Source organism: Microcaecilia unicolor, chromosome 6, assembly GCF_901765095.1.
Source record: "Microcaecilia unicolor chromosome 6, aMicUni1.1, whole genome shotgun sequence".
NCBI classification, from domain to species: Eukaryota; Metazoa; Chordata; class Amphibia; order Gymnophiona; family Siphonopidae; genus Microcaecilia; species Microcaecilia unicolor.
The window spans coordinates 343,427,732-344,004,447 of NC_044036.1; the positions used below are offsets into that span (position 1 = coordinate 343,427,732).

The 576,716-nt window shown below is 44.2% G+C and overlaps 5 protein-coding genes across 14 annotated transcripts; 2 read left to right on the plus strand and 3 right to left on the minus strand.

The window, feature by feature from the left end:
- Nucleotides 1–12,078: 12,078 nt before the first annotated feature.
- Nucleotides 12,079–87,220, minus strand: CYTH1 (cytohesin 1). Of its 3 annotated transcripts, none has more exons than XM_030208631.1 (13): nt 87,151–87,220; nt 42,923–43,005; nt 41,562–41,626; nt 40,514–40,580; nt 38,195–38,313; nt 37,266–37,346; nt 36,814–36,926; nt 30,454–30,602; nt 29,918–30,030; nt 21,644–21,722; nt 19,120–19,191; nt 12,976–13,130; nt 12,079–12,545 (listed from the first exon to the last, which is right to left on the minus strand). In XM_030208631.1, the coding sequence occupies exons 1-13, from the start codon at nt 87,176–87,178 to the stop codon at nt 12,467–12,469; spliced, it is 1,203 nt and encodes a 400-aa protein (XP_030064491.1). In that variant the 5' UTR covers nt 87,179–87,220; the 3' UTR covers nt 12,079–12,466. The 3 variants fall into 3 exon arrangements, with proteins under 3 accessions (XP_030064491.1, XP_030064492.1, XP_030064493.1); XM_030208632.1 differs by lacking the exon at nt 87,151–87,220 and adding an exon at nt 62,429–62,553 and having other exon boundaries at nt 21,644–21,720; nt 29,919–30,030; XM_030208633.1 differs by lacking the exon at nt 87,151–87,220 and adding an exon at nt 47,431–47,549.
- A 6,909-nt stretch (nt 87,221–94,129) lies between these two features.
- On the minus strand, nt 94,130–142,812 carry USP36 (ubiquitin specific peptidase 36). Of its 6 annotated transcripts, none has more exons than XM_030208639.1 (21): nt 142,735–142,812; nt 141,352–141,584; nt 131,829–132,112; nt 131,500–131,721; nt 131,287–131,397; nt 129,593–129,695; nt 129,442–129,509; nt 129,037–129,107; nt 127,714–127,796; nt 124,677–124,788; nt 123,001–123,141; nt 117,483–117,583; nt 110,677–110,800; nt 109,534–110,067; nt 108,943–109,082; nt 107,335–107,877; nt 98,669–98,841; nt 98,123–98,281; nt 96,647–96,762; nt 94,994–95,129; nt 94,130–94,724 (listed from the first exon to the last, which is right to left on the minus strand). In XM_030208639.1, exons 3-20 carry the CDS (start codon nt 132,079–132,081, stop codon nt 94,998–95,000), a joined length of 3,186 nt encoding a protein of 1,061 aa, XP_030064499.1. In that variant the 5' UTR covers nt 132,082–132,112; nt 141,352–141,584; nt 142,735–142,812; the 3' UTR covers nt 94,130–94,724; nt 94,994–94,997. The 6 variants fall into 6 exon arrangements, with proteins under 6 accessions (XP_030064499.1, XP_030064497.1, XP_030064498.1 ...); XM_030208637.1 differs by having other exon boundaries at nt 109,534–110,085; XM_030208638.1 differs by having other exon boundaries at nt 110,671–110,800.
- Nucleotides 142,813–167,419: 24,607 nt separating this feature from the next.
- Nucleotides 167,420–407,163, plus strand: DNAH17 (dynein axonemal heavy chain 17). 2 transcript variants are annotated; one of them, XM_030208642.1, is made up of 81 exons: nt 167,420–167,782; nt 175,419–175,615; nt 179,827–180,019; nt 181,162–181,261; nt 182,355–182,440; nt 183,838–183,963; nt 189,136–189,288; nt 193,295–193,297; nt 197,373–197,459; nt 198,007–198,174; nt 201,408–201,521; nt 209,357–209,616; nt 210,634–210,829; nt 215,515–215,661; nt 226,427–226,535; nt 226,775–226,878; nt 228,332–228,472; nt 231,106–231,249; nt 234,054–234,236; nt 235,375–235,629; nt 238,855–239,024; nt 243,100–243,322; nt 243,482–243,603; nt 254,633–254,714; nt 257,906–258,058; nt 262,292–262,540; nt 264,170–264,292; nt 266,387–266,734; nt 266,834–266,925; nt 267,026–267,152; nt 271,347–271,499; nt 272,236–272,361; nt 277,644–277,751; nt 277,839–277,970; nt 281,530–281,690; nt 283,458–283,614; nt 293,990–294,094; nt 294,950–295,107; nt 297,195–297,333; nt 297,420–297,647; nt 297,824–297,961; nt 298,956–299,088; nt 300,474–300,601; nt 304,120–304,268; nt 304,752–305,034; nt 315,031–315,204; nt 316,626–316,833; nt 316,924–317,089; nt 320,098–320,200; nt 326,559–326,706; nt 328,117–328,208; nt 333,595–333,756; nt 334,155–334,319; nt 337,174–337,365; nt 342,746–343,012; nt 343,838–343,999; nt 344,310–344,543; nt 349,089–349,253; nt 351,209–351,304; nt 351,532–351,749; nt 358,923–359,130; nt 362,006–362,121; nt 363,185–363,377; nt 364,522–364,757; nt 366,055–366,177; nt 366,359–366,563; nt 366,787–366,951; nt 367,324–367,464; nt 367,658–367,828; nt 367,923–368,045; nt 372,645–372,838; nt 374,349–374,497; nt 376,707–376,834; nt 377,033–377,260; nt 378,506–378,697; nt 378,772–378,951; nt 381,373–381,555; nt 387,023–387,205; nt 388,340–388,483; nt 400,917–401,142; nt 406,786–407,163. In XM_030208642.1, the coding sequence occupies exons 1-81, from the start codon at nt 167,420–167,422 to the stop codon at nt 407,031–407,033; spliced, it is 13,404 nt and encodes a 4,467-aa protein (XP_030064502.1). In that variant the 3' UTR covers nt 407,034–407,163. The 2 variants fall into 2 exon arrangements, with proteins under 2 accessions (XP_030064502.1, XP_030064501.1); XM_030208641.1 differs by lacking the exon at nt 193,295–193,297 and having other exon boundaries at nt 243,482–243,598; nt 254,628–254,714.
- On the minus strand, nt 406,275–456,963 carry PGS1 (phosphatidylglycerophosphate synthase 1). 2 transcript variants are annotated; one of them, XM_030208643.1, is made up of 10 exons: nt 456,833–456,963; nt 446,524–446,722; nt 441,378–441,455; nt 439,642–439,729; nt 435,502–435,691; nt 434,458–434,636; nt 433,456–433,977; nt 426,929–427,077; nt 407,616–407,741; nt 406,275–406,878 (listed from the first exon to the last, which is right to left on the minus strand). In XM_030208643.1, exons 1-9 carry the CDS (start codon nt 456,949–456,951, stop codon nt 407,622–407,624), a joined length of 1,644 nt encoding a protein of 547 aa, XP_030064503.1. In that variant the 5' UTR covers nt 456,952–456,963; the 3' UTR covers nt 406,275–406,878; nt 407,616–407,621. The 2 variants fall into 2 exon arrangements, with proteins under 2 accessions (XP_030064503.1, XP_030064504.1); XM_030208644.1 differs by lacking the exons at nt 406,275–406,878; nt 426,929–427,077 and having other exon boundaries at nt 407,633–407,741.
- Nucleotides 456,964–496,191: 39,228 nt separating this feature from the next.
- Nucleotides 496,192–500,024, plus strand: SOCS3 (suppressor of cytokine signaling 3). The gene is made up of 3 exons (XM_030208645.1): nt 496,192–496,590; nt 497,882–497,934; nt 497,977–500,024. Exon 3 carries the CDS (start codon nt 497,983–497,985, stop codon nt 498,592–498,594), a length of 612 nt encoding a protein of 203 aa, XP_030064505.1. The 5' UTR covers nt 496,192–496,590; nt 497,882–497,934; nt 497,977–497,982; the 3' UTR covers nt 498,595–500,024.
- The last annotated feature ends 76,692 nt before the right edge of the window (nt 500,025–576,716 follow it).

Sequence of the window (576,716 nt, forward strand, 5' to 3'; positions counted from 1 at the left end):
ACAGAAACAAGCGACCCTGAATTCTAGGACAAAGCTCCAGGCACTGGAATGAGGAGCAGTGAAAGTAAAGGGTTTGTTGTAGAAAACGGTTTCAAACCTAGGTGATGATGTAAACAGTTAACTTAGGATGGAACCGCGGTAAGTTGGGAATCAGTCCAGGGAAAGAGGTCAATATTAACTGGCTAATGCCCATATTCACTACTACTACTTAACATTTCTAGACCTAGGGTTACGCAGCGCTGAACAAATTAACAAAGAAGGACGGTCCCTGCTCAAAAGAGCTTACAATCTAAAGGACGAAATGTCAAGTTGGGGCAGTCTAGATTTCCTGAGTAGAGGTATAGTGGTTAGGTGCCGAAGGCGACATTGAAGAGGTGGGCTTTGAGTAAGGATTTGAAGATGGGCAGGGAGGGGCTCAGGGAGTTTATTCCAAGCTTAAATATTGCTCCGCAGTGTCAGCACTGGAAAGAGAGGCCCCTCCCTTTGTCCTCTCTGCCCAGAAGGACCTGTTGATCATTAAGACAACATGGAATGAATCCTCTCTTGTTTCTAGCTAAATCATGTGTGTGTGGTGGGGGTCTAATGTCTGAAATGCTTTATAGACCTCAGGTAATAATGTTTATCCTTCAGTTGCTCAGTTGGTAAGAAATCTGGTTCTGCTCTTCAGTACCCCCCCCCCCCCCTTTTTCTCTCTATGCAGAGTTACAAACTTCTGCAAACTGATGAGGACTCGCAGTGCCCTCTACTGGTCCACATGTAGCATTACTCCACAAATCAGTAGAAGGGAGGAAGAAAAGCCAAATGATTGATGGACAAGAGTGAAGATGGAGCTAAAATTACTGAGCAAAAAAACAGCAGGATTATGGAAGTAAAGATTAACAAATAAAACAAAACAGTTAAAGGTGAAACCTTTTCATTCAACTAATTTAATACATTTCTTGATTAGTGTTTGAGAGTTAAGTAGAGAGGTGTGCTTATTTCCGATCTGAGGAAGAAGGGCGACCTTCGAAAGCTAATCAAGAAATGTATTATGTGCAATAAAAAAGGTATCATCTTATTTTCTTTTCCATGTTTTATTTTGTTTGATTTCTATTGATAACCATGTTTGAGAGTTAAAACTTCATTCCTCAGATCAGAACAGAATGAAGAAAAAAATAGCAACAGCAGAACAGCAAAGTGAATGATCAAAATAGCCTGAAGGGGGGGGGGGGGGGGGAGTTCCAGCACAACAAACCAAGGGTGGAAGAGTTCCAGCACTGCATTACAACTACACAACTCAAAACAAACAATAGTGGACATCAAGAAGTCAGCAGCAATCCAGCATTTATCACACTGCACAGCAGCCCCCACTACCAGACTGGGAAAGGGATCCTAGTCCTGCTTCTTCCTCAATATAATATACGTTATTCAGTGCAACGTTGAATAAATAGGGCTGGCTGGCTTCATTTATTCATGGCATTTGTACCCTGAATTATCCCAAACAAGTTTGGGTTCGGTTACAGAGACAGGCCAAGTATTTCAGACTGGAATCAACTCACACGGGCATGAGGCCAAGGTGGCAGTCTCTGGGGGAAGCACTTCACTGATGACCCTGACTAACACACTGAAAGGCAATTTCAGGAACATAAGACTCTTGAAATGAAAATGATCTGACAGAAAGAACGGGACAAAAGTCTAGGCTTTCTAAGGTATTATGAACTAGTGCTGGTCACCTCCTGATCACCCACCAGTCTTCTCCCACCTCCTTCAAAACATTGCTCCATGATAAGTCTGCATTTTGAGTATTGTGTGCAATTCTGGTCACTGCATCTCAGAAGAAAACGATGTACTGGAAAAGGTAGAAAGAAAGGTGGCCAAAATGATAAAGGGGCTGGAACTCCTCTCATATGAGAAAAGGCTAAAGAGGTTGGGATTCTTCAGCTTGGACAAGATATGGCTGAGGGGAGATATGATAGAGGTGTGTAAAATCCTGAATGGAGTGGAATGGGTAGATGTGAATCACTCGTTTACTCTTTCAATAAATACAAAGACTTGGGCGTACTCCATGAAGTTATTAAGTCATATTGCCAGAGGATGAGATCAAAGCAGATAGCGTCGCTGGTTTGAAACACATTTGGACAAATTTTTAGAGGCAGAGTCCACAAACTGCTACGAATAAGGTAGACCTGAGGAAAGCCACTGCTTATGCATGGAATCTTGCTGCTTTCTGGGTTCCTGCCAGGTACTTGTGACCTGAAGAGGCCACAGTTAGAAACAGGATACTGGGCTATACCAGACTTGATGGACCTTTGGGCTGACCCTGTAGGACAGTTCATGGGTTCCTCAGGGGTGGGTTCAGGAGAAGAGGGTAGGTTTTATGGTAACATAGTAGATGGCGGCAGAAAAAGACCTGCACGGTCCATCCAGTCTGCCCAACAAGCTAACTCACATGTGCCATTTTTTGTGTCTACCTTACCTTGATTTGTACCTGTCTTTTTCAGGGCACAGACCGTACAAGTCTGCCCAGCACTATCCCCGCTCCCCCAACCACCAGTATATCTGCCCAAGTGTGATTCCACATTTATCACTGGCTTCTGACTGAACGTCAAGACCAGTGAAGGACTCTTCTTACATCCTAGGTTTGCCAGGGCAGAAAACACTTTTCAGGACCACAGCCTTGCATCAATGACCTTATGACCAGGACTCCTCAATGAATCTTTAAAACAATCCAGAAAGGTAACGAGAAGTCTGTTTTAAATTATATTTATCCTTCAGTGGGTTACGTTGGAGAGGTCTAGGTACCTGCAGGAGCTTCTGAAAATATATTAACCAAGATCATTGTGCTTCTCCTAAGAGAGTTATCGCATTGTGTCAAAAGAATTACTAGCTACATGTAAGCAATCCTTTGGAGTTGAAGGACCCAGGCTGTGGTAAGTCTTCCTTTGGATCTGAGGCATGTACAGTGCTATGCATCATTTAAAAGCATGGTTTTATGACTGTAGTAAAATCAAGGCGGAGCTGTTGTAATTGGTGAGGGTGAGGCAGATTATCAAATATAGTAAAGTTAAGTAAGACTTTTGAAGTTGAAACAGAAGTCTTTTCCTGTCAGTTCCAAAGTTTGTGACCCAGGAACAGCCATCAACCTCGCCCTTCCCCTTCAGACTACCCTTGGAAAGTGTTTTTTCTAAGGATTCACTTTGTCTTACGCTAAAGGAGAGTGCTGGCTCCTGAATGTAAGTGTATTAAAATTAGTCCAAAATGTATGAGTCTTTATTTTGACCCATGCAAATGGACTAGCATAGCAACCATACAGTATCCATGAATGTAGGACACACAGTTGCTACACATATTTTGTTTTTGTTTTTTTTGTTTATAATCCTCTTTCTGCAGAACACACTAAAAGCGTGGAATGATGAATCCTTAATGAAGGACAGTACAGGCCACAGGCTGTGACGGGGATGTGGGACAGACATTGGGGAGCAGAGCAATGCCCAGGAAGGACTGTATGTTACCTGGGATGATATATGGAAGTGCTTCCCATCCCTGCTCCTGGCCGTCTCTCTGTAGAAGGGAGTGAGGTTTGGAGCAGGTGCCCTGACACTTTGGCCTCTTCAGACACGTGCTCACCATTCTTTTAAAGGGGAAGGGATGCCATGGCACTTTGGTGGCAACAACAAAAAAAGAAAGACCACAAAACCCACTCCTGTCTTAGTATTGCTGCACTGCTGAAACCTTAAAAATACTGTAATATTGACAGGTGTGTCTCAGAGCTATTCTCCTCCCCCAGAACTCAAAGTCTTCAGCTGCAATCACTAGTGGCACCTGAATTATAAAAGATGGTTAAAAAAAAAAACCCAAACAAACCGCCATTAAGAAATAATGGCGAGAAAAAAAAAGATGGCAAAAAATTCAGAGATCTTATGCAGGAAAGAGATTCCAAAAAGAAAAAGATTGGGTCCCAGGAAGACCTGAGATATATTTCATACCTTCAGACTCCTGAGCAGCTGTGGCAAAACAAGGGGGCCCTTGTTGAGTCTTAACGTGAACTCCATTACTGCTGCAATCCGTTGCAGGAAGACCTTAGGAAACCACTGGGCATTCAAAGGGCAGAAGAAAAGTGATGCGATGCTAGAGTCCACCTTAGCACTCAAGAAAAAGATCTAGGTGTCGTCGTAGACAATACACTGAAAATCTACCCCGTGTGCGGCAGCAGCCAAAAAAGCAAACATGATGCTAGGAATTATTAGGAAAGGGATGCAAAATAAGACCAAAAATATCTTTTTTAAGGCTTCTGTATCGCTCTATGGTGCGACCTCAATTGCATTCAATTCTGGTCCTTCATGTGTCCATTGGCAGTCTGAACGGAGTAGCATTAGACCGGAGGTTCTGAAGCAGCTCTGGCGAAACGGAGGCTCACGTTAACGACGGTTCTAATCACGGAGGAGCCCGAGAGAAGCTAAGTACCCTCTCAAGTTTTCAATATATGTCAAAACATCTGTAATTCTTAAAAGAAGATGGAAATATTTAACTAAAATTGATGTTTGTTTGAAATAAAGGAGGTTTTTTTCTGATGATGAAGAAGCCCTAGCCCTTTCATTCACTTAATTAGTGAAGAGAGGTGCTCCTTGAGGTTTTTCCTCCTATTCATAAATATGTAACAGTTTGCAGGTAAGCTAGTTTCCTAACGCTCATAATTAATTCAATTCTGGTCGCCATATCTCAAAAAAGATATAGCAGAATTAGAAAAGGTTCAAAGAAGAGCGACCAAAATGGTAAAGAGGATGGAACTCCTCATATGAGGAAAGGCTAAAGAGGTTAGGGCTCTTCAGCACAGAAAAGAGACGGATGAGGGGAGATATGATTTGAGGTCTATAAAATCCTGTGCAGAATGGGTAAAAGTTAATTGATTTTTAATTCTCTCAAAAGAGAGAAAGGGACACTCAATATAGTTACATGAAAACACTTTTAAAACAAATAGGAGGAAATATTTTTTCACTCAATGAATAGTTAAGCTCTGGAACTCGTTGCCAGAGGATGTGGTAACAGCGGTTAGTGTATCTGGGTTTAAAAAAAGGTTTGGACAAGTTCCTGGAGGAAAAGTCCATAGTCTGCTATTGAGAGAGACACGGAGGAAAGTACTGCTTGCCCTGGGATTGGTATCATGGAATGTTGCTTCTCTTTGGGATTCTACCAGGTACTCGTGACCTGAATTGGCCACTGTTGGAAGCAGGATACTGGGCTAAATGGACCATTGGTCTGACCCAGTATGGCTATTCTTATGTTTTTATCAAGATAAGTGCGATTGGATTTTTGTTTCCAGAGTGGAAGTGCTGATTTGTATTTTTTTTTTTTTTTTTTACAGTGGTTGGTGCCTTTTTCATTCAGAGACATCCTGTTAGTATTATCTTCACTGCTGAAACCTTAAAAATAATTTAATAATAAGACAGGACTGGGCTTAGAGTTCTTTTGCTAGGCAGATACTGTGTACCTGTGTGTGTGGGATCCACATGGGCAAGGGCAAAACCAGACCAGGATATACAGGAGGTGACATAACCTAAGCACAAGTCAGTCTGAGGGAATGAGACAGGTGAAATAGCCTCCTTGAGCAAAATATGGAAGACAGACTCACCCCCTCCCCCAGGGATAGAGACAGAGAAACACCCTACTGTGAGATGTGGGAGACCGACTTGCCCATTGATTCAAGAGACAGAGACACACTCTTCTGTGAATATAGGAGACAGACCCTACCCAGAGATTCAAGAGACAGACACACCCTACTGCAAGATATGAGACAGATGCGCCCAGGGATTCAAGAGACACAAAGATAACCCGATGCTAGATTATGAGAAGCAAAGAACCTCACCTTTGATGCTTGGGGGGGGGGGGGGGGGGGGGGCACAGAAAGAGCCTCCTGCACCGAGATATGGGAGACGGAGGGCTCCCCTCCCCCATTCCTATCCATCACTGTGAGACAGTGGATCAGGGTGAGTGAACGTAACACATAAGTTTATAAAAGATGAATTGAGGGGTAACCACAATACCACTAATAATATTCATGCATGGAATAGCATTCCAGACACATGCAATGAACTGCTGCAAGTGTTGAAACAATTGTGCACAAAATAGTGATTCTGCCATTACCACGTACTCGTATGCCTATGCTTCCATGGTGATTGGTGTGCACTTTGTACACAATTCATTTGCATATAAGTTGGTGACATCGTTAGATGCAAAAAAACCAAAACAAAAGTACATTAGGAAAGCATGTGCTGAGCTTCTGTGCACAGTTCCCCCAAGTTTATATTCAAGTATAACTTTTATGTGGCCCTGGCTGAATATCAGGGGGAAATGGTTTAAGAATCCCCTCTAGATGTCCAGTTAATTCTTCTGTAAGTGTGCCAACACCAGATATGATCAGTATGCCAGGGTTTCCCAGTTTATGGATTTTAGGTAGCATGGAGAGGAGTGTGGTAGCCGTGTTAGTCCACTCTTAAGGTTATCAATAGAAATCAAACAAAATAAAACATGGAAAAGAAAATAAGATGATACCTTTTTGATTGGACATAACTTAATACATTTCTTGATTAGCTTTCGAAGGTAGCCCTTCTTCATCAGATCGGGTTCTACATGGAACGTTGCTACTCTTTGAGATTCTGCTGTGGAATCTTGTCACTCTTTAGCATTCCGGAATCTTGCTATTCTTTGGGGTTCTACATGTAGAGAGGTGTGGTAGCCGTGTTAGTCCACTCTTAAAGGTTATCAATAGAAATCAAACAAAATAAAACATGGAAAAGAAAATAAGATGATACCTTTTTTATTGGACATAACTTAATACATTTCTTGATTAGCTTTCAAAGGTTGCCCTTCTTCCTCAGATCGGAAGCATGTAGAATGTGCCTACAGAAGCATGTTTTGATCTGAGTTTCTTTAGCTGTGGTTGTACTTGCTTTGGCAGTGTTTTGATAAGATTTTTCAACTGTTTTGTATAATCCAGTGCAGTGGCGTAGCCAGACTGCCAATTTTGGATGGGCCTGAACCCAAAGTGGGTGGGCACAAAATTTTCTCTCTACCCACCTCCCCCAGCAAAATTTAGTCACGCTAATCAGATGCATTTGTCACACAGGGTAAAGTGCTGCTTTTCAGTGCATTAGATTTCAGAAAATTTATTTAATAGCCTAACACCCTTTTCAATGAGCTTTCAGAGGCCAAAACCTCCTGCCTCAGGTCAGTATAATGCTGTTACGGTATCCTCGCCTGACCTAAGGAAGGAAGTATTGGTCTCTGAAACTTCATTAACACAGGTACCATATTACTTTATCCTAAATTAAAAATAACATTATTTTCTTTACCTTTCTTGTATGGCCATTTACTTTTTCTCATTGTGTCGCTCCCAGTCTCTAGATTCTGCTTTCCTTCGTTTTCGCTTAACTCTTCTGCCACGGTTTCCTGGCAATTTCTCATTTTTCTCTCCTTTTTCTTTGCTTTCTTCAATATTTTTCTGCCTCTCTCTCTCTGTCCTGATTTAATTCATTCATCTACTTATGGCTTTTCATCTTTTCTCACCCTTGTTCTCCCCATGCCCCTTCCTCTTATTCTCCAGTCTTTCACTACTCTCCTTTTCCATCCAGCAGTCTCCCCTTTCTTTCTGCATCCTTCCATCCAGTGTCACCTCTTTCTCTCCCCATCCTTCCATCCATCTACCCTCTCTCCTGATCCTTCCATCTAATGTCTCTCTCTCCCTCTTTCTAACCAGTGTCTCTGTATCACTCTACCCTTTTCTGTTCAGTGTCCCTTCTCTCTCCACATCCTTCCAGTCTCTCCCCTTTCTCTCCCCATCCTTCCATCCAGTCTCTCTCCCCATCCATCAGTTTTCCCTCTCTCTCCCCATCCTTCGATCTGTTTTCCCTCTTTCTCTGCCATCCTTCCATGTTTTCCCTCTTTCTCTGCCATCCTTCCATCTGTTTTCCCTCTTTTCTCCCCATCCTTCCATGTTTCCCTCTTTCTCCCCATCCTTCCATGTTTTCCCTCTTTCTCTGCCATCCTTCCATGTTTTCCCTCTTTCTCCCCAACCTTCCATGTTTTCCCTCTTTCTCTGCCATCCTTCCATCTGTTTTCCCTCTTTTCTCCCCATCCTTCCATCTGTTTTCCCTCTTTTTCTCCCCATTCTTCCATGTTTTCCCTCTTTCTCTGCCATCCTTCCATGTTTTCCCTCTTTCTCCCCAACCTTCCATGTTTTCCCTCATTCTCTGCCATCCTTCCATCTGTTTCCCTCTTTCTCCCCCTCCTTCCATGTTTTCCCTCATTCTCTGCCATCCTTCCATCTGTTTTCCCTCTTTTTCTCCCCATCCTTCCATCTGTTTTCCCTCTTTTTCTCCCCATTCTTCCATGTTTTCCCTCTTTTCTTCGACGAGGCCCACCCTGCATGCCAGCGCCAGCCAGCCCCAGCTCCCATCGCCGGCCACTGCTGCTTTTCCTGTTGAGCAGCAGGGCCGGCGCTACAAAAAGAAGAAGCGCTAACGGCGCCGCTAAGGATGAAAAATGTTAAAAAAAAAAAAAAAAAGCGCAGCACCGGCAGGCACTGTCTAGGCAGCCTTGAGGCATTGGCTGCTGGCTCGCAGGCTCCTCCCGTCTCCTACGTCACTGCAGTTTCGTAGGAGATGGGAGGAGCCTGCGAGCCAGCAGCCAATGCCTCAAGGCTGCCTAGACAGTGCCTGCCGGTGCCACGCTTTTTTTAAAAAAAACATTTCTCGTCCTACGGTCCTTAGCGCCGTTAGCGCTTCTTCTTTTTGTAGCGCCGGCCCTGCTGCTCAACAGGAAAAGCAGCAGTGGCTGGCGATGGGAGCTGGGGCTGGGCGGGCCTGGGCTGAAATTGGGTGGGCCTGGGCCCAGCCAGGCCCACCCGTAGCTACGCCCCTGATCCAGTGTGGGATCCTCAGTCACTTTTCTATAGTCTGAGAGCTGTCTGTGTCCTTCAATTTATGTTTGTGTGTCCATAATTGCTACAGAAGCCTCCTTTGTCTGCAGGTTTGATAACAATGTTTTGCTTAGTTTGCACCAGAATGAGCTGCCATAAAAAAAATAGAGAGGGTAATACAGCATACCTAAAAAGTATACGGACAAAAAAGCAACACTGGGCCCTCAAGACTGGGACAATTGAAGTTCTTTATTGATAGAAGACCAGACACGGGCCATGTTTCGGAGTCAAATAACACCTGCGCTTTTGTGCAAATGAGAAGGCTCCTTCCAGAGCTCTACTTTCGCAAGTGCGGCGAACTGCGACCACAGTTATTCAACCTTGGGGCATTGAACCTACACTACGTGTAGGTTACAGAATTATTTCTAGAGCCCTGAGGCAGGCGTTATTTGATGCCGAAACACGGCCCGTGTCAGGTCTTCTATCAATAAAGAACTTCAATTGTCCCAGTCTTGAGGGCCCAGTGTTGCTTTTTTGTCCGCAGATTGTACACAATTTTCTTTTATTTGCTGGAAAGTTGTGATTTCAGCCTATGTCTGAAACTTTCTATGTAGTTGGTCTATTTTATTGTTTTGTCCATCATGTGGGGTGAAATATGTGTTCTTTTGTTTAAAATTGTATTCCAGGCTGTTAGGAGTCTCTCCAGTGTAAACATGTACTTTCAGGTGAAGTTTCCTAAAGAATTCTTCTAGGTCCGTCATTGGAATGCTTGTATGTTTCACAGATATGTGTCATCATTTACTCATGTCTGATCCCAAGAAGGGTTACCTTTGAAAGCTCATAAAAAAATTGATTGTTAGTCCAATAAAAAAAGGTATCATCTTCTTTTCTTTGTCTTGTTTTATTTCTAAGTGGACTAACATGGCTACCCCACCACTTTTCCCAACTGGCATATTGGAAGCTGAAATACCATCTTCTTCCTGGTACTTCACTCACCAGCCAGGTCCTTTCTTGGTTCTCAAGCTCCATGAAATGCCCATGAGGGTTCCTTCCCCCAACTCCTCTGTCATACAGTCTAAGTGAAATGGCAGGAAGGGAGTCCTTTTAGCTCAGACTGAGGCCTGATGTAACACTAGACAGCCTAAAGTCAGGTCCTGGGCTGATGAACGCTAAGCGTGAATTGTACAACAGCACTTGTGCAACTTTAGACATGAAAACACGGCCAGTTTTCTGTAAGCGCCTGACCAGCACCTCCCAGGTTCACAACCCCCTTGAAGTCACACACTCTGGAATTTGATTGCACAGTTTCTAGAATACCGACTAAGGGCAGATACACGAGTAGCTGGAATCAGGGCCAGCCAATTAACATCTCATTAATCTATTAAGCACACAAATGACCTTATTCTATAAGTTGTGTTAATAAGAAATTTTTGGACGCAGAACTTTCTAGAATTAGGGGAGACGTGTGGAGGAACTTAAGTCAGGGAATCTCTGTAACTTCCCCAATTATTGCCCCTAACACACGCGAGGTAAGTCTTAAAGTGTCCACAACGGTGCAAACTCCATGAATAACTCTCACCCACAGGCTTCACACGAATACTGAAAGCAGAACTACACACCCCAGTTTGCTCTGAGCACAGCACAGAGCTGCAGCTGCTCTTCTGGTAAATTTTCCCTTGGAACTCAACCTGCATAGATTTGAAAGTGTCATCTCTGTACCCAAACACACCCTTGGGACCGTCTTTAAAAATACAACTAGAAGTACACTGACATTAAGCGATTTCCAGACAGCCTGTATCTCAGCTAAAACACCGTTTCACCCATGTCTGGCAAAACCCAGTTTCCTCCTAGAGGACAGGAGCGGGATGTTGCACCTACCTAAGTTGTCTCTTCTGCGACATGTGTACATACCTGGTCCAAAATCCTGAGAAAGAGGAAGAAGGCAGGAGGGGCGTCACTAGACTGGGGGACTAAGTAGACTGTGACAGTGGGGAATAAATAGCCTGGGACGTGGATAAAACTGAAAGCTTGGCCTTGCTTTCCTGGTTCTTCAATTGCTACTATCTGATTCCACATCTAGAATGGAAAGATAGTGTGGGGGTTTACATAAGTGTTTAAATAAATAAATGCACGCACTGGGAGTGAGTGAGACTAAGAAACACCTTAACCTACCTCTATGTACAGTTCTGATAGCTGTGTTAGAAATTGTTGCAGGTTGAGGCAGTGGTGTAGCCACAGGTGGGCCTGGGTGGGCCAGGGCCCACCTACTTAGGGTTTAGGCCCACACAACAGTAGCACAAGTTTAGCGGTAGCTGGTGGGGATCCCAAGCTCCGCCAGCTGAAGACTTCCACCTAATGGTAACAAAAACGCTACTCTCAACGATACCGGAACCTGCGCGTGCTCAGTTTTCAGCGCATGCCTTTGCAGACTGCCAAGGTGGAAAGAAGCGTTTTCCTGCCAGATTAGACATTTTTTTTTGGTGGTGGTGGTGTGGAGAACACTTGGTGCCCACCCACTTCTTGCCTAGGCCCACCCACAATCTGTTGTCTGGCTACGCCCCTGGGTTGAGGGGTTACCTCAGAAAGCACTGAACCTCCTTTCAGGCCTCTAAAGTGAAAAAAAATACTTTAGCGCAACAACCTTAACTGTTCTGTTTGGTTTACTAATAGAAGCCAGGCATAACCTGGGAAATGACACTCAAGTCAACCTTCAGATGCAAAAGGCTGTTTAATGGAACAGGTTCTGCCCCCATATAAGAAAACAGGGGTGCTCCCTCCCTCCCCCCTTAATACTGAAAGCCACAGGCCACAGCAGGCGCTGCTCCTTGGTACAATGAGGCTGACGCAAGACACTCTTTAAGACTTATTCCGTTTATAGATTCTTCAGCAGTGGCCATTTTACCATCAAACAGGAGCGACAACGTAAAATCAGTATAAAAACACACACTAACAATGCAGTGTTACCAGCATCATGTCTGCTCTCCCTCACCCTGGCCCGCAGGGATTCTAAACATAAAACCCTGGTGTATAGAAACTTTACAGAACACAACCAGGTACATAAGGCAGAATTAACAGTAAGGGAATGAAGCTTCCATCCTCTCAGGGCTGGACCCCCGAAAGTCCCTCACTCAGCATTGATGAGGTTGCCACCATACACAATTCCTCAATTTAGATAATTCCTTGGATTTTTTTTTTTTTTTTTAGCGGTTTCAGACTCACAGCCCAAGAAAACAGACCGGGAGTCTTCAAGACATTTGGACCTCTAGTCTTTTAAAATTAAAATATATTATTATCTATATACATTTCTGGGGCTTCTCCTTCCTGATTCAGCCTATGTTAATACAGAAAGTGCCGAGGTCCAGGTTCAGGGCTCTTAGTTCACAGATGAAGATGACCAGTGATTGCAAGAAACTTCAGCGATACTGCCCGGCATCCTCAGTCAGCTTTCTGTCCAGCAACTCCCTGATCAAAAGGCAAAAAAAACCTCATAAAACCTGAACGCAAGTCTGTTAGACATCCCAAGCCCACCCAGTAGAGAACACTGGGGAGCTGGAAAGTGCAAGGCAGCAAATGCTAATGTCGCTTGGTCGAGGACACCTTCTTCTTGCGGGCGGCTAACATCTCATAGAAGGGGTCCCGGCTGATGGCTGCTCTGGAAATAGAAAAGCAGAGACATAGGGGTCAACAGGAACATAAGCAGCCAGAAAGACAATACCAGCCACTAAATCAAAAGTCCATTAGACTCCTCCTCCCCAGTGCTCCAGCTCATGACTACCTGCTCCGCTACCCTCTGCCCCCCCCACCAGAAAACAGGTCTCCTGCAGTGGCTTAACCCCTGATCATCAGAAAAAGAGAATTCCAGCAGACAAGATAAACTTTTTAGTGCTGTGGGACCACATTTGTTTTCCGCAAGCGACTGTGTAGTTGCCAGTCTGCCTCTGAGCTTCACTTAATATCTCAGGATCTATCCCACCAGCCCCTCTCTGAGCTTCATATATCCTGGGATCTATCCCACAAGCCCCTCTCCAGACTTCCAGAATATTCTGGGATGTAGTCATCACCCCTGCTTTATCATCACTTACTTTATGCATTTTATCCACTCCTCCTTCTCCTCAGTGGTGGGAGCAGAAATTCGATATACTGTGTGGTTCCCCTCTACCACCCGTCCATCAGCCTCTGTCTTACAGGCTTTAATAACTTGGTCCTTATTATCTGGGATGTACAACTCAAAGCAGTTCTAAACGCAAGAAAGAAAAAGATAATCAGGAACTAGTGATTGTGATTGTATTGGTTTATAATATTCTATAGAATTTTTCAAAAGTCGTTAGATATAGTTCTACACGAAAGATGAAAGCGCCTTCGGGCCGATTTGTTATTGCCCGGGTGACTTTAAACAAGCAACACTCCTTCTCTAGAAATGTTTATGATCATCAATTTTTTTCCTCACTGGTCCAAACTCTTTTGCGCTGCCCCAACATCTCAATTATTATGGGAGGCGACTTCAACTTGGTCCATGACCCTGCTTTAGATAAATCTCCAAGTTCGAATGGGGAGTGTCCGAACTCTTCCAGGGCATTTCTGATCTTTGTTCTACTCAAGAGCTTTTGGACATTTGGTGCACTTTGCACCCTGATAATGGTTGGTGTCTCAAAGTCTTTTCTCTATGATGCAGGATGCTGGAATAGGTTCCTATAGTGTATCCAATCATGAGTTGATCTGGTCTCTGGATCAGGGGGGCTCAGGGGATAAACCTCAGCAGCGGCGGTTTCCTTCACGTTTATATTGGGATGTGGAGTTTGCCACGTTTCGCACTTATTACCAATGCCCTTATGCTCATCCAGAAAGAGAAGGTATGGATGGTGCCCTCTATTGGAATGGTAGGACTTTGCCAGTGGTGTCCCCTAGTCTTCTAAGGAGAGAGGGAGAGAGAGAGATCTCTGCTGAGGCTCTGTGAGAAGATATATGCCCTGATCTCCCCAGGTACTTTCTAGGAAGTATGCAAATATTTCGTTTCTAATTGATCCATTTTTCAGTTACTTGTTACTATTTGCACATTTTTTTTTGTCCACTGTTCCAAGTTCTGAGAATAAACATATTTGTTTCTTCGTTCTGCCTGTCTGGACTGATAAAGAATCCTGGTGGTTTGTGTGTTGGGTCTGGCAGTGCTTTCTGGGAACTGTGGGACCACTAGGAGTGTGGCTCCAGTAACCTAGAAACCACTGGGGATAATTGGAGAGCAGGAGACTCGTCCAGAGGTGGTTGTTAGAGCACAAGCGGCAGACTTGAGTTGTCCTGGGGATAGACATAATAACATCCCGTCTGCGGGAGGAGCCTGCGAGCCAGCAGCCAATGCCTTAAGGCTGCCGAGACAGTGCCTGCCGGTGCCGCGCTTTTTTTTTTTTTTTTAAACATTTCTCGTCCTTAGCGCCGTTAGCGCTTCTTCTTTTTTGTAGCGCCGGCCCTGCTGCTCAACAGGAAAAGCAGCAGTGGCCGGCAATGGGGGCTGGCGCTGGCATGCAGGGCGGGCCTCGTCGAAGAAAAGAGGGAAAACATGGAAGGATGGGGAGAAAAAGAGGGAAAACGGAAGGATGGGGAGAAAGAGGGAAAACATGGAAGGATGGGGAGAAAAGAGGGAAAACAGATGGAAGGATGGCAGAGAATGAGGGAAAACATGGAAGGATGGGGAGAAAGAGGGAAACATGGAAGGATGGGGAGAATGAGGGAAAACATGGAAGGATGGGGAGAAAGCGGGAAAACTTGGAAGGATGGGGAGAAAAGAGGGAAAACAGATGGAAGGATGGCAGAGAATGAGGGAAAACATGGAAGGATGGGGAGAAAGAGGGAAAGCTTGGAAGGATGGGGAGAAGAGAGGGAAAACAGATGGAAGGATGGCAGAGAATGAGGGAAAACATGGAAGGATGGGGAGAAAGGGAAAACATGGAAGGATGGGGAGAAAGAGGGAAAACATGGAAGGATGGGGAAAAAAGACAGAAAACAGATGGAAGGATGGGGAGAGAAAGAGGGAAAACAGATGGATGGGGAGAGAGACTCTGGATGGAAGGATGGGGAGAGAAAGGGGAGAGACTGGAAGGATGTGGAGAGAGAAGGGACACTGAACAGAAAAGGGTAGAGTGATACAGAGACACTGGTTAGAAAGAGGGAGAGAGACATTAGATGGAAGGATCAGGAGAGAGGATAGATGGATGGAAGGATGGGAAAGAGGGAAGACGCTGGATGGAAGGGTAGGGAGAAAGAGGTGACACTGGATGGAAGGATGCAGAAAGAAAGAGGGGAGACTATTGGAAGGATGGGGAGACTATTGGAAGGATGGGGAGAGAGAGGGGAGACACTGGAAGGATGGGGAGAGAAAGAGGGAAAACAGAAGGATGGGGAGAGAAAGAGGGAAAACAGATGGGAGGTTGGCAGAGAAAGAGGGAAAATGGAAGGATGGGGAGAGAAAGAGGGAAAACAGATGGCAGAGAAAGAGGGAAAATGGAAGGATGGGGAGAGAAAGAGGGAAGACGCTGGATGGAAGGGTAGGGAGAAAGAGGTGACACTGGATGGAAGGATGCAGAAAGAAAGAGGGGAGACTACTGGAAGGATGGGGAGAGAGAGGGGAGACTGGAAGGATGGGGAGAGAAAGAGGAGAGGCTGCATGGAAAGGGGGAGTAGTGAAAGATTGGAGAATAAGAGGAAGGGGCATGGGGAGAACAAGGGTGAGAAAAAGATGAAAAGCCATAAGTAGATGAAGGAAATTAAAGAATGGATAGTAAGAATGAATTAAATCAGGACAGAGAGAGAGAGGCAGAAAAATATTGAAGAAAGCAAAGAAAAAGGAGAGAAAAATGAGAAATGGCCAGGAAACCGTGGCAGAAGAGTTAAGCAAAAACGAAGGAAAGCAGAATCTAGAGACTGGGAGCGACACAATGAGAAAAAGTAAATGGCTCTACAAGAAAGGTAAAGAAAATAATTTTATTTTTAATTTAGGATAAAGTAATATGGTACCTGTGTTAATGAAGTTTCAGAGACCAATACTTCCTTCCTTAGGTCAGGCGAGGATACCGTAACAGCATTATACTGACCTGAGGCAGGAGGTTTTGGCCTCTGAAAGCTCATTGAAAAGGGTGTTAGGCTATTAAATAAATTTTCTGAAATCTGATGCACTGAAAAGCAGCACTTTTTACCCTGTGTGACAAATGCATCTGATTAGCGTGACTAAATTTTGCTGGGGGAGGGGGGTAGAGAGAAAATTTTGTGCCCACCCACTTTGGGTTCAGGCCCATCCAAAATTGGCAGTCTGGCTACGCCACTGGTTGGGAGGTAACCCACGGGTCTCTGATCAGATGCCCAGATGCCTCTCCTGGGTAATTTGCAATTCCCTCCAGGACAAGATAATGCTAGTTTTCATTGATGGGCAGTGAAAGGGGTTCTGTACTTACAACAGGTTTTAGGAGCCAGGGGTAGATTGCTAAGCTGGGAGGATTTGCTTGCTAGGGGAGCAGTTGAGTCTAGGGACATTTTTGCTTACAGACAAATGTCTCACTATATCTCTGTTCTAGACTCTAAGGGCTTGTTTACAGAGCTTTTTTTTTTAACCTTTCCAGGATGGTGGATTAACGGTTTCCTCTCTTTGCGGGGACTTTCAGCAATCACTAATCATGTGGACCTTCGGAGTCGTTGGAGTAGAGATTTGGGCCTCCCTGTTGACTCATTAGCGCTGAATTTGGGGAATGTCAATTCCGAGTCCTAGACTTCACACAAGATTGGCTTTTCAAGGCTGGGGGCACAGATATCCCTATTTCTAGGAAATGTAACCGAGATGTTAATTCTTTCTTCCATGTTTTCTGGAGCTGTGTGAAGGTTCAGCTTTTTTGGAATCAATACAGCATTATTAAGAGCGGTTGTTTCATCGTCCTATTCCAGCTCTTGGATGGTTATGAGACTTTTCATACCCCTTTGCTCCGGAAGGCAGGGATGGTGGGTAAGCGAGTCATCTTTGGAGCGTGGACCAGTGGGGATGCCCAGGCCTTTTGGAACTAGAGAAACCATTTTCATACCATTTTTACAGTCCTTACCTCACAAAGCCAGGAGTTTAGTCCGTAACACATTACTCTTAATGCCCCCTACTGTGGGGAGTTTATCACTATTGCTTTGATTGATTTGGGTGGGGGGCTCCCTCCCTTCACGGTGCACGCCACGAAAAGTCGGATGCGTCCGGCCTGTAAGACTTTCTGTGTTTTTTCCTGGGGATGAGGGATGGGAGTTGGGCGTATTCGCTATCTCTATGATATTCTGTATAAGAGCACAGGCACTTCGGAACTCTGGATTTCTAAACTGGATGAAACTGGGGGATGATTTTCCCTTTGTTCCCTCTCAGGTACTGGTGTAGCCTCTCTCCAACCCCACTTTTTTTTTCTTGTTTGATGTTGTCGTATTGGTATTCGTAGCCTATACGCTTGGTGATTATCTACAACCAACCTGTTAAACTTTATGTTGTTATTATCACCAAAACACAAAATGTTTCAGTTTTGTATAAGGGGTAATGGGGTTTGAAAAGGGAGGGAGGTGGGAAGAGGGGATGGGGAAATTGTTCACAGTTTGATGACGAACTATATTTCTTCAGATTTTTGACATATGCGTTTTGGCATTTGACTCGTTACATACTCAGTTGTTGGATGTATTTGTTTTGATGTGTCATCAATAAAAAATGTTGAAACATATAACATTCTATAGAAGCTAATTATCTTATAGAAATGATTTTGCTTATTTACCCATTTTTACTGATTTTATTTAAAAGTTTCTATTTTGCAGATTGTTATTATTGACTGACTTTTGCTGTTTGTTTTTATAGTATACTGTATCCACTCCCAAGAGTTTTGTGCAACTGTCAAATTTATGGTATGCATATATATATATTTTTTTTTTGTGAATGTTTCTGTATTTGTCTTTGTATTGGGCATGTGTTTTTAATTTTTTTGTTTTTGTCTTAAATCATTATTCATATTTCGATATTGATGGGGTTTTCTTTGATAGGTGCAGACCCCTGACGCAGGCAGCAGCCGAAACACGGGCCATGTCAGGTCTTCAATAAAATCTGCTCCTTCCAAAATTCGGCCTCTTCTGTTGTAAACTCGACTGCTTCGTTTAACACAAGTCTATCTCTACTTAAGAAGTAGGTGAAAGCTCGGCTCTTCATCCAAGCCTTTAATGAAAGAATTAACTAACCTGCTAGTCACAAACACAAGGTCTGACACCAGCTGCACATACTGTAACAGGACTTTGCTAATCCAGTCCTACCCTAGCTGAGATCATTTTCCTGCATCTTTTCCGACTTCATGTGCAATTTTTCACAATTTGGTTGCCCTTATTTCTATACTTTCCACCTCCATTTGCCCCCTTTCATAGCCGCAGAGAGGGGGGGGGGCAGGGGGTACAAAATTCCCCGTGCCCGGGCCACCAAGGGGGACCTGGCGTAGCAGTCCCACCTGCCCTCCGTCTGCCACTGGGCCGGGCCCCCTGCATTGAAATCACAACGCCTCTCACCTCCGTGTGAAAGCGCTGCAGGCAGCAGATCGCCTCCCTTCGGCCCTCCTTCCCTCCCTGGGTCCCGCCCTCGTCTGCTGCCCTGCTGCCTGCAGCGCTTTCACACGGAAGTGAGAGGCGCTGTGATTTCAATGCAGGGGGCCTGGCCCGGGGGCGGCCTTGCCCCGGACCCAGCCCAGTCTCTCGGTGGCCCTGCCCCCTTTGCTGTCTCCTAAGATGTTTTGATGTGCATTGAGTTGACCTAACTAGCATTCTATGCTACCTATCCTGTTTGAATATTTTACTGCTGTAATTGTTTATTGCCTGTATCCAGGTTATGCTTGTTGTATGCTGCCTTGGGTGCCTTTGTTCATAAAAGGTCAGGGAGTGAGGCAAGGGGGAGGGGAGGGTCAAAATTAAGAGTGCCACAGGGGTCCAAGAACTCATCACCACTGCCTATCTTTCTTAAAATGAAAAGATATGTCAAGTACCAAAAGATGACATGAGATATTGTTTTAAGGAAACATTTTCCAGGTAGGTGATGAAGACTGAGAAGCTGTACGTATGTTCGAGAATGCCCAGGGAAGGGGGGGAGCAGAGTCCAGGTTACAGGGACACAGGGGAACTCTTCTATGTTACTATATAAGGGGGGGGGGGGGGGAACAAAACAAAAACAAAACCCCAGAAATGTGACAATTACTTACTGGCTTTTTGGAGTCCTCCACCTCTCTGATGCTCAGATTTTCTAGAGGAATGATTCCCCGAGGTTCCTTATCCTGTAAGTACACAAGAGACATCAGTATACATACACATTCTCTGTGTCTTGTATTAAAGGGGGAACAGAGAGGGCTGATCCAGCAATGCACAGCAGTTCACGTCTGATTTTCCTGCGCTAATCTTTCTCCTGCTGAGAGTAAAACCCCTGCACTATAGGACAGTACAGTGGACATGCAAAGCACATGTAAATATAAACTGCTTATGTAAAAGCAAAACTGTGCTAAAGATGAAGTTGCATTTTTTCACTCCCTGTAGCGCTGAAGCTTTATGTCAGCTGGTGTGTGAGAGCAGAGAGCAATCAGAGATGAAGTCCAACATGTCACCTTAGATTACCAAAGGTCCCTGCATCCCCCACTCCCTCGACCCCCACAAATGGCCCTGGTGGCCCCCTGGCTTCCCCATTCTCACTGAGGTGGACTAAGTGGGGCTTCCCCCTCCCAATTCCTCCCCCCCCCCATATGTCTTTAAATTGGAGGCAGATGCAACTGGGCATCACTCCTACCTCCCAGCTTAGGGGTGTGTGGAGAAGGTGAGGACAAATCTACCAGGCCCATCTGTGGGGTTGGCAGAGTGAGAAGTGTCAGAGTGCAGCACTGGGTTGTTTTGTTTTCTTTTAATCATCTCCTTTCCTGTCAGTGTCTGAAACAATCCTGTTCACCCACTGACAGGAAGGAAGAGGTTTACTTGTGATGCAGCCAACGGTTACACTTTTCTGCTGCGCTGTGCACTGCTTTTCTGAAAGTGTGCACTCTTTAATACAGTGGTAATTTGGATGCTATTAATCTGCTGCTCTGGGACTACGGTGTGATTGAATGCTGGAGCGTAGTTTAACACTCTAACACAGCCTTCTGCATCAAGACCTCAGACTGCACGCAAAGTTCAACCATTAGTGTAACTGGGTCTCCGAGAAAAGCTGCACATGTCCAGAGAAACATTTACATTATTTACCCAGTTCATCATTTCAATCCGTGAAATTCAAATGATTAAACCATTTAAGCTAAAGGGGAGGAGGAGGGTCTAGTTCAGTCCAAGGGTCACAAAAAGGTCCAAAGGAGGCAATGTATATGCAAATCTCTTTCATGCATATTCATTAGGGCTATTCTCCCTCAAAGGCTTAACCTGGACACCCCTGGTTTAAACATTCAGCAGAAGGAACAGTGAAAGGTCTGACGTTCCCAGGCTGGTCCAGCAGTCACGCAACATGGGTACAGTGAGGCAGCACAAAGCAACCCCAAAGTCAGCTAAAGGCCCAATTCACCCCTGCAGCAGACAGAGCCAGCCAACGTTAAAAACTAGAGCCTTCACTCACTCACTCATTGGTGAACCACTTCATTTCTACATCTAAGCCCAACTCAAACGAATACGCTGAGCAGAGCAAAAGCATTACCAGGTTTAATCAGCGACCCATAACCACAAAACGCTTTCATGCATCCAGACCCAGCACCCCTGCCCTCACCCCCAACACAAACATTTCTCCCAGGCACCCAGATTTAGAGCCCCGGTACACACATTTGTCCCATGCTCCTAACCCCAAAGCACACATCTCCCATTCATCCAGACTCAGCATCCACGTCCCCACCCCCACTCCCACCACACTCATTTCTCCCACACGCCCAGACTCTGAGCCCCCGACCCAACCACACACATTTCTCCCATACCACCAGACTGCGCCCCCACCACACACATTTTCCCACACCTCACACATTTCTCCCACACCCCCAGACTCTGAGCCCCCACCCCACACATTTTTCCCACACCCAGACTGCGCTCCCGCCCCACCTCACACATTTTTCCCCACACACCCACTGCGCCCCTGCCCCCACCTCACACATTTCTCCCACACACCCAGACTCTGAGCCCCCACCCCCACCTCACACATTTTTCCCACACCCAGACTGCGCCCCCACCCTCACCTCACACATTTCTCCCATACCCTCCGACTGCGCCCCCACCTCACACATTTCTCCCATACCCTCAGACTGCGCCCCCACCCCCACATTTCTCCCATACCCTCAGACTGCACCCCCACCCCCACCTCACACATTTCTCCCATACCCTCCGACTGTGCCCCCACCCCCACCTCACACATTTCTCCCATACCCTCAGACTGCGCCCCCACCCCACACATTTCTCCCATACCCTCAGACTGCGCCCCCACCCCCACATTTCTCCCATACCCTCAGACTGCACCCCCACCTCACACATTTCTCCCATACCCTCCGACTGCGCCCCCACCTCACACATTTCTCCCATACCCTCAGACTGCGCCCCCACCCCACCTCACACATTTCTCCCATACCCTCAGACTGCGCCCCCACCCCCACCTCACACATTTCTCCCATACCCTCAGACTGCGCCCCCACCTCACACATTTCTCCCACACCCAGGCTCAGCGCCCCACCCAGCCCTGCAGCCCCTCCTCCTGAGCAGTGCTGTGATCCTGCCACTCACCGTTGTGTATTCAAAGTAGTAAAGACAATTATCCGTCAAAATGAACCAACGTCTCTTCCAGGTCTTTACTCGACCACCTGCAGCGCAAAGAGACATGTTATAACGTATATAAAAAAAAAAAGAAAACTATTTCGATGGAGACAAAAGGGAGATGTGGAGGGGGATGAGAGAGACGCAGGACTGGGGGAAGAAGGATAACGAGACGGAGGAATTGGGGAGAGGGCAGTGCCGCAGTCAGGTGAGGGCCAGAGTACCGGGGATTATAAAGTAACCATCTTCATGTGAGTCTTCAAACTCAAGCACTACAGCAAAAGCATCGCAGAAAAAAAGGCAGAAGCAAGCGGAATCTGTCCGAACCAGGGACTCCCTGGGGCTGGGGGCAGCAGGGGGACAGGGAAGATTCTAAAAGCAGCTGCATAACATCAGGGCAGCAACAAGGCAAGAAAAGACACGGAGGTGGAAAATGTGTCTCTTCAGGAGGTGCAGCTAGGAGAGGATCCCCCCATCCAGGCCAATGCTGTCTACACTCAGGATATCCCTAATGAATATGCACAGCAGAGATTTGCATACATTACAGAGAGTATGCATGCAAATCTTTCATTAGGGATATGCTGAAAACAGTCCTAGAGGACTAGGTGTGAAAAAACGCTGACCGAGGCAGTAGATTCCTAGAAGACTGGAATCATTTTCTAGAGACACATTTGAACTGTACAAATAGCTGCCAGTCCTTTGGGATGAATGCTTCAGCCAGCTAACTCCAGGGCAACCCCCCCCCTCCCCAGTCTCAAGACACCTCCTATCTTGGTGCAATCAAGGGGTCTGGACCCAACAGAGCCTCTAGCTACAAACCAGATAGTGTAAGTCCTCTGCTACTCCCACATTTCGGTCTCTCTACAGAAACATGGAAGCTGCATCCCCTTGAAGAACAGATTCAGTCTAAACAAAATGCTCCAACCCACACCCCTCTCCCCAAATCTCTCCAGGAGAGTACAGCCCTGGGCATACTCTTCCTGCTTGGTCTTCACTCACAGTTCTTGAGGGCCAACAACAGGTCAGTTTTCTAGGTAACCCCTACTACCTACATGGTATGCATACCTACTACCTACATGGTATGCAAATCTCTCGGGCGTATTCATTAGGACCTGTTGGCAGTCCTTGAGGACAGAGTGAAGACCAAGGGTTTTACTCAGGATCAGAAAGGCAGGGAGCTTTCTTTAGAAAGGAATCCAGTGTCACAATGAACAAGAAACCACAAATCATAATCCCACTGATGCAACAAGGACAGCTGCCAGCATAAAGGAGTTGCAGACACACCGGAATTCTTAGCACAAAGAAGAGACAGACAAATTTAGTGGCTAGAACAACAGTCCCCAAGAAGTCCAACCTCGCCATCCCCAGCAACAGAGCTCCCTTTCTCTGCTACCCTTCCCTCAAACACACCTGCTTCCTCCATCCTACCCCCTTCCCCGACAATGCTTGATCCTTTCGCTCCCCTCTGAACTGCTTAGTGTTCCTTCTTTTGACTCTTCCCTTAATTACTTTAGGAGTAGCCACCATGTTGGCCAACGTATCTCAAGTACTGTCCTCACTCTGAATTGCCCTGTTGGCCTAACGTCTTGTGATCTCATCAATGGCATCGTGGTGAGCTGGATGAGAACCAGAATGGATCAATCTATTTTCATTAACCAGGTTTTTTTGCCTGTTTTCTGCACCTTGGGTTCAAGGTGTTCCGACATATTACAAACTCAGTCCAAGGGTCCTTGTTATCACGCATCCTGTCTTTGAGTGTGGCTATAGGAAATGTAAAAGAAAGAAACAAACAAAAAAAAAGGGTGAAGGTGGAGGTGTCCATTCCAGGGGCGTAGCCAGACTTCAGTGGGAGGGGGGTCCAGAGCCCGAGGTGAGGGGGCACATTTTAGCCCCCCCCTGCCATTGCCGAACCCCCCCCCCCCCCCCGCCGCCAGCACCACCACCACCAACTTTGACACCCCCCTGCCGACGACCCTCTCGACCCCCGCCAGCTGAAGTCTTCTTCCTTCCTTTGGTTTCTGAGTCTGACGTCCTGCAGTGATGGTTTGTTTGTACTTTCTTTCAGGTGCAAAAGTCCACCAGTAAAAGGTAGCTGCAGATGTAGCTATGTGGGCAGTAGAACGCTTGACCTCTAAAAGGACTTTTCCTTTTACTTCAGGGCAACTTTGTTTCGTTTATAGTCTTTAATGAAGTATCTTCTCAAAAGATTCTAAGAAAAAACAATCCTATGGACTGGATCCTCGTCACCCACCCCTAAAGAACTTCAACAGAAGCTGTGCTGATCTGCCTCAATCTCTTGTGACAATAGTAAAGAATCATTAGACTGATAGCTTGATGGTAACAGTCTCCTGTGCAGACGTAAAGAGGGGCGTCATACTGCTAACCCTCTGGCATTTAGATGGTTTTCCAAGATGGCGTCCGGCGCGACACTCCGTGAAGGAGCCGCGCGGGAAGAACGGCGCTTAACTTTAGCCGCTTTTTTGCCGTCGCCCAAATCAAGGGCGGCCATGGCATGAACGTCTCCCAGCTCAAGGGCGGCCCAAGAAGAAGCCGTCCGAGCAGAGTGGCCGGCCAAGATGGCGGAGGCGAGCAGCGGGGGATGGGCGTTTATGGCGGGGAAAAACCGCCGCGCCGGAGGAAGACCCGGGACACTGACCAGCCTCCAAACTGACACCCAACAAGGGCGAATCAGATTTTAAAACCCCCGCATCCCCGCTAGAAACGCACACGCGGTCCGGGGAGCGATTCTTCGCGCCCTCGCCCTCCGACGCCATAGGCCACGTGGAGATCAATCGGGGAACCCCCTGCCCGCTATAAAAAGGTAAAAATTACCTGCTCCTCGCTCCGAGCTGTAACGACCTGGTGTCCCAGTGAGTAGCTGCAATAAACGTTTAAATAAACGTCGAAATAAACGCCCTTAAAGACGTTCAAAAATTTTTTTTTTTTTTTAACGGAGCCAGCGGGAGGGGGGAGAAAAGGAGGGACCTGGCACCACCAGGTTTGCACTTGCTCAAAAGAGCCCTCAACCCCAGGCACTCAACAAAACCTAAAAATTAGGCTTGGAGGCCTAGCCAGAGCTGCTGCTGTGTGTGACCACCACCTGCTGAGATAGAGAACATACTGAGGAGTTTCCGGCAGCACATGACCACATATAGGGAGGCAAAAGTTTGCTCTCTATCTCCACCTGCTGGTAGATGGACACAACCCACCAGTCTATGGATTGATCAGCATGATGATATGGAAGAGGGGCGTTATACTGCTAACCCTCTGGCATTTAGATGGTTTTAGTGCTAGGTTACATGCTACCGTTTATTAACAGTGCAATTTCATATTTTAAACTGTTAGAACCCTCGGGTGATTGCCCAGTCTGGTCCTGGTGATTTCCCACTGCCTAAATGATGAATTGCTCTAAATCACCTCAGTTACCTCAGTGTGAAGCAGTTCTTCAGATTTAGGACTCTCTGCACGGTCCTTTTTAGTAATGACCAAAGCAAGCAATTCCTACGGTTTTTATCTTTTGCCGAGTACCTTATTTACAACCTTGTCTTGCAATAAGCACCATTGACTGTCTATTAGGTTGTTATTTCTTTGGTACGATACTACTCAAATTATTTCTAAGCTTCCCTATCTTGCATTTTTACATTTAACCATCAGACAAGCGCAAATAGTTTTCAAAGATGTGTCTTTAAAATAGGAGACTTGCTGGTCTTGGCGTCCATAAGCGACAATTCTTTACATTCATCAATGGTCTTCATCAAGACCAGCAATTCTGCTATTTTAAAGACACATCACTGAAAATACTTGCGTTTGTCGAATATTTTCACTAAGACTCCTGAAGCAGGCATGCATGTGCTGAAACATGGTCAAGCCACTGTCTAATAAAAGTTTTTAACTACATATTGTTGTTGTTTTTTTTTGTTTTGTTACATTTGTACCCTGCGCTTTCCCACTCATGGCAGGCTCAATGCGGCTTACATGGGGCAATGGAGGGTTAAGTGACGCCCAGAGTCACAAGGAGCTGCCTGTGCCTGAAGTGGGAATCGAACTCAGTTCCTCAGTTCCCCAGGACCAAAGTCCACCACCCTAACCACTAGGCCACTCCTCCACAGGACCAAAGTCCACCACCCTAACCACTAGGCCACTCCTCCACTGTTGCTACTATTTGAGATTCTACATGGAATGTTGCTATTCCACTAGCAACATTCCATGTCAAAGTCGGCCCTTGCAGATCACTAATGTGGCCGCGCAGGCTTCTACTTCTGTGAGTCTGACAACAGAAGCCTGCGCAGCCTTCTACATGGAATGTTGCTAGTGGAATAGCAACATTCCATGTAGAATCTCCAATAGTAGCAACATTCCATGTAGAATCTCCAATAGTATCTATTTTATTTTTTTGCGCTTTCCCACTCATGGCAGGCTCAATGTGGCTTACATGGGGCAATGGAGGGTTAAGTGACTTGCCCAGAGTCACAAGGAGCTGCCTGTGCCTGAAGTGGGAATTGAACTCAGTTCCTCAGTTCCCCAGGACCAAAGTCCACCACCCTAACCACTAGGCCACGCACCCCCTCTGACTTTGTCTCTCCAGCTTTTTGATGTCCCAGTTACTCCAGTGGACAAATTTAAATATCTTGGCGTACGGCTGATCTCAAACTAACCTTTTCTCATCAGCTGGCTTCTTTGCACTCCGCAAACTCAGATCTGTTCGCAGCTATTTAAACTTCGATGCTTTTCATATATTATTTCATGCTTTCATTGGTTCACGTCTGGATTACTGCAATATCATTTATTCTGGTGCATCAAAATCTAACTTAAAATATTTACAAACACTGCAGAACACAGCAGCGCAAGTCCCTTGTCATGCGCATAGAAAAGACCACATATCTCCGCTACTCGGTAAAACTTCGTTGGCTGCCCATTTGAAATTCTAGATTTTGTCATTAACCTTTAAAAGCACTCCACGCAGGTACGTGTGACTGTCTTGCAGTCTTAACTACTTCATATGCTCTGGCACATTTATCTACGATTCCTCGACAACAATAGACTAATTTTACCCAGACTGTCTAAAGCTTTTTTTTTTTTTAATTTCTATTTCTTTTGAATATGGATTAACATGGCTACCACATCATTTTATGGAGTGGACATAGTAGATGATGGCAGATAAAGACCTGTACGGTCCATCCAGTCTGCCCAAGATATACTAACAGGATAAGGTATGATGTGATACCACATATGTATAATTGATCTTGATTTGTCCTTGAGACTGTAGAAGTTTACCCGGCACTTGCCTATCTGTCCAGCCACGATCACGGCACAGACCTTAGACGTCTGCCCTGCACTAGCTTTGCTTCCCAATTACTGGAGTTGCCTTCTAATCACTGCTAAGCTTGTTAGGTTCCACACTATCAATACAGGATTCCTTTCTGTTTTATCCTAGGCATTTTTTTAATTCTGTTAGCGTTTTTATCTCTGTCTCCTCCTGCAGGAGGGCATTCCAGGTTATCTACCACCCTCTCCGTGAAAAAGTACTACCGAGTCGGCCCCCAAATGGTTAGTGCAGTGGACTGAGAACCTGGGTTCAATTCCCACTGCAGCTCCTTGTGATCTTGGGCAAGTCACCTAACCCTCCATTGTCTCAGGTACAAACTGAGATTGTGAGTCCTCCTGGGACAGAGAAATATCCAGAGTACCTGAATGTAACTCACCTTGAGCTACTACTGAAAAAGGTATGAGCAAAATCTAAATAAATAAATAAATAAAGATTCTAGAATTCTAAAGAATAACAAGATTCCATGCAGAATTTCAAGTGTAGCAACACATGTAGAACCCCAAAGAGTAACAAGATTCTTGGGGGGGTGGAGGAGTGGCCTAGTGGTTAGAGCACCAGTCTTGCAATCCAGAGGAGGCCAGTTCAAATCCTACTGCTGCTCCTTGTGATCTTGGGCAAGTCACTTAACCCTCCATTGCCTCAGGTACAAACTTAGATTGTGAGTCCTCCTGGGACAGAGAAATATCCAGAGTATCTGAATGTAACTCACCTTGAGCTACTACTGAAAAAGGTGTGAGCAAAATCTAAATCAATAAATAAATTCTACTGGATCTGTAAGGCATAGTCTCCCTTTGCTAAATCCATGCTTAGCCACATGGCCCCTAATTTTGTCCGTGACAACAGCTTCCACCATTCACGTTCACTGGTCTGCACAGATTTTGGACCTTTGTCTTACTCATTTGGGCATACATTTTATTTTTAAATAAGGACTCCACTTAACCACTACACATTTTCAATCATTTATAATCCCCCTGTCAGCCTCCCTGAAAGCTCCTAAGACGGATGTAACTTTTCATCTGAGCCTGTGCCAGCTCAGCCACCAGGCATCCCTTCCACATATTATGTAAAAAGTCACGAACTCTTTTGTGTGTCTCTGCCCCCAACAATTCTGTAAGCGTTTATGAAAAACAGTTCTTTATGTGCAAAAAGAAAAAAAAAAGGCTGATCAAAATTAGCCCTATTTGCTTTGTGTTTTGATTGTGGTTATTTTTTCAGTCTCTAAGATGGTGTCTTTAAAACAGACTCAATTAGATTCCTGCTTGCACCATTTCATTTCTTAGCAGCTTCCTCATTCTTGGAGGCCCTACTGAGCTAGAGGTATGAAAAAGGAACCAGGAGAGAAGAGAACTGGGTGACAGATTCTAAGCAGGTCGCAGTATTACTGCTTCTCAGACCTGTCATTTCTCCCTCGTGCAGTGTGTGCTACATGGAAACCAGCAAGCAGCCACCTCGGAGGTGAAAGCTACTACTGAATACCAAAAATAATTACCCTACTCATTAACCCCTCCCCCTCCCAACAGGACATCCCTGGGGACTGTGTACTGAGGAAAAGCAGCACAAGGTCCATTAGGGCATCAGACAAGAAACAGGGAAAGAAAAGCGGCCATCCTAGCGCCCAGCGAGCCAGCCATGAGCTCATTTACGTACCTCCTGAAGATTTGGGCAAGTAAGAGAGGAGCCAAAGTCAGGGAAACATACAAACAAGGGAGAAAAGAAAATTAAAACCAGGAATACAGCCTGCAATAAATGATTCTTAACAGCAATTTGCAGGTATTTTTCTTTTACAAAACAAGCAACTGTAAAACACAGTAACAAGCTCCTCAGCTCTTTCCCCTGGTGACACCGCAGAATGCCACATGCCAAGAAAATACATAAATAAAAGAAAAAAATAAAAAAAAAAGATTTGGCTGGTGCCGTCCAAGGGCCAAGCATGAAAGATGAAACTCTTCCAAGAGACTGAAAGGAGTTTCTGGTTTCTCCAGCCACTATTTACATATCTGGTTTGATGCAGGTTTGCCATTTTAGGATCATGTCACAGAGTTTCCTGTTCCCTTGGGCATATAACAACTTTTTGTGGAGAAAGGTGGCGTTTGCTTTTTTTGCTTTCCCCTTGTTTTGTTTTATTATTTGTGTCCTCCTCACCGCAGCAGTCATGTGATGTGCAGAATTGAGGGGTTCCTACCCGGGGACTTGTTCTACCCAGCATTCAAGGCACAAAGGGACTTCTTGGGACTCCAAAACGCTCTCCAACATATTATTGCAATTTTTAAACACAAAACATTGGTGGGTTTTTTTTTTAAACATGAGATTTTGATGTTTTAACTAAATATCTGTTCTCATCTCTCCCTGAGGTTTTGATTTGTTGGGATTCAGGGTCCTCTCCCCACCTTCACAATCCATTCCCAAACTCAGCTCCCATCAGGCCTCAAAACTCAGTTCAAAAATCTGAAAAAAGGTTTCTTCACCATGTTCCCTCCCCCCCCCCAAAAAAAATCATATATTGGCAAACACAGCTGAATGCGTTATATACTCAGCTGTGTTTGGAAAACCCAGTAGAATCTCTCTGTAATTCAAGGGATGTGTACGGGGGAGGAGGGGTGAGTGAGGGACAGCCATGCACTCAGCTCTTGTGCTGTCGAACTGGACAAGGCGGGTGTAGCAGGGGTTAGGGACAGCCAAAAGACCGGGGAAATGAGATAAAGAATAGGTTCTTCCAAAACCAAGTATGAAAGAAAGTCACTTCTGCGCAGCTGACCTACCTGGGAAAGGCACCTCTTTCACGGCAACACTGCCCTGCACATGTGATACCCGTGTACACCTATGTTCTCCGGGAAAAGCTTCTGCAAGGCTTCAGTCCATGATTCCAGCCTTCCACACAGCTCCCTCACTACCCCTTTCCTTCTCTCACATGTTACTCACCGAGTTTAAGCAGCCAGCCCTCTCGATCAGGGTTGAAAAAAGTATGCGTGAGGTCATTACCATCGTCCTCTGGGATTTTAAAAGGTTCATTCTTTATGCTGTCATAGAGATTCTGAAACGAGGGGAAAAAACAAAACAAAACTGCACAGTTACCTCAACCAACCGGAAGAACCACAAACCCGTCACCATAGCTCAGTCCACCCCTAGCAGTGACGTGGCCAAAGCTTTCATGAGACATCTCGAAACGCAGAAACAGCAATCCAAGAAGTAACCCCGACTCATTCTCTAACGAGGATCCCAGTGTACTGTGACGGCCCCTTTCTTAGAGTTCCCGAGTGCTCTACTGTGAGAACGGGTAGCTCTGGGGGGGTCTGATTGTGGCTGCAGGTGGGCTCTTGCTATAAAGGCCTAAGCTTTTCATACACTCTGCACTTTAAACTGCTCATCAATATAGTGTACATTGAGCCTCAGAGGCGGCCATTATTCCCCCCTTCCTCAGAGATGGTCAGGAGTCGTCCCGGTAGCCCATACTGACCCGCAGCAGATCCTCAGGCAGGTCTCCCCCAACGTTGATGCCCCGGTTCATGGCGATGAATCTCTCCACGCTCGGCTTGTCCTTAACATTGGGGTTATGCAGGCTGGTATTGAGCATGATAATGGCGAAGGACAGAACGTAACAGGTGTCTGCAAAACAATGAGAAAGGTGGCAGGAATCATCTGTTTAATGCTAGGAGGCAGGAAGGTTGGTCCGGTGTGGGGGGGTGAAAACATTCTTAGAGGGAAAGGCAACATATAGTGACTACTCTTTCCACTCTTTAGACCTCATCAGGGCATTTTTGAGGGGGTACTTGGGGGTACTGAGTACCGGCACTTTTTCCTTTGTCTGCTAAAATTGACCCATAAACACCAAGTTTTAATGAAAGAGCTCAGGCTTTACACACTAATTCTGCCTTGTCATAGATTTTGTGACTGGTTGCAGGGGGCCTGGTTATTGTGAAGTGCATCCCTCAGTGATCATTCCACCCTTCAAGAGTAGCCTAACATTTGAGTACCGGCACTGTTTTGCTAGAAACAACGCACTGGACCTCATAGACCTGCCACCCAGGAAGACTAAAAGATCAGCACATACATTCCTGAATCTCCACTTCCCCAGCTGCAAAGGACTAAAATACAAATTAGCACATGCATCTAGCTTTTCCTACATAAGCACGCAGCTATGGAATGCATTACCACTGTATCTATTATTCCAAATTTGATCTCTTTATGCCTGTTTGCTTAATTCTACTATATCACTTATGTTCTTTATGTGCAGCGAAGGGCGACGAAAATGATAGCGGGGATGGGACGACTTCCCTATGAAGAAAGACTAAGGAGGCTAGGGCTTTTCAGCTTGGAGAAGAGACGGCTGAGGGGAGACGTGATAGAGGTATATAAAATAATGAGTGGAGTGGAACAGGTGGATGTGAAGCGTCTGTTCACGCTTTCCAAAAATACTAGGACTAGGGGGCATGCGATGAAACTACAGTGTAGTAAATTTAAAACAAATCGGAGAAAATATTTCTTTACCCAACGCATAATTAAACTCTGGAATTCGTTGCCGGAGAACGTGGTGAAGGTGGTTAGCTTGACAGAGTTTAAAAAGGGGTTAGACGGTTTCCTAAAGGACAAGTCCATAAACCGCTACTAAACGGACTTGGGAAAAATCCACAATTCCAGGAATAACATGTATAGAATGTTTGTACGTTTGGGAAGCTCGCCAGGTGCCCTTGGCCTGGATTGGCCGCTGTCGTGGACAGGATGCTGGGCTCGATAGACCCTTGGTCTTTTCCCACTGTGGCATTACTTATGTACTTATCCATGACGGATCAACGTAAGCCACATTGAGCCTGCAAATAGGTGGGAAAATGTGGGATACAAATGCAACAAATAAATAAATAAATAAATAAGCGACTCCCTCCTCCTTTTAAATGCCAACAGCAGAACCCAAGTTCAGAGCACGTCTGGTCCCCATTTCCCAAAATGTTTCCCAGTTCCTAACAAGTCGAAAACACTTCCCTGCTCCACTACCTCACCTGCACATTGAAACTCCAGAGCTGCATGGAATTGGAAGAAGCGCAGAGACAAAAACCCAGCCTCTCCCAAGGCTGCAATTTTCTCCCTAACAGCCCCAATTTAGTTTCCAAACCTCCCCCCTGCACCTTGCTGTCATTGACAGCTGTGTACCACCACAGCGGACTCAGCCCTCTCTAAAATCATATTTAGATGAAGGAGGAGGAGGTTTGCCTCCTTTGCAGCAGGTGAACTGGCTACTAAGGGATCCTTCATGCCCACCATCCACTAGGCTTTCCTAATTTCTAACGATTGCCTCACCAAATACAGTGGTGGAAATAAGTATTTGATCCCTTGCTGATTTTGTAAGTTTGCCCACTGACAAAGACATGAGCAGCCCATAATTGAAGGGTAGGTTATTGGTAACAGTGAGAGATAGCACATCACAAATTAAATCCGGAAAATCACATTGTGGAAAGTATATGAATTTATTTGCATTCTGCAGAGGGAAATAAGTATTTAATCCCTCTGGCAAACAAGACCTAATACTTGGTGGCAAAACCCTTGTTGGCAAGCACAGCGGTCAGACGTCTTCTGTAGTTGATGATGAGGTTTGCACACATGTCAGGAGGAATTTTGGTCCACTCCTCTTTGAAGATCATCTCTAAATCATTAAGAGTTCTGGGCTGTCGCTTGGCAACTCGCAGCTTCAGCTCCCTCCATAAGTTTTCAATGGGATTAAGGTCTGGTGACTGGCTAGGCCACTCCATGACCCTAATGTGCTTCTTCCTGAGCCACTCCTTTGTTGCCTTGGCTGTATGTTTTGGGTCATTGTCGTGCTGGAAGACCCAGCCACGACCCATTTTTAAGGCCCTGGCGGAGGGAAGGAGGTTGTCACTCAGAATTGTACGGTACATGGCCCCATCCATTCTCCCATTGATGCGGTGAAGTAGTCCTGTGTCCTTAGCAGAGAAACACCCCCAAAACATAACATTTCCACCTCCATGTTTGACAGTGGGGACGGTGTTCTTTGGGTCATAGGCAGCATTTCTCTTCCTCCAAACACGGCGAGTTGAGTTCATGCCAAAGAGCTCAATTTTTGTCTCATCTGACCACAGCACCTTCTCCCAATCACTCTCGGCATCATCCAGGTGTTCACTGGCAAACTTCAGACGGGCCGTCACATGTGCCTTCCGGAGCAGGGGGACCTTGCGGGCACTGCAGGATTGCAATCCGTTATGTCATAATGTGTTACCAATGGTTTTCGTGGTGACAGTGGTCCCAGCTGCCTTGAGATCACTGACAAGTTCCCCCCTTGTAGTTGTAGGCTGATTTCTAACCTTCCTCATGATCAAGGATACCCCACGAGGTGAGATTTTGCGTGGAGCCCCAGATCTTTGTCGATTGACAGTCATTTTGTACTTCTTCCATTTTCTTACTATGGCACCAACAGTTGTCTCCTTCTCGCCCAGCGTCTTACTGATGGTTTTGTAGCCCATTCCAGCCTTGTGCAGGTGTATGATCTTGTCCCTGACATCCTTAGACAGCTCCTTGCTCTTGGCCATTTTGTAGAGGTTAGAGTCTGACTGATTCACTGAGTCTGTGGACAGGTGTCTTTCATACAGGTGACCATTGCCGACAGCTGTCTGTCATGCAGGTAACGAGTTGATTTGGAGCATCTACCTGGTCTGTAGGGGCCAGATCTCTTACTGGTTGGTGGGGGATCAAATACTTATTTCCCTCTGCAGAATGCAAATAAATTCATATACTTTCCACAATGTGATTTTCCGGATTTAATTTGTGATGTGCTATCTCTCACTGTTACCAATAACCTACCCTTCAATTATGGGCTGCTCATGTCTTTGTCAGTGGGCAAACTTACAAAATCAGCAAGGGATCAAATACTTATTTCCACCACTGTAGCTATGGCAATACTTTCCCTACCCTCCTCGGTGCATCTCCTGAAAGACAGATCCAGGCTACTGGACCATTTCCTGCCACCATCTTTCTGTCAACCTTTACTCCTCCACTTCCACGATATACGTCCATCTGCCTCAGCTCCTCCAGTTCTGCCATCCTGGGTTCCAGAGACAGGGCCGCCGAGAATGGGGACAAAATTCCCCAGGCCCGGGCCTCCAAGGGGGGCCTGGCGCCGGGGTCAGGCCACCGGTGCTGCAGTCCCCGGTCTCACCTGCCTGCCTCCTCAGCTCCGGGCCCCCTGCATTCAAAGCGGCAGTCACAGATCGCCTCTCTTCTGGCCTTCCTTCCCTGAGTCCCGCCCTCGCGGAAACCGGAAGTTACATCAGACGAGGGCAGGACACAGGGAGGAAAGACGCGATCTGCGACTGCTGCTTTGAATGAAAGGGGCCCAGAGCCGTGGAGGCAGGCAGGTGAGACCGTGGACTGCAGCGGCGGGGGGAGGGGGGGGAGTGACGGGGGGCGGCAGCGATGGGGGGTGACAGCCTTGCCCCGGGCCCGGCCTAGTCTCTCGGTAGCCCTGTCCAGAGATGAGGGCTCACTGGACCAGGCCTACACACATGACTTCTCAAAGGGCAGACAATCTTGCAAAAGACAGGCTAACCCTCATCCTGCTGTCTGAATCTTTTTCAAAAGAGTTTTATAGAGTTTATTAAAGGGAATGTGGATGCTTAAAGTTTAAGCTCCTTAAAATGCTGAGATTAGGTGAGGAATTATTACAGTGCAGCTCTCCAGGGTCTAATACTATTAGGGTTCAACAGCTTATTGCATAATCTCCTGGGCCCCCCCCCCTGGAGTCCAGTTGGAAGAACGAACCAGAATTTGGCAGCTAAGATTTAATGCTACAAAATGCAGGGTCATGCATCTGAGCTAAAAAAAAAAACAAAACTTGAGGGAGTGGTATAGTTCTGGGGGATGAAATACTTCTGAGCATGAAAGAGGAGCGGGACTTGTGTGTGATCGTATCTGACAATCTTAAGATAGACAATGGCAAAAGCCAGAAGGATGCCTGGGTGCAGAGGGAGAAAAATGGCTAGCAGGAAAAGGAGGAGATGATGCCCCTCTGGTGAGACCTCATTTAGAATGATGTGTACAATTCACACCTTCAAGAAGACATAAACTGGATGGAGTCGGTCCAGAGGGCAGCTACTAAAATGATCAGCGGTCTTCGTCATAAAGTGTATGGGAACAGGCAAAGGTCTCAATACGCAGACTTTGGAAGAAAGGGCCGGAGAGGGGAGATGAGAGAGCTGCATGGGAATGGGGTTAGCGGGGATCCTTTGATTCCCGCGGGACTCCCCTCCAGGTCCAGGGGGGAGCCCGTGGGGATGGATGCAGGTCCGGCAGGGGTTCCCATGGAAGTGTAGTGCCAGGCCAGCCTACCTGTCCTTTCCTTGTGCCATGGCAATTATAATAGCACTAAAAAAATTTAATGGATATGGTTGACAGCACTGAAATCCCCACAAGCACCTAGAGGGGAAGTTATTAACATGGGCTACTGTGGAGTTCAGTTATTTTAGCACAGGGGACGGGCGGGGATGGGTGAAATTCCTGTCCCCGTGCAATTCTCTAGGGGAGATATGATAGAGGCATTTAAATGCACAGGAGGTAAGGAACCTCTGGAATGAGGGGGTATAGGATGACGTTAAAAAGGGATAGTCTTAGAAATAATCTAAGGAAATATTTCTTGATGGAAAGGGAGGTGGATGCATTGAATGACCTCCCAGTAGAGACCAAGACTCCAAGTACAGAGGATCTTCTGAGGAGAGAAATACACATAGTGTGGATAGGCAGACTGGATATTTATTGATTAAACAAACAAACAAAAAAAAACCTTATAGTCCTGCCTACAGCCTAGGAGGATTACAATCTACATCCATAAAAACATCAACATAACACAATCTAACACCACAAAAATCTGGAGGAGGAGCAGCCTAGTGGTTAGTGCAGTGGACTTTGATCCTGGGGAACTGGGTTCGATTCCCACTGCAGCTCCTTGTGACTCTGGGCAAGTCACTTAACCCTCCATTGCCCCTGGTACAAAATAAGTGCCTGTATATGATATGTAAACCGCTTTGAATGTAGTTGCAAAAACCTTGGTAGATCAAGTCCCATTTCCCTTCCCCCTTTCCCTTATGACATCACAATATCAGAAGTGAGCCAAGTATCAGGCAATCAAGCCATTGTGACATCATGATAAGGTTGGCTCTTATTGGTGGAATGAGTGGAGGAGTAGCCTAGTGGTTAGTGCAGTGGACTTTGATCCTGGGGAACTGTATAGGGCAATCAAGCCATTGTGACATCACTGATGAGGTTGGCTCTTATTGGTGGAATGAGTGGAGGAGTGGCCTAGTGGTTAGTGCAGCAGACTTTGATCCTGGGGAACTGTATCGGGCAATCAAGCCATTGTGACATCACTGATGAGGTTGGCTCTTATTGGTGGAATGAGTGGAGGAGTAGCCTAGTGGTTAGTGCAGTGGACTTTGATCCTGGGGAACTGTATTGGGCAATCAAGCCATTGTGACATCACTGATGAGGTTGGCTCTTATTGGTGGAATGAGTGGAGGAGTAGCCTAGTGGTTAGTGCAGTGGACTTTGATCCTGGGGAACTGAGTTCGATTCCCACTGCAGCTCCTTCTGACTCTGGGCAAGTCACTTAACCCTCCATTGCCCCTGGTACAAAATAAGTACCTGAATATATGTAAACCACTTTGAATGTAGTTGATATACTACCTTTCTGAGGTTTTTTGCAAGTCCCATTTCCTTTTCCCTTAATAAACTTTCCATCCACAGACTAATCACATTTACTCTGCATAAAATGAATAAAGAGGTGTGCTTTCAAAACATTTTTAATCACACTGCTACTTACCTGTGGACTGAAAGACTCCTGGGTTACATTGACAGTACCGCTGTGCAAATGCTTCCATCATCCGATCAATTTTCTGAGCCTCTCCTGGAAGTCGGAAGCTCCACAGGAACTGCCTGAGAGAGATGAATAGAATATGTCCCTCCATCAGAATATGAAGAAATATTAAACAGAAAATGAGTTCTAGAGCTTAGCGTTCCCCATGCTGCGTTTTCTGCAGGAGAGAGGTCTAGCCTCCTCACACAAAAGGAGTGTACGCCACACGCAGCAGCTGCACGGGGCTGACAAGAACGGTGTACACCAGACGCAGCACCTACACTACATTCAAATAAGGCTCCTCTTTAAGTCCCCCATCAAGGAAGACAGAGAACCTACGCTCTCTGCTCTATGTGTATCAGAAAGCAGCCCTCCCCCCACCCGTCTTTCCGTTGGACAGAAATATAATGTACACTCACCGCAGTGCCTGTACCAGATTGAGATCCATGAACTCGTGCAATTCTACAAAGGCATGAAGTACCTGGATGTTAAAATCATCTCTGGAAAGAAAAAGAGAGTGAGTTGACACACACAGGACTCAGGGGAGGGGGAGAATTCAACGAAAGGAGACAACAAGCCTGAAATATCTGCACTCTGCACATACAAGCTAATATCATGAGTCTTATCGCCCCATGACAAATATTCGTACTTCGACTAACAAAGCCCTTCAAACGGCCTCAATTCATCTGGCCCAGAGGAGATACTCACAAGACAGCAATCGAAGCAGAGAAACTATCGTGATTCTACACAATTAAGTGGGTGCTGTTGTGCTCTGAGACCTTGCACTTCCACTGCATGTGGAACACCACCTAGGAATGAGATTTAAGGAGCAACAGCGAGCCCGGAAATCGCTACTGGCCCGCCCATTCTTGGCTCAGGCCCACCCAGCGGCAGCACCCCACATCAACATCTCTCCTCCTCCGTGATGTCCCGGCATCGGCCCACCCGTCACTGAACCCCTTGCTTTCATCATTTCCTGTCTGGTGGGACTTGGCCGATGAAAGTCTGCAGGGCCGGCGCAGGCAGCAATAACTGAATCACTGCAGGTGCCGGGGACGCCTGTAAGGTACACACCAGGGAGGGACAGACGAGCAGATGCCGGGATGCCTCTGAGGAGGAGAGATGTTGATGTGGGAAATAGGCCCCTTTTTATTTAGAGCTGCTGCTCAATGACCCTTGGGCGATGGGGGGAGGCTGGGTTCCTCCTCAAACACTGTGGAAGGGGCCTGTGCCTTCCGCAAAGTTCACCGATTCACCAAACTTCATTTCAAGTTCTACCCACAGGAATAGCCGATGTCAGACGGCGGCTCCCCACCCCCTCTTTGCACAGGATTAGTAGTGATGCTACCTCTCTCCCAGGTAATCCCCGATGGCGGTCTTGTTAAGCCCCTCCCCTTTATACAGGAACTGAGCGATGTCCTCACACGTGTTCCTCAGCAGCTCATTCTCAATCAAGAATTGGATTCCCTGGAACAGAAAAATAATGAGAAGGAGAGAGCCTACCCCCCACCCCCCCCCCCCCCAGCCAAGGACAGGAAACGGGGCACACAGATCTCATTCAGCTGGACATACAATTTGCCTTCAGTTTGTCCCATCTATACATCTCAACTCCTCGGCTACCTATTAAGGTGTCTCATTGGTATTGTGGGGACATTGTATCATCTACATTATATGAAAGCTCTTCCATGCTGCCTATTTATCATATTTCTGTTATATGATGTTCTAGGTACAGCATAACAATTGCCAAACTGGGTCAGACCAACGGTCCGTCCAGGCCAGTATCCTGCTTCCAACAGTAGCCAATCCAGCTCACAAGTTTCTAGCAGAATCCCAAGGAGCAGCAAGATTCCGGAACCCTAAGGAGCAGCAAGATTCCGAAGTCCCGAGGAGCAGCAAGATTCCGGAACCCTAAGGAGCAGCAAGATTCCGAAGTCCCGAGGAGCAGCAAGATTCCGGAACCCCAAGAAGCAGCAAGATTCCATGCTTATTTGACAAGAAGATCAATGCAAGTGAAGTTGAAGATACAGTGTCTCCGGTTTATCTTGTGTCTATGGGACAAGGGTCGGCATCAATATATACATGGCCTCGGTGGGAAATGTGTTTAGGGATCTGGGGGTGGCCTATCGGCTTTATGTGTATGATTTGCATTTTTTTTCCCTGTGCAAAGGTCAATGGGGTCAATGTGTTCAACAGCTGGAGCTGTGTTTGGAGAAGATTGGGAGATGCATGGGAGATAGACAGTTGCTACTGACTATTGAGAAATCAGAGCTTATGCTGGTGGGTAGATGTATAGATTGGGAAGTGCCAAGGGAGGCTGGGGTTCTGGGCATATAGCTTCTGGTGAAGAGTTGGGAGTTGTATTGGACTCAGGATTAGGTATTTGTGACCTGGATTGGCCACTGTTGGAAACAGGATGCTGGGCTTGATGGACCTTTGGTCTGTCCCAGTATGGTAATACTTACGTACTTATGTGTGCAAGGACAGGTGATATGTTCATCTTTTTACCAGCTCCATCTGCTGAGCAGATTGAAACCAATGCTGGCAGGTTATGGTTTTTAGGATTGTAGTTCAGAGCTTAGTGTTCAGCAAATTGGATTATTGTAATGCTTTGCACCTTGGGTTTTCCGCTGCTCACTGCAAGGCTTTGCAGGTCATTCAAAATGCTGCAGCATGTTTGATTACAGGAACTTCTAGGTACATGCACAAAATTGCCGTGCCTAGCAGGATTTCATTCAAAAAATCACTCTTGTATACCAGATTATTAATCAGACAGCTCCCTGGCATTTTTCACAGATTTTGAAGGTGTGTGCACTGGTGCTTATTTTGCGTTCAGTGGACATGAAATATTTGGAAACTGGAAATCTGGTGCGTTATGCCGAGATGAGGGCAGCTGAATTTTCTATTCCGGGACCACGTTCGTGAAATAGCCTACCAAGGTATTTACGTCTGGCCACGAACATGACCTGTTTGCACATCCTTTGGTGTAACGGGATTACGGGTAAGGTACGGAATAGCTCTTTGGTTTATTTTGTTGTTTTGTGTCAAATCTTATTGTTGTGTTATGTGTAAAGTTTTATGAGTAGTCTAGTGTTTAATATTAGATTGTAAGCCCAATAGGGACAGAGAAACCACCTGTATATAATAATTGTGAACTGCTTTGATTGTACTACAGAAAGGCTGTATATCAAATCCTTTAACCCTTACCGTGCTGTTAAATGTGTATATTATATCTATTTGTTATATGAATGCTCTTTCATGCTGTCTGTTATAGTATAATTCATATTCTGCTGATGTTTATCATATTTCTGTTATATGATTGTTCTGCAGTGCTGCTAAACGTCTATATTTCTGATACTGTATCATGTTAGTCCTATTTCTAGGTTTCAATTTGCTGTATCCAAGTTTACCTCATTTATTTTTGTTAAATTTTATCATCAAGCTTTACACTGCCTTTTGTGAATCTCATTATATGGGGGGGGAGGGGAGGTAGGTTAATAAATTCTAATAACTAAATAAATAAATGAGAGACGGAAGCCCTTCCTCCCTCTGATACGTCCCACCATTTAAAAAGTCCATAAAACAAGTTCACACCTCATTCCTTGCTCATCCCTCTATTACGCTGGATGCCACCTCCTTCCCCTCTTTATCCATAGGGAAGGTACCTTACCTTTTTGGGGTCCATGTTAAACTTTTTCCTCCCCATAGCCACCTGCTTGTTCCTCTGCATGTTCTTCCTTGAAAACAAGAAACCACAAGATCATACTCCCCAGAGCACATATCCAAGATCCAGCCCACTCCCCAGACCTTGATGCCTGTGTCCAAAGATCTAGCCCAGTACCCAGACCCTTGCACGTGACCAAGGATACAGCCCACTCCCCAAATCTTGGTGCCTATGTCCAAGGATCCAGCCCACTCCCCAGTGCACATGTCCAAGGATCCAACCCGCTCCCAAGACCCCGGGGCAGGTGTCCAAAGATCCAGTCCACCCCCAAGACCCTGTTGTACGTGACCAAGGATCCAGGCCCACTCCTCAAATCCTGGTGCCTGTGTCCAAAGATCTAGCCCAGTCCCCAGATCCCAGTGCACGTGACCAAGGATCCAGCCCACTCCTCAGTGCACATGTACAAGGATCCAACTCACTCCAGAGACCCCGGTACAGGTGTCCAAAGATCCAGTCCACTCCCCAGACCCTGTTGTATGTGACCAAGGATCCAGGCCCACTCCCCAAATCCTGGTGCCTGTGTCCAAAGATCTAGCCCAGTCCCCAGATCCCAGTGCAGGTGACCAAGGATCCAGCCCACTCCCCAGACCCTGGTGTGTCACTGCCCCCTACAGGCTACATCCTTCCCTGTCTCATCATTATGTACTAGAAAATTCCCCCAACTGCTTGGTGTGCAGAAAACCAGTGACTCCAGTATGGTCATGACAAGCTGCTCTTAGCACAGGCTGCTCGTACACCCACACACACTAAGCCAAAAGTCAAAGGCTTCTTTTGCACCAGAAGATGGTGGATGGGCAATTTTATTCCTGTGCCAGCTCTGTTCTTGGGAGTGACGATATATCCTTAGCAGACATTTGAAATGAGAAAGCAAAAGGGGGTGTACAGTTTGAAAAGCTTTAGCAAGACCGACTGAGTCATATTTCGAGCTAAACCTCACAGAGGTCTGGCTGCCTTCCTATATCCTAGTCTCCAGTTCCCAGTCGCAGCCCCTCACCTCTCTTCCGTGGATCCAAGGCTCTCAATTTCATTTGTGACTTCTGCTATCTCATCCTTCAGCCGCTGAGATATAGAAATTTAAGAGGGAAAAACAGATGTAAATTACACTGCACACATGTACCCAGAGAAGAGCATTCAAAGGGGGGGGGGGGGGGGGGGGTGAGGATGGGAGACAGAAACTCTGACCAGGGATCTTTCAGCTTACATAGCACCTACAGGCAGGCACTTTCCACAGCCATGTTTACCTTGCTCCAGCACGGATTGCACACGCATGTGACATACCCCTACTACTGGCCTCATATTGTGCAGGGGGGAACAGACGGGGCATCCAAATAATTCAGCTATCCTAGCGGCTGCTCCCCCTATCCTCCTCAGCCTTTGATTTCAATTTTTCATTTTCTACCATTTTCTGCCCCAAATATTTGATGCTGCTTTCGACTCCTGACTTGTAACTTTTATCTTATCCTTATGTGTCCTTCTGTCTGTCCATCCCTTATCCTTTTTGGTCCTGTTTGTCCTGATTTAGATTGTAAGCTCTTCTGAGCAGGGACTGTCTTCTTCATGTTCAATTGTAAAGCGCTGTGTACGACTGGTAGCGCTATAGAAGTGATTTATAGTAGTAGTAGTAATTTATCTGGGGGGAAACTGCTACCGTGTTTCCCCGAAAATAAGACAGTGTCTTATATTAATTTTTATTTTCAGGGGATGTCTTAGTTTCGGCGAAACATGGTACAAGCCATACCCAAATGCACCACACTAGAGAACCAAACGATTACACATACAAAAAAAAAATCCCAACAATGGCCCCCGATAGAGGAAGAACGAGGAAAAGAATGCATTGCTTTGTGTTATAGACGTCCGGCTCTCACAAGGACACAAAAAAAAACAAACAACCTCCCCTAATAAACCACAACACAGTACCATATCGCCATCACTACCTCCACACTAATGGGAACTGGGCTGGGTGGCTAGTTGTCAAATAGTGAGCTTCTAGTGGGAGAGAGTGGGCACCCATCGGGGCCAAACAAAAACTTTGCTAGGTCTTACTTTTGGGGAAACAGGGTATATGCCATTCTCTCCAAGGAAGAGCAATTGCAATGGGAGAAGGGATTTGGTCCTGGAGAAACGCTTCAGCTGAGGTTAAACTGTGATGATGTGAGCAATGGAATGGCATAAACAGGAAGCAGGGTGTGCCCATGCCACCGCTGACACCACAGAAACATTCAGACGGGGTGGGGAAAGAGGGTCACCCTCCTTGACTGCATGAATGTCTGGGCATCTGAGCTCCTGCACGTCCCTCTCCCATCTCCCCCCCCCCCCCCCCAACAGAGCCAGACTGCTACACTGAGTCACAGTCACCTGTATGTCTGCCAACAGTTCCTGCTTCCGACGCCGGATATTATCCAGTTCCTGCTGCTCTTCTGGAGTCAGATCACTGGGAACTAAGAAAGAAACAGAAAAAAAAATGCTTCAACATAAAAATGAACTTGCCATGTGCTCACTGTGCCACGTGGGACTGAGGCGTGAGATTCTGTGGCAGCCCTGGCATGGTGCTTCAATGCAGGTGTACCCAACCCCCCAGGTACATCCACGGAAAAAAAACAAAACCCTCCAGCTCCTGTCCTTTTCACAACAGGATATTAATACTACTACTTATCATTTCTATACACTTTAAAGGGGTTTCAAACATGTTGAAATGGCACAAACAAAATCAAATTTTATTGCGTTTTATTTCAGGTGGCAAAAATGACATAAAAAGCTTCCATTTCTCAGCTGTTGAAAAAAGGGAGACATCCCAATCTAGCTTTGTATAACTTCAGACTAACCATCATAAGCATCACCATACTGGTGTGGACTGGAGGAGTGGCCTAGTGGTTAGAGCACCGGTCTTGCAATCCAGAGGTGGCAAGTTCAAATCCCACTGCTGCTCCTTGTGATCTTGGGCAAGTCACTTAACCCTCCATTGCCTCAGGTACAAACTTTAGATTGTGAGCCCTCCTGGGACAGAGAAATAACCAGAATACCTGAATGTAACTCATTTTGAGCAACTACTGAAAAAGGTGTGAGCAAAATCTAAATAAATAAATAAAGATTCTAGAATTCTAAAGAAAAACAAGATTCCATGCAGAATTTCAAAGTGTAGCAACATTCCATCTAGAACCTCAAAGAGTAACACAATTCTTCGGGGTGGCCTAGTGGTTAGAGCACCAGTCTTGTAATCCAGAGGTGGCCGGTTCAAATCCCACTGCTGCTCCTTGTGATCTTCACTTAACCCTCCATTGCCTCAGGTACAAACTTAGATTGTGAGCCCTCCTGGGACAGAGAAATATCCAGAGTACCTGAATGTAACTCACCTTGAGCTACTACTGAAAAAGGTCTGAGCAAAATCCAAATAATAAATACTGGGACAGACCTTCATCAAGCGCAAGTATCCTGTTTGCAAGAGTAGCCAATTCAGGTCACCTGGCAGGGTCCCGAAAAGGAAGACAATGGATTTGACATCCAGAGGTGGCTGGTTCAAATTGGAAAAGTAACGGAAGTGATGCTGAAGGAAAGGATAGTGAATTTTCTGGAAATGAATACGTTGCAAGATCTGAGACAACATGGTTTTACCAAAGGTAAATTGTGCTAAAGGAATCTAACTGAATTCTTTGACTGGGTGACCAGAGAACTGAATCAAGGATGTGCGCTAGATATAATCTACTTAGATTTCAGCAAAGCCTTTGACACGGTTTCTCTTGAATAAACTTGACAGGCTGAAGATAGGACCTAAAGTGGTGAAGTGGATTAGGAACTGGTTGATGGACAGACGCCAGAGGGTGGTGGTTAATGGAATTCGCTCAGATGAGGGAAAGGTGAGTAGTGGAGTGTCTCAGGGATCGGTGCTGGGGCCGATTCTGTTCAATATATTTGTCAGTGTCATTGCCGAAGGGTTAGAAGGTAAAGTTTGCCTTTTTGTGGATGATACCAAAATTTGTAACAGAGTGGACACCCCGGAGGGAGTGGAAAACATGAAAAAGGATCTGCAGAAGCTAGAAGAATGGTCTAATGTTTGGCAATTAAAACTCAATGCAAAGAAGTGAAGTGATACACTTTGGGAGTAGAAATCCATGGGAGACCTATGTGTTAGGTGATGAGAAACTGATCTGCACAGACAGGGAGAGGGATCTTGGGGTGATAGTATTTGAGGATCCGAAGGCGACGAAACAGTGTGACAAGGCAGTGGCCGTAACCAGAAGGATGCTAGGCTGTATAGAAAGAAAGGAGGTGTTGATGCCCCTGTACAAGTCGTTGGTGAGGCCCCCACTGCAGTATTGTGTTCAGTACTGGATGCCGTATCTTGCTAAGGATGTAAAAAGACTTCAAGACGTGCAAAGACAAGCTACAAAAATAGTATGGGATTTCCATTACAAGACGTACAAGGAGAGACTTACCTGAACATGTATACCCTGGAGGAAAGGAGAAACAGGGGTGATATGATACAGATGTTCAAATATTTGAAAAGTATTAATCCGCAAACAAACTTTTTCTGGAGACGGGAAGGTGGTAGAACTAGAGGACACGAACTTGAGGTTAACGAAGGGGATTTTTTTCACGGAGAGGGTGGTGGATACTTGGAATGCCCTCTCGCGGGAGAAGGTAGAGATGAAAATGGTAACAGACCTCAAAAATGTGTGGGATAAACACAAAGGAATCCTGCTCAGAAGGAATGGATCCACAGAAGCTTAGTGGAGATTGGGTGGCAATACTGGTAATTGGGAAGCAAAGCCAGTGCTGGGCAGACTTCTACGGTCTGTGCCCTGAAAATGGCAAGGACAAATCAAGGTCAGCTATACATTTAAAGTAGTACATACAATGAGCTTATCTTGTTGGGCAGACTGGATGGACCGACCAGGTCTTTTTCTGCCGTCATCTATTGTGTACGTTACTATGTTACTGAAAAAGGTGTGAGCAAAAAAATCCAATCTTGGAGGCCCATTGTGTTGTGTTTTTTTTTTTTTTGCTTGTCTTCCTTGTGCTTTGGACACCCTCTCTCCTGTTTGCCTCATCTTACTGGAGTTGAGGTCAAAGTCTACTCCAGCCTACCCTGATTTGTCTTGCCATTCACATGACACACAGACTGTAGAAGTCCGCTGGGCACTCTCTCCTTATATCCCATCTACTCTTCAGCATGTTCTAATCTGTCTTTTCATCGATACCAGGCTCACCCCTGCAGCCCTTTTAAAAAATGGGTGCGAACTATGCGAATGGTACCCGAGGATTGAAGGGTGACCAATTTAAATGAGATTAGATTACTAAAGGGCTCATTTTCAAAGCCCTTAGACTTACAAGTTCCATAGGTTACTATGAAAATATGCCTCTACGTCAGTAATTTAATTTTTGAGGTGTTTTTGAAAAATATGCCATCTGGCTCCAGTGATTTGTCACTTTAATTTGTCAACTTATTCCAATACGTCTTTCCAGTTCACTGAATCATCACCCTGAAAGAATATTTCTAGCCTCCCTGATACTTTCCTCTGTAAAAGTGGAGGTAAAGAATTAATGAATTTATTTGCTTGCTATGGCCTTTCCCCTGAGCATCCCACTTATCCCTCAGTCATCTAAAAATTCAACAGGCTATTTCACAGGCTTGCTTTGAATATACTTGAAAAGTGTTTATTTTGTGCTTTTGTGTCTCTGGAAATTCTCTTATGCTTGTATTATCAAAGTTTTTACATGTGTTAAATGTAATTATGTTAATGGCACTGTGTGACCTTGAGCACGTCACCTCAGTTTCTATAACATAGTAATATAGTAGATGACGGCAGAAAAAGACCTGCATGGTCCATCCAGTCTACCCAACAAGATAAACTCATATTTACCATAATATAAAACCTTGGCCAGGAGAAATGCGCTGTGATTTTCCATCTAACACCACAGAGGGGACAGGTTCAATCCTGCAAGTGCCTCCAACGGAGTCGGGTGGCAGAACGTTAACATTAACAAAAAAAACAAAACCTGTATGACAGATTTTAAGTCGGAAAAAAAAAAAACACATTTGGAAACAAAAAGTTTGACAAAAAATGGGTTAAAAATGTGAAAGAATTAAATATGTGAATATATTAGTAAAAGCGACTGTCCTTGGTCCTTTCCTCAGTTTCTATTGCTGTCTAGGGAAGGGAAACACCTATTGTACCTGAATGTCACTCAACCTACACGCGTGTGTGTATGTGTATAGACAGAACACAGTGTGAATCAATGTACCTGCTGTCACACACTAGTGTCAAGATCTTCTCCATCTTGGATGGAAGAATCTGAAGACAGAAAAAAAATCCTGGAACCAGGAAAACAACGTTTATATACAATGGCATAGTTGTACTGTCAGTGTGTTGCACAGGATTATAGAGATGAGGGTCTCCTTTACTCAACAGTGCACAGGCTGAAAAAAATTGAAGGTATTTCAAGATTTGGGATTAACTCCTTTTTATAGTGAATTTGCTGTTCTCCCATCTTTTAAATAGTTACCTTTAAAAAAGGAAAAAAAGAAGGGAGAAACTGCATGTGCACACAAGAGGATGCTGCATGTGCATATGAAATGGGTGAGGGTTTGGGGGTGTCGTTTGTGCGTGCACGAGTGCCGCGTTACTGTCACAACTGGACCACCGCTCAGCTAACACCATGCATTTCATGAAAATCTCTCTCCCACACTCACTGCTCCTGACAAGGTGTCAGACTCTTCATCTTCTCAGGAGGAGGAGGAGGAGGCGGCGGAAAGGTCTGAACATAGAACACAAGGAATCCCAGCCATGCCCCCCTCCCAGCTGGGTGCACACATGGGAGAAAGACTCACACCAAGGACAAGGACAGAGACAGACGCATCACCTTACCAGATGCCCTCAGTCTGTCCTGTGACGTCCTCTGTCAGACAAAGAGCTGAGACAGCACAAAGTCTGCCCTCAGGGTCCATGGCAAAAGCCTCGTCTGCCAGGGCCAGTCAGCAGGGTGGAGTAACAGCAGTGAATCCCCATTCCTGGGCCTGCTCCCCGGCTCAGTACATCTCCATCAAGGCGACACCTCCCAGATGCAGCCGCTGCCTGCACTGCCTTCTTAACCCCTGCCTGGCTGCACCATCTGCTCCTACGCATGCGCGCACTCTCTCTCTCTCTCTCTGTCCTCCCCTTAGTAGCTCATCTTGATGGGAAACCTGGCTTATTTATTGGGATTTATCAACCCAAGGCAGTGTACAGCAGGCACAGTTTAACTATTGAAAGTTGTTAAAACAAGCAGAGTGTGAAAAATTACAGCAAGACCTTAGGAAACTGGAAGACCTGGGCATCTAAATGGCAGATGAAGTTTAATGTGAACAAATGCAAAGTGATGCACATTGGGAAGAATAATGCAAATCATAGTTATATAAGTACATAAGTAATGCCACACTGGGAAAAGACCAAGGGTCCATCGAGCCCAGCATCCTGTCCACGACAGCGGCCAATCCAGGCCAAGGGCACCTGGCAGTACAAACATTCTATACATATTATTCCTGGAATTGTGGATTTTTCCCAAGTCCATTTAGTAGTGGTTTATGGACTTGTTCTTTAGAAAACCGTCTAACCCCTTTTTAAACTCTGTCAAGCTAACCACCTTCACCACGTTCTCCGGCAACAAATTCCAGAGTTTAATTATGTGTTGGGTGAAGAAATATTTTCTCCGATTTGTTTTAAATTTACTACACTGTAGTTTCATCGCATGCCCCCTAGTCCTAGTATTTTTGGAAAGCGTGAACAGACGCTTCACATCCACCTGTTCCACTCCACTCATTATTTTATATACCTCTAACTACCCTTCTCCATTGTGAATACTGCCCATTTAACCCCACTCTCTGTTTCCTTTGCTAGGGCCGACACTCAAAAAAAAAAAGCTCACTCAGCCCTCCGCTGCCGCAGATGCACATAAGCCTGTGAACCCTCTGGGAATGTAGCTCACCTAGAGCTACCAAAGGTAGCTTGTTTCTGGGATAAGCAGCATAAAATATATTGAACTTTTTGGGGATCTTGCCAGATATTTGTGACCTGGATTGGCCACTGTTGGAATCAGGACTCTGGGCTTGATGGACCTTTGGTCTGTCCCAGTGTGGTAATACTTATATATTATATATAAAGGTGAATCCTGAGCTAAATCCAGACAAACATTTTATTAGAATGGAAAAGTAGCCTAGTGGGCAGAGCACCAGGCTGACAACCAGCAAAAACCCGGCTTCAAATCCCAGTCCGTTCCTTGTGATCTTGGATAGGTCACTTAACCATCCACTACCTCAAGTACGAACTTTAGACTGTAAGCCCTTCAGGGTCAGGGAAATAACTACTTTGAGCTGCTAATGAAAAGGTGTGATGTAACTAATTACCGCCCTGTTGGAGGGATTAGTAATAAAGCAGTTCATGATTTTTTGTTAGCTTACAATTTACTTCACGATTTCCAGTCTGGCTTACGGAAGTGCTTTAGCACAGAAACAGTGATCGCTGACTTATTAGCAGAGGGTAGGCTACTCTGGGGAACGGCCTAAGAGCTATTATATTACAATTCAACCTCTTATGCATTTTTGATCTGGTGGATCACCATTTGCTGTTGGAAATTCTAGATGGGTTTGGTGTTGGAATAAGTACCTGTATACAATATGTAAGCCGCATTGAGCCTGCCATGAGTGGGAAAGTGCGGGGTACAAATGTAACAAAAAAAAAAATATTTTATCCTGGTTAGAGGGTTTCCTTATATCTAGAGTAGTGTTTCCAAAGTGCGGTCCTGGAGTACCTCTTGCCTGTCAGGTTTTCAGGATATCCACAATGAATATGCATTAAAGAGATCTGCATGTAATAGAGGCACTATATGCAAATCAAGTTCATGCATATTCATTGTGGATATCCTGAAAACCTGACTGGCAAGGGGTACTCCAGGACTGGACTTGGGAAACATTGATCTAGAGCATACAGACTGAAATTGAAGGGGTCTCATACTGAGTCATGGAGAGCAACTTGTGTTGTTCCGCAGGGTTCTCCCTTATGGCCAACCTTGTTCAATGTATTAATGTCTGCTTTAGGCTGGTTTCAAGATGTTTAGTTATGCAGATGACATTACCTTACTACTTCCCATCTCTCAGACAGTAGAGGACACTGCAGTCAGAGTAAGAGATTGTATTTATCTCCTTGAAACCTGGATCAAAACTCATGGCCTAAAGCACTCTGGAATGAGGGGGCATACGATGAAGTTAAGAGGACACAGGCTTAGGAGGAATCTGAGAAAGTATTCTTTTACGGAAAGGGAGGTGGAAGCGTGCAATGGCCTCCTGGTGGAGGTTGTGGAGACGAGGACTGTGTCAGAGTTTAAAAAAGCATGGGACAAGCTTGTGGGATCCCTTAGGAAAAGGAGGAGTTAAGGGTTACAGAGGATGGGCCATTTGGCCTTTATCTGACATCAGATTTCTCCGTTTCTATAATAATAAAAAAAACAAAGTTTCTTCTGTTAGGACAATCTACTAATATGTGGAATGATAATGTGTTGGAGTTAAGTAGGTCACACTTCAATTTTGAAGACAACATCAAGATCCTTGGCATTACTGTATCAGGAACTTTGTCATTAGACTCACAGGTGAATTTACTCATTAAGAAATCACTTTTGCTGATGAGAAAACGCGATTGCTTTGATACCTTTACTTTTAGATAGCGTTTCTCCTTTGCTGCGGGACCTCCACTGGCTACCAGTGGAGGCTCGGATTCAATTTAAGGTTTGCATAACAGTTCATAAGATCCTTTATGGATGAACTCTGGAATATTTGTTCAGTTGGGTTCAAATGGCCAACAAAAGACAGAGGCCTTCGAGACAGCTTTAGTACTTTACTATCTCAGGCCTAGTAAACTGAAAAATATGACCATCTACTCTGCAAACCGTATATACCAGGGCCCCTCTGTCATGGAATTCTCTTCCTACACAATTTGGAAAAATTCAGTTTTTCTCTGATTTTAAGAAAGCTCTGAAAACTTTCCTTTTTAAGAGGTTTTAGAATTAGAACATGTTAACTTACTTTATATTAACTGAATGGTAGTTAACTGGAGCCTGTTGCTTCTACTCTGTGGGTAGATGCGGAATATAAGAAGTAAAAGTAAAGTAAACCCTGCTAAGCTAACTGCTTTTACCACATTCTCTGGCAACGAATTCCATTTAATTACACGTTGAGTGAAGAAATATTTTCTCCAATTTGTTTTAAATTTACCGCTTTGTAGCTTCATCGCATGCCCCCTAGTCCTAGTATTTTTGGAATCAGTATACAAGCAATTCACACCTAACCATTCCACTCCACTCATTATTTTATAGACCTTTATCATATCTCTCCTCAGCCATCTTTTCTCCAAGCTGAAGAGCCCTACCCACTTTAGCCTTTCCTCATAGGGAAGTCGTCCCATTCCCTTTATCATTTTTGTCTCCCTTCTTTATACCTTTTCTAATACCATTATATCTTTTTTGTGATGCGGTGACCAGAATTGAACACAATATTCGAGGTGCGGTCACACCATGGAGCGATACAAAGGCATAATAACACCCTCATTTTTGGTTTTCCATTCCTTTCCTAATAAAGCTTAACATTCTATGTGCTTTCTTAGCCGCCGCCGAACGCTGAGCAGAAGGTTTCAAAGTATCATCGACAACGACACTTAGATCCTTTTCCTGGATGGTGACTCCTAATGTGGAACCTTGCATTATGTAGATATAGTTTGGGTTCCTCTTTCCAACATGCATCACCTTGCAGTTGCTCACATTAAACGTCATCTGCAATTTAGACGCCCAGTCTCCCAAGGTCCTCTTGTAATTTTTCACAATCCTCCCGCGATTTAACGACTTTGAATAACTTTGTGTCATCAGCAAATCTAATTACCTCACTAGTTACTCCCATCTCTAGGTCATTTATAAATATGTTAAAAAGCAGCGGTCTCAGCACAGACCCCTGGGGAACCCCATTATCTACCCATCTCCATTGAGAATACTGACCATTCAACCCTACTCTCTGTTTTCTATCTTTTAACCAGCTTTTAATCCACAATAGGACACTACCTCATATCCCATGACTTTCCAATTTCCTCTGGTGTCTTCCATGAGGTACTTTGTCAAATGCCTTTTGAAAATCCAGATACACAATATTGACCGGCTCACCTTACATAAGTACATAAGTACATAAGTACATAAGTAATGCCACACTGGGAAAAGACCAAGGGTCCATCGAGCCCAGCATCCTGTCCACGACAGCGGCCAATCCAGGCCAAGGGCACCTGGCAAGCTACATGTTATTCCTGGAATTGTGGATGTTTCCCAAGTCCATTTAGTAGCGGTTTATGGACTTGTCCTTTAGGAAACCGTCCAACCCCTTTTTAAACTCTGCTAAGCTAACCGCCTTCACCACTTTTTCCGGCAACAAATTCCAGAGTTTAATTATACGTTGGGTGAAGAAAGATTTTCTCCGATTTGTTTTAAATGTACTACACTGTAGTTTCATCGCATGCCCCCTAGTCCTAGTATTTTTGGAAAGCGTGAACAGACGCTTCACATCCACCTGTTCCACTCCACTCATTATTTTATATACCTCTATCATGTCTCCCCTCAGCCACCTTTATTCACATGTTTATTCACCACACCAAAGAAATACAGTGGTGAGGAAAGATTTCCCTGGACTAAATCCATGTTGGCTTTGTTTCATTAATCCATGCTTTGATCTTTAGATATTTTAGTGTTACAACTCCTACCTTTAAGGCGGGTAGGGATTAAAAAAAATTCAATGAACACCAAGCAAACTGTGAAAACATTCAAAATCAGTCAAAAAAAAAAAAAAAGTCAAACAAACCAAAACGTTTGCCCTGTGGACATCCCTACGAAGCTGCTCAGCTGCTGGCTGGAAACAAGATCATGCAACTCTGCTAATTAAACAAAACTGGCTTCCAGTGCAGGCTAAGATTAAGTTTAAAATATGACGTTTCAAGGGACTAGACCTAGCAACAATGGACTCCTTTTCTGTGCCACAGGTTCAGGCCAAAGCCAAGAGCCATTACCTGATCCTCACCCTGCTTGATCTATCTGCGGCTTCCAACACTGGCCACGTTCTGTCTTCACTAGGGTTTTTGGATCACAGTCTCTTTGTACGTCTCTCGTTGCATTTTCCGTGTTGTCCTCCACCATCATCACACTCAGAACTGTGTCCTGAGAAATTTCCTCCACTCTCTCTAGCCTCTTTCTTTGGGTTCTCTGAACCTCCCACCCTCCCAATGGCTTTCACTATCACTTTTATGCTAATAACTCCCAGATTGACCTCTCTACACCAGACTTTTTCACACTGTGCAAAATCTAAGACAAAAAAAAAATACACATTTCCTAAAACTAACAAAGAAAATCAAATCTTTACCTCAAAAGGGCAAGAAAACATGTAAAGAGGAGCTGTAACTTGTTTGTGTATATTACAAAATGCCTAGCACCCGCTTGGGGTTACCCTGCAGCCACCTGAAGGATCTGCCCAGCCTCGCCTGCACTTAGGCTCATGCTCTATACTAGCACCTCCACCGACTGGGTTCCGCTTGCCTTTGGGCTAGTCTCCCACTCTCAGGTTATTCCCCAGTGATTTCTAGGACACTGAAGCCACACTCCAAGGGTCCCGCAGTTCCCAGAAAGCACCCACAGACCCAAAAACATGAACCAAGATTCTTAGTCAGTCCAGGACAACAGAGTCCATAAACTAAATAAGGTTTATTGTCACAGAACTTGAACAGTGAACAGAAAAAGGTGAAATCAGCAAGCAATAACAGGTAACTGAATATGGATTACAAAACTATCTAAACATTTGTTTAGTACCTGGGTGGCAACGGGGGAGTTCAGAAACTGTAGCTGCTCATGGGTTATAAAATATAACTGCTCACAGGATCTCAGTAAAGAGATCTTTCTCTCTCCGTTCCCCAGGGCCGCCGAGAGACTGGGCCGGGCCCGACGCAAGGCCGCCCCGGGCCCTGCCCTGTCCCCGCCGCCCCCGAGGTCGCCGTTGCTCCCCCCCTCCATCCGCCACCGGGCCGGGCCCCTGCATTGAAATCACAGCGCCTCTCACCTCTGTGTGAAAGTGCTGCAGGCAAGCAGGGCAGCAGATCGCCTCCCTTCGGACCTCCTTCTCTCCCTGTGTCCCGCCCTCATCTGACGTAACTTCCGTGAGGGCACGACACAAGGAGGGAAAGAGGGCCGAAGGGAGGCGATCTGCTGCCCTGCTGCATGCAGCACTTTCACACGGATGTGAGAGGCACTGTGATTTAAATGCACGGGGCCCAGCCCGGTGAAAGACAGTCGACGATGGAGGGCGGGTGGGACTGCGGCGCCGGGCCCACCTTGGAGGCCCAGGCCCGGGGAATTTTGTCCCCCCTGCCTCCCCCTCTCGGCAGCCCTGCCGTTCCCTAGCTGAGAATGGGGAAAATCCAATATCTTCAGGCTAGATTTGAAATCCGAGGCCAATCAGAGCCCAATGGTACTGCAGACTGCCTTTCCATAAGCAACAAGCTCAAAACAAGCACCATCTGCTGGCCATTTAGGAGAAATACACCATGAAATAATTAATACAGTTTTCAGGCTTGGAAACCCACTGTTTCATCACAGTGTACATATGATACTTGCAGTTGTTCGGGTCTTGCTGTGTCTGAGCAAATGGAACCAACATTTCATCCATCACACTGTGGCCTTCTTCAGGGTAGGGCTGAAACATTAGTTCCACTTACTCAGACATGGCAAGGCGCAGACAGACAAGCGCAGCCATCATGACACCAGCTGCAAAGCCTAAGAGAATGTGTGTACATATATTACACAACACACACACACACACACACACACACAAATAAAACGGGTATGCCGTCGCCACTGCTCCAGCTGTCCTCTGGTCCCAGGTGCAATGCTCTGCTGGGCTCACAAAAGTTGCTGACAAGCTAAAATTTTGTTTGCTTTTTAAAAATTTAAATCAGGTTCAACAAAAAATAACAACATCTTGTGAAACAATGAACATAGCTCAAAGCTATCACCTTTAGCTGGAAACATAAAGTCTAATTACAGCATCTACATATCTGTTAATATTAGTATAAGTAAGAAAAAACAAACTGATCGGCCCATGCAGGTTGAGTACACACACACACACACACAACCATTCTCTCTAAAATCAGAAAATACTAATAAGGTGGTCAGTAGAGAGAAGATTTTGAAGGATGGAGTAGATCTTAGTAAGGACAACCCTGGACAGGGTTGTTATTTTCACTACTGCAATTGTCGATTGCTTACAGTATGTTTGACTTCTTCTTGCTGTACAAACTGCCTTGAGTGAATTCCTTCACAAAGGCGGTAAATAAATCCAAATGAATAAATACATTTTTTATTTATTTGTTACATTTATACCCCACATTTTCCCACCTATTTGCAGGCTCAATGTGGCTTACAAAGTACCATAAAGGCGTTTGCCATTTCGGTCGATAACAAATACAAGATTGTGTTGTGGTCAGATGAGATAGAGGTGAATCAGGCGTCATGGGTCAAGGAAAAGAGGAGAGTAAATTGTCCAGTAATTAAAACAGTGATGGAACACCCACACAGCAAGCAGCCCGAGCCAACAGATCCACCCTCCACCAAACACAACCAACCCTCTTTCTGCAATACTGAGGAATAAGTTTGAGACTGTGAATGATTGACGAGATCTACAAGAGAAATCTCACCATGGCAGAAGACTGTGCCAGAAACTTTCTTTTTTAAGAAATATGGATCATAGCTAGATCTCTGACCATCTCCAAAACCTCCATTGTAATTCTCAGAGGAATATTCTGATCTCTATATCCCTATAGGAAATTTGTAAACAGCTTAGAACTGAAAAGGTGTTAGCGGGATATAAACCCAAAATGTAATGCTTTACTTACCGCCAGGGTCACTTTACTCATACTACCCCTCTCCTCAAGACCCTTCACTGGCTCCCTATCCGTTTTCGCATCCTGTTCAAACTTCTTCTACTAACCTATAAATGTATTCACTCTGCTGCTCCCCAGTATCTCTCCACACTCGTCCTTCCCTACACCCCTTCCCGTGCACTCCGCTCCATGGATAAATCCTTCTTATCTGTTCCCTTCTCCACTACTGCCAACTCCAGACTTCGCGCCTTCTGTCTCGCTGCACCCTACGCCTGGAATAAACTTCCTGAGCCCCTACGTCTTGCCCCATCCTTGGCCACCTTTAAATCTAGACTGAAAGCCCACCTCGTTAACATTGCTTTTGACTCATAACCACTCACCTCCACCTACCCTCCTCTCTTCCTTCCCGTTCACAATAATTGATTTGATTTGCTTACTTTATTTATTTTTTGTCTATTAGATTGTAAGCTCTTTGAGCAGGGACTGTCTTTCTTCTATGTTTGTGCAGCGCTGCGTACGCCTTGTAGCGCTATAGAAATGCTAAATAGTAGTAGTAGTAGTAGTAACAACGTACCTACACCTGTAAGAGAGACACAAGTGCAAAATGCAAACCGGGCTAGAACAAAACTGAAGACCAGCAGCCCAAATGCACTGAACATACAGCATTTTCAGGTTACTAAATATTCATATCTCTTTATTAATTAAAGACCTGCCTTTTGTAATCTGGCATAGGTTGTGGGTGGCCTTTCAAAGTTACTCTTGAATGCTTATATTTGAACAAAAATCTAGTTGTTGCTTTATGGTATTTTAATGTGGTTAAAATAAAACTGGCAGTTTTACTTTTGTCAGTGCAGAATCTCTTGACTAATGATTTAAAACATCGCTGAAGTGAATCTGCCCTGTGACTCATCAATGAGTCAGGATGAAGCACACTCATTACCAAGTTAAAGTCGGTCATACCCTGACACAAGGCCAGAAACAATCCGGACCAGCACTAGAAGCTGGGTACTGTCTATTTTCTCTCTATTCTCAGGGATCCTCCAAATCGTGACCCCCCTGACTCCTCTCAGCTCTTGTATGGTGTGTCCTTCCAGTACGACATCAGTTCATTGGCCAACACAAACTCTGAACTAGAGGCTGAGCGAATTTCCGTTACAGTGTTGAAACTGACCCAAAATGGGCTGAAACCGAGCGTTTGTGGTGGAAGCTGAAAATTTGTGCTTTCTCCTGTTTGTCTCCCTCCTTCCTTCCCTCCCCCTCCCCTTGGGCCTATCTTACAATCCCTGGCAGTCTAGGCATGTTGTCAGGGCAGGCAGTCGCTCCTGCCTATGCTGGCCCTGCTCTCAAAATGGCTGCCTGCCATGACCTCTAGTGGCAATCTTATGAACCTGCTGCAAGAGGTCACGACAGCCATTTTGAGAATAGCGCTGACATGGGCAAGAGCAACTGGTGGGGGGTGGGGGGGGAATCACTCCTGTCCTGAATATACCATTAGACCACCAAGGATTGTAAGGTAGTCTAGGGCCGGGCTACTTTGCATTCTTTTTTTTTATTTTTCTGTAATGTGATTTCAGGCAATGCAGTTATGATCTTGAATAGTAGTTTATACGGTAAATACAGTGCTCCAAATAAATGCTTTTGATATATTTTATTATCCCAAATTTACAGACTAAAATTCCTGCTAAACTCCCTCGGAGTTAGCCTCTCTGTGGAGCTATGACATCAGCTGTCAGTCCAAATGTGGCACAAAAGTCCGCTGAGGTCCATATGTGTGGAAGGTATTTTGCTTGGAGGTACAATATGGTCTTTATTTAAGTTATTACATATATTCTGGCTTGGATACTATTTGGGTGATTCTAAAGAATTTCCAGGCTCTGTTGGATATGATGACGATGCAGCGTTTTAATCACACTTGTGGAATGCAGAAGCTAGATTCTGTAAAAAAGGGACCTGCAGTGATAGTTCAAGCACAATTACGGGTCAGCTTATAGTGTTAGTAGGGAAATATTACAATAAAATGAAGTTTATATAAGAAAATAATTTGAGAAACGTATTGCTCTTGATTTTGTAATTTTCAGAGCATATAGTCCCTGTCATTCAGTGACCTCAATGTGCTTTTTTATTCTGGATTGTGCAAAGTGACCGCAGTGTAGATCAGTGTCTGGACTCCTTTACCCTGTTTTAGTAAGAATCAACATTATGCTCGTCTTTTAATCAGTCTTATAACTAAATAAAAATTGGGAAACATCTCCATGCTACTTTCTCTTGTTACCTGTGAACAGTTTGGATAAGCACAAAAAGCTGGTAATTATGATTTTTTTTTTCCAGACGTTCTCACAAAGTTCCTGTCTTAGAGGATATTTAACTACATCTGCATTGACTTGGGAATCTAAACGCGCCAGACTTGTTGAGACCCTCCTTGGTAAAATGTTTCTCCCAGTTGTCAGTCTGTGTTTGCAGGTTTAGCAGAGAGCAGCTGACTGCAAGCTCCGACAACTTCCAGTGAGCCTTATTGGTTCACATTAACACAACTAAGGTTACCATATTTTGTCCTCCGAAAAAGAGGACACATGCCACGCCCCCATGCCCCACCTATACCACGCCTCTGCCCCGCCCACACCACATCCCTTTTGGATCCTCATCCCGCCCTTTCTCACTCACCCCGCCCCCTGTCACATATTCCCCTCCCCTCCCCCGGGTCACATATTCCCCTCCCCTCCTCTTACTTACTATCTACTGCCCTGGTGGTCTAGTGACCTCTTTGGGGCAGGAAAGAGCCCCCTCTTTCCTGCCCAGAGCGCTGCCTTGCCCTGCATCCTTCTCGGTCTCGGCTTGGGATTCAAAATGGCTGAGAGTTGAAGTCTCGCGAGGCCGCTTCAACTCTCGGCGGCCATTTTGAATCCCGAGCAGAGACTGAGAAGGATGTAGGGCAAGGGCAGGCAGCGCTCCCGGCAGGAAAGAGGGGGATATTTCCTGCCGCAAAGAGGTCACTAGACCACCAGGGCAGATAGTAAGTAAGGGGAGGGGAGACCCATGGCGCCGCTCGCCTGCCCACCCGTTTGTCCAGAAATCCAGACAAACAGGCGGGCGGGCAAAACCCACTGGACGCCCCGGACATGTCCTCAAAAAGAGGAAGATAGGGTATCCTGATAGTAAGGTTGCAAAAGAGATCATAGTAGATCAGGTGTCCTTAAATAAAAATCAGACAAAAGATTGCAAATTAATACTGTCAAGTACTGAAAAAGAGGACATGTCTGGGGAAATCCGGACATATGGTAACCCTAAACACAACCAATCTTTAATTTTTGGTTTTGGCTTTAGTTGAAACCAGGAAACAAGTTTCGGTTTCGGCCAAAACTGAAAACAAAAAAAAGTTCAGTCAGCCTCTAGAATAAAGCTCATTTTTGTACTGGCCAGATCTCCTCGGCAGAAATTATCCATCTTCCACCATCTTTTCAGCACAGCTGTATTAAAGTGGTGAGAGACACTAATTACTGGAAGGAGGGTGACGACTGCCATATGACAGCGAGAGACCTGCAAGTACACAAGCCGCAGCATCAGAGACATGAAGACATAGCAAACGCATGCGTCCCTGCACCAAGATACCTCCTGACTTTTCTGAAATAGTGTGGTTCCGGTAAGCAAAGACTACCGACTGCTCAGACTGGGGCTCCCCAGGCCTCAGCCCTCTCTGACCGTTCATTAACATCTAGTACTGTCTTCTACCATCTGACAGGAGCGTGCTGCTCACGAGGCGATATATGCGGATAGGATCTTTTCTGCTGTATGGATCTCATCCTTTAATGAAATGAAAGTTATCATTATTTGTAAATAGTTTACTGACAAAAACAGACCTGCACTTAATTTGCAGAAAAGTGAAGCCTCATTCCTGCGCATCTCACCCAGTTTATGTATTGACAACTCCTTTAAACTGCTACGGTGGGAACTTTAAGTACTAAGTACACAAGTGTTGCCATACTGGGACAGACCGAAGGTCCATCAAGTCCAGCATCCTGTTTCCAACAGTGGCCAATCCAGGTCACGAATACCTGGCAAGATCCCAAAAAGTACAATACATTTTAAGCTGCTTATCCTAGAAATAAGCAGTGGATTTTCCCCCAAGTCCATTTTAATAATGGCTTATGGACTTTTCCTTTAAGAAGCCATCCAAACCTTTTTTTAAACCCCGCTAAGCTAACTGCTTTTACCACATTCTCTAACAACGAATTCCAGAGTTTAATTACACGTTGAGTGAAGAAATATTTTCTCTGATTTGTTTTAAATTTACTACTTTATAGCTTCATTGTGTGCCCCCTAGTCCTAGTATTTTTGGAAAGAGTAAACAAGAGATTCATGTCTACCCGTCCCACTCCACATTATTTTATAGATCTCTAGCATATCTCCCCTCAGCAGTCTTTTCTCCAAGCTGAAGAGCCCTAGCTGCTTTAGGCTTTCCTCACAGGAAAGTCATCCCATGCCCTTTATCATTTTTGTCGCCCTTCTCTGTATGACTCTCTTACTCAACACCCTCACTTATCACCCCTACCACTGCAATTTCCCCACCCCTAACTGTCTGTCTGTCTGTCCAATTTAGATTGTAAGCTCTGTTGAGCAGGGACTGTCTTTTCATGTTGATTTGTACAGCGCTGTGTAAGTCTAGTAGCGCTATAGAAATGTTTAATAGTAGTAGTAGTAGTATGAGCCAAGTATAGGACAGTCAAGCCATTGTGACATCACTGATGAGGTTGGCTCTTAGGCATTGGTGGACTGAGGCATTATGACATCACAATGTCAGCTCTGGTTAAACACTGCTATGAGCCAAGTATAGGACAGTCAAGCCATTGTGACATCACTGATGAGGTTGGCTCTTAGGCATTGGTGGACTGAGGCATTATGACATCACAATGTCAGCTCTGGTTAAATCACCGCAGTTCCTCAGTACCTTTCCGCTCTCATCTCTCCCTACACTCCTCCCCGTGAACTCCGTTCGCTGGGTAAGTATCTCCTGTCGTCCCCCTTCTCCCCCACTGCTAACTCCCGGCTCCGTTCCTTCTATCTCGCTGCTCCCTATGCCTGGAATAGACTCCCTGAGCCAGTACGTCAGGCTCAGTCTCTGGCTGTCTTCAAGTCTAGGCTTAAAGCCCACCTCTTTGCTACTGCTTTCGACTCCTAACCATGACTCTCTTACTCAACACCCTCACTTATCACCCCTACCACTGCAATTTCCCCACCCCCTAGCTGTCTGTTCGTCTGTCCAATTTAGATTGTAAGCTCTGTTGAGCAGGGACTGTCTTTTCATGTTAATTTGTACAGCGCTGCGTAAGTCTAGTAGCGCTATAGAAATGTTTAATAGTAGTAGTAGTAGTACTTTGCTATCTGGGAATTATTCTGGATTCTCAAATGAAGACGGCAGTTGGTAAAGCAAACTCTTCTGAACAGTGCTCCAGGCCTGCATGTCTGCTCATTATGGTACCTGTGAAATCTGTACAAACATTTCAGGCGGTGCAGAATGCTAAGCCAGGCGGTATATTTAATTCTTATAACAAACATTTTAACTGAATGCGTGAAATTCACGCAGTTAACCTTACAGTGACTTCTTGTTAAAACCCAAATCCAATTCATGCTACTGGGGCTTCTTTTTAAATCTTGCCATGGCACTGCTCCCCCTGTACTCATAGTCTGTTACTGGACAGCTAAATCTTGTACACATCCCTTGCCTGTCGTTAACCAACTTCCGACTGCAATTTCTCGTCCGGTTGCCCTCTCTGTGGGATTATGTTTCACATTGAAATAACAGAAGGATTGCTGGAAAATGGATGGGTAGCCAGTCCGGTTCCATTTAACCAACCTTTCTCAGAACCAGCCCAACAAGAATGGGTGTGAAGGTGACTACTGTGACCTCACCTCCTTCTAGGACACCTTGAAATGCCACCCTTCACTCAATCCTGCAGACTAAAGTCTCTCCATCAGCCCTCCAGAGCTTTCTGAGCAACAACGGACAACCACAAAAATCCACTGATGAGACCTCATCTGTACACAATGTACCAAGAAACCAGAAAGAACCACACAAGTGACTCTGATCCATGAGAGAAGATCCATTCAACACACTCCTATGTAAAGCACCTGTCAGGGGACAGTCACCCGAGACCGTGTGCCAAGAAACCCCCCCAGAGGACAGATACATAACACGTTTTCATGTGCAAACAGAACAGCCACACAACATGCATGAACAGCAAACGAAGTGGGAGGACCACTCACAGGGAAGGGTCAGAAATTGGGAGGGGAGGGGGGTTATAAAATACCACGTCATCAAGACAAGAGAGGAGAAATTCAAATTCCTACATGTAATAAATAGAAATTAAAACAAAACAGAGAAAAGAAGATGACACATTTTTTGATCAGCTTTCGAAGGCGGCCCTTCTTCAGATGAGAAACGTATTCCTACATTAACACGTTTAATAAAAAAATAAAGAAACACACTCAGAATAGGAAGCAGAGGCCCTGAAGGTAACTTGAATAAGCCCCTAGGAAGTTCTTGATCACCATAAATGCCATATATGAACAGGGGCACAGCAGGTACAACTCTTAACTTCCTTACTGGGCAGACTAGATGGGTCAGGCTGGTCTTTATCTGCCTTCATTTACGATGTTCCCATGTTTAAAGGCCCAGAAGCCCCCTGTCAGGGTCCCAGGCAACTGTGACGGTGTTCCTGAAGCGTACAGAGAAGTGTCCTAAAGTAATGAGAAAATATGAGCGACTCATAGTCACTCCTGTGAAATGCTGCTCCCATCCCCAGATCGGAGGGGGCTCTTCACCAGTTTTGACAGTAGCGCTCAGTCACCTCTGAATCCTACACATCTCTCACCTCCCCTCACTACACTAAGCCCCTTCCTGAAGTGGTGCCCTCCTCCCCGGTACTGCTCAGCCGTCTCCACTCACCACTCCCGGCCTCCGTGTTCAGCACCATGTCTGCACTGTCAATCCCGGCTCTGGCTTCTCTCAGCACCTTCCAGCACTGAAGCTGAGGTAAGCAGGGAGAGGCGGCCACCTGCCACCCTGTCCCACTACAGGAACTGCCAGGAAGCACGTCATGAGGGCCCCAAGGCCAGATTACTGCTCACACCCTGTTCCTGTTAACTAGGCAGGCTTAACCCCTTCCACACCCACCGAGTCTAGGAGCTGAGAAAGCTGGAGGCCCGGGAGACACTGCAGCTGCAGAGCACTTTGTACAAGTGATCAGGAAGGAAGAGAGTCAAAGCACTTTCTTAGCCTCGACATTTTATGTGCCGCCAAAATATTTATAGAGCTACATTCAGAAACTGACTGTACTGTATTGCGGAGAGGCCCAGCGAAGAAATGCTTCTTCCCTCATTCACCCAAGCAAGGACCCCTTATGTGGGGTTTAAACTGAATGTGGAACAAAACTGTCACTGCCTGAGCCCTCTTCCTGCACTGTACCAAGACCTGCTCATAAGGCTTGGTCCTTTAATGATTTAAGAGCAATGCGGACAGCCTTGAACTGAGCCTGGTAGACTGGAAACCAGTGTAGCTTCAAGGGCTGACTGGGCTGTGGACTCTCCATGTCTCAAGTTCTTCTAGCTCTTGACATATAAGATTCGCGGAAGACCCACATACGCGTACAGGAATGTCCGAGCTGCCCTTGGCCAAAGGTGGAAGGAAGTGACCCCTGCGACTGAGCCAACCTGAGCTTCTATGTTCACTTAAGAGGATACAAAGGCTTTCAGTCTCAGGTTTGGCAGAATGATATATCGCTCAGCATTGGCTTTACCTCATCCCAAACTTCAGGCCCTCTGTTTTGCTGGATTTTAGTTCATAATATAGGCAACCGAGACCCCTCGGGCATAAAGGTTAACAGATATTTACATTAATGACACAACAATAATCACCAGACCCATGGTATTTTCTTAAATATGGCACAATTTGGCCGCAGCTTTATTTATATAGAATACATCATAAAACCTTAGGTATACCCAAGCCAAATTCAGCCTTTGGCTCATTATCCAACATTCAGCCTTTGGCTCATTAACCAACCAAGTCCGCCGTATTAGCAAGACTGACCAATCGTAAACATTGCTCCCCGCCGCACAGCAAGGGAGCTCAACCGTAAGCGCAGCTATCCAAGCTGCCTAGCTTATACCATCAGGCTTGGGTACCCTGCCAAAGCTGCGACAAGATACATACAGGTACAAATCACAGTAAATGGGTAGGGGGGGCGGGTGTATGCTGGTGCCCGGGCGCCTGAAGAGGCCGTCCGGGCTCCACCCAGGGGCTTTTAAACCCCAGTCGCTCTTCCCCCTTTTTCAGCGGGGTGCCCATTGGACGTCGGGAACATGCCCGTCACGCCTCGCGTGCACCCGCTGGCTCGGTTGGCATGCCCATCGGTGCACGGCGCCATATTATAGGCGGCTCCGTGCACCCATGGGGGCACTACGCCTTGCTTATAGCAGCCCACTATCAGATCGAGAACAGACAAAGCACTAATGCTCAGACGTCCCAATGATTTCGATTAACTATGTAAGAAAGACAAGGATCGCGCCCTGCAGAGGACCAGCCACCCACCAGGACCTGCTGTATTCTTCTGCTTAGAAACCTTTCATGCCACTGCTCAGGCAGCCCAATGGTTACAGCAGCGGATGAGAACCAGGGGAGCCAGGCTGAATTCCCACCCTAGCTCCTTGGACAGGAAAATACCTGCTGCACCTGAATGTAACTCACCCTGAACTACAACGGAAAAAGGCCTGAGCTAAGTGCAAATCTGCTTTTTGCTGGCCTCCCACTTAGTCACCTCTCCCCTCTCCAGTCGGTTCAAAACTCTGCTGCCCGTCTTGTCTTCCGCCAGGGTCGCTTTACTCATACTACCCCTCTCCTCAAGACCCTTCACTGGCTCCCTATCCGTTTTCGCATCCTGTTCAAACTTCTTCTACTAACCTATAAATGTACTCACTCTGCTGCTCCCCAGTATCTCTCCACACTCGTCCTTCCCTACACCCCTTCCCGTGCACTCCGCTCCATGGATAAATCCTTCTTATCTGTTCCCTTCTCCACTACTGCCAACTCCAGACTTCGCGCCTTCTGTCTCGCTGCACCCTACGCCTGGAATAAACTTCCTGAGCCCCTACGTCTTGCCCCATCCTTGGCCACCTTTAAATCTAGCCACCTCTTTAACATTGCTTTTGACTCGTAACCACTTGTAACCACTCGCCTCCACCTACCCTCCTCTCCTCTCCTCCTTCCTGTACACATTAATCGATTTGATTTGCTTACTTTATTTATTTTTTGTCTATTAGATTGTAAGCTCTTTGAGCAGGGACTGTCTTTCTTCTATGTTTGTGCAGCGCTGCGTACGCCTTGTAGCGCTATAGAAATGCTAAATAGTAGTAGTAGTAAAATCCCTTGCCTTTATTTGAAAGTCATAGTTAACCAGTCAAAAGATGGATGAGAAATTAAGTAAAATTAAGACTGAAAACCTGCCCTCATCACAGGCCCCCAGAAAATCAGCTAGTACTGCCAAAACTCCATTTCCAAAACATGAAAACAGCTTTCCCACAACAGCATCTGAGGTTACGTCCTAATGGAACAGGATCTTAGCGTCTTTGGAGAAGAACCTTGGTCTGCCTGAGTAAACTCCCTGTTGCTTTGGGCTGCTTCCAGATCCTGTTTCCTCAGCAGACCAACCTTTGCAACCGGCTTCTGAACAGAGAATAACACTACTCGTCATGCAAACCAGTACCTGAAATGCACAAGTCAAACAATGAGCAGATCACAAGTCCCACAATGCACTTAGGAGCTGATGCGGAACTGTAGAACGTGGTTAGCGAGACATCTGTGTGGAAGTTTCTAGGTGGACGATAAGGAAGAGTTTTGTATTAGAAGCTAACCCTGTCCAAAACCTCGTAGTAATCTTCGGTCCCCCAGTTACCCATCACAAAAACCCTCAAAACCGCCACATTCAAGATACTGATTTGAAAGGAGTTACAGTGGGAGGGCATGAATATCGTATAAATTTGTTCGCAGGTGTGGAGGAGTGGCCTAGTGGTTAGGGTGGTGGACTTTGGTCCTGGGGAACTGAGTTTGATTCCCACTTCAGGCACAGGCAGCTCCTTGTGACTCTGGCCAAGTCACTTAACCCTCCATTGCCCCATGTAAGCCGCATTGAGCCTGCCATGAGTGGGAAAGCGCAGGGTACAAATGTAACAAAAATAAAATAGATACTATTGGAGATTCTACATGGAATGTTGCTACTATTGGAGATTCTACATGGAATGTTGCTATTCCACTAGCAACATTCCGTGTAGAAGCCTGCGCGGCCACATTGGTGATCTGCAAGGGCCGACTTCTACATGGAATGTTGCTAGTGGAATCTCAAATAGTAGCAACAGTGGAGGAGTGGCCTAGTGGTTAGGGTGGTGGACTTTGGTCCTGAGGAACTGAGTTTGATTCCCACTTCAGGCACAGGCAGCTCCTTGTGACTCTGGGCAAGTCACTTAACCCTCCATTGCCCCATGTAAGCCGCATTGAGCCTGCCATGAGTGGGAAAGCACGGGGTACAAATGTAACAAAAATCAAATAGATACTATTGGAGATTCTACATGGAATGTTGCTACTATTGGAGATTCTACATGGAATGTTGCTATTCCACTAGCAACATTCCATGTAGAAGGCTGTGCAGGCTTCTGTGAGTCTGATGTCCTGCACATACGTGCAGGACGTCAGACTCACAGAAGCAGAAGCCTGCACGGCCACATTGGTGATCTACAAGGGCCGACTTCTACATGGAATGTTGCTAGTGGAATAGGAACATTCCATGTAGAATCTCAAATAGTAGCAACAGTGGAGGAGTGGCCTAGTGGTTAGGGTGGTGGACTTTGGTCCTGAGGAACTGAGCTCGATTCCCACTTCAGGCACAGGCAGCTCCTTGTGACTCTGGGCAAGTCACTTAACCCTCCATTGCCCCATGTAAGCCGCATTGAGCCTGCCATGAATGGGAAAGCGCAGGGTACAAATGTAACAAAAATAAAATAGATACTATTGGAGATTCTACATGGAATGTTGCTACTATTGGAGATTCTACATGGAATGTTGCTATTCCACTAGCAACATTCCATGTAGAAGGCTGCGCAGACTTCTGTTTCTGTGAGTCTGACGTCCTGCACTCACAGAAGCAGAAGCCTGCGCGGCCACATTGATGATCTGCAAGGGCCGACTTCTACATGGAATGTTGCTAGTGGAATAGCATCATTCCATGTATAGTAGGAACAGTGGGGGAGTGGCCTAGTGGTTAGGGTGGTGGACTGTGGTCCTGAGGAACTGAGTTCGATTCCCACTTCAGGCACAGGCAGCTCCTTGTGACTCTGGGCAAGTCACTTAACCCTCCATTGCCCCATGTAAGCCGCGTTGAGCCTGCCATGAGTGGGAAAGCGCGGGGTACAAATGTAACAAAAATAAAAAATATGCCTGCTGCTAATAGAGAATGCGACTACGTGAGTTCGGGTTCTTCTCAGGCCTCAGTATAAATTTTGGAAAATCTGAGGTCTTACCGATAACCTGCTTTTGCGCTTGTAGAGCTTTACCAGACTTTCCCTTGGCATGGGCCGAGGAAGGCATTAAGTCTACCTTAGCGCAAACGGTATATGGGTTTATACGAAGAATGTTATTGAGAAATTGGAAGCTGTAAAACAACTTTGAAGTAGATGAAAAGACCTTCCGGTGAATTTTTTTGGGTCGTGTAGCGTTAGTCAAAATGATTCTATTGCCAAGCTTACATATCTGTTACAGATGATTCCGCTCTGGATACGTAGGCAGGAAGACAACTTGTTCCGCGGTGTAACTGCCTCTTTTATTTGGCACGCTAAGCGCCCTAGAATTTCATATGCCAAGCTGGTTCATACTAGGCTCTGGGGGGAGGGGGGGGGGGTGCGCCTGCCGGATCTCAGGGCTTATAATGTAGCTGCCCTTCTTAGATGGATCCATGAGATCCACTCGGGGACAGGTTTTTATGCTCCTGTAGGTTTCTGGCACAGCTGGTGCGAGCCCTCCGAACCTTTTGTCATGTTAGAGTCGAAACGATCTAAGATCCGGGGAGGTATGCCAGGGTGCTATCTGATAGGTGCGCTGCAGAAAACTTGGATTTGGTGGGGGATGCACGGAGGGGCAATGGAGGGTACGAGCCCATTTATGTCTATCACAAGTAATCCAGATTTTCCTGCTGGAATAGTTTCAGTGGTCTTCAAGCAATGGATAAAGGGGGGGGGGGGGGTTGTAGATACCTAGGACACCTAAGGCAGTTGGGAGGAGCAGATTTCCCATCCTTTGATCAAGTTCAACGCGCGTGGACCATCCTTAATTCCTCCTTTTTTGCCTATCTTCAGGTGAGAGATTACGTTCTCACTTCGGAGCGAGGCCGCGGGGGTCAAGTAGTTTTTTTTTTTTACAGATGGATCAGATGTTTTTGAATCTACCTCCCGGCCTCAACAAATTGTCCCAGTGGTATCAATTAATTCGTGATAATAGACAGGCACCTTTTTTGCAGAAATTGGCTGAGCAATAGAGCCAGGACTTAGTGGAAGACATTTCAGTAGCTCAATTGAGGGCAGCATTTGAGGACCTGCACAGGGCGACCCCCTAATGCACATTACCAGGCAAAAGGGCAAGGTTATGGGTTTATGGGAGGATGATGTATGTGTGAAGTGCAGGGTGTCCTCTGGATCTTTTTTGCATTCCTTTATAGAGTGCCCCTCTCTGTCTGCCTTCTGGTCTCAGGCGCTGGGAGTGATAGAATCTACTTTACAGTGCTCATTGCTTTGGTCATACTCAGTGGTTTTGCTGGGGAGCTCAGATGCCCTAAGGCAACAAGGTTTTGGGGATACGCAATGCAAATTTATCTTAGTATTTTTTCACGGAGAGGGTGGTGGACGCTTGGAATGCCCTCCCGCGGGAGATGGTGGAGATGAAAACGGTAACGGAATTCAAACATGCGTGGGATATGCATAAAGGAATCCTGTGCAGAAGGAAGGGATCCTTAGAAGCTTAGCTGAAATTGGGTGGCGGAGCAGGTGGGGGGAAGAGGGGTTGGTGGTTGGGAGGCTAGGATAGGGGAGGGCAGACTTATACGGTCTGTACCAGAGCCGATGATGGGAGGCGGGACTGGTGGTTGGGAGGCGGAAAATACTGCTGGGCAGACTTATACGGTCTGTTCCCTGAAAAGGACAGGTACAAATTCAAGGTAAGGTATACACATATGAGTTTGTCTTGGGCAGACTGGATGGACCATGCAGGTCTTTTTCTGCCGTCATCTACTATGTTACTATGTAGTAGCCACATACCTATTAAGAAGTGCATTTTGCAGTCTTGGGTTGGGACTGACCCCCCATCTCTCCCTGTATGGCATAACTTTATGTGGGAGATGGCGGATTGGCTGTCAACCCCACTTAAATTCTCAGTCTCTCTGGGGAAGCGTCAGTATCGTGACATTTGGAGTAGGTTATGTCTCTATATATGTGGGCACTGGACACCGATGGGGGCATTTCTCACTAAGTTTATTTGTATTCTTGTATGGACGAATAGGGGGAGGGGGAGGCTTCTGTACAAAATAACAAAAACTTTCTCTGGGTCGAGGGTGGGATGCCACTTTTGGGAGTTTAAATGCTCAAGTATGTCTGGGGTGTGGTGCTTCAAAGACTGGTTGATTTTCTTTACATAGTTCTCTATTGTAACATGCAAAGTAACTGCAAGAGGGGTCATCCCCACATGTATAAGTTTGTATGGTGTGCATCCTTGCGTCAATAAAAATATTATTTAAAAAAAAAAAGAAAAATGAGAGGACCTGGTATTGTACTGAGATATTTTATTTATTAGGATTTACTTTCCGCCTTTTTGAAGGAATTCACTCAAGGCGGTTTACAGTAAGAATAGATCAAACACGAGCAATAGATATACAGAGATGGCCAAGGCGCCACAAAGGGACAGTTAAGAACATAGGAAGCACCACACTGGGTCAGACAAAAAGGTCTATTGTGCCCTAACTGTGCACAAATCAGATCACAAGTACCTGGCAAAGTCCCCAGAAGAAGACAGATATCATATTACTAACCCTCAGGGATATTTCCCTAAGTCTACCTGGTTAACAATGATTTATGGATTTTTCCTCCAGGAACTCAGCTACATATACACTTGGATCTCGACATTAACTGCTTTTAGCACATGCTCCAGCAATGCGTTCCAGAGCTTAACTAAACTACTGTCTAACTTCACGGAGTGTCCTCTAGTCTTTCTACTTTTTGAACATTCACAAAGAGCCCTAATCTCTTAAGCTTTTCCTTGTACAAGAGGAGTTCCAGACCCTTAATCATTTTTGCAGTCCTTCTTTGCAGCTTTCTAATTCTGCTACATCTTTTTAAAGAGACAGTGACCAGAATTGCACACAATTTTCAAGGTGAGCTCACACCATGCTGCGATCTTGATATTTTGGGTTTATTTTCTATTCCTTTCCTAATAATTCCTAACATCCTGTTTGCTTTTCCGGCCTTTAATGCAACATATTGACTACAATGACACCTAGATTCTCCTATCATGGAACTTTGCACCACAAAGCCATAGTTTGGCTTCTCTTTACTGCTTGCATCTTTAACGTGGATCAGTGTAAATTTACTCTACCATTTGGATGCCCAGGTCTCCTGGTGTCCTACTTCTTCTCACAATCTGCACACGTTTAACTCTGAATAACTTTGTGTCAACTGTAAATCTGATCAGTTCGCTCATTATTCCCATATTTGGAATTATTAACCACCTTTATGAAGAGACTAGTAAAACAGGCCTGTTTCTGACACAAATGAAATGGGCGCTAGCAAGGTTTTCCTCGGAGTGTGTATGTTTGAGAGAGAGTGTGTGTGAGAGTGACTCTGTGAGAGAGAGAGTGAATATGCGAGTGTGTCTGTGAGAGAGAGAGTGTGTGTGTGATTCTCCTCTCTCCCCTGCCCCTCCTCCAGCCACCCAGCAATTCTCCTCTCTCCCCTGCCCCCCCTCCAGCCACCCAGCGATTCTCCTCTCTCCCCTGCCCCCCCTCCAGCCACCCAGCGATTCTCCTCTCTCCCCTGCCCCCCCCCCCTCCAGCCACCCAGCGATTCTCCTCTATCCCCTGCCTCCCCCTCCAGCCACCCAGCGATTGTCCTCGCTCCCCTGCCCATCTCTAGCCTTCCCTTCGAGTTCGTTCCCTCAGTCCCGCCCTCGCGAAAAGAGGAAATGACGTCAGAAGGCGGAACTCTAAGGAAACAAACTCAAAGGGAAGGCTGGAGACGGGCAGGGCTTTCAATGACGCGGCCACTTCGACAGAGGTAATCAGGGGAGCGAGGAGAATCACTGGGTGGCTGGAGGGGGGGGCAGGGTTGAGAGGAGAATCACTGGGTGGCTTGGGAGAGACCTGTGAAGTGATGCATGCGCAGAACAGCCTCCGATACGTCCCTCATGCTGGTGATGCCGCGTTCCTTTGCCTAGCAACTCTGCAGCGTTCCCTTCTCTCTCACTGTTCCACCCTCGACGTCATCACGTTTTGACGCGAGGGCGGGACAGAGAGAGATGGTTACAGAGTTACGAACCCTTCACTGCGGTATGCCACAGAGTCAGCTTCAGAACGTTGGAGGTGCAAATTATTATAGTAGATTCACCCAAGGCAGTGCACAGTAGATAGTTTAACATCAAACTTACAATTTTGTTAACAGCATAACAATAGTAAAATGTACAAGTATACACATAAATACAATACATACAGCAAATTGAAACCTAATAATAGACCTATCATGAAACAGGATGAGAAATATGCTAGAAAGCACTAGTCTCAGTACAGACTGTTCCAAATGAAGACTCAGGGAACTGTACCCCAACGAAGGCTGGCTCCAATTAAGCTTCAATGCCAAATGAACTGGAAGAAAGGGCCAGGCCACACCTCTAGAAACACTACTTGGGTCACATGTGCACAGACATCAGAGTTTTTGCATGCGCAAGAATTCTCTAAGGATCAAAATGGCAAGGAAGCAGAATTCAGTGTTCAAACGGAAGAGTAAAGATTAGAAAAATGGAAAAAGTTCTTCCAGAAAATTTTGAAATCACTAGGTTTCGACTCCAGCCTCTGCAACTCAGACTCAAATGGGTAAAAGGATCAGTCCGGCTCAGTAAGGACTAGAACCTACACACATGCACAAGACAAGGGTTTCCAGACCACAAGATAACTTCCTGCACGTGTGAGCTGCGTCAAAGTAGCAGCAGGCGAGATAGGGAGCCAACCCTGTGCTGTATCCTTGTCTCATGATCTCTTACCCAACACATAACGGAAAGGGTGGGAGTTAAACCAGCTGCAATCCATGCCAAGATATAAAACATGACTTTCTGGAAGTGGGGGGGGGGGGGGGGGGGGAGCAAAATCTCCACTGCTCCCAGCTTGTGCTTTCCAGGCGACCTCAAATATTGCAGTGCAATGGAGAACAGCCGACATGATCAAATCCAGAACCTTCCTGAGAATGGGAAGGTGGGACTCTCACCCATCCCACTGCTACCTTCCAGCCTTCTCCAAGACAGGAAGAACTGGGGAGTGACCAGAGGAAAAGAAGAAATGTTTACTGTTACAATTTCAGCATCTTTTATCCCTCTGAGGTTACCAGTGAGAAACATCAGATGTCCCCAAGAAAGGGACAGCGTGTAATGGAAAGGGAACCATCAATGCAAATCACTTGACAAAATCAAAGAGAAGGAAAGAAGACGGCAAAAGGAGAGGAAAGGAGGTCGATATCCACGTCACCTACCTGGATTTCCAGCAACTGAGGGACCTAGGAATGCCTGGAATGTGGATGCGCAGAGCTCGCTGACCATGGCCATGCTGTGTCCTAGGTAAGCCCACACAGTTCAATAGCACAAGCGTTACTCCATGATCCTCACAAATCTTGCACTACTTGGCAACGTCCTCCATCACCACCGAGTTCTACATCAGCTCTTGGTGAGCGGGGGAGGATACTGTAGGACTTCCACCCATCCAACCTGTAGACAGTGGTCGATAACTTAGCACTAGAGCCTTAGAGGGGGCATCCCTCGGTCAGTGAATACCTCTACCACAAACTGAACATACAGTGTTCACAGGTGGAGGTACTTCAGAAGGTTCTCAATATCCATCTACTCCAAAGCAAACTCCCAAATCTGGCGGGGAGGATTCCTCAGCTCCCACCAACCCCGCCATCTTCTAATGCCCAATGGCACGGGCTCTGACTTGGATGGGGCAAAAACTACTGAAGTTGCTCGTTGATCCTTCTCATTCCCTCTTATCAAGAGCCAAGAATCCCAAAAGCTAGGAAGGTTTCCCCATCTGCTGCTCATCCTGGCTGCATCAGCACCAGGTTCCTGAGCACTGTCGCATAGCAACAGCAGGAGGACAAGAAGACGGGCAGATGAGAAGCAGCAGCTCAGAGAGATGGGAAGACGCAGCCTCAGTCTTATCCTGATTAGCTGTAAAGGCTGCCCACACCTGTACCTGAATGGACTATTGGGGGAGGGGGGCACACAATCTTTACCTGGTGAGAGGTTATGGCAGGAAGGGGTAGGCAGTCTGTCCCTAGTGAGAGAGATGACCAGAGAAGAGGGTGGGGGAGGAGTGAGAGATGACCGGGGGGGGGGGGGGGGGGGGGGAGGGTAGAGAGTGTGTGTAGCCTATACTTGGCAAGGAGGCGAGTTTGGAGCCATATATTTGCAGGGTAGCTCTCAGTTTCTGCATGGATAGAAAAAGATGTGGAGAGTGCAAAAGTGCAATACGAGGACAGAAGTCAAAACAGGTTGGGGAGTTGAGAAGCGAGATGGGTGTGACAGCAGGAAAGTGTGCATCGAGAGAGGAAGTGGGGAGGAGAAGATGGGGCAGAGAGGACAGCAACTGTGAGACAGACTACACAAAAAGTTGAACAAAGCAACTGTGGAGACGTGACAGCTTCTAGTATAACACCAGGAAAGACGGTTTTCTTGTCCCCAGTCCTGCAAAATTCCTGCTGGGGACACAACAGAGAGACAGAGCCCCAAGGCCTGCCTACAGATGAATAGAAGACAGACAGACAGAGAGAAACACAACAAGGAGAAGGAACTGAACATGGGAAAAACATGAAATAATCAGTTCAGAAACAGTTACAAACCCAACTAACCCAGTGCTTAAAAAGAGATTCAATGCCTGAAAGACATTAAAAGCACCCAATGGAAACCTCATTTTTAAGTGGCTTTAATCTGAAGAGTGACATACATGCGTGTGCCTTTCAACAAAAACCCATCCCCCAAGTGCCAGAAGTGCAGCCCCATGGTGGGGGGGGGGGGGGGGGGCTGCGGGTGGGAGATCTAGGGAAAGGAGCAGAAAAGCCACTTTCAGGATTCAGGTGCAAAGGAAGGAAGGAAAGGGACACAGAGGAACTGTGGTTTGTGGCAGGAGGGGTGGAGGGGGGGGTAAAGAGAGAAAAATTACTGAGAACTCTATTGGTTACTCCGCCCTTCCAAAAACAAAATCAGGAAGACAGAATGAACCAAATCCTCCCCCAGTAAGACAAAAGTGGTGGTAGTGGTAATTGTTCGGGGGAGAAGGGGATTCCCCCCCCCCCCCCCCCCCCCCCCGGTGGTTATTTCTCAGGCACACTGAGGACTGCAAAGCTGTTTTTCCTAACCTTCGCACACCCAGAGTGTTATAATTCTTTATGTTTTACCCACTGCAGAAGCTGAGCCTTCAAAGCAAACGCCGACTGTGCCTGTACTTTTGGGTTTTTTTCAGATACAGCCACAGCCTCAGAACCAGCACTTTTGGCTAGTGGGTCTGTCATCCTCCCTGGGCCCAGTTGCTCATCTCACAGGATGGCCAGGAAGAGCTGGACCTAACGCAATGGGTGTTCAGACCTAGATCCCACACGTCACAGCGCTGCGGCCCCAGTCATAAGTGAAGTATGAACTTCCCATAAAGCCCCCCCCCCCTCCCTTCCTCCCCACCACTGAACCTGAGCTTTTCTGCTCACTGTTTAAAACCAGCCCTGGAAGACTGACGGATTTCTTGCTCCAATGGTTACCACTTGAGCCAAAGATGTCCTGAATTCCACTCTTATGACTTAGGCTATTTGAGGTTTGTCAGCCTAAAACATTATACAGGTACAGATATGGCCTCACATACTTGACATACGGCCTGTGGGTTCACATATCATACACAGGTACTTTCTCTGTCAGTGACTGGGGTGCTACATTCAGTCCACGTCTTGCCGGTTACACAACACAGCAGACGGCAAAACTTTTCTGGTTGCCCTTACTCAACTTTCGCTGCTGTTAACAAAAGGCTGTCAAACCTCAAACCACAATTGCAAAAGTACAGACCTCTGTCAAGTCAGCTGTACAAGTGACCTTGAGAGAAAAAAAAAACAAAAGCCTCACCACCTCCACCACAAACATCCCACACTCAATCCCCCCCCACCCCCACCACTGCTCTTTAATATCTGTCATAGCCCGGTCTTACGAGAGAGAAAGAGGAAGCAGGTCAGATTAAGGGATCAGAACGGGAGGCCTGCAGCTGATGCAGGGACACAACCTCACCGGAGGAGGAAGTGAAACACGACTGAGCACCCTTAGCCCTGATCACTGCTGGGTCAATTAAGTGGGACAGTTTCTCTCCCTGCATCAGAACCTTGCTCTTTGCCTTTCCAGGCTGCCTCTGCCATGTGCAGACAGAGATGTCGACCTGCACCATCCAGCTGGATTTAATGCAGCTGACCATTCATTTATTAGGATTTATTTACTGCCTTTTTGAAGGAATTCACTCAAGGCGGTGTACAGTAAGAATAGACCAAACATGAGCAATAGGCAATTACAGCAGTAAACAATATTCAAGTAACAATACAAAGTATGGCATAGTTACTACTTGCAATGACAACACAATATGTAACAGAACATTATAATTGGTAGTGAGGGGTATGGCTGACAATTATCTCAGTCTGACCTTGCTCCAGATCAGCTTCCCCCGGAAAACCTCAGTGCCAGGGGAGCGGGAAGAGGAGCAGACACCCCCTCGAAGTCCTCTTGATTGCCACTTGCAAAGGACTGCAGTTACATGACTAATCCTGTCTTCTTTCCTTAGATCAATGACTGGGGAAAGGGCCCAGGAAAAGAGAGAATGGGTGGGTTTGGAAGAAAAAGTGGGCCGTGAACCAGAGAAGCCAGGATTTAAGTGTCAAATGATACTCCCTGTGGCCTTCGGCGAATCATGATATCCTCCGTTACCTCAGATACAAAACCTTAGCGATATGATTTAGTATAGTGCACTTGTCCGTGCTGCAATCGCAGGTTATTAGTAACGAGGTCCGACTACATACATTGGAACCTGTAGCAAACATTTAGCACATTTTAGTAAATCTAGGGCAAGAAACCAGCTACTTCTACCTGATTGTAATTCAGCTGGAACTAGCAGTGAAAAGGCCCGACCTATCTGAAGGAAAAGCTGGCCTTCTACGCACTGGAAAGGGATCATGTTTCAGTCATGTAGGGCACACACAGGTTCCCACTATCAGAGCAGTGAAGCTGGGGAGATTGCAGGATCCCCTGTTTTTTGGTTAGGGTCTCTTTGTTGTGGAATTAACTCCCTCTACAACTGCACCAAGAAGAAAATGATAGGGTGTTTAATAAGAAACGTGAACCTGGCTCTTTCCTCGAGTGGAAAAGAGCATTCTGGTCAGTGCAGTGGCCTGAGAACCAGGTTCAATTCCCACTACAGCTCCTCGTGACTCTGAGGAAGTCACAACCTTCCATTACCCAGGAATAAAATAAGTACCTGTATATAATATGTAAACCGCTTTGATTTTATCCAGAGAAAAGCGGTATAGCAAATCCCATCCCTTTGAATTCCTGGCTTCTTGGTGACATTTGCCAGAGAATATGGTAAAAGCCATTAGCTTAGCGGGGCTTAAAGAAGGTTTGGATAGCTTCCTAAAAGAAAAATGGGACTTGAAATACTGCCTTTCTGAGGTTTTTGCAACTACATTCAAAGCGGTTTTTACATATATTCAGGTACTTATTTTGTACCAGGGGTAATGGAGGGTTAAGTGACTTGCCCAGAGTCACAAGGAGCTGCAGTGGGAATCGAACTCAGTTCCCCAGGATCAAAGTCCACTGCACTAACCACTAGGCTACTCCTCCACTCCATAAGCTATTATTAAAATGGACTTGGGAAAATCCACTGCCTGGATGTCCAACTGCCAACTGAAACTGAACATGTCCAAGACCGAGCTCATCGTCTTTCCACCAAAACCCACTTCTCCTCATCCTCCCCGTCTCATCTGCCCGCAACCTCGGAGTCATCTTCGACTCCTCCCTCTCCTCCGTCTCCTTCTCCGCGCATATCCAGCATATAGCCAAGACCTGTCACTTCTTCCTCTTCAACATCAGCAAAATTCGCCCTTTCCTCTCTGAACACACCACCCGAACCCTCGTCCACGCTCTCATTACCTCTCGCCTTGACTACTGCAACCTACTCCTCACCGGTCTCCCACTTAGCCATCTATCCCCCCTTCAATCTGTCCAGAACTCTGCTGCACGTCTTATATTCCGCCAGAACCGATCTACTCATATCACCCCTCTCCTCAGGTCACTTCACTGGCTTCCAATCAGATACCGCATACAGTTCAAGCTTCTCCTTACCCACAAATGCACTCAGTCTGCTGCCCCTCACTACCCTCATCTCCCCTTACGTTCCCACCCGAAACCTCCATTCATAGGACAAATCGCTCCTCTCAGTACCCTTCTCCACCACTGCCAACTCCAGGCTCCGCTCATTCTGCCTCGCCTCACCCTATGCCTGGAACCACCTTCCTGAGCCCTTACGCCAAGCCCCCTCCCTGCCCATCTTCAAGTCTTTGCTCAAAGCCCACCTCTTCAATGCTGCCTTCGGCACCTAACTCTCACCTTTCAGGAAATCCAGACTGCCCCAATTTGACTACCCCTATCGGACTGACTGTTCACTTGTTCTTTAGATTGTAAGCTCTTTGAGCAGGGACTGTCCTTTATGTTAAATTGTACAGCGCTGCGTAACCCTAGTAGCGCTTTAGAAATGTTAAATAGTAGTAGTAGTATTTCTGGGATAAGCAGCATAAAATATATGGTACTGTTTTGGGATCTTGTCAGGTACTTGTAACCTGGATTGGCCACTGTTGGAAACGGGATGTGGGATTGATTGATCTTCGGTCTGTCCCAGTATAGCAACATTTATGTACTTATGTAGGAGTAGAATGTGGTTTGTCATTTCTTGGTTTTCATATGTGATTGTTTGTGATTTTATGGTCTGTACACTGCTTTGGGAAGGCGATAACTACTACTATTATTACTGATCTATACACTACTCTGAACCTGGACCAGTACCAGCTTGCTAAACACACTGTAACTTAGACCAGTTGCTTATATCTGAACTGTACAAAGAACTTGCCTTGAGTTTAATTAACCATCAAACTGTACCTCATATCTTGTCCCCATCTATATCTGTGCACTCGGCCCCTCAGATTGGAGGACTGGCCTAGTGGTTAGAGAGGCGGTCAGTTGAAATCCCACTGCTGCTCCTTGTGATCTTGGGCAAGTCACTTAACCCTCCATTGCCTCAGGTACAAACTTAGATTGTGAGCCCTCCTGGGACAGAGAAATATCCAGAGTACCTGAATGTAACTCACCTTGAGCTACCACTGAAAAAGGTGTGAGCAAATTCTAAATAAATAAATAAAGATTCTAGAATTCTAAAGAATAACAAGATTCCATTCAGAATTTCAAAGTGTAGCAACATTCCATGTAGAACCCCAAAGAATAGCAAGATTCTGGAATCCTAAAGAGTGACTAGATTCCATGCAGAATCTCAGAGTAGCAACTGGAGTGGAGGAGTGGCCTAGTGGTTAGAGCACCAGTCTTGCAATCCAGAGGTGGCCGGTTCAAATCCCACTGCTGCTCCTTGTGATCTTTGGCAAAGTCACTTAACCCTCCATCGCCTCAGGTACAAACTTAGATCTTGAGCCCTCCTGGGACAGAGAAATATCCAGAGTACCTGAATGTAACTCACCTTGAGCTACTACTGAAAAAGGTGGGAGCAAAATATAAATAAATAACATCATATCTATGTTATTTGAATGTTCTAATTAGATGCTTCATTAGTATTATGCTGATGTGTTATATCTGTTATTTGAATTTCAGTGCTGTTAAATGTGTATATTTTTCATGGTTGTCCTGTTATTAGGTTTCAATTTGCTGCCTTTTGAAACAGGGACTTTATCCTATATAATAAAAGGCACCTCCAACGTTCTGAAGCTGACTGCATGGCTGAGGCATTCCTGCTCTCTGTATCCATCTCCTGAATTGACATCACGCACTTCCGGGTTCGTCACAAGCAGAAGTGACCAACCACACGAGGTTTCTCGGCTTCAGAATGTTGGAGGTGCCTTTTATTATATAGGAAAGGAACTGACCAATCCTATTTAATAGAATGCACCTCCAACATTCTGAAGCTGACTGCATGGCTGAGGCATTCCTGCTCTCTGTATCCATCTCCTGAATTGACATCACGTACTTCCGGGTTCGTCACAAGCAGAAGTGACCAACCACACGAGGTTTCTCGGCTTCAGAATGTTGGAGGTACATTCCATTAAATAGGATTGGTCAGTTCCTTTCCTATATAATAAAAGGCACCTCCAACATTCTGAAGCCGACTGCATGGCTGAGGCATTCCTGCTCTCTGTATCCATCTCCTGAATTGACATCACGCACTTCCGGGTTCGTCACAAGCAGAAGTGACCAACCACACGAGGTTTCTCGGCTTCAGAATGTTGGAGGTGCATTCTATTAAATAGGATTGGTCAGTTCCTTTCCTATATAATAAAAGGCACCTCCAACATTCTGAAGCTGACTGCATGGCTGAGGCATTCCTGCTCTCTGTATCCATCTCCTGAATTGACATCACGCACTTCCGGGTTCGTCACATGCAGAAGTGACCAACCACACGAGGTTTCTCGGCTTCAGAATGTTGGAGGTGCATTCTATTAAATAGGATTGGTCAGTTCCTTGAAGCACAGCCAGAGCTCAGCGTCCTGTACAGTAACGCTCAGAAACCAAAGAGAGAGAGGGGGGGCAGGAGGTATGTCACACACACACTCTCTCGCTATCTCACAGTCAATGTCTTTCTCTCTCTCACTCTCACACACTGTCTCTCACACTCTCTATGTCTCACACTCACTCTCTCTGTGTCACACAGTAACTCACACATTCTCTTGGTCTCATACACTCTCTCTCTCGCACACACTGTATCTGTGTGAAACACACTCTCTCTCACACCGCGTCTCACACACACACACTCTCTCTCTCTCACAGACACACTCGCACCGACTCACTCTCTTTCTCTCACATCACACACACACACACGCACATTCACTCTCTCTCTCTCTCTCACACACTCTCTCTCTCTCAAACATACACACTCCGAGGAAAACCTTGCTAGCGCCTGTTTCATTTGTGTCAGAAATGGGCCTTTTTTATTAGTTGTATATATGTTTATATTTGGTCATTTTTACTATTGGAATGCTGTTAACAAACTTGTTTTATATTTATTCATTTATACATTCTTGTATCCTACTGTTACCCCAAAACAAGTTTCAGTTCAAAGTGGCTTACAGTTTACATTTTAGATGAGAATTGCAAGAGAGAGGATGTGTGTTTATCTACTGGATCTTCGAGGTAGTCTGTGTTTTTATATTAAACTGTACCTGCTTTGTGTTCTGTGGGTTTTTCTTCGAGTGATTGGATGGAAGGATGGTGGGGGGAGGGGGGGGGTTGTGATCAGTCTTGTTCTTGTACCACAGTTTCTTGTAAGCACTGTTACTTGCTTTGTATTTTGTGATTTTGCAATCAACATTTTATAAAACAAACTGCACCTGCTGAACTCCGCCTTGGCTGAATCCCAATAAATATTTCAATAGCGCTACTAGACGTACACAGCACTGTACATTATATGTGGGTACTTCCTCTGTCCCTAGTGGGCTCACAATGAAAGGTATTTCTTGTAACTGCGGCAATGGAGGGTCACCAGGAGCAGGTGGATGAAGCGCTGACAGTCACAGTGGCAGAGATAAGAGAGGACAGGAAGGGGGTGTGGGAGAGAAAGTAGCTGGGAACCATAAAAGAAAAGCCTCAGAGCCGAAAGTACATTTTATATTTACAAAAATGCAAATCTGGACATACATGGTAGCACTCTGTACACGCCAGTAACCAAATGAGCCACTGACTAGGTCACAGATGCTCAGAACATATGTAAAGGGCTGGTGGGAGAGGCAGAAGGGCAGATATGCAAAAATCCATCAGCCTCTTATGTTGAACAACAACTGGAGAAAGGATTGAAGCAGCTCAGAAAAGACCTTCTAAAAATGATACCCAAATCCCTCAGGACCAGGAAGTTACCTACATTTTGACTTAAGGAATTTCAGTAAAAGCCTCAAGCTAAAACACTGACACCAGCATAAGAAGGGATAGCATACCCCATCCTGAGACCTTCCCTACGCACTTCTAATAAACCTTGATCCTGCCCCTACAGCACCTCATTATTCTCATCCTAAGACCCCGACACACAGCTCCACCATTGCATATCACTCCTGCTATTTCAGCACTGGGAGACCACTACTACTACTACTAAACATTTCTAAAGCGCTACTAGGGTTACACAGCGCTGTACAATTTACATAGAGGGACAGTCCCTGCTCAAAGAGCTTACAATCTAGTAGACAAGTGAACGGTCAAATTGGGGCAGTCTGGATTTACTGAACGGTAAGAGTTAGGTGCCGAACGTAGCAATGAAGAGGTGGGTTTTAAGCAGAGACTTGAAGATGGGCAGGGAGGGGGGCTTGGCGTAAGGGCTCAGGAAGGTTGTTCCAGGCATAGGGTGAGGCGAGGCAGAATGAGCGGAACCTGGAGTTGGCAGTGGTGGAGAAGGGTACAGAGAGGAGGGATCTGTCTTGTGAACGGAGGTTTCGGGCGGGAACGTAAGGGGAAATGAGGGTAGAGAGGTAATGAGGGGCAGCAGACTGAGTGCATTTGTAGGTAAGAAGGAGAAGCTTGAACTGTATGCGGTATCTGATTGGAAGCCAGTGAAGTGACCTGAGGAGAGGGGTGATATCAGTATATCGGTTCTGGGAATATAAGACGTGCGGCAGAGTTCTGAACACCTCTAATAAACCTTGATCCTGCCCCTACAGCACCTCATTATTCTCATCCTAGGACTCCACCATTGCATATCACTCCTGCAATTTCAGCACTGGGAGACCACAAACAGCTCTACCAAGGTTCTTCCAAGTACCTGCCCCAGTCTCCCCCCAGCCATTCCACAGACACCCCCACATGCAGCTGTACCAAGGCACCTCGTTCCTACCACCGGAGAGCCTACACACAGCTCTGCCAAGGCAACTTATTTCCACCTTGCAACATCCCTTGTTATCCTAATACTAAGAAGGGCATGTACAGCTGCTGTACACATGTAATACCCCCCCTGAAACAAAATTGCACAATTCGCGAGTCAGGAGTACTTATGAGAAAAAAATGAGAGAAGAGGAAGTGAGACCGAAACTGTCTCTCCGAAGTCACAGGCATGTATTACTACAACAGGAACTTCCGCCCTCTGCAGCAAGATCAGAAGACAGAGCGTAAACAGGAATCAAGAAGTGTTGGGGGGGGGGGGGGGGGGAGAGCAGGAATCAGGAAAAAGGAAGAAGCTTGAGAGAAGGGTAAAGAGGTGGTGAGAAAACTGCCCACCCTCAAGGCAAAGGACCCCAAAATGTACACCACATCTGGGAACATGAGACTAAATTCCAAGAAACTCCAACCCCCCCCCCCCCCCCCCCCCATACACCTGTAGGAGACGGGGCTCAGACAAACTCCAAGGAGATTAGCTGGAGGGCACTGGGTTCAGTGTGGACAGAGCTCTGGAGCTGGTACTGCTGCAGATCTGGGAATTGGGACATACTGGGATCTGGTCCATCCAGTCTGCTGCCCCTTCCCCCACATTAATAATAAAGTCACCCCTGTTTTAAGCTGAAGTGCTTGATGCTTCTTTCCATCCTCCAAGTATATACCACTCTGTTTTCTCTCCAGGTATTCAAGGCATCCACCATTCCTTCGGTGAAAACATGTTTCCGGCCACTGCTCTTCAGCCCACCCCTAGGGACCTGCTTTCCAATACTCTGCTCTCTGTATGCAGTGGCATAGGCAAGGGTGGGCCCAGGCCCACCCAGCAGCAGCACACCTATGATGTGGCTGGCAGGAATCCCCAAACCCCACCAATTGAAAACTCCCAACAACTGTCCCTCCTGCATACCAGCCTTCCCTCTGATGTATTCTCGCCTATGCGAAAACAGGAAGTTGCATCAGTGGGAAGGCTGTGGGGCCAACTGGAGCAGTGTGTATTAGTTGCTGCTCGCTGCTGGTGAAAATTTGCTATTTAAAAGATTTGCAGAGGGGTGGGGTGTTTGAGAGACCACATGGCATGCAGGCGAGAGAGGGGGAGACCAAATCACTTGTGGGACAAGGCAAAGTTCTTCTGCCCACTCATCTTGGGCTCGGGCCCACCCAAAGTTGGGTGTCTGGCTACGCCCCTGTCTGTAGGTAATACAAAAGTGTAGATTAGTGCATTTCAATCTTTTTGTTGCCCTGACCCCTTCGAGATGCAGAATAACGAAGCACTATAGACAACCCACCCAGGTCCTGACCCTCAAACACAGCTTTTGTGACACCATTTGGGATCCTAACTCACTCTGGTCTAGAACAAAAAGTGTGTGTGTGTGGGGGGGGGGGGGGGGGGGGGGGGAGAACCAAGCTGTGTGAAAACAATGAACCCCCCTCCCCACACACACACACAATTAAAAAAAAAAGGAGAAGCACGGTGTCAGGTTAAGAGCTGTACTGCAAGAGAACGATATCCTGCATCAGAAGTGAAGGTCCAGTGAGCTCAGCATCCCTTCCAGGTCATAATCTGGAGTGAAAAATCCAGCAGTTCTTGATCAACATGGACAAGAATAGGAAACTCAAACAGGACATTTAAATTTCCAATATCCAATTAAACTCTTCAGTAGACATTACATCCAACACAAAATAATCAAACTTACACCAATTATTAATTTTATAAAAGGCAGACATATAAATCAAACAAAAGAGACATCTTTAAAGCACGAAAGAGGAGTGGGACTTGGATGTGACCGTATGTGATGATCTTAAGGTGGCCGAACAGGTAGAAAAGGCAACAGAGAAAGCTAGAAGGATGCTTGGGTACATAACGAGAGGACTGGCCAGTAGGAAAAAGGAGGTGATGATGCCCCAGTATAAGACTCCAGTGAGAAAACAAGGCAAACGTTCCACCAAATCCAACGTAGAGAATAAAAGCAAAAGGCAGACGTAATAAGAAGATAAGCAGTACACCCAGAAGGAGGAGCGCTAATTTAGCTCCTGATACAGCCGTTTCAAGGCGAAACACGGGCATGTCAGGGACACAGATGTGTAAATCTCAGAGTCTTTGGATTTTAAATAAAGACTGTTTATCTTCTTATCACGTCTGCCTTTAAGAGTCTGGTGAGACCCCATTTAGAATATTGTGTACAATTCTGGAGACCACACCTTCAAAAAGATGTAAACAGGATGGACTATGTCCAGAGGGTGGCTACTAAAATGGTCCGTGGTCTTCGTCAAGAAGCGTATGGGGACAGACTTAAAGAGCTCAATATGTATACTTTGTATACTCCCAGCAATCTCACATCATCCTCAGGACTGTTAATGGGCCTGGTCTTCAGGAGTAACCTAACGGTTAGAGCAGTGGGCTGAGACCCAGGGGAGCCTGGGTTCAAATCCCACTACAGCTCCCTGTGATCCCTCCCACTGCTTCAGGTCCAAACTCAGATTTAAGCCTGCAGGGACAGAAAATGACCCACTGTTACTTGTACGATTGCCTTTGCCAGCCCTGACCACATCCTCAAACAACAAATTCCACACCTTAATTGCACATCAACTCTCAACGCTACCATTTAGTAGCTGAACTAGGGGGCACACCAAGAAACCACCTTGGAAAGGGAAATGGGACTTGATATACCGCCTTTCTGATGTTTTTGCAACTACATTCAAAGTGGTTTACATATATTCAGGTCCTTATTTTGTACCAGGGGCAATGGAGGGTTAAGTGACTTGCCCAGATTCACAAGGAGCTGCAGTGGGAATCGAACTCAGTTCCCCAGGATCAAAGTCCACTGCACTAACCACTAGGCTACTCCATTCCTTACTAACTTGTTAAAGTATCGAGGCTCATGGATCTGTTCTACAACAAAAGAACCTTACATTATTATATGCAGGCACTTTTTCTGTCCCTAGTGGGCTCACAATCTAAGTTTTAAGTGACTTATCCAGGGTGACAAAGAGCCAAAGCAGGAACTGAACCCAGTTCCTCGGCCCACTGTTACTACTACTTTTCCTACTCATTTCTACAACGCTAGTAGACGTCCACACCATATACAGGTACTTTTCTGTGTCCCTGGAGAGCTCATACTCTTAAGTTTTCTTTGTACCTGGGGCAATGGAGGGTTAATTGACTTACCCAGTCAATGCGGGAAATGAACCCATTTCACCGGGTTCTCAGCCCACTGCACTATTAGGCTGTTCATCATTATAGAAACCTCTATCATATCCTCTCTGTTGTCTCTCCTCAAACAGAGACATTCAGTTCCCAACCAGTTCCCCTCCCTTCCCATGTTACACCACAAAACGTACCAAAAATCCAGTTTTGCAGGTCACCTCCAGACCTGGCTATAAGTACTACCGCATTGCTGGCCTAGAGCCACACCACTTCCTCTGCCTCAGTGAACAACTTGGTTCCTGTACCTATCCTCACCCAGTGGTCTGCAGTCTGTCATGCACCTTAAGGGCTGAGTTTAGTACTCTAGAGTGCTACCAGAAACCCTCCAACACAGCCGCATCTGATGAAAAAGTCCCATGGCTTCACCTTTCAACTTCCCTGCAGCAGAGGAGCTGCTTTCCAGATTCCATTTCTGATTTTTACTCAGCATTAATACTACTAGTGCATGGCACTGCTTCTCATGCTATTCCCAGAGTACTCCCCAGACAGCCTGCTTTTCAGGATATCCACAATAAATATGCCTGATTTGATATAGAGTAAGAGTCAAAGATTTGATACACTGCCGTACTGTGGTACAGCCAAAGCAGTTTCTATTTATTAAATGTAGGTACTTACGTTGTCTCCACGACATTCAAATCTCTGATGCATATTTCATTATAAATAGCTTTAAAAACAGACTGTTTAAGGGTACCACACTGCAGATCATTTATTCCACAGAACAGAGAAGTGAAACATGCTTATTTTCTCATATTCTGTATCAAAACAGGCACGTTACAGTAACATTGCTTCTTCCTAAGAAACATATTTCTGCTGTGATCTAACTGCAAATAACCACACAAACCTATCTTTACAGTGCCTTGGCGAGAAATTACCACACTTACATAATTCTACTCAGTAATGGCACAAGCAGTGGGAAAGAGGGGGCCCCCAGGGGGCACAAGAATTATTATCTAGACCTATGACCCTTGTCTAACCCCCTACCCATCACACATAGTAACAGCAAATCACGGTTCACAGATATATTTATTTAAATGCACTGGAGGTGAATCTCTGAACTGAAAGGAAACTCTGGAATGAGGGGGGGCAAAGGATGAAATTAAACAGGGGGCAGATTCTGGAATAACCTACAGAAATACTTTTTTTTAATGCAAAAAGATTATCTGATTTCAGGAGACAGCATGAGACAATGCACAGAAGATCATAATGGCCTATCCAGTCTGCCCATTCATATCATCTTTCTATGTAAAACCTAGGCTGCCCCATAATCTGGTTATTTAGGATTGTAAACTTGTCAGTCTATGCCTTAGAATAGTTATACCTGTTGCTCCATTCAGGTTACACCTCTCTGTCCCTGGTGCCCTGATCTCTCTGTACTTAGCTTTGCTCTTAGTCAATCTCAAAACGTGAGCGAGACAGGTTTTTTTTTTTTTTTATATCATTAGATCATTTACCACTGGAGCCTCTGAGTCCATGAGAAGTAAATCTCATATTCCTCGAGACCGGGTCTTTCATTTGCCACCATCTCGTGCCCCCCCACCCCCTTTTCTTTCTTTTTTTCATTTTGCTCCAGCTCATAAAAACCACAACTTTTCCTACGTATTCACGTCCTTTATTATTATTATTTACTATACAGTTAGGTTTCTTTTCAGCATCCTGCCTCTAAAAAGGTGACATTTAATAACAAGCATAGTAAGTTTCCGGTACAGCAGCGCTGCAGGAAGCAGAGCCAAGTGCATGTCACACCCCGTCCCCGCTCTCTCCATCACTCGTTATTCATTGACAGCAGCAGGTGGCTCAAACGAAACGAAACGAAACAAAACGAAAACTTCAGAGCCCGGGGACAAACTTCCCCGGCTCCGAAACAGACAGGCAGCACCGGCGGGTATTCGACCTTCAATGACCCCCCCAGGAGACGAGGCAGCTGGCAACGGACAGCCCTCACTACCCTTTACCCGTCACTCATCAGTGCCGCACTCACCGTACTCAACATCCCCCTCGTCCTCCATGATGCCGACAAGACAGTCCAGGAGGAAGCCGACTTCCGCCCCGCTCAGCGCCGACACGACACGCCCCCGAACGTCACAGCCAGGGATTGGACGAGGCTGCGACAGGGGCGGGGCGGACTGTCCGGGCGCTGCCACGTGCTTGCCAATGCCAGTGCGCACGTGGCACAGACAGCTTCCCGGGCCCGGCCGAGCTGGAAGGAGCAGCGGATTTGGCGTGTGCGCGCGTGAGGCAGGGGCCAGGGGGGCCCCTTGCGAGAGAGACGGAGTCCCCGCTCCAAGAAGCAGCAGGCACTTCGCCTAAAGGTATGGGCTTGTTGCCTGCCACACTACTCCTGCCACTGAAGCTCTAAGGATCCCTAAATCCAACACCATGTGCCAAGGATGAGGCATAGAGACTACATGCCTAGGCGCACCCCCTGCTAGTCTGGATATCCACCGTGAACATTCACGAGAGATTTGCATCCAGTAAGGTAGTGCATGCAACCGGGGCCGGTCATTTTTTAACACCCCCCCCCCCCCCCCCCCCCCCCGAAATCCAGTACTAGGCATACCGAGAATACAAAACACTCAGGACCTATAAGCAGTAATTTCTACGAGTCACACAAGCAAAAGGAAAGCATCTTAAACAGTACAGTGAGCACTAGAGCATCAATTCACCTATTGTAAAACGAAAACAGACAGATTAGTACAGATCGTCGATCCTGCACAGTCAATGCCAACCGCAAGCCATGTCTTTTTTCACAAATAGATACACCCTAATCCACTATAGAATAAGTAATCATAAACTTTCTATTTAGACAAAAATTAAACTGAACCCCCAAGATGCCAGACTCTGCATACAATGCAACACCACAGAAACAGAAAATGTCCCCTAGTACTGTGCAAAACATAAAGACAGCAGATGTAAATTTGAAAAAAACTAACAAGTACCAATCACCACTTTACAAATTAACAAATAGAAATAAAACAAATATCATTTTATTGGACTAATTCATTTAGCTTTCAGAGGCCAAAACCTCCTTCCTCAGGTCAATTCAGTATAGTACCATTACAGTGTCTTATCCTGACCTGAGGAAGGGGGTTTTGTTCTCCGAAAGTAAAATGTATTAAAATTAGTCCAATAAAAAGATTACCTTATTTACATGTTCTATTATAAACATTTATTAACACAGCTACAATACTACTTTATCCTAAAGCAAAAAAATAAAAATATATATTTACAGTTTTGTCTCTGGTTTCTGCTTTCCTCATCTTTTCACTGTCTTCTTTCTATCCAGCATCTGTCTTCGCTCTCTCTCTGCCATCCAGCGTCTGCCCTCTCTCTCTGCCCCTTCCATCCACTGTCTGCCCCTTCCATGCACCATCTGCCCCAGTCTGCCATCTCTCTCTCCTCCTTCCATCAACATCTGCCCTCTATCTCTGCCCCTTCCATCCACTATTTGCCCCAGTCTGCCCTCTTTCTCTCTCCCCTTCCACCCACCATCTGCCCTTTCTCTCTGCCCTTTTTTATTTTTGTTACATTTTTGTACCCCGCGCTTTCCCACTCATGGCAGGCTCAATGCGGCTTACATGGGGCAATGGAGGGTTAAGTGACTTGCCCAGAGTCACAAGGAGCTGCCTGTGCCGGGAATTGAACTCAGTTCCTCAGGACCAAAGTCCACCACCCTAACCACTAGGCCACTCCTCCACCCTTCAATCCGTCTGCCCTCCCTCTCCCATCCGTCCAGGGTCTGCCCTCCCTCACGTGCCCCCCCTTCCATCCAGGATCTGTCCCCTCTCTCTCTGCCCCCTCTTTTCAGCCCCCAGTTCCAGTCCCCTTCATCCACCACATGCCTTGCATCCCCCCCCTTTCAGCCCCAGACCCATTCTCCCACCTGCCCCAGGCATGGACCCATTTTCCCTCCTGCCCCCATGTCAGACCCCAGTTCCAGCTTCAGACCCCTTCTCCCATCTGAGCACTCCCCTCCCCCCTCTGAGCACCCCCACCCTCCCCAATCCCCTTCTCCCCTCTCTGAGCTCCCCACCCTCCCTAATCCCCTTTAAGCACCCCTCTGAGCTCCCCCACCCTTCCCCAATCCCCTTCTCCCCTCTCTGAGCTCCCCCACCCTCCCTAACCCCCTTTAAGCACCCCTCTGAGCTCCCCCACCCTTTCCCAATCCCCTTTAAGCACCCCTGAGGTCCCCCACCCCTCCCCAATCCCCTTCTGCCCTCCTTGATGCTCTCCCACCCTCCCTAATCCCCTTTAAGCACCCCTCTGAGGTCCTCCACCCCTCCCCAATCCCCTTCTCCCCTCGATGCTCTCCCACCCTCCCTACTCCCCTTTAAGCACCCCTCTGAGCGCCCCCACCACTCCCCAATCCCCTTCTCCCCTCTGAGTCCCCCCCCCCCCATGAGATCCGTTCTCCTGTTGCTCCTACCCTGTCTTGCCTTTAACATTTTTTTTTTTGAAGCGCCGGAGAGTGGCCGGCAGTGCGTCTCGCGTCTGCCCTGCTAGTAAAGAAGATCTCGCTGACGACATCGTCGCCCTTCCCACATTGAGTCCCGCCCCCCTCTGAGGCAACTTCCTTTTATCGCGAGGGCGGGCCTCAGTGTGGGAAGGGCGACGGCGTCAGCGAGATCTTCTTTACTAGCAGGGCAGACGCCACTCTCCGGCGCTTCGAAAAAAAAAATGTTAAAGGCGGAGCAGCGGGAGCGGAGCACCCCCCCACCCGATGACACCCGGGGCGAACCGCCCCCACCGCCCCGCCCTTGCTACGCCACTACAACTATGATCAAGATTCTGAAACTGCACACTGAAAAAACACACTGCCCCTCATCCTCTCCTCCCAACACAAGTACTAACACAACCATAAATACTCCAGGACACACCCTCCCTACCTCAGCTTCACACTGGACCCCACCATTAATCTCCAGAGCCAGGTAAACTCTAGACTAAAGAAAATGTTCTATTCAATATGGAAGCTCAAACGACTAAAACCTTTCTTCCCAAGAGAAACCTAATACAATCAATGGTCCTAAGTCATGCAGACTGTTGCAACGGAATCTACCCGGGATGCAAAGAACAACTCACAAATAAAAAACCCCAGCCCGCCCAAAATACAGCAGCCAGATTGATATTCAGCAAAACACAAATCGAAAGTGCAAAACCCCTTCGAGAAAAGCTGCACTGGGTCCCAATCAAAGAACGGATCATCTTCAAAATCTGCACTTTAGTCCATAAAATTACATATGGCACAGTCCCAGAATACATGGTAGACCTAATAAGAAACAGCCGGATCGTCAAGATCATACCTAAACCTACACTACCCAAATTGCAAAGGAGTGAAATACAAAACAATTCATTACTACTACTACTACTTAGCATTTCTATAGCGCTGCCAAGGTTATGCAGCGCTGTACAAGTTTAACACGGGGAAGGACCGTTCCTGCTCAAAAGAGCTTACAATCTAAAGGTTACAAACTATGTAGTCAGTGTAGGTATCAAGAGTGGGGAAGGTGGTTATGCGCCAAAAGCAAGGGAGAAGAGATGGGTTTTGAGTAAGGACTTGAAGATGGGCAGGGAGGGGCGCACGACGTATGGGCTCGGGAAGGCTGTTCCAGGCATATGGTGATGTGAGGCAGAATGGGCGGAGTCTGGAGTTAGCGGTGGTGAAGGGTACAGATAGGAGTGATTTGTCCTGAGAGCGGAGGTTACGGGTGGGAACATACGGGGAGAGGAGGGTAGAGAGGTAATGGGGGGCTGCAGATTGAGTGCATTTGAAGGTTAAAAGGAGAAGCTTGAACTGTATATGGTAGCGGATCGGGAGCCAGTGAAGTGACTTGAGGAGAGGGGTGATATGAGAGTATCGGTTCACGCGGTAGATAAGACATGCGGCAGAATTTTGGACAGATTGAAGGGGGGATAGATGGTTAAGCGGGAGGCCAGTGAGAAGAAGGTTGCAATAGTCAAGACGAGAGGTGACGAGCGAGTGGACGAGGGTTTGAGTGGTCTGTTCAGAGAGGAATGGGCAAATTTTGCTAATATTATAGAGGAAGAAGCGACAGGTCTTAACTGTCTGCTGGATATGGGCAGAGAAGGAGAGGGAGGAGTCGAAGATGACTCCGAGATTGCGGGCTGAAGCGATGGGGAGGATGAGGGCGTTGCATCCAGCTTCTCCTACATAAGCGCACAACTATGAAATGGCCTCCCAAAAGCAGTGAAAACAATCCATGACCACCTGAACTTCAGGAAATCATTTCGTCCTTTAGATTGTAAGTTCCTTTGAGCAGGGACTGTCCTTCTTTGTTAAACTGTACAGCGCTGCGTAACCCTAGTAGCGCTCTAGAAATGGTAAGTAGTAGTAGTAGTAAATCACTAAAAACCAACCTCTTCAAAAAGGCCTATCCCAACGACCCCCACGTAAACCTCTTCACTCAGGAACATGACTAATGATCGTACAGTGGCCAATTCAGGTTACAAGTACCTGGCAAGATCCCAAAACAGTACAATTTATTTTATGCTGCTTATCCTAGAAATAAGCAGTGGACTTTCCCCAAGTGCATCTTAGTAATAATTTTTAGGAAGTTATCTAATCCTTTTTTAAAACCCCCCCAAACTGCTTTTACCACAGTCTCTGGTAATGAATTTCAGAATTTAATTACACGTTGAGTGAAGAAGTATTTTCTCTGAGTTGTTTTAAACTTACTACTTTGTAGCTTCATTGCATGCCCCCTAGAACTAGTATTTTTGGAAAGAGTAAACAAGCGATTCACATCTTTTCTCCAAATTGAAGAGTCCTAGCTGATTTAGCCTTTCCTTATAGAGAAGTCATGCCATCCCCTTTATCGTTTTCATCGCCTTTCTCTGTACCTTTTCTAATTCCACTATATATTTTTTTACAGATACAGTAACCAGAATTGCACACCATATTCGAGGTGTGGTCACACCATGGAACGATACAAAGGCATTATAACGTCCTCATTTTTTTCCCATTCCTTTCCTAATAATACTTAACATTCTATTTGCTTTCTTAGCCACCATTGCAAACTGAGCAAATGGTTTCAACGTATCAAGAATGGCACCAAGATCCCTTTCCTGGTTGGTGACTCCTAATGTGGAACTTTGCATAATGTAGCTATAGTTTGGGTTCCTCTTTCCCACATGCATCACTTTGCACTCACTCACTCCTCCAAGTCATCACGGTGGGCAGAGAAACTGAGGCCAACAAGGCATCAAGGTTGGAGTCAGTACATTGTATTTCTGATGCATACAGCTGCTTGTAAACCTCCATGAACATACTTTCAAATTCAGCTTGGCACTTGCCATTTTTATTACTACTATTTCACAGAGAGGTATCAAATAATGAGGGAAGGGTTTCCTTCATGCCGAAGTTCTATCCAACGTCACTCTAAATGTGCCAGCATCATCCAATTCAGCACAGTATTAGTCACCAAGTTAATTATGTTCAGTGGAAAATAAATCTGTTGCCCCAGGCTGCTTGCTCTGTGAATATTCTATCACTGTTTCATTATTGTTACCAAGTATTACACATTAAGGGCATTTGCTTTAATTGGTTTATCCGGTCCTTACATGCATGTGGTTTTGCTTTTTAAACCCAAAGGTGATTCCTATGGGTGGTTGAACAATTAAGTATAAACTGTGCTGTTTCTGACTTTACTTGTTTTGGACCACTTTGGGTCCTGCTAATCTGTACATCTGCTGTCTTAGCAGAGTACAAACGAAAATGATTTAGGTTAGTTTTACTATAATTTTTTACTGTTTGTAGAATCTGGACAAGAGGTTCTTGATACCAGGACCAGGTACTGCCATTGCAGGAGTAATAAAGCAGATAAGCAACACAGCTGTGATTACAAAAAGCAGTCTGACTCAGGATTCTCTCTCTCACCTTTTTTTTTTTGTTCAGCTGAAGCGTTGACTGATATGGCATCACTATTTACACTGAAGGATGGTGTATCAAGTAGGGCTGTACCAAATATTCGTATTCAATTTTGCCAAATAGTGATTTAAATTAGAATACAAATAATCCAGGGCTCTACTGGGCTAAACTCTGCTGAAATAAACACAATCTCCGATTTCACATTGCTTCTTTTATTATTTATGTGAAAGCTCAATGCCCATTATTTGTATTTGTATTTGAATAGTAAAATATGCTATTCGGTACAGCTCTAGTATCAAGTTCTCGTAACATTAATGGAAGAAAAGAAAAGTTGGCTTGCTTGGCAGTGAAGGCCTTGCACGGCATCCTTCCATGGACTAAGGCATAGTAAATTCCAATCAAAGATATGTCAGAAAGAATGAAATAAAGTATTCACACAAAGACATTGCAAACGGATGTCCTTTACTGCACCATGCTCCAGGTATTCCCAGACCACAAGGTACTATATACAAAGTTTTACAGGTCTCCCTCTATACATACAGTTATAGATTAAACTGTCAACTGGAGCTTGCCCCTAATAAAATGGGCAGATCTCTAGTAGTTTAGATCGAGCGAGCCCCCTCCCTAGCATCAGGACCTTTCTTGCTGGCATGCCAATAGGGCTGGGGACAGGAGGTCGCTCTTGTAAATGAAAACAATTCAGCTCTTTAATAGCTGCTATCAAAGATCTGTTTATAGTACATATTGTTATGAAATGAGTACATATTACCATTTTAACCTCAACCCTTCTCCAGAACAGTATTCATGCACTGGTTTGGAGGAGGGGGACGTCACTCCTGGCTTAATTTAGACAGAATTAGCTTCTGAGACAGGGCTGAGGGTGGTACAGAGCTACAGATGGGAAGAAGCACTTCTGTGCCCTAGTAGGAGGTGCAAATACCTCTGGCCTAGGGCTGATCTGAAGAGGCAGTTCCATCAAGTACACAAGCACCACATGGAGGCTGGTACAGTGAAGACTTGATCCAAAGCATCTCTTTCCAGAAGCTCTTTGCACTTACTCATGGAAATGGTGCTGTTTTTAAACACTTGGAGGAGGGGGAGGGGGGGTGAACTTCATATAAAATTGCACACCCTAATCCCTGCTGACACACTCTTCCCAGCATTAGAGCAAAGGCATGAGGAGGAGGGAAGCCGCTCTTCAGGCTGGAAACAAAGGATCAAATCCGCCCTGCTCCCTTTCATCCTTGCTGAATAGTGAGAGAACAGATGAGACATGAGCTACAAATTGTACAAAAGTGTGTTGGATGTTGCACGTCAGGGAGGTAACTGCCACTGGGTGTGGCAGATCATGTCAATCACAGCTTTCTCTGCTACTAAACATGTTCACACAGCTCACTCCGGCACAGGGCTAAGGGGATGAGCCCTAAGGCCACTGGTCAGCGCATCTGTATCCGCACTCACACCATGTACAGTACTGAGATGTCGCCAGTGGGCAGGAGTGGGCTAGCACTGCCAAGGCACCGATTCGTCTGCCATCTCCTGCTACATCACTGGATAGCAAAAACACCAGGGAACCCTCTTCCCAGCTGCACAAATCCACTGTCTGCCAACATGTCACCTTCAGAGTTTCCTGCAGCAGAGGGAAACGATCCCTGCGGGCTCAGCCAAACCTGAAATGGAGGAAATGCAAATGCGATTAGTCTCCGTTTCTTCTACCAGAAAAGCCAAAGGATCTACAAGGGCTGTTCTCCAGGAGTTCCTAGTGTCAGGGGATATCTATAATGCATGCAAATCTCATACACATCCATTATGGAAAACTTAACTGGCTGAGTTCTAAGGAAGTGAAAAGGCTGAGCCCAGGAAACGAGCGGCAGGATTCACATTCAGCCTCTGAGTCCAGCATCCTCTTCTGACGTAATTGTGCTAACTTCACACTCACCATTTCAGAACCTGTAACCGATGTTGCTAAACTTTCCTGGGTGAGTCAGAGACCAGAAGTTGCGTCTGTTTTGCAGTTTCTGAAAAGCATTAAAGTTTCTCCTTTTTTCTCTTTTGAATTTCTTTATTTTCTTGACCTGTAGGAAAGGCAGCAATTAAAAAAAAAAAAACACACCCTCAGATTTAATGACTCTTTATTATAGGGGGGGGCTTTACTGAGACATGTCTTATATTGGAGAGACAGAGAGTGCCTCTAACTTGGGTCTCAAATATTAGGTCGCACATGATAGAGGGGGATGAACAACTCTCGTATGAGGAAAGGATAAAGAGGTTAGGGCTCTTCAGCTTGGAGGAGAGACGGATGAGGGGGGGTTATGACGAAAGGTCTATAACATACTGAGTGGAGCAGACCAGGAACAGGTGGATTTTTACTCTTTCAAAAAGTACAAAGACTAAGGGGACACTCCATGAAATTACATAGTAGCACATTTAAAACAAATGTGAGAAAATATATTTTCAGTCAACACAAAGTTAAGCTCTGGAACTCATCAAAAGGTAAAAGCATTAGTGTAGCTGGGCTTGAAAAAAATAAAGAACGTTGGACAAATTCCTGGAAAAGTCCACAAAGTATTATTAAGTTAGACCTGGTGAAGCCACTTTTTGCCCTTTGTGACCTGGACTGGCCACTTTAGAAACAGGACACTGGCTACATGAACCTTTAAGTCTGACCCAATATGGCAACTCTTATGTTCTGGAACACCAGTCAAAACCAGGGTTACCAGGTGGAAAAATTTATTCCCACCCAATCCAGCCCAAAACCCACTCAAAGTCAAACCCCGCCCCTGACACCCCCACCCCCGCGTCATCGGCCCCGCCCAAAACGTCACTAACCCCCGCGGCCGGAAAAACCGCTTTAAAAACCACTCAAAAGAAGCCCAAAAAACCGCAACCCGCCGCGGGCAAAAATTTCCTGCGGTGGGTCACGGAAAACCGCCCAATTGGGCGGTAAAACCACCCACCTGGCAACACTGGTCAAAACAATGGGATTCAAACCCTTACGACAAACTTACACCACATAATCCCAGCATAAAAGGGGTTATGAATCTAAATCTTTAAACAAGGCTACCTCAAAGTCTCCTGGTAGGGGACCATAGACAAACTATAAAGAACCCTCTACCATGATGGGAGTCCCCTTAATCAGTCTAAAAACAACTGAATCCAAAATTCCACACACATCCAAAACAACCCCCCTCCACACACACACACAAATGCAAGTAAAATAAGAAATTGTTCTATGCCTTGTAGTGCTATAGAAATGATAAGTAGTAGTAGTTCTGCAAAAATCTATAACAAATATTGTGTCAAAAAAATGACAATAGTGAGCAAGCATGCCAACAGTTATCTTGAAACGGAGGACAGTACTGTCTCACAGTTCCCCGGGCTCCATATGACGGTGTCTCATGTAGTGACGTATTCTTTCAGTCTCTATCACTAAAAAACCTCAAGCTCCAGGCAAACGATTAAATTGCCCTCCACAATCGCCAGGCAAGCACTCAGCCTTACAAGAAGGATTTCCACAAAACACTAGTTTCTGTGTGCAGACATCACACTGTCTCTAGGTTTCAGATGTATAATCCTGCAGCTCCATACTCACCTTCCCACTGTCAAACTCTTCATCCCACTCATCTGTCACCATTTTGTATTGAGCACCTTCGCTATCTTGAATCGCATCCTGGCTAACTGCAGACATGTCACCATCCCAGGTCAGGACTGCAGAACAGATGAAAAAAAAAAAGCAGACAAGACAATCCAACTGTGGTGCTGCCAGAAATAGCCAACTCATTCAGATCTACAAAGTCAGTGACGGGTCCTCTTCTCCACCCTCGCCCTCCCCACAGAAAGACCTACACATACCTTCAGTTGCTACTTCTCCATTACACACAGCTCTGCCCTGCAGTAGCTCCTCCTAGTCCAGGGGTAGAGAAGGTGCGAGACGTAGCACTGTACAGGATCACTCCTGGTTTTAAGATTTTTTTTACTGGGACCCTCTATATACAAGAATAAGTGCTCCCTGCAGCAGCTACACTACAATTCTTAACTTCATTTCTTTGTTATGAACCTTTAAAAGCCTTACTGCTGTACTTCTCTGGCATTCAGTGCAGTAACTAGGTTTAATCTGTGACCTATTTCCCGTCTCCTGCATGCTTTTGCTCCCAGTCAGCCAAGGAGGCACAAGCCTGCCTCACCGCTGCAGAGCTACACAAGCTTTCTGCTCGTCTCCAATATCACTTCTAGGAGGCAGAGTTCTGTCTCGGGTAATGCCATCAGTGTCTCCCTCATGACTGGTTCAGCTGCTTCTCTGTATCCGCCTGATTTCTGCTCAGTTTGACACTGTGAGTGATTGTTATCCTCATTCTCATCAGAAGGGATATATGAAGTAGTCCTCTCTCTTCATTGGCTGTCAATGAACGATTTCTTCCCTGCTGGATACAGGGTGCTACATAATATGCTACATGGATCAGTGTACTAGGAAGGGATTCCAAGGGGTTAAATATATGGGATGATTACATTTGGGAGCCTTTTTGGAAATCCTCGACACCTGTAGCACGTGGTGAATATATGAAGGCTTTGTAGATTTCCTCCCTTTATAATCAGCTTATAGTCTACTGGAGGGAGGGAGTGAAGTGTGTGTGGGGGGAGGGGGTGATAGAGACTTCAACTGGAAACACTGCCGTTTCTTAATTACACTGAAATACTCTGATGTGATCTTTGTTGTTCATTTTCTAGGTGTTTGTTAATAAAAATATTTCACCATAAACGGGATGACTAACACATAGAAAACAAGAGCAAGTTGTAAACGAATGGTGACCTGCGGATCCGAATCAGAGAAATGCGTTGTTTATTGGAATTTGCTAAAACCTCTCTAGCTGCCAGGGCACAGCAGAGCTGTGTAAAGGCTAAAAATACATTTGAAAAGGAAAGGAACCCCAGGTAAGAATAGGAAAGATATATAATCAAAAATGAGCAAAAGAGAATGATCAGAAATGACAAACAGAGGGAGCGGAGCGTTGGTCTGTGCAATCTCTGCACTGATTCAAACTCTGGTATACAAAGAGCAGAACTCGCTTACCTTCCCTGCCATATGCTCTGTCCATGGAGTGTTTCAGCAGTTCCTGCACCACGTTCGATTCCTTCTTACCATCCCAGGCCAGACCAGGCGTCGAAGGCTTTGGATTTTCAGTGCACTTGTAGCCATCTTGCACTTGGCTGTCCCACACAAAGACTGTAGCTGAAGGCAGGGATTGGTAAAGATGAAAGATGCATTACTGATCTCTGTTAATAGTGTTCTAAACTCAGGACTAAAACGTCATTAAAGCCTCTCTAAAAGGGAATGTGGTAATCACTCTTCCAGGAAAATGAGCGACAGAGAATAAACCTTAGATCATGCAGGCTCCAGACTGTTACCCATAAGAGATCTACGAAGGGAGGCAGTCTCAAGTTCTCAGAAAATCTTATTTGCGTTCTTCTGAAAATCTGCTGCACAGGAAGGGTATATATCAGAGCTTCACAATCTGACCTCCCCAAGATCCACAGTACAGGGAGCGTGCTAAGCTGTGTGCTCTCCCCCCTGATCGGGTGTGGAAGGAAGGGAGGTGGGAAGGGGCCCTAACAGTACCTGCTCTTGCATCCCATGAAGGCCTCCTATCAGCATTTTCCTTCCGCTTGCGTTTTCTCTGTGCTTTCTCTCTGGCTTCTGGCTCTTTGACCTCCTGCTGCTTTTTCTTCCTCCTGTGTTCAGGGGTACAAGCTGTTCTCATCTCTTTCAATGGCTCCTCTTTTGCTGAGCAGCTACAACAGTAATGGAAAAGCTATTAGAATCAACACAATAATCCTTACAGGAGTAAAAACGAGAGCCTCTGTGGTTATTTCTCTCTCTTTCTCTGTTACAGAAGAAATAACAGCAGCTTCTTTAGAAAAAGATCAAAAAGCAAGGAGATTGTACAAAACCATGGACTAGTTTCAGGTTTCTAGTTTAAGATGACACTACAAGACAATTGTGTTAAAACTAGTGCTGTTGACTGATCACTACTAACGATCATGGTTAAAATGAAAACCATAATCATGATTAAAATGCCAGCCTGAATTGAGTACCCTCCCCTCTTCCAGGACCACCATGGGCAAAAGCAATGGGCATTGCTCCATGTGTACATGGAAACTGTAAACCATCTAGAAAGTCTGATAGCGCAGTAAACAAACAATCCCTAGACCATTACTTGCAGCAAAGGGCTGCTCAGCCAAACGATGAGACCCATAAAGATCGCATCCTATGGAAAGGCGGGGCTTGCTACACAGACTGATCCCATTGATCCTAACAGGCCCTGGACAACAGGCAGACAGCTTATAGTGTCCAAAATATACAGAGAACTCCTCCTGCACATTGCACATAATATTCCACTGGCAGGACATCAGGCAGTGGTACGCACCAGACTGACACAGAACTTCTACTGGCTGGGAGTATCTCGAGCAGTAGCCAAACTTTTGTCGAACCTGTGATGCATGCCAGAGAGAGGGTAAGCCCCAAGATCATCCCCGAGCATCCCTAAAACCTTCATCCATTATCAGTGAGACATTTTAGAGGATAGTTGGGAACAGTGGTGGACTTTGCTACCCGGCATCCCGAAGCAGTAGCCTTGTCCTCAGTGAAAGCAGAGAAAGTTGCCACTGGCCTACTACAAATATTTTCCCGGGTAGGATATGTTCTGTGCCCTGAAGCCAAACACCTAGCCCAGAACGTACTAGAACTCCTTAGTCTGAGTTGTGAGTGTGGAGGAATAGACCTCTGCACTGAGATGCTGTTCAAATTCCTGTGAGCAGTTTCTTTTCCTGACCTCCCCAGGTATTCTTACCTAGTAAAAAGTTCACAGTTAGATTTAATATTGAATCCTTATTTTACCTGTTCCTGTTTTTTTTTTTTGTTACATTTGTACCCCGCGCTTTCCCACTCATGGCAGGCTCAATGCGGCTTACATGGGGCAATGGAGGGTTAAGTGACTTGCCCAGAGTCACAAGGAGCTGCCTGTGCCTGAAGTGGGAATCGAACTCAGTTCCTCAGTTCCCCAGGACCAAAGTCCACCACCCTAACCACTGGGCCACTCCTCCACTTTTACCGTTTACTGTTCTGTTTTTTTTTTTGTGAAAATAAACCTATTAGTTTGTTAGCTCTGTTGTCCTGGACTGAGTAAGAATTCTGGCAGTTTGTGTTCTGGGTATGTGTTTTTCTAGAAACCGGGGAGTAACTTGCAGGTGGGAGACTCGCTCATAAGCAAGCGGGACCCAGTGGTGGGTGGAGGGTATGTCAATATAGGCGCAGGTGCAGGTTGCCACAGGGTTGAATCCAGCTGGATGCTAGAGGTAGCACTCAGGTGTTACATGATAGATTCCAATAGATCATCCCATGCACAGCTCGAGCACAAAATGTGGGCAATCTGTTTTATCTGCACATGGCAATTTGTGCTTAACAGGAAAAGGAGAGAGGATACTCAGGCCACGATGATCAATTTCCAAGCACCGTTCTAAACAGCGCTGTAAAATTAGCGCTGGAACAGCATGGAGAGGGGGTATGATACATACCTGTAGCAGTTGTTCTCCGAGGACAGCAGGCTGCTTGTTCTCACGACTGGGTGACGTCCGCGGCAGCCCCCACCAACCGGAAGAAGCTTCGCGGGACGGTCGGCACGCAGGACACGCCCACCGCGCATGCGCGGCCGTCTTCCCGCCCGTGCGCGACCGCTCCCGCCAGTTGAATGACTAGCAAAAGATGAAACACACAACTCCAAAGGGGAGGAGGGAGGGTAGGTGAGAACAATCAGCCTGCTGTCCTCGGAGAACAACTGCTACAGGTATGTATCATACCCTTTCTCCGAGGACAAGCAGGCTGCTTGTTCTCACGACTGGGGTATCCCTAGCTCTCAGGCTCACTCAAAACAATAACCCAGGTCAATTGAACCTCGCAACGGCGAGGGTACAACAAAAATTGACCTACGAAGAACAACTAACTGAGAGTGCAGCCTGACCAGAATAAATTCGGGTCCTGGAGGGTGGAGTTGGATTTACACCCCAAACAGATTCTGCAGCACCGACTGCCCGAACCGACTGTCGCGTCGGGTATCCTGCTGGAGGCAGTAATGAGATGTGAATGTGTGGACAGATGACCACGTCGCAGCCTTGCAGATCTCTTCAATAGTGGCTGACTTCAAGTGGGCCACCGACGCTGCCATGGCTCTGACACTATGAGCCGTGACATGACCCTCAAGAGTCAGCCCAGCCTGGGCGTAAGTGAAGGAAATGCAATCTGCTAGCCAATTGGAGATGGTGCGTTTCCCGACAGCGACCCCTAGCCTGTTAGGGTCGAAAGAAATAAACAATTGGGCGGACTGTCTGTTGGGCTGTGTCCGCTCCAAGTAGAAGGCCAATGCTCTCTTGCAGTCCAATGTGTGCAACTGACGTTCAGCAGGGCGGGTATGCGGCCTGGGGAAGAATGTTGGCAAGACAATTGACTGGTTAAGATGGAACTCCGACACCACCTTCGGCAGGAACTTTGGGTGGGTGCGGAGCACTACTCTGTTGTGATGAAATTTGGTATATGGAGCATGAGCTACTAGGGCTTGAAGCTCACTGACCCTACGAGCTGAAGTAACTGCCACCAAGAAAATGACCTTCCAGGTCAAGTACTTCAGATGGCAGGTATTCAGTGGCTCAAAAGGAGGTTTCATCAGCTGGGTGAGGACGACGTTGAGATCCCATGACACAGTAGGAGGCTTGATAGGGGGCTTTGACAAAAGCAAGCCTCTCATGAATCGAACGACTAAAGGCTCTCCAGAGATGGCTTTACCTTCCACACGATAATGGTAAGCACTAATCGCACTAAGGTGATTCCTTACTGAGTTGGTCTTGAGGCCAGACTCCGATAAGTGCAGAAGGTATTCAAGCAGGTTCTGTGCAGGGCAAGAACGAGGTTCTAGGGCCTTGCTCTCACACCAGACGACAAACCTCCTCCACTTGAAAAAGTAACTCTTTTTAGTGGAATCCTTCCTAGAGGCAAGCAAGACCCGGGAGACACCCTCAGACAGACCCAACGCAGCGAAGTCTACGCCCTCAACATCCAGGCCGTGAGAGCCAGGGATTGAAGGTTGGGATGCAGCAACGCTCCGTCGTTCTGCGAAATGAGAGTCGGAAAACACTCCAATCTCCACGGTTCTTCGGAGGACAACTCCAGAAGAAGAGGGAACCAGATCTGACGGGGCCAAAAGGGCGCTATCAGAATCATGGTGCCTCGGTCTTGCTTGAGCTTCAGTAAGGTCTTCCCCACCAAAGGTATGGGAGGATACGCATACAGGAGGCCGGTCCCCCAATGAAGGAGAAAGGCATCTGACGCTAGCCTGCCGTGTGTCTGAAGTCTGGAACAGAACAGAGGCAGCTTGTGGTTGGTCTGAGAGGCGAAAAGATCCACCGAGGGGGTGCCCCACTCTCGGAAGATCTTGCGTACCACTCTGGAATGGAGCGACCACTCGTGCGGTTGCATGACTCTGCTCAGTCTGTCGGCCAGACTGTTGTTTACGCCTGCCAGGTACGTGGCTTGGAGAAGCATGCTGTGCCGGCATGCCCAGCGCCACATCCCGACGGCTTCCTGACACAGGGGGCGAGATCCGGTGCCCCCCTGCTTGTTGACATAATACATTGCAACCTGATTGTCTGTCCGAATTTGGATAATTTGGCAGGACAGCCGATCTCTGAAAGCCTTCAGTGCGTTCCAGATCGCTCGGAGCTCCAGGAGGTTGATCTGCAGATCCTTTTCCTGGAGGGACCACAGACCCTGGGTGTGAAGCCCATCGACATGAGCTCCCCACCCCAGGCGAGATGCATCCGTCGTCAACACTTTCGTGGGCTGTGGAATTTGAAATGGACGTCCCAGTGTCAAATTGGTCCGGATGGTCCACCAGAGCAGTGAAGTGCGGCAACTGGTGGAGAGGCGGATGACATCTTCTAGATTCCCGGTGGCTTGGAGCCACTGGGAAGCTAGGGTCCATTGAGCAGATCTCATGTGAAGACGAGCCATGGGAGTCACATGGACTGTGGAGGCCATATGACCCAGAAGTCTCAACATCTGCCGAGCTGCGATCTGCTGAGACGCTCTGGTCTGCGAAGCCAGGGCCAGGAGATTGGTGGCCCTCGCTTCGGGAAGGTAGGCCTGAGCTGTCTGGGTATTCAGCAGAGCTCCTATGAATTCCAGAGACTGAGTTGGCTGGAGATGGGACTTTGGGTAATTTATCACAAACCCCAGCAGCTCCAGAAGTTGAATAGTGCACTGCATGGACCGGAGGGCTCCTGCCTCCGAGGTGCTCTTGACCAGCCAATCGTCGAGATATGGGAACACGTGCACTCCCAGCTTGCGCAGGTAGGCCGCTACCACCACGAGGCACTTTGTAAACACTCGTGGGGCAGAGGCGAGCCCAAAGGGCAGCACACAATACTGAAAGTGCCGTGCGCCCAGGCGGAATCTGAGATACTGTCTGTGAGCTGGCAGTATCGGGATGTGAGTGTATGCGTCCTTTAAATCCAGGGAACATAGCCAATCGTTTTTCTGAATCATTGGCAGAAGGGTGCCCAAGGAAAGCATCCTGAACTTTTCTTTGACCAGGAATTTGTTCAGGCCTCTCAGGTCTAGGATGGGACGCATCCCCCCTGTTTTCTTTTCCACAAGGAAGTACCTGGAATAGAATCCCTGCCCTTCCTGCCCGGGTGGTACGGGCTCGACCGCATTGGCGCTGAGAAGGGCGGAGAGTTCCTCTGCAAGTACCTGCTTGTGATGGGAGCTGAAAGACTGAGCTCCCGGAGGACAATTTGGAGGCAGGGAGGCCAAATTCAGGGCGTATCCGCACCGCACTATTTGGAGAACCCACTGGTCGGAGGTTAAGAGAGGCCACCTTTGGTGAAGAATTTTAACCTCCCTCCGACCGGCAGGTCGTCCGGTACGGACACTTGTAGGGCGGCTATGTTCCCGTGGATCCAGTCAAAAGCCCGTCCCCGGCTTTTGCTGTGGAGGCGCAGGGGGCTGCTTAGGCGCACGCTGTTGACGGGAACGAGCGCGCTGGGGCTGTCCCTGTGCCTGACGAGGCCTTCGGGCCGGCTGGTTGTACCTACGCTTTGCAAAAGAATAGGGTGCAGCCTGCCGGGCCCGGGAAAAACGCCCGCCCGTGGGGGCGGGTGCTGAAGGCGCCCGGTGGGAGAGCTTGTCGAGAGCGGTTTCCCGCTGATGCAGTTAGTCAACCATCTGCTCGACCTTCTCACCAAAAATGTTATCCCCCCGGCAAGGGACGTCAGCCAGTCTCTGCTGGGTGCGGTTGTCCAGGTCAGAGGCACGCAGCCATGAGAGCCTGCGCATCACTATACCTTGGGCCGCAGCACGAGATGCCACGTCACAGGTGTCAAAAATCCCCCTGGACAGGAACTTTCTGCACGCCTTCAGCTGCCTGACCACCTCCTGATATGGCCTGGACTGCTCCGGCGGGAGCTTATCGACCAGGTCCGCCAGCTGTTGCACATTGGTCCGCATGTGGATGCTCATATAGAGCAGGTAGGATTGGATGCGGGTCACGAGCATGGAGGATTGGTAGGCCTTCCTCCCAAACGAGTCCAGAGTGCGAGACTCCCGCCCCGGGGGCGCCGAGGCGGTATCCCTCGAACTCCGTGCCCTCTTGAGAGCAGAATCCACGACCGCTGAGTCATGGGGCAACTGGGGCCGCATGAGCTCTGGGTCAGAGTGGATCCTGTACTGGGACTCTGCTTTCTTGGGAATGGTGGGGTTAGTTAATGGTCGCACCCAGTTCCGAAGCAGCGTCTCCTTCAGGACATTGTGCAGCGGTACCGTGGAGGACTCTCTAGGTGGTGATGGATAGTCGAGGACCTCGAGCATCTCGGCCCTCGGCTCTTCCACAGAGACCACGGGGAAGGGAATGCTGATAGACATATCCCGCACAAAGGAGGCAAAGGAGAGACTCTCAGGAGGGGAGAGTTTCCTCTCCGGTGACGGCGTGGGGTCCGAGGGAAGGCCCGTAGACTCCTCTGAGGAGAAATATCTCGGGTCCTCCTCTTCCCCCCATGAGTCCTCATCCTCGGTGTCGGACATAAGCTCGTGTAGCTGAGTCCGGTACCGGGCCCGGCTCGACGGCGAGGCACCGAGGTCTCGGTGTCGTCGAGCGGTGGACTCCCGCGCCGGCGGGGACGGAGCTCCCTCCATCGACGTCGACGGGGACTCCACCTGCGTGGCGGTCGAGACCGGCACCGCAAGCGGCGGCGGTGTCGACAGCCCCGGCGCCGGGCTAGAGCTCGCCGGCGCCACAGTCATCGGCGTCGGGGCGCAAGCACCCCGACGCCGGCACAGCCTGGCGCATCAGCCCTTCCAGGATCCCCGGAAGGATGGCTCTGAGGCACTCGTCCAGGGCCCGCTGCCGGGAAAGGCGGTGGGGCCGGTAAGGGTGTCGGTGCCAGAAGCTGCTGGGGGCAGGAGACGGCACCGAGGTGCCGGAACCCCGACGCGTCGGTACCTCCACCACCGACGGAGATCTCTCCTCTCTGCGATGACGCTTCGGCGTCGACTCCTCTTCAGGGTGCACCGAGGGCTCCCGGTGACGGCGCTTTTTGTCCTTTTTCCGGTGCACGTCACCGGCGCCGGAGGGCATGGAGGAGGAGGAGGTCGATCCCCCTCGGTCTCGAGGGTACCGGGTCCGACAGGGTTCGGTCCCGTGGCTCACGAGCTGAGGGAGTGGCCGGGGCCGACTGCCCACGCGGCCTCTCAACCCCACTCTCACCGGCGGACCGGCGGGCCGACGGGACCTGTTCTCCTGGGGTCGCTGCCATCGGTGCCGATGTCTCGGGCATCGATACCGGTACCGAAGAACCGGCCTTCGATACCGATGCCGGCGAGGTCGACGTCGAGGGGCCAGCGCAAGTTCCAAAAAGACGGTCCCGTAGAACTTGCCTCGCAACCTGAGTCCGTTTCCGGAGACCGAGACACAAAGCACACGACTTGAGATTGTGCTCCGGCCCGAGGCACTGGAGGCACCAAGCGTGGGTGTCGGTCTGCGAGATCGGCCGGCCGCAGCGACCACACTTTTTAAATCCACTCGGGACCTTCGAGGACATCGACGGAAAAATCGCGTCGGCGAAGTCAAAGTCGGCAATGGTGGCTAAAATCACACCACGAAAAAAACAAACCGACCGAGCGGCCACTAGGCCGCAACGTGGCGTCCCCGCTAGAAGCGAGGGAAAAGGGGAGCGCGTGCTCCACACGCGCGAAATCCCTTTTTTTTTTTTTTTTTTTTTTAACAGAAAAGAAAGAGGAAACCGAACGGGGTCCAAAAGCGACGATCCGCGTAAACACGGTCGAAAAATCCGGCGGCTGAACAGAGAGAGAGGCAATTGCACAACTCTCTCCAGTCGCGGAAAAAAAGTAACTGGCGGGAGCGGTCGCGCACGGGCGGGAAGACGGCCCGCGCATGCGCGGTGGGCGTGTCCTGCGTGCCGACCGTCCCGCGAAGCTTCTTCCGGTTGGTGGGGGCTGCCGCGGACGTCACCCAGTCGTGAGAACAAGCAGCCTGCTTGTCCTCGGAGAAAAATAAAGCCACTATGATTGAAGCTAACAGCATGCAAGTTCACACGTGCTATTAGTTTCAATCATGGGGGTACTTCTGCGAGAGGACTGTGCCTGGGCATGCACCCAAGGCACAATCCTCCCACAGAAGTTGTTCGAGGTCCGGACTGTCAAAAAAAAACCCAAACAAACCATATCCTGGGCTAGAGTTTCTCCCTTATGTGGTATGGAAGCCCTGCCCAGTGAATCCCAGGATGCACTGGGCAGCGTGATTTCTGCTGTTCCCACCTCCATCTTCAGGGTACCGGGGGCGGGGGGGGGGGTGTTAAGACCACTGGGAGGGGGCCTGCAAGCATGCTGGATGAGGCTTTTCATTCATCCCCAAAGCTCTGCAAACCCTAACACCAGCTCCGAGCTGGTGTAGGGTTTGCCGTGGCAGCAGCATCCTTGTTTGGCGTGCTGCCCGTTGAGCACTGGGCAGGAATAGTTAATGCCCTGTTTATCATGCATTTGCATGCTACTTGCAGTCAGAGCCAGCAAGCTCATTTTTTCATGCTCTCACCAGCTCTGACAATGGGACAGGAGCAAACGCGCACACTAGTACAACGGTAATACCCTCTAGCGCCTACATTTGCTCCTGATTATCGGGGCATCAGAGAGCCCTGCCATCCTCCCTCCTCTGCCCCACATACCTTTCCATGGGATCTGCTTCAGACACACAATTAATATCCACTCTCTTCTTCTTCTTCAGCTTAATCACGGATTCTGCTCCATCAGTGGAGGCCAACATTCCCTGGTTGCCTTCTTCACTGATACACCTGGGACCACATAGGTTGCCTTTTCCTGCCTCTTCAGGAGACCTCATGCATTCCTCTCCCAAGGTATTCTTCCACCTCATTTTCTTTCTTTTGTGACCCAAGTCCCCTGCAGTCTCAGCACCATTTGTGTCGGAGTGTGCTGGGACTTCCTCTCTCAACTGGCCCTTGATCCTTTTCTGTTTAGAAGTGTTTGAAGCTTCAGTCCCACCCAGGCTGCCTTCCTGAAATAGTTGAGGTGATGGAAGCAAGGAATCACGGTTAATCACGGGAGACAGTCTGTTAAGGAGTGTAGTCTCTGATTCCTGCCATTTGCCCTTGCTCGGGGATCTGAGATTTGAGGGGTCCTTGAATATTTTACTGGAGGTGGAGATGAGAAGAAAAGGTTGAGGACTTGATTTTGAAGAAGGTGAAGTGGCCCTGAGGAGAATGACAAACAGTTTAACATCACTTCCTGAACTCTGTGCATAGCAGGGTCAGAAGTCATGTGACAAGGTGTCCTAGAAGTCCCTGTACATCAAAGGTCAAATCTACTGAAGGAGGAAACTCAGAAAGTGCTGTCTTGCACACCCAGGATGTTTAACCAATGCGGGGTTTCATGGACCTTTAGCCTGACCAGAAAGGCATTTGGTACATTCCCCAGCTACAGGTAAGAATCAAGGCCTTCCCTTTCCTCAGAGACCCTCATGTCAGGAAGCGAACAGCAGCTTTCCTTCTCATCTCACACTGTGCTCCTCTAGTCACTTGGGAACTCTTCACACAAAGGAAAAGCCTGCTCTAATTACAAAATTGTTTTTATTTGAGAAAATGGAGAAACAGCTTTATAGGGAAAGAAGAGGGCTAGAGGACACAGCAGGCCTGATTCCTAGTTACATTTAGAGAGAAGACGCATAAAAAGTACTGAGCTTTAAATAATCTAGTGAAGTCTCACTCTCGTTTACTTATACCCTTCTCCACAGGTTCCCCTTCCGACCTCATCCTGTACCTTCCCCTAGCAAACCTGCTCTCCTCTATCCCACCTCAAACTCTCCTTCACCCCCTAGCTACAGCCCTCTCCAGTTCCCTGTCCCCTAATCTGCCCTTTCCTTAGCATCCCTCCGGACCGGCCCAGGATTGGACTGATGGGTTGTGCTCGCCTTCCAGCAGGTTGGAAACTGAGAAAAAAAAACTATAGGAGCCCTGGTCACGTGACCCTAGCCCCAGTATTTTCTCAGTCTCTCAGCAGGTAGGAAGCGAGCCCATTAGTCTCTATTTTCTGACTTGTCTGAATTTTTTGTCTAGTTGGTACTTTATTCTGTACTTTATTCTGTGCCACAGGAATTCTTTGGAGGCTTGTTAGAATTTCAATTTTGCCTCAGGGGTGTTATACTCGGGTGTCCCGGGTCCCTCCCCCTTTTCCTCCCCACCTCCCTCCTCTTACACCAGTGTCCCCTGAACAACCCACAGAAATCATCCACTTTCCTCTCAGCAGTATTTAGCTCTCACCTGTGTTTATCAAGAGGCCACAGCCCACTGGAGCCAGGGAGTGCGGTGCCAGGGATTTTCATGGGATGGGTGTGGCTGACGAATGAGAAGCGAGGAAGGGAATAAGCGTCAGTCCCGCTCTGCCGACGCGGGATGCTGCCCTGCAGTTATTGACATAATAAAGCTTGGTGGTCTAAAAGGGGGGTTTCCATGACCAAAGAGAAAATAAAACAAGAGGCCAAGGAGAGGGGAGATGAAAAGAGTCAGAAACAAAAGACAGCAAGCCAAGGGGTAGGGGAGTATGGTTGGGGGTGGGATATCAGAACAAGGGTTTTGGTTAGAAACAAAAAAAGGAAAGGAGGAAATTAACACAGCAAAAAAACAATGCATGCTAAAAAATTCAACATTACAACTATCTGCATTTAATGAATAAACTCAGCCCCTTTTTTATATTCCCTTCCCTCCAAAGGCATTGCTGAAATGCAGAGACCCATGTGCTGCTACAGTGACAAATAAACCCCAGAATCTGCTCACCCAAGCTTGGGGGTGGCGGAGAGGTACTAAACAGTCAACATTTAAATAGCTAGTCAGTCAATATAAATTCACACTCACCTTCTTAGCAGACAGGGCCAGCTTTTTGGCCGGTGGAGGAGACATAGTGCTGGTGCTTTCAGATGCCACACCTCCCAACGTTGAAGATTTTAATTTCATCATCTTTGCTTCCTCTGTGCTGTCCGGATCAGAATCTTGCTCCCTGGTAGGATCAGGTGTCCCGTCAGAAGCGCTGCTGTTCATGTGCTCAGGACTGCCTGCATCTGCCTCTCTCTCTTGCACCTGTGAGATACTCTCATTGCTTCTGGTTGAGGCTTCTGAAGGCAGCTTGGGTGAGGCAGACATGCTGAGGGTCTTGATCTCACAAGAGTTCTGTTTCTTGCCCTCCTGCTGAAACGTTTTCAGTTGTGGCTTCTTTGGCCTTTTTCCTGGCTCATCCAGGATACACGGACCATGCAAAGATTTGGTGGGAAGAGTTGGGGTCTCAACATGCAGTTTGAGAAGCGAACTTCCATTCTGAGGTTTGGGAGTTGATGGGAGAGCTGCCCTTGAGAGGAGAACCCCAGCCTCATCTGCTTCTGAGATTTTTTTCATCTGTGGGGTATCTGCACGCTAGAGAGAGAGAGAGAGATCAGTGTCCTGAAGAATGCACAAGTTATACAGTGCTAATCTCTTGCACGACTATGCAAAGTCTTTGACGCTCAAAGTAACGCCTGTAAGTCCAAGGGACACACACAGCGCTCCCAGAGGGTGTAGTGGTCAAGAGGAGGGAGGTTCCTTAGAAACTGAATTTCTGCCAAAGATTAGAAGAGAGTCTCAACATATGTACAGGCTCTTAATTACTGGAAAAGGCCTTTACTATCCAGAAAATACCTTCCTCGATCCTAATTTCTTAAGGTAAGAATGACCTCTCATAGAGGAAAGGGTACATTTAATCAGAGAATAGATACTGTAACAAGCAAAACAAAATATCTGGCTTTTGCATACTTATTACCAACAGACATTAAAAGTATGTGACCAGTGCCACCTGCAGGAGCACATGAACCATGAAGACCCACCAGCACCATAGCCCTGCTCATGGAAATGTATGTCACCTGCAAGAGGCATTACTACAGCCTTGCATGTTACACACAGCCTTGTTTGAGATGTAAAGGGGGGAAAGGAGCAGCAGAGTTAGGTGTAACTGCAAGCACATACACGCACCTTGCTAGGTAGCGGTGAGGAAAAGGAACCATTCATCAGGTTTTTCTTCACATGGTCTGAAACGATGCCAGTTCTTCCAGACTTCAAGAGGGAGATCTCAGAGTTTTTCCTGGAATCTGGAATTCTGCAATGCCAGAACAAAAAAAAAAAGTCTAAAGATTTACCAAACCTGTACTCCACTTATATGAAAAAGGACAACAGAAAGGTGGAAGGTTACATTCCATGGAGGTAGGGCACAAATAGGAGAGGAAGGATTTCTTGAAACTAGGAGAGGAAGGAGAAATTAGGTATTACTTGCTAATTTTCTTTCCATTAGTCCTTCTCACTATTCCAGAACCTGTGGTATAGTTGTGTCCATCATCCAGCAGGTGGAGATAGAGAACTGAAAACTGAGCCGAGACATTTCTCTTAGCATCCAGTCCAGGAACTCAGTATTTACATAGACAAGAAGTAAGGAGAAACTCAGAATAATTACAACTACCTTAACCAACTCGCTAACCTAACACCAACCAGATGCGCAAACACTTGTGGACCTCTCTCATCTCTGGGCAACTCAAAGAGAACAAGAGATATGCAGGAAGCACCATGCAAGGTCACGGTCTCTAACCCATTACTTTGCACCAAGTAAAACATCTCAGAAACCTCGGGCGGGCCTCTGGAATAGTGGGAAGGACTAATGGAAAGAAAATCATCTGGTAAAACCTAATTTCTCCTTCCATTATGCAGCTTCCCACTATTCCAGAACCTGTGGGATGTTTAAAAGCAATCCCTAGAGTGAGTGGGATCCTGGTGCTGCCAACCTGAGGATCAATGTCCCCAAACTGACTTCCGAGCGCGCCGCAACGCCCACCCTGTAGTACTCGGCAAAAGTACGCAGCATCTAATGAGGACATCAAGAAGCTTCAAGGAAGAAAATTGAGCCTCACTATCCTCTCTGTGAAACGATGGAAGCTCTACAGATTGGTTGAAATGCTGATACCACTTTCAGAAGAAAGGAAGGAATTGTGCACAGGGAGACCCCCCGCCGCCAAAAAGCCTGAAGCTCCTAAATCCTACATGCAGACGCAACAGCCATGTTGTATTTAACATAAGATATAGAAAAAAAGTGAGGTCTTTTACCTCCTTTTTTTGTTGATTTTGTATATAACATAAGCACCGCCATACTGGGAAAAGACCAAGAGTCCATCAAGCCCAGCATCCTGTCTCCGACAGCAGCCAATCCAGGCTTCAAGAACCTGGCAACCCCCCCCCCCCCCCCCCACAAAAAAAAAAAAAAAAAAATTAATAATATTTAATGGACTTTTCCTTCAGGAATCTGTTTAAACCCTCCTTAAACTCCGTAAGGCCAGCCACTGCCACCACATTCTGCGGCAACGAGTTCCAGAGTCCAGCTACACACTGAGTAAAAAAAAAACTTTCTCCTATTTGTTTTAAATCTACCATATTCTAGCTTCACCTTGTGTCCCCTGGTTCTATTATTGTTTGAAAGTGTAAACAAACGCTTCACATCTGTCCGCTCTACTCTGCTCATTATTTTGTAGACTTCTATCATATCACCCTCAGCCGCCTTTTTTCCAAGCTGAAGAGCCCTAACCTTCTTAGCCTTTCCTCATAGGAAGTCATTCCATCCCTTTTATCATTTTCGTCGCCCTTCTCTGCACCTTCTCCAATTCCTTTATATCTTTTTTGAGATGCGGCGACCAGACTTGGACACAATATTCGAGGTGCGGTGGCACCATGGAGTGATACAACAGCATTATAACATCCTTGTGTTTGTTTACCATCCATTCCTAATTATACTCAACATTCTGTGTGCTTTTTTGGCCGCCGCAACACACTGAGCAGAAGTTTTCAACGTCTTGTCAACGATGACTCCCAGATCCCTTTCTAGGTCTGTGACTCCTAACGCGGAACCTTGCATGACATAGCTGTAATTCGGGTTCCTCTTACCCACATGCATCACTTTGCACTTGTCAACACTGAACTTCATCTGCCACTTGGACGCCCAATCGCCCAGTCTCGCGAGGTCCTCCTGTAATCTTTCACACTCCTCCTGCGACTTGACAACCCTGAATAACTTTGTGTCATCTGCGAATTTAATTACCTCACTAGTTACTCCCATCTCTAGGTCATTTATAAATATGTTAAAAAGCAGTGGTCCCAGCACAGACCCCTGGGGATCCCACTAACTACCCTTCTCCAATGAGAATACTGACCATTCAATCCTACTCTCTGCTTCCTATCCATCAACCAGCTCTTAATCCATAGTAATACCCTACCTCCAATCCCATAACTCTCCAGTTTCCTCTGGAGTCTTTCAAGGAGGCCTTCTGGAGTAACTCAAAAGGAGACTTTCTGGTGCCTGAAAGACTAAATTAAGGTTCAGGACAGAGCATACGAAAAGGAGGCTGCAAGCAGCCCACTCACCGCAAGAATTGAACGATATCTGGATGAGCCACAAGAGACGTCTTCTGTAGTTGGCCACTGAAAACAGGCCACGTGTCTCCAGCAAGGGCTGTAGTAGGGCGTCTATCCCCATCGAGCCCGGTTCTTTCCAATGGCTGAAGAACTTGGGTACTTTGGCATTCCTTTTCATCTCAATCAAGTCCAGAAGTAGAGAACCCCATCGGTCCACTATCAGTGAAAACGCTGACTGAATAGTTCCCATTCTCCCGGGTCCAAGAAGTGCCTGCTGAGAAAGTTCACCCGACCATTCATGGACCCAGTGATGTAAGTTGCCGACAAGCAGATTTTTCTCCACCCAACTCAAGAGGGAGGCCACATCCACTACCACTGGACAGCTGCAGGTCCCACCTTGTTTGTCAATATAAGCCACTGTTGCAGAAAAGTTGGACCAGTGCCCGTCAGAAAGGGAGAGGCTGCATAAAGCATTCCACGCTGCTCTGAGCTCCAAGCAATTTATCGACCACTGAGACTCCTCTTCCATCCAGGTGCCCTGTGCCAGATGGAGCTTGTAATGTGCTCCCCAACCTGACTTGCTGGCGTCTGTTGTCACCACCTCCCACTGTGTTATCAAAAATGGAGCTCCGATTGTCAAATTCCTGTGTGACAACCACCACCACTGTGTACTAGGTCTGGCAACCAGTGTCCAAAGGAAGATGAAAGTCATACATCTGACACCGGAGACCAGCAGCTGAGAAGAGACTCTTGTAATGGCTGCACATGAGCCCTTGCCCATGGCACCACTTCCATCGCCGCTGTCATTGCCCTAGAATCTGAATGTAGTCCCAGACCCTGGGCCTGCCTTGACTGAGAAGATCTGTTGAACCAGCTTCGACCTCCTGTGCTCTGCGAGGAAGATCCTCTCTAATGCTGTGTCGAATAGAATGCCCAGATACCCTGCACTTCCAGAAATCGATTGCCCAACCCAACTGCAGAAGATAGACAACTTTGTCCGCTGCCACCAAGCTGTCTGAATAGGACGAAGCACAAATGAGCCAGTCGTCAAGATATGGGTGAAATCTTAATCTCTGGTGCCAAAGGAAGGCCACCACCACCGTAACCCTGGTAAATGTTCTTGGTGCTGTGGTAAGACAAAAGGGCAAGGCCCTGAACTGGAAGTGATAGCCTAGCACCACAAAAACATAGATGGGCCCCTCGGAGTGGCCATATGGGTATAAGCAAGTACACCTCCTTGAAATCAAGGGCAGTAAGAAATTCTCTCACTTGAACCGAGGCTATGACTTCTCTTAGTATTTCCATGTGAAAGCTGAACACTCAGAGGCAACGGTTTAGACCTTTTTAGATTTACGACCAGATGAAAAGGTGCCTTCCTTCTTTGGGACAACAAAGTAGACAGAGAATCTGCTTTAACCCTATTCGGCCTGGGGAACTGGAATAATGGCCCGGAGCACCGGCAAGGAATCTACAATGGCCTGAACCTTGACCGCCTTGGTTCCCTTTTGATAAGGAGACTTCAAAAAGAGAAGAGTGACCGGGTGGGAGAACTCCAAATTGCAACTTTCCATAAAAATATCCAGAGCCCACTGCTCTGAAGTGATTTTGGTCCACACCTCCCGAAACTCCTGAAGATGTCCTCCCACCAGAGGAAGGGAAGAGTGAACTAGCCTTGCAACACTGCAAAGCTTGGAAGGCACTAGGCACTCTAGTTGAGAGGAAGACTTCCTGTCCGCAAGAAAGGAAGATTGGTGTGCCTGAAAGCGGGACTTCTGACCATATTGCTGATGCCCAGGCCAGTACCGTCTGCTGTCTCAAAATCAGGATCGAGAGCCCCTTGAAGACGGACGACCAGAGGCTTTCCGCAACACTGTAGCTTAGTCTCCCCAAGTTCCTACACCAAGTTACTGAGCTCTTCCTCCATAAGAACATAAGAATAGCCATACTGGATCAGACTAATTGTCCATCTAGCCCAGTATCCTACTTCCAAGAGCGGCTAATCCAGGTAACAAATACCTGGCAGAAACCCAATTAGTCATCCAAAGTAAAGGAGTACTGCAACAGAGCAAAAAATGGCAAAATACCTGAATGCTTCATTCAAAACATGTTCAATTTTTCTAACTTATAATTAGCCAAATGGGTATAGCAGAGAGACATCATATACCAAACTTGTAGGCTATGAGATCTCGTATAGCCCACAGCTATTTCAGATCTGCAGCACTTTTGAACACATTAATCGTCTGCCTCAATTCCTAACCCATTTCAGTGTCTTTACAACAAAGTTTATTGAAAGTCATATCCCAAAAGTGAAATAAAAATAACCACCAGCGACTCCAGCGCTTAAATGACACATCGGAGTGACAGCGCAATCCAGCAACAGCCAACATGTTCAATGCAGGAACAACAAAGAAATCTGAAGAATTCTTCAGAGAATTTACAAATCAGCAGATAAATCTCACAAAAGAACCCCCCAAAAAACCAACAATCATCAATTAACAGTTCAAGATATATCTCCTAAAAAGAAAAGTATTCAATAACTTTCTAAAAAGTCCCTATTTGTCCAAGAGAGTGGGATAAAAGATTCCAATTTTCATTTTTTATTTATAAGTTTCAAAATTAATACTAAGCAAATTAATACTTGTACAGCAAAGTGATAACAAGAAAAGAAACATCAATTTAAGACATTATAGAAAGAGAAGATTGTTGTGCTAGAAAAGGAGAGCTCCACAGGAAACAGGGGAGAGGTGAAGGGAAGAAAGAAGTAAATTCGCTGGGCACCAGAGATACAAATCTGAAGATGTCCAGATATGACTCAGCAGACTCAAGCCACCTGCAAAGCTGAACTGGGGACCAGCTGACCAATTGGACCAGGCATAAATCACCTGCTGGAGACAGAAAATAGTGAGGAGTTGGACTGTATACCAAGAGAGATATGTCTCAGCTCAGTTTTCAGTTCTCTGTCTCCATCTGCTGGTTGACAGAAACAACTATCAAACAGGTTTTGGAATAGTGGGAACCTATGTAATGGGATGACTTATATTCTGTGCATTGTGCAGGTTAAAATCAAGGTATCTTAGCATACAAAAACATCTGGGTAGTTTGGGGGAACGCATATGGGGGCAAAGCTGAATTGGATCCCCTCTCTCCATTGCTAATATAATCTCCCCATACTGAGGAAATACACCTATGGAAAAATGTCACTCTAATTTGAGGAAGAAGGCTGTCCATGCCGCATAGAATTACACCAGAAAAGCACATATCACCCTTGACAAGTTTTCTTAGAAGGCAGCTGCTGAGACATCCACTCCTACCTCTCTCCCAATCCCCCCTTCCACTGTGTCGGGGGGGGGGGGGGGGGGGAGGGGAGATAATCTCTTAAGACATCTACCACAGCAACTTCTTTAAGGTCCGATCTAATTTTAAAAGGGCCATGAAAATTCCAGGCGCCAGATGCAAATTCACTCTGCAGCTCCTCAGTACCTCTCCACTCTTATCTCTCCCTACACTCCTCCCCGGGAACTCCGTTCATCGGGTAAATCTCTTTTATCTGTACCCTTTTCCTCCACTGCAAACTGCAGACTCTGTTCCTTTAACTTGTTGCACCATACGCCTGGAACAGACTTCCTGAATCTGTACATCAAACTCCAGCTCTGGCCATCTTAAAATCCATGCTAAAAGCTCACCTTTTTGAGGTTGCTTTTAACTCATAATTCCACTTGTTTAGTACCCATGCCTGTTTTCCATTCCCATCTTATATAACTGCCCATGTCTGCTTATCATTCTCACCTTATGTAATTCCTTTAGCCCCTATCTGTCCTGTTTGTCTGTCTTGATTAGATTGTAAGCTCTGTCGAGCAGGACTTTCTCTTACATCTTTCATGTACAGCGCTGCGTACGTCTAGTAGTGCTATAGAAATGATTAGTAGTAGTAGTAGTCTTTGGGATTCTGGAATCTTTTTACTCTTTGGGATTCTGCACAGAATGTTGCTTCTCTTTGTCCTTTTACCTTATTTGTCCTGTTTGTCTTGATTAGATTGTAAGCTCTGTCGAGCAGGGACTGTCTCTTACATGTTCAGTGTGCAGTGCTGCATACGTCTAGTAGCGCTTTAGAAATGATCAGCAGTAGTAGTAATTTTTAATGGCCACGGACTTGGTGGCTGGGATTTGTCAAGCCCTGAGTCACAACTATTTAATGTTCTCCAGCAGACTGAATTTAGTTTCTCTTCCCTGCTGCACTAATTAACACGGAACATACGGAGAATAAAGAGCGAGGTCAGAAAGCTTGGCTTGTCTCCCACCACCTTCAGAGCGGGGCATCTGTTGCATGAAGTCTGAAATGGAGATTCTGGGAATCACGTCACAGAGCTGGGGCACATGCTACATCTTACCGTAAATAAAACAGCACATACGCCTGCTGATTCAAAACCACTTTGATGTTACTGGAATGGACCAGCGAGTCGTTCATTTGGTACCATTGCCCGTTGCTGGCCTGAAGGAGGAAGCAAATTAGAAAGGTAAAATTAGTTTTTACCTGATAATTTTCTTTCCATTAGTCACAACAGATCAATCCAGAGACTTGTGGGTTATGTCCCTCAGCCAGCAGATAGAGTTAGAGAGAACTCTGAGGTTTGCTATATGTGATCATGTGCAGCCAGCTTAACCTCAGTATTAACGATACCAAAGCAGTGCTAAAAAGCGCACTCTCCTGCCTCTCCAGACTGCACCAGACCTTATGGCACAGATACAACTCCAAAATCCTTTGCGTCTGGAGATGAACCTCTCCTGTTGCTTCCTTGCTGGGTTTTTTTTTTTTTTTAATTCCCAACAGATCAAACAGAGGAATCTGAGGGAACAAACAGAACACACACTGCAGAATACAGAAAACCAGGGAGGGTCTCTGGATTGATCTGTTGGGACTAATGGAAAGAAAATTATCAGGTAAGAACTAATTTTACCTTCTGCTAAGTCCCACAGATCAATCCAGAGATTTGTAGGATGTACCAAAGCAGTTCTCAAGTAGGGTGGGACCATTCCGCCCCAGAGGTCAAGACAGACATCCCGAAGGTTGCGTCCTGGTGCGCCGTCACATCCAGTAATGCTTAGCAAACTTATGAACAGATGCCCAAGTGGCCTCTCTGCAAATATCCTCCAATGGAACTAAACGAGATTCCATGAAGGACATAGCCTGGACCCTTGTAGAGTGCGCCCACACCTGGAAAGGTGGCGCCTTCCCCAAAACCAGGTAGGCAAAAACGATCGCTTACCGGACCCATCGTGCTACAGAGGTCTTGGAGGCCCATAGCCCCTTTATTGTGACCTGCAAACAGCACAAACAGATGGTCCGAACGACGGAAGGGGTTCGCAGTCTCCAAATAGCGGAGAAAAACGCGTCTCACATCCAGACAATGCAGGGCCCGGAAATACCCTGGGAAATCTTCCAGCCGGAAGTCTGGCAACACCAGAGACTGGTTCAAATGAAAGCGAGTCACCACTTTGGGCAAAAAGGATGGCACTGCCCGAATGCAGACCCCGGCCTCGGTGAAGCAGAGAAAGGGATCCCTGCAAGACAAAGCCTGGAGCACCGACACTCGCCTTGCTGAGGCCATTGTCACCAGAAACACCGCCTTCAGAGTAAGGTCCTTCACGGACGCCTTCTTCGGGGGTTAGAATGGAGGATACTGCATCACCCGCAAAACCAGGTTAAGGTTCCACTCCGGGAGCACCGGTGTCCGCAGAGGCAAAAGGTGGTTGACACCCTGAAGAAACTGCACCACATCCAGATGTGCCGCTAGGGAGCAACCACACGGGTAACCCCGAAAGCAAGCCAAGGATGCCACTTGCATTTTCAAGGAACTCAAGGAAAGAGCCTTATTGAGACCATTCTGCAAAAGGCCAGGATCAACAGCATCCTAGCTGTTTCTGCCGAAATGCCCGATGAACACCACGAGACAAAGGTACGCCATACACGTGCATAGGAAGTGGACATGGAGTGTTTCCACGCCTGCAGCATCATAGCTATCACCTTCTTGAGATAACCCTTCCGTCTAAGCCATGCCCTTCTCAAGAGCCAGGCTGTAAGCCCAAAGGGGGCGTGATCCTCCATGACTGCGATGGAGTGAGGTGGTACTTCTGCATGTTGACCACCCAACCGACGGAGCGCAGCATGAGAAGCACCTTGTCCATAGCCTGGGCACTCTCCTTGTGAGATGGTGCGCAAATGAGCCAGTAGTCCAAATACAGGTGCACCTGAATACTCTGAGATGGCAAAAATGCCACGACGACCACCATAACCTTGGAGAAGGTGCGTGGTGCTGTCGCCAGCCCGAAAGGCATGGCCTGGAACTGGTAATGCTGTCTCAGTACCGCAAAGCAAAGGAACGCTGGTGAGGCAGCCAAACGGGAATGTGCAAATATGCCTCCTGGAGGTCAAGAGCAGTTAAGAACTCTCCTGGCTGGACCGCCGCCATGACGGAGCACAAGGTCTCCATCTGAAAATGACGCACCCGCAGAGCCCTGTTCACAGACTTGAGATCGAGAACAAGGAGGAAAGCTCTGCCTTTCTTGGGAAGTACAAAGTAAATGGAGTAGCGACCCTGTGGCAGGCAGCACTGGACGGATCGCCCCCAGCCACAGTAGTTCAGAGTCTCCTGAACCGCAGCTTGCTTGGCCACAGCCTTGCTGGGAGACTCCAAGAAAAAAAATCTGCCAAAGGTCGGGTGAACTCGAGCTTGTAGCCATCCTGAACAACATCCAAGACCCATTCGTCTGAAGTGACCCTGGCGCACTCCCCCCAAAACTGGGACAGCCGTCCCCCGATTGTCGGAAGGGGATGGGCCAAGGCCCCATCATTGAGCGCCTCTGGTACCCTGCTGTCCTCAGGAAGCAGAGGAGACGAGACAACTGTCACCCCGAAAGGGCTGCTGTCTCTGTTGGAAATGAGGCCTCTGAAAGGACCCTGTCTGACTGGGCCTATAGTGCTTGGCCTCCCGAAAAAGGGGGTGGGCCGAGCGCGAGTTCACCTTACTCTTGTCTTTTGGCAGCCGCTGGCCTTTGGAATCCCCTAGCTACTTCACAATCTTTGCGAGGTCCTCGCCAAAGAGGAGCTTACCTCAAAAGGGTAACTGGGCCAAGCAAGATTTGGAGGCGACATCCACCACCCAATGCCTCAACCAAATCCAACAGGCTGTCGTTGCCAGGGAAGTCTCCTTGGCCGATGCTCAAAGAATATCATAAAGCAAGTCGCCAGGCCTGATTCCAAGGCCGTCAGGCCGTCAATCAGCTTGTCTGCACAGGAGGCCCTCTGGATCCAGGAAAGACAAGTCTGTCCTGTGTAAGACCTGCAGACTGAAGCCTGGAGGCATAAGGATGCCACCTCAAAGGCTGCCTTCAAACAGGATTCCAGCTTACGATCCTGAGGATCCCGAAGGGCCATGCCTTCCTTCACCAGCAAGGTGGTCTTCTTCGTGACTGCTGTAATCAAGGAGTCCACCGTCGGTATCTGCAGGGAGTCCAAATCCTCCAGGAACAGGGGGCAGAGCCCGCGCCACCCAAAGGCTGGCCTCCGGCATGTCCCACTGTGCCGTGATAAGGACCTTCATGGCCTTATGGATGTGGAAAGACATAATGGAGGTGGGTAGCAACTGCTGGAGGAGCCAAATCCGGAGGGGAAATATTCAACATCTTTAGCGCTCGGACAATGAGTGAAGGGAGTGTCTCCTTATGGAACAGCCGCACCGCCGTAGGGTCACCTCCGTCCCCCAGCGGTAATTCTCCCTATTCCAGTGTCTCTGAGGCAGTTCACAGGGAGTCCCCTAACAGGTGACCCTCCTCGGAGTCAGAGGGCCCAGAAACATCCTCCTCAGTGCCCGGGTGCTCCAAATGTAGCCTCATAGGGAGACTCAGAGGTATGACAAGCTGGGATCCTTGAGGGCTTGGAAGCAGGGCAGTTGCTTGAAGTTCCCTCACACTTTTCAACAGAAAGGCCCTGTGCGTCAAAAGCACAAAATCTAGCGAAAAAGGGATCGCATCAGACTCAATAAATGCCAAGGCAGCCCCGGCAACCCCCACCTCCACTAGAACTGAAGGCAAGGCAGGGCAGGGCGCTCTGTGTTCCCACCACATGGGGAGTAAAAGAAAAAATGACACCGGCTGAGGCGTGCGTCAGGGTCATAGGCGGCGTTCCCGCCAAAGTCGCATCGGCCATATTCAAGCCCCCCCCCCCCCCCAGGCGCTAGCAGCTGGGTCCGCATGCTGCATGCCCTGGGAACTGGACTTCAAACACACCTTGCAGGTTCCTGACGCTGCTCGTCGGCTCTAGAGACTTGCAAGGGATCGGGGTTTGCGGGGTTCCCGTGGGGACAGAAGCCGTTCCTGTGGGGTTCCCATGGAAGTGTATGCTGCAGTTGTGCCAGCCTCTCACTTACCGAGTACCAAGTTCTTGAGTGTTGTACCCTACTCCTCCTCCTTGCTTTAACAGCACAGATGCGGAAAGTCTCCATTAAGGAGGTGGTAGACACACAAATGTTGACGGAATTCAAAAAGGCATGGGATGAACACAGAGGATCTTTAATTAGAAAATGGAAGCTATTAAAAAAAATAAACTTAATTGGTTGCATGTCTCATATATGGTAATCTGGTTTAGGATGGGCTGGAAAGACACCAACTTTAGTGGCTGGAACACAAGGACAGCGCTGGACAGACTTTTATGGTCTGTTTCCCGCAAATAAGAAGACAAATAGGCTAGAGTAGACTTTGACGACAACTCCAGCAGTTGGAACATAAGTATAGGGCTGGGTGGATTTCTGTGGTCTATGTCCCAGAAACGCCAAAGAAAGACCATAATCAAGTATATATCACATTCATTGTTGATTTAATTATGAATTGATAATGAGCGTGACTACTGGGCAGACTGGACCGTTCAGGTTTTTATCTGCTGTCACTTACTATGTTACTATTAATCCTCTCTGCTCCCGGGCTGATGCACAGACCTCAGCTCCGACACAGGCACAAGCATCAGATGTCACCTGACCTACTGGCGCATGCAAATGGCGACCTCTCAGCACACGCCAGTGAATCAGAGACAAGTCTTAAATGTGCGTACCAGAGTGTTCCAAGTTCCAACTTCTGTTCCTTCCTTGCTTGCAGTGCTGCAGCTCAAGCCCAGAGAGAGACAGAGAGCCGACCGGAATTTTTTTTATATACCATTAAATTCTTGTAGGGATGGGTGGGGACAGGTTAAATTCTTGCAGGGACGCGTGGGGGATGGGTAAGATTCCAGTAAGGACAGGTTGGGGATGGGTAAGATTCCAACGGGGATGGGTAAGATTTCTGTCCCCGTGCAACTCTCTAGTCGGCTCCCACACAGAGAGCAGCGCTTCGCAGACTCAGACGGCGCCGACAAGCCTGTCACCCCCCCTTGAAGGCAGCAACAGCCTAGCCCTCCCACACGCTGTTTGCTCGGCCTAACCAGCAGTTGGTCTGAAGAAAGGGAGACTCGCTCTACAGCCCCGAAAGTGCTTTTTTTTTTTTTTTACCTGAAAGAGAGGCAGGAGAGAAGCTGGAGCCGGGACTGAAATGGGGAGGCTGGAAGGGGGAGGAGGGGAAGGACCTGGCCCCAACAGGTATACCTCTAGATTTACCAACATGGCACCTCAACCCCACGGGACAGGAGCCAGATCACTACAGAGCTGCACAAGTATGACCCTCCACCTGCTAGATAAGAGAGAATACTGAGGTTAAGCTGGCTGCACATGACTATATATAGCAAACCTCTGAGTTCTCTCTATCTCCACCTGCTGGTTGAGGGACATAACCCACAAGTCTCTGGATTGATCTGTGGGACGCAATGGAACGTAGAGATTATGAAACTACATGTAAATCTGTCAGCAGCTCCAGAAGGTTCCTCACCTTAATGTAACAGTAATAATGTCCCGCATGGCAACTGTAGCCAGAATGCACCAGCACAGCATAAAGTCCATACATCACAGCATCACCGGTATTTTGCGACATGTAGGGACGGATATTCAGGAACTCCGGGTACCCCACATCCTGAAAAAAAAAAAAAAAAAAAACACTTTATACTTCAAGAGGGGCTACAAAGCTGAGGGAAATCTCAACCAAAATATCTACCAAAGCTACAAATAACTCAGAGTCAGAAGCCACTTTTACGCCAGTCCTGGGCACCTGCACTTAAGAAGGACCCAGTGCCTCTAGGAAAGGTGCAGAGAAGGGGAACAAGGACAGAACTCAATAATTGGGACAGACAGGAAGTCAGTCCCGAAACAAGTGGCAGAGTGAACAGGGAACTGTGAAACACCACATCCCATAACAGAAGGATTACCAGAGAGCAGGCGTCACACACTCAAAAGGAAGCAATTCTTCACACAACGCAGCAGACTGAGCTTGTGGAAGTTGGTGCCACCGATGTTACGGAGGGAAAACATCACTGAGATGAGAGATTCGAGTCATCCAGGGAAGACTGGTTGGTCATAAGCTTTATTTTGGCCTGACAGTTTCTTCTCACCTTTTTTGGACTCCAGCTCAGTCAGAACCAGCTCTGACAGGGGCTGAGGTGCTAGAAGCCTTCATTTATAATTACTTGGATTCCTCCCCTCCTCACTATTTTAAATCCCTCTATTTAGACCAGTCATTGCAAAAACAATCCAACAAGTAACCACAGACAAATGCTAAATTTGTGCCCTATATTCAGCCAATCTTAGGAGTATAAATTTTCAGCTGAAAATCTGTCTTAACTTTTAGGAGCTTAAAAGTTATGCTCATAAATTGAGGTCTGCCATTCATTCGCCTAGATTTATAAGCCTAGTGATAAAAATCAATGCTAAGCTAACTTCTTTTTCTCTGCCCTAAACCTGACCCTGTTACCACCCACTATTTATGCTCCTAAATTTAACAGTTTAGTGAAATTGGAGCAAAGAATATATGCACTCAGCCCTATTAAATTTTCAAAAGGCCAATTTATGAGCATAACTCTCAAAGATAGGAGCATAAAACCTGTAAATCCTAAGTGTCACCAACAGGTGACAACACTGTAAAAGCAGAGACTCCTTCCCAGTGGATTCCTAAAGCATGACTGCTAAACAGATGAGAAAAACATGTGCATGTCCTACTGCTCATGCACCTTCTCTAAGCAGCTGCTGCCTAATCCTGCAGAAGACAGAATGCAGGGCGAGGATGACATTCGGTCTAAGTCAGCTTAACGACACACGTTAAGTAAGATGACGGATATAGATGTGAAGAGAATATGGTGTTTCCAAATCAGAAGTGTGCATTTGTATTTATTTTATTTGTACCCCGCGCTTTTTCCCCACTCATGGCAGGCTGAATGCGGCAGGCGATGGAGGGTTAAGTGACTTGCCCAGAGTCACAAGGAGCTGCCTGTGCCGGGAATCGAACTCAGTTCCTCAGTTCCCCAGGACCAAAGTCCACCACCCTAACCACTAGGCCCTTTATTTTCAAGCTGAGTTTGAAAGTGAAAAGTGCACGTTTTTACAGAGAAACTCCCCCCCCCCCCCCCCCCCCCCCCCCCCCCCTCAGAAACTGACAGGTGAGCAATTACCACTTACCTTGGTGATTTTGCCGCCACTAAAGTTGGCAAAACGTTTGAGCGAGAGAGTCAGAACATTGGATGCTCTGTGTATGGTGAAGCGTTTACTGGCAGGAACCTTTTTCTTGCACCTAGGAGCGCAATTAGATTACATTAGATTTTATTATTTATAATCTGCCCTTATCCAGGGCAAGGTACAATATACACTCATAAAAATACATAAAACACGCAAAACATATAAAAAATCTAACCTACTTCACAGTCAAAATGTCCAGAGTAACAGCCTTAGACTTAACCAGAAATAAAATTAGCAGATGCATACTGCACTTTTCAGTATTATTACAGCTCTCGACCCTGCGGCTCTCAAGATGGCAACCTGTCAAATTTCTGGAAGCTCAAAGGGTTTGTCACACTCTCTGAGTGCAGAGATTTGTTTTCCTTTAAACTTTTTTTCTGTTTTGGGGGCCTGGCAGTTTCCTTTTGGGCTTCCAGATCATTTGAAACCAGTGCTGGGATCTGGCCCAATTAGTCTTCATTAGTAAACGACCTGAAGATTTTTCCCATTTTATATCCCTCTTAACTCACTCTGTGCAATTGCTGCAGTGAGACTCCTTAGCCAGAGGAGACACCAGGGCTCCATCTGGAGCCCTGCAATCAAGGATGAAGAAGTGGCCTACTAGTTAGAGTTGTGGGCTGGGAACCAGGGTTCAAATCCCCCTTCTTCCACGCTCTCGTCTTGTGACCTTGGGCAAATCACTTCAACCTATATTGTTCAAAATGCAAACCTAATTCACGTTAATGTGTTAAAGTTTGCTACTGCAGTTTAACACAGACCCAATTACTAGCATGCACTAAATAGCAATAAGGAAAAATTAGGTTTTACCTGCTTCTTTCCTTTAGTCCCACCAGACCAGTCCAGAAATTGTGGGTTGTGTCTGCTGATCAGCGGATAGAGACAGAAAAAAGAAATCCTGCGTGCTTCACCTAAAAAGGGCACGATGCAGCCTTACGTGCTCAGAATTTCAAATGACAAAACAACGGACCATCTGCTTTCCATCTCGCATGAGTTGTAGTACTAATATTCATCATTACATATTGCTGGTAAAAACTTTAAAAAGTCAACCTATTAGAGAAAACTAAATGCTGGGCCTGAAGAGAGTTTGCTGATAAAAGGCTGAACAAAGCAATATTAACATATGCTAAGGTGGTTTAATAACTGTACTATATTAGAGATGGCCTCTGAGTTGGTCTGGTGGAACTAAAGGAAAGAAAATTAGCAGGTAATACCTAATATCGCCTTCCTAAACATCTTTACCTAACATAACTATTCTTACGTTGCATTACCACCTCACAGTTCTAAGTGGGTAACAATAAAAGAAACTAAAACATACATCTAGGAATTACATAAAAATTAAAACAATAATAAAAGTAATTTACAATTCCTCTATTAACATTTCCAAAATCTTTGTAGCTATAGGAGTACAGCAGAAGTATTAAAGCAGTTCAAAAAGATGGATGGGACTTCAAAATCTCTGCCCAAATGAAAAAGTCATGGCTCCTATCCACAGCCGACGTTTTGTGAATCGGAAGTCACAACAGCACCCAAGAGGTCAAAAACAACTCTGGTAGAAAGTTTTCAAACCAAATATATATATATTCCCTGTATATATACAATTCTGTCCTTTCTTCCAAACGTGGTGTTCTCATTTCAGGTATATCAAGGCTTTATTTTTGCTCTGTGTATATATATATATATATACACAGAGCAAAAATAAAGCCTTGATATACCTGAAATGAGAACACCACGTTTAACAAAGATAAAGACAGTCCCTGCTCAAAGAGCTTACAATCTAATAGACAAAAAATAAATAAAGTAAGCAAATCAATTAATGTGAATGGGAAGGAAGAGAGGAGGGTAGGTGGAGGAGAGTGCTTACGAGTCAAAAGCAATGTTAAAGAGGTGGGCTTTCAGTCTAGATTTAAAGGTGGCCAAGGATGGGGCAAGACGTAGGGGCTCAGGAAGTTTATTCCAGGCGTAGGGTGCAGCGAGACAGAAGGCGCGAAGTCTGGAGTTGGCAGTAGTGGAGAAGGGATCAGATAAGAAGGATTTATCCATGGAGCGGAGTGCACGGGAAGGGGTGTAGGGAAGGACGAGTGTGGAGAGATACTGGGGAGCAGCAGAGTGAGTACATTTATAGGTTAGTAGAAGAAGTTTGAACAGGATGCGAAAACGAATAGGGAGCCAGTGAAGGGTCTTGAGGAGAGGGGTAGTATGAGTAAAGCGACCCTGGCGGAAGACGAGACGGGCAGCAGAGTTTTGAACCGACTGGAGAGGGGAGAGGTGACTAAGTGGGAGGTCAGCAAGAAGCAGATTGCAGTAGTCTAAACGAGAGGTGACAAGGGTGTGGATGAGGGTTTTGGTAGAGTGCTCGGAAAGAAAGGGGCGGATTTTACAGATGTTGTAAAGAAAGAAACGACAGGTCTTGGCAATCTGCTGGATATGAGCAGAGAAGGAGAGAGAAGAGTCAAAGATGACCCCAAGGTTTTGAGCTGAGGATACGGGGAGAATGAGAGAGCCATCAACAGAAATAGAAAACGGGGGGAGTGGGGAGGTGGGTTTGGGGGGGGGGGGGGGGGGGGGGGGGGGGGAAAATGAGAAGCTCGATTTTCGTCATATTTAATTTCAGGTGGTGTTGAGACATCCAGGCAGCAATGTCAGACAAGCACGCTGAAACTTTAATTGATTTGATTTGTTTACTTTATTTATTTTTTGTCTATTAGATTGTAAGCTCTTTGAGCAGGGACTGTCTTTCTTCTATGTTTGTGCAGCGCTGCGTATGCCTTGTAGCGCTATAGAAATGCTAAATAGTAGTAGTAGTAGTAGGAATGAGATTTAACGTGGATAGTTTTTTTTTAGCTGCATTTGAAGGTAAGCTATTTTACCCTGATACATGTTTTTTTTTTTAGAAATTACCCTCAGATAATTGCTTCAAAAAGGTGATGCTGCCAGTTGCAAATGTTCACCTGAAAATATGATATAAATGACAAGTCCTTACTTTGCACACATGTAGGCGTTCTCTCCACTCAGCAGGTCCGCCTTCACAAAGAGTTCCAGAGCACGCACAATATTTGCAGATTGCTGCAAGAGCAGACAAGAATATCAGAGCCACGCAATACACACACGGACAGAGGTACGTGCCCCTTCCAATTGTGTCTAGGTAACAGGCTTAAGTAGCAGGATTAGCAAGGGAACAGACACAGCTATTCTTTCTGGAGCAGGCCTAACACACAGGCCACTGAAAAGCAAGAGGCTGGAACAAAGTTCATTTCTTCTTCTGCACTATCAACAGATACGGGCCATCTTACATGATTTAGTACCTGGGTCCAAGGTGATGATTGTATAGCATATACTGGCCTTATGACGCTCCTCTCAAGAATAAAAATATCTTGTTTTTCAATAGTTGAGAAAATAGTTATAAAATTTTCCAACCTTGAGATTCAGGCTGGAGCAGCAAGGGTTGAACTCAGCACCAGAGGGCAGCAGCTGACTACACCAACAATTCCTAGAGAGAACCCTTCTCCACTACTGCCAACTCCAGGCTCCGCTCATTCTGCCTTGCCTCACCCTATGCCTGGAACAATCTTCCTTTACCCATATGCCATGCCCCCTCCCTACCCATCTTCAAATCTCTGCTTAAAACTCACCTTTTCAATGCTGCCTTCGGCGCCTAACCGCTCTAGAAATATGAAATGGCCCAATCTATCCACCCTATCAGATTAACTGTTCACTCGTCCTCCAATCTATCCACCCTATCAGATTAACTGTTCACTCGTCCTCCAATCTATCCATCCTATCAGATTAACTGTTCACTCGTCCTCCAATCTATCCACCCTATCAGATTAACTGTTCACTCGTCCTCTAGATTGTACACTTGTCTTTAGATTGTTCTCTTGCCTTTTAGATTGTAAGCTCTTTGAGCAGGGACTGTCCTTCTATGTTTAAATTGTACAGCGCTGCGTAACCCTAGTAGCGCTTTAGAAATGTTAGTTAGTAGAATTCTCCTTGGGGGGGGGGGGGGGCTTTGGACACACAGCTGCCTCCACTGTTTGAACACATAAAACAGTCACGTGTGTCTGTGTACGGCAGTGGGGGGGGGGGGTTGTTCATGCCAAACGATCCCCTATACACCCATCAAAATATGCTCTGTGACCACAAGCTCAAACGTCAGAGCATTTACATCCTGCCAGGAAGTATCGAACCCATATTCCCACTACCAAGGAAGGTAGCAGTCCTCAATCATTCTCTTCTCTCAAGAAAACACTTTACCCATCGTACCCCCTTCCCCATAACAGAAAATGGTTTTATAAAAGACTGTTACCCTAATCTCCAGAGCGATGTCCAGGTATGGGTCATAGGTATCAGAAACACTTTTGCAGACTGAACATTTCACTACAAGAGAAGGGAGAAAAGCCAAAATTACTGCAGAGAAAGGCAAGAAGAGTCTCAGGATTTCCAAGTCTTATTTCAACTTCTTCCTTTTCCCCAAGGCAGCATCAACACTGTACTGCAAGTCAATCTCACATTACAAGAGGCAGAAGAGAAAAGGCCAGGCTTACAAAGCTTCCCACACAAGGGACACATGGTATGAGGAGGGCGAGCAGTGGATGGCAGGATGCTTTTCTAGGCAGCACAACAGCTGTAGAACAGATTTGGGGGATGGGGTGATACAGAGTGAGGTCAGGTGAGATTACAAACTGCTAGACAGTCAGGTATTTCCACTTACCCCGAGACCGGAGGTAGCCGCCAAAGATCTGATGGATCAATGTCGTAGCCTGAGTTTGACGATCCAGCCTAGAACAGAAGAAACAGTTAATGAATACTGAGCAGTTCATCCCTCCTGTCCCTATTTGCAGCAAACCTCCCTCCCAACCCACCTGGTGCAACCGTTCAAACAAGCCTTCTGCATCGCGTCAATGGTGTAGCGAAGAAATTCATGTGCATCTTCCTGGCTTCCGAAGCGAAAATGCCGAGCTATTTCTGCAATACAGCAAGAGAAATGTTTCATCTCGCACCGTGTTCCCAGGTCTCCGCAAAAAGAGAGCTGCTCAGAGACTGACATTTCAGCAGTTACATTCAACATAAAAAGTTCCTCAGAGAACTGGGAAGGATAACCACAAACTGTCAGACAATGTCCTATGATCAACAATACCTTTTTTTTTTTTTGAAGGGGGGGGGGGGAGAAGGGGGAGTATGTGTGCTAATCAGACAGCTGGAAAATGACTGCTTAGCAAGTCTCTTCTCATCTCTAGGAAGCAGGATCTTGCTGTGTCCGTTGAGTAGATATATGGGGAGGGTTCAAAATGCTACACAGGATATCGACTGCTTTGTCTGTAATCTGTTTTAGGGCCACTGTCATAAGTGGAATATCAAATTTAAGAAATCAACCTCCTCACACTGAAAAAACCCCAAACCATCTGCTTTGAAGTGAGAAGCAGAAGGTACGAAGTGCTCCCTAATCAACGTACGAGACCACCTGATTTTTTACCCTGTATAAAATCCAATCCTCAGGTCCAGCTGGAGAAATTTTCAAGACCAGAAACTGGGTTGGGGGAGGGGTGAGGGCCATGGTGATGTGTGACAAAATCACATTCCGATGCTCAGAAGCAAATGCGGGCGCTAGAGGCCATTAGTGCCGGACTAACGTCAGCATTTGCGAACGCACTATACTCACAGAGAAACAACGCCAGAACTGAAGAACAGCGTAATGAGCATGCAAATGTACTCAAAACGCTGCAGATGAGGTCATTTTCTATTACCCTCCAATGCACAACAGTGCTGCTAACAAGGGCAGCCTTACCGCTACAAGCAGTATGCCAGCTCGGAACTGGCGTTAAGGTGTTTGTGCCGGCCGGTATTTTTGTGTGCTTGAGTACTCCAAAAGGTCTGTGCTCCAATTTTTATTTCCATGCAGAGCAAGTGGCAGTGCCGGCTTTGAGCATCGGGTCCTCAGAGAGAAATATGTGGTAAAATTAAGCAGGTTATGAGGGGAATCTAGTGTACTGCAGACAGAGAACTACTTAAGTCTCCTCTTTTCAGCCTTCTGCTGCTCCCAGTTTTCCAAGATATTCTGTCAGACTTGCTCGGTTCAGTTGAAATATTCACCCTCTCCAGGCTAAGGCAAATATAATTAAAAGGGAAACTGACAAGTACTGTTAAAAAAGGTAGACAAAACAGCACAGCCTAAGGCCAAACTGACGCACAAGGAAGCAGCTCCATGAGTAGAAGCCCACAAATGTCCTGGGCCTGAATATACGAAATCTGAAGTGCCAAGAGTAAAGCCCTACTAAACAGCATTTTGGAGAATAGCCTTCTATATGGCAAGAGAAACCTTAGAATTTGAGAAGAAAAACAACAGCTTATACAATATAAACACAGCAGGGACCGACAGAAAATATCCAGGTGAATTCCCCCCACATATAAAATTAAAATATTAAAACGGCATTTTCCTTGTGGCTGCAGCAGTCTTGGAAAAAAAGGATAAAGCACCAACTGCATCTGAGCAAATGACCAGTGGATTCCCACTTTCAGTAAAGCAAGCCAAAGTCCAAATTACACATCTCATCCTTACTTTTTAGATCTCTGATGAAGGAGACAGGTTTAATGGCATTCCCACTGTTAGCGAAGGCCTGAATCATGTGATTCTGCATCACACACATCATACAGAATCCTCCCTGGTGACCTGCACAGGAGGTGAGAGAAGAAGGGTTGGTAGAAACACATACTCATGTGGGAAGGATGCTGTGGGGGGGGGGGGGGGGGGGGGGGGAAGGCAGAGACTCACAGTTACGGCTGTGTTCTTTGGAAAGCAGGTAGTTGGCCAGTGGTGGGGTGTAGATCAGACACTGCACAGTCGAGTTCAAGAAGCAAGTGTTTCCCAAGTTGTGGAGTCCTGCTCCGACCCTGTATACCCGCTCCCACTTCATCGACAACCTTTCCACAGGGAAGAGAACTTTCTGGGGGGCTGGAACACCATCAGTGCAGCCAGCCAGGGTAACATCGCTACCTAAAAAAAAAACATCCCACAGCTATAAAACAATCTGCAAGACACAAAAAGCATTAACGTTCCCCCCTCCCCACACACACATACTGAAAAATGGGATATTAACACACCTTGTTTTCTGATAGAAGTCCCATCTGAGTTCTTTTGGTGGGTTGCACCCTGAGACTTGGGGTTCAGAAGTACATACTTGCTTTTCAGCGTCTCCAACTGGTAGGACAAACTCTTACTGGCAGGCTCAAACTCTATCTTCTGCAGCAGGATTTTTTTGGCTGAAGAGGCCAAGAGCTTGCTCAGTTCGTTGTCTTCGGCAGAGTCCTTCCGGCCCGCTTTCAAAGCCTCTTTTAGCTTGTCAACGATTGGCATGATGCATCTGGCACCAGATGTGAAACACACGCTGTGAAAATCCAAACACACAAAATAAGTATAGCTCATTATTCATAGTGAAAAAAAAAACCTGCTCCACTCAACAGTGCATCCCTTCCTTGGGCACAGCAGAGCTAACATAAACCTGGACAAAGGCAGCTCTGGTCCTAGTACAGGTTAAAACAGAACGTGTACCACAAATCAACAAATCCCTTCCATTAGTCCTGGATATGCTCTTCTCATCATCTCCTCAGCTTAGAGTCTTAATTCTCCCTATAAATGACATTTATTATTTAAAGAGCTTGAGAAGACTGATGCAGCTGTAGCCTTTATTCAGAAAACACACCTGCTCATGAAAAGTACTGTAAAAACTCGAAATACCCTCACCAATTCTACGCCTCTAATACTGCACAAAAGAAAACAAGGGCGGGGTTGATGGCTTTGTCTACAAAGTTTCAATGGACAATTCAGAAAGTAATACCTGACAAAGAGGGTCACTACCTTCTTATTGAGCAATTGGGCATGGTGGTTTACACTTTACTTAATGTCTATAACCCCCAAACAGGGGACATTTGTACCTACTGTTAGATCATGCTCAGGGACATCACGTCCTTGGAGGAGATTTTAATCTCACACTAAACCCCACTATGGATAACTCCTCCAAGGGGATTACCTATGCCCAAAAACATAGAAAGGAACTGAAAGCTTGACCCAATGGGGCTTGGGGGATTTGTGGCGGTCCTTTTTCCCCGGGGGAAAGGGAGTACACCTGTAATTCATATAAAAGATCCTTCCATATAGGCTATTATTTCGGAGATTTGGCTACCCAACAACAGACCCACGCACCTGGTCGGACCACTCCCCCTTGCTGCTGGTTCTTTCACTGCACGTGGATTGGGGGGGGGGGGGGGAGGATTCAATACTGGTGCCTAAATGACGCTATTTTGCTAGACCCAGCTAACATAGGTCAGCTGGAAAAAGATCCTCTACAATATCCTACAACATAACGATGTTGACCCAATTACGTTGTGGGAGGGGCACAAGGCTGTTATGCAGGGAAAAATCATTGCTTTACAGGCCCAGGTGAGGAAGAGGCCCTATGGTCTAATATAGAAGCCTTGGAAGAGCAAGCTAAAGAGCAGGGGGATGAGGTTTAAAGGAGAGGGAAGAACTACAAGCCTTATGAATGAATCTTTCTAGATACAGATGTCTGATGTGGCTGCTAAATTACAACAGGTGCAGCAACATCATGTTATAATGCCTTTGTATCGGTCCACGGTGCGACTGCACCTTGAAGATTGTGTGCAATTCTGGTCACCGAAATCTCAAAAAAATATATATATATAGTGTAACTAGAAATGATACAGAGAAGGGCGATGAAAATGATAAAGAGGATGGGACGACTTCCCTATGAGGAAAGGCTAAAGTGGCTAGGGATCTTCAACTTGGAGAAAAGGCGGCTAAGGGGAGATATGATAGAGGTCTATAAAATAATGAGTGGAGTGGAACGGTTAGCCGTAAATCGTTTGTTTACTCTTTCCAAAAATACTAGGACTAGGGGGCATGCAATGAAGCTACAAAGTAGTAGATTTTTAAAAAGAATCGTAGAAAGTTTTTCTCCACTCAAAGTGTAATTAAACTCTGGGATTCATTGCCAGAGAATGTGGTAAAGACAGTTAGCTTAGAAGGGTTTAAAAAAGGTTTGGATAAATTTCCTAAAAGAAAAGCTCGTAAGCCCTTATTATGTTGGACTTGGGAAAATCCATTGCTCATTTCTAGGATAAGCAGCAAAAAATCCATTTTACTGTTCTGGATCTTGCCAGGTACAATCAAAGCAAAGTTTTCAGTTTTACAATTTTCCTTTAGTGAATATAGCCTTAGTTGCTGCACACTTGTCCAGGCCAAAAGTCACCCTGATATAATTTAAGAAGCTGTTCTGCTAAGTGATAGTCACTAAAGCCATAAAACTGCAAAATCCACAAACAGTGTGGTTACTTTGGGTCATTAGTATCTCCTAAGGATAAACCTATGACCCGAGGTGTTTAAGCTTATTTAGTGGATTTACAGCCAGACAAACCAACAGTAATGAGAGGAAAGTCTCCCCAAAATATTCCTTCTGATTTTGATGTTGTGCAAAACCCCCATATCTGAGAAGAATTTATCATTCCATCGTAGCAACCTTATTGGGGAGATTTCTCCCAGTAAAGAAAACAATACTTCAACTTGGAGCCTGGTTTTCCCTGGTGAGAGAGGATGCTTACACTTCCCCTGGGGCCCAGCCGACACCAGCCTCCCGTTTCTTCTATGCACTGATTGGATACAGGTATGCTATAATTATATAACAGGGAAGTAACATTCGAGTTGCTTAGGGTTCATGTGAGTCACTTCTCACTTCAAACACTGTGAAGTGTATCAGCATAACCCATCTAACTGCATGGAATTAAAATTATATGTGAGGATCCTTTTCATTGACTATCACTTGATTTGTTCTGAACTATCAGTGATATTTGGTTAACACATAAAGGACCTGATTTCCACCCTTTTTGTAGGAATAATAAAAAAAATATCTATATAAATAATTCTCACCTCCAACGTTCTGAACCTCACTGTGTGGCAGGGAAACACTGAATGAAGCCCTGTAGTCTTCTAGGCTGTCAGCACCACTCACTCTCACTCTCACTCATAGACCCGCCCTCAGCCCCGCCCCATCCACACATAATTCACAACCCCAACATTCTAAATGCAAATTTGTAGTTGCAAGATCCCATGAGTGTATGCCCCGCCCTCGCGTCACAACGTGATGACGTGGAGGGCGGGGCTATGACACTCAGCCAAGCGCCAGTTCCACCGCCCTCCGACGCTACCCCCCCCCCCGGTGCACTGCGAGAAACACCGGCCTACGCAGGGCCTCCACCCCCCGACGCACAGCGACAAACACCGAGCTACGCAGTGGGAGGAGTGCCGTCCGAACACCTGATCCGCCGGGACCCCGAAGCTGCCGCCCGCAAAAAAAAAAAAAACTACCCACCTGCACCCTCCCCACGCTGCCATCCTCCGCCCTCCCGACACTGCCGTAGGTAAACCTTGCTAGCGCCTGTTTCATTGCTCACAGAAACGGGCCTTTATTACTAGTCCTTTATAATTCATATTAATCTTGAAGTTATAGCAAACTTCAGCGCATCTGTATTCGTATTCGATTCGGCCCCGAATACATTATTTGTATTCAGCCAGATAGTGATTTAAATTTGAATACGAATAATCCAGGGCTCTACTGTGCTAACACTTGATCTCTGATTTTACATTGAGCTTTAAGATAACAAATAATAAAAGCTGAATAATATTTTTCAGAATTTGGCCGAATAGTAAAATACGCTATCCGGTAGAGTTCTAGTACTGCAAAATAATTCCTGGATTAATAAAGTACCCCTCAAAGTACTCAATTAGCCAAGAATGCAGGCTTCTATCAAAGATTCTTGCCCATGACACTAACGACTAGAATGCAGGAAAAATACCTTTAATTTATTTATTTGTTGCCTTTGTATCCAGGCTCAATGTGGCTTTCACTTTTCCGTCATGGCAATCACCATTCCAGAGTAAAAGACACAGACCTCCAGGTAATTGGAACAAAGGCCAGACTAACTTCATTTCAAACACATATGTAACCAACTCCAATATACTAGTATTAGGAGACATCAACCTTCACGTAGAAGATCTAAACTCCATAAACGCACGGGAATGTAAGGAATTCCTCCACTTATGGGATCTCCAATGGCCACAAATGCAAGCAACCCATGTCAAAGGGCACACACTTGATCTTATCTCACACAAACTTTCAACAGACCAGAACCTAATAACAGATATTAAATGGACAGAAACACCCTGGACTGATCACTACAAATTAAATTTATCCCTACACTGGCGGAAGAAGGGATTATACCAAATACAAGAACACACATCCTACAGCACAAGAGGTCAAGCAGACACGAAAACATTCTGGCAACAGATATACAACAATGAATGGACAGCACAAACAGACTCCATATATCACCTCGTGGAATGGGATAAAAAATGCAAATGCATACTAGATGAAATAGCACCCTTAAGAACAAGAACTTCACGTAAGCATAACTCGATACCATGGTTCAATGATGAACTGAAAAAGCTAGAAACACAATCCAGGAAACTCGAATGAGCATGGAGAAAAACAAAAGACAAACACACACTCAACACATGGAAACAATCACAAAGAAAATACAAATACGCAATAAGATTGACCACAAGATCATACTATAAAAACAAAATAGGGACAGATTACAAAGACACGAAGAAATTATATCAACTCGTGAACAAACTCCTAGACACCAACTTGGTCACTACATCGCATAACATCCCATCTGCAGATAAACTTGCTAAGTATTTCAATGAAAAAAATTGCAAAGCTATGCAACACGCTACCTCAGGACAACACTGACATCGAAATCTTCCTTAATGAGTTGGACCCAACCACTGGAGAATACCCGGTTGACCAAACCTGGTTAAAATTCACCCTGTCGATGCAGCTGCAAAGGCGATCAGCAGGTTCTCCAACACTCCAATCCGCCCCCCACCACTTCATAGCAGACCTCACATCCCACCTAAACTACATGCTTCAGCAAGGCCTCTTCCCTAAGGAAAATGGCAATATCCTACACTCCGATACCAAAAGACACCAAGAAAAAAACCAAATGAAATCACTAACTATCGTCCAGTAGCATCCATTCCGTTTATCAGTCAAACTGATGGAAAGCATGGTAGCCAAACAACTTACAGATTACATAAACAAATTTTCAATATTACACGAATCACAGTCAGATTTTCGCCCCCTCCATAGCACAGAAATACTACTACTCACTCTCCTAGCCAAATTCAAGCAGGAAATAGCAATAGGCAAAAACATCCTCCTCCTCCAATTCGACATGTCCAGTGCATTCGACATGGTAAACCATAATATATTAATAAGACTACTTGATAAGGTCAGGATTAGTGGAAACACACTTAGCTAATCAACAACAACAACAATCATTTCTAAAGCGCTACTAGGGTTACGCAGCACTGTACAATTCAAACATAGAACGACAGTCCCTGCTCAAAGAGCTTACAATCTAAAAGACAAGAGAACAAACTAAAGACAAGTGAACAATCTAGAGGACGAGTGAACAGTTAATCCGATAGGGTGGATAGATTGGGGTATTTTATATTTCTCGAGCGGTTAGGCGCCGAAGGCAGCATTGAAGAGGTGAGTTTTAAGCAGAGATTTGAAGATGGGTAGGGAGGGGGCATGGCGTATGGGTAAAGGAAGATTATTCCAGGCATAGGGTGAGGCAAGGCAGAATGAGCGGAGCCTGGAGTTGGCAGTAGTGGAGAAGGGTACTGAGAGAAGGGCTTTGTCCTGTGAGCGGAGGTTGCGGGCGGGAACATAGGGGGAGATGAGGGTGGAGAGGTAATCAAGGGTTTCCTAACCACTAGAACATATCCCGCGGGAGGTGGTGGAGATGAAAACGGTAACGGAATTCAAACATGCGTGGGATAAACATAAAAGAATCCTGCTCGGAAGAAAGGGATCCTCAGAAGCTTAGCCGAGATTGGGTGGCAGAGCCGGTGGTGGCAGAGCCGGTGGTGGGAGGCGGGGCTGGTGGTTGGGAGCGGGGCAAGTGCTGGGCAGACTTATATGGTCTGTGCCCTGACAATGGCAGATACAAATCAAGGTAAGGTATACACAAAAAGCAGCACACGTGAAATTATCTTGTTGGGCAGACTGGCTGGACCGTGCGGGTCTTTTTCTACCGTCATCTACTATGTTACTATGTTTTTGTTCTTTTTTACTATGTATATCAAGTAAAATCAAACTCAAACATATCATCACCATGGAAAGCAGACTGTGGAATGCCACAGGGATCACCGCTACCACCGATCCTCTTCAACCTAATGATGACCCCTCTAGCCAAGTCCTTATCCAACCAAGGCCTTAACCATTTCATTCCTTACAAATCTAAACTGACAGAAATCACCAACGAAATCAAGATCTGCTTGAACATCATGGACTCTTGGGCAAATGCATTTCAAATAAAACTAAAAAAAGAAACCACACAGTCTCATCCCTACACAGCGCTGATAATCCCACAATTATCAACACCCCAGATTACACCCTCCCTATCTCAGACAGCCTGAAAATCCTCGGCGTTACAATGGACCACAACTTAACACTAGAGAGCCAAGTGACATCCACAACAAAGAAAATGTTCCACTCAATGTGGAAACTCAAACGTGTGAAACAATTCTTCCCGAGGGGAACATTTCGCAACATGATACAATCAATGGTACTAAGCCAAGTAGACTACTGCAATGGAATTTATACGGGATGCAAAGAACAAACCTCAAAGAAACTTCAGACCGCTCAAAACATGGCAGCTAGGCTTATCTTCGGAAAAATGTGATTTGAAAGTGCAAAACCCCTTCGCGAAAAACTACACTGTTCCCAATCAAAGAACGCGTTGCTTTCAAAATCTGCACTCTGGTTCACAAAATTATCTACGGTGAAGCTCCGGGATACATGACAGACTTGATCGACCTACCAACTAGAAACACATCCGAATCAACATGAACGTACCTAAATCTGCACTACCCAAGTTGCAAAGGACTCAAATTCAAATCAACTTACGTGTCCAGTTTTTCCTACATAAGCACACAACTATGGAACGCATTCCCAAAAGCCTTAAAAACTACGAACGACCACCTAAACTTCCGGAAAACACTAAAAACTAACCTGTTTAAAAAGGCATACCTTATCAATCCAACATACATGCCTGATCTCTGCAATGCAACAAAATTAAAGAACGTAATGGACATAACACAACTCTTTCGTTGTACGATTCCCTAGTGTGGCTGTGCCACAAGAACTTTATCTTATCACAACATCACTTTGTATTTGTTTACACCGGAGTCTGTAACACCTCTCCGGTACTATGTAAGCCACATTGAGCCTACAAATAGGTGGGAAAATGTGGGACATAAATGTAACAAATAAAAACATAAATAAATAAGGAAAGGGATATCCAGCAGAGAAAAAGAGGCAATAGTGCCCTTGTATAAGTCTCTAGTGAGACCTCATTTGGAGTACCACATGCAATTCTGGAGACCGCACCTACGGAAAGATATAAATAAGATGGGAGTCGGTCCAGAGGGCAGTTACCAAATTGGTAAGTGGTCTCAGTCATAAAACATACAGTAATAGGTTCATGAACCTGAACACATATACGCTGGAACAGAGGCGGGAGATAGGGGATATGATAGAAACATTTAAATACCTCAGTGGTGTTGAATTACGGGAAGTGAGCCTTTTTGAAATGAAGGAAAACTCTGGAATGAGAGGGCATAGGATGACGTAAAGGGGAGGAATCTAAGAAAAAACTCTTTCATGGAAAGGGTGGTGGATGTATGGAATGGCCTCCCGGTGGAGGTTGAGGAAACAAAGACTGTGTCAGAATTTAAGAAAGCGTGGCACAGGCACATGGGATCCCTTAGGAAAAAGAGGAGCTAGTCGATACTGAGGAAGGGCAGACTGGATGGGCCATTTAGCCCTCATCTGCCAACATCTACTATAATAAAACTCACCCTCAACGTTCTGAAGACAACGTTCTGAAGTCACTCAGTCACTCCCTGAAGGGTTCATGGATTCATGGTGGTGAAGCCACAACACTGACCATGTCTCTCTGCCCCGCCCTCGCATGACGGACCAATCAGAAAAAACACCCTCAACATTCTGAAACACAAAGGACCATCACAACACCATTCCCAGGCAACACTAGGCAACGTAAGACGGACCAATCAGAGGAAACTACGTGACAATAAGGGAGGAGCATTCCCCAGCAGAATGGCTCATTATCTGTGCAGCACGGAGAGCACAGAACCACCGCTGGAACGAGAGAAGAATATTCCTGCTGTGGGTATGTGCAAAAATAGACCGGGGGGGGGGGGGGAGGGGGGGGAGAAATTTTTAAATGCCTAATGCCAGTACTGAAGAGTGCCAGAGGGCCTATAGCACAGACTATATTTGGGATCGCTTGACATGGAGTCAGAGGAGCCGGAAAACAACATGCCCGTCACCATCTGGGACGTGGGCGAACAGGACAAGCTGCGGCCCAGCTGGAAGGATTACCCGCGACCCAGCCAGCAGCAAACAGCGACCAAGGAAGGGGGAGGAGTACTCCTTCCCTGCCTAGGAATTGCTGGAGACTGGCTGCCAAACTAACGAAACAACCGCACACAGACGCACCACCTCCATCATTCGAAAGGCATCCACTCTTTCTTCAACAGAAATGCAAACTAATAATACAAAACAAACAAAGAATATATGGTTTCTCAGGCGGCTGCAGGTAACTCCCCACCCCCTTCCTCTTCCCCTTTTGCCAAAGCGGCCAAGGACGTGCCCAACCATCCCCAGCCTCAGGCAAGCTGTCTCCCACCTCGGGGATTCCCCGAGCACCCGGAAAAAGACGGCGCTGATTCCTGCAGCGCATAAATGTTCCAGCATTCCCCTGCAGCCGGCCTGAAATGGACCAAACATACCGGATCACCCCCCGACGGCCCGAGACCGTGCTCTCCCTTCCGCCAACTTAAAAGAACCATCCCCGTCCTCAGGCAAGCCGTCACCCACCTCCAGGATGCCCAGAACCCCAGCCCAATGGAAAAAGATGGCGCTGCTTCCAACAGCACATTTCTCTTCCAGCATTCCCCTACAGCAGCCCTGAAACGGCCAAAAAATACCGACAAAGAACGTGATCCTCTACCTTCCACCCATCTAAAACAACACTGCTGCCTCAGCACAACACAAAAAAAAACACATGGAAAAAAAAAACAACACTCAACAAAGGCTGACCCCCCTACAACCACATTTACATTTCACCAACAGAAAGACCCCCCTCCACAAACCTCCTTGACAGACAAAACCACACACACACAATACAACAGAAACACACCCTCAAAGCCACACACCAATCCAACCCACTTTGCCAGCACAGCACATCCCCCAACCCCCCCAAGCAAAAAACAAAACAAAACAAAAAAAGACACACATCAACAACCTGCACACACACAAAATAACTCTGTGACACATACACACACACACAAAAAAAACCACATGCTAGCGCCCGTTTCATTGGTTTTGGAAACGTGCCTTTTTTACTAGTGTCTCTATAAACAAGTTCTTCTATTAAATCTTCAAGAGACACTTACCTCTTTATTAAAGATCGCTAACTTGAACACATTTCTTGTCCATGGGGCTAAAATGGTTCTTTCATCAGACATTTCCTGAATAAGGCACTGGAAATAGTATGAACCTTGACACGTACTTTCACATTGTTCGTGTCGGGATAAGCTAATGGACCAACATGGCTAGCTCTTCTGGTCAACACTTATATGTGGTTCTTCCAGTCCCTCCACTAGAGATTTCACCAGCTTTGTCAGATCTGAAATATAAAATAATTGCATGGGAATGTTAAAAATTACTATGTAGCAAAAATGTTAAAATAGAAGAGGAAGCATTACAAAAGGCCAGCAAAATGGAACACAGTCTAGGGCTTGAACTTACACCCTTGACTACACAGCTTTAAAGAGAGTTTACCCCAAATGAGAGCCAGAACAGGGAGAGGTATATCATTCTGATAAATGCTGGAGCTGTCAGTGCCTGAGAACAACGGAAGCAGTTGCTGCTAGGACTTTGTGCCTGGTCTCATCTGTTATTTCCCTATGCCCCAAGCATTCAGGTCTGCACAGGCTACACTTGTTTTTATGTAACACGTGTTCGTTTTCTATGCAGTTCACTTCATAAAAGAGATTGCACAGTTACAATTAGTAACCCAATCTAGGTCAGATCTAGTTCTCAGGCTCCTATCATGCTTTCCATGTGCTACGTGTAGTGCTTTGGTTTTTTTTTTCAGATTCAGAAAACATTAATAGGTATTGGAATTGACATAGTCGGTTGGTGCAAATAAAGACCTGAATGGTCCACCCAGTCTGCCCAAGATTCAGCTTTCGGTTCTCCTGGCACAGCCCAGCACAAGAAGAGGACACGGCTGCATCACTTGCAAAGACTTCGTTCGCCCATGCTGCCTGCAAACCCGGAAATGAGGGAACCCACCGGATTTGGGAAAAGGAATGGTGCAGGAAGGGGGGAGGGGGAGGGGCTGAAATCTGAAGCAAAGTCACCTGACTTGATATAATTAATGGTCAATGAACTGGACACAGGCTGCTTTTTTTCAAGCAAAATAGCCAAAGCCTCTTGTTTCTGGAGAAAGAATATTTCAGCGACCAAACAGGCTCCACCCAGGTGAGACTCAGGTCAAGGGCGACCCCGCCCACCGCGACGTCACTGGGCCCGTAATCATTTGCATTCAGCCTGCGCGCGCCTCCCTCCCTCCCTCCCTCCCAGTCCCCGGCCGCGTGCACTGTGGTGGTCCGGCTCCGGCGTTTCTCCTCTTCCGACCGCCCAGCCTCACTCACGCGGTCCGGTTTCTGTGTCTCTCCCTCCGCTTCCCACCCGGTGTTACCTGTTTCTTTTATTGGCAGTAAAAAGCTTCCAAGTCCGGCCCGGCAACAACAACACTGAAGAAAAAGTACCTCAGCTGCGGGCCCGGGCCGCCGTCCTACACTGCGACCGCCGCGCGCCGCCGTCCCGAGCAGGAAGTTGCGTCACAAGGGGGCGGGGCGAACGGGTCAGGGGTCAGAGGGAGGGCCGAACCTGGAAGGTTTTTTTTTTTTTTTTTTTAAGTGCAAATAAAAGATTAGTAGAAATAATTATGGACTGGTCCATCAGTCAAGAGCTGTTTCGCTTGGCCAGGCAGTGCTTTAAAAGATGGAGGAGGACAAATGGTTGTTTTTTTTTTACAAAAATGTATTTAACAACTTTTTAATTTATGTGAAAGCTTATCATATGTACATATAAATAACAGGGGATACAAATTGAGTGTTCCTAGAACAGCTTAAAAGTTATTGCAGCTGGTAGAAACAGCTGTTTCCTACTACTTCTTATCATTTCTATAGCGCTACTAGACGTACGCAGCGCTGTACACTTGAACATGAAGAGACAGTCCTTGCTTGACAGAGCTTACAATCTATTTAGGACAGACAAACATGACAAATAAGGGATAAGGACAAAGAGTAGCAAGATTCTGGAATCCTAAAGAATAGCAAGATTCCAGAATCCTAAAGAGTAGCAAGATTCTGGAATCCTAAAGACTACTACTACTACTTATCATTTCTAAAGTGCTACTAGACGTATGCAGCGCTGTACACTTGAACATGAAGAGACAGTCCCTGCTCGACAGAGCTTACAATCTAATTAGGACAGACAAACATGACAAATAAGGGATAAGGACAAGGGGTAGCAAGATTCCGGAATCTGAAAGAGTAGCAACATTCTGTGCGGAATCCTAAAGAGAAGCAACATTCCGGAACCCAAAGAATAGCAAGATTCCGGAATCCTAAAGACTACTACTACTACTTATCATTTCTAAAGTGCTACTAGACGTATGCAGCGCTGTACACTTGAACATGAAGAGACAGTCCCTGCTCGACAGAGCTTACAATCTAATTAGGACAGACAAACATGACAAATAAGGGATAAGGACAAGGGGTAGCAAGATTCCGGAATCTGAAAGAGTAGCAACATTCTGTGCGGAATCCTAAAGAGAAGCAACATTCCGGAACCCAAAGAATAGCAAGATTCCGGAATCCTAAAGACTACTACTACTACTTATCATTTCTAAAGCGCTACTAGCCGTATGCAGCGCTGTACACTTGAACATGAAGAGACAGTCCCTGCTCGACAGAGCTTACAATCTAATTAGGACAGACAAACATGACAAATAAGGGATAAGGACAAAGGGTAGCAAGATTCCGGAATCTGAAAGAGTAGCAACATTCTGTGCGGAATCCTAAAGAGAAGCAACATTCCGGAACCCAAAGAATAGCAAGATTCCGGAATCCTAAAGACTACTACTACTACTTATCATTTCTATAGCGCTACTAGACGTATGCAGCGCTGTACACTTGAACATGAAGAGACAGTCCTTGCTTGACAGAGCTTACAATCTATTTAGGACAGACAAACAGGACAAATAAGGGATAAGGACAAAGAGTAGCAAGATTCTGGAATCCTAAAGAATAGCAAGATTCCAGAATCCTAAAGAGTAGCAAGATTCTGGAATCCTAAAGACTACTACTACTACTTATCATTTCTAAAGTGCTACTAGACGTATGCAGCGCTGTACACTTGAACATGAAGAGACAGTCCCTGCTCGACAGAGCTTACAATCTAATTAGGACAGACAAACATGACAAATAAGGGATAAGGACAAGGGGTAGCAAGATTCCGGAATCTGAAAGAGTAGCAACATTCTGTGCGGAATCCTAAAGAGAAGCAACATTCCGGAACCCAAAGAATAGCAAGATTCCGGAATCCTAAAGACTACTACTACTACTTATCATTTCTAAAGTGCTACTAGACGTATGCAGCGCTGTACACTTGAACATGAAGAGACAGTCCCTGCTCGACAGAGCTTACAATCTAATTAGGACAGACAAACATGACAAATAAGGGATAAGGACAAGGGGTAGCAAGATTCCGGAATCTGAAAGAGTAGCAACATTCTGTGCGGAATCCTAAAGAGAAGCAACATTCCGGAACCCAAAGAATAGCAAGATTCCGGAATCCTAAAGACTACTACTACTACTTATCATTTCTAAAGCGCTACTAGCCGAATGCAGCGCTGTACACTTGAACATGAAGAGACAGTCCCTGCTCGACAGAGCTTACAATCTAATTAGGACAGACAAACATGACAAATAAGGGATAAGGACAAAGGGTAGCAAGATTCCGGAATCTGAAAGAGTAGCAACATTCTGTGCGGAATCCTAAAGAGAAGCAACATTCCGGAACCCAAAGAATAGCAAGATTCCGGAATCCTAAAGACTACTACTACTACTTATCATTTCTATAGCGCTACTAGACGTATGCAGCGCTGTACACTTGAACATGAAGAGACAGTCCTTGCTTGACAGAGCTTACAATCTATTTAGGACAGACAAACAGGACAAATAAGGGATAAGGACAAAGAGTAGCAAGATTCTGGAATCCTAAAGAATAGCAAGATTCCAGAATCCTAAAGAGTAGCAAGATTCTGGAATCCTAAAGACTACTACTACTACTTATCATTTCTAAAGCGCTACTAGCCGAATGCAGCGCTGTACACTTGAACATGAAGAGACAGTCCCTGCTCGACAGAGCTTACAATCTAATTAGGACAGACAAACATGACAAATAAGGGATAAGGACAAAGGGTAGCAAGATTCCGGAATCTGAAAGAGTAGCAACATTCTGTGCGGAATCCTAAAGAGAAGCAACATTCCGGAACCCAAAGAATAGCAAGATTCCGGAATCCTAAAGACTACTACTACTACTTATCATTTCTAAAGCGCTACTAGCCGTATGCAGCGCTGTACACTTGAACATGAAGAGACAGTCCCTGCTCGACAGAGCTTACAATCTAATTAGGACAGACAAACATGACAAATAAGGGATAAGGACAAAGGGTAGCAAGATTCCGGAATCTGAAAGAGTAGCAACATTCTGTGCGGAATCCTAAAGAGAAGCAACATTCCGGAACCCAAAGAATAGCAAGATTCCGGAATCCTAAAGACTACTACTACTACTTATCATTTCTAAAGTGCTACTAGACGTATGCAGCGCTGTACACTTGAACATGAAGAGACAGTCCCTGCTCGACAGAGCTTACAATCTAATTAGGACAGACAAACAGGACAAATAAGGGATAAGGACAAAGAGTAGAAAGATTCCGGAATCTGAAAGAGTAGCAAGATTCTGGAATCCTAAAGAATAGCAAGATTCCAGAATCCTAAAGAGTAGCAAGATTCTGGAATCCTAAAGACTACTACTACTACTTATCATTTCTATAGCGCTACTAGACGTATGCAGCGCTGTACACTTGAACATGAAGAGACAGTCCCTGCTTGACAGAGCTTACAATCTATTTAGGACAGACAAACATGACAAATAAGGGATAAGGACAAAGGGTAGCAAGATTCCGGAATCCCAAAGAATAGCAAGATTCTGGAATCCTAAAGACTACTACTACTACTTATCATTTCTAAAGCGCTACTAGCCGAATGCAGCGCTGTACACTTGAACATGAAGAGACAGTCCCTGCTCGACAGAGCTTACAATCTAATTAGGACAGACAAACATGACAAATAAGGGATAAGGACAAAGGGTAGCAAGATTCCGGAATCTGAAAGAGTAGCAACATTCTGTGCGGAATCCTAAAGAGAAGCAACATTCCGGAACCCAAAGAATAGCAAGATTCCGGAATCCTAAAGACTACTACTACTACTTATCATTTCTAAAGCGCTACTAGCCGTATGCAGCGCTGTACACTTGAACATGAAGAGACAGTCCCTGCTCGACAGAGCTTACAATCTAATTAGGACAGACAAACATGACAAATAAGGGATAAGGACAAAGGGTAGCAAGATTCCGGAATCTGAAAGAGTAGCAACATTCTGTGCGGAATCCTAAAGAGAAGCAACATTCCGGAACCCAAAGAATAGCAAGATTCCGGAATCCTAAAGACTACTACTACTACTTATCATTTCTAAAGTGCTACTAGACGTATGCAGCGCTGTACACTTGAACATGAAGAGACAGTCCCTGCTCGACAGAGCTTACAATCTAATTAGGACAGACAAACATGACAAATAAGGGATAAGGACAAGGGGTAGCAAGATTCCGGAATCTGAAAGAGTAGCAACATTCTGTGCGGAATCCTAAAGAGAAGCAACATTCCGGAACCCAAAGAATAGCAAGATTCCGGAATCCTAAAGACTACTACTACTACTTATCATTTCTAAAGCGCTACTAGCCGTATGCAGCGCTGTACACTTGAACATGAAGAGACAGTCCTTGCTTGACAGAGCTTACAATCTATTTAGGACAGACAAACAGGACAAATAAGGGATAAGGACAAAGAGTAGCAAGATTCTGGAATCCTAAAGAATAGCAAGATTCCAGAATCCTAAAGAGTAGCAAGATTCTGGAATCCTAAAGACTACTACTACTACTTATCATTTCTAAAGCGCTACTAGCCGAATGCAGCGCTGTACACTTGAACATGAAGAGACAGTCCCTGCTCGACAGAGCTTACAATCTAATTAGGACAGACAAACATGACAAATAAGGGATAAGGACAAAGGGTAGCAAGATTCCGGAATCTGAAAGAGTAGCAACATTCTGTGCGGAATCCTAAAGAGAAGCAACATTCCGGAACCCAAAGAATAGCAAGATTCCGGAATCCTAAAGACTACTACTACTACTTATCATTTCTATAGCGCTACTAGACGTATGCAGCGCTGTACACTTGAACATGAAGAGACAGTCCCTGCTTGACAGAGCTTACAATCTATTTAGGACAGACAAACAGGACAAATAAGGGATAAGGACAAAGAGTAGCAAGATTCTGGAATCCTAAAGAATAGCAAGATTCCGGAATCCTAAAGACTACTACTACTACTTATCATTTCTATAGCGCTACTAGACGTATGCAGCGCTGTACACTTGAACATGAAGAGACAGTCCCTGCTTGACAGAGCTTACAATCTATTTAGGACAGACAAACAGGACAAATAAGGGATAAGGACAAAGAGTAGCAAGATTCTGGAATCCTAAAGAATAGCAAGATTCCAGAATCCTAAAGAGTAGCAAGATTCCAGAATCCTAAAGACTACTACTACTACTTATCATTTCTATAGCGCTACTAGACGTATGCAGCGCTGTACACTTGAACATGAAGAGACAGTCCCTGCTTGACAGAGCTTACAATCTATTTAGGACAGACAAACATGACAAATAAGGGATAAGGACAAAGGGTAGCAAGATTCCGGAATCTGAAAGAGTAGCAACATTCTGTGCGGAATCCTAAAGAGAAGCAACATTCCGGAACCCAAAGAATAGCAAGATTCCGGAATCCTAAAGACTACTACTACTACTTATCATTTCTAAAGTGCTACTAGACGTATGCAGCGCTGTACACTTGAACATGAAGAGACAGTCCCTGCTCGACAGAGCTTACAATCTAATTAGGACAGACAAACAAGACAAATAAGGGATAAGGACAAGGGGTAGCAAGATTCCGGAATCTGAAAGAGTAGCAACATTCTGTGCGGAATCCTAAAGAGAAGCAACATTCCGGAACCCAAAGAATAGCAAGATTCCGGAATCCTAAAGACTACTACTACTACTTAACATTTCTAAAGCGCTACTAGCCGTATGCAGCGCTGTACACTTGAACATGAAGAGACAGTCCCTGCTCGACAGAGCTTACAACTAATTAGGACAGACAAACAGGACAAATAAGGGATAAGGACAAAGGGTAGCAAGATTCCGGAATCTGAAAGAGTAGCAAGATTCTGTGTGGAATCCTAAAGAGTAGCCACATTCCGGAACCCAAAGAATAGCAAGATTCCGGAATCCTAAAGACTACTACTACTACTTATCATTTCTAAAGCGCTACTAGCCTTATGCAGCGCTGTACACTTGAACATGAAGAGACAGTCCCTGCTCGACAGAGCTTACAATCTAATTAGGACAGACAAACAGGACAAATAAGGGATAAGGACAAAAGGGTAGCAAGATTCCGGAATCTGAAAGAGTAGCAACATTCTGTGCGGAATCCTAAAGAGAAGCAACATTCCGGAACCCAAAGAATAGCAAGATTCCGGAATCCTAAAGACTACTACTACTACTTATCATTTCTAAAGTGCTACTAGACGTACGCAGCGCTGTACACTTGAACATGAAGAGACAGTCCCTGCTCGACAGAGCTTACAATCTAATTAGGACAGACAAACAGGACAAATAAGGGATAAGGACAAAGAGTAGAAAGATTCCGGAATCTGAAAGAGTAGCAAGATTCTGGAATCCTAAAGAATAGCAAGATTCCAGAATCCTAAAGAGTAGCAAGATTCCGGAATCCTAAAGACTACTACTACTACTTATTTCTATAGCGCTACTAGACGTATGCAGCGCTGTACACTTGAACATGAAGAGACAGTCCCTGCTTGACAGAGCTTACAATCTATTTAGGACAGACAAACATGACAAATAAGGGATAAGGACAAAGGGTAGCAAGATTCCGGAATCCCAAAGAATAGCAAGATTCTGGAATCCTAAAGACTACTACTACTACTTATCATTTCTAAAGCGCTACTAGCCGAATGCAGCGCTGTACACTTGAACATGAAGAGACAGTCCCTGCTCGACAGAGCTTACAATCTAATTAGGACAGACAAACATGACAAATAAGGGATAAGGACAAAGGGTAGCAAGATTCCAGAATCTGAAAGAGTAGCAACATTCTGTGCGGAATCCTAAAGAGAAGCAACATTCCGGAACCCAAAGAATAGCAAGATTCCGGAATCCTAAAGACTACTACTACTACTTATCATTTCTAAAGTGCTACTAGACGTATGCAGCGCTGTACACTTGAACATGAAGAGACAGTCCCTGCTCGACAGAGCTTACAATCTAATTAGGACAGACAAACATGACAAATAAGGGATAAGGACAAGGGGTAGCAAGATTCCGGAATCTGAAAGAGTAGCAACATTCTGTGCGGAATCCTAAAGAGAAGCAACATTCCGGAACCCAAAGAATAGCAAGATTCCGGAATCCTAAAGACTACTACTACTACTTATCATTTCTAAAGCGCTACTAGCCGTATGCAGCGCTGTACACTTGAACATGAAGAGACAGTCCCTGCTCGACAGAGCTTACAATCTAATTAGGACAGACAAACAGGACAAATAAGGGATAAGGACAAAGGGTAGCAAGATTCCGGAATCTGAAAGAGTAGCAACATTCTGTGCGGAATCCTAAAGAGAAGCAACATTCCGGAACCCAAAGAATAGCAAGATTCCGGAATCCTAAAGACTACTACTACTACTTATCATTTCTAAAGTGCTACTAGACGTACGCAGCGCTGTACACTTGAACATGAAGAGACAGTCCCTGCTCGACAGAGCTTACAATCTAATTAGGACAGACAAACAGGACAAATAAGGGATAAGGACAAAGAGTAGAAAGATTCCGGAATCTGAAAGAGTAACAAGATTCTGGAATCCTAAAGAATAGCAAGATTCCAGAATCCTAAAGAGTAGCAAGATTCCGGAATCCTAAAGACTACTACTACTACTTATTTCTATAGCGCTACTAGACGTATGCAGCGCTGTACACTTGAACATGAAGAGACAGTCCCTGCTTGACAGAGCTTACAATCTATTTAGGACAGACAAACATGACAAATAAGGGATAAGGACAAAGGGTAGCAAGATTCCGGAATCCCAAAGAATAGCAAGATTCTGGAATCCTAAAGACTACTACTACTACTTATCATTTCTAAAGCGCTACTAGCCGAATGCAGCGCTGTACACTTGAACATGAAGAGACAGTCCCTGCTCGACAGAGCTTACAATCTAATTAGGACAGACAAACATGACAAATAAGGGATAAGGACAAAGGGTAGCAAGATTCCGGAATCTGAAAGAGTAGCAACATTCTGTGCGGAATCCTAAAGAGAAGCAACATTCCGGAACCCAAAGAATAGCAAGATTCCGGAATCCTAAAGACTACTACTACTACTTATCATTTCTAAAGCGCTACTAGCCTTATGCAGCGCTGTACACTTGAACATGAAGAGACAGTCCCTGCTCGACAGAGCTTACAATCTAATTAGGACAGACAAACATGACAAATAAGGGATAAGGACAAAGGGTAGCAAGATTCCGGAATCTGAAAGAGTAGCAACATTCTGTGCGGAATCCTAAAGAGAAGCAACATTCCGGAACCCAAAGAATAGCAAGATTCCGGAATCCTAAAGACTACTACTACTACTTATCATTTCTAAAGTGCTACTAGACGTATGCAGCGCTGTACACTTGAACATGAAGAGACAGTCCCTGCTCGACAGAGCTTACAATCTAATTAGGACAGACAAACAGGACAAATAAGGGATAAGGACAAAGAGTAGAAAGATTCCGGAATCTGAAAGAGTAGCAAGATTCTGGAATCCTAAAGAATAGCAAGATTCCAGAATCCTAAAGAGTAGCAAGATTCCGGAATCCTAAAGACTACTACTACTACTTATCATTTCTATAGCGCTACTAGACGTATGCAGCGCTGTACACTTGAACATGAAGAGACAGTCCCTGCTTGACAGAGCTTACAATCTATTTAGGACAGACAAACATGACAAATAAGGGATAAGGACAAAGGGTAGCAAGATTCCGGAATCCCAAAGAATAGCAAGATTCTGGAATCCTAAAGACTACTACTACTACTTATCATTTCTAAAGCGCTACTAGCCGAATGCAGCGCTGTACACTTGAACATGAAGAGACAGTCCCTGCTCGACAGAGCTTACAATCTAATTAGGACAGACAAACATGACAAATAAGGGATAAGGACAAAGGGTAGCAAGATTCCGGAATCTGAAAGAGTAGCAACATTCTGTGCGGAATCCTAAAGAGAAGCAACATTCCGGATCCCAAAGAATAGCAAGATTCCGGAATCCTAAAGACTACTACTACTACTTATCATTTCTAAAGCGCTACTAGCCGTATGCAGCGCTGTACACTTGAACATGAAGAGACAGTCCCTGCTCGACAGAGCTTACAATCTAATTAGGACAGACAAACATGACAAATAAGGGATAAGGACAAAGGGTAGCAAGATTCCGGAATCTGAAAGAGTAGCAACATTCTGTGCGGAATCCTAAAGAGAAGCAACATTCCGGAACCCAAAGAATAGCAAGATTCCGGAATCCTAAAGACTACTACTACTACTTATCATTTCTAAAGTGCTACTAGACGTATGCAGCGCTGTACACTTGAACATGAAGAGACAGTCCCTGCTCGACAGAGCTTACAATCTAATTAGGACAGACAAACATGACAAATAAGGGATAAGGACAAGGGGTAGCAAGATTCCGGAATCTGAAAGAGTAGCAACATTCTGTGCGGAATCCTAAAGAGAAGCAACATTCCGGAACCCAAAGAATAGCAAGATTCCGGAATCCTAAAGACTACTACTACTACTTATCATTTCTAAAGCGCTACTAGCCGTATGCAGCGCTGTACACTTGAACATGAAGAGACAGTCCCTGCTCGACAGAGCTTACAATCTAATTAGGACAGACAAACATGACAAATAAGGGATAAGGACAAAGGGTAGCAAGATTCCGGAATCTGAAAGAGTAGCAACATTCTGTGCGGAATCCTAAAGAGAAGCAACATTCCGGAACCCAAAGAATAGCAAGATTCCGGAATCCTAAAGACTACTACTACTACTTATCATTTCTAAAGCGCTACAAGCCGTATGCAGCGCTGTACACTTGAACATGAAGAGACAGTCCCTGCTCGACAGAGCTTACAATCTAATTAGGACAGACAAACAGGACAAATAAGGGATAAGGGCAAAGGGTAGCAAGATTCCGGAATCTGAAAGAGTAGCAACATTCTGTGCGGAATCCTAAAGAGTTAGCAACATTCCGGAACCCAAAGAATAGCAACATTCCGAAATCCTAAAGACTACTACTTATCATTTCTGTAGCGCTACTAGACATACGCAGCGCTGTACACTTGAACATGAAGAGACAGTCCCTGATGGGTTCATTTTAACTGTTATTTTAATCTGCCATGGGCAGCCTGGTGTTATTAAGATGCAATATTTTGAAATTAAATGGAAGTAAAATTAAACTCTCCTTTCATTGGGGCACATTTATTTATTTATTATATTTGTATCCCACACTTTTCCACTAAAAGCAGGCTCAATGCGGCTTACATAGTAATAGGTAACACAGAATTTTCTTATGTAAAGTAGGAAATTAAGTATAACATAATAGAAGGATGGATGGGTAGTATATGGATGGGTAGGTAGGTAGAGACAGGTGATAGGTGATGCATCTTCACTGCATCTCTTTTGTAGAAGTTTACGTTTTAGATACGCAAATGGATCATTCTGTTTTGAGGCATGTTTCAGGGACAAGTGCATTTATAAGTCAAAAATAAATATTTTGTTTCATGCAGATCTTTTTTGTTTAAACATAACTACATGAGCTATAAGCCCCTAATGCAGGCCATTGATTTTCTTATATTTTGTTCTTGTGATGACTTCTACTGTGCCAAAACTGAAAGCTCTTATCTCTTCTATCTGGTCAATAATAAAAAGAACTCATTGTGACCACTATCCACCCTGAAAGGTTGTTGTGATATTGAATAAATAAGTGTATGTTTGTGTCCCTAGTCATGCATCCTAAGTTTACATAATCCTTTCAAGAAACCTAGCTAATCATGTAACTTATTAGTGGAACTTAACCATAGAGGCATGGTATGCTCGCATTTTCAATATGGTAGTACTAGAACCCAGCTAAGGAACAGGTTATAAAACCACTTGTCCCTGAAACATGCTTCAAAGCAGAATAATCCATTTGTGTATCTAAAATGTAAACTTCTACAAAAGAGGTGCGGTGAAGATGTGATTCCATGTGCCCCAATGAAAGGCACATGGAATCACATGTGTATTGTTTAGAACAATGTAGAAAAATGAGCACAAAATACAGAGTTTCTAACTGCTGTTTCTACCAACTACAATAATTTTTAAACTGTTCTAGGGATACTCAATTTTTATTTCCTGTTATTTATATCTACATCCAAATATACTGTAGAAACAATATGATCAGGGTACCCTGTATTTTATTGTTATACAAATATCTTTTTTCCACTTCTTCTTGGATTTATAGTGGATCATACCTTTTCAGATCTAGGACGAAGCAACTTACAGTAGGCATTTGAGGGCTTACATTCCAAAAAAGTCAGTTCTGTATAGCTATTGCTTAAAAGATTGTCACCAACCTGCGGAATCTGTATATGGCGATTAAAGTTGCGCATAGAACTTAATTGTTTTAACAAGCCAATCGGTGCCAATAATTGACCACTAACAAGCAATTATCGGCACTAATTAGAATTTACACGTGCAACTTTCTAAGCGTATTCTGTATCATGGTGCACACGGAGGAAAGGAGAAACAGGGGTGATATGATACAGACGTTCAAATATTTGAAAGGTATTAATCCGCAAACGAACCTTTTCCGGAGATGGGAAGGCGGTAGAACGAGAGGACATGAATTGAGGTTGAAGGGGGGCAGACTCAGGAGTAATGTCAGGAAGTATTTTTTCACGGAGAGGGTGGTGGATGCTTGGAATGCCCTCCCCCGGGAGGTGGTGGAGATGAAAACGGTAACGGAATTCAAACATGCGTGGGATAAACATAAAGGAATCCTGTTCAGAAGGAATGGATCCTCAGAAGCTTAGCCGTGATTGGGTGGTGGAGGCGGGGCTGGTGGTTGGGAGGCGGGGCTAGTGCTGGGCAGACTTATATGGTCTGTGCCCTGAAAAAGACAGATACAAATCAAGGTAAGGTATACACAAAAAGTAGCACATATGTTGCTGGATGGACCGTGCAGGTCTTTTTCTGCCGTCATCTACTATGTTACATATGAGAAGCTTTCACATAAATTAAAAAGCTGTCAAATAACTTTAAAAATAAAGTATTTTGTCCTCCACATTTTAAGGCACTGCCTATACAACTGAAACAGCTCTTGACTGATGGACCACTCATATGCAGTCCATTAATTCTAATAATCTTTTGCTCCTTGGTTTTACCATTTCCCTTCATTTGCAGTAAAATCTTCGAAGTTCAGCCCTGCAGCTGCAGCAGTGATAGAGTAAAGCTGCCTGCGGCTTACGCTGCGCTTTCCCTCTGACCTGTCCTGCCCCCTTCTGATGTAATTTCCTGTTTGGGACGGGTCAAGAAACAAAAGTTGCTTAACTGTAACGGTAGTTCTCCTTGGACAGATGATCTTGCAGCCGCACAAGTGAAGTGATTCCCTGGTGACATCACTGACCCGGACTAGTATCAATGTTTCGAAGCTTCTGTATTAAAAAGTTATAACATGCATGCCTGTGGATTCCCGCTTTAGCCCACATAATGTAATGTATGCACTGCTCCCTTTCAGTTCCTTGTACTAACTGGCGACAACGAAGGGAGTGTTGGAAGAGATTGTGTGGCTGCAAGATCATCTGTCAAAGGAGAACTACCGTTACAGGTAAGCAACTTTTATTTCTCCCTGGACAAAGTTATCTTGCAGCCACACAAGTGAAGACTCCCAAGCTACACAGGAAGCAGATTAAACAACAACATAAATAATAAAATAAGTATGAAAAAAAGTTGTCTGGTATCTGTGTCAGGAGGAGGTGGTAAGGTGACGCCTCAGGTTACAGAGGAAAGGACAGCATGACCAAAAGCTGAATATGCATAAGATGCTGTATCGATGCAATAATGTTTTGCAAAAGTGTGAGTCGTTGACCATGTAAGCTGCTCTGCAAATGTCTTGTAAAGAAGTTCTTTGCAAATGAGCCCTTGTGGCCGTCATGGCTGTACAATTGTGAGCTGTAACACGATCAGATTCTCACGAGAGCTGGTAACAGAAATAAATCAAGTCGCAATTTATTGAGAAAGGGTTCCTTTTGTGACTGGTTGCGGATGCAGGTCAGGTCAAATTGATAAAAATAATTGAGATGGCCTGTTTATTGATTGTGTCCTATCTAAATAGATGGTTAACACATGCAGCCAATCCAGAGTATGAAGTCTCCTTTGAGTATCAGAACTGTGTGGAGAAGGAGAAAATGCTGGAACTATTATTACTTGATCCATATGAGAAGGTGAGCCTACCTGAGGTAAAAACTTTGGATTGTATATCACAGAGGCCATGGCAAGGTGCAAACCCTCCATATTTCTAGTTTTTATTTTAGTATAGCCATTTTGCATTTCTTGAGCTGTGAACAGACCTGAAATTGCAAGACAGTTATAAATGTGTTTTTTCTAATAACTACTCTTCTAAGGCTGTAGAAATTTGTGGTTTGACATTTGGCCTATGCTAATTTGTGATAAGTTGCTAGTCAGCAACCACGAGAGACTCCTATGACTAAGGACACCTGCAGTATCCTGATAAACAATCAAAAGGAGAAGTAAGTGGGTTTGGGTGAAATTGTAGCTTCAGCAAGAGGGTGTGGGTGATGCATGGTGACTATGCATAACTGGGATATAGGTCCATCATTATCTAATGAAAACTTATGCTTATGTACATGACAGGCCCTAATTGTCCATGCAATGAGGGAATAAATGATAGGAGTTGGAAGATGGTAGAAAGTGATGGAACAGGATTCACCATAAAATGAAATAGAATGTTCTGGAAAGATGCATATTCATTAGGTAGGAAGGGTAATTAAGAAAGGAAGAAAAAAAGGTATATAAGCGGAAACAGAATTGAGGATGAGGAGCCTCAGTGTGCCTACACTAGCAGGTGGACGTATTGACAACTCCTACATATTCTACTCTATTGGGATTTTGTTAATATTTCAATAATTATTTATTTGCTTCTTTTGCTATTTTGAATAACATTTATTAAGTCTAATATTTATTTAGTAGCCATCTTGCCTGGGGTTCTGCCTGGGGGGAGGGGGGGGAGATTACTCAAGAGTCCAACCTCCAGGAGACCTCCAGAAGGCTACTCCTGTCTCGGAGGCAAAGACAGAAGTGCAGGATGAGTACGAATCACAATTCCTCATGTACAGTCACAAAATAACCTTTTAGGGTGGATAGTGTTCACAATGAGCTCCTTTTATTTGTGGCTAGATAGAAGAGGTAAGAGTTTTCAGTTTTGGCACAGTCTAAGTCATCACAAGAACAAAATATAAGAAAATCAATGGGCTGCATTAAGGGCTTATATCCCATTTAGCTATGTTTAAACAAATGAGATCTGCATGAAACAAAATATTTATTTTTGACTTATAAAACCACTTGCCCCTGAAACATGCTTCAAAACAGAATAATCCATGTGTGTATCTAAAATGTAAATTTCTACCAAACCGATGAAGATGTGATTCCATGTGCCCCAGTGAAAGGAAAGTTTAATTTTACTTCCATTTATTTTCAATATATTTAATTTTGATAAATTCCATCTTTATAACACCAGGCTTCCCAAGGCAGCTTACAACAACAGTTAAGATGAACCCATCAGGAAACAGGATATCCTCACTGAAATTTAGCCGTCTGTATCGTATAGAACAGTGTAGAAAAATTAGCACAAAATACAGAGTTTATAACTGCTGTATCTACCAGCTACAATTTTTGTAAGCTGTTTTAGTGATATTCAATTGTTATTTCATGATATTTATATATACATATGGGAAGCTTTCAAATAAATTAAAAAGCTGCCCAATAAATAAAAACAAAACAAAACTTTTGTCCTCCGTCTTTTAAGGCACTGCCTATCCATATGGAACAGCTTTAGAGTTTGTTACAGATGGACCACGCATAGGCAGTCCCTTATGGGTAGGAGTCACTGGGGATCACTCCTGCCCTGACTACACTCCTAGACAACCAGGGATTGTAAGATAGGGCCAAGGGGGGCATCTAGAGGTGGGCAGGGGGAAGAAGCAACTCCTTTTCAGGGGGAGGGAGACAAACAGGACAAAGCACAAATTATTGGCTTCCACCGAAAACACTCAGTCAGTTTCGGCCAAAACCATAGCCATAGTCTTTCAGCCGAAACCAAAACCGGGCAGAAAAAGGATTTTGAGCCAGTTTTGGCATTGTAACCAAAACCGAATTTCATTTGGGCTGTAATTTAATGAGGGGGAGGGGAGAGGTCTGCAGTGAGTTAAAACACAAAGGCATGTTGGTTCAACGAGCGGGAGGGGAAAGGTGGACAGCAGAGAGCAGCAGCAAAGCCGGTTGGGATAGGTCGGGCTTGCGGTTTTCACTCCCACCCACCCCCACCCCTTACTGACAAGCATTTCTCTTTCCTTGTGCTGTGGTTCTCGTTTGTTACAATCTCTTTTTCCCCCCCTTGGAGGTATTTAATGTAAATATTTTGAACAGTATTTTTGAGTAATTTGTATACAGCAATATGACAGCCTCATTGATATGGAACTTGCTTCTTCCTGCTGTGCAGGGGGTAACTTCAGTTAAGAAATTCAGGGTCTCTTCCAACCTGCCCTCAGCCACTCCCCAGGGCTATCAGGCTGCTGTCTCTGTTTCAGCCACTCCATGCTAACCTGGGGCTATCAAGCTTCCTGTTCACTACCTCTAGGCTCATCTCTTGAGTGTTTCTCCTTCTGTCGTCTCAATTTAATGGAATTCTTCTCTCTGATTTCTTACTTATTTACCACTTTGATTTCCCTTGCTTTAAAGGTGCTAAATTAAGAGCTAATAAATATAGGAGCCCTTTTACTAAGCTATGGTAGGCACTACCATGAGTGCACTCAGGCATCCTGTGGTAGTTTTGGGATTGATGTGCGCTTCCCATGTGCTAAAAAATACTTTTTTATCTTTTAGTACTGGGGATGTGTTTGGAGGCAGAGTGTGGTCGTGTTCTGTGCTAATCAGTTACTGCAGTTACATCAGTGCCAACTGATTGGCATGTGATTAGCACGGGAACCCTTACCACTTAGAAAATAGGTGTCATAAGAGGTCATGCGCTAATGGGGAACTTAGTGAGAAAATGGGAAATGTGGCCATGCTACAAGTGGTCTGAGCACACAGAAAAGCTCCCGTTAGTGATAGCACCGGTCACTTTTTAGCGCAGCTTAGTAAAAGGCCCCATAAAATTAAAAAACTAGACCCTACTCATCAAAGGCTTCCATTTATTGACTCATAATATGCACCTTAGTTCACAATTTTCTAAATACATTTTGATTTTATTACTGTATTCTCTATAGAGGCTCTTCCAGGCGAAATATTCTGTATCTAAATTTAATTTTAGAAAATGTATCAGTATTTTTAAAGTTGGTTTGATGTTAATACAAATTGTAATTCTTTTGTTTGGATTGATGTTAAAACTTGCAAACCCTACTGGCTGCTTGGCATTAGCTTTTAATAGCGTGAAAAAGTATTCCGAACCTTTGTCCGCTTTAACCAATCAATAGGTATTGAAATGACTAGAATGTTAACCGTCCAATCAGAGAGACCTTACTGGCTGCTTCGCATTAGCTTTAAATAGTGTGAAAAAGTATTCCGAACCTTTGTCCGCTTTAACCAATCTGAATAGGTATGTAAATGACTAGAATGTTAACCGTCCAATCAGAGAGACCATACTGGCTTCTTGGCTTTAGCTTTAAATAGTGTGAAATAGTATTCTGAACCTTTGTCCACTTTAACCAATCTGAATAGGTATGTAAATGACTAGAATGTTAACTGTCCAATCAGAGAGACCATACTGGCTTCTTGGCTTTAGCTTTAAATAGTGTGAAAAAGTATTCCGAACCTTTGTCCGCTTTAACCAATCAATAGGTATTGAAATGACTAGAATGTTAACTGTCCAATCAGAGAGACCTTACTGGCTGCTTCGCATTAGCTTTAAATAGTGTGAAAAAGTATTCCGAACCTTTGTCCGCTTTAACCAATCAATAGGTATTGAAATGACTAGAATGTTAACTGTCCAATCAGAGAGACCTTACTGGCTGCTTGACATTAGCTTTAAATAGTGTGAAAAAGTATTCCGAACCTTTGTCCGCTTTAACCAATCTGAATAGGTATGTAAATGACTAGAATGTTAACCGTCCAATCAGAGAGACCTTACTGGCTGCTTGGCTTTAGCTTTAAATAGTGTGAAAAAGTATTCCGAACCTTTGTCCGCTCTAACCAATCTGAATAGGTATGTAAATGACTAGAATGTTAACCGTCCAATTAGAGAGTGTGTTTTCGCAGAAGGTTTGAAGTTTGGCAGTTACAGTTCAGTTGGTGGTTGGCACTGGAGGAGGTTGGTTGGCAGCAGCTTTGCAGCCCTCAGTCTCAGTGAGGCAGTGTGTGAACAGGCAATTCATGCTTTACATTTTTAAATGGACTTTTTTCTAAATGTGAATTACTATTTTTATTAGTTTGGATTTAGCTACAGCCTTTTCAGTAGGAGCTCAAGGTGAGTTATAAACAGCTTCAGTTATTAACATATGCTAATGCCATTAACACACCTTTTAAACCTCGGGTCCTAAGGCCTTTTTACTAAACTGCAGTAAGTTTTGCGCTTCTCGCTAGTTAACAGCAAAGATTAATGTGCGGGAAATGCAAGGGGCATGCCCTGCATTTTAGCACACAGAAACAAAGAGCAGACACAGAACAGAGAGCCAAACATTAGCAGCAGCAGCAGCGATCCAAGGAAGGACAAAGAGCAAGAGTTCCTCCAAATGTCAACTTTAATGGAAACAGGACCCAACCTGGCCAAGGTTTGGAAAAAAACTTCATCAGGGGTCACCTAGGTTTCCCACAATACATTCACAGATTCAAAGCATGCATTGCAATTTAAGGTCCGATATCAAAAGTAAAAGAATGCAGCCAACAGCTTCTGCAGAGAAAAAAGCTAGTCAGTAGCCACTTGGACTAGAACTTTTTCTATGCAGCTGCTGTTGGCTGCATTCTTTTACTTTTGATATTGGACCTCATTTCTCTTTTAAACACAGGTATTGGATCTGTGAAAGTAGTAACGTCTTTGCATGCAGCGACTGAGAGTGTATGTTCTCCCGGCACTGCACCTAATGCCACATGGGCTCACTGAAAATGGTACCCCTCCCCCCAAGGGACCTACCTAGAAGTCTGCAGTGGTAGGTCTGGGGATCCCTGGTATCAGTGGTCACCCTCTTCTGCCACCTGGGTTGGCACTGTCCCCTCTGCCAGATGCTAGTACCATCAGACTAGCAGTTCGGATTGATTGGGGAAATCAAAGACTTGCATGGGGGGTGGGGGTGGGGCAGGGCTGTGGTCACGCTACCAGACTGCTGATGGCGGAGCTCCACAACGCCATCTCAGAGGAGGCAGTAAGTTCAGCTGTGCTATCGGCAGCCTTGACAGCTAGTGCATCGGAGCAATACATGTGCTAGATGTCACAGAAGCCCAGCTTCATCCCACTCCTGTGTTTGACAGTTAATGTGGGGTATTTACCATGCTGTATGAATTTTTCACTCAGAATATATTAGCTCGGACCCATGCTAATATCTGCTAACCCAAAGTTAATAATAACATGATAATGGTGTTAGTACGTTCTGATGTACTAGTAATGAGCAGTACGTTTCTACAATTCAGCTGGCATTGGAAAGCTATTTACTCATTCACCCCAGGGTTCACAGGTACTTAAGTGGCTCTGGTGGTGTCTTCTAGAACAGGGGTTCTCAACGCAGTCCTCAGACGAACCCAGCGTGTCAGGTTTTCAGGATATCCACAATGTGTATGCATAAAATTGACTTGGAAACAATGGAGGCAGTGCATGCAAATTTATGTGATTGTAGATATCCTGAAAAACCTTACTGACTTGGTGTGTCCTGAGAACCACTGACCTAGAATGAGTAATGTTATTGCAGCACACAATATCCCAGTGTGTGTATAAGGCAGGACTGGTTTCAGGGGAGAAACGAGGTAGTTCACTAGGATCCTGGTATTACAAAGGGCCCCTTGGAAAAGCTGAGTGGAGTTAACGAGGCAGAGCTTCAGAACCCTTTGCATCAGCCAGGCCTAATCCTCAGTTTCTGCCCCTGGCTTCAATGCATTTTTGTTGGTAGGTTATCTCTGCTGTTTCAAGTGCAGTTACTGGTGAACCTGGTGCCTGTGAGGCTACCTATGCAATGACCATAAATGTGGCTACTTAATGATTTATTCTAGTCTTTGAGTGCTGCTTAGTAAAAATATGCCTTCTGGTCTGAGTAATGTGCTTGCAACGCTAGTTCCCTTCAATGTATAGAAATAATAAATCCCCCCCCCCCCCCCCCCCCCCCCGCAAGAAAAAAAGGTTAATCTTTAATACCTTTTTATTGGACTAAACAGTACATTTTTGATAGCTTTCAGGAGCTAAAACCCCTTTCTTCTGGTTAGAATAGATCGAGCAAATGAAAGTGAATCATAAGCATTCAAGTGCTGATCTTTAGGGGTAAAGATGGGGTGCAGGGGAGGGATGGATGATCAAGAATGACAGGCACTAGAATTTTTATGGCTTATAATGCGTTAGGAGTTAAAAAAAAAGACTTGGATTTCTGTTAATTTCAAAGTATCAGAAGTTCTGAATTACCACCATCTGTGGTTCCTATGCAATTTCTACAGGGGCTGCAGTGAGACAGTAGGTGATAGTGTTAAGCTGAGAATTTCCATTTCCTTGTCAGGCCTCCAGGCGGTTCCAGATGCTGAGGCCTGGATTATGCACCAGTAGATGGAGACTGAGAACACCTGAGTTTTGAATTGTATAAAACCCCTGTGCAGTTTCCCGCACAGCCAGTATTGTTCTCAGTCTCCAGCAAATGGAGAATGTACAATCTGTCTCAGAGCCTGGTAGGCCTGGGAGGGAAAAGTAGTATCAAAGACTGCCTCTGATACCCTACTGATGGATACTGCAGTCGAGGTCATGTGCTCAGCAGTGGATTTTTTCAACTTTGTTTTAATAAAGGGTTATGGACTTTTCCTCCAGAAACATGTCCATATATATTTTTTTTAATATGGCTGCTGTTAGTGAATTCCAGACCTTAACTTTCTGAAGTGAAAAAATATTTTCTCTGATTTGTTTTATTTGCACTACTTAGTAATTTCAATGTGTGGCCATTTAGCCTTTGTACTTTTACAAGAAATAAATGGTTTGCGTTTACTCTTTCCACTCCACTCACGATTTTATAGACCTCTGTCATATCTCCCCTCAGCTGTCTCTTCTCCAACTTTGTTTGCTTTTCTTTCCAAGGGAGTCAATCTATTTCCTTTTTCATTTTGGCCACTAATAGTCCAAAATTGTTTGAGGAATGGTGATGTAACCTGACTACAGTGAGTTTGCAGAAGAACTTTAAGGGAATTACTTTACCGCAAGGCTCCTCAACCCAGTCCTCTGGACACACCCAGCCAGTCAGGTTTTCAGGATATCCACAGTAAATATGCATGGACGAGATTTGCATGCACTACTTAGTACATAAGTATTGCCATACTGGGACAGACCAAAGGTCCATCAAGTCCAGCATCCTGTTTCCAACAGTGGCCAATCCAGGTCACAAATACCTGGCAAGATCCCAAAAAAGTACAAAACATTTATGCTGCTTATCCCAGAAATAGTGGGTTTTCCCCAAGTCCAATTTAATAATGGTCTATGGACTTTTCCTTTAGGAAGCCGTCCAAACCTTTTTTAAACTCTGCTAAGCTAACCACCTTTACCACATTCTCTGGCAACAAATTCCAGAGTTTAATTGCATATTGAGTGAAGAAAGATTTTATCCGATTCGTTTTAAATTTACCACTCTGTAGTTTCATCGCATGCCCCCTAGTCCTAGTATTTTTGGAAAGCGTAAACAGACACTTCATGTCTACCCACTCCACTCATTATTTTATAGACATCTATCATATCTCCCCTCAGCCGTCTTCTCCAAGCTGAAGAGCCCCAGCCACTTTAGCCTTTCCTCTACTGTATGCAAATATATCTCATGCATATTCATTGTGAGTATTCCAAAAACCTGACTGGTTAGGTGTGTCCCAAGACTGGGCTGAGAATGCCTGCTAAGTGCTGCTTAGTAAACAGGGAGGTAAATGAGAGAAGATGATGCTCAGAAGAAAGGAAACTTGAGTTGTTTGCACACACATAATCTAATTTGCACAAAAAGAAGAAAATGTCTGTAATTTTGAAATAAAACCTTGAATATTTTGATGTAAGTAATTCGAAGTGATCTGCAGGTGCTCACTAAAGAGTAGATAGTACAAAGATTTGGCTATTTTGTGGGTTGAGCCCTGTCCTTTGCAGTAGCTGGTTTGATACTCTGGAAAACACTACCTAGAAGACAGATGATTGGAATCTGATTTTGTTGACATTCTTAAAACAAAAAAGGGTTTTTTTTTTATTTTCCCAAGTCCTTGAGGTCATGGTGCTCTTAGTACATCACCTTGCTGTGCTTTAATTGAAAGTTGGTCAATCTAATTAATAAACAGAAACAATCTGTGGTTTAATTGTATATTTTGTGAGACATTTTATTTGCTGATAAAGGGGATGGAACTCCTTTTATATGAGAAAAGGCTTGGACAAGTTCTTGGAGGAAAAGTCCATAGTCAGTTATTGAGACAGACATGGGGAAGCCACTGCTTACTCTGGGATTGGTAGCCTGGAATGTTGCTACTATTTGGGTTTCTGCCAGGTACTTTTGACGTGGATTGACCATTGTTGAAAGCAGGATACTGGGCAACACGAACCATTGGTCTGACCCAGTGTGGCTATTCTTAAGTTTATATTCAGCTTGGAAAAGAGATGGCTGAGAGAGGATATGATAGAGGTCTACAAAACACTGAGTGGTGTAGAACGGGTAAAAGTGAATTAATATTTATCCTTTCAAAATTACAAAGACTAGGGGACACTCAAGGAAGTTACATGGTAAAACTTTTAAAACAAACAGTTAAGCTCTGGAACTCATTGCTGGAGGATGTGGTATCAGTGTTTAGTGTAACTGGGTTTAAAAAAGGTTTAGTGAAGTTCCTGGAGGAAAGTTCCATAGCCTGCTATTGAGTTAGATATGGGGAAACCATTGCTTGTCCCTGGTATCAGTAGCAAGATTCAATAGCGCAGGGCCATTAAAACAGAATTAGTGCTACATATTTTGTACGCGGTAAGGGCTTAGATGCTAATCCTGCACTAATCAGAGTTCATTAATGTAATTGCGCTTATTACTGCATCAATAACTGAACAACCCTTCTTTCAGCATTTTAGCAAAGAATGAAGCAGGAACAAGCTCTGTTCACTTCTGCCTTTTCCCAAAGACAATTATCAAATGTTGACAACTTTCTGTACTACGAACCATATGACTCATATTTTAATGATTATCATTGAGTTTGAAGAAAGGAGATTTTCCTCCTGATGCTTTTATCGTTGAACTGCCCAAAAAATTATTTAAAAAACGATTTAACTTATTTCACGTATTATTTGATATCTTATATAAGGATGTTCATGATGTTAAAATCTCACATTTCTTTGCATCTAAATATAACCATATTTTCTTCTTGTTAGTTTTCTAAACATTAAGGAGACATTGAGATAGACGTGGGGAAGCCACTGCTTGTCCCTGGGATCAGTGGGTTTCTACCAGGTACTAGTGGCCTGGATTGGCCACTGCTGGAAGCAGGATACTGGGCTAGATGGGCCATTGGTCTGACCCAATATGTCTCTTCTGTATGGTTAGAATATTCTTTCCTTTAAAAAAACCCAACCTGTTCATAGTTACTATCGTTACCTTCTGGATGGCCATATCAGGCTGTTATTGCTTAACTGCTTTTGTTTGTGTTTGTTCTATTGCTATTGAAATGATTGCTGTCTTACCTTTAGTACTTGTTAAAACATTGTTGATTTTGTTATTTTGTATTAATTCTATACAATAACAATAAAAATAATTTGTTAAGAAAAAACTGAAGGGGAGGCTAGGAAAAAATCTATACAGAAGATGAGAGAGCTAATAAAATATAATTGGAAAGCAATAAACAGAAGAAACTCACAATTTAAACAAGGAAATGCAGGACCCGCAAGCCCTGATGTTAGAGACAGACTTCCATATTGCCTACTACAACAGAGACATGAACTCTATTGAAATGGAAGTTAACGATAATTAAGCATTAAAACAGGGGAAATGGTTATTCTGTAACTGGGGCCTAAGGTGTTTTAGTGGGTAACTGAAAAGGGACGTCTTTATTGAATACTGTCGGGTACTAACTGCTGCGTTTAGGCCACTCACGCCAGCTGTATGGCAGGTATAAATGTAAGTGGTGATGGCTGAATTTTGGCGCCTGATGGCTGACTTATTGCTGGTATTATATAACGCATTAGTAGGTCCTCAAATTTGCTGTTAAATAATGCTAGTTAGCAGTGGCGTAGCCAAGGATGGGCCCAGGTGGGCACAGGCCCACCCAGTAGCAGCACACCTATGATGTGGCTGGCAGGTATCCCCAAGCCCTACCAGCCGAAAACTCCCAACAACTGTTCCTCTTGCTTACCAGTCTTCCCTCTGATGTATTACTGACTATGTGGAAATAGGAAGTTTATTTATTTATTTGGATTTTGCTCACACCTTTTTCAGTAGTAGCTCAGTTACATTCAGTTACTCTGGATATTTCTCTGTCCCAGGAGGGCTCACAATCTAAGTTTGTACCTGAGACAATGGAGGGTTAAGTGACTTGCCCAAGATCACAAGGAGAACCGGCCACCTCTGGATTGCAAGACCGGTGCTCTAACCACTAGGCCACTCCTCCAAGTTGCATCAGAGGGAAGGCTGTGGGGCCAACATGAGCAGTGTGTATTAGTTGCTGCTCGCTGCCGGTGAAAATCTGCTAATTAAAAGGTATGCAGGGGAGGGGGATGTTTGAGAGACCATATGGCATGCAGGCGAGAAAGGGAGAGACCAAATCACTTGTGGGAGAGGACGGAGTTCTTCTGCCCACCCATCTTGGGCCCAGGCCCACCCAAAATTGGGTGGCTAGCTACGCCCCTGCTAGTTAGTGCCTAGATTTTGGGCATAACTTTTATTTACTTATTAGTGGTTTATTATTCTGCTTCATCTGACTTCAGCAAGGCAAAGCAGATTCAAGACTAAACTCTAAAGAAAAAGAGCTCCAATAGGAAAGAAAACCCCTTCACCCTTAGCATCCTTTATTAAATTGTCCCTAATTTGGTTTTGATTTCTTTACTGCAAAGGGTAGATGTCTTGCTTTGGGGTAAGACACACAATGGTTTATTATGTTGTCCAACCTTGTACTAAGGTCGCTATGAAGAGAGAGAACAGTTCCATGGGAAGAATAACAAAAGGCTGGATTTACTAGCATGTGCTGACACCATTAGCTTGTCTTCTTAGTAAATGCAGTAGGTTCTACTGTATAAAATTGGACCGGCAGGAAATAATATTCGTTAGTGCCTTTAAAAGGTGAAATTACTCTTCTGGATGATTAATTAAAAGTGTGATGCTTTCCTGAATGTTTTGTTGCTGTGTAATGGTTAGTTTTAGTCAACAGGCAGAGTACCATGGACAAAAATAAATCTTTTGTTTTAATTTTTATAGGAAGAAGAATTATTTGTGAAGGGAAAACAGCAGTGTTCATAAAGCGCTGAAATATATTTTTACATTTTTAGTGTAGAAGAAAATGGAGAAAGCCGAACCAAGTGTGGATGCAAATGATGTAAGAATAGAATATTTACAGAATTACACTCTGTTGTCCTTGAAATTAAAGACAGACAAATGGACAAAATTCTTGTCAACGGAGGAAAACAAGTCGGCAGTTTCTACGTTTTTTGAGAAACAGGAGCCACTTGTACTTGTTATATCCAGCAATGCTGCAGGCCTTCTGTACGCTAATTTGGGGTTTCCAGCCCTTCTTAAAAGCAAAGGAGTCTACTTTGTGAAAAAGAACAAGGGGAATATTACCAAGGACAATGTCAAGACGGCTCTTCTGGTGGGAGACATCAGCAACTTTGCAGTGGAGCAGCTCATTACAATTGTAGAAGAGGTAGGCCATCAAATCTTTTTTGGGGGCGGGTCGGGACAGAAAGAGCCTGAATTCATAAGCTTACGATTAAGGAAAGTGGTACATAAGTGTACAGAAATGGAGAGAGGCATACCTGAAGCATAAAGCTTGTACTGATGCTTCTCCCCCTTTAAATCACACAAAAAGTTTATTTGAAAACTTATTGATAACCAGCAGGATGTTGGTTCGTTTATCCAATGTAACTTGCCTAAGTTATGACACATTTGAAAATTGTCAGAGAGTCTATATATTTTAATTTCAATCTTGCTGTTTTTCCTGGGATTTTTAAGTAAATGCCAAACAGAGCGATCATATCCAGTGCTACAAAATATATTTATTTATTTATATATTTATATTTATTCTTTTTAGCGCCAGAGTGTACCTGAATGGGTGGCGATAAGGGCTCCCCCTCAAAATGGCCACGCGGCTTTACTTGCTGCATGGCCATTTCCTGCAGGAAAGAGAGACTTCCCTTTTACCCGCTGCAGTAAAAGGGGGCCTCGGCACGAGGGAAAAACACGTGACGATGCCAGCGCAGGCCCCCTTTTGCCGCAACTTGGTAAAAGGGGCCCTGAATGGGCTGTGTTGGCTTTGTCGCGTGGCAGCCACCAGAGCATTGTAAACGGGGGAGTTAATATGCTAAAAAAATGTCATGTATTGTATATGCTGTACTTTTGCAAGTTGTGCTCAGATCCTAGACTAATACCTCACTTGTCTCTGGAATTTAGAAAGGGTACTTTTAGAAAAGGGCTGGCACTATGTTGGGGGGGGGCAGGAGAATGGGGCTTGTGGAGCTTATGGGTTGCTGCTATTTCTGAGCATTGGCAGAAGATTTTTAAATGTACTTTGAAAGTGCTGTTGTCTATTAGATCCTGTCAGATTAGTAACAAGCACACCATGTAGAAAATGAGAATTGGAGAGAGACACCCTGTTTGTTCTGGTGAGAGATTTGATAATATTCCCATTCTATCTTGAAATGATTTTGCCGCAATTAATTCTAAACAAATTTGTAGACATAGAGGGGCATTTTCATTATGACGTCTAAATCTGAATTTTGATGTTTTACACAAAACGTCCAAATTCTGAACAGGAAATCAGGTCATTTTCGAAAAAGAAAAACTTCTATCTTTTTTTTTTTTTTTTTTTCGAAAATACTATGGACGTTTTGTGATTTGGACATGTTTTTTTTTTTGTGGTCCATTTTGGAAAACAAAAAAGTCCAAGTGCAAAGCGTACAAAATCAAGCCACTGGGATGTAGGAGGAGCCAGTATTTTTAGTACACTGGTCCCTCTGACATCCCAGGAAAGCAATAGGGCACCCTAGGGGGCACTGCAGTGGGCTTCATAAACTGCTCCCAGGTACACATCTCACCATGAGCCCCTCAAAACCCACTACCCCCAACTGTACACCACTACCATAGCCCTTACAGGTGAAGGGGGAACCTATATGTGGGAGAGCTCACAGTTTCCTCCACAAGTGTAACAGGTAGGGGGCGGTAGAAGCCTGGGTCCACCTGTCTGCAGTGCACCACACCCACCACTAGACTACTCCAGGGACCTGCATGCTATTTTGATGGACCTGAGTATAACATCTGAGGGTGGCACAGAGGCTGGCAAGTAATGTTTTTCATCACATTTTTTTGGGGTGGTTGTGGGAGGGGGTTAGTGACTACTGGGGGAATAAGGGGAGGTCATTCCTTATTCCCTCCAGTGGTCATCTGGTCACTTAGGGCATCTTTTTGTGCCTTATTCGTAATAAAGACAGGTCTAGATCAAAACGTCTAAGTTTTAGTCCTGGACGGTTTCATTCTGTTCCATTATGGCTGAAAAACGTCTAAGTCTTAGGAACGCCCAAGTTCCACCCTGAACACGCCTCTGGCATTCCCTCTTGAGATTTGGACGGACTTCTGACGGACTTCAGAGAAAAACGTCTAAAAAGACGTCACTTTTTGAAAATGAGCCCAATAGTGAACAACTTAAATTTAAGTTGTTGCCCGTGGATGTTTTTTTCCCCCGGGATGATTAAAGCTCTCAAGTCAGACCTACTGGAGGTAATAGCTTGATTAACAGGTCTGTTCTTGAGGCCATGGGTCCCATTTTGCTGGTATTTTTCCACTTTAAAAAAATGATCCTCTCGATTCAAATGATCCAGAAAATTATCGTCCTACATCTACACTTAAGTTTCTTTCAAAAATGTTAGAAAAGGTGGTATTACTCCAATTACAGGATTACTTAGAAATGAATAACTGTTTAGGTATGGGTCAATTTGGCTTTAGACCTCACCATTCTACTGACACATTCCTTATTTCAGTGTTTGACTGGTTTCGATAGAGTTATTGAATATTTTACGGTGACATTAGATACTTCAGTGGCATTTGATACCGTTCATCACGACATACTCATTGATTGCCAGAAGTGTTTGGCTATCGGAGGATATATACTAAATTGTTTGCATCATTTATCTCAGAAAGAACCTTTTGTGTTCAGGTGGGTGATGAGTATCATGAATTCTGGAGTCCCTCAAGGATCAGCTTTATTGGCTATTTTATTTAATATCTACATGAGTCTAATTTGCTGTATTTTAGCCTGTTTGGATGTAAAATATCACTTATATGCCGATGATCTTCAATTTCTCTTTCCCATTACTAACACAATCGAAATGGCTTTACAGTTTCTGGATATTTGTCTTCTCTCAATTAGAGCCTGAACGTCAGCTAAGGTTTAAATTGAATTTCTGAAAGCTTCACCCTCTGGGGTTCCAGAATGTTTTACACTTGGTGACTTGAAAATTCCAATTGTGAATTGCCTAAAATATCTTGGCCTATGGGTTGACACCTCGTTGTCTTTAAATGTTCAGTTAATACTATTCAGAAACTGTTCTTTAAATTGAAACTGATTAGAAGACTAAAAGATCTCTTGACTTCTATGAATTTTAGAACAGTGGTTCAATGCTTAATTACACCATTATTAGACTACTGCAATTCCTTGTGTCTGGGCTTGCCAATGCGTGAATTGTGTGCTTTAGCCACATTGAACCCGCAATGACTATGTTAACAAAACTATGTAAGCCACATTGAGCCTGCAAATACAAATGCAATAAATAAATTAACTCCAAATACTGCGGTTTGCCTTTTGACTGATACACCTCAATTTGGGGCAGGATGAAGGCATATGCAAAGTAAGTATTTAGGAGGGGACCCTTTCAGATGCGTAATTCACTGGCTCCCAAGGCACAGTTTTGCCCTAGTAAGTCAGGTTCTGGCAGAAGAATGTGTTGGAGGAGTGGTGGGGGAAGACCAAAGCCATCACTCCTCACAGAAGTCTGTGTATTCTTTCCCACCCTCTGTGCATTGCCTTTCAGTTAACAGGAGGAATTGGCCATTTCCTCCTCTGTCAATTTTCCCCATGGGGGCGCCTGAGGCCTACCAAAGGATTAATCCTGCCTTGCCTCGATTCACTCATATCACTCCTGTTCTTAAAGAACTACACTGGTTATCTGTGGCTTGGAGGGTAAAGTCCAAGATCTTATCACTTCTTCATAAGGCTTTGAAGGACACTGTACCTACAGTAATTGCTAACTTCTTAAGAATTTATAGGCCTACTCATGTACTGAGATCAGCAGATAAATGGTTGCTTGACATTCCATCTTTCCATCAGATTAGATTAAATTAATTTCAGGCTTTTATTTTTTATACGATAGAGTGCCTCATACCTTCTTCCTATTTCTCCCCCTCTTCCCTATCCTACTATTGGTATAATTGATAGCCTTTCCTATTTTTAATAGAGTTCCTCTCTGTTTTTATGAGTTTTGGATTGTATATCGCCTAGTCCAAATTTTGGCAATACTGTGAATAAACATAAACATTTATAATTAGAAAAAAAATCTGAAAGCTCAGCTGTAGTTACTGTTTTGATTTTATTTTCTATATTGATATGCCTCAATTTTGTTTTGCCCGCTGTAGTTGTATTATTGTACTAGTGTATTTTATTTTAAATATTTATTTTTATGTATTATTATATGAAGTTCTATTTTATTATATCTTTATGTTAACTGCCTAGATTTGTGTCTGGCAACAGCTCGCACCCTGATCTAGGTGATCCGGAAGCGGATGGTACTTTATGGGAACCCCGAGGCATGGGGGTCAGGCACCAATATTGAGGAGTTAGCTGCCAAAGTTGAGACAACAGGGGCTGTGGTATGCTTGTTTGATCCCACAGCGGTGACTTTAGAAGTAATCTGGAAGGCTCTGAAGAAGCTGGATCTGACAGTTAGTAAAGTGTCACTTGAGACTTCTGGTCTGACCGGCAAGGTAGACTTGCTTTTAGAATCTGTTGAGAAGGTAAAGCAGGATGGTATGGAAGTTTTCTAGCATACTCAGGTCCCAATGCACAAAGCCTACTGGGTCAGCAACATGCTTTTTAAACCCGAGCACGTTATTCAGCGGGAGATGCACAATGGGGTTCCACGGGCTTTTTACCACGTGGGGGAGCAGACAATGGGAATCCTATGCTAATCTATTTAAATGAGCTATTAAGCATTCAAATGTGTATTCAAAGCGATGTACAGAAGCAGTCTCCTACCTTTATCATGGAAAATTTAACGGGAGGTCCGGAGCTGTCAGTCCTGACAGTTCTTCATTGTTGCAAGTACTCTATAGGCGCTCCAGGATCCTCTGCCACTCCTGCAGGAGGAGAAGGTCCCGGGCAGAGACAAGACATGCACTGGAGCAGGGAGATTGCTGACTGTGGCAGTGAAGTGTGGGATTGGAGGTGGGTGCCACTTTTTCCTCATAGTAACATAGTAACATAGTAGATGGCAGCAGGAAAAGACCTGCACAGTCCATCCAGTCTGCCCAACAAGATAAACTCACATGTACCATTTTTTGTGTATACCTTACCTTGATTTGTACCTGTCTTTCTCAGGGCACAGACCGTACAAGTCTGCCCAGCACTATCCCCACGTCCCAACCACCAGCCCTGCCTCCCACCACCGGCTCTGGCACAGACCGTATAAGTCTTGCCCAGCACTATCCCCACCTCCCAACCACCAGTCCTCTCCCCCGGTGCAGAGGAGGCAGGGAAGATGCTGAAGCCCCAACATGACAGTCTGCCCATCACCTCTGCTCTGGAAACACAACCCGCAGCAGTTTTGTGAAAAAAAAAAAGCTACCCCGGCTTCTATGCATGCGACTTGCTTTGCGAATCGCTCTGTATTTCCAAATTGGTAATATATACACAGGTGGAAATACTGGACGGTTCTTTCTGGGGACCTTTGTGCATCTCCCAGCCAATAAAGATTAAAGAATTAAAAGCTACTGTCTCTACAATTATTAATGAAAGAACTGTGATACAATGAAAATTGGAACAGCTTGAAAATGTTAACCGCAGATTGAATTTACTGGTACTTCATTTTCCTAAGGCAGTTGGTTTGGATCCCATTGAATACCTGAAAAAAATTGGGTTGAGACTCTAAAGGTTCTTTTAAACGCTATGCTTCCGTTAAATAAGATTTATTATTTGTTAAGTGCTTCAAGGGATACAGTGGGATCTGTAGTGGGTTAGCAAGTACAAGTTGAAGAGAAAATGCCTTAAAAGATTTGTCAGCAGTTTTGGAAGAGTCATTCTCTGATGTTCAATAGAAATCAAACAAAATAAAATATGGAAAAGAAAATAAGATGATACCTTTTTTATTGGACATAACTTAATACATTTCTCGATTAGCTTTCAAAGGTTGCCCTTCTTCGTCAGATCGGGTTCTACATGGAACGTTGCTACTCTTTGAGATTCTGCTGTGGAATCTTGTCACTCTTTAGCATTCCGGAATCTTGCTATTCTTTGGGGTTCTACATGTAGAGAGGTGTGGTAGCCGTGTTAGTCCACTCTTAAAGGTAATCAATAGAAATCAAACAAAATTAAAACATGGAAAAGAAAATAAGATGATACCTTTTTTATTGGACATAACTTAATACATTTCTCGATTAGCTTTCAAAGGTTGCCCTTCTTCGTCAGATCGGGTTCTACATGGAACGTTGCTACTCTTTGAGATTCTGCTGTGGAATCTTGTCACTCTTTAGCATTCCGGAATCTTGCTATTCTTTGGGTTCTACATGTAGAGAGGTGTGGTAGCCGTGTTAGTCCACTCTTAAGGTTATCAATAGAAATCAAACAAAATAAAATATGGAAAAGAAAATAAAATGATACCTTTTTTATTGGACATAACTTAATACATTTCTCGATTAGCTTTCAAAGGTTGCCCTTCTTCGTCAGATCGGGTTCTACATGGAACGTTGCTACTCTTTGAGATTCTGCTGTGGAATCTTGTCACTCTTTAGCATTCCGGAATCTTGCTATTCTTTGGGTTCTACATGTAGAGAGGTGTGGTAGCCGTGTTAGTCCACTCTTAAGGTTATCAATAGAAATCAAACAAAATAAAATATGGAAAAGAAAATAAGATGATACCTTTTTTATTGGACATAACTTAATACATTTCTCGATTAGCTTTCAAAGGTTGCCCTTGTTCGTCAGATCGGGTTCTACATGGAACGTTGCTACTCTTTGAGATTCTGCTGTGGAATCTTGTCACTCTTTAGCATTCCGGAATCTTGCTATTCTTTGGGTTCTACATGTAGAGAGGTGTGGTAGCCGTGTTAGTCCACTCTTAAGGTTATCAATAGAAATCAAACAAAATAAAATATGGAAAAGAAAATAAGATGATACCTTTTTTATTGGACATAACTTAATGTCCAATAAAAAAGGTATCATCTTATTTTCTTTTCCATGTTTTATCTTGATTTCTATTGATAACCTTTAAGAGTGGACTAACACGGCTACCACACCTCTCTACTTCTGATGTTCAAGAAAGAGTCTCTTTGACCTCTGCAATGAAAACATATTTTTCTAATTCCAAAGCAACTTTTTGTGGTCAAAAACTGTGGTTATATCCTGATGTGATGAAGGCAACTCAGGGTAGAAGGAAAGAATTTGTAGCAATGCGTATGGAGACAAAGAATTTGGGAGCTACATTTTTACCAGATTATCCCTGAAAGTGTTTAGTGTGTTATTTAAGTGTCAATTATTCCTTTTTCATTCCAGCCCAATTAAGAGCTTTTTAGGACCTTAAGAAAATCCCTAATGGTTAATAATTAGTTGGATTTATTGTAATATGACCTGTTAAGATTTATACCTACTTTTTAATTCTTGTTTCCTTTTTTTCTACCTTTATATTTTATTTGAGTTTGTAGTCTAAGAAAGAGATTTATGATTTTTCCTCACTCCCCCTCTGTTTTTTTCCAAAGCGCCTGTTCGGTAATGCCAACATATCTCTGTCAAAGTGAATGGGCTGTGTCAGAATTGCAGCACCAGCGGCATTGTTAAAGGGGGAGGGGTGTTATTTCCTTTATTTTTCTGTAGCAAGTAATGTTGCTTGTGTGATATATTGCAAATTATTTTTTTTAAGAATTTTCCATGTATGTTTTTAAATATATTTGTAAACTATGCAGTACAAATGCATATTAAGTAGAACAGTCACTAAGCACAGTTTTGTTTTTAAAGTTTATGTAAGGTACATACATTCCAGTAAATTACTGCAGATCATAGAACTGACATGAATGTTTTTCAGGTTATTTATCCCCTGTTCGTCAACAGTGAAAACATGATTGGGTGGCCCACAGTAGTATCTGAGGATGTAATCAGACAAGCACGCCGACTAAAAAATGAAATGTTTGTGATGGGAGGGAAGATCAAAGGGAAAACCCTTCTAGCTCTACCAGAAAAATTAGAGACTTTGGAAAGCTCCATAAGTGATGCTTCAGGGAGGTAAAGCAAACTTTGCATTCCATTTGTGAGGATATTAAATGTCAGACTTTTGCATTCTTTTATTCAAAAATATGAATTAAGATTTTACCAGTTATCTTGCTATGTAGTGCTGGAGAGTATATTTGGTCTGTGAATATTCTTGCTGTCGATATTCCAGGTCTTCACAAACCTATCTTATTCTCTCACAGCCAGTGAATATGTGTGAGGCTTATTTTCATACCCTGGAGACCACATACATTTGTAAATGTTGATTGTTAAAAGAAAAATAGAAGCAAAGTTTTAAGGAAGAAATGAAGGAAAATCAGTGAAAGAAAAACAGTGAGTTAAAGTCAAGGCTAGAGCAAGTGAAAGGAGGGAGAAAATGTAAGAATACAACCAAAATATAGGAGGAATGGAAGACTTAATCATCAGTCTACCTATAGAACATCTCTGTTAATTAATTGCAAATCAGTACTCTTAGAAATTAAGTTGAATGTCTTATCTCAGAACTAGTGTGAGTACTTTACTCTCAATTATGCTCAATCAATTCAGTCACTGGCATAAAAAAACCTCCTTTGAGAGCATTATTCAGGGCCTCTTTTACTAATGCCACACTAACAATGTCCGGTGTGGCAAATGAGAGGAAGCCCGTTCAATTCCTGTGGGCTTCCTCTCAATTGCCATGTGGGAATCGCTAGAGCGGCTTAGTAAAAGAAGCCTTTGGTCTCTGATAATTTATTTATATCACTTTTTCAAAAATATTTTTTAACATGAAATTTTGACGTGTAAACAAGGAACTCGGTGCATATCGTTTCTCAAAGGTCCACCTGAGGATGACCAGCGTTTTGTAGTTTCTAATCCTGCTGCCTCAGGAATTTTAGGCTCATAATATATATCCTGACTGAAATGCCTCGGGCTCCAAGGATAAGCTGAAGTGTGTCGGTTGGGATAAATATTATGGGCCTGATATTTAGCCATGGCGATCAGCATTTTGCGGCCTGCCACCGGCATTATACAGGCCATTGAATTTCTGGGTATATTTATTTATTTATTGCATTTGTATCCCACATTTTCCCACCTATTTGCAGGCTCAATGTGGCTTACATAATAACCGTGGTGGCGATCGCCATTTCCAGTATAGCAGATACAGAGTCACAATGTTGAGGTTCGTGTAGGATAAACACATCAGGGAATAAGGAGGAAGGGTTGAGTTGTGATCAATTTGAATCTTAGTTTCATTGAGTAGTGAGATCGAGTCATTTAAGTTGGGTCATCAGTGTATGCCTTTTTGAATAAGTAAGTTTTTAGTGATTTCCAAAAGTTTGATAGGTCATGAGTTGTTTTCAAGGTGTATGGTAGTTCCATAGTTGCGTGCTTGTAAAATAGAAGCTGCATACATAGGTTGATTTGTATTTAATTCTTTTGCAGCTTGGGTAGTGTAGGTTTAGGTATGTGCGTGTTGATCTTGTGGTGTTTCTGGCTGGAAGGTCAATGAGGTCTATCATGTATCCCGGGGTCTCACCATAGATGATTTTATGCACTACAGATTTTGAAGGTAATCTGTTCTTTGATTGGGAGCCAATGTAGTTTTTCGCGTAGGAGTTTGGCGCTTTCGTATTTCGTTTTTCCAAATATTAATCTAGCTGCAGTGTTTTGATTGGTTTGGAGTTTCTTTATGATTTGTTCTTTGCATCCCGTGTAGATTGCATTACAATAGTCTAGGTGACTTAGTACCATTGATTGTACTAAGTTGAGGAATATTGCCCTTGGGAAGAAAGGTTTTATTCGTTTGAGTTTCCACATTGATTGGAACATTTTCCTTGTTGTATTTTTCGATTGGGTTTCTAGCGTGAGGTTTCGAGCGATGGTAACTCCAAGAATTTTTAAGTTGTCAGAAACAGGGAGGGTGTAATCTGGGGTGGTAATATTGTTGGGTTTGCTGGTATTGTATTGGGATGTAAGGATGAGACAGTGTATTTTCTCTGCGTTTAGTTTCAGTTGGAATGCATCTGCCCATGTGTTCATGATTTGCAGGCTGAGTTTGGTTTCGTTGATGATTTCTATTGGGTCATGTTTAAAGGGGTTGTATATCATGACATCATCTGCGTAAATGTAGGGGTTAAGTCCTTGTTTGAATAGGGATGTGGCTAGTGGCGTCATCATTAGGTTAAATAGGATTGGTGATAGTGGTGATCCTTGAGGTAAGCCGCAGTCTGTATTCCATGGTGATGATATGTTTGATTTTGATTTGACTTCATAAGTTCTGGTGGTTAGGAAGCCCTTGATCCAGCTGAGTACACTTCCACCAGTCCTGAAATAGTCTAATATGTTTAGTAGTATTTCATGGTTGACCATATTGAACGCGCTTGACATGTCGAATTGTAGGAGAAATAGGCTATTGCCTGCTGCGATTTCTTGTTTGAAATTGGTTAGGAGGGTAATTAGTACTGTTTTGGTGCTGTGGTTGGAGTGAAATCCAGATTGTGATTGATGTAGTATAGAGAATTTGTTTAGGTAGTCGGTAAGTTGTATGGTTACCTTGCTTTCCATCAGTTTGGTTACCAGTGTGATAGATGCTACCGGTCGGTAGTTGGTGATTTCGTTTGATTTTTTTTCTTTGTATTTTTCGGTATGGGGCTGGCCAAAATATAGCTGGTTAGGTGAGATATTCAGTACTTAACCTGTCTATAAAAAAATTTCTTTTGATAGGATTGCCTTTTATGCAGTCCTGCTTATGCAATTAACTTTAACCAGTTAAGTGCCGGGAATGCCCCCAAATTAGCTGGTTTGAGTTTGGGTGCTAACTGGGAATTTTCAGCCGCTGCAACTTAAACAGCCTGGGGCCTTTCCTAGCCATTTAAATCATTTTGAATATTGGGTCCTATGGTCCTAAATTTCCTGAGCCAGCAGGTTACAAACCAGACCTCTGACAAAAGATAAGTTCTGAGTTCCTTGTTTGTATGTCAAAATTTGATGTTAAAATATGATCAGAGACTGAATGATGTTCTTTTATGCCAGTGACTGGATCGATAGAGCACAATTGAGTTAAGCGCTCACAGAAATTTTGAGGCTTTTTCCTTCTGAGACAGACGTTATGCTTAATTTCTGAGAGTACTGATTTTGCAATCAATTAATGGAGATAGCTAGATTGATGGGAGGAAGTGTGTTCAGAAGGAAAGAGATAAAATAAGTATTTTCTGTAATTATATGGAAAGGGAAATGGGATAACATAAGAATAGCCATACTGGGTCAGACCACTGGTCCATTTAGCCCAGTATCCTGCCTCAAACAGTTGCCAATCCAGGTCACAAGTTCCTGGTGGAAACCCATTCCTTAGAGTCAGCAGCAGATGAATCCAGAGACTTGTGGGTTGTGACTATCTACCTGCAGGTGGAGACAGAGTGCACTGACTGACCAGGGAGCATGTCCTATAAGACATTTCAGTTCAGTGCTTTCTACCTCCAGCAGGGGCATGGACGGTCTCTCAGTTCAGTGGTGCTTTGAGGTATGCAGCTGAGTGGGGCCTATTGTAAAAGGTGTTTACCGAATTCCTATTTGTGCTTTGTAAGGGCAATTTGCAAAGCTGTTGAATTGCTCTTAGCAGTTAAAAGTAGGCGCATGTTTTCATAGTGTGCACACTTTTATCTGGGGGGGAAGGGTTATGTTTATTGGATGCTTGCTATACTGCCTTTCAGTAAGACCAGCAAAGCGATTTAGGTTGGGTCAAGTATGTGTGTAGAATGTGTTTAGTTTTTCCCCTGTTCTTTCCGCTTGCAGAAAAAGGAAATGCAAAGTCTTCTTGGGTTTTTGTGTTCATGTACCTGCATATGCAAGTGTTACAAGCCACACAGGTAATCTTCCATTGAAAATTGCCTAAAAGGTTCATGGATACGGAAGTGTTTGCAGTCTATGTACCTAATTCAGCTACTGAAAATTGCCCCTTCATCTCTTCAGATTAGAAAACAAATGGAATTACCGAGCTGATGAGTATTCACTTGTACATTCTGACACTTCTTTGTGATATGTTGTTGTTTCTTGTTGATTTTGTTTGGGCATTTATTCAATGTTTTGTTTTTGTTATGTTAGTTTTATTGAATTCTGTATGTTTTTATGGTAACCTGCTTTGTCAGAAGGAGAATGTGTCCTTTCTCTAAAGAAGACTAGTGCAGAACAGAATTGTAATACAAAGTATTCTGATATGGTCTTAGATGTTAATCATGTGTTTCTTTCAGAGCATCACCTGTTGTGGATAATTCATTAATACATGCAATAGAAACTGTCATCATAGATTGGTCTCATCAAGTAAGAGATATATTAGTTAAGGATTCAGCACAGCCCCTTCTAGATGGATTAAATCCTGTACCGCAAGTAGAGATGGACTTCTGGAATTCCAGGATGCTGAATCTAGAATGTATTAACGAGCAGGTATTTCACTTCCTTAGGGCCCAAAACTGGTAAAACATTGGCTCAACAGTGAGTCAGAATTACCAACCAATGCTCAACACCAACAGCCTGCAAATTGTATACAGTTAGTTTTGAGCTTTGGTCGGTAAAGAGGTCCAAATGTTCCTGGTGCATGGCCACAAGAGATGTGCGGTAGACAAAGCTGTTGTGTGTATGTCCAGGGATGATCGGGATCCCCCTTGAGCCCTCCCCTGCAACCAATAAACAATGGCCATGATGGCCTAGTGACCCCCACCTCCACATACCTTTGAGTTGGAGGCAGGAAGGCAGGAGCAATGTATACTCCCTCCTGCCTCTAGGCCTGCCCTTGTCAAAATGGCAGTGCCCAGTCCCTGCTCAGTGCATCCTGGGATGCACTGGGAGGGGGCTAAGTACCATTCCCTTATCTGGTATAGCCCCACCCAGTGCATCCCAGGATGCACTGAGCAGGAACTGGGCACTGCCATTTTGACAAGGGCGGGTCCAGAGGCAGGAGGGAGTAGGCGTTGCTCCTGCCCTCCTGTCTCTAACTCAAAGGTATGTGGAAGGATGGGGGTCACTTGACCACTATGGCTGCTATTTTTTTTTTTTTTTTTTGCGGTGGAGGGGTGGGTGGGTGTCCACTGGACCACCGGGGAGGTTTTAAAGGTTGGTGGGGGGGGGGGGGGGTCAGGGGTCCACTGGACCACTGGGGATGTTGTTAAGTGTGTATGGGGGGGGGGGGGGGGTTGGTCTCGGGAGGGCTCAGAAAACCAGCATGCTGACAGGAAAGTTAGCACGGGACCCCAACGACAGCTCCAGAGTTGTCTGTAGTTTTTAGCCACTAGAGCAAGGGTTTTCTGTGCACCAGTTTTCTGAGCTTTGCACGGAATTGCTAATGAGCTCGTTTTGCTACTAGTGAACTTAATAGCATGGGACTTGCGGTCACTACTTCTGTGCACGGTAAAGCCTCTGTGCATTGGCCATGCAATAAAGTTTCTTTTAGACTGACTAAAACCAGTCTAAATGAAACATTGTAAGCCCGGTTTGCTTTGAGCATTGGGGACTTAGTTACTTATTTGTTGATTCCTTTTGTTACAGATGATATTACATATTTACTTTTTTTTTTTAATTTAACGCTACAGCTCTTGAAGCCCGGAGTAAATAAAATATGTGACATTTTGGAAAAATCAAGAAGCAGCTACTGGCCTGCTCTGCAGAATGTTTACAATGACGTTAATACAGGTATCTAAATGCAAAAGTAGAGACTTGTAATTTAGATGCTCACTTGTTATACTTGCCATCCTGCCTCAAATAATAAGCAAGTTGTTAGCCACATATGATGATACTGCTGTGACCTGTTGGCATGTTATTGAAAATGTAATAAAAATAGGCTTAACAGGTTAGAAAGGCACACTTTCTGCTTTTGCAAACTCAAGCCTCTCTGTATGAAGGAATCGATTAGCATACATGGGAGAAAGGAAGTGTGTGTGTGTGTGTGTGTTTGTGTGTGTGTGTGTGTGTGTGTGTGTGTGTGTGCATCTGTCAGTGATGAGTCTGTAGGGGTAATGGATGTACGAACCATGTATAGGACTAATGAAATGTGTTGAAGGCACTGAAGTGTGTTGGGGGCAGTAGAAGGTGGGGAAAAGGGGAATGTGTAGGGGGGCTGTGGAGGATGAGTGGAATGGGCAGGAGGCTGTAGAGGATGGCTGGAGGCATTTGAAACGTGATGGGGGCTGTAAAGGTGGGTGGGATGTGGAAGTGGGAACAGTGCATGGCAGGAAATATGGTGGGTGCAATGGGTCGGTGGTGGTATGGCTGGGCAGGACTGTAGGAGACACACTTTTCTTTCTTCTCTCCCTCCCAACTTGCGATTACTTTATCCTTTTCTTTGCTGTACTAAAGCAGTATCACGGCTGGCAAGTTCAGTACTTTCACAAAGACTGTAGAAGCTGCTCCATCATTAGGTCCCTGCCAACTGAATATAAAGTGAGCTTCATCCACTGCCGTTAACCTGCTGCTGCTTCAAGTGGTAGAGTCCATTCTGGGTAGGAGGGGGAACACTTCCCTACCAATCCACAGCTGGGGTAGAGGAGAGAGGGAGGGAGGAAGCTGCTCTTACTTTCTGGTGGCATCTTCCCTGTCCAGCTCCTTCATTTTCTTGGGCTGTTGCCACTGTTTTTTCAATGTTCATCTCTGAGGCCTCTTTTTCTTTTTATATGTGTCCCACCCACACATGGATGGATAGAAAAACAGGAAATTCCTCAGTAATGGGGCACGCTTGCCTGAAAATGCATGGGCAATAAATGATTGAATCTTTGCTCATTCTTCATAGGACTGCAGGAAGCCGAAGATATTGTGCTTCACTTAAAACCTCTCAAAGCAAAATTGGATGAAATTGAACAGGTTGATTATGCCCAGGTAAATTGGAAATAAAAAGCAAATGACTTAAGATTTGAGAAAACTTGCAAAAAGACCACAAAGTTAGAAATATTTTTGAGTGCACAGATTCATTCTATTGTGATTAGTTGTGCCTGGGGGGATGGGGGAGGGGAGGGATGAGGAGGGCATATACTTCCTAGCCTGCAATTGACGCTGAGGTTTGCTTTGGGATCAGAGGAGGTGGTCCTTTGATTGGCCAGGGTCCTTAACCTGTCAACAACAGTAGGACACTCTATGAAACAGATTGAAAACAAATCATCAAACAAATTTTTTTTCCAGCTGTAGAAATCTATTGCCAGAAGATTTGGTCAAAGTGACCAACACGGCAGGACTGAAAAGAGAATTCAACAACTTCTTAGAGAAAAAGCTGATAAATTATTATTAGCCAGATAAGACTTTGAAGAGCCATTGTTCGTCCCTTAAAATGAATGGGAAATGTATTTACTTTGCTGAAACTGCCGGGTACTGACCAAGTTTCCAAGTTTAATCAATATTTGCTACCCCACCCTTTGAAAAAATCTTCAGAGCAGGTTACAGTCTAAAATATAATACAAAGTTTACCACATCTTATATACAAACATGACAGGACTCGACAGAAAGGGAGAGGAAGGGTAGAAATCCATTCAAGATAAAGCAGCGGGGGAGGGGGGGACAAACAGATGGAGGGAGACATAGCAATCTGGAGCTCTCCGGTGAAGAAAGAAATGTGTTTTTACATCCAACTTCAATTTTAGCAGGATGCTGGGCATGATGGATCTTGGTGCAAGTCAGTTTGACTTTTCCTATGTTCTTATATTTATACACATGAGTGAAATCATCTCTGGGTCTCTCACATCAGATCACAGCTCTCCCAAGACAGTTAATTGTCCCTTGTCTCCTTGTGACATAACCCAGCTGGATATGTGTCTGGAGAGGAAGGAAGGCGAGATAGTGTGGCTGCATTCCCTTACTATTCAGAAGACTCGCATTATAGACTCGCAGGAGATCTGCTACCACAAAAATGGGCAATTTATAAACTTGAAGGTTGTCTTGGGATTTGGGGGACTGGTTTGTTAGTGTGGCCAGAGGTATGAAACTAAGTTCTTCAATCAAAAAGATCTTGTGGTATAGTTCGGGAGGACGGAGTAAGGTGAGCACTAGAGATTCCATGTGTGTTCAGGGAGGCCTAAAGGGTTTCCCTTCCCTGAGCTAAGAAGAGTATGTGTCATACAAGAGCTTTCAGATGACGTCACCCAGTGTGGCTGCTTTTCCTTACTGTCCATAGAAAACCTCCATTTCAGGCAAAATTAACATTCAATGGTTGATCAATTCATTTTACAGGCAAATGTGTTTGTAAAATCTAATACTAAATGGCTGTCACTGACTTTTGTTTTTAGGTGTCTTCCCACATTAATGGAATCATGTACACTCTTGGTCTGATTTGGGCTAACTCCAAGTATTATAACCGACCAGCAAGGATTATTGTAATTTTGCAAGAAATCTGCAACCTCTTCATTGACATGGTACCTTTAACTTTTCTGCATGTAGCTTTGTGATATAAGGTGCTGGTACTTAGCCTTTGCTCTGTTGCTTTCTGACTTTTATCCCTTCAGTTTTGTTGGTACTATTCTCTCTCTCAACAAGCAGGTGAAGTTCCAATGGCATCAAGGCAGATGGCTCTGTTAGCTCTTTCTGGGCTCTTGAAATCTCTTTGTAACTCTCCTTGTCGTTCTGGTCATGGGTAGGAGCCGCCCCTGCTCCAGGAGAAACACTTTAACCTCTGGGAGTTCATTCCACGGCCGGAAACCATTCCACTCCAGGTTTTCAGTTCCATTCAGCTCTCGAAACATCCAACAGAACTAGTCGAGAGATCAGAACAATTTATTATCTTCAACAGAAAACAACCTCCACCATACTGGAACACTGATCACCTTATATGAGTCCAAAAATAGTCCACAGGTATCCCAAAGGTTCTCTTATCTCATTGGCCTGGGACCCTTACTGGGCGTCCGCCTGTCACATCCCTCGCTCCCTCCGGCTGCTCCTCTGCGGGAAGCAAGGGCCGGGAGGAAGGACCCGCAGCCAGGGAGGGCTTACCTGATGGTTTCCCGGATGGGCGCCTGTTCCGGGTGCAGTCGGGGCCCAGCAGGTGTCCATTGCGGCGATGGCCGCCCTTCTTGAGGCCGTGGCTGAGAGCCGGGGCTCGCTGCGGTGATGGCCGCCCTGTCCGGGGCCGAGCACGTGGGCCGGTGATCGTGGCTTCCGGGCTCTCGGTCGTCGGCTATGGGGTCCGTGCTTGCGCCAGCGGGGAGGATGGCGCCGAGACGCGATGGCCGGCGTCTTCTCCACATTCGGGCGCGGGAACCCGAAGCTCCGCCTCAGAGGAACCAGATTGGGATGCCGGTGCTGTAGCCCCGCCTGGGAGGCCGGACAGAACCAACCAGAGGGATTTCTTCAGTAGCCGGGTTCCGATTGCCCGGCCATGTCGGCTGGGGCTGGGCGGTTGAATGCTGACAGTATTTAAGGAGCGAGGCTGAAACAGGACGTTGCTTCAGGTTCTGTTTCCCAAGGCCAGTCTTTGTGTGTTCTTGTTTTCAGTGCGTTCCCTTGCTCTCCTGGTTTGACCTTTGGACTGTTTCTGGACTACTCTGTTAGCCACCTGCCCTGACCGGTTGCCTGTTTTTGGACGACGCTGTGAGCTGCCTGCCCTGACGTGTTGCCTGTTTTTGGATGACTCTGATTTCCACCTGCCTCCCCGCTCCCGGTTCTGGTACTGGGTCAGTTCGTCAACCCCGCGGTTCCGGAAGTCCCGTTGGCCGCCTGCAGCTGGGGGCTCAACCCCTGGTGAACGGCGGTCGCCGCGGGTGAAGACTTGGGGTTGCACGGCTGTCCTCTGACGTCCTTCGGGGCCTTGCGGGACCTAAGGGCTCACCTTCTTTCCAGATAAGACACCGCCCATCTCTCAGCTCTTTAAACACAGTAAAATGTACCAGTTCACATGTCACAGTTCAGTCCACAAAATATCAATTATTGTTCATAATTCTTCTTCTGACACAGCACCCAAATGAACGGGGCCTGCAGCCCACCTCCCTCTCCACAGTTCTTTCTGTAACAAACAGAGGAATCTTAAAGTACATTGGGGCCATTATTCAATGCTGGGCCGTTTTTGGGCGTTTTAAAGATAACCGGCTAAGTTGTTATTCAGACTTAGCTAGCCATATTTAAGCAGGCCAAAGGTATCCCATGTTTTCACGCAACTAAATATGGCCACAAAACTGCCTTTAAAAATAGGCAGATAGCTGGTATATCGGGCAATATAACTGGATATCTGCTACCACTAACCAGGAATATTCAGCTGTGGATAGCCGGTTATCCTCCCGCTGAATATTGGCAATATTTCCTCTCAGGCTTCTCTCCTGTTGTGCTAGGGCTGTGTACTCAGACTTCTTTTCTCCCTTTTGCCTTGGGGCCCCTCCATCTGGGAAGCTCGAATGAGTAGTACCCGGGCACCAGGGATGCTTGACTCCACCTTCCCCTACTCACACAGGGTCCAGCACTTCCCTCAGCCTCATGTACACATCTGAACCACTTAGCTCCGACTGAAACGGGCTGCATGGAAAACCCGGCTTCACCAAACCCTGCATTAGCTTCCTGGTTTCACCATCCACTCCTTCCATAGACCTCCTCACCCTGGGAATGGATTGCCCACACTGCCAGCCTTTTGGCCTGGAAGCCGAGCATGCTGGAGTCAGCCACTTTTCCTATGCTCCCCTCTCTCAGGCTTTAAAAGGACATATGGCTGTTAGGGCTTATATCTTCACTCCCAGCATGCTCTGCCATCCCCTGGACTTCTGCAGGCTAAGGAAAAATCCCTCCCAATCCAGGGGATTGCACTCTGGGTATCTTCTCTCTCTCTTCCCCCCCCCCCCCCCCCCCCCCCACACACTCCTCCTGTACTCCTTATATGAAGCCAGTGGGACCAGGGCTTTCCATGTCACATCATGTGCAGGAGTTTCCACTTTCTTCCTATTCCTCTCTGATTCTTCGGTCTTTTTTTCATCCATGTTATGATCCAGACATCTTCAGACTCTTCATTTCATGTAGTGAAGAAGAAGGGAAAAAAAAGTCAGAATTGTGACAAAGATTTAAAACAATGAACAGAAGATCATTAGCAATTGATTCCAAAAAGGAATTCAGTCTTGTTGACTTATCAGGTGGGGGTTAAGCATTATAGTTTATAGTTTGTCAAAATTTACTATACCGCTAAGACTAATTTGCAGATCGCAGCAGAGTACAAAATAAAAAAAAGCATAGAAAAGGAAAAGACATACAATATATTGATAGGAAAGGGATTCTCACACACACACACACACACACACACACACACACACACACACACACACCTCAAAGAGTAAAGATAGAGTAGAAAAAGGGGAACAGTACATAGGCTGGGGAGGAGGGGGAAGGACTGGAGAAAATGGATAATAGTGTACAGGTGAAAGATGATGGAGGCTAATTTTCACAGAGAAAATGTAAAGGGCTCTTCTTTGGTTTCCAAGCACCAGCGGGATAAAGAAAATTCTGTGTCCAAAGGTTCTGTCATTCTTCTTGTTCAAGAAGCAACTGTAATACACAACCCTCAGCTGAGGGTTTTCCAGCTAAAAGAAGGGTTGGAAACTGCTGTGCTGTGCTGGTCAATAACCTCTGCTAGGGTGTCTACTCTATTCCAATGCAGATACTTGGGAGAAGGCCCTCAGCTTAATCTGATGCAGTCTCTCAAGTCCTTTGGTATGATCAGGTCTATGCGGAACAAACGGTTGGCTCCCTCCAACTCATAGCAGATGACCTTCAGGTCAGTGCCAATAGCCAAAGTTTCCCCCAACAGTGCTGAGTGTGTTTTCAACTTGGGCTGGTTTCAGGAAAAGGTAGGGCAGCAGCGCTGTGGGCAAGGAAGAGGGGGAATGAGGTGGGGGTAGGGAAGGGAAGTGGGGATGCTGAATGGGGAGAGAGTGGAAAGAGGGATGCTGGTCACCCACAAGGGAGAGTATGAAAGAGGAAAGCGAGTGTTGGTTTCCTAGCATGGGAAGGTGGCTACTTAGGGAGGAAGGGTTTGGAGAAGAAGTAGGATGCTTGGGTGCTGACTTAGTTAAACACGGGGCCCTGTACATCCACCCCTGTCACCCTTGTTTAAGGTCAACCTTACTCTTGAGATGGGACTTGAGAAGCCAGAATGTGAAAGAGATACGGTAAGAACTTGTGCTCATGCACATGGGCAGATTCCTAGTTCTTTCTGAGCTCTGAGAGAGGCATCTTGAATGACATCACATAGCTACGTGGCTGATTCATCCTGCTGTGTGATGTGTTCTTGCTACAGGTAAGCGATGTTGTTTTACTTAATGAATGGGAAATAAAGAGAGCCTAGGAACTGAGGATAAAGCAGCAATCTGGAAGGGAAAATGGGCAGATTAGATGAGTTTTGTTTTCTTCGTCTGTTGTCAAAAGTTACGTTTCAGTCTTGTAGAAGACGATTTTCAAAAACCCATTACCTGTGTATCCTGGGAAAAATGTTTTTTGAAAACTATCCACCCTGTATGGTGGCAAAAGATGCTTGGGACTGAGGGTGACCCCAGAGGCAGATAAACAAACAATTTCAGTGGTATTTGTGTCAAAAGTCTACTAGCCTCAAAATACATATGGGCAGACTAGGATAAGGGATCCTGATTGCTGGTTATATGTTTGAACAAAGCCTGTGGCAGGCTGCAAGGAAGCTGGTAAACAGTGCCATGAATCCTTCCCAACTGCCAAAATATACATGAAAATCAATGAGGCAAACAGTCCACTTTCATAGTCTATATTGTTTTTTTGATCAACAATAGAAAACGGAATATATCATCCAATTAGATCTGCTGGGCTGGCATTACTTAATGCAACTGAACATCAGAAAGGTTAGGAAACTGCCTTCTAATCACATTTGCCGGACATTTGAAATGTTTAAAACTCCACGGGCAGTAAATGTGTGTCATTGTGTTGTTAGCAAAATATAAGTAGGCTGTGGGGTTGCTGTTGTCTAAAAGGAAGCTGAATGAAAGGTTTGCACACACAGAGAATCACCCTGTAAGGCTACAGCAATTATTGAAAAGGATGCATTTAATGGGAAGGTGTGCAATTGCCCTGCCACACACTAACACGCATTATGGTTTTACTAATGAACCTGTTGTAATGTGATAGTGGACTTTAGTAAATCCAGCCTGAAAATTCCTATTTTTCTGCCATCTATAATTTCCTCCTTCCCCGTGTTCTCTCAACCTTTTCCTGTCTGTCGTGAGCATGTCTAAAATCTAATACTGTGATGGCCTAAGAGACGTAAGATAGGTCATTTCTTCAGACCCTGCCACCTACAACTTGGCTTCCCATCAAAGCAGTGTTTAAGCCAACTCCCCTTTCCCTACCACAGCGGTAATAATTTGCACAGCCACCAATCTTAGTGTTGCGCTTAAAAGAGAAAGATGGAGCCTTCCCCTGCTCATTGAAGTGTAGGTTTTAATCATGGTTCCTCCATGCAGATCGCCCCAGTTAAACCCTTTCTAGTACTTTGTGGTCAAACAAATATCTCAGAAATATGTGTGGCTGTTGTTGAGAAATGGTATCAAGTTAGACTGTATTCTTACTGCTGTACTGCTATATCTTGTGTCCAGACACGTAACTATTTAAACCCAGAAGAACTGTTGAAAGGTTTACAAGGAGAAATAGATGATTCAATGGACAGCATCAAAATGGCTATTTCGGTGATTCAAAAATGTTACGAAGCTTACAGCTCTTGCTGTTTAAAGATGCCCTATTTCTTTAAGGTGAGACACAGTTTGAAATAAGCTTAAAAAGTGAAATATGCTGAATTCTTTTTACAGGGTCACTTTTTGTTATTTTTATTTGCACCATTGAACAACAGTAGCAGAAACCCACAACAGTACATTTTCCTGTAACCCTCCCTCCCCCCTCGTGCTTGCTTCACTGATGGCTTCTGGACCCTGTGCTTCCCCACAATCCTTGGAAATGTCAGGTCCACCTTTCCAGAGATCCCATCTTTCCCTGAACCTACAAAGCTCATCTCACTTTTCACAATATATTCCCACAAAGTTTAGTAATGGTTGTCACTGCTGTTCAGGATGTGCTAAGTGGTTCCACGTTAACTCAGCGTTATCCAGTTAGCGTGCTAGCTGGATAACACTTCCACAGCCATTTTCTGTCCATGCTCCCTCGCAGAAAAAAATCTTTAAAAATTGCTAATGCACGGTTTACCATGCGCTATCAGGGAAATGACTGCAGAACACCTTAACATGGTCTCACTCTACCCTAATAGCACGTATTTATAGCATGTTAAGGGCTTTAAACCCTTTAGTAAAACAGCCCTTAAATGTCTTGTCCTGTCTCTTTTGTCCATGGCAGAGTAGTCAAGGGATGAAGTGCAAAAAGTACTCAATCTTCCCTTCCCACACATCTTAAATATAAATAAAATTTACTTGGCTACCCTTGGCTGCTTTCTTCCTCCTACAAAAACCAAAATCTCTCTTTGCATCCTTCTCAGGCCTGCTGAAGGACCCTCACAGGTAGGGATTGGAATAAATATAAATATAGTAGAAGTCCAAAACTCCAGATGCTGGAAATCCGGACCCCTAAAAATTCCGGTATCTGGACTGCCCGAGAATCTGGTCTATACCTCTCTCCCTCCCTCCCTCCCTCTTCCCCTCCAACCATGGTCCAGCATCTCTCCCTCTGCTCCCGGCCGTACCCAAGGCTCTCTCTCATTCCCCAGTGTACCTTCTCAGAAGTCTTCCATGCTGCAGCGCTAGTGGCAGGCCTTACTCATAGGCTGCCTCTGGCCTGCACTGGGCCTTTCCCCTCTGACCCATCCCACCCTTCTGTGAGTAAGGCTGCCGGTAGCACTGCAGCACGGAAGACTTCTGAAAAGGTACAATACCTGTATTGTGTGCTGGGGAGTGAGAGAGAGCCATGGGCAGGCTGGGAGGGAGGGAGAGATGCAAGACTGTATGGGGAGAGGGAAGGGGAGGCTTTAGGGGTATGGGCCCCCTCCTATGGGGAAGAGAGACACAGGCGCTGAATGGAGAAGTCTAGTTGGTGTGTACTATAATCTCTCTCTCAAATATTAAACCCTTTTGGCAGCCGTACAGCACTGATGCCATTTTGAAATGAGCAACCAAACTGTTTTTGTACTATATCTACAAACTCTTGATAACGGCTCCTAAAGTAGATAAACTTTGTGGTGTGAAGAGAAAGAAGAGCACATTGAAACTGAGTGACAGACTTGATATAATTAAGAAACTAGAAAGTGGTGTGAGCAGTGCTGTTCAAATGGAAACCTACAACATTGGTAAATCTACAATTTATGGTATAACAAAGGCAAAGAATAAAATTGTGCAATTTACAGCCTCCTCCGAGCCTTACAATAAAATTGCTGAAAGAACAAGTTTACAAAAGCAAAAATTAGAAAATCTTGATAGTCTTGCACGAATAGTTTTTGTTAAAATAATTAGAAAGTATGGCGAGTTTTGGGCCTTTGCTTATTGCAAAAGTTAAGTCTTTTAAGGAACAAATAAACATGGAATCAGAGTTGGCTTAGGAATTTTAAGACCCGTCATGGTATTATCATAGACCGTTATTAAATGGACTTGGGGAAAATCCACTATTTCTGGGATAAGCAGTATAAAATGTTTTGTACTTTTTTGGGATCTTGCCGGGTATTTGTGACCTGGATTGGCCACTGTTGGAAACAGGATGCTGGGCTTGATGGACCTTTGGTCTTTCCCAGTATGGCAATACTTATGTACTTATGAAATTGCTGGAGAAAGATAGTCAGCTGATACATAAGCAGCAATAAAATACAGGGAAACATTTGGAAAAAAATGGTAACTATGATCTCATGCCTGATCAAGTGTCCAATGTTGATGAAATAAGGGTTTACTGGAAGTGTTTGCCCAGAGAAACTTTGGCTGAAAACCAAGAATTAATGCTACAGTCTTTAAACTTAATAAGGAAAGATTAACCATTCTTGCATGTGCTAATGGTTCAGGTCAGCATAAAATTAAGCTTTTAGTGATTGGCCAATTTTAGTGCCCACAAGCCTTTAAAGGGATTGTGCACTTTCCTGTAACCTATAAAGCTCAAAGAAAAGCTTGAATGGACAAAGACATATTTCACGATTGGTTTGTTCATGAGTTTTTTCCATCAGTTCATCAGAACTTTAGAAATTTGGGGAAGCCTGCAAATACAACTCGACAACTGTAGGACCCACCCTCATGAATCAAAATTGATTGTGGGAATATGTCAGCCTTTGCAATAAAACTTGGAAAAATTGTCAATATTTATTTATTTGTTACATTTGTACTCCACATTTTCCCACCTATTAGCAGGCTCAATGTGGCTTACATAATACCGTGAGGCAGTATCTACCTCCGGTGATGAAACAAATACAGAGTAATGTTATAGTCAGTGAAATAAATATGTTACAAACACAGTAGGGAATCGTAGAGAAGAGGGGTTATATAGTGTTCATTATAAGTTTTTGTTTGTTGTATTGCTGAGTTAAGCATTTAAGTTCGATCAGTAGGGCATGCCTTTTCGAATAAGTTGGTCTTTAATGATTTCCGGAAGCTGAGGTTGTCGTACGTTGTCTTTACGGCTTTTGGTAGTGCATTCCAGAGTTGTGTACTTATATAGGACAAGCTGGATCCATAAATTGATTTGTACTTAAGACCTTTGCAGCTAGGGTGGTGGAGATTTAAGTATGTTCGTGATGATCTAGTTGAGTTTCTGGTTGGCAGGTCTATGAGGTCAGACATATATCCCGGGACATCGCCATAGATAATCTTGTGGACCATGGTGCAGACTTTGGCTCCCAATCAAAGAACGTATTACTTTCAATGTAACTTTTCTCGAAGGGGTTTGGTGCTTTTGAATCGCGATTTTCCAAATACAAGTCTGGTTCTGTATTTTAGGCGGTCTGTAACTTCTTTATGAGTTGGTCTTTGCATGATGTGGCAAGTCAGATCTCTAGAATGATGGTCCCTCTTTATTAATTAATCTCTTTAGAAACAGATTATAGTATTTTTTTTCCCCAGAAATTTGCAGATTGTTTACGTCCACAGGCCACCAGGCGATCTACATTTTTAATAAATTGCCAATTACCATGCTAGTCCTATCCCTGACCACCTCTGTGTAAGAGGATATGGGATTACCAGGAGGGCGGTTCTAGCTACAGGATCACTTCCTGCCACACCTTTCTCCTCCAAGACAGCACAGGAGCTGCCAGACCTGCTTCCACTATGTCCCTTATGATCTTCTCTATATAGCTCTGTGTCTCTCTCAGCTACTCCAGGTCTGCCACCCTAACTTCCAAAGAGTGGACTCTCTCTCTCCCTCCGAGAGCTAAGAGCTCTTTGCACTAAGGGCAGGCAATAGATAATCAAATATATGGCACTCGGTTGAAAAGATAGGATAGTTTCATTCTCACTGCTGAACTACTGTCTACGTTTTAGTTTTGTTGAGGTGATATCAAATTATAATGTATAAAGCAGCATAGAAATTCAAACTCATGTAAAGTATTTTTAGTATATTTATTTTATGTTTGTCAATGGTGTTGAAAGCAACGACAATTTATGTGTAAGGACACAATTACTCACTTGTGCCCAGATGATCAAAAGTAAACACGGACACTAAAGGCCATTAGCGTCAGATTAGCGCCTGCGTTTGCCTGCGCCCCAGGATCAGAGCTGGCAAGCATGTAAAACAATGAGCTTGATGGCTTTGACTGCTAATTGCATGCAAATGCATGCAAAGGAGGGTGTCTCTAACACCTAACCACCTGTCTGGGTGGCCACTTAGAGGCTCTATTTCCAACACAGCTCAGGTCCACCTGCATCTGCCACTTGTGCTCTACACTAGCACCCTCCTCCCACGACTGGACCACAACCACCTCTGGACAAGTCTACCACTCTCAAATTATTCCCCTGTGATTTCTAGGTAACTGGAGCCACACTCCCAGTGGTCCCACAGTTCCTAGAAAGCATTCACAGACCCAACATACAAACCACCAAGGTTGTTAGTCCAGACAAGCAGAGGCAATAAACTAAAGAAGGTTTATTGTTATGAAAAATATTGAACAGTGAACCATAAAACAGATGGAACAAAAATAGCACATAATAACATTTTTATAATTGATCCATATTCAGTTACCTATCTAAACATTTTATCAGTACCTGAATAGTGCCTGGGAAGTACAGGAAATATAGCTGCACACAAGTTACAGAATATAACTGATCACAGGGTCTCAGTAGAGAGGTCTTTCTCCCTCTACTTCCAAACTGAGACTGACAAATTACCTCACAGTTAGGCAGGAAAAAGAAAAAACTGTTACTTCTGGTCTGCTGACCAATCAGGAGAAACACATATCATCAGCAAAACAACCAGGAGAAATACATATCATCAGCAAAACAATATAGTTCATAGACTCAGAAACCCACTGTTTGTCACACCTCCCCTCTTTAAGAGAGACCCCGGACTGCATTGGATGCGCATAGTTTTCAGTCTGCTGGTTGGGTCTTGACAGTCCAGTGTCTGGACGGTTCTGACTCTTCCTTCCTGGAGAGTCCATCAGCATTTCCATGTTCACTGCCCTTCTGGTGCTGTATGGTGAGAAATGATTTGTGAATAAAGCTTTTTCCACACTTGCTGCATGTAAAAACTTTCACTCTGGAATAAATTTTCTGGTGTGCTGCAAGGTATACCTTATGACAGAAGCTTTTACCACACTCAGCACATGTGAATGATTTACTGTCACAAACTCAGGGAAAAGTGAGTTCTTGGGCTGCTGCCGGCGAATGGCAGCAGCAGGCGCACCACCCAACAAGGACTGGAACTGGGAAACTGGACTGAACAAGTAACTGGAACAGACAGACTAGAAGTGCAAATGCATACAGTTAAGAACAGACAAAAAGTGCTATAAGCACGCAGGCAAATACAAAGACATAGCACTTGGCTAGGAGTAACAGGGTACACAGGAGCAGTAACAGGGTACACAGGAGCAGAGCTTGGCTAGGAAGGAACAGGATACACAGGAGAAGAGCTTGGTTAGGCAGGAACAGGGTACACAGGAGCAGAGCCAAGTAAAGCTGGAAGAAACACTCAAACGGGCCGCAAGGTCGAACAGGAACCCATCCACACCAGAACCCTTTCATACGGGCCGCAAGGCTGAACTGGAACCCAAGCACAATGGCAAAAGGCAAAGCAGAAGGCACATACACATAAGCAGAGGCCAAACAAGAAAAGAACAAACACAAGAAGGCTGAACACACACAAGCAGCAAGGCTGCACTGGAACCCACACAAAGGACTGAAGGCAAGCTCAAGCTCACAATCACCAAAACAAGAACCAAGGCAGAAGTGCTACAAGCACACTAGCAAGTAAACAAGTAACAAGTGCAGAAGTGTTACACAAGCACACTAGCAGACAAACAAAACAAGGTAGAAGTGCTACACAAGCACACAGGAAAACCTGGAGACCTTTGAAGCTGCAAATGCCCTGTTTGAATGTCTTCACTTTCCTTATGAGAACCTTCACTGATGATGTCATAACTTCAGGCAAGAGTCTTGAAACACACTGAACACCAGAGTGATGCTTGAAACACACAGAATACCAGAGTGAGGCTTGAAACACAGAAGAAGTGGCAGCAGAGGCAACAATGCAAGGAAAAAACAGTCTGGAGCCACCTCTGAGACTGACCACCGGAAGACAAGGTGAGTCTGAAAGTGGGGGCACAACCACAGTCGTGACATTTTACTCCTATGTGGATTCTCTGGTGCTTGGTTAACTGTGATTTATGAGTAAAGCTCTTTCTACATTCAGTACATGTAAACAGTTTCATTCCCGAAGGGATTCTATGCTGAGTTGACAATAATTTCCAGCAACTGAAACTTTTCTTACACTCCGTAGTTGAAACTGGTCTCTCTCTTGGGTGAAATTTTGCATTTCTTGTGGAGCTTTCTTCCTGTTTGAAGCTACTGCCATAATCAGGACATAAAGATATTCTCTCATCAGTGTTTTTCTGATATTCTGTAATTTTTGCTTTATTGATATAACTTTTCACATATTCTATAGTTGTACATATTCCAGTATCTTTATTATTACTTTTCAGGTGCTGCATTAGCTCTTTTTCATACTGAAATCTTTCTCATACTTAGAGCGTGTAAGATGTCTCTCCTCAGTGTCAGATCCCTCTGGTAATGTCTCTTTTAGGAGGTCAGGTGTGGGCTCGCTATCCTGGCACTCTTCTGGTGGGCTACATACAGCTAGCACCATGGCTGTGCGATCTGCATAGGCTTTTAACATATTTACTACTACTACTACTTAACATTTCTAGAGCGCTACTAGGGTTACGCAGCGCTGTACAATTTAACAAAGAGAGACAGTCCCTGCTCAAAGAGCTTACAATCTAATAGACAAGTGAACGGTGGGTCCGATAGGGGCAGTCAAATTGGGGCAGTCTGGTTTCACTGAACGGTAAGGGTTAGGTGCCGAACGCAGCATTGAAGAGGTGGGCTTTAAGCAAAGACTTGAAGACGGGCAGGGAGGGTGCTTGGCATAAGGGTTCAGGAAGGTTGTTCCAAGCATAGGGTGAGGCGAGGCAGAATGAGCGGAGCCTGGAGTTGGCGGTGGTGGAGAAGGGTACTGAGAGGAGGGATTTATCCTGTGAACGGAGGTTACATGAAAGGTACGCTGCTTTCTGTCTTGAGAGTCCATAGATATAATATAATTTGTATCATTTAGGTGCCTTATGACCATGTAAGGTCCCGCCCAGTTAGCATGATAGGTGCCTTATGACCATGTAAGGTCCCGCCCAGTTAGCATGATAGGTGCCTTATGACCATGTAAGGTCCCGCCCAGTTAGCTTGATAGGTGCCTTATGATCATGTAAGGTCCCGCCCAGTTAGCCTGATAGGTGCCTTATGACCATGTAAGGTCCCGCCCAGTTGGCCTAAAGTTTATTCTGACATACTGGGACTACTGCTGGCCCTCATGAAACACTCTGTTTCGGGCTTTACAATCATACCAGATCTTTTGCCTAGTTTGGGCTGCCTGTAAATTCTCTCTGACAAAGCGCACAAGGCCTTCTAACTTCTGGTGCATATTGACTGCATATTCAATTACAGGGGTGTCAAAGGTGTCAACTTTCCCCTCCCAATGTTCTCTTATTAGGTCAAGGGGCCCTCTCACCCTCTGGCCATAAAGCAGCTCAAATGGGGAGAACCCTGTAGACTCCTGAGGTAGTTAGGGCAACTACTTCTCCCAATCTCTGTCTCCTGTCTCCACAAAAGTCTAACATATGCTTTAATGGCCCATTAAATATCTCCACCAACCCATTAGTTTCAGGGTGATATGGGGTGGTTTGGACAGATTTTACTCTATTGTGTCCCGTACAAATAGAGAGGGTAAAACAGCATACAACCAAAGTATACAGAAAAAAAAAAAGCAACACTGGGCCTTCACGACTAGGACAACAGGAGTACTTTATTAACAGGTGACCCGACACGGGCCGTGTTTCGGTGCCAAATGACGCCTGCCTCAGGGGTCAGAGTATTGATACTGAAGTATATTAATATTCCGATTACCGGTGCACAGGAGAAGGCTTTTTGCTAGAGCCCGCTTTTTTGCGTTACAGCGGATATCCTAAACAACACTTTAATGCGTTGAGGCACTTGACCTACATTATTAATATACTTCAGTATCGATACTCTGACCCCTGAACTCTCGAGGTTAATAAGAGGTCCACATAACAAAAAATGTTAGGTATCTCTGCAATATATAATAATTTTTGATATATTACTACTATACAAACAAATTTATGCTTTTCCTTATTTTTAAGGATGAAGAACCAAGGCCATGGGACTTTCCTTCTACTCTTGTTTTTACCAGAATGGATAATTTTTTTGCTAGGTTAAAGACTATAAAGGTAAGCATAATTTCATTTAAAAATTCCTAGCTAGCGCTTAGGGGTAAATAACCAAAAGTGAGCTCACTGATTCGAAGCACAGGGGTATTTCTATATATGGAGTCTGCAACAGTAATCAAAGGAAAAACTGCCCAAATAGCTACTTACTTCTGCCTCCTTTCCGGTCTCAAACTGGTGACTCGACCCTTACGTGTACAAATGCTACTTGTTAAAATGATTTGGAAAATGAGATGGGATTAATAATATTACTGCCAGTTCAGAAGCAATAAAAACATTAATATGTCTCTGATTATCACCATAACAGTGGGAAACTGACACTGTTAGAGTCTGAGTCACTAAGGCATTCCTTTCATTTTGTGTTTAAGGGGATAAAAAAACACAGTGACTGACACCCGTAGTGATATAGTTACATTTGATGCTCGCTTTCATTTTCCCTTCAGGAATTAGTGTGGTATGACGTTTGTTTGCAAATGCTGTAGTGTATTGGCCATGAATCCTACTTCCATGAATTACAGGTGAAACTAATATCATTGTTTCTATCCATTAGGACTTGTTTTCAACAGCTATTGAGTTTCTGAAGCTGGAGAAGATAGAAATAGGAGGGGTTCGAGGATCAGTCCTTGGAAATACGGTGAATCAAATTTATGAAGAGTTCCTTGAAATTGTTAAGGTCTTTGCTGAATGCAAATATGATCCTTTAGATACTGGAGAACAGGTGAGAAAACTTATCGATTATTTAACAATTACTTTTTTACTTCCTTCCACAATCCAAAAGGAAGTCCAAAGTAGTGTACAATCAGTCACAATAAAACATAGTTAAATAAAACCAATAAAACAATTGGTTAAATCAACCTCATTAACTCTTAAAACTAAGGGCCATTGCTAAAGGTGTCATGGAAATAACTAGGTCTTGACCTTTTTCCAAAATCTCAACTAACTAATTTTCTTCTTCCTGAACAGCTGTTGGGAGTTTGGTTCATAGTATAGGTCAGTGATGGGCAACCTTTTGAGCTTGGTGTGTCAAAATTCACCAAAAAACCGAGCATAACTCGGGTGGTGTGTCACTTCAAAAAAAATCACTGCTACTAGGACCGCCCCCGGGCCCCTCCTACCCGAGATCGCTGCCCACCCGAGGTCGCCGGGCCCCCCCTCCACCCGCTACCGGGCCCGGAACTAACCTTAAAGCCTCCTTTCACGTTGCAGCAAGCAGCAGCAGGGCAGACCTCTCTTCCTTCCTTCTGTGCTCCGCCCTCGCGGATGTTACATCAGGCAAGGTCAGGACACGGAAGGAAGGAGTGGCCTGCCCTGCTGCTGCTTGCTGCGACGTGAAAGGAGGCTTTAAGGTTAGTTTCCGGGAGCGAGGAGGGAGGGCGGACCACACTGCGGCGGCGCCACGTGTCATCGAAAATGGCTACGCGTGTCAGTGCTGACACGCGTGTCATAGGTTCGCCATCAGGGTTATAGGTACTACCACTGAAACCTCCTGGTGGAGATGATGGAGGCAAATTGTATCTGAATTCAAGAAAGCTTGGGACAAGTACATACGATCTCTAAGGGAGAAGAATGGATAGTAGATGGCATGGATGGGCAGACTGGATGGGCCATATAGTCTTTATCTGCCTTCATTTTTCTCTGTTTCTGTACCTAATCGAAATACTACTACTACTACTACTTGACATTTCTAAAGCGCTACTAGGGTTACGCAGTGCTGTACAATTTAACATAGGACAGTCCCTGCTCAAAGGAGTTTACAATCTAAAGGACAAATGTACAGTCAGTCAAATAGGGGTAGTCTAGATTTCCTGATAGGTATAAAGGTTAGGTGCTGAAAGCAACATTGAAGAGGTGGGCTTTGAGCAAAGATTTGAAGATGGGTGGGGAGGGGGCTTGGCGTAAGGGCTCAGGAAGTTTATTCCAAGCATAGGGTGAGGCGAGGCAGAATGAGCAGAGCCTGGAGTTGGCGGTGGTGGAGAAGGGTACTGAGAGGAGGGATTTGTCCTGTGAGCGGAGGTTACGGGCGGGAACGTAAGGGGAAATGAGGGTAGAGAGATAATGAGGGGCTGCAGACTGAGTGCATTTGTAGGTAAGAAGGAGAAGCTTGAACTGTATGCGGTATCTGATTGGAAGCCAGTGAAGTGACCTGAGAAGAGGGGTGATATGAGTATATCGGTTCAGGCGGAATATAAGACGTGCAGCAGAGTTCTGAACGGATTGAAGGGGGGATAGATGGCTAAGTGGGAGGCCAGTAAGGAGTAGTTTGCAGTAGTCAAGGCGAGAGGTAATGAGAGCGTGGACGAGAGTATGGGTGGTGTGCTCAGAGAGGAAAGGGCGAATTTTGCTGATGTTAAAGAGAAAGAAGCGACAGGTCTCAGCATATCACAGGCACCAAAAATTGTATGTCATCTGCATAGATCTTATATTGCAAAACACATATTCAATGCTTGGCTATGTCTGGACACCAGCATTGAGTATCTGGATCTGACCACAATGCCATCTAGGATGTCAGCTCTGTGGGACAGCACTTTACAAAACCAGAACAATGCATCAATGATTTTATGTAAGATTGCTAAAAGGAAATTCTAAGACAATCCAGGAAAGTAAGACTTAACAAAGATCTGGGTTGTAGTTGTGAACTTTAGCACTTAATGCTATCTTATAGAATAGTGCACTTATGTGTGTAAACTTAACAACTGTTTGGATGCAATTTGGAAGAACTGTTTTTTTTTGTTACATTTGTACTCCGTGCTTTCCCACTCGTGGCAGGCTCAATGCAGCTTACATGGGGCAATGGAGGGTTAAGTGACTTGCCCAGAGTCACAAGGAGCTGCCTGTGCCTGAACTGGGAATCAAACTCAGTTCCCCAGGACCAAAGTCCACCACTAGAAGTCGGCCCTTGCAGATCACCAATGTGGCCGCGCAGGCTTCTGCTTCTGTGAGTCTGACGTCCTGCACGTACGTGCAGGACGTCAGACTCACAGAAACAGAAGCCTGCGCAGCCTTCTACATGGAATGTTGCTACTATTGGAGATTCTACATGGAATGTTGCTACTGTTGGAGATTCTACATGGAATGTTGCTATTCCACGTGCAGGACGTCAGACTCACAGAAGCAGAAGCCTGCGCGGCCACATTGGTGATCTGCAAGGGCCGACTTCTAGTGGAATAGCAACATTCCATGTAGAATCTCCAATAGTAGCAACATTCCATGTAGAATCTCCAATAGTATCTATTTTATTTTTGTTACATTTTTACCCTGCGCTTTCCCACTCATGGCAGGCTCAATGCGGCTTACATGGGGCAATGGAGGGTTAAGTGACATGTCCAGAGTCACAAGGAGCTGCCTGTGCCTGAACTGGGAATCAAACTCAGTTCCCCAGGACCAAAGTCCACCACTCTAACCACTAGGCCACTCCTCCACTGTTGCTACTATTTGAGATTCTACATGGAATGTTGCTATTCCACTAGCAACATTCCGTGTAGAAGTTGGCCCTTGCAGATCACCAGTGTAGCAACATTCCATGTAGAATCTCCAATAGTAGCAACATTCCATGAAGAATCTCCCATAATATCTATTTTATTTTTGTTACATTTGTACCCTGCGCTTTCCCACTCATGGCAGGCTCAATGCGGCTTACATGGGGCAATGGAGGGTTAAGTGACTTGCCCAGAGTCACAAGGAGCTGCCTGTGCCTGAAGTGGGAATCGAACTCAGTTCCTCAGTTCCCCAGGACCAAAGTCCACCACCCTAACCACTAGGCCACTCCTCTACTCCATTTTACCAAAGATACTATACCAGTGGTTGATTTCTTCTGTTAAATTATTTTGCCCATACATAAAAATTATACAATGTAAAGTAATTATCAGTTCATTATTTCTTTCAAAGAAAGGTGTTTGAATACCAACAATGCTTATATAGTCTCATTCTTCTGTTTTTTCTTTCTTATACAAGTTTGAACAGGATTATGCAGTGTTTCAGATAAAAGTTCAAGATTTGGATAGAAGATTGGGGTCCATAATTTGTCAAGCCTTTGATGACTGCACATGCATTGAATCTGCTAATAAGGTAAGGATTTATTGACCATTTTGTGGTACCCTCTTTCTTGGTTTTGTATTGAATGTATTGAAATTTTGCCTCAAAGACTATCAAGCAAACTTTCCTTAAATATGATTGTCACGTCATGCCTGAGTGCTACCTTTAGCACCCACCTGGGGTTAACCCTGTGGCCACCTGGAGGGTCCTACCCAGCACTTCCCAGGCCTGCTTGCACTTGCGAACGTGCGCCTAGGCTGGCATATCCTCCACCCACCTGCTGGGTCCTGCTGGCCTCTGGGCAAGTCTCCCACCCCAGTGGTTTCTAGGGACAGTGGGAGCCACAATACTGGGGCCCCACAGTTCCTAGAAAATGCTTGCAGACCAAGAACACAAACTGCTAGGATTCATACTCAGTCCAGGACAACAGAGCTAACAAACTAATAGATTTATTATTATAAAAAAGTAGAACAGTGAACGGTAAAAGTTTTAAAGAGCAAGCAGTAACAGGTAAAATAAGAAGGATTCAGTATTAAAGCTAACTAAACACTTTTCTAAGTACCTAAGTAGTACCTGGGAGAACAGGAAAAGTGACTGCAGTGGGTGCTAGGTGTTTAGTGACAGACCATGGCCTTCTTTTTTGTGGCAGCATAGTGGGATTGTCATGCTCAGTGTGTGGCATGAAGGTCACCATCCACTGTGTGGTTCAGAGTTTTGTTTATCTGTAACCTCCAGACACAGAGCACAGTGAACGAGTGCAGCAATAACAGGGTTCCTTTCCTGTTCAGTTTTATTTGGTAGTGTTAGGAGATTAGCAGCATGCTGAGACAACTGAGAGCAGCCGTCAGACACTGGATATGCCTGACCTAACACAAGAGCGACAGGATGACCTCAGCGAGGAGAAGCTGCAGGACTGGCCTGTGCGGAGTTCTCCTGGGAGGAGAGCAGACTTCTTGTGGGCAGAGGCTTGTGAGTTGGCAGGGCCAGATGCAACACCAACTGAGATCCAGAAGATTTATATGGTAGAGCAACAGCAACAAGAGGAACGGGAAAATGCAACAGTGGCGAGAGGAACAGGAACAGCAGTGTGAGGAGCAGGAGTTCCAGCTGCAGAAACTGAAGCTAGAGATGGAAATGGCCCATATCCAAAGTTCCAGCCCAATACTTGCACTGAGGCCAGAGGCAGGTTCCACAGCCCAGATTGGGTCAACTTGTTTGTGCAGTTTGATGATACCCGAGGTGCATAGGCGTAGTTTGACTGTTTCATTTGGGGGGGGCAAAAAATGGGCGGAGCATATTAGCATATCATTTGCATATATACATATGCAAATGAATATGCTAATATGGAGGAAGGAAATGAAATTTACAGGCAAAATATCACAGATGCACATTTCAAAAAGCTGACACATTTCAATTAATAAATTATGAATAAAATAAACTTTTATTTACCTTTGTTGTCTGATCATGTAGTTTTTCTATTCGCTTTGATCCCAGTGTCTTCTGTTTTATGCAGTCTTCTTTCCAGTAGGCTTCCCTCTGCTCCCCACCCTCCCAGTCCCATCCATCTCTTGCTCCTTCCCTCTGCTCCCCACCCCTCCCAGTCCCATCCATCTTCTGTTCCTTCCCTCTGCTCACCATCCCTCCGTCCCATCCATCTTCTGCTCCTTCCCTCTGCTGTGCCTGACCTCTCCCAATCCCATCCATCTCCTGGTCCATCCCTCTGCTCCCCACCCCTCGCAGTCCCATCCATCTCTTGCTCCTTCCCTCTGCTCCCCACCCCTCCCAGTCCCAACCATCTCTTGCTCCTTCCCGCTGCTCCCCACCCCTCCCAGTCCCATCCATCTCCTGCTCCTTCACTCTGCTTCCCACCCTCCCAGTCCCATCCAATTCCTGGTCCTTCCCTCTGCTCCCCACCCACCCCTCCCAGTCCCATCCATCTCTTGCTCCTTCCCTCTGCTTCCCACCCCTCCCAGTCCCATCCATCTCCTGCTCCTTCCCACTGCTTCCCACCCTCCCAGTCCCATCCATCTCCTGCTCCTTCACTCTGCTTCCCACCCCTCCCAGTCCCATCCATCTCCTGCTCCTTCCCATTGCTTCCCACCCTCCCAGTCCCATCCATCTCCTGCTCCTTCACTCTGCTTCCCACCCTCCCAGTCCCATCCAATTCCTGGTCCTTCCCTCTGCTCCCCACCCACCCCTCCCATGCTCCTTCCCTCTGCTTCCCACCCCTCCCAGTCCCATCCATCTCCTGCTCCTTCCCACTGCTTCCCACCCTCCTAGTCCCATCCATCTCCTGCCACTTCACTCTGCTTCCCACCCTCCCAGTCCCATCCAATTCCTGGTCCTTCCCTCTGCTCCCCACCCACCCCTCCCATGCTCCTTCCCTCTGCTTCCCACCCCTCCCAGTCCCATCCATCTCCTGCTCCTTCCCACTGCTTCCCACCCTCCCAGTCCCATCCATCTCCTGTTCCTTCACTCTGCTTCCCACCCTCCCAGTCCCATCCATCTCCTGCTCCTTCCCTCTGCTTCCCACCCCTCCCAGTCCCATCCATCTCCTGCTCCTTCCCACTGCTTCCCACCCTCCCAGTCCCATCCATCTCCTGCTCCTTCACTCTGCTTCCCACCCCTCCCAGTCCCATCCATCTCCTGCTCCTTCCCACTGCTTCCCACCCTCCCAGTCCCATCCATCTCCTGCTCCTTCACTCTGCTTCCCACCCTCCCAGTCCCATCCAATTCCTGGTCCTTCCCTCTGCTCCCCACCCACCCCTCCCATGCTCCTTCCCTCTGCTTCCCACCCCTCCCAGTCTCATCCATCTCCTGCTCCTTCCCACTGCTTCCCACCCTCCCAGTCCCATCCATCTCCTGTTCCTTCACTCTGCTTCCCACCCTCCCAGTCCCATCCATCTCCTGCTCCTTCCCTCTGCTTCCCACCCCTCCCAGTCCCATCCATCTCCTGCTCCTTCCCACTGCTTCCCACCCTCCTAGTCCCATCCATCTCCTGCTCCTTCACTCTGCTTCCCACCCTCCCAGTCCCATCCAATTCCTGGTCCTTCCCTCTGCTCCCCACCCACCCCTCCCAGTCCCATCCATCTCTTGCTCCTTCCCTCTGCTTCCCACCCCTCCCAGTCCCATCCATCTCCTGCTCCTTCCCACTGCTTCCCACCCTCCCAGTCCCATCCATCTCCTGCTCCTTCACTCTGCTTCCCACCCCTCCCAGTCCCATCCATCTCCTGCTCCTTCCCACTGCTTCCCACCCTCCCAGTCCCATCCATCTCCTGCTCCTTCACTCTGCTTCCCACCCTCCCAGTCCCATCCAATTCCTGGTCCTTCCCTCTGCTCCCCACCCACCCCTCCCATGCTCCTTCCCTCTGCTTCCCACCCCTCCCAGTCCCATCCATCTCCTGCTCCTTCCCACTGCTTCCCACCCTCCCAGTCCCATCCATCTCCTGCTCCTTCACTCTGCTTCCCACCCTCCCAGTCCCATTCATCTTCCCTCTGCTGCCCCCCCCCCCCCCGCGAGGTCCAGGATCGTGACTCCGTTTACCCCCTCTCTTCCTCCCTCCCTCCGGTGCAGGCAGCAGTCTTCTTCAACCTTTCTGTGCTCCTGGCAGCGGTAGCGACGTATACACGCTGCCTTCGGTCTGCCCCGGAAGCCTTCTCTTCAAGTTCCTGTTCCCACCTATGCGGGAACAGGAACTTGAAGAGAAGGCTTCGGGGCAGAGCTGAAGGCAGCGTGTACGTCGCTACCGCTGCCAGGAACAAGAAAGACTTAGAGAAGATTGGTGCTGCCTGCGCCGGAGGGTAGGAAGAGAGGGGGTAGATAGACACGCTCGTCTCCGTCCGCTTCGCTGCTTCCCTGCCCTCTCTGTCTGCGTCCCGCCCGAAAGGAAATGACATCAGAGGAAGGCGGGACGCAGACAGAGAGGGCAGGGAAGCAGCGAAGCGGACGGAGACGAGCGCGTGCCTGCTTGTTTTTTTTTTTTTTTTTCATTGTAGCGCCAGTCCACGTCCTCATCGTTTGGGGGGGCATTGCCCCCCCTCGCCCCCCCCCCCCCAGTCTACGCCTATGCCGAGGTGACATAAATGGATATCAAACTGCCTTTGAAAAAATTTGCTGCTTCAATGAGATTCCTCAGAAAGACTGGGTGTACTATCTGGGAGAAAAGCTCACTGGTAGAGCATTTGAGGCATTCCAAAGTCTGTCCATGGAAATGTGCTCCCAGTTAGAGGAGGTGCACAAAGATTTATTGAACCGTTATGCCATTACCCCTGAGACCTACAGACTTAAATTCTGGATTTTGAAAAAGGGGGTATATGATACTCACAGCGAGTTTGTGATTTAGTTAAGATACCAGCATCAGCGGTGGCTCAGTGGAGCTGAGATTAAAACCTTGGAGGACTGCTAAAACCTGATGGTCCTGGAACAGTTTTTACAATGTTGTTGTCCAGAGGTGAGGGAACATGTTCAAGATCACTAGCCCCAAACTCCAGAGAAAGCGGTTGAGTTGGTTGACATCTTTATTGCTAACCGTCCCTGGTTGGCAAAGAGAAGCCGTCCTTATCCGTTGCAGCCAGGATTAAAGGGGAGCCAGGGCATTAAGTCAAATATCTCTGCAACCTCAGAGACAGCAACCCCCCCCCCCCTCAGTGTTCCCCAAAATACCTTAGGCATGAATGCCCTTGTTACTAGTGTGGGCGTACAGGACATTTCAAAGCGGTTTGCCAAGATAATTCCATGCCTGCACTAAAAAGCATTCCAGTTCCTGCACCGAAGCTGGCAGTTTTTGTGGGTGACTCCAGTCCCATGAAGGGGGCAAATGCAATTGCCACAGCACAAAAGGTTAGTGGTCATTAATCAAGCAAGGAAGCAGATAGGTTTCTACAACACTACAGCACCCCAGTGACTGTCAATCAGACCCAGGTGGCTGACTCTAGCATGACTTTGTTATGACCAGAGCTAGTGCTGGAAGATGCTATTCTTCCAGGGCACACTGCAGAGCTAGTGTTAGCCAATGGATCCCGAGAGACTGTACCCATTGCTCAAGTATACTTGGATTGGAGTACCAAGCCTGGATACAGAGAAATAGGAATAATGAAAAACATGCCAGTACGAATGCTATGTGGAACCAACATGGGATTACCCTTGACAGCGGAGTCAGCCTTTCCACTGTGGTGACCCATAGTAAGGCATGAGTAGCCCAACAAACAGAAGCAGAAGTGACCACCTCTTCAGTTCCAGATCCTGAACCAGTCTATATGATTTGTTCCAGCTTTTCTCAGGGCACAGACCGTAAAAGTCTGCCCAGCACTGTTCCTGTACTAAAAGTTCTGAAGCTAACGTTGAGCCCCTTTAAAATTTACACTCCAGCCCATCCATATCTATTCAGCCACGATCAAGGCGCAGACCGTAGAAGTGAGTGAGAGACTCGCCCAGAGGCAAGTGGAATCCAGTTGGTGGGAGGAGGGTGCAAGTATAGAGCACGAGTCCAGGAGCATGCGGTCCTGAGCAGTGCTGAGAACAGATCCTTCAGGTGGCCACAGGGTAACCCCAGGCGGGTGGTAGGCATTTCGTGACAAATGCCTATACCCAGGGGTGTGCTGGTAAATTTTTTAACAACAGGCTCTTTCTCCGGACGTAGCCAGCTCTGCAGTTGGAAGGGCCAGGGGTGGCTGGGGGGGGGGGGGGGGGAGCAACACTTGCCTCTCTCTCCTCCCTCCCTTCGTGCGGGCACGCTAGGCATACCTTTTCTGGCAACCAATAAATGGACTGCCACCACTCCCAACGTCTTGCTCTGAGCAGCATGCTGAAACTTCTCACACATGCTGGAGAAGTCCCAGCCTGCTGCTCAGAGCTGGAAACAAGGAGCTGGGAGCAGCAGCAGTCTATTTACTTGGCTGGCAGGGCTCAGCATCCCCACCAGCAAAGTAAAAGAGAATTCAGCAGGGGGCCCAAGGGAGCCAGTTGTTAAAGTAGCCATGGAGGGCCCTACTTTAACAACCGGCTCCCAAAATTCTTAAAAACTTAACAACCGGCTCTTGCGAGCCTGTGAGAGCCTGCTCCAGCACACCACTGCCTATACCCACATTTCAATACTTCCTAGTCACAGGAAGTATCTCAGTTTCTGGTTAGGGGAACATCCATCTGTGAGATGACTTGGCCTGCTGTCCTCAGAGAACATCTGCTACAGGTGAGTAATTTTGCTCTACTGTTGTATGGCAGGTTTGCTGTGTGCATGTTGAGTTAGGATTTTTTTCAAGTTTTGCATTATTTCACAGTGCGGCTATTAATGGAGACAGTTATTGTGGCAAGAGGATTAGAATATTTTTATGTATAGTGACTTGTAGAAATGTCTCAGTTCTAATCTACACCTGTTGTTGGGGGAGGTTGCATTTGTAATGTTTGCATTTTTCACATATATATTGGCCAGTGTGGAATTCTTGTTTTCCATATTATTCCTAAAAAAGTTATTTATTACACACAGCTTTTTCTTTCTTGCACAAATTATAACACAAAAGGATGTTAACGCTGTGTTAGCTGTATGTTAGCACTTAGGTTAGTAAAAGGACCCCTAAATCAGGTCAGGTTAAATTATGCAATTATTTTGCCCTGGATTGTACATTTACTTTAAATGTCCCTATGTTTGCAGAGATAGAGGGGTTGTATTTATAATTAATATAAATAACACTGCAGAATATTCCACTGCCCCCACCCCGGCTACTCCTTCCAGCTGGCAAAAACCTCTGTGTGGGTAGTTTCCTTTTAAACATTGTCTTATTCTTCAAATATAAAATTAGCAATTGAAAAGTCTGAGCTGCTGCCCCCTTTTTTTCAGCCACCCCTACAATATATGAAATCAATTGCCAGTTGATATAAGGGCTCCTGAATGCTTGGTTAAATTAAAAAAAGGAGTCACGACTTATTTTTTTTAAACAGGCGGTAGAAGCAGTGGACAGTTTGGAGAGCCAGGGAGAAAAGCATGTGAGTTGAGGATGAGACTGGTTGATTTTATAATCGTGTGCTATATATTTGCTTATGTGTTATGGTTTGACTGTAGTATGAATGGAGTTCTTTTTCCTTTAATGAATTTACTATATTTACTATATTTATGGTTTGACGGTATAGGAAGTTCTTAATAAACGATAAATCATCCTGCTATTTGTGCTCAATAATGTGCACTTATTTAAAAAGGGGCTGTATTTGCACTGTTTTTACTCCTCTGACCTGTTTAATTTTAATACAGGGAACCTGTGTAAACGTTTTCTGCATTTGAGAATGGTCCAGCCGAGTTCAACTGGGCAGGAAAGGCCCCTGCCTGGTTAAATCCCACTGAGTGACCCTACACACAATATTCAGTGATACTAAATATCGCCTGGGGTGGAGTTGTGGGCACAGCACCCACTTAGCTGGTTAGTGGCAACTTTTCGTTCCGCCATCTGGCCGTATAAAGTTAACCAGGCACCGGTCTTGATATCGGCCAGTGCCCAGTTAACTTCTGGGTGGCATTCGATGGCAGGAGTCATGCATGCCTCGGCATTGAATGTCCAGGGTCAGTTACTTTGCGGCTGTGATTGGCTCAGATGCAGGGTGATTTTAACTGCTCTAGTTTAAGCTTCAAGTGTTCTTTCAGTCTTGATATACCACCCATCGGGGAATGTCATCTAAGTCGTTTACAAAATATAAATGAAGAGAGAAATAAAGTTTATAAAATGAATCACCTTTTAAATTTCTGTTCAGACTGGGGAACTAAATAAACACCATCAGGAAATACGACATCGCTCTAATTTGAAAAATTTGAACTTGTTCAAGAATCAAGCAGAAAATACAAAGCATTGTTTAAAAAATGTGTCTTTTTTTCTTTTTTTTTTAGCTGTTATTTATGTTTGGATCTCTGCTAGAACGACCAGCGATAGCATCAGAAGTGAGTTCAAAATACGCTGACTTGTTGGAAAAGTTTAATCAAGAAATAGATTCTGTAAAGATTATGTATGATGCCCAGCTATTGGCAACAGCAGATGGAAATATTCCTCCAATCTGTAAAAATATGTCCCCTGTATCTGGTCAGCTAAAGTGGGCTTTGGAACTGGAGGAGAGATTGCAGGCGTCCAACATTCGCAACATTGATCATCCGTAAGTAACGAGGCAACTCAGACCTTTTAGAGTTACAACAGCATGGTTTTGTGACATGAATTGGAAATTCAGGGGGAAAAAACTACATAAAATACAAGCATAATCAAGAATATTTTTAAACAAATAGGCCTTCAGTTGTTACAAATTAGCAAATAAGGTGAAGGTCAGGGCAGGGGACACCAAGCTGGGAAAGGGAGGTGGATGGGGACACTGATGAATTGTCTGAACAGGTATGTTTTTAGCTTTTTCTGAAAGATTAGGTAGTCGGTGATATTTCTGATATTAGGTGGTAGGGCATTCCAGGACTTAGTTGAAAGATACGAAAAACAGGAGGAGTATGTAGATGTGTATCGAATTTCTTTGTGGTGTAGATGGTGGAGAGTCAGGTAGTTGTGAGTACCTAGTATGGCGTTCCTCCTGGGAAGATCTATTAGTGTTATGAGGTCTTTAAATCCATGAAATCATCTTCATTTCCAGTGAAGGCAGAGCATGGAACAGTTGTGTTTTATGGAGTTGGAGACAAGGATAGAATCCTCTGATGGTCAGCATTGATGTTATAGCCCAAGCCTGTTCCTTACACTTGACTCTGACCGAAGTGACAATGCTGACCAGAAAAGGATAAGCACTTACAGTGCATGCTGTATCTAGGTGCTGGTATGGTCTTCAAAAAAACCCCCAAAAACCCCGGAGCTACACCAGATGCTATTATATTAGCATGAGGCCAAAAAGAGAGAACATCCTACAGCTCCTTGCATCAGATAAAATAGAGTCTGCTGTATTAGTATTACCAAGAGCATAGGTTGTACGTGGAGGTGGAACAGCAGTTTGATAAGGAAAAAATGCACATGAACTCAGAAAGGGTGGCCAAATATTTCTGCTATAGGATGCAGAGGAAAAGGAAAGACCCCCCCCCCCCCCTCAAAAAGAAGCATTTCAAAAAGCTACTTCAATTATCAATGAATAACAATTCACAAATATCATATATTAACCTTTTTCCTTATCTGTAACCTTACCTAGTGTCATGTTCGGTTCTGACGCCAAACTGATCTTCAGCAAATATGAGGAGATGATGAATTTGCTGCAGAAATACCGGGAAAATATTTACGAAGAGTGGACAGAACGAGTTGATGAAGACTGCCGATTCAACTTAGAGCAGCCACTGATCCTGAGGGACGAAACCTCTGGTCTTATTACTGTGAACTTTAGCAAAGCGGTAAGTGGGAATCATAGACACCAATACTTCAAAATGATACAAATGACCCCTCCCTGGATACAATGCTCAATACTGGGGGCACCCAGAGAGCTGGCTCCTATAGGTAGAGTATACAGGAGAGCCTTTGTTGACCCTATAGTGGCAGATCTCATTGCTTGCCTTGCTGAAGGTCCATTTGCATACTTTCCTTTAAAGACTGTAAGGGATTTGGAGTATCTATGGAATTTGCACCTGTTTTAAGTGCAGACAATTTTTTCCCACTTTTTTCAAATCAATATTTACATAAGAACATAAGAGTAGCCATACTGGGTCAGACCAATGGTCCATCTAGCCCAGTATCCTGTTTTCCAAACAGTGGCCAAGCCAGGTCACAAGTACTTGGCAGAAACCCAAATTTTGGCAACACTCCATACTACAAATCCCAGGGCAAGCAGTTGCTTCCCATGTCTGTCTCAATAGCAGACTAGGGACTTTTCCTCCAGGAATTTGTCCAAACCTTTTTTAAACCCAGATACGCTAACCGCTGTTGCCACATCCTCCGGCAAAGAGCTCCAGAGCTTAACTATTTGTTGAATGAAAAAAATATTTCATCCTATTTGTTTTAAAAGTATTTCCATGTAACTTCCTTGAGTGTCCCCTAGTCTTTGTACTTTTGGAACGAGTAAACAATCGATTTACTTCGACTCATTCTACACCACTCAGGATTTTGTAGACCTCAATCATATCTCCCCTCATCCGTCTCTTTTCCAAGCTGAAGAGCCTTAACCTCTTTAGCCTTTCCTCATATGAAAGTAGTTCCAACCCCTTTATCATTTTGGTCGCTCTTCTTTGAACCTTTTCTAATTCCTCTATATCTTTTTTGAGATACGACAACCAGAACTGAATGCAATGCTCAAGGTGCGGACGCACCATGGAGTGATACAAAGGCATTATAGTGTTTTCAGTCTTATTCACGATCCCTTTCCTAATAATTCCAAGCATCCTATTTGCTTTTTTGGCTGCTGCCACACACTGAGCAGAAGATTTCAGCGTGTTATCTATGACACCCAGATCTTTTTCTTGAGCGCTGACCTCCAAGGTGGTCCCTAGCATCAGGTAACTATGATTCAGATTATTCTTTCCAATGTGCATCACCCTCTTTAGGTATTGGCTGCGTCCCAGGCTTAGCAGGTTATAAGTACATAAGTAATGCCATACTGGGAAAAGACCAAGGGTCCATCGAGCCCAGCATCCTGTCCACGACAGCGGCCAATCCAGGCCAAGGGCACCTGGCAAGCTTCCCAAACGTACAAACATTCTATACATGTTATTCCCGGAATTGTGGATTTTTCCCAAGTCCATTTAGTAGCGGTTTATGGGCTTGTCCTTTAGGAAACCGTCCAACCCCTTTTTAAACTCTGCTAAGCTAACCGCCTTCATCACCTTCTCCGGCAACGAATTCCAGAGTTTAATTATATGTTGGGTGAAGAAAAATTTTCTCCGATTTGTTTTAAATTTACTACACTGTAGTTTCATCGCATGCCCCCTAGTCCTAGTATTTTTGGAAAGCGTGAACAGACGCTTCACATCCACCTGTTCCACTCCACTCATTATTTTATACACCTCTATCATGTCTCCCCTCAGCCGTCTCTTCTCCAAGCTGAATAGCCCTAGCCTCCTTAATCTTTCTTCATAGGGAAGTCGTCCCATCCCCGCTATCATTTTAGTCGCCCTTCGCTGCACCTTTTCCAATTCTACTATATCTTTCTTGAGATGTGGCGACCAGAATTGAACACAATACTCAAGGTGCGGTCGCACCATGAAGCGATATAACGGCATTATAACATCCTCACACCTGTTCTCCATACCTTTCCTAATAATACCCAACATTCTATTCGCTTTCTTAGCCGCAGCAGCACACTGAGCAGAAGGTTTCAACGTATCATCAATGACGACATCCTATCCCTCTCTCTCTAGTATCTCTTTCCCCTCTGCCTCCTCTTTTTAGTTTTTTCTGTCCTATTTTGTTATGGAGTTTCTTTCCATTGTCCTCTTAGCATTATACACTGCTTTGATTTTTGCACTGAAAGGCAGTATATTAATTCCAAATGGCAGGTTAAATTTCATGTGGACAAATGTAAGGTAACACAATTTACAGCTACTTGATACCTGATTCCACATTAGGAGTCACCACCTTAGAAAAAGATCGAAGTGTCATCGTGGACTATATATTGGAATCTTCTGCTAAGTGTTAACTGGAGGCCAAAAGAACAAACAGAATGTTAGGAATTATTAGGAAAGGAATAGAAAATAAACCCAAGAATATTATAATGCCTCTGTAGCTCCATGGTGCAATCTTACCTTGAGTATTGTGTTCAATTCTGGTTACTGCATCTCAAAAGAGATTTGGTGACTTCAAGAGGGTATAAATTACGGTGACCAAAATGATTTGACTCGATTGGTGGTGCGATTTGAATCGCCAAATTTTCCTCTCTCATGAAGCACTTTTAAATATTGCACATATGGTATAATTAGCATTATTTCAAGTTTTTTTATTGGTTAGCTTTACAATTGGTTATTTGTTTCTTTTATTTTGAACTAATTATAGCTGAAGTTGACCTTTGACCTAGAGAGAGGGAGAGCATTTAAGCTCTACAAGCTGATCCCGTCATATGCATGTGATCTTGGAGTACTGCTGGGTGTGTTGCTGGCAGTTTGTTTTTAATTAGCATTGGGTAATTGTGTGCTAAGTTGCCTATTTTAGTTACTTCAGTTATTTGTTTTTATTATTTTTCAATTTTAGCTTATGTTTTGAATTTGCCTGAGATTTTTATGTACTAAGGGATTTTATATGATCTTATTTGTAAGTTTTCAATGTATGTTATTTATGATTTGTTCGCTGTATTTACAGTAGCCCCTGATGCAGCCTTTAGTTGGGGCAAAACGTGTCCCCGTCAGGCATTTTACTGAATGACATTTCCTGTGTTGAATAAACATTTTTCATCTTGACATCTGATCTGCTCCTTTCACATCTGCTGTGTATGTTCTGCCTTTGCCCAGTAGTGGCAGCTGGCATGTGAACGTTCATAGGCCCTGTGTGGACTTGCTGTTAAACTGGAAACCCATACAGAGTACTGGGTCTGATACCAGGGTCCTGTGCTGACTGCTGCTGTTGTGATGAGGAGTAGCCTAATGATTGGGACACTGAGCCGGGAAGCTGGGGTTCAAATCCCATTGATGTTCCTTATCTATTTTATTGGTTTATTAACCATCTTTATGAAGGGATTCACCCAAGATGGTGTTTAGCAGTTTCACTTGACATAAAACTTACAATGTTGTTAAACAGCTTAACTATAGGGAATTGATCAAAATAAGCCTAAATAAAATCAATTGGGAGTAAACTTGGAAATGGCAAGTTGAATTCTAGAAATATTATTAGGCCAGTTATTTAGGCCTCCATTGTAAGCCCTCTGGGGACAGGAAAATACCTGAATGCAGATACTCTTCAACTATTACTGAGAAAGGCCTGTTTTATATCGAAATTCCTTCCCTGCTACTTATGTGCTTTGAGTAAATGGGTGAGAAAGAAGTATCATGTGAATTCTGAAGTGTTAAAATGGGGTAATATTGGATAACAGTTTGGAATGTAGTGGCATTCTGGGTTTAAATTCTCCAAGGCCTGTTTGAGAGCCAGCCAGGGCCTAATCTTACAAGTTCAGGTGTATTTATTTATGTATTAGGATTTATTTACCGCCTTTTTGAAGGAATTCACTCAAGGCAGGGTACAGTAAGAATAAGTCAAACATGAGCAATAGGCAATTACAGCAGTAAAAAGATTCAAGTAACAATACAAAATATGGCATGGTAAACTATTTGCAATGTCAACAGAGTACGTAATAGAACATTTTAATTGATAGTGAAGGGTAAGGCAAAGTTGTAACATAGAGAGTAAGAAGAGTTAGAAAGTAAGGTGACTGATTTAAAGAAAGGTGCTCATGAGGTCAGAGAGATGGTTAAATATTATGTCAGCTAGGGTAGGAGTGGATAAACATGTCCTGCTGCAGTATGTGCAGCCCGAGTCACTCCTTGTGTGTGTGAGTGAGACTAACAAGTTCTTTTTCATGTTGTCTTATTTCTTGTCGACAAAACAAAATAAAATTGGTGAACTATCATCCTATTTTATTGAAAACAGCCTTTAGCCAGGGAGCCCCACTGATATGACACATCGTCATTAGGGAAAGTGGAATTGTTTGATGACAGCAGATCAAACAGGCCTAAAAGCCACCTTCCACACTGTGCTTTTATCTTTCTCTTTATCTTCCTTGTAAACTGGGTGCTAAGGGGGCTACTGGGTATGCCTAACAAGAGCTTTCAGAGAAGACTCCGCCCAGGGTACTCAAGGGTCACATTACTCATTAATCTATTGTCATTAGAGAATACCTATAGCAAGAAATAACTATGTTTACTCTAGAAAATGTGAAGCTGAGATCTTAATGAACATTATTTTATGTGGGAGCTCTGCAGATGTGATGAAAACATAGTAATAGAGAAACATTTATGCGCACACGTACTATTTTTGATAAGCTATTTAATTAAAGTGGTACCAACAAACAAAATCACAAATCATTGTATCACTTTTATGCAATCTGATACCATTTACCTGAGGCTTTTCTTTTGTTGTTGACCAGCTAACTTATATTTTATAGTTAGTATCTGTTCTTCGTGAGGTGAAATACTTGAACAATCAAGACCGGAAGGATATTCCACTAAGTGCTGGCAATTTTTTTGCTGAGAATGAAACATTCCGGAAGTTTGTGGGTAACCTTGACCTTGTCGTTGGGTGGTACAATAAGGTATGTCAAACTAAGGAAATAATAGAAAAAAAAAACGGTTGGAAAGTATGACATTTTCTCCTTCATAAGAAATCTATGAATTTGAGAAAAGCATCTGTTTAAATTTTTATATCCTATATAATAAAAGGCACCTCCAACATTCTGAAGCTGACTGCATGGCTGTGGCATTCCTGCTCTCTGTATCCATCTCCTGAATTGACATCACGTACTTCCGGGTTCGTCACAAGCAGAAGTGACCAACCACACGAGGTTTCTCGGCTTCAGAATGTTGGAGGTGCATTCTATTAAATAGGATTGGTCAGTTCCTTTCCTATATAATAAAAGGCACCTCCAACATTCTGAAGCTGACTGCATGGCTGAGGCATTCCTGCTCTCTGTATCCATCTCCTGAATTGACATCACGTACTTCCGGGTTTCATCACAAGCAGAATTGACCAACCACACGAGGTTTCTGGGCTTCAGAATGTTGGAGGTGCATTCTATTAAATAGGATTGGTCAGTTCCTTTCCTATATAATAAAAGGCACCTCAAACATTCTGAAGCTGGCTGCATGGCTGAGGCATTCTCCATGGACAGAATGCATCTTGCAGCCCCACAACAGAAGTGACTCTCCCCTGACGTCACAGTCCCGGAACTCTCACAAGCATTTTTTAAATAAAATAACTTAACAACGAATATGCTCGTGCTAGCCACGCTCCACTACACCCTATAAATACCAGGTGTCCCGTGCCCCTGACAGTTTTTTTCTTTTCCGCCGTCGGACAGTCCCGTTTCTTACTCTGTCTCTCGTTTCCAATTACTTCTGTTTGTTTCTTGTTTTAAAATACTTCGCGAATTCGATTTTTCAGCGATCTGTTTTCCTATTATGCCTCCAAAGAAGCAGGGTTTCAAACGCTGTAGCGTTTGTACAGGAAAAATGTCTGCGACCGATCCACATGACCGGTGTTTACACTGTCTGGGCAGGGCACACCTCTCTTCCAACTGTGCAGCCTGTGCCAGCATGTTGCCCCGCACACGGAAGATCAGGGAGCTCAAATTACGAGAAGTACCTGAGCTGCAGCAGCCCACGAGTTCCCTATCACGGGGGAAGAAGGCACAGCAAAAACGAAAGTACACCGACAGAGAACAATCTCTAGAGAGAGCCCTCCCCCCGCTTCTGCAGCACCTTACCTCCGAGACTCGGCCACCACAAATCACTGCCACAGTTGTCGGTGCCGAGTCCCCGAGCAGTAGCATTTCCCCTCCAAGGCACAGAAAGCACAAGGAACCGAGGGTGCACACCGACCCCTCCCCTTCTGCTTCTCATCGACACCGACACTCTAGGCATCGACGGAGTTCTTCCTCCTCTCGTCGACACGCAGCCTCTTCCCATCGGCACCGATGTCATGGCTCCTCCCATTCTCAGCATGGCTCCACCCATTCCCAGTACAGTCACCAGCATAACTCCTCCCACTCTTCTGTGCAGCGTTCTTGCTCCTCACCTTCACAGCTAGGATCTGCCTGTCAGTTTTCAGCACCAGTTTTTCAAGAATTAACAGACACAGCACCATTAAAATCTGCAAGTCAGTTTTCTGCACCAGCATCTCCGGAGGTGATTAGCAATATTTCAAAGGCACTTCCTGGTCTTTCTCCACAAGTGCCTATAGATACACTGCCCCAATCCAGCGCTCCACAGGGCTCGGCAGCTGGCATACTTGAGGGGCACAAAACAACTCTCTCTTTTCAGCCATCTGTCAGCAACCGTGAATTCCTTCATCTCCTCCACAACTTTCTGCAGCAAAATCAGCCCAAACAGCCACAAGTTACCCTCCCGGCTGTGGAGGTTGCGGCTCAGTTTACACATAAGCGCACATCCTCTGTATCGACCTCAGCTTCCATGGCGGCAGAGCTTGCTTCGGAGTATGACTCCTCTTCCCCCAATTCAATGATGCATTCTAACCCCTCCTCTCCGGACCCACACTCGGAGCTGGGTGCGGACACACCAGGCTTGCTGTCTGACCCATCCCCAACGCAACCATCCCGCACTTCTCAACCAGAAGACATTTCTTACCCAAATTTTCTACATCGGTTAGCCTTACCATTAGGCATCCAATCCACATCCCAACCGGATCCTAGAACCAAGAAGTTACAGACACTCCGTTATAAGGAGGCTCCGAAGGAAATAATTGCTCTACCTCTGCATGATGTTTTAGCAGAGCAACACAAAGTCATATGGTCCACACCTTTTTCAGCCGCCCCTACGAAAAAGAGTCTGGACACCAAGTATAGAGTCCAAGATGGATTTGGCTTTGGAAAACCACAGCTGTCGCACCAGTCCATTGTGGTCTGTTCGGCAATGCAGAAGAACAAAAGTTCCAGAGACCACTCCAATTTTCCACCCAATAAGGACATGAAACTAATGGACTTATTAGGAAAGCGAATGTACCAAAATACAATGCTGAACGCTCGTATTGGCATGCATATTTTCCACTATTCAGAGTACCAGTTTACTCTCCTGGAAACGCTGTCAAAGATAGTGGAGACCATGCCAGCACCCTTACAGGCGCAGATAACACCGTCTCTGCAACATCTAGACGAGTGTGCCACAAACCTCATTCGTGCCGCACACGACTCTTATGACACGTCCGTGAGGGGGGCGGCAGTGGGCATCTCCACTCGCCGGTTGGCTTGGCTAAAGGCCTCGGGCCTCCGTGAGGATGTCCACAACAGAGTGGCAGATGCACCTTGTTTAGGCGATAACCTTTTTGGTGACAAGGTCAAAGACATCATTGACAGTATCAAACAGGATTACACCACACTAGAAACCCTAGAAGATAACAACCTTCATCAGTCAAGATACTCATCTCACCGTTCTTCGGTGAACAATTCCTTTAATTCGGCAAAGAGAAGGTATTTTTATAGAAAACCTTACACAGCGCCTAGGTATGGGTCAAACTACAAGTACAATAATAAACCTAATCGGTATCAACAATATAATAAACCCACTCGAGAGCGAAGACCCCCAAAACAGATTAGTACTGGGGCCCCAAAAAATCAACCTTCTTTTTGACCCTGCACGCCAGGATTGGCCAGTGGGGGGCCGACTTCAATATTTTGCCCCACAATGGGCCCGTATCACGACCGACAAATGGGTCCTGTCTATCGTCAATCAGGGTTACCGACTGAATTTTTTAACCACACCTTCCCATTCCCACATTGTCAACTCGCCCATTCCGCAATCTCACCGTCAATGGGTCCAGGAAGAAATCGCCCGCCTTCTCCGAATCAGAGCAATAGAAGCGGTGCAGGCCACACAAATCAACACAGGTTTCTATTCCAGGCTGTTCGTCATTCCAAAGAGACAAGGGGGTCTTCGGGCGATCCTCGATTTACGTCCCCTCAACTCTTACATCACAGTCGAAAAATTTCGGATGACAACGCTGCAGATAATCCTTCCATTGTTGGAGCAAAAGGCCTGGTTGGTTTCCCTGGATCTCCAAGACGCCTATCTGCACATTCCTATCCATCGCTCATACAGAAGGTACCTACGTTTCAAGGTACAATCACGCCATTTTCAATATCGAGTCCTGCCCTTCGGTCTTTCCTCATCTCCAAGGGTGTTCACGAAATGCGTCATCACAATCGTCTCATACCTGCGACAGAAAGGGATAGCAATTTTTCCATATTTGGACGATTGGCTAATTTCTGCACCGTCAGTCCAGGAGACTGTTCGGGCTCTTCAGGACACAATTTCGGTGCTGCAAAAACTGGGTTTCCTAGTCAACTACAAGAAGTCCCAGCTTCAGCCAGTACAATCCCTTCAATTTATAGGGGCAGTACTAGCTACGCCACGGGCCCTCGCCTACTTACCTTTGGACAGGGCTCAACACATCCGGTCCCTCATCATTCATTTAAGGTCCCGCACCTGCACCACAGTTCGCACAGTATTAGTGCTACTGGGGCATATGGCAGCAACCATACCAGTAGTGTTTCTAGCCAGGCTGCATATGCGGCACCTACAGTGGCATTTGAAGACTTACTGGATTCAAGCACATCAACCGCTGTCAGTAGTCATACCACTTCCAGTCACACTGAAAGATTCTCTTCAGTGGTGGACCTGCACATCCAATCTGCTTCAGGGAATGCCGTTTCGGCAACGACAGCCCACCCGTTACCTAACAACCGATGCTTCCAAACAGGGTTGGGGGGCACACTGTGGAACTTACAAAACGCAGGGACTTTGGACCTTAACAGAAGCCAGGTACAGCATCAACCTTCTGGAGTTAAGAGCGGTAAAGTTAGCTTGCAAGGCGTTTCGACAGCACCTTTACAAGCAACATATTCAGATTCGGACGGACAATCAGGTGGCGATGTTTTACATCAACAAACAAGGGGGCATGGGTTCCAGGCAACTGTGCAGGGAAGCCATGGGGCTCTGGAACATGGTTCTAACTTGGGAATCCACAATTACAGCAACTTACATTCCAGGAATACAGAATGCGATCGCAGATTCACTCAGCAGGCAACTTATGCCTCACGAGTGGTCGCTAAAGAACACAGTTACGCAAGGCCTGTTCAACAGGTGGGGACATCCTCTGGTCGATCTATTTGCCTCCCCACACAACAACAAGTGTCCCAAATTCTGCTCCAGGTATCCCAGTCACAGCAGCGTAGCGGAAGATGCGTTTCAAATTCCTTGGACGCAGAGCCTCTTTTACGCCTTCCCTCCTTTTCCTCTTATCTCCAAGGTCCTACAAAAGGCAAAAATGGAGGCAGCTTCACTCATTCTGATAGCGCCACATTGGCCACGACAGGCATGGTTTCCGTTGCTGCTAACTCTGCTTCAGAAACCACCTCTCCTTTTACCTCTGGAATCGGATTTAATCACACAGAATCACGGAACCCTTCTACATCCGGACCTACCGTCTCTTCAACTGACGGCATGGTTGCTGGGTCCACGTCGCCCATGATATTGTCACAGGAGATACTTCAAGTTCTGCTCGCTTCCAGGAAAGATTCGACACTGAAATCTTATGGCGCAAAATGGCGGAGATTTTCAGCATGGTGCTTTAAGTACAGTCTCCGTCCAGAAACTGTATCTATTCCACGGGTTTTAGAATATCTCCTCCATCTAGCAAAAACTGGCCTCTCTGCCACATCCGTAAGACTTCACCTGGCAGCGCTGTCAGTTCTGCATGACCCTGTAGAAGGTTGCACACTTATGCAACATCCCTTATCGAAACGGTTCATTAAGGGTATCATACATTTGTATCCTCCAGTTCGTCCTCCACCACCAGCGTGGGATCTTAACTTGGTGTTGGACGCCTTGATGAAATCGCCATTTGAACCACTAGACAGTACGGCTATCAAGTACCTCACTTGGAAGACATTATTTCTAATTACACTTACGTCTGCACGTAGAATTGGGGAGGTGCAGGCATTAGTACATTACCCACCATACACTCAAATACTGCATGATAAAGTAATTTTACGCACACACCCGAAGTTTCTCCCTAAGATCGTATCTTCGTTTCATGTGAATCAACTGATTGTGCTACCAACCTTTCACCCTCCTCCACATGGAACAGACGAACATCAACGATTGCACACATTAGACTGTTTGAGAGCTCTTCGTATCTATCTGACACGAACAAAATCTGTAAACCGACCCTCTCAGTTATTTCTGTCTTTGAGGTCTACTCCTCCGAAACCAGTTACCAAGGGTACCTTGTCGCAGTGGATTGCAAAATGCATTACTTTATGCTATCAGTTAGCCAACTCTCCTCATTCAGGAGTGACTACCGAAGTTCCACGGGTCACGGCCCACCATCTGAGAGCCATGGCTGCAACTATGGCTCATTTACAAAGGACACCACTGCAGGACATTTGTAAAGCAGCAACTTGGGCTACGACTCATACTTTTGCAAAGCATTACTGCATTGACACTGCCTCATCAGCCGAATCAACTTTTGGTCAGGCAGTGTTATCTTCCAGCGTGTGAAGCGTCAACTACCTCCACCTCCTTCCACAGGTACCAGTTCTAATTTTTTTTTTCAATTTTCAATTTGTTAATGTATGAAACTGCTACCTGTGTAGCTTGGGAGTCTTCTGTTGTGGGGCTGCAAGATGCATTCTGTCCATGGAGAAATATAAGTTGCTTACCTGTAACGGTAGTTCTCCTTGGACAGATCATCTTGCAGCCACACAAGCCCGCCCTACCCTCCCTACAGTTGACGATAGCTATTGTAAGAAACTGTCAGGGGCACGGGACACCTGGTATTTATAGGGTGTAGTGGAGCGTGGCTAGCACGAGCATATTCGTTGTTAAGTTATTTTATTTAAAAAATGCTTGTGAGAGTTCCGGGACTGTGACGTCAGGGGAGAGTCACTTCTGTTGTGTGGCTGCAAGATGATCTGTCCAAGGAGAACTACCGTTACAGGTAAGCAACTTATATTTCCTGCTCTCTGTATCCATCTCCTGAATTGACATCACGTACTTCCGGGTTTCATCACAAGCAGAATTGACCAACCACACGAGGTTTCTCGGCTTCAGAATGTTGGAGGTGCATTCCATTAAATAGGATTGGTCAGTTCCTTGAAGCACAGCCAGAGCTCAGCGTCCTGCACAGTAACGCTCAGACACCAGCGAGAGAGAGGGGGGGCCTGACACCAGAGAGGAGGGAGAGGAGGTATCTCTGTCACACACACACTCTCTCTCACACACAGTCAATGTCTTTCTCTCTCTCTCTCTCTCTCTCTCTCTCTCACACACTCTATGTCTCACACTGTATCACATTCACTCTCAATGTGTCACACAGTCACTCACACACTCTCTTGTTCTCATACACTCAGTCTCACAGAGAGTGTGTCTCACACACACTCTCTCTCTCTCGCACACACTGCATCTGTGTGAAACACTCTCTCACACTGTGTCTCACATATGCACTTGCACACACTCTCATTCTCACACACACACTCTCTCTCACAGACACACTCGCATCCAGACTCACTCTCTCTCTCTCACACACACACACACACACACACACACACACACACACACACACACACACACACTCGCACGTTCACTCTCTCTCTCACACACAGTCACTCTCACATACACTCTCTCAAACATACACACTTCGAGGAAAACCTTGCTAGCGCCCGTTTCATTTGTGTCAGAAACGGGCCTTTTTTACTAGTTTTTAAATAAAGCACTACTATAGTGGGAATCTGACTACTAATGTTACTGTATTCACTTATTGTACATTGTGATGAAACAGAGGACTTATGTCTGTAACTTCGTATGTGAATGTATCACATATTTGTTCCCCAGTGCATTTCCCTTCTTTGGCCAGCAGATGGTGACTGTCTTTGTTTTGTAAAGCTATTACAGAAGTGACAGTTTTTTCCAGCCTAAGCTGTGAGGAAATCTCAGTGTGGGAACACAGAGGTAAACATCTCTGTCATGAGACCCTGTTCAAGGCTTTTGAGCAGTTAATTTCCTGAAGCTTCCCAGGCACTATCCAGGTAGTGAGAAAGTGTTTAGCCAGTTTTAAAATTAATCCTTATTTGGTTACCTGTTATTGCCTGTTACATTTCCATCTGTTTTATATGGTTCACTGTTCTACTTCTGTGACAATAGACCTTATTAGCTTATTGGCTCTGTTGTCCTGGACTAAGAACCCCTGAGATTGTGGCCCCAGTAACCTAAAACTCACCAGGGAATAACTTCAGAATGGGAGACTCACCCAGCGGCACCTGAGACCCAGTCGGTTGGGGAGGAGGGCGCTAGTATAGAGCGCTAGTGGAAGGTGCAGGTGGACCTGAGCAGTGCTGGGGACAGACCATCTAGGTGGCCACAGGGTTAGTCCCAGCTGGATGATAGGTGTTCCATGACAGACCTTTAGTCCTTCTTTTTTGTGGCAGTGGTGGGATTGTCAGGCTCAGTGTGTGGGGTGAGGGTCACCAAACACTGAGTGGCTAAGAGTTAAACAAAAAAAAAAATCTGTAAAGCGCTGCGTACGACTGGTAGCGCTATAGAAGTGATTTATAGTAGTTTATAGTAACCTCCTGACACAGAGCACAGTGAATGAGTACAGCAATAACAGGGTCCCTTCCCCATTCAGTTTTTCTTGATAGTGTTAGGAGATTAGCAGCATACTGATGGCGACTGAGAGCAGCCGTCAGACACCGGATATGCCTGACCTAACACAAGAGCGACTGGATGACCTCAGGGAGGAGGAGCTGCAGGACTGGCCTGTGCTGAGTTCTCCTGGTGGGAGAGCAGACTTCTTGCGGGCAGAGGCTCGTGAGTTGGCAGGGCCAGATGCCACGCCAGCTGAAATCCAGAAGATTTATATGGTAGAGCAACAGCAGTGAGAGGAATGGGAAGACCTGTGGTGGAGAGAAGGAGCATGAATTCCAAGTGCAGAAAATGAAGCTGGAGATGGAGATGGAAATGGCCAACCCTTGTGCCAAGGCCTGAGGTGTAAAAAAAAAAAATTACGCCTCAATGTGATACCTCAGAAAGACTGGATGTGCAATCTGGGAGGAAAGCTCACTGGTACAGTATTTGAGGCATTCCAAGGTCCTAGAGCAGTTTTTACAATGTTATCATCCAGATATCCTGAAGCGGTAGTCTTATCCAACATAGAAGCAGAAAACATTGCCACTGCCCTGCTGGAAATATTTTCCCAGGTTGAATATTCATGAGAGATACTCTCAGACCAAGAGACACAGTTTATGTCTGAGCTGATCTAAAATATGTGGATACACTGTGGAGTGAAATCTGTCCATACCACCCCATATCACCCTGAAACTAATGGGTAGGTGGAGAGATTTAACGGGACATTAAAGCATATGTTAAAGACTTTTGTGGACTCAGGAGACTGAGACTGGGTAAAGCACTTGCCCTACCCTACTGTTTGCATACAGAGAAGTACCCCAGGAGTCTACAGGGTTCTCCCCATTTGAGCTGCTTTATGGTTGGAGGGTGAGAGGGCTCCTTGACCTAATAAGAGAACATTGGGAAGGGAAAGTTGTCACCTCTGATAACCTGTAATTGAATATGTAGTTAATATGCAGCAAAAATTAGAAGACCTTGTGGGCTTTGTCAGAGATAACTTGCAGGCAGTCCAGACTAAGCAAAAGACCTGGTATGATCATAAAGCCCTAAACAGAGAGTTCTATGAGGACCAGTGGGTACTTTTTTTTAATCCATTAGAATAAACTTCATGCTAAGTGGGCGGGACCTTACAAGGTCATACAGCACCTAAATGATACAAACTATGTTATATATATGGACTCTCAAGACAGAAAGCAGCATACTTTTCATGTAAATATGTTAAAAACCTATGCGGATTGCACATCCTTAGTGTTAGCTGTGTGTAGCCCACCAGAAGACCGTCAGGATAGTGATCCCATACTTGACCTTTTAGCAGAGACATTACCAGAGGGATCTACACAACACGTTGTAATGGAAGAGCAATTAATCCCCTCTCAGAAACAGCAGCTAGAAGCAGTATTGCAAAAGTATGCCGATGTGCTTTCTACTAAACCAGGAATTACTCATTTGGCTAATCACAATGTAGGCACGGGTGCCCATAAACCACTGAAGCAGAATGCCTATCGAATATCTGCTGAAGTGGAGAAGCAAATGAAGCAGGAGATTGATGAGATGCTAGCCCTAGGTGCTATACAGAAGTCTCATAGTCCTTGGGCTTCTCCTGTAGTTCTTATCGCTAAGAAAGATGGTACAACCCACTTCTGTGTGGATTACAGGAGGCTTAATGAACGTACTGTATCTGACATCTATCCAATGGCCCGGATGGATGAGTTGCTAGATCATTTAGCTGGGCCCCAGTACCTGACCACAATGGACCTTAGTCAAAGGTACTAGCAGATTCCCCTAACAGCTGCTGATCAGAAGTGATCAGCATTTATTACCCCATTTGTTCTTCATGAATTTACTGTGATGCCTTTTGAAATGAAAAATGCCCCTGGAACGTTCTAGTGCTTGGTCAATCATCTGTTAGATGGACTCCAGGAGCAAGCTAGGGCTTATCTTGATGACATTGCTGTGTACTGTCAGACTTGGGATGACCACCTGATTCATTTAAGTGGGGTGTTAGACTGACCATCAAGCCCAGCAAATGTCAGATGGAGGTGGCAGAAGTGCAATATTTAGGGCACAGAGTGGGAGGTGGACAGCTAAAGCCTGAGCAGGTGTTCTTTGAGGACAGCAGACTTCCCCACCTGCATCCCCTTGCAGTTGAATTACTTCTGTTTTAGTATTAGGCTGACTTGATCCCGTGTGACAATGGCAGGTGGGAGAACCACTCTGGGGAGAGTCTCTGCACCAGGGCTCATCCTGATGTCCTCGGAGAACACCTGCTACAGGCGAGTGTGTGTGTATATGTATGGATCAACTCTTGCTTATTTAGGTGTTCACCATGTAAAGGCAAAGAGGATTTTTCAAAGTACATTTTCCTATCAGGCTGCACAAGTTAGGAATTTTCTTCCTTCTTTCTTTTAAGAATCTCTTAAGACATTTTGTTTTAAGAAATTTTACTAATTTGTGGTAATGGTGTATTTTTTGAAAAGTATTGTATAATTTGGTTTAAAATATTCTAATTCCTGATGTTTGTTCAGCTTTTGTCTGTTGTTACCCACAGTGAACCTTTGATACTTTGCGGGTTATAAGACTGTATTAATAATAATATATTTATTTTATCATGTGAGAGTAGTAATAAAGTTTTACATTGTAAATTTAATCTCCGTTTGACAGATTAAGACAACAGTGTTGCCAGTGGAATTTCCACTAATTAAGAACGAGTTAGATGACAACGATAAACAGCTGCAAAAAGCGGAAAGTTCTTTGTTTTGGAATCATGAAGGTTAGAGCTACGTTTTCATTATACTTATATATTTTTAACTTTATTTCTGGATTTGAAGGTCTTATTTTACTTTCATTTCTTTCCCTGGGTCTGGTCACAACTATTGTATAGATTTTGTGGGAGGGACATAAAGGAGGAGAATCAGTCTTAAGGCTCTTGTTAGAACTTACAAATAAGGTCAGTGTTAATAATTTGTACAAGACCAGCGATAACCAACCAGCTTTTGTTTTTTCTTTTAGGCGTCTGGGAATATATTCAGGAGCTGAGAGATGGTCTCTATGACTTTGAAAGTAGAATCCAGAAAGCAAAAACAAATGTAGAAACAATAGGTCAGATTATGCAGGTGGGTATTTTGGTGTGTGAGGAGGCCCTGTTGCAACTTCCTGTGGGCAGGACACGCAGAGGAAAGGCTCTGTCGGCCAGAGAGAGGCAGCTTTCAGCATCTCCGGCCAGAGAGAGGCAGCTTTCAGCATCTCCGGCCAGAGAGAGGCAGTTTTCAGCATCTCTCTGCCATGACCCTCTGCAGCCTTTGGAGCACCAGCAGGCGGGTGAGTGAGGAGTTACTGAGATACTGCCCTGGACATGGGAGAGGAGAGGAAGGGCAAGAAAGAGAGAGAGAGAGAGAGAGAGAGAGAACTGGACCAAAGGAGAGGGGGAAGAGAGGGGGTAGATGCTGGACTGAGGATGTGGAGAGAGAGAGAAAGAGAAAGAGAGAAAGAGACACCCTGAACCAAGGGGGGGGGGGGGGGGAGAGAGAACCCCTGAAACATGAAGAGAGGGGAGAGAGATAGGGAAACCCTGAACCATGAAGGGAAAGGGGGGGGTGAGAGACCCAGAACCAAGAAGGGAGGAGGGAGAGAGAGAGATAGAGACCCTGAACCAAAAAGGGAGGGGGGAGAGAGAGACACTTGGACCAAGGAAAGAGGGAGAGAAAGAAGAGATGTTGGACCATGGAGGAGGAAGGGGAGAGAAAGTGGACATGGGGAGGGACAAGGACACAGAGAAGAGATACTGAACATGCAGGAGAATAGGGACAGGGACATAGAGAGAAGACACTGGACAGGACGGATAGGGATGAAGAACAAAAAGGAATAATGGGCAAAGAAAGAGAAGAGGAGACCCTGGGAACAGTTGAATAAAGACAGAGAAAAGCAGGAGACACTGAGACCAAAACAACACAGGTGTAGAAAAAAAAGTATATTTTGTTCCTGAATGTTCATTTCGATTTCTATTATATAGGTGTGGAATGTGTTTACTTTTTTCAGGCTTTGTTTACTGGAGCTGTGAAAGGGTTCGCCCACCACCTTGGGCGTGATGGTGTTATAGGGGGCCCATCTCAGTTTTTCTGCCTGGGATCCATTCAGTCCTAGCTATGCCACTGATAGGGAGTATGTCAGCACAATTCAGGGGCACAGGAAGGACGGATACAGTGCCAGGATCCTGTTCCCTGTAATCTGGAAGGAGAGCATAGCTGCAGGGCTAAGAGTACTCAGGAGACAAGTGCTGTTTTAAGGAGAGAGAGAGAGAGTCCGAGGCCTGGAACTTCCTCCCTGGGACTCAGCAGTAGAGAAAGAGTGAGCATGTGAGCACATGCCATGAAATGTCTTTGCCTTCCTCTGAGGGCAGAGTCAGTCATGGAGGTTGGCAACATCTTCCTGTAGCCCAAGAAGGAGGGGGATTCCTGTCCCGGGAGGAAACAAGAGTCAACAGGAGCCTTTTTCTGGGCCTCAGGAGGAGAAAGCAGTCAGGACTTAGCAAAACTTGCATTATTTACTCTTAAACGTTTTCCTGTACAGGAGTGGTCATCTAGTCCTCTGTTTGAAAGGAAAGGAATTAAGAAAGACTCTTTCTTGGACTTGGAAGGAAGACCAGGTGCCTTAAATAAGTTTTACACAACTGTAAATGAAGGTGGACAAAGGATTCATGCAATGCTTACGGTAAGAATCTTAGGACAGACTTCTTATTTATATTTATACCACCTCTTTAACCATTTCTATGCCTGCATTACTGAGCAGAATATGGCAGAAAGACGTTTTACATCTACTAAGGGATCAAGGCAAAGTGCCATTGCTCAGCCCTGCAGGGCATGAAGCGATGACTGAAAGGAAAGGCCAGGAGTCCCTTCAGTGGCACTAACAATTAGACCTGTGGCCAGGTGGTAAATAGGGAAAGAAATTAAGAAAGAAAGAAAAAAGATAAGTCAGACACAGGGAGCAGAAAAATGCATCAGGAAGGATTTGGGGGAAGAGGAGGGACAACGGGATGGAGTGAGAGGGGAATGAAAGGTAGAAAGGAGAAAAAGAAAACAAGATCTGACAGATGAAGGTCAGTTTTCAGCCAGTTGTTGATTGCATAATGTTTTACATATAATTTATCTATGTACCTTGACAAAGATTTTTAGCCAGTCAATATCTGCGTAGTACAAAGGAATCTGTAAGAATATTCAGAATATTGGCGAATAGGATACTTATTCACCCCTATCTTTCTATAAAGTCCGTTTCACAAAAGGGTCCATTAAACTGTTTGAGCCTTTCAGCTTAGTCAAGAGACAAACATTTCATATTCTAGTTTGGACAGCCTTGATGGATAGAGTATCAACCTGCTTATATTGATTGTTAACAGGCAAAAGGACATTTATTTCAAATTTGAGCAGCCTGAAACAAGAGAAGAGCAGACAGGAAAACGGAGCAAGCAGTGATCTGCCTTGGTAGTCCTCAGTATTCCTTATACCCCTGCTCTTAGGTCCATCAATTCCAGTCAATTTGATCTTGCCTTCATTAACCCCTAGTGGTACTCACTGCCGGCTCAACTCAGAATGCTCCTTCCTTGGTGAATTTGTTAAATTAAAGTTGAAATGTTTGAACTATCTGTTCTTTTCAATCTGGTTGGTGTTCCTTTCAAAACCTTTTTATCTGCTTTGACAGAAATGGTGGTAATGATAATAAACACAAACAAATGAGTTAAATAAACTGGAGCTGCCCCATAGATCATTTTAAAAATAAAACATGACAGTCTAAATTCTAAACATACCTGTACTGGCAGCCAGTGAAGTTTCCTGAACAAAGGAGTAGCACGATCACATTTCTGCAATTTAAAAATCAGTCTAGCGCTTGTTTTCTGAATAATTTGCTTGCTAGAATTACAGTGATCCATATCTTTGAGGGAATATAACTCTGTACAGCTCTCTTGGGTACAGAAAAAAATGAACGCTGAGCGCTGTTTTATAAACGGTTCTCTAAGTTAAGCGCCGTTTACAGAATAGTTGCTTAGCACTGAGACTGAGCGTGAAGATTTACAGCAGCTGAAACCTGGTATAAATCCTCCATGGATTTCCTGCTCGTGCCCCGCCTATGGTTACACCCTCTTTTCAGATGTGCACACGCATCTTTATAGAATTCTGACTAAGAAGATACGTGCGTAAATTCAAATTGTTGCCAATTAGCACCAGTAATTGGTAGCGCCCAATTATGGGTACTAACTGGTTTGTAATTCAATTAAACTGGGCGTGCACCCAAATTTGTGCATGGAAGTTTGAGCATCATTTATAGAATTTGGAGGTTGGTGCATATTTTTATTATTTTGGGTGTTTTATTAAAAAACAAGAATTGACTTGCCCCGTTGGTAGGTTGTATCTGTTGTCTTCTCCCCTTTTCTTTTTAGAGCAACTCTTAGCTAAGGAATCTCATTTACATGATGAGGACAGTTCACAGATTACGTAAACCCACCCTCAGCTCATAATTCACAAATCTTGGAAAACTTTTTGCCACTATATTGTCATTAAGGAATGATCTTGGTCACACATCAAATATTAAAAAAATGAAATCTTAACTGCCTGGGGGGGGGGGGGGGGAGGGGGAGGGGGAGATAATGCTTCTTAACTCCAAAACAGGCTATTATCACTGGTTCCTATGATTACCAGAAAAAAAGAAGCAGGAAGAAACAACTCAATTATCAGAAAAAGTTATCTCTCTAAAAAACCCGGTAATACCTCTTAAGTACTAACCAGATCATTACTCACTGAAACAAAAAATAAATTTCAAACGGTTATAAACAATTTGAGCAAAAAAAAACCCCCAGTAACATAGGAGTTTCCTCCAAAAAAGATTGTGCACAGCAATAAAAAAAATAGACATTAGCTTCAACTTGGCTTTAAACAACCTCCATGGATAAACCTCACAATAGTCCAACCAGATCCATAATTGCTTCTACGGCTGCAGCAATTCCTTGTGCTTTTGAAATATTTGATAAGTGCAACCAAGATCGTTCCTTAATGACAATATAGTGGCAAAACGTTTTCCAAGATTTGTGAATTACAAATTTTGCCTCCCCTTTTCTGTATATAATTTAGGTACTCGTTATCATAATGACTAGACTAAAGCATTCTGTGACTTCATGGGAACTACTTATTTGTCCTGTTTGTACAGAAATAAGTCCTAGTAATACTAGACATGATCCAGAGGAAAGCTTTGGAAGAGCAGGACATGATTGGTTGACCTGCTTTCCTCAGGATGTATATTACAGCTGTGGAAGTTGACTATTCCTTCACTTTCATGCTTCTCTCTTTATGCAGGAAAATTCTGAGCTGTTGAAGGCTGACGTAGCAAACCCTAAATGGAAGGCCTATGTGGAATATGTGGATGCTTTGGTTCTAGATGGATTCTCCAAAGTTATTGACACCTCTTTACAATTCCTTCTGGACAATATGTCAGCTGATGTATGTAATCAAAATTTCTCACTTCTCCATTGATGATTAGATATCATAGGGGTAATGTGGGGATATTATGTTTGCATGCATTGCTGTTCATTGTGCATAAAATCTAGGGGCCTGCAATACTAACGTTCTGATTCCGGGCAAAATGTTAGCTACCACTTCCTGTGTTGCTGCCTCTTGTAACAGAGACCTTAGTGGGCTTCACGAATGAATGCTGCTCACAGGAGACTACTATGGTAAGGTTACATTAAGGCTACCACATTTCTTTTGTGCCAATTTGAACACTTTCGGCCCCTTTTTCCAAGCTGTTGCAAAAGGGGGCCTGTGCTGGCATTGGTGTGTGTTTTTGATGTGCACCAAGGCAGTGGCTAAAAGTTAGGTCTTTCTTTTTTTTTTTAAATGGCCATGCAGCCATTGAGGTGGCAGTAAGGGATCCCAAGTAAACCCGGCAGTAACCACCGGGTACACATATGAGGGCACGCTAGGGATGGGAACCACCACCAGGCTGCTGAGATAGCCCAGCGCTACTTCCTTTTTAGCGAGCAGTAAGCCCGCGTTGGGCTTATCGCTGCTTTGTAAAAGGGGCCCTTTCTTTTTTCCTGACCACAGTATCTCCAAATGAGTTAGTTTGGCACATACCATAACAGCTGCTTATCCTCGAAATAAGCAGTGGATTTTCCCCAAGGCCATCTTTTGTATTTCAACTCCTGTTGTGTATTTGGATCAGATAACTCTGTTAAGTAAGCCTGGAGGCCTATTATAGTATTTCTAAGAGGCCCATTCCTCCTTTGGTTCTGGGAATTATTGTCTTGGCATATGCTAATTCTTATAGTAATATATGGAAAGAAAACATAAAAAAAAAGAAAACATGATACCTTTTTTATTGAACTAACTTAATACATTTTTTGATTAGCTTTCTTTGGCAACATTACCTTCTCCAGATCAGAAATGAGCAAATGTTGACAACCATATAAGTGTAACATAAGAGACAGTATCACAGGAAAAGGGTAGGAATTGGATTAGGTGAGAAAGAGGGAGAAATGGATGAGTGATCAGAGGGTGACAAAGCAGTATAATTTTATGGTTTGTAATGGTGGGTGTCAAAATATTCCATCATTTTGACTTCAGAGGTCTTATGGTCCTGAATTGTCTCACCATGAAGTCATTGATGCAGTGTTCTGGTTTTGTAAAGTGTTGTTCCACAGAGGTAACGTCCTGATTGGCATTGTGGTGTTTAATATGATGTCTTTGTACATTGATTCTTGTCTTTTGCTATCTGGTTTGTCTCTCTAATATAGCACCTTCTCCACACTTTTTGCATTGAATGATACGTATCACATTTGAAGATGAGCATGTGTAGGATGTGTTAAAGTTGGTCATTTAAAGCAAGAGTCTGGAAATTAGTGGGGAACAAGGAAGCTAAAGAAGGTAACGTAGTGGGATCGAGATGATGGAGACATCTCGCCACAGAAACAGAGGAGCATACGGAGATATCTAGATAGAAAGAGAGAAGATAAAGGTTTCACCAAGATACTGGGCTGACCACAAGTTTTGAAATGTTGCTGAAAGAGGAGTGGCCTGTAATTACTAGGTCTAGGCTGTGGCCTGCAGAATGAGTTGGCACCTTAACATGTTGTTGAAGATGTAGGTCAGAAAGAAGTAATAAAAAGCAAACGGATCTGAGGTAATCCAGCTCATCCATGTGAATATTGAAGTCACCCATTATAATGAGGTTAGCATATTCAACAATAGCGTCAGCCAACGCCTGGTAAATTAGGTCCCATTCAGCAGCACACAGAGAAGGTGGACAGTATAAGAGTACTAAATGAGTGGAAGGAAAGATTCCTGCTAGCAGTAGAGAAAGTTGTAGGAATGTAATTTCTTGATGGGGAGAGAGTTAGAGAAGATTATGGTAAGCCCTTCCCCATGTTTAGTCAGTCTGTTAGAAAAAAGGATGGAGTAACCTGGCGGTAGATATTGAAGAAGATAAGTTGGAAGTAAATAGATAGTCATAGATAAGGTGTGATTTCCTACGGAAAGAGTGCTGGCTAAAATAGTAGAGGAGGAGACAGTAAGTGGGGGACTACAGCGAATCAAGTTACTAACCTGCCACTGGCGTGGGAAATATTTAGCTGTTAACAACTGGGGTACTTTGTGAAGGAACGATTCTTGGTAGCATGAGGAGAAAAGAAGAGAATAAGAGTGAAGAACAAAATGTAGGAACAAGCACCTACAGGTAGGCCTGTCTGGCACCAGAGGGGGGAAACGCCAAATACTATTTAAAATTTATGGTCACTTTTTCCAGGGACAGGAAAATATCTGAATGTAACTCACCTTAAGCTACTACTAAAAAGGTGGAAGGTAAATTCCAATAAAATAAACCTAATTGTTAACCCTTCAAAGGGCAACCTTCTATTTAACTTAGATCCACCCACAGTAAATCTCTTCAGTGTTGCCATTTCCCCTCAAGAAAGACCCAGAAGAAATCATAACACTTTTCAGACTAGAGTAACCTTTTAAAAAGTTAAATTTGCTTCTCCCTGTGACTTTGATTTTTTGAGAGAGTTTTATTTTTGTATATATGAATATACTTGCTATCGAATAGTATCAGTCTTCATAGCTTCCTCGTTTTAAGCTATGCCGGAATTCTTGATCGCCCTGCTTATTTTCTGATTAGATCCTTTTCATAATAGTTACTATTTGGCATATGCTAAACTTCGCTGCTTTTAGTCTCCAAAACCCACAGAGACTGGGGATGAAACTTCCTCTAAATAAGTCTGTAATGCCAAGATGTGATTGTGTTTTAGATCAGTACAACACCATTATTTGAGGTACATCTACAACTAGAAAACGGTGAATTGACGTTCTCTCCTCAACTGGGGGTAGGAGCACCAGATGGATTCCTAGATCTGATAGAGAATTTACTGAATGATGTATATAAAACAGCTCAACTTTTACCTCGACTGGCCATGCAAAAACAAAGCTATAAGGTTGGTTTTATGATGAAACTGGCAGAAAGTCATTAGCATTCTCTTCAAGGAATAAGTTTGCTCACTATAAAGATTTTGTATAATTCTAAGATGTTTTATTTTTAATATATGCAATGCATTGTATATTTAAGTTATTTTGTTGTTCCACATCCAGAGGGACTTACAGTTTATGAATGAGTAAAATAATAAATAAACATTAAAGTGTTTGATATGTTTAACTGTTGTTCTTATGTTTGTAAGCTGCTTAGTACGCTGAGGATTTTAAATCAATAAACCAAAGTGGGTGCCTCTTTTACTAAAGGTTAGCTTGAGTTATCTGCAGCAGGTCCCATTTAATTCCTATGGGCCCTGCTGAAGATAACTGTAGCTAATCATTAGTAAAAGATCCCCTGTATCTTTTGTGCTTGCCACACAAGTAATGACGAATAAGCTCAGGGCGGCCATTTTGCTGGATTCTGCTTTAATGACAACTTGGAGCATAGGAAGTTCTGGCTGGATGGAGCTGAAGCCAGCTATCCAAATAAGTTCTGGAACAGCCTAGCCGAATGCACATCCAACCTCGAGGTAGTGGTGGGAGAGCAAAATCTCTGATGATGTCACCACTTGTGTAACTGCATTATCCTGCCATCTAGTTACAGCTGAGCACCTCTACTTTTTCTGCTCCACTTTGCCCACTCCATTGTCACCACATACTCTCCTGTTTCCTAGAGGAGAGTTTTGGAAAAAGGGTTTTCATTGAAGAGCAGCATAGCCCTATCAACTCCAGCATCAGTCCTTCCTTTCTTATTGTACTACCTGGGAAAAGGGGAGCTGGAACAAGAAACAGAGGCTTATGAAATAACAAATATATTTGATTAAATGGCATTACCTATCATCCCCCTAGCATGCTGGATAATGGGACATTTACTACTTTTTAAAGATGTGTTTAATATCAGGACACTAGACAATAATAATAGTTATGGCCCTCAGTTTGTCTACATTCTACATTTACAGAATTGTGGCAAATTATCCTCCTGCAGTTGAGGATAAAAACTGGAAGGGGAGTGAGGAACATACTTGAAGAGGAGAAGGGCTGAGGGAGTGTATTTGTTTTGAGCTGTATCTCCTGTAATCCTCATAGAGTTGATGTTTATTTCAGAATGAACTAGAAGAATCGGCAGAGCTGTCGGAAATGAGAGACGATGTGATATCTCATGTGGTCAGTGTCATGAGACAAGCACAGGACTATCAATCTTCCTTTGAGAAATATTCTTACTTGTGGATAGATGACCAAGCAGAGTTCATGCAGCAGTTCCTGACTTATGGCTATGGATTCTCAATGGAAGAAATGGAGTCTCTTGCAGAAGAAGGATTACCGTGCAATCCACCCACCCTAGATCAATTTAAACAGCTGGTAAAAGAAAACAGTGATTGGTTCAAAAGCAGGAAAGGGGCTGAGCCAATGGGCCAGTGGCTAACAATTTGGGGTTTCTAACAGGAGATGGTATGTGATCTGACCTTCCTCCTGCCTTTTGGAGAGCAGTTGCGAGGTAGTTAGGATTCCATCACCACCTTCCAAGTCACCATTAGACAGGATAATATGCTTTTAGAAGTATTGATCCTAAATAAAAAGGAAAGCAGGACTTAATGCAAGGTCAATTCACCCTGCTGAAGGCTCATCTATTACGGTGACTGCCCTGAGCTTAAAGGGGTCCCTCAATGAGGAGATATTGAATTGATGGTGATTTTCGGGTCAAAGTTCAATACTGCTGCTTACAAGTAAAAGAAATGTTCTTTTTTAAAGCAAACTGTTCAGCAAGATAAACTTCCAATCCCCCAAAAATAGTTTATTTGTTTTTATGTTAACCTATTATGCTGTGTGTGTGTGAGAGAGAGAGAGAGAGAAATTCTCCTGCCCAATTATTTTGTTTCAGGGGATAAATTTGAAAGTGAAAGGTGCGCTTCATAGTCTAGGAATTTCTATTGATGCATTTGAGCCACACAACAAAAAAGCATCTTTCTTTTCGAACATCTACAGGTCGCCTGGTTTTCACCAGCAGCATGTTGCATTTGTCCAGTTCTCCTTGGGTTTATATTAATCCATTGTATTTGGAATTTTCCAGTCAGTACAAACTTCATCAGCCCATTCCCTTTGGCTGGTCACTTAGGGCAGTGGTTTCAAAACCTGGTCCTGGAGGCACTCCAGCCAGTCAGGTTTTCAGGATAGCCATAATAAATATTCATGAGAGAGATTTGCGTGCACTGCTTCCACTGCATGCAGATCTCTCTTATGAATATTCATTGTGGATATCCTGAAAACCTGACTGGCTGGGTTGCCTCCAGGACCAGCTTTGGGAACCACTGATTTACATAAGTGCATAAGTAATGCCATACTGGGAAAAGACCAAGGGTCCATCGAGCCCAGCATCCTGTCCACGACAGCGGCCAATCCAGGCCAAGGGCACCTGGCAAGCTTCCCAAACGTACAAACATTCTATACATGTTATTCCTGGAATTGTGGATTTTTCCCAAGTCCATTTAGTAGCGGTTTATTGACTTGTCCTTTAGGAAACCGTCTAACCCCTGTTTAAACTCTGCCAAGCTAACCGCCTTCACCACGTTCTCCGGTAACAAATTCCAGGGTTTAATTACGCGTTGGGTGAAGAAAGATTTTCTCCGATTTGTTTTAAATTTACTACACTGTAGTTTCATCGCATGCCCCCTAGTCCTAGTATTTTTGGAAAGCGTGAACAGACGCTTCACATCCACCTGTTCCACTCCACTCATTATTTTATATACCTCTATCATGTCTCCCCTCAGCCGTCTCTTCTCCAAGCTGAATAGCCCTAGCCTCCTTAGTCTTTCTTCATAGGGAAGTCGTCCCATCCCCGCTATCATTTTAGTCGCCCTCCGCTGCACCTTTTCCAATTCCACTATATCTTTCTTGAGATGCGGCGACCAGAATTGAACACAATACTCAAGGTGCGGTCGCACCATGGAGCGATACAACGGCATTATAACATCCTCACACCTGTTTTCCATACCTTTCCTAATAATACCCTACATTCTATTCGCTTTCCGAGCCGCAGCAGCACACTGAGTAGAAGGTTTCAGTGTATTATCGACGACGACACCCAGATCCCTTTCTTGGTCCGTAACTCCTAACGTGGAACCTTGCATGACGTAGCTATAATTTGGGTTCTTTTTTCCCACATGCATCACCTTGCACTTGCTCACATTAAACGTCATCTGCCATTTAGCCGCCCAGTCTCCCAGTCTTGTAAGGTCTTTCTGTAATTTTTCACAATCCTGTCGCGAGTTAACGACGTTGAATAACATTGTGTCATCAGCAAATTTAATTACCTCGCTAGTTACTCCCATCTCTAAATCATTTATAAATATATTAAAAAGCAGCGGTCCTAGCACAGACCCCTGAGGAACCCGACTAACTACCCTTCTCCATTGTGAATACTGCCCATTTAACCCCACTCTCTATTTCCTATCCTTCAACCAGTTTTTAATCCACAATAGGACTTTTCCTCCTATCCCATGACCCTCCAATTTCCTCTGTAGCCTTTCATGAGGTACCTTGTCAAACGCCTTTTGAAAATCCAGATACACAATATCAACCGGCTCCCCTTTGTCCACACGTTTGTTTACTCCTTCAAAGAATTGAAGTAAATTGGTCAGGCAAGATTTCCCCACACAAAAGCCGTGCTGACTGGGGGTAATTTTGAAAAAGGAACTTTCACGTGTATTTGAGTGTACAGGCAGCTAAAACGCCTGATATGCCAAGTGGATGTGCACTTGTACATGCCCCAGGTATAGGCGGAGTCATGAAGTATGAAATACACACCTATGCCCATAATTCAATCATTTTGGCCATAGTTTAGTCGTGGCTTTGGCTGCTGTTGGGCTGGTATTTTAGACAGACACAGAGGCATTCATGTGTAGAAGCTATTTGGAATTCTGACTTATACACCCCGTTATAAAATTACCCTCCATGAGGTAATTTTATAAACATTTTTCCATGCATAAAGATGGCTTTACACATGGTAAAGACCTTTTATAAAACTGAGCAGCCATTTATGTGCATAATAAATAAAGATATTGACAAGGTTTCGCCTGCTTATACCTGCACTGCGTGTCGGTCTTCTTGGGGGTGTAGTGTATGCATGAACTCTCTTCCCTTATTTTGGCTTGAGCTGAGATTTTTTAATGGTTCCTTAGTTGGGGAATAAGTCCTACTAGGGTGTAAGTGGTGGAGAAACCCTGTTGGGAAGTGTCATCCTTGGAGTTGGGCAACTAGAAGCAGTTTCCCTTTGAAAGCCAAAAAACTAAAATTACACAGAGCCCACCAGGATCATTGTAAAATATCACAGCCCCCGTTTTCCTAACAGTTCCCAAGAAATAAAATATACAAGGATTAAACAGTTGATATGCAAGTATGCATGTTGTTTCCCTAACTCCCCCAAAATATGGGTAAAAGTATATGTGATGTGGAAACTAGATTGAAAGGAGGCAATTTAGCTGGGCCAGCGGGTGTGTTGATCTCCATGAAATACATAGAAATTAGCTGCATAAAACCATAAACTCTTTAGTCTGTGCTGATATAGTAGCATCTTCTTTTTCTCTTCAGATTGATTCATATGAGGATCTCTATGAAGAGGTATCCAAGATTGAAAACAGTAAAGTCTTCAATGGCTGGTTTCAGATCGATTGTCGTCCTTTTAAACAAGCAGTTTTAAATTTAATCAAACGCTGGAGCCTTATGTTCAAACAGCATCTCGTCGATCATATTAATTCTAGGTAAACCTAAAGTCGTTATAGAGATATTAATTAATTTATTTATTTATTTGTAGTATTTGTATCCCACATTTTCCCACCTATTTGCAGGCTCAATGTGGCTTACATTATGCCGTGATGGCGATCGCCATTTCCGGTTACAGAATTTCAAATGATAATACATTTAGGTGTATACATACATGGTAAAGAGGAATACATTGTGGTATTGCATACAAATGATTTTGCATCAAGGTTCATACATGCATGGTACAGAGGATTGCGTTATGGCATTGTATAGAGGTTTCGAAGTGATAAAATGAGTTGTAGCATAAGTTGAACAGTCAAGTGACAAGAGTTCGGCCTTGTCTGGTTTGTATAAAGTCTATTTATTTTGTATTTAAGATGGAACATTATGGTAAGCCTTCTTGAACAGGTTCGTTTTCAGTAGTCTACGGAAGATTGTTAGGTCATGTATTGATTTTATGGCCTTCGGTAATGCGTTCCATAGTTGCGTGCATACGTAGGAGAAGCTGGATGCGTATGTGGATTTATATTTTAGTCCTTTGCAACTGGGTTAGTGGAGATTGAGGAATGTTTGTGATGATCTTTTTGCGTTCCTAGTAGGCAAGTCTATGAGGTCTGACATATAGGTCGGGGCTTCCCCGTGTACGATTTTGTGGACCAGGGTGCAAACTTTGGACGCAATTCATTCTCTTAAAGGGAGCCAGTGTAGTTTTTCTCTTAGGGGTTTGGCGCTTTCGTATTTCGCTTTCCCAAATTTGAGTCTGGCTGCTGTGTTTTGGGCTGTCTGAAGCTTCTTAATGACTTGTTCTTTGCATCCGGCATAGATGGCATTGCAATAATCCAGATAATTTAACACCATCGATTGTACCAGGATACGGAATATTTCCCTTGGGAAGAAAGGTTTGATCCTTTTAAGTTTCCACATTGAGTAGAACATTTTCTTTGCAGTATTTTTCGTATGGTCTTCGAGTGTTAGATTTCGGTCGATTGTGACTCCCAGAATTTTCAGACTATCTGAGACCGGGAGGGTGTAGTCTGGGGTGTTTATGGTGCTTGGTTTGTTTGTGTTATATTGTGAGGACAGAATAAGACATTGTGTTTTTTCTGTGTTTAGCTGGAATGCATCCGCCCATGAATTCATTATTTGGAGGCTGTGTTTAATTTCATTTGTGATTTCTGTTAGATCGTGTTTGAACGGGATATATATCGTGACATCGTCTGCATAGATGTACGGGTTGAGTCCTTGATTGGATAGCGATTTGGCTAATGGTGTCATCATTAAGTTAAAAAGAGTTGGTGAAAGCGGTGATCCTTGTGGTACTCCACATTCAGGTTTCCATGGTGTTGATGTTTTTGAGTTTGATATCACTTGATAGGTTCTTGTTGATAGGAAGCCTTCGAACCATCTAAGTATGTGTCCTCCAGTCCCGAAGTAGTCCAGGATGTTCGAGAGTATTTGGTGGCTGACCATATGGAACGCACTGGACATGTCAAATTGTAGTAGAAGCACATTGTTTCCAGTTGCAATTAATTGTTTAAATTTGGTTATGAAAGTGGTTATAACTGTTTCGGTGCTGTGGTTGGATCGAAATCCTGACTGTGATTCATGTAATATATTGAATTTGGTTAGGTAGTTGGTAAGTTGTTTGGTTACCATACTTTCCATTAATTTGACTGCCAGGGGAATTGATGCTACTGGTCGATAGTTGCTTGTGTTGTTTAATTTTTTCTTTAAATCTTTGGATATAGGTGTAAGAAGTATATTTCCTTTATCCTTGGGGAACAGTCCATGTTGCAACATGTAGTTCACGTGTGATGTTAGGTCTGTTATGAAGCGTTGGGGGGCATGCCTTATTAGGTTGCTGGGACATATATCCAATTTGGAGTGGGTTTTGGAGAATTTGTTGATTGCTTGAGTGATGGTTTCTTTGGTTAGCTGATCGAAGTTAGTCCATGTTCGGTCTGCTGAGTATTCACCGGGTGTTGGGTCCAAGCAATCCATGAATTTTTCGTGATCAGTGGTATTGAGTGGTAGCGTGGATCGTAGTTTTATAATTTTCTCATTGAAGTATTTGGCGAGGTTGTCTGCTGATGGGGTGTCTGTGCTGGTTGTGGTCACCGATGTAGTGTCTATTAATTTATTCACGATTTGGTAGAGTTTATGTGCGTCTTTGTAGTCTGGCCCTATTTTGGTTTTGTAGTATGCTCTTTTGGTTTGTCTTATTGAGTACTAGTAAAAAAGCCCCGTTTCTGATGCAAATGAAACGGGGGCTAGCAATGTTTTCTTCTGTGTGCATGTGGGAGTGTGTGTGCCCCTGCCCTCTGGCCTCTCTCCCCTCCCCCCTCTGAGTCCTTCACTGTTACAGAGCCAGCGATTTGATTTCGTGCTCTGCTGTTTTCCTTCACTGACTGTGTTACAGAGAGGGCGGGGCAGACACTCATAGGGAAACCGGATATCTCGCCCCCTTCACACTTCCGGCTGGAGGCTTCATAGAACGTTGGTGTTGTCTTTTATATAGAGAGATTTGTATTTTCTTTGCATTTGTTTCCATGCATTAAGTGTATATTTGTCTTTTATTTTTTTCCATGCTCGTTCAAGTCTCCTAACATGTGTTTTTAGTGATTTCAGTTCTTCGTTGAACCAAGGTATTGAGTTTTGTCTACGTGTAGTTCTTTTTTGCAAAGGTGCAATTATGTCTAGTGTGTTCTTGCATCTGTCGTCCCAGTTTAGTAGATAATGTTTAGATGTATATCTGTATAGATGTCAGTGAACTGCAGCTCATTCTTCAGGAGGAGGCAAGTAGGGGAAACAGTCAGACTTTTAGGTGATGTCGTCATAATGGCTACCAGAAAAGCCCACACAGGTGTTCCCACACTCATCAGTGACACAGTAAGATATCTCAATTGACTCTCCTTACAGATAATAATAAGAAAAAAAGAGGTGCTAAGAAATGGCAAGGAGAATCTTAAGTACCTGCATCCCATCAAGCAAAGTTTCAGCACCTGCAAGGCAAAGAATTAAGAAGCAGAAATTTGCTCCCCCCCCCCCTTTAAGGACACCATAGGAGCACTGACAGGCTGTGACCTTAAAGGCTTACTGACTAGCCAGCTTTTAATGAGTTGTTCTACAGTTACTCTTTCCAGGGTCATAATAACATCTATACTTTGGTTATTTACTCTAGAAGGAGGCTGTCTCTGGCACAGTGTGAGTGTTAAGACAAGTACTAGCAATACATCCGAGAAATTCAGGTAATCTCAATATACCCTGGCATAGGATGGATGTCCAGCTTCGAATGCAGAAGGGGAAGGGTATCCGTATTTAGACCTGGTACTTGGCATGTCTAGGTTACAGAAAAGTACTCCAATCGAGCTGTTGTTCATTGGAGGGAGTAAGGGAAATCATAGTAGGTATTTGTTTTTATACCTGAAGAGCTGACAAAAAAGAAAATTTGAAAGAGCTGGTGTTCTTTGGCTCTCTACTCTGCTTCTCAGGCAGCTGCTCTCGCCATTAGGCCTACTTGTCCACAGGAATATCAGTGAGGCCGTTTTATCATATGGACACACAGTCTTCCATGTCCCTTGTTTTGCCCCGTTCATAGTTTGGACATTTCAGTTTGTAAAATGCACATTTATGTTGGATGTAGCCAGCGCTTGGATATCCATTTCTCATGTATTTTAGATCAGGCTGTACGTCTGCAGGTCCTGTTCTAAAATCCATGAGAAATGCACATCTATATCTGACGTACAGGTTTGGATAGCCGTATTCTGAGTTGGATGTCCTTTTTAAAATTCCACTCCAAAGACCTACCTCTGCCAACTAATCTCTGAGACTTTTACTTTGTTAGTGCCATAAGCGTCACCTGAATTATCTTCCCCAAATAATCAGCGATCTAAATGTGTAAAAGAAGTGTTGTCTAGAGAAATATTCAGAAGTTAGTTAGCTACGAAATGCATCACACAGATTTACAGAATAGCATTTCTATACTTGGAAACATCTTAGGTTTCTAATTTATTGATTTATATTTGGCCAAAGGAATGGATAGCAAATGACCCAAATGGTTCTTTTTCTTTTTAGTCTGAATGATCTGGAGACATTTATGGAAACGACTAAAGCAGGTATTACCAAACCTGTTCAAGAAGGTGATTATAATGGCTTGGTGGAAGTTATGGAGCATTTAATAAACATGAAGGAGAGACAAGCAACTACAGACAATATGTTTGAGCCCTTGGAGCAAACTATTGAACTCCTCAAGACTTATGACTTGGAGATGCCCGAAGAAGTGCATATGAAGCTGCATGTAAGTTTCTTTACCTTGAATGACTTTTTAATCAGTGGCCATTGACATTAGAGACTTGATTTTTGCTCTTCAGCATATTTCTCTGCTTGAGGGACTTGGTTCTATTGTTTTCTTGTACTTCTAAACAGGGCTGCCATTCTCATTCTTTCTTGTCTCTAGGACCTGCCAGAACAGTGGAACCACACCAAGAAGATAGCTTTCCAGGTCAAACAGAGTGTGGCTCCTTTACAGGCCAATGAAGTCTCTATTATCCGAAGGAAGCTGCAGCAATTTGAGGTATCGTGTTGCTTTGTTTTGCCTCATGGACAATTTGGTATTGTCACAAAAAAAAAACAACTGTTCCTAAGGTCATGTTAAAAGTCTGGAGGGAAGTGGAATATGGAGACTGTCTGGGGTAATATACCGTATTTTTCGGACTATAAGACGCACTTTTTTCCCCCCAAATTTGGGAGGAAAATGGGGGGTGCGTCTTATAGTCCGAAGGTAGAGATTTGGTTGGCTGGCCGGCTGGCAGGCCGCCCGCCCGCCCTCCCTCCCTCCGAGTTTGGGATCGCCCTCCCCCCGGCCCTGTCACCACTTCTCCCTACTCATGCGATCTTCCCTGGTGGTCTAGTGACGTCGGGGCAGGAAAGAGCCCCCAATTCCTGCCCAGCGCGCTGCTCTCCATCCTCCTGTATGCAGCCTGACGGTCTCGGCGAGATTCAAAATGGCCGCCGAGACTTCAGTTCTCGGCGACCATTTTGAATCTCGCCGAGACCGTCAGGCAGCAATGCATACAGGAGGACGGAGAGCAGCGCGCTGGGCAGGAATAAAAATGAAGACTGTTACACTTTCAAGTAAGAAAGTTATCTTAAAAATGATCATTTTTGAAAGGCGGTTAAATCTATTAAACATTCAAAGTTAAACTTTTGTAAAAGCTGTACTGATGGACCGTGTGACCTGTCATGTACCTTAACATAAGGCATCTCCCCAGATTAGACATTTCAATAAGAGGTGTAAAGCCACTGGTGACCAATCATGCTCTGTTCTTTTGTGCTACAGTTATTAAAAGTTAGAGGCAGGATGGAGGTTTAGTAAGATTCAAAAATAACAGCATAATCTTCATTTTCTCCGAGGACAAGCAGGCTGCTTTTCCTCACATGTAGGTCGATGTCCGCGTCGGCCCAGGAATTGGTATTTTGCAAGCAAAATATAAACAAAGTTTTGCTGGAGTCTTCTGGCGCATGTGCAGAAGAAGGAGATGCACGTGGATGGAGGGGAGGGGAGAGAGTTGAAATGCGGAACATGGAGGGGAGGGAAGAGAGAGGAAGTAGATGAACATGGATGGAGGGGAGGAGAGAGGAAAAATGCTGGACATAGATGGAGGGCGAGAGGAAAAATGCTGGATATGGATGGAGGAGAGGAAAGACAGAGGAAGTATATGCACATGGATGGAGTGGATGGGGGGAGAGGAGAAATGCTGGATATGGATGGAGGGGAGGGAAGACAGGAGGAGATGCACATGGATTTAGGGGAGATGAGAAATTCTGGACATGAATGGAGGGGTTTCTCCATGTTCAGCCCCTCTATAGCCGCCATACTGCCACCACCCCCCCTATGGTCATGTATGGCCTCCATCACTTTCATCATACTCATTGAGGCATAACGACCTGGGACAAACCCCAAACCCCACTTGATGGGGTGTATGATCTGAAGCAGAAGGACATTACATAAGTACGTAAGTACATAAGCACTGCCACGCTGGGAAAAGACCAAAGGTCCATCAAGCCCAGCAATCCATCTCCAACAGTGGCCAATCCAGGCCCCAAGAACCTGGCAAAATCCCAAAATTTAATAACGATCAATGGACTTTTCCTTCAGGAATCTGTCCAGACCCCCTTTAAACTCAGCAAGGCCAGCTGCAGTCACTACCTTCTCCGGCAATGAGTTCCAGAGTCTAACCACACGCTGAGTAAAGAAAAACTTTCTCCAATTTGTTTTAAACCTACCACATTCTATTTTCATCTTGTGTCCCCTAGTTCTATTATTGTTAGAAAGCGTAAACAAACGCTTCACATCTGTCCGCTCTACCCCACTCAAAATTTTGTAGACCTCTATCATATCACTCCTCAGCCGCCTTTTCTCCAGGCTAAAGAGTCCTAGCCTTCTTAACCTCTCCTCATAAGGTAGTCGTCCCATCCCTTTTATCATTTTTGTCGCCCTTCTCTGCACCTTCTCCAATTCCTTTATATCTTTTTTGAGATGAGGCGACCAGAACTGAACACAATACTCCAGGTGCGGTCGCACCATGGAGCGATATAACGGCATTATAACATCCTCATGCTTGTTTTCCATCCCTTTTCTAATAATACTCAACATTCTGTTCGCCTTCTTGGCCGCCGCAGCACATTGAGCAGAAGATTTCAATGTCCTATCCACGATGACTCCCAGATCCCTTTCTTGGTCTGTAACTCCTAAAGCGGAACCTTGCATGACATAGCCGTAATTTGGGTTCCTCCTTCCCACGTGCATCACTTTGCACTTGTCAACGTTGAACTTCATCTGCCATTTGGACGCCCAATCCCCCAGTCTCACGAGGTCCTCTTGTAATCTTTCACACTGCTCCCGCGACGAGACGGCCCTGGATAACTTTGTGTCATCTGCAAATTTAATTACCTCACTAGTTACTCCCATCTCAAGGTCATTTATAAATATGTTAAAAAGCAGCGGTCCCAGCACAGACCCCTGAGGGACCCCACTAACTACCCTTCTCCATCTGGAATACTGACCATTCAACCCTACTCTCTGCTTCCTATCTTTTAACCAGCTCTTAATCCATAATAATACACTGCCTCCGATCCCATGACTCTCCAGTTTCCTTTGGAGTCTTTCATGAGGCACTTTGTCAAATGCCTTCTGAAAATCTAGATATACAATATCCACCGGCTCCCCTTTGTCCACATGTTTGTTCACCCCCTCGAAAAAATGCAGTAGATTTGTGAGGCAAGACTTCCCTTCACTAAATCCGTGCTGACTTTGTCTCAGTAGCCCATGCTTTTGTATGTGCTCCGTAATTTTATTCTTAATAATAGCCTCCACCATTTTTCCCGGCACCGACATCAGACTCACCGGTCTATAATTTCCTGGATCTCCTCTGGAACCCTTTTTAAAAATCGGCATTACATTGGCCACCTTCCAATCTTCCGGTACAACACCTGATTTTAGGGATAAATTACATATTACTAACAGTAGCTCCACAAGTTCATTTTTCAGCTCTATTAATGCTCTGGGATGAATACCATCCGGTCCCGGTGATTTACTACTTTTTAGTTTGCAGAACATCCTCCACCTTCATATCCTGGTTTAAGAGGGAAATTGGTCTATAAGAATCAACTTGCTCAGGGTCCTTGCCCAGCTTGGGAAGCAATACCACATAAGCCAGGTTGTCCCGTACTCTGGACCTCTCCTCTGCCAGGTCATTGCATATGTTACATAGAGGTTTAGCTATAAGATCTTGAAAGATTTTATTTATTTATTTGTTACATTTGTATCCCACATTTTCCCACCTATCCTATCTAATAAAACGCACCTCCAACATTTTGAAGCTGAGGCATCCGTGCGCTGTGCTTTAAGGCTCCATCTTCTGAACGTCACGCATGAGGCCTCACCCCTGACGCCCTCGCCACAACGCCACGCCCCCCTCCAGCTCGCCGCCACCAGGCATGCAGGCTCGGCCCTTCTCTTTCTGTTAGCTCTGGTCCCACCCTCATTACCTCTTTCCGCAATGAGGGCGGGACCAGAGCTAACACAGAGAGAAGGGCTGAGGCTGAACGCTTTTTAACGCTGCTTTCATCAGAGATGATTTTTCAAATATGGAGCAAGTGCAGCTGGAACTGGAAGGGAGGGAGGAAGGGAGGGACGACGACCCTAGAACTGGGAGGGAGGGAAGGACGGGGAACCAGAAACTCGGAGGGAAGGGGGGGGGAGGGAGGGGCAGAGCGACCCTGGAACTCGGAGGGAGGGAAGAGGTGGGCAACCCTGCAACTCGGAGGGAGGGAGGGGGGGCAACCCTGCAAATCGGAGGGAGGGAGACCCTGCAACTAGGAGGGAGGGAGGGGTGACACTGCAACTCGGAGGGAGGGAGGGAGGGAGTGGGGGCCAACCCTGCAACTCGGAGGGAGGGAGGGGGCGACCCTGCAACTTGGAGGGAGGGAGGGGGATGACCATGAAACTCAGAAGGAGGGAGGGGGACGACCCTGAAATTCGGAAGGATGGAGGGGTACGACCCTGAAACTCGGAAGGAGGGAGGGGGACGACCCTGGAACTCGGAAGGAGGGAGGGGGACAACCCAGGAACTCGGAAGGAGGGAGGGGACGACACTGGAACTCGGAGGGAGGGAGGGAGGGGGATGACCCTGGAACTCGGAGGGAGGGGGGCCCATGGCACACACTCTCATTCTCACAAACACACTCTCTCGCTCACAGACACACTCGCACCCAGTCTAACTCTCTCTCTGTCACACACTCGCACATTCACTCTCTGTCTCTCACACAGTCAGTCTCACACACACTCTCTAAAACATACACACTCCGAGGACAACCTTGCTAGCGCCCGTTTCATTTGTGTCAGAAACGGGCCTGTTTTACTAGTATTTTATAATACTCAGTCCCGAATTCATCAGGCCCCGGCACCTTTGTAAGTTTTAGGGCTTTGATACTGGTAAGCAGCTCTGCTTCCATGAAGGGGACATTCAAAGCCCGCATTTGATCTATGGTAATCAGAGGGAGTTCCAGTCCCTGGAAAAAATGGTTCCGGTCTTCCTCCCCCCCCCCCCCCCCCCCACACCTGTGCAGCTGGTAGCGCTCATAATACAATGATTGTTCTGCTTTCTTATTAAGAAGAGACTTTATTTTCCACCTGATAGGCCTCTTTTGAAGAAGGATCCAAATTCTAGAGATGTGTCCTCCTAAAGGCCTGTAGTTGAGTGGTAAATTGAAGCAATTCTCTCTCGCACTCGTGTTTTTGATATGACACATATGAAATGATATGACCTCTTAACACTGCCTTGGATGTATTCCAAAACCTGATGGGTCCCACCTCAGGAACAGCATTATCGGTGCAATAATCGAGCCACCTGGCACATAAAAAATTCTAAAGTTTTGCTCAGTATAGAGGTGAGATGCCCAGCGCCAAGAAAATTCAGGCTGTTTTGAAGTAAGGTTCAAAGATAGGCCCACTGGCACATAGTCAGAGACCATAGAAGAATGGATCTCAATGTTTTGTGTTCTAGAAAATAAAGTCTTAACCAACAAGACAGGGGCAGACTGGGGGTGGTCTGGGCCCCCCACCTGGACACTCCCCCTGCTGCCTTCTGACACCCCCACTGCCCCGGTCCTACCTGAGGGGTCCTGGTAGTCTGGTGACCTCTATGGGGGGCATGTTCTTTCCTATCCGCTGTGCTGCCACTATTGTCCCACCTGCCGGCGCCACCGTGTTTTCAAAATGGCAGCCGAGATGTCCCGCTGTATTCTTGCGGGTCTCGACAGTCTCGCTAGACTTCTGCAGGGAGTCTCGGCCGCCATTTTTAAAATATGGTGGTGCCTGACGGGGGAGAATAGCGGCCTTGACTCTGGTCAAGATCTGATTGTTGTGCCATATCTGTAACAACACAGCAAATCACACTCCTTTCTTGTGCAAATCTGAACAATTTGGCACCAGTGACCTTGCGCTGCTCAGCCACATGGACTGAATAATCATTAAACAGTAAGAATTCAGAGCCCTTGTACTCCACATGCTCGGCCTCTTTCTCTCTCCAGTTAAGGTATCTGGCAATCGCCGATCTGAGTCTGCGGTTCTCCTATTTCTAGGATCCAATCCAGTGGGCCCTTTTGCAGCTGGATTGTGCTCCCTCTACTGCCAGCCCCAATCTCTCAGGAAGCCAGGAACTAAAGATCCAGTACAGGTCAGCATCTTGCACAATCTCTGGAAGGCCAATTAAGCATAAGTTGTTCCTTCTCTGCCTGTTTGTTTGTCTGTTTTTTTGTTCTTCTGCCCTCGCTCGGAGATCCATAGATTCCTTGCAGAGCTCAGTGCACTGAGATCTTCCTGGACTGATACTCATTGTTCCACCTTCATTAGTCTCCGACAATTTGCATCAAACTTCTCATTAAGTTCATCTACCGTGGACTGAAGCTTATTTAAGCTGTCCACCAGCGCTGTTGATACAGATCTGGTTATCTCCTGAACCTAATCTCTATCAGGAACCATAAAGGCCTCTTGCTCTGCCACTATCTTTACTGCCGAGGAGCGACTCTTATCTCGTGGCTGCTTACTGATCGTGCGGGCATTCTTGGGGTCCCGGTGTTAAAACCGGGGCAAAAGTTTGAGGTATTAAAATTCCTTCATTGCAGTTAAGCTCACAGGTCCATATAATGATGGAAGTAAATGTCAGTTTTTAGCAGATTTAGAGAGGGGATTTAGTGAAGCTCCAGCAGTGTACATCTTCTCAGGCAGGCTGCATCATGTGACCCCCACCTTTTTATGCTTTATATCGTATTGCTGGTCCCGCACTCGCGCATGCATGGTGGAGCGTGTCTCATGCTCAAAGACCCATTTAAAACTTTTTACAAGCTCTGGACTGGCAATGCGGAGTCCGTGATACCCATATGTGAGAATATAAGGCCTGCTGTCCTCAGAGAATACCTTCTTCAGGTAAGTATTGTTAATATATGGCCTAGCTTTGGATCTACCACTGGAATAGTGAGGGCCAAGGCTATGAAGCCTAAAATAACTGAAGAAGTACTGACTAGGCCAAATAACAAGTACATGATTTAATATTTCAGAATCTGTAAAAAAACAGGTCTGAACAATGAGTCCTGACACAAACTGGTACAACTGTCACTTTAAATCAGATGAACAAAATGGAGTCTATTAGTTTTGTATAGAAGGCTACAGAGGTTATACAGAGTTCTTAAGATGGTGTAAAAAGTATTGCGACACAGACAGATGTGGAACTGTTATCTCAACGCTTCCCAAAACATGCTGATAAGACTGTGTGGGAAAGTATCATCTCAGAAACTGAGAGCTAGGTATCTCACCATTGACTTCTATGGAGAGTTTGTGTATAAAAGAGGGGACAATTTGCCATAGCTTTGGTATCCGCCCCAACGCTTATCTCAGACGGCGAAGCTCTGTCCGGTTGTACCCAGAATCTATCTGCTGAATGTACCTGATTAAAGTCTGTTGTGCAAATAAAATCCTTATTCCAAATGATGATTTGTGGGCTTAACTTAATGATGAAAGGCTGTAAGTATAAATGCTTTTGTTGCATCCAGCAGCTATCTCTCACTGCATTGTATAACTTGTAATCTGGTTCCAGTTTGTCATAAGGCTGGTACCTTTTCCTTAGCTCTAGTGTCTCTCTCAGTAGCAACTCCTCTTAGAACTTCACAACCCCCTGATTGCCCCAGTTCTAGGGCTATTTAGGGATGGAGTCAGATTAAGGTCACCCTAGCCTTCTTGGGGAGGGGGCTTGGGACCCCTGAATTCTCAACATTGGTGACCCCGGATTGCTGATCTAACACAATTGCACCCCACTACTGTCCTTCTTTCCCTAATTTTTTTTGAACGCAGTGGGGATAAATATTTGCGTTCAAACCTTCGTTTCTAACTTTCAATATTCTGTTCTGTTCTTTCTCACCCTCTTTTCTTTCTCCTATCCTGTCCATCTCTTTGATTTGCGAGACGTGCGCAAGACTGTGCTTGTTGTGTGAATGGTGCATAACAACGAATCCAGGCGACTGCGATTTGGAGTTTGCTGTAAGTTTATTTCAATGTTCAAAATCTTTGGATTGGTCTTTATGCTAGCATTCTCGCTTAACAATCCTTAGAGATTGCGCATTTTCTGTTTCCCATTCCATCTTGTGTTCTGTCTTAACCCCCCCTTTTCAAATCCCTGTCCCCCTGTTCTTACTATGTATTCTGTTCTTTCTTCTTCTGTCGCCCCCCCCAATCCCTTTCCCTGCTCTCCTTCATCCTAACCTTCTCTGCCTACCTCTTCCTATTAATCCCCTGGGTCTAATCCTGCTCCGTTCTTCTCTGTATACTCCCGGATCGGGGGAATTTTCTTTACCCTAGGAGAACAGCACGTTTTCAGATTGCTCCCTTCTAAAATCCTTCTGGTTTCTCTGCTCCTAATAACCACTCTTTAAAACTGACAGCCCCCACCTTTCCACATCTGCTACTGCCTTCACTCTGTGTGTGCGACACATACTTTTGATCTTGTGCTGTAACAGTTATCTACGAGATTCTTTTAATGTCTCGAGACTGTCTCTTTTTACTATTCCTCCTCATTCCTTCTATTGGACTTCCTGCAACTTTCTTTCTTTTTCAGCCTAAAACAGTAATTACGGTGTTCAGCTTTGTAGCTGCTTACCGCCGTCCAACTGCTGTTTTTCCCTTATCTCTCTAAGTATAATCAGTTCCTTCAGTCCTCTGAACTATGCTTTTTCTCTAACTACTCAGCCCACAGCCCCCCCCCTTCTGTCCACATTTCTCTCGGCTATTTTTCCTTACGCTGCATTACAACCTCTGATTTCCGTTCCTCCTTACAGATATATAGTTTCTATCTTATGCTCCCATGCTATCTTTTCAGCTGTTACACACATTTCCTGGTCTTTATTATTTGCAGCGTAGTTCAACTGATTGCTCTTTTTCACAGCTGCTCAGTCCTGTACTCTCACCCCACCCCTATAGCCATTTTTCTTTTCTTAAGTCCAATCTGATTTCCCTCCTCCACAACATTTTGTTCTTCTCCCACTTTTTCTGCCATATCAATCTTCCCTGCCCTCTTCTCTGATGCTCTACCGACTTCTACACCATAGTGAGTTTTACATTTTAACTCTCTGCCTGCCAGCTGCAGAAAAAGCATAATACAAGCTTAATCTGTCTTGTCTGATTTTCCTACCGTATTTCATTTGCGATTCTGAGCTGTAAAATTACTTATCTTTTCATGCCTCATGCTGACAAGTCCGTTATACGTGCACTTCTAAGCATGTAAGAATGTACGGATGTATTTCTGCTTTCACTTTTAAGATTACGTTGTTGTCTCCCACTCCCCAAACTATTCTGCTCATACTGCTTTGACTTTTGAGCGTTTCTTTCTCTTTCATCTCATCTCCCTTAAACAAATGCTTTCTCATTCTGTCTCTGAGCCATGATTTTAACCCCGAGACAGGTTTCTTTATTTTTGTGCTGCAAGTGACAGCTTGATAGACCTTATTGTGCTACCCCGTGTGGTTGCAACGTTTAAAAGGGTATTTTACCATCAGACATACATTACTTGGCTTTTCCCTTATCCTTATCCAGGCTCCTGAAACTGCCATTTCTTTCTGTAACTTTTAAAAAGTTTTCCCTAACAAGCGCTGTAGTTCACTATCTCAAGGACACGAGAATCTGGGAAGCTTGCCCACTTTAGCTGCCTTATCAGTCCAGCACTGCTTTGGCAGACGAGGCTCTGCAGATCACTTTTAAAGCTCAGAAAGTGACTTTTTTTTTCCCTCCCTGTTCCGTTCGTTTTTGTCCTTGTTCTATACTGAAATGGTACAAGTTAAACAGTCATTTACACAGGTATTCTTTTTAACCTCTCACTGTCACAAGAACTGGCAGAAAACTCTGGCGTTGATACATCCTGGACAGGTTGGATGGACAGAGCTTTTGGTACATGGAAGACATTTATCATTTCAGCAGCCACGACTATACTCATAGTGGTAGCAATTTTTGTTTTAGTAGGATGTTGCATAATCCCTTGTGTTAGAGGTTTAGTAGAACGCTTAATTGAAACCGCAATAATGAAACAGACAACAGCAGGACAATATGCCCTGTGCGAAAATCTCCTCCCCAACATCACAGGAGCTAACAAATTGGACTATCTCCCTCTGAGAAGTACCAATCCCTATGCAACTGTTAGATACACTGGAGAGGTGTCTACAACTGTATAATTAGATATTAGCACATAGGGATATAATATAACCATATAAAGCTTTATAAGTGATAAATTATGCAAATGTATAATTAAGATACAATCAGTATATAACCAAAGAATTTTGATTTATAGCAATGTATTTACAATCACATAGATAAGAATAAGCTAGAACCTGCATATTAAAAGGTTGAAGAAAAATGATATTGTAGTAACTATAAGTTTTAGTAGGATTGGCATAATAGAAGTACTGCCAAGATGATAATTTCACACCGAACACGAACCACACTGTACCAGTTGACCTTAAGACTCAGATATTTTTATGGCCTCATAGAATACCTTCTGGAATGGATGGTACCACGGTATGTTAACCCTGGTGTCACCCTATGGGATAGGGTGAAGAGGGGAATGTTAATATATGGCCTAGCTTTGGATCTACCACTGGAATAGTGAGGGCCAAGGCTATGAAGCCTAAAATAACTGAAGAAGTACTGACTAGGCCAAATAACAAGTACATGATTTAATATTTCAGAATCTGTAAAAAAACAGGTCTGAACAATGAGTCCTGACACAAACTGGTACAACTGTCACTTTAAATCAGATGAACAAAATGGAGTCTATTAGTTTTGTATAGAAGGCTACAGAGGTTATACAGAGTTCTTAAGATGGTGTAAAAAGTATTGCGACACAGACAGATGTGGAACTGTTATCTCAACGCTTCCCAAAACATGCTGATAAGACTGTGTGGGAAAGTATCATCTCAGAAACTGAGAGCTAGGTATCTCACCATTGACTTCTATGGAGAGTTTGTGTATAAAAGAGGGGACAATTTGCCATAGCTTTGGTATCCGCCCCAACGCTTATCTCAGACGGCGAAGCTCTGTCCGGTTGTACCCAGAATCTATCTGCTGAATGTACCTGATTAAAGTCTGTTGTGCAAATAAAATCCTTATTCCAAATGATGATTTGTGGGCTTAACTTAATGATGAAAGGCTGTAAGTATAAATGCTTTTGTTGCATCCAGCAGCTATCTCTCACTGCATTGTATAACTTGTAATCTGGTTCCAGTTTGTCATAAGGCTGGTACCTTTTCCTTAGCTCTAGTGTCTCTCTCAGTAGCAACTCCTCTTAGAACTTCACAACCCCCTGATTGCCCCAGTTCTAGGGCTATTTAGGGATGGAGTCAGATTAAGGTCACCCTAGCCTTCTTGGGGAGGGGGCTTGGGACCCCTGAATTCTCAACAGTATCTTCGATTCCTCTGACATAGCACCTGACAGACTTGTTTTGACTTTGGAGAACGTGTTACCATTGTAAATTATTCTAACATTTGGTGTGTTGTTTCCCAGATCAGACAGCATGAATTTCGAGAGCAGTTCAGAGAGAGAGCTCCATTCATCTATGACCACCCAGATCCGTATAAAGACTTGGATGTGGTAACCTACCTTTTATAGCCTATTAAATGTTATGGCTATTAATATGACATTCTTCTAGATTATCCATGTAGCATTGCATTATCAGGGTTTTTTATTTTTCTAGTTTCCTCTCTTAAACTAGAGAGGTGTGGTACAGTAGCTGTGTTAGTCCACTCTTAAAGGTTATCAATAGAAATCAAACAAAATAAAACATGGAAAAGAAAATAAGATGATACCTTTTTTATTGGACATAACTTAATACATTTCTTGATTAGCTTTCGAAGGTCGCCCTTCTTCCTCAGATCGGAAATAAACTATTTATTTATTTATTTATAACTATTTATTGATTTATAACTATTTATTATTTCCGATCTGTGAGAAGTGCGAGCAAAAGCAGAACAGAAGGCTGGCTGCTCTGCTTATTTAATCTTTGCTACTGAAAAATCACAGTGGGTCATAAAACACTAAATTATAATTTTATTTTAAAGGAAAACCTTAACAGGAAAATGGCTCCCACTGAGAACAGTTCCTATTTCCTACTTAAGAGAGAACCATTGAAACATAGAAAGATGACGGCAGATAAAGACTATATGGCCCATCCAGTCTGCTGATCCATGTCTCTACTATCCCTTCCTCCCTCTTAGAAATCCTATGTACTTGTCCCAGGATCTCTTGAATTCAGATACTGTTTTCATCTCTATCATCTCCACTGGGAGGCTGTTCCATGAATTCACCACTGTTTCTGTGATGAAGTATCTTCTCAGGTTACGTCTTTCACTTTTCACCTTCATCCTGTGCCCCTTGTTTCAGAGCTTCCTTTCAATTGAAAGAGACTCACTTCCTCTGCATTTATGCCACAGAGGTATGTAAAAGTCTCTCTCATATCTCCCCTCTCCTGCCCTTCTTCCAAAGTATACATATTGAGATCTTTAAGTCTGTCCCCATATGCTTTATGATGAAGACCACTGACCATTTTAGTAGCTGTCCTCTGGACCAAATCCATCCTTATATCTTTTTTGCAGGTGCAGTCTCTACAATTGTAAATTGTAAGCTTCACAGAGAAGAGACCACTTCTTATGTGTATGTGTATATCACTGCTGTCACAATATCAGGAGTAGAAGTGAGCCCTTGTGCTGATCTAGGGACCAGCAGAGGTCAGGTCCAGGCAGTGGTCAGGTCCAGGCAGTGGTCAGGCAGCCATCCAGCAGAGGTCAGGTCCAGGCAATGGTCAGGTCCAGGCAGAGTCAGGTCAAGCAGAACAGCAACAAGATAAACCAGGAAGTAGTGAGAAGTTCCTGGTTATAAAGTGAAGGCGTCTGACATCAGAATAGGCGCACCCAGAGTGTAGGCGCCCAGACGTAGGCACGCTAAATGAGGATACACTCAGAAGAGAGGTATTATGTGTGTCACAGGTATGTACCTCTAGCTTCACATGTGATATTCCAGGATTGTGACAACTGCATATGTCTGCTAGTAGTCGTAGTATCAATCCCTCATGGTAGACGGCAGAGTCATGCCTTCTGTTAACTCATTGAAGTTTCTCCCTTCGCACAGTACATTCCAGGTTGCACCATTTTGAAGCACACAGGGGGAGGTAGGGAGCACTAGTCCCTTCCTTCCTTCCTCCCTCCCTCTCTCCATGTTCGAGATATTGGAGGGCTTGGCTAGCCCTTGGGTTGGCAGGCGGGTGGGGGGAGGGGTCTGTTAAGGGTCCCACTGGACCATCAGGTGTTTTGGAATTGTGGTGGGGGGCTTTTGTTTTTTGAGGGTAGGTGATGTGGAGGTCCACTGGACCACCAGGCTTCAGGATTGACAAGTCTGGGCTTTTTTTTATTGCTAGGCAACGTAAGGTCACTGATATCATCTTTCTAGAATTTTTTTTCTTTCTGTTATTTGATCAAAGAGAAATATGCCTGTGAGTGTATTAATAATCAAATTGTTTTCTTGTAGGTTAAGTGTCACCATCCAAAGAGCACATTTCCTAGCTAAAAAAGAAGTTAATTTTACTGACTTAATCTATGGGTCCGATATCCAGCCAGCGGCGATCAGCATTTTGCTGACCACTGCCAGCGTTAAACCTGGAAATTCATTGCTAGGTCCGGGCACTGGGTTTCCAAAGTGAGTTAACACAGAGAGGTCCTTTTACTAAGCTGTGGGAAAAAAAGGGCCCTGCACTGGTGGTGGGGGCGGGGGGGGGGGGCATTTCTCCCATGCGCCAGGGCCCTTTTTCCTACAACCAGTAAAACCTGAATAAAAATGGGCACGTGGTGAGATAAGTCTCACTGCAAGGCCAAGCGGTGGGGAGGCCCTTACTGCCACCCATTGAGGTGGGGATAAGGGCTCTGGCAGTAACTGGGCAGCGCTAAGCTAGTCATTTCTGGGGGGTTTCTTTTTCCCTTGTAATGGCACACGCTCGGGGCAAAACTACCACTGGCGGCCATGTTGGGCTGGCGGTAGTCCCGGAACAGCCCCAAAATAGCCGATTTTCTTTTCGGCGCTATCAAGTTTCAGTGGCAGTAACCATTGAGGTTCTGCTGAAAATGAGTGGTTAACCCCGAACAGGCGATGTAAGTGGCCAGGAGTTTTGGATAGAGCAGCCAAGAGCAAAAGGTTTGCTGTTATTTCTCAAGGTTTTCCAAGTATTGTTAACTCCATGTCGTCTTCTTTTTAATCTTCCACCCCTCTCCTCAGGTCACTTCACTGGCTTCCAATCAGATACCGCATTCAGTTCAAGCTTCTCCTTCTTACCTACAAATGCACTCAGTCTGCTGCCCCTCACTACCTTTCTACCCTCATCTCCCCTTACGTTCCCACCCGAAACCTCCGTTCACAGGACAAATCCCTCCTCTCATTACCCTTCTCCACCACTGCCAACTCCAGGCTCCGCTCATTCTGCCTCGCCTCACCCTATGCTTGGAACAACCTTCCTGAGCCCATACGCCAAGCCCCCTCCCTGCCCATCTTCAAGTCTCTGCTTAAAACGCACCTCTTCATTGCTGTGTTCGGCACCTAACTCTTACCGTTCAGTAAATCCAGACTGCCCCAATTTGACCGTTCACTTGTCTACTAGATTGTAAGCTCTTTTGAGCAGGGACTGTCCCTCTATGTAAATTGTACAGCGCTGCGTAACCCTAGTAGCGCTTTAGAAATGTTAAATAGTAGTAATAGTAGTAGTAGTTCTATCTAATAGAATTGATGTTTCCTTTCTTTAGGCCTATAAAGGTCTCTGTGCCCTGGAGGATGATCTGGCTGAACTGTCCAAATCAGCAAGTTTGTTTGAAGTTACTGTTCCAGATTATAAACAGCTTAAAGCATGTCGCAGAGACATCGCTTTACTGAAGGACCTCTGGGATATGAATGTTCTGGTAATTATTTTGAGTTAAGAATATAAGGAGACTAGAGTGGAATGGTTGTGTTCAAGTCAGAAAATAAAACAAAGTCCAACCTTGAGCAGCTCAGATAATGTTAAGGACTTAGAATAAAGGAAACAACAAGTGTTTATTCTGCAAGATATGTATTGACGTGCTAGAAGACCCTTATCTTAAGGAATTGTCAGCTCAGGCCCAGGAAGTGGGATTTGCTTTAATGTGTTGAGAACATACTGGGGAAGAATGATGGAATAAACTGTTCTTGAGCACTCTTATACCTATGATATCCAAAAGGAAGATTGGTTATGCTGTGTGAACTTAAAGGATGCTTATACCCCCATACAGTATCAATTTATTTATTAAAAAAATGTGTATCCCATGCTATCTATGATTCTAGGTGGCTTACATAATAACATTCAATGTAAAATTAGCAATAGATACAAGTATCAAAGATACCACTATAGTCAATCACATAAGCAACTCAAACTTGAGCTCATTCAAAGGCCTGCTGCAAATGAAAGACTGTTTCCTAAAGGAAAGTACTGGTTGAACTTGTTGCAGTTCTTGTGGTAAAGAATTCCACAATTTTGGAGCTGCCGTGATAACAAATTTCTCTCGATATTCGTTGACTCACCTATTTGAATGATGGAATTTTGAGTAGACTGACTCTCTGAGGAGTGTAGATCTTCAAAGTGGTGGAAAGATATGAAGGGGATTCTTCATATTGTGTTTTAAATATCAGAAGGTGGGATCATATGTTTCCCTGCTTGGACAATCAGATGGTCAAAAGCACATCAGTGGAAAGTGCAAAAGAATCAATGCACATGACCATTCAGATGCTGGAGCTACTAGGGTTTGTCATAAACTACCCAAAGGACTCAGCTCAACGCTACTCAGATGTTGACTCTCATATCAGTAGTATTACAAGAATACCAGAATCAGCAGGTATCAGCTGGTCAGACGTTGAGGATGCTAGTTCATGCATCTCCAAAGGCACACCTGAATTTGAAGTAGGCTCAATGGACCCTATCCTCCCAGTGGACTTGGTTGGTTCGAACAGTTTTTATAGAATAGATCATATAGTGTTGATAGTGTTAATGGAAGGGGGTGGGGGAGATCATCTAGTTGGAAACCTGGTTGTGAGGTTCTGCAGGGCTCCCCACTCCCTCCCTCACTGTTTAATGTATATCTTTCTCTGGGTGATTATTTTTTGGATAATGAAATTTTTATATTATTGTATGTAGATAATATATTTCTTCTGGGTACTGGTTTGCCTAGTTTGGATAGCACTTTGAATTCTACCAAATATTATATTTCTTTGATTGATAATTGGACTATGAATCATTTATTAAAGTGGAATAAACAGAAAACAAAGGTACTTTAGTTTGGAGATATAGCTAAATTGTCAAATATAAGAGTTACATTGGCCATAGGTGAGGAGCCAAATATTGAGACTCATTCTAGAGTGCTAGGAGTTATTCTAGATTCCACTTTGTCTTTTGAAAAACAGATTAATGTCCTTAGTAGAAGATTCGTTTTTAAGCTTCAACAACTGCGGGCAATAAGATCTTCATTGATGAAGAAGGATTTTAGAACTGGTGCTCAAGTGGTCCTGCTTTCACAATTAGATTATTGTAATTCACTTTGCTGTGATATTTCAACTAAGCAGCTAAGGGGGTCTTTTACTAAAGCTTAGTTCGAGTTATCTGCAGCAGGGCCCATTTTATTCCTGTGGACCCTGCTGTACATAACTTAAGCTAAGCTTTAGTAAAAGACTCCCTAAAACATTTACAATTGATGCAAAACGTAACTATAAGATTAATTAGCAGTATTGGGTGTTTTGAAAGAGTGGCTCCAATTTTTCAAGATTATCACTGGCTAACGATACCTAAGCATATAGATTTTCTTTGTCTAATTTTCAAATCAATATTTAGGTTGAATTCTGTGAGCTTAAAGTGAGCTGTTGATATTTCCATCTGCTGACAGAAAATTAGGTTTCTGGTGAACTCTGAAATTAGGTTTCTCTTCTTTGAAGAATGTTCAATTCAAATCTATTCTAGAGACCTATTTTCCTTTTATTGGGACTAGAATACGGAACAGATTGCCTTTGGAATTGAAGTCTGCGCCTTCTTATTTGTCCTTTTTGAACGATATTTTATTTAGTAATCTGCTATTTTGTTAGATTGTTACTTCCTCCTTATTGTTGGAGTCTTTTTTTCATTAATGTAACCTGCTTTGAATCCTTGTTGGAATAACAATAGAAAACACCGATAGTATAGAATAGTATAGTACAGCTGCAGGGATCCTTTAGGACATCACCTCCATCACCATTCCAGTCCAGGACTCAACTATTGTGATGGATGGTCCAATCCAAACTGGCAAAAAGTATTCCCTTCCAGATTCCTCAAATTCAAAGGTATTGATGACGGATGCAATGTAACCTGGGATGGGGTGCTTATCTAGATGTGTTTCATACTCAGGGTCTGTGGTCTGCTCAGGAAAACCTCCATCACATAAGCTTTCTGGAGCTAAGAGCAATCTGGAATGTTCTAAAGACTTTCAGAAATCAGTTGTCTAATCAAGTTATTCTAATTCAGACAGACACCCAGGTTTCAATGTATTACATCAACAAACAGGGAGGAACAGCTTCGTATCTCCAGTGTCAGAAAGCAGTCCAGATGTGGAAGTGGGACATCTTTCAAGGGATGTCTCTCAGAGTCACATATCTGGCAGGGAAAAACAACTATCTGGCAGACAGGCTGAGTAGGGTTCTGCAACCTCACAAATGGAAACCTGACCCTAGTGGTTAGTTCCATGAGACTTCTGCTATGAGTTGACGGCACCATTTTGAATCCAGCGCTGGTGAGGGTGGGAGTGACTTGGGATTGCGCCTGTCTGAACTTCATTAGATCCCAGGGAATCATACTTTTCATTACTTTTTGATTAAGAGGAAGGCATTTTGTTTTGTCACAATTAATTTTGTAGCTGGATATTTTAGAAAAGGAACTAATCTGAATATGTATGAGGGATTGATGTAAAGTTGGTATATAAAAATAGGTCATCAGCTTATAGTGATAATTTAGTTTTGGACTGTATGAATTTAAAACCAGAAAATTTTGGATTTTGCCTAAGAGCAATTGCTAATGGCTGTATGGCTAAATTAAACAACCCTGGGGATAATGAGCATCCTTTTCTGGTGCTCTTGGTAGCAAAGAAGGCATCAGAGAGATTGTTATTCACAGAGATCATAGCTTTTGGATTCAGATATATTTGGACCACATTAATAAATTGGAATCCAAAACCAAACCATTGAAGGATTTTGAAAAGATAGGACCATTCGACCCTGTCAAAGGCCTTCTCCGTGTCCAGGGACAAGGCTACCATGAGGTCATTACAGATATTCAGGAAAGAGTGTAAATCACAGAATAATCTTGAGTAGTCTGTAGTAGAACTGAGTAACGTAAGTATTGAGGATAATCTAGTTGCTAAAATATTTTGCTATAGATTTTACTATCTATGTTTATCAGAGGGATTAGGTCTGTAATTAGGTATGTTGGAGGTGTCTTTCCCCGGCTCCACGAAAGTACAAGTACATTTTTTGTTCACTTATCAACTTGTTATATATGGTTTGAAGTAAAGGTGATCATTCTGAAGAAACGTTTTGTAATATTCAGCTGCAAAGCCATTGGGGACAGAGCTTTGATATTATACGGTGAATTAGGCCAGACTAGAGGTGAAAATAGGGATTTATAGAATTTTTGAAAATGATTTATGATGTCTGAATCATTAGTAATTATCTCACCGTTGGGAGCTTTGAGTGATGAGACTCTGGATTTTTGCATTTTACCTTTTAAGCAAACACAAGAACATAACAGCAGCCATACTGGGTCAGACCAATGAACAGATTCTGCTGTGTACTTACCAATGACAAATGAATAAATGAACCTACATAAAGATGTGTAAGAAAGTGGACATTTTTTAAATGACTAATTAGATTATAGGAGGTATGGGGGATAATGTTTTTCTTAAATAATTGTATTTCCCAGTTTATTAACTCTCTCTTTTAATTTTTTCCACTTTGATTCAAAGAGGGAGTTAACAGAATGAAGTTCTTAAATAGGATAGAATAGAATGATTGTTAGATTCATAATACAGTAGAAACGTTACTTAGGATTTTAAACAGAAGAACACGCATTTTGCTAATTCAGTATCACAATTGGTTAATTTTAGGTTAACACAAGCATTGATGACTGGAAAACCACTAAATGGAAACATATCAATGTAGAAGAAATGGATGTTGACTCTAAAAAGTTTGCAAAAGACGTGAGAAGTTTGGATAAAGAAGTTAGAGCCTGGGATGCCTATACAGGACTAGATAACACAGTGAAAAACACCATCACATCCCTGAGGGCAGTGGGTGATCTACAGAATCCTGCAGTCCGAGAGAGACATTGGCAACAACTGATGGCAGCTACAAAGGTGATCCATGACACTATTTGTCTTCTCTTTCTCATGGTTTTAAAACTAGACTCTGTAAAAAATGATGGGTAAAATGGCAGATGCGAGGACAGGGTCTCTGGATTGATCTGTGGGATGCTATGGAAGGTAAAAATAGTCCTTACCTGATCATTTTCTTTCCATTAGCCCCAACAGATCAATCCAGAGGCCTGCTCTTTGTTCTTCTGGGTTGAGTGTTTTCTTCTAGTTGCTTCAGTTTCATCAGATTCCTTCATTTGATTTTTGGCTAAAAATTAAAAAAATAAAAATAATCAAAACATAAAGAGAACCTTCTGTTGTTACCCTCCCGCAGGAGCGGTTGAGGAGCTAACAGGAGAGGACTTACTGTTAGATTTCCTCTTCCTTCTTTCACTGCTTTGGTATCGGACAATACTGAAGTTAAGGTGGCTGCAGATGACCACATATAGTAAACCTCTGAAGTTCTCTCTATCTCCACCTGCTGGTAGAGGGACATATTATGGTGGCGATAGATCCCATGTAGGCTCCTCAACCACTCCTATGGGAGGGTAACAACAGAAGGTGGGGTTTGTTTATTGTGATCATCTGGAGAAAACAAAGTTGCATACCTGGAAAAAGTATTCTCAGGGGACAGTAGAATAAAGTCACACATTTCCTCCCTCCTTCAGATATTTCATTCCATTAGCTTTATCATAAATTGAGAAAGCTTCACTGAGGATTGCTTGGTGCATATAGGCAAAACCTGTTAAGGTATTCTAGCTAATTGTCACAACCGGATGACAACTTTGTGGGGAGCACCTGGGATCTCTTGGCCTAGTGTTTGCCTATAACAGCCACCTTTCCCTTTAGGTTGAGCCCCCCAGTACGCAAGGATTTAAAAGCATGAGCCCAAGAGTAGTGAAGGTTGGGAACATAGTTGGGCACGCCATATTTGAATTTTACCCACACCCTTTTCTTAATCTCGTTTCCCATTTAGTCAAGCCTAATTATGCTCTCACCTATCCACCCTTAATTAATTAATTTGTCCTTGAGATAGTCTAAATCCCTGGTTATTTACTGCACATGTATTAATTTGCTACTTGAACTTATTGTAATTTATATTCTGTACATTATTATATTTTATTCATGTTATTCTTTGTTTGTAGGCCACATTGAACTTGAATCTATTTTGGGCTAATGTGGGGTATAAATGTCATGAATAAATAAATATTAATGGTAATGAAGCAGGAGCAGTAGAACTGGCAGACAAAATCAGTCAGGAGTTGGGAACAGGTCAGCACTTACAGAACAGATCTAGAAATGGTAAACAAACAAGAAGTAGGAACTCGCACATCAGGCCCTATCAAAGGGTAAGGCAGAATGGAAATTGTCAGGTTTAAATAGCTTCAGGGAACCAACTGGAGCAGACAGCAGGATGTAACTGGTGATGGCTTAAAAGGACAGGAGGAAGCCTTGGCTCACTTCTTACATGAGGACGGCATCCTGGGGGGCAAATGTGAAACACTAATGAGATGACATAATCCACGTAATGGTGCTGTGCAGTGATGTCACCCACAAACATCAGCAGATAGTGCAGAATATAGAGATATTCATCACAAATGCAAATTCTTACTTCAATTCTGTTCTCTCTAGGTGAACTTTCAAATGTCAGATGAAACAACACTTGCAGACTTGCTGCAATTAGAACTACACAAGTTTGAGGAAGAGGTTCGTGGTATTGTAGATAAAGCTGTAAAAGAATCGGGAATGGAGAAGGTAAGTCCAGTTTCTAGTTGTAAGAGAATTCTTGTGTTGTCAACTTCCTGATATGTACTAAAACTGCCCTGGTTTACTGGCTTGAGAGGTGGTCACTCCAGTCAAAGATGTCAGAGCCAGGAAAAATGGATGCAATTGGGGAAAGAAGCTAAGAATGAAAAGGGAAGGGGTGAAACCAGAAAATGGGACAAAAAGGGAGCGAGTGAAAGATGAGTTCTTTTTTAGAAACATTTAGATCTGTAAATAGCAAGCCTGCACATCTAGAGTGCACACCTACATATAATGATTTTAGAAAGCTGCTATATGCATGACATTTCAAGGGTGTAAGGTTTGTATAAAAAATCGGCATGTGCTTCTCATTTTACAATAGGAAGTTGTGTCTGAACCCGCCTAAAACTCCCAGTTCCCAATCGAGGGGTAGGTGCAGAAGCTGAAGGCATCCCTTCTCCCCCTACCTGGATCTGACATACAAATTCCTGGTAGCCCTCTCCCCCACTCCCAACACAGAATATAAATCCCTGATAGTCTAGTGATCCCTTCATCCACTTTGTGCCTTCCAACTTTATGAGGTGGATAGGGAGGAAGAGGGTATCTGGGTTCTGGGGGAAGGGAGGATACTAGGGTACCAGCGATGGTATGTTGAGGGTAGGAAGTAGAGGGAGTCAGGTTCAGGAGGGAAGGGGTCACTAGACTACCAGGGATGTGTATCAAGGGTAGGGGGCCATTAGGCTACCAGGGATTTTATTTTCTGTGATGTGGAGAGTTGATTGTGTGAAAAAAGGGCCACTAGAGATCACCAAGATGTGTGTCTGGGGGTAAGGAGGTAGATGCAGGAAAGGGAAGGGAGAAAGCTTTTTTTTCTTATGTCTCCCTTCCCGTCGGTGCATGAGCCAATCTCAGCTGTGGTGGTGTGCGCTGGTTGTTCTGACAAGGCATACTTTTTAGTTTTGGAGTTGGTTTGTTGCATTGGGGAGCTAAAATGTTGTAAAATCTTAACTACTTACTACGTCAGCACCTGTGTTTGTTGGACTATCTATTGTGTTGCGCCTACAAGGCTACTGTGGTCAGTCGTTCCAAGAATGCATGTTACAGGTGTCCCCCCTTGTTGGCGGCTGAGACCCTTCTCTGTGGCCATCCCAAGCTGGTGAAATCAGCTTTCCCTGGAGATCTGGTCTGAGATATTGTTAGAATTTAAAAGCCTGCCTATTCCCTGGGCTTTAAGTTTGGGGGTTGAAGATGGGAAATGTCTTGTCTTTTTTTTTTTTTGTTACATTTGTACCCCGCGCTTTCCCACTCATGGCAGGCTCAATGCGGCTTACACGGGGCAATGAAGGGTTAAGTGACTTGTCCAGAGTCACAAGGAGCTGCCTGTGCCTGAAGTGGGAATCCAACTCAGTTCCTCAGTTCCCCAGGACCAAAGTCCACCACCCTAACCACTAGGCCACTCCTAAAAAAAAAATTGTAGTACTTTGTAATTGTATTTTTGTTTTCATGTTTGTTTATGTAAACCACTTTGCATGTGTTCCTCAGACACCACAAAGTGGAATACTTTGGAAGCAGTATTTTCATAAAATTTATGTCTGGTTGGAGAGTTGTAAATCTGTTCTCTCCATTATTATTCTCTTGCTAAAATAACAGTTTCTGGCTGGAAATGGGCAGGGTTCCAGTAGTAGGTATGATGGGCACTGCAGGAGCAGCAGGAGAAGGTGGACAGCTTAGACAAAACCACAAAGGAGGGGGGAGGAGAGGAAGAGAGGATTTAATGCTTTCTGGGAAAACATAATACTGCCATAGCAATACCAGTTGGTAATGATGTTGGCAGGTACATATGCAGCAGAAGCATTGTGAATTCTCCCCCCCCCCCCCCCCCCCCAGCAATCTCAGGATCAGTTAAACTCAAAGGGATGGGGAGGAGGTTCAGAAACCCACAGAAAGTGAAATATTTAATTCTTCCTGTGGCTGATAAATATTTGAGAACATTTCTGGGTTCTTTGGTTTGCAATGATTGATTATTCAAATGCTGTTAAACTTCAATGTATTGAAAATCGAACACCAGACTTTCACTTTTTGATTAATGACTGTGTTGTATTTAAGGTTTTAAAGGCCCTTGACAGTACTTGGACCACTATGGTATTTGAGCATGAAGCCCATGCTAGAACTGGAACCATGTTACTCAAACCCAATGAAGAACTGGTGGAGATTCTAGAAGACAACCAAGTACAACTTCAGAACCTGATGACTTCTAAGTACATCGCTCACTTTCTTCAGGAGGTATCAGGTTGGCAACAGAAGCTGTCCACTGCTGACGCGGTGATTTCTATCTGGTTTGATGTTCAGAGAACATGGAGTCATCTGGAGAGTATCTTCATTGGTTCCGAAGATATTCGTGCGCAGCTGCCTGAAGATTCCAAACGTTTTGACCAAATTGATCATGATTTTAAAGTGAGAAATTTTACCGTCTGTATTTTTTTCTTTTAAGGGTCATAACAGAAACACTGAGTTATACATATCTCACAATGTCATCTCATTTTCATGTTGCAGGAGCTCATGACAGATGCAATTAAAACACCAAATGTGGTTGAAGTAACAAATAAGCGTGGCCTTTATGAAAAGCTAGAAATGCTACAAAACAAGTTGAGACTTGGATTTCTTTTTACTGCTTTTGTTTTGAATGCATCAGTTAAAATATTAATACTTTATTCTGTTTTGTTTGGCTTTTTTTCCCCCTGTTAGTCTGGCTCTTTGTGAAAAGGCTTTGTCTGAATACCTGGAGACAAAGAGGCTGGCATTTCCTCGATTTTACTTTGTGTCTTCTGCAGATCTCTTGCATATTTTATCAAATGGAAATGATCCTGTGGAGGTAAGATAATTGCTTCATCTAATCCACCCAGATCTTTTCTCTAGCTAAGGTTATGTGAGTTAATTACCTGCAAAATTACCTACCCTCTCTTCAGGTGAAAGTTATGTGAAGTGATTGACAGCTGCAGACTGAGACCCAGGGGAGGCAGTGTTCAAATCTTGCTCCTCTCACTCATTCCACTTGTGACCTTGTCTCCAGATGCCTGGAATGGTAGAGAAAAAAAAACAGTGACAGAATTTTTACATTTTAAAAGATCTCTATATAGAAAAAGAATGTGATCAAAACAAAATTTAGCGGTTCTTAGACAGCAGCTCCAGTAGATGGGAAGTAAGGTCAGGACCGGACAGGCTTCTACAGTCCATATTTTATCATATGTTATGAATGCATCTCGGGGGGGGGGGGGGGGGGGGAGAGACATCTTAAGGTTGATAGTGAGTAAAATGATGTCGATTGGATTGTTGGTTTAATCAAGTTTTGACAATGAATGTGACCATACCGCATCCAAAATTATGACCCCTCTTTCAAGGCTGCAATTGAGGCTTTGGGCAGATTGGCTGAACTATGCAGGTCTTTGTTTGTTGTCATAAGCTGGACATGGCTTTTTCTGCATCTCTTTAGCTAATTTGAGGGATTGTTTGATCTTTATAGAGAGAGGCATATTTATTCACTAGTAAAAAAGGCCCGTTTCTGATGGAAATGAAACGGGCGCTAGCAAGGTTGTCCCTGGAGGGAGGGTCCTCCCTCCCTTGCTCCCTGGCCCCCCCCCCCCAGTTTCAGGATCCTGGGTCCCTGGTCCCCCCCCCCCCCCCCCCAGTTTCAGGGGCCGGGCGCCCCCCTGCAGTTTCAGGGGCCAGCCTCCATCCCTTCCAGTTTCAGGAGCCTCCCTCCCTTCCCCCCTCCCAGTTTCAGGGTTTCCGTTTCTCCCTCCCTCCCTGGACACGCACCTTCCGATTTGAAGCTGTTGTGGAGAGCAGTTCTATGTGGCGTCAATTGTCCTGCGTAGAGGACGCAGTGCTGTATTGTGAGGAGAGTTGCTGTTTCCGGCAGTGCTGTGTTCTGAGCGGAGTTCGTATTTTCGGCATGGCAGGCCAGGCGGGAGGTTGTGAAGGAGAGAGGCGGCAGATGCGCTGAACGCAACCGCCCTCTCCGTTCTTTAATGGGTTGCTGCCTTCATGTTCCACCACCTTCTGCTGTGGGATGCGGTCGGGCGGGTTGCAGCCGTCATGTTGCAGCACCCTCAGGCAGGAGGTTGTGAAGGAGAGAGGCAGCAGATGCGCTGAACGCAACCGCCCTCTCCGTTTTGCAATAGGTTGGTGCGTTGATGTTCCACCACCTACTGGTGTGGGATGCGGTCACGCGGGTTGCTGGCGTCATGTTCGAGCACCCTGTGCTCCGCTCAGCTGTTTTGAGGAGTGCCGGCTGCGGTCGCGTTTTCTGGAGCAGTGCTCCACTCTCATCGTCATGACATAGTGACGGGAAGGCGGAGCACACAGTAATGGGGAAAATGGATAGACCTTTACAGCGCCTCACACTTCCGGTTGACAGTAATGGGGCAAAACGGATATCTCTGGCGCCTCACACTTCCGGTTGAGGCTTCATTTAGAACGTTGGGGTTGCGAATTATGTCCGGAAGGGGTGTGGCTGGGGGGGGGCGGGTATATGAGTGGTGCATGAGTGAGAGTGAGTGTTGCTGACAGCCTAGCCTTCAGTGTTTCCCTCCCACAGAGTGAGCTTCAGAATATTACAGGTGAGAATTATTAATATAGATTTTGTCCTGTTTTTAAATAAATGTTTGAGGGATTTTTTGGAATCAGTTGTTTTTCTCGAAATAGTTAGGAGTCCTTTCATATAATTGGTTCCTACAAAGGAAAAAAACTTCAATGTGTGATAGAGGATGATAAAATCATAGTGATTTCCACTATCAGGAGATTTGAGGTTCTAATTATTGAAATTTCATATTTTCAGGATATCAATAGAAATCAAACAAATAACCTTTAAGATAGCCTTTAAGAGTGGACTAACACGGCTACCACACCTCTCTACTAAGGATATCAATAGAAATCAAACCAAATAAAACATGGAAAAGAAAATAAGATGATACCTTTCTTATTGGACATAACTTAATACATTTCTTGATTAGCTTTCGAAGGTTGCCCTTCTTCGTCAGATCGGAAATAAGCAAATGTGGTAGCAGATAGTATATATGAGAGAAACATCAAAGCATCACTTTGACAGTCTGACAGAGTGGGAGGGTGGGGGTGGGTAGGAGGTATGCATGGGGAGATCAAAGCATATCATTGATATTCTAACAGGATGGGTGTTGGTAGGTGAGAGGAGGGTAATAAACAGAGAAATAAACAGAGAAATACAGCTTTATGTTTTATAATGAGTTAGAAAACCCAGATCCTTATTAAGTCCTGTTTGTTGGGTGTCAAAATATTCAATCATTCTTATTTCAAAGGTCTTACGTTCCTGTATTGTTTTAAAATTACCTTTCAGTATTCTTACTGTGAAATCACTGGTGCAGTGATCTGGTCTTGTAAAGTGTTGGCCCACAGGGGTGGGGGCTTGACTGGCACCAGCTATTTTCATGTGATGTCTGTGCAGATTGAATCTTGTCTTAAACATCTGGCCTGTTTCTCCAATATAGCATCCTTCGTTACATTTCTTACACTGAATGATATATACCACATTGGAAGATGAGCATGGAAAATAGTCCTTTAAGTTGAATATTTTTCCCTTGTGAATGACTGTGGGGTCTTGTGAAATGTTTTGGCATAGTTTGCAGCTGGCTGTGTTACAGGGAAACGTGCCCTTTTCTTTTTCCGTCTGTGTTGGGAGTTTACTTCTGATCAGCTTGTGTTTTAAGTGTGGTGGCTGTCGGAAGGCCAGCACTGGTGGGGATGGGAATATCTCTTTCAGTAATTCATCTTCCTGGAGTAGCGGCTGTAGGTCTCTTATGATTTTCCTCAGTTTTTCCAGCTGTGGGTTGTATGTCACTACAAGGGGAATTCTGTCTGTGGCTTTTTTTTCTTTGTACTGTAGCAGATTTTCCCCGGATGTTTTGAGGGAGGAGGCAATATTCTTGGAGATTATTTTGGGGTTGTAGCCTTTCTGTTTGAAGGATGCAGTCGGGGTTTCAAGGTGTTTGTCTCTATCCTCTGGGTCCAAGCAGATACGGTGGTATCTTGTGACTTGGCTGTAAAATAATGGATCTTTTTGTATGTGAAGGGTGGAAGCTGGAGTTGTGGAGGTAGCTGCATCTGCCTGTGGGTTTTTTGTATATAGATGTTTGTATACAGCCATATTTTCAGGAAAAATAGATATTATGGCTCTATTATTGAATTTGAGTTTGTTATCCCAACATGCAAGTTGTGCGAACAAGTGTAATTTTGGGGTCTTTATTTGCTGTCATCTGCTATATTACTATGCTTAAGGTATGCAACTGTGCTGTTCATCGTGCTTCCTTTCAGCTTCATATCATGATTCCTTATTCATGTATCCTTTTTTCTATGGAAAATTTCACCTTGTTTTGTTGAAATTACTGAATATTTCATGAGTCAAGCTTCTGCAATCCGGATAAAGTGCCACTGGCCAATCTGTCTAGATAGCATCACTGAAAATCCTTAGTGACTGCCCTTGAACAATTCAGATAGTATCAGAGTGCAGCATGGGCAGGTCCCCAGGCTTTTCTAGATAGTGAATATTCAGCTCCAGACTTAAGTTCACATTGGAAGAAAGGCAGGAGAAAGGGGATATGATAGAGACGTATAAATATCTCTGAGGCATAAATGTACAGGAGGTGAGCTTCTTTCAAATGAAGGAAAACTCTGGAATGAGTGGGAATAGGATGAAGTGAAGAGGTTATAGGCTCAGGAGTAATCTAAAAACATAAGAACATAAGTGTTGCCATACTGGGACAGACCGAAGGTCAATCAAGCCCATATCCTTTTTCCAACAGTGGCCAATACAGGTCACAAATACCTGGCAAGATCCCCAAACAGTACAATACATTGTATGCTACTTATCCTAGAAATAAGCAGTGGATTTCAAATATTTGAAAGATATTAATCCGCAAATGAACCTTTTCCGGAGATGCTGTTCAGAGTTGCCCTCTAAGAGCTGAAGACACATTGATTTTAAAATATTTCATTGCTAGAATCACTAATTTATTCAAGGTTTTATTTCTTATAGGTTAGCAATCATTTATCTAAGCTGTTTGACAGCTTGTGTAAACTCGAATTCAAAATGGATGAAAAGAATGAGCCTTTAAAGATTGCCTTAGGAATGTACAGTAAGGAGAACGAGTATGTTCCTTTTGATGAAGATTGTGACTGTTCTGGACAGGTAAGTGGGGTTTATTCAATGTTCATGTAATCAAAGTCAGATAAAGGAAAGATAAAAAAAGCCGCTGCTGAAATTTTAGAGGACAGTTGCTGTCTGAAAACTGCCCTCTTTCACAGGGCCACCGAGAGACTGGGCCGGGCCCGGGGCAAGGCCGCCCCTGGGGCCCTTCCCCCACCGCTCCCCCTCCCCCCGAGGTCACTGCCGCCGCTCCCACCTCCGTCCGCCACCGGGCCGGGCCCCCTGCATTGAAATCACAGTGCCTCTCACCTCCCTTCGGGCTTCCTTCCCTCCCTGTGTCCCGCCCTCGTCTGACGTAACTTCCGCTAGGTCTTCATCCTCTAAATGTAAGTTAATATCCTCTGCTATAACTACTGCTTGTAATGCACAGAGTTCCACAACCACCTCTTCCCAAGGCACTGGAGGCCTAGAAACACATATTAATCAATTCAGTCCACTGAAGGGTCACTTCGCACCTTAAGTCCCAAATCTAAAGTTTAAAAATGTTACATTTATTTACTTATCTTTATAATTTGAGAGAAATTTTCAAAACTGCCTACATAACTGCAAAATCCACAGGTAGTTTTCACCTGTGGACTTTGCGTCAACTTTCAAAGAGAACCAAGACCAATAACCCAAGGAGAAGCAGCCAAGTCAGGAAACCGAGGAACACAAGAGGTTATCGTATTTTGATTTAAGCTGTAAACTGGTAATTTGTGCATTTTTTTTTCTGATCTAGGTTGAGGTTTGGTTAAACCGTGTCCTCGACAGAATGCGGGCCACTTTACGGAATGAAATCCCAGATGCCGTTGTGACATATGAAGAGAAGCCAAGAGACCAGTGGATATTTGATTACCCAGCCCAGGTAGGAACCTGCAGGCTTCAAATGTCGAATAAAATCATTGTTTTGATTGGATTATTAAATATTCTCCTTTTGGACTTACAGATTGGCAGAGCTGGAGGTTGTTGCTTTTAATGTATTTTTGTTAAAGATGCTGGACGTAGGGAGGATAATTTTATTTCACTGTGAACAAGCCTGACAACTCCCCCCAGAACCAACTGCCCTTTACGTCAGGCAAACTTTAAGCCTTCTTAGCTTGCACAAAGACTCCTGTGCTAGACATAGATCCCCTCCCCCTCTTCGGTGCACTTCCTGCCAAACTGCTATTTGCTAACCCCAACAGAACCTCCAGAGGTACCTGCAGAGTTTTATAAAGCTGATGGACTTTGCTCTTTCCTCCCAACATGCCTTGTTGTCAAGGTACCCATGGGATATCAGGGCTTGTTCCACCCAAGAGGAATACTGGGGACCAGGGACATGCAGCTTCCTCTATCACAGCTCCCGTTCCCTTTGGATTGAGCCCTGTGGTACTTGGAAGTTGCCAGGGGTCCCAAGGAGGAGGGAGAGTGAGCACTGGATGTCATACCCAGGAGGAGGAGCCAAGATCAGGCAAGAACTCATGGCAGGCAGCAGAGGTTCATTAGTAGGTTTACCATATTTGCTGCAACAAAAAGGAGGACACCAATAGCCACGCCCCTCCCCACCCCCACACCACACAGGCACCTTGACTAGACCCCCCCCCTTAAGAAAGCCATCCCCTTCTATATATTTCCCTCCCCCAATCTTTTTCCAGCCTCCCTCCACCCACCTTTTTTTACAGCTCCCTCACCCCCCCTACCCTCTACCCACATTCTACATCCCCTCCCCTACTTTACCTTATCGTCCCCTGGTGGTCTAGTGGCCTCTTTGGAGCAGGAAAGGAGCCCACTCTTTCCTGCCCAGTGATGCCGCTGCCCATTCGCTGCCAGCGCCACTTCAAAATGGCTGCCAACACTTCAAGTGGTGACCTCGCTAGACTTTCAGAAATCTTGTGAGGTCACCACTTGAAGCCTCGGTGGCCATTTTAAAGCTGCACCAGTAGCAAGCGGGAGACTACACGGACAAATGGGCAGGCTCGAAAAACCCGCCAGGACGTCACACAGTGTCCTCAAAAAGAAGACATTTCCAGGTAAAACCGGACATATGGTAGCCGTATTCATTAACAATAGATTAGCCAAGGCCAGACACCAGAGATCAACAAAGAACATAGCACTTCCTTGTCAGCCCTCTAGGCCTGTCCAAATGCTGACACTTGGGTTATCCTCGCACCAGCAGATGGAAACTATGAACACTAGAACTCTGAGATCTGTGTGATAGCATTGTGCCAATCCTCAGCCAGCTGGTATGTTCTCAGCAGGGCCGCCGAGAGGGGGGGGACAGGGGGGACAAAAGTTCCCGGGCCCGGGCCTCCGTGGGGGTCCCGGCGCTGCCGCAGTCAGGCCCGCCCGCCCTTCCGTCGCTCCCACAACTAACCTTAAGCCTTCCGTCACTCCCACAACTAACCACCTTAAGCGCCTTCATCTTTGCAGCAAGCAGCAGCAGCAGGGCAGGCCACTCCTTCCTTCCGTGTCCCGCCCTCGCCTGACGTAACGTCCGTGAGGGCGGGGCAGGGAAGGAAGGAGAGGTCTGCCCTGCTGCTGCTGCTTGCTGCGAAGATGAAGGCGCTTCAGGTTAGATCAGGGGGCCCGGCACTGGCAGCGGGTGGAGGGGGGGCCCGGCAACCTCGGATGGGGGGGGGGGGCGCGACGCGACCTCAAGTGGGGGGACCCGGGGGCAGCCTGGGGGCGGCCTTGTCCCGGGCCTGGCCCCGGCTCTCGGCGGCCCTGGTTCTCAGTCTCCAGCAGATGGTGGTTGAGCAGCTTGTGCAGTCTATATCCAGTCTGGAAGGCCTAAAGGGGGAATGCCCCAGGGGCCAGGGGACCTAGGTCTTAGCTTGAATTAGTATTTTTTATTCTGGGGTGGGGGGAAGGGAGGAAAGCAAACTGTACTTACTTGCTTGACTGTTCGCTGCCTTATTGGTGTCTACTGTGGGATTGTTGGTCCTTGAGTCTTGACAGCCTTACTGACTTAGCAGCAACCATTTATTAAAAAGAGAAAGAAAACAGGCAGCAAGGGAAGAAATCTTTCTGCATTGAGAGATGTTATTTCAGTTCTGTGTGGTCGGTCCTCCATGTCCTCCAAATTCAGTAGACAGTTCAGGGAGCATCTGTGCCATGGCGTCTCCCTTGGAGGAAAGAGCAGCAGGCCATGGTATGAGTTCCAAGTTGTTCCAGACTTCCAGTGTCTGGGTGCAAAGTGCAGTCTGTGTGGGGAGTCAAAGTTGCCAGTACCACCAGAGATGAAGGGAATTTCAGAAGAATGTTCTAGCGGACCTGTTCCCCTTCCTTGCTCTCTGCGCTGATGAGGGAGTGAGTACAGCAGGGGTTTCTCTTTTCACAGGAACCACTGCCATTGCCGGTCTGTTGCTTGTCTCAGACCAACCTTCCTGCCTGAGCCTAGGAAATACCCTCCCAGGGTTGAATTCGACTGCGGAGGACAGGCAGGGGTTGGGGACCAAGGGTTTCCCTTTGGATTTTATTTGGGCCCTTTACCAAGCTTGGAGGTCCAGGGGCACTGCTGAGGCCTCTTTGCCAGCACAGGCTGCCCCTGAGCCTGCTTCTGAGTCTGCTCCTGTCCCTCCTAAGTGACCCAGGTTAGATTGGGAGCAGGATTTTGAAGACTTTGCTTCCAGGCTTTCTGAAGTGGAGTGATCTCAAAGGGAAGCCCAAGCTTCTCCAGATTTTGGGGAGGACCCCTCTACCATCTGTATTTTCTATAGAGGGGAATTGACTGTTCACTTGTCTTTTAGATTGTAAGCTGTTTGAGCAGGGACTGTCCCCTATATATGTTAAATTGTACAATTGCTGCGTAACCCTAGTAGCGCTTTAGAAATGTTAAATAGTAGTAGTAATTGGCAGAATTCCTGACACACTAACCAGCTTATAATCGAACGAGAAAAACGCCCAAGTTCCGACCTAAATCGGGAGATGGACGTTTATCTCACAAAAACGAATAAAGCGGTATAATCGAAAGCCGATTTTTGGGCGTTTTCAACTGCACTCCGTCGCGGATGCGGACAAAGTTTATGGGGGCGTGTCAGAGGTGTGGCGAAGGCGGAACTGGGGCGTGGTTATCTGCCGAACAGAGATGGGCGCATTTCACAGATAATGGGACAAAAGTATGCGTTTTTAGCTAGAATTTAGGGCACTTTTCCTGGACCCTGTTTTTTCACGAATAAGGCCCCAAAAAGTGCCCTAAATGACCAGATGACCACTGGAGGGAATCGGGGATGACCTCCCCTGACTCCCCCAGTGGTCATAAACCCCCTCCCACCTCAAAAAATGATGTTTCACAACTTTTTATTTTGACCCTCAAATGTCATACCCACCTCCCTGGCAGCAGTATGTAGGTCCCTGGAGCAGTTGTTAGGGGGTGCAGTGGACTTCAGGCAGGTGGACCCAGGCCCATCCCCCCCCTACCTGTTACAATTGTGCTGCTTAATGCTTAGTCGTCCAACCCCCCCCGAACCCACTGTACCCACATGTAGGTGCCCCCCTTCACTCCTTAGGGCTATAGTAATGGTGTAGACTTGTGGGCAGTGGGTTTTGAGGGGGATTTGGGGGGGCTCTACACACAAGGGAAGGGTGCTATGCACCTGGGAGCTCTTTTACCTTTTGTTCTGTTTTTGTAAAAGTGCCCCCTAGGGTGCCTGGTTGGTGTCCTGGCATGTTAGGGGGACCAGTGCACTACGACTCCTGGCCCCTCCCACGAACAAATGCCTTGGATTTATTCGTTTTTGAGCTGGGCAATTTCATTGTCCATTATCGCTGAAAAGCAAAAACGCCCAGCTCATAACTTGGCGAATAAAACATGGACGTCTAATTTTTTCGAAAATACGCTTGGGTCCGCCCCTTCACGGACCCGTTCTCGGAGATAAACGCCCATGGAGATAGGCGTTTCTGTTCGATTATGCCCCTCCAAGTAAGGTGGCTCATGCGATGACCAAGTTTTACACTATTCCTTCTGAAGATAAGATGGAGAGTTCTGATCTTGGAGCTCACTCTGCAGATGGCCATGTGTGGTGGTCTCATGGATAGAGCATGTTTCTGCTGGTCAGAGAAGGTGTTGGATGATTCTTCTGGGGAATGAGTGTTGGTGGACCAGGAGGTGGTGAATTTGGAGTTGGGCTCTTCTTTCTTGGCTCCATATTGTCTCCGATTTTCTTTAACGTCTTTATAGCTCCATTACTCTGCCTTACTCAGTTACTTAAGAGCAGGAGAAACCTCTATGATGAATCGACTCAGTACACAAGGAGTAGAGGCTGACTACAGACTAGACCAACTCGGGAGATAATGTGGATGAAAATACTTTATTGATTGTTCAAGGGACCCGACACAGTCCGTGTTTCGATGCCCAAGGGCAGGAAACTCAATTAGAATTTTATAGAGCTCACCCTTGTTCACAAATCTGCTTTACATATGTAAATACCTTTTGTGACCCCTGAGGCAGATGCCCTTGGGCGTCGAAACACGGACCGTGTCGGGTCCCTTGAACAATTAATAAGGTATTTTCATCCACATTATCTCCCGAGTTGGTCTAGTCTGTGGTCAGCATCTGCTCCTTGTGTACTTACTCAGTTACTTGACATGGCATCTTATATGTATGCTGATAACATATAAACCCTCAATACCTTAGACTGCAGCTGCCCTCAGGATATTAATTTCATTGAACCATACGTTAGACACAATTACTGATTGGCTTAGATATTCATACAGTGCAACTGAACCATGAAAATTCATATGATGTCCTGTTATCTCTGAAAGGTACCCCTGAACTCTCCACCCTAAACTTGATGGAGGGCTCTAAGGTCTCCTTTGACCCTTCTGTGAAGGTCTCACATGTCTTACTTGACCAAAACCTGATCTTCCAATCACATGTATCTAACATTATTCAGTGTTGCTTTTTTAAACATAAAATGATTTATTCTGTTAGAAACTTATTTACCAAAATAGCTCTTCACATCGTTGTACATTCCTTTGTCTGATTTATCCTGTTGTCCATATTGAAAACCCCATCACAGGTAAACAACTATGTCAGAGCTTTCCAAACAGGGTCACAAAACCTGTAGCTGGGGTCGCAACTTAGGCAAGCACTCCATTGCCCTGTGTTGCCATGCAAATTGGGGTTGCAGTGAACTCTGTGCTCTCACCTTTATTTCACTTTTTTAGGTTGCTTTAACATGTACCCAGATTTGGTGGACTACAGAGGTTGGCATAGCATTCGCCAGACTGGAGGAAGGTTATGAAAACGCCATTAGAGATTACAACAAGAAACAGGTACTTTTCTACATGTACTGAGGCATTTCCGAATTAAAGCTTCTGGACATCTTTTAGATTATCATGGTTTGGGCCTGTTTTCTTTAGATCAGCCAACTGAATGCACTGATTACACTGCTTATTGGAAGCTTAACACCAGGAGACAGACAGAAGATTATGACTATCTGTACCATAGATGTACATGCCCGAGATGTTGTGGCGAAAATGATAACTACAAAGGTACAGTAGTACATTACATATTTATATCCCACACTAGCCTCTTGAGTTCAGGGTACCTAACGTCAGTAAATGGTAACATAATATAGCTGATCACACTCACTAAATTACAAAAGTCAAGTCATATGCACTAAATTATCTTGATACTGCAACTTTCTGAAACACAAGTTCTCAGCAGTTTACAAAATTTTACTAGATGGTAACATATTCCACCATTTTGCCACATGATAAGGAAAAATTGATGAAAACATCGTTTTATAAACAATCTTTTTCCATACAGGGTAGTGCAAAATTAAAAATTCTCTAGAATCAATGTCAATGTCTGAAGCTTTTTACGCACCAACTGTTGCATCCTACATAAATGATATCACAGTAATCTACATAGGTAAGGACAATAGTGTGAACAATTAACCAAAATATGCCCTAAGCCCCCATAATGATGTAAAAACGTTAGTGGCAACACTAAACTTGGACTTCAGATATGATGGGTTTATCCAAATGACTCCTAAAATTTTAAGATGTGGCTCCAACACATAAAACTGAAAGGACTACTTAAGGACAAAAATTAGATTTTCTCTCTGTTAAGTTTTAGATTAAAGATATCAGCCCACAGTTGCAATATATTTAATCCCCTTTTAATATCTGACATTATGTTCTGCGTATCACCAACAAAAGGAATATACATCAAAATTTCATTGGCATAAATAAATGGATTGAATCCCATGTTGGCAAGTTGTTTGCTCAACAGTGCCGTCATTATATTACATTTCTAAGGGCCTTCCTTTTTGAGAAGTTTTTACATTAATTGTACAATTTACTGAATTAAAAATGTTTTTGATCTTTAATCAGTTCATTAATATGCATACCTCCTATAACGATATTACCTTTCATCTTGCTTGAAACTATTTTATGAGACTGCTTACCAATTTTCTAGCCGCCATTTGAACCGACTCCATCCTGTTCATATCTTTCCGTACGTGTGGTCTCCAGAATTGCACACAGTACTCTAAATGGGGCCTCACCAGAGACTTATACAAGGGCACTGTCACCTCTTTTATCCTGCTGGTCATCCCTCTCCTTATGCACCCGTGCATCCTTCTGGCTTTGACCGGCCACTTTTTCTACCTGTTTGAAGACTTTAAGGCCATCAGACATAATTACCCCCAAGTCCCACTTTTCTTTCGGACACAAAAGCACTTCACCCCCTATATTGTAAGGATCCCTTGGATTCTTGTAACCCAAGTGCATGACCCTGCATTTCTTAGCATTAAATCTTAGTTTCCAATTATTAGATCATTCTTCAAGCTTCGCTTGATCCTTCCTCATCCCATCCACACCCTCCAGGGTGTCCACCCTATTACAAAGTTTGGTATCATCCGCAAAGAGGCAAACCTTACCAGACAGCACTTCTGCAGTATCACTCACAAAGATGTTAACCAACCCTTTCCTCAGAGCAAGCTCCATTTACCACTACCCTCTGTTTCCTTCCATTTAACCAATTTTTAACCCAGACAGTCACTTTAGGTCCCATACTGAGGGAATTCAGTTTATTTATTAGTAGCCTGTGCAAAACCATGTCACAGGCTTTATAAAATCCAAGTACACCACATCTAGCATGCCTCTCAAGTCCAACTGTTTGGTCACCCAGTCAAAAAATCAATCAGATTTGTCTGACACGACCTGCCTCTAGTGAAGCCATGCTGCCTCGGATCCTGCAGGTCATTCAATTCAAGAAACCTCACAATCCTCCGCTTTAGAGGCGTTTCCATTAGTTTACTCACCACCGAGGTCAGATTGACAGGACTATAATTCCCAACCTCGTCTTTACTTCCGCTCTTGTGCAGAGGAACCACATCCACCCTTCTCTAATCTTCCGGGACCACTCCAGTCTTTAAGGAAGGTCAGTTAGCGGGAGGACATTCCAAGCATCCACTACTCTCTCCGTGAAAAAATACTTCCTGACATTTTTCTTGAGTCTGCCCCCCTTCAATCTCATTTCATGTCCTCTCGTTCTACTGCCTTCGCATCTCCGGAAAAGGTTCGTTTGCAGATTAATACCTTTCAAATATTTGAACGTCTGTATCATATCACCCCTGTTTCTCCTTTCCTCCAGAGTGTACATGTTCAGGTCCGCAAGTCTCTCCTCATACGTCTTGTAACGCAAATCCCATGAGGGTTTCCCTTGTGGCTAGTGGGGGGGGGGGGGGGGGCAGGAGCAATCCCTGTTTGCTTCTGCCCCATAGACTTTTGGCTTCAAAATAGTTCTACTACTACAAATTATCATTTCTATAACGCTAATTAGACATATGCAGGGTTGTACACAAAACTCAGAACTTACAATCTGTTCAAGACAAACAGGACAAATGCTATATATATTTTTTGTAATTCATAGATATGGCTATTTTCTTGTCGTAATCTGCACTGAGTCATTTGGTTGGTTGCTGAAAACAAGAATCTTTATTGTATTGTACAGTACAGTCTCAATCATCTCACCTTTGCTAATCTGACCATCTGGCATATCTGACAGACCCCCCCCCCCCCCCCGGGTGATGTCATTACATTATTTCTATGAAAAATCTTTGTTTTGGAACAATTTTTGAAAATTGGGATCTCTGGTGCCTTTGCAGTGTTTCCCATTACGTCAGATAACTGAGACTGTATTGTACTGTTATTCATAACCTGTTCAATACCCTTGTTGTTTTAATCATTCCCATAACAAATCTAACTTCCTGATCCCTTATTTACTAAACAAAGTTAACTTGATATTAATTATAATTTAAAAATGTTTCCTCCTGAAACTTAAATAATTGGTCTCTGACCCAATTTCATAGCATTAAGAGTTCCAGCATTTTACAGCCTGATATAAAAACATTGGTGAATTTTTTTTTAGACTTTATTCCCTTTGCTGATGGAAAATGCAATATCAAAGCAGTCTTATCTAGGGATCGAAGTTTATAAAGACTAAGGAAGGTGTTGCTTATATTTAACATCTGCTCTTAAGGACTTTCTTGGCAACTGTTCACACCGCTGGGTCTGTCTGGCAGGCTGTGCAGGGGGCACAGGGCCTGGATGTTCAGCAATGGGTCCTGGACTACCCCCTTGCCAGTCAGGTTTTCAGGATATCACAATGAATATGCATGAAAGAAATCTCCATATAATGGAAGCAGTGTATGCAAATTAAGTTCATGCATATTCATTGTGGATAGCTTGAAAACCTGACTGGCAAGGGGGTAGTCCAGGACCGACTTGGAAAATACTAGTTTAGATCATTAAAAAACTGAATGGTGAGAGGTGAGTATGAGCTAAGCAAAGGATTTTGTTCGCTCATCTGCCTAAGATGGTAAAGCATAAAGAAGGACGATGGAAAAATCCATCTTGGGTAAGAAAGACTAGTACAGAACAGAGAATGACCACACTTTATGGTTGGCCGATGGGATGTGTCCTTTGCACTGTGGACAAGAATAACATGGACAGGTGGGTCCTCTTTTGTCATTATTTACTGTTTTATTGTGTAATTAAGTATTAGACAGCTCAGGGGGATCACATTCTCTTCCTTCTACAGGTGGAAAATTCCCAAGCGTTCACATGGCAGTCTCAGCTCCGTCATCGATGGGATGATGAGAAAAAGAATTGTTTCGCTAATATTTGTGATGCACAATTCTCATATTCCTATGAGTATTTGGGGAACACCCCACGGCTAGTAATTACTCCTCTTACAGACAGGTATGTCAGAGGTTTAATGCTGTTCGTGATTAAATCTATTGGTCAGCCCTCTGGTAGAATTTGTAGCACATTTCGATGTTCTTATATAATAGACCCAAACTCAGTCTTTATACCTGATTCAGTTGGTTTTCTTTCTCTGTATTGTCTTTTTTTTTTAATGTTGTGGCAGTTTCCTGTTGCTCCTTTGGGCTTCAATTCGGTTGGAGCTAGTGCCAGGATCTGAAACCGTAATCTTCATTTGCAAGTACCCTTATTTTATACCCCTAGGGGGTCTTTTACTAAAGGTTAGCTCAATTTATTCCTATGGGCCCTGCTGCAGATAGGTCAAGTTGAGCTAACCTTTAGTAAAAGAACCCCCCCCCACCCTAGTTTGCAGTTTTGGGCCATGAGTACGGCCAGTAGGTGTCATCCTTAAATGATGACTAGAACTTCCTGTTGTCCACTATAAGCTGTAAACGTTACATCTGAAGGATCCTCATTCCCAGGAGACCCAAGGAGTAGGAAGCCCAACGAGGATCAAATGTGGGACCTTCCACCAGGCCAGTCTTTTCACTCTTTTGCCTTTTTTTCCTCTTTCTCATCTCCTGTTATTGCCTGGCTTTTACTCATCTACAGTCTCTCTAACATAAGGCATATCCACACTGCCAACATTTCTTTTCCTTGAATTCTGTTTTTGCCTTTACTGGAGTCTATTCCTTGCATCCGCTACCCATTCTATGATGCTACTCTACGTGCTGGGAGCCTCTTCTACTAGAATTTACTTTCTGTTTTAAAGGGTTGATTCTTGTGCATTATGTATGCATTTATTTTACTTTATTTATTTTCATATTTAATATCACCTGTCAACAAATCACTAAGTGCTTTATATCCCTCCTACCTGATTGGAAAAACTAGAAGCATTTCCTGCCGCCATAGTCCCTCCTGTTTGATGTGAAAAGTAAGAAGTCTTTCTGCCAGCCTCATCCTTAAATAGTGCCATTCAGCAGTGGTCAACAGTATTGGCAGTAGGGACTGTCTCCCTGTGGGTAGTGGTAGGAGGCTGTTGGGGAGACTTCACTTTTCACACGAAGAAGAAGGAAGGGAAGATGCTGGGGAGCCTCTTACACATCGGACATATCCTTGCCTGCGTTTTCTTCTGTTCTGATGTACTTTATTATGGTGAGCTGTGATTTAAGCCCATGCTGCTTTCTTTCAACGTCCACCAGATTGCCTGTCCCCAGCTTGAGCTCATTTCCTGTCAGTTCTGGACTTCAAAGTACTACATCTCCCACCATTCCCGTGAGCTCAGTTTTTCAGAACTCTTCTATACTCTCTGGAACTCCCTATTGTACAAAACTAACATATAGGCCCTATGTGTGCTGAACATCCCTTGATGTTCAGTCGTCTAAGTAAGAAAACACAAACAGAATTAGATCAGGGGTTCCATTCCATATACTTCCTCATTTGCAAACAACCCCTCTTGGACCTCAGAGATCTCAGCCTGTCTATACAGAAACGTTCAAAATGGGCATTCTTCCCTACCTCACCATTAGACCTCTAAGAAGCTGATACATATAGGAGAGTGTTGTGTAAGCAGGTGACATTATAGAACTCTAGTGTCATGCTTAAATATAGGCAGCCACAGTTACACCAGCCTTAGACCTGGCATAAGTGACAGTATTGTGTAGTTCTATATATAAGTGTCCTGCACATGCTCCTCCCCCCTCTTCGCATTACGCATTAGCGCTTGTATTCTAGAATTGATGCAAATGTACCCTTTTCTCGTAGGTGTTATATTACTCTGACTCAGTCACTTCACCTCATTATGGGAGGTGCCCCTGCAGGCCCTGCTGGCACCGGGAAAACGGAGACCACGAAAGACCTGGGCAGAGCTTTAGGCATAATGGTCTACGTGTTTAATTGCTCTGAGCAAATGGATTACAAGGTAGGAACTGATGCAGTGAAAATGATAGAATAAGATCAAAGAGAAAACATCCTAGAATATTTCCAGGGAAAGACACAAGATTGTGCATTTTAGCATGAAATGAATTGCTGCACTGCTTATTCAACTGTTTAATTTTCTTCAGTTGCATTTTCTCTGAGGACCATCATGTGCGATCTCATCCTGATAGGACGGATCCACGTCTTCACTGCAAGAACTTTCTTGTAGATTCTCAGTTCCACTGGGCATGTGCAATGGTTCAGATTCAGCAGAATGCCAAGAATGCTTCTAAATCCTTTTATCCTCCACAATAACCAGCAAACTTCCTTTACCTCCCAACAGCATCCTCAGAAATGATTTTGGCAGTGTGTTAAAGTGTCTCTTAATAAATAAAAATACTTAACTAGAAAGTAGAAGCGAGAAATTGATTAAGTTAACTGAAAAGAGAGTAAAGAGCCCTGTAAGGTGTCACCCTGGACCTGCACATTGATATACCATGAACACCTTTTAAAGACTGCAGGTAAATTGAAAGTTCCTCAGACCGGCTGACTCCTCATGGAGTGCCAGTGCAGCCTTTATGCATATATCAGCCCTGAAAAGGGAAAGAGAAAGGGGCTGGGACTTGATCTACTGCCTTTCTGTGGTTACAGTCAAAGCGGTTTACATAGTGCATACAGATACTTATTTTGTATCTGGGGCAATGGAGGGTTAAGTGACTTGCTCAGAGTCTGCCTCTTTGTTGTCCTGTTGGCATTACCATCATCATCGCACACCAAACGTTTTGAGGTAGAACTGTATAACCACCTGCAATGCATCACTGGTACTCTCCCTCTGACCCTGTTATGATGGCTGTATGTCAAGCATTGTGCTGGGCACCTTGGGAGGACAGAAGATCTGCTGCCTTCAATGAACACTTATTACAAATAAACAACTTCATTTTCCAGCTGATTATTCCATTGTCATATTGGGTTATCAGTTTGACTTAGCTTTTTTTTTTTTTTTTTTTTGAGGAACAGGCTAGCTTTCATGCCCTTCCAGTAGAGGAGTGTGGTAGCCGTGTTAGTCCAGTCTTAAGGTTATCAATAGAAATCAAACAAAATAAACCATGGAAAAGAAAATAAGATGATACCTTTTTTATTGGACATAACTTAATACATTTCTTGATTAGCTTTCGAAGGTTGCCCTTCTTCGTCAGATCGGAAATAAGCAAATGTGCTAGCTGACAGTGTATATAAGTGAAAACATTCAAGCATTACTATGACAGTCTGACAGGGTGGGAGGATGGGGGTGGGTAGGAGGTATGCATGGGGACATCAAAGCATATCATTGATATTCTAACAGGATGGGTGTGGATAGGTGAGGGGTGGGGTGATCAACAGAGACATACAGCTTTATGGTTTATAATGGGCTAGGAACCCCAGATCCTTGTTAAGTCCTTTCTGTTGGGTGTTAAAATATTCAATCATTCTGACTTCAAAGGTCTTACGTTCTTGTATGGTTTTAAAGTTACCTTTCAGGATTCTCACTGTGAAGTCACTGGTACAGTGTCCTGGTCCTGTAAAATGCTGACCAACAGGGATGGGAACCCTACTGGCACCAGTATTGTTCATGTGATGCATACCTCCTACCCACCCCCATCCTCCCACCCTGTCAGACTGTCATAGTAATGCTTGAATGTTTTCACTTATATACACTGTCAGCTAGCACATTTGCTTATTTCCGATCTGAGGAAGAAGGGCAACCTTCGAAAGCTAATCAAGAAATGTATTAAGTTATGTCCAATAAAAAAGGTATCATCTTATTTTCTTTTCCATGTTTTATTTTGTTTGATTTCTATTGATGCCCTTCCAGCAAATTCACTTGATCAGACCATTTCTTGAAAGAAAGGACTTAAAGATTCTTCTCCATGCTTTGATTCCATTGACTACTATAATACATTTTGTAAAAGCCTTAAAGCGATCCATTTTGAAAAGAATACAAACCCTGTAGAATTTAGCAGTTAAGCTTCTAGTTTGGCAGCATTGGTTACCAGTTTCTTTTAGGAACAAATATTATATCTTAGCATTACTCACAGGCCCTATGGTCCGGAACCCCTATTTGGAAGATTTGCTGATTTCAATATAGTTCTTCACAGGTTTTACATTCTCGGCACAAGAATCTGTCGGTAATCCTTCAGGTACACGTCTGGAAATGACATGTCAGGCTGCTTTTATCTGGTTCTGTTTATTTGGATTTCAATTCCTTGCTACCTTAGGTATAAAATTTACTTCTTAGCCAGGATCAGGTGACCCTCAGGGGGAGGAATGCTGGCTTCGGCCTAACCCCTGGTAAGCCTTTTCTTGGTTGAGAGGTGCCCAGCTCTCCCACCGGTTGCCTTCTCAGGTGCCGTGGAGGACTTGCAGCTCATCTGCATATCCTCGGAGCCTTCGCCGGAGTGACTCCCAGGTCCGTTCCGATCCACTCTGGGCCTCTGCTCAAGGTGCACAGTGCTCCTACCAGGTGCTGTGGAGGACTTGCAGCATTCTGCATATCCTCACAGCTGCATCCAGGGTGACTCCCAAATCCACCCCGACCTTCCCAGGGCCTTCGCCACAGTTACCCAGGGCTTTCGCTCCACCTACCCAGAGCTACCAGGTACTTCTTAGCCAGGATCAGGTGACCCTCAGGGGGAGGAATGCTGGCTTCGGCCTAACCCCTGGTAAGCCTTTTCTTGGTTGAGAGGTGCCCAGCTCTCCCACCGGTTGCCTTCTCAGGTGCCGTGGAGGACTTGCAGCTCATCTGCATATCCTCGGAGCCTTCGCCGGAGTGACTCCCAGGTCCGTTCCGATCCACTCGGGGCCTCTGCTCAAGGTGCACAGTGCTCCTACCAGGTGCTGTGGAGGACTTGCAGCGTTCTGCATATCCTCACAGCTGCATCCGGGGTGACTCCCAAATCCACCCCGACCTTCCCAGGGCCTTCTCTGGTAAGTGAACAAATTTTGCTTGTGCTTTCGGAACTTGAAGATTGGGGTTTAAAGGAGGAACTGTAAGTTAGTGATAGGCTGATATCCTTAATACTTTAGCAAGTTTTAAATTACGGAAAAACTCAAAAAACACTAAGATGGAGTCAGCAGTCCAGCAGCGAGAGGGGTGCTATCCAGTCTTTTGCATTGAGTGTCACATGTATGATTATCTCCCAATTGGTGAGGTGTCATATGTGTGTGCCCGATGCAAAGAGCTCCTAGCTCTCAGAGAACGTGTCCGTTCTCTTGAGGCTAGAGTAGCAGACTTGATGGAGCTGAGGGAGACAGAGAGGTACATAGAGGAGACCTACAGGGATGTTGTAGAGAAGTCCCACCTCCAGTCAGGTAGCCCCTGTGCTACCTTGGAGGAGGGAGGTCTCCTAGAAGGAGAGCATCACCCTGGTGAAGTAGGAAGTACTCCTGTAGCCAGGACCTGCCCACCAGGGGATGTATTATCCTTTCGCACCGAGGATATATCTCCAAATGTTGCCCGGGAGGGAAAGGTTAGGACAGCTGTTGTACTTGGTGATTCGATCATTAGGCATATAGATAGCTGGGTGGCTGGTGGACGTGAGGATCGCCTGGTGACTTGCCTGCCTGGTGCGAAGGTGGCGGACCTCACGCGTCACCTAGATAGGATTTTATATAGTGCTGGGGAGGAGACGGCTGTCTTGGTACATGTGGGTACTAATGACATAGGAAAATGTGGGAGAGAGGTTCTGGAAGCAAAATTTAGGCTCTTAGGTAGAAAGCTGAAATCCAGATCCTCCAGGGTAGCATTTTCTGAAATGCTACCTGTGCCACGCGCAGGGCCCAAGAGACAGGCAGAGCTCCAGAGTCTCAATGCGTGGATGAGACGATGGTGCAGGGAGGAGGGCTTTAGATTTGTTAGGAACTGGGCAACATTCTGGGGAAGGGGGAGCCTATTCCGAAAGGATGGGCTCCATCTTAACCAGAGTGGGACCAGGCTGCTGGCATCGGCGTTTAAGAAGGAGATAGAGCAGCTTTTAAACTAGAAATGGGGGGAAGGCCGACAGTCGCTCAAAAGAGCATGGTTCGGGATAAGGTATCTTTCAAAGATATCACCATAACAGGGAAGATAGAGTATCCTGATAGTGAGGTTGCAAAAGAGATTGTAGTAGATCGGGTATCTTTAAATAACAATAAAAATCAGACAAAAGATTGCCAATTAATACTGTCAAGTACTAAGCATGATGTACTTAGGAACAACAAACATAGTTTGAAATGTCTATATGCGAATGCCAGGAGCCTAAGAAATAAGATGGGGGAGTTGGAATATATTGCACTAAATGAAAAATTAGATATAATAGGCATCTCTGAGACCTGGTGGAAGGAGGATAACCAGTGGGACACTGTCATACCGGGGTACAAATTATATCGTAGTGATAGGGTGAATCGGATTGGTGGAGGGGTAGCATTGTATATTAACGAGAGCCTTGAATCAAATAGATTGAAAATTCTGCAGGAAACAAAACACTCCTTGGAATCACTGTGGATTGAAATTCCATGTGCAAAGGGGAAAAGGATAGTGATAGGAGTGTACTACCGTCCGCCTGGCCAGGACGAACAGACGGATGCGGAAATGTTAAAGGAAATCAGGGACGCAAACAAACTGGGCAACACAATAATAATGGGGGATTTCAATTACCCGCATATAGACTGGGTTAATGTAACATCTGTACACGCAAGGGACATAAGATTTCTTGATGAAATCAAGGACAGCTTCATGGAACAGCTAGTTCAGGAGCCGACAAGAGAAGGAAAAATACTAGACTTAGTCCTTAGTGGTGCTCATGATCTAGTGCAGGGGGTAACGATACGAGGGCCGCTTGATAACAGTGATCATAATATGATCGGTTTTGATATTGGCATTGAAGGAAGTGAAACTAGGAAATCAAGTATGCTAGCGTTTAACTTTAGAAAAGGTGATTACGACAAAATGAGAAAAATGGTGAAAAAAAGACTGAAAGGAGCAGCTCGCAGAGTAAAAAACTTGCATCAGGCGTGGATGCTGTTTAAAAACACCATCCTGGAGGTTCAGGACAAATATATTCCACGTATTAGAAAAAAGGGAAAAAAGACTAAACGTCAGCCGGCGTGGCTAAACAGTAAGATAAAGGAAATCATTAGAGCCAAAAAACAATCCTTCAGAAAGTGGAGAAGAGAACCAACTGAAAGTAACAGGATAGATCATAAGGAATGCCAAGCCAAATGCAAAGCGGAGATAAGGAGGGCAAAAAAGGACTTTGAGAAGAAATTAGCGTTGGAAGCAAAAATACATAGTAAAAATTTTTTTAGATACATTAAAAGCAGGAAACCGGCCAAAGAGTCGGTTGGGCCGCTGGACGAAAATGGTGTTAAAGGGGCGATCAAGGAGGACAAAGCCGTAGCGGAGAAATTAAATGAATTCTTTGCTTCGGTCTTCACCGAGGAGGATTTGGGGGGGAAACCGGTGCCGGAAAGAATATTTGAAGCGGGGGAGTCGGAGAAACTAAACAAATTCTCTGTAACCTTGGAGGATGTAATGGGTCAGTTCAGCAAGCTGAAGAGTAGTAAATCACCGGGACCTGATGGTATTCATCCCAGAGTATTAATAGAACTAAAAAATGAACTTGCGGAGCTACTGTTAGAAATATGCAATCTGTCCCTAAAATCGAGTGTAATACCGGAAGACTGGAGGGTAGCCAATGTTACTCCGATTTTTAAGAAGGGTTCCAGAGGAGATCCGGGAAATTATAGACCGGTGAGTCTGACGTCGGTGCCGGGCAAGATGGTGGAGGCTATTATTAAGAATAAAATTGCAGAGCATATACAAAAACATGGACTGATGAGACAAAGTCAGCACGGATTTAGTGAAGGGAAGTCTTGCCTCACCAATCTAATGCATTTTTTTGAGGGGGTAAGCAAACATGTGGACAATGGGGAGCCGGTTGATATTGTATATTTGGATTTTCAGAAGGCGTTTGACAAAGTGCCGCACGAAAGACTCCTGAAGAAATTGCAGAGTCATGGAATCGGAGGTAGGGTATTATTATGGATTAAGAACTGGTTGAAAGATAGGAAGCAGAGAGTAGGATTGCGTGGCCAGTATTCTCAGTGGAGGAGGGTAGTTAGTGGGGTCCCGCAGGGGTCTGTGCTGGGTCCGTTGCTTTTTAATGTATTTATAAATGACCTAGAGATGGGAGTAACTAGCGAGGTAATTAAATTCGCCGATGACACAAAATTATTCAGGGTCGTCAAGTCGCAGGAGGAATGTGAACGATTACAGGAGGACCTTGCGAGACTGGGAGAATGGGCGTGCAAGTGGCAGATGAAGTTCAATGTTGACAAGTGCAAAGTGATGCATGTGGGTAAGAGGAACCCGAATTATAGCTACGTCTTGCAAGGTTCCACGTTAGGAGTTACGGATCAAGAAAGGGATCTGGGTGTCGTCGTCGATGATACGCTGAAACCTTCTGCTCAGTGTGCTGCTGCGGCTAGGAAAGCGAATAGAATGTTGGGTGTTATTAGGAAGGGTATGGAGTCCAGGTGTGCGGATGTTATAATGCCGTTGTATCGCTCCATGGTGCGACCGCACCTGGAGTATTGTGTTCAGTACTGGTCTCCGTATCTCAAAAAAGATATAGTAGAATTGGAAAAGGTACAGCGAAGGGCGACGAAAATGATAGTGGGGATGGGACGACTTTCCTATGAAGAGAGGCTGAGAAGGCTAGGGCTTTTCAGCTTGGAGAAGAGACGGCTGAGGGGAGATATGATAGAAGTGTATAAAATAATGAGTGGAATGGATCGGGTGGATGTGAAGCGACTGTTCACGCTATCCAAAAATACTAGGACTAGAGGGCATGAGTTGAAGCTACAGTGTGGTAAATTTAAAACGAATCGGAGAAAATTTTTCTTCACCCAACGTGTAATTAGACTCTGGAATTCGTTGCCGGAGAACATGGTACGGGCGGTTAGCTTGACGGAGTTTAAAAAGGGGTTAGATAGATTCCTAAAGGACAAGTCCATAGACCGCTATTAAATGGACTTGGAAAAATTCCGCATTTTTAGGTATAACTTGTCTGGAATGTTTTTACGTTTGGGGAGCGTGCCAGGTGCCCTTGACCTGGATTGGCCACTGTCGGTGACAGGATGCTGGGCTAGATGGACCTTTGGTCTTTCCCAGTATGGCACTACTTATGTACTTATGTACTGCCTTAAAAACTTTCTGGTTGGATTTATTGACTTATTCCATTCTTTGCAAGCATCATAGTGGTTCCTGGTCCCGCTTTACACCTCTGTTTCTCCTTTTTCCTTCCTTCCCTTTATTGTAAAGCACTTTGATGCTGTCTGTCAAAAGGTGATCAGGAAGGTTCTTCAGTGAAAATAAACAGTTACAGTGTGTGCTAATGAATGTAGATCCCTTACCTTCTGTTGACATAAAATAAGGTATTCAAAGCTGCCTATAAACAGTTGGCAGTTGTCCTTGTGGTATATCCCTGTTTTGTCAGCTGCTGCGGAGATCTGCTGTTCACTTTATAACCGTTTCTGTCCATAGTACTGACGGGGAGCTCCGGCCCACATTGCTCATACTACTACTACTACTTAACATTTCTGGAGCGCTACTAGGGTTACACAGCGCTGTACAATTTAACAAAGAGAGACAGTCCCTGCTCAAAGAGCTTACAATCTAATAGACAAGTGAACGGTCGGTCCGATAGGGGCAGTCAAATGGGGGCAGTCTGGATTCACTGAACGGTAAGGGTTAGGTGCCGAATGCAGCATTGAAGAGGTGGGCTTTAAGCAAAGACTTGAAGACGGGCAGGGAGGGGGCTTGGCGTAAGGGTTCAGGAAGGTTGTTCCAAGCATAGGGTGAGGTGAGGCAGAATGAGCGGAGCCTGGAGTTGGCGGTGGTGGAGAAGGGTACTGAGAGGAGGGATTTATCCTGTGAACGGAGGTTACGGGCGGGAACGTAAGGGGAGATGAGGGTAGAAAGATAGTGAGGGGCAGCAGACTGAGTGCATTTGTAGGTAAGAAGGAGAAGCTTGAATTGAATGCGGTATCTGATCGGAAGCCAGTGAAGTGACCTGAGGAGAGGAGTGATATGAGTATATCGGTTCTGGCGGAATATGAGACGTGCAGCAGAGTTCTGAACAGACTGAAGGGGGGATAGATGGCTAAGTGGGAGGCCGGTGAGGAGTAAGTTGCAATAGTCCAGGCGAGAGGTAATGAGAGCGTGGGCGAGAGTTCGGGTGGTGTGTTCAGAGAGGAAAGGGCGAATTTTGCTGATGTTAAAGAGGAAGAAGCGACAGGTCTTAGCTATCTGCTGGATATGCGCAGAGAAGGAGAGAGAGGAGTCAAAGATGACTCCGAGGTTGCGGGCAGATGAGATGGGGAGGATGAGGGTGTTATTAACTGAGATAGAAAGTGGAGGAAGAGGAGAAGTGGGTTTTGGTGGAAAGACGATAAGCTCGGTCTTGGACATGTTCAGTTTCAGGTGCGTGTCGGTGGGCCGGCTGTCAGCCCGTTCGCTATGTTGGTGTCGCTCATGTTGTTGGTCTCAGGGGCCCTTGGGTTAACCGCTGGCACTTGGTTGTGGATCGGCTCCTTATCGCTGGACCTATGCCTATCTTGGACTGGGGCACCGTGGGAGCCCGGTTGGGCTGTTGACTGTCTTGTCGGATCTGCTCGCTGCCCAGCTGCAGTCTGCCCTGTTCGTGCTGTGAGCATTGGCATTTGTTCTTGGCAACAACTTCTCTGCTCTCTCTCTCTCTCTCCAAGACTGACTACCTCCGGTTGGACCTCCCCCGGTTCCTGGTTCATCTCTCTGGGCCGCTCCTGCTTCTGTGGACAGTACAGAAGCAGTTTTCAACGATGCTTGCAACATGCTATTCCAGCTTGGCCAGTCCGGCCTCTTCACATCTTTTCTTGCCTTCACCGGTTCTAGTTGTGGCCTGCTTCTTTCTCCTGGTCTGGATGGGAATTTCGCCAGCTCCCCATCATGGATTGCCTTGCATGCAGTTGTACAAGCTACTCTGCGCCATCTCAACATCTGGAGTCTTACATAGACCAGCCTATCTCTGACTGCCATCTTCAGATAGTCTTTCTTACCCTTTCCCTGTGCCTTCTAACTCTGTTCCTTCCCTCCTATTTCATGTAATTTCATGTAATTGTATTTGTACAACCTTGTAAGCCACTTTGAGTCTGCATCCCTGTGGAAAAAAGTGGGGTATAAATGTGCAAAATAAATAAATATATATATAACAAAAGAGAGGGAACAAAGTACAAACTAAAGTCCAAACAAAAAAACAGCACCACGGGCCTTTAAAATGGAACAAAGTTCTTTAATGAATGAGCCTTGACCCGACACGGGCCGTGTTTCGGTGACTAGCACCTGCGTCAGGGGTCACAGTGATGACGTGGAAAACTTGGGGAATAACTCGAATATTTTCATCTACAATATTCCTTACCCCACGTCTCACGTAGCAAAAGTTATAAAGCACCAAGGCACCTTCACTTTCTGTATCCATTTGGGGTAAGGAATATTGTAGATGAAAATATTCGAGTTATTCCCCAAGTTTTCCACGTCATCACTGTGACCCCTGACGCAGGTGCTAGTCACCGAAACACGGCCCGTGTCGGGTCAAGGCTCATTCATTAAAGAACTTTGTTCCATTTTAAAGGCCCGTGGTGCTGTTTTCAAAATAAATAAATAAAATAAATCTCTCTATTAGGGTCAGGTTCGCAGTACTTTACAGAATTGTTAAACAAGGGGTCCTTTTACTAAGGTTTGTTAATAGATTTAGCACTCTCTAAATGATAAGACAATGGGCATCTTATCATTTAGCACACCTTAGTAAAATGACCCCCATATCTTACAAATCGTGTATCAAACAAAAAATCCCACACCTCTATCCCTATTACAGTTTCAAGTATTTCCAACTGCTTAACAGGATTCATGTCCTCTCACCCCCCCCCCCCCCCACTCCCAACTACTTATCAATACATTATGCACCCTATTTTTTGGGACAGCATTTTGGTAAGAAAGACCACTTGTGTGACAGGGGAACTTCTTGCCCTCAGAGAAAGCAGTTACATTATCAGTGACACCAATCCGTCCCTGATCTTTTCTGGAGCTCAGCTCATTACATAATAATAAATGTAAACCGTTTGGTTGTATTACAGAAAGATAGTATAACAAATCCATGATGCCATTATGACAGGGCTGAAGCAGACTGTGGTTATGCAGGAGAACTGCCGCATGTGTCAGTGGAGCTTAGGAAAGCCGTCAGATTGATGTCACCCACTTGTGTGACTGGTGAACTGCTGAATTATCTGTTCTTTCTTGTTTTCACTTTATCCCTTTTTTTTTAAAGTCTTGTGGGAATATTTACAAAGGACTGGCCCAGACTGGAGCCTGGGGATGTTTTGATGAGTTCAATCGAATTTCTGTGGAGGTTTTATCAGTGATTGCTGTACAGGTATGACTGTTCTCTTCTATATAAATGACACAGTTAATTAAGGGCCTGTCACAGTGACATTTCTTGAAGAAATATATTTATTAATTTTGAATAAAATATGAAGTTCCACCAAGAACTAAAAGAGCTTAATTTACCAGGTACACACACTCTATGTCCGGTTTTACCCGGACATGTCCTCTTTTTGAGGACACTGTAGGCTGGAATCGGACGTCCCACAGTGTCCTCAAAAAGAGGACAAGTAAGTCTCCCACTTGCTACTGGCGCCACTTTAAAATGGCTGCCGAGGCTTCAAGCGGTGACCTCACAAGATTTCTGGAGGTCTCGCGAGGTCACCGCTTAAAGTGTTGGCAGCCATTTTGAAGAGGTGCCGGCAGCGAGCGGCATCACTGGGCAGGAAAGAGTGGGCTCCTTTTCTGCCCCGGAGCCCACTAGACCACCAGGGGATGATAAGGTAAAGTAGGGGAGGGGATGTGGAATGTGGGTAGAGGGTGTAGGAGGGGTGAGAGAGCTGTCAAAAAAGGTGGGTAGAGGGAGGCTGAAAAAAAATTTGGATGGGAGGGAAATATATAGAAGGGGATGGCTTTCTTTTGGGGGGTTTCAAGTCAAGGTGACTGTGTGGCATGGGGGTGGGGAAGGGACATGTCAGAGGGTGTGAGGGGGCATTGTGGCTGTTGGTGTCCTCTTTTTTTGTTGCAGCAAATACGGTAACCCTAGCTAGGACAGCATTTTTTCACTCTTAAACTGCTTAGCTCTATATGTAGCGACTGACCACCATTGATCTACATTGACTTCTTCATGTATATAGGAAGTGTTTGATATGATAAAGTGCTAAAACTGTGCCTTTGTTTATTTTAGGTCAAATGTGTTCAGGATGCTATTCGTACAAGAAAGAAAATCTTTAATTTTTTAGGAGAGATAATATCTCTAGTACCAACAGTAGGAATGTTTATTACAATGAATCCGGGGTATGCAGGTCGCACAGAATTGCCAGAAAACTTAAAGGCTTTGTTCAGGTATTGACACTTGATGATTGAACCACTTATGACCTGAAGGGTTGAAGTGAAGGAAAGGCACCAATGATTTGTTGGATGCCGAGGTGAAAAGTTTGGTGATTAACATTAATAGAAAACCATGCAGTTGGAATTTGCGATACAGAGATGAGGTGGAGGTACTAAGAGCTGTCAAATAGGAGAGGGATTTGGGCATGATTATATCTGCCTTGGCAATATTTAGCAGTGAAAGCTCATGACGTACTACTGTGCATAGGGAGAAATGATAACATCTCCACATTAGGAGTCGCTGCCCAGGAAAAGGATCTAGGTGTCATCGTTGATAATACTTTGAAACCCTCGACTCAGTGTGCAGCAGCAGCTAAGAAAGCAAATAGAATGCTAGGAATTATTAGGACAGGAATGGAGAACAAAAATGAACATTTTCTGAACTGACCCAGAGACTAATGGGTTGGGTACGCCTACCAGCAGGTGGTAGATGCGGTGAGCCCTTCAGTCGGGGTCTTTTTTTCTGCTCTGTTTCCTTTCTTCTTAAAAAAAAAAGCGCTCTATCTCTATATTTATGCCTCCCTTGCATCTGTGCTTCTGGTTACCTGCAGGGGGCCTCTGGTGCCCTGGGGGTGTTAAACTGGGGTGGCTGAGTTCCTCCTCCCATTTCTTCCCCCATTGACCTTGCACCGGGTCTTTAGTCTGTTTCCTTTCCTTCCTTATCAGTGCTTTGCATTTGACTTGACATTCCTTATGCTGTTTCTTATTATTTTCAGTCAGTTCCTTCTTCCATTTTCTGAAGGATTTTCTTTTAGCTCTAATACCTTCCTTCACCTCACTTTTTAACCATGCCTGCTGCGGTTTGGCCTTCCTTCCTCCTTTTCTAATACATGGAATATATTTGGTCTGGGCTTCCAGGATGGTATTTGTGAACAGTATTCACGCCTGATGTAAATTTTTGACCTTTGCAACTGCTCCTCTAGTTGTTTTTTTTTTCACCTTTCTTCTCATTTTGTCATAGTCTCCTTTTTGAAAGTTAAATGCTAACATATTGGATTTCCTGTGTATACTTATTCCAGACCTCATATCAAATCTGATCATATTATGATCACTGTTATCAAATGGCCCCAGCACCATTACCTCCTGCACCAGATCATGCGCTCCTCTAAGGACTAGGTCTAGAAACTGGGAAAGAAACCAAGCAGTCAAACAAAGAGACAAAGGTCTAAGGGAAACCAAGAAACTGGGAGGAGGGAGGGAGGGAATAACTATGTTATGTGTTTGATTTATTCTTGAAGTACACCGTCTCAAGTGAATTCCTTCAAAAAGGTGGTAAATAAATCCTAATCAATAAATAACTTTCTGAATAAGATCGAATCCTTCTTGTTCTAAATCCCTCTAAAATGGTGGCCATTTGCTGGTTGACTCGTTCAAGTATCTCTTAATACTCAACTGTTTGAACTAGTTCTGCAACATGATTTCTTCAGGGCTGGTGTTAGACATTCAGGGGCCCAGGACAGACACCGGGGAGGGGGCCCAAAATCTGGTCGAGCCTATGCCTGCTTTAGCTTGAGGCAGGTTTGGGGCCCCCTATGGAATGGTGCCCTGTTTGCCATCCCCTAAAGCCAGCCCTGCTCTCCTTTGTCCTGTACCCCTAACTCAATTTTTCTGCTGTCCTATTTCACTGTGGAGATCTGTTTCAATATATGTTATGCTTTTTCATATTTTTGTAAACCTCTTGGACATGTCTTGTGGAAGGCAGTATAGAAAATACCTAATAAACCATAAACCAGGGCAGAGAACTAGTGGTAATCTTCTTGCGAGGCCTGAAGATAGCAATAAGTCTGAGACTGTGGGGATGGGGTGGAATACAAAGTAAAAGTTATCATGGATCCTAAACATTACCTGGCTGATATTCAGCCAAAAACAAACCAAATGCTGGTCACTGGAAATGACCCAGCATTGATTATCTGGGCTCACAACCAACTGCGGGGAATTAGTCGGGCAGTCTCCCACTGAATATCGGCCCCTGAGAGTGAGCAGGTTAGGCTGGAGATGCTCTGAATGTATGATCTAACCATGATTTAATTTGCCTGTTTCAGACCTTGTGCTATGGTGGTTCCAGACTTTGAGCTTATCTGTGAAATCATGCTTGTGGCTGAAGGTTTTATAGAAGCTAGACTTCTGTCTCGAAAGTTTATCACTTTGTATACACTCTGCAAAGAGCTGCTTTCTAAGCAGGTAACTTTACCCCAGGAATAGATTTCAGGAAAGTCCATGGCATGAATAAAGCACTTTAGTAACTGCACCTTTCTATCATTAATCAGGATCATTATGACTGGGGATTACGGGCTATCAAGTCTGTATTGGTTGTAGCTGGTTCTTTAAAAAGAGGAGATGCTGGCCGCCCTGAAGACCAAGTCCTGATGAGAGCTTTAAGAGACTTCAATATTCCCAAAATAGTTACAGATGATTTGCCAGTGTTCATGGGTCTAATCGGAGACCTCTTCCCAGCACTAGATGTGCCAAGAAAACGAGACATGGAATTTGAAAAGGTGAATAGAAAGATTTCAAACAAGAGCTACTATTACTGAGCAACTGTTATGCTCACATGGCACCAGTTTTCTGCTCTGCAGTGAGACTCTGAACATGATCCCCTCCCCCCCCCCCCCCCCCCCCCCCCCCCCGAAGATAGAGTTATGCCTGATGTTTTTTCTTCTGCTTTTCACAGATCATAAAGCAATCCATACTGGCCCTGAAACTGCAAGCTGAGGACAGCTTCTTACTAAAAGTAGTTCAGCTGGAAGAACTGCTACAAGTGAGACACTCGGTATTTGTGATTGGAAACGCAGGAACTGGAAAATCCCAGGTAAAGATGGATGATGTAGGTCAGAAAATGATTCAAAGCGATGCCACAATTTTACAAAGGTTTGTATATAATGTATAGCACCACCAAGAAACTGCAGAAGCCGTTATTATCACAAGTGACAGATTTTGTAATGCTATAAGGATCTGGTTTTCCATACCAGAGCACTGAGCAGGGGCGTAGCTACGTGGGGCCATGGGGGCCTGGGCCCCCGTAGATTTGGTCCTGGACCCCTGCTGACGACCTTCTCGACCCCCCCTCCCGCCGCCAACCCGCCGTGGGCTACCTTTGCTGGCGGGGGACCCCAACCCCCGCCAGCCGAGGTCCTCTTGCTTCCCGCCGAAGGCTTCGTTCTGTTTCTGATGTCCTGCACATACAACAGAAACAGGACGAAGCCTTCGGTGGGAAGCAAGAGGACCTTGGCTGGCGGGGATTGGAGTCCCTTGCCAGCAAAGGTAGGTGACGACTGCGGTGGCGGGGGAGGGTTGGCGGCGGGAGGGGGGGTTGAGAGGGTCATTGGCAGGAGGGGGCAAAGTTGTTGGTGGTGGTGGCAGCGGCGGGGGGGGGGGGGGGGGTCGGCCGGCAATGGCGGGGGGGGGGGGGGTCTGTGGCACCAGGGGGGACTAAAATGTGCTTCCTCACATGGGTTCTGGAGCCCCCTCCCACCGAAGTCTGTCTACGCCCCTGGCGCTGAGTACAATTCTCCCATTCAAGCTCCAGGACAAAATGATAAGTTAGCTAACACTGAAAAAAATAGAGCAAATGTCATTTGGAACCAAACAGCTTTCCATCCCTGAATTTGAAATGACATTTTTACACCCATGAGATCATTTTCATTGAGGTGAATGTCCTCCTCTGATAGAATCATCTCTATTTGTGGTTAATTGTCACTGTTCCTTTTTATTTCTCAACGTTAGATTCTTTCTGTGATTTTACAGGACATGAAGTTGGCAGCAGTGATTTTCTGTTCAGTAATAATGAGTTTCTGTTTTTAAAGGTATTGAAATCCTTAAACAAAACTTATCAGAATATGAAGAAGAAGACAGTTGCAGTGGATCTGGACCCCAAAGCTGTGACCTGTGATGAACTCTTTGGTGTTATTAATCCAGCTACCAGAGAATGGAAAGATGGTAAAGAAGTGAACCTGCCTGAGCTGTATTCTGGGCTGTTCCCATACAAACCACATTCATTTCTAGTTACAGTGGAAACAAAACACATCTTGGAATCCCTATGGATTGAAATTCCATGTGTAAAGGGGAAAAGGATAGTGATAGGATTGTACTACCGTCCGCCTGGCCAGGATGAACAGACGGATGCAGAAACGTTAAAGGAAATTAGGGACGCAAACAAACTGGGCAAAACAATAATAATGGCTGGTTTTAATTACCCCGATAGTGACTGGGTAAATGTAACATCAGGGCATGCTAGGGAGGTAAAATGCACAAAAATCAAGCCATTAGGATACAGACCATAAGAAAAGTTTCAGTCACAGGAAAACATTCATAGAGGATAACAAAGTCCAAACTGCTGTAGGATCAGTCCTGTTACACTTGTGGAGGAAAACTGTGAGACCTCCAAAACTCACCAGAAACCCACTGTACCCACATGTAGGTACCCCCTTCACCCATAAGGGCTATGGTAGTGGTTTACAGTTGTGGGTAGTGGGTTTTAGGTGGGTTTTGGGGGGGCTTAGCACACAAGGTAAGAGAGCAAAAGTGAGATTTGTACCTGAGAGCTTTTTATTAAGTCCACTACAGTGCCCCCTAGGGTGCCCTATTGCTTTCCTGGGATGGCACTTTTCCATTATTCTACCTGATGCCAAGCTTTCAGTTTTTTTATAACATCTGAGCCTTGTGTCTATTGTTTATCATTAGATTTGGGCGTTGAGTTCAGATCTATAGATGAAAAGGAGGTCTCATTACCAGAGTGCTATTTTTCCATACTTCATAACAAGAGTGTACATTCCCTAATTACCTGTCCCAATGCAACTGAAGCTTTTACCTCCTCAGTGCATGCAAATGGTTTCATCCCTGTGTGGATTCTCTGATGGAGTTTGAGGCTTTCTTGCCAACCAAACCTTTTACCACACTCAGAACATGTAAATGGTTTCACTCTGTTGTGCATTTTCTTGTGTATTGCGAGGTCTGCCTTCTGCTTAAAGCTTTTACAACACTCAGGGCATGTATATTGTTTCTCTGCAACATGGATTCTCTGGTGGACTGTGAGGCTGTCCTCAGTGATGCTTTTACCACACTTTCTATATACAACTGCTGTAACTTCTGAATGGATTCTATGGTTCATTGCTAGACCAGTCCACTAGAGAATCCATGTTGTAGTGAAACAATGTACATGTCCTGAGTGTGGTCAAGGCTTTAGGCATAAGGCAGTTTGTGCAGCTTCGCTGTCTAGGTACCCCCTCCCCTCCCCCCCCCCCCCCCCCCCCCCATTAATACTGGGTTTACTGGACCTTTGATCTGCTCCAGTATGGTGTTTCTAACAAATCTATATTTTATAGGCCTTTTCTCTTCAATAATGCGAGACTTGGCTAACATTTCTCATGATGGCCCAAAATGGATTATTCTTGATGGAGATATAGATCCAATGTGGATTGAATCTTTAAATACAGTCATGGATGATAACAAGGTTAGTATCTGCATGAGTTCTCTTTAAAAATACAGAAGACGTTACATTATGATGAGACACAATACAACACTAGGGTACATCTTTGATATAAGGAGATATGCAGGGGGCAGTTGTCAAAACCATTTTCATCAGCTGTTCAAACATTATTCTACTCTGTGTAAAAGAGGAAATATTAGATGGGGAGGGATACGTGGAGAGCTTTCGTTTGAAAGCCCTGTACATGCTTTCCCTTGGGCTGCCTGAATTTTCAAAGAGAAATTCTACATAAGCTTGCAGACACTTTGATCATTGCCACATTTTGACGTATTCACATCTGTTGTATCCAAAATAAAACTCTATTATGTTCTTATAAGATTCAGAGTCAGATAGCTTTATTGCCATGACAATTTTACAAGCCATGAGGCGTATTTTCAAAGCACTTAAACTAACCTATAAAACTTTGTAAGTCTAAGTGCTTTGAAAATGAGCCCCTATGTCTTTTAATTTTTTATTTTGTTGGGTTTAGTATTCCATGTGGGTGACGTCATCTAACGGAGCATGCACAACAATGTTCTCCAGCTTGTTTACAACTACTTTTTAGAGCATTGCTTCATGCATGCACATGTCTTCCCACCTGCTGCCGTCGCAGTCAGTCACCACTTCTTCAATGAGTAAAACCATTGCCTTGTCCTACTGCTCTCCCTGGGCTTGCAGTTTTGCTGGAATGGACGTGTGGTAGACTGAACAATTTTCAGAGGATTGTGTTTATGAGGAGCTAGCGATGGCCAAAGCGATGAGGCCAGATGGCAAACAGCCAAGGTACTGAGGGAAGTTCTGGAGGCTTTGCTGACTTAGCTTTTCAGTACTTTAGAGTCAGGACTGGAGAATGGTGGATGTGGTCTCTCTGCACAAAAGTGGAAGTAAGGAGAAGGTTGAGAGTTAGAGGCCAGTTAGTCTGACCTCAGTGGTAACTAAATTAATGGAAACGCTTCTAAAACAGAGCCTAGTGAGATTTCTGGAATCCAATGAATTGCAGGACCTAAGGGAACATGATTTTACTAGAGGTAGGTCTTGCAAGACAAATCTGATTAATATCTTTGACTGCAAAACCAGAGAGTTGGATTGTCCTTCAGCTATGTGTGTGTATTCTCCAATTCCTCGCATAGCAAAAATTCTTCTGAAATTCAGACAGGACCAAAGAACCATAATTCTGATCACTCCTTACTGGCAGAAACAGATATGGTTCTCTCTTCTTCAGGCGATGGGAAAGCTAGAAGGATTCTTGGGTGCATAGGGAGAGGAATGGCCATTAAGAAAAAAGAGGTGATGATGCCCCTGTATAAGACTCTGGTGAGACCTTATTTAGAATATTGTGTACAATTCTGGAGACATCTTCAAAAAGATATGAACAGGATAGAGTCTGTCCGGAAGGTGGCTATTAAAATGGGCAGTGGTTTTCATCATAAAGTGTATGAAGACAGACTTATACTTTGGAAGAAAGGTGGGAGAGGGGAGATATGGTAGATACATTTAAATACATATCCAGCATAAATGCAAAGGAGACAAGTCTCTTTCATTTGAAAGGAAACTCTGAAATGAGGAGGCATAGGATGAAGGTAAAAGAAGATAGACCAAAAGTAATCTGAGGAAATACTTCTTTACAGAAAGGGCGGTGAATTTGTGGAACAGCTTCCCGGTGGAGACAAAAAACAGTATCTAAATTCAAGAGAGCTTGGTACAAGTACATATGATCTCTAAGGGAGTGATAGGGAGAGTAGATGTCATGGATGGCAGACTGGATAGACCATGTGGAGGGGCATAATCGAACGGGGTGCCCAAGTTTTCCTGAGAGTGTCCTCGCAGGACGTCCCCGCGAAGGGGCAGGGAAACCCATATTATCGAAACAAGATGGGCAGCCATCTTTTGTTTTGACAATACAGTCAGGGACGCCCAAATCTCAACATTTAGGTCGACCTTAGAGATGGTCGACATAAATGTTGAGATGGTCGACCTTAGAGATGGTCGTCCCCGGTGTTCGGTGATAATGGAAACCGAGGACGCCCATCTCAAAAATGACCAAATCCAACTCATTTGGTCAAGGGAGGAGCCAGCATTCATAATGCACTGGTCCCCCTGACATGCCAGGACACCCACCAAGCATCCTAGGGGGCACTGCAGTGGACTAACTGATGCACTAACTGAACAGAAAAGCCCTTCCCTTACCGATCCCTTAGCGATTCGAAAAGGAACGGGCATGTATGAAGGAAATCGCATGCAAATGAGCTGCTCGCTGTTAGCTCATTTGCACACAATCTCCTTCCTAAGGAGGGGAAGCCAGTGCAGTGCGCATGCCAAAGACAGCTTCATACATAAAGACAAGCTGCGTGTATAATAGCCGTCTACAACCTTAAAAAAACACAAGTCCAGGTGAAAACATCCAAGTGCTCGTCAGGGATGTCTTTTTTTTTTTTTTTAGTATGGGTGAAGGACGTCCAAGTGTTAGGCACCTTTGCTATGCTTCTGTCCCTGCAACGGGCAGTTGAGGATGTTTCTGTGAGAAGGTCGTCCATGCCTTTGCTATGCCTCTGACACCCCCTTTATTTATTTATTTGGATTTTGGATCACAAATAGCAGCAGTGGGATTTGAACCAGCCACCTCTGGATTGCAAGACCAGTTCTCTAACCATTAGGCCACTCCTCCACTCCACTCTATTCCACTCCCTTGAAATTTGGCCATCCCTGTGGGGGGGGGGGGGGGGAGTTCAGGACGTCCAAAATGTTTGAAAGAAGGACGTCCACGCCTTCGCTATGCCTCCGCTGACACACACATACCTCCCCCCCCCCCCCCCCAGGGACCTGCATACTGCTGCAATGGACCTGAGTATGATATTTAAGACTGGCAAAAAAGGTTTTCGAAGTTGTTTTTTCAGGGTGGGAGGGGGTTAGTGACCACTGGGGGAGCCAGGGGAGGTCATCCCCGATTCCCTCCGGTGGTCATCTGGTCAGTTCGGGCACCTTTTTGAGGCTTGGTCGTAAGAAAAAATGGACCAAGTAAAGTCGGCCAAGTGCTCGTCAGGGATTCCCTTCTTTTTTCCATTATCACTCGAGGATGCCCATCTGTTAGGCACGCCCCAGTCCCGCCTTCGCTATGCCTCTGGCACGCCCCTGGGAACTTTGGTCATTCCCACAACGGGAAGCAGTTGGGAGTGCCCAAAATCAGGTTTTGATTATACCAATTTGGACGTCTCTGGGAGATGGACGTCTATGTTCCGATTTATGTCGAAAGATGGACGTCTATCTCTTTCAAAAATGAGCCTGAAAGTGGCTGTCATAAAGTCTAGAGAGAGAAAGCATGGTAATGAACATTAAAGTCACCTAGCACGAGCTGGTAGGAGAAACTAGTAATAGAATCCAAGAGACACAGTCTTATACAGTATAATAAAGATACAGTTTTAAAATGTAGAGGTTTCTGTTGAATAACATTGATAATGAAGTTTGTGAGCTTGTATCCTTTGACACATTCTGATTTTCTAACCCAGGTTCTTACCTTAGCCAGCAATGAACGAATTCCTTTGAATAATACTATGCGACTTGTGTTTGAGATTAGCCATCTACGGACAGCTACGCCAGCAACAGTTTCCAGAGCTGGAATACTTTATATTAACCCCACAGATCTGGGCTGGAACCCGTGAGTAGAAAACAGCCTAAGGAGAGTCATTTTAAAAGTAAAGCAGTGTGCAAATATCCTTTGTAGCTAAAAGCACAGGTATACGATCTGAACGGCCGCACTGGGAATGGGGGTCTGGGCTGTGGCAGACTTTTAATTTCTGCTCATACTGTTAGATTTTTAAAAATATGTGGATACATTTTAACAGCAATACTGGCTGCACCAAATAGCAGGTGTAATTACGTTTCAATAATTCATTTAGAAAATTGGTGTATTTTGTGCATTTGATAGCCGGACTGTTGCAAAATTAGCCCTTACTGTGTGAGATTATGTAGAATAGTGATAATGGAAGCCAATGGATAGTTGTTTTTGAAGGTTTTATACATTTATGGTTCCCTGTGGATTTAAAAAAGCCTGACCAGGAGCCTCTTGTAATCATGGATTTGTTGGTACCAGGGATGAAAGTCTCTTCTATTCTATTCTGTTTTCCTCATTCATTTTTAGTGTGGTGAGCAGCTGGCTTGAGAGCCGTGAAGTGCAATCTGAAAAAGCTAATTTGATGATCCTGTTTGACAAGTACCTTCCCATCTGCTTGGATAAACTGAGGTTTGGATTCAAGAAAATTACCCCCGTCCCGGAAGTGACTATAGTGCAAACCATTTTATGTCTCCTAGAATGTCTTTTGACACCAGAAAGTGTCCCACCAGATTCTTCAAAGGAACTTTATGAACTCTACTTTGTCTTTGCTTGCCTTTGGGCTTTTGGAGGAGCCATGTTCCAAGATCAGGTAAGATTATTGCCAAGAGATTTCCTCAGACACAGTCTGATATTTTTACAGTTTTCTCCATAGGCTTTCTAAACATACTGAGGCAATGACTAGCTTGCTAGCTAGAAAGAATGGTTTTTAAACTACCTTGTGTGGGGTCCGTATTGAGCCGGCAGCATATTGGGTAACGGCATTGATAGAGATGGATGACCGTTATGCCAACTCTGCAAATGAGTCACAAAGAAACTCATCCTAATTTGTATCAACAATCGGGTCACCACATATTACATCAACAAACAGGGAAAATCCTGATCCTATCCACTCGGTCAAAAGGCAGCAAAAATATGGAATCTAGCCCTCTCAATGAACACTGCTCTACAAGCCATACACATTCCAGATGACCTCCGCCAGTTAGAAGACCAACTGGTCACTCAGGGCATTTTCAGCAATAGGGATTCCCTGACACTGTTCTTTTTGCAAACAGCAGAATGCCAAAAGCTTTGGTCCAAGCAACTTATGCCACACAGAATCACCCTTGATGTTTTTGCCATTTCACGGGCACACGGTCTCTCTGCCATCTTTTCATTTCTACTGCTGTCCAGAATTATTCAGAAGAAACTTCAAGACAAGGGCAGGGTAATCCTTTGTAGCACTGTTTTGGCCAAGACAAGTCTAGTTCCCATGAGTCCCTTTCCTAGTGAACAACCTCAGATCACACACAGTTATGGCATGGATTCCATCTAGCAGAAAGTTCATCATGTGGAGTCAAGACAATTGACAGGATCCAATGCATTGCCCAATTACTGGGCTATGTTTTACATCTCTCAACATCAAGCTTACAGACAAATGTTCCCACTTCCATGTATGCTTATGAGAGCGCTAAAGCCTTTCTTGAGCTAGGGAAGAGTAGGTCCTGGGGCAGAGCCATTGGGTTGACATCACTATTTATGTCTATAGCAGTACTCTTCATTAATTTTAATCTGGGGCCATCTTGAATTCTAATGAGCCGTACAGAGTCACCAAATGTCTTCTCATGACACTGCTGACCAGTGTATGTCAATCAACTACAAACATTCAATACAATCCTCAATAAATACTCAAGTGAAAAGTGGGTGAAAAAAGCCTCAAGGAGTTCCAGGTAGAACAACTTCAGAGCTAATAACTCTTCATCATTGGCAAAAAAACACACCACAATTTACATAAGTGCAAAAACACCACCCTTTCATTTCTTATAGTATTTTTTAACAAAGTGAAATGCTCTTATAAGTATGAAGATTGCCCAGATAAGATACAGTGAAGGAGTGGGAGGTACACATTTTTTGTGTTCATTTCTGTTGTATTGTTTAATATTTTTTAGTGACTTTCACTGGCCTCATGGAGCCCACTATAGGCAATCTTCATACGTTAAATACTTGGTTTGAATGTAATTTAGGGGGGGGGGGGAATTTTCTTATCTCTCCTTTTTTTATTTTCCCTTAAATTTTGGTTCAGTAGAGCATTGCCCAATCGTAAATATTAAACACGCTTTTGCTTTTATAACCAGACATTCCCAGAGCCCATGGTATAGAGAATTATCAGCAGCTTTACACTTCAGGCAGGTAGGTGTTTCAATTCCCCCCGCCCGAAATAGCTGGACCTGTGAAAAGTAGGCTCTGTGAACAATTCTATATGCACATTCTCGATATCCTGCCCCGCTAATTAATTGGGGAATACCCTTAAGATGAGCTGCAATATCCCAAAAAGCAAGATCACATCCCACGTCCAACTCCCATCTTCTCTTAAGCTGGGTCAGCTCCTTCCCAGGTGCCAATGTCCAAATTTTCTGCTGTAGCTTGGATATGGCTGGCGCTTCCTCTGAAATTTCCGTTAATAAATTCTGTATTTTCTCTCCCAATTTAAACTTAAGTGCTTCTTTGTCGAGAGAGTGAACATAGTGTTTCAGCTGACAGTAAGCAAAATTGTCTCCCCAGCGAATTGATTCCCGCGGAATCAACATGTCCAGAGCTCTAGGCACCTCTGTCTGATCTACCACTGTTCCCAAGTTATGGAGACCCTGAGCCTCCCACCGCCTGAACACCAAATTCTCTTGTCCAGGTCTAAACATTGGGTTCCCCCTTATCGTTAGAAGTTCTGTTACCCTCGGGTCACCTCCCAATTGTTTACCCAGGAATCTCCACGCTTCCCGTACGGGGCTCAGCAATACTGATTTTCTCATCAACTGAGGCAAAGACTTGTTATCCCCTTGCAGTAATGACACCAGCTGATATGGTTTAAATAGCTCTTTTTCTATTTCCAGAGGTGTGTGATAATCCGAGTTATAGATCCAATCACGAACATGTCTCAAATTGCATGCCAGGTTATAATATTTAATATTGGACAAGCCTATTCCTCCCTGATTCCACCCCCCCAGTAATAATGACATTCACACCTTTGCCTTCTTATATTCCCAACAGAACTTCGTCACTATACGATAAAACATCCTTATATCTTTCTGTAACAACTGCAAAGGCAGAGTTTGCATTACATATAACCACCTGGGGAGAATTACCATGCGAATTAGACATATGCGCCCTGATAATGACAATGTCAGTCCTTTCCAGGCTTCCAATTGGTGTTTTGTTTTGTCTAACAGCCACTGCACATTTGTTCTATAAAGCCCCTTTGTCCTTGGTGTTAAATAAATGCCCAGGTAGCGAAATGATTCCTCCACCCATTTCAGTGGAAATTGTCCCCTCCATGTTCTACGAGTATCTGCTGTTATGGCCATCGCTTCCGACTTGTCGTAGTTCAATTTGAACCCAGAGTATGCCCCAAATTCTGAAAAAACTTCCAAAAGATCACCTAATGACTCCTGTGGGTTTGTTAACAATACCAACAAATCATCACGAAAGCCGCTACCTTAAATTCCTGTTCTCCAAGCCGCACTCCCCTAATTGTGGAACATTGATTTATATCTCGGATTAATGGGTCCATATATAATGCGAAGAGTAAGGGCGACAGCGGACATCCCTGCCGAGTCCCTCTCTTAATTTCAAATTCCTCAGAAAACATTCCATTCACCCACATCTTAGCTTTTGGTGATTCGTACAATGCCGCTATCGCCCTCACAAACCAGCCTTGGATCCCGTATTTGTCCAAGATAGAGAACAGAAAAGGCCACTCTACCCGATCGAATGCCATTTCGGCATCGAAGCTAATCATAATAGATGATTCACCCCCAACCTCCAGGCGTTCCAGGGATGCTAGAATACACCTAAGATTTCGTGCCACTGATCTTCCCTGAACAAACCCCACCTGAGCCTCGTGGATAATGCCTGGGAGAACACGTCGTAGTCCATTCGCCAATATCTTAGCAAATAATTTTACTTCTTGGTTGAGAAGCGAAATAGGTCTATACGAAGTTACTAAGGTGTGGTCCCTTTTAGGTTTGGGCAAAACTATTATCTGGGCCTGGTTAAGGTGTCCCGGCAAATGATCTTGATCTACCCAGGCATTAAATGCTTGAGTTAAAGACGGTACTATCGAGTCACCCAGCAGTTTGTAAAATTCTGCTTTAAACCCGTCTGGGCCCGGAGATTTACCCAATTTACTGCACCCTATTGCCCAGCTTACTTCATCACAACTAATAGGAGCGTTCAGAATTTTTCATTCTGTCAGTTGAATTTTAGGGGTTGAGACATTATCCAGATAAAGCTCTGCGCTTAGACCTCTCTCTTCCCCCGAGCCATACAGTGATTGAAAAAAATGTTGAAAAACTTCTCTTATCTCTTTATCTGTGTGGAGTAGTTTTCCCCCCTCATTCCTAATAGTTAAAATGTGTCTAGAAGATCGTTTAGCCGCTATTAGCCTTGCCAGCATCTTACCACCTTTGTTTCCTTGTTTATAAAGTTGAAATTTATAATACATTTGTGATTTTACCGCCCGGTCATGGAGTAAGGCGTTCAGAGTTGTCTGGACTGCTAGGATGTCTTGTCTAATTTTGGGGGTTGGTTTTTTCCCAAATTGTTTTCGTAAGCTCAATAATTTTTTCTCCAAGCGTAAGATTTCTTTATCCCTGCCTTTCTTATAATGGCTTACATAACTTATAATGTCTCCTCGCAGTACTGCTTTCCCAGCCTCCCAAAATAGTACTGAACTATCTTTTGCCCCTTCATTGAAGTGTGAATATTCTTCCCACTTACTCACTAAGAACTCCTTAAATTTCCCAACATTATATAGATAGCTAGGGAAAGACCAGTTTTTTTGCACCCCCTCTTGACTCCCCAAGTTCCAGGTCATCCAGACCGTCGCGTGGTCTGAGATTATACAGGGGCTAATCTCAGCTTCTCCTACGTCCGAAAAGAGCTCTCTCGAGATTAACAGATAATCGATCCTGGAATGAGTACCATGAGCCCTGGACTGATGAGTATATTCCTTTTCCAAAGGATGTAGTACTCGCCAAACGTCTATAAGGTTAAGTATAGAACAGAAGTCTGGCAAGCCCTTCGATGTTTGTGTCCCTCGGCCCTGCATAGGATTAGACCTATCCAATTGCATATCCCATGTCATATTAAAATCACCCCCTAGCACCAACGGAACAGGGTCTACCTGGGTTAGTATTGATATTAATTTCTTATAAAATTTGATGTCAAGTTGATTAGGGGCATATATACTTCCCAGATTCACCTGCTTTCTGGCTATTACCGCCTTACAGAAAATAAAACGACCATCCGGGTCTTTTATGATGTTCGTGAGTTGAATTGCCACTCCTCCTTTACGTCCCACTGCTGCCGAAGATATACATTCCCCTACCCACCACTTCGCCAACTTGGCATGTGTTTCTTGTAAAAATACTATATCAGCTCTGATTCGTTGTAAGTAATGCAATATTTTTGATCTTTTTATGGGGGAGTGAATACCCCCCACATTCCATGTGATTATCTTAGTCATTTTTCTTTGCATTTATTGTATATTATCCACCAGATAGTTGCCCTATTGTCTGAGAGGAGCCAGCCCAGCCTCTGACCCCCCTTGTGTAGTCCAATAGTTCTCATCCAAGCCCACACATCATATTGAGTAGTTATCCAAAGTAGTTGAGCCCTCATCCTTAATGTTAATGCCCATACACTTATTTCCCCTCCCCCCTGTGTCCCTCCCTTCCCTATCCCTTTCCCCTCTAACCCACCCAATACCATCTTCCCGAACCCCTTCTTACCCCCAAGATCCCTCCCTTGGATCGAGTCACTTTATACGCTGCCCCCTCAATCTCAAATCAGGCCTATTAACATAATTGTTTTACAGGTTTTATTAATATCCCTTATGATATCTTATTTATTTAACCCTACCCCTTTCCATTTCTCCAATACCCTCCCACCTTAACATTCAACTTCTATTTTCCCTATTAAACCCCCCATTTAAAAGAACAAGTAATAATAAGCATATCAAACAAACATGAATTCTTTCAATCATATATATAGTCTATATAAGGAGATGAATAATTCTTCTTATCACCAGTCCCCTCATATCAACAAGTAGGTCCAAATTTCAACCATGCTTCTTTATTCCTTCTGGTTGTAAGTCTCCACATTCAACTGCACACAGAAAAAAAAAGGGAAGAAAATATACACCAAATCAAACCTTCTTCCGCGCTCCTTTCGCATATATCAGGTAACCTTTGTTTCCTCATTACTGCTTCCAATCAGGAACTCAGCGATTAGGATCCAACTGCCGCACAAATTGCTGCGCATCTTCAACGGATGAGTAGGTGTTCGTTGATGATTGATAAGTAATCCGCAGTTTTGCCGGGTACATCAATGCAAACCTAATTTTTCTTTTCACCAACTCAGCGCAAATCGGCGAAAATAATTTCCTTTGCGCCGACACCCCCGCCGAATAATCCTGGAAACATAGGATTTTTTGAGTTCCACAAATCAACTCTTTCCCAGAGCGCAGGGCTTGTAATATCGCCGTTTTGTGCGCAAAATTAAGGATTTTGCAGATGACCACTCTGGGCCTTGTTGAGTTCGCCTGCTTTGTGCCCAACCGATGGGCCCGTTCGATTCTCAAGGGGCCCAGCTCCATCGGCAGCTCCAGCTCCTTGTTCAGCCACACTTCCAGGTATCTTTTCAAATCATGATCTCCTTGATTTTCTGGTATGCCTACCAGCCTTAAGTTGTTTCTTCTGGATCTGTTCTCCAGATCCTCGATTTTATCAGCATAAGAGTCCACCAGTTTTTGTAATTTTGTTTGAGCCTCCTCGACTTTCTCCATGCGGTCTTCTAGTTCGCCAGTCCGGCCCTGGAAATTCGCCATATCTTCTCCAATCTGTGTAACATTATTATTGAGAGCTTCCAGCTTTGCTGTTAATGAGCCCAATTTTTTCTCCAATATCGTTTCCATGGCAGTGGTAACCTCTTCTACAATTTCGGCGGCCCATGCGGATCCCACCTGAGAAGCCGCTGGGCTCGCCGGGGTCGCCATCTTGTCGTCCGCCAGTCTGCTTTTCTCTTTGTCTTTACGCAGATTTTTAGCCGCCATCGCGGAGAAGTATGATGTTTAAAGTTGGGGCTTTGCCTCCTGTGGTGGTTCGCCGATTTTCTGGGTAACTGCAGTCACTTTTTCGGGATATTCTATGCTGATTCGGCTATGAGGGAGCAGGAGCGAAGCTGTCAGCGTCCGCTCCTCTGCATAGCGTCACGTGACCTCCACGCTTTTGCTTTTATTAAAAGTTGACTTTTAATATAAGATGATTTTTTTACTTCTGTGTATGTTATGCATAAGTTCTGATTGTGTTTGTTATTATTCACAAGTATTTAGTGAACCCCCTGATGCAGGTAGATGTTTCTGCTGAAACATATTCGGTGATTTTTGAGACACCTATTGATAGGACATTGCGTATCCCACCTTGTGTTGGACGATTGCTGCTAATAAACTGTGATTGCTACTTATGCGATTTTGCAGATATTCAGCACTTAATACTAATTCATGGCTTTTATGTAGTGTCAGTACCCAAAAGCTGAAAAAAACCCATATATTGAAATAAAATAAAATATTGATAGAATAAAATCATTGCTAAATCATTTAGAAGATAATGCATATTTTAAAACAGCCAAGTTTTTAACTTACAAAAATGAATATAATGTGATTCAAGCCTAAGTTCCACCAAAAGTGAGTTCCGTAATTGTGGAGCTACTGCAAAAACATTTAAAAAAATCATTCTTCCAAGATGATGATAAACAAACCATCGTAACAAATGAAAAATCCATTTTGTTTACATGAAGCTGTCTACTAGGTCTGCCAGTGGAGCACAGACAAATATATTCAGGCAAATAAGTTGGACTATTATATAAAATCTTAAACTCTGTAAGTGCTCTAATCGGTAGCCAATGTAAAAGACAGAAGAAAACTAGTTATCCTCTCAAACTTTGATCTAGTCGGTATAAGTCTTGCAGCCACATTTTGAATCAGTTGTCACTGTCACAAACTTCTTTGCTTCACTTACATTTTCCAGAGCATAGGGTAGTTTCTGCAGATCATCCACTGAGAAGTAGGCGCAGACATAAAGTAAAAAAAAAAATGGTACCTGTTGAAAATAGCCCTGACAAAAAAGCCCCCAACAAATCAAGCACTGGTAAAAGGGCCTGCCTACAATTTGGCCCCCAACAAATGAGTCCCCTCCTGACAAAAGGGCTCCCTCATGAGTATTTTACCTGTTCTGACCCTGCTCCAGTGTGTCTTTCCAAGTCCCGCTGCTGCTTTGAGCTGAGGTATGTTTCCCCTTTGCCACCCCAGTTTCAATACTCACTGTCCAGAATGTCTCCTTCTTCCTCATGCCTGCCCTGCATGGTCCGGTATCTGTCCCCTCCCCACCCCTGCCAATCCTCCAGCATTCCTGTGGGCCACCAGCAGCGTCAAGCTGCTTCAGTTGGTCCCAGAAGTGTTCCCTCTGTTGTGTCCTGCCTCATCTGACACAACTTCCTATGTCCACGTAGTCAGGACACAGCAGAGAGAACGCTTCCACGGTCGGCTGAAGCTGCTTGTTGATGTTGCTGGCCCTCAGGAATGTTGGAGGATCGTCAGAGAGGACGGAAAGGAAACCAGACCACACAGGGCAGGCAGAGGGGAGACATACTGGACTACGTGGAAGGTGGGTGGGTGGGAAAGAAAGGTAAGAGATGCATTTCCAGACCATGGGAAGGGGAGGAAGGGAGAGAGATGTCAGAATTTAGGGAAGGGGGTAGTGGGACAGAGATGACAGAACACAGGTGTGGGGAGAGAAAGATGTTGCACTGGAGAGGGAGTTGAAGAAAGAGCTCAGGGGAATAGAGGGCGAGAAGAGATGCTGGACATAGGCGGTCGGTGGCCCAACTGTTTGGGGAGGCTAAAGGGGGCGGGGTTAGGGGTAGGGCCAGGGGTGGAGCTTAAGTCCATAATTGTCTGATAACACACAGAAAAAAATAAATAAAAATAAAAGTCACAATGAATACCTTTTATTAAATTTAGATATTAGATATGTATCATATGTCAAAGAATAAAGTGGTTGCTCAAAGCATATTCTTAGCACAATCGCTCAACTGCAAAACACTATGCACAACTTTGTGCAAAAACACACTCAGAACCTTACTGTACCATAAATATTACACTGGGCAGAACCTAATACACCAATATACCACCCATAAGGAAAATGCAGACCGTCAACAATATGAAACAAGGGATCATATCATCACAATTCTCATGTAGAGCCACAAAACACCCTAATTCATGTTTAATGTGGGATAAAATGCCATAAATAAGTAAATAAATATAAACTTTTAATGTTGAGCACCTGATTCTCAAAGTGGACATATTCCAAACACTATAATGAAAATAAAATGATCTTTTTTTTCTCCCTTTGTTGTCTGGTTGTCCGATTCTGCTGCTATCTGTTCTCAGTGCAGGTCAGGAAGTCATCCTCCTTAAATATCTCCCTGGCAACCCAGCCAACCCGCACCCCTCCCCCTGCTCTCCCAGCAGTAAGCAGTGTTGCCAGGTGGGCGGTTTTACCGCCCAATTGGGCAGTTTTCCGTGACCCGCTGTGGGAAATTTTTGCCCGCGGCGGGTTGCGGTTTTTTGGGCTTCTTTTGGGTCTTTTGGGCGGTTTTTAAAGCGGTTTTTTCGGCCGCGGGGGCGGGGTTAGTGACGTTTTGGGCGGGGTTAGTGACATTTTGGGTGGGGCCGATGATGGGGAGGCGGGGCCGGTGACGGCGGGGGCGGGGTTGATGACGGCAGGGGCGGGGGTGATGACGCGGGGGTGGGGGTGTCAGGGGCGGGGTTTGACTTTGGGCGGGTTTTGGCCTGGATTTGGGCTCGATTGGGTGGGAAAAAATTTTTCCACCTGGCAACCCTGGCAGTAAGTTAAACAAACCATAAACCAATTTCTACAATTGGTTACACAAGGCTAGAGGGCTTTCACTGCAGCTCCTGCTGTGAGGATGGAGGTAAATCAACAATTTAAACCTCTCAGAGCACAGCAGGGGAGACTTAGCCTGTCCAAGCCTCTTATACCGGGCGCCTATGACGCCTGGACCCCTAGAGGGAGGGAGACAGAGTTTGTACTATATTTCTTGTCAAGGACTATTTTATCCAGGTGCCATTTCTTATAAGCCATTTTGGGTTGAACTTTTATTGAAAGAATGTGCTATATAAGTATAATATGACATCTGGAACAATCTACAAAGTTAGAAATAAAAGTTAATAATAGTTGTTGCTATTTCAAATTGTCATTGTCCCTGAAGACCCAGGTGAATATTCTGATGAACCAAACCTGTGTACATGACACCCCAGCACCAGAATCAGCACCTCATCTGTGGTTATAGAGCACCCAGTTCAACCTTTTGCCTGGCAGTTTGACACCGTATCAGAAGCGTTGGCAAAGAGTATCAACTGAATACTGTTTTGTACATTGTAACATGAATAATGATTTAACTACTCCAGTTTGTCTCCTAATGATGTAAACTTTAACGATCCAGATATCATTCCAGTGAAACTTTTGTTTTCCAGCTTGTGGACTACCGTATAGAGTTCAGTAAATGGTGGGTGAATGAATTTAAAACCATCAAGTTTCCCTCCCATGGAACCGTCTTTGATTATTACATAGATGAAGAGAGCAAAAGATTCATGCATTGGACTGAAAAAGTCCCAGCATTTGAGCTTGATTCTGATATCCCATTACAGGTGATCACCACTGAAAGCTTTCCTCACTCTTTTCTTGTACATTTTTGAGATTTTGCATTAAGCTGATTACTTAATAGGTTAAAATGTTGTGATGATTATTCTTATCGTTGTGGTATTTATTAATTTCCTTTCTTTCTCTACATCACCTGGAGAAGGGGAAAAGGGTTTTAAAAATTGCAATAAACTTTAGTCCATGGTTAAACCTGTTCCTTTCAAGCTTGAAGGAGCATGAATGAAGGGAGAGAGGGACAGAGGAGAGGTGGAGTAAGGAGTACAATGAACGTATCGCCCTGGATTCTATAAAGATTATCTCCCACCACTTAATTACGTAACGAGCCCATTACAGTCAATAACTGGATGCTAACAGATTGGATTTGGGTGCATCTGCCAACCTGCTATTCTGTAACCCCGGGAGGGACATGGGTGGGTAAATGGCAGTATTCTGTAACACTGTACTGTACCCAAATTTTCGGAATGCCCCTGACCTCATGTCCCTCCCTCCCATTTACTGAATCTGACCCATTGTCCCAAGGCTGTTTAGAACTCAGGAAGGGAGTCAAGAAATGTTTAGTCTGATTGAAAAGGTCTTACTGTCTTTATTTATGTTTATTGAACTTTGTTGTTAAGGGGCTATAGAAGAGAAATCACAAGTAGGGAAAAAGAAACAAAGCAATCCAAAGCTAGGAGAGAGTGACAAACAAGGGAGACAGAAGACATGAGCAGAACGGAGGTCATTTTCATCCTAACCAAAGATAGGAAACAGTGTATTCTTCTAAAAATGTTCCCTTCCCTTTACAAGTTATGCATCCTTTTTTTCCCATATTTTCATTATTGTTATGTTGAAAACTATGAAAATGTCTATATAAAATTGATACACACCATAGAAAATCAGAATCATGCTTGCAGTTTTCTCTTCAGGTCCACTTTCCTACTAATCTTCAAAACACTGTTTCTCTTTTTCCCTTTGGAAGGACAGCTTGCAAAAGAATTAGTAACCTGTCTAAAAACTGCCCTCCCCTCATCGTTAAAATGTATGTGTGTTTGACAGAGTATGTACCTTTTCCCATGCAGTGGAGAAAGTAAACTGTGTGGGGATTTGTCTGAAGTCTTGTCACCATGGCATCCAGTGCAAAGGGTAGGGCCTGATATCTGGCAGACCCTGTCATAAGCTACCTTGCTGCAGCGGGGCCAGTTACTCATAGAAAGATAGTAGATGAGGACAGAGAACAACCATTTGCTTGACTCAGTGATGCCAGGCATCAGGCCTGCAAAAAGGTACAGCAGTGACAGCAGTGCTTTGAAGTCAGAGGCAGCTCTCTACGCCTAAATCCAGGTCTGGGTACCAAGTACTTGTGGACTCACAAGGAGCTAAAAGGGTTTGAAAATTGTCCATTAATTACCACTGTTCTTTATACCCACAGGCTGTCATGGTCCATACGACAGAAACTATTCGCATTCGTTATTTTTTAGACCTTCTAGTGACTAAGAAATGGCCTGTGATGTTGGTGGGAAATGCGGGAACAGGAAAGTCAGTCCTGATGGGTGATAAACTTCTGAGTCTCAATACCGATGATTATGTAGTACAATCTGTGCCATTTAATTTCTATACCACCTCAGCAATGCTGCAGGGTAAGTTGGAACTGTAAAAGCTCATCCTAAAATCATGCTGTTAGAATAGCAGAGAACAAACAGACATTTCCTTGTGTTGTTTGTTTGCAGGTGTTCTTGAAAAACCACTTGAGAAGAAAGCAGGCAGAAATTATGGCCCCCCAGGCACTAAGAAGCTTATTTTTTTCATTGATGACATGAACATGCCTGAAGTGGATAAATATGGAACAGTAGCACCTCATACCCTGATCAGACAACACATGGATCATGGGCACTGGTAACTCCTTCTTGACCTTCACCCTCCGTTGCCTCAACTATAAATGTAGGGCCTGATTTGCTTTGATTGTGCCTTACGTTATGTGCAGACAATAACCCAACTTGTGTCCCCGATGAGTGGGTATATGCTGAGCTCCCCTATCAGCAGATGGAGACAGAACTTCTGGATGTTTAACGGTCCTGCGCAGCCCTGAATCAGCCAGTATTTCTCGGTCCATAGCAGGTGGTAGGTGAGTTCTGTGCAGCCTCAGTAGCCGGACAGTAGGTCTAGAGGTGCACCAGTTTGGCCCCTTTGGGAAAAAAGATCTATAGTGTTGGTTCTTGAGCAGAGCTGATAAGAAAGAAGAAAACAACCCTTACTTAAGGCAGCAGGACTGTGGGGTTGAGAAATCTGGTCCTTGGTCTTGTTTCAGTCTGAACCTGAGACTGCACACTCTGATTTTGGGTCCCACCCTCCATCGGGTTCTCAGCCTCAGCCTCCTCCCCTGGTTTGCCCTGAGAGATGTTCGTTGAGTGCCCTCAGAGAAAGAGTTGCACAACTGATTGATTCTCTCATTTTTTTTTAACAATCTTGTACCTGGAACAGCCTGCTCTTTGGATCCAGGGGTTGCAGAAGTCAAGGGGGAGAGCTCTTACATTGATGTGGTGAAGGGTGCTGAGCAGTCAGGTACAGCACAGAGGCTTTCCATGAGTCTCTCCACACCAGTCCTGATCTGTTCTTGGTGATTGTAGTTTGGCAGAACAAGAGTTCATTTCTCTGAGGCTCTTGATTGCTGGAAGGTCACCTAGATTTTCACTGTCATAGCAGCCTTGAGTATATCTGGTTGTTTGCTCTTTCCCTGTTTTCTTTTTTTGTTGTTGGAGATTGTTTGTAGTCCTTTGAGGCTCTGCCATCCTGCTTGGTCAGTAGAAATACTGGCTGGTTCAGTGCTGCACAGGGCCTTTAAAGAGTGATGTCACCAGTGACGTAGCTACGTGGGGGCTGAGGGGGCCTGGGACCCCATAGATTTCCTCCTGGACCCCTCTCCCGATGACCCTCTCTCCCCGCGAACCCTCCCCCGCCGTCGCCTACCTTCGGTTTTGCTGGCGGGGCACCCCAATCCCCGCCAGCCGACGTCCTCTTCATCCTGCAGACAGTGAAAAAAGTCTTCGTTCTTCTGTTGCATGCTGACGCAGGACGTCAGACTCAAAGAACAGCTCTATTCTCTGAGTCAGACGTCCTGCACGTACAACGTGCAGGACGTCAGCATGCAACAGAAGAACGAAGACTTTTTTCACTGTCTGCAGGACGAAGAGGACGTCGGCTGGCGGGGATTGGGGTCCCCCACCAGCAAAACCGAAGGAAGGCGACGGCAGGGGAGGGTTCACGGGGTGGGGGGGGTCGAGAGGGCGGGAGGTTGTCAAAAGTGGCGGCGGGTTGGCAATGGGGGGGTCGGCAATGGCGGGGGTGGGGTCGGCAGCGCCGGGGGGGGGGGGGCTAAAATGTGCCCCTTCACCTCGGGTGCTGGACCCCCCTCCCACCAAAGTCTGGCTACACCCCTGCATGATGTCACACATTTAGTAGTTTTTAGTTTCCAACTGCTGGTAGGAGAGCATAGCATATACCTACTCAGGACTGGTCTGGAGAGACTCAAGGAAAGAATATTAGCAGGTAAGACCTAATTTCTCCTTACCATACATTAACACACTGAACCATCCCCCCCCCCCCCCCCCCCCACGTCAGTCCATTCAAAACTCTGCTGCTTGACTTATATTTTGTCATTGTTATTACACTCAATATAAATAAGGAATATTCACTAGAATCTAAATGCAGATTTGGAGGTAATATCATTTATCCTTTATTTACTATACCATCACTTATTGCAGAGCAAATCAGAGCGGTTTACAAAGCAAGTAATACAATAAAAGATGCAGAACTAATTAATTAAGAACGTCATTAAAAATGGAAAAGAAAAGCAACAAAAAACAGCCCAACCAAATGATCTACTATTATTAATAGTACAGTTTTTATTTGTTGAGTAAATATTACCTCCAAATCTGCATTTTGATTCTAGTGGATACTCCATATTTCTATTAGCTGGGTTTTTCCCTCCAGGGTTTGTGTGTTTTGATTGTTAGTACACTGAGGCAGGAAAAAAATCCTTGGGGAGAAATTCTGACAATATATTTCTAGGCATTTAAACTAGAAGGCGGGGGTGGCATACGGAGGCCGGTCACTTCAAGTGGTCACCCCCAGCTAAAGACAAGATGCGACAGTAGAAAAGAAAGCAATGAAAACAACAATCTTAGCAAATCACTTCTTACCAACACAGCAGGAAGTGAGACTAAACAAGAAACTAAACAGAAGATATAAATTCCACTGACATGTAGATGGAAAGCGATGACCACAAATGCTCATGACCTGCAAGCCCTGATGTTAGAGGCAGACTTAGATGTTGTTGCAATCACGGAGACATGGCTCAATGGTTCCCTTGAATGGGATGCAAATGTACCAGGCTATAATCTATTTAGGAAGGATAGAGATGGTCGTAAAGGTGGAGGAGTAGCTCTGTATGTGAGAAGTGATATCGCAGCGACTGAAATGACAAGGGCCTGGGGAAAGGAAGAAGTGATATGGATCACCTTTAAAAGAGATGATAGAACCTCTGTTCACGTGGGTACATAAGTACATAAGTAATGCCATACTGGGAAAAGACCAAAGGTCCATTGAGCCCAGCATCCTGTCCCTGACAGCGGCCAATCCAGGTCAAGGTACCTGGCAAGCTACCCAAACGTACAAACATTTTATACGTGTTATTCCCGAAATTGTGGATTTTTCCCAAGTCCATTTAGTAGCGATCTATGGACTTGTCCTTTAGGAAACCGTCCAACCCTTGCAGGCAACTGTTTCATACAACAACAACCCTTCATGAGATAAAAGTTCTCATAAGACAGATGATGTGCTTTAGTCGCACATGTGGTTGTGCATAATTTAAAAACCCGTCTCTGCTTTCCTTGTTCCTTATTTAGGTATGACAGAAACAAACTTACACTGAAGGACATTCATAACTGTCAGTACGTAGCTTGCATGAACCCAACAGCTGGCTCCTTCATCATTGATTCCAGGCTACAGGTAGACTGATGAGCAACTTTTCTTACTCCTTTCAGTGATTCTGTGCTTTAATGTCTGTATAACTTTTTATTTGGAATGATTTAAGCACAATGGTATTTATCTGCATTTGTAAATAATCATTGTATGTATTTACTTGTCTTATATTTGTATATTGCCTATTCTAAGAGATTCTAGACAGCAACTCTCATGATAAAGCCAAAAAAAATTCAACACCTAAACCATATACTGAAAACTATGAGGCCGTTCCATGAATTCACCACCCTTTCCATGAAGAAGTATTTTCTCAGGTTACTTCTGAGTCTGGCCTCTTTCACCTTCATCCTATTTCCCCTCATTCCAGAGCTATGATGTCAGCTGTCACTCTGAGTGTGTTGCAAAGTCAGCCATTGTAAAAGCACTGGGGCTTTTCGTTTCAGTTTTCGGTCTTTCATTATTTAAATTATTACATCGTACCTGGGATACTGTGGGCTTAGCAGCGGGATGCAGACTGCAGGCTCTGACAATCCTCAGTGGCTCTCACTGGTTCACATTCGCACAACCAAACTTTTAGTTTCGGCCAAAAGCTTTCAGACAGTTTCGATGGCAGTTTCAGTTTTGGCCAAGACTGAAGAAAGCAGTTTCGGTCAGCCTGTACTGAAAATAATGCAATAGATACAAACCCAAAACATTTATGTGGTTGGTGGTGGCAGCAATTGCAAAAATGGTTTTTAAAAAATTAACCGGCAGAAATGGGGCATGATTTTAGGCAGGGCAGAATGGGTAAAAAGTCAAATATTTAGTAGTGAAACTCAGCTGCTAAACATATTACTTAGATGTCAACGTGCAGATGTCTAGATAACTGTTTGAAAATCCAGTGTAATTCTACTCCAATAAAAGTTGTATCTGACATTTAACTGCCACTAAAAATTAGCATAATTCTTAATAGATAGCTTTCTGTTTTAAAATGATGCAGGATAGGGGACTCCGTTCCTTTTATCTTGCTGCACCATATGCCTGGAATAGACTTCCTGAGCCGGTACGTCAAGCTCCATCTCTGGCCGTCTTCAAATCTAAGCTAAAAGCCCACCTTTTTAATGCTGCTTTTAACTCCTAACCCTTACTCACTTGTTCAGAACCCTTATTTTATCATCCTCACTTTAATATTCCCTTATCTCTTGTTTGTCCTGTTTGTCTGTCCTAATTAGATTGTAAGCTCTGTCGAGCAGGGACTGTCTCTTCATGTTCAAGTGTACAGCGCTGTGTAAGTCTAGTAGCACTATAGAAATGATAAGTAGTAGTAGTAGTCTTTGGAATTCTGGAATTTTGCTACTCTTTGGGATTCTGCACAGAATGTTGCTACTCTTTCAGATTCCGGAATCTTGTTACCCTTTGTCCTTATCCCTTATTTGTCCTGTTTGTCTGTCCTAATTAGATTGTAAGCTCTGTCGAGCAGGGACTGTCACTTAATGTTCAAGTGTACAGCGCTGCATACGTCTAGTAGCGCTTTAGAAATGATAAGTAGTAGTAGTAGTCTTTAGGATTCCGGAATCTTGCTATTCTTTGGGTTCCGGAATGTTGCTTCTCTTTAGGATTCCGCACAGAATGTTGCTCCTCTTTCAGATTCCGGAATCTTGCTACCTTTGTCCTTATTCCTTATTTGTCCTGTTTGTCTGTCCTAATTAGATTGTAAGCTCTGTCAAGCAGGGACTGTCTCTTCATGTTCAAGTGTACAGCGCTGTGTACGTCTAGTAGCGCTCTAGAAATGATAAGTAGTAGTAGTAGTAGTCTTTAGGATTCCGGAATCTTGCTATTCTTTGGGTTCCGGAATGTTGCTTCTCTTTAGGATTCCGCACAGAATGTTGCTACTCTTTCAGATTCCGGAATCTTCCTACTCTTTGTCCTTATCCCTTATTTGTCCTGTTTGTCTGTCCTAATTAGATTGTAAGCTCTGTCGAGCAGGGACTGTTTCTTCATGTTCAATTGTACAGCGCTGTGTACGTCTAGTAGCGCTATAGAAATGATAAGTAGTAGTAGTAGTTACACTTTTTCCTGTTTTGGGTTCGTAGTAAGAAGACAGAGAAGAACGTTTGAGTTCATAATGATTTATTGTTGGAAAAGCAAATAGCAATACTGGCAAATAAAAAAATGAGGTAGATACATTTCCTTAGCAACAGATTCACAGCAGTTTTTAATTTTATGCTGACAAAACCTAAATGCCAGTAGGTCACAAGGTCTTCCTTGCACTTCTGCTGGGAAAGGATACGTTCTTTATCTGACCCCCCAAACCAAGAAAAAAAATATAACCACAGTCTTTTGGAGACGGGGATCAATGCCAAACTCCAGATCCAGTTCCAAGAAGCAGCAGCTTCTCTTTGAATGATGCAAGATTTGTTATGCTGACTTCAGACAACCCAGTCCACGGGACGGTGAGCCTCATATTTGAGCCTATGGCAGGGTAGGTAACAAAGTACAGCAACTCCTAAGAACTTGTAAGCTTTGGGTAGCAGCATAAGACAAGCAGGGCAGTTCTACATCTGGGGGTCTGCAGATACTCATGTCTTGCACTTGTAGGGCTTATATATCACTCCTAACAAATCGGCACTGAAACGAAATACGCCTAGGCATATTGTACAAAATAACTCCTAAACGTAGGTGTACTTTAAAGAAGAAGCCTAAATTTCCACGCAGTTAATAGAATACGCTGAGCGCGTGTCTGTGATACTAAATTTACACATGGGCAATTACGCCAAGTAAAACTTGGCGTAAATGCTGACGCCTAAATCGGGGCAAACCGGGTGTATTCTACGACTTGCCTATTTCATGCCCATGGCCACGCCCCCTTGTCAACGATGCAACTTAGAATTTACAAGCATCACGTTATAGAATACATTTAGACAGTTCTGCATGTAATTCTAATTAATGCCAATTAGTATCAATTATTAAGTAGCAATTATTGGCACTGATTGGCTTGTTAACTAATTAATTAACTAATTTGCACGTGCAAATCCAGAATACAACTTGTTGTGCTATAAAGAATCCAGGGGAGAATGCGTATAAGTGCACTAGGTGCTATTCTATAAGGAGATATACACAGGGTGGAGTATGGGCGGGCCATGTGCATGTTGCATGGTGCCCACAAGATGCCCAGCTCAAGAGCTTTCTGAAAATCTAGATACAATACGTCAACCGGCTCACCTTTATCCACATGTTGATTCACACCTTCAAAGAAATGAAGCAAATTGATGAAGCAAAACTTCCCTTGGCTGAACCCTTGCTGATTCAGTCCCATTAAATCATATTTATCTATGTGTTTTGTAATTTTATTCTTTATAATAGTTACCACTGTTTTGCCTGGCACTGAAGTCAGGCTTATCATTCTGTAATTTCCCGGATCACCCCTGAATCCCTTTTTAAACAATCGGCGTTACATTGGCCACCCTCCAATCTTCAGGTACTATGGACAACTTTAATGACAGGTAGATTACTAACAACAGATCAGTAATTTCATGTTTGAGTTCTTTCAGTACCCTGGGGTGTATACCATCGGGTTCAGGTGATTTATCACTCTTTAATTATAGCAAGTAACAATAAACTATCAACTTTATGCAGAGGATAGACGCTTCTTATTTAGCATTGGTAAGTCAGTGAAAGAAAGTCTACATTTTCTTTCTTTCTTTGTCTGTAATCAGTCAACCGATGGATGAGAGCAAACCATTTGAAGTTGAATATGTCAAAAATGCAGATTTTATTTCTTTCTGGGTTCCCTTCTACTGATGATGCATCAACTTTTGTTACTGACAATATGTCAATTCCAATAGGGAAAATTTGAAATCTGGGTGTTATTCTTAACTCAGCTCCTACTTTCAGATTTCAAGTACAAAAAGTAGTAGGTCTTCTTTTTCACAAATTAATGGTTAAAAGACTATCTGAATGCTTTAGAGTACAGTTGTAGCAGCCTGTTTTTTGGCATGCCGAGACTTTTCTTGAAGTTAATGCACGTGTCCTAACTGATTCTGACGCAGCTGCATTGGCTTCTGATAGAGTAGAGAATATAGTTTAACTTACTATTGTTGGTTTTTAAAGTTTTAAATAATACTGTCTCTGTTGTTGTCTCCAAAGTAGAGAGCTCCACGGCTTCCGTCCCCGCGGGAATCCCTCGGAACCCGCGGGATTCCCGCGGGGACGGAGGCAGTTCCTGCGGGGTTCCCGCGGGGATGGAAGCAGTTCTGCGGGGTTCCTGCGGGGACGGAGACAGTTCCTGCGGGGTTCCCGCAGGGATGGAACCAGTTCTGTGGGCTTCCCGTGGAAGTGTAAGCTGCACCTGCACCAGCCTCTCATCTACCGAATACCAATTTATTTGAGTGTTGTCTCCTCCTCCTCCTCCTCTTCTTCCTTGCTTTAACAGCATAAATGTGGAGTCTTCCATTAAGGAGGTGGTAGAGTCACAAATGATGACGGAATTCAAAAAGGCGTGCTAACCTTAAATGGCTGCATGTGTGTGGATATGTCAAGTGACACTTAGATGGCAACTCTGGCTGTGATGAACTAGAGCTGATACCTGGCAGACTTGTATGGTCTGTGTCTCATACATGGCAATCTGGTGTAGGATGGGCTGGAAAGAGCTTAGACAGCAACTTCAGTGGCTGGAACTTGAGGACAGTGCTGGACAGACTTTTACGGTCTGTGTCCCACAAATGAGAACATGAATAGGCTGGAGTGGGCTTCGATGGCAACTCCAGCAGTTGGAACATAAGGATGGGGCCAGATAGACTTCTGTGGTCTTTGTTCCAGAAACAGGAAAGAAAGACCATAATCAAGTATATAATATCACACTCGTTGATTTAATGATGAATTGATCATGAGTGTTACTATTGGGCAGAGTGGATGGACCGTTCAGGTCTATTTGCTGTCACTTACTATGTTACTATTAATCCTCTTTGCTCCCAGGCTGGTGCACAGACCTCAGCTCTGACACAGGCATGAGGATCAGATGTCACCTGACCTACTGGCGAGTGCATGTGGCGACCTCTCAGCACACACTGCCAGTGAATCAGAGACAAATCTTACATGTGCGCACCAGAGTGTTCCAAGTTCCAACTTCCGTTCCTTCCTTGCCTACAGTGCTGTGGCTCAAATCCAGAGAGAGACTGAGGGAGCCGACTGGAACTTTCTTTTATGTACTATTAAATTCTTACGGGGATGGGTGGGGATGGGTTAAATTCTTGTGGGGACGGGTTGGGATGGTTTAAATTTTTGCGGGGATGGGTGGGGACGGGTAAGATTCCAGCAGGGACGGGCGGGGATGGGTAAGATTTCTGTCCCCGTGCAACTCTCTACTCCAAAGTTACAAATGTATCAACCAGCAAGGGCTTTGAGGTCATCTGCCATGGCTTTATTAGATGTTCCATCTTTCAGTGTTGTACAGTTCGAAGAGTATAGATCAACTGTGTTTTTTTTTAATATTGCTGGACCAAAGCTCTGGAACTCCCTACCTTTTACGTTATGTGCAATATGAAATTTGAAGAAGTTTAAAAAAGAATTGGAAACTTTCTTCTTTCAACCGGCTGTGTTTTTGTTTTACGTATGGAATTTGATTGTTAAGAAGTAAATGAGAATGAAGAAACAATAAGGGGAAGGGAGTATTGAGATAATGATGTTTATTTATTTATTGCATTTGTATCCCACTTTTTCCCACCTATTTGTAGGCTCAAAGTGGCTTACAGAATGTGGTTATGACATAATCATTTCGTAATAACAGGTACAATTCTTAAAGTTTGAATGTTGGTAAGAGAAGATAAGCATAGTCATTTCATGATAACAAGTATAATTCTTATTGTTTAAAGATTGGGTAAGGGAGGATAGACGGGAAATGTTAGGTAAGTTAAAGGTGAGCTGTAGTGATTGTGTGATTTGTTGAGGTAGTTTGTAGGCTATGTATTTTCCTTGTAGGCCTTTTGGAAGAGATAGTTTTCAGAGATTTGCGAAAGTTATTTAAATCATCAATAGCTTTCAGGTCTGTAGGTAGAGCATTCCACAGCTGCGCGCTCAAGTAGGAGAAGCTGGTAGCGTGCGTCAGTTTGTATTTCAGTCCTTTGCAGCTGGGGAAGTGCAGATTGAGATATTTGCGGGATGATCTTACAGCATTTCTGGGAGGCAGGTATTTCAAATTTATCTTATTATTTTAGTGACATTATGTATGTCTTTTTATGTACCGTACTGAGAATTTCAGATCATGCGGGTTATACATTTTTTAAAGAAAGAAAGAAAGTCGCTTTATGGTATTTACATAGTAGTTTTGCAGATTTCCGACTCCCAGTTCCATTCAGACAAACTGGGACTTTCTTACCTGAAAATCTTGGAATTTCTTGTTTTGTTCTAGCGACACTTCTGTGTATTTGCCGTGAGTTTCCCAGGACAAGATGCCCTGCAGTCCATTTACAGCACCATCCTTTCGCAGCACATGCAACTGTGTAACGCAGCACCACCAGTGCAGAAATTACACTCTCATCTTGTGACAGCAGCATTATGTAAGCATGAATCATGATATCAGATCACTAAAGGGTCATAATAGCACTGCTCGAAAAATTCATGTTAAATGTCAAAAAAATCTACTTGTTGTGAAGTTATGAAACAGATAATGATTAACTGTATTGTTGTTCCGAATGTTACAAATAAATGAGCATGGAAAGAAGGGATAGGCAAAGTAGTTAAAACAAATACATATGCAATGGCACAAATGAGTTTTTATCCTCCATGTGGTTATACAAACCAATTGTAGGGGTTAGAGTTCCCTTAAAAAAAAGCATCTGCACAAGTTGGCTCCACGCTTCTAAATGGTGGCCTTGAACTCTCACGTCACTACTGCGAGAGGACACAGCCGCCATTTTGAGCCTCTGAGCCAGCATGGGCAACAGCAATTGAGGATCACTGTTGCCTGACCTAGTAGACTAGACTACCAGGAGGGAGAGATGTGCTGCATTGAGGGGGGGGAGGTAAGGAGGGAGAGAGGTGCTGGACAGAAGGTCAGGTAGGGAAGAGAGAGCCAAAGAGAGGAGTGAGGAAGAAAGAGAGAATGGAGAGGGCTTTGGGTAGGGGGAGGGGGAAAGAAAGAGGTGCTAGGACCTGCAGGGAAAGAAGGGAGAGCTGCTGGTCCTGCAAAGAAGAGACAGAACAGGAGCAAGGGAAGAGAGAGGTGCACTTACTGGAACTGGGGGGGGGGGGGCAGAGGGAAGGAAGAGATGCTGGTCAGGAGAGAGAGGAGGGAAGGAAGGGCGAGGGAGATGCTGACATGTGGGGGGGGGGGGATAGGGACACAGAGATGGGAGATACTTAACATGGCAGGAAGACAGGAGTGATGCTGGGTCAGATAGGTATGGATGCAGAAAGAAGATGGATGGTGGAGAGCAGGATAAATCACGCACACAATCCCTTCCACTGAGGAAGAGGACCAACTGACACATAGGTGGAGGCCCTCACACATTCCCAGAAAGCTTTCTAGATTTTTCTGGGCTCTAGATGAGCAGATCTGAACCAGGCACCAACAGCTGATGACACCATTTATATGTAGCTGATTTATTCTCCTGTCTACAGAGAACCTTTGTTACAAGCAGGTAACCTTACTTATTGTCATCTCCTCTAGCTTTCCTTTGCCTTGGAAACTCCTCTGTGAAAATGTTAGTAAGTAATGCTTTGTGGAACAATCTGTTACAGAAGGTGGGCACATTTTAGAGTGATCAGTAAATGGTGCTGTTAATTTTGGATTTGCCCCACCCCTCTGCAGCTTCTCAGGATTAGCTAAGATCCTAGAACTCCTGTCATCTGACAGAAAACATCACTTAGATGCTGTGTTTTTCCGCATTGCTTTTCATGCGCCAACATAAAGATGCAACCGTTTGTTTGTATTTTGGAACCATGTTTCTTTTTTCCTGTTTTGACAGCCCTGCATCAGAAAATCACTACAACATTTCTTCCTACTGCTATTAAATTTCATTATACGTTCAATCTTCGAGACCTCTCCAACATATTCCAGGTACGGCCTTTTTAGGTCCTTGTTTTCTAAGAACATCTGTGCACTTCTGTTAAATTAATTGCAAAATTATAACTGCATTCTTTCCACAATACTATTCTCCGGGATGTCTGCTGAGTTATAGGTTTATGCAGTAAAGTTTGGTGTGTTTTGATAAGGTCATTTAGGGGGTTTCCGATTGTAAAGGTCTCTTATAAAATTTAATGGCCATATTCACATGTATTTATTTATTTATTTATTGCATTTGTATCCCACATTTTCCCACCTATTTGCAGGCTCAATGTGGCTTACAAATACCTGTCATGGCATTGCCATTCCAGGAGACAGGTACAATTGGTGTTATAACAGATTCATGGATGAGGAAAAAAGGGGCTGAGCAAAGTTATAGAAAAGTGGCTATCAGAATAGGGTGAAGTGGTTAGGTGTTATAATAGGCTATGAATTCTCATTGTAGGCCTTGTTGAAGAGATAGGTTTTCAATGATTTACGAAAGTTTGTTATTTCGTTAATCGTTCTCAAGTCAGTTGGTAGTGCATTCCATAGTTGCGTGGTCATGTAGGAGAAGCTAGTCGCATGTGATAGCTTGTATTTTAATCCTTTGCAGTTTGGGAAGTGCAGATCAAGGAATTTGCGGGCTGATCTTTTGGCATTTCTGGGAGGGAGGTCCACGAGGTCTAGCATGTAGCTCGGGGTATCTCCATGGATGATTTTGTGAACAATCGTGCAGATTTTGAACGCATCCTGAAAAAAAAGCATGCATTATTTATTTATTTATTTATTTATTGCATTTGTATCCCACATTTTGCCACCTATTTGCAGGCTCAAAGTGGCTTACAGATGCTTATTTAATAGATGCAACATAGACTTTTCTAAAATGAATGTCTTTTTGGACTTTTGACATAGGTACCTGTTATAAGATCTTGGCAATTATTCATCAAACTTTGTAAGCTAGGGTTCCATGGTTTGGTGAATGGACTTAGACTTTGTTAGCTGCTGTTAGGCCAAAACTGCTCCAAAAAGAGTTAAAAACAGAATTTCACTGTAGCTCAGTTTAAAGAAAGGTTTCTTACCATGGCCCAGGGACCCTTGCTCCTCATCCTCCTCTCCCCACCCCCACCCCCCACCCCCCACCACACACACACATTTTGGTGAGAAATCTCTCTCCCTGGTATATCTTTCTAGTTCCTTTGCTAGACTGGGGGGGTTTCCGATGTATTAAGTTATGTCCAATAAAAAAGATATCATCTTATTTTCTTTTCCATGTTTTATTTTGTTTGATTTCTATTGATAACCTTTGCTAGACTGGAGACCATCTTCTTTCACATACATCAACTCACTCACTCTCCATACTTCACACACTCTCACTCCCTCGTTCACGCTCTCTCACTCTCCCTCTGGCTAATTTCCAGGAAATCCCATGCTATATAAGATTTGCCTCCATAGCTGTTAATTGTATATCCTGGCATTTACTGTTGACAGGCTAACATGGCAGTAGTGCAGTTTGCCAGGCAGACTTCTACGGACTGTGCCATGAAAATGGCAAGGGCAAGTCAAGATCAAGTATACATATGTAGTATCACATCATACCTTAGACTATGAGTTTATCTTGTTGGGCAGACTGGATGGACTCTTCCAGGTCTTTATCTACCATCATCTACTATGTTATATGATATTATGTTGGCATTTCATGATTGGTCCTATGATGTAAAGGCCTAGTCAGCTTAAGCATGCACAACCCCTTAGGGTTGACTCCCCTTAGGCTTATCAAAGGGGAGTCTCCGCAGACCTACCCTCTGACCACCTTCATGGGCAGGCATTATTGGGTTGGGTTGTCATGTCTTTGATCATCACGATTCTTCTGTCCCATGATCTCACATAAAGTAAAGAGTCTAGCTCCACGTTGCAATGTTCTTTGGTACACCAACTTGGGTCAATAATGCTGGCAGATTAATTCTCTTAAAAATACAGTTCAGGCATGGTCCGAACAGCTAGGAAGCAAAGCCTAACTTAATTTAACTTCCCTTGTAGCCTACTTGCCCAAAGTCACACCAAAAGTAACTGTAAAAAAACGATTCCACTCCCTTGGTGCAGTGATCAAGAAGATACTACGCCTAGTCTCTTCCAACAAGAAAGATTGTAAATCAGACACAACAATAAGTTGATATTTTCAGAATGCAAAGAACGTACAAGCTGATATACCTGTAAGGATGACATTAAATAATAAGAGGAGGAATGATACAATGCCTGATGTACCAACAACTCTGAAGGCAACAGGCAACCATTGAAACTTAATAAGGGATGGAAAAATATGGTCAAATCAAGGAATGGAGAGATGTGCTACATAATTCTGTACTATCTGTAAAGAATGGGTACAGGCTTCAGACAATCCTAAATACATCGTACTACAGTAGTCTAACCTAAGTCAATACCATGGCCTGAACTACTGTCCAAAAATCATCCTGACTTCAATTTACTCAGCAAGCAAAGCTTTAAAAAAAACAACTTTCTGACCACAGCCTGTACCTGGGACTTAAATGTCAATAAGAAATGAAATAAAAGTGGGAGGACGACCAAGGTCGGTAGGGTATGCCTTTTTGAACAGGTAAGTTTTTAGTGATTTCCGGAAGTTTAGGTGGTTATACGTTGTTTTCACTGCTTTTGGCAGTGGGTTCCATAGTTGTGTGCTTATGTAGGAGAAGCTGGATGCATAAGTTGATTTGTATTTGAGCCCTTTGCAGCTTGGGTGATGGAGATTTAGGTATGTTCATGTTGATCCGGTTGTATATCTGACATAGGAACTTTCAGACCCTGATTGAAAAAGAAGAACATGGAGGGGCATAATCGAACGCGAACGCCTATCTCCATGGGCATCTATGTCCGAAAACAGGTACGCGAAGAGGCGGGACAGACCGTATTTTCGAAAAAATGGACGTTTTCAGCTGGGCGTTTGTTTTTTTTAGCGATAATGGAAACTAAAAACTCCCAGCTCAAAAACGTCCTAATCCAAGCCATTTGGTCGTGGGAGGGGCCACGATTCATAGTACACTCGCCCCCCTGACATGCCAGGACACCAACTGGGCACCCTAGAGGTCAGTGCGGTGGACTTCAGACAACGCTCCCACATGCATAGCTCCCTTACCACGGGTGCTGAGCCCCCAACCCCCCTCCCCCAAAACTCACTACCCACAAATGTACAACACTACCATAGCTCTTAGGGGTGAAGGGGGCACCTACATGTGGGTACAGTGGGTTTTGCAGACCTCCCATTTACCAGCACAAGTGTTACAGGTAGGGGGGGGATGGACCTGGGTCCGCCTGGCTGAAGTGCACTGCGGTACCCACTAAAAGTGCTCCAGGGACCTGCATACACGCAGGCCTCTAGGACTTGTTGCTGCTATATAACATTGGCACACCAGTTGACACCTGAAGACTAATCTCTCCGAAAACGTCTTTTATTGGAATAAGCACGCTTACTCACAGTTAACTGCAGATCAGAGGTTGTGCCCCACTGGCAATGAGTCTCCCTGGTACTGAGATGAGCAGTAGGTCAGAGCTGGCAGAATGCTGTACAATGCCCTCTTTGAGCCACATTGAAGGGAAGAACTAAGTTCTGTAACGTGGCTAACACGTGAAAGGGATCTAAAACTGGCTTACAAAAATGGCCACTACCTCATGGACTACCGGAAACAAAACAGGGCACACTCTGACCCAGTAAGCAGGGGGAAAAGCACCATGAGATTAGAGACTACCAACTACCAACATCGTGAGCATTTGCCACAAGCTAGTGGAATCACAGAGCCCAATACCCTACACCCACCACAATGCATTGCTGATGTGACTCTACAGTGCGCATAACAGAAAAGCTGTCACACTCACCCGAGAGCCACATCAGAACCAGGGAAAGGCTGTCAGAGGATAGAACACATTCTGCTGTCATGGAGGTGGGTAGGGCATTTGAGGCTGGCATAGAGGCTGGAAAAAAAGTTTATAAAGTGGGGTTTGTTTGGTGGGAGAGGGTTAGTGACCACTGGGGGAGTCCGGGGAGGTCATCCCCGATTCCCTCCAGTGGTCATCTGGTCAGTTGGGGCACTTTTTTGGGACCTGTTCGTGGAAAAAAAGGGTCCAAAACAAAGAGACCCAAAATCGCGGTAAAAACGCCTTTTTTTCAATTATCAGCTAAAGACGCCCATGTCTCCTCGGCCGATAACCACGCCTCAGTTCCGCCTTCACCACGCCTCCAACATGCCCCCGTCAACTTTACCCGTTTCCGCGACGGATTGCAGTTGGAAATGCCCAAAATCGGCTATCGATTGTACCGATTTGGGCGCCCACGGGAGACAGACGCCCATCTCCCGATTTGGGTCGCAATATAGGCGTTTTTCTCTTTCGATTATAAGCTGAGGAGTGTGGTAGCCGTGTTAGTCCACTCTTAAGGTTATCAATAGAAAACAAACAAAATAAAACATGGAAAAGAAAATAAGATGATACCTTTTTCATTGGACATAACTTAATACATTTCTTGATTAGCTTTCAAAGGTTGCCAGATGCTTAAGACAAGATTCAATTTACATAGACATCACATGAACAATGTTGGTGCCAGTAGGGCTCCCACCCCTGTTGGTCAGCATTTTACAGGACCAGGACACTGTACCAGTGACTTCACAGTGAGAATCCTCAAAGGTAACTTTAAAACCATACAAGAACGTAAGACCTTTGAAGTCAGAATGATTGAATATTTTAACACCCAACAGAAAGGACTTAACAAGGATCTGGGGTTCCTAGCCCATTATAAACCATAAAGCTGTATGTCTCTGTTGATCACCCCACCCCTCACCTATCCACACCCATCCTGTTAGAATATCAATGATATGCTTTGATGTCCCCATGCATACCTCCTACCCACCCCCATCCTCCCACCCTGTCAGACTGTCATAGTAATGCTTGAATGTTTTCACTTATATACACTGTCAGCTAGCACATTTGCTTATTTCCGATCTGACGAAGAAGGGCAACCTTCGAAAGCTAATCAAGAAATGTATTAAGTTATGTCCAATAAAAAAGGTATCATCTTATTTTCTTTTCCATGTTTTATTTTGTTTGATTATAAGCTGGATAGTCACCCACACGGACAATGTCACATGTTATTTATATGTAGACTCAATACTTTTACTTGTTGGAATGCACATGCTACGTAGGCTACATTTTGTTAGACACACTAAAAAAAGATGATTGCATTTCATGTTGTGCTGTTTTAGTCTACTTGCTTCTATGTGCATAAGGCCCTTTACGCGTAAGATTCTAATATTATGAATGAATCAAATGTTTTGTACAAATTATTGTTCTGACTTGAAACCTGGCACAACAGTTAATCAATATGTATTCTTGACAGGGACTGCTGTTTTCCAATGCTGAATGTATTAAAACTCCTGTAGACTTGGTCCGCCTCTGGTTACATGAAGCTGAGAGAGTATATGGAGATAAACTCATCGATGAGAAAGATAACGAACTCTTTGAAAAGACCATTAAAGCCATTTGCAAAAAATTCTTTGAGGTACTGCCATGTTTTAAATCAATATCACTCTGAACTTCTGCCAAAATATCTCATGCCAACTGCAGAAGAACTGTTGCTAGTCTGGCACACAAAGGCTGGCCCATCTCATAGCAATTGACCCTTCTTAACTGTACCCTAAGAGCTTGCTACACTTTCTAGCAGGGGGCTCACTAGCTTCAAACATGCCAAGTCCCGCTGTATGAGAAACACCTGCTGAAAGCATGTGGTTGTCCTTCCTTGATCTAAACACACCCCTGGGAATGTTTGTAATTAAGCTATAGGTATGCATTCTTTGGAACCCCTTGCATACAATTAGTAAAACCGGTCAATCTATCTGAGTAAATGACTTTGAAAAGGACGTTCTGCAATTTTCTGAATAATTCTTTATTTCTCTCCAGGAATTTCCTGATGATGTTGTGTTTGCAAAACCAAATATTTATTGCCACTTTGCCCTTGGAATTGGAGACCCCAAATACTTCTCAGTCCCTAACTGGCCATCTCTAAACAAGCTGCTGATGGAAGCTTTAGACAGTTACAATGAGGTCAACGCAATTATGAACCTGGTGAGTGAGTCTTCAGAGAGTTGCAGTGATGTCAGTGTAGTTGCGAATGACAATGAGCTCAGTGAAGTTATGATTCTGGTGAGTAAAGCAAAAATCAGGAGCTCAACTTCAATTCTGAAGTCCGACTTCAGACACATTCATATCTGGTTAGAGGTATGAACAAAATCATGTCCATCTCTGTTACTACCTTATTGAGAGAGAAAATCTAAGAAACAGAACAAAGGACTCAACTGATTCTGGAGTGTAAATGTGGAAAAATACTTGAATTTCATTGCATAGTAACTGTTGTAAGTGCAGGTATTTGTCATGCTTCTTACCTCGGTGAGGGGCGCTCCTGCATGGCCAGCGCTCCGGGAATTCCCCTGCCTGTCCGCGACGCTCCGGGTGTCCTCCCTGCCTGCTCGTCCGGGAGGCTAGGTTGCCGCGTGCCTAGTCCTCCCAGAACGCCAAGTTGTTCGCCCCGCCTTCTGCTCTTCGGGATTGGAGCCTGGTAGCTGGGCTCCTCCTTCTCCTTCGGCTGGCCAGCCAATGGGAGGCTCTCCCTGCCAGCTGATTCTGTTTTTCCTTGATGGTGGGGGCTATTTTAGGAGCAGTTTCACTCCACTTCTTTGCTTCGGCTTCTACTCCGGTAGGTGATTGTTTGCACTGTATCTATTCTCAAGCTGTTACCTTCTCGTTGCTGACCACTGCCTGAACCCGAATTTCTCTCTGCCTGCTGCCTGTCTCTGACTGCTGCCTGACCCCAGATAATCCCTGCCTGCGGCCATCTGACCCCTGCCTGCATCCGGAAGTCCTGTCGGCCGCCTGCACCTGGGGGCTGAACCCTCGGGGAACGGCGGTCATCACAGGTGAAGCCTCAGGGTTGTTCGGCTGCCCAGCAGAGCACAGGTTTGAGTCTTTGCCTCTGTGCTCCGCCTGGGCACAAGGATTCACATCCGTGACAATATTTGAGTGAAAAGATATTTGGCATAGTTAAAAAGGTCACAAAGAACCTAATCATCCATAGGAACATAAGAATAGTCATACTGGGTCAGACGTTTGTCCATCTAGCCCAGTGTCCTGTTTCCAACAGTGGCTAATCCAGGTGACGAGTACCTGGCAGAATCCAAAGCCCCAAAATGGCGAAGTCTAGGAAAAATGCTGTCACACCTCCCTCTGTATTCTATGTGAGCAATTTTAAAGGGGAAACTACAAGAGGAAGTTTTAAGCATGTTTATGCCTCAAATGTTTTCCTTTTAGTATTACAAAGCGTTTTGATCATTTTATTTATTCTCTTTTTGTCTATTGTATCTCTTAACCTTTTGTTTACTGTGTACTATTTGCTGGAATTCCTGTGTTATATTTTATGTTTATTTTTCCTTTATGCTTAGCTTTATTTTTTTTTTTAAGGCAATATAGAAAGAATAAACAAACCACAAATCAGCCAGTCGATGTGCCACTTTGGATCTGTTCTCGCAGAGTCTGGGCGTGCATGATGTGAATGACTGTGTCACTGCTGTCACTTCAGTCTTAGTATCGCTGCCACTGAGCAGCAGATAGAGTGGAGGGCAAGGCGGCACTTCCTTCACTCACTCACTCTTTCAAAGAGGCAATCCTAATCTCTACTCCAATAGTAACTGTCTGGATATTATTCTCTCACTCTATATAATCCTATATAATAAAACTCACCCTCAACGTTCTGAAGACACTGACGTCAGTGAAGCCAAGCCACTGACGTCACTTCCTTCCAAGACAGGTTCGAAGGGTTCGTGGTGGTGAAGCTACCGAAATCGCCAAGTCTCCGGGCCCCGCCCTCGCGTCAAACGTGATGACGTCGAGGGCGGAGCAATGGCATCACACCGAGGGCGGAGCAATGGCGTACGGGGCATTCAGGAGGTGCGGAGCAATGGCGTCACAACGACGAAGGGGTCGGTAGGTAGGTAGGGAGGGAGGGAGAAGGGGGGGTGTTGGGGAGGAAAACCTTGCTAGCGCCCGTTTCATTTGCTCCAGAAACGGGCCTCTCTTACTAGTATAAAATAAAGGCAGAAGTTGCGACATCTAATGGTCTATATCGATTGACCTCCACAGCTTCTTCAGTTGTTTGACTCTTGTCATAACACCAACTCTGTCCATGTTGACTTAGGTATGTGACACACTATTTTCAACCAGGTGTTTGGGAGTTTTGAAGCACTTACCTGATTCTTCTTCCCACTCTATACAGCTTGTTGTACTAGCACAGTTGATGTAACCCCTTCATGACTAGGGACATGTCTGCAATGAATTATACAGTCTGGCAAGTGTTCCTCTATAGGTTTGTCTATATACTTGAATTACTATATTACCTGGAAGTCTTCTGAAGGTTAGTTGGATTGGTCTTGCTCCATGCATCTCTGGTTGTACGAATGAACTTCTCTTCTTACTGTTTCTGATGGACTTAAAGTGCCGTAGCCCACTGCAAGCATTCACCCTAGAGAGGTAGGGTCACTAGTCCATACTTCCACACAGTGCCAGTGTTAATGCAGCCTCTTTCCCAGACCGTCTTCAGGAATCTAAGTTTTAGGAGCCTAAACTTAAAGGAATTTTCACCTGAAGATTTTTTATTCCTGCAACTTATTCTCCTGAATTTAGGAATGTAAATTAAATCAATGCTATGTTTCTTATTAACTCTCACACTCTTCACCAATTAAAAACCTTAATTTAGGTGTCTGCTGACAATAGGATCCTAAATGTAGGTGTACAGCAGTACTCAGTTTTCGAAGGGCCCAATTTAGGTACTTAACACTGAAGTCAGGAATTCAAACCATTTAAAAATTGATGCTAAGCTTTTACGTATACAATATATGCTGTAAAACAGGTTCTTTTTTTTTTCATTTAGGTGCTTTTTGAAGACGCTGTGTCTCACGTTTGTCGAATTAATCGGATCCTAGAGTCTCCCAGAGGAAATGCATTGTTAGTGGGAGTAGGTGGAAGTGGGAAGCAAAGTCTCTCTCGTCTTGCCGCCTCTATCAGTGCACTGGATGTTTTTCAGATTACATTACGGAAAGGTTATGCAATTCCAGACCTCAAGGTAAGCATTGCCGCTAGGGAAAGTAGCCCCGCTTCAGTGCTATGACTTTTCCCATCTTTATCTGCACAGGATCCTGGAAACCAATAAGCGATAAGATTTCGGTTCCAAAATCAGGGCTGGGACCCTTAACTGGAGTAAACCATCCAGGTCAGAAAGCCATAACACCAAACGGGACAGACAGAGAAGAGCTACTAAAATGATGTAGGGGTTGAAGCAAGCAGGAGGGGCTTTCTACCCGCTTAAACCATACTGAGTGAGGCAATGCTGCTGTCGGAACTGTTTGGACTTAGGGAGGAGCTAAGTGAGCAGATAAGACCCCACCATAGGCAGCGCTGGTTTTGCCCGCTTAGCTGTGAGGATGTTACCTAGTATCTGGATAACAGGCTCTGTCACTAATGTGACAGTCCTGTACCAGTGTTGTATAGTAACTAGTTACTGTACTTGTTTACTTAAGTTAAAGTTTTGTTAGTTTTACTTGTAAAGAAGTACAGGATAACATTTGTTGCTTTTACTTATACTAAAGTAATATTTTTGCCAAGTTTTACTACTTTTACTTAGTTACCTTTGATGCTTGCAGTTAAAAGTAAAAAGCAAAAGTGGAAGGGAGATGTAAATGATGATTTCTCAGTAAACCAAATGAGAAACAGGATTTTGCTATTGCAAACCTTGTCACACAAACAGTGGATCATCTCATCTTAAATGTTGCTGTTCACTGAATATAACGTATAAGGATAATGGCGTCTGCATTTGTTGAAATGGTCAATGGCCTCCAGCCAAACAGAACAGTGATGAGTAAGTGGAGATGAAGCTGAAACTGGTAGCAATTCTTGGCGAACAGATATGTCGCTACCACAACAGACTGCACGTCTACTGGATTGATAAGAGTCTTCAGGGAGGAAGTCTGCTTGTCTGGCCTTAACAATTGCATCTGTTCTTGAAGATATTCAGAGTTTACCATCGGATGAAAAATTGTTAGAACAACAACAGACAATGATTCCAACTTTGTGAAAGCCTTCTTTGTAATTGGACAGTATGATACGGATGGTAATGAAGATGCAAATGATGAATTAGACAGAACTACTTCTAATGCAGATGATAATGATGAGAAAGTACTCTCTCTATATGGAACTCAAGTGGTTCAGAGATTCTCTTGATCATACCTTGCAGACCTGGTCAGAAGACATCAGTAATATTGCAAACTGGCCTGATTTGAAGGAACTTTTTATCAGACTGAACAATCCACTGAACCTTTTTAGCTGTGCTAGATTAAAGACTCACACGCACACTCACATGAGTGACAGTCGTTTTCAAAAATTTAGTTTTACTAAAAGCAAAGTGGATTGAATTGTAGAGCAATAAAGTAGTTGGGTAAAAACATTAATAGATGCATTCATTGTAGTTGTGGTACTTCCACTTTTTACACATACAGTATTATATTAGGCAACAACTTTTTTACTTTTACTTAAGTACATTTTTTAATGTGTTCTTCACTGTACTTTTTACTTTTACTTAAGTATTAAAATATACATTTATTTTTACTTAGGTACTTTGGTCTAGTACTTTGAACAATACTGCCTCTATTCTCCCCTTCCAATCCCCTGATCCTTTTGATCCTCTTTAATTCTGATACCCCCTCTTATTCTCCTTCTAACCCCCCCATCCTCTGATTCCAATCCCACCTATCCCCCTTCCCAGACTTGCCCCACCTGTCCTCAATCCAACCTTAGTCTACATCCCCCTGGAACTCCCCCCCCCCCCACCTGTTATACTTACCTGTAGGTGATTCCTGGTGGTCTAGTGGGCCAGTGCAGGAGCGTTTCCCTTTTGCTCCCACCATGTCCCACTCCAGTTACAAAAATGGTGGCACTGCTAAGAGTCAGTCTTCCATGTAAGAGTATCTGTATTTTCTTAATATATTTACAAGGAAATGAGCTATAAAGTTATCCGGATTTCTTTCAGTCAGACTGACCAAAGTTATCCAGCTAAAGTAAAACCGGTCTCCTGAGAACACCTCAAGGCATGTCCTTTTTTTCTGAGCATTGGTTCACCGGGACAAAATTTACCTATGTAGCAGGGGGAAAGGGAATTTCATTCTCACAGATTTGTCTGGTTAAACCCAAAAGTTATCCACCCCATCTCTACTTTTTTATTTGTCTTTCTTTATGGCAACATCAGAAATATGACCAGTTATGAAGCACTGTCGGTATTTTTGTTTACCTCATTGGTTTTTGCTTTGTTGTGTTATTTTTTACTTGTCATTCTCTGTAGACCATTAGTCAGGGCCAGATTAAGGCCAACTGGCGCCCTAAACACAGCCCAAAAATGGTGCCCCTCGGCCCTTCCATTAAGACTCAGTAAGTGTTGAGAAATATCATTATATATATTTGTAATGATTAGAAAATGACTGAAATCCATGCAGAAACTGTTAGTAAGACAGTCAAATGTACTGTACTGTACTGTAGATATACGTTGAGACAGAGATTGGGTCCATCAGATGATCAACACATAAACATGACTCTCAGCTTCAGATCTGTTGGATAATGGGTGTGGTAGATGGCAATGAAAGCGTTAAGGGCATGATAGCTAGGGGAAAAAACTCTTTGGTGCCCTAAGCACATGCTTATTTTGCTTAATGGTTAATTCAGGGCTGCACAGGATAATGCAGCCACACTGTAGATGACATCCTCTGACAGCTTCTCCTTGCCATCTCCCTTATCCTCAGTCTTGTTCATCCAGTCTAACGATCAGACCTGCACTGGTCTCTCAAACAATAACAAAAATACTGCTTATTGAGAAGAACTCAGAAAAAAAGGCCAGCACAGAAGCCTGACACACTCTGACCCAAAGGACCCCGCAGCGGTATCTGCAGACATTTTCAGTTCAGCCACAATTCCAATAATTAATTCAGAGGTCTCCAGGTAGGTACTTGTGAGTGCAAATGGCCATGACAAAATCAGTGGCAGCAACCACCAACTTGAAAGAAGAACATGAAACCAACAGCTTTGCTTGCAAACAAAAATGGTAACACCCTCTTTGTCCGGCCCACACGAGACTGCATCATCTTTTGGCACTCCAGGCTGCAATTGTCCACAGTGCAAGGAACCTGCCCCCCACTCTGGAGAAAGCTCCCTCACAAGATTGCCTTGTGCTGACTGGCTGCAGAAGCTTCTCACCCCACCTGCCTGAAGCCGCCTTTCCCTTAAAGGGGAACAGCATTTAGAGGAACAGCAACCTGCAAAGCGCTAGTGAGCAGCAAGGAATAGGGCAACAATCTCTCAGTCTCCTGGCCCAAATGCAGCAGGACCTTACTAGCATTAATCTTCTACTGTAGCAATCACTGCAAACCCTTTTGACAAATACCTTTGGCCATCAGTCACAGTCAGGTCAAAGTACATTATGATATATGATATGACAATATTTATAGTCTACCAGCTCCCAACGAAGTTGGTTCAAAGTGGATTACAACACATCAAAAATCAATAAACTTCTCTATATATAAAAGGCACCACCAATGTTCTAAATGAAGCCACCAGCCGGAAGTGTGAAGGGGGAGAGATATCTGGTTTCCCCATGAGTGTCTGCCCCGCCCTCACTCTCTCTGTAACACAGTGAAGGAAAACACAGCAAAGCACGAAATCAAATCGCTCTCTCTGTAACAGTGAAGGACTCAGAGCGGGGAGGGGAGAGAGGGCAGAAGCCCTCACTATCTTTGTAACACAAACACAGCAGAGCAAGAAACTTAACACTGAAGGACTCGACTCCGAGGGGGGAGGGGACAGACAGCACAGGGGAAGGGAGAGAGGGCAGGGACACACACACTCCCACATGCACACAGAAGAAAACCTTGCTAGCCCCCGTTTCATTTGCATCAGAAATGGGGCTTTTTTACTAATCTTTAAATAAATGAGTTTTCACATTCTTACGAAAAGGAAGGTATGTAGGCATAGTTTTGAGCTGTAAAGCTAATGAGTTTCAGATCTGGACTGCTTGATACATAAAAGAGGCTTTTTGTATTTGATCCCTTATATAGACGGAAAGTAGAGCAAACGTGATCTTCCTGCTCTGGAAGTAGATGGAGACATCGAAAAAGAAAATAGTTTGTTATATAATCTGGGCTTGATCCATCAAAACGTTTGTAAACCCAGCGTTCCAATGTATAGGATATGTGGGCCTTAACATAATGCAAACTCAACAAGCAAGGCGTGGATATTTTTTTTACCAATACTCATGTTGGCGGCAGTGTTCTGCAATACCGGCTGTAAACAAACAGAAAAGTGCCTGGGCTGATAACTGACGACATAAACCATTACAGTAATCTAAATATGATAAAACAATGGACTGAACCAAAACAGAAAAATGCTTTTCAACAAACAAAGAACGAATGCTTCTAAATTAATGTGACTTGAAAAAGATCACTGCGTTCACTTGATGTGTTAAAGTCAAGGTAATGTCCAGAAGCAACTCCAAGAACTCTGGCAACTTTCTCCACTTTCAATATCATGTTATTAGCTAATGTTCTGCCCCAACACAAAAACCACCTTCAAATTCATAACAAAATCCTATCTGTCAGGTGCGCCAGACTGTTGCTCCATCCTGTTCAACACAGAAGAAGAGAAACTCTGCCACCTAATAGCAAGGACAACCCCTCCCTCTTTCAGTGATACCCCTCGCCTATTCTGTTCTAAAGTCGAATAAGCAAAGGAGGACAACAGCTATCTGAAGTTTTTATTGAAAGAATCACAAGCAGAGAACCAAGATGGCGGCCTAGTAGAAATGCTGTGCTTGTCTCTCTGTTTGTTACTTTATTTCCTTGTTATCGGGGGTTATTTTTCCCAAACTTAATGGGAAGTCGCACTGCTCTAGCAGAGAGTCCTCCATATGTTGAACTTCTGAAAGGCAAGGGTCATCTCAACCTATGGACCAAGTGAGGCACCGGCGATAAAAGGCATGAAAATCCCAGTCCTATCCATCTTCAGACTCCTAGAGGCTGGACTGGGTTTTTGGCGCCCTTGATCAGCAGCACGGTGAGCCAGTGCCTCACCTGGCCCAGCAGGAGGGGGAGACTGGAGAGAGAGGAAGGGGGGGGGGGGGGGTGCAGACGCCAATGCTAAAGTTGGCTCAGGTCACCACAGTCTCTTGAGCTGATTAACTTACTGGCATGCTACTAAGCCCACTAGGAAATTTCTGCTTTCTTCTGATTCTCCTTTTCACTAAACCACCCTCCCCTTTAATTCTTACTATTTCACTTCTGACCTTCCTGTTCCTCAGCATAAAGTTATCAATAGGATACTGGTAAAAGCAGTTGTACCTCGATAGGAAAATGTACTTGTGGAACAGAGCAGTGTGTTCATGAATTTAATGACTCTCTACTTTGAACTAGGTGGATCTTGCAGCCCAGTACATTAAAACCGCAGTGAAAAACATCGGGACAGTGTTTCTAATGACAGATTCCCAGGTTGCTGAAGAACAGTTTCTGGTATTAATCAATGATCTTTTAGCATCTGGAGAGATCCCTGGGCTATTTCAGGATGATGAAATTGAAAATATTATTAATACCATGAGACCTCAAGTGAAGTACATGGGACTGCCAGACAGTAGAGAAACATGTTGGAAGTTCTTTATAGATAAAGTTCGGAAAGAATTAAAGGTAAGGCTATGTTTGTTTTTTGTTTTTTTGGAAGACAGGTGGTACAAGCAAATGTGATTCCATCCTGTATATTTCATGTGCAGCATTTTGATCAATATATTTCCTCACTTTTAACTGATGTTTCTATTCCCCAGATTAATATAAAGCAAGTTATCTTATCTTTCAAAACTTGCTGAACCATCATAAGACCCTCACCAACATGGCCCATGTTTCAGCTGCATCAAGCTTTGGTCCAGTGATTGCCTTAGCTTTTGCTTGCTCAATCGATGGAACATACATGTTAAATAAACTGTAATGCTAGACCAGTAACCTGTATCACAACCTACAAACGATGTTCGTTTAAGTTTTAATGCTAAATACTTTATTGGACAAGAGCTCTCAACATAAGTTATCTTTTTAATACTATATTCCAATCAATATTCTTATTCTTTTCTATCCTATTCTAGTGATTTATAGCAATCTCATCAACTATAGACATCTAACCAGATGCAGACATCTACAACAATCATAGACTACAGTTTAGTCAATTAAAATAATACATTTAAAAAAGAAACTAAGATGAAATACACTGGAAGATTATTCTACTGCTTAGTTCCCTGATATCCAAAAGAATTATCAACTAATCATTTTAAATGACAGACTTTACTGAAGGAAAGCCAATTTTCAACAAAGATTGGAAATGAGAGATACTGAACCAAAACCTTCTAGACCCATACCATATAAAGTTTTATTTACTAATGTTACCAATTTAAGATCAACTCTCTCCTTAATCGGGAGCCAATGCAACTGTCACCTAATAACTTGATGAATTTTACTGTGTTCTAGGTTATTCTCTGTTTCTCCCCAGTGGGCTCAACACTCCGAGTACGGGCTAGAAAGTTTCCTGCTGTGGTCAATTGTACTGCTATTGACTGGTTCCATGAATGGCCTGAAGAAGCATTGGTGTCCGTTAGTGGTCGATTTTTAGAAGATACCGAGGGGATCGAGGTTTTCAGATTTATTGATTACTTTCAAATGTCTCTTTATTAACCTAACAGAAATGTGATCCCATCCCACCTTGAATGCTCCCTTCCATTGGCCTAATCACAACACTGAAAATTTTCTCCTGGTTTCTTTTGGTTTTTCCCCTCTTTTATGTTTGCTTATATCAACAGAATTGTCAGTGTGTTGTAAGGATTTCCACTTAGCTCATTTAGTTCTATTTCAATGTATAGAACCTAAAACGCATGTGTCACTTGCACTGATAATCTTTAGCCTTCTACTAGGGGTTTGATTGAATTATTCTTTTCTATTCAAGCTGGATGTGAAAAGGTCTATCAGTCTCTTCATGTCGTATGTTCACAAAACAGTTAATGAGATGTCTAAGATGTATCTGAGTGCTGACAGGCGTTACAATTATACAACCCCCAAGACATTTCTGGAATTCATCAAACTTTACCAGAATCTGCTTTCCAGGAAGAGGAAAGAGCTTGTTGCCAAAATGGAAAGACTGGAGAATGGTTTGACTAAACTTCAAGATACTGCTTCTCAGGTATTTGCTGGTAGGGGGAGGTCCTTTAAATTCAGCAGCTTCTTCCTGTTTCAGTTGAATTGAAATCTACACTGAGCTTTGCACGTTCACAAGACTCCAGGGTTATTCCCTCATCTCTCTGCCTTTACAGTGAATGAGAGTCAGAGATTACAGCTCCTTCTGTAACCCAGTCAGTATAAGATTAATATTCAAAGAGATTTGATTGCACAAATCCTCATGGTTTAATATCATCTCCCTATCCACCCCCCCCCCCCCCCCCCCACACACACACACACACTCAATTCACTACCTGGAGTTTGATTAAGATTAATCCCTTAAATTAGGTCTACAACCAAACAGTACTCATCCAGGGAAAAAAAGAAAAAAAATTCATAAAACCTGAAAGGATAAGCTAAATCACTGTTTATTCCAATAATAGGCTAAAAGGTACATGAACTACACCCACAGAGTAAATTTGAACGTGTTCTTAGATTTCACAATAAAACTACCTGTTTCCAGTAACTTACAGAACAGGTGATGAAGGAAAAGAAAATAGGGTTGGGACTCTAGTAGGTCTTTTCACTTCTTTGTATCCACAGGTACAAATACCTCCTACACTTTAAGTATGGCAAAGAAACATTATGCTCATAAAGGTGCAGCTCTCATTACAACACCTGCCTCTGTCCAGACTGAATGCTTGGCCCAAGACAACATTTTGGTTTCATCACATCGAATCCCTCATGAAAGAAGTACAAGAACTAAGAGAGGAGGTGGCAAGACTAGGAAGCATCTGTGACAACTAGAAATTCATCCCAGAGACCCATGTGGAAACACTGGAGATCTCCAGCAAAGGGAGAGAAGATTTTGTGCAGAAAGAGCACAGCTGGACACAGGTCACCAAATCCTGCAAAATCAACACCTCAACTCTATCTTCTGTTGAACTGAAGAATCGGTTCTCAGCCCTAGAGGCAGAAGAACTGAAAACAACAATCAAAAATCCCAAAGCCACTGGATCGGTGGCCAATAAGAAGCGAAAGGTAGTGGTACATAAGTACATAAGTAGTGCCATACTGGGAAAGACCAAAGGTCCATCTAGCCCAGCATCCTGTCACCGACAGTGGCCAATCCAGGTCAAGGGCACCTGGCACGCTCCCCAAACGTAAAAACATTCCAGACAAGTTATACCTAAAAATGCGGAATTTTTCCAAGTCCATTTAATAGCGGTCTATGGACTTGTCCTTTAGGAATCTATCTAACCCCTTTTTAAACTCCGTCAAGCTAACCGCCCGTACCACGTTCTCCGGCAACGAATTCCAGAGTCTAATTACACGTTGGGTGAAGAAAAATTTTCTCCGATTCGTTTTAAATTTACCACACTGTAGCTTCAACTCATGCCCTCTAGTCCTAGTATTTTTGGATAGCGTGAACAGTCGCTTCACATCCACCCGATCCATTCCACTCATTATTTTATACACTTCTATCATATCTCCCCTCAGCCGTCTCTTCTCCAAGCTGAAAAGCCCTAGCCTTCTCAGCCTCTCTTCATAGGAAAGTCGTCCCATCCCCACTATCATTTTTGTCGCCCTTCGCTGTACCTTTTCCAATTCTACTATATCTTTTTTGAGATACGGAGACCAGTACTGAACACAATACTCCAGGTGCGGTCGCACCATGGAGCGATACAACGGCATTATAACATCCGCACACCTGGACTCCATACCCTTCCTAATAACACCCAACATTCTATTCGCTTTCCTAGCCGCAGCAGCACACTGAGCAGAAGGTTTCAGCGTATCATCGACGACGACACCCAGATCCCTTTCTTGATCCGTAACTCCTAACGTGGAACCTTGCAAGACGTAGCTATAATTCGGGTTCCTCTTACCCACATGCATCACTTTGCACTTGTCAACATTGAACTTCATCTGCCACTTGCACGCCCATTCTCCCAGTCTCGCAAGGTCCTCCTGTAATTGTTCACATTCCTCCTGCGACTTGACGACCCTGAATAATTTTGTGTCATCGGCGAATTTAATTACCTCACTAGTTATTCCCATCTCTAGGTCATTTATAAATACATTAAAAAGCAACGGACCCAGCACAGACCCCTGCGGGACCCCACTAACTACCCTCCTCCACTGAGAATACTGGCCACGCAATCCTACTCTCTGCTTCCTATCTTTCAACCAGTTCTTAATCCATAATAATACCCTACCTCCGATTCCATGACTCTGCAATTTCTTCAGGAGTCTTTCGTGCGGCACTTTGTCAAACGCCTTCTGAAAATCCAGATATACAATATCAACCGGCTCCCCATTGTCCACATGTTTGCTTACCCCCTCAAAAAATGCATTAGATTGGTGAGGCAAGACTTCCCTTCACTAAATCCGTGCTGACTTTGTCTCATCAGTCCATGTTTTTGTATATGCTCTGCAATTTTATTCTTAATAATAGCCTCCACCATCTTGCCCGGCACCGACGTCAAACTCACCGGTCTATAATTTCCCGGATCTCCTCTGGAACCCTTCTTAAAAATCGGAGTAACATTGGCTACCCTCCAGTCTTCCGGTACTACACTCGATTTTAGGGACAGATTGCATATTTCTAACAGTAGCTCCGCAAGTTCATTTTTTAGTTCTATTAATACTCTGGGATGAATACCATCAGGTCCCGGTGATTTACTACTCTTCAGCTTGCTGAACTGACCCATTACATCCTCCAAGGTTACAGAGAATTTGTTTAGTTTCTCCGACTCCCCCGCTTCAAATATTCTTTCCGGCACCGGTGTCCCCCCCAAATCCTCCTCGGTGAAGACCGAAGCAAAGAATTCATTTAATTTCTCCGCTACGGCTTTGTCCTCCTTGATCGCCCCTTTAACACCATTTTCGTCCAGCGGCCCAACCGACTCTTTGGCCGGTTTCCTGGTGGTTGATGATTCTGTTCTGAGGGGTACTGAGGCACCCATCTGCCTACTAGACATGATGTCCATGGAGATGTACTGTCTGCCTGGTGCCAAGATTCGAGATGTAGCGGATCTTTCTGGGATAAGCAGCATAAAACGAATTGAACTTTTCGGGATCTTTCCAGGTATTTGTGACCTGGATTGGCCACTGTTGGAAACAGGATGCTGGGCTTGAAGGACTTTTGGTCTGCCCAGTGTGGCAATACGTATGTACTTATGATTGCCTAGACTCATGAAGCCTACTGACCACTATCCTATGCTGCTCATCCATATTGGCACAAATGATACTTCTAGGTATCCTACTGAACATATCAAATGTGACTTCATGGCCCTGGGCCAGAAGGTGAAGCACCTAAGTGCTCAGGCAGTGTTCTCATCGATCCTTTCTGTTGAAGGTTAAGGACAAGTGAGAGAAGCTCGCATCCTGGAGCTAATTGTGTGGCTGCGTGGATGCAATTTCTCACAATCCACATGAAATTTAACAACTTTAAATAACGTTGTCATCTGCAAATCTGAGCACTTCACTCATTGTTCCCATTTCCAGATCATTTATAAATTATGTTAATAAGCATTGGTCAGCTAACATATATACACAGTGGACAGTGGCATATTCAAATCACCTATCAGTAGAATTTCTCCTTTCCTTGCTATCTTGTGGATATCTTCTATTAAGACTCTGACTGTGAAGGTGACCTAAATATTACACCAATGTAAATACATTTTCCTTTCCTTCATATCAGTATTACCCACAGCACTTCTTCCTTAACCCCATTTGTCCTGCAGTTCTGTCACTTTAATATTATTCTTAACATATAATGCCACACCTCCACCCTTTTTTCCTACCTTGTCCTTCCTGAATAGATTATAGCCATGTATAACTATATGAACCATGTCTCTGTGACCACCACTAAATCCAAGTCGGCTTCTATCATTGCAGCCTCTAGATCTAGAAAACGGTGCAGAGAGGGTTGAAAGTACAAAAAAGTCCAAAATCAAACAAAAGCACCAGGAGCCTTCGGAAATGGTACTTGTGCCCTGGATTAGTCACTGTTGGAAACAGGATACTGAGATAGATGGACCTTTGGTCTGACCCAGTATGGCAACTGTTATGTTCATTCATTTCCATTACTGCCTGAACAATATGTCGGAAAGAGATGGAGCTTTTCAACTTCCCTAGGAATTTCTGTCCCTGCTGCCCTCAGAATCCACCAATCAAATAAAACTAGAGCAATCTTAAATCTGGTTGATCCTGCTTGTGAACAGAGAAGGTGGGGCTGAGATGCACACAGACTCCACATCTCGCTGAGAATTTGACTATCTGTGTCATGAAATCACATCGCCCACATGTATGTCTCATACTGGTCAGTCGTCCTCATTCAGTTCATGGTGTACATTCTGCATCTTCCTTGTTCTCCTCTTCTGAATTGACTCTCTCATGTTTCTATCTTTATGGAGGTTTATCCTTCAAAATTAGACTGACCAATGATTGGTAAGAGTTATTGTAACCTACTTTTTTTTAGAATCAAAAACAGATGCTTCCACAGAGGCATCCAAAATCTATTATCATTCTGTTAGAGCTAGAATGGATTTTCTTTTCTTTTTAGGTAGATGATCTAAAAGCTAAACTGGCTGTCCAAGAGATTGAGCTGAAACAAAAGAACGAGGATGCAGACAAGCTGATTCAGGTCGTGGGGGTTGAAACAGAAAAAGTGAGCAATGAAAAGCTGATTGCAGACGAGGAGGAGAAAAAAGTGCAGGTTATAAATGAGGTATATTGCATTGTATCAAGTAATCAGTTCCTTCTCTTTATTGAAACCTCGGCACTTGAAGGTGTTTCTTAATTTTTAGCCTACTCTGATAAAACTGTAGATGGACCAGAGACAGCAGTGATTTCTACTGGATCCTATTTTCAGAAGTGGGGGTAATTTTACTGCAGGATAAACAGCATTTTACCCAAAGAAGTAGCCCAAGGTTATATTAAAACGTAACGTGTTCCTGAGGGTGGACATTGAACAGAGCTGTGAGAGATGTGCATATCTTGTAATATAGTCCCAAGAAGCAACAAGGCAAATGATCTGCAAACTCCAATGTGGAAAAATGAAAAAGCAAATGCCTGACACAGGCCGTGTTTTGCCCAAAAGGGCCTGTGTGGGGCATTTTATTTGATTGAGTTTCTACAATAAAGGAAGATTACAGTATAGCCCCTGACGCAGCCCTTTTGGGCAAAACACAACCTGCGTCGAGCATTTTATTTCATTGAGTTTCTACAATAAAGAGTGTTTTGGACTGATCTGCTTTCTCATTTTTCCATATCTTGTAATATATGCCTTTATCTGCACAACCTTAGGCAGACCGTTTGTCTCCTGCTTTCTTGGGGGAGGGGGGTTGAGGGGAAGAGGTCATTTATAAAGGTACACATTTTCCTTTATAAACTAGGCCTGACATAAATTATGTGCCTCAAAGCCTAAGCACCAGGGGCTGAAGAGGTACCCGACGGCGATGGCGGCGGCGGGGGAGGGTTGGTGGTGGCAGGAAGGGGGGTTGAAAGGGGAGGGGTGCCGGGGGGGGGGGCAAAATGTGCCCCCTCACCTCAGGCTCTGGTCCCCCCTCCCGCCAAAGTCTGGCTACACCCCTGCTAAGCACCCAAGTTCACAATGCAAGCTGCAGCCTCGTGTAATAAGACTGTGTTAAGAATCACCTTTTTTTTCTCCTTTTGCTTCATCAATTCTCTCCACCATCTTGTAAAATGGCAGCAGTATTTTTGGGTGGGGGGGGTGGCAGGGGACTCTGTTAAGGGCCACCTTGTGCTAAGGTAACTGGACCAACTTGGGGATCCTGTACTGATTTTAGAGGTGAAGTAAGGTTTCAGTGCGGCTTTGGGGGCCTAGGCCCCTCCAGAATTGTAACAGCTATGGAATGGCTGGAGGGGATGTCCAAGTCCCACCAGCTGAAGCAGTCCACTGCCCGAGCCTCCTTCCGTGGTACCTGAGCAGCGAAAAAGTTGGTGGCATTCCTCACCCACTCACGCTGGCACTCCTGCTCATGCTCAGTTCAGCATCATGAACAGATGTGCAAGGGTGCTGGCATCAGTGGGTGAAGCATGCCACTGACTTCTTCACAGCTCGGGCAATAGACCAGTTGGTGGGGCTTGTGCATCCCATCCAGCAAAGATAGGATTTAACGCCACCAGGGGTGAGGGAGGGGGAAGAAATGAGAGGAAATATGTGCCCCCCCCCCAAAAAAAAAAAGTGGACTTCTGCCTCCACCCCTGGCTTGCTGCATTGGAAGTAATTTCATATGCTGCTCATTAGCATACATTTCCATGCTAATTGTACAAAGATTAATGTAGCAGTTTAGCAATGGTATTTTGTCTACTGGAATTCTTATAACATCACCATGTGTCAGGGGGTCATTAGGACTCTTAACAGGGGTGGTTTTATTTTCTTTTTTTCTGAATCTGGAAAGTTAGATTCCTTCAGCTTTAGATGGACCTTCTGGTTCACAAAAGTATAAAGATGTTATATACTAATAAGTATATATCATTTATATATACTGATATTTATCAACATTTGCTTATTTCTGATCTGATGAAGAAGGGTTACCTTCAAAAGCTAATAAAAATGTATTAAGTTATTTCTATTTAGATACTATTAATAAATGAGCATAAATTTACTGACCCAGAGTCGAGTTGTTCTCCTCACTTTATGATTATTGTTCTCTACAGAATGTAACAGAAAAGCAAAGGTCTTGCGAGATTGATTTGGCCAAAGCTGAACCTGCTCTGTTAGCTGCACAGGAAGCTCTTAACACCCTCAACAAGGTAAATCCTTCCCAGGGAAGAACTGCATAGTTCCTTCAGAAAACATGTCTTCCTTTGTCATAAACAATGACGAGTTGTATAAAGGACCAAATCCCGCAAGGAGGCCTGCGTCTGTAGCTAGGAACTGATATAATCTACAGAATCACTGGATAGTTCATCTGCGGAGCGATGATTCTTCATCATTGACACAGGGTCTAATTGTGACTTATCTCTCACATTCTTCCTAGACCAACTTGACAGAACTCAAATCTTTCGGGTCTCCTCCAGAAGCTGTGATTAATGTGACAGCAGCTGTGATGGTCCTCTTAGCTCCTGGAGGGAAGGTTCCAAAGGATAAAAGCTGGAAAGCTGCTAAAGTCATGATGGGAAAAGTTGATTCTTTCCTGGATGGCTTAATAAAATATGACAAGGAACACATCCATGATGCTTGCCTCAAAGCATTTCAGTAAGTTAAAGAAACTTGACTTCACTAATATTAAGCCTTGTGCACCCAGGACTGAATTAACAATATATAAGGCCTTGTTCAAGCAGACATTTATGAGCCATTACCATGACCCTATTTACTTTTTTTCTTCCCATAAATTGTGTCCTCATATTTTCTTTGCCTCTGATCAACAGAATACCAAGAAGCATGTTGTGGCTTTACTGTTTTGATAGGGAAGACTACAGATACACAAGGTTAAGTGGGATCCTGAGGGTAGGTTTCTCCTAGCACAGGTCCAGATTGATCAAACTGACATGACTATTGCTAGCCTATATGCTCCCAATGTTGATCAGGCTCCCTTTTTTCAGAATCTCAGGGTATTATTGGGCATCTCCACACGGGACTCTTGGTGATAGGAGGTGACTGTAATGTCTGTTTAAATCCTACTTTAGACTCCTCCTCTGTGTGCCCTGGCGGCAATGTCTTGCTTTGAAAACCATGCTTCAAGACCTGGGTTTAGTAGATGTTTGGAGGGATTGTAGTAGGCGTCAGAGAGACTATGCTTTCTACACTTCACCCCATGATCTATACACTTGGATAGACTATATTTTCTTAGACAACTCTCTTTGGGGCTCGGTAGAGGGCGTGGAAATTGGGAATCGGGTTGTCTGTGATCATGCTGCGTGCTGGGTGAATCTGGCTGATATCCGGGATGAGGAGATAGTTAGAGAACATAGGAAGATTCTTCTTGATGACCAGAACTTCTTAATAAAGAATCAACTATAATATAAATATGCTCGATAGCAGATCGACTAGTTAAATACTACAAAACAAACAACAGATCTGCTGTCAGAAAAAGATTAATTCCTATAAGCACTTATAGCAGTGGAAAAAGCCTCAAAAATCCTTTTAAATCTTGAATTGATTCAAAAAGGATATGACGGGTGCAATAACCTATTTCATCATCACTGGCATAAAAAACCACTGCTTGTGCTAATATTCATTCATTTATGGTTAAACTGTGATTATGTTATATTCAACACCAAATTCCACACTTATCTTTAAAGTGGATGTTTGCAGCTTAACTGCGCTGTACTCATTCACTCTCAACTGGTGCAGGGCCGACGGTGGCCAGCGTTTCGCAAGGCTGCTTCAGGGCCTCTACTGCACTATCTGTTGAAAGATATACATATCAAATCTGGAAATATTTAAATCTAAAACACTGAAAACCATAAAGAATTACCACACTCACCGGGTTGAGAGGACAGCTTCACTATATGCTTCCTTACACATTGACTTCTCTACCAAAATGGCTTCTCTATAAACGTTTGACTGACGTCAGACGCTATCGCAGGCTTAGACAACTATGCAGGGGTGCTATAAAAAATGACTCCATTCAACTCGATGGTTCAGTCCTGCCGGGTGCAGAGACCGTAACCTAAATATCCACTTTTGCTCGTTTTGTAAAAGGAGCTTTTGATATTCACCTCCTCTCTTAGACTGATATATAGTTTGTAATATCACACATCTCAAATCTTAATAAAGAACCAAAAATGATCAGAAACTCCATGGTCTGATCACTACCGACTAAACATGATTCTCTACTGGAAGATAAAAGGAACTCGCCGAACACAAAGCTGAACCTCATACAAAACAAGAGGGAGGGTTGACACTACATCATTCTGGCAATCCATGTATGAAAATCGATGGTCATCACCAACCAACTCCATGGAATATGTCACAGAATGGGACAAAAGATGCTCCACTATGAGATAGCACCCATACGAGCCAAAACCTCATGATACCACAACACAATCCCATGGTATAACGAAGAACTAAAAGAACTAAAGACACAATGTAGAAGACATGAACAAGCATGGAGAAGAAACAAAAATGAACAAACAACAATCTCATGGAAAGAAACACAAAAAAGATACAAATACAAAATAAGACAGGCCAAAAGGAAATTTTATAAAGAACAAATAGGCCCAGACTATAAGGACACGAAGAAACTATAGAAGTTAGTGAACAATCTACTGGACACCAAAACAGTGACATCAACAAACAAAGAACCCCCACCTATAGATGAACTAGCAAAATATTTTGAAGAAAAAAAATCACCAACCTACGAAAATACCTACCTCAGGAAAATACCAACTTCGAAGCCTTCATAGATGAACTAGACCTTCATCCAGAAGAAACACCAGCGGACCAGACCTGGTCAAATTTCACCCAACTTTCTGTAAAGACAGTAACCCAAGCAATTAGAAAGTTTTCCTCCGCTCACTGCTCACTAGACGCATGTCCCAACTATATTATGAAAACACCCCCCAATAATTTCATTAAAGATCTTACATCACACCTCAACTTCCTTCTACATGAAGGTCTATTCCCACTGGATAGGAGAAACATCCTGCTCACACCCAGCCCAAAACAAACCAAGAAAAAAACCAACGACATCTCCAATTACAGGCCAGTTGCATGAATCCCATTAATGACTAAGATCGTGGAAGGCGTAGTAACCAGGGCTTTTTTTGAGGGAATACTTGGGGGTACTGAGTACCGGCACCTTTTCCATTGTCTGCTAAAATTGACCCATAGCCCCCAAGTTTTAATGAAAGAGATCAGGCTCTACATATCAATTTTGCCATGTCATAGATTCTGTGACTGGTTGCAGGAGGAATGGCTATTGTGGGGTGGGTTCCTCAGTGATCATAGCACTGACACGGTGCTGCTTATACTCCTGACCAAATTCAAACACAAAATCTCAATAGGCAGAAGCATCCTACTACTCCAATTTGACATATCAAGTGCATTTGACATGGTGGACCACCGAATCCTACTAAGAATACTCGACAAATTAAGAATTGGAGGGAAGATACTCTCATGGATTAAGGGATTCCTGACCACCAAGTCGTACCAAGTAAAGTCAAATTCAGTAATCTCCCCACCATGGAAGGCGGAATGTGGAGTTCCTCAAGGCTTACCACTTTCAGTGATGATCCTGCTAGCCAGGTTCCTATCTAAACAAGGCCTCAATCCCTTCATATATGCTGACGACGTCACAATTTATATCCCTTTCAAAAACAACCCATCAGAAATCACCTCTGACATCACAAACGACATTAACACTATGGAATCCTGGGCACCAGCCTACAAGTTAAAACTAAACAGGGAAAAAACACATTGCATAATACTCTTGTCCCCACACAACCCTAAGCATTTCACTAACATCAACATCGTGGGCTCATCTCTCCCAATCTCAAGTGACCTGAAAATTCTAGGCATCACGGTGGACCACGAGCTATCTCTAGAAAATCAGGTTAAGGCCACCAGAAAGAAAATGTTCCACACAATGTGGAAACTCAAATGCATCAAACAATATTTCCAAAGAGATATCTTCTGCAACATGATCCAAACCATGGTTCTGGCACAAGTGGATTACTGCAATGGGATGCAACGATCAAATAATAAAAAATTACAAACAACACAAAACACAGTAGCCAGACTCATTTTTGGAAAATCCTGATTCGAAAGTGCCAAACCCCTTCTCCAAAAACTACTCTGGCTACCGATTAAGGCTCGCATTACCTTCAAAGTCTGATCCCTGGTGTACAGAATTATTTTCAGGCAATCACTGAACTACATGATCAACCTAATAGACCGACCAATCCGGAAGGCAAATAGATCAGCGAGATCTTACCTAACCTTCCACTTCCCAAGATGCAAGGACATCAAATACAAATCAACTGATGCATCCAGCTTCTCCTACATTGGCACAAAGGTTTGGAACACAGTACCAAAAGACCTGAAACTCAAGGACAACTATCTTATCTTCAGAAAACAACTGAAGGCCCACCTTTTCATAGAATTCCTCCCAACAGAACCAACATAATCAACCAGTTTACTGCATCACATCAGCAATGAACATTACAAAGAACAGAAAGGACACAAGACTGACTCCGTTTCTTAACCTATCACATACACACAACACACCTTACCTAGTCATTAGCAAGACACATGCCCTGCTCATAAACCTACCCAAATTCTACCCTTGAATCCTACACAATCTCTCACTGTTTTATTCAAATTGTACTATGTTCGACAATAGATGTAACCATTTTATGCTTAAATTCATGTAAGCCACATTGAACCTGCCAGTGAATGGGAAAATGTGGGATACAAATGCAATAAATAAATAACTTGGAGCATAACTTGGGATGCTCTGAAGGCAATTACAAGGGTTTTTTTTCTAAAACATGCATCTAGGAGATGCAGGGCCAGAGATTTGTTACAACAATAGTATCTCGCTAAGCTGGCTCATCTTGACTTGATTTTCATTTGGCGGTTTTTCTAACCGACAGTGTTTATCACAGAGGTTTTATCTAATTCACTAGCAACTTTCTTAGATATACCATCATTGAAAAGAAAAGATACAACCTTTTATTTGAATCAGGTTGTGGGCTTTTGCATCCCATCCAGCAAAGGTAGGATTTAACGCCGCCAGGGGGGGAGGGAGGAGGAAGTAATGAGAGGAAATATGTGGGCCCCCCCCCCCCCCACCAAAAAAAGTGGACTTCTGCCTCCACTCCTGGTTTGCTGTATTGGAAGTAATTTCATATGCTGCTCATTAGCATATATTTCCATGCTAATTGTACAAAGATTAATATAGCAGTTTAGCAATGGTATTTTGTGTGATGGAATTCTTATAACATCACATACACAAGTTTTGGATTTCATGTGTCAGAGGGTCATTAGGACTTTTTCACCTGTTTTGACTGAACAAAATTACAGAGCATATTCAAAAGCATGGATTAATGAGACAAAGTCAACATGGATTTAGTGAAGGGAAATCTTGCCTCACCAATCTACTACATTTCTTTGAAGGGGTGAACAAACATGTGGATAAAGGTGAGCCAGTTGATATTGTGTATCTGGATTTTCAGAAGGCGTTTGACAAAGTACCTCATGAAAGACTCCAGAGGAAATTGGAGAGTCATGGGATAGGAGCTAGTGTTCTATTGTGGATTAAAAACTGGTTAAAAGATAGAAAACAGAGATTAGGGTTAAATGGTCAGTATTCTCAATGGAGAAGGGTAGTTAGTGGGGTTCCCCAGGGCTCTGTGCTGGGACCGCTGCTTTTTAACATATTTATAAATGATCTAGAGATGGGAGTAACTAGTGAGGTAATTAAATTTGCTGCAGTGGCATAGCCACAGGTGGGCCTGGGTGGTCCAGGGCCCACCCACTTTGAACTCAGGCCCACCCAAAATTGTGACACTCTTGCTCTGGCTGGTGGGGATCCTCAAACCTTGCCAGCTGAAGATTTTCTGTCCTTGGGCAGCCAGCTTTCTTCCAAATGTCAGCCAGCAGCATTTGCTTTAAGCCGACGCTGAGACCAGCCCTTCTGCACCTGCTCAGTTTTAGCATATGCAAAGCACCGAGCATACACAGCCTGCCAGCAACAGCATCAGTTTGAGGCAACAGTTGCCAGCTGCCATTTAGAAGAGTGCTGGCTGCTCAAGGAGGAGGAGGAAATCTTCAGCTGCCAGGGTTTGGGGATCCCCGTCAACTCAAGTGTTTAATATTTGGGGTTTGTGGGCAGCGAGGGGTGGAGAGAGGAGCAAACAGGAGGGGGAATGGGGGGGGTGAATTCCATGCCCACCCACCTTTGGCTCAGGCCCACCCCAAATCGGCCATCTGGCTAAGCCCTTGACTGATGACACAAAGTTATTCAAAGTCATTAAATTGCGGGAGGATTGTGAAAAATTACAAGAGGACCTTACGAGACTGGGAGACTGGGCGTCTAAATGGCAGATGACGTTTAATGTGAGCAAGTGCAAAGTGATGCATGTGGGAAAGAGGAACCCGAACTATAGCTACGTAATGCAAGGTTCCACATTAGGAGTCACCGACCAGGAAAGGGATCAAGGCGTCATCGTTGATGATATGTTGAAACCTTCTGCTCAGTGTGCTGTTGCGGCTAAGAAAGCAAATAGAATGTTAGGTATTATTAGGAAAGGAATGGAAAACAAAAATGAGGGTGTTATAATGCCTTTGTAATGCTCCATGGTGCGACTGCTTCTCGAATATTGTGTTCAATTCTGGTCACTGCATCTTAAAAAAGATATAGTAGAATTAGAAAAGGTACAGAGAAATGCGACGAAAATGATAAAGGGGGTGGGACAACTTCCCTTTGAGGAAAGGCTAAAGCGGCTAAGGCTCTTCAGCTTGGAGAAAAGGCGGCTGAGGGGAGATATGATAGAGGTCTATAAAATAATGAGTGGAGAGGAACTGGTAGACTTGAATCATTTGTCTACTCTTTCCAAAAATACTAGGACTAGGGGGCATGTAATGAAGCTACAAAGTAGTAAATTTAAAACGAATTGGAGAAAATATTTCTTCACTCAATGTGTAATTAAACTCTGGAATTCGTTGCCAGAGAATGTAGTAAAATCAGTTAGCTTAGCGGGGTTTGAAAAAGGTTTGGCTGGCTTCCTAAAGGAAAAGTCCATAGACCATTAATAAAATGGACTTAGGGAAAATCCACTGGTTATTTCTAGAATAAGCAGCATAAAATGTATTGTACTGTTTTGGGATCTTGCCAGGTACTTGTGACCTGGATTGGCCACTGTTGGAAACAGGATGCTGGGCTTGATGGACCTTCGGTCTGTCTCAGTGTGGCAATACTTATGTACTTATGTAACTGCTGAGTGTGATTCAAGCAAGCAGAGGTCTCTCCTGCCTTTTTACATTATCTTGAATATTGACCCCTTAATTTACAATTTATGAAAACCTGGACCCTGAAACCATATTTATAATCCTATTGGTTCTCTTAGGTAGAAACAGTAAGGCTAATACTTGACAGGGCTTAACTTATCCACATATCCAGGTATCTCAGCTGCTGACTATTGTGGCTTACAGATATCTGGATATCTTGGGCCAGCAGCTGAAGTGGCTAGATAAAATTAACCAGATAGCAGCTGAATCATTTTCCTTCCCTGCCCTAACCCACAAGAAAAGCCTATTGTCAAATAACACATGTACTTTTGGCTGCTGAGAGTAAAACCTCCTTTGGAAATCGTGTCCCCATTTGAAAATTGTAAATATTCATAATTGCTCTGCTGTTTCATTGCCTTTTGAATGTGATGCCTGTAATTTATCAATCCTGTTGCTCATTCTTCCCCCTCATAGGCCCTTTAAGACTAATCCTAACTTCGATCCTGAGTTCATCCGTACCAAGTCTATTGCAGCTGCAGGTCTCTGTTCTTGGTGCATCAACATTGTCCGGTTCTATGAAGTCTACTGTGACGTTGCCCCAAAAAGACAAGCACTGGCTGAAGCTAATGCTGAGCTGGCAGCTGCTCAGGAGAAACTCGATGTTATCACAAGTAAAATTAATGTAAGTTACCACTTTTATTCTCAGTAAAATCAACATTAGTAACACTCATGCAAGCTTTGTGAAATGTGTGGAAAATACATCAAGAAATTATCCTAAATCATTACATACACTATCCACCCAATATTGAAAACTGGAATGGCACCTAGCGGATAACCAGTTATATCACGACTATCCACCAATATTCAGCACATTGCCAGCCGTTTGGCTGCCAAAATGGCAGGTTTATTTTAGGCCAGTTTAAACTTAACTAGCCAATGCTAAATATCGACTTGGCCGGTTAAATTTAAACCGGCCATAATACATCCGCATATGTAATGCCGGTCACCGGAACTAGTCCAGCAGTGAACATTCGGACTCAGTGCCAACCACAGGAGGTAGCCAAACAACCCATTCCCACCCCCTCTACGCCTCCGTGCCACAGTGCGGTCCTCAGAGACCCGCACTTCACTCCCATGGGAATGGGTTCTTTGGATGCATAGAATCCTCATGGGAATGGGCAGACAGGAGGTATAGAGGGGGACATTAAAACACTCCCTTGTTCTGAATGTCAGGCTCTATGAGAACATGCAGACAGCTCTTTCTCTCTCGTATGATCCTTTGTTGTCCCAATGGTCTGGGAGTCACTTATTCATGTCCATAATTGTTTACCTGTAATGGGGGATTCTCAATGGACAACAGGGAAAGCCTGTGAAAGACCTCTGATAGTTAATATAGGCTGTGAAGGTACATATTGTTCTACCCTGATGAGCGTGCATTTGCTCAGCAATGAAAACCCTGCTTTCTGATAGCAGAAGGATATATTTCAGTGATCTAGTTAGCTATGTCTTTCGTCAAGAAATTTACAAGGGGACAATGTACATAATATGTTCATATCCCGCTACGCATAGTGGCCAACTCCTGCCAAGACAGTAGGTTCTGAAAGTCAGTTCTCTGTGGACAATAAGAATAACAGTCCTACATTCCTTCCCTCCTCCTCCTCGAGTTTAATTTTCTCTTTATGCTGCACGGCATTACCTTTGACAGAGACCGAGGGAGCTTTGCCTAGGGCTGCTTGGTACAAAGCATTTTAGGTTATTCTTGCCCAGGGGTTGGCAACCATGGTCCTCAAGGGCCACAACACAGTCAGGTTTTCAACATTTACACAATGAATATGCATGAGATCTTTTTGCATATAACGGAAGCAGTACATGCAAATCAATCTCATGCATATTCATTGTAGAAATCTTGAAAAGCCGACTGGGTTGTGCCCTTGAAGACCATGGTTGGCAACCCCTGTTCTAGTCAATCAGCTGACATTCTGTGTATACGATGCCGTGTGATGACAATACCTACTAGGGATGCACATTCGTTTGTGAATGAATGGGAGAACACAATGAATAAGAGCATTCTCGGTTCAAATACCTTTAAACAAACTGAATGGACATGGGGCCAGGGAAATAGTGTGGGAGTGAAGGCTACAGACCAAAGGAGCTACAAAGTCCTAAATTAGAAGTCATTCATTAATTCTCTTTTGGGCAGCAGAAGGAGAGACAAGCCCCTGGAGCAGCCCATTGGGCCAGCACATACCCCATGCTGGCTCAGTTGGCTCCTCAGGGGTCATGTCTTCCATTCTGCTGTCCAGAGGACAAGTATTCACTAGCTTTCCACATTGACTGGGCAGCTCTTGTGGCTTCAGCCATAAGTCTCCAGTCACACTGCTCCTGAGGGCAGTGGTGTGCTGGAGCCGGCTCGCAAGAGCCGGTTGTTACATTTTGCTCGAACTTGCGAGCCGGTTGTTAGAAAGGGCGAGACGGCTCTCCCTCCCTCCTCCCTCTGGATCCGGTCCCTCACCGACCCTGCCTTGGCCATCGAATTCTTCGGGGCAGGCAGTGTTGCTGGTTCGCGCTTTAAAAATGGCCGCCGAGACTTCCAGAGGCGGCCTCGCGAGACTTCTGCTGAAGTCTTGGAGGCTGCCCTGTAAGTCTCGGCGGCCATTTTGAAGTGCGATCGGGCGGCGCCAGCGGGGGAGAGTAACAAAGAAACAGCACAGATGAAACTTTAGGTTGTATTCCCATTTTCCTTTCAAAGTAGGGGACCTAAGTTGTTGGCTTTGATTTTTCCTGTCAGTGCAACAGAAAGTAGTATCGACATCAAATGAGCTCAGTGGCGTACCAAGGGGGGGGTCCTCTCCGGGTGCACGCCGCTGGGGGGGTGCCGCGCGCCTGTTGACTGAGTCTGCTCGTTCCCTCCCTGCTTCTCCCTCTGCGCGGAACAGGTTACTTCCTGTTCCAGGGCAGAGGGAGCAGCAGGGAGGGAACGAGCGGACTCGGCCAACAGGCGCGCGGCACCCCCCAGCAGGTAAAAATGCACCCGGGAGGGGGGGAGGGTGTAATTTCGCCGGGGGGGGGGTAATTTTGCCGGGGGGCACGCTGCACCCGGGGGGGGGGCACATCGGCGATCCGCCCCAGGTGTCAGGCAGCCTAGGAACACCACTGAATGAGCTCATTTCTTCACAAAACTCTGACTCTAATCTAACCCTGCCAGAGCTTCTTTGACCCTCGTCTAGAGGATCTGAAATCTTTCTAGCAATGTTGCTGCCACTTTACCCCTCTTCAGGCACTTTGGAGTCTTCTGCTAATATTGTGCTGCCTTTGCTCCTCTTTGGGTGCTTTGGGGTCTTGATGTCTCTCTAGTGGATGACCCATTGCCTTTATTGGAAAAGAATGAAATGAATAATTCAGAATTGGAAAATGAACCAAAACTTTTCTCTATCAACATTCTTATCACAACACCTACTATAGATAAGCAAGTTGGCTTTACAGAACTATAATTATGAGGAGAGTAGGAACCGTTTCCTTGTATTACTACTTTTATAGATTAATCATGTTATTTTCAGGTACTAAATGAAAACTTGGCCAAACTAACAGCAGAATTTGAAAAGGCCACAGCGGAAAAAATCAAGTGTCAGCAAGAAGCTGATGCTACAAACCATGTGATTTCACTTGCTAACAGGTATTCAGAAAGACCCATTTTAGCCACTTTCAAAGATATGTACGTAAACCCCAAAAGGCACATATGCAATAGTAGGGGAAGATGACCTGATTCAGCTTGTCTTAGGAGCCTTCTCAGACATATCTGCGCATATCCAGCAGATAGCCAAGACCTGTCGCTTCTTCCTCTACAACATTAGCAAATTCACCCCTTCCTCTCTGAGCACACCACCCGAACTCTCATCCACTCTCGCCTTACCTCTCGCCTTGACTACTGCAACCTACTCCTCACTGGCCTCCCACTTAGCCATCTATCCCCCCTTCAGTCCATCCAGAACTCTGCTGCACATCTTATCTTCAGCCTGGACAGATATACTCACATCACTCCTCTCCTCAAGTCACTTCACTGGCTTCCGATCAGGTACCGCATACAGTTCAAGCTTCTTCTACTAACCTACAAATGCGCTCGATCTGCAGCCCCTCCTTACCTCTCTACCCTCATCTCCCCTCATCTCCCCTTACGTCCCTACCCGTAACCTCCGCTCTCAAGACAAATCCCTCCTTTCAGTACCCTTCTCCACCACCGCCAACTCTAGGCTCCGCCCTTTCTGCCTCGCCTCACCCCATGCTTGGAATAAACTCCCTGAGCCCATACGCCAGGCCACCTCCCTACCCATCTTCAAATCATTGCTCAAAGCCCACCTCTTCAATGTCGCTTTCGGCACCTAATCACAACACCTCTACTCAGGAAATCTAGACTACCCCAACTTGACATTTCGTCCTTTAGATTGTAAGCTCTTCTGAGCAGGGACCGTCCTTAGTTATTAATTTGTACAGCGCTGCGTAACCCTAGTAGCGCTCTAGAAATGTTAAGTAGTAGTAGTAGTAGTAGTATTTTGTAAACGAGGGATTGTCAAGCCCTGAACCCCTGGCCCATGTCACTATTAGCAATCCATGAGCCTCTCAGGCCAGTCCTTCACTGTGAAGCTAGGGATTTTCAGCCTAGGCAGCTGTCGCTAAGCTATGGGCCCAGTAGATACGTTAAATAAAGAAGCTTCTCAATGTGTTATTTCTGCTTGTTACAGGCTTGTTGGAGGATTAGCATCAGAAAATGTACGCTGGGCAGAGGCTGTGAAAATGTTCCATCAGCAAGAAACTACATTGTGTGGAGATGTGCTGCTGATTTCTGCTTTTGTGTCATATGTTGGCTATTTCACAAAAAAATACAGGACTGATCTGATAGAAAAATATTGGCTACCCTATTTACATGGACTACAGGTAAGTATTTTGAAAGACTAATTCACGATATATAGAAGAGCCCAGATCCCAGCAATGCTGTGGGTTTGCTGTATATACCTTAGATTACAAGCAAGCCTTAGCCTTCTATCTGGAGCAGACTAAAGCCCAAAGCCATTCCACCCAGCTTTTTGTTTCTTTTCACCCAAATTGGATGGGGGTACCCATCGGAAAACACACAATTTCCACTTGGCTAGCACATTGCATCTCCTTTACATATGCCCAGGCTGGGCTGATTCTAGAGGGTCATGTCAAGATTCATAATGTCAGAGCCATGGCTACATTGGTAGCCCACTTGAGGTCAGCCACTATAGAGGTGATTTGCAAAGCTTGACCTGGTCATCTGTCCACACATTCACATCTCATTACTGCCTTGAGCAGGATACCTGAGCCGGTTCTGGCAAGCAGTCCTGCAGAATTTGTTGGGTGTCTAGAATCCAACTCCACCACCTAAACCCAGGCTCCTTTTGTTCTAGGCTGCACTTCCACACCTAGTATGTCTATGCTTTCAGATTGATTTTAATTCCAGGAGTCAACGTTCCGAATCCCGGTTGACCTAGCATTGTTGTTTTCAGTGTACCTGGTAGCTAGGGATTCCCATCTGTAAGAATACAATGGCCTGGTTGTCCTCGGAGAAAGCAAAGTTACCTGTAGCAGGTGAGAAGGCCAAGTATTCTCCCACCCTCCCACCTTCCCTTGAAGTTGTATTCTTTGACTATACAAAATGACCGAGGGACTCACGCTTTGTGCGTCGGGCAGGCAAGCATTGTGGGATACTGCTAGAAAGTTCTTGATCTTGCTAGTTAGCGTTCACATTAGGCTCCATCGGATGACGTCATCCATCTGTGAGAATACTTGGCCTGCTGTCCTCGGAGAGTAACTTTGCTTTTTCTTCAGTCAAAAAGGGTATTTTCCATGTTAACTTTGTTCACATTAGTAGTCTTTCCTGACAACTGCAGACTCATTTCGCAATAGAATTTGAACAAAAGAGCATGGAGTATGATTTCTAAAAGTATTTCCCCACAGACACAGTCAGACATAGTTGTCTGGCCCCAGCTGTTAAGATAAGTTTGATGTTTAAATGATATTTATAGTTGAACATTGCCATGACTCATATCTGCTCTAGGTACCAATTCCAGTTACTCCAGACCTGGATCCCTTAAGTCTTCTGACTGATGACGCAGACATTGCAGCCTGGAATAACCAGGGGCTGCCCAGCGACCGAATGTCTACAGAAAATGCCACAATCCTTTGTAACACAGAACGCTGGCCACTCATTATCGATGCACAGTTACAAGGGATCAAGTGGATTAAAAAGAAATATGGCCAAGCTTTGAAAGTTTTAAGGCTGGGACAGAAAGGGTATGTGTTCATTATTTTTATCTTAGCAAAACTTCTCTCTGGTATTACGTAGGAACTTTTACAAACCCACTTTGCCCAGTTATTTTCATTTACAGTGGGTCATATTAAAGGCTCTTTCCTGCAGCAGAGAACAGGCTGATGGACACTTTCTCCCCACATAACGCTCATTACATTCCTCACCTCATCCCATGTCAACCTGCCTAGCAGATGTTAGATTTTATTTATTTCTCTTTTGCCAAGAAAGATGAATCAATCACACAACTGGGTAATGTCATCCAGCCGCAGTGACAAGGAACAGCTCTCTCCAGGGCCGGTGTTCAAAAATCATACGAGTTAATGCCAGGTTTGCGCACGGGTTAGGTAGGGCAGCATGCACAAATGGCTTTAAGCACAAACCACATCATCCCCGGGATGCTATATATCATGCTGAGATTTCTGTGCAGAAATCGAAGCGTATTCCATGACAATGTGCATAACTCCGTTAACAAGCTAATCTTAACCAATTATCAGCACTAATTGGCATTAATTAGAATTGATGCACACTACTTGCTAAGCGTATTCTGTAATGTGGTACGCATGAATATTAGTCACATAGTTGAAAAGTGGGTGTGGAGTGGGCGGGTGGTGGGTATTTCTAAAATACCCCCGCTCTGCACCTAATTTAGGTGTCGGGATTTTTACGTGTGATACAAAAAATCTAGTCCTAAATGCATTTAAATGTGGTCATTCCCTACCCTGCAGCTATGCACAAAAAAATGTTTTCAGGCACATTTAGCACCAGAAACTTTCCATCAGGTCTGGTACAGCGTTAGAAGGGTTCATTGAAGTGTTTAGAATTGCCTCTTCTTTCCCTGCAGCCCAACCACCCTGCCCCAAACTGTAATCTAATTGCCCCCCCTCTTCCCTTCCACCCAGCACTCCACAAGCCTTAAAAGATACCCATATCACATAGCCTGGTGATCCAGGCCAGGACCTTCCATGTTTCTCCCACTCTCCCTGCCCCCAGTCTGACCTTTCACTTTTTTCCCCCTCCATTCACCCCCCTATCCCAGCATATCTCTTTCCTCCCCTCTCTCTTTGGGTCCAGCATCTCTCCCTTTTCCTCCTGCCATCCCACTCTTCCCTCTTCCCCTCCCCCATCATGATCTGGCACTGTTCTCACCTCCCACATGGTCCAGTGTCTCTTTTCTTTCCTTTCTTCCCCTGCAGCTATGCCAGTATCATGTCTTGGGTGGTGTGAATGAAAAGTGAGGGCAAAGCATCTCCATTTCATGATATTGTTGGCATTGTTTTGCAGCTATTTAGACAGCATTGAGAGATCAGTGTCCAATGGTGATATTTTACTGATTGAGAACATTGAGGAATCCATAGAGCCTGTGTTGGATCCTTTATTAGGAAGAAACACCATTAAAAAAGGAAAGTAAGTACATTCTCTGAATGGAGAGAATTTCTCACATTTTAAAGGAGACTAGTAAATATATTGTGATACATTAGTGAACTGTGAAAAAAAAAACCCAGATGACTGCAGTTTGTCCTAAAAGTACCAAGTCATTTCTCGATCCATCCTGCCTTTTGACACTTACAGGTCATTTTCCTTTCAGATTTATCAAGATAGGCGATAAAGAAGTGGAGTATCATCCAGATTTCCATCTTATTCTGCACACAAAATTATTTAACCCACATTACAAGCCAGAAATGCAGGCCCAGTGCACGCTGATTAACTTTTTGGTAACCAGAGATGGGCTGGAGGATCAGTTGTTAGCTGCTGTAGTGGCTAAAGAGAGACCTGATCTAGAAGAACTGAAGGTAGGATCTTTTTCACATTGTCAACAAGGAGTGGGGACCCTTAAGAGAGTCAGTAATGCAGCAAAATTCACTCACCACCCCTTTGTTCATTAATAGGGGAAAAAGCATTTCGACTAAGTGCTGTGGACACTCCTGACAATTTATGGGACCCCCATGAAATTTAGTTAACAGTCGATCAGATTTATATGATGCTTGACAAGGGTCAATCATTTCACTTTTTCAGGCTAACCTCACTAAGCAGCAGAATGAGTTTAAAATTGTTCTGAAGGAACTCGAAGACTCGCTGTTGGCCCGACTCTCTGCAGCATCAGGAAACTTTCTAGGAGACACAGCACTTGTGGAGAACCTGGAGACAACCAAACAGACAGCCTTGGAAATTGAGGAGAAAGTAAGGAATATTTCTTAGGAAATGCTTCTTCTGCCGCTTGAGAAACATAAGGATGTGAAGGCAGCGAAGGACCCTAAGGCCGTACTGTAGACTCTGCCTTTCCTTTCACTCTTTCCAACTAAGGCTTCTCTTTCTTTTTCCTATACTTTCTTCAATTCTGTAACGGTTTTGTCTCCATCACTTCTTTCCATTAATCCTACCCTCTTCTACGACTTCACCTTCACTTTTACAAAGCCTGTTTAGTCCCTACAGTTCTGTCATGCTTTCTATGTAATGTCACGGCTCATTTGCAAAAGGGCTTTAATGGAGGTGAAAGTAGATATGCATATTCATTTTTACAGTAATGCATTAATAAAGATCTATTTCTTTTAGGTGAAGGAAGCTAAAATTACAGAAGTTAAAATAAACGAGGCCAGAGAGAATTATAGAGCAACCGCTGTGAGAGCATCCTTGTTGTATTTTATACTTAATGACCTCAACAAAATCAATCCCATATACCAGTTCTCACTAAAGGTAATATAACAAAACATATCACTGTGAGCGCTCACATTCCCCCTCCTCAGTTCAGTGCAGGTCCTGCCAGCAGAGGTCCACCTTCATCCCTAGGGCCAATGCTCAAGACCTCATGACGAGGCACACTTGTGTGGCAAATCCCTTTTTCACCTCACTTGTAACAAATGTGAATTCTCCCTGTCTTTGGGTCTAGGCCTTCAGTGTGGTATTTGAGAGAGCAATCCTGCGAACTCCTCCAGCAGAAAATGTGAAGCAGAGGGTGATTGGTCTAACAGAGGAAATCACATACTCTGTCTTCATTTACACAAATAGAGGCCTCTTTGAAAGGGATAAACTCATTTTCACGGCACAAGTTGTATTTCAGGTACATGGATGGACATTAAATGTCAAATCACTCTTAATGACATGGTATTTGTGCTTTGTTGTTACAAACGTTCTGCATTGTAATATTTTTCTAGATTTTATTAATGAGGAAGGAGATAAATCCAGTGGAGCTGGACTTCCTTTTGCGATTCCCGTCTAAGGCTGGAGTTTCCTCACCAGTAGACTTTCTATCACAGCAAGGCTGGGGTGGAATTAAGGTGGGTTGTAAAAGTATTTTCCCTTTGAGCTGGTCAGATCATTGTTTCATTCACTGTAGCTTTGTTAATTCAAGTTTGTTAGGAAAAAAAGCTTTATCATCTGTTCTAAAAACAGTGAAATTGAAGAATGGTCTTTCCAGCTCAGCTATATCTGCTACGCTGTCTTCTTCCATTCCATCTTTTGATGGTATGGATTTGTATCAAGGTACACAACAACGGTTTGCAGCTTTAAAATCAGCTGCCAACAACCTTGTAGGAAATAAAGTGATTAACTCCTATTGTCATTTTTTAAAATAAATGGTTTCAATCAGGATTGCTATTGTTAACGGCAAGTACGTCAGCCTGAGTGTAAATGGCATAAAAATCCTACAGTACAACTGCATCAACAATGCAAACTTCAGAGTACATTTTATTATGAGAGGTTATGAAGAGTAAGAAGGATTTTATAAATAAAGAATTTTCCTCTTCATCCAATCCAACATGAGAACAAATCAAAGAAGAAACTATCTTAAAAAGACAAGGAGGATTGTTGCCAACTTCAGATAATTGCTTGTCTGCTGAGGGGTTTTCAGAGTTTTTTTTATAACAAACTTGTTCTTTGAAGCTTTCCTCAAATTGAGAGTATTTCATTTGACATTGATCAGGCATAAGTACATAAGTAATGCCACACTGGGAAAAGACCAAGGGTCCATCGAGCCCAGCATCCTGTCCACCACAGCGGCCAATCCAGGCCAAGGGCACCTGGCAAGCTTCCCAAACGTACAAACATTCTATACATGTTATTCCTGGAATTGTGGATTTTTCCCAAGTCCATTTAGGAAACCGTCTAACCCCTTTTTAAACTCTGCCAAGCTAACCGCCTTCACCACGTTCTCCGGCAACGAATTCCAGAGTTTAATTACGCGTTTGGTGAAGAAACATTTTCTCCGATTTGTTTTAAATTTACTACACTGTAGTTTCATCGCATGCCCCCTAGTCCTAGTATTTTTGGAAAGCGTGAACAGACGCTTCACATCCACCTGTTCCATTCCACTCACTATTTTATATACCTCTATCATGTCTCCCCTCAGCCGTCTCTTCTCCAAGCTGAAAAGCCCTAGCCTCCTTAGTCTTTCTACATAGGGAAGTCGTCCCATCCCCGCTATCATTTTAGTCGCCCTTCACTGCACTTGGATAGACAGAGTCAGTGACCATGTGGAGCAATTTTTGCTCAGTGTCAGTTACTGAGATTGTTAAACTTTTTCAATCTATTAATTCCTCGGCCGTTTTGTTGGATTTTCTTCCACTCAATTATTTGTCTTTTAGTAAAGAGGCTATCACACCCTTTTTGATGTATTTGGTCAATTTTTCTTTAGACACAGGTTGTGTTCCAGGTAGTTTGAAGGAAGCGATTGTAAGACCCATTCTTAAAAAGGGGGGGTGTGGTAGACGTGTTAGTCCACTTTTAAAGGTAATCAATAGAAATAAAACATGGAAAGAAAATAAGATGATACCTTTTTTACTGGACATAACTTAATACATTTTTTGATTAGCTTTCAAAGGTAGCCCTGATGAAGGTATCATCTTATTTTCTTTTCCATGTTTAATTTTGTTTTATTTCTATTGATTACCTTAAAAAGGGGGAAAATATTGAAGATGGTTACCCAGGTTTTAGACCCATTTCCAATTTGTATTTGTTAGCCATGATTTTAGAAAAAGCAGTTTTGTTTCAACTAACTGAGTTTCTTGATGTCAGTAAGATCTTACATTTACAACAATCTGGCTACTGTTGTGATCAGAGCTGCTGTTGGAAATAGTGGATGAAACACAAAAGCCGACCAGGATACAATTAGATTTGACAACTGAATTCAATAGTTTCTCATCCAAAATCATTACAATGTCTTAGGAATGTTGGCATTAATTCAGTTGTTTTACAGTCGTTTGTTTCTTACTTTTCCGACCAAGTGTATTCAGTCTCTTGGAATTCTGAGCGTTCCTCAAAAAGAGTCTCCGCGAGGGGTGTCCTTCAAGGTCTTTGTTATGGCCTGTTCTTTTTAATTTGAACCTTCAGCCTTTAGCAATGTTGTTGGAGACCTGGCATGTAGATTTTCATCTATTTGCTGACAATATTCAGCTTATTATTTTCATGAAAGACAACCAAGAGGCTACTATTGCTGAGTTTAATGGCAAGCTTAGAATCCTGGTAGACCGGATGGACACCAACGATCTAGTACTGAATGTGGACAAGTCTTCAGCTATCATGTAAACAAAATGTTCTAAGAGCCCTCCCTGAAATCAATGGTCATCCTTTGTCTTTTTATCCCAGTATAATTACTTTGGGATTTAGATGCGATAGTGATTTGACTTTCAAATCACATTGAAGACTTGTTTTTATCATTTGCGTGACACTTACCAGGGAAAATTTGTTCAAATTAGTACATGCTTTTATTACAACCAGACTTAATTACTGTAATTCTTTACTGATAGCCTCCAAGAAAGTGAGTTTATGGCGATTGCTACAAATACAAAACACACGACTTATATCTGGAGCAAAAATGTTTGATCATATATCCCCGATTCTATACAACTTGCATTTGTTACCTATTTCTAAATGTATGGAATTCAAAGTATTATGTTTTGTCTTCAAAGCATTGTTTTTAGATCGTCCTGTGTATCTATCCAGGAAATTAATTAAATATTGTCCTGTTCTTCGCAAAAAGAACTTCTTACATTACTAGGACTCGTAAAAAGGCTTTTTCATATGTTGCACCTTACTTATGGAATTCCTGGGTTGATTGCTTCTCTGATTTTTTTCTCATTATGCCTTCCATAAAGTCTTAAAGACTTTATTGTTTAGACAGTGTTACGACATTCAGTAATGTAGATAGTTTAGAATATTTCTAATTTTTTGGCAGCATTTATTTTTAGTAGTCTATATTCTTTCATGATGTATGTATGTAATTATTGTTTTTATTGTAAGGTATACACATATGAGTTTGTCTTGGGCAGACTGGATGGACCATGCAGGTCTTTTTCTGCCGTCATCTACTATGTTACTACAGATAGTATGTAGTTGTATATTAAGTCAATAAAATCCAATCTAATCATTTGAGTTTATGTTGAAGATGTAATTATAATAATTATTATTATTTGTATACCTCCCAACCAGTAGCTCTGAGTGATTAACAAAAAGAATAATAACTACAGTATTTACAGTAAAACAATAATCAAAAGTTACACTGATAAAAACAACAACATGTAAAATGAACTAGAAAATGTATTATATAACCATAGTTTGAGGGATTTTTCTAAAAGTCCAGTAATTACACACTTTAATTGAAGTTGAAGCTGAAGGGAATTCCATAGTCCAGGAACAACGTCTCCCAATAATTTCTTCTGTATAGAAATCTTTCTGGTTTCCAAAACAGGAGGAAATTGTACTTGATTAATGTAAATGTTCAGAGAAGAGTGAGACTTTATTTAAAGTTGTAAGTAAGATGATTTGTAGTAAGGACTTACCATGTAAAAATTTTAAAAGAAATACAAAATCATTTAAATGCAATTCTTCCCACTTTTGGAAGCCAATGTAACGATTTCAGTAGCAGAGTCACTCTATCAAATTTAGTTTTATATAAAATACTTTCCAAGGACGAGTGATGTCATCTAACAGAGCCTTGCGGAGGAATCACTCTCCAGCTCCAGCAGAACTTTTTAGAGTGTTGCACTGCACGTGCCGATGTAATGCTGGAGCGGGACCTTGGCAGTCACCATTTCTCCATTGAGCTTAACAGTCACACTTTACTGCTGCTCCCTCTCAGCTCGTGTCTGGCAATAACTAAGTCTCAAAGCATTCTCCTTCCCAGTCTCACACACACTGGAGCTGCAGCTACTTTGGCTTGTTCTTCAGCTTTCCCAGGAACTCAATTAATTGGTCCCCGGGCTTAATTACATCTACCTATGTTTTGAGCTCCCAGCCTGCTTGTCTGTGTCAGCTCATTTTTCTCCTTAGTATCATAGTAGATGATGGCAGTTAAAGACCTGCACGGTCCATCCAGTCTGCCCTACAAGATAAACTCGTAGCATATGCTATGGAGCTCCCATTAACGTTCAGCCGCTAAAAAACCTGTGGCACACTACTCAATATGTTAGAGCATTAAAAAATGTTTATTAAAATGAAATGTGTGAAAGGTTTTGGGAAACAAAAAGGCTGAACTAACTTAAAACAAACTGAAAATGCACCGACTCACAGCTAAATACTCTTACAGACTGAGCATCACATACTTGTGGCCTGATTTAAGATGAGTCAGTCTAGGGGCCTGTTTAGCTGACAGGAGAAAAAGCGTAAGTTTGGGTACTTTTGTTTTGAAAACTGATGCAAAAGTCTGTGGGTAAAAAATACTTCCAGACTTTGCATAATGCTGACAGTTTGAAATCAGCCCTATGATACATTACATTTATTTTGGCTATTTGTTATGATAATCTGGACTGAAGCCTTAACAACTGGCAAATCTCAGACTTGTACTGACTGAAGCCCTTTTTCTGAAGCTGTACTGTTAATGATGAAATGGTAAAGTATCCTAGAGAAGAACTTGATTAGACCACCTTCTGCCTTGCTTCCAGGTACTCTCTGACATGGACGAGTTTAAGAACCTAGATAGTGATATGGAAGGTTCAGCTAAACGTTGGAAAAAATTTGTTGAGTCAGAAGCTCCAGAGAAAGAAAAATTTCCTAAGGAGTGGAAGAATAAATCTACTCTGCAGAAACTGTGCATGATGAGGTGTATGAGACCAGACAGAATGACTTATGCAGTCAGGTACGACTGCATCACAACCAACAGTTCACCACCTCTACCAGACATGCAAATACACAACAGGCTTCTCTGCACACGTACAAGGCAGGAACTAGACCTACACAAAATGGGTAAAAAGCATCATGATGTGTCCCAAAAGCAAGGACAGGAGCTGCTTTACATAGTTGAGTAAGACCATGGAAAGGCCTCTACCGTTAAAAGTTTACACAAGAAAAACAGACAGTGGGGTAGTTGGATGAGGGATAGGGCAGCCGAGACTCTAGAACAAAAATTTTGGTGTTAAATGAGAGTACTATGCAGATTGAACTTGGCTTCACACAAACCATCCTTTAGAAAAAAAAATACTAGACCTTAGGCTTCATGCTTTTTGAACTCTTATAGACACAATAATTGTGAGCACTAATTTTTGGTGTAAACTGTAATTTAACACAGGACTCTAATGTATACCAAGCACACCACAGGAGTACTCTTTTCAATAAAGTCTCTATAAAGATTTTTTATATATATAAAAGGACCATGAGAAGCGGGATAGAGTCCAGCATTCAGTTGTATCTCTTGACTTTCTCGCCTATTGTCTTCATCAGTTCAAAACATTTTTTGAAACATTTTGTTCAACAAGTAGCTTCTCCTCTATTCTTAACAATCTCATCACAATAGCAATATCTTCAAAGAGAATAATATCAATGTAGATTCAAAGTAAGTACTTATCTCAAGTTTTTCTTTTCTTTTTCTTGCAACTTAAATATCCATCTGATTAAGTACCTCCCATCAAATATCAAATAGATATTTAAGTTACAAGAAAAAGAAAAGAAAACAAGATAAGTACTTACTTTGAATCTACATTGATATTATTCTCTTTGAAGATATTGCTATTGTGATGAGATTGTTAAGAATAGAGGAGAAGCTACTTGTTGAACAAAATGTTTCGGACTGATGAAGAAAATAGGTGAGAATGTTAGAATCAAAAGATACAACTGAATCCACCTTCTAATGGCCCTTATAGAGACTTTATTGAAAAGGATACTCCTGTGGTGTGTTTGGAACTCTTATACAGCCTTTCTTGGGCAGATATTATACTACTTGACAAGGTTCTATTCTTGGCATTTTGAGTTACCTTTTAGCATTTGCATCACATACAAAGCCCGTCATCATCATATCTATGCTATACCAAACTGTAAAAGAGCAAAAACTGCATCACCATTAGGACCTGATTCACTGAGGTAAACATAGAATGGGAGAAAAACCTTTTAACAAATCATTTGCTTTATCTAACCACGTAACCCTCTTCACCTACCAACACAGCATGACTATGATCGAACAGACAACATGCAATCTTCATCCATTCCGTCCCTCCACTTATATCTCATACGATCACTATACAACTTTGTATTTATCCACTGACTGGGCAAACACCTCTGACGGTACTATGTAAGCCACATTGAGCCTGCAAATAGGTGGTAAATGTGGGGTACAAATGCAACAAATAAATAAATCTCTCTCTTTCTATCTCTAGGAATTTTGTAGAAGAAAAGCTTGGGACCAAGTATGTAGAAGGCCGCAGTATTGAATTTGCTAAGTCATATGAAGAGAGTAGTCTTTCTACACCAATATTCTTTATCCTGTCTCCAGGTGTTGACCCCTTGAAGGATGTAGAAGCTTTAGGTAACCTTGACTTCCATTTTCCATTTATTCGTATTTATACCCCACATTAATCTGAACTAGTGATCAGGTCAATGTAGCTTGTACCATAGAGGAACAAGTAACAGTGTTATTACATGGAAGTTGTTACATTAAAACACAGTAGACCTCAAATTAAACATAGTAAGCATTGTATCAGTGTTAAACTACATAACTACATAGGATAGTGTGCAGGGGTAACTAATTGGAGAACTATCATTACTAGTAGCATTTGTGTCCTGGCAAGTTGATTGATATGACCTAGTTGCAGAACTATTGTTTCTAGGAACTTATGTGACTTGGGAAAGTGGTCGATTCAATTTCAACTAGCCCTTGATCATTGCAGTATGTGGAACACCTATATTAGAATATCATAGTGTTAAACAGTGTCACACTAGATATTTCGAGTGGGGAAAGTACGTTACATGCTTAAATTTTGGGGAACTATCATTAATTACCATTTTCATCTCCACCACCTCCTGCATGAGGGCATTTCAGGTATCTACCACCCTCTCCGTAAAAAAATACTTCCTGACATTATTCCTGGCCTAGTGGTTAGGGTGGTGGACTCTGGTCCTGAGGAACTGAGTTCAATTCCCACTTCAGGCACAGGCAGCTCCTTGTGACTCTGGGCAAATCACTTAACCCTGCATTGAGCCTGCCATGAGTGGAAAAGTGCGGGGTACAAATGTAACAAAAAAAAAAATCCTGAGTCTGCCCCCTTTCAACCCCAATTCATTTCCTCTGGTTTGTTTGCGGATTAATACCTTTCAAATATTTGAACGTCTGTATCATATCACCCCTGTTTTCTCTTTCCTCCAGGGTATATACATGTTCAGGTCAGCAAATTTCTCTTCGTACGTCTTGCAATGCAAATCCCATACCATTTTTGCAGCTTTTCTTTGAACAAGTCTCTTTAAATCCTTAGCTAGATAAGGCCTCCAAACTGAACATAGTACTCCAAGTGGGGCCTCATCAATGACTTGTAGACAGGCATCAACACACTGTTACTCTATTTTCCACTCTGTATATATTCCCAGAGTTGGTACTCTCCTCTCCGGAACCTGTAAGCTATATTGAGCCTACTGCAGTGGCGTCGCGAGGGCAGCTGACACCCGGGGCGGGTCGCCGCTGCGCACCCCCCCCCCCCCCCCGGGTGCAGCGCGGCGCACCCTCCCCCCTCCGGAGCGCAACCCCACCCTGAGAAGAACATACCTGGAAGGCGGTGAGGGGCAGACGGGAGAGCCATCCGCCGAGTGCACGCCGCTGGGGGGGGTGTCGGCGCCTCACTGGTTCCCTGCTCTCTCTGCCCCGGAACAGGAAGTAACCTGTTCTGGGGCAGAGAGAGCAAGGAACCAGCGAGGCGCCGACACCCCCCAGTGGCGTGCACCCGGGGCGGACCGCCCCACCACCCCCCCCCCCCCCCTTCCTACGCCACTGGCCTACTGCTATGAGGAAAAATGTGGGATACAAATGTAATAAATAAATAAACCAGTATGGCAACTCTTCTGTTATGGTTGACGGTCTGGACTTGTCTGATGAGGTGCTAGGAAAATCTTTTTTTTCCACAATTAGGACACACCTAAAAGTACATGCAGTAGAAGCCAATGTGTTCTTGTAAAGTTGTCATACTCAGGAGACTGTGCAGAGCATTGGCAGAGTCATACATTTAGGCATATTTTCAAAGCAGTTTGGGAGGCTAAGTTCCATAGGTTTCTATGGAACTTTGGGAGGCTAAGTGCTTTGAAAATGAGCCTCATTATGTGCTAACATTTAAGCCTGAACTACCAATCCAGGTGCTGTTTCTACAGGATTAGGCACCTTTCTGCCCTATTATAAATTACTCTTTGAATGCACAGGTTTAGTTGGTCAGACGGAGACATTTTTCAGTCAAGAAGATTTAACCAGCTAAACTGCCTGCTGTACTTTTAAAAATGTACTTCTTGGTGACAAAGCATCTGTTTCTTTGGAGATTTGTAGAAGCCCATTTCACTCCTCAGAAGAGCCTCAGTTTCTTGTTGTTTTTTTTATTTTTAAATCAGACCTGTTGTGATTTCTCATCTGTGATATTGTTTCTTGATGTTCGTTCTGTCTTTGTAACCACTGCACTGCAATAACCAAACTGCAGGTTCAGACAACATAGGAATTGTACAGGTCATTTTGCTGTATTTTTATTATTTTCTCTTTCCCTTAGGAAATAAACTTGGTTTCACCATAGACAATGGTAAATTTCACAATGTATCCTTGGGACAGGGGCAGGAGGTGGTAGCAGAAGCAGCTCTCAACACAGCATCAGAGCAAGGACACTGGGTCATTCTGCAGGTACATACATTTGGGAAGCTTGCCAGGTGCCTTTGGCCTGGATTGGCCGCTGTCGTGGACAGGATGCTGGGCTCGATTGACCCTTGGTCTTTCCCAGTGTGGCATTACTTATGTACTATAATATCAGGAGGGGAAAGTTTCTGTGGGATGTGTAAGTGTTAGGCCTCTGCTAAAACCAATAATCTACATCTCTTCTAGAATATCCACTTAGTTGCCAAGTGGCTTAGTACCCTTGATAAGAAAGTCGAACAGAACATGATTGGTAGTCACGAGGACTATCGAGTGTATATGAGTGCTGAGCCTGCTGCAAGCGCTGAAGGTCATATTATTCCCCAAGGCCTGCTGGAAAATGCCATCAAAATAACGAATGAACTGCCAACTGGCATGCATGCAAATCTGCACAAAGCCCTAGATCTCTTCACTCAGGTATTGTATGCTAAACATGTATATCTAGTAACACAGTAATGACAGCAGATAAAGACCTGCACAGTCCATCCAGTCTGTCCAAGTATTACAACTGCAGTCTGTTGTCAATATATGATTAAACCAAGAATCCAACCATAGTGTTAACAACATTGTACTCGCTAATTTCATCCTTAAGATGCCTTCCACTCCCTAAGATACAGAGCATACAATCTGAACATGATATAACAAAGAAGACAGAAGAACAATTCTCCACAGTCAAGGGCACGAAAATGAAACAGCAGAGGCGACCAAAATAGGGGGCAATACATTACAAGATTGATTATTGCACATATTATGTTTACTTTTTCATAATATTATAATTGTATATATCTTTTTTGGGTTGATTTTGACAGTCTGGATATATGTTCAGTTTTATAGACTAGAACAAATTTAGAATGTCTTAATTTCCATGTGCTTCATTTATAGCCACATTATTTTATGTATACATGGGCAGACATGTTTTCTTGTTTGTTTGTATGGTGATTTTTATTGTTTTACCGAGACATCAGTATTGAGGAGCTGAAATGATAGTAAATCAATTTCAAGGGAGCACTGTTTGGCTCTGGACCAAACACTGTTGTTTCTCTTACCCAATGAAAGTGCAGAATTTCACTGTGTCAGTAGCAGCATCAGAAGCTCCCGATGATAGGTCATAAAAAGTTCCCACCAGTGCACGATGCTGGACTGAGGGCGATACTGGCAGCCAGTACATGTCCTCCTGGTAGAAAGGGCCTCCCATTTTCTACAGAGCCTGTTGGGATGCACTAGCTTCTAGGAATCCTGCTCAGGTGACCCAAGAAGATGATATTTCTTCTCCTGTAACCCAGGAAGTTTTGGTCTTAGCAATTTTTGAGGAAGAGCTGAACAGGAGAATTCAGGAAGTGAAAGACTTCAGTCTTTCTGATTCTAAAGCTTGTGTATCAGCAACAGTGAGGCTAGAGGTTCAACAGAATCATGAGTCTTTCAAGTCATCAGGCACCATTGCATTGGTAGCAATATAAGCTGTTCTGCTGGGAGGGTCAAGTTAGGAAGCTCCCGTAAGTGACATCTTCAGATGATCTCTTCTTTGCAGATTTTAGAAAAAAAATGGCAGAGACTATTCCCTAAGTTGGAGAAAGACGTTGAGCATCATCATGCCTGGAAGAATGGAACTGGTAGAGCATCCACTTTCTTTGTTCTCTTCAGACTTTTCCCGTTCTTTTGCAGGACACATTGGAGATGTGCGTCAGAGAATCCGAGTTTAAGTGCATCCTGTTTTCTTTGTGCTATTTCCATGCTGTGGTTGCAGAAAGACGTAAATTTGGAGCGCAAGGCTGGAACCGATCTTATCCTTTTAACAATGGAGACCTAACTATATCTGTCAATGTACTATTTAATTATCTAGAAGCTAATTCCAAGGTAAGGAGTATCTATATCTTATTTTCATTTGCTTTTATCCTGAAACCACCACAACACTTAAATGCTTTTTCTAGGTGCCTTGGGATGATCTCCGTTATCTATTTGGTGAGATTATGTATGGAGGCCACATCACTGATGACTGGGATCGCAAACTGTGTCGAACATATTTAGAGGAATATATCCGTCCCGAGATGCTGGAAGGGGAAGTTTCATTGGCACCAGGGTTTCCAGTTCCTCCAAACACAGACTACAAGGTTAGGCTAGTATTTATAATGACTTCATGTTGATAAGTATTGATTCAGTTTTGAAGCACTGAGTAGAAACTGTTACTGGAGGAAAGGAGACATAAGGCCTATCCAGTCTTTCTATCCACACTAACTACTAAGGCTCTACATTCCCTTCTTTTCCCTTGAAGATCCACTGGGCATGTCCAGTGCTTTCTTAAAGTCAGATGTGGGCCTCATTGTCAACATCTCAACTGGTGAGACAATCTTCTTTCCAATTCCACTTAAGGAGTTTTGGGGTGGGGGAGGAAGGGAAGAGGGATTGTCCATGAGGCTTGCAGGTAGGAGTCAAGAGTTTTTATCCAGTTCTTATCAGGTGCAGGTAGGAGCCCAAGTGGCCCATAATCAGACTGAGAATGCTTGAAATGACAATGCCACAGACCTATTGGCGGAGGAGACTAGAAGAGGAAGACTGCAGGTATGTGGCATAGATGAAAGAAAGAAAATGGCTCTAGACCAGTGCTTCTCCACCCAGTCCTCGGGGCAAACCCAGCCAGTCGGGTTTTCAAGATATCCACAGTGAATAAGCATGGGAGAGATTTGTATACCAAGGAGACAGTGCATGCAAACCTCTCTCATGTAAATTCATTGTGGAAACCCAACCAACTGGGTGTGCCCTGAGGAGTGGGTTGAGGAGCACCACTGTAGAGAATGTCTCTAACATACCAACTCCTTTTTGGGAACAGAGTTCAAGAAATAAAAAGTTGGCAATGAAGTTATACTGCTACATTCTCCTATCGAGCAACAGAGTGTTAGAATGAGCTCCTTCTAGTTACCAGATCAGAGACCCGCTATCTGAAATGTACTTTTTTATTTAAAAAGTTCTTAATAAATTATATAAAACAAATAATCAGATTAATTATATTATGTAATTAACTAGATATGGCTGTTTAACTTTTGTTGTTGTGCTGAGCCCATTGGCCTTCTTATTCTCCATCTGGGTGACGTCATCTGACGGAGCCCAGTGCAGATGCTGACTGACGAGTGAACTAGAAAATTCTAGCAGCTTCCCACCGCACATGTGCTGGTACCTTCCCGCCCGATGCATGAGCGCAGGTCCTCCAGTCTTGTTTTTTTCTGTGGAGCTGAGAAGACACGTTTGCCTATGCTGTCCTCACACTGTGCTACTTTTTGCCAAGTGCCTTCCCATGCAGGTTTCTTTTCCTTCTTTTAGTCATAGTTCTTCTCATTTCCCCCTCCCCCATCCCTTGTAATTTTTTTAAGGAATATTTTAAAGTTTTTTTTTCTGTTCGGGTGTGGCTGCCCGGTTTAGACCGCAGCCCCAACCTCAATTTGAATGCACCCCTTTTTGAGAGTTCAAGATTGAGGAGTTTAATTTGGTCGAAATTCTTTTTTCAATGTCACAGGAGACCCCTAGTATCTTCAAGAGACGGGCGATTTCTACCACGGACTCACTCAATTGGTGCATCAGGTGCCTTGGGCCAAATTATAGCCCCTCTGATTGTGATCTCTGAGCTAGTCACAGCCACTGAGTTCTCACCTGCAACTTTTTGGCTCCTCAAAGGCCGGAACATCAACTTTGGCACCAGCGGCATCGAGCTCCATGCCTGCTCAGACTTCAGCATCCACTGGGGGTGCACCGGCATTGACTGGGTCTCCACCTGTCTCGACACCGGGAGCTGATATCAGGCCCCGGGCCCAGTCAGCATTTTACCCAACACCAAAGACGCGCACAGGTTTGGCATCGTAGTCATCGGCATCATGGAATAGAGGCTGTATGCATCAGGGGAAACCTAAGAAGCATAAGCACTGGTCTTCCTCGACGCATACATTGGATTCACTGATACCCAAGAAGTGCTGGCACTGGGAGGAGCACTCCCCCTCCTTAGAAGAGGTACCAGTGCAAAAGTCATTGAGCAGCCCAGTCCCCACCAACAGTTCGGCAGTGACATCTTCTCAGTCTGCCTGTTCCCTGGCTCCCATGTCTTTGTTGATGCCCGCCTTTGATGAGCAGTTCCGAGAAGATCTTGCGCAGTTACTACGGGGCCTTCCGCTCAGGCATCAAGGGTGATTGCACCACCAGCGAAACAGCCCCAGGCCCTCTCCGAGGCTCCATCTGGGCCGTTACCTCACAGGGAAGGCACCAGTACATGCGAGGTGGGATGCTGCTAGAATTTTTTTCTTCACTCGTGTCTGACTCGGGCTCTGTCAGATGACATCACCCAGATGTCATCACCCAGATGTCAGAATAATTAGCCTGCTGTCCTTAGAAAACACCAGCTACAGGTAAGTATTTTTGCTTTATATTGCATTGTGTATATATAAATTGACATTTACAAACAAATTTACTGTTTATATTGTGAATATTAAAATTATTTGTCAAGATATGCTGAGTAGAGATTTTATACAGTGGAACTTTGATTTTGTCAGGGTTATCATGAATATATTGATGAGACGCTGCCACCTGAGAGTCCATACCTTTACGGCCTACACCCCAATGCAGAAATTGGCTTCTTGACCGTAACATCAGAAAAGCTTTTCCGCACTGTTTTGGAAATGCAGCCAAAGGAATCTGATGGTGGAGGAGGCGCTAGTATCTCCCGAGAGGAAAAGGCAAGAAATTTTCATTTTTGTAACATTCTAAGAAAAAAAGTTCTATTTTTTAATGAATTTGTAAAACACATTCCTAGGTGCATATTGGTAGTATTGGGTTATTGTCTTTTTTTTCACTGGCATTGGAGAGGTCAGAACGGAATTAATTATACTGGATATACTGCATTTCATGCTATCATACCAATGTGAAATGAACAAAAGATGGCATTACAACACTGTCAGTAAATATTAAAGAATCATAAAAAGCTTACCTGATAAGCAGGAGGGGATGGTGAATTGGGGGTTGATTAGGTGACAGAGTATTGCATTTTTTAAAAGTTGGTTGCCATGAAATCAGTGTTTTTAAATATAATGAATGTTGATTGGGCAAAAAAGGAGGGGTGGTCATAAGAACAAAACAGAGGAAAAATGCTTGGAAGATGAGGGTTTATTAGGGGGTGAAAGTTTGATACAATTGATGACGATTCTTTTCAAGTTCTTAGTTCTGTGAATTTTATTTTTTTACCCCTGAATGGCAGTTTTGGTCTGTAAATTTTTCTTTGTGACCAGTAAGAGGGACTTAAATCTAAAATAATGATACAGCAGGATCACATTTTTGATTGCTTTGGAAAAAGGTAACAGCTGCTTCCATGGACAGCCTCTCAAACACTGGCTTTCAATACAAATCCAGGGCTACCAGTAAGGCCCCAGAACAGTGCGGGGAATTAATTCCTCAATGATCAACGCTAAGAACATGCAAATTTAGGCACGTTATTAGCGTCATCGGGGGAAAGTGCGGGAGGATTGTGCCTGGGCATGGGCTCAGGCACAACCCTCCCACACTTGACAGGTCCGGACTTGTCAGACATTCAGCCGGAGGTCTGTGGGATCCCCTGGACCAATCCCCCCCCCCCAAAGGCAAGGCCCTAGTGGCCTAGTGCCCCCCAAGCTCCCACACACCCCGCCCGCGACATGAGGGCACAAGGAGGCTGGAGGTTCAGTGGACCTCTAGACCCACTAACCCCCCCCCCCCCAACACAAAAGTAACTCCCTGGTGGCCCAGTGGGCTAACAAACTGGGGAAACCACTAATAATGGGTGATTTCAATTACCCTATTGACTGGGTAAATGTAACATCAGGGCATACTAGGGAGGTAAAATTCCTTGACAAAATCAAGGACTTCTTTATGGAGCAACAGGTACAGCAGCCAATAAGAGGAGAAAAAAGTCTAGACCTAATCCTTAGTGGAGCTAATGATCTGGTGCAGAAGGTAATGGTGCTGGGGCCGCTTGATAACAGTGATCATAATATGATCAGATTTGATATTGGCTTTGGAGTAAGCACACATAGGAAATCTAATAAGTTAGCATTTAACTTTCAAAAAGGAGAATATGATAAAATGAGAAGAAAGGTGAAAAAAAAACAACTTAGAGGAGCAGCTGCAAAGGAAAAATTTACATCAGGCGTAGATGCTGTTCAAAAATACCATCCTGGAAGCCCAGGCCAGTTATATTCCATGTATTAAAAAAGGAGGAAGGAAGACCAAACAGCAGCCGGCATGGTTAAAAAGTGAGGTGAAGGAAGCTATTAGAGCTAAAAAAAAAATAAATACTTCCGAAAATGGAAGAAGGATCCAGCAGAAAATAAGAAACAGCATAAGGAATGGCAAATCAAATGCAAAACACTGACAAAGAAGGCAAAGAGGAACAAAAGATTGCGTTGGAAGCAAAAACACATAGTAAAAACTTTTTAAAGATATAATAAAAACAAGAAGCTGGCAAAAAAAAATCATTTGGACTTCTAGATGACCAAGGGATAAAGGGGGCACGCAGGGACGACAAAGCTATAGCAGAGAGATTAAATTAATTTTTTGCTTCAGTTTTCACTGAGGAAGATTTGGGAGAGATACCAGTGCCAGAAATGGTGTTCAAAGCTGACAAGTCAGAGAAACTGAATGAAATCTCTATAAACCCGTTAGACGTAATGGCGCAATTTGACAAAATGAAGAGTAGCAAATCACCTGGACTGGATGGTAGTCATACCAGAGTACTGATAGAACTGAAAAATAAAGTTGCAGAACTATTGTTAGTAATATGAAATGTATCTTTAATCAAGCATGGTACCAGAAGATTGGAGGGTGGCCAATGTAATGCCGATTTTTCAAAAAGGTTCCAGAGGTGATCCGGGAAATTATAGACCGGTGAGCCTGATGTCAGTGCCAGTGAAAATGGCAGACACTGGTGCCAGGCAAAATGGTAGAGACTATTATAAAGAACAAAATTACTGAGCATATTCAAAAGCATAGATTAATGAGACAAAGCCAACATGGATTTAGTGAAGGGATATCTTGCCTCACCAATCTATTACATTTCTTCAAAGGGGGTTAACAGACAGATAAAGGTGAGCTGGACAATATTGTGTATCTGGATTTTCAAAAGGTATTTGACAAAGTACCTCATGAAAGACTCCAGAAGAAATTGGAAAGTCATGGGATAGGAGGTAGTGTCCTATTGTGGATTAAAAACTGGTTGAAAAATTACAAGAGGACCTTACGAGACTGGAAGACTGGGCACTCAAATGGCAGATGATGTTTAATGTGAGCAAATGCAGAGTGATGCATGTTGGGATAGAGGAATCCGAACTATAGTTATGTGATGTAAGGTTCTACATTAGAAGTCACCGACCAAGAAAGGGATCTAGGTGTCATCATTGATGATACGTTGAAACCTTCTGCTCAGTGTGTAGCGCTGGCTAAGAAAGCAAATAGAATGTTTGGTATTATTAGGAAAGGAATAAGTACATAAGTATTGCCACAGTGGGAAAAGACCAAGGGTCCATCGAGCCCAGCATCCTGTCCACGACAGCGGCCAATCCAGGCCATGGGCACCTGGCAAGCTTCCCAAACGTACAAACATTCTATACATGTTATTCCTAGAATTATGGAATTTTCCCAGGTCCATTTAGTAGCGGTTTATGGACTTGACCTTTAGGAAACCGTCTAACCCCTTTTAAAACTCTGTGAAGCTAACCGCGTCCACTATGTTCTCCGGCAACGAATTCCAGAGTTTAATTATGCATTGGGTGAAGATTTGTTTTAAATTTACTACACTGTAGTTTCACTGCATGTCCCCCAGTCCTAGAATTTTTGGAAAGCGTGAACAGATGCTTCACATCCACCTGTTCCACTCCACTCATTATTTTATATACCTCTATCATGTCTCCCCTCAGCCGTCTCTTCTCCAAGCTGAATAGCCCTAGCCTCCTTAGTCTTTCTTCATAGGGAAGTCGTCCCATCCCCGCTATCATTTTAGTCGCCTTTCGCTGCACCTTTTCCAATTCCACTATATCTTTCTTGAGATGCGGCGACCAGAATTGAACACAATACTCAAGGTGCAGTCGCACCATGGAGCGATATAACGGCATTATAACATCCTCACACCTGTTTTCCATACCTTTCCTAATAATACCCAACATTCTATTGGGTTAATGGAAAACAAGAATGAGGACGTTATAATTCATTTTTTTTCCATGGTGCAACTGCACCTCGAATACTGGGTTCTAGGTCTGTTCCCACTTGGACAGTTCCCACAGGAGAGCTCCCACCCACCAATTCCCATCTGGACAATTCCCACCCATACCCCCAAAATACAAAACACATTAGGTAAGTAATCTCCCTCCCTTCCAGATCATTTTGAGGGGGCCTGTACCCCCTCTCACCAACCCCAACCCCCCCCCCCCCCACACACACACACACAACATTATCTTTTAAACATCTCTTTCCCCTTCCAGACATGCAGTTCAGGGGATGGGGACAATGCCCCCCACACCCCCAAACTAGGTTTCAACCTAATTCAGCCCCTCAAAATGATACACCAAATACAATTTATAACAAATTATCATGGCTTAAGGGACCCAATACAAGAAAGAAGCTAAGGTCGATAAAAAAAAAAGGATAGGGAGGGGGGAAATGTTCCCCTTAAGTGGAAACTGACTCGGGGGGGGGGGGGGAGGTGAGAATTGGTGGTTGGGAACTGTCCGTAGGAACTCACCTGATACCAAATACTGTGTGCAATTCTGGTCACCGCATCTCAAAAAAGATATACTGGAATTAGAAAAGATACAGAGAAGCACAGCGAAAATGATAAAGGGGATGGGACGACTTCCCTATGAGGAAAAGCTGAAGTGTCTAGGGCTCTTCAGCTTGGAGAAAAGGCAGCTGAGGGGAGATATGATAGAGGTCTATAAAATAATCAGTGGGTAGATGTGAATTGAATAATTTGTTTACTCTTTCCAAAACTACTAGGACTAGGGACACACAATAAAGCTACTAAGTAGTAAATTTAAAACAAAGAGAAAATATTTCTTCAATTAAACTCTGGAATTTGTTGTCAGAGAATGTAGTAAAAGCAGTTAGTTTAGCGGGATTTTAAAAAGGTTTGGATAGCTACCTAAAAGAAAAGTCCATAAACCAATATTAAGATGGACTTGGGGAAAATCCACTGCTTATTTCTAGGATAAGCAGCATAAATTTTATTTTACTGTTTTGGGATCTTGCCAGGTACTTGTGACCTGGTTTGGCCACTATTGGAAACAGGATGCTGGGCTTGATCAGTCTCTCCCAGTATGGCAACACTTATGTTCTTATACCCCCACTCATCCTGGTGGTCTAGCAGCCCCCTCCTCACCCCCCATACCTTTTAGTAGTGGAGGAGGGAGTAGCACTCCCTCCTCTGTCCAGCACCACCTCCAAAGTGGTGGCCCCCTACCCTGCACATCGGGCTTCCCAACCATATAAGGGATAAACTCCCTTATATGGTAGGGAAGCCTTACCCAGTACGTCCCAGGATGTGCAGGGTAGGGGGCCACCACTTTGGTTGGCTGGGGGGGGGGGTTATTAGGCTACCAGAGCCTCATCCATTGGGGGGTGTCCACTGAACCCCCCAGGACTGACCATGGCAGCACAGGCTTACAGTGACAGCTCAGGCTGCCTGGCAAGGACGGGGAGGGGAGGGGGGGAGGAACAACCTTAACCCTAGCGTCTGCATTTACTTAAGTTTTGCTCATCAGATCCTAAGTGTTGCAGACCATAGATCACATGAAAGCTTCATTTTCTACAAAAAGCCTATTGTCAGCTTTGTGAACACAGGAGCAGCACTAAAGCAGAGGCATTTCACTTGGAAGTCATCAGGAAATGGGAGGGGCACTCGGAAATGGAGAAAATAATGAAGGTTCTTTTTATTGCAGGCAAGAACTCGGTGGACACTAACCAAAGACTGTTTTCTTTCTGTAGTACTGCTACAAGCATCGACCTGTTGGGACTCCTTAAAGGAGTTTTCAGAACAGGTTGATGCAACCCTGAAGCCATGCAGGAAATAGCTTTATTTAAAACCTACCTTTCGGGAGGATAGTAATACACTTTGCCAACTTTGAATCAGCAGTGTTTGAGAAAACATCAGCAGGATTCATTTGTTTTGTTTGTATTTTACAGGTGAAATCAGTTCTCGACGAGATCATTGAGAAGCTCCCTGAGGCATTTAATATGACAGAGATCATAGCAAAAGCAATGGAAAAGACACCATATGTCGTGGTTGCCTTTCAGGAATGCGAGAGAATGAATACCTTGACCACAGAGATCAGACGCTCCTTAAAAGAACTGGACCTGGGTTTAAAGGTGTGTGAAATTGCTCTTTCTGGTGATGTACTGAGTATACACTCACTGGGGTTAAAAATGCAGCCTGCGTTGTTAGAGACAGCAAGATCAAGAGCCACAATATCCATTATGATGATTCTGTGTGGCATTCTTCAAAAAGCAGCCTCGTGATACATTCCTTTATGCTGTAAAGGTGGCAGCAGTCTTTTTCTTACACCCACTGACACTTTCCTGTGCAGTTTTCCTCTGTTCTTTCTCCTTGCCCCATTTCACTCTGCAGTGGATCACTTGAAGAAGCAGATTACTATATAAATGTCTTTAACAGAATGCCAAATTCAGGTGTGATAATGACTTGTGAAGGGCCTTTCACTTTTCACCAAAGAACCAGTTAATGGAATCAAGCTAAATTTCTACACACAGGGCCCTTTGCTTAACCCATATGTGGGAACAATTATGGAAACATTGGCCACTAATGGGTTAAAGGAAACAAGAATTGAAACCAGGCTTGTAGCATTTCATTTAGACTGGTTTTAGCCAGGTTTTTTTAGCCTCCCAACCTTTAAAACTCCCTTGTGGTCCAGCGGACTTCCTCTTACCCCACCCCCACAAACAAAAAAATCACTGGTGATCCAGTGGACCTCCTCTCTAGCCCCCTCCCCTGGAGAGATGTCACTAGACCACCACAGAGGTTTTTGGGTTGTGGGGGTGAGGGGCTCAAGAAGGGTCCACTAGACAACCAGGAATTTTTGGTTTGGGGGGGGCAGGGTCCGCTAGAGCATGATGGAGTTTTTAAAGTTTTTAGGGATGGGGAGACAGAGTCCTGTTTTAAAGGTTATGGAGGTCGGGTTTATCTTGAGCTCTGAAGTCGCATCAGGGAGGAAAAGTGATGTCTTTTGCTGACGCTACAGAGGGAGGCTCCAGCTATGACGTCTTCCACCCTTTTACGGACCAGTGCTCAAAACTAACAGTGTGCATTTAATTTGCCTGCTGTTAGTATTGAAGATTGGTCGGTAATTCTGACTCGATGCTGTGCCAATGTTTTCCTGTCATTGTTCTCTATAGCACTGGAGTTTTATGCATCGGGCCCTCGTGTGCTTTCACCATGCCGTTAGGTTTCTGTGCATTTAACAATTCCTCTTCTTTTTGTTTTATCAGGGAGAGCTAACCATCACCTCTGACATGGAAGAATTATCAAATTCTCTTTTCTTTGATAATGTGCCGCAAACCTGGACAAATCGTGCTTACCCTTCTTTGTATGGTTTGGGGGCTTGGTACAGTGATCTTCTGCTTCGTATAAAGGTGGGCACTTTTTCCTCCTGTTCTTACAGGGAAGGTAACACAACAAAAAGGAAGAAGAAAAGCAGAGCATGCTCAATATCAGGCTTAAATAGGAAAGCTCTGGGGGAAGAGATAAGGTCATGAGATCATGCATCCACCTAGCAATTTCAAGCATCTCAGCTGTTGTGACTTTTCACATTCTGCTCTGTGAAAAATGCAATTCAAAATGCATTAAAGCAGAAGTTTGTTTCACTAATTTATTTTTTTTTAAAACATACAGTACACTTTCAATATGAAAGAAAACATACAACACATTGAAAAACTAATTAAGAATCCAAAAGTCTTGATTGCATCAGTTTTTACACTCAGTAGCTCCATTTCCAGATATGATCTTAACAGGGCCTGTAAGTTATAGAGCTCATTTGTCTGTAATCACAGTGGCTAAACTTATTCAAACACACTTAAATGAAGCTTCAAGCCATACAAAACAAATGGCTAAATACTACAAACTGTAAAAATAAATAAATAAAAATCCAAAGCTCCTGGTTAAAGTTATTCAAAGGTACAGATTGGGGGAAAGCTATAACAACATTTCTGTGGGTCTGAATACCCCCAGGGCACCACCAAGGCCACCCCAGCTCACCATCAAATTTATGTGGCCCCCGAGACCATGGGAAGTATGCACAGAAATCATCATTAAACAGAGTACTGGTGATTTTAAATACTGTATTTCACAAATATTTTCAGAATAACCGCTCTACCAGTATTCCATCGTTTTTGTTAAATTTTTACTTATTAGTGTATTTATCACAGTTGGTCCATGGAGCTCTGTGCATTTCCAGTTCTGCCATTAACATAATTTTGTGGCCCACTAGGGGCCATACTGACATTCATGTGGCACTCTGTGTATAAAATCTGCCCTCATCTGCTCTGAAGTAAGCAGCAATGGTTAAGGAAACTGCCGAGGAAGGTCACTGTAAGGCCTAAGATTACAACTACAGAGGTCTTTGGCTGAAACTAGGGGGGGGGAGGGGGGGGGGTGACTGTTCAACAATTTCAAGATTATCTACACTGGCATTTTCAGCCAAAACTTAAATGAGGATGAATATGGATTTTTCAGGTTGGTTTTGGTGACAAAACACTGTCAGCTAGCACATTTGCTTATTTCCGATCTGACGAAGAAGGGCAACCTTCGAAAGCTAATCAAGAAATGTATTAAGTTATGTCCAATAAAAAAGGTATCATCTTATTTTCTTTTCCATGTTTTATTTTGTTTGGTGACAAAACCAAAATTCAGTTTGCCTCTGCTCCCGAGTCTACCCTTTTTCACCCTCATTCTAGAGCTTCCTTTTAATTGAAAGAGGCCTACCTCCTCCGAATTTTTCTCCCCATCCCACCTTCCTTCCAAAGTAAGCATCTTGATCTTTAAATATGTCCCCATTTGATTTATATAACAACATAAGAGTAGCCATACTGGGTCAGACCAATGGTCCATCGAGCCTAGTATCCTGTTTTCCAAACAGTGGCCAAGCCAGGTCACAAATACCCAAATTGTGGCAACATTCCACGCTACAAATCCCAGGGCAAGCCGTTGCTTCCCATGTCTGTCTCAATAGCAGACTATAGACTTTTCCTCCAGGAACTTGCCCAAACCTTTTCTAAACCCAGATATGCTAATTGCTGTTACCACATTCTCTGCCAAAGAGTTCCAGAGCTTAACTATTCGTTGAGGGAAAAAAATATTTCCTCTTATAAGTATGTCCATGTAACTTCCTTGAGTTTCCACTAGTCTTTGTAGTTTTGGAACGAGTAAAAAAAAAATCGATTTACTTCTACTCATTCTACACCACTCAGAATTTTGTAGACCTCAATCATATCTCCCCTTACCCATCCATCTTTCCAAGCTGAATAGCCCTAACCTCTTTAGCCTTTCCTCATATGAGAGGAGTTCCATCCCCTTTATCATTTTGGTCACTCTTCTGTGAACCTTTTCTAATTCTGCTATATCTTTTTTGAGATACTGCGACCAGAAATGAACCCAGTACTCAAGGTGTGGTCACACCATGGCGCAATACAAAGGCATTATCATATTTTCGGTCTTATTCACCATCCCTTTTCTAATAATTGCTAGTATCCTGTTTGCTTTTTTGGCTGCCACTGCACATTCAACAAACAATTTCAGCGTAGATCTTTTTCTTGAGTGCTGACCCAAAGGCGGACCCTAGAATCAGGTAACTATGATTCGGATTATTAATTCCAATGTGCATCACCTTGCATTTATCCACATTAAATTTCATCTGCATTTGGATGCCCAGTCTTCCAATTTCCTAAGGTCTTCCTGCAATATTTCACAGTCCGCACATGTTTTAACAGCGTTGAATAGTTTTGTGTCATCTGCAGATTTAATCACCTCACTCGTCGTTCCGATTTCCATATCATTTATAAATGTTAAATAGCACCAGTCCCAGTACTGATCCCTGCGTCACTCCACTGTTCACCCTCCTCCTCCTCATTTAACCCTACCCTTTGTTTTCTGTCTAATAACCAATTCCAAATCCACAACAGAACATTGCCTCCTATCCCATGACTCTTTAATTTTCTCAGGAGTTTTTCATGAGGAACTTTCTCAAAAGCTTTCTACAAAAGTCTAGATATCCTACATCACCCAGCTCACCTTTATCCACATGTTTATTCACAACTTCAAAGAAATGAAGCAAATTGGTGAGGTGAGGCTTCCCTTGGTTGAACCCATGCTGACTCTGTTCCATTAAACCATGTTTGTCTATGTGTTCCGTAATTTTATTCTTTATAATAGTTTCCACTATTTTGCCCAGCACTGACATCAGGCTTGCTGGTCTGTAATTTCCAGGATCATCCCTGGAACCCTTTTTTAAAAATCGGTGTCACACTGGCCACCCTCCATCCAATCTTCAGGTACTACAGACAAATTTAACGACAGGTTACATATTACTAACAGCAGATCAGCAATTTCATGCTTGAGTTCTTTGAGTATCCTTGGATGTATGCAATCTGCTCCAGGTGATTTCCCACTCTTTGTCAGTTTGGCTCAGTACATCTTCCAGGTTCACAGAGATTTCTTTCAGTTCCTCCGCATCATCACCCTTGAAAATCATTTCCAGTACAGGCAGATCTCTTACATCTTCCATAAAGACCGAAGCAAAGAATTCATTCAGTTTCTCCGCTATGGCCTTGTCCTCCCCGAGTACCCATTTTGCTCCTTCGTGATCTAATGGTCCCACAGATTCCCTCACAGGCTTTCTGTTTCTGATGTACCTGAAAAATTTGTTACTGTGAGTTTTTGCATCTGCGGCAAGTTTCTCTTCATATTCTCTTTTAGCCTTTATTATTGCTTTGCATATGACTTGCCAGTGCTTATGTTGCTTCTTCTTTTCTTCATTTGGGTCCTTTTTCCATTCATTGAACGGCAATCTTTTGGCTGTAATGGCCTCTTTTACTTCAACTTTTAACCATGCTGGCTGACGTTTTCTCTTCTTTCCACCTTTGCAAATTTGTGGAATGCATCTGGACTGGGCTTCCAAGATGGTATTTTTGAATAATGTCCTAGCCTTTGCAGCCAATCCTTTTAGTTTTCTTTTTAACCATTTCCCTCATTTTATTCTAGTCACCCTTTCGAAAATTATATGCAGCTACAGTAGATTTCCTTTGCGGGTTCATCTAGATAGAAGCTCAAACTTTATCATGTTATGATCACCGTTTCACAGGGGACCCAACACCGCGACCTCTTGCACTATGCCCTGCACGCCACCAAGGACCAGATACAAAATGGCTCCCCCTCTTGTCGGTTCCTGGATCAGTTTCTCCAAGAAGCAGTCGTTTATCTCCCTGATGTAACATTTATCCAGTCAATATTGGGGTAATTGAAGTGTTGCCCATTTTGCCAGCCTTCCTACTCTCTGTAAACATTTATCTGTCTATTCATTCTGTCCCAGCAGATGGTAGTAAAGCCCTATAAGAGTACTCTTTCCCTTCATACATGGAATTTCTATCCATAATGACTCCACGCTGCTGTTTCATGTGAAATGTTTATTTTATTTGACTCAATTCCCTCTTTAACATAGAGCTCAACCCCCCCCCCCCTCCTCCAATTTGATTCTATCATTGCAATACAATTTGTACCTTGTTAACAGTGTCCCATTGATTGTCCTCTTTCCACCAAGTCTCTGAGATGCCTATTATATCTACCTCATCATTTAGTGCTATATATTCTAACTCTCCCATCTTATTTTTTAGGCTTCTAGCATTTGTATACAGGTACTTGTGTTTTTTCATCGGATCTACAAGCTGCTTAGAAGTTGAAGGGGATAATGTGCATTCTTTATCCTGTATATTCCTCCCTATACTAGGCCTGTAAGATGGCCCTGCTAGCCTTCAGATTTCCTACATTTGCTGTCATGAGCATAATTTTAGTTTCTCCCTGCAGCTAGCTGCATGTAAGCAAGAGTGCTTTATCAGTAAATTGACCTCGTTTTGCTTATCTTGAAGTTACTCTTCAGCTTTTTTCGTCATCATGCCTCACTTGTGGAATTCTTTATCCCTGCGTGGTGAATTCATCTTAAAGACCTTTAAATCCCTGTTGAAGACATGTTTTTTTTTCCAACAGGCAGTGATTGAGGTGGATGGGGTTTATGGTTCTTGGGAAAGTAAAAAGAAACTAAATGCACTGTTGTGTTTCGATACAATATATGTCTCTTGTATGAATGTCTGTATTATCTTTCCTGTCAAAATTATTGTAGTTCTTTTCTTTTAATTTCAAAATTATTATAAGCAATATATACAGCTTTGCTGTGCTTGCCAGTTAAAAGGCGGTATATCTACAAATGCCAGTTAAAAGGCGGTATATCTACAAATGCACTCAGTTTGCTGCCCCTCACTACCTCTCTACCCTCATCTCCCCTTACGTTCCCGCCCGTAACCTCCGTTCACAGGATAAATCCCTCCTCTCAGTACCCTTCTCCACCACCGCCAACTCCAGGCTCCGCTCATTCTGCCTCGCCTCACCCTATGCTTGGAACAACCTTCCTGAACCCTTACGCCAAGCCCCCTCCCTGCCCGTATTCAAGTCTTTGCTTAAAGCCCACCTCTTCAATGCTGCGTTCGGCACCTAACCCTTACCGTTCAGTGAATCCAGACTGCCCCAATTTGACTGCCCCTATCGGACCAACCGTTCACTTGTCTCTTAGATTGTAAGCTCTTTGAGCAGGGACTGTCTCTCTTTGTTAAATTGTACAGCGCTGCGTAACCCTAGTAGCGCTCTAGAAATGTTAAGTAGTAGTAGTAGTAGTATATCAAGCCACAAATAAATAAACACACAATCCCCCTCCAAATTCCCAGCCTCTCCCATCTATAATTTCCTATTCTGTACCCAACACACACTCATTCAACTACCAAGTCCCAATTTATTTATTTATTGCATTTGTATCCCACATTTTCCCACCTTTTTGCGGGTTCAGTGTGGCTTACAATATGAGTTAAATGTTGGAAATACAATGTGTTCCCCTTCTCCCCTCCTAGTCCCCATCCAGCTTCTACTCTGTTCCCTTCCTAGTCACATCCAGCTTTTACTGTGCTCCCCAATACCACCACCAATCACAACCATCTAATGCTCTGTTCCCTTCACTACCCCTCAAGTCACATCCAGGTTCTGCCATGTTCCCCTCCCTATCCTAATGCCATTTAGTTTTTGCCTTGTTCCCCTCCCCCCTCCTAGTCATATCCAGCTTCTGCAGTGTTCCTTCCACCCCCATGAGCAGTCACATCTAGCTACTGCTCTGTTCTCCACACCCCCCCAAGTACAATCCAGTCTCTCCCACTCCCCTTCCCCCCCCCCCCCCCCCATATTGCCATCCAGTTTCTACCTTGCTCCCCTTCTCCCGCAGCCCATTCAACAACCTGCTACGATCAGGATGCATAGCAGCTCCATCTTCTCATCAGGGCCGAGACGCGTGATTTCTGTGCTGCTCTTTGAACCGTGGGGCTGTGTCTACGGAGCCCTGCGCAGGTCATACCATGGTTGAAATAGATGATGTTTGAACTGTGCATGGCTCCGCAGACACAGAGCCTTGTGATTCAAAGAGCAGCACAGAATTTGCACGGCCTAGCCCAATTGAGAGAAAATGGAGCAGCAATGCACCCTGGTGCTAGTTCCACCAATCCCAGCCAGACCAGCTTAGGGCCGTCTGATTTTGGCTTAGGTGGCACTTGTCACCTCCTAGCAACACCTATGTATAAATCTAGTAGGCCCCACTGCCAAAGGAATCGTCGTAACTTCACCCTGTCAGCATGTGCATACGTAACAACCGGGGCTGTATTATCTAACTTGGGATCAAGGATGAGGTTAGTCACCCCCAAGTAATAGACTACCCTCCACATGCTTCGATAACATTTTGGAAATATGGTTAAAGAAATCTCCTTGATCATGACTGGGAGCATACAGTGGGGGAAATAAGTATTTGATCCCTTGCTGATTTTGTAAGTTTGCCCACTGACAAAGACATGAGCAGCCCATAATTGAAGGGTAGGTTATTGGTAACAGTGAGAGATAGCACATCACAAATTAAATCCGGAAAATCACATTGTGGAAAGTATATGAATTTATTTGCATTCTGCAGAGGGAAATAAGTATTTGATCCCCCACCAACCAGTAAGAGATCTGGCCCCTACAGACCAGGTAGATGCTCCAAATCAACTCGTTACCTGCATGACAGACAGCTGTCGGCAATGGTCACCTGTATGAAAGACACCTGTCCACAGACTCAGTGAATCAGTCAGACTCTAACCTCTACAAAATGGCCAAGAGCAAGGAGCTGTCTAAGGATGTCAGGGACAAGATCATACACCTGCACAAGGCTGGAATGGGCTACAAAACCATCAGTAAGACGCTGGGCGAGAAGGAGACAACTGTTGGTGCCATAGTAAGAAAATGGAACAAGTACAAAATGACTGTCAATCGACAAAGATCTGGGGCTCCACGCAAAATCTCACCTCGTGGGGTATCCTTGATCATGAGGAAGGTTAGAAATCAGCCTACAACTACAAGGGGGGAACTTGTCAATGATCTCAAGGCAGCTGGGACCACTGTCACCACGAAAACCATTGGTAACACATTACGACATAACGGATTGCAATCCTGCAGTGCCCGCAAGGTCCCCCTGCTCCGGAAGGCACATGTGACGGCCCGTCTGAAGTTTGCCAGTGAACACCTGGATGATGCCGAGAGTGATTGGGAGAAGGTGCTGTGGTCAGATGAGACAAAAATTGAGCTCTTTGGCATGAACTCAACTCGCCGTGTTTGGAGGAAGAGAAATGCTGCCTATGACCCAAAGAACACCGTCCCCACTGTCAAGCATGGAGGTGGAAATGTTATGTTTTGGGGGTGTTTCTCTGCTAAGGGCACAGGACTACTTCACCGCATCAATGGGAGAATGGATGGGGCCATGTACCGTACAATTCTGAGTGACAACCTCCTTCCCTCCGCCAGGGCCTTAAAAATGGGTCGTGGCTGGGTCTTCCAGCACGACAATGACCCAAAACATACAGCCAAGGCAACAAAGGAGTGGCTCAGGAAGAAGCACATTAGGGTCATGGAGTGGCCTAGCCAGTCACCAGACCTTAATCCCATTGAAAACTTATGGAGGGAGCTGAAGCTGCGAGTTGCCAAGCGACAGCCCAGAACTCTTAATGATTTAGAGATGATCTGCAAAGAGGAGTGGACCAAAATTCCTCCTGACATGTGTGCAAACCTCATCATCAACTACAGAAGACGTCTGACCGCTGTGCTTGCCAACAAGGGTTTTGCCACCAAGTATTAGGTCTTGTTTGCCAGAGGGATCAAATACTTATTTCCCTCTGCAGAATGCAAATAAATTCATATACTTTCCACAATGTGATTTTCCGGATTTAATTTGTGATGTGCTATCTCTCACTGTTACCAATAACCTACCCTTCAATTATGGGCTGCTCATGTCTTTGTCAGTGGGCAAACTTACAAAATCAGCAAGGGATCAAATACTTATTTCCCCCACTGTAAATAGCACATTTACTTTATTAAATACGATACAGTTGTACTTTATCAGCTCATTTTGTATTTACTCAGCACAACAGGCCAGCAAAATTCCCACCCCTTTGTTTGGTCTTATTACTTGATTTATTAGAGTAAGTGTATTTCAGCATAGCTTTTATGCAAGAGGATCCACTCAAGCCTGGGAAGTAAATAGGTCTCCTGTATAAAGTAACATCAGCATTCAATCACTCTGCCTATTTAAATAGCAAATGGTGCTTGACAAGAATATTCAAATCCCTAGCATTGAGAGACATAAAAGTGGTATCACTCTTGGAAAGTTACAGAATAAGAATGACTCTTCCACAAACATATGTAAAAAAAAAAAAAAAAGGCAAACACTAGGTTTTAACTTGTACATCTAGACGTATCCCCCCCCTCCCCCCCAGGTGAGCCTTCCCCTCCTCCCACCCTTCACGAAACAGTAATGATGGTAAAGCACACCAAAAACATGGTACATCTTAGAGGAATGAGATCATCATAAATAAAGCCTGAAAAAAATATTAAAGACCAGGCATACAGTGGTGGAAATAAGTATTTGATCCCTTGCTGATTTTGTAAGTTTGCCCACTGACAAAGACATGAGCAGCCCATAATTGAAGGGTAGGTTATTGGTAACAGTGAGAGATAGCACATCACAAATTAAATCCGGAAAATCACATTGTGGAAAGTATATGAATTTATTTGCATTCTGCAGAGGGAAATAAGTATTTAATCCCTCTGGCAAACAAGACCTAATACTTGGTGGCAAAACCCTTGTTGGCAAGCACAGCGGTCAGACGTCTTCTGTAGTTGATGATGAGGTTTGCACACATGTCAGGAGGAATTTTGGTCCACTCCTCTTTGCAGATCATCTCTAAATCATTAAGAGTTCTGGGCTGTCGCTTGGCAACTCGCAGCTTCAGCTCCCTCCATAAGTTTTCAATGGGATTAAGGTCTGGTGACTGGCTAGGCCACTCCATGACCCTAATGTGCTTCTTCCTGAGCCACTCCTTTGTTGCCTTGGCTGTATGTTTTGGGTCATTGTCGTGCTGGAAGACCCAGCCACGACCCATTTTTAAGGCCCTGGCGGAGGGAAGGAGGTTGTCACTCAGAATTGTACGGTACATGGCCCCATCCATTCTCCCATTGATGCGGTGAAGTAGTCCTGTGCCCTTAGCAGAGAAACACCCCCAAAACATAACATTTCCACCTCCATGCTTGACAGTGGGGACGGTGTTCTTTGGGTCATAGGCAGCATTTCTCTTCCTCCAAACACGGCGAGTTGAGTTCATGCCAAAGAGCTCAATTTTTGTCTCATCTGACCACAGCACCTTCTCCCAATCACTCTCGGCATCATCCAGGTGTTCACTGGCAAACTTCAGACGGGCCGTCACATGTGCCTTCCGGAGCAGGGGGACCTTGCGGGCACTGCAGGATTGCAATCCGTTATGTCGTAATGTGTTACCAATGGTTTTCGTGGTGACAGTGGTCCCAGCTGCCTTGAGATCATTGACAAGTTCCCCCCTTGTAGTTGTAGGCTGATTTCTAACCTTCCTCATGGTCAAGGATACCCCACGAGGTGAGATTTTGCGTGGAGCCCCAGATCTTTGTCGATTGACAGTCATTTTGTACTTCTTCCATTTTCTTACTATGGCACCAACAGTTGTCTCCTTCTCGCCCAGCGTCTTACTGATGGTTTTGTAGCCCATTCCAGCCTTGTGCAGGTGTATGATCTTGTCCCTGACATCCTTAGACAGCTCCTTGCTCTTGGCCATTTTGTAGAGGTTAGAGTCTGACTGATTCACTGAGTCTGTGGACAGGTGTCTTTCACACAGGTGACCATTGCCGACAGCTGTCTGTCATGCAGGTAACGAGTTGATTTGGAGCATCTACCTGGTCTGTAGGGGCCAGATCTCTTACTGGTTGGTGGGGGATCAAATACTTATTTCCCTCTGCAGAATGCAAATAAATTCATATACTTTCCACAATGTGATTTTCCGGATTTAATTTGTGATGTGCTATCTCTCACTGTTACCAATAACCTACCCTTCAATTATGGGCTGCTCATGTCTTTGTCAGTGGGCAAACTTACAAAATCAGCAAGGGATCAAATACTTATTTCCACCACTGTATGCTTACAAAAATCTGTCAAAACAGATGATTGATCTAACAGCCATACTGGGCCATCATAAAAAAAAATCAGGAGGTGTTCAATATAGGTCCTCACCAAAACCGGGACCTCAAAGGCAGAGATATACTAAGGAGAAGCAGAGTTCTACCCACTGCTACAGCCAGTCACATAGCATTGGCACCTGAAAGTTGCACTCCTGAGGTCAGGCGGGTCAAGCACCCTTTAGTCTGGGACACCTGCTGCCATTTCACTCGAGCCTGAAGAAACTGTGTTGCTATGGGTCTTGCACAGGATGGAATAGTAGGCCTCTGTGAGGTGGGAGCTATGTCAGGAAATAGTTTCATGGCGTCTTCCAAAGTTATGATCCGTTGTAATTTCCCTTCCAAGTAAAAAGTGAGGGCAAAAGTATATTACCATCTATCTGGAGCAATAGACTGCGCAGGTTCTGTAAGGAGTGTGTTTGGAAGGAGTTTATTTATTTAGATTTTGCGCCCACCTTTTTCAGTAGTAGCTCAAGGTGAGTTACATTCAGGTACATACTGGATATTTCCCTGTCCCTGGAGGACATTCAGGTACATACTGGATATTTCCCTGTCCCTGGAGGACTCACAATCTAAGGCAAATGAGGGCTGAGTGACTTGCCCAAGATCATAAGGAGCAGCACTGGGATTTGAACCTGGCATCTCTGGATGATAAGACTAAGCACTAGACTACTCCTCCACTCCGGTAGTGTTGAACTACTAGTCTCACGCTTCTTATATTCCACCATTTCTGGGGTGCTCCTCCAGCTGCAATCTTTCCTCCACCTTGTCTAACAGGTAGAACCCAGAAGATTTGTGTTCATGCAGAGATGCATTTAGGGATGCGATTGCTTCTTGAAGTTCAAGGAGTGTTTCAGTATCCACCATTCTGTGATCCAGTTTGGCTATTTCGCCGCGCAAGTCTGCTGCCAATGTGGTAAGTTCAGACCAAACTACCTTTTCAAGACCATCTTGATTTCTTCAAGTAGGTGGCAAAACTCCATCATAGGTTCCGCTAATGCCAAGACAGTTGGGGACCTGCTTTCCTGGAACTGGGGTAATTCCAGGCCTGGCATTGCCTCTGTAGTCACCATCTTGCTCAACACGCAATATGTGGAGGCAGTTTTTTGATAAGTCGTTGAGCAGAGGGTGCCCACTTTTTATATCAGGTGGCTCATGGGAAATTCCAATGAGTTTTAAGGTAAGCCTCTTACGCTGATGGCTAAATATTAAGAAGATACGCGAGAAGATTATATCGGGCTATGCGAAGCTCATTGCTCAGATGACCGTCTTGGTTGATAACGTCACTTCCTCTCACCAGCCAAACCTAAATTATCAATTAAAATTGGTCAATTGGGGGAACTTTATAGACCGCACTAGTCCCAACAGGAGGTTCAAGGTGGTTAACAAAAAGATAACTCGGACAAAATGAGGAATTACAAAAATACGTACAACCTTGACGTACAATTAAAATTTACCAAACAAGAAAGGTTTAAGTTTTTTACATAGATTCACATAGTTCATCTCAGAACGGATTTGCATTGGAAGTGCGTTCCAAATGGAACTTGACCGATAAGAGAACAGTCCTCAAAATTCTGGGTGGTTTACAAAGTCACATCCATAATAATTTTCACATAGAAACATAAAATTCAAAATAAAGCCAACACATTAACTGCATATTCAAACAAATCACTACCTATGAACGTTACACGGTAGTGAAAGCTTGCTAGAATAAAAATGACTTTAACTGCTTCCTGGACGGGAGAATCAGTTGAGAATCCCACAAGTGCTGCAGCAAACTGTTCCATAATTTATGTGCTGCAATCATAAAAATCTTCTTCTCCCTATACATATTAAGACTCACTTGACGAAAAGATGGTACCTTATGCAAATTTTGATTCTAAGATCTCAGTGCGAGAAGGGGTATAAACCTTCAAAGTACTAGCTTGGTGGAGAATGATCACACAATAACTTGAACACCAACACCTATATCACATGAGTGATATTTGTTCCTTAAATAAATGAAGTAATAATATTAAAACTGTGTTTTGTCTAATATTACATTTTGTTTAAATATCAGAAACCAGTCAGTCTGATATATATGCAATATGGGAAAATCAGGAGGGTCATGAAAACTTTCTATACTACCAGGAAAAAAAAAACAAACAAACAATCATTCCTCTTCCTCATTAATCCAATGGTGTGTTGTATTTCTTTACGCAGGAACTAGATGCCTGGACATCAGACTTTGCATTGCCTAATACTGTGTGGCTAGCTGGCTTCTTTAATCCACAGTCCTTTCTTACTGCTATCATGCAGACTATGGCTAGGAAGAATGAATGGCCACTTGATAAAATGTGTCTTTCTGTGGAAGTCACTAAGAAAGCACGGGAAGATATGACAAGTGCACCCAGAGAAGGAGCATATACTCATGGGCTCTTCATGGAAGGTAAGCATGTAAAAGATGGCAGATAAAGACCTGTACAATCCATCCAGTTTTCCCAAAAAGGTGGCCAGAGTTATACCTGCCACTCCATGCAGGTCACATTCCTTCACGATTAAGCACTGGCATCACGAACAGGGCAGTTGTCAACGCAAGATTAATCCAACAATATTGCTACCACCATTTTACTTGTTAATTTCAACCTTAAGATGTCTTCCCCTCCCCCCAAGGAGATACACAGCAGCAGCACTCCTAGCATTTGATAAGAATGTATATAATATAAACTAGGTATAAAAAGGTAATCTAGGAAATTGTCAAAGATAATCCAAGATAGACTCACTTTTTTCCAGGGGAGATGCAGGCACACTTGATGGTGAAATCCTCAGACTGATCCTGCACGTCTGTTCTCTCCCCTAGCTAAAAGTAAGCCTTTAGGTTTACTAGGCATGTATGGGAGTTCCTGAGACCGGTATGCTCCCTCTGCCTTCAGTTTTTTCTTCAGCCGCGCCTGGTTGGACACAGCTCTCCCCTCTCAGGAAAAAGAAAAATCTCAGCAGAAAAGTACCACTGGAAAAAAAAAAAAAGAAAAAAACAGAAGGCAAAGCTGAGCACAGCGAGTCTCGGTTTCCTGCAGCCAGTTTCTACAGCTGCCTCTGGGGAAACTTTGCCATCCAACCGCATGGCCTCACAGCCATCGACTCCAATGACCGCATCCACTGCTCCCTCCCCCCAGGACCCTGTTTCAGCACAACTGGGGGAGAACAATTTGTAGACCACTGCTATTGCAGAGCCCAGCAACCTGCACAAGTTGGACATTCAGAGAGGGAACAGCCGCAAGTCTGTAGACAAGGATCGTTGCTCCACCCCTAAAATCTCCTTCAACTGCCACGGCGGCAGGCTTCAGGAGCACATACACGAACTGGTGCTTCTCTCCCAGTGGTCTGTGGAACCGGCAAGGCTCCTGTGGCTCAATCTCAGCCTTGCAGCCCTCGTCAGGCTCCAACAAGCAAAAGTCCGCCAATTCAGCAGACAAAGGTTGCTACCATCTGCTGGAAACAAATACTAGGTGTGTGAGGGATATACAGGACTCTTTGTGGGATTATGTCATCAAACCACTTGTTCTATCTCCATCTGCTGGTAGGTGAGCATAAACCCACATATCTGGAGGGTGATTTTGTGTTGATCAAGATGAACGTTTAGCTGGGCAGTTAGAGGGACCAGTAAGGCAGGGTGGGAGGGAAAGCAGTACTGACTGTTCCTGTTGATGACAGAGGGGACTGGCAATTTGTTTTGATGCTACATGGGGGAAACTTCCCCTTATCTGCACAAAGCAGCAGGTACAACCCTATCCACCTATCTGGCCAGAATGTTTGGGCTATGCTTGTCTTTATCTGCCATTTTTAATTACGTTAATAAGCTTTGTGATTTTAAAAAAATATATTTTAATGCAGTGTGAACAACAAACACCCTGCAATAATGCTAACAAATATATTTTAGTCTCCATCACAGCAGTAAGAAGCAGATTCATGGATGCTTTGCTTTGTAGAAGTAAAAAAAAACAACAACTTTGGTTTCTTACACTTAAAAGATTTAGAAAAAAAGAATGACTGCCTGAATATAATTCAGAAAGTTGTTAAAGCTAAAACAAACAAAAAAAGGCAAAGAGCTGCCACAGAAATAGCAAATCAAAAGAAAAAAAGCAGATCAAAAAAGACAAAAAAATAAAACAGGAGGGTAACAGAAGTGGTTTATTACAAGTTACCCGACGTGGCCACGTTTCGCCCTCAGGCTGCGTCAGGGGTAAAAAAAAAACCTACAAAATAAAAATACATAATGAATAAAACAAACATCACATTGTATATTTGATAATAAAACGTATCTAAAAACACTATCACATCATATAAAATAAAAACAGATCAAATCTAAAAACATAATACAAGAAAATATAATATCAAATCAATATCAGTTAAAAACATTCAGATTAAATGTGCATGCAATACAATAATAATTTTAATACAAGACATGATATCAACAAAAAATAATAATATCAACACTAAATGTATATCAACAGAACTGCATAGGACAGAAAGGTGGAGATATACAACACTAAAATAACTGAATGACCGTACATACTACCGTGTTTCCCCGAAAATAAGACACTGTCTTATATTAATTTTTGCCCCCCAAAATGCGCTAGGTCTTATTTTCAGGGGCTGTCTTATTTTTCGGGGAAACATCGGGGTTGGCCCGCCCGCCCTCCCTCCGTTGCTCCCGGAACTAACCTTAAACGTCTCCTTTCACCTTTGCAGCAAGCAGCAGCAGGACAGGCCACTCCTTCCTTCCGTGTCCCGCCCTCGCCTGACGTAATGTCTGCGAGGGCGGGACACGGAAGGAAGGAGAGGTCTGCCCTGCTGCTGCTTGCTGCGAAGGTGAAAGGAGGCGTTTAAGGTTAGTTCCGGGAGCGACGGAGGGTGGGTGGAGGGGGGCCCGGCGACCTCGGGTGGGGGGGCGGCCTTGTCCGGCTCTCGGCAGCCCTGCTTTCAAACAAAAATTTGCTAGGTCTTACTTTTGGGGGAGGCCTTATATCTACCAATTCAGGAAAACCTCTACTAGGTCTTATTTTGGGGGGATGTCTTACTTTCGGGGAAACAGGGTAAATATCACCTACCTAATAGGGGTAAAAAGCAAAGTGAACCCCTAAAAGTAGTCATACAACCACCTAAAAAATACAAAATAAAATAAATAAATAAAATACTGATGATCATCAGGATATATGTGATTGTCACAGAACAGTATGATGTCTATTGATTTGAGTTGCTATCTATTACAACATGGAAATCCACTGATTCTTACTTTTTAACAAAGTGAATATTAATTTCAATATTTTTAGATCATTGAATGTGCGTAAAAGACGGCAATTGAGGCCAAGCATTGTGAGATTTTATTTATTTATTTTATTTTGTATTTTTTAGGTGGTTGTATGACTACTTTTAGGGGTTCACTTTGCTTTTTACCCCTATTAGGTAGGTGATATTTAGTATGTACGGTCATTCAGTTATTTTAGTGTTGTATATCTCCACCTTTCTGTCCTATGCAATTCTGTTGATATACATTTAGTGTTGATATTATTATTTTTTGTTGATATCATGTCTTGTATTAAAATTATTATTTTATTGCATGCACATTTAATCTGAATGTTTTTAACTGATATTGATTTGATATTATATTTTATTGTATTATGTTTTTAGATTTGATCTGTTTTTATTTTATATGATGTGATAGTGTTTTTAGATATGTTTTATTATCAAATATTCAATGTGATGTTTATGTTTTATTCATTATGTATTTTTATTTTATAGTTTTTTTACCCCTGACGCAGCCTGAGGGCGAAACGTGGCCACGTCGGGTAACTTGTAATAAAGCTAAAATAAAGTCATGTTTGTGAAGGAAGCTTCTTAAATTACAATAATGGAGGAATCAGAATACTGAAAATGAGAAAACAGTAACTGTCATAGTTTTGTAAACTATTACTTACTCTTCAGTCTTTGCAACTGTACTGCAATATTTGTTACAGTTGATCACTTATTTTAGCTTCGTAAAATTAACTATAACTAGCAGTCTTTTAATGAAATTAAAATAATTGTACTTTGTTCAATATAAAGTGTGGTCACCTTGACACACACACGAGTTATACCATCTCACCTGCTCTCTCAGAGCTAGGTTTACCTGAGCATGTATGCAAATCCTCTCAGTCTATTACAGAGCTTAAGCGTCAACAACACCATTACAGGAAAGCAACCTCACTTTCTCTATAAACAGGCAGGACAAATAACCACAAAGCTGTCAAGCTGGGTGCAGCCCTACCTTGATTTGCTTTGGTTTTTAAGGGAAATGCATATAAGAACATTGTTCAAGCTACTAATTTAAAAAAAGCAAAAGAAAGAAGGAAACAAACCTCCACGAATGGAACAAACCAAAGGCAAGTCAAAAGAAGTGGAGTAGATAGATAAAAGTTGGAACCAGATGATTCTTTATTATAATGAGCAGCTGGAAACATGGAAAAGCCCGACACAGCTGTGTTTCAGCACAGACATGTGCCTACTTCAGGGGTTAAATCTCTAAAAACAGAAATAAAAACAATAAATAAATGCCTTAAAAAAATTAACAATGTATTGGAACACCGGAGAAATATCAACAGTCGGTGAGGAAATGTGGTCTATACAGTTCATATTTATGGGTCAAAACACGAATAGTGGTATCATCGGTTAATAATATTATCATATGTAAACTAAACTGTTTATGAGGCAATCATTGGTATTACGCAGTCTTCAAAGTTTTTCAGCAAAACATGAGATACATGAATATAGTATGCTCCGTCCAACATAAAGAAACGTACCTGGTATAATATGAACAAGTGTTGGGAAGTGGAATCAAAAACTGGTTCTGTATACATTAATTCTTTTGTATGCAAACTCAGCGAGTCAAAACGCTACTGAAGATAAAAAATTAGAGATCAAAAAACACTCAAAAGAGATGCTTGTCCATGCTGCTGTAGTTAAGGATCTGTATCTAATATTACATCTAAAAAATGTGTTGGGAGATACTTGAGGCTAAATGATTGTATAAAAAAATTAAAAAGGATGTGATAAACTACCCGAGTAAAAGATGGCCATATAGAGAGTGCCAATAAATCTTGCTATGGTATGCTATCAGTTAACGCCATTCAATTTGTATTGTTACTTACTGGCTATTTAAAACATGGCCATCAATAACGGACTTAAAACCAACAAAAAAAATCTTTTAATCAGCCGGGTCTAACTGTATCTCTTTGACGCAACATTGAGAGCTAGTTAAGCTCATGCTTATACTACAGTGTAAGGAAGACATTAACCCCTGAAGCAGAAACACAGCTGTGTCGGGCTTTTCCATGTTTACAATTGCTGAATATAATAAAGAATCATCTGGTTTCAACTTTTATCTATCTACTCCACTTCTTTTGTCTTAAAAAAAAAAAAAAAAAAAAGCCATGGCTCATTAAGTTGCAGCCCCTGTGAAATGCTTTCATTTATGGTGGCAAGTCCCAGCATGCTGTAAGAAAGTCCAGCCTCTCACCACTTTAAACCTGCAGGCGCTATTTCTACAAGCTGGAAGGTTTTTTAATATATTTTTTATTTTAGACCTAAAATTAGGTAGTGAATGTAAACAGCACTGTTAAAATACAGGTCATTCGATAACAAAAAAGGCCAGCAGCAACCATCTGGTTTTTGCTGCAGCTCTTAGGCCCGCTAGAGCTGCTGCATTTCTATGTTCCTTACTTCAGTCCAACAGTGTTTGCTTAACGTTTTACAATAACCCTGTCATGACCTGCAGCTCCAGTGAATTTACTTCTCTTTAAAATTACTTTCTCAGGGATGTAGTAGCCAGAAATATTAGTCAGGAGATAAGATGAAAACAGATCAGGTCTTTAACCGTAAGCTGTGTGTTCAAATCAGCTATGCTCATTGCTAAGGTAGCTGCTGCTTGCAGTTTCTAGTTAGAGACTGGTGAGTGGTGAACACCAAGAACAGACGAGGAAAAGCGTTTGATGTTTAGCCCAAGATTTCAAGTCATAAGTGTGGTAAGATGATGTCGGTGTTTGGACTCTTGCAGGTGCTCGCTGGGATACTCAAAGTGGCGCGATTGCTGATGCACGCCTTAAAGAGTTAATGCCCACCATGCCCGTCATTTTCATCAAGGCCATACCTGTGGATCGGCAAGAAACAAAGAATATTTATGAGTGCCCAGTATACAAAACACGAACGCGAGGCCCCACCTATGTCTGGACCTTCAATTTAAAGACAAAAGAAAAGTCAGCCAAGTGGGTTTTAGCTGCAGTTGCCCTGCTACTACAGAACTAAAGAGGATCTTTCCAGCAGCCAAATCAAAAGATTGCTATAATGACTTATGTACAGTCTGTGAGGCATTTTACAGATGCTTTTTAAATAAAAAGAAAACTTAACTTGATTTTTAAAAAAGAATCATTCAATTATTGGGCCTCTCATGTAAAGGAAAAATATTAGCCTCAGTTTGACTGTTTTTACAGTCCTGACTCCTAAAGGAAACATAAGATATGCCATACTTGGTCAAACAAATGGTCCTCTAGAGCCTTCACGCCCTGTCCTGGGCTGCCCATAGGTCAGGTTATTCCTAATGAATGTACATGAAAGACAAAGTTACATGCACAAGGGATATCCTGAAAACCTGGACCTTTTGGCAGAACTCAAGAACTACCAGAGCCCGAGACTCTTACACAGCCAGTCCTGGTCATTGAAAGTGTTCAGCAGATAAAGTGCAATTACAGACACTTCAGGCTTGTAGAAGTCCAAGTCATTCATTTCAACTGGGCAATTTTAATATAAAATCAGCATGTATACAATTCTGGTGCATTACATCTTTCACTATCTAATAAAACATGAAAACAAATCTGAAAAGAAACTGACCAGTTTTCAGAAAAAGTTCTTTATCAACGGTGTCAGCAGCTTCACCCAAAGCTTCACATAGCGATTAGGCTGTTCAAAGGTTGATGATAATACTATGTTTGACCTATTGAAAAGCTGGTTCTGCTCCTACAAGACAAAATTCAGAAACAAAATAACTCCACATTGCATTCGCGATTTGATTTACCAAGTTGGATTTACTGGTGGTCACAGAGGACCATGACTGGGATATAGTTATTCCAGGTTATAATCTATTCAGGAAGGACAGGGAGTGGCACATTTTACATATTAAAGATAATATTAAAGTAGCAGAATGTACACTTTAGGTTAATCTATATACAGACCTCCTTCACAGGTATATTGCTATGAAACAAGTCATTTAAATATGCTGGATGTGGATTGGGATATCTCTGCTGGTTCTGTCATCTAGAAGAAGAGAGATTCTGTACAGGGAGAACTGTTCTGACAACTGGTACTGGAATTCACATAGGAGAGGAGTTAGAGAAGAAATTACCTCTACTTCAAGATTTAGATGAACGTGGCTTTCAAATGCATTCAATTCACGATGCCTAAAACACAGTGGCCTAGCCATGGGTGTGCTCAGGCCCATCCTGCAGAAATGCGCATCACTGGGGTAGCTGGCAGGGATCCCCAAGCCCCGTTAGCTGAAGCCCTCCACTGCTGGAGCCCCTGGGCCAACTGAACATTGTAGTAGGTGGTGGCTCGGAGTCATACTAGGGGCGCTGGCAGGGCTTGGAAATCCCCACCAGCCAAGGTATTTTGTGGGCAGAGGTAGAGAGGAAAGGCAAGTGCCCACCCCGAGGCTGCCAAGACAGCTGCAAATGCTATGGGCTTCAGGAAGACCTTTGCGATCATTTAGTTGATGCTTCATATCTAGGAAATAATCACTTTGGAGATAAGTTTGAAGACGGTTTCTTTTCAAGCTTGCTTTTCCTGGAGCATAAGCATAAAATGGTGATGCTGGTGGTGCCTGTTGGTACCCTGAATGTGTTTAAAAAAAAAAAAAATCAATAACTATATAGTCCATCCTAATTTCCCCTGCTCTTTCCTATAAGAATTGTAGTTCTTTTCACTCTGCGGACTTGAAGGGCAGTGTAGCAAAAAATAAGGGCAGAATATAAATGGTGAAATCAATAAATAAATGAACTTCTGGCAGTTATATTGCCATTCCTGCTTTAAAATTATTGGCTTGCATCCCTGAATCTGAAGGATGCTTATACCCACACACCAATCCTCCCCAAGCACTGGAAATGTTCAGATTCCCTTTTCAAAACCAGCACTTTGAGTACCAAGTTCTTCATGCAACCTTTCAGCAGAAGTGCTTCGTCACAGAAAGGGTCTTTTGCTATCTCCATCCCTTAACGACTAGTCAATTTCAGCAAAGAGCATAGCTGACCCATCTCTTGGATTTCTGTTTTGCATTGAGCTGAAATAGGATGGTATATTGTAGAAACTGGATATTAAAGGACATGCTGATTAAATCAGCTGTGTGGACATCTTCTGAGAGAAATCCAGGGGGACATAAAAGATGTGGGGTCATATGTGCTTGGAGGGTGGTCAGCTTATAAATTCCAAGACTGGGAAATGGTACTTCACGTACTTCTACTCAAGAAATTGATATTATCCAAATGTCTCGGCAATTTAAGCCTCGTATTATTGTCATCCGAAGAAAGGTGAAAGAACCTCTGGTACAATGCTGCTTTTCTTTTCAGCACAGTTTCTATGATTTGCACTGTACTGTTGTGGAGAGGATTCTCATTAACGATCAACACATGCTGAATGCAGCACAGCCCACTGTATTCTTATTAACACACTAAAGGATCCCTTTCACTGGAATGCTTTTTATTAAAGGCAAGGTAAGGTGTTCATTATTGTGGAGACATCGGGGACTGGCAGATTTAAATGTGGGCATTTGCTCTATAATGGACATCTTGTATGTCTGATGTTCAATGCGGATAACCCCTGATGCAGCATCAATGAAACAAGAGGCCCTTGTCGGGTAACATGAGAAGCATCAACTTTTATATTGGGAAGATGATTATATAGATAAATAATTTTTCATTATTACAAACACTAGAATATTCACATCAAGAATTTTCAGTATTATGCAGTGATTTTAATGCACATGAGACCTCATGTTTTCTTTTTTTTTTTTTATTTATATATATATATTTATTTATTTATAAGTTTTACAAACAATTATTCAAGATACAACTTGAAGGATAGTATTATATCACAGAAAAAAAAAAAAAACCAAATCAGAATCATTATTCAAAAGGTAAATATTTTCTGATACAATACTCAAGTCCTAACAATAAGGGAGATCCAAGATCCTAATTTATGAGGAGATTCAGGAAATACAAAATAGGAAATCAAGTACTTGTGAAGAGAATGCTAACTTTCTTTAAAGCTACTAGATATTCTTTTAGACGCAATGAAGGCCGATAGCTGAGAAGGATCTAAAAAAACATACTTAGCAGAGTCAATCCTAACAATACATTTGCATGGATATCTCAGAAAGAAAACACCTCCCAACTGTTGAATTGCTGGTCTCATAATAAGGAACTGTTTTCGCTTACGTTGGGTTTCTCTAGAGAGATCAGGGAACAAGGAAATTTTTAAACCCAAAAACAGGGTTTCCCTATGCTTAAAAAACATTGAGAACAACCACTGTTTATCATGTGGTAAAGCCACAGTTGCCACCAAAGTGGCCGCTGTGGCTGATTCAGTGTCTGATGTCTCTAGAAATTGTGACAAATTTTTAAGTCTCTGTTCCTGTTGGTTTTGCTGAATAACTTGTTTATTGGGTAGATAATAAACTTTAGTAAAAGGTGGAATATTATCCTGCGGAATTCCCAAGTTTTCCCGCAAATATCTTTTCAGCATATCATATGGTTGAATCATTTGAACTCTTGGGAAATTTACAAATCGCAAGTTGAGGTTTCTCATATGATTCTCATATGTTTCAACTTTCAATCTTAAATTAGAAATATCTTTAACCATAGTCATTTGAAGATTTTCAGTCTTTTTTGACTCTAGTTCTACTTTATCCATGCGAGTTACCAAAGCTTGCTGAGAATTATCAACTTCTTCCACTTTTTGCTCTAAAGATTTTAATTTCTGAGCCCCTTTAGTTGTTTGGGAAATAAATACTTTCCCCAGCTGGGACATTAACTCCCAAAGGGAGTCCAAAGTTACCTCTGTTGGTTTGTTGGTTAACTCTGCTGGGAATATGTCCTCCTGCTCCTCCTCTAGCTCTCTTCCATCGTCTCTTTCCCCCGTTACTTCGGTCGATCCAGCTCGTCCGCTCTCATCAAGATGAAATCGATTCCCCAGAGCAAACGGGGTCGTAGCGCGTTCTTGCGTCGGCCCCTGCTCTCCTTGGAGCGGTGAGCTTGTGATCGGCGGTTGCGGGGGCGGAGCTCTGTGGTCGGGGCTCAAAGTTGTATCCAGCCCGAGGGACGCCGTCGACTCCTCCAAAATAGCAGCGCCCATCAAGGGTCCACTCCCGACCTGTACCGCAGTCCCCTGCAGGCTCAAGAACCGGTCCATCGGTCCAGGAATCGAGGGAGGTAATGGGGTAGTTCGGGCAGTACATTTCCCTCTCCGTTTAGGCATGTTGGTAGAAGGAATCTGAGCGTGCAGCTAGTCACAAGTGCTTAGCGGCCATCTTGGATCGAGACTTCATGTTTTCAATTTGTGCTACAACTGAAGTTTTGGAGAGTGGAGATTTCTCTCGCTCCACTTTTGGTTTTGACTATGATCAAATGTGCTGTAGCCCTTTGGTTGCAATATATTTTTGTAGTGGCTTCTTTGTCTTTGAGATTATTTTTTGAACTTTTATCAGTTCTTAGCACACGGGGAACTGAAGCAGGATTGGCTTGTTGCCTGTAGTTTTTCTGATATTTATCCTACTGCCTCAAATTTTAGTTACCCCAATATTGACTGGATAAATGTCACATCAGGAAATGCTAGGGGAAGAGAATGGGACTTGATACACTTGTGACATAATGCAACCAAAGAATGTAAAGGACATTACCCGACTCTTTCTCCCCCCCCCCCCCTTCTAAGTTCCCCCAACTACACCTACCTTACATGTACCTTATCTACCACATCACCTTGTATTCATTCGTACCATGTATTTGTTCAGACTGGAATCGGCTAACGCCGTTAACAGCAACATGTAAGCCACATTGAGCATGCAAAAAGGTGGGAAAATGTAGGATACAAATGCAACAAATAAAAATAAATATACCGCCTTTCTGTGGTTTTTGCAACTACATTCAAAGCAGTTTATGTAGTATATACAGGTACTACTACTACTTAACATTTCTAGAGCGCTACTAGGGTTACGCAGTGCTGTACAGGTTAACAAAAAGGAGAGTCCCTGCTCAACAGAGCTTACAATCTAAAGGACAAAATGTTAAGTTGGTGCAGTCTAGATTGCTTGAATAGAGGTGTAGTGGTTAGGTGATTAGGCGACATTGAAGAGGTGGGCTTTGAGCAAGGATTTGAAGATGGGCAGGGAGGGGGCCTACATTCAAAGCAGTTTATGTAGTATATACAGGTACCTATTTATAACTGGGGCAATAGAGGGTTAAGGAACTGCAGTGGAAATTGAACCCAGTTCCCCAGGATCAAGGTCTGCACTAACCACTAGGCCACTCCTCCACTTGCAACATTCCATGTAGAATCTCAAATAGGGAAAGGGAATTGGGACTTGATATACCTGTGGTTTTTGCAACTACATTCAAAGTTGTTTAAATAATATATACAGGTACTTATTTGTACCTGGGGCAATGGAGGGCTAAGTGACTTGCCCAGAGTCAAAAGGAGTTGCAGTTCCCCAAGATCAAAGTCCGCTGCACTTTCAGGAAACAACAAGAGGGGGAACTATTTTAGATCTCGTCCTTAGTGGAATGCAGGACTTGATGCGAGAGATCACAGTTTTGGGGCTGCTTGGCAATATTGATTATAACAGGATCACATCTGAGATAACTGGAGTGAACACACCAGGAAAATCTACTGCAACAGCATTTAATTTTCAAAATGGCAGCTATGATAAAATAAGGGAAATGGATTAAAAAAAAGATCAGCTGCAAAGGTTAAGAGTTTAAATCAGGCACAGACGTTATTTAAAAATATCATTTTGGAAGACCAGATCAGTTGGAATCCACATAGCAAAAAAAAAAAAAAAAAAAAAGATTGTCAGAAAGCAAAACAGCTGACATGGTTACAAGGTGAGGTGAAGGAGGCTATTAGAGTCAAAAGAACAGCTTTGAAAAAATGAAAAAAAGGATCTAAATTAAGAAAAGAGGCAATATTAGGGAACAGGAGTGGCCTAGTGGTTAGGGTGGTGGACTTTGGTCCTGGGGAACTGAGTTGGATTCCCACTTCAGGCACAGGCAGCTCCTTGTGACTCTGGGCAAGTCACTTAACCCTCCATTGCCCCATGTAAGCCGCATTCAGCCTGCCATGAGTGGGAAAGCGCAGGGTACAAATGTAACAAAAATAAAATAGATACTATTGGAGATTCTATATGGAATGTTGCTACTATTGGCGATTCTACATGGAATGTTGCTACTATTGGAGATTCTACATGGAATGTTGCTATTCCACTAGCAACATTCCATGTAGAAGGCTGCGCAGGCTTCTGTTTCTGTGAGTCTGACGTCCTGCAAGTCACTTAACCCTCCATTGCCCCATGTAAGCCGCATTGAGCCTGCCATGAGTGGGAAAGCGCGAGGTACAAATGTAAAAAATATACAGTATATATATATTGGATTTTTACCTTAAAATCCATGGAGCCAAATAAATGCTTGTGTTGAATGGCAACATTTTTATTAATAGGTTGCCTGTGTTTCCAGACAGATTAGAAGGGAATGAATGACAGACTGAAGAATCAATGGTTGGATATTACTCTTGTCAGCATCCTTTTTAAATCTGTACACCATTTTGCATTAGAGCTTCTATAGAGCTGAAGAATACAGCTGATGAGAGTTGCCTTGTTTAGATTATTATAAAAAAAAATCTACACGAGTGATATGAAGTTTATTTTGGAGACATGAGATGACACTATAATGTTTCAAGAACTCAGAAGCCGTGAAATGCTGGCAGCATTGCCATATAAAAAAGCAAAGATACTTACCTGTAGCAGGTATTCTCCGAGGACAGCAGGCTGATCATTCTCACAAGTGAGTTGATGATCTGCGTTGACCCAGGAACCGGCATATTGAATAGCAAAAATGAAAAAGTTTGCCAAAGCCTTCTGACGCACATGCAGCGCCACACTGCGCATGCGCGGAGAAACTTCCCACCGGTCGCGCAACCGCGCTCCTCAGTTTTATCCAAAAGCATAAAAGAAAGAAAAGAAACAACTTCAAAGGGAGATGGGCGGGATTGTGAGAATGATCAGCCTGATGTCCTCGAAAAATACCTGCTACAGGTAAGTATCTTCGCTTTCTCCGAGGACAAGAAGGCTGAATCATTCTCACAAGTGGGGTATCCCTAGCATCCAGGCTCACTGAAAACAATAAACATTGGTCAATTGGGCCACGCAACAGCGAGGACATAATGTAGATTAACCTAAAACTGTATACAAACTAGTTGAGAGTGCAGCCTGGAACAGAATAAAACGGGCCTAGGATGGTGGAGTTGGATTCTAATTCCCAAACAGGTTCTGCAAGACTGACTGTCCAAACCGACTGTCACGTTGGGTACTCTGCTCAAGGCAGTAATGAGATGTGAATGTGTGGACTGAAGACCACATCGCATCTGATTTCAAGTGGGCCACTGACGCAGCCATGGTTCTGACATTATGAGCCGTGACATGGCCCTCTAGAATCAGCCCAGCTTGGGCATAAGCGAAGGAAATGCAATCTGCTAGCCAATTGGAAAAGGTGCGTTTACCGATGTTGACTCCCCTCCTGTTGGGATCAAAAGAGACAAACAACTGGGCAGACTGTCTGAAGGGCTTTGTCTGCTCCATGTAAAAAGGCCAACACTCTCTTGCAGTTCAAAGTGTGCAAGCTGCTTTTGCCAGGGTGGGCATGAGGACAGTCAACAGCCCATCCCTTGCTTTTGCTGGGGAGCAGCATGGGCCTTAGGCGCATGCTATTGACGAGAACGAGCGCGCTGGGGCTGAGCCTGAGCAGGCTGGAGTGACACTGGAGTGTACCTACGGTTAGAATAGGAATAGGGAACACTCCGTGACTCACCAAAATACCTCCTGGATGAGGAGGTGGAAGCAGAAGGCGCCCGGCGGGAGAGAGAAGCCACAGCATCAGTATGCATCTTGATCTGGTCAACCAGATCTTCCACCTTCTCTCCAAAAAGATTATCCCGCCAGCAAGGAACATCCGCTATCCTCTGCTGGACCGAATAGTTCAGGTCAGAAACACATAGCCATGAGAGTCTGCTCATTGCTATACCTTGAGCAGAGATTCTGGATGCTACATCAAAAGTGTTGTATGCGCCCCTGGCCATGAATTTACGACACGCCTTCTGCTGTCTGACCAGCTGGTGAAAAGGTTCAGCCTGCTCCAGTGGAAGGGCATCGACCAAACTAGACAGCTGCCGCACTGAGTTACTACTACTACTACTTAGCATTTCTATAGCGCTACTAGGGTTACGCAGCGCTGTACAAGTTAAAACATGGGGAAGGACAGTCCCTGCTCAAGAGAGCTTACAATCTAAAGGTAACAAACTATGTAGTCAGTGTATCATGAATGGGGAAGGTGGTTAGGCGCCAAAAGCAAGGGAGAAGAGATGGGTTTTGAGTAAGGACTTAAAGATGGGCAGGGAGGGCGCATGGCGTATGGGCTCGGGGAGTCTGTTCCAGGCATAGGGTGATGCGAGGCAGAAGGGACGGAGTCTGGAGTTAGCGGTGGTGGAGAAGGGTACAGATAGGAGTGATTTGTCCTGAGAGCGGAGGTTACGGGTGGGGCCATAGGGGGAGAGGAGGGTAGAGAGGTAATGGGGGGCTGCAGATTGAGTGCATTTGAAGGTCATTAGGAGAAGCTTGAACTGAATACGGTAGTGAATCGGGAGCCAGTGAAGCGACTTGAGGAGAGGGGTGATATGAGAGTATCGGTTCACGCGGTAGATAAGACGTGCAGCGGAATTTTGGACAGATTGAAGGGGGGATAGGTGGCTAAGCGGGAGACCAGCAAGGAGAAGGTTGCAATAGTCAAGACGAGAGGTAACGAGTGAGTGGACGAGGGTTCGGATGGTCTGTTCAGCGAGGAATGGGCGGATTTTGCTAATATTATAGAGGAAGAAGCGACAGGTCTTAGCTGTCTGCTGGATATGGGCAGAGAAGGAGAGGGAGGAGTCGAAAATGACTCAGAGATTGCGGGCTGACGAGACGGGGAGGATGAGACAGAGAGTGGGGGAAGAGGAGAGGAGGGTTTGGGTGGGAAGACAAGGAGCTCAGTCTTTGCCATGTTCAGTTTCAGGTGACGGTTGGACATCCAGGCGGCGATATCTGAGAGGCAGGCCGAGACTTTGGCCTGGGTTTCGACTGTGATGTTGGGAGTGGAGAGGTAGAGCTGGGTGTCATCGGCATAGAGATGGTACTGGAAACTATGTGATGAGATCAGTGAGCCCAGGGAAGAGGTGCATATTGAGAAAAGAAGCGGTCCAAGGACAGATCCTTGGGGAACTCCAACAGAGAGCGGGACGGGGGTGGAAGAAGAGCCATTAGAAGATACTCTGAAGGTGCGTTGGGAAAGATACGAGGAGAACCAGGAGAGGACGGGGCCCTGGAATCCAAATGAGGACAGTGTGTCAAGAAGTAAATTATGATTGACGGTGTCGAAGGCGGCAGATAAGTCGAGGAGGATAAGGATGGAGTAGTGACCTTTGGATTTGGCAAGGAATAGGTCATTGCAGACTTTGGAGAGAGCTGTTTCTGTTGAGTGTAGTGGGCGAAAGCCGGATTGAAGCGGATCAAGGATGGCCTGAGAGGAGAGGAAATCAAGGCAGCGGCTGTGGACAGCTCGTTCAAGTAATTTGGAGAGGAAGGGTAGAAGGGAGATGGGGCGGTAATTGGAGGGACAGGTGGGGTCAAGTGATGGTTTTTTTAAGAAGTGGAGTGACTACAGCGTGCTTGAAGGTGTCAGGGACAGTAGCAGTGGAGAGAGAGAGGTTGAGGATGTGACAGATTGAGGGGTTAACTGTAGGAGAGATGTTGTTAAGCAGATTGGTGGGAATGGGGTCAGAGGAACAGGTGGTGCATTTAGAGGAAGAAAGAAGGCGAGCAGTTTCCTCTTCGGTGATCTCAGGGAAGGGGGAGAAGGAGGCCAGGTTAGGTTGGTTGAGGGAGTGGGTTAAGAAGTCACAGGGAGGAGAAGGCTTGGAGGTGAATTCAAGGTTTATCTTCTGCACTTTATCGCGGAAGTAGTCAGCTAATGTTTGAGGAGAGAGTGAGGGGGGGTGGGAGCGGAGGGCACTTTAAGTAGGGAGTTGAGGGTTGCGAAGAGGCGACGAGGGTTGGAGCCAAGAGAATTGGTTAATTGAGAATAATATTCCTGTTTGGCAAGGAATAGGGAGGACTGGAAGGAGGATAGCATGAATTTGTAATGGGTGAATTCTGACAGGGTGCGAGATTTCCTCCAGAGTCGTTCAGCAGATCGGGTGCAGGAGCGAAGGTAACGGATGCATGGGGTTAACCAGGGCTGAGGATTAATGCGCTTAGTGGGGCGAGAGACAGATGGTGCTAGGGTTCCACAAGTGGATGCTCGTGAACAGCTGGTATGACTGCATACGGGCAATGAACATGGTGGCCTGACACATTTTCCTCCTGAAAGAATCCAAGGTCCTAGATTCTGTGCCTGGGGGCGCTGAAGCATAGTCTCTAGATCTCTTAGCTCTCTTGAGGGCGGAGTCCACCACCATGGAGTTGTGGGGAGACCTCATCAACCCAGGCTCCCCATGGAGCTGATATTGGGAATCAACTTTCTTTGGGATAACAGGAGTAGACAGAGGGGACGCCCAGTTGCGCATAAGGACTTCCCTTCAGTACCTTATGCAAAGGAGCTATCATTGCCTCATTTCCCGCACAAAGAATGAAAAGGAGAGGCTTTCAGGTGGAGGGGAAGGTTCAGAGGGAATCCCGAAGGACTCATCTGAGAAGCACCTGGGATCTTCCTCCGATCACCACGAATGTTCCTCCTTGGTGTCGGAAAGCACTTCCCTTAGGGACTTCCAAGACCGAACCCGCCTCAATGCCGAAGACCTATGGTCTCTAGGGCGACATTGAGGGGCCGACTCCCGCATGGACCATGGCAAAGCTTCCTCCATCGACGGGAAGCCAGCTAGGGTGGCAGCCAATACTGGATCCACAAGTGGCGCTGAACTTGGAGACCTCACCACAGGTGGAGGGCCAGACACAGCTGCAGCAGATGGCATGGTAGGCGCAAGCACCCTCAATGCCGATGCAGTCCTTCCAGAAGTTCCGGAAGGCCCGGATCTGCTCGTCGAGAGGCGCCATTGGGAAAGGCTTTGGGGTCAGTGGGACAGCCGGTTGCAGAATTGCCTGAGGCTCGGGAGCAGGAACTGGACTGCTGGGAGACAGATGCACTGGCACCTCTTGTATGGAGGGGGCGCAGTCCCCCCCACCGGCGTCCAAGCTTCTCGGGTGCTGAATCTCTCGGCACTGTGTGTCGATGGAGAAAGGTGGCGGGGCTTCTTAACCTTCGCTTGATGTACCTCACCGAGGCTCCTCGGTGCTGAAGATGAGGTCGAATCCCCACGTCACCTTGGGGTCAGGTCCGACAACGGACGGTCCCGGGGGGCCTGCATAGCAGGAGGCCTCAAGGCAGGTGGAGACCCACTTGATGCCTCGCTGCTCCCAATGTGTCTTGATCTCTCAGCAGCCATCCCTACCTCCACTCCCGATGTCAATGCTTCCCTTGATGCTGTCGACCTCGATGCAGACAACGAAGGCCCGGACCAAGCCCCCAAAGGTTTCTCTCATTGGGCTTCTCGAGCAAGTTGAGTCCTTTTTTTCGTACGAAGACAAAGGGCACAACGAGCTGGGCTATGGTCCGGCCCAAAGCACTGTATACACCACGAATGAGTATCAGTGCCTGAGACGGTCCGGTTGCACCGAGTACAATGTCTGAAGTTACTGGGAGTCTTCGATGACATGGAAGGGAAGAGACTGTCCTAGCTAAATCAAAAAACACAATTGTGCTGAAAAAAAAAAAACGACCACAAAAAGAAGGGAGACCAGCTGAGCAGGTCTAAGGACAGCCACGACTAAAAGAAAAAGAAAAGAAAACTTAGACGTGGGCAAAAATTCTAAGAAAATAAGAGGAAAACCTTTTTTTAAACGAAGACAAATAAAAGGGGCGAAAAATTCAGAAGAGGGCACTGAAAGCTCTTCCCAGGCGAATGAGGAGCTGCAGAAAAAACTGCCTCTGCTCATGCGGAAAAAGAAGAATTGTCGCGCGATGCGCAGAAAGGCACTCTGCGCATGTGCGGTGCTGCACGCGCATCAGAAGGCTCTGGCAAACTTTTCCATTTTGCTATTCAATATGCCGGTTCCCGGGCCAACGCAGATCGTCAACCCACTTGTGAGAATGATTCAGCCTGCTGTCCTCCAAGAATCTAATTTAATATTGTCATTTCGATTCCACTTAACTAAAGTGGGCAATCATCCCAGAAGTGCTTCCAGACTTCAACGAGGCTGTTTTCACTCAATAATCAGATAACTTAGCAATGCAAAGAAGAAGCAAAACTTAAGTTTTGGAGTTGATATATGAAAACCTAAAAAGGGGGAGGGGTCTTTATTTTTTTTTACAAACACGATTGAATGATCAATAGCCAGAGTTTAAAAAGTTGTCTGTTCCGAGGCTTTTTCCTACCCATTTTTTTAGGTTAATGAATAAATGAAATGATAAAATGAATTAAAAAAAACAACAGATGACTGCATAGGAGTGGATGTAGCTACAAGGGTTTTTTTTTCCGTGACAGACATAGATGCAGTAAGTTAAGATTTTATTTTGCCACGGTGGATGTTCTTTATAGTGGACCCAGCTGCCAATCTTTAAAAATGGTTCCAAGGAGGATCCGTGAAACTACAGACTGGTGAGCCTCATGGCAATGCTGGGTAAAACAGTAGAAGCTTTTATAAAGAACAAAATTACTGAACACCTAGACAAACAAGGTTTAATGGGACAGAGTGAATATGGATTCAGCCAAAGAAAGTCTTGCCTCACCAAGTTATAAGTACATAAGTATTGCCACACTGGGAAAGACCAAAGGTCCATCAAGCCCAGCATTCTGTTTCCAACAGCAGCCAATCCTGGTCACAAATACCTGGAAAATCCCCAAAAAGCTCAATACATTTTATGCTGCTTATCCCAGAAATAAGCAGTGGATTTTCCCCAAGTCAATTTAATAATGGTCTATGATGGACTTTTCCTTTAGGAAGCCGTCCAGACCTTTTTTAAACCCCGCTAAGCTAACCGAATTTACCACATTCTCTGGCAAAAAATTCCAGAGTTTAATTACACATTGAGTGAAGAAAAATTTTCTGATTCATATTAAATTTACTACTTTGTAGCTTCATCACATGCCTCCTAGTCCTAGTATTTTTGGAGAGAGTAAACAAACGATTCACGTCTACCCATTCCACTCCACTCATTATTTTATAGACCTCTATCATATCTCCCCATAGCCGTCTTTTCTCCAAGCTGAAGAGCCCTAGACGCTTCAGCCTTTCCTCATAGGGAAGTTGTCCCATCCACTTTATCATTTTTGTCACCCTTCTCTGTATCATTTCTAATTCCACTATATCTTTTTGGAGATGCGGCAACCAGAATTTAACACAATATTCAAGATGCAATCGCACCATGGAGCGATATAAAGGCATTATAAAGTCCTCATTTTTGTTTTCCATTCCTTTCCTAATAATACCTAACAATCTATTTGCTTTCTTAGCTGCTGCCGCACACTGAGCAGAGGGTTTCAACATATCATCAATGATGACACCTAGATCCCTTTTCTGGTCGGTTACTCCTAATGTGGAACCTTGCATTATGTTGCTATAGTTCGGGTTCCTCTTTCCCACATGCATCACTTTGCACTTGCTCACAATGAACGTCATCTGCCGTTTAGACACCCAGTCTCCCAAGGTCCTCTTGTAATTTTTCACAATCCTCTTGCAATTTAACAACTTTGAACAACTTTGTGTCGTCAGCAAATTTAATTACACTAGTTACTCCCATCTCTAGATCATTTATAAATATGTTAAAAAGCAGTGGTCCCAGCACAGACCCCTGGGGAACCCCACTAACTACCCTTCTCCATTGAGAAATACTGACCATTTAACCCTACTCTGTTTTCTGTCTTTTAACCAGTTTTTAATCCACAATAGAACACTACCTCCTATCCCATGACTCTCCAATTTCCTCTGGAGTCTTTCCTGTGGTACTTTGTCAAATGCCTTTTGAAAATCCAGGTACACAATATCAACCGGCTCACCTTTATCTACATGTTTGTTCATCCCTTGAAAGAAATGTAATAGATTGGTGAGGCAAGATTTCCCTTCACTAAATCCATGTTGGCTTTGTCTCATTAATCCAGGCTTTTGAATATGCTCTGAAATTTTGTTCTTTATAATAGTCTCTACCATTTTGCCCAGCAGTGACGTCAGGCTCACCAGTCTATAATTTCCCAGATCCCCTCTGGAACCTTTATTTTTTATTTTTTTTTTTTTAAACTATCGGCGTTACATGGGCTACCCTCCAATCTTCCAGTACCATGCTCGATTTTAAAGATAAATTACATATTACAAACAATAGTTCCACCAGTTCATTTACTACTTTTTTTTTTTAAGGTTTGAACAAACATATGGATACAAATGAGCCAATTGATGTGTATATCCATATTTTCAGAAAGCTTTTAACAAAGTTTCTCATGACAGTCCTGAGAAAATTAAAAAGCCATGGGATCGGAGGTAATGCTCTGCAGTGGACTGGGACCTACTACTACTTAACATTTCTAGAGCGCTACTAGGGTTACGCAGCGCTGTACAGTTTAACAAAGAAGGACAGTCCCTGCTCAAAGGAACTTACAATCTAAAGGATGAAATGTCAAGTTGGGGCAGTCAAGATTTCCTGGTTAAAAGATAGAAAACAGGGAGTAAAGTGAAATGTTGCCTTGGAAGGAGAAAGATGAATAGTGGAGTTGCCCCAGATCTGTACTGGGACCACTGCTAGTTAACATATTTATAAAATGATGAATGGCAAGAAAGCTGATTACATTTACTCCTCGGTCGTCTAGCGGTCCGGCTGAATCTTTTGCCGGCTTCCTGCTTTTGGTATACCTAGGGAAATTTTTGCTATGTGTTTTTGCCTCCAACGCGGTCTTTTTTTCGGGGTCCCTCTTGGCTTTCCTTGTCAGCGCTTTGAATTTGACTTGACATTCCTTATGGAATCTATGCGGGGTGCAAGGATCAAATCATAAAGAAACTTCAGACCGCCCAAAATACAGCAGCCAGGCTTATATTTGGAAAAAACACGTTTTGACAGCACCAAACCACTCAGAGAAAAATTGCACTGGCTACCAATCAAAGAATGTATCACTTTCAAAATCTGCATGACTGTTCATAAAATTATTTACGGCGAGGCACCGGGATACATGACAGACCTCATCGACCTGCCAACCAGAAACACCACAAAATCTACACGATCATACCTAAACCTCCACTACCCAAGCAGCAAAGGACTCAAATACAAATCCACCTATGCAACCAGCTTTTCCTACCTAAGCGCAAAACTATGGAACGCATTGCCAAAAGCAGTAAAAACTACGCTCGACCACCTACATTTTCAGAAAGCACTAAAGACAGACCTGTTCAAAAGAGCATACCCCACCGACCCAACATAAAAATACCTGTTCACTTGCGACACAACATAACCAAAGACTGGAACGGACATTACCTGACTCTTCTTCCCCCTTTCCCTAAGTCCCCCCCAACTGTTTCCTACCATACATATACCTGATTCTACCACAATATCACTTTGTATTCATTCATACTATGTATTTGTTCAAACCGTAATTGGCTAACACCGTTAATAGTTATATGTAAGCCACACTGAGCCTGCAAAAAGGTGGGCAAATGTGGGATACAAATGTAACAAATAAAATAAAAATAAAATTTATAGATGACAGAAAACTATTCAAAGCTGTTAAATTGCATACATACTGCGTGAAATTGCAGGAGGATGTTCAAAGGCTGGAAGACCTGGGCATCCAAACGGCAGAAGAAATTTCAATGATGCACATTGGGTAGATGATGTTAGGTACCAAATGAGGAGTCACCACTGAGGAAAAGGATTTAGGAGTCATCGTGGATAATACATTGAAACCTCCTGCTCAGAGTGTGGCAGTAGCCAAAAAAGCAAACAGAATGTTAGGAATTATTAGGAAAGAAATAGAAAATAAAAGAATATTATAATACCTCTGTATCGGTCCATGGTGTGCCCTCAGCATATCGTGTTCAATTTTGGTCACTGCATCTCAAAAAGATATAGCGGAATTAGAAAAGGTTCAAAGAAGAGCGACCAAAATGATAAAGGAGTTTGGACAAATTCCTGGAGGAAAAGTGTATAAACCATTAGTAAGGAAAGCCACTGCTTCTTCCCGAGGTTAAGTAGAATGGGATTTTTGCTACTTTATTGGACTCTGCCAGGTACTTGTGACCTGGACTAGTCAATGTTGGAAACAGGATACTGGATTAAATGGATCGTATGTTATTATCTGCATATCTATTAGCTCTTGCTATACCGCCTTTCATGTTCTACATCACCAAGGAAGGAGGTTCAAAATCCCTCACCTTTAGTCAAAATTTAGGATTTCCAGCAACTCTTCAACCTGACTCGCAGACTGGATCCCTAAAAATGGTCTCTAGACCATATAGAGGGGCATAATTGAACGAAAACGTCTATCTCCGTGGGCGTTTATCTCCGAGAACGGGTCCGTGAAGGGGCGGACTGAACCGTATTTTCGAAAAAAATAGACGTCCATGTTTTGTTCGACAATTTGTGAGCTGGGCGTTTTTGTTTTCAGTGATAATGGAAAATGAAAGCGCCCAGCTCAAAAACGAATAAATCCAAGGCATTTGTTCGTGGGAGGGGCCAGGAGTCATAGTGCACTGGTCCCCCTCACATGCCAGGACACCAACCGGGCACCCTAGGGGGCACTTTTACAAAAACAAAAAAAAAGGTAAAAGAGCTCCCAGGTGCATAGCACCCTTCCCTTGTGTGTTGAGCCCCCCAAATCCCCCTCAAAACCCACTGCCCACAAGTCTACACCATTACTATAGCCCTAAGGGGTGAAGGGGGGCCCCTACATGTGGGTACAGTGGGTTTGGGGGGGTTGGACGACTAAGCATTAAGCAGCACAATTGTAACAGGTAGGGAGGGGATGGGCCTGGGTCCACCTGCCTGAAGTCCACTGCACCCCCTAACAACTGCTCCAGGGACCTGCATACTGCTGCCAGGGAGGTGGGTATGACAATTGAGGGTGAAAATAAAAAGTTGTGAAACGGCATATTTTGTGGTGGGGGGGGGGGGGGGTTTCTGACCACTGGGGGAGTCAGGGGAGGTCATCCCCGATTCCCTCCAGTGGTCATCTGGTCATTTAGGGCACTTTTGGGGGCCTTAATCGTGGAAAAACAGGGTCCAGGAAAAGTGCCCTAAATTCTCAGTAAAAACGCATATTTTTTTTCCATTATCGACGAAAGGCGCCCATCTCTGATCTCCCGATAACCACGCCCCAGTTCTGCCTTCGACACGCCCCCATCAACTTTGTCCGCATCCGCGACGGAGTGCAGTTGAAAACGTCCAAATTCGGCTTTCGATTATACCGCTTTATTCGTTTGAGATAAACGTCCATCTCCTGATTTGGGTCACAATATAGGCGTTTTTCTATTTCGATTATAAGCTGGATTGTAACCCAAAATCTATGTACAAAAGGGGGACTTCTGGAAATAGATTTTGAAACTTAAAAAATACAAAATGCCAAACATTCTGTTTCATGAAACAAGCCCCTCATAGGTTGAGTCATGATATATTATCAATTTCATGGAGTCAAGAGCTACTTTACACTTTTCCTTGTAATCCCCTCTTCTCAAAAGTGACAAGGCTAATAGCATCACTTGGGAAAGGTCAGATTTGGTCCGCCTGATTTCCCTAGCACAGGGTGAAGTGGTCTAAACACAAAGACAATTCACAGCTTAAGATATTGAAAGGAAAATCTCTCTTCACTACCTCCAACCAGAGACGTGCAAAAAATTGCTTCAAAAAAATCCATCTAGGAAAAAAAAAGTCTTGGTCCTCAAGTGGGTCCTTTTCCTTTGCTGTCACAGGGCCGACAGTTAACTCTGTGCATAGTCATGGCTCTGCTATCTCTGTTAGCATTTTAAAAAAACTGGTATTAATCCATCATTCGTGCAAGAATTCATACATACAAAACCTTCAATCAAACACCCAGCTTCTTCTTGGAATCTGAATACCATTCCTTGATCTAACTCCAGTGATTCCCAACCTGGCTTCTGTGGAAACCTAGGATTCCTCAACGTCTTTGGAGGTTCTTCGAGAAATTAGATGGTAGAATCTGCTTTCTATGAACCTTTATATGTTTAGAGGTTTTCTTGGTGTATGACAAAATATTTTAGAGAGTGGGAGTCACTGCTCTGCTAGTTGTTGAAATGGATGGTTATGGAGTAGACTTCACAAATGTCTCTGAAAAACATTTTGGGTTGCCATGATTTTGCCTCCAAACATTAGGAAAATTCAAGCCCTTGTTCATCTTCCACTTACCCAATTTTTAACATAGAGAGTGGTGCTATGGGTGCACTAGAGAATGACGTGGGGATAGGGACAAGGCCAGAGCCCATGAGGACGTGTCAACTTTCTACTTTGAAGCCCGTTAATGAACTGGTCTGTTATGTTTGATGCAGACTTTTTTTTTTTTTTTTTTAAACAAGCAAAATTTGCATGAGGGATTCTGAACATCCTGCTACCAGCACATCTTCTAAGAAGACATCTTCTATTGCAGGAGGGACTGTGGAAGACAGGAGAGCTAGACTGAATCCTGTTGATGACTTCTTATTCATCCACAGATTATAAAAAGTCTCCCCTCTAGGGCATACAGAACAGGTTGTATTTTGTATCCCTGGACATTTTAACAGAGTGGATTAGGATTTCTTGGGGTAGTATAAGTCAGCTGTTGTTGGGGTTGGAAGGGTAGATAGAGGGTGGTGGTGGGGACAGGGTTTATTATAGCTGCTCGTTATTATTGTTTTCTATTTGTAATTTATACACAACAGTTGCACAGCATACTTTGTCCCTGTGTCATTCTGTACTTTGAAGGCTGTTCATGAATTTCTATTCGAGTGATGCAGACAATGTTTTCATTTTCTACTTTAATAAAACGATTTAAATATAAAATCATAAGTGTTTGAGGCTTCTGCAGATGAGGACAGAGCCCACAGGGATGAGGACAGAGCCCACAGGGATGAGGCGGGGACATAACAGGGATGGAGATAGGGCCTGCGGAGACGGGGTGGGGGATGGAGACAGAACCCACGGGGACAAATTTGGTCCCCGTGTCATTCTTTTTTTTTTTTTTAATCTTTTTATTGGTATAAAAGTGTACAGAATTAAACACTGTGATCCGCAAATAAAACCCACATTAACAGTAACAATGAGTGTGTCATGGGAGTAGTAGTTACCACATTTTATGTTTGTTCCCCTACTAGCAAAACTCCCTCCTATCTCCCTCCCCTCCCTACTCCCACCCCCCCCCCCCCCTTCCCTTCAACAGTTCAAGATACGGCTTTTTGCAACCTCCCGTGTCATTCTTTAGTGTGCACCCCAATTATGTTTTTACTGAAAATGATTTAAACTGAACTCTGAACTAATCTATAATTCTTCTATTGTTCTTTCTTTCTTTCTCAAGCCACATTCAAGCATAGCAGAGGAAAGATTGCACAATCTAAGCTTACTCTATGGCCTAAATAGAACCAAGGATCTTAGAAAACCATTTCAAATTATTAGATTCATACAAGCTTGGAAATCTGTAACTGTGTGTCTGAGTCTTTACAGGGTATCACACAGGAGTCTAATGTTGGTACTGCACTGCAATTGCTGGTTTTCTTGGGGGGGGGGGGGGGGGGACACAGATATGATCCCTACTTCACAATGGTTTTCAAGAAATCACCATTTGTCTCGCTAAAGAAAGCTGCAGGCCAACTGCTCCTGGCCTGCAACTACGCTCACCTGATGTAGCTGTTCCTGCAGATCTCGATTTGTTGTCACAATAGCAATCTGAGCTTCCAGGTCCCGATAAACTGATCGATACCCAAAATTGGGAGAACCTATCAGAGTGAGAGAAGGCAGGCTGCTTCCTGTCTGGTAAAGCCACAGACCTGCAAGAAAACGAGAGACTAGAAATGACAGTGTTCTTCCAGGAATCTGTATCTCCCAGCTACTCCCATAGGTGATGTGTCATCCTCTTTAGCACCCAAAAAGCTTCACCTTCATGTCTCACTGCTTGGGTTTCTGTGCTAAAAGATGGAAAGCAAATGGGATAAACAGAGGATCCTTAGATGATAGAAGAAAAGAGTGTGGCACTTAATGACTGTAAAACCATTGACTCTGAGAAAACACTGAGGTGTCAGTTTAAAATTAGGGACACGGGGAAATCCGTATACATATTAACCTTCCGCTTGATGCACACTGGGAAACTTCCTGCCATATTTTGGCGTGAGATTCAGGCTTCTGAGGCCTACTTAACTCTCAGAAGCACTGTCTCTTTGAGCCACATGTAACTCTCCCAAATCCCTTGTCTAATTTCCCAGCTAACAACACTCCTTGGGCCCTTTCCTTATCAGCCATCTCCCTTGGATTTCTAATCCCTAAGTGCATCACTCTGCACTTTTTTGCATTTGTTGTCGGTTCCAACAAATTTAAGTCCATGGGCTCCGCAGGCTTTGTCCCCATTTACAGAAGTCTTGAGCACTTACGATTTTATATTTAAATCTTTTCATTAAAGTATAAAAAGGAACAATATTCTGTGCAACTGTTTATAAATCACAAATAGAAAACAATAATGAGCAACTATACTCCCTTCCCACCCTCTACCCTTCCAACCCCAACAATAGCTGACTTCTACTGCCCCAAAGAACCCTAATCCACCTTGTTAAAATGTCCAGGAGTACAAAATACAACCCGCTCTGTATACCCTAGTGGGGGAGAAATTTGCCCTATGAAGCACTGTTATGGTTTTTTTAGTCTGTGAATAAATAATGACAATAATCTCGGGATTCAGTCTTCCACAGTCCTTCCTGCAATAGAAAATGTCTTCTCAGAAGATATTCTGGTAGCAGGAATGAAACAAAAAGGCACACAACTGCTTACAAAACAGTACATAAAAAACAACAAAGCAGTGGAATCATTAGCATATCAGTTCAGTTGGAAGTAGCAGATAAGTGGTTTGTACCCCTGACACAGCCTGAGGGTGAAACGTGGCCACGTCGGGTATTGTTCCAATAAATGCATTTGATTCCACTGCTTGGTAGCAGGAATGTACAGGACCCCCATGAAAATTTTGCTAGTTGTGGTCAGCGCTTTTGCTTGTTTTTCCGAAAAATGAAAACATCGCCTGCATCACTCGAATATAAATTCATAAACAGCCTTCAAAGTAGAGAAAGTTTGTCCCACGTCATTCTCTATGTGGAATTACATATTATGCTTATTTTCATGCAAGCATTGGCAAAGTCGAGGGAGTTGAAGGTGTGGTTTTGTTTTGCTATCTTCAGATTAAAAGTGATTGTTATGACATTAGAGCTTGGAGTGTATGACAGTCATAACAGAGCTGTTGCTTTTCGTATGCTGGAAATGTAATAAAAATTGGGGGGAAAAAATAACAAAAAACATTCTAGAATCCAGCTAAGGTACCAAAAGTGGGGTAGACAGAAGGATATCAAATGCAAAATTTCAGCCTCAGGTATGGATTTATGTCTTTAAAACATGAGAAACATTTTTCAATAAAAAAAAAGTAATTAACCCCAGAAATCACATTCCCCAAATAATTGCATGGCCCCATTTAACTGACCCTATAATACACAAAACGTTCAAAAATGAAAGCTGCCCCTCCAAACCTTTATAGCCTTCATCTGTTATTTGAAACCCTACTTTTTCGTTACATAAACTATGAATGTAAATAACTATTACAATTTCAATCTTATAACCCATACAATTGTTTACATAAAAGACAGACTCTATTCCCCATCTACACTCCTCCTGCTGAGCGCTTGTGGGAACTGGACCCCAGAAAAATGTATCCAGCTCCTGCTAGTGTAGGGGAGCTAAGAATAAAGCATTACTAGTAACCTCTACGACCACCAGCTCACATTAACCCACGGTTACAAACCACGCCACACACATTCCTTTGCATGCTGCATGAACCCTAACATACACACACAACATATACATTCACATAAGTGACCCAGGCAGAGTGCCGCTAACGCCAGCTAAAAAAGCAGCAACAAAGCCGAAAGGTGACCAAAAGGCCAGAAGACAGTATGACAAGAATGAAGTGCGAGGAAGATGCTCCAACGTGAAACAGGGAAAGGGCTGGGAGTAGCTCCACTTCCAGTCAGTAAGGAGGAAGCTGGTGAACTGCACTTACTGTCACACACATGCACAACTGGTTCGGCCAGTTTCATAAATCTCCTTCCTGCTAACAACCAGTGCCTCTGCCTGATTTTCAGACATTCTGGAACCAAAATACTGAGCACCTCCGAATAAAAGACAGAGATCATAGCGGCAGCTCCTTATGAAAGCACTTGGTTCTAAGAGAAGGAAAACAAGTAACAAAGCACAGGAGAGGAGACAGAGGCCAATACAGGAAGCTACCGCAGGAAAAAGTGCATGGTTAACGAGCATTCTGCCAGCACTTCACTGGCCGCACTCACACAGTACATTAAAATGAATGGTAATGAGGCCATTAGGTAAATGCACGCATGAGAAATTCACCGCCAGGTATGCGGCAGTGGAGAAGAAAATTTGCAAGGATTTAATGTTAAGTTTCTTCTTTTCTGCAACTTTACACGACAGGATGGAAATAACAGCTGTGCGTAGAGGTAACAGTGGCTTCACTGTGAATACGTGAAGAAAACGTACCAGCACACATCTGTGTATGCCGTTCTGTGCATAAATATTAGCCTTGCAAAATATTGAATGTGCAAGAAGTTATTCACACAGAGAATATTTCGGTTCATGGGCATTTGTGTGCAGGCACTTTTCTTTTCTGTGTATATACGTGTCCGGCAGGCTTTCCTCGATTAGTACACCAGTTCTGCGTGCTTTGAATTTGCATCTCATTAGCTTACTGTATCAGCGTGGAATATTTTCTTGCTCATCTCACAATAGAAGCTGAACGTCGGCCATCAGCACCCAACTGTACTAGTGTAACTTTCTAATACCTAGGCAGCAAATGCTATACCACTCCAAAAAAAAGGCATGACTAGGCCTGTTCAGAGGGACCTACTGGAAAGCTGCTATTCGTTGTTAACCATCTAATGATCATCTGTTATGAAAGGTAGAATATCGATTATGTGTACAAACAAACTATAGTAGCAAAATACCTTATTCAGTCATATCATGTCTACTGTAATGTGTCTTCTATCATTGGTTTTAAATGTATAATGTACTGCGGATAATGCTGTACAAACTGTGGAAATAAATACAAAATAAAGAACTGAATTAGAAACAGAAATATAGGTGAGTCACCGTCTGCACACCCGAGAAACAGAAAGAGAAATACATTCTGCCTTGCACTGTACAAAATCCAAACAGAAAAATGTACATTTCCCATATTTGAGAGGGGAAAAAAAAAAAGACCACACAAAAAAATGAAAAAAAAAATCAAGATATTTGTGGTGTCATGGAAACGTTATTTTAGGGGTTGTCCTAAGATTACAACGATTTCTCTTAATTAAAAAGATTTTAAAAATGAGTGCACTGTCTGACTCTCACTTGTACTTCACTGGAAATTAACGGGAATGGAACCCACTCAAATCCAGAAGCTTTCGGATCTTACGTCAGAAGGGGGCGGGCCTAGGCCAGGGAAGGAGAGATGTCATGAAGACTCGGCGACGAACAGATCTTCTTCCTGCCCGTGCAGCGCCTTCAGACAGAGGTGAGAGGTGCTGCGCGGGCCCGGTAATGCGGAGAGGGGTCCCGGTGGAGCGGTGGCGACGACCTCAGGGGGGGGTGGGGGCGGAGAATGACGGGAGGCGAAGCTTTGGCAGAGAAGAGAGAAAGGAACAGGAAGGGAGGGGGACCAGGGCTGCTAAAATTTTGATTTTTTGTGCAGGGGGAAGCAGGAAGTGGGGGGGGGGGGGGAGGGGGCAAGGCCGTCCATACAGGACGCTCCTGACGAGCGCCCTTGCCCCCTCCCGATCCTATTTCGATTTTTGTTTTTAGTTTTCTATGGATGCAGGGGGAAGCCTAGGAAGTACTGCGGTAGCGTTTTTATTTAATCTTACTTTTAAACATGCCAGCTCGGATTTGTATGCTGCAGGGGGGAGTGGGGAGTAGCGGCCTGTCTGACAGCTCAGGCCTTAAGGACAGCTCTGACCACACATAAAATATATCGCGGTAAATGATTCGGTGCAATCGTCGGTATGGTTAGTGCATCCCGAATCGTACACATTACAATGGTAGTTACTCGTTTGTATTCCGTTTTCGTTAGCTGCTAACTTCATCGGAAAAAGGCCTTTAATGCATGCTACAGTTTAAAATTTCCTCGTTAAAGGGTCAAAGTTTTGTGCATCTGGGCCTTAATCAGGATTGCAATGCTGCAAACAGCCCCCCGTCCAAGCACAGTAGTAAAATACCTCAGCTCAAGTCAGCTACTTGCCAGCAAGACTGTCACCACAATGGGGGGGGGGGAAGAGGGAGAGGGGAGGGAGCTCAGAGACCTCCGAGTTATACACTAGCTCCACAGCAAATTTTCTTCTGAAGGAGTTTTGCAGATGGACCCAGATCATCTAAGCTACCCCTAAGCTCAGCTAAACCGGCTAACGAGCTGCACAGTTAAGCTGTCAAGCCTCCGCTGGAGACAGAGAAATAAAGATTCTAGGGCTGCATGGTACTCTTAAGGTGTGAATCACAAATAACTTGCTTTCTTTCTCTGTCCAAGAAAACACAAGGGCAAACGGTCTGCAAGCTCCAAGATGGAAAACAAACGAAGCAGACTGCAAAAATAAAACAGTAATTTATTATTAAAACCTGAAGTTATATATACATAAATAGCCCGACACAGGCCGTGTTTCGCCCGACAGGGTTGCTTCAGGGGCTATACAACAAACTCACAAGTTTAATTGATAATATTGGATATGTGCTGAGATGAACATAACGTCAAACGATCAGTCTCTTATCTCTGAAAATGTTTTCAGAGATAAGAGACTGATCGTTTGACGTTATGTCAATACTCTTTTGGCATCTCTGATAGAGCTGTTTTTCTAAATTAATCAAGGTGATCTCCTATGTATGAAATTTCAGTTCATCTCAGCGCATATCCAATATTATCAATTAAACTTGTGAGTAAAGGATTGTTGTATAGCCCCTGAAGCTATACTGTTTTATTTTTGTGATCTGCTTCGTTTGTTTTCCATCTTTCTTTCTTTCTTTCTCTGTCTCCATCCTTTGGTCCACAAGTTCTGTACTGATCTGTGGGATGCTAAGGAGTGGGAGAATTACCCTAATATGGATTAGGCAACTATCTCACTAGGACATGCTGGAGGGTACCATTTCCAATGAAACAGATGTCTGCTTCATAGAGCAATTGGTGCTGGAACCAATCAGCAAGGGGGAGGAGGGGGACATTACTCCAGATCAAGTCCTCACTCATTGCAACAAGGCTCTGGTACTAGGAGGAACAGCAGTGAGGCTGCTGGACAATAATTTATATTCCACATTGCAAAATCATTCTCAGTCCAACTGAACATACACTAAAATAAAATAAAATACAAGACATCACAAAATGAAATTACTGAGGGCCTTCTATAATGCAGTACAATATTATATCATAAACAACTATCACAGCCCATCTTAATAAACCACAAAAAGAAATTCTTATGATAGTAAGAGTCCAAAATATTTGATAAAGATCTATGTTTTAAACTTTTTCCAAAAGATCATATAGACAATTTTCACTTTAAGTAGCCCAGGGAGAGTTTTCCACAGTAATGAGGTTTGCCCGAGGGAAAAGAGAGCAAGATCCTAACTTGGTCACAGTGCTTGGGAAAGCGTGTAGCGATGGATGCATGGAATGTGGTTATAGGGAGACATATGGGATTAGTATAATAGGGTACAGCTTAGAAAGGCCATGAGGACCTACAAGACCAGATGCCAAGGTTACAGTTGTGTTGGTGTTGACTGTTTGGATTACCGTAGGACCTTATGATTGGAAGCGGAAGGAAAGAAGTGCTAGGTGTGAACTTAAAGACGAAGATCTTGACTAGTCTGCTAGCTGGGAGGGTGGGGTGCAAAGAAGGAAGATGACGGAACTGCAATGCCCCCTGCTCCTAGTTGGATCACCCTGTGCAGAACTGCAGAGCTTTACTGTTGACAGTCCACATGTCCACTGGCATCTCAGAATGGAGTGTACACGTGCACCCCCCTGCTGGTCACTTTGCCCAGGTAAGAGTATTTATACACACTTCTCTTCTCCCTCCTGCCCAAGTCCATTCAGTGGCTCCCTTATCACTAAGCCTATGGAGAACAGATATACTTACCTTTTGCATGAAATGTCCAGTTACTCCTGTAGTACTCCTGCAAGCAAATGCGTTCCTGCTGTCCCTTCCTGCATACTTCATTGTGGAACTGGTGTGCAATGTGAACATATGCAGCTGGGATTGCTCCTGCCACCCCTTTGGCACCAAAGAAGCCGTTCACCTCTGGAGAGGCGAGCAGGATCCGATAGCTGGATCTGGTATCCAGAAGCAAAGCCCAGTAAGTTTGGGTGAGGTTAAAGTAGCCCGTGGAGAGGTGCACTGTGCTCCCTCGCTCAGCCTCAGTCAGAAGGGTCTCAGTCACAAGTTCATCTATTTCAATTCCAAAAGGCTTCATTTGCAGAAGTGGATAAATCCAGGTGTCTATCGTCGCTCTCTCACTCTCAGAATGGTACGGCTTGGGATCTGCTTCCTGGTCCTCAGTGTGGAAGACCACAGTGTGCTGTTGGTACTGTCGTGCTTTGAATGAGTTTACAACTTCCATTATTCTCTTCTTTGCGGCTTTGCAGTATTTCCCCTTATCTCCTGCAAAGAGACAGAATGATTTTCATTCAAGGCAAAATACAGATGTTACAAAAAATATATAAAAACTTAAATGATAGGCCATGCGGGGTCAAACCAAAGGTCAACCAAGTCCAACATCCCTCTTAGAAGCTGTGAGACAGGTGAGACATTAATGGTAGTATTAATATTGAGCAGTGACCAGTCCAGGATCCCTTGTCATTCAGACCCAGAGATAAGCAATGGCTTTCCCAAGTCTACCTAGGTAGTATTTGCCAATTGACTTTACCTCCAGAACTTCTCCAAACCCTGAGAAATATCACTTATTGGGAATGCTTTTTGACTTTGCCCTGCTTTTATCCAATTATGGTAAATAAATTGGCCAATGGTGGCTGGAGGAGATTCACATTTTGATCCAGCAACACCAGAAGGCTACACACAACCCATTGTGCTTGGAAGTGAAACAACTGGCCAGCAATAGCACAAGTGGCAGCTCCCTCTCACCATGGTAAGGATGCAGCATTCCCTCTTTCACAAGGACTGTGTCATCCGGTTGCAGCTGCAGCGAGACATCCCCAACAGCCTCCACCAGCTCTGTGAAGAAATCAGCCAATTCTGGGCATCCCTGCAGCCAAATATAGCGGTCCTGGCGATTGGTGAAGTACGAATCACTTAAGTTTGCTCTAAAATAAAGAAAAATCAGCTAACGCTAGATTTTAGGATGCTGAGCAGGAGAACAGGATCAGTCAAGCGCATACAGTGACAAACCACAACTAAGTCAGCACATATACAGCTATCCACAACTGGAAAATAATTACTTCTCACCACTTAAGAACAAAAGAATAGCCAATGGTCCATCTAGCCCAGTATTCTGCTTCCAACACTGATCAACCCAGGTCACAAGTACCTGACAGAATCCCAAAGAGTAGCAAGATTCATGCTACCAATCCCAGGGCAAGCAGTGGCTTCCCCATGTCCATCTCAACAGCAGCCTATGGACTTTTACTCCAGGAACTTGTCAGACCTTTTTTTTAAACCCTGATACGCTAACTGATGTTACTACATCCTCTGGGAGTTCCAGAGCTTGGCTATTCTTTGAGTGAAAAAATATTTCCTCCTATTTGTTTTAAAAGTATTTCCATTTAATTTCATTGAGTGTCCCCTAGTCTTTGTACTTTTTTGAAAGAGTAAAAAAAAAAGAAAAATCGATTCACTTCTACTCATTCTACACCTCTGTCATATCCCCCGCTCATTTTCCAAGCTCAAGAGCTCCATCTCTTCAGCTTTTCCTCATATAGAGGAGTTCCACCCCCTTTATCATTTTGGTCCCTCTTCTTTGAGCCTTTTCTAATTCCACTATATCTTTTTTGAGATATGGTGACCAGAATTGAACACAATACTCAAGGTGAGGTTGTACCATGAAGTGATACAGTGGTATTATAGTATTTTTGGTGTTCTTTGCCATCCCTTTCCTAATATTTCCTAGCATCCTGTTTGCTTTTTTGGCATCAACCCAGACCCCAGAGGCATAATTCAACCAGGACTCACCCACTGAGGACAACATTATCATCAAACACATAAACTTTAATGTGCTGAAGACCAATGGTCTCATTAAATCGCTCTGGAAGCAAGTGTCGCAAGAGGCCTCGCAGATTTGGAGTGTGGAAGAGAGAAACCCGGACCTGGCCTGTAAATTTCTGGAGGAGCGGCAGGAGCATGGTTCGTGAGTTCTTCTTGCCTAGACGGGGGAACAGTGAGGAGAGGAAGCAATGAAAACACATCTCTTAACTGCTCAAGGTGGAAACGTAGCATAGAATAAGATTTAAAAAAAAAAGAAACCTTAAATTTGTAGGCCACAACATCAGAATAAGTAAAAATGTAAAAACAGCTATGGGCCTCAACAAATCAGCTCAGTCAAATACCAACGCTTAAGCAATTAATAATATTAAAAATATGAAAAAAAGAGAGGCATCATGAAATTTAACAAATAACAGACTAAACAACAGCTTCCTGAGACAGCAAAGTTTTCATCGGGAGCCATTAAAGCAGATCATCTTTTGTAAGGTGGACTTCAATAGTGATAAAATAAAAACATGAGGCAAACGCCCCTGGTCCCAGCTGACGTACTCAGCTTAATGCCCACAAGAGAGGCATAAAAACGTAAGTGGTCTCACAATCAGCGTTCCCTAAGTCGGTCCTTGAGTACCCCCCTTGCCATATCCGCAACAATGCATATGTATGAATTTGATTTGCAAACACTGCCTCCATTATAGGCAAATTTCTTTCATGTATATTCATCGTGGATATCCAAGACCGACTTGGAAAGCACCATCACGAATAAGAGGTGCCCCGGTCACTCCAGACCTCCAAATTGAATGCTTTAAACTTGGCCTGAAATAAATTGTCAGCCAAAGCAGGTCCTTGAAATCAGGACCAATTCTCTCTATGGATGCAACCACTAGTACATAGACAGCGGCTGAAGTCACTGAACAGTCCTGCAATGATCGACTCACATAAAAGCACTGCAATAATCCAGCAATCTACACTGCGGACATTATGCCAGCCTGATGCACAATCCAGAATAAAAAAAGCACATTGATGTCACAGAATGTGAAGATTATATGCTCTGAAAATTACAAAATCAAGAGCAACACATTTCCCAAATTATTTTCTAATATAAAAACTTCATTTCAATGCAATATCAGTTCCCTAGTAACACTAAAAACTGACCAGTAAATTGTGCTCGTTGCAGCTTCCTCTCTCATAGAATCTAGATTCTGTACGCCACAAGTTTGATTAAAACGCTGCATTTTCATCGTACCCAACAGAGCCTGGAAATTCTTTAGAATCACTCAAATAGTATCCAATCCACAATATATATAATTTAAATAATGAAAAACCACATTTTACCTCCAAACAAAACAGCCTCTGCATACATGGACCTCAGCTAATGAAAATAAACTAAAAGCCACAGTGCTTTCACAATGGCTAGTGACAGCTGATGTCGACGCGCCCCAGAAAGGCTCATTCTTAAGGAGTTTATCATCCCAAATTTACACACTTAAATTCCTGCTAAACTTTGTTATCAATTGCTGATCTGATGTTAGTAATCTGTAACCTGAAGGTTGGAGAGCGGCCAATGTGACGTCGATTTTTAAAAAGGGTTCCGAGGTAATCAGGGAAATTACAGACCGGTAACCCTGACGTCAGTGCTAGGCAAAATAGTGGAAAGTATTATAAAGAATAAAATTACAGAACACATAGATAAACATGGTTTAATGGGACAAAAGAGCTCATTTTCAAAGCACTTAGACTTACAAAGTTCCATAGGTTACCTAGAGTTGACCTAGACTGTCTTTCACTCACTTTGGAAGCTAAAGAGATTGAGGCCATTTTATCTAAATCTTTGGTTCAATCCCTTGTCTGTCCTCATCAAACTCAATTATTGCAATTCATCTATGCTGGACTTAAAGGTGGTCTTCTCAAAAAATTACAAGAATATTGCTGCTCGTCTTATATGTAGATCTGGCTTCGCCAAAGCCACTCCTCTTCGACATGAGCTACATGGGTTACCAATATGAGCTAGAATATCTTTCAAATTAGGCGTTTTCATTCACCAAATTCTGTTTGGTAAAGCCCCATCATATATGAATAATCTTATTGAATTACCCCCTCATAATGCTGTTTCATCATCTAAAGAATACCTTGAGGCATATTTTCAAAGCACTTTGGGAGGCTGAGGGGCAGATGCACTAAAGCTAAATGAGCCTTTAATGACTCTCCAACGAGGAAAATTTGATCCGTTGCATGCATCAAAGGGCTTTTACCGAGGAAGCCAGCAGCTAACGAAAACGGAATGGAGATGAGCAATTAGTGTGAAAACCCCATTGAAACGACATGCACTAACCTTTTCCGATTGCCTTTACGCAGGAAAAAGACAGGAAAACTAACGACAGGTCTGGACCACTCGTTAGGACAGCTCTGTGCCAGGAAAAATCATTAAGAGAAAAAATAAACAAACTTTGAGCCAATCCCAGCGCATTAGCAGAGCTAAAAGCGCTGTGATTGGTCCAAAGGACGTCAGAAAAACATAAATAAATAAAAATAAAAAAAAGGGTCGGGAGGGGGCAAGGGCGCTCATCAGGAGCGTCCTGTACGGACGGCCTTGCCCCCCCCCCCCCCGCTGCTCCCCACACCCCGAAAAAGCAAAATTCGAGCAGCCCCTGCCCCCCGCCCTTCCTCACTACTCTCTCACCTCAGCTCCGCCTCCCGACATCCTCCGTCCTGTGCCCCGCCCCCTTTTGGGGTCGTCGCCGCCATTCCCCTCCTCCATCGGGCCCCCTCCCTCTTACCGGGCCCGTGCAGCGCCTCTCTCCTCTGTCCGAAGGCGCTGCACGGGCAAGAAGAAAGCCTGATGCCTGCCTTCGCCCAGCTTCGATGGCGCGTCTTTCTCCTGCTGGGCCCGCCCCTGTCTGACGTCGGTTACCTACGTAGGTTACTGACGTCAGACAGGGGCGGGCCCAGCAGGAGAAAGACGCGCCATCGAAGCTGGGCGAAGGCAGGCATCAGGCTTTCTTCTTGCCCGTGCAGCGCCTTCGGACAGAGGAGGCGCTGCACGGGCCCGGTAAGAGGGAGGGGGGCCCGATGGAGGAGGGGAATGGCGGCGACGACCCCAAAAGGGTCTGAGCATGTGTGACTTTTTTTTTTTGGTGCATTCTTCGTTTTTTAAAAATCGTTAGGGCCTATAACGATTTTGATTTTTTTACGTTTGCTTGATGCATCTACCCCTAAGTTCCATAGGTTTCTATGGAACTTTGGGAGGCTAAGTGCTTTGAAAATATGCCTCCTTGTCTTCCATTTCCCTATCTGTAAGAATGTGATAAACAATTCACTCTGCTAATTTCTCCTATCAAGGCACCAAAATTTGGAACTCTCTTCCTAAATCAATCAAGTTTACAGATGATTTTAGAAGTCTTCAAACAACACATTTCTTCAGTCTGACCTTTCTGAATACAAAGAACTCTACTCAAATTTTACCCACAGCCTTTTCTTAATCTCGTTTCCCATCTAGTCCTGCCTAATTATGCTCTCACCTATCCACCCTTAATTAATTAATTTGTTTGTCCTTGAGATAGTCTAAATATCTGGTTATTTACTGCACATGTATTAATTTGCTTCTTGAACTTATTGTAATATGTGTTATATTCTGTAAATTATTATGTTTTATTCACTTTATTGTTCGTAGACCACCTTAAACTTGAGTCTATTTCGGGCTAACGTGGGGTATAAATTATTATAAATTATTTATTGCATTTGTATCCCACATTTTTGCAGGCTCAATGCGGCTTACAATGTGTCCTTCTTGGTGATATATAGATCATAACGTAATCACTTATTGTTAAATAGAGATTTTTGAGTATCAAAGTAGAAGTTTAAAACGAGCATATGTTATACAAACAGTTCTGAATATAGGTATGGGAGATGTATGCAATTACATTTGTTGCTCTGTGTGGTATGCCTTGTTAAAGAGATGAGTCTTTAATGATATACGAAAGTTTGTTATGAATAAATAAATAAATAAATACCTCCTCCCACTACTTGCTGCAGTAAATACCTGCTCCTCCCACCCAACAGTACCATTTATTAAGGAAAAGAAGGTATGTGGAATAGAGCATCCAAAATGCATACCCCGGGATCCTCTGGTAAAGTCTAAGAGAATGGAGACGCGGAGGCTCGACAACCGTGAGCTCTCTAAACTTTCTTGTATAGAATCCACCTATCAAAAAAGGAGATGTTATAGATTAGGTTACCTTCCAGAGAACATATGGTTAACTACTGTCCCAGTTAGACTGAATAGCCAACAGGTGGTGTGTATGTAGAACACTGATTTTCTGACTGCAGCAAAACCTGGATAAGCACAAGTGCAAGATACTACATATGCATACTTGATTGTGATTTGTCCTTTTGTACTTTCACAATAGGAATCAACTCCAATAAATAGTCTCGCTCTTAATGTATCAACCAAAACAACTCAAGGACGAAGAATAAAAATTCCTTAACAAATTTTTGATGCTCAGGGCTACACCAACAAGTTGATGACCAATCACCATCCAGTCATCCCACCTATTGCCCCCAGCAGCTAAGTTGAAAGTTCAATGTTTAAATCAGTCAACATTCTACTACAGAAACAAGGATATTAAATCAGCAATTATATTGCTTATATAATATCCAATATACTTAGCTTTCAAATGATAATGGAAATCCAAATATTAAATATATTTATTTTGTTCTGAGCACTGCACTACATCACTTTCGGATTAATTCTGGCACCTGCAAGTTGAATTTTGGCTCATCACTGCTGCACCCCATGTGTTTTGAAACTTCAGATCAGCACTTCCATCATCAATACATTGGATATTATAGCATATAAGCAATAGAAGTGATTTGCTGATTTAATATCCTTGTTTCTGTAGTAGAATGTTGACTGATTTAAACATTGAACTTTCAACTTAGCTGCTGGGGGCAATAAGTGCGATGAGTGGATGGTGATTGGCCGTAGCGTCACAGGTCTGAGAGTTTTTATCCTTAGTCTCTGAATTGTTTGGCTCGATTCATTTCAGGGCACAGGCATAGAAGTCTGCCCAGCACTGGACTTGTTCCTCAACTACCAAAGCTGCCATCGAAGCCCCAAACCAGCCCATCCAGATCTTTCTACTGAGCCCTTCTTATGCAGGAAAAGAAAAGAGAAGCCGAGTCATAGCTGACTCAGTCTGACATGCAGTGGGACAAGAGCCAAATTATAAAAACATGGAGCCCGATATTCAAAGCCATCTAGTCGGCCACTGACCAGTTAAATCACTTGGTCGGTGCTAGCGGCTAAGTACCGCTTGAATATCACCGCCAACCCCAAAGCCGGCTATGTTGGAGGCATTCCAGGGGCAGAGGCAGCCAATATTCAGCCCTTAAGTGGCCAGGTTTTATGCATAAAAAAAGTCTGTCCTATTTTTATGCGGCAACCCACAGTCGACTGCTTAAGTGCTGGATACTGACTTAAGCAGCTATGTGTTAGCTGGCTTAAAAATAACTGGATATTCAAAGATGAAGCCGGCTTTCAATACCCGAAAATAACACCATCGGCAGTGAGCAAATGACCCCATAGTACTTATAGCAACCACTGCCAGTATTCTCTGCTACTTCCACTAGTTTTCAAAATCTACCGGGTGGAGGGCAGCTAAATATGGAGCATTGACTGGGTCCAGAAGACAAGACTCCTTTCAAGCTCAGTCCGTTCCCCATGACCAAGAGGTGAAAAAGATGACCCTTAACATCTTCCTTCACCAAGCCTGTGCCCTGTTAATGTAATGCATGTGTGAGGTGCTCTGCTGCTAAGCCTTCCTCACACTACACTCGGGTACATCACTTACCAGCGCCTGCTCCAGGGGCCCAGTACCCAGGTACAGAGAGGCAAGCACCACTCTTCTCTTGGCCAGCTTTATTTGTGTCTGAATGTGGAAGAAATCACAAATACTGGTCAACATTCTTAAGAAATCAGTATTTTAATAGCTTTTATTTAAGCTGAAGACAAAAAGTAATTTTAAGTTTATCCAGTTTCTGATATGTCACCCATCATAAATACATCCAAGCGGTTTACATATACAGTATTTAAAACAAAATCAAAAATACAGAACCATACAGATTATGAAAAATAAAGTTACATAATCCAAAAGTTCCATTTGCATACAAATGGAGGCGGGGTATGCAAATAGATCTCATGCATATTCATTGAGAAAATCCTGAAAACCCAACTGGGATGTGGCCCTTGAGGACCAAGGTTGCCTACTCCTGCTCCAGACTGGCACAGATGGGCTTTATGCACTTCTACAAGGAGATGGAGACTAAGAACCACTGAGTTTCAAGTCAGCCTATAAGTGGGCTGTGCAGTCCCCTGAAAATCAGTCTGTTCTCACTCAGCAGATGGTAGAAGTGGTAAAGCCTGTGCAGTCCTTTATGATTAGGCCCTAAGGGTAGTTTTATATTTCTTCAAGTTAAATTAAAAGAAAAGAAAGCGCAAGGGAGTGATGAGGAAAAAGCAGATGTGTTTAATTACTTCTGAGTTCACCGAAGAAAGTTTATAAACAACTTGAAAAACTGAAAGTGGACAAGGTCATGGGGCCGGATGGGATCCATCCCAGAATCATGAGGGAGCTAAGAAAGGTTCTGGCAGACCCTCTTAAAGGTTTAATAAATCCTTGGAGACAGGGAAGATTCTGTAGGACTGGAGAAGAGCGGATGTGGTCACTTCTCAAAAGTGGAGACACAGAAGTAGGAAACTATAGGCAGGTAAGCCATACTTCAGAAGTTCAAAAGGTAATGAAGGCGCTGCTCAAAGAAATGGTAATAAGTCATCTGGACTACTGCAATGCACTGTACGCCGGATGCAAAGAACAGACAATCAAAAAACTCCAAACTGCCCAGAATACGGCCGCCAGACTCATATTTGGAAAAACTAAATTTAAACGTGTAAAAACCCTAAGAGAGAAGCTTCACTGGCTCCTACTTACGGAACACATTGCGTTCAAGATCTGCACGATTGTACACAAAATCATTCACACAGACGCCCCAATCTAGATGCTAAACCTCGTGGACTTGCCTCCCAGAAATGCCAAAAGGTCATCCCGCAAATTTCTCAACCTGCACTACCCCAGCTGCAAAGGTCTTAAATACAAGCTGATGCATGCCACTGCCTTCTCTTACATGAGCACGCAGCTATGGAATGCATTACCTACAGACTTGAAAGCAATCAACGAAACAACTATCTTTTGAAAACCTCTGAAGACATTCTTCTTCAACAAGGCCTACAATGAGAACCTATAGCCTCACTAACCCACTCAATTATGAACGCCCACTTCTATAACTACCCTAATCAATCTCTTCCTTCTTCTGTCTTCCCTTCCTTAATCGTTTCACATTACTAACTGTATCCGATATCCTGAAATGACAATGTTAACAAAACTATGTAAGCCACATTGAGCCTGCAAACAGGTGGGATAATGTGGGATACAAAAGCAATAAATAAATAAAAAAAATAGTGAGTTTCCAAGAATCCAACAGATTACAAGATCCAAAGCAACATGGTTTCACCAAAGGAAAATCGTGCCAAACAAATCTGATTAATCTTTGACTGGGTGACCAGAGAATTGGATAGTGGACACGCGCTAGATGTAGTCTAGTTAGATTTCTGTAAGGCTGTTGACAGTCCCTCATAGGAGATTCATAAATAAACTCAGCAACCTAAGGTTAGAACAAAATGGTGAACTGGATTGGAAATTGATTGATTGACAGATGGCACACGGTGGTGGTAAACGGAGTTTACTCAGAGGATAGAAAGATAAGTAGTGGAGTCAGTGCCTCAGGGATCGGTACTGGGGCCGATTCTATTCAGCATATGTGACTGACATTGCTGAAGAATTAGAAGGAAAAATTTGCCTTTTTGCAGACACCAAGATTTACAAGAGTGGACTCCCCAGAGGGAGTGAACAACAGGAGAAGAGACCTACCAAAATTATAAGAATGAACAGCCAAACATTCAACTAAATTTAACGCGAAGAAATGCAAAGTTGTAAAAACTCAAAAGAGTATTATGTGCTAGGGGGTGAGAGACTGACACACACAGATCAGGAGAGAAACTATGAGCAGCTTACTCAGCAAATACAAGATTTGGCATCATGGGGTCCACTTTGGTTGACCTGGTGGGGCAGGGTAGCGGTGGTACAGATGATTATCTTGCCTAAATTTGTATTTCTTTTTGCTCAACTACCAATTGAAATTCCGAACAGTTTCGGAAAATGGAAAGGGTTGTTGAGATTCTTTGTATGGGCTAATCAGAGACCAAAAGTGGGGTGGAAAATTGGGTGCGGGGCAGGGTGGGGCTGCCCAACTTGAAACGATATTATCAAACTGCTGTACTAAAGGCCCTGTGGGAGCTTCACTTTGAAGCTTCTACGATGATAGGAGTGCCCTTAGAATAACATGTAATGGAGCAATACTCTATTGTTGAAATCGGAGGGGTCAGGAGAAAGAGGAAGGAGTGGGCTGGAGTGTGAAGCCCTTAAGACATCACATCCTTGGTCCTCTGGTAGATATTTGGCGGCAGGTGAAAGTTGGATGTAGGCTCGGAGGCAGTGTTCATTCATTTAGCCTCTATTGGTGGCTATTGGGTTTATTTCGCGTAGAGATCTCTTCACCCAAGGCATTCTAGTGACACACGGTCAGTTCTGAGATTTGTTGGAAGGTAAGAACCCCTTCAATCAGTTCTTTCAAGGAAGGGATTTTCTTTTGGGATCGGATGTGAAAGTTAATCTGTATAGAGATCCGACTAAGTTGGAACTGGTATTGTTTAAAGATGGATCCAGGAAAAAATTACTTTCACCCTCCTAATTCTAACACGAGGATATTAGAGAGGGACACAATGGTTTAGAAATGCAGAACATTTCTCTAAGCTGAGGAGCCCGCACTTGGGGACAGTGGTAAGGATAAAGGAACGTACATATTTCATAAAGGGAGGATTTTAAAGGAGTGATATTTTCACCCATTCCACATTTTGGCTAAAAGCGGGTAATGGTCCTTTGTGATCAGGCAGTAAGTGCATTTTTCAAGCCTTGAGATTATTTCAGAGGAGAGAAACTAGAAAAAGCAGAAGATATTCATAGTATATTTATTATTAGAGGAGGGGGCTGGGAGAGTGGGTGAGAATTACTTTGTTTAGCTGATTCACCCTGCCCCTTTTAGGTTAAACCTGACTCAGCTGATTGTGGCACCATGGGTTTTCATCTGAAGCTGTCAGGGGATTTCCCTATTTAGTTATTCCCCTCTTCAACTTCCTTTTTTAAGAATCATCCACCCAGAGGATCTAGAAAGCATGTTCCCTATTTCCCATTCATACGTGTGGCCTGCTGTACAATAGCTTAGAACACCCTCCCTGGGCTCATGGATTTAGTGAAGGGAAATCTTGCCTCACCAATCTACTACATTTCTTTGAGGGGGTGAACAGACATGTAAATAAGGGTGAGCTGGTTGACATTTAGGCATATTTTCAAAGCACTTAGCCTTCCAAAGTTCCATAGAAACCTGTAGAACTTTGGAAGGCTAAGTGCTTTGAAAATATGCCTCATTGTGTATCTGGATTTTCAGAAGACGTTTGACAAAGTACCTCATGAAAGATCAATTGGAGAATCATGGGATAGGAGGTAGTGTTCTATTGTGGATTAAAACCTGGTTAAAAGATAGAAAACAGAGATTAGGGTTAAATGGTCAGTATTCTCAATGGAGAAGGGTAGATAGTGGGGTTCCCCAGGGGTCTATGCTGGGACCGCTGCTTTTTAACATATTTATAAGTGACCTAGAAATGGGAGTAACTAGTGAGGTAATTAAATTTGCTGACGACACAAAGTTATTCGAAGTAGTTAAATTGAGGGAGGATTGTGAAAAATTACAAGAGGACCTTACGAGACTGGGAGACTGGGCGTCTAAATGGCAGATGACGTTTAATGTGAGCAAGTGCAAAGTGATGCATGTGGGAAAGAGGAACCCGAATTATAGCTACGTCATGCAAGCTTCCACGTTAGGAGTCACGGACCAAGAAAGGGATCTAGGTGTCGTTGTTGATGATACGTTGAAACCTTCTGCTCAGTGTGCTGCTGTGGCTATGAAAGCAAATAGAATGTTAGGTATTATTAGGAAAGGAATGGAAAACAAAAATGAGGATGTTACAATGCCTTTGTATCGCTCCATGGTGCAACCGCACCTCAAATATTGTGCTCAATTCTGGTCACCGCATCTCAAACAGTTAAAGTTGAATTAGAAAAGGTGCAGAGAAGGGCGACGAAAATGATAAAGGGGATAGGACGACTTCCCTATGAGGAAAGGCTAAAGTGGCTAGGGTTCTTCAGCTTAGAGAAAAGACAGCTGAGGGGAGATATGATAGAGGCCTATAAAATAATGAGTGGGGTTGAATGGGTAGATGTGAAGTGTCTGTTTACGCTTTCCAAAAATACGCCTAAGGGGCATTCAATGAAACTACGAAGTAGTAAATTTAAAACGAATCAGAGAAAATGTTTTTTCACTCAATGTGTAATTAAACTGTGGAATTCGTTGCCAGAAAATGTGGTAAAGGCGGTTAGCTTAGCAGAGTTTAAAAAAGGATTGGACTGTTTTCTAAAGGAAAAGTCCACAGACCATTATTAAATTGGACTTGGGGAAAATCCACTATTTCTGAGATAAGTAGTATAAAATGTTTTGAACTTTTTGGGGGATCTTGCCAGGTATTTGTGACCTGACTTCTCCACTGTTGGAAACCAGATGCTGGGCTTGATGGACCTTTGGTCTGCCCCAGTATGGCAATACTTATGTACTTCAGTGAGCTTCCACACACCAAAGTCAACCAGGGGAAAAAAAGAATCCAATTTCTTTTCTTCAGCCCTCTGCCAGCCACAAATTCATCTTACCCCAATCTCATTCTTCTTTAACACCCGCTAAATGTCTTAACGACTCCCAGCCACAACATACACTCACCTTCATGACATCATAGAAGTCCATGGGGGAGGAAAGTACCCGGACTTGAGAGCCTGAGATTCCAAACTCTGGAACCAAGTTCCCTATCCACTGAAATCTGTGAACATCCTCAGGGCAGAGACAGCAAGGAGGGGACTTCTGAACAGTGATCTGGGGGACAGACTGAGTCAACAGTGGTGCCAGGAGCAGCCATGAAGACCTGGAAGGGTGCAAAGAGGAAAGTGAAACATTCAAACAGAAGGTGTCAGTATGTGCATTACCAACAGGATAGTGGTGGTGTGGGAGGAGGAAGGACAGCAAAACAGGGACTTGATGGGCTGAAAAAATATATATAACCTTTTCCACAACTGCATTAGGAACTATTTCAAAAACAAAAAGAAAATTTCCACAAGTTCCTGTAACTGAATTTTACCAGTCTGATTCATGATAAATCTCTGAATATTCAGCACCAAAAAGACAGTTCACGACTGCATTTCCCAGAAAAATTGACCACTACACATCCTGAGTCACTTATAAGAATTCCTACCAGCTAGGCTTTGTTTTGAAACTCAGCAGTACAGCAGACTCTACATATAGTAACTTTCATTGCAACATCAATGAAACGACTTGCACTTTTCCTGAAGTGACACAACCCTTCCACAAAGCACAGCAGGCTAATCTTCCACTCTTTGCCACACTTCCTGTACAGGATTCACCCAAGCATCTCTATCCTCTCCCTTTCACAATATATTTTGCATGGTCCAACAACAACTGCATATTGGCATAAGTGGGGGGGGAGGGACTCCGGGCTAAGGTCCTACTAAATCCTACTAACTGACTCCAGAAACTACAGGGTCAGGAGCTGGCTGAGAAGCACCACGATGGAGTTGCAGTGTCCATCAACCATCCGCTTGGAGACAAAGAATATACTGAACTTGCTATAGCGGCACAATACCCTTAAGGGTTGACTCTTAAGAACTACATAACCCATTTGTCTGGACTGGTCTGATAGGATGCTAAGGAAAGGTCCAATTCATATCCTTTGCAAGTACCTGGCAAAGCAGATTAAGACATCCAGAAGAGGTAAAAACCCCACATCAACCAAATAATTGTTAAATGGACCTGTCCTCCAGACAGTTGTCCAAACCACTTTTAAACTCAGCTATACTGCTAGACCTGGCCACATCCTCCAACTAAAAATTCCACAGCTGCACCAATCAACACAAAGGTGCCCTTTTACTAAGCTGCATTAAGCACTAAAGTGCACTTAACGAGGGGAAAATAATGGCCTAACACAGGACATGCTACTACTACTATTTGACATTTCTAAAGCGCTACTAGGGTTACGCAGCGCTGTACAATTTAACATAGAAGGACAGTCCCTGCTCAAAGGAGCTTACAATCTAAAGGACATCTAAAGCATCACGGCAGAGAATCGGCATGGAATTGCTATTCAGCTAACATAGCCAGCGCATTTATAACGCAGGAGCCCTTAGTGCCTCCTAAATAGGAGGAAGTAAGAACCTGTATTTTTAAAAAAAAAATTAATGGCAACTCGCTAATGCTAACACGGCCAGAAATTCAACAAATGGAAAAATCTCTTTTTTGCCTCATTAGAAATGGACTTATCACGTTGCTGAGCAGACTTCTACGGTCTATGCCCTGATCGTGACTGAGTAGATATGGATGGGCTGGAGTGTAAATTTAAGGGGTTTCGACATTAGCTTTAGAACTTTTAGTCCAAGAACAGTGCTGGGCAGACTTCTATGGTCTGTGCCCTGAGAATGGCAAGGACAAATCAAACTTGGGTATAAAGTATCACATACCATGTAAAATGAGTTTATTTTGTTGGAAAGACTGGATGGACCATAAGGTCTTTATCTGCCGTCATTTACTATATTACTACTATGTTAGGGAAGTCCCGCGTTAGGCTGCAATAAGCCCATTTACTATCACAGCTTAATAAAAGGGGCCCCCAAGTTTGTTTTTAACCTGCTACCAATTCATTTTATAGTGTCCATTAGTACTAGTACATTTAAAAGCCTAAATTGTTTCCATACCACCTGTCACTGTAGCGCAGGCTTGGCCAACCCTTTTCTACTGGGGACCATGTTTTATATTTTGTAACGTTTGGAGGACCATCGCACACACCATTATATTTTGCTGCATGTTTATCAAATAGTGGCAAAATATGACGGTGCATTATCCCCTCCCCAGCCTCTCTCTTATGACTCCCCTCCCCCTCACTAGGCTTCAGATGCAGAACAAACAACGGGATTCCTGCTTTCCTACAGCGACACAGATCTCTGCAAGCTTCAGCTGTACTAACGTTTGGGTTGTTCTCACAGTTTAAGTCTGACGAGACTTGAAACTGCCCATACCAAGCCAAACTTCTAGCAATACATGGCTAGGGTTACCATATGGCGCCAGAAAAAGGAGGACGGATTGAGCCAGCCAGGTTTTACTTCCATTGCTTTCAATGGAAAAGCAATGGAAGTAAAACCCGGCTGGCTCAATTACTTCCATTGAAAGCAATGGAAGTAAAACCCGGCTGGCTCAATCCGGCCTCCTTTTTCTGGAGCCATATGGTAACCCTATACATGGCTCGAGCTTACGGAGAGCAGTCATGGTGGGGAAACAGGAATCCCACTGTAATGCACCACAAAAATTGCCACGCTTCTTGAGGGCCTGAAAAAAAGCACTTGGTGGCCAGATTCTGGCCCGTGGGCCGTAGGTTGGACAAACCTGCTCTAGAGATACATTAGTTACAAGCAAGTGCCTCGAGCCCCGAGAGGTGTACAGGCTGACCCCACAAACATATGTAACACAGAATATACTTCAGGTACCAAGTAAAGAGTACATCTGTTTTAATACTTGTCATTTTTGACAGAAGTTTATAAAATCACCAGTGAAAGGGCCTATCATATCCTCCCAGTCTTTTCTTCTCCAAGCTGAAGACTCTCAACCTACTAAACCAAGGGTGGAAATTTTGTCAATACCTTATGTTATTATTTAACCAATTCAAAACACCCCTCTAAGTCGAGAAGACATCAAGAATTTACACAGTCAGTCATCTAGCCTCCCTAATGCAGGATCATACAGTAAGCAACTACTATTATGACACAATATTCAGCTGCTATATCATGTTTACTCTTCCTCAATTGACTGTGAATCTGAGTTTGGAAACGGTTTCAAGGTCAACCAAAGCTGCCAGCAAGGGGTGGTGCAATTGAAAATGTAATATTGATACAGCACCCCTACTGGTAGGAATGTAGGTGGAGGACTCCCACACAGCTTAGAAGGAAGATTGAGGTCAACCCTGAGTCGATTACATTATTGCGTTCTATAGTGTAGAGTCCCCTCAAGGCCCTTCTTTTATGCGGACATTTTTATTATTCATTTCACCGCTAATAGCAATCTTAATCTGGTCTCTTTGCAAAAGTGTTTAGATAATGTGGTAAAGTGGTTACAGAAGCATCACCTAATTCTAAATCCGCAAAAGACTACAGCTGATTGGATCAAAGGTCACCCCCCCTGTCCCTTCACTTACACCCGTTCTGTTCAGTACGCCAGTCCAGCCTGTGAGTCAATTCAAGTATCTGGGACTGTTCCTTGACGTGAAACCAAGTTTCTGTGCAAATTTCTTTGGTAATAAAGTCTGGTTTTCACGCTCTTCGTAAAATTAGAGGTTTGTAGTTTTCAACTCATTACATACTCTGTACCATGCTTTTATAGGCTCAAGACTTGATTATTGTAATGTTATTTATGCAGGTATTCCTAAATCAGAATTAAAAAGTCTTCAAGAACTGCAAAACACTGCAGCTCGTGTACTATGTCATGCCAGACAAAATGACCACATCACTCTGCTCCTCTGAAAATTGCACTGGCTTCCTGTAAATTATAAAATTCAATTCAAAATACCTACCCTGACATATAAGGCACTGGATTACCACATTATCTTTTGAAACAAACGATCCCACACACCTTGTCCACTTTCTTCAATCTATTAACGAACGGACTCATTCTACCCAGTCTATCTCAGGCCTACTGGAAGTCAACTAGAAGTGTATTTTATTTTATGACCCGTTCCTTTGGAGCAATTAGCCTCATGTGATCTGTTCAGAATCATCTTTTGAAAACTTTAACATCAGCCTCAAAACTCAGTTTTACATGGATATCTTTAGTGATAGATGAACCCTTTTTTGGACATAAATGTGAAGTGCTGCTGTTCACTGCCAAGACGTATGAATAGTTCACTTTTCTATGCTTTTAATGGAGTTACTTTCTAAGATTTCATTTTATTGTATATCGCCTTGAATTATTTATTAAAAAGGTGATTCAACAAATCTGAATAAACCATAACCCTTCAAAACCTGAGGCCGTAAGGTTCAGTGGAAGCATAGTCCCACCCAACCCCAAACCTCCACTGATCTTCCAAATTATTTCTCTTCTGGCCTTCTGTCTCAATGTTGGAGAAACAGGAAAATATTGTCAACAGATCCCATCTTCTGGCTTTTAGACATTCAGACCATCAAATGTTTCTCGGGAATTAATAGACTCAACCAGTTAACTTTACAATGGGTTAGGTCTTCTACTCTGAGATATTTCCAGACGATTCAAAGCTGTTATCACACTGGTGTACTATGCTCTGAAATGAGCGATGAGAAGGGCATAAGGACAGCCACAACACTGACTTCCAATGGCAAAGTGGGTCAGAAAAATCCGTAACCTCCTGTTAAAATCGCCCCTAGTACCTGAAGACTGGAGGGTGGCCAATGTAACACCTATTTTTTAAAAAGGTATCCAGGAAATTACAGACCAGTAAACTGACGTAGGGGCTGAGCGAAATAGTGGAAACTATCATCATAAAGAATAAAATCACTGAACATACAAAAATGGTTTAATGGGACAGTTTCAACATGGATTCAGCCAAGGGAATTTTTGCCTCACCAATTTGCTTCATTTCTTTGAATGCGTGAATAAATGTGGACCGGTCGATGTAGAGTATCTAGATTTTCAGAAAACATTTCACAAAGTCCTTCATGGGAGACTCCTGAGAAAATTAAAGAACCATGGGATAGGAGGCAATGGATTAGGAGGTACATAAGTACATAAGTAGTGCCATACTGGGAAAGACCAAAGGTCCATCTAGCCCAGCATCCTGTCACCGACAGTGGCCAATCCAGGTCAAGGGCACCTGGCACGCTCCCCAAACGTAAAAACATTCCAGACAAGTTATACCTAAAAATGCGGAATTTTTCCAAGTCCATTTAATAGCGGTCTATGGACTTGTCCTTTAGGAATCTATCTAACCCCTTTTTAAACTCCGTCAAGCTAACCGCCCGTACCACGTTCTCCGGCAACGAATTCCAGAGTCTAATTACACGTTGGGTGAAGAAAAATTTTCTCCGATTCGTTTTAAATTTACCACACTGTAGCTTCAACTCATGCCCTCTAGTCCTAGTATTTTTGAATAGCGTGAACAGTCGCTTCACATCCACCCGATCCATTCCACTCATTATTTTATACACTTCTATCATATCTCCCCTCAGCCGTCTCTTCTCCAAGCTGAAAAGCCCTAGCATTCTCAGCCTCTCTTCATAGGAAAGTCGTCCCATCCCCACTATCATTTTCGTCGCCCTTCGCTGTACCTTTTCCAATTCTACTATATCTTTTTTGAGATACGGAGACCAGTACTGAACACAATACTCCAGGTGCGGTCGCACCATGGAGCGATACAACGGCATTATAACATCCGCACACCTGGACTCCATACCCTTCCTAATAACACCCAACATTCTATTCGCTTTCCTAGCCGCAGCAGCACACTGAGCAGAAGGTTTCAGCGTATCATCGACGACGACACCCAGATCCCTTTCTTGATCCGTAACTCCTAACGCGGAACCTTGCAAGACGTAGCTATAATTCGGGTTCCTCTTACCCACATGCATCACTTTGCACTTGTCAACATTGAACTTCATCTGCCACTTGCACGCCCATTCTCCCAGTCTCGCAAGGTCCTCCTGTAATCGTTCACATTCCTCTTGCGACTTGACGACCCTGAATAATTTTGTGTCATCGGTGAATTTAATTACCTCACTAGTTAAATGGCCAATTCTCTCAGTGGAGGAGGATGAATAGTGGAGTACCACAGGGATCTCTACTGGGACTGGTGCTATTTAACATTTATAAATGATCTGGAAATCAGAACAAGTTATGTGATTAAATTTGCAGATGACACAAAACTATTCAAGGTTGTTAAAACACATGCGGACTGTGAAAAATTGCAGTTAGACCTTAGGAAATTGGAAGACTGGGCATCCAAATGGCAGATGAAATTTAATGTGGACAAATGCAAGGTGATGTACATTAGAAAGAATAATCTAAATCACAGTTACCTTATAAAAGGGTCCACCTTGGGGATCAGCACCCAAGAAAAAGATCTAGGTGTCGTTGGCGATAATACACTGAAATCTTCTGCCCAGTATGCAGCGGAGGCCAAAAAAAGCAAGCAAGATGCTAGGAATTATTAGGAAAGGAATAGAAAATAAGACAATCATAATGCCTCTGTATTGCCCTATGGTGTGACCACATCTTTGAGTACTGTGTGCAATTCTGGTCACCGTATCTCAAAAAAGATATAGCAGAATTAGAAAAGGTACACAGAAGAGCGACCAAAATGATTAAGGGGGATGAAACTCGTATGAGGAAAAAGAGGTTAGGACTCTTCAGCCTAGAAAAGAGACAGCTGAGGGGGGATATGATAAAGGTCTACAAAATACTTAGTGGTGTAGAACAGTAAACGTAAATCGATTTTTTACTCTTTCAAAAAGTTCAAAGACTAGGGGACACTCAATGAAGTTATATGGTACTACTTTTAAAACGAATAGGAGGAAATTTTTTTAACTCAACAAATAGTTATGCTCTGGAACTCGTTGCCAGAGGATGTGGTATCAGCGGTTAGTGTACCTGGGTTTAAAAAGGGTTTGGACAAGTTCCTGGAGGAACCTTCCATAGTCTGCTATTGAGACAGACATGGAGAAAGCCACTGCTTGTCCCTGGGATCAGTAGCAAGAATTTTGCTACTATTATTTGGAATACTGTCAAGTACTTGTGACCTGAATTGGCCACTGCTGGAAACAGGATACTTGGCTAGATGGATCACTGGCCTGACCCTGTATGGCTATTCTGTTCTAAAGATACGAGTGATAAGATAAACACTTTCAAATATTTGAAAGGTATTAATATACAAACAGACCTTTTCCAGAATCGGGTAGGTGGTGGTACTACTAGAGAACGTGAATTTAGGTTGCAGGGGGGCCACCTCAGAAAGGGTGGTAGATACCTGGAATGCCCTCCCGTGGGAGGTGGTGGAGATGAAAAACGCGTGGGATAAACCCAAAGGAATCCACATGGAAACAAACTTAGTGGTGATTAAACGGCAACTCCAGCAACTGGGAAGCAAAACCAGTGCCAGGCAGACTTCTATGGTCCCACTGATTTCTTCACAGGCTTTCTGCTTCTGATGTACCTGAAAAATTTGTCACTGTGAGTTTTAGCCTCGGTGGCAAGTTTCTCTTCATATTCTCTTTTAGCCTTCTTTATCAATGCTTTGCATTTGACCTCATTTGGGTCCTTTTTCCATTCTTTGAAGGACAATCTTTTGGCTGTAATGGCCTCTTTTTCTTCACCTTTTAACCATGCTGGCATTTTCTCTTCTTGCCACCTTTGCAACTACATGGAATGCATCTGGTCTGGGCTTCCAAGATGGTATTTTTGAATACCGTCCATGCCTGATTTAGTTTCCTAACCTTTGCAGCCAATCTTTTTAGCTTCCTTTTAATCATTTCTCATTTTATTATAGTCGCCCTTTTGAAAACTAAATGCAGCTACAGTTGATTTCCTTTGTGGGTTTATCCCTCTCACACTATGCCCTGCATGCCACAAAGGACCAGATTCAAAATCGCTCCCCCTCTCGTTGGTTTAACGCACATCATATTGGATACACCACTTATCTAATTCTATATTATTTTCTCAGACTCCTGAGGCAGACGCATAAGCGTCGAAACACAGCTGCTGTGTCAAGTCTTTGGTGTTTTCCCAATAAATCCTTATACATAGAACTAGCATCTCCCTTGTGTTCTTTGGAAGAATCAGCCCACCCTACTCCTTGATCGGTGTGTTCTAGGATCTTAGGAACTGAATATTTCTCCACTTTTTGTTGTTGGTATCTTCCAAACACCTCACAGCACATCAGTTTGCTTTCTTTGCGATGCTAATCGGTTTGATCATTGTACATCTTTGTTGAAATCTCTCCACTGGCTCCCAGTCTATAAGCAATTCAATTTAAGATCTTGTGTTTGGCTTTCAAAGCCCTTCACACTGGAGTCCTTTCCTATCTGTCCAATTTGATTCTGCCTTATACTCCTTCAAGGCGTCTTTGTTCTGCAGATGCTCACCATTTCTCTTCTTTTATATTTCAACGAGGTCTTTATTGAAACAGTATGCAAATAGAACCAAAGAGATATAACTTTCTTATACACATAAGAGTCCCCTTATACATTATACATAATACCTCCATTTTGTAAAAATGCTCACCATTTCATTCTCCCTTCTCCCACCAGTGCCCACTATGAATCTACTAGGCAAACAGTTCTTTTCATTCTAGCAGCTAGGTTATGGAATTCTTTACACCAATCTGCCCATGGTGGGGTGTGCGTTCTTCCCCAGGGCTGCCGAAAGTTAAAAGCAGGCCTGGGGCAAACACTCAGAGGGATCCCCTAAACCGCCACACCAAACACAGGGGTGTAGCCAGCAGCCCATTGGGGGGGAGGGGGGGAGAAGAGAGACTGGGACCATCCATTCCTTTTTGCACTCTCCCCTCATTAAAACTGTTACCTTTGCTGGTGGGGATGCCCAAGCCCTGCCAACCAAATAGCTCTGCAGCCCGAACCTCCTTTATGTTAGGAAGTGAGCAGCACGTTTTCTAACCACTGACATGTTAACTGAGCATGCGTGGCATGCCAACGTTGGATGTTAGAAAGCATGCTGCTGAGTTACTTTCATAAGAGGAGGTTCAGGCTTTGGAGTGTTTTGGAGGACCTTGCGAGACTGGGAGAATGGGCGTGCAAGTGGCAGATGAAGTTCAATGTTGACAAGTGCAAAGTGATGCATGTGGGTAAGAGGAACCCGAATTATAGCTACGTCTTGCAAGGTTCCGCGTTAGGAGTTACGGATCAAGAAAGGGATCTGGGTGTCGTCGTCGATGATACGCTGAAACCTTCTGCTCAGTGTGCTGCTGCGGCTAGGAAAGCGAATAGAATGTTGGGTGTTATTAGGAAGGATATGGAGTCCAGGTGTGCGGATGTTATAATGCCGTTGTATCGCTCCATGGTGCGACCGCACCTGGAGTATTGTGTTCAGTACTGGTCTCCGTATCTCAAAAAAGATATAGTAGAATTGGAAAAGGTACAGCGAAGGGCGACGAAAATGATAGTGGGGATGGGACGACTTTCCTATGAAGAGAGGCTGAGAAGGCTAGGGCTTTTCAGCTTGGAGAAGAGACGGCTGAGGGGAGATATGATAGAAGTGTATAAAATAATGAGTGGAATGGATCGGGTGGATGTGAAGCGACTGTTCACGCTATCCAAAAATACTAGGACTAGAGGGCATGAGTTGAAGCTACAGTGTGGTAAATTTAAAACGAATCGGAGAAAATTTTTCTTCACCCAACGTGTAATTAGACTCTGGAATTCGTTGCCGGAGAACGTGGTACGGGCGGTTAGCTTGACGGAGTTTAAAAAGGGGTTAGATAGATTCCTAAAGGACAAGTCCATAGACCGCTATTAAATGGACTTGGAAAAATTCCGCATTTTTAGGTATAACTTGTCTGGAATGTTTTTACGTTTGGGGAGCGTGCCAGGTGCCCTTGACCTGGATTGGCCACTGTCGGTGACAGGATGCTGGGCTAGATGGACCTTTGGTCTTTCCCAGTATGGCACTACTTATGTACTTATTATGAGGCTTGAGCATCCCCACCAGCCATTCAAGATGCCTGAGCACAAAGTGGAGGCTGCAGAATCTTCCCCCTCCCAATAAACAATAGATAACCAGCAAGTCAGACATCAACAAGGCTACACTGACTCATCCCCAACCTCCCCTCAGCTCCAGGAGCCACTGTTCTAGCACTGAGCACGTGTTCTTATTGCTCCGCCCCCCTTTCCCACCATGCGCATGCGCGCAGGTTCGGCGTTTCGGCCTCCTCCCAGCCCTTCGCCCGCCGCGTCCGCTTCACTACCCAGGACACCCAGGTCCCCGTTGCTTCTCTCACCTCTTGCCGCGCTCCCGACCCTGGAACCAGCGCTCCGAGAAGCGTCCGAGCAGCGCCACCAGTCCCGGCCGAGGTAAGACCTGCAGGAGCCGCCTCCACAGCAGCGCTGAAGCCGCCATCTTCAGCACCGTCACCAGGGAGACGAGGCCACGCCCCCCAGAACAAAGCAAACTTTATTCAGCGCGGATACAACGAACGGCAGCCAGCCCCGCCCCCTCCCCAATCTTTCAGAAGGTTAAGGGTTGCACTTGACCTGCTTTCAAGAAGAGGAAAATACACACACACTCTCTGCTGAAGACTGGCCCCACCCAGTGTGGTCTTCTGTTTCATTCCCTCAGCATTGAGCATAGGAAAGGGAAAGGGAAGTTGTTAACTGTGGCTACAATCAAGGTGCTTTACCATTTTGTACCCGGGCTAATAGAGCACATTAAGGGCTAGGTTTACTAAGCGGCACTTTGGACGCGTTAGCGTTTTTAATGTGCGTAAATGGTGTACATGCGTTAAACGCTAACTCACCCATAGAAATGTATAGGCGCGTTAGCGTTTAACGCGCCTTAAATTTACAGGCGTGTTAAAAACGCTAACGCACCTTAGTAAACGTATACCCCTAAGTGCTTTGCCCAGAGTCGCAAGCGGCTGCGGTGGGAACAATAATAAAGAAATAACACACCTATAATCATGATTAAAAGTTTAAGCAAGGAGTTTTTCCAGGTTGAGACCACACAAGACCAATCCATCTCCATGTTACATAAGCAACTATTTATTTATTTATTGGGATTTAGTAACTGCCTTTATGAAGAGATTCACTCAAGGCGGTAATAGTAAAATAACCAAGAATAAACATAAACGCAATAAATAAGGTCAACTTGAAAACAGTAAACTGAGACAATATCAAAAATAGTAACATAGTAGATGACGGCAGAAAAAGACCTGCACAGTCCATCCAGTCTACCTAACAAGATAACTCATATGTGCTACTTTTTGTGTATACCTTACCTTGATTTGTATCTGTCTTTTTCAGGGCACAGACCGTATAAGTCTGCCCAGCACTAACCCCGCCTCCCAACCACCAGCCCCACCTCTGCCATCCAATCTCGGCTAAGCTCCTGAGGATCCATTCCTTCCGAACAAGATTCCTTTATGTTTATCCCACGCATATTTGAATTCCGTTACTGTTTTCATCTCCACCACCTCCCGCGGGAGGGCATTCCAAGCATCCACCACTCTCTCCGTGAAAAAATACTCCCTGACATTTTTCTTGAGTCTGACTCCCTTCAATCTCATTTCATGCCCTCTAGTTCTACCGCCTTCCCCTCTCCGGAAAAGGTTCGTTCGCGGATTAATACCTTTCAAATATTTGAACGTCTGTATCATATCACCCCTGTTTCTCCTTTCCTCCAGGGTATACATGTTCAGCACATTTAACAGCACTGGAATTCAAATACCAGAGATATAATACAGTATTAGTAGAGCATTCAACTGACAAAGATATGTTGTTCAATCAAAATTTGTGTTAATATATAAGGGTGAAGCTTAGCTAATCGGTCCTTGAGTAACCATGGTGTTATCACACTCTCTTATTACGCAATAGATACATTCATTTTTGTTAATTATTATAGTCTATGTTTTTTATATTCATTTACCCAATTATGTTAAAGAAGTATTATAAATGTTAGAATTTGACATTTTTTAACTATATTATAGTTTTTATGTATATTACGTTTTGTTTTTGCAGAGTGTATTTATTAGTCATATTCTGTTCCTATACAATATTTTTAGTGTAATATTTGTTTATTTTAAGTGCAATGCTCTGTTACTATTCATGATATCTTTTATGTTTTTATATTTTTAGACTTTTAGTTTCTATGATATGTTGTATTTTGGGTACATACATTGTACTTTTGATTTTTAAGTTTCTTGAACGTCTGCACATTCATATGTTTGTGTCGCAATTTTAGTTTTATTTGCTTGTATATGTATAAAAATGTTTTTTAATATTTCAACTTAGATCATAAAGATTTCTGAGGCAGGCTGGTAGGCCGAAACTTCCGTATCAAGTCTCTTTTTTTACTGTTGATTTGGACTCATCGTGTCTAGTGAACTACATAATAAATTTGGACTTTTCCCCACATTGTCTAAGGCTTTTGTCTATGAGTCGTCTTCCCTGTGTTTTTTGTTGGTTTTGAATTTGCGAAGATTGTGTTCTGTGTCTACATCGCTAAAGATTTTCTACAATACAGCTTACCGTATAACTGAGGGACCAAGAGCAGATATATGATGGGAACAAAATGCTGGGTACAGAGTCAGTTGGGATAATTTGATGGTTAGTTAAATTCAAGACACGTTCTTTGTATAGTTAAGCAAGAGATAAGGAACTGATCTAAGTTACAGTGTGTGTAACTAGCTAGTCCAGGTGCAGAGTGAGTGTATATTCAGTCACCCTGTGTATTAAAGGCTTGGGAGAAGAGCCAGGCTTTCACCTGCTTCCTGAAGTAGAGGTAGTCTCGAGTTATACAGTACATAGCCCCTCTGGGAGTAAATTCCAGATCGTGGGGGCTACTCCTGAGAAGGCTCGCTGGCGAGTATCACATCTTACAATTTCTTTTGACGAAGATACAGATAGTGATGATCATTGAGAGGATCTCAGAGGTCTTAAAGGTTTGTAAAGGGCTACCTTGGTCTTTAAGTACTCTGGCCCATTTTGTCTGAGGACCTTGAAAATCAGAGTTTTAAATTTGGCCCTGTAAGGTACTGGTAGCCAATGTAGCCTTTGCAGGAAGGGTGTGATGTGGTCATTCCAATTGCAGCCTTCTATCAGTCGTGCTGCAGCATTCTGAATTAGTTAGAGCTGATACAAACTCTTTTTGGTTTGGCCAGTGTACAGGGCATTACAGTAGTCTAGTCATGATGTTATCATCTCATGGACCAATGTGGTCAGACTCATCTTTTCAATATATGGAGAGAAATTTCGTAGCTGCTATAGGTTGTTTAATCAATAGAAATCAAACAAAATAAAAAAAGGAAAAGAAAATAAGATGATACCTTTTTATTGGACATAACTTAATACATTTCTTGATTAGCTTTCGAAGGTTGCCTTTCTTCCTCAGATCGGAAAGTTTGAATTTGTGGGATCAGAGTGAGTGATGAGTCTAGCAGTATCCCAAGATTCCTGGGGAAGTGTAAAATCAGATAATCCCTTGGAGTTGGAGTTGAGTTTTGAGTTGGAAGATCTATCATGTCTGGAACCATCCCGTCAATTATTTTGCAAATAAAAGTACACGTTTTGAAAATGATTCTAGCTACTATTACAAGTATCTAGGTCTATTATATCCCTGAAGTTGCCGTCCTCGGGTTAGGGTGGGGGAGGGGGTATAGTTCGGAGAGAAGTGCTTGTGGGAAGATGTGCATTAGAAGGAGAGATCATTCTGGATGCATTGCCATTCTTAAACTAGAATGTTTGTTCTGGACTATTGGAGGGGAGGGGGGGTTCCCCTCTTGCGCTGTATTCATTCACTTTCTTTTGGAACTGTTATTACTTCCTTTAATAAAAAGAACTTTAAATAAATAAAAGTTTAAGAAAAATGCAACCCTTATTATTGTTAGCATATACTTCTGTCTTTCCAAACAGTTACTAACACTGTCAAACAAACGTCCCTTTGTTGTAGCCTTCAACAGTTCCACTGACAAAAAGTACTCTGGCTAATTACATTTATGTGGGCTGTTTTCTCTGCGTACTTCCCATGGACTTACAGGCTGCATAAAATTCAGTGGTGGGCCCAGTGCGTTTTTTTCTAATGAAAAAGGTGCCGGTACTCAAATGCCAGGCCACCCTTCGGGGGGGGGGGGGGGGTGATCACTGAGGGACCTACCCCACAATAGCCAGGCCCCCTGCAACCAGTCACAGAATCTATGACAAGGCAGAACCGGCGTGTAGAGCCTGAGCTCTTTCATTAAAACTTGGAGAGCATGGGTCAATTTTAGCAGACAATGGAAAAGGTGCCAGTACTCAGTACCCCCAAGTACCCCCTCAAAAAAAGCCCTGGGTGGGCCACAGGTTTCCCTCTCCTGATCTACCCACACACACAACAATGATGTTTTAATGGATTGCTCTAGGGTGGCTGATTATTGAGTTTAACTATGAAAATTGTAGGTGGGTGCCTACATAAGTACATAAGTACATAAGTAGTGCCATACTGGGAAAGACCAAAGGTCCATCTAGCCCAGCATCCTGTCACCGACAGTGGCCAATCCAGGTCAAGGGCACCTGGCACGCTCCCCAAACGTAAAAACATTCCAGACAAGTTATACCTAAAAATGCGGAATTTTTCCAAGTCCATTTAATAGCGGTCTATGGACTTGTCCTTTAGGAATCTATCTAACCCCTTTTTAAACTCCGTCAAGCTAACCGCCCGTACCACGTTCTCCGGCAACGAATTCCAGAGTCTAGTTAAGTTTGCTCAGGTGCCCTAATACTTTCCACTGGGAGCGTAGCCAGGTGCCCAGGGGTGGACTGGGGAGGCAATGCATTCCCCCCTCTCCCCATCTGCACACTAGTGCTAAGGCCCCACCAGCCAAATAAATACAGTGCTTCTGCTCCCCTCCTTCTCAGCTGCTTCCTTCCTGCAGACATCGACAGCACCGGGACTTCTCACACATGCTCAGGACACACGTGAGAAGTCCCGGATATCGTCTGCTGAAGGCACGCTGCCAACGTCTGCAGGAAGGAAGCAGCCAAGAAGGAGGGAAGTGAGGCACTGTTATTTATTTGCGTGGTGGGACTTCCGCATGTCCGCCAGCAAAGGTAAAGTGGTGCTGCAGTTCTGGAAGGGACCCAAGCCCAAAGTGGGGGACCCAGGCTCCTAAGGCTCCTCCTCCTCCTCCCCCCCCCCCCCACCCCGTGGCTATGCCACTGCTTTCCATCAGTCCTGCAGGCTGCTCTGCTACTAGTGAGCCTGAGGGGTATCACATCCAGGGGTGGGGAAGGGCACAGAAGGGAGCTGCACAATGTACAGTTTATTTCTCTTTTGATGCTTCCTCCTCTCCCCCCAGCTTGGCAACTTGGGAGGGAGCCCAAGTCAACAGTCCTGGTTGAAGAGGCCAGGTTCAAACTCCAATTGATGAAGCTGTAAGCCAGAGGTCGTCACTCCCAGTGCTCAAAGGCCACCGACAGATCAGGTTTTCAGGATATCCCTAATAAATATGCATGACAGAGATTTGCATATCATGGAGGTTGTGTACATGCATATCCGTTAGAGGGATTTTGGAAACCCAAGCTGCTGGTGACCCTCAAGCACCTGGAGTGAATACCACTGCCATAAGTCAAGGAAGAGGTGATCACTGATTGCACTGCACAGAGCTAGCAGTGAAGAAGTGATGCAGCTGAGAGAGTTACAGGGGCATCCTGGAGGCTGGCACTTCCTTTTCACTCATTTTCATTTCAAGCAAAGCTTTTTGCATCGAGGGACAGTTTGTTATCGTGCATCAGGCACATTTCCTACAAGATAGCATGACAACTGAAGTTAGAGCAGTTCCCTTTGTAGTCCTTGACAACACACTACCAACAAGGCATAGTTTATCTTTATCTTGCTTTCCACCACTCACTATGAATATGACTGGACCTAGCATACACCCTTTGAGAAAAGAGCTGCCACGTTATCCAGTTCCAGGAAGGAGACTTTTTGGCTAGTCCTGATTTTGACCTGACATCCCAACACAGTGTGGTATTTGTAGGCCCTGGTTCTAGCATTGAAATCAGTGCTGTGCAACCCATAATATACCAGTACAAGTTGCTAGAAATCCAGGACTGGTCTAAATTCTCCATCTTGGAACTGGATAGCGGCAGCGTTCTTTTATACCCCTCCAGTCCCTCGGTACATCAGTCTTGAACACACTGATCTTTCTCTTTTAGCTGTTTCCTCTTCCTTTCAGAGGGGGGGGAATGATGCTGGACCACAAATGGGGGGAAGAGGAGTGCAGTAGAGATGCCAAACCACAGGAAAGGGGTGGGGAGTGGAGGGAAAAGGGGTGCTCAACATGTGAGGGCAGCCAGATGCATGTGCTACACCTAATGCATGTGTTTTGGTATCTCTGCATTACAAGGAACCTCACCCCACCCCACGAAAGATGGCCAGCCATCTTGTTTCGATAATACGGTTCGGGACACCTCTTTACGGCGCCGGCCTTAGAGATGGCCGCCCATATAGATGGCTGGCGCCGTTCGATCATGCCCCTCTACACCACCCACCTTATCCCTATCTAAATATCTGCACAGCCCCTCAGCTACATGGTAAGCTGTGTTGTAGAAAAGCATTAACATCATGTCTATGTTATTTGAATGGGGAAGAGGGCTGAAGGTTCACCTAAGACGCTGGATACACTTGGGCCAGCCCTGCCTTTCCCTTACTCTCCTTCCCTCTCATACTCTCCCCCAAGCTCCTTTTAATTTTTATCATGGCCCAGCTCCCTTCTTCATGAAGGCTGCAGCCGTAGAAGGTCGTTCTCTTCCATTGCCACGGGACTTAAGCTCTATACAGCATACACACCTTCTCTCTTCCTGTGGCTCTGGCAGCGGCAGGCTGCATCTCCTTGTGCCATGGCACCAACTGCTGTATTCTTCCTCTGTGTATGGACAGACAGACAGACAGATTGAATCTCCCCCACAGGCGCTTAAGTTAGTCTAATAAAAAAAAAAAGTACAGCCTTTATATTCTTTAGGGTTTTTTTTGTTATCTTCTATTTTTATACTTTCAGGTAGATTAACACAGCAATCACATGACTTTATCTAAAGAATTTGGGAAATGGAAAATGCTCTGAAATCCAGTTCCATATATGGAGGGTAGAGCCTGGACCCCTTCCAGGTTAAATGACATACCGGACAATCTGGGCTCCCATCCAATGGCATGGTCAGTTGGGAAGAGGACAGATGGACACATGGGAGCGGAAGATGCAAAGAATTTACTTCCCCCACCATACTGTGATGATTGCCAAACCTCTCTGATGGACCTGGTAGAGCTTCCAATGCCCTATAATTCACGTCCAGCAAGCACCAGAGAGATGAAAATAAAGGTGTTGATAAAGAGTGGGGGATCCAAGATGGCTGCCGAGTAGGGCACATCTAGAGAGGCTCTGTCGCATACCTTTTTGTATTTCCTTCTGGATTTAAGATTTTCTTTCATTTCAGTTGTTGCTGCTGCTGCACAGAGGCCCAGATGCACTAAACATTTTTCATCGTTAAATGAGCCCTCAAGGAAGAATTTCCTATCCTTTCCATGCACTAAAGCCTATTTTCCAACGACAGTAGCAGCTAACGAAAACTGAATGCAGATGAGCAATTCTTCTACAAATCCCATTGAAATGACATGCACTAACCTTTTCCGATTCGTTTAACGCAGGAGAACACCGTGAAATCTAACGAGAGTCTGTACCTCTCGTTAGGGCTGTCTGTCTGATAGAAGTTAACAAAATCCAATAAAAAAAATAACTGGGGGGGGGGGCGAAAACGCGTCAGGGGCGTCCTTTATTGACGCCCCAGGTCGCCGCTGCTCCCCTCTCCCTCGGCACCAAAAAAGAAAAAAAAAAAAGGATCGGGAGGGCGGGCCCAGGAAGAAAGAAGGGACGTCTGAGGAGGCCTTCTGACTCGCCGATCAGCTGTTCTTGCCCGTGCAGCAGAGGTGAGAGGCGCTGCACGGGCCGGTAAGGCAAAGGGGGGGGGGGTCGTTGGACGGGGGGAGCAGCAGCCACGACCAAAGGGGGGGTTGCGGGGGCGGGGCACAGGACCAGAGCATGGCAGGAGGCGGAGCTAGTGTGGGAGAATACAGGAAGGGAGGAGGGCCAGCCCGGGGCTGCTAAAATTGGAAATTTTTCGTGCGGGGGGGGGGGAAGCGGGGGGGGGGGGGCAAGGCGTCCATACAGGACGCTCATGACGAGTGCCTTTGCCCCCTCCCGAAACACACGTGTTTGTGGGGTGTTTTTTTTTGTTTTGACAGCTGGGCCTTTGTGGCATGCGCAGAGCAGCCAGCATAACGCTTGGGCTGCTCTGCGCATGCTTTAGGCACTGATTAACGACGGGTTTAACAATTCTGTGATATATCCTACTTTGCAATACCGATCCGAACATTTCTGGAGTGTTTTTGTAGTGCATGCCTCGTTTTTTTAAAATCGTTAAGCACTTTTACGATTCTTATTTTTTAACGTTTGGTTGATGCATCTGGGCCTTAGGGTTGTATCAAGATTCTTCTTTTTCTTTGCCTGCTGCTCTGCAACGTTATGTGCCGCCAAGGGCACTGCGGTTAGCGAGCACTTCTGCACTTTCACTGCCACTCTTACGACACCAACAAATTACCGGAATACCCAACCCACCCATACTATGGAATTTGGGCACGCATTTTTATAGAATAGCACTAGCAGGATGCATGCACAAGTCCAAACTGGTGTTACTTAACATCAATAAATCAATAATTGTTTGTTAGTGCCCAATTATTGACATTAATTGGCTCATTACCCAATTTAATTGTGTGCACATCTCAGGATCATGCCCAAATTTGGGTATGAATGTAGGAGGAAAACAAGCACTAAATATGTACCTATAAAATAAAATATATGGGATTATAATATATGGCACTATCCAGCATTAACAACTTGACTTTAAAATGCAGACTCAGACTTATTTCAGCTTTCATTGCTAAAGCCTGTTGTTTGATAAGCCTCAGCCATTCATACAGACAGGGCCGCCGGCGCTGCAATTCCTGGTCTCTCCTGCCTGCCTCCTCGGCTCCGGGACCCCTGCATTCGAAGCGGCAGTCACAGATACACCTCCCTTCGGGCCTTCCCTCCCTGTGTCCCACCCTCGCAGAAACCGGAAGTTACATCAGACGAGGGCGGGACACAGGGAGGAAAGGCTAAAGCGGCTAGGGGAGATATGTTAAAGGTCTATAAAATAATGAGTGGAGCTGAATGGGTAGATGTGAAGTGTCTGTTCACGCTTTCCAAAAATACTAGGACTAGGGGGCATGCGATGAAGCTACAATATAGTAAATTTAAAACGAATCGGAGAAACTTTTTCTTCACTCAACGTGTAATTAAACTCTGGAATTCGTTGCCAGAGAATATGGTAAAGGCAGTTAGCTTAGCGGAGTTTAAAAAAGGTTTGGATGGCTTCCTAAAGGAAAAGTCCATAGACCGTTATTAAATGGACTTGGGGAAAATCCACTATTTCTGGGATAAGCAGTATAAAATGTTTTGTACATTTTGCCTGGTATTTGTGACCTGGACTGGCCACTGTTGGAAACAGGATGCTGGGCTCGATGGACCTTTGATCTTTTCCAGTATGGCAATACTTATGTACTTATGTAGGTTTGCCTTGAAAGTGTTTGTCATTTGTACTTATGTTGACTGTATTTATTTGAAGGTAGGTTTGCCTTGGAAGTGTGTTATTTGTACTTATGTTGATTCGCTGTTTGTCACCGGTGTAAACAAGCCGAACCTCTGACAACTTTTATCCTTCCCAAGCGCAGCAGCCTTTCTGCGCCTAATCCTCGGGTTCTACAGACCTGATGGATCCCAAGTAAGGGAGAAATCTAAGGGAACGCTGCTTAAAGTTGAGTGACTTTTATTGCCAGTACATTCAGACAAACATGTGATAGCACAGGAAGTACCAGTTTAATCTTCTGCAAATATAACCTTGAACAGAAGCAGTTTGATCGGTTCAAAACTCTGCTGCCCGTCTCGTCTTCCGCCAGGGTCGCTTTACTCATACTACCCCTCTCCTCAAGACCCTTCACTGGCTCCCTATCCGTTTTCGCATCCTGTTCAAACTTCTTCTACTAACCTATAAATGTACTCACTCTGCTGCTCCCCAGTATCTCTCCACACTCGTCCTTCCCTACACCCCTTCCGGTGCACTCCGCTCCATGGATAAATCCTTCTTATCTGTTCCCTTCTCCACTACTGCCAACTCCAGACTTCGCGCCTTCTGTCTCGCTGCACCCTGCACCCTATGCCTGGAATAAACTTCCTGAGCCCCTACGTCTTGCCCCATCCTTGGCCACCTTTAAATCTAGACTGAAAGCCCACCACCTTAACATTGCTTTTGACTCGTAACCACTTGTAACCACTCGCCTCCACCTACCCTCCTCTCTTCCTTCCCATTCACATTAATTGATTTGATTTGCTTACTTTATTTATTTTTTGTCTATTACATTGTAAGCTCTTTGAGCAGGGACTGTCTTTCTTCTATGTTTGTGCAGCGCTGCATACGCCTTGTAGCGCTATAGAAATGCTAAATAGTAGCTAGTAGCGCTCTAGAAATGTTAAGTAGTAGTAGTAGTAGTAGTAGTGATTGCATTAGGTCTGACAGAGGAAAATCTTTAAGGAGTGTGCATTACGCATGTAAATTTCCGTGATCAGGGGGAGGTGGATCTCTTTTCATCCTGTAGCATCACCTGCTTTAGTCTGTGGAGATTACTGCAACACTTGGAAATAAGACATAGAAGGAGGCCTCGGTGTTGGTTAAACTATTCTTTCTGTCAGAAGCAAAGCGAAAGGTAGCAAAGCCTGAAATGGCCTGATGATAGGGTCCTGGGGACCAGCACCTTGATAGATTTTGGCCACACTTGGGATAGATGTGGAGGACAGTACTGGGAAGAAGTTAGACAGGTCAGGGGGGGTGGAGGAGTTGGTGTGGGGCTATATAAGAGATCTGATGTTCATCGCCCCAAACTGGATGGATTTCAACTGGGTAGATGACGGAGCACTGGGTCTCTGCCATTTACTATGTCACATGCAGGAATGTGTGAGTGAATGCCTGAATGCGGGTCAGGAATGAGCAGAATGAACCTGGAAGTTCTCCTCTGTCGTCATTTTCTGTTTTTCTGTCTCTGCTACAAAAAAGGAAGACAAATAGGGAAGCTTAGAAATAACATATTAGACAATGCAATGTAGACTATAATTCATTAACTCAAACGTCTGTCATTCAGCACATTGTCTACCCTAAATACGCCTGGAAATGATGCTAGATAGGGAAGTGATCTCCCTCAGGGGAATTTGGCTTTACAGAGAAGTGATTTCTCTCTGAGAGAATGAAGTGGAGAAAGAGGAGATTTCCCTCTGAGGCATTGGGGTGAATACCGAGGTGATTTCCCTTTTGGGATATGGTGAATAGAAAGGTGATTTCTAAACTAGGGATAGGGGAGAATAGAAAGGTAATATCTTATAATATGGGTGGATAGAAATTTCCCTCTTGGGATGGGGTGAATAGAGGGTGATTTCTTCTTGTGATACATGTGGATGTGATTTTTGTCCTGGGATATAGGTGGATAGAAAGGTGATTTCTCTCTTGGGATGGGGTGGATAGAGAGTAAACGCTCTCTTGTGATACGGTGGATAGAGAGGTGATTTCTTTGTAGGAGACAGGTGGATAGAGAGGTGATTTCTCCATGTGATACAGGTGGATAGTGAGGTGATTGGAGGAGTGGCCTAAGGCGTAGTGGTTAGAGCACTGGTCTTGCAATCCAGAGGTGGCTGGTTCAAATCCCACTGCTGCTCCTTGTGATCCTGGGCAAGTCACTTAATCCTCCATTGTCTCAACTCCTGGGACAGAAAAATATCCAGTGTACCTGAACGTAACTCACCTTGAGCTACTACCAAAAAAGGTGTGAGCAAAATCTAAATAAAAAAATAAATTTCTCTCTTGTGATAGAGAGGTGATTTCTCTCTTGGGATGGTGTGAATAGAGAGTAAATTCTATCTTGTGATACGGTGGATAGAGAGGTGATTTCTTCTTAGGATACAGGTGGATAGAGAGGTGATTTCTCTCTTGGGATACAGGTAGATAGATAATCTCTTCTTCTGATACAGCTGCATAGAGAGGTGATTTCTTTGTAGAATACAGGTGGATAGAGAGGTAATTTTTCTCTTGTGATGCGATGGAGAGGGGATTTTCTTCCTGGTTTATAGGCGAATAGAGAGGTAATTTTTTTCTGGGAGATAGAGGCAGATACAGACATGATTTCCTTTCCGAGATTGACAGATTTCCCTCTAGGGAATTCAGTATTAAAGAGAAGTGATTTATCTCTTGAAGATTTGAGCAGATGCAGAGGTGATTTCTCGTGTTAGTATTCTGGTAATTTGGAGGTGATTTATCTTTTTTTGATGAGAAGTGATTTCTCTTTACAAGATAAAAGTGGGTGAAAAGGCGATTTCTGTCTTGGGATAGGTGTTATAAGAAGCCGAAGACCACAGCACAGGGAGAAAATGGTAGTGCTTGAGCTCTGACTGCCCCTGGTTCATTTTCTGTTTAGGAGTTTACAGAGAGATTTGCTCTCTCCTTGATGTGCACATCTTGAAAGAGGGAGAGCATGGTGCATGTTGAACAGGGACTTGGGCCCCCTCCACCCATTACCCCTCCTCCCCTGAAAAGATTCTGTGTCTGTCTCAGACTTGGGCTGCTTTTCTGCAGTTAGTGGAGTGATATGTGATCCTCCACTGGGTGTCCCTCCTCTCCCTGATAACACCTAGTAGTAAGTAGGGTCCTGTAGCAGCCATTATAATTTATTTACCCTCCCCCCACCCCCACCCCCACCCCACAGAAAGGTGACGTATCAAATCCGTGACCCTTTGCCCCCCATCTATTCACTGGTAAGGATTACCAAGAAAAACTTTTCGCTCTCTGCTGTTGGTTGTCAGACCTCTGCACCGCACTCGCCGAGCACATAGTCCACTTCTCTGGGATTCTTGACTCAGACCAGCTCTGTGGGTGCTTGAGCACCCCTCTTACTCTGACCAGGGAGCACTCACCCCTAATCGTTTGGAAAGTTTGCTCCTATGGACTCAGATGCGTTTTTAGCAACCTTTGAACAGAACAGTTTGTGACTGCATCTGGACTGGTTTCTGTACAGACGAGGTGGGGTACACACAGCCACTCTCTTCCCACTACAGGCTCTTGGTTTTTCATGTTTCTCTGTATTTTCCCACTTCTCTTTCTGGGCTGAGTTCCAGAAACGTATTTGCATTTCTTCATTAAACAAACAGCTGAATTCCCGTCCTCCATCTTCTCAGAACTTGCTGCTGGAGGAAGTTTATTCCATGCTTCACAGAAACGGCCACTCCTGGAAGTCTGACACACACTTTCTGCACAGGCTGGATGGACTTTGGTCTGACTCAGCCTGGCTTTTCATATGTTCTTATAGTCAGAGCTGGCGCTGGCATGAGAGGAGCAAGTAAGGAAAACCACTGAGGCAATGGGTACAGAAGATGCCAAAATATTAGGATAAGTAGAAAATCCTAATGGCATTGTGTTCACTTTTTATGTTATGATTTTGAGTTTGTACTCGGCTTTGATGTTTTATTATAGAACAGGGGTTCTCAACCCATCTTTGGGACACACCTAGCCAGTCAGGTTTTCAGGATACCCACAATTAATATGCATGAGATAGATTTGCATGCCCTACCTCCATTCTATGCAAATTTATTATGGTTATTCTGAAAACCAGACTAGCTAGGTGTGTCCCGAGGACTGGGTTGAAAACCCCTCTTATAGAAGGTGAATAATCGAAGCCTACAAAATACAAACACATATAAAAGCATGAGAACGAAATACAGTTACAGTTATTTCATGTATAGTCCGATAATACTACTACTACTACTATTTAGCATTTCTATAGCGCTACAAGGCATACGCAGCGCTGCACAAACATAGAAGAAAGACAGTCCCTGCTCAAAGAGCTTGCAATGTAATAGACAAAAAATAAATAAAGGAAGCAAATCAACTCAATTAATGTGAACGGGAAGGAAGAGAGGAGGGTAGGTGGAGGCGAGTGGTTACAAGTGGTTACGAGTCAAAAGTAATGTTAAAGAGTTGGGCTTTCAGTCTAGATTTAAAGGTGGCCAAGGATGGGGCAAGACATAGGGGCTCAGGAAGTTTATTCCAGGCATAGGGTGCAGCGGGACAGAAGGCGCGAAGTCTGGAGTTGGCAGTAGTGGAGAAGGGAACAGATAAAAAGGATTTATCCATGGAGCGGAGTGCACGGGAAGGGGTGTAGGGAAGGACGAGTGTGGAGAGATACTGGGGAGCAGCAGAGTGAGTACATTTATAGGTTAGTAGAAGACGTTTGAACAGGATGCGAAAACGGATAGGGAGCCAGTGAAGGGTCTTGGGAGAGGGGTAGTATGAGTAAAGCGACCCTGGCGGAAGATGAGACGGGCAGCAGAGTTTTGAACCGACTGGAGAGGGGAGAGGTGACTAAGTGGGAGGCCAGCAAGAAGCAGATTGCAGTAGTCTAAATGAGAGGTGACAAGGGTGTGGATGAGGGTTTTGGTAGAGTGCTCGGAAAGAAAGGGGCAGATTTTACGGATGTTGTAAAGAAAGAAACGACAGGTCTTGGCAATCTGCTGGATATGAGCAGAGAAGGAGAGAGAAGAGTCAAAGATGACCCCAAGGTTTCGAGCTGAGGAGACAGGGAGAATGAGAGAGCCATCAACAGAAATAGAAAACGGGGGGAGCGGGGAGGTGGGTTTGGGGGGGAAAATGAGAAGCTCGGTTTTGGTCATGTTTAATTTCAGGTGGCGTTGAGACATCCAGATAGCAATGTCAGACAAGCACGCTGAAACTTTGGTTTGGATGCAAGGTGAGATATCAGGGGTAGAAAGGTAGATTTGGGAGTCATCAGCATAGAGATGGTAGGAAAAGCCATGGGATGAGATTAATGAACCAAGGGAAGCAGTGTAGATAGAAAAGAGGAGGGGACCAAGAACAGAACCCTGAGGTACGCCGACAGGCAGAGGGATAGAAGTAGAAGAGGATCCACCAAAGTGAACACTAAAGGTGCGGAGGGAGAGGTAGGAAGAGAACCAGGAAAGGACAGAGCCCTGGAATCCAAGTGAGGACAGGGTATCGAGAAGTATGCTGTGATCGACAGTGTCTAAAGCAGCGGAAAGATCAAGAAGAATGAGGTTGGAATATTGACCTCTGGATTTAGCCAGTAATAGGTAATTGGAGACTTTAGTAAGCGCAGTTTCGGTTGAGTGGAGAGGGCGAAAACCAGATTGTAGTGGGTCAAGAATAGCATGTGAGGAGAGAAAATCAAGGCAGCGGCGGTGAACAGCACGCTCAAGTAATTTGGAGATAAAAGGAAGGAGGGAGATGGGTCGAGTGAAGGTTTCTTAAGGAGAGGTGTGACCACAGCATGTTTAAAGGCAGCAGGGACAGTCGCAGTGGAAAGTGAGAGGTTGAGAATGTGACAGATAAAAGGAATAAGAGCAGGAGAGATGGCATTAAGAAGGTGGGTGGGAATGGGATCAGAGGAACAGGTGGTACATTTTGAGGAAGAAAGGAGAAGTGTAGTTTCCTCAATAGTAACTTCAGGAAAGGAGGAAAGGGAATGAGGGGAAGGAGAGAGAGGGGAACGGACTAGTGGAGGGAGAGGTGGTGAGGTAGAGAAAGCAAGGTTTATCTTTTGAACCTTGTTGTGAAAGAATTCAGCAAGGGTCTGAGGAGATAATGAAGGGGGAGTTGTGGGAGGGGGCACCTTGAGGAGAGAGTTCAATGTGGTGAAGAGAAGTCGAGGATTAGAGCCAAGAGAGTTGGTCAGTTGGATATAATAATCCTGTTTGGCACATAAAAGAGCAGATTGGAAGGAGGTCAGCATGAACTTAAAGTGTAAGAAATCAGCAAGGGCCCGAGATTTCCGCCAGAGGCGTTCGGCGGAGCGGGTACAGGAACGTAGGTAGCGGATATTAGAAGTCAGCCAAGGCTGGGGTTTTGTACGCCTTACAGGGTGGGTCATCAAAGGTGCAAGAGTGTCTAAGGCAGAGGATAGAGTATTGTTGTAAGAAGAAACAGCCTCGTTGACAGATGTGGATGGTGCCACAGTAGAGAGGAGGTTTGAAACATGGGAGGATAGAGATGAAGGGTCAATATCGTGAAGATTCCTAGATAAATTAGATAAGATAGGACGGGACTGGGAGGGAACCAATAGAATAGTTCGTAGCGGGTTATAACAAAGATAATAGAGTACACAAGAAAGAATCTAGGATTTAACAATAATTAAACAAAATTATCCCTATCAAAAATCATAATCTAACAATATACATCATACTAATAGATGTTTATGAAACAACCGTGTCTTCAGATCTTTCTTAAAGGTAGCCTAACTGGGCATGAAACTTAAATAGGTGACAAAAAGGGACACAAAATAGCAGACTGATAAGGAAACAAGATTGAAGTAATTCTTCAAGGACTGGGAAAGTTATAATGTACAGCTGAATTTGGGTAACACAGTAAAGAGTGGAGTGGAGGAGTGGCCTAGTGGTTAGGGTGGTGGACTTTGGTCCTGGGGAACTGAGGAACTGAGTTCGATTCCCGCCACAGGCAGCTCCTTGTGACCCTGGGCAAGTCACTTAACCCTCCATTGCCCCATGTAAGCCGCATTGAGCCTGCCATGAGTGGGAAAGTGCAGGGTACAAATGTAACAAAAATAAAATAGATACTATTGGAGATTCTACATGGAATGTTGCTACTATTGGAGATTCTACATGGAATGTTGCTATTCCACTAGCAACATTCCATGTAGAAGGCTGCGCAGGCTTCTGTTTCTGTGAGTCTGACGTCCTGCAGGACGTCAGACTCACAGAAGCAGAAGCCTGCGCGGCCACATTGGTGATCTGCAAGGGCCGACTTCTACATGGAATGTTGCTAGTGGAATAGCAACATTCCATGTAGAATCTCAAATAGTAGCAACAGTGGAGGAGTGGCCTAGTGGTTAGGGTGGTGGACTTTGGTCCTGAGGAACTGAGTTTGATTCCCACTTCAGGCACAGGCAGCTCCTTGTGACTCTGGGCAAGTCACTTAACCCTCCATTGCCCCATGTAAGCCGCATTGAGCCTGCCATGAGTGGGAAAGCGCAGGGTACAAATGTAACAAAAATAAAATAGATACTATTGGAGATTCTACATGGAATGTTGCTATTCCACTAGCAACATTCCATGTAGAAGGCTGCACAGGCTTCTGTTTCTGTGAGTCTGACGTCCTGCAGGACGTCAGACTCACAGAAGCAGAAGCCTGCGCGGCCACATTGGTGATCTGCAAGGGCCGACTTCTACATGGAATGTTGCTAGTGGAATAGCAACATTCCATGTAGAATCTCAAATAGTAGCAACAGTGGAGGAGTGGCCTAGTGGTGGACTTTGGTCCTGAGGAACTGAGTTCGAGTCCCACTTCAGGCACAGGCAGCTCCTTGTGACTCTGGGCAAGTCACTTAACCCTCCATTGCCCCATGTAAGCCGCATTGAGTCTGCCATGAGTGGGAAAGCGCAGGATACAAATGTATATATATAACGAGGACATAAACCAGAAACTATCTTATATAACAAACAACCCAATCTGAAAACCAGCCTGGCTTCCACAGGGAGCCAAAATACAATCTAATAAAAAATAGAGTGATATGATCAGATTTTTTAAGAGAAAAAAATCAAATGGACAGCCACATTTTGAATGGTTTGGATTTTTTTAACAATCTGCTTCGACAAACCCAAATATACGATATTGCAGTAATCCAATTTGCTAAATACTTCATCATGAACATCAAAGCAAAGTAGAAGATTGTCAGAGAATTTAATCCTACCATAAACACATGCTTTAAAAGACTGAAAACATGGAGCTCATGATTTGATTTGAATTCTTCATTTTATATACCACTTAATACAGCCTCATCAATTTATGGATTAGCTGTCCTCCTTTTCCTTTCTTCACCATACACAATCTGGCTTTAGAACCAAGTGCAGCATGGAAACAGTCTAACCACATTAAGTGCTAACGTCAGGAAAGAAAAAAAAAATCATCCTTATGCAATTTGAAATGTCGAGTGCATTCAATGTGGCAGACCATAATTTGCTACTTGCAGTAATGGACAACTTAGGTCTAGGAGGGTCTGTCTTAAATTGGTTCCGAGGATTTTTAAAATCTAGATCCTATCAAGTCAAATCTCCTAATTCCATCTCCCCCCAATGGCCTCCAGACTGCGCCGTCCCACCGGGATCCCCCTTTCACCCATCTTATTCAATATTATGATGTCCCCCTTAGGAAAGGTGCTGGATGCCTATGATTATAATATTTTTATTTATGCGGATGACGTAACCATCTATATCCCTTTCAAAGATTCTATTGAAGAAGTGCTATCTATCATCAAATCTGGTCTAGAGCTGATGAAGAATTGGGTCTCCACCTTTAAACTAAAATTGAATAGAGAGAAAACAAAAGTTCTGTTATTACCTAACCTTCACCGTGCCATAAACTGTCAAAACTTCACAACTGATAATGTAACATCCAAGATACTTACAGGCTTATTTTCGAAAAATGACATAAATCGGCAGTTGGACGTCCTTCTCACAGAGACGTCCAAATCGGTAAAATTGACACCCGATTTTGCACGTCTTTGTCAGAAGTCCGTCCAGATCTCAAGGGGGCATATCAGAGGTGTGTTCGAGGCAGGACTTGGGCGTTCCTAAGACTTGGACGTCTTTGAGCCATAATGGAAAAAAGCAAAGACGTCCATGACTAAAACTTGGATGTTTTACGAATAAGGCACAAAAAGGTGCCCAAAATGACCAGCTGACCACTGGAATGAATCGGTGATGACCTTCCGTTACTCCCCCAGTGGTCACTAACCCCCTCCCACCCTCAAAAAACATAATTAAAAATATTACTTGCCAGTCTCAGATGTCATACTCAGGTCCATGACAGCGTATGCAGGTCCCTGGAGTAGTTTAGTAGTAGGTGCAGTGCCCTTCAGACAGGTGGACCCAGGCCCATACCCCCCCCCCCCACCACCTGTTACATTTGTGGAGGAAACAGCGAGCCCTCCAGAACCCACCAGAAACCTTCTGTACCCACATATAGGTGCCCCCTTCACCCGTAAGGGCTATGGTAGTGCTGTACAGTTGGGGGTAGTGGGTTTTGGGGGGCTCATCACACAAGGTAAGGGAGCTGTGTACCTGGGAGCATTTTATGACGTCCACTGCAGTGCCCCTTGGGTGTTCGGTTGGTGTCCTGGCATACAATCGCTGGCTCCTCCCACATCTAAATGGCTTGACTTTGGATGTTTTAGACTTGGACGTCTTTGTGTTCAAAAATCACTGAAAATCAATGATGTCCAAATCTAAGGACGTCTAAATCCAAGGATGTCCATGGTATTTTCAAAAACAAAGATGGACGTCCATCTTTTTTCGAAAATGACCTTTTCCCCGTCCCTGAATTTGGATGTTTTAGAAAGACGTCCAAATTACAACTTAGATGTTTCTTTCAAAAATGCCCCTCTTCGTATTATAATTGATTCCTACATGTTATTCGACATCCAAGTCCAAGGCCTTTAAAGCAATGTGGAAACTAAAAAGAACCAGGCATCTCTTCCCTAATGATATGTTTAGAACCTTAGTACAAACATTAGTTTTATCACACTTCGATTATTGCAAAATGCCATTTATGCTGGCTGTAAGGAATCTTCCTTGAAAAAACTGCAGACAGCTCAAAATACAGCAGCCAGATTAGTCTACAAGGCTACGAGATTCAAAAGTGCAGCCCCTTTGCTTATAAAGTTCCACTGGCTCCCAATCAAAGCCAGAATAGCATTCAAACTATGTACATTTGTTTTCAAAACTCTGTATGGCTTAACCCCTGATTATATGGAACCTTTAATTGATCTCCCCTTCGCAACGCTTGCCCTGGTTCAAGAGATTATGTAACCCTCCACTATCCAAGTTACAAACATGTGATTTACAAGTCAATCTACATGTCAGGATTCCCTTACCTCTGTACAGTGCCGTAGCGAGGGCAGCTGACACCCGGGGCGGTTCGCCACTGCGCACCCCACCCCCCCCCGGCACGCGAGCACACCCCCCCTCGGAGCGCATTCTTACCAAAGAGGGCGGGCGGGAGGGCCACTCCACCCTGAGTGCACATCACTGGGAGCTGCGTCAGCTCCGCTGGTTCCCTGCTCTCTCTGCCCCAGAACAGGAAGTAACCTGTTCCGGGGCAAAGAAAGCAGTGAACCAGCGGAGTCGACACCACCCCCCCCCCCCCAGCGGCGTGCACCCAGGGTGGCCCGCCCCACCGCCCCCCCCCCCCCCCCCCACGCCACTGCCTCTGTACCAAATGGTGGAATTCCCTCCTGAAATTCTTCAGATTATTTGATATTTGATATTCCGGAAATACCTTCAAGCACTTTCTCCGGATGATCATAATTAATTTAAACCCCTAATTGTATAATTATTCCAATTTCTCAGTTCCATTGTAATTGTTATTATACATGGATGACTATAAATTGTTACCTTTTTGTGCCTAGCATTCATTTCCATATTATACACTGTAATTACTCAATCCTCATTTACTTTGTTATTACTACTTAATGTATACTATCCCGCATCATAAGAACATAAGAGTAGCTATACTGGCTCAGACAACTCAGGGTGGGAGGGTGGGTCTGTGTGGCTAGATGATCAATTGTCCAAGCAGAACTACCGTTACAGGTAAGTAACTTTTATTTCTCCCTGGGCAGTGTGATCATCTAGCCACACAGCTGAAGACTCCCAAGCTAAGACTTGAAAACATTGTAACAGTTAAATACAGAAGTAAAATATAAAGTAGGAAACTGTTACCTTAGTTGGTGCCTCAAAAGGACGAGGTCAGAACCAATCTGCCAAACAGAGCGTCAGCTGCCAATGGATCGTCAATACAATAGTGCTTTGTAAAGGTATGCATGGTTGTCCAAGTTGCAGCTCAGCAGATATCCATCGGAGAAGCACGCTGAAGGAGTGCTGAAGACGTTGCCACAGCTCGTAATTGGTGTGCAGTGACCAGGGGCATATCTGTGTGGGGCCACAGGGGCCTGGGCCCCCACAGATTTCGCCCTGGACCCCCCCCCCCCTACCGTCATCAACCCTCCCCTGCTGTCACCTACCCCCACCGAAGTTCGCTTCCTCCTGCCGGTGCCTTTTTTAAATATTACTTCAGCTGGAAGGGGATCCCAACCCCCGCCAGCCCAGCCGAGGTCTTGTTTAAGTTCTTCCTCGTGCTGTTGAAAGCTGCAGCCTGCATCCCTTCCAGTGACTGTTCATGTGTCCTTTAGATTGTAAGCTCTTTGAGCAGGGACTGTCCTTCTATGTTAAATTGTACAGCGCTGCGTAACCCTAGTAGCGCTTTAGAAATGTTAAGTAGTAGTAGTAGTTTCAGACGGAGTCTGACGTCGCAGCACGTTGTACGTGCAGGACGTCAACGTGCTGCGACGTCAGACTCCGTCCGAAACTGGAAGGGATGCAGGCTGCAGCTTTCAACAGCACGAGGAAGAAGAACTTAAAACAAGACCTCGGCTGGGCTGGCGGGGGTTGGGGTCCCCTGCCAGCTGAAGTAATATTTTTAAAGGCACCGGCAGGAGGAAGCGGACCTCAGCGGGGGTAGGTGACAGCGCCGGCGGTAGGCGGGGGAGGGTTGACGGCGGTGGGGGGGCGGCAGCCGGGAGGGGCTATAATGTGCCCCCTCACTCTAGCCCCTGCCCCCCCTACCGCCGAACCTCAGATACGCCCCTGGCAGTGACATGAGGAACGTCTTCACTTGGTGACTGAAAAGTCTGTTTAGAGATGCAGTCAGGTATCCAGCGAGATAAAGTGGATTTCTTTACTGGTTTTGGTTGGTGCACTGACTGGATTGAAAGAAAAAGCTGCGAAGGACATAAGACGTTACATCAGAGGAGGGCAGGACACAGTGAAAGAAGTCCCAACGAGGCAATCCGCTTCTTTTACAGGCAGACGCAGTTCACTGCACGCTAGAGCTGCGCCTCCGATTCAGCGATTTTTAAACTGCAGCGGGTCGGGAGGCTGTCGAAGGAGCTGACTGCAGTGCCAGCAGCCTTTCTGTCAGGCGCAGTGGGAGCGGAGCAACCCCCCTCATTCTTACACCCGGGGCACTGCTGATTCAGCGATTTTTAAACTGCAGCGCAGAGAGAAGGGTGCTGTCGAGGGAGCTGAAGGTAGGCAGGTGGGGACTGGGTCGGGGGATGGGCTCAGATGGGAAAAGGGGACTGGGTCGGGGGGGGGGCTCAGATGAGAGAAGGGGGCTGGAGCTGGGGTCTGAGAAGGGGGCAGGAGGGAGAATCGGGCCATGCCTGGGACAGGGGCAGGTGGGAGAATGGGTCTGGGGCTGAAAAGGAGGGCAGTTGAGGAGCTGAAAAGGAGGGTAGGTGGGATAAGGGGGCTAGTACTGGAACTGGGGGCTGAAAATGGGCAGGAGATGAAACTGTGGGGACTGGGGGCTGAAAAGGGGACAGGGAGAAGTGGCTGGGGCCGAAGCTTGGGACTGGTGGGAAAAAAGGGCTGGGGCTGAAACTGGGGACTGGTGGGATAGTGGGGCTGGAACTGGGGGCTGAAAAGGAGGGGGCAGGTGGGAGACATGGGCTGGGGCTGGAGCTAGGGACAGGTGGAATAATGGGGCTGGAACTGGGGGCTGAAAAGAGGGGGCAGTGAGAGAGAGAGAGAGGGGACAGATCCTGGATGGAAGGGGGAGGGCAGACCCTGGATGGATGTGAGAGGGAGGGCAAATGGTGGATCGAAGGGGCAGAGAGAAAGTGCCGACAGTGGATGGAAGGGGGAGATAGAGAGGGCAGACAGTGGATGGAAGGGGTAGAGATAGAGGACAGACGCTAGATGGAAGGGAGAGAGAGGGCAGAAAGTGGTTGGAAGGGGCAGAGGGAGAGAGAGGGCAGATGGTAGATGGAGGGGATAGGGGAGAGAGGGCAGACAGTGGATGGCAGGGAGAGAGAGAAGGTAGACACTGGATGGTAGAGAGAGAGCGAAGACAGAGACTGGATGGAAGGGAGACAGTGAAACGAAGATGAGGAAAGCAGAAACCAGAGACAACAAACTGTAAATAAAATATATATTTTTTCTTTTTTTGCTTTAGGATAAAGTAGTATTGTAGCTGTGTTAATAAATGTTTATAAATAGAACATGGAAATAAGGTAATCTTTTTATTGGACTACTTTTAATACATTTTGACTAACTTTCAGAGAACAAAACCCCCTTCCTCAGGTCAGGATAGGACACTGTAACAGCACTATACTGTATTGACCTGAGGAAGAAGGTTTTGGCCTCTGAAAGCTATTAGTCCAATAAAATGGTATTATTTTATTTTCTATATTTGTTTTATTTCTGTTTGTTAATTTGTAAAGTGGTGATTGGTATTTGTTAGGTTTTTTTTTCAAATTTACATCTGCTGTCTTTATGTTTTGCACAGTACTAGGGGACATTTTCTGTTTCTGTGGTGTTGCATTGTATGCAGAGTCTGGCATCTTGGGGGTTCAGTTTAATTTTTGTCTAAATAGAAAGTTTATGATTACTTATTCTATAATGGATTAGGGTGTATCTGTGTTTGTGAAAAAGACAGGGCTTTAGTTGGCATTGACTGTGCAGGATCGACGATCTGTACTATTCTGTCTGGTTTCATTTTACAATAGGTGAATTGATGTTCTAGTGCTCACTGTAGTGTTTAAGGTGCTTTCCTTTTCCTTGTGTGACTCATAGAATTACTGCTTGTGGTATGGTAGAATTGCTCCATAGGTCCAGAGTGTTTTGTATTCTCGGTATGCCTAGTACAGGATTTTGAAGGGGGTTGTTAAAAAATGACCGGCCCTGGGTGTCAAATACCCTAGGTACACCACTGGGTAAAGTCCATGACCTAAAAGAGATTGTACTCTATATTTGTTATCTAACAGTCGATTTGTAGCTCGAACAGTAAATGGTTTAGACCAAATCTGTTTATGAAGCTCCTGCAATACGTTGTCAAGTGGGAGAACTACTGACTCCTTGTCATTAGAGAGATATTTTAAAACTGACCTCTTCTCCGGCTCTGTAGACGCCAAGTGAGAGGTCTGTGGTAACTGAAGTGCCTTGGCCATTCTAAGAAGAAACTGAGGATATGCACAATCCTCCTTTGTAGATTCCTTGAAGATCAGCATTTAAATCTGTAAGGCAAGACTTTTTCCCCGTGGAACTAGGTGAGTCGGGAGAAGAGGCTCTGGAGTATGATCTAGCATCTTGTCTGGATTGTGATTCCACTATCGGAGAAGTGGATGGAGAGACTGACTACAGAATACAGAAAAAACACACTGTCTCATCATCTCATCCCAATACAATACATACAAACCCACAAACATTAACACCCCAGGATACACCCTCCCTGTCTCAGACAGCCTGAAAATTCTCAGAGTAACAATCGACCGTAACCTATCACTAGAGACCCAAGTGAAATCCACCATAAAGAAAGTGTTTCTCTCAATGTGGAAACTCAAACGCATAAAACCATTCTTCCTGAGGGAAATATTTTGTAACCTGGTACGGTCCATGGTACTAAGCCACGCAGATTACTGTAATGGAATCTATGCAGGATGCAAAGATCAAATCATAAAGAAACTTCAGACCGCCCAAAACACTGCAGCCAGGGTTATATTTAGAAAAACACGTTTTGACAGCACCAAGCCACTCAGAGAAAAATTGCACTGGCTACCAATCAAAGAACATATCAGTTTCAAAATCTGCACGACTGTTCATAAAATTATTTACGGCGAGGCACCGGGATACATGACAGACCTCATTGACCTGCCAACCAGAAACACCACAAAATCTACACGATCATACCTAAACCTCCACTACCCAAGCAGCAAAGGACTCAAATACAAATATCCACCTATGCAACCAGCTTTTCCTACCTAAGCGCACAACTATGGAACGCATTGCCAAAAGCAGTAAAAACTACGCTCGACCACCTACATTTTCGGAAAGCACTAAAGACAGACCTGTTCAGAAGAGCATACCCCACCGACCCAACATAAAAATACCTGTTCACTTGCGACACAATGCAACCAAAGACCGTAACGAACATTACCTGACTCTTCTTCCCCCTTTTCCTCTCTAAGTTCCCCCCAACTGTGCCTACCTTACATGTACCTCATTCTACCACAATATCACCTTGTATTCGTTTATACCATGTATTTGTTCAGACCGGAATCGGCTAATGCCGTTAACGGTTATATGTAAGCCACATTGAGTCTGCAAAAGGTGGGAAAATGTGGGATACAAATGTAACAAATAATAATAATAGATGAAGGAGTGTGCAATGGGATCTGAGGGAAGTCTGCTGATTAGTAGAGGACTGACCCTCATTAAGAGACATTGAAGAAACTGGTGCAGCTGCTGTTTCAAGAACTGAGCCAATAGTTGGAAAAACTCTGAAGAGACTGAATTCTGAGCTGAAACTGAAGGCACAGGAACTGCTTGAAGAGAAGTGGAGGAGTAACCGAAGTCAAGCGTCTCGATCTCAAGTAACTGCTGCGAGAGGATCGGCATCTGTGGCATCGATTACTCTTATGATGATTCTTCCGCCGTCTTTTATTATGTGAAAAAGATGCCCTGCTTCTAGAGACTGAAGAACAGTGACCTCTCTTTCTTCCTCTAGGAGAAGGAGAACAGCTTCGAGAAGTAGATGAAGCCGACGATATCGAGCTGTTACTCAGCTGATGCCGGCTTGGTGCCGAGAGATTACTTCGAGTCGACATCGTTGACTCCAACTGACGAAGTGGAGCAGTGATGGAATCAGCTGACAGTTCTTGTCTTTCTTGCCGGTTACTGTACTGGGTCCCTGCTGTACTATCGGAGCTCACAGAAGCATCCGATTTTGCCTGTCTGTGGGGAATATCCCCCCCCCCCCCCCGGCATAGCAGCAGGGGGGAATACAGAATCTGCAGGCATATTAGAGAGAGAAACAGCTGATAGCTCTACCGACTTGATTACATACTTATTCTTTGCCTTCTTTTTAGACGAAGCAGAAACGTCAGAGGCAGAGGTAGACCGGGAAAGATCCTTTAATTTTAAGAGTCGAATCTGCAAAGATTTATCCGACATTTTTTGGCAGTCAGCACAATCTGCCGGTACATTCTGCTGTCCAAGACAGTGGAGGCATTGAGTAGGCGGGTCTGTGACTGACACCTTTTTAGAAGAAATAGAACAGTTTTTAAAACCCAGTTTCTGTGACATCTGTGAAGAAGGCTGTCAAAAATAAAGAAAATAAGAAATACTGACTAAAAACATTTTATGACTAGAACCTGAGAAGCGCAGCGGGTCGTAACTATACCGCGGACAAAATAAAACTGATTTGACAGGGGGGGCGTGTCCACTACGTATACTATTGTATGGGCGGGAATACTTGCACATGCGCAGAGAGCTCTTCGTTTTCTGTGCTATTGGAAGCCCGGGTCGGTAACGTCACCCAGACGTCACTTCAGCCGTGTGGCTAGATGATCACACTTTCCATGGAGAAGTAGCATTGTCAGTCACCCCTAAACGTACAAGCTTCCTGTAAAAACTAGCCGCTCTGTAAATTTATTTTGAAACCTTTATGTGGCCTGTACAATTACAGGAAATTGGCAACCCTGGATGTGTCTCTCCTCTGGCTCCCTTTGATTTTGGGCAGTTCCTTTCACCCAAAGAGCAGCAATTGAGACACCTGATGGAACCTGCAGCCCCAGCCTGCTTTGCACCAAGTTTCTCCAGCCCCTCGCCCATCTTTAATTCTTAAAGAGATATCAAGGCCCTCCCAACACAAACCAATATCTTCCAAAACAGATTCCCTCCCCCAGTCCAGCAATGCCTTAGAAACATTGTTACTGACATTCGGTAAAAAAGTTGGGTTGGCTGAAGAAAAAACTCACGGACTTCCAGTAAATTTGGTTTTGGAGAGTTACACAACCATTTTTCTACAACCCCTGCTGGCTATATTCAGAGTAGACATTATATGAAAACAGATGGGTCAATATATTCAAAGCAATTTTACTGGACAGGAGCCATTTCATGCTGGTAGAGATTAGTAGATAGTACTAATGGGGTAAAACACTAATTTTCTGAAGCACTTAACCATTACTGGGCTGAAAGTAACTAGTTAGCACCAAACTGAAAACCATGACAGAATATAAAGACCATACGGCCTATCCAGCCTGTCCGTCCACACCAACTACTAATCTCTCCAATCCCTTCCTGTCCCTCACACATCCTCTGTATATAGAAACAGAGAAAAAGTCACTTAACCCTCCATTGCCCCATGTAAGCCGCATTGAGCCTGCCATGAGTGGGAAAGCGCGGGGTACAAATGTAACAAAATAAATAAATAAAAATAAAGACCATACAACCTATCCAGTCTGTGCATCCATTTCAACTACTAATCTCTACAATCCCTTCCTCTCCCTCAGAGATCCTCTGTACATAGAAACATAGAAAATGTCACAGATAAAGACCATACGACCTATCCAGTTGGTCCACCCATTTCAACTACTAATCTCTACAATCCCTTCCTCTCCCTCAGAGATCCTCTGTATATAGAAACAGAGAAAATGTCACAGATAAAGACCATACGACCTATCCAGTCTGTCCATCCATTTCAACTACTAATCTCTACAATCCCTTCCTCTCCCTCAGAGATCCTCTGTAAATAGAAACAAAGAAAATGTCACAGATAAAGACCACAGACCTATCCAGTCGGTCCACCCATTTCAACTACTAATCTCTACAATCCCTTCCTCTCCCTCAGAGATTCCCTGTGTATAGAAACAGAGAAAATGTCACAGATAAAGACCATACGACCTATCCAGTTGGTCCATCCATTTCAACTACTAATCTCTACAATCCCTTCCTCTCCCTCAGAGATCCTCTGTACATAGAAACAAAGAAAATGACACAGATAAAGACCATACGACCTATCCAGTCTGTCCTTCCATTTCAACTACTAATCTCTACAATCCCTTCCTCTCCCTCAGAGATCCTCTGTACATAGAAATATAGAAAATGACAGACATAAAAACCATACGACCTATCCAGTCGGTCCATCCATTTCAACTACTAATCTCTACAATCCCTTCCTCTCCCTCAGAGATCCTCTGTATATAGAAACAGAGAAAATGTCACAGATAAAGACCATACGACCTATCAAGTCTGTCCATCCATTTCAACTACTAATCTCTACAATCCCTTCCTCTCCCTCAGAGATCCTCTGTATATAGAAACAGAGAAAATGTCACAGATAAAGACCATACGACCTATCCAGTCTGTCCATCCATTTCAACTACTAATCTCTACAATCCCTTCCTCTCCCTCAGAGATTCCCCGTGTATATAGAAACAGAGAAAATGTCACAGATAAAGACCATATGACCTATCCAGTCTGTCCTTCCATTTCAACTACTAATCTCTACAATCCCTTCCTCTCCCTCAGAGATCCTCTGTACATAGAAATATAGAAAATGACAGACATAAAAACCATACGACCTATCCAGTCGGTCCATCCATTTCAACTACTAATCTCTACAATCCTTTCCTCTCCCTCAGAGATCCTCTGTATATAGAAACAGAGAAAATGTCACAGATAAAGACCATATGACCTATCAAGTCTGTCCATCCATTTCAACTACTAATCTCTACAATCCCTTCCTCTCCCTCAGAGATTCCCTGTACATAGAAACATAGAAAATGTCACAGATAAAGACCATACGACCTATCAAGTCTGTCCATCCATTTCAACTACTAATCTCTACAATCCCTTCCTCTCCCTCAGAGATCCTCTGTACATAGAAACAAAGAAAATGTCACAGATAAAGACCATACGACCTATTCAGTCTGTCCATCCACACCAACCACTAATCTCTACAATCCCTTCCTCTGCCTCAGAGAGCCTCTGTGTATAGAAACAGAGAAAATGACGTCAGATAAAGCCCAGACCAATGAAGAGGAGGAAGAGAAGAAGCAGAAGACACAAGAAGAAAGGGAAGGGATCATTGGAAAAGAATTTAGGAGAGAATTAACACAAGGAAGGTAAAAAAGAGAGATCATGACCAACATGATGACTAGAAAAAAAAAAAAGAAAATATGCAGCTCAGTATAGTAAAAAGAAAAAAAAACGTTTACATTTTTAGGAATTGGAATGTATCAGTTTGGGGAAATGGACTTCTGTTTTATTTTGGTATTTTGCACAGTACAGAAGGAAACACATTTCTGTTTTAATTTTCCAGTATTGCACTGGGTACAGACTAGCTTTCTTGGGGGCTTTTTTTTGTTCTCTGTGTGTAGTTTCCTTATCATTGTCTGCAATACTCCTGTTTATTCTAATTTCCCAGTAAGAAGTGCATTCTTTCTTTAGGGCACTGGTTGGTTACCAGTCCTGGTGGCACCCTAGCCAGCCAGGTTTTCAGGATATCCACAATGAATATTAATGAGAGCAGTTTGCATGCAGTGAAGGCAGTGTATGTTTAACTCTTTCATGAATGTCCAAGACCAGGTTTGAGATCCACTGCTCTAGGGCCCAATGTAATGCGTACAATTTAAAAAGGGACATTTGTTGAAATGCAATCTACTACCCAGCAGGTAAAATCCTTAAAAAGATGTTGTGCAGCTGTGCTATGAGATACTAAAAGCTCACCTGTTTTATGCTGACTCAAGCAACGTCAATGTTCATTCATGTGGATATTCAATTGTCTAATTGTCTTTCCCCACACAAATCTTGGACATTGTAACATGCAGTGCATTTCTTCTAGCGAAAAAGGTGCCGGTACTCAAATGCTAGGCCACCCTTCAGGAGTGGGGTGATCACTGAGGGACCCACCCCACAGCAGCCAGGCCCCCTGCAACCTGTCACAGAATTTATGATAAGACAGAATTGTTGTGTAGAGCCTGAGCTCTTTCATTAAAACTTGGGGACCGTGGGTCAATTTTAGCAGACAATGGAAAAGGTGCCGGTACTCAGTACCCCCAAGTACCCCCTCAAAAAAAGCCCTGGCAACATGTAATGCTTTACATAAAAATTGGACTATTACGAAAACTCATCCAGTGTTTTCTGATGAAGAACTTTTAATTGCATTTTCGAGAGGACATAATCTGAAAGAGATTCTCAGCCCAGCTACACTATTTAATGATAGAGAAAATTTGACTAATAGAGTGGGGCACTTTAAATGTGGTACTTGCAAAATGTGTCCCATTACCATTGAGCGTGATAATAAGTTTTATTTTTCTATATCTACATACATAGTAGATGATGGCAGAAAAAGACCTGCACGGTCCATCCAGTCTGCCCATGACAAACTCATATGTGTATACCTTACCTTGAATTTGTACCTGTCCTTTTCAGGGCACAGACCGTATAAGTCTGCCCAGCAGTATTTCCCGCCTCCCAACCACCAGTCCCGCCTCCCATCACCGGCTCTGGTACAGACCGTATAAGTCTGCCCTCCCCTATCCTAGCCTCCCAACCACCAACCCCTCTTCCCCCCACCTGCTCCGCCACCCAATTTCAGCTAAGCTTCTGAGGATCCATTCCTTCTGCACAGGATTCCTTTATGCATATCCCACGCATGTTTGAATTCCGTTACCATTTTCATCTCCACCACCTCCCGCGGGAGGGCATTCCAAGCGTCCACCACCCTCTCTGTGAAAAAAATACTTCCTGACATCATTTTTGAGTCTGCCCCCCTTCAATCTCATTTCAGGCCCTCTAGTTCTGCCGCCTTCCCATCTCCGGAAAAGATTTGTTTGCGGATTAATACCTTTCAAGTATTTGAACGTCTGTATCATATCACCCCTGTTCCTCCTTTCCTCCAGGGTGTACAAGTTCAGGTCAGCAAGCCTCTCTTCATACATCTTGGAACGTAAATCCCATACCATCCTCGTAGCTTTTCTTTGCACCACTTCCATTTTTTTAACATCCTTTGCAAGGTACGGCCTCCAAAACTGAACACAATACTCCAGGTGGGGCCTCACCAATGAGTATAGGACTGATTGTAAATCTAAGAATGTGATTTACGTGTTACAAAGTCCCTGCAACAAAATTTATGTGGGGAACACAATCAGACAATTGAATATCCGCATGAATGAACATCGACGTTGCTTGAGTCAGCATAAAACAGGTGAGCTTTTAGCTGCACAACATCTTTTTAAGGATTTAACCTGCTGGGTAGTAGATTGCACTTCAATAAATGTCCATGGGGGTGATCTGGATAAAAATCCATGGCAGTTAGAGCAGCGCTGGATACATCAGCAATTATCACTTTGCTCAGAAACCTAATAGCAGTCATAAGATAATTGTAAATGAAATATCAAACAGTAAGTCCATATGCTGTTGAAACAACCATGTTTTCAAAACTTTATGAAAAATAATATAGACAGGTCTTCATGAACACAGTCCGCTGAGAATTGTTCAGGGACAACCACCCCCATCCGCGGTCCTGCTCCCGGCCCTTCAGCTGTGAACACTGAACAGAAATATTTGTTAAGCAATTTGGCCTTATCTTTATCAGCTTCTAGGTATTCCTCCCCTTCACCTTTGAGTCTCACAAGGCCACTTTGTTTACCTACATTTTGGCATGCCAGAACCTCATTTAAAAGGGGAACTCCACCATGATTCCCCTCAAGGAAAATATGACTAGAAGGGGTGTGGGGGGAAGGGGGAGTCTTCTCGCAGGTGATGTATGCAACTGAAATGCTTTTTACCTATGCAAATACAGGTAGGGTGTCATTAGCAGATTACAAGAAATGATACATTTCTAAGAGTTCTTTTTCAATATAACATCTATTGATATTTTCACAGATAATTCAAGCAGTAAAGAGACAGCACAGTCTTTATCAGATAACAATCCAATCTAGAAGTCAGATATCAAATTACATATTCAGCTACACTATGGGCAGCTAGTTCAGTGCTCCCCAGATGCACATGCACAAGGATCTGCACTATGATTGAAATGAAGAGGATTCTGGGTGAACAGCTTCCCGATCCACATTATTCCAGCTGGAGGAAGTTTGGATCCCACATCCTTCCAGAACACCTTCTATTTTATTATTTATCAAGTCAGGGATATCCGACATACGTTGCAGTGTTTTGTTTACTGCTAGCTTAAGAATATTCTCTCCCCAAACAGGACATTTTCGGTAATGTCTCCCGTCCAAAGATAATCCATTGTTACCAGATTCCTTCTTTATGCTGAGCTCAGACTTTGGACTTTGAGACTCTCTATCTGTAATTGTTTATGTCAGATTTCCGAGCATTATAGTAAAGTCTCTTTCCTGTACTAAAGCTTTTCTAGGAAGACCACAATAGAAAGAAAGTTTTGCCTGAAAGAAAGCGGAAGATTGGACAGAGATTTTATGCACAGACAGGCTCAGTGCAATGCGGAGGATCAGGTCTTCAGGTGGAGCTGGGGTTTTGGGAAGGCAATGCTCGTAGAGGAAGAGATTGTCATAGTCACAGTGGCGTTCCTAGCCAGGATGGCACCCGGGGTGGATCGCCAATGCGCCCCCCCCCCAGCGAAATGACCCCCCCGGATGCACGTCGCTGGGGGGGGGTGCTGCGGCGCGCGCCTGTCAGCTCCGAAAAGTTCGCTAACTTTGCTCATTCGCTGCAGCTCCCTCTGCCCTGGAACAGGAAGTAACCTGTTCCAGGGCATCCCCCAGCGGCGTGCACCCGGGGCGGACCGCCCCCCCCCCCCTTGGTACGCCACTACATAGTCATTGTGTAATGGCACCACATAATGGCAGAGTTAGGGCCTATGATTGCAGGATTCTAGAAGGGGCCCTGGACTGGAGCATTGCCCCAGGCCAAGGGCTGCTGCTGTAATGACTGGACCAAATGGTTGCAAATAAAATTCCTTGATGCCAGATCCCAGCCCTAGTATCAACTGAGCTGGAAGCCCAAAGGAGAAGAGGGACATTGCCAAGCCCAATGCCTCCCCCAGTGAATTCTGCACTCTGTCTTCCCCCTCCAGCAATGAAATACAAAGCAGGAGGTGTTGCCAACAGAAGGCCATGGGTCGGGAATTTTAGTGAATACTTTTCTTTCGTGGCAACAGAGAACTCAGGGGCTGATGCAGGAAGCTTGAATTAGAGCTGTGTGCTGGTAGCTGAGTATATGGTTTCTAACGCAAATGTAACATCCATTTTTTGCTCGCTGATGCGGTAAGCAAATTATATGCAAATTTGATGCATTCAGAACTAGTGTACTAATCAGGCAGAACACCCCAGACACATGTGCACAAGGGTCTGCACTTTGGGCTGGTAGTATGTGCACCCCAGATGCACGTTGGACCGCTAATGCTGTGCACCCCAGATGCACTTGCACAAGAGTCTGTGCTATGGGCTGCCAGTACTGTGCACCCCAGACACACGTGCACAAGAGTCTGCACTATGGGCTGCTAGTACTGTGCACCCCAGACACACGTGCACAAGGGTCTGCACTATGTGCCACTAGTGTGTGCACTCCAGACGCACATAGGGCCGTGCTATGGGCCGCTAGTACTGTGCACCCCAGTTGCACATGCACAAGGGTCTGCACTATGGGTAGCTAGTTCCCCAGATGCACTTGCACAAGAGTCTGCGCTATGGGCTGCTAGTACTGTGCACCCCAGTTGCACATACACAAGGGTCTGCACTATGGGTAGCTAGTTCCCCAGATGCACTTGCACAAGAGTCTGCGCTATGTGCCGCTAGTACTGTGCACCCCAGTTGCACATGCACAAGGGTCTGCACTATGGGTAGCTAGTTCCCCAGATGCACTTGCACAAGAGTCTGCGCTATGGGCTGCCAGAACTGTGTACCCCAGACACACGTGTACAAGGGTCTGCACTATGTGCCACTAGTATGTGCACTCCAGACGCACATGGGGCCGTGCTATGGGCCGCTTGTACTGTGCACCCCAGTTGCACATGCACAAGGGTCTGCACTATGGGTAGCTAGTTCCCCAGATGCACTTGCACAAGAGTCTGCGCTATGGGCTGCCAGAACTGTGTACCCCAGACACACGTGTACAAGGGTCTGCACTATGTGCCACTAGTACTGTGCACCCCAGATGCAAGTTAACAAAGGGTCTGCATTATGGGCTGATAGTATTGTGCACCCCTGACGCACATATATAAGGGTCTGCACTATGGGCCGCTAGTATGTGCACTCCAGACGCACATAGGGCCGTGCTATGGGCCGCTTGTACTGTGCACCCCAGTTGCACATGCACAAGGGTCTGCACTATGGGTAGCTAGTTCCCCAGATGCACTTGCACAAGAGTCTGCGCTATGGGCTGCCAGAACTGTGTACCCCAGACACACGTGTACAAGGGTCTGCACTATGTGCCACTAGTATGTGCACTCCAGACGCACATGGGGCCGTGCTATGGGCCGCTTGTACTGTGCACCCCAGTTGCACATGCACAAGGGTCTGCACTATGTGCCACTAGTATGTGCACTCCAGACGCACATGGGGCCGTGCTATGGGCCGCTTGTACTGTGCACCCCAGTTGCACATGCACAAGGGTCTGCACTATGTGCCACTAGTATGTGCACTCCAGACGCACATGGGGCCGTGCTATGGGCCGCTAGTACTGTGCACCCCAGATGCACATGCAGAAGGGTCTGAGCTATGGGCTGCCAGAACTGTGCACCCCAGACACATGTGTACAAGGGTGTGCACTATGGGCCGCTAGTTTGTGCACCCCAGATGTAGGTGCACAAGAATCTACACTATGGGCAGCTAGTTCAGTGCTCCCCAGATGCACATGCACAAGGATCTGCACTATGAGCCGCTTGTATGTGCACCCCAGACACACGTGTACAAGGGTCTGCACTATGTGCCACTAGTATGTGCACTCCAGACGCACATAGGGCCGTGCTATGGGCCGCTAGTACTGTGCACCCCAGTTGCACATGCACAAGGGTCTGCACTATGGGTAGCTAGTTCCCCAGATGCACTTGCACAAGAGTCTGCACTATGGGCTGCTAGTACTGTGCACCCCAGACACACGTGCACAAGGGTCTGCGCTATGGGCCGCTAGTACTGTGCACCCCAGATGCACATGCAGAAAGGTCTGCACTATGTGCCACTAGTATGTGCACTCCAGACGCACATGGGGCCGTGCTATGGGCCGCTAGTACTGTGCACCCCAGATGCACATGCACAAGGGTCTGCACTATGTGCCACTAGTATGTGCACTCCAGACGCACATGGGGCCGTGCTATGGGCCGCTAGTACTGTGCACCCCAGATGCACATGCAGAAGGGTCTGAGCTATGGGCTGGAATGGTATCCTACTGATGAATATCAGGATCAGAAAAATAAAGCATAACTTTTTTCAGGGATGTCTTATGTGCAGATATAGTTTTTTCCACTCAGACCTTGTGCAGAACCGTCACTTCCTCTATTCTGTCTCTTTTTTTGTACTCATGCTTTTCATGCAGTCCATGAAAAAGCTGTGGGTACTGTTATGCTCCCAGCAAAAAAGGAAGGAAGTGGCATTGGTCTGACCCAGTATGGCTATTCTTATGTTCTTATGACCCATTAAAATTAAAGGGGGTAGTATTCAGCCCACGGCGGTCAGCAAATTTTAATCTGACTTAAGCCCAGATAGTCAAAGCTGGGCCGCATATGGGCTCAGGTAAGTAAGTGCAGCCTCCTGGAACTAAAGCAGACACTGGATGATATTCAGACGGGTGCCTGGCTACCTCAGTGGATAAAGTTAGGACATCCCTTTTGCTGACTGGCTGACTGCCGCCTCCATCCCCAGACCACCCTGGCACTAATAAGTGCAGAGGGCTGCATCAGTCAGTGACATTAACCGCTTCAGTTCTCCTGAGGATTGGTGGATGACCAGCTTAGCGGTGTTCAATTGGTTAAACCTCTTTTGAATACGGGGCCCAATGCTATTACATTTTTTTTCTCAAAGAAGCTTTAATGTTCACTTACTTTCAGTGAGAAATCTGGGACTGATGTGTTGCATCCACTTTATCCAATATGGCTTGAATCATAAGCAAATTTGCACTGAACCTACTGTCAACATCAAGAAACTTTTACCCATTCTAGAGCCTATACAGAGCATCAAGCTAGGATATTTCCCTTCACAGCTGGTCGTCATACAAACCAGACAGATATTCAAATTCTGGTGTCACCTCAGTAACAGCAACACAAAAACCTTCCACTGCCAGACACTGTGAAGTCACACAAAGCCCTGTAGATATGCTGTACAGAAACCATGTAGCAAAGAGAAGCTACTGATCGCAGAATCGCAGCATTTCCAGCTGGGGCTGGAAGCAGAAATAGGAACCAGTTATGGGGGGGTTCAAGTACCTGACTCTCAGGATCTCTGGTCTCCCCAGCTTGGATGCACAGATGGTTCTTAAAGAAAGCACAGGCTTGCTGTTTTGCTGTGAGACGATACACCTCCCACCTCCTGGGCATATACCAGTGTCCCGACACAGGGTTAAGAACCACTGTTCCAGGGCCGCCGAGAGGTAGGGGCAGGGGGGACAAAATTCCCCGGGCCCAGGCCTCCAAGGGGGGCCCGGCCCCGCAGTCCCCGCCCCCCTCTGTCCACCACCGGGCCGGGGCCCCCTGAATTCAAATCATTGCGCCTCACCTCGACCTTGCTCCATGTGAAAGAAGCGCAGCAGCGGCAGTCTGCAGATCGCCTCCCTTCGGGCCTTCCTCCCTGTGTCCCGCCCTCGTCTGACGTAACTTGCATGAGGGCGGGACACAGGGAGCTTCCGCCCGAAGGGAGGCGATCTGCAGACTTCCGCTGCTGCGCTTCTTTCACACGGAGCGAGGTCGAGGTGAAGCGCTATCATTTGAATTCAGGAGGGCCCGGCCCGGTGGTGGACGGAGGGGGGTGGCGACAACGGCGACCTCAGGGCCTGGCCCAGTCTTTCGGCGGCCCTGCACTGTTCTAAAGTGAAGGAGGTGAAAGCTTTCATTCAATCAAAGGTATGAACTTCTGAGTTTGGATCCTAACCGCCTTTTCGAAAGTGAAAGACGCCCATATTTCGACCCAAATCGGGAGATGGGTGTCTTTCTCCCGTGGGCGGCCAAATCGGTATAATCGAAAGCCGATTTTGGGCGTCTTCAACTGCAATCTGTTGCGGAAACGGACAAAGTTGACGGGGGCGTCGGAGGTGTGGTGAAGGCGGGACTGGGGCGTGTTTATCAGCCGAGGAGAGATGGGCGTCCTCAGCCGATAATCGAAAAAAGAAAGGCATTTTTAGTGCGGATTTGGGTCACTTTTTTTGGACCCTTTTTTTTCATGAACAAGTCCCAAAAAGTGCCCTAAATGACCAGATGACCACCGGAGGGAATCAGGGATGACCTCCCCTGACTCCCCCAGTGGTCACTAACCCCCTCCCACCAAAAAAAAAAGAACTTTAACAACTTTTTTTCCCAGCCTGTATGCCAGCCTCAAATGTCATACCCAGCTCCATCACAGCAGTATGCAGGTCCCTGGAGCAGTTGTTAGTGGGTGCAGTGGACTTCAGCCAGGTGGACCCAGGCCCATCCCCCTACCTGTTACACTTGTGGTGGTAAATGGGAGCCCTCCAAACCGCCCCCAAAACCCACTGTACCCACATCTAGGTGCCCCCCTTCAGCCATAAGTGCTATGGTAATGGTGTAGAGTTGTGGGGAGTGGGTTTTGGGGGGGATTTGGGGGGCTCAGCACCCAAGGGAAGGGAGCTATGGACTTCAGAGGTAGTTTGCTTTGTTTTTTTAATTGTTACAAGTGCCCCCTAGGGTGCCCGGTTGGTGTCCTGGCATGTCAGGGGGACCAGTGCAGTACGAATCCTGGCCCCTCCCACAACCCAATGCCTTGGATTTGGTCGTTTTTGAGCTGGGCACCTTTGGTTTCCATTATCGCTGAAAAATGATTCAGCCCAGCTCAAATCCACACAAATCCAATGCATTTGCTGGGCACAAACCGTATTATCGGAAAAAAGATGGACGCCCATTTTTTTCAAAAATACGGTTTGTCCCACCCCTTCACGTACCCGTTCTCGGAGATAGACGCCCATGGAGATGGGCGTTCGCGTAGACCTGAATATATAAGTGTTGCCATACTGGCAGTGGCGTACCAAGGGGGGGGCGGTCCGCCCTGGGTGCATGCCGCTGGGGGGGTGCCGCGCGCCTGTTGGCTGAGTTCGCTCATTCCCTCCCTGCTGCTCGCCAACAGGCACGCGGCACCCCCCAGCAGGTAAAAATGCACCCGGGGGGAGGGTGTAATTTCGCCGGTGGGGGGGCGCATCGGCGATCCGCCCCGGGTGTCAGGCAGCCTAGGAACGCCACTGCATACTGGGACAGACTGAAGGTTCATCAAGCCCAGAATCCTGTTTCCAACAGTGGCCAATCCAAGTTACAAGTACCTGGCAAGATCCCAAAACAGTACATTTTATGCTGCTTATCCTCAAAATAAGCAGTGGATTTTCCCCCAAGTCCATCTTAATAATGGCTTAGTTTTGTGGTTGGTCTTCTCCAAGCTGTATAATATCTTGAACACATTTCCGAGTACCAGTTGGCCTGGTGAAATTCCCTCCCACCCCCAGCTCTTTTCCCTTCCCTTCCCTTTTGCAAGTTAACCAAAAACCTTATGACAGCCCTGCTAATCCACATAAACAACACCATGTAACTGGTCCACAGAGCTCTGATTTCTCCTGCTGGGTCTATGCAATTGCTTAAGCTTGAAATGCAGATCAGATGAGGTCATGTTGTGACATTATTTGTAAAGTTGTGAGGAAATGTCAAAATGTTGGCAGCTAATTATTGAGAAGTCACGTTTTCACTGATTTGCCTAAATATACACACAAAGCTGATTTTGAAACATAAAGTTTTAATATGGGGTTGCTCAGGTGTTAAGTACCTGGTTCCAAACTCTGACAGAAGTTCCAGGTGTTGCTGCCCTGCCAGTGATGTGCAAACTTTTGAAAGTTAAACAGATGTGCAGAGATTCAAGCACAGCCTCACACTCATCATTACTGTGCATATTACAAAGCCACTCCGGGGAAGTTAGCAACGTGGGCTACCATTAAGATGGGTTATTTTACCACTAACTCGGCTATTTTATGCTATGAAACCTAGTTACTAATAACTGGGGCTAACAGTAGCCCACACTGATAACTTCCTCCCTCCCATTGTTTAGGCAACTGAAAATGAAGCCAAGCATCTCTAAGTTTTAAAAAGTTACCCCATTAGAGAGGTGGTATGTGGTCACTGCAGAGGCTTGACTGAATTTTCAAAACGGGAGCATGCTTTGAAAATTAGCCCAGGTCCGGGGAAACCTGCTCTCTGTGAAATGTAAGCAGTACAAACTCCTCTCCAAGCCTTCCCTGGGGAGCTGCTCCTCAAACAGCACAGATGATCCAGGTGCATACGTGTCACTGAACGGCTTTGAAAATGGCCCTGCGCTCTGGAAAGCTCCGAGAGCTGCTGAATTTGGGATTGGCTTTGCCCTCTTTTGCTGGGAGGGAAGCAGTTGTGTGGGAATGGGTTGTTCCTGGCTCCCTGCCCAGTTCTCCATCTGTTGCTTCTGTGTATATGTGTGCTTTTTTTTTTTTTTTTTGCTGTTCTCTCTTTCATAGTTTGGTGACTAACCTTACCAGAAGCAGTTCAGTTCCAGGAATCAGAAAGAGACGGCTGGGGTGGAGCCTCACTAGCACTCCAGCTCCAGCTCTATAAAAACTCTCTGCCCAGCCAGCCAGGGTGAGCTTGAGCTGCACCAGAGACTGGCCTGTAAAAGAAAGAGACACCCCGGGATTACAGCCAGGGTGGGTAAGCCCTGGAAGTTTTGCCTTCAACACACATCTGGAAAATAAGATACATCTGGATAAAGACGGTGATTTACATTACAAAACACAAGCTGCTGGTTTTCTTCTGGGACCTGAGACCATCATCAAAGTCATTGGTAAGGACTTCACCTTTCTCTTTACAAGCTACATGTTCTGCTCAGAGGCAGGCAGTTTACTGCAATAAAAGCTAAGGTTTATATGTATTTTTTCATGGGCCAGCCTGAAAATGAGAGAGAAATCGAAGTGGCTCATTTTGTGTTACTAAGTTTTAAGAGTGACTTGCTTTAGTGAATTACACTTCCTGCATCAGAATGAGCTAAAGATAATTCTATCAGAGCTACAAGTAAACTGTACACTGGAAATGCACAAGTTTAAAAAGTTTGTAATTGTGAGAAGGGTGGTGGAATCTGTGCCTGCCGCTTGCAGGCTTCCTTTCTGTCTTGTGATACTGCCGAATCCTGAAGGTTCGTTCAGTGCAGTCAAAAGAAAAGGGCTTGTTCAGGTCTCTTCTCCTGGGAGAAGGCTGTGGTTATAGGAAGAAAGAGCAGCTCTCTTTGCAGACCAAAGCTGGCCAGATGACCGGCCCTGTGGTCTCCAGAAAACCTGACTAATAAGGTTGGCAAACACTGAACTGTCCAAGACAAGCAGTCCTGGCCCCTTACTACAGATTTCATTGTAAAGCTAGGCCCAAGGAGCAAACTGAAAGCAGCCTACATCAATTTCTTCTACTGCACTCAAGCCGTGGGTAGTAGCAGTTTCCATAAAAAAATCTCTTATGACTCCAGAAATGTGAACACAGTTAGGAAAGTACAATTGTGTGGCTTCTGCTCTTCAAATATCCTTAAATGTTGAAGAGAGACTTGCTACAGAAGCTCCCAGGAAGCGCCCTGACATTGCTAGGTGGACATCTGTAAGGTGCACCGGGAGTCTGCTCCTGCATGCCTCTTGACGGTTTCAATCACACCGGGCAGACCTAGACTCTCTTGCAGGGCTTTTTTTGAGGGGGTACTTGGGGGTACTGAGTACCGGCACCTTTTCCACTGTCTGCTAAACTTGACCCATGGTTCTCGTATTTTAATGAAAGAGCTCAGGTTCTACATACAAATTCTGCCTTGTCATAGATTCTATGACTGGTTGCAGGGGTCCTGGCTATTGTGGGGTGAGTCCCTCAATGATCACTCCACCCATGAAGGGTGGCCTGGCATTTGAGTACCGGCACCTTTTTTGCTAGACAAAATGCACTGCTGTCTTGCGACCCACCTGCCCAATGCTGGTGGTGGATTCCTGGGCACCTTACAGGCAACACTGTTCTCAAGGTTACCTTTCAGGGGTGGGGGGTTGCTACTGCTTTGTCCTTCTTATTTCTATAGATGATTTACTTTCTTCCTTTTGCTTATTTCTTGGCAGCCTCTGGCCATGTTTTAACAGCTGGAATAACACTGTCTTTGGAGAACGGCACAGTTGGTTGTCCTCTATAATCCACACGGGACGAGCTAGTTCCCAGCGCCATGGTCACTCACAGCAAGTTCAATGGTATGAGCTGCTCACTTGATGCCACCTTACGCCTCAAGACATTCACCTCTAAGAACGAGTACAATCTGGTGGTGAACGCAGTTCGCAAGCTGCAGGAAAGTGGTTTTTACTGGAGCGCAGTGACGGGGGACGAAGCCAACCTGCTCCTTAGCGCGGAGCCAATCGGCACCTTCCTGATTCGGGACAGCTCGGATAACCACTATTTCTTCACACTCAGCGTCAAAACAGGGTCTGGCACCAAGAATCTGCGCATCCAGTGTGAGCAGTGCGCATTCTTCCTGCAGACGGACCCCAGGAGTACTCAGACGGTCCCTAAATTTGACTGTGTGCTGAAACTGGTACATCACTACATGCCAGCAAAGAGTTCCGACTCAGCCATCAGTGCCAGCATGAAACGGGCATACTATATCTATTCTGGGGGGGAGAAGATCCCGCTGCTACTATCCAGGCCTCTGTCCTCCAATGTGTCCACCCTACAGCACCTCTGCCGAAAGACTCTCAATGGCCACCTCGAATCGTACGAAAAGATGGCACAGCTTCCTGCTCCCATTAAAGACTTCTTGCAAGAATATGATGTGCCAGTATAGGACCCACTCCAGATTCACAAGCCACTGCACTGAGATACCCAGCATGCCAGAAAGCATGGCCTGAGCCTTGAGGAAGAAGAGGAGACATCAAGAAAATGGTTGGGAAGGTTAAGCCAAAAGTTCAAGTCTTTATTTGAGGTTTATTTAAATCTCATCTGCCTTAACCATTACATGGTGGAACTTTATAACTGTGGTGTATTTAAATCCTGATTCTCCTGTTAAAAGCAGGAAACTAACCCCATTAACTCAGGATTCACCGAGGAGCCTCCTGGTTGCTACCGTGAAGAAGGGAAGGCCATGTACACAGACAGATGACCAAAACGTCAACTAGAGACATACTGAGAACAGAATTATGCAAAAAAAAGTGCGCTGAGAATCCCAGGTGGCACTGGACCAGGTGTTGCGATGGACCATCCTGAGCCTGTGCTCCTGGGATTAAAACATAAATGTTTGTTTAAAAAAAAAAAAAGTTGTCTTGTATAAAGCCAAGCACTGAAGACCAAGTGGTGCCTGAAACAAGTCTCCATTCTATCAAAGTCAATACATATCCATAAGTTAATTGTTAAGTCACATTTCTCTGTTCCTGCATTCAGGGGAAGGGGTGCATTTCTCAGTTCCTGCATGCAGGGGAAGGGGTGCTTTTCTCAATTCCTGCATTCAGGGGAACAGGGGCATTTCTCAGCTCCTGCATTCAGGGGAATGGGTGCATTTCTCTGTTCCTGTAGACAGGAGGAAAGATGCACCTTTGGGTTCCTGCTTCACATGCAGACTGTTGGTAGCATTCTTCAGCCTGGCTCAGACTGTTCCTTCTTGTTTAGTCTTTATCTGCTGTCTTAGAGCAGACTTGTTCCGTTCAGAAGGGAGAAACTGAGTCATTACTCTCATTAACCATTGAAATAGGGATATTATGTCCCATAAAATAATGAAACTGAGTCTGAATCACAGAGCTGAAATGTGAAACCCCATCAGTAAAATGGAATCCTGAGAAAATATGACCCAGGTTTTTTTTTCCAGGAAAGGATTTCTGTAGAGAAGGTCTGACCAGGCCTGCTGGCATGGGAGGCCTGCACTTGGAAACTCCCTACTCTCCTGAAAAGGCTCCAAGTGCAGGCCTAGTACCACTGCCTTTGCCTCTGAGACCAGTCCGAGAGGGGCAGGAATGGTTGCCTGCTTTACAATGGGAAAGATAAATGGAGACATTCCATTGTAGGCATTGGGTTATGGGGGTCAATGTTGGCAGTCTCTTTTTCTCCTGTTATAAATGTTTACAAAACTGCCAGGATCCATCTGTCTTTTATAAAGATTCGCCATTGCCTCTGTCCTCAGAGGCTGAGACTCACATGCTTGAAGACTCAACAATAAAACCAAAAAAAAATTTTTTTTGCACATATTTATATTTATAAGAAAACATTTAAATAATTTATAATAAAGTGCACTTATTTTTAAAGAGACATCTAGTGATGTGCTTCTTTCTTTCTTTATTGCATTTGTATCCCACATTTTCCCACCTCTTTGCAGGCTCAATGTAGCTTACAATACATCATGAATGGTGGAAATGTATTAGAAAATAGACATTTAGTATTATAGAAGAATCTTGGGTAACATGATAACGATAAAACATGATAGTAATGTAACAAGCAGATATTATTCTGTGCTGCTGGGGGAGGTGATGAATGTCATGATCACAGAACCAGAGAATTCGGGCTGGAGTGGACCTCAAGAATGAGCTAAAGATAATTCTATCAGAGCTACAAGTAAACTGTACACTGTACACTCAAGAGAGGATGGGCTGGGTGCTTGTGTGCTTCATGTACCTCCCCTTACATATTACATAAGAGTAGCCATACTGGACCAGACCAATGGTCCATCTAGCTCCATATCCTGCTTCCAACAGTGGCCAATCCAGGTCACAAGTACCTGGCAGAAACCCAAATAGTAGCAACATTCCATGCGGAATCCCAAAGAGCAGCAACATTCCATGCGGAATCCCAAAGAGCAGCAACATTCCATGTTATCAACCCCAAGGCAAGCAGTGGCTTCCCGGTGTCTTATCCCAATAGCTATCGTAATAGTAATAAATAGAAATACTACAAAGGAAAATAAAGGGGCACCTTTTTTTATTGGACTAACTTAACACAGTTTTTGACAAGCTTTTGAAGGCAGAACCTTCTTCAGTTTGGTTATCAACTTTTCCTAGCGTTGAAGCCCTGCTGCCACTGCCACATCTCAATTCAGGCCTGTGCAGCTCTCAGTGCATAAAACACTCTTAAGTAATGTCCCGAGGAGGTGTGAAGCCCTACCCCAGCCAACAAGGAATACAGACACAAGGACACATTATGGAGGTGCAACAGCCCTGATCGTGACTGAATAGATAGAGATGGGCTTGAGTGGAAATTTTGAGGAGTTTTGATGTTAGCTTCAGAACTTTTAGTTACAAGAGCAGTGCTGGGCAGACTTCTATGGTCTGTGCCCTGAGAAAGGCAAGGACAAATCAAACTCGGGTATAAAATATCCCATACCATGTATAATGAGTTTATCTTGCTGAGCAGACTGGATGGACCGTTCAGGTCTTTATCTGCCGTCATTTACTATGTTACTCTTTGGGGTTCTACATGGAATGTTGCTACTAATTGGGATTCCGGAATCTTGTAACTCTTTAGGATTCCAGAATCTTCAGAACTTTTTGTACAAGAGACTTCTATGGTCTGTGCCCTGAGAATGGCAAGGACAAATCAAACTCGGGTATAAAGTATCACATACCAGGTAAAATGAGTTTATCTTGTTGGGCAGATCTGGGTGGACCCTTCAGCTCTTTATCTGCCGTCATTTACTATGATACTATGTTACTCTTTGGGAGTTCTACATGGAATGTTGCTACTAATTGGGATTCCGGAATCTTGTAACTCTTTAGGATTCCAGAATCTTCAGAACTTTTTGTACAAGAGACTTCTACGGTCTGTGCCCTGAGAAAGGCAAGGACAAATCAAACTCGGGTATAAAGTATCACATACCATGTAAAATGAGTTTATCTTGTTGGGCAGACTGGATGGACCGTACAGGTCTTTATCTGCCGTCATTTACTATGTTACTATGTTACTCTTTGGGGTTCTAAATGGAATGTTGCTACTAATTGGGATTCCAGAATCTTGTAACTCTTTAGGATTCCAGAATCTTCAGAACTTAGTACAAGAACAGTGCTGGGGAGACTTCTACGGTCTGTGCCCTGAGAATGGAAAGGACAAATCAAACTCGGGTATAAAGTATCACATACCATGTAAAATGAGTTTATCTTGTTGGGCAGACTGGATGGACCGTACAGGTCTTTATCTGCTGTCATTTACTATGCTGCTTGCTCTGGGGAGTGGGTGTCACCAGCCCTGCAGCAGGAACAACCGTGAGGACAATTCAGTGCAGGGCCTGTAAACCTAATACAGCAGCAGAGTCCCTCTGGCATCGCTCTTTCCTGTGCATGGAAAACCAGGTGCAGGTTAGAGGACTGAGGGAGTTGCAGCACACATAGAGGCATATTTTCAAAGCACTTTGGGAGGCTAAGTTCCATATGTTTCTATGGAACTTTGGGAGGCTAAGTGCTTTGAAAATAAGCCTCATAGTAACATAGTAGATGACGGCAGAAAAAAGACCTGCACGGTCCATCCAGTCTGCCCAACAAGATAAACTCATATGTGCTACTTTTTGTGTATACCCTACTTTGATTTGTACCTGTCCTCTTCAGGGCACAGACCGTATAAGTCTGCCCAGCACTATCCCCGCCTCCCAACCACCAGCCCCGCCTCCCACCACCAGCTCTGGCACAGACCGTATAAGTCTGCCCAGCACTATCCCCACCTCCCAACCACCAGTCCCACCTCCCACCCCCGGCTCTGGCTCTGGCACAGACCGTATAAGTCTGCCCAGCGCTCACACGAGGTCTCCTGGGCACCGCACTGAATTTTCTCACGTGTTTAGTTCAGGAAAAGCAGCACAGGGACTAAGACAGAAGTGGGGACACCACACATGCCAAGTCACATACATTTGGCATGTGACACATGCAATCGAGCTCCTTCTCCAGCTCATGCTTAAGTGGCCCGATCTCACACACTAAGGGAAGGGAGCAGAGAGAGGTAGAGATGCTGGCTTGGGGGGGGGGAGAGGGGATGGCTTGTGGTGGGGGGGATAGTGACACAGAAGAGTTGTGTTGCACAGGGCAAGATGCTCAACATGGCAGGACGACAGGAGTGATGCTGGGTAAGGTAGATAGGGATGCAGAGAGAAGATGGATGGTGGACATGGAGAGAAAAGACATGCCAAATGAATGAGGAGACTCTCAAGAAGAAAAATAAAATGACCAGACAACAAAGAAGATATTTATTTTCTGTTTATTGATTAGGGAATATGTCATATGCCAGAACTGGTGTCAGACCTGCCTGGGGCCTGCGAGAAAAACCTCATTCACTGGCCTTCAGATGGGCCACCCTTAGCATCTCAGGGACACCCAAAATGTTAATCTGGCCTCACACTTTCTTCCTCTGGTTTCCAGTTCAATCAGAACCAGCCTGTCCAACATACATTCTTTCATGTTTATGACCACCCCTCCCTTCCCATCTAGCCAGCTAGGGGCTACAGACCATGAATCCCTCTGTATCTTGAGGGTGGTGGCCTCGCTGATGTGTAACACTATCACCTGCTCTCTCCCCAGGGCAGGCCAGTGGCAACACAACACATAGCAGCACACAGTCCTGAGGTTCTGTGTTTCCTCTGATATACAACAGCCAATACTGAGTGACAAATCTATCTGAGCCCAGGTCTGCAGTGATCTCGCAGACTTCCCTCCTAGTTATCTTCTCAAGTTGCTGAGAGCTTCCATTGCACCTATTTTAGTAGGCAGATGTCAACCCTTTCGGCACTTTTCCACTTTCTCTCCAAAGGTCTCTCTGCCGTAACGCCTGCCAGTCAAGGGAGGCTCCAGCTTTCCCTCTGAAATTCTTCCTGTATAGGGTTACCATATGGCTCCTGAAAAAGGAGGACAGATTGAGCCAGTCTGGGTTTTACTTCCATTGCTTTCAAAATGGAAGCAAAACCTGGACTGGATCAATGTGTCCTCCTTTTTCTGGAGCCATATGGTAGCCCTATTCCTGTACAGCGCAGGCCAGGGTCCAGCAGATGTGTCTGTATGTTAGTCATTCACAGGCTAGCTGGAGAGAGGACCACTGCAAGCTCCACCCCATTCCACCTCACACGTACATCCTATCACCGGGTTTTACTTTTCCTACACATGCCACACCCACAAGTTCCCGACAGTCACCACCTCTGCAGGCAGCTGATCTCCTGCCCTGGCCCATGAAGCCAGCCCAGGGGAGGGGAAGTTGGCAGAACCTTTCAGAACTGAAATGTCACTTACTAAGGACCAAAATTCACACACACAACACAGGCAGGGCTGCCAAGTTAACTATTCCAGGAAGGAGACTTTTTGGCCAGTCCTAGTTTTAAAAATACATCCAAAAGCAGTGTGGCATTTGTAGTCCGTGATTCTATCCATTGAAATCAGTGCTGCAGGTTAGTGGCGTTCCTAGGGGCGCTGACACCCGGGGCGGATCGCCGATGTGCCCCACCCCCGGGTGCAGCGCCCCGCCCCCCGGAACAGCGCGACCCCCCCCCAGCGAAATAACCCCCGGGTGCAGCACGACCCCCTGGCGAAAGAACCCCCCCCCCAGGTGCACGCCGCTGGGGGGGGGGTGCCGCGCGCCTGTCGGCTCTTCGTTTCCATGCTCCCTCTGCCCCGGAACAGGAAGTAACCTGTTCCGGGGCAGAGGGAGCATGAAAACGAAGAGCCGACAGGCGCGCGGCACCCCCCCCCCCCCCAGCGGCGTGCACCCAGGGCAGACCGCGCCCCCCCCCCCTTGGTACGCCACTGCTGCAGGTCCCATAATGCACCATGAAGTTGACAAATCCAGGACTGGCTAAAAGGTCTCCCTCTTGGAATGGGTAACTTAGCAGCTCTAGAGAAAGCTCACGCCAAAAATACTCATATCATAATATTCCTGTATCACACCACAAAGCACAATAACATTTCAATTAAGAAGTGAGCAGAATTGGAGTGTACAATACATGTGATTTGTATGTTCAGTCCTGATCAGGGGTGTAGGCTGGGTTGTACATACGAGGCAAGCCCTGCACTGGGCTGTATTTCTGAACAGAGAGCTAGGCTTATATATATGGCCCAGTGCAGAGCTCAGATCACTCATACAGTCCAGTATATGGCCCAGTGCAGGGCTCAGATCGCACATACAGTCCAGTATATGGCCCAGCGCAGAGCTCAGATCACTCTTACGGCCCAGTATATGGCCCAGTGCAGGGCTCAGATCGCACATACAGTCCAGTATATGGCCCAGCACAGAGCTCAGATCACTCTTACGGCCCAGTATATGGCCCAGCACAAGGCTTAGATTGCACATACAGTCCAGTATATGGCCCAGCGCAGGGCTCAGATCACACTTACAGTCCAGTATATGGCCCAGCGCAGGGCTCAGATCACTCTTACATCCCAGTATATAGCCCAGCGCAGGGCTCAGATCGCACATACAGTCAAGTATATGGCCCAGCACAAGGCTTAGATTGCACATACAGTCCAGTATATGGCCCAGCGCAGGGCTCAGATCGCACATACAGTCCAGTATATAGCCCAGCGCAGGGCTCCGATCGCACATACAGTCCTGTATATGGCCCATACAGAGCTCATTCATCTGTAAAGCCCAGAGCACCGCTCAAGCCAATAGTTCTGTAACTTGTTTTGTTTTGTTGTGCAGTTTTGAAGTTGATCAGCTTCGCTAGGAAGTCTCTGGAGGCCAGAGACGTATTAAGTTAGGAATGTACACAGAGCGACATCCCCACTGCTGGCAAGGCACATGTCAGCGTCAGAGGCTGAGGTGTAGCACAGACGTCAGAGCTGTGCAACCAGATAAGTCACACCCTGTTTTCTGTATCTATGGATACGGGATAGCATAGGAAAGACTGGCTTATTCCTAGCACAGTGCCAGGAATTGAGTCTGGCTGTTCCCGGCATCTCCTGCTCCTCAGGACATGGGCCAGTAACTTACCAGATGAATAAAATAGTCAAGGAAAGGGAATGTGTATTATCTACTGGGGGAATTAGGGAGGAATTTTACAGAAGGAATTTCAAGGCTGTTGCCTGGATTGTGTTGCACAGACATCTTTTTGAGGAAGTAAATTAAAAGTCTGAGTAATTGAGAGGACACGTGCCAGTGACTGAGGCATCTGATGAACTGTGTCCTGGAGTCAGAGAAGCTGGGGGGTCGATAGTCAAAAACGTAGGCACCGGTTATACAGGTGAAAATGGCTTTTAACCAGCTGTGCAAAGCATAACCAGTTAAAGGTGATGTACGGCCAGTGCTAGCTCAATTTCACTAAAAGGAGCGTGCCCGACGTGAGGGGAAGAGAGAGCAGGGCAGGCAATGCGGCAGAGCAGCACTGGACCAAGTCTTCAGCTGGCGGGGGTTGGGTCCACCTGCCAGCCAACCAGGGGCCCAGAGCAAATTTGGGGGGGCCCAGGACCCCATGACCCCACATGATCTCCACAGCAGCAACTACATTAGGTGACAAAGAGGGGCATAATCGAAAGGGACGCCCACGTTTTGCTGAGGACATCCTCACAAAACATCCCGGCGAAGGGGCAGGGAAGTATTATCGATAATACGGTCGGGGACGCCCAAATCCTGAAATTTAGGTCGTCCTCAGAGATGGTCGTCCCTAGACTTGGTCGTTTCTGATTTTCGGCGATAATGGAAACTGAGGACGCCCATCTCAGAAACGACCAAATGCAAGCCTTTTGGTCATGGGAGGAGCCAGCATTCGTAGTGCACTGGTCCCTCTGACATGCCAGGACACCAACCGGACACCCTAGGGGGCACAGTAGACTTACTAAATGGCTCCCAGGTACATAGCTCCCTTAACTTGTGTGCTGAGCCCCCCAAAACCCACTACCCACAACTGTACACCACTACCATAGCCCTTACGGGTGAAGGGGGGCACCTAGAAGTGGGTACAGTGGGTTTGTGGTGGGTTTTGGAGGACTCACATTTATCACCACAAGTGTAACTGGTAGGGGGGGGATGGGCCTGATTCCGCCTGCCTGAAGTGCACTGCACCCACTAAAACTGCTCCCAGGACCTGCATACTGCTGGGATGGACCTACGTATGACATTTGAGGCTGGCACAAAAGATTTCTAAAGATGTTTTTTGAGGGTGGGAGGGGGTAGTGACTATTGGGGGAGTAAGGGGAGGTCATCCCCAATTCCCTCCGGTGGTCATCTGGTCAGTTCGGGTTTTTTGTGGCTTGGTCGTAAGAAAAACAGAATCAGGTAAAGTCGTCTCAAGTGCTCCTTAGGGACGCCCTTTTTTTCCATTATGGGTCGAGGACGCCCATGTGTTAGGTACGCCCAAGTCCCGCCTTCACTATGCCTCCGACATGCCCCCATGACGGAAAGCAGTTGGGGACACCCAAAATCGGCTTTCGATTATGCCGATTTGGGCGACCCTGTGAGAAGGACGCCCATCTTCCGATTTGTGTCCTTCTCTTTCGAAAATAAGCCTGTGTAAAATCTCTCCACTAATACTGCTTTCATCTCTTCTCCCACAATTCTCCTGAGGACCTGCTGGGGGCAGGCAGCACTAGCCATAAGATGGAAGCTTCCAGGTGTGACCAGCACTAGCCAAAGAACAAGAGTTTCTTCAGGTCACAATAGGTACTAAGACTATTTCTCGCAATTGACATGAGGCCCCTGTATTTCCTGTTGCACACTATAAACATCTCACTTTGGAACACAAATTGCGACAGCATTAATGGCAGACTGACTCATGTTAGCATAAGGATTGCACCATCCCTACTTCAAGGGCTCTTCCATGCTTATTCCTTATGACTCTACAAACGGCTTCAGGCATCTCACTACCTCACAGCTAGGATGGGAAGGACAGAGCTTCATTCCTGGCTAAGTACATCATAGTCAACCACAGAGGGGGAGGTCATGCACCACATGAAAGAGCAGCAAATGCAGAGGAAGGAGGATGGAGAACAGCACAGAAAAAAAAACAGGAGAGAGAAAAAAGCTTAGGATTGCGTGCAAAGATAAAAAGGATGATTTTTGACTGCAGCTCCGGCACGTGTGTCAGTTCTTCCATGTATATATTTACATATACATGTGTGTCTTCCACTTCATCCATACACTACATATATGTGCACATATGTCTTGCACTTCTTCCATGTATATATGTATGCATGCACGTGTGTCTTCCAGTTCTTCCGTGTATTACATATATGTGCACATATGTCTTGCACTTCTTCCATGTACATATGTATGCATGCACGTGTGTCTTCCAGTTCTTCCGTGTATTACATATATGTGCACATATGTCTTGCACTTCTTCCATGTATATATGTATGCATGCACTTGTGTCTTCCAGTTCTTCCATGTACTACATATATGTGCACATATATCTTGCACTTCTTCCATGTACATATGTATGCATGCACGTGTGTCTTCCAGTTCTTCCTTGTATTACATATATGTGCACATATCTTGCACTTCTTCCATGTACATATGTATGCATGTACGTGTGTCTTCCAGTTCTTCCGTGTATTACATATGTGCACATATGTCTTGCACTTCTTCCATGTACATATGTATGCATGCACTTGTGTCTTCCAGTTCTTCCCGCCTGAGTTTTTGCTGATGTAAGCAGAGCAACACTGGAAGCCTTGTTCGAGGAGACTATCCAGCTCATTTTCGAAAAAGAAGGGCGCCCATCTTTCGACACAAATAGGGAGATAGGCGCCCTTCTCGCAAGGCCGCCCAAATTGGCATAACCAAAAGCCGATTTTGGCCGTCCTCAACTGCTTTCCGTCGCAGGGACGGCCAAAGTTCAAGGGGGCGTGTCGGTAGTGTACCGAAGGCGGGGCAGGGGCGTGGTTAACAGATGGGCGTCCTCGGACGATAATGGAAAAAAGAAGGGCATCCCTGACGAGCATTTGCCCGACTTTACTTGGTCCCTTTGTGTTCACGATCAAGCCTCGAAAAGGTGCCCGAACTGACCAGATGACCACCGGAGGGAATCGGGGATCACCTCCCCTTACTCCCCCAGTGGTCACCAACCCCCTCCCATCCAAAAAAAATAATTAAAAAATATTTTTTTCCAGCCTCTATGCCAGCCTCAAATGTCATACCCAGCTCCATCACAGCAGTATGCAGGTCCCTGGAGCAGTTTTTAGTGGGTACTGCAGTGCACTTCAGGCAGGTGGACCCAGGCCCCCCCCACCCCCACCTGTTACACTTGTGGTGGTAAATGGGAGCCCTCCGAAACCCACCCGAAACCAACTGTACCCATAGCTAGGTGCCCCCTGTTACCCTTTAAGGGCTATGGTAGTGTTGTACAGTTGTGGGTAGTGGGGTTTGGGGGGGCTCAGCACCCAAGGTAAGGGAGCTATGCACCTGGGATCAATTTGTGAAGTCCACTGCAGTGCTCCCTAGGGTGCCCGGTTGGTGTCCTGGCATGTCAGGGGGGCCAAGTGCACTACGAATTCTGGCTCCTCCCAAGACCAAATGGCTTGGATTTGGCCGTTTTTGAGATGGCAAAAACCGAGGTCGGCCATCTCTAAGGTCGGCGATCTCAACATTTCGGTCGACCTAAATGTTGAGATTTGGCCGTCCCCGGCCATATTATCGAAATGAAAGATGGCCGCCCATTTTGTTTCGATAATACAGGATGCCATGCCCCTTCGCCGGGGCACCCTTAAGATGGGCGCCCAGTTTGATTATGCCCCTCCACATGCCTCTCCATAGCTGGGACACAGTTACTCTTGATTTGCCATTAGCCTAGTGATCATGTTTTAGCTTAAGATACAGTGATTGTTACGTGTTCAAGACTACCTAGGTGTATATTGTTACTCGCCTTGGATAAAGGTGGGCTGTAAATGTAGTAAATAAAATAAATTAAATAAGACATTTCCTTCCCTGTACCCTTCGAACTCCTCTTCCCCTTTGCATAATGTCTTCCTGGGCTGCAGCGTTATTATTTGCAGGATTTTTACTGGTTCATCCACTTTCTGGTTGCTTTGACTTGGGAAAAAGCAATTTCGCACATGGACACTATCCAATTCCGATTCTGCTTGGAAATCGACCAGTTTGTACTTCAAAAAAAGTCTCATGCCACCACAGGTTCATACTTTACACTATATACAGGGATGGGGTGGGATGGGGTGGGACATCTAAACAGCTGAGAAATAGGCAAGAAGGGAATAGAGAGTGGATGAGAGATGGGAGGGAAGGAGAAGATAATGATATTCATCAAATAACGGGGTGAGAGATTGGGGAAGAAAGAGTAGCTAGCCTAGCAGTTAAAGATGGGGGAAAGGGAAAGGTGGGGGGCGTAGACAGTAGATGGAAGAGAGGACAAGAACAAAAGGGGGCAACCAGCACATGAGAAAGGTACATATGGGAGAGGGGAGGGGATGGAGGGGAAGAGGGTAGCAGGTGGATGGTGAGGAGGAGAGAGAGAAGCCAGTAGATGAAGAGGAGGAATGGATAGCTAGAAGGTGAGTGCCAGAGAAGCTAAGGAGATAGCCAGTGGGCGAGAAACAGAGAAAGGGGAGAAGGTAATGAGCAGGTGAGAGATGATTCAAAATAAGGAAGTGAGGAGAGTAGTTAGCAGGTGAGGAGGGAGGGAGGGGGCAGCCAGCTGTTGAGAGATGAGAGGGAGATGAACCAGTAAGTGAAGGATGGGGAACAGTGGACAGCAGGTGGAAGAAAATTGGTGGTGGTGGGGGGGGGGGGATTTGATATTTTATACTCTACAGAATAAGGTTTTTGAAAATATTACAGCACTGAGACAGATTTAGGTTCTCCTACTAGCTGAACGTAGATTTCTATTAAGTAAAGGTTGCAAGGCTATTCTTATGCAGTTTAGTCTGATAGATCACGATATTATGTTGTTGATCCTAAACATTTGATATTGCGGGAATGGTTTTACAATGGTTCAAGGGCTTTTTGATGTATAGATCTTATAAAATGAAATTTTATGGTTCTTTATGGAAGGCAAAATGTAGTTTTGCTCAAGGATCTCCACTATTTCCAACTTTGTTTAGTATAAGTTCATTATTAGGAAAAAAAATTAGTCAAGTGGGATATAAAGTATTATATATGCAGATGATATCACAGTTCTACTTCCCATGTCACAATCTGTAGAGAAATCACTAAGAAATATCAGTAATTGTTTACATTTATTGGATCACTGGATACAGGGACATTTCTTGAAATTAAACAAAGACAAAACTAAGCTCTATTTATTTATTAGCTTTTAAATTTTAACAAGGATACACTTGTTATTTGAAATACAGCCATAATTATTTCTTTTTGTCAAGTGGAGGAGTGGCCTAGTGGTTAGGGTGGTGGACTTTGGTCCTGGGGAACTGAGTTCGATTCCCATTTCAGGCACAGGCAGCTCCTTGTGACCCTGGGCAAGTCACTTAACCCTCCATTGCCCCATGTAAGCCGCATTGAACCTGCCATGAGTAGGAAAGCGTGGGGTACAAATGTAACAAAAATAAAATAGATACTATTGGAGATTCTACATGGAATGTTGCTACTATTGGAGATTCTACATGGAATGTTGCTATTCCACTAGCACGTACGTGCAGGACGTCAGACTCGCAGAAGCAGAAGCCTGCACGGCCACATTGGTGATCTGCAAGGGCCGACTTCTACATGGAATGTTGCTAGTGGAATAGCAACATTCCATGTAGAATCTCAAATAGTAGCAACAGAGTGGCACAGGCAGCTCCTTTTGACTCTGGCCAAGTCACTTAACCCTCCATTGCCCCATGTAAGCCGCATTGAGCCTGCCATGAGTGGGAAAGCGCAGGGTACAAATGTAACAAAAATAAAATAGATACTATTGGAGATTCTACATGGAATGTTGCTACTATTGGAGATTCTACATGGAACTTTGCTATTCCACTAGCAACATTCCATGTAGAAGCCTGCGCGGCCACATTGGTGATCTGCAAGGGCCGACTTCTACATGGAATGTTGCTAGTGGAATAGCAACATTCCATGTAGAATCTCAAATAGTAGCAACAGTGGAGGAGTGGCCTAGTGGTTAGGGTGGTGGACTTTGGTTCTGAGGAACTGAGTTCGATTCCCACTTCAGGCACAGGCAGCTCCTTGTGACTCTGGGCAAGTCACTTAACCCTCCATTGCCCCATGTAAGCCGCATTGAACCTGCCATGAGTAGGAAAGCGCGGGGTACAAATGTAACAAAAATAAAATAGATACTATTGGAGATTCTACATGGAATGTTGCTACTATTGGAGATTCTACATGGAATGTTGCTATTCCACTAGCAACATTCCATGTAGAAGGCTGCGCAGGTTTCTGTTTCTGTGAGTCTGACGTCCACATGAATGTAACAAAAAAAAAAAAAAGTAAAGTTTCATAATATTATTTAAGTCCTGTTCGAATACTAGTGAAACAATCAAGGTAGACCGTTCTGTTGTTTCATCTAAAGATTGTTCCAGTATAGCTGAAATATTATTTAGATCCACGTTTGTATTTCCAACTTCTTCCATTTTTCCTTCTTCTCCTTTAGGATTAGATATATAGTATAGTTTATTTATAGGAGGAATTGCTTCAAGGGGCATTTTTAACACCTCATTTAGGTATCTTTTTAAATACTTCATGCGGATTAATCCCAAGGAGTTTAGGGAAATTCAATAGGCGTAAATTTAGTCGTCTATTAAAATTTTCGATCTGTTCAATTCTCCTACGAATGTCAGTATTATCTTTCACCACCGTTTGTTTAAATTCTTGTAAATGGTCTACATTCTTTTGGAGATTTGAAACTTTTTCAGCTATTTCTTCCTTAACCGAGTCTACCGTTCATTTTAACTCTTGAAACTTGGTATTAAAAGCGCTGACTTCACCTGATGTTTGCTGAAGAGTTGAGTCCATTTTATTCAATTTCAGCCAGATCATTTCTAGACTTATCTCCTGCACTTTCTCCGAGGCTCCTGCCTCAGTTCTCGGCGTTCTCCGCAGCGGTGCCGGTCCCTCGCTAGGAGCCACACCCGAAACACTTCCGGTAGGGTGCTGTTCTCCTTCTAGTACCGCTGCCGATGCCTGGCACGGAGGTATCAACGTTGGTGGTGGAGAGAGGGATATTTCATCTCCCGGCAGGGCCTCCGCTTCCCCAGACAGCCCCGCAATGGGATCCGCACCCCTTACAATCTAGGAGGCAGGCGCGAAGAAACGCTCGAGGCCCGGCTGGATCGGAGAGGAAGTCGAGGTAGGCGGGGGTACTAGTCTCGTCAGCCCCTTTCATTTAGAATGTGGCATTTTAAGAAAAGAATATTTGTTTTCAGCTGGGTTTACGGGAGCGCTTCTCAACGCGTCTTGTTACGCCGCCATCTTAACTCGCGCCCCCCCCCCCCCAATGGAAAACTAAGCTCTTATTAAGAGGCAAATCTGATAATATTTGGAATGACAATAGGTTAGGAAACCTTAATTTCAAATTTGAGTCAGGCTTAAAAATTCTGGGGGTACTTTTAAGCTGAGCTACAAGTGACTGCAGTAATTAAAAGATCTTTCTTATTAAGAACATTTGAGAATTAAGAGCTTCTTAGATTCATCAGTTTTTTGGATACTTATTTCACAGTTTATTGTTGTCCCAACTGGACTATTGTAATGCATAAGTACATAAGTACATAAGTAGTGCCATACTGGGAAAGACCAAAGGTCCATCTAGCCCAGCATCCTGTCACCGACAGTGGCCAATCCAGGTCAAGGGCACCTGGCACGCTCCCCAAACGTAAAAACATTCCAGACAAGTTATACCTACAAGTTATACCTCCCCTCAGCCGTCTCTTCTCCAAAACATCTTCTTAAAAAATTACAAACAATTTAAAAAATGTCAGTGCGATTGAGGACAAAGATAAGACAAAATTACACCTTTGTTTACGGATCTTCAGCGCTATTGATGGAGATGCAAATTCACTTTAAATTATGTGCAATGGGCCCAATTAAATATGCTGCGTATGATACACATTTCAAGCAGTGATAGGATCTGGGAAATGCAGTAACCTTACCCTAAGTGATTATGTTCAAAAAGAGCATTAACCGGGTGCCAGTATCAGGTGGCAATTGTTTGGAATGGATTTGCCTCCCCAAATAAGGATGTTAGCAAACGATCTACATTTTCGTAAAACTTTGATATCATTTTATTTTAAGAAATATGTAGAGATGAAATGTTGAAAGATTGTTTATTTATCACTAGCCGTTAAGCCCATTAAAACGGGTGAGATTTCCAGCTACTCTCCTCGCCACCGCTCCCTTCCCCATCCGTGCCGGGCCCCCTGCACTGACCTGACAGCGCCTCTCACCTCTGTGTGAAAGCACTGCAGGCAGCAGCTGGTCGCTCTGCTGCTGCCTGCAGCGCTTCCACACGGAAGTGAGAGGCGCTGTCAGGTCAGTGCAGGGGGCCAATATGGAGGGGGGCGAGAGCGACGGCGGGGATGGGGGGGAGGGTGGAGGTCGGTGCGCGCGATGTTCGTTTCCAGGCTCCAGTGGTAGCGTCCGACAGTCTGACTCCGTTTCCCTCTCTGTTCCGCCCTCAGACATCATCACGTCTTGATGCAAGGGCGGGACAGAGAGGGAAGTCTCTACTGCGCATTTGCAGGTGAGTCGGTCACTTGCCATTTATAGGTTTGATAAGGTTTCATCCCAGGGATTCTGGCTATCTTAATATGAAATGCACAAAGACCGTCGCAGTATTTGCAGAATAAAAGAATATTTTGTAACTGTAATTGTAAGAGATGGTTGAAATGAGGAGAGAAGGCTGGGAGGAGTTGATTGGGTAACCAGTGGATGAGAGATGGAGGAAGGAGATTTAGACTGAGTCAGTCCAGCTCATTTGCTTTTTGCTTCTAGAGATTTGTCTGAAAACTGACTCATTTGTTCTTCAATTATACTAAAAAAATAAATAAATAAAGAGAGCGAGAAGAAAAAAGGCTTTCTATGAATCATGATTCCTGGAGAGGAAGAAGGTAATTATATCTGCTCTTCTCACATCATGTCCCAGCACAATATGCTCTGTAAAGAAACAACGTATAATAAAAACAAATTAATAATAAAGAAAGGGAGTAATGGGATCTGTGGACCTTGCTGGAGATGGAAACGGGATATCATGGGCTAGACAAGGGTAGAGAGAGTGAGTGATGCAGATGGGGAGTAATGGGATCTGTGGACCTTGCTGGAGATGGAAACGGGATATCATGGACTAGACAAGGGTAGAGAGAGTGAGTGATGCAGATGGGGAGTAATGGGATCTGTGGACCTTGCTGGAGATGGAAACGGGATATCATGGACTAGACAAGGGTAGAGAGAGTGAGTGATGCAGATGGGGAGTAATGGGATCTGTGGACCTTGCTGGAGATGGAAACGGGATATCATGGGCTAGACAAGGGTAGAGAGAGTGAGTGATGCAGATGGGGAGTAATGGGATCTGTGGACCTTGCTGGAGATGGAAACGGGATATCATGGACTAGACAAGGGTAGAGAGAGTGAGTGATGCAGATGGGGAGTAATGGGATCTGTGGACCTTGCTGGAGATGGAAACGGGATATCATGGGCTAGACAAGGGTAGAGAGAGTGAGTGATGCAGATGGGGAGTAATGGGATCTGTGGACCTTGCTGGAGATGGAAACGGGATATCATGGACTAGACAAGGGTAGAGAGAGTGAGTGATGCAGTTGGGGAGTAATGGGATCTGTGGACCTTGCTGGGGAAGGCAGAGGGGTATGATGGAGTAGACAGGGGTAGAGAGAGTGAGTGATAGGGTGTATGGACCTCACTGGGGAGGGAAGCAGTATATGATGGAGTCTATGGAGTGGGCAGGAGCAGAGAGTAAGAGTGATGGAATCTGTAGAGGAGAAGAGTAATAGGATGAATGGTCTTTACTGGAAGGGTGGGGGAAGAGATGGTGGCATAGAAACCTGAATAAACTAAAACCCAAATGATGGAGTCTATGGGCCTGGCAATGGGATAGAGAGGGGGATGGGGTCTATAGAGGGGAAGGAAGGGGAGATAGAGCGCATAGGGCAAACAGTGAGGAGCAGGTGAGACTGATGTAAAGTCCATGAGCCAGATGAGGGAAAGGATGATGTGCAAGGGTCCACGGAGGGGGGAAAATGAGGGGGGGTGAGACAGAGAGAGTGATGAGGTCCATGAAGGAAGAGAGAGCGTGATGGAAGGAAGCATGGAGCGGGGGGGGGGGGGGGGGGGGGGGAAATGAGATCTATTGGGGGGGTATGAGATCTATTGAGAGAGACAGAGTACCCCCTTTCCTATTCCAAATAAACCAATGCCATTCCTGTCCCCATCTCAGAGTAGGGCAGACCCAAAATACACATGATAGGTCCAGTGATGCCTCATCTGGCCACCCACACAGACATTCTTCAAGCTCTGAATAAGAAATATTTGTATTGTCTGCCTGCTCTAATAGCTATTCTCCTCTGCCTCCTTTCTAGTCACAAAATGTACTGCTAATATTTCATGGTATGGCCAATTTTAGCTCTTGTTTCTTCATCCATAAAGTCAGAGGTACAGCATTGTACTATGGGGAAAAGGAGTCTTGTCATCCGTAAAGAATTACAAAATAGTGAACGGTCAGTCACCACCGTGGATTAAGAACAGTGCAAGGACCTTCCTTCTCAGCTACAATCTCCCTGAGCCTTCTGCCCTCCCCCCCCCAAAGTGCATCAGTTGCTCTTTCACTCTGAACTGAACCCCTCTCCCCTACGAAGGCCCAGGGACACACCACCTAACCCGTCTTCAGTTGTCTCCCTTGTAAACGCGAATAAAAGCAGAAGCTCCTGCACTTTACCTTGACCCAGCCAATGCCAGAACACTTTTCTCCAAAACATTACCATAGGGTTTCCTGAATTATTTGCCACCCTGAGGAAGTGTAAATCTGCCCCAGGACTGACCCATGGTCGTCCCTGCTGCACCTCACGCTCTGAGAAATGAAACGAGCTGCTTTGGGGCTGGGTCACCTCCAGCTGCTGCCGTCACTGGATGACAGGGTGGGGTCTGAAACTACAGGTGTGTCCTGCAGGCCATGGATTTCCAGTCAGCAGTTCCAATGCCATAAAGGGAAACCCTTTTATCTGTTACTGGAAATGAGTCATCTTCTGACCTCAGCCAGGAAAATGCAGCTCCTCTTTCTAACTTCCACCCGCCAGAACTGCTTGAGGAATATTAAACAGGCAGATGAAACTTCAGCCCATGGGACACCAGCCCTGGGTAGGTTCTCAGTGACTATCAGTCCACCACACCCCAAACTTCCCCATTCCCCATCCAATCCCTTCCTCTCTATAACCAGCAAAGAGTGACAGCCTACACCGGAGTAGGACCATCAACCTGTGGACCACCCCCAAAATTCATAACTCGGGCAGGCCTCGCCTTTGGGTATCTTGAGACCCTCAGCAGATGTAAATAACCACGAATGTAAGTCCTGTTACTGCTGTAACTGTGGTATATTCCAGCACAGGCTTCATCTAATGGGGTGATTCTGTGGATTCTCCGATACACTGTGACAGTCTCTGGATATTGGGGATCGTCTGCTGATTTTAAAAATAGGAAACACAAAATGCAGGTCTTCACTCTCTGGCCCATTTTTCTTTTAAAAGCAAAGTAGGGAACCTTGCAGGGTCATTTTAGTACCTATTGTAATAAATCACCCCCATGCATTCAGGGTTGAGGCGATAGTGCAGGAGGACAAGGGTCTGCACCCCCAGGAAGGAGTTCCAGCCTTCATACAGAGTGATGCATGAGGGCCAGGCTCATGTCCCAGGATTTGAGCTAGATGAGAGGGTGGTTAAAAGCAGACGAAATCCCTCAGTGTGCTGGAAATGCAAAGCTCTAGTTTTTCAAGTTGAACAAGAATCTGGTGAATTAGGAGCCTTTCCCAGTGATTTATCAGTTTACATAGTAACATAGTAACATAGTAGATGACGGCAGAAAAAGACCTGCATGGTCCATCCAGTCTGCCCAAGACAAACTCATATGTGTATACCTTACCTTGAATTTGTAACTGTCCTTTTCAGGGCACAGACCATATAAGTCTGCCCAGCAGTATTTCCCGCCTCCCATCACCGGCTCTGGTACAGACCGTATAAGTCTGCCCTCCCCTATCCTAGCCTCCCAACCACCAACCCCTCTTCCCCCCACCTGCTCCTCCACCCAATTTCAGTTTTGGATTGCACTAGAAGCTCAAAGGAGCAGCAGGAAACTGTCATGTGAAAAAAAATAACATAATATTACCCCAAACGTTTTATTGCCAGCTCCTGTTTCTACGGATAGTGGCCTTCGGGGTTTGCAGAGAAATTCCCAATAGCACAAACCTTCACAACTGATTTAATTTAGCTTAGTTTTACATTCATATTCTGCTTTTATACCCATACAAGGACATATGGTGCATATTACAATTACATCAAAGAGCAAAAGCACCACAAAATCAATATAATCAAACAGTTCCTGGATCCAACTTGCTAATCAGCCCCTGCAGTTCTCCATTTCACTCCAAGACCTCAAAAAGCCATAAAATAAAACACATGGAAAGCTTTAAACCTGCTCATAAACAGGCCACAGCAGGGATCCAGGAAAATCAAAATATGAACGTGCCAAACCCCTTCGTGAAAAGTTGCATTGGCTTCTCACCAAGGAACGTATTGCCTCCAAGGTTTGCACCCTGGTCCGCAGGATTATTTAAGGCGAAGTTCCTGGATACATGTTGAACCTTATAAATCTACCACCCAGAAACAGCACCAGTCTATCCCGAACTTACTTAAATTTGCATTATCCAGACTGCAATGGCCTTAGATACAAATCAGTTTATGCATCCAGCTTTTCTTACATAAGTATACAACTGTGTAACACTCTGCCCAAAACTGTGAAATCTATCCACAACCATCTTAACTTCAGGAAGTCACTGAAAACCAACTTGTGTAAGAAGGCCTACCCCCCTGACCCAAATTAACTTCCTACGGATCAAGAAAGGGATCTGGGTGTCGTCGTCGATGATACGCTGAAACCTTCTGCTCAGTGTGCTGCTGCGGCTAGGAAAGCGAATAGAATGTTGAGTGTTATTAGGAAGGGTATGGAGTCCAGGTGTGCGGATGTTATAATGCCGTTGTATCGCTCCATGGTGCGACTGCACCTGGAATATTGTGTTCAGTACTGGTCTCCGTATCTCAAAAAAGATATAGTAGAATTGGAAAAGGTACAGCGAAGGGCGACGAAAATGATAGTGGGGATGGGACGACTTTCCTATGAAGAGAGGCTGAGAAGGCTAGGGCTTTTCAGCTTGGAGAAGAGACGGCTGAGGGGAGATATGATAGAAGTGTATAAAATAATGAGTGGAATGGATCGGGTGGATGTGAAGCGACTGTTCACGCTATCCAAAAATAATAGGACTAGAGGGCATGAGTTGAAGCTACAGTGTGGTAAATTTAAAACGAATCGGAGAAAATTTTTCTTCACCCAACGTGTAATTAGACTCTGGAATTCGTTGCCGGAGAACGTGGTACGGGCGGTTAGCTTGACGGAGTTTAAAAAGGGGTTAGATAGATTCCTAAAGGACAAGTCCATAGACCGCTATTAAATGGACTTGGAAAAATTCCGCATTTTTAGGTATAACTTGTCTGGAATGTTTTTACGTTTGGGGAGCGTGCCAGGTGCCCTTGACCTGGATTGGCCACTGTCGGTGACAGGATGCTGGGCTAGATGGACCTTTGGTCTTTCCCAGTATGGCACTACTTATGTACTTATGACACAGCAAAACTATGGACCGTATCGGACTTTTTTCACCAGCCCCTCTTTATTTCTTTGTTGCTTTTATTTATGTCTCTTATATGCCTATATTGTGTATTTGCATTTTACCCAACCGGAGCCTGCAACTAAGTGGGAAAATGTGGGGTATAAATGTGTTATATAAATAAATAAGCCCATTGGAAGGTCAATCTCCATGAAACTGGGTGACTGGGCTTCATATTTATGAATTTAATTTATAGATAGGCCAGACCTCTTGAAGTGCAAAACACAATGTTTTCTCTTTCTTTTGAATTCTTGAGGCCATTCCACAGCGAGCTGTCGAGTAAGAGGTCTTGTCTCGTGCTCTCTACCCTCCGATGTATTACAAGAGGTATTCACTGTGTTTAACTCGTTTCGGGTGCCGATTTTGCTGATAAATATACAAGGAAGTGTGGGAGCTCCGCTTTTCAGCGACTGCTGTCCACCATGGTACCACGTGACCCCAAAACACAATGTTTTAAACTATTTTGTATTCTCTAGAAGCCACACAGGGCCAGCTCTACCACTTGGCCGACTAGGCAGTTGCCTAGGCAAGCACAATTGTAAGGCTGGCAACATAACTGCCTGGCGGCCCCAGCCATGACATTCTCCACCTCTCTCCCACTGCCACCCAGGGCTGGCATTAGGGGTGAGCAACTAGAGCAATTACATAGTAACATATAGTAAATGATGGCAGAAAAAGACCTGCATGGTCCATCCAGTCTGCCCAACAAGACAAACTCATATGTGCTACTTTTTGTGTATACCCTACTTTGATTTGTACCTGTCCTCTTCAGGGCACAGACCGTATAAGTCTGCCCAGCACTATCCTCGCCTCCCACCACCGGCTGGCTCTGCCACCCAATCTCGGCTAAGCTCCTGAGGATCCCTTCCTTCTGAATAGGATTCCTTTATGTTTATCCCACGCGTGTTTGAATTCTGTTACCGTTTTCATTTCCACCATCTCCCGTGGGAGGGCATTCCAAGCATCCACTACTCTCTCCGTGAAAAAATACTTCCTGACATTTTTCTTGAGTCTGCCCCCCTTCAATCTCATTTCATGTCCTCTCGTTCTACTGCCTTCGCACCTCCTGAAAAGGTTCGTTTGCGGATTAATACTTTTCAAATATTTGAACGTCTGTATCATATCACCCCTGTTTCTCCTTTCTTCCAGAGTATACATGTTCAGGTCATCAAGTCTCTCCTCATACGTCTTGTAACGCAAATCCCTTACCATTCTCGTAGCTTTTCTTTGCACCGCTTCAATTCTTTTTACATCCTTTGCAAGGTACGGCCTCCAAAACTGAACACAATACTCTAGGTGGGGCCTCACCAACGACTTATACAGGGGCATCAACACCTCCTTTCTTCTGCTGGTCACACCTCTCTCTATACAGCCTAACAACCTTCTAGCTACGGCCACCGCCTTGTCACACTGTTTCGTCGCCTTCAGATCCTCAGATACTATCACCCCAAGATCCCTCTCCCCATCCGTACCTAACAGATTCTCCCCGCCTAACACATACATCTCCCGAGGGTTTCTATTCCCTAAGTGCATCACTTTGCATTTCTTCTGCATTGCGGCCAGCCATGTCTCCGCCTCCAGCGTGGCCGCACCCCCAATTGCCCTGGGCCCCCATAAGTAAATAAGTACATAAGTATTGCCATACTGGGAAAGACCAAAGGTCCATCGAGCCCAGCATTCTGTTTCCAACAGTGGTCAATCCAGGTCACAAATACCTGGCAAGATCCCAAAAAAAGTACAAAACATTTTATACTGCTAATCCCAGAAATAGTGGATTTTCCCCAAGTCCATTTAATAACGGTCTTTCGACTTTTCCTTTAGGAAGCCATCCAAACCTTTTTTAAACTCCGCTATTCTAACTGCCTTTACCACATTCTCTGGCAACGAATTCCAGAGTTTAATTACATGTTGAGTGAAGAAACATTTTCTCCGATTCGTTTTAAATTTACTACATTGTAGATTCATCGCATGCCTCCTAGTCCTAGTATTTTTGGAAAGCGTGAACAGACGCTTCACATCTACCCGTTCGACTCCACTCATTATTTTATAGACCTCTATCATATCACTGGAGGTTCCAAATCTGCAAGAAGTTGAAAGAGCCACAGTCTGCAAACAAGCTTTAGAGCCCACTCCCTAGCATCTGCCCTGAGCCCCATCATGTCTAACACCAGCCCTGCTGCCACCTCCACCGATGCTGCTGATCTCAGCAGCAAAAGAAAACAGTTGCAGGGCCTCAGCCTCTATGCAAGTGGTTACTGACTGTGCCCCCTCAGACACTAACTTTCTGTTTGGGGGGGGGGCAGTTTTATCTGAATGGCAGTACCACACACAAAGGTTAGACACTCTGACTGTCTCCTGTTTTGCTGCTGCTAGTCCTGAGCAATCAGAAGATGCAGATGGTGGTAGGACAGCGAAGGGAAGAGTTGCTGGATGGAAGTGGGCGGGAGAGGGGAGAGGAGGGAGATGCTAGATGGAAGAAGAGAAAAGGGGAGATGCTGGATGGAAGAGATCTTGGAGGAGGGAGATGCTTGATGGAAGAGACAGAGGGAAGAAGCTAAATGGAAGAGGGGAGACAGAGGGGAGATACTGGATGGAAGAAGGGACAGAGGGAAGATGGCTGGATAAAAGAGGGGACGAGAGAGAGAGGGGAGATGGCTGGATAGAAGAGGAGAAAACGAGAAAGGGACGATGACTGGATTCGAGGGGAAGAGGAAATTGTGTATTGAAGAGGGGGAGAGAGGGGGGAGATGGCAGGATGGAAGGGGAGAGGAGATGACTAGTTGGAAGAGGGGAGAGAAGGAGAGGGGAGATGACTAGATGGGACAGAAGGGAGATGCTGTATGAAAGAAGGAACAGTTAGTGAAAGATTGGGGGGAAAAGGAATGGGAATGGAAAAGGCCAGGTTAAAGGAAAGAGACGGAAAGCTAGACAGACAGTAAAAAAAGGAAATTGAAGACTGGATAGTAAGAATGAATGAAATCTGACCTGCAAGGCAAAAACATAAATGGAAAAGATCAGTGTTGGAGACGGATGTGGTGAAGGAAGTGAAGAAGAACAGAGGAGACAGAAAAATTACAAATGGGTAAGAAACCCTGACAAGAGAGTTAAGTGAAGACAGAAGAAAGCAGAAACCAGAGACAGGGACCAACACAATTAGAAAAATTAAATGGCCAGACAACAAGGAATTAAAAAAAAAGTAGGATAAAATTGTTTTAGCCTTGTTAATCCACTCTAAAGGTTAATAAATACAAATAAAACAAACACAAAATGAAAAATACGGTGATACCTTTTTATTGGACTAAATACATTTTTTGACTAGCTTTCAGAGGTCAAAACCTCCTTCCTCAGGTCAGTACAATATACCATGTGTTATAAATACAGATGTTTTCATACTAATTTTCAAACATTAATAGAGAAGGGTTGAGGGTGGGTAGGGGGTTCGCCAGGGGGGTGCACAGAGAAGGTTTGCTTAGAGTGTCAGATACCCTTGGGCAGTCACTGGAGTCACGTAACATGGACACCCAATCCCATGCAGCTCTGGTAGTCGCTATTTCAATAGTCAGATTTTACCACATCCTTTGCCAGGACCCAGGTAAACAGAATGACAATATCTAGGTGCCTTAGAGCAGAAACTGAAGGCTGTTGGCATTAATACGCCTTGGGAAAACACACTTTTCCCTGCCCTTCTAGGTGATCATTCTCGGGAAGAAAGCCTGGCCGAACTGGTCACAACCAGTCACAGCTTCTTATCAGTTCAAAGCATGTGAATCACTTCTCTGACAGGAATTCAATTCATAACCCTTTCTGGAAGGCAACCATATTTCAAAAGACCCAAAGGAACCCATTGTTCTTGTGTGCATTTGTCAATATCTGACTCAATATGAGCCTGCTTGTGCAAAAAATGTGGATTTCATGCATCACTCTATGTCTCCTTCATTCTGTCAGGAATATATTCTGCCTGGAATAAACTTCCTGAGCCCCTACGTCTTGCCCCATCCTTGGCCACCTTTAAATCTAGACTGAAAGCCCACCTCTTTAACATTGCTTTTGACTCGTAACCACTTGTAACCACTCGCCTCCACCTACCCTCCTCTCTTCCTTCCCGTTCACATTAATTGATTTGATTTGCTTACTTTATTTATTTTTTGTCTATTAGATTGTAAGCTCTTTGAGCAGGGACTGTCTTTCTTCTATGTTTGTGCAGCGCTGCGTATGCCTTGTAGCGCTATAGAAATGCTAAATAGTAGTAGTAGTAGTAGTAGACCAGTGAAGTGATCAGATTTGCACTGACAGAAAATTATTCAAAGCTGTTAAATCACAAGTGGATTATGAGGAATTGTAGAAGGATAGGGAAGGACGGGCGGGGGGGGGGGGGGGGAGGCTGGACATGTAACTGGCAAGTGAAATTTAATGAGGACACGTGCAAAGTGATATATATAGGAAAAAAGAATTCAAAGTATAGGTGCAGAGTGCTGGGTTTCTTATCAGGCAACACCTCTCAAGAAAAGGATGAAGGGGTCATTGTTAAATTCTCAGCTCAGTCCAAAAAAACAAAAAAAAAAGCAGATAGAACAGAAAGAGAGAAAATGACGGCAGATAAAGACCACCTGGCCAACTATCACTGGCTAAATTAGCCCTGGATACTCAGCACTGGGCCAAAAGTGGGACCTGGCATTGAATTTCCAGGGCTAATTTTTTCTGTCCTGACTACTAGAGCTTATACAGGTCCCAGTTGATATTCAACCAGGACCCACACAGTCCCTGGCACTGAATATCAGCCATGGCCCACATAACTTTTATAACCCCTTTTCTAAGGCTTCCCGAGCCCCCTGGAGTCATTGTGGGGAGTGGGAAGAAGGTACATAAGTCATGGGCTGGGGGAGGGGGAAGGAAGGAGGAGGGGCCTGAGGGGACTCAGGATGTCTTAAAAAAGAGTTTAAAAAGTTATGCCACTCTTGGTTGATATTCAGTGGCAGAACCTACAGGAAGCAGGTGCCGTTACTGAATACTGCCAGCTCCTCCCCAACATCACCCCCAGTACTACCCCTGAACTGCCCACTTTTTTTTTTGGCCAATCAGAGCCGATATTCAGTGGCACTGACCAGTTAAGTGCAACTAAACATCGGCAGTTGGGTGGCCCTGAGCATTAAGCGGGGCTCACTTAAATCACTTTGAATATCAGGCCCGATATGGCCTATCCACCAACTCCTAATCTCTACAATCCCTTCCTCTCCCTTAATCCTCTGTACATAAAAACAGAGAAAATTACACAAATAAAGACCATACGACCTATCCAGTCTGTCATCCACACCAACTAATCTCTACAATTCCTTCCTGTCCCTTAGAGATCCTCTGTACATAGAAACAGAGAAAATGTCACAGATAAAGACCATAGACCTATCCAGTTGGTCCATCCATTTCAACTACTAATCTCTACAATCCCTTCCTCTCCCTCAGAGATTCCCTGTGTATAGAAACAGAGAAAATGTCACAGATAAAGACCATACGACGTATCCAGTCTGTCCTTACATTTCAACTACTAATCTCTACAATCCCTTCCTCTCCCTCAGAGATCCTCTGTACATAGAAACAAAGAAAATGACACAGATAAAGACCACAGACCTATCCAGTTGGTTCATCCATTTCAACTACTAATCTCTACAATCCCTTCCTCTCCCTTAATCCTCTGTACATAAAAACAGAGAAAATTACACAAATAAAGACCATACGACCTATCCGGTCTGTCATCCACACCAACTAATCTCTACAATTCCTTCCTGTCCCTTAGAGATCCTCTGTACATAGAAACAGAGAAAATGTCACAGATAAAGACCATACGACCTATCCGGTCTGTCATCCACACCAACTAATCTCTACAATCCCTTCCTCTCCCTCAGAGATCCTCTGTACATAGAAACAGAGAAAATGTCACAGATAAAGACCATACGACCTATCCAGTCGGTCCATCCATTTCAACTACTAATCTCTACAATCCCTTCCTCTCCCTCAGAGATCCTCTGTACATAGAAACAAAGAAAATGACACAGATAAAGACCATACGACCTATCCAGTTGGTCCATCCATTTCAACTACTAATCTCTACAATCCCTTCCTCTCCCTCAGAGATCCTCTGTACATAGAAACATAGAAAATGACACAGATAAAGACCATACAACGTATCCAGTCTGCACATCGTTGCCATCTATTATCTCCTCCTCTGTGCTTATCTCACGCTCTCTTGAATTCAGCCTTTGTCTCCAACATGTCCACTGGGATTCCCTTCTATGCATGTACCACCTGTTCCATGAAGAAGTATTTCCTTATAGTACTTCTGACTCTGCCCCCTCATTGCCCTTTAGAAAAATGCTGAAAGCTCATCTCTTTAAGGAAACCTACCCAAATGCCCCAACCTAATCTCGCCAACTTCCACCCCCAACCTCCCATCCTTCTCTTTCCATCTCTCCTTAATTTATCCCTCCTTACCCTTTCTCCCAAATTACACTATCCTATCCTGTCTACCCTCTTTTATCCTAGTCATATATTATCTAGCTCAACTTATCATACACTACTAAGCCCAACTTTACATTGTTTTCTACTGTTTTATTAAAATTCTATTAACTTTGTATTTCAAATTACTATGTAAGCCGCATTGAGCCTGCATTGTGTGGGAAAGCGCGGGGTACAAATGTAATAATAATAATAATAATTGCAGAGTTTCCTTTCAATTGAAAGAGAGTCGCCTCCTGTGCATTTATGCCATAGAGGTATTTAAACATCTTTATCATACTTCCCCTCTCCCAACTTTCTTCCAAAGTATATGTATTGAGACCTTTTGGCTTCAGTTCTGAAACTGGTCAGAAATTCAGATCTGGCAATGCTTTAATTTCAGCCTAAAATGCAGGCACATTTTCAACAGTAAATGAACCTCCCTGCCCTCATGACCACTCTGTGCCGTCCCTCCCCCTGCCACACAAAGCCTGTCATCATGGACCAGCTCAGCCCAGCAGCAGAAAACCCATCCCCCCAGGACCCCCACCACCTCAGACATCCCACTGGTAGGTTCTCTCAGGGCCTACCTTCTAAAAGCCCTTGTGGTCTAGTGGCATCTTCGGGGCAGGGGCAATCCTGAGTTGCTTCTGTCACTGCTGGCTCTGTAGTTAAAACGTTGCCATGGGAGACTGTCATGGGCGGTCATGGCAGCCATTTTGAGATTGGAACCAGTATGGACAAGAGTGACTGGGGATTGCTGTTGCCCTTGCCCATTCTGGTTTCAGTCTTTGACTATGGAACTGGTGGTGGCAGGAGAGGCTTAGGATCATTCCTGTCCCAAAGAGATTACTAACCACCATAGGCAGTGGTGTGCTGGAGCAGGCTCTCACAGGCTCTCGAGAGCCGTTTGTTAAGTTTTTAAGAATTTTGGGAGCCGGTTCTCCATGGCTACTTTAACAAATGGATCCCAAAATGTGGGCTTGGGCCCCTCCTGAATTCTCTTTTACTTTGCTGGCGAGAGAGAGCCCCCTGTTAACAATTTACCAGCACACCCCTGACATAGGTTTTCGAAGGTAGCCCTGGGGAGGGCCAATGGGTGGGGGGAAGGCAGAGATAGCCCTGGGGGATGAGTTTTCTACTGGGAAAGTCTGGTCTGGGGCTATGGGATTGCAGAGGTGACAGCTTTGGTTAGGCCTTCAATGCCAACCAAAATCAAGCAATGAATTTTAACTGCAGATTCAGTTTTGGCCTATATCTTTGATTACTGACCATTTTAGTAATCACAACCAACTCCATCCTGTTCATATCTTTTTGAAGGTCTGGTCTCCAGAATTGTACACAGTACTCTAAATGAAATCTCACCAGAGACTTATACTGAGGTATCATCGCCTCCTTTTTCCTACTGGCCATTCCGCGCCCATCTGGCTTTTGCTGTCACCTTTTCTACCTGTTTGGTCACCTTAAGATCATCCAATACCCAAGTCTTACTCTTCTTTGAAAGAACAGACGCACTTGTCTCCCTATACTGTGCCTATCCCTCAGGATCCTGCATTATTTAGCATTAAATCTTAGCTGTCAAATTCCAGACCATTCTTTAAGTGTTGCTAGGACCCTCCTCATATTATCCACGTCATTAGGGGTGTGTGCACTATTACAGAGTTTGGTATCATCCACAAAGAGGAAAACCTTCCCAGTCAGCCCTTTGGCAATATCGCTAACAAAAATGTTAAAAAGAACCAGATGAAGGTCTGATCCTTGTAGCTCAGGACAGGAATGAGGAATAAAACCGCCCCTGTATAGATCCATGGTGCAACAGGACATTGAGTTTTGTCTCAAAAAGTATGCGGCGAAACTAGGAAAGCGTAAAAGAGGAGCAAGAAAAATGATAAAAGTGATGGAATCAGCAAAGAGAACTAGAACTGCACTTTGGGTTTCTGCCAGATTCTTGGGACCTAGACTGGCCACGACGGACATTTGGTCTGACCCACTTCTTATGCACACTCAGGTACCAGCGGTTCTCACTTTGCTCAGTGGACTGTCCCATGTGCCCTGCCTGGTTCAGAGTTTGCTGCAAGTTACATCTTGTGGTCAGCAGACTGTAGACACATCCCTTTCTCCTGTAGAGCTATGGGACAATGACCGGGCACTTTCTTGTCATTCAGCCAACCTTCCCGTGCATTACGTCAAGCCTTTTGTACACGGAGTTACCAACAACTCACTTATCATCACTCTGACACCAAAAGAGGCCCCCGTTCCTCCTCTGATCTGAACAAGGAAGGCTATTACTCAGGCTCTTCTCAGTTTCCAACCACATTAGAAATGAATCCTTAAAACAGACAGAACTGAAACCAAGAATACGAGGTTTCTCAAGAAGGAGGGGGCCCAAGTCATTGCCACGTGGGCACAAAATGTGAAGGCAGGAACTTCAGAGAGTAGGTTTCCTATAACTGAGACAGACCGTGACAGGTCTGACAATAGGTTTTCTCATGGGATGCAGGGTACAGTTGTTTTACAGTAAAATGATAAGCAACAGCTGTGGAAGCCTCTCATGATGCAGCTGTCCAGCTTCTGACCCCATCCCCACCACCCCCATCTCCCAGTGCATGATGTAATAGAGCAGGAATGCAGTACACTCACTATCTCAGACACTTCAGACTTAAGTGATTTCTTTTACATGACCTGGCGCCTCACAGTGGTGAAATGTTGTACTGCTGCTATCAGCCTGCAGTGACGCGCTGCAGTTAAAATCATCCGTGGTACCTGAAGACTGAAGTATGGCCAATGTAATCCCTATTTAAAAAAAAAAAAAAAAAAGGGTTCCAGGGGTGATCCTGGAAATCACAGACCGGCAAGTCTGATGTCGGTGCCGGGCAAAATAGTGGAAACTATTATAAAGAATAAAATCACGGAACACGTAGACAAACATGGGTTAATGGAACAGAGTCAATATGGATTCAGCCTCAACAATTTGCTTCATTTCTTTGAATGCACGAACAAGCCGGTTGATGTAGTGTGTCTAGATTTTCAGAAACTTTTGACAAAGTCCCTCATGAGAGACTCCTGAGAAAATTAAAAACCCAGGGATAGGAGGAAATGCTATGTTGTGGATTACAGAATTGTTTATTGGACAGAAAGCAGAGGGTAGGATTAAATAGTTATTTTTCTCAATGGAGGAAGGTGAATAGTGGAGTGCCCCAGAGATCTGTACTAGGACCAGTGCTATTTAACATATTTAAAGATGATCTGGAAATCGGAACGACAAGTGAGGTGATTAAATTTGCAGATGACACAAAACTATTCAAAATTGTTAAAAAGCATGTGGATTGTGGAGAATTGCAGGAAAGCCTTAGGAAACTGGAAGACTGGGCATCCAAATGGCAGATGAAATTTAATGTAGACAAATGCAAAGTGATGCACATTGGGAAGAATAATCCGAATCATAGTTATCTGATGCTAGGGTCCACCTTGGAGGTCAGCACCCAAGAAAAAGATATAGGTGTCATTGCAGACAATATGCTGAAGTCTTCTCAGTGGCGTACCAAGGGGGGGCAGTGGGGGCGGTCCGCCCCGGGTGCACGCTGCTGGGGGGTGCCGCGGCGCGCGCCTGCTCCAAGTTCGCTAAACTTCTTTGCTCGTTCGCTGCAGCTCCCTCTGCCCCAGAACAGGTTACTTCCTGTTCTGGGGCAGAGGGAGCTGCAGCGAACGAGCAAAGAAGTTTAGCGAACTCGGAGCAGGCGCGCGCAGCGGCACCCCGCCAGCGGCGTGCACCCGGGGGGGTGTCATTTCGCCAGAAGGGGGGAAGGTGTAATTTAGTGGGGGGGGGCGCATCGGAGCTCCGCCCCGGGTGCCATCCAGGCAAGGAACGCCACTGAGTCTTCTGTCCAGTGTGTGGCAGCGATGGTCAAAAAAGCAAACAGAATGCTAGGAATTATTAAGAAAGGGATGTAAAATAAGACCAAAAATGTTATAATGCCTCTGTATCGCTCTATAGTGTGACCTCATCTTGACTATTGCATTCAATTCTGGTCGCCGTATCTTTAAAAAGATATAGCAGAATTAGAAAAGGTTCAAAGGGTGGTCAAAATGATTAAGGGAAGGGAACTCCTCTCATTTGAGGAAATTCTTAAGAGGTTGAAAAAGAAACGGCTGAAGGGAGATATATAGAGGTCTACAAAATATTGAGTGGTGTAAATTTAAATTGATTTTTTTTACCCTTTTAAAAAGTACAAAGACTAGAGGACACTCATGGAAGTTACATGGTAATACTTTTAAAATGAACTGGGGAGAAATAATTTTTCTCCCAAGAAATAGCTAAGCTGTGGAACTTGTTGCCAGACGATGTGGTATCAGCAGTTAGTGTGTCTGGGTTTTAAAAGGTTTGGACAAGTTCCTGGAAGAAAAGTCCATAGTCTGTTAATGAGATGGACATGGGGGAAGCCACTGCTTGCCCTGGGATTGGTAGCATGAAATGGTGCTACTAATTGGGTTTCTGTCAGGTACTTGTGACCTGGATTGGCCACTGTTGGAAACAGGATTCTGGGCTTGATGGACCATTGGTCTAACCCAGTAGAACAATTCTTATGTTCTTTATGTTTATAGTATGTTATTGGGATGACCAGCAAAGTCAGTCTCACAGACTAAGATAAAAGCGATGGTGCTATAAATTGTCCCTGAGTACTATTGCTATCAGATGACCTTGTTTAGCTCAAAAAGTGATGGAAGAAAGAGTGAGATTAAGCATGATGGAGGAGTAGCCTAGTGGTTAGTGCAGTGGACTTGGATCCTGGGGAACTGTATTGGGCAATCAAGCCATTGTGACATCACTGATGAGGTTGGCTCTTATTGGTGGAATGAGTGGAGGAGTAGAGAGTAGTTACTTACCTGTAACAGGTGTTCTCCGAAGACAGCAGGCTGCATATTCTCACAAGTGGGTGACGCCACGTCGGCCCCGGAGGATTTTAAAGCAAAATCTCAAAATCTCTTTACGGCGTTCCGTCGCGCGAGCGATCGTACTGCGCATGTGCGCACACCTATTCCCGCTCGCCGAGCGGACACGCCCCTCAGTTATATCCAAAAGATGGAGGAGACAACTCCAAAAGGGGAAGGTGGGAGGGTTTGTGAGAATATGCAGCCTGCTGTCTTCGGAGAACACCTGTTACAGGTAAGTAACTACTCTTTCTCCAAAGACAAGCAGGCTGATATTCTCACAAGTGGGGTATCCCAAGCTTTCAGGCTTACACAACAAACAGTGGTCAATAGAGTCTCGCAACGGCGAGGCCAGAATAAAAATTGACCTGAAAAGAAGAAACATCTAAATGAGTGTAGCCTGGAACAGAACAAACATGGGCTTAGGAGGGTTGGAGTTGGATTCTAAACCCCAAAGAAGTTCTGCAGCCCCGACTGCCCAAAACCGACTGACGCGTCGGCTATTCTGCTGAAGGCAGTAGTGAGATGTGAATGTGTGGACTGATGACCACGCCGCAGCTTTGCAGATCCCTTCAATAGTGACTGATTTTAGATTAGTCACCGATTCAGCCATGGCTCTAATTTTGTGAGCCGTGACATGGCCCTCTAGAGTCAGTCCAGCTTGGACAAAAATGAAGGAGATGCAATCTGCCAGTTAAGAAGAAATGATGCGGTTTCCGACAGCAACTGGCATTAAAAGAAATAAACAACTGGGCGGACCTTGCGAGGGAGCTCGTCTGCTCCACGCAAAAAGTGCGCAGCTTGCTTTCGCCAGGGCTTGTAAGATGAGGGAGAAAGCATGTTGGCAAGACAATTGACTGGATCAGATGGTACTCTGATACCAGCGCCCGTAAGAACCTTGGCTGCATGCGAAGAACTACTCTGTTAAGATGAGAAGTAAGGTAAGGAGCTTGAGCTACTAGAGTCTGAAGCTCACCGACCTTTCGAGTTGAAGGAACAGCCACCAAGGAAAATGACCTTCCAGGTCCAATACTTCAGATGACAGGAATCCAGTGGCCCGAATTGAGCTTGCAGCAGCTGGATGAAAACGACATTGAGACCCCAAGATACTGAATAAGGAGTGATAGGGGCTCTGACCGAAGCATAAGAGCCAACTGTAAAAATTATTGGGGGTGCTAAGCCCAACAGAAATAATCCCCCTTAGACACATACAAGGAATTCTCTCAATACTGTGGGAGAAGTAAACGTCATGAAGTGGACAGCTAAAGGCTGACCTTTTACACGTTGATGATAAGCTCTTATTGCACGAAGATGAATACTGACCGAGTTGGTCTTGAGACCAGATTCAGACAGGTGTAGAAAGAACTCAAGCAAGGTCTGTATAAGACTAGAGGCAGGATCTAGGGCCTCGCTGTCACACCAGACGGCAAACCTCTTCCATGAAAAGAATAACACCTCTTTGTGAAATCTTTTTCTGGAAGCAGGCAAGAGTCGGGAGACACTCTTCTGGAAAAGTCAACGAAACCTACACTCTCAACATCCAGACCGTGTGAGCCATAGATTGGAGGTTGGGATGTAGAAGTGCCCCCTCGTTCTGCGTAATGAGAGCTGGAAAACATTCCAACTCCAGAAGAAGAGGGAATCATATCTGACGTAGCTAGAAAGGAGCCATGAGAATCATGGCTCCAAAATCTTGCTTGAGAATCAGCAAGTCTTTTCCACCAGATGTATGGTAGGATACGCATACAGAAAACTTGTCCCCCAAAGAAGGAGAAAGGCATCCGATGGTAGTCTGCCGTGAACCTGCAGCCTGGAACAGAACTGAGGGACTTTGTGATTGAACTAAGTTGCTCAGCCTGTCGGCCAGACTGCTGTTTACGCCAATTAGATAAATGGCTTGGAGAAAACAAGCCGCGTTGGCGAGCCCACCGCTACATCTGCATGGCATCTTGACTCAGAGGACAAGATCCAGTACTCCTTTGTTATCGAGTACATCACAACCCGATTGTGTGGTTGATTAAAATAATTAGGTTGGATAGCCAGGAGGGATGCAACCTTCGTCAGCAGCTTTTGACTGAGTAAGGTGGACTGGACACCTCAGAATCAAAATGGAGAGAATTAACCACCTCTGAGGGGAATTCCGAAGACTGGCGAACAGTTGGGTTACATCCTCTAGATGTGCAAAAGTGTCAAGGGAGTGACGTGAACTGTGGAAGCCATGTGTCTAGAAGTCTCAATATTACTGTGCTGTAATCTGTTGAGACGGGCAATCAACGTGTTAAGGGAACACTTGCACTCCCAGTCCATGAAGATACGCTGCAACAACAGCTAGGCACTAGGAAAAACATACTCTGGACGCAAAGTGAGTAGAAGTATCTTGTAAGCCCAGAGAGCATAACCATTCGTTTTCCTGAAGTATGGGAAGAAGGATGCCCAGGGAAATCATCCTGAACGAAATCTGTTGAGGCCCCTTATGTCTATGATGGGACGGAACCCACAAGGAAGGACCTGGGATAGAAACTCAATCCTTCTTACCCTTGTGGAACAGGCTCGACTGCATTGGTACTGAGAAAGGCAGAGTGTTCCTCTGCAAGTACTCACTGTTGATGGAAGCTAAAGGATTAAACTTCCAATGAACAATGTGGAGGGTTTGATTCCAGATTGAGAATGTATCCTAACCGGACTATTTGAAAAAACCCCCCGGTTGGAGGATATAGAAGTCACCTGTGGTGGAGAATATTTGAACTTCCCCCCGACAGGCAGATTGGCCGGTACGGACATTTGTTGTTTTTGTTTTTTTTTTTTTTATATAGTGGCTATGCTGAATTGGAGCCACTCCAAAACCCCTCTCTGGTTCCTGCGGAATAGCTGCAGGAGCCTGATTAGGTGCACGCCGCTGACTAGAACGAGCGTGCTGATCTCTTTAAAGAAGTTCCGAGATGAGGAAGTGTATGCACAGCATATCAACAATTTTCTGCTGAGTCTTCTCCTCCAGGTGAGAGGCACACAGTCATGAGAGTCTGCGCATCACCATACCTAGAGCAGAAATCTAGGTGTTACAATACAAGTGATGAAAACGTCATTGGACAGGAACTTGCGACACTTGGAAAAAAGATGTAGCCTACTCCGGTGGGAATGTTCATAAAGATCTGGCAGGACTTGGTCTTGGACGCGATCATGCCAGCCTGGTACGCCATTCTCCAAAGGAGGCTAAGGATGTATGCTCTGGCCTCGGGGGCGCCGAAGCAAGTTCTTAGAACTGCTATCAGTTCTGAGTTGAAGATGGTAGTCCAGGACCTCGAGCATCTGGCATTGGGCTGATTGACAATCTCCATTGTAATGTGTCAAGACAAATAGAGGATCTAGAGGATTCTCAGCAGAGAAAACCCCATGACCTTCATGTTCATCAGATGAACCATCATTGAACTGAGCCAACTACTCAAACAGAGCAGCTCAGATGCAAACATTGACCAGTATAGAGCAACTGTCATACATACAATTCTACAGAACAGCTATGGAAAAATATGTTCTCCTGTAGCAAAATGGCTGTTCTTAACATGCATTTCTGGGCCTGGAAGCCAAGGTATGGAGGCGCGGTAAGTTCTACGAGCGAACACCCATACCAGAGGCAGCATCGGTGAAGGAGACCAGTTGAAAAGCTAGATGCCGCGGGAGGCGGTAGCATCCATGGCATCCAATGGTACCCATGGTCTCGAAGCCAAGGACAACATCTGGCAATGCAAGGGAATCGAAACCAGACTGCCAGATGACTTCCATAACAGAGATGTGACCGATGGTACTGATAGTACTCATGGCACCGACGGTGCCGATGATACACATGGACCGATGACCCCCGGTACCAATGGAACCCATGGTACTTGGTACCGATGATAGTCATGATATCTGGTATCGATGGTACCCATGATACCCTAGTACCGAAGGGACCCTTGACATGTGGTACCGATGGGACCCATGATATTCGGCACCAACAGCACCGACGGTACCTATGGTACACATGGTATCGACGGTGCTCAAGACACCTGGTACCAATGGCACCCATGGTACCGATGGTACCTGGTCATGATATTTTGTATCGACGGTACTCATGTACCGACGGTATCCATGATACCTATCCATGGTACCGACGATACCCGATACCGATGGTACTCGTGATACTCGGTACCGATGGGCGATGATACCTGTGATCGATGGTGCCCATGATATCTGATGCCGATGGTGATACCTGGTGCCGACAGTGCCCATGCACCGAAGACACTCGGCACCGATGGTACCCATGGTACCGATGATACCCGGTGCCGACGGAATCCATGGTACCGGTACCGACGAGACCCATGGCACCGACCATGGTACCAATGTTCCCGGTACCGATACTCCTCGGTACCGACGCACCGGTGACATTCGGCACCGACGGCACCCATGGTACCGATGATACTCGGTACCGACGGCACCCATGGTACCGATGATACTCGGTACCGACGGTACCCATGACACCCAGTACCGATGATACTCGGTACCGACGGTACCCATGACACCCGGTACCGATGATACTCGGTACCGACGGTACCCATGACACCCGGTACCGATGATACTCGGTACCGACGGTACCCATGACACCCGGTACCGATGATACTCGGTACCGACGGTACCCATGACACCCGCGATGCGGTGTATCGACGTCCAATGCCAGGATACCTCCATAATAGAGGGAGCAACGCTCTCGGCACCGACTGATGTCTGAAGCCCGAATACCTCCATAACAGAGGGAGCAAAGCTCTGGGCACCGATGGTACCGACACCCGCTGATGCGCCCGAATGACCTGCCAAGCAGGAGGCGCCGAGGCAGGTGGAGACCTACTCGATGCATAACTATACCCAGCGTGCATCGGTCTCTGTCGGACTCCAGAAACTCCTTTGGGCATCCCTGACAAGTAGCATAAGTCTCGTCTTTGAGACACTACTTGCGCTTCACAGGGAGATGATCCGGTCCTTTGGGCATCCCTGGCAGAGTAGAATACGTCTCAGTACTTTGAGACACTACTTGCGCTTCACAGGGAGATGATCCGGCCCAAGACACTTCCGCCGATGCGTCCGAATGACCTGCAGAGCAGGAGACGCCGAGACGGGTGGAGACTCACTTCAAAGGTTACACCACTGATATTGTGTCACCAGGCTGCCCATTCAGTGGCTAACCAGGGATGCACCTGCTTAGGTTCCTGTTTTTTCCTGTGACATACACCTTCACCACTTGTGAGGCTCAAAGACAGTAGTGTGCTGAAGCAGGCTCTCACAGCTCTCGAGAGCAATTTGTTTAAGTTTTAATAAATGGATCAAAAAATGTGGGCTTGTTTTATTTGCTGGCTAGCCCACAGATAACAATATACCAGCACTTTTGAAGAAAAAAGAAAAAGAGAAGCTTATATGCTTCGTTGAGGCACAGCCCCTTGTGACTCTGGCAATTACTTAAATTTTTTCTTGCCTCAGGTACAAAAAATACCTGTATATATAAGCCACAATGAGCCTGCCATAAAAAGTACAAATGAAAAAATAAAAAAGAGATTTACTCCGAAGACCTGAAGAAAACACGAAGCCCTAACGAACTCCGTGTCTCCTCAGACACGGAAAAAGAAAAACTGAGGGGCGTGTCCGCTCGGCGAGCGGGAATAGGTGTGCGCACATGCGCAGTACGATCGCTCGCGCGACGGAACGCCGTAAAGAGATTTTGAGATTTTGCTTTAAAATCCTCCGGGGCCGACGTGGCGTCACCCACTTGTGAGAATATCAGCCTGCTTGTCTTTGGAGAACCTAGTGGTTAGTGCAGTGGACTTTGATCCTGGGGAACTGTATTGGGCAATCAAGCCATTGTGACATCACTGATGAGGTTGGCTCTTATTGGTGGAATGAGTGGAGGAGTAGCCTAGTGGTTAGTGCAGTGGACTTTGATCCTGGGGAACTGTATTGGGCAATCAAGCCATTGTGACATCACTGATGAGGTTGGCTCTTATTGGTGGAATGAGTGGAGGAGTAGCCTAGTGGTTAGTGCAGTGGACTTTGATTCTGGGGAACTGTATTGGGCAATCAAGCCATTGTGACATCACTGATGAGGTTGGCTCTTATTGGTGGAATGAGTGGAGGAGTAGCCTAGTGGTTAGTGCAGCGGACTTTGATCCTGGGGAACTGTATCGGGCAATCAAGCCATTGTGACATCACTGATGAGGTTGGCTCTTATTGGTGGAATGAGTGGGGGAGTAGCCTAGTGGTTAGTGCAATGGACTTTGATCCTGGGGAACTGAGTTCAATTCCCACTGCAGCTCCTTCTGACTCTGGGCAAGTCACTCAACCCTCCATATAAGTACCTGTATATACTATCAGGCTTATTTTCGAAAGGGATCGCTGGCGATCCTCTGACACAAATCAGGAGATCACCGGCGATCCTCTGACACAAATCAGGAGATCACCGGCGATCTCCTGATCCTGGCCAAATTGGTATTATCGAAAGCTGATTTTGGCCGGCTCCAACTGCTGTTTCGTCACGGCGCCGGCCAACCTTCAAGGGGGCATGTTGGTAGGGTAGTGAAGGCGGGACAGGGGACAGGGCAGGGGCGTGGGTACGAGATGGCTGGTTTAGGCTAATAATGGAAAAAAAAGAGGCCGGCTCAAACAAGCATTTCGCTGGCCGGAGTTGGTCCATTTATTTTTAGGACCAAGTCTGGAAAAAGTGCCCCAACTGACCAGATGACCACCAGAGGGAAGTGGGGATCACCTCCCCTTACTCCCCCAGTGGTCACCAACCCCCTCCCACCCAAAAAAACAACTTTTTTTGCCAGCCTGAAATGTCATACCCAGCTCCTTGACAGCAGTTTGCAGGTCCCTGGAGCAGTTTTTAGTGGATGCAGTGCACTTCAGGCAGGTGGACCCATTTCCTGACTGCGCAGGTTTGGAAAATAGCCCGCTGGGCTGTGGAACGTGGTTCTCCTGAGGAAGATAGGATTGAAATGCGGTCTCGCATAGAGAACCAAGAATGGGAGTGATTGTTTGAAGGTGGACGCGCTGATGGTGCCCTCAGCAGCCAGGCCCTCTCCTCGTTGACTCTCACGACATGCAGCAGTGTATAATTTGAAACTTTTACCATGAAGGTTTCCTGTTGGTTTGAGTAACCTTTATACTCGACCTTGGCCTAAATGCCAAAATATTTGGTATAAAGTTATAGACACTGTGCTGGACATTTAAACGGTGGAATTCCGTGGCTCCTTCTCTTAGAACGGGAATTAGTTGTGAAGAGGGCATGGTCCATTTAAGAAATGTGTAAATGTATGGCAATTTGATAATAGCAACAATAGGGAGCATGCATGTGTGTGAGTGATTGGAAACGGGGGGAGGAATTTCTTGAAATACAGGGGGTACTTTGGGTTATACAGTATGTATTGTATTGTGCATATCTATGGATTAAAGAAACTAAATTGATTTATATAATGGAGTGTTTAATTAAAGAACAGTGAGTTTTTGTTTTGTTTTTTGTTACATTTGTACCCCAGCCGCGCTTTCCCACTCTTGGCAGGCTCAATGCGGCTTACATGGGGCAATGGAGGGTTAAGTGACTTGCCCAGAGTCACAAGGAGCTGCCTGTGCCTGAAGTGGTAATTGAACTCAGTTCCTTAGGACCAAAGTCCACCACCCTAACCACTAGGCCACTCCTCCACTGTTGCTACTATTTGAGATTCTACATGGAATGTTGCTATTCCACTAGCAACATTCCATGTAGAAGTCAGCCCTTGCAGATCACCAATGTGCCGCGCAGGACGTCAGACTCACAGAAACAGCAGCCTGCGCAGGCTTCTCCATGGAATGTTGCTAGTGGAATAGCAACATTCCATGTAGAATCTCCAATAGTATCTATTTTATTTTTGTTACATTTGTACCCTGCGCTTTCCCACTCATGGCAGACTCAATGTGGCTTATCTGGGGCAATGGAGGGTTAAGTGACTTGCCCAGAGTCACAAGGAGCTGCCTGTGCCTGAAGTGGGAATCGAACTCAGTTCCTCAGTTCCCCAGGACCAAAGTCCACCACCCTAACCACTAGGCCACTCCTCCACTGTTGCTACTATTTGAGATTCTACATGGAATGTTGCTATTCCACTAGCAACATTCCATGTAGAAGTCAGCCCTTGCAGATCACCAATGTGCCGCGCAGGACGTCAGACTCACAGAAACAGCAGCCTGCGCAGGCTTCTCCATGGAATGTTGCTAGTGAAATAGCAACATTCCATGTAGAATCTCCAATAGTATCTATTTTATTTTTGTTACATTTGTACCCTGCGCTTTCCCACTCATGGCAGGCTCAATGCGGCTTACATGGGGCAATGGAGGGTTAAGTGACTTGCCCAGAGTCACAAGGAGCTGCCTGTGCCTGAAGTGGGAATCAAACTCAGTTCCCCAGGACCAAAGTCCACCACCCTAACCACTAGGCCACTCCTCCACTGTTGCTACTATTTGAGATTCTACATGGAATGTTGCTATTCCACTAGAAGTCGGCCCTTGCAGATCACCAATGTGGCCGCGCAGGCTTCTACATGGAATGTTGCTAGTGGAATAGCAACATTCCATGTAGAATCTCCAATAGTATCTATTTTATTTTTGTTACATTTGTACCCTGCGCTTTCCCACTCATGGCAGGCTCAATGCGGCTTACATGGGGCAATGGAGGGTTAAGTGACTTGCCCAGAGTCACAAGGAGCTGCCTGTGCCTGAAGTGGGAATCGAACTCAGTTCCTCAGGACCAAAGTCCACCACCCTAACCACTAGGCCACTCCTCCACTCCTGAGTTCGGGTGGGAGTGAGTAAGAATATTATAAGCCACATTGAGTCTGCAAAGAGGTGGAAAAATGTGAGATACAAATACAATAAATAAATAAATAAATAAATAAATAATGTTATTATAATATTTCTTATAATAATAAGAAAAATCCATCCTTAAATCTAAAGGCAAATCATTTCAAACAGCAACTAAAATAATACAAGAAAGAGGTCTTCCAATGCCCACTACATCGGAGACCAGTAGGTGAAAAAAAAGTAAAAAAAAATTATGAACAATGGAAGGAGAGAATTTGAGTACATTAATCAGAGAATCAGGAGTCAAGTCATACAGAGCTTTACAAAAGACCTTAATCCTAATCTTTGTTTGTACTGGAAGCCAGTGGAGATTTCTTGACAGAGGAGATGCTCTTTCAGATTTAGCATATCTAAAAGTCATTCTTGTTGCTGTGTTCTGAAGTAACTGTAATTTAATTGATAACTTCTGAGGTAAACCTACATTGATTGAATTACAAATGGGAGAGTATCACGCCCTGAACTACCAGAGCACAATGCTCTTCATAAAATGAAGCATGACTAAAGTCTTAATTGTTTAAGTTTAAAAAAATGCCTTCTTCATCAAACTATTTGTCATGGAATGCCTAGCACCCACCTGGGGTTAACCCTGCGGCCACCTGGAGGGTCTGTCCCCAGCACTGCTCAGGCCTGCCTGCACCTGGGCATGTGCTCTACACTAGCAGCCTCCTCCCACTGACAGGGTCCCACTTGCCTCTGGGTGAGTTTCCCACTCTCAAGTTATTCCCCAGGGAGTTCTAGGACACTGGGGCCACACTCCCAGGGGTCTCACAGTTCCTAGACCCAAAATACAAATCACCAGGATTCTTAGTCAGTCCAAGACATCAGAGCTAATAAACTAATGGGTTTATTATCACAGAAACAGAATAGTAGACAATATAAAACAGGTGGAAAAACAACAACTGAATAAGGATCAATATTAAAACTATCTAAACACTTTGTCACTACCTGGGTAGCACCTGGGGTGTTTCAGGAAAATAGCTGCTTTCAGTTCTTGAACAGGGCCTCAGGGCACAGATGTTTATCCTCTGCACTCCCTCTCTGAGACTGGGGAAACTCCAGTATCTCTTAGCTGGATTTGAACTCCAGGGCCAATCAGAGCCCAAAGCACCGAATTTTGAAAGTATCTGGCCAATGGTACTGCAGATGGCCTTCCCACTGTGTTCAATTCTGGTCACTGCATCTCAAAAAAGATATAGTGGAATTAGAAAAGGTACAGAGAAGGGCGACGAAAATGATAAAGGGGATGGGACGACTTCCCTATTAGGAAAGGCTGAAGCGTCTAGGGCTCTTCAGCTTGGAGAAGAGACGGCTGAGGGGAGATATGATAGAGGTCTATAAAATAATGAGTGGAGTGGAACGGGTAGATGTGAATCGTTTGTTTACTCTTTCCAAAAATACTAGGACTAGGGGGCATGCGATGAAGCTACAAAGTAGTAAATTTAATATGAATTGGAGAAAACGTTTCTTCACTCAACGTGTAATTAAACTCTGGAATTCGTTGTCAGAGAATGTGTTAAAGGCGGTTAGTTTAGTGGGGTTTAAAACGGGTCTGAACGGTTTCCTAAAGAAAAAGTCCATATACCATTATTAAATTGACTTGGGGAAATCCACTGCTTATTTCTGGGATAAGAAGCATAAAATGTATTGAGCTTTTTTGGGGATCTTGCCAGGTATTTGTGACCTGGATTGGCCACTGTTGGAAACAGGATGCTGGGCTTGATGGACCTTCGGTCTGTCCCAGTATAGCAACACTTATGTACTTGGGATTCTGAATGGAATGTTGCTACTCTTTGGGGTTCTACATGGAATCTTGTTATTCTTCAGAATTCCAGAATCTTGCTATTCTTTGGGCTTCTACATGAAATGTTGCTACGCTTTGAGATTCTGCATGGAATCTTGTCATTTTTTAGGATTCCAGAATCTTGTTACTCTTTGGGGTTCTACATGGAATGTTGCTACACTATGAAATTCTGCATGGAATCTTGTTATTCTTCAGAATTCCAGAACCTTGCTATTTTTGGGGGTTCTACATGGAATGTTTCTACTATTTGGGTTTCTGCCAGGTACTTGTGACCTGGATTGCCACTGTTGGAAACAGGATGCTGGGCTTGATGGACCTTCAGTCGGTCCCAGTGTGCAATACTTATGTACTTCTCTGCAACAGCTTAAAACGTAGAACAACCCCCCTGTTTCACCACTCTATTTATCCAGGGCTCAAAGGATACAGTTGAGTCCAAAATAACCCCAAGAACTCACAACTGTCGTACCACTGGTAGTGATATTCCATTAGATAAAGGAACAGATGAAGGGATTTCTGGTAAAGTATTACTAAACCATAATATATTAGTCTTATCTGTATTCATTTTAAGTAAATTAATATGAGCCTAGGTTTTATCTTAGTAATACATGAATCAATATTAACAAAGGCTGACAACTGATTAGAAGGAACAGGCAATAAAAGAAAAATATTGTCAACGTATGGCATGAGATAAGAACTCATAGGGAGAGAAATAGCCCCTCAATCAGACATAAAGAGATTAAATAGTAACAGAGAAAGTGGAAATCCCTGAGGGACAAAACCCTCACGAAACCGTGGGATATAAAACAAAAAGTGAGGAGAGTGGATGAGGATACCAACAATTATATATTTATTCACTTGAAAAATAAAAAATTAAAAAATTAAAAAATTAAAAGATAACAATGTACATAAAAATGACCCATTGTTATCTTTAATTTTTAATTTTTTATTTTCAAGTGAATAAATATATAATTGTTGGTATCCTCATCCACTCTCCTCACTTTTTGTTTTAAATCCCTGAGGGACCCCATATAATGGTTTCCAGATATTAGAGCACCTCCCGAATTCTTTAAAACACAATAACTCGATTTTCCAAAAAAAAAAAAAACCTTTAAGCCAATTGAACACTGGTCCAACCACACCCAAGTCACTTAATTTTTCAAGAAGTTTAACATGATCTCCAGAGTCAAATGCACCTGAATTGTTTCAAAATAGGATCATTAGATTTAATCCAGGCATATTCCAAACGCCAACATTTTTTCTTTAACTCAGGTAAACATTATACCATTGAGATGGTTTTCTTAAAATTAATAACCTTTTCTTTTAATGAGATACAGCGTCTAGGGTTGGGAAACATTTTGAAGGATCACTCATCAAATCTAATTTCTTTTCTATCTGAGACCAAAAACTAAGTTCAAATGTATCTTGGAGAGGCATTTTCAATAAGACGTCTAAGTCTGATTTGGGATCTTTTGCACAAAACGTCCAAAATCCAAAAAGGAAAGAAGGTCATTAAAAAAAAAAAGTCTTATCTTTTATTTTTTAAAAATACTGTTTTGAACAAGGTTTTGTGATTTGGACATTTTGTTTTTTGGTCCATTTTCAAAAAATGTAGAGATTCATGCCATTGGGATGTAAGAGGAGCCAGCATTTTTTAATAGACTGGTCCTCCCCCCGACATCCCAAGAGAGCAATGGGGCACCCTAGAGGGTATCTCTGTGCACTTCATAAAAATGCACCCAGGTACACATCTCATCTTTCCTCCCCTGAGCCCTCCAAAATCCACCCAAAATCCACTGTCCCCCACGGGTAAAGGGGGCACCTATATTTGGGTACAGTAGGGTTGTTAGTGATCTTGGGAGGGGTCACAGTTTCCACCACAAGTGTGACAGGTAGAGGGAGATAGGGACCTGAGTCCCCCACTGTGTACTGCACCCACCACTACACTACTCCAGGGACCTGCCTTCTGCTCTAATAGACCTGACCTTAACATGAGGCTGTCATAGAGGCTGGTAAGTCATATTTTTATTCACATTTTGGAGGGGTGGGATGGGGTGGTATTGGGGGTCATCTGGTCATTTAGGGCACATTTTTGTGCCTTGTTCGTTCTAAAAACAGGTCTAGACCGAAACATCTTGGTTTTAGTCCTGGACATTTTTGTTTTGTTCCATTATGGCTATAAACTGTATAAGTGTTAGGCCTAATTCCGCCTTCAAAAGGCCCAACATGCTCCCTTGTGATTTGGACGCACTTCAGACGAATCACATAGATAAACTTCTTCAAAACAGGTTTTGAAAATACCAATTTGGATGCTTTGAGAAGAAAAACATCCAAATGGTGCTTTATGACACTTTCTGAATGTTTTTTTCTCTTTCGAAAACGAGCTCCATAGTAACATAGTAAATGACAGAAGATAATGACAGAAGATAAAGACCACAATGGCCCATGACAAAAAAAAAAAAAGTTCTGACATTGAATCTTCCCTCTCAGAGTTTCACAACACAATCTTTAGTTCTAAAACCTCTTTTTTTAAAAATTTTATTTATAACAATTTTATATATATAATCAAGCATTCAACTTGTTTGAAAAGTGTTACATTTCACATCATATTTCAAATATTTTAGGAACTATAACAAAGAAGAAGAAAAAATATCTTGAAATTCCCACTCAAGTCCACAAATAGGATTCAAGATGTTAGAAAGCGGAATTATATTCAAATAGAAATAAAATTTGAAGACACTAAAACCTCATTTTGTTTATTTATTTGTAACACTTGTATCCCACATTTTCCCACCTATTTGCAGGCTCAATGTGGCTTACACAGTACCGTTGAGGCGATCGCCTTCTTGTGCATTAGTAACTTTGGGTGTTTCAATGTCACTATCCTATTCTCCCCCCTATGATTTTGCTCTAGGCTCTTTCACACTGGTTACATCTGAATCACACTGACAGAGAAAGTTGCTCCTTTTTTCTTCAAAATTTGAAAAGTTTTACCCTTTGGCAATTGAAACCACATCTCTGATGCTGGTATTTGCCAAAATGTGGTTGCGTTGGGTTTATGTTGCTCAGCAAACTTTTATCTGCCATACTGATGGCTTATTATCATCATTTTTCTTCTATGTCGATGACTGACCAAAAGGTTCAAAACAGTTGTGGTTACCTCAGGACTCACCCCTGCCCCCTCCCCCACCTTCATCTCGCTGCTGCTGCTCCAATAGTAACATAGTAGATGACAGCAGTTAAAACCTGTACGGTCCATCCAGTCTGCCCAACAATATAAACTCATTGTATGTGCTACTTTATATGTATACCTGACCTTGATTTGTCCTTGCCATTTTCAGGGCACAGACTGTAGAAGTCTGCCCAGCACTGGCTTTGCTTCCCAATTACTGGCATTGCCACCCAATCTCCGCTAGGCTTCTGAGGATCCATTCCTTCTGAACAGGATTCCTTTGTGTTTATCCCACGCATTTTTGAATTCCGTTACCGTTTTCACCTCCACCACCTCCCGCGGGAAGGCATTCCAAGAATCCGCCATTCTGTCTGTCAAAATATACTTCCTGACATTTTTCCTGTGTCTGCCCCCCTTCAACCTCAATTCATGTCCTCTAGTTCTACCGCCTTCCCGTCTCCGGAAAAGGCTTGTTTGCAGATTAATGCCTTTCAAATATTTGAACGTCTGTATCAAATATTTGAAAGGTATTAATCCGCAAACATTTTTAATGTATACAGTTGTTGTAGTGATTTCAGGCTCTTGTGAGGCCTTGTTCACAGTCCCTCAACTTCAATGTTTTTATTTTGATACGTTATTTTTAAATACTGTATAATGATGTGTATGTTGCATGTCTGAATTTTGTTTCATGCACTATAAACTACTTTGAATGGTTGTCCAGGAAGGAGGTCGATATATTTAATACATAAGTGTAGGCTGCTACCTCCTTCAGCCTGAGGACATGACAGATGGATTGTCCCATGCAGGAGATGACACCACCACTGCCCTCAGGCAGGAGAGGAGGGGGTGACTGCGGGGGGCTGCTGCAAAGTGTTTTGGGGAAAAGAAGACAAATATATGAAAAGTGTTTTTGCAGTCCAAATCCTTCCCACCTATCCCTCCCCCCCCCCCCCCCCCCACCCCCCCCCCCCCAACACACACACACACACAAAAGATGCAGCAATGGGGAGGGATACCTTCCAGTCACCTGACCCTTCAGGGAACTCCTGGGTGGTCTCAGGTTCTCAGAAAGCTTCTGGGCTGCTCTGGCATCCCTGAGAAAAAAAACCATAGTGAGTTTTGTGCTTACAGTGAAGGGAAAGAAAGTGCAACTAAACCTTTCATCAGATCCGCTGCGTCTCCTCCTTATCTATTCATCTCTAAGAAGTGCACAGGAAATCTGGCATTTATCTGTAACTACAGATGACAGTGCAAATTTGCATAAAACCTATCTGTAAACATCTCACTGCCTGTGACCCAACTTAGGGACTGTTGAAGACAGACTTGTTTCTGTTGCATGTCCTTTGGTGTGATAGGAGTTACAGCTATAGTGTGGAACGCGTCTGCATTTTATTTTGATTTATGTTGGATTTTGCTGTTATGTAAAGTTGGTATGGATGCTTTTATTGTGATCCATCTAGTGTTAAGGTCAGTTATAAATTAATAAAATAAATATTAAGTATTGTGAAGTTCTGAGGGACTGTGAACAAGGGCCTCACAAGAGCCTGAAATCACCACAAAAACTGAAAACATTAAAAATAACCATTGACATTTATGGAACTGTGCTACACATGTTAAGTCAATCAGAACCAACAAAAGAAGGAGGTGGAAAACACAACTTCAAGAGATCAATCTGAGACACAGGGTGAGATGCTCCAGGAAAACTTTATTAGGTCCTAATAAAGTTTTCCTGGAGCATCTCACCCTGTGTCTCGGATTGATCTCTTGAAGTTGTGTTTTCACCTCCTTCTTTTGTTGAATTTTTGTGGAAACTGCGAACCCCTTTTGTTTCTGAAGTCAATCAGAACCGCCACACTGGGTCCTGACAGAAGGTCCATCAGGTCCGTATCCTGTTTCCAGCAGTGACCAATGCAGGTCAGAAGTACCTGGCAGAATTTCACAAATATTCCTTTTGTAAATCAACATAAATTGAATTTATAGGAAAAAAAAAACCGAAGCTTTGTTGATCTCTCCTAAACAATAACCTTCGTTCCATTCCTTCCTGTCTCCCGCATAAACTGAAGCTTTTTTTCATATGGGACCACCAAACTTCAGGAAACAGGATCTTACGAAACTGAGATTTCACAGAAATGTCTTTGTTTGAAATGCAGAGGCTGTCACTGCTGCCAGGAACATGCAACATACTGTGAAAGAAGTGAAATGTTACCAGCCAGGGAAATATGGCCTCTGCATCATCCCTTCCCTTTTCCGACAGCTGATTGTGAAACTTCTCAGCCAGTTCTTGTATTTTCAACTTAAGTACTAAGGTCTAACCATGTCTTGTCTTTCACTGATATCCTTCTGCTTTGCTGTGTTTCCTGGAATCACACTTCTGAAAGAAAAGCTAATAAATCTTCCCCCACCATATCACTGAATTCAACCCAACAAGAGGCTGACTGCAACCCCCGTCCTCCTCTCTGCAGTACAACATCCCCCCTTTCTTTACCCTCTTCCCCCCCAACCTCCTTAGCATCTCTCTATCTCCCTGCCCAGGTAGGGTGGGGGAGGGGGCGGCAGCATTTTCTCATGTATGGTGCTGTCTCACACCCCCCCATATGCTTGCCCTGAAAGCTGTGTTCAAAAAAATCCGCGATCAAGCGGAAAGAACTCGAACTCCCCACAGGGAAACCAGTGCCGTAGCGAGGGTGCCTGACACCCGAGGCAGGTCACCACTGCACACCCCCCCCCCTCCAGAGCACACCCCCCCCCCCCGAAACGCACCCAACCTTTCAGCGGGGGGCAGGCAGGAGGGCCGATCCACCCCCAGTGCACGTCACTGGGAGCTGCGTCGGCTCTGCTGCTTCCCTGCTTTCTCTGCCCCGGAAGTAACCTGTTCTGGGGCAGAAAGAGCAGGGAACCAGCAAGACTACACCCCTCCCCAGCACGTGCACCCGGGGCGGACCGCCCCACCGCCCCCCCCCCCTTCCTACGCCACTGGGGGGAACACCAAATACAGGTAAAAGTGGGATGTTTGACCACGGAAATACAAATCCTGGAGACAATTATCTAAAAGCTTCTTATTGATGAAAAGACTCGACACAACTGTTGTGTTTCGGCCCACAGGCCTGCATCAGGAGTCTCCCTGAAAGGTGTGACGTATTCAAAACTTAAATGCCTGAAACACAGTGGGGTCCGTATCACGAACCTGGCGCTATGTGATTGGCTATATGCAGAAGTGGTCTTGAAAAAGACCTTTCGTGGTGAACTGGCTCGTAGCAGATCACTAAGAGTGTAGCACGAAACGTGAAAAACTGAAAGCTGCACAATTTTATATACAGCGATGGATAGAGGGTTCTTTCTCTCTCAGTCAAATACTGAAAATTCTTACAGCACTATCTGGATAGTACATGGGGCAGAGGGAAGACAAGGCATGGGCATTCGGCCTAGGTGTACAGATGCTTAAGGATATTCAGTCGCTCTCCGATGGCTATACGGGTACCTTGACGTCAGCAAAAAGGCTGGCCTACATTTATTTGTATAACTCCTCCCTCTCCTTCTCTGCACATATTCAACAGACTGCTAAAACCTGCCGTTTCTTTCTCTATAATATCAGCAAAATCTGCCGTTTCCTTTCTGAGCACACTACCAGAACCCTCATCCACACTCTTATCACCTCTCGCTTAGACTATTGCAACTTGCTTCTCACAGGTCTCCCACTTAGCCATCTCTCTCCTCTTCAATCTGTTCAAAATTCTGCTGCACGACTAATATTCCGCCAGTGTCATTATGCTCATGTTAGCCCTCTCCTAAAGTCACTTCACTGGCTTCCTATCCGTTTCCGCATACAGTTCAAACTCCTCTTATTGACTTATAAGTGCATTCACTCCGCAGCTCCTCAGTACCTCTCCACTCTCCTCTCCCTACATTCCTCCCTGGAACTCTGTTCACTGGGTAATCTCTCTTATCTGCACCCTTCTCCTCCACTGCTAACTCCAGACTCCATTCCTTTTATCTTGCTGCACCATATGCCTGGAATAGACTTCCTGAGCTGGTACATCAAGCTCCATCTCTGGCCGTCCTCAAATCTAAGCTAAAAGCTCACCTTTTTGATGCTGCTTTTAACTCCTAACCCTTGTTCACTTGTTCCGAACCCTTATTCATCATCCTCACTTTAATATTCCCTTATCTCTTGTTTGTCTGTCCTAATTAGATTGTAAGCTCTGTCGAGCAGGGACTGTCTTTTCATGTTGAGTACAGCGCTGTGTACGTCTAGTAGCACTATAGGAATGATAAATAGTAATAGTGTCTTTGGGATTCCGGAATGTTGCTACTCTTTGGGATTCCGGAATCTTTCAACCCTTTGTTCTTATCCCTTATTTGTCCTGTTTGTCTGTCCTAATTAGATTGTAAGCTCTGTGTAGCAGGGACTGTCTCTTCATGTTCAAGTGTACAGCGCTGCATACGTCTAGTAGCGCTATAGAAATGATAAGTAGTAGTAATAGTAATAAGTACAGGATAGTAGCTACCCGTATCATTTCATTTATCAGAACTTGATATACTTGCTGTAAACTAACTGGCAGATCTAGAAGAAGGAAAGGAACTGCAATAATAACAGGAATGAGTCATAAACAAGGGTTGGGGAAAACTGGGAACTAAGGGGATGGAACTCCTCTCCTATGAGGAAAGGCTAAAGAGGTTTGGACTCTTCAGCTTGGAAAAGAGACAGATGAGGGGAGATATGATTGAGGTCTACAAAATCCTGAGTGCTGTAGAACGAGTAGAAGTAAATCAATTTTTACTTGTTTCAAAAGTACAAAGACCAGGGGACACTCAATGAAATTACATGGAAATACTTTCAAACCAATAAGGAGGGAATATTTTTTCACTCAAAGAATAGTTAAGCTCTGGATCTCTTTGCCAGAGGATGTAGTAATAGCGGTTAGCATATCTGGGTTTAAAAAAGGTTTGTACAAGTTCCTGGAGGAAAAGTCCATAGTCTATTATTGAGATGGACATGGGGGAAGCCACCACTTGCACTGAGATCAGTAGTATGGAATGTTGCTACTATTTGGGTTTCTGTCAGGTACATGTGACCTGGCTTGGCCACTGTTGGAAACAGGATACTGGGCTAGATGGACCATTGGTCTGACCCAGTTTGGCTATTCGTATGTTCTTATGAACATGTAGGGGAAAGGGATCAGAGACGACAGACTCTGCAGCAAATCCTATTGTGGATTGTAGACTTGGCAGAAAAGCCAGGACTTTAAGGCTGCCTTAAACTTTGTCAATGACAGTTCAGCACGAATATCACAAGGGAGCGAGTTCCAGTAAAAAGGGGTTGCAAAATAAAAGTATAGCTTGCTTGGGATCAAGATGAACCAAGCAATAATTATTAATGATTGAGAAGGTAAATTGGAGAATATGGATAGTAAGATTAGCAGGTATTGTAGTAACCCTGTCCTAAAAGCTTTAAAATTGGTGTTTAAAAAAAAAGCAAGGACCACAGTTTTTGAACAGTGACCCAATTTTTATTATAGAAAATAAAATTCAATTATTTAATATGGAAACAAATACAGTTTATACAAATGTCAACAGAATTTCAGAAATTTTGCAATAGAATCTCCTAATTTAGCGCAGGAATCTGGAGGCTGTGGGCATAACAGTCCCAATGGTACAGCTCAGTCATCGGAGCGATAGAGATCCACGAGTAACACTCGACAGAGACAGTACTGTAAAATCCAATTGAGTCTACTTCCATTCAACCCTAGAACATGGTAAAGGATTGATTTTATTGTGCAGTTAATAAGAGCAGTAACTGACTCTCTTCAAACATTACTACTAATACTTATCATTTCTAAAGCGCTGTACACTTGAACATGAAGAGACAGTCCCTGCTCGACAGAGTTTACAATCTAAGGACGGACAAACAGGACAAATAAGGGATAAGGACAAGGGTAGCAAGATTCTGGAATATGAAAAAGTAGCAAGATTCTTTGCGGAATCCTAAAGAGTAGCAACATTCCGGAACCCAAAGAATAGCAACATTCCGGAATCCTAAAGACTACTACTACTACTTATCATTTCTAAAGCGCTACTAGACGTATGCAGCGCTGTACACTTGAACATTAAGTGACAGTCCCTGCTCTACAGAGCTTACAATATAATTAGGACAAACAGGACAAATAAGGGATAAGGACAAAGGGTAGCAAGATTCTGGAATCTGAAAGAGTAGCAAGATTCTGTGCGGAATCCTAAAGAGTAGCAACATTCCGGAACCCAAAGAATAGCAAGATTCCGGAATCCTAAAGACTACTACTACTACTACTTATCATTTCTAAAGTGCTACTAGATGTATGCAGCGTTGTACACTTGAACATGAAGAGACAGTCCCTGCTCGCCAGAGTTTACAATCTAATTAGGACAGACAAACAGGACAAATAAGGGATAAGGACAAAGAGTAACAAGATTCCGGAATCCCAAAGAGTAGCAAGATTCCGGGCGGAATCCCAAAGAGTAGCAAGATTCCGGAATCCCAAAGACTACTACTACTACTACTTATCATTTCTATAGTGCTACTAGACGTACGCAGCGCTGTACACTTGAACATGAAGAGACAGTCCCTGCTTGACAGAGCTTACAATATAATTAGGACAGACAAACAGGACAAATAAGAGATAAGGGAATATTAAAGTGAGGATGATAAAATAAGGGTTCTGAACAAGTTAATTAAGGGTTAGGAGTTAAAAGCAGCATCAAAATGGTGGGCTTTTAGTTTAGATTTGAAGACGGCCAGAGATGGAGCTTGACATACCGGCTCAGGAAGTCTATTCCAGGCATATGGTGCAGCAAGATAAAAGGAACGGAGTCTGGAGTTAGCAGTGGAGGAGAAGGGTGCAGATAAGAGAGATTTACCCAGTGAACGGAGTTCCCGGGGAGGAATGTAGGGAGAGATGAGAATAAGGTGCATCACTTTTAAAGTATGCACCTTAGTCCACAAAATCATTCATGGCGAAGCCCCTGCATACATGTCTGACTTAATAGACCTGCCACCCAGAAACGCTAAAAGATCGTCCCGAACCTTCCTCAATCTCCAATTCCCTAAGTGCAAAGGCATAAAATACAAAGTACTGCACGGATCAACCTTCGCATACATGAGCGCACAATTCTGGAATACACTACCACGCAACCTGAAAACGATCTACGAACTGACCGACTTCCGCAAATTATCTCTTTGAGAAAATCTACGGCAAGGACCAAAACAAATGAAGTCCATACAAACTAATAGAAACGCACCAATACACTCTCTTCTGAATTCTCTTCTCCCGTATCTTCACCACTCTTAAAACCCTACCCACAGATAAAATTGTTAGACCTTATGTGTCCCCTTCTCAATTCACCACTGTTATATTCCGCTGTTCTACTCCCAAATGATATCCTGAATTTACTCTGTCTTCCCATAACTCTTCATAATGTAATCCATAATCGTATTACAACTAATTGTATTTCCATCACTTACAATGTATTGTAAGCCACACTGAGCCCGCAAATAGGTGGGAAAATGTGGGATACAAATGCAAATAAATAAATAAATAAATAAATAATTACCTGTTTCCAGTGGCGTTCCTAGGGGGGCTGACACCCGGGGCGGATCGCTGATGCACCCCCCCCCCCCCCCCCGGTGCAGTGCGACCCTCTCCGGCGAAAGGACACCCCCCCCACCCCGGCGAAGGAACCCCCCCGAGTGCACACCGCTGGGGGGGTGCCGCACACTGGTCAGCTTCGTTCATTTCCATGCTCCCTCTGCCCCGGAACAGGTTACTTCCTGTTCCAGGGCAGAGGGAGAATGGAAACGAACGAAGCTGATGGCGCACGGCACCCCCCCCCCTTGGTACGCCACTGCCTGTTCCTCCCTGTGGTTAGTGCAGTGGACTCAGAGTGTCTGATCCTGGGGAAACTGAGTTCAATTCCCACTGCAGCTCCTTGTGACTCTGGTCAAGTCACTTAAACCCTCATTGCCCCTGGTACAAAATAAGTACCTGAATATATGTAAACCGCTTTGAATGTAGTTGCAAAAACCTCAGAAAGGCGGTAGATCAAGTCCCATTTCCCTTTCCCTATTCAGATTCTACATGGAATGTTGCTATTCCAGTAGCAACATTCCATGTAGAAGCCTGCCCTTGCAGATTAGCAACCTCCAGCGAGGAGGGGGGGGACTGTGTAGAAATGCTTGCTCCCCTAGTCCACCCTTGGGTCCCCCCCCCCCCTCAAAAACTAAAGTTCTGGCTACGGCCCTGATGTGCAATACCTTTTCACTCACTATTCCAGCCAATCCACTCTCTGACCTCCCAAGTGGTCCCCTCACAACCTTTTCGAATTCTGACTCATCAATTCACCAAATTCTCTCCCTGTTTCACCCTGATAAACATCCCAGTCGTAATCTGGACTGACAGGAGGGAACCAACTTACATGTTGTACCATATGGGAACTCTTATAGGGCTGCAGAGTTCAAACCCATGTCAGTTCCAGGCAACAGAGAAACAGGGCCCGGTCCAAGGCCCCCTCTCTCTTCAACTCTTCCTGCCAGCTTAGTGTGGGGAGAGGGGAGGAAGGTCCACCACTCACTGCCTCCCAGCCTCCTAGTTTGGTTTGATTACATAGGGACTGGTCAATTCTGCCACAAGGAACGTAGATAACCAGGTAACAGTGGACATGAGGATCAGCTGGTGACGTCTGCTTGGTTCAGAGGTAGAAGCTCTCCTGCTCTGGATTTGAGAGAGAAGCTGGTTACCTGGGTACAAGTGGACAGCAAACACAGGCAAGTGATGGAGTGAGGTTCTGGAACATAGGGGCCGTGATGCAGATGTTGAAGACCTAAAGTGGGGTGGGGCAGGGCAAGTTAAGATCCTTAAGCTGAGGGGGCAACAGAAATATCAGCAATAAAAGGGACAATGGATGCACGTTTGAACACAGAGAGGAAGGACCTCTTACATAGTAAGATAGTAGATGACGGCAGAAAAAGACCTGCACGGTCCATCCAGTCTGCCCAAGAAATATGCCACTTTTTTGTGTATATCTTACCTTGATTTGTACTTGTCTTTTTCAGGGCACAGACCATACAAGTCTGCCCAGCACTATCCCCGCCCCGCCTCCCACCACCGGCTCTGGCACAGACTGTACAAGTCTGCCCAGCACTATCCCCGCCTCCCACCATTGGCTCTGGCACAGACCGTATAAGTCTGCCCAGCACTAGCCCCGCCTCCCAACCACCAGCCACGCCTCCCACCACCAGCTCTGGCACAGACCGTACAAGTCGGCCCAGCACTATCCCCGTCTCCCAACCATCAGCCCCGCCTCCCACCACCGGCTCTGGCATAGACCGTATAAGTCTGCCCAGCACTATCCCTGCCTCCCAACCACCAGCTCTGGCACAGACCGCATAAGTCTGCCCAGCACTATCCCCGCCTCCCCAACCACCAGCCCCACCTCCCCACTACCGGCTCTCACTGTGTCACTCTGATAGAGCTGCACAGCCCCCCCCCCCCCCCCCCCCCCCCCCCCCCGATACCTCTTTTACTGACGATATATACACAATGAATTCACTGTAAGGAATATGTGTCAAAAATCAAAATTATGCACACCAAAATAATTTAACATATTAAACCGAACTATGTCTACTGTACCTAAATGTAAACTCCCTTGAGAGCTACAACTGAAAAGATCTGAGCTAAATCTAAACGAATAAATGAATGCTAGAGAAATGCAATATTCCAGAAATATATGCAGGATCTTCCTGTTGGCCACGTGAACAGTGATACTCAGCAGCACTGTACACGGAAATCATGTGGTTACTGGCAACCATAAAATAATTTGTCTATCAGTTTTATTGAGAGGTTGCCTAAAGGTCATCAGATTTCAGATCTGCTGACCTTTAGTTTCTGTTGAGTTACCAAACATGCTTAGATTATGTTTTATCTGTAACTGTACCTAATGTTTAGAGCAGCAGGCTGAGAACCACGGAAGCCAGGGTTCAAATCCCGCTGCTGCTCCTTCAGATCTTGGATGCCACTTAATTCTCCCACACCATTAGGTTAAAGGGGTCCTTTTACAAAGACGCAATAGCATTTTTAGCAGGCACTAAACACTAGAGATGATCATATATTCCTATGGGCATCTAATCATTAGCGCACACTAAAAAAAAGGACCCTTTAGATAGTAAACCCTCCAAGGACAGGGAAATACCGATTGTACACGGATGTAACTCAACCTGGAGCTACTACTGAGAAAAGTGTGAGTGAGTTAAATCCAAATCCAGAATCCAGTACAGACTTATTGTGAAGTAATATGAAACCTTACAAAAGTCACTCAGAACCTACAGAAAAATTCTATCATACCGTAAGACCCTCTTCCAAGAGTGACACAACAAGGGACTACCTAGAAAAAAGCAGCACCATAAACACTGTAGTGGGTAGTAGCCCAATACACCTATTTGGAATACTAAAACATGCCAAATTAGTACAGACCAATACTACACAGACATTCAGCGCAAACAAAGGAGAGCACACACTCCTTCCACTGCCAAACACTTTGCAAAATAACACAAAACCCTGCAAAAAGATACAGCAAACTTAGCACAACATCACAAGCCCTAGCTCCCAGGGACTCTAACCTCACGGACACCTGAAGCACCAACAAACCTACTCTTGAGAAAGAATCCCTCACCTTAGACATGAACAGACCGTCATCTAATACAGAAGAGGGGAGCACAAATAGAAACAGAAGCATGCAGACAAAAACAGAGACAGAAACCTCTAAGAAGCCAGAAACTATAAGCAGTGCAATACTGGAAAAAAAGAAGCGGAATATGAGAGCAGAAGGGATGCACATTCCCAGAACTCATATATATCCCATCCAATACCCAAATACCAATAATACACATTCTTACATAGGACCTTCAAAGGTGAACTTACAGCTGGCAAAAGGACCCCTAACTCATGCTTACCACAGCTTAAACGGGCTTTCCATAGAGCAAGCTGTGGCGTGTGCCCCACGAAAAAAATCCCAATGTGTGTGTGCTACCTGAGGGGGCGTGTCTTGGGTGGAGAGTGGGTGTGTCTACACTAATCAGCAAAGCCACATTGCATGCACGAACTGATTAGCCCTACCGTCTACGAAATGGGTAGCGTAAGGGTCCATATGCTAATGACAATATTAGCGCATGGTCATTTCCGGTCACGGCAAACAGCGAACGGGAAACACCCACATAAGGGCACTTTTTTCACAGCTTTGTAAAAGGACCCTTTAGAGACTCATATCTGATACTCAGGATTCCTCAAAGAGAAAATGCACCATTCATCTTCATGATAGAAGTGTATAAAATAATGAGTGGAATGGATCGGGTGGATGTGAAGCGACTGTTCACGCTATCCAAAAATACTAGGACTAGAGGGCATGAGTTGAAGCTACAGTGTGGTAAATTTAAAACGAATGAGAAAATTTTTCTTCACCCAACGTGTAATTAGACTCTGGAATTCGTTGCCGGAGAACGTGGTACGGGCGGTTAGCTTGACGGAGTTTAAAAAGGGGTTAGATAGATTCCTAAAGGACAAGTCCATAGACCGCTATTAAATGGACTTGGAAAAATTCCGCATTTTTAGGTATAACTTGTCTGGAATGTTTTTACGTTTGGGGAGCGTGCCAGGTGCCCTTGACCTGGATTGGCCACTGTCGGTGACAGGATGCTGGGCTAGATGGACCTTTGGTCTTTCCCAGTATGGCACTACTTATGTATGTACTTATGTACGTCACAAACATTTTTCAAATTCAAGTGTTTTCAGAAATAATTAATTTTTTTCAAACATCAGTGACATTAAATGCAAAATTTTCACAAAGGTGACCATAAACACAAAAATTCATGTTTACTTCTCTATAAAGATCTTCAAAGAGCCAGGGAGAGACACTGCGACATGACTACCAAAAGCCTTGAAAACGACGTACGACCACCTAAACTTCCGGAAATCACTAAAAACTAACCTGTTCAAAAAGGCATACCCCACCGATCCAACGTAAATGCCTGATCCCTGCAACACAACAAAACTAAAGTATGAAATGGACAAAACTCAACTCTTCCGATGTACGTTTCCCCAATGTGGCCATGCCACATGAACTTTATCTTACCATAACATCACTTTGTATTTGTTCTCACCAGAGTCTACAAACGCCTCTCCGGTACTATGTAAGCCACATTGAGCCTACAAATAGGTGGGAAAATGTGGGCTACAAATGTAACAAATAATAAAATAATGTTTCACCATTATTAAGATGAACTTAGGAAAATCCACTGCTTATTCCTAGGATAATCGGCATAAAATCTGCTTTACTCTTTGGGATCTTGCCAGGTACTTGTAACCTGGATCAGGATACTGAGCTTGATGGACCTTCGGTCTCTCCCAGTATGGCAACACTTATGGTATCATACTGGGCTGAAGGAGTGGCCTAATGGTTAGTGCATTGGGCTTTGATCCCAGCATCCTGAGCTCAATTCCCACTGCAGCTCCTTGCAACCTTCAGCAAGTCACTTAACCCTCCATTGCCCCAAGTACAAAAAAATATTAGATTGTGATCCCTCTAGGAGCAGAGAAAGTACCTGCATATAATGTGTATAGCACTGTGTACATCTAGTAGCAGTACAGAAATGATTAGTAGTAACTGTTATGTTCTCAATGCTGCATCACAGAAACGTCTACTGAGAAAGCAACAAAAAGCATAGATTATTTATTAGGATTTATTTACTGCCTTTTTGAAGGAATTCACTCAAGGCGGTGTACAGTAAGAATAGATCAAACATGAGTAATAGGCAAAGTATGGCATGGTATACTACTTACAATGTCAACACAATACGTAATAGAACATTTTAATTGACAGTGTAGGGTATAAGCAAAGATGGAACATATAGATAGGTAAGAGAGTAAGAGGAGTTAGAAAGTAAGGCGACTAATTTAAAGAACGTTGCACATGAGGTCAGAGACATGGTTAGATATTATCCCAGCTAGAGCAGGAGAGGAGTTCTTGTTGCCCAAAGATCATAATACTATCCTTCAACCCAGATCCGCATACCTTTATGTTCAACATTTATCCCTCTCACGCGACTCCAGTAAAGATGGTCTTGGCGTTTGTCTCAACATTTAACCATCTCCTCATCTTTGCAGTCAATTATAAAGCCAGATCAAACTAACATCATCCATTCAACTTCTTTATTTAGCCCTATCAAAACAGATTTCAGTTAATAAATCCAATACGGTTCAATAGTTCTCAGGGAAGGTTCTATGTTAAAATCTGTGTTCTTGGTATTTGGGTATTGCATGGGATACATATGAGGGTTTAGTTCCATAACCCTTGGGTTTTGAGAGTGTTGTTTGCTTAATATTTGGATCATTTCCCAGAACTGACACATTTCAAGCCCTAATAATGTAAACTATGTATTTTGTTTTCTACCTTTATTGTCTCGGCATTTTATTTTTCTAATTGGACTAGTTCCAGTCTCTTTTCCACTTTCCTTGTGTCAATTCTTTTTCAGTGTCACCTTTCCATTTCTTTTTGCTCCTCTGTCTTCTTCCCTTCCTTCTCTATATCTGGCTGGTACCAATCTTCCTTTTCATCTCCATTTCTCTCTGTCTCTGCTTCTCCGTGCATAGTAAGGCAATATCCCTTATTATTATCCCAAATCTGAGCTAAAAGCCCACCTTTTTGATGCTGCTTTTAACTCCTAACCCTTAATTAACTTGTTCAGAACCCTTATTTTATCATCCTCACTTTAATATTCCCTTATCTCTTGTTTGTCCTGTTTGTCTGTCCTAATTAGATTGTAATCTCTGTCGAGCAGGGACTGTCTCTTCATGTTCAAGTGTACAGCGCTGCGTACGTCTAGTAGCGCTTTAGAAATGCTAAGTAGTAGTAGTAGTAGTAGTAATTTTCCCTTCTCCCACCCTCCAGTGCTCACGCTCCCTCTTTTCACTGCTCACCTACCCACCAGCTTTTCATCTCCCACTTTTACCCATTCCCCAGCCCTCCTGCTGCCCCACTCCGAGAAAAATTGCATTGGCTATCAATCAAAGAACACATCACTTTCAAAATCTGCACAACTGCTCATGAAATTATTTACGGCGCGGCACCGGGATACATGACAGACCTTATCGACCTGCCAACCAGAAACACCACAAAATCTATACGATCATACCTAAACCTCCACTACCCAAGCAGCAAAGGACTCAAATACAAATCCACCTATGCAACCAGCTTTTCCTACCTAAGTGCAAAACTATGGAACGCACTACCAAAAGCAGTAAAAACTACGCTCGACCACCTAAATTTCCAGAAAGCACTAAAGACAGACCTGTTCAGAAGAGCATACCCCACCAACCCAACATAAAAATACCTGGACACTTGCAACACAATGTAACCAAAGACCGTAATGGACATTACCTGACTCTTCTTCCCCCTTTCCCTCCCTAAGTTCTCCCCAATTGTACCTACCATACATGTACCTCATTCTACCACAATATGACTTTGTATTCACTTATACCATGTACTTGTTCAGACCAGAATCGGCTAATGCTGTTAACGGTTATATGTAAGCCACATTGAGCCTGCAAAAAGTTCGGAAAATGTGGGACACAAATGTAACAAATAATAATAATAATCTCTCTCTCCTTTCCTTTCCTTTCCCTTCTCTTCCTTCCCCCTGTCTTTTGCCCACTCCCTAGCTCCCTATTTGTATTCACCACCCCCCAAGCCCTCATCTACCTTTCTCTGATTCTCATTCTCTCAGTAGCCCCAGCTCCTTCCCTGTAATTCATGACATCTAGGCCCTTTCTTCTTTCTCTTCCCCTACTCAACTTCCCATGCCTCCTCTTTCAGTTTCAACTTCTCCCTAGTCCCATTTCCAATTCTCTTGGCCCTTCCACAGTCCTATCTCTGTGTACACTGCTTCTCAACCCCTTCTTAGCCCCCCAAACCCCCACACCATCTCTCCGCTCCTCCCTACAGACACTCTTCCCCTTTCTCACCCCTCCTTCCCTCTAGTAGGTATCCTCCAATGTTATCCTCCCCTTATCGCCCTTCCCTTCCACTAGAGAGTCTTCTCTCTCTCTCTCTGTTCTTCCCTCCCTTTTTTCATCTGTCTTGCTCCTCCTCCCTTCTTACTTCCTGGAGGATCTTCTCATTCCCACTAGAGGCGCTGTCCTTTCTCTCCCTTTTTCACTCCCTTGCTCAATGTCTTTCAAAACTTTTCCCTCTCTTTATTGCTCCCTTCTTCTCTTTCTTGCACTCCCTCACTCCCAGCCTCTAGTCTAACCCACCCACTACAGGCTCTTCCTCCCCTCCATTCTCACCCATTCCCTCCACCCCATTGCTCTCTCTTCTTTTATTCCTTCCTTCATACCCTCTGGAGGATATTTTCCTTCCCTTTCTTCTTTTCTCCTTCTCTCCCTTCCCCTGTCCTCCATTAGAAACTTTTGCACCCTGAACTGAAGCTCCCCCTCATTGGCAGCAGGAGAAGCATTTAATAATCAGTACAAAAACAGATAGTTACATGGAATCAGATTCTTTCGATGGCTCTGGATACTATTGCCCCTAATAAATTAATTAAACAGAGAACGAAACCCTTTCAACCATGGTATCATGTTGGTCTAAAACTATGTAAACAACAGGTGCGTAGAGCAGAGTGTCTGTGGAGAAAAAGAAAATCAATCGAGTCAAAAAATATCTGTAAACAATGTCAGTGATACTACGCGCAGATAAAAATAGCTAGGACCTCGTACTTTTCACAACAAAAACTGCATCAAATTTATCTAAACAATTATTCCTATAGTGAAACAATTAACAAGTAAACCTAAAGCGTCTATTGAGGATTGTGTTATAGAATCTGAACTATTGGCAACATTTTTTATATCTAAATACATAAATTAAGAGCTAATCTGAATAATTTAATAGTACCAAAGATTACATGTTCTTTACCATCTTCAGATTTGTGGACTGCATTTGAGATTCCATCTTTAAGTTCTTTCCTAACAACCATATCACAACTTTCATTAACTTATAATCAACTAGATCCAATACCATCAATTGGTTAAAAATCCTTCATTAGAAATACAAAACCAACTTTATTCGATTATTACAAAAAGCCTTACAGAGGGAATAGTTCCTCAAATTCTTAAAGAGGCTTTGGTAAAGCCTATTTTTAAAAAAAACCTACACTAGACCCTCAGCTTCCAGGAAACTATCGTCCAGTCTCCAATCTTCCATGTATATCTAAAATTCTGGAAACAGTTGTATTTAAGCAACTACAATCTTACGTTAAAGAACATACTACATCCTAGACAATCAGGCTTTAGAAAGGGCCACAGTACAGAAACGGTTTTAACGTCATTCTTGAGTGAATCTATTCTAGATTGGAACAAGGTTATATTGCACTGGTTGTTTCACTTGATCTGTCCGCAGCATTCGATCTGATAGATCATACTCTATTATTACAACGGTTACAAGACATTGGGATCTCAGGTACAATCTATAACTGGTTTACTTCTTATCTCGAGAACCATTCATTTAAAGTTATTCAAAATCAATCAATCTCTACTTCCTATTTTTACTCTTGCGGAGTACCACAAGGATCGGTGTAATCTCCTATGCTGTTTAATTTATATGTTAGTCCACTGTCACTACTTATTCAATCATTAGGTATTAGCTCTTATTCATAGGCTGATGATTTCCTTTTGATCCATTACATTAAAGCAGCAAACATTGATCTAGCACCGATTCAAAATTGTCTTGAGGAGGTGGCCGACTGGCTGGTGAAGCATAAATTGGTACTAAATCCAGATAAAACCACAACTGCATGGATAACGGGCAGATCTATTCCATCTTTAACACCTACTCTGTCTGGTAAACAAATACCTACGGTACAGTCATTCAGATACCTAGGTATTATTATCGATTCTTCTTTATCTTTAATGAGCAAATATCGATCTAACAAAGAAAACTTTTTATCAACTGCGCAAACTACATTCGATCCGAAATTCCATAAATAAATCTTCATTATGTACCTTAACTTTGCTTATGTTTTATCACACTTGGACTACTGTAATATAGTTTACGCAGGTCTTTCAAAACTTAATGTAAAACGATTACAGACGATTCAAAACACTGCAGCCCGCATCATTTGTAGAGCTTCAAAATATGACAGAATTACTCCACTGTTATATCAACTGCACTGGCTTCCAATAGAAGCGGGATAAAATTCAAAATTCTTATATTGACACATAAAGCATTTTACTTATCTAGTCCATCGTATTTGTCTAATCTTATTATTCCTTATACACCAGCGCGAACACTTCGGTCGTTGACAGATAATAGATTGGTAATTCCATCTCCATCTAAAGCTAGATGGGAATCAACGTGAGCATCTGCATTCTTTTCTTAGCCCCTGCTCTTTGGAACTGTCTTCCCAAGGAACTCAGGCTTGAAGATTCCTATACTCATTTCCACAAAATTTTAAAAACGCATTTTTTTCGAGATATTTTTGAAGATAATGTTTAATACAATTTTTAATTATTTAAAAACGGAAAGGTATAGGAGAAGAAAAGAAAAAAGAAGGGGGAACGGAGAGAATAGGACATAAGGGGTTCAAAAAACAAAAACAAAAAAAGGGAGAGAATACATTTTTCTCTTCTTTTCTTTTATTTTAGATTTTAGTAAATGGTTTTATGACGATGACTATAGTTTTAGTAACTCGTATTGAATTGTGTAATTGACTGTCTGGTTTGCTGTGCTTTCCTATTATAAATGGATTTCAGAGTGTGTTTTAGAGTATTTTAAAGAACGGATCACATTCAAGCTTTGCACCCTAGTCCATAAAATCATCCAAGGTGACGCCCCAGCTTACATGTCGGACCTAATAGACCTACCACCCAGGAACGCAAAGAAATCTTCTCGCACATTCCTCAATCTTCATCCTCCTAAGTGCAAAGGACTGAAATACAAACTAATGCACTCATCTACCTTTTCCTACATGAGTACGCAGTTCTGGAACGCATTGCCACGTCACCTGAAAACGGTCTATGAATTGACCAACTTCCGTAAAGCATTAAAAACTTATCTCTTTGACAAGATATATCACAATGATCAACACATGTAACTGTACAACCTTCAATACATCCAGCATTATCTTATAATGCCTTTTGCTCTTACACTATCATGTATTTCATCTTCATGTAACCCAAAACACTCTGTAAAACCAAATGTATACTCTCTTCTATTTCAGTATCCATGACGAATTGTATGCCACATTGAGCCTGCAAAGAGGTGGGATAATGTGGGATACAAATGTAACAAATAAATAAATATATTTTAATGTTATAACTATATTGTAAACCGTTCTGATTTACCTTTGTAATAAGTGATGGTCTAGTAAATGAATAAACAATAAATGATAAACGATCTCTTGCTGCCATGAGATCACTCTCAATTTAAGATTTTGCTCTGATCACCAGGCTGATATGGCAGCCAGAGATGACTTCTTATTAAACATTTCTCCTGCTACAAACGGTACACAGAGGTACCTGAATGGCGGGAGAGAACTAGGGTACCGGCCATAGGATCTCAAGGGGTTTGAGTTCCCCCAGGCCCAGTCTGGGTGGCAAGCTATTTTTGGGGGTGGTATTTGCCTATGTTCTTAGACCCTATATCCTTAAATATATCTGATTAATATTCATTGTGGAAACGCTGAAAACCAGAACTCTTTATGGACCCTGGATTACGACTCTTTCAATAGTGGGCTAGAGAGGTGTGGTAGCCGTGTTAGTCCACTTTTATAGGTAATCAATAGAATTAAAACAAAATAAAACATGAAAAAGAAAATAAGATGATACCTTTTTATTGGACGTAACTTAGTACATTTCTTGATTAGCTTTCGAAGGTTCCCCTTCTTCGTCAGATCGGAAATAAGCAAATTAATATAAGTGAGACATCAAAGCATTTCAGTGACAATCTAACAGGGTAGGGATGGAGGTGGATGGGTGAGACGGGGATGCATGGAGACAGGAGAGTGACAAACAAAGCAGTACAATTTACAATAGTGGGCTAGAATCTAAGACAATCAGATCACTTTAAAGTTAGAGTTTCCCTTTGGAAATGTGGTAAAGCTGTCAGCAGGCTGGATAGGGTTAAGGACATTATGCAGTGGGGAGGAGTGTGTTTCGGGAAATGTGGATTTCTGCAGTGCCTTTACTGGAAAGGTTGTAGTAGGGAGATGTAGGGGGGTCACTATGGCAACCAGGGAGTGTGAGCATCTGACTGGGCACTTGAAGGCTGGATAGTGAAAGGAAGACAGGTAGGTCCTGGGGAGGCTCCGTCATCCAAGCAGCATCTTGAAGAAAGCAATCAAACTTCGCAGGCACAATACCTGTTTTATCAAAACTCAAAAGAGGGCTGTAGTTTGCAATGAAATATTGGTCAAACTTTTCACACATGGTGCGCATTCCTTTGCAAAGTGTTCGCGCTCCTGATGACATTTGTTCCAGAACAGAAAAAAAACATCAACATTTTTTGGCTGCCCAAAGTGCCCATCCCTATTATGGGGCAGATTTACCCCATGTATTCATACATTAAACCCTGTTATTGCTAGTCGTACACAGCCCCACTGACAATATGAGACCTGCATTAAACAGCAGCGACACCCATTAATGTATTCACGCAAGTTACTTAATCCAGCCCTGCATCCACCGGCATTGGCATGCATTGATTTCAGTCATGATCCCCTTCTTATCTATTTTTATGCATATTGCTTAACTGATGTTTTATGCACTGAGACTATTATTGCTGTACTCCATCTTAATATTCACAGAAAAGTGCAGGGCTGTTTGTGGTGGGGGGGGGGGGGGGCAACATTCCCCAGGCCCAGGCCCAAGGCTTCCAGAAGTAGGCAGATGGTTCTGTTCCCTTGGTCTGTTTCTCTCTCTGCTCCTATGTGTTGGGACCCGGGTTTTTGCATGAACGCGATAACCCGGGTCCTGGAAGATAAGGGTGGTGGGCGGCTGTGGCCCAAGTGCAGGGGGTGGCAGCCCTTGGGGAGGGGTGGTGGTGGTGGCCTGAGCGGAGGGGGGCGGCGGCTGTGGCCTGTGGGGGGTGGCCCTTCCCCAGGCCAAGAGCTGTCTTTTGGTGGCCCTGGAAAAGTGTTAACAAGTGAAAGGAATGAACAGATAGAGAAAAGCTGAAGGAGATTTGAGTAGTTCAGCAGATTACTCTGAGAAAGAGACAACTAGTTTGCATGGAGGAGAATACAGGCATCCGGTCACGCCTGCAAATTTTCCACAAGCTGCTCCTGGTTTTTTCACAGTCCAGCGTTTTCCTCTCCCAGATTTATCACTGCCAGAGTTCCAGTAGTTAAATATGTTTGGTATATGCATTAGGTTAATTCTGCAATGAAAAAAAATGGTGGTTACCTTGAAAACTAGGAGCAGCCATTACCCTTAAGCACAGCTTGTAGGGTGAGGGGCAGAATTCATCATTTGACTGGTCATAAGTACATAAGTACATAAGTAATGCCATACTGGGAAAAGACCAAGGGTCCATCGAGCCCAGCATCCTGTCCACGACAGCGGCCAATCCAGACCAAGGGCACCTGGCAAGCTTCCCAAATGTACAAACATTCTATACATGTTATTCCTGGAATTTTGGATTTTTCCAAGTCCGTTTAGTAGCGGTTTATGGACTTGTCCTTTAGGAAACCGTCCAACCCCTTTTTAAACTCTGCTAAGCTAACCGCCTTCACCACATTCTCCGGCAATGAATTCCAGAGTTTAATTACACGTTGGGTGAAGAAAACTTTTCTCCGATTTGTTTTAAATTTACTACACTGTAGTTTAATCGCATGCCCCCTACTCCTAGTATTTTTGAAAAGCGTGAACAGACGCTTCACATCCACCTGTTCCACTCCACTCATTATTTTATATACCTCTATCATGTCTCCCCTCAGCCGTCTCTTCTCCAAGCTGAAAAGCCCTAGCCTCCTTAATCTTTCTTCATAAGGAAGTCGTCCCATCCCCGCTATCATTTTAGTCGCCCTTCGCTGCAACTTTTCCAATTCTACTATATCTTTCTTGAGATGCGGCGACCAGAATTGAACACAATACTCAAGGTGCAGTCGCACCATGGAGCGATATAACGGCATTATAACATCCTCACACCTGTTTTCCATACCTTTCCTAATAATACCCAACATTCTATTCACTTTCCGAGCCGCAGCAGCACACTGAGCAGAAGGTTTCAGTGTATTATCGACGACGACACCCGGATCCCTTTCTTGGTCCGTAACTCCTAATGTGGAACCTTGCATGACGTAGCTATAATTGGGGTCTTTTTTCTCACATGCATCACCTTGCACTTGCTCACATTAAACGTCATCTGCCATTTAGCCGCCCAGTCTCCCAGTCTCGTAAGGTCCTTCTGTAATTTTTCACAATCCTGTCGCGAGTTAACGACTTTGAATAACTTTGTGTCATCAGCAAATTTAATTACCTCGCTAGTTACTCCCATCTCTAAATCATTTATAAATATATTAAAAAGCAGCGGTCCTAGCACAGACCCCTGAGGAACCCCACTAACTACCCTTCTCCATTGTGAATACTGCCCATTTAACCCCACTCTCTGTTTCCTATCCTTCAACCAGTTTTTAATCCACAATAGGACATTTCCTCCTATCCCATGACCCTCCAATTTCCTCTGTAGCCTTTCATGAGGTACCTTGTCAAATGCCTTTTGAAAATCCAGATACACAATATCAACCGGTTCCCCTTTGTCCACATGTTTGTCAGTGGATGAAATGGTAGTGCTCTGTCCACTATACACAGGTCACTACGTTTTTCAAAAGAAGGGTCACAGATGTCTGAAGTGGTATTTCTAAGGGTGGAATTTAGGGTTTACCTGTACGTTCTGCAGAGGTAAATGTGCAAATCTAGCAGAAACATGTTATTTCCGTGTCACACAATTTCATAGCTTTAGAAATCTATTGAAAACTTTTTTTGTTTAGAAAATACGAATTAGGCCTGTAACGATCTTAGAGTATCTGATGTCATTTTAATAGTCATTGTGCTGATTTTATAATAATGTTTATTTTGACATAATTCCTAGTTGCTTATTGTTAACTGCGGGTTATAAGATCTTTTTAATGTAAAGTAATGTAACCTACACGTCTCTATAAATTACCCCACCGAACCTGGTGAAATCGCTGCAGATATTTACTCCTATGCTCTGCCCCCACCCCATGACAATCTCATCACCATGTGGAACTTTAATGTGGGTTACCTGTGGGGTAACTTTATGACAAAAAAAAAACAATAGCAAACCCAGTCAGGAAGAAAGATATAACAAACACAAGTAGAGTCAGCGGAAGCAAAAAGTCTGTCACTCGAAAATTAAAGAATTGCTTAGTAAGAAGGGGTATCAGAAACTATTTCCAGCACGTGTATAGATTAAAGGAGTTCAGAACTATTGATCTATCAAATGTCCAGATCAATGTGCACAATTTTGATCACTTGCCACTTTCAATAGCCTTTGCAAAAGTGACATGGAAAAGTTTATTTTCAAATGCGCTTCTATGAAAAAATTCTTCAAAGAAGTACTTTCAAAATGCAAAGTCACAAATATTTTACGACATCATAAGCAGCGTTCTTTTTTTTAAGTCTTTATTATTAATTATAACACAATATACACAGGCTGAATGCCAACAATAAGCAATTCACACATAAATATCTAATCACACTGTTCCCACCCCTTTCCTTCCCCACCCCCCAAGAGAAAAAAAATAATGGGGTAACAGTTTCCAGTTATACTGTAGCTTAAACTATTTTGATAAACCCTATGGGCCGCTACTACCCCCAACAACCCCCCTCCCCCTCATAATACTAACAATGTCCCATCAATTTTTTATATGGAGCCCACACTGCGAAAAATGAACCCATCTGATCATACTTAATGGCTGTTAACTTTGACATTAGGTAAATATAGTCCAATTTTGCAATCAGCTGGTCCTTCCTGGGTACTTCAGGCTTCCTCCACACCACTGTCAGACACAGCCTTGCCGCAGTGACCACCATATGAGTCAATCTGGTGGTTCCCATGTCCTCCAATGAAGAGGAACCATTGAGCAAAATGACAAGAACAAAAGGCTCATATTCCATAATTGCTATGAATAAAATCACGTAATTGTATGAATAAAATCACATAATTGCATGAATAAAATCACGCGATTGCTATGAATAAAATCACGTAATTGTATGAATAAGATCACGTAATTGCTATGAATAAAATCACGTAATTGTATGAATAAAATCACGCAATTGCTATGAATAAAATCACGTAATTGCTATGAATGAAATCACGTAATAGCTATGAATAAAATCACATAATTGTATGAATAAAATCACGTAATTGCTAGGAATAAAATCACGTAATTGCTATGAATAAAATCATGTAATTGTGCAGCTTTCTTCAAACAGAACTGAAAAATGTATATTCTGTCCAACAGTGCTGTTAGCAGAGAACTCTAGTTTAGCCCCAAATTAACAACAACAACACCACTGACAATGGAAGCCTTACAAGCAAAGGAGGCTGCAGGGGAGCCTTTCAGCACTGCCTTCATCTGGGACATTATCGGCAATAACTTCCAAACATGGTTCACTCACAATCATTAAGCACTAGGTAGAAATGGCAAGCTACCTGTAGCAGGAAAAATGACCTTCATGTCAAGGTTAAAAGAGCAAAGTTGGCTGCAGAGAATTAAATAGGAATCACAGCTACTGTGCGCAAGTGACACCTACTGGCCAATTTTCACAGTGACATTCCCCAGGGCCAGTGGAATGGCAAGTTACATTTAAATGTCACATTTCATGTTTATTTCATATATCATCAGTGCCAGCCCAAGGCAAGATGCCGCCTGAGGCGGAATTAGCATGCCGCTCCCCCTCCCAGGCCGTCATGCCGTTCCCCCCCCCCCCCCCCCCGGGCCAAGATGCTGCCTCCCTTTGCAGCATTTTACCTCACGGTGATGTTCCAAACCCAGCAGCGGCAGCAATTCCCATACACTGCCCTGCTGCCAGCACCCACCCCTTTACTGCAGCTGCCTGAGCCTCTGATGAAACAGGAAGTTACATCAGAGATGCGGCTGCAGTGAGATTGTGGCTGCCTGTCAAAGTGCCTTGCTCAGACAAATGGTGACAGAACCCACGAGGGAAGGGTCGATGCTGGATCTAGTGCTCACTAATGGAGGTAGTGTTTCCGATATCCGGGTGGGTGCCCACCTATGTAATAGTGATCATCACACCGTATGGTTTGATATAAGGGCGAAGGCGGAGTTCGGACACACAAACCTCAAAGTACTGGATTTCAGACATACTGATTTTGATAAAATGGGGGAATACCTGAAGAAGGAGCAGTTGGCATAGGAAGGCATAGGAGAAGTGGAAAAACAGTGGTTCAAGCTAAAGGCTATAAATATGGCGACTGATCTTTTTGTGAGGAAAGTAAACAAAAACAAGAGAAGCAGGAAGCCTGTATGTTTCTCCAAACAAGTAGCTGAAAAAATACAAGCAAAAGAGGCTTTGTTCAAGAAATACAAAAGAACACAACGAGAGGATCATGGAAAAGATTATTTGGTTAAACTGAAAGAAGCAAAGAGGGAAATACGGCTAGCGAAAGCGCGAGTGGAAGAAAAAATGGCTAAAGATATAAAGAGGTGACAAGACTTTTTTCAGATATATTGGAGAAAGGAGAAGAGATAGGAATGGAATTGCGATTAATGAGAATGGCTATGTGGAGAGTGATGAAGATAAAGCGGACGTGCTAAACAATTATTTCTCTTTGGTGTTCACGGAGGAAAATCCTGGAGAAGGATTGCGGTTGGCTGCCGAGGGAACGTCTGGGAATGGAGTGGATACTGCGCCGTTTACAGAAGGAAGAGTTTATAAACAGCTGGAGAATCTGAAGGTGGACAAAGCTATGGGGCCGGAGGGATAAATCCCAGGATACTGAGGGAGCTCAGGGAGGTCCTGGCGGGACTTCTTAAAGATTTATTTAATAGATCTTTAGAGACGGGAGAGGTTCCATGAGATTGGAGACAAGTGGATGTGGTCCCTCTTCACAAAAGTGGAGACAGGGAAGAAGTGGGAAACTACAGACCGGTAAGTCTCACGTCGGTGGTAGGAAAACTAATGGAGTCGCTGCTGAAAGAAAGGATAGTTAACTTTCTAGAAGCCGACGGGTTACAGGACCCGAGGCAATATGGCTTTACCAAAGGAAAATCCTGCCAAACGAATCTTGACTTCTTCGACTGGGTGACCAAAGAACTGGATGTAATCTACTTGGACTTCAGCAAAGCCTTTGATACGGTCCCCCACAGAAGACTCGTGAATAAGCTGAAAGGGCTGAACTTAGGACCGAAAGTGGTGAACTGGATAAGAAATTGGTTGACCAACAGGTGGCAGAGGGTGGTGGTAAATGGAATCCGCTCGGAGGAAAGGAAGGTGAGCAGTGGAGTTCCTCAGGGGTCGGTGCTGGAGCCTATTCTGTTTACTATTTTGTGGGAGGTATTGCTGAAGGGTTGGAAGGAAAGGTGTGCTTTTCTGCTGATGATACGAAAATAGCCAATAGAGCGGATACCCTGGAGGGAGTAGAAACGATGAGAAGGATCTCCGAATGTTAGAAGAATGGTCGAGGGTCTGGCAGTTAAAATGTAACAAATAGACATCAAGAAACCTATCTAACTTATTTTGATTTAGAGACTTGTGACAATCCTGCATTTGATTGTTGGAATCCCCTTATTTTGGACTTGAGTGTTTATTTCTTTAAATTTATTTCACTTTGTACTGTTGGTGTTGTAACTTAACACTTTTCTTAAACAAGATTTTTTTTTCTTGTAAAGTAATTTGAAATATCAATAAAAAAAAAAAAACTATCTAACTTACACTAGTGCACTGTGCAAAACCATTTGCATCACTTTCTCCTTTTTTTTTTAAATTTTTTAAATATGCTGATAGTGCTCAGTGAATGGGGGTAACGTCCACAGGACTCACATGTAGTGCATGTTATCATGCCCCCTTTAGTACATCATTGCACACCACCTCCCTATCCTATTTTCCACTATGTAGAGTACAGACTTTCATCCAACAGCTGTTATCAATAACCGAAGGAATACTGCTACTTAGCTCATTCCGGGATGTTGGTTGCACTCAGATGTGTTCATGTCCTGTGGGGATCCCCATCCGCAGTGTTTTTAAAAACAACACTGTAGTTTGATACTACTCCCTAAAATCGGGGCTGCAATCCGGCTGTTTCTCATCAAAAGATCTTCCTGCACTATCAGCATATTTAAAAAATAAATAAAAAAAAGGAGACAGTGATGCAAATGGTTTTGCACAGTGCACTAGTGTAAGTTAGATAGGTTTCTTGATGTCTATTTAGTATAAACCAATAGAAACCGGAATATATTTAGATGCCCTGGAGAAGTGTAATAATCTAGTTAAAATGTAATGCCAAGAAGTGTAGAGTGATGCACTTGGGGCACGAAAAACCAAAAGAGAGATACCGGATAGGAGGGGAGAGATTAGTAAGCTCGACTCAGGAGAGAGACCTTGGGTGTTGGTGTCGGATGATCTGAAGGTGAAGAAACAATGCGACAAGGCGACGGGCGTGGCCAGAAGCTAGGCTGCGTAGAGAGGGGCATAACCAGTAGAAGAAAGGCGGTGTTGATGCCCCTCTACAAGTCGTTGGTGAGGCCCCACTTGGAGTATTGTGTTCAGCTTTGGAGGCCATATCTTGCTAAAGGTGTAAAAAGACTGGAAGCGGTGCAAAGAAAAGCTACGAAAATGGTATGGGATTTGCGTTGCAAACCGTACGAGGAGAGACTTGCTGACCTGAACATGTATACCTTGGAGGAAAGGAGGAACAGGGGTGATATGATACAGATGTTCAAATATTTGAAAGGTATTAATCCGCACACGAACCTTTTCCGGAGATGGTAGTAGCGCTTTAGAAATGTTAAATAGTAGTAGTAGTAGTAGAACTAGAGGACATGAATTGAGGTTGAAGGGGGGCAGACTCAGGACTAATGTCAGGAAGTATTTTTTCACGGAGAGGGTGGTGGATATGTGGAATGCCGTCCCGCGGGACATGGTGGAGATGAAAACGGTAATGGAATTCAAACATGCGTGGGATAAACACAAAGGAATCCTGTTTAGGAGGAATAGATCCATGGAATCTTAGCGGAGATTGGGTGGCGACACCAGTAATTGGAAACAAAACGTGAACTGGACAGACTTCTACGGTCTACGCCCTGATCATGACTAAATAGATAGGGATGGGCTGGAGTGTAAATTTTAAGGGACTTCGATGTTATCTTCAGAACTTAGTACAAGAACAGTGCTGGGTAGACTTCTACAGTCTGTGCCCTGAGAAAGGCAGGGACAAATCAAAACTCGGGTATACATATAAAGTATCACATACCATGTAAAATGAGTTTACTTGTTGGGCAGACTGGATGGACCGTACAGGTCTTTATCTGCCGTCATTTACTATGTTACTATGGTGGTGGCAGGGCAACATACGGGAATCGCTGCCGCTGCTGGGTTTGGAATGTCATCCTGAGGTAAAACGCCACGAAGGGGGAGATGGTGCCCCTCCGAGGTGCTGCTCCTGATGAGTGCCGCCTAAGGCCCCCACCTCAGGTGGCCTAATGGTCGGGCCACCCCGTTACGTAAGCCGAGGATGGCCTTTTTCTTCGTGGCTCCTTCCTTCTGGAACTCCCTCCCTCCTTTATTAGAACTGAACTCTCCTTTAAGAAATTTAAGATTGAGCTTAAAATTTGGTTGTTTCATATTGCATACACTTCCCCCTACGCTGGTTGTGATCCTGCACTGAGAGTCCTGTCTCAATGTTTGTCAGTCAGACCTTCCCTTTGCTCTTCACTTTTTCCTATTGTGTGGTTTGTCGGTTTTTGTGGTGTGCTTTACGATTTCTTATCATAGTAACATAGTAACATAGTAGATGACGGCAGAAAAAGACCTGCACGGTCCATCCAGTCTGCCCAAGATAAACTCATGTGTATACCTTACCTTGATTTGTACCTGTCTTTCTCAGGGCACAGACCGTATAAGTGTGCCCAGCAGTTTTTCCTGCCTTCCAACCACCTGTCCCGCCTTCCATCACCGGCTCTGGCACAGACCGTATAAAAGTCTGCCCTCCCCTATCCTCGCCTCCCAACCACCAACCCCTCTTCCCTCCACCTGCTCTTTCCCATCCAAATTTTAGTTCCTTTCTTGATATATGTTGATTTTTATATTTTTTGGACCGCAAGTTAGCAAAGGCAGTAATTCAAATGTAAATAAACCATAAATAGGATATGAAAAAAAAGAATGTTATTTATTTATTGCATTTGTATCCCACATTTTTCCACCTCTTTGCAGACTCAATGTGGCTTACAGAATAGGAGGAGGCCTAAGTTTCAAGCTTAAGATAAGTAATTAAAGGGCAGTACAGTTTCTAAATATTAACTACAAAAGTATACTAATGTAACGCCCCTTTGCTTGGGCACTTCTGGGTCCAGAGTCTGAGTGGGCTGGAGCCCCCGCAAAGGGCAGACTCTGTCAGACCCTCACTCACTCACTTGGCACGCGGTGCCTTCACCTGGGGAAAGAAGTGTTGGCAGGTGGGATTGTTGGAATGTAATTGTATTTTACATGCATTGACTGTCACCTATTATTTCTCTGTGATTACTCTGTGACCTCTGATGTAAATTACTTAGAGAGGTCACACAGCTATGCAACTTCCTGTGGGGGTTAGATGCAGCACATGAAGCACATGGAGCTCATGATCTCTCTAACCTGAGAGGATCTATGGTGGTGTGAGCATCCATTACCATCTAAGCACATGGAAGGAGCTGATAATACAAATGTATAGTATTATGTGTATATAAGCCTGTCTGATTATAATCTAACTACAAACTGTGAGTAAACAGATGTTTTGTTACTTCAACTTTAAAGTGACTCAGCATGAATTATTCAGGGGTGAATGAGAGAGATGAAGAAAGAAATTAACATTTCTAAAGCTGAAGCTGTGTGTACTAAAATCTGCTAATTATTTACTACAAATAATCCAACAAAAGGGTTACGGGCCCAGGGTCCAGGAATTGAAAAAGAAGAGAAATATTACCAGGCAGAAAAAAAGGCCACATTTTTCTCTTAAGTTTTAAAGGAAAGATTCAGTCTGTCTCTCTCTCCCCCCACACAGCAGACAGAAGGCTAAGAAAATGGCTGAGGGAAGAAATTCACCATTTTTCTATTCTCTCAAGGTGCCTAAATTAACTGAGTTTAATTATCAGCAGTGGGAACTAAGATTCATATGTCTCCTTCGAGCAAAAGGATTAGATATGTGCTTAGACCAAGACAGAACAGCTGAAAATATGGCTGAATGGGACAATGCAAACTATTATGTGAAGTGCATGCTTTTGGAAGCTCTCTCAGAGAAACAAGCCATATTAGTGGAGGGAAAAGATACACAAAGGACATTTTATATAAACTGAGAACTATGTATGCAACTACATATGCAAAGCAGCAACCAATTTGGTTGGCAGAGTTGAAGGAAACCAAATTAAGGGATAAAAGTAAATGTAATGATCACATTATGCATCTTATGTCTTCATTTCAAAAGCTAGAACTTTCTGGAATTCCCATGTGTGATGCATTGAAAAGAGCATTTCTTTTTACCTCACTATCAAAGAAGTTTGATGTTTTTAGGTCTGTAAATGAGGCCATTGAAGGGCAATCTTTTGAACAGGCAACATCAAAACTAAGGCAGGAACGCATAATAAATGATTCTGAGGAGATGTGTTCTCAAAGCAAGTCAGAGAGAAATGAAACAAATTTCTTGGCAAAGAACAGAGGAAGGCGGAGCTATGGGAAAACTCCACCCAAGGGCAAGCTGATTTGCTACTCATGTGGAAAGGAGGGACATGTATCTAAATGGTGTAAGGAAACACAAAACACTCCCTCTAGCTCACCTAAGCCAATGGAACTAAAGAATTTTCAAACCAGGAAATGTATGAAGGACAAAGATAAACACAAGGGCTTTCTAATGGCAGAAAAATCTTTGACTATGGTAAATAATAATTCAAATGAAAGTACTTGGATTTTGGATTCAGGGAGCACATGCCATTTAACCAATTGTAAGGATTTCTTTCAGGAAATGTGTCCAGAGGAAGGTATTCTTAAAACTGCAAACGCAGGGACTGCAATATGCTTAGTGTATCTACATTAGATAAGAAGGGATTTGTGATTCATTTTGAAAACAGTAAGTGCACAATCTCTAAAAATGATGAAGTGTATGCTGAAGCTTTTATGCATAATGATGTTATAAGCTGAGCATTTCAGGTGAAGCCTCACATATGGCGCAAGTAAGGAAGAATGATGGTAAATGTAGTCCGGAAATCTGGCACCGCCGCCTGGGACATCATGATTCTAAGGTGATCCAGGATCTTTACAGTAAGCAACTAGCCACTGGCATTCAGATAAGTGCAGATGCTGGTAAAATGGAGAAATGCATAGACTGTGTTACTCAAAAAGGTGTGAGACCCTCATTTCCTGCATACACAGGAAATAGGAGTAATAAAGTGCTGGACTTAATACACAGTGACTTATGTGGACCGTTTAATATCCCATCATTGGGAAATAACAGATTTGTGCTAATATTCTTGGATGATTTCTCTAGATACTGTGTGGCCTATTTGCTGAAAGAGAAAAGTCAAGTCACAGACATGCTGAAGAAATACGTAGCCATGGTGAGCAATAAATTTGAAAGAAAACCAAAGGTTCTTCAGACCGACAATGGTGGTGAGTTCACTTCACAAAGCATGCGCACATTTCTAGAACAAGAAGGCATTCAGCATATCACAACAGTAGCTTATACACCAGAGCAAAATTCTGTTGCAGAGAGAAAATTTAGGTCACTTGTGAAATGACCAGATGTATGCTGTAAGATAGCAATCTCCCTAAAAGACTATGGGGGAAGCAATTCTCACAGCAGTGTACCTACAAAACAGAATGCCAACTAAAGGCGCTGAGCGCACACCACATGAGACATGGCATGGTAGGAAGCCAAACCTGTCACACATAAGAACATTTGGAAGTACAGCATATGCTCATGTACCAAAGCAAAGAAGGCATAAGCTGGATTCCACAACAGAAAGGGGCATTTTAGTTGGCTATGCTCCAGGACACAAAGGATATAGAATTTTGAATCTGAAAACTGGCATTGTTGGCATAAGACATGTTACATATTTTGATGAAAACAAAAGGGTTGATAAAGGCTGGATTATCCCAGATGAGCCTTATCATCCAGAATATGAAACTAGAACCATAATAGACATGCCAGTGTATATAAATGCCATACCAAGGCAGATGTCTGAAAGCAACTCACCTGTATCTAACGAGGAACAGACAGAGGAAGCAGACACAGAAAGGATCATTGAAGAAGACAGTACAGTTGGAGAAGGGGAATCAATTGGAGAAGAACTCTCAGATTTAGAGGATGCGGAAAGGTCAGACCAACCTGTTGTCAGACGCTCATCCAGGGAAAACAAAGGTGTTCCACCCCCAAGACTGTCTTACCTAACAAAGTCAGCAGAAGCTCAAGAGCCCTTAACATGGGATGAGATTGAGAAAATGCCAGCAGAAGAAGCTGCTGAATGGCATAAAGCTGCACAAGAGAAATTGATGCATTGGATAAAAATAATACTTGGATTCTTACAAAATTACCTCCTGGCAAGAAAGCTATAGGATGCAAATGGGTATTCAAGTTAAAAAGGAATGCACAAGGAAAAGT

Coding starts and splice junctions, on each gene's coding strand:
- SOCS3 (XM_030208645.1), top strand. CDS start 497,983: ATGGTCACTCACAGCAAGTTCAATGGTATGAGCTGCTCACTTGATGCC.
- CYTH1 (XM_030208631.1), bottom strand. CDS start 87,178: ATGGAGGACGAGGGGGATGTTGAGTACG. Junction 38,314..40,513: donor TTAACATGGACCCCAAAAAG/GTAAGGTACCTT, acceptor TTTCTGTTCCAG/GGAATCCAATTCTTGATTGA. Junction 13,131..19,119: donor TGGAGGACTCCAAAAAGCCA/GTAAGTAATTGT, acceptor TCTTGCGTTTAG/AACTGCTTTGAGTTGTACAT.
- USP36 (XM_030208634.1), bottom strand. CDS start 132,081: ATGCCAATCGTTGACAAGCTAAAAGAGGCTTTGAAAGCGGGCCGGAAG. Junction 129,510..129,592: donor TGTTTGAACGGTTGCACCAG/GTGGGTTGGGAG, acceptor CTTCTGTTCTAG/GCTGGATCGTCAAACTCAGG. Junction 95,130..96,646: donor AAGAGTTTGACAGTGGGAAG/GTGAGTATGGAG, acceptor CCTTTCCTACAG/GTCAAGAAAATAAAGAAATT.
- DNAH17 (XM_030208642.1), top strand. CDS start 167,420: ATGGAGAAAGCCGAACCAAGTGTGGATGCAAATGATGTAAGAATAGAA. Junction 231,250..234,053: donor TGGACAATATGTCAGCTGAT/GTATGTAATCAA, acceptor ATTGTGTTTTAG/ATCAGTACAACACCATTATT. Junction 272,362..277,643: donor TATTTGATTACCCAGCCCAG/GTAGGAACCTGC, acceptor TCACTTTTTTAG/GTTGCTTTAACATGTACCCA.
- PGS1 (XM_030208643.1), bottom strand. CDS start 456,951: ATGGCGGCTTCAGCGCTGCTGTGGAGGCGGCTCCTGCAGGTCTTACCT. Junction 441,456..446,523: donor ACTTCTATGATGTCATGAAG/GTGAGTGTATGT, acceptor TTCCACATTCAG/ACACAAATAAAGCTGGCCAA. Junction 439,730..441,377: donor GGCCCCTGGAGCAGGCGCTG/GTAAGTGATGTA, acceptor CTTTTTTGATAG/GTGGATTCTATACAAGAAAG.